Source organism: Phascolarctos cinereus, unplaced genomic scaffold (genome assembly GCF_003287225.1).
Source record: "Phascolarctos cinereus isolate Bilbo 61053 unplaced genomic scaffold, phaCin_HiC Scaffold_5;HRSCAF=322, whole genome shotgun sequence".
In the NCBI taxonomy this organism is placed as follows: domain Eukaryota; kingdom Metazoa; phylum Chordata; class Mammalia; order Diprotodontia; family Phascolarctidae; genus Phascolarctos; species Phascolarctos cinereus.
The window spans coordinates 275,082,406-275,600,832 of record NW_027555958.1 but is presented as its reverse complement, the minus strand read 5'-3'; the positions used below and the strand labels follow the sequence as shown (position 1 = coordinate 275,600,832).

At 38.0% G+C, this 518,427-nt stretch overlaps 3 protein-coding genes and 1 pseudogene across 4 annotated transcripts; 3 read left to right on the top strand and 1 right to left on the bottom strand.

Annotated features, from left to right (window-relative positions):
• Positions 1-33,366: 33,366 nt before the first annotated feature.
• On the top strand, positions 33,367-152,689 carry CACNG4 (calcium voltage-gated channel auxiliary subunit gamma 4). Its single transcript, XM_021000994.2, has 4 exons — positions 33,367-34,967; positions 124,204-124,287; positions 145,119-145,259; positions 149,237-152,689. The coding sequence occupies exons 1-4, from the start codon at positions 34,745-34,747 to the stop codon at positions 149,773-149,775; spliced, it is 987 nt and encodes a 328-aa protein (XP_020856653.1). The 5' UTR covers positions 33,367-34,744; the 3' UTR covers positions 149,776-152,689.
• A 20,872-nt stretch (positions 152,690-173,561) lies between these two features.
• Positions 173,562-193,773, top strand: CACNG1 (calcium voltage-gated channel auxiliary subunit gamma 1). Its single transcript, XM_021000930.2, has 4 exons — positions 173,562-174,272; positions 188,232-188,306; positions 189,725-189,862; positions 192,719-193,773. Exons 1-4 carry the CDS (start codon positions 174,038-174,040, stop codon positions 192,943-192,945), a joined length of 675 nt encoding a protein of 224 aa, XP_020856589.1. The 5' UTR covers positions 173,562-174,037; the 3' UTR covers positions 192,946-193,773.
• Positions 193,774-210,553: 16,780 nt separating this feature from the next.
• On the bottom strand, positions 210,554-499,424 carry HELZ (helicase with zinc finger). 2 transcript variants are annotated; one of them, XM_021000986.2, is made up of 31 exons: positions 499,339-499,424; positions 427,218-427,445; positions 426,561-426,597; positions 412,783-412,907; positions 407,754-407,810; positions 399,573-399,624; positions 398,200-398,275; positions 390,931-391,129; positions 390,142-390,249; positions 388,785-389,082; positions 375,464-375,731; positions 374,172-374,505; positions 341,175-341,305; positions 336,628-336,807; positions 335,978-336,082; positions 316,917-317,095; positions 310,386-310,504; positions 308,876-309,021; positions 307,703-307,850; positions 301,301-301,484; positions 298,641-298,869; positions 285,267-285,471; positions 263,892-263,943; positions 262,913-263,103; positions 260,618-260,825; positions 258,248-258,324; positions 250,663-251,230; positions 249,977-250,211; positions 245,380-245,890; positions 224,915-225,167; positions 210,554-218,187 (listed from the first exon to the last, which is right to left on the bottom strand). In XM_021000986.2, exons 2-31 carry the CDS (start codon positions 427,425-427,427, stop codon positions 217,856-217,858), a joined length of 5,817 nt encoding a protein of 1,938 aa, XP_020856645.1. In that variant the 5' UTR covers positions 427,428-427,445; positions 499,339-499,424; the 3' UTR covers positions 210,554-217,855. The 2 variants fall into 2 exon arrangements, with proteins under 2 accessions (XP_020856645.1, XP_020856646.1); XM_021000987.2 differs by having other exon boundaries at positions 335,978-336,079.
• LOC110218337 (very-long-chain enoyl-CoA reductase pseudogene) lies at positions 419,585-420,494 on the top strand (annotated as a pseudogene).
• Positions 499,425-518,427: the final 19,003 nt, after the last annotated feature.

Below are 518,427 nucleotides of genomic sequence, written 5' to 3'. Positions count from 1 at the left end.
TATTTTCAAGCTAGTTGAGTCAGTTAGAAGCCTAGGATGAAGACTATACTTTGTCCCTTTTTAGGTGGCTCAGATGGGGAGTTTTATATATCTGACCCTATAAAAACACAGTGAAGGAAGGGTTAAATTCCTAAAAGAGATGAGTTTGGTAGACTGGATGGATCTATACCACTCTGTCATGGCCTCCCATACCCTATGACCAGTCTTCCTGGGAAGAAATTGGATCCCACTTACTGAACAGAGCCTCACTCTAGTGGCATCATACTTTAGCTATAAGCCTCCCATGCCATGCCACAATACAAGTTTGGGAGATCAACTAGTGAAATTGGGCAGGAGTTTTGGTCAGCCCTAGTAGCTATTCAAGCAAATAGAATTAGATCAGCAAATATAGGTGTCCATGAAAATAGCTGCTTAAAGAATGGCAGGAGGAGGTAAGGATCCATTCAGTGGGTAGATGATTGCAACACCTTCTTCCACACTGAGATTTCTGTGTAGCTCTTGAAACATAGGTTTAATAAAGGAAATGATTGAAGGAAGGCCAGACTAGGCGGGGTGCTATTAAAACTGTATTGGGGGGGCAGAGCCGAGATGGTGGAGTGAAAGCAGCAACTTCCTTGAGCTCTCCCCCAAGCCCCTCCAAATACCTACAAAAAATGGCTCTAAACAAATTCTAAGGCAGCAGAACCCACAAAAAGACAGAGAGAAACAAATTTCCAGCCCAAGATAACCTGGATGATTGATCAGAAAGGTATATCTCGCCGGGCTGGGAGCACAGCACAGAGCAGCGTGGGCGCACAGGCAGCAGCGAACCTGGAGCAGACCTCAGAGGACTGAATCATTGACAGCTGTGGCAGTTTCCAGACTCCTCAATCCACGAATGCCAAAGACAACTTAGAAGGTCAGTGAGAAAAGTCTGTTTCTGCGGTGCTGAGAGAGAAAGGTGGGTCACAGATCCAGTTCCCTGAGAACTCGACCCTGGGATGGTCAGCTGCTTCTCAGGCTTCCAGCCCATAGACTGAGGGGGAATTGAGTGGTTGATTAGAGGGGATCTGCAGGGATCTCTCCGCTGGTGCTGAGGCAGGAATCTCTTGCTTTGCCCGTGCTTGGATCTGGGTCACAGTTCTGGACGGGGGTCCTGGGGTGAGGAGGAGCACTGACATGGTGGAGCTTGTAGTGGCTGTGGGCAGGAAACCTTCTTCACAGTTCCAGGACAGAAAGGAGTGCTTGTGGTCACTAATAGACCACAGCACAGGCCAGGAAAGGAGTTAACACCTCGCCCCTTGTCATACCACCTTACAAGAACTGAAAATTTACTGGTCCCTACAAGTATCTCTGAAAACAGCTATATAAACCCCTGAAGCTCAGGACAGTGGAAGCAGACTCTTACCTTAACAAAGAGTTTAAAACTCAAGTAATTGGCCGGGATCATGAACAAGCAGTGCAAAAAGAGTCAGACTACATTATCTTACTTTGGTGACAAAGAAGATCAAAATATACAACCAGAAGAAGACAACAAAGTCAGAGCTCCTACATCCAAAGCCTCCAAGAAAAATATGAATCAGTCCCAGGCCTTGGAAGAGCTCAAAAGGGATTTTGAGAAGCAAGTAAGAGAAGTAGAGGAAAAACTGGGAAGAGAAATGAGAGTGATGCAAGAAAATCATGAAAAACAAGTCAACAGCTTGCTAAAGGAGACCCAAAAAAATACTGAAGAAAATAACACCTTAAAAAATAGCCTAACCCAAATGGCAAAAGAGGTCCAAAAAGCCAATGAGGAGAAGAATGCCCTAAAAAGAAAAATTGGCCAAATGGAAAAGGAAGTCCAAAAGATTACTGAAGAAAATACTTCCTTAAAAATTAGAATAGAGCAATTGGATGCTAGTGACTTTATGAAATCAAGACACTGTAAAACAAATCCAAAAGAATGGAAAAAATAGAAGAGAATGTGAAATATCTCATTGGAAAAACAACTGACCTGGAAAATAGATCCAGGAGAGAGAATTTAAAAATTATTGGACTATCTGAAAGCCATGATCAAAAAAAAAGCCTAGACATCATCTTTCAAGAAATTATCAAGGAAAACTGCCCTGATATAGTAGAACCAGAGGGCAAAATAGAAATTGAAAGAATCCACAGATCTCCTCCTGAAAGAGATCCCCAAAGGAAAACTCCTAGGAATATTGTAGCCAAATTCCAGAGTTCCCAGGTCAAGGAGCCAGAAAGAAACAATTCAAGTACTGTGGAAACACAATCAGGATAACACAAGATTTAGCTGCTTTTACAATAAAGTATCGCAGGGCAGGGAATATAATAATCCGGAGGGCAAAGGAGATAGGATTACAACCAAGAATCACCTACCCAGCAAAACTGAGTATAATCCTTCAGGGGAAAAAATGGTCATTCAGTGAAATAGAGGACTTTCAAGCATTCTTGATGAAAAGACCAGAGCTGAATAGAAAATTTGACTTTCAAATACAAGACTCAAGTGGAACATGAAGAGGTAAACAGGAAAGAGAAATCATAAGAGACTTATTAAGGTTGAACTGTTTACATTCCTGCATGGAAAGATGATATTTGTAACTCATGAGACCTTTGTCAGCATTAGGGTAGTTGGAGGGGGAAAATTATGTGTATGTATATAGATAGATAGATAGATAGATAGATAGATAGATAGATAGATAGATAGATAGGTAGGTAGGTAGGTATAGGGCACAGGGTGAGTTGAAGATTAAGGGGTCATATCTGGAGAATAAAATTAAGGGATGAGAGGATTATACTAGGAGAAGAAGAAAGGGAGAGGTAGAAAGGGTAAATTATCTCACAAAAAAAAGAAAAGAAAAGGCTCTTACAGTGAGGGAACGGGGGAAGGTGAGAGGGAATGATTGAATCTTATTCTCATAGGATTTGGCTTAAGGAGGGAATAACATACACATTCAATTGGGTATGGAAATCTGTCTTACCCTACAGGAAAATGGGGGGAAGGGGACAAGAGAGCAGGGGATGATAGAGAGAGGGCAGATTGGGAAAGGGGTAATCAGAAGCAAATACTTCTGAGGAGGGACAGGGTCAAAAGAAAGAATAGAATAAATTGGGGGACAGGATAGGATTAAGGGAAATAGAGTTAGTTTTTCACAACAGGTCTACTATGGAAGTGTTTTGCATAACTGCACATGTATAACCTATATTGAGTTGCTTGCCTTTTCAATGAGGGTGGTTGGGGAGGGAGGAAGGGAGAAGATTTGAAACCTAAAGTTTTAAAAACATATGCTTAAAAAAAATGTTTTCACATGCTACTGGGAAATAAGAAATACAGGAAATGGGGTACAGAAGTCTGTCCTGCCCTACAGGAAAATAGAAGGGGAAGGGGATAAGAGAAGGGGGAAGAGATAGAAGAGAGGACAGACTGGGGGAAGGGATATTCAGAATGCATGCCATCTTGGGGTGGGCAGAGGGGTGAGATGGGGTGAAAATTTGAAAAAAAATCACAAAAAAAATTCTCTACACTAAGGGGGAAAGAAAACCATTCCCAGTTCCTTCATTTGAGTCTCCTCAATTATCCTGGTCACCGACCTCTGGAAACATTCCACTTTGTAACCAGAAATGAATACAGTACTGCAAAGGCAAAACACAGCAAAGGTGTTAATGTAGCCTAAGATGTTTTAGCTGCTAAATCACATTTTTTACTGATATTGACTTGCAGTCCATTAAAACCTCCATACCTTTTCCACATGAAAAAAAAACTGTGTTGGGCACCTGGAATAGGGACATTAAAGGCCCTTCTGTCCTACTAAAGTGGGCCTACTGAAAATAGAGGATTCCACTATGACAGAGGTATAAAGCAACCATGCCTTAGCTATCATTAATCCAATAACAAGGAGACAACTTTAGGGATGGGGGTCCCAGCAAGTTTGCCCAAAAAGCTGATCTATCAGCTACATGTCTGACCTGTAAGAGAGTCTTAAGGGATAGGGCATATATCTATATTGATTCCTGTAGTGGTAACCACTAGCCCATTTGGTAGTTTTGAGCCACCAAGTCTTTGTAGCCAGACATGAGGGCCTCAGGGCAAAGACTAAGGTTTCCTCATGGTTTGTATCATCCTAACTATTGGAACTAGATGGGACCAAAGATCATATCTTCAAGTCATGGGGACCTGAAAAAGGAAATGATCATCAAATATATAAGGGGTTGTTGAATATACAGTCAAATTATTATCATATAATCAAGTATGATAGACTTAGCTCTTCTCAGCAGTACAATGATCTGAGACAATTCCAAAAGACTCATGATGGAAAATGCTATCTACATCCAGAGGAAGAACTATGGAGACTAAATGTAGATTGAAGCATACTATTTTCACATTTTGGGGGGTTCTTTTTGTTTTGTTTTTTTTCTTTCATGTGCTTTTCCCCTTTTGTTCTGATTCTTCTTTCACATTAATGATATGGAAATATGATTAATATGATTGTACCTGTATGCCCTGTATTAGATTGCTTTCTGTCTTCGTGATGGGGGATGGAAGGAAAGGAAGGAGAAAAATTTGGAACCCAAAATCTTATAAAGGGGAATGTTGAAAACTATCTTTACATGTAATTAGAAAAAAATAAAATACTGTTATGTGGAAAAAATTACTGTCATATCTTGGGACCCCTAAAGGATTCATAAGGACATCTCAATTTCCACTGAGAGTTTTGTAGAAAAGGATATCCTTATTAATGTGGAACTGGATAGAACCCCTCCCCCCCTGTAATCAGGATTACAGTTGTGATAGCTAATAAGAGTGAATGTACTGTGGGAATAGACATTAGGAGCTCTTAGGAGTTAATACTTTTATCAGTGTTTATAGAACCAAATGGAAATGCTTGATGATGCCTGAGCTACCCTGTGTAGCTAACCTCAAACAATATTGGTTCATGAAAGAAGGGTCTTAGTGATGGAGATAAAGAGAGATGAATATTTCATTACATTAACTTGCCTTATAACAAATGACCAGCAAATGACCAGTGAAAAGAAGAATGATATCTGTTGACTCAAAGGGAATTACGGGGAGCTGAATATAGCTGTTACAACAATTGCTAGGACTGTTCTGACCTTGTCAAGATAGTAGACTAAATAGCTGGTCTCCTGGTACCTTCAAGATCATGGTCACTTTTGTCCTTTGAGTGTTAATTTATTTCATGAACAGGTTGCAACTTTGCCACAGGCTGATGCCTCCAATCCCGGTCCTGATGTCTCCTCTACTAGTCCACTGGGTCCCTGTCTGTGAGACCTGGCCCTCAGGAGTTCCATTTTGCCTGGTTCACTGATGGCTCCTTCTGCTATGACAGAAGCATGAAGCAGTTGTACCTCAGCCATCATTAACTCAGTAACAAGGACAACCTTAGGGATGGAGCCCTAGCAAGGCATCCTAATAGGCTAAGTATAAGCTACATGCCTGACCTGTAAGACAGTTTTGAGGGGCAATGTATATAAGATCTTTATCTATATTGATTCCTAAATGGTAGACATGGGTCCTACTGAATGTTCTGGAGCCTGGAGAGAATAGACTTTCCCCTTTTGAGTCAAGATCAGTGGAAGAATTTTTCTGATGTTTCCCACCACATACAACTGTTTGTAGAACATCTTAGGGCCTAAGATATAAACATCACATACTCTCTTTTGAATTGAACAATCATGTCAACAAATTTAGGAGAACAGCAGAAATTGAGGAATAGGTTAAGCACCAATCTGGACATAAGGGTCATAGCGCCATCTCATAGTGAGCATGGGACCACATGGTCCATTTAATTAAGGATAAGGCAGTTCTTTTCTTTTCTTTTTTTGTATGAGGTAATTGGGGTTAAGTGACTTGCCCAGAGTCACACAGCTTGTGAATGTTATGTGTCTGAGGTCAGATTTGACCTCAGATCCTCCTGACTCCAGGGCCGGTACTCTATCTATTGAGTCACCTAGCTGCCCCAGGCAGTTCTTTCCAATAGCTCCTTGCACCAATCAGAGCACCTACATATGAAAGATCCATTTGGCAGGATCCCATTCATTTCTAGACCTGCTTCTGAGTAATTCATTATCTTGCCCCACTCCACCTTATATCAGAGAAAACGGTTTTCCCTTACTGCAATTGAGACGTGTTTGGGGTATGGCATTGCAGTGCTTGTCAAGTTTGCCATCACGGCAGGGACCATCAAAGCTTTTACAGAAAACAGCCCTCTTCCTTATTATGCCCCTACACCATTTACTATTATCATGGCACCTATGTCACAATAAAAGAGATCTGTGATTAAGCTCACCACCATTATACCTGCTATTCTCTCAAATGAGATGCTATCTGTAAAGCACTTAGCATAGTACCTGGCACATAGTAGGAGCCTAATAAATGCTTACATTCTCCCAACTCCCATTCTTTCCTGTCTTCTGTACCTTTCTCAGAGGGCTGGCATGTGAAACGTTGGAGTGGACTCTTGAAGAGTAGCTTCATTATCATATCTCCTCACTGTTGGGGTTAGGGTTTCACCTCCCAGAAGCTATGTCTATGATGAGTTGGTGCCACCTTGGGAAAAGGAATGTTTCTCCACTATGGCAAAATTTTAGTTCTGGCCTCTAGGAAGTTGACTGCTTTTATATACAGTTCTCCCTCTCTCTCTCTCTCTCTCTCTCTCTCTCTCTCTCTCTCTCTCTCTCTCTCTCTCTCTCTATATATATATATATATATATATATATATATATATATATGTATGTTATATATATGTGTGTGTGTGTGCACACGGGCATATACATGTGTATACATACATGTGTAAACATACAGACAGACAGACATACAGACATACATATATATATATATAGAGAGAGACACCATCCCACCCCCAGTCTTTACTTATTCCATCCCCTGTACAGAGTTGCCTTAGAAGGCTTGAAGTGCCTGGGGAAGATGGCTCAGGTCTCCATTAATTGGCAAGTTTCTTTTCCACCTTTTCAGAAAGGCTTTGGGGGAATTCCAAAGGGTGGAATTGTTGGGAGGGACCTTGCTTTCCAACAACAGACAGGAGGTGAAACTATCTTTGCATAGCTATGATGAGTGTTAATTTACCTAGAAGAAACAATCTACCATAGTTGACTTAGTGACAATCCTGAGTCCCTAAATGAAAGCGAAAGGGGACAGATCCTCAGCAGAGGTTTCTAAAGGGACAAATATTTGGTTTCATATACATATCCCCATGGGGCTCCTGAAAGGAAGAGGTTCTAGCTAGTGGTCTGTAGAATACTGAATGGGTGGTAGATAGTATAAGGCAAGTCTCATTATTGACTTAGGCCCAAGGACATGTTGGATATAAGATGATTATATAATCTCTTAGCTACCTTGCTAAGATGACACTAACCATACCACCATGGTGGGAATTGGTGACCATGCCAGAAGTATCATCACTTGTTTTGTAACATGAATGTTTCTGATCCTCTTCCCATTTATTGTTGCTGTTTTGCATAGGAAGATAGACTATAAGTTTGATGTCTAAACCTGATGTTATCCCCACTGTAAGGAATTCATTTCTTCAGTTCCTGTTACATTGTTTGTTATCTTAGAGCTTTTTTTTTTTTAATTTGCACTAAGCTCTTCCTCTATATCTGGCTTCTCACATCTCTGAAGTCAAAGTTGTTTGGAATTGACCTTAAGGTCATTAAGTGATTAGAAGATTTTTACAGACTTGCCACCAATGGGTAGGATGTGGTAGGGGTAGTATTTATTTTCTGGTCTTGTTTATTCTTAAAGGGGTAGAGAGACTGTGTTTGAGACTTGAATGATTGGAATATGAAAGACATAGCCTATGAGAAGTCAAGAGCTCCCCAAGTTTGATGGAACACCACTGAATTGTGAGTCAATACATCTTTTTCAACAGGTACTACCACTATAGCAAATGCAAAAACAGAAAAGAGCTTCCATCTGAATTAGTGTTATATTTATTGAATATCCTGTTTTATCGTTAAGTAAATTTATTTTTATTGTATGTTATAGGATCTATGAATGTTTGTTGTGTTTTAATTACAAGCGTGAACTACTAGACTAGCCTTAGTTAGGCCTAGTGTAGAATATTTGTTTTCAAATCTTGCATCTAACACTAGCTATGTGATCATTTGCAAGTCATTTATCCTCTCTGCACCTATTTACTCCTCCCCACTAGCTAAACAAAGTGGGTGAAAAATACATGTTTCATAGACCATGACATGCAGCTGGAGAGGAAGAGTCATGGTAGGGGAAGGAAAACAATGTAAGTATTAGGTATGTTGAATTTATGGTACTGGTGGGAGATCCATGTATTAATGTCATTATTCCTCTGGAAACTTGGTTGGTCATTATGCTAGTAAGAGCTCAGCACAATAGTATTTCATCATACATATATATACACATCTATATACATATATACACACACACACACACTATATATATATATATATATACATATCTATATATCTATATCTATATCTATATCTATCTATCTATCTATCTATCTATCTATCTATATATATATAATATATATATATATATATAGAGAGAGAGAGAGAGAGAGAGAGAGAGAGAGAGAGAGAGAGAGAGAGAGTGCATAACATTTCTCCATTCCCCAAATAATGGGTACTCCCTTAGGGTCTCATTCTTTTCTACCTCAAAAAGAGGTATGAATATTTTTGTACAGCTTTAGAGTTTATTACGTCTAGGACTAATTCCTCTCTTAATCTGCCTTCCTTCTTATGCCCCCTTCTTACTTCTCTTTCTCTATTTTCCTGTTGAGTGAAATGTATTTATGTATCCAATTCTGCAGCTGTTTTGGAGTAATTCTCTTCCTCCACATTTTTTTTAGTATCTGCCACCATAATAGTTTACTACAGTTGAGGTTCTTTTTTGTTTCCCCATTCTTTTTGTTTGTTTGTTTGTTTCCCTATTCTTGCAGACTACTCCCAATGTAGTCTGATCCAGGACAAAGTCTGATTGCTGCTCTTCTAGTCTGAGCCCCTGATCTGGATTTGGGTCTCTGTAAGAGTAGAATGCTACTAGACTCCATCCCTGTTAACCAGCTGGAAAGCTCTGTTGCTTCAAAGTGGCAGAATTGTAAGTCCCACTTTGGTCTGGGTTTCTTATAGTGATTATTCCTCTGCAGACTGAAGTGATTGCTCTAAGTAAGACCCCACTCTGAGCTTGGGGTTTTAGCAATATCATTGCTGCCGTTAGCTTCTGAACTTCTTCCTTTTTTTAGTTTATCACTCAGGGCTTTCATACCTGGAAAAGGAATCCCAATGCACAGATTCCCTTCTCACTCTACGTTGGATCTGAAACCCAGGACTGAGTAGCAGACAACAAAGCTGCCAGTTGACACCTGTCCCTATGGCTGTGCCCCACTATGGGTCTAGGGGTGCCTCAGCATGGATCTGGGGTCTCTTTTTGTGTTAGTGTACAGCCTCTCCCTGGAAACCAGGATGTTCCACAAACTGTATGCTCCTGGCCCAGCCCCTGAACTCAGTATTTGCACACCTTACTGTCTATTTCCTGGTGTTGAATTGGACCAAATAAAGGACTCATTGTGACTTTTTCTTGATTTTGCCATCAGGATTTAGTCTGGTGAATTTTATAGATCTGTTAGGATCAGTTGAGGATGGAACCTCACCTGCACTGCTTCCTTCTACTCTTGCCTTCCAGCCAATTAACTTAAAGGGAAAACAGCAAATGATCTTAAGTGAAGACCTAAACACATTTTTTCAGAGGAGAAAAAGATAAACAATAATAAGTTCCTTAACCTAAACAGAATTTTAGAAAAGTTAAATATGATGGGTTTCCAGAGATTACTGAATGGGAATGAAAAGAAGAATACATATTCTTAACTTTGTATAGCACCTTTACAATAAATGACCACATATTAGTTCAATTAAAAATTTACAAACAAATGCAAAAAAAAAAGAAAACCACAGAAATAGTAAACATATCTTTTGTTGACCATAACATAATAAAAATTGTAATATGTAAAGGGCTTTTGAAAAAAAGGATTGAAACTTAAATAGAAACTAAAAGTAAATAATGTAAATAATTAGTGGTACCAAGAAAAGTCACAGAAACAATAGATAAAAATAGATAATTCCATTGACACTGAGATAATACACCAAACATTTGGGAATACAGAAAAAGAAGTCATTAGGGGAAAATTTCTCTCTCTGAATACTTTCATTAGTGAAAGAGAAAAAGAATCAATCAATGAATTGGACATGCCACTAAAAAACTAATGCATCAAAAAACCCAAAACAAACCCTGAAAAAAGAAATTCTATAAAACAAAAAAGAGCTATAAATAAAATTGGAAAAAAAAAACCCATTCAATTGATAATGAAATTAGGAAATGTTTTTGCAAAAAAAAAATGAAATGAAACCAAATCCACTCTAATAAATAGAAAAATCACTGGATAATTTGATTTTTTAAGAACAAATTACCATGCTCAAAAGCAAAAGGTTGAATTTAATTTACAATAAAAAGAAAATTAAAGAAATTATTAGAAATCATTTTGTCCAATTACATGCAAACAAAATTGATAACTTAAATGGATAAGTATTTTTAATATAAAATACTCAGATTAACAGAAAAAGAAATAATAAATTTAAGTAATTCACTCTCAAGAAAAAAATTGAACAAACCATAAAGAAACTCCCAAAGAAAAAACCTAGAACCAGATGGATTTACAAGTATTTTGTCAAAAACTCATAGAATAATTATTGTGACTATTATATAAATTGTTTGTAAAAATAGAGGAAGAAGGCATCTTAATAAATTTTTCCTGTAAGGCAAGTGTGGTCCTCATACCTAATCCCTAAAAAGGATATATAAAACAGAAAAAGAAAAATGTAGATAAATATTGATAATAATGAATATTGATTAAAAAAATGTTGAATATTAACAAATAGGCTACAGGAAAATATGAAAAAGATTATAAAATGGGAACAGGCTGCGTTTATACAAGGAGTACAGTCAGTTAACCATAGAAAGTCTATAAACATACAGATCACATTAATAAAAAACAATAAAAATTACAATCACATCAACAGACACAAAAAAAGATTTTGACAAAATACAATATCCATTTATATTTTTTTAAATCTTAAGAGATATAGTAATAAATGGACCTTTCATTAATATGATAAACAGTATCTATCTAAAGCCAAGAGCTAGTATCTACAAGGAGAAATACTAAAAGCCTTTCCAACAAGTTTAGGGGTAAAACAAAGACGTCTACTATCACCACTCTTGTTTGATATAGTTCTAGAAATGCTAGCTATAGCAATAAAACAAGAAAATGAAATTGAGAGAATATGTATAGGCAAAATAAAATTATTACTTTTTGCAAATAATATTACGTTACTTAGGGAATCCTAGAGAATCAATTTAAAACTAATTGAAACAATAACTTCAGTAAAGTAGCAGGATATAAAATAAAACCACACCAATCATTAGAGGTTTTTTGTATATTAACAACACAATACAGCAGGAAAAGATTTTTTAAAATTCCATTAAAAAATATAAAAAACCACAGAATATTTAAAAATATCTGGAAGTCTATCTACCAAGTCAAATAGGAATTAAATTACTATAATTTCAAAATATTCTTTACAAAAATAAAGAATACTTAAACAATTGGGCTGATATGAGTTGCTTATGATTAGGCTATGCTTTTCTTTAAAAAAGGCAACACTACTTAAATTAACTTACAGAGTCAGAGCCATAGTAATCAACTACCAAAGGCAAAATAATAATTTTTTTTAAATTTTCTGTAAGAATGAAAGGTTAAGAATCTCAAGGAAAATAATGAAAAAAAGTTAGAAGTAATAGAGCCTAACAGTATCAATCTTCAACTATACTATTAAGCAGTAATTGTTATTGGGTAAAAAATAGAAAATTCAATCAATGGGACAAATTATATACCTAAAACATAGAGACTATCATAATATTTAATCAATCCAAAGACTCCAACACCTAGATGTCTATCATTCTTCATCTTCTTGATCTGCTTCCTTTCTGATTGACTGTAGGGACTAATCCACACTTAGAGTAGCCTCAATTCATAATTAGTTTAATATTTTGTTATCTGGCTTCTTTTGTGGATTCAGTCTGAGAAAACAAACTCTCTTACATAAACACAACAGATGTTTTATTTTGCCAAAGTGAAGCCAGCTAGGCTAGACCAGAGATGGTACCATATTATAAGCAGGACAGCTATCTGGATTTTGATAGGGACTAGGAGCAGGGATTTAAAATCCCTCCTTCTTCCCAGGGGCTAGGGCCTGAGCCAGAAGGAACTATTACTATTCCCTTTTCTTTATCCAGATATAACAAGAATAATATATGTAATAAAGACTAAAAAGAATAAAGGAATTTTTTTCCCATGTGTGACATGAATTATAGGGAGATTAGTGAAGTTAGGCAGCTTATACTCCTGTCTCTTTTTAAGTTTTGAATAGATTGCTCTCTTGGGGAGAGATTTATAGTATTTTCATGGGAGGTAAGTAGCAGGGGAACCCAGATGTGCACCTGGAAAAAAGAATCCAACAGGACCTGAATAATCCACACAAAAGGCAATCCTCTCTCTTCCTTTCTACCAAACTTTGACTCGCAAAATATCTCTGATTTAAGAAACTAAACTTCACTTCAAGTTAGAAACCTTTCCTCTGCATGCTGCTTTTCCTACTTATTGCTTTCAGTTGCCTAAAGAATGCCGTAGAAATTGTAACTAAAATGGTTTGTAATCTCCCACTGAAAGAAATCATCATTCTACCCCTTCCCGTCCCATGCCTCAGGTTAGGGGCTGAATGTGTCTCTCACTTTTATCTAAACTGCCCTTTCCCAAAATCCTTGTCAGAATTAAATATACAAGATTTACGAATAGGGACTGGATCTGTGATTTCATTGGAATAGGAAATGCCCAAGTGAGGAAACCCCCTCTTCCAACATAGGTCAATATCTTCTCTACAGTTTATTGTCTAAGAGAGTTGCATAGGACACAGAGAAGTTTAATGATTTGTCCAGGATTACACAGCTAGTGCATGGAGGAGGTTTTCACCTCAAACCCAGGTTTTCCCCACTCCAAGGCTGGTTCTCTTTCCACTATGCCATGCTAACTTTTCAACAAGATTCAGCACCCCCTTTTTTGTTTTATGATTGGGAATAAGCAGTGGTGAAAGCAAGCACAGAAATCAAAGGACAAAAGGCCGTAGGTATGGTTGTATACTAACTGGGCTTATCCCATTGCTCCTGCATTCAAGGACTTTCTTTTCTTTATCTCCTTCTTCTCATACAGAAGAGTTGAGGTAAAAACTCTAGAAGAATGGGGCAATTAACAGCAGCTGCTTCCCTTTCACCCCAGTCACCAGAGAAGGAAATTGTCTCTAAAGCAAGAATTGTTAACTTTTTTTATATCAAGGATACCTTTGGTAGTCTGGTGAAACCTATGGATCCCTCCTCAGGAAAATGTATTTTTAAATGCATAAAACAAAATACATAGGATTACATTGGAATTAAGTATAATTACATTAGGAATTATGAATAATAGGAAACCAAAGGAAACCAATTGTATTGTAATACAGTTATCAAAATGTAACAAGAAAAAAGTTCATGGATCCGGTTCCTCTCACCTAACCTGATCCAATCAGAACAACAAATACACTCTTCGTCCTCGGCTTCAGCATACCCATTGGTTTCAGTCTTTTTCTCTGTGGTTTGGATGGGGGTGGGGCCAGAAGGAGGTGGAGGAGAATGTCCTAACCTGAAGGCCAGCCACTTGGTCCTAAGATGAAGCTTGAATTTCTTCCCATCTGGTGTTTTTCTCCCAGAATTCTCCTCAGAATAGTCCCATAATCCCCAGTTTCACATCAGTCCTGGTGGGTTCTGGGACAATATCTACATGGCAATTCTGGGCTCCTAATATTCATGTTTTAAGTAATTTGAATAATGTGGTCTAACTCAAAGGAAAATGGAGGACAGAGGAATAATCATCCAGAGAGAGTTAGGGTACCCTCTTGAGTTCTAAAATCCAGCAGAAAATATTGTTGTAGACAGAAAACAGCCAGGATTTAGTAACGATTCACATGGTAATCATTCACCATAATCCTGAATGGAATAAAAGACAGAGACTACCTTATGAAGTATAAAAAGAATGGATATCACTACCTTGTCTTATCCAAGCTTCTCATAGGAGATTGAGGCAGTTCAAACCATGAGCCAAAGAAAGCTGAAGAATCATGAAGCTGTGATACTTTCAAGATGTAGGAGGGAACCTCTGACACAAATTTTACAGGAGCATGGCAAATTATGATATTTCTTTTAATAGCCTGAACAACATGCTTAAGTCCTAAGATAGTAACATTGGTTTAATGGAAGTTGGCCCTACTTTAAGAAAATACAACATGGGGGGCAGCAAAGTGGCGCAGTGGATAGAGCACTGGCCCTGAAGTCAGGAGGATCTGAGTTCAAATCCAGCCTCGGACCAAACACTTGACACTTACTAGCTGTGTGACCCTGAGCAAGTCACTTAACCCTAATTGCTAAAAAAAAAAAGACAACATAAAAACACAAGCTTATGAACTAGACAAACTAAAGGGTGAGGATTCACTTTACAAAAGGTATTTTATGGCAATTGGGTGAACTGATAAAGAATCGGAACAATACATACAAGGGCTATAACAATGCAGATGAAAAGTTCACCAAAAGAAAGCCAAACTCTGAATAACTAAAAAAAAAAATCAATAATGGCTCCCAGAAAACAAAAAAATGACACATACAAGAATACTGCATATCTTATTAAATGTGTTCATTCTATCCACAATTCTTGTTTAAATTTTCTTTCTTACAGAGTTTAGTTTAGGATGGAATAGATATTGAGAAAAGAAAATGATATAAAAAACAAAAGGTACCTCTAAAGCTTTTTTAAAGGCTCTGAGGCATTTTTAAAGGAAACTTGGGGACTTACAGAATCATAGATTTAGAGCAGGAAGAGACCACAAGTATCCTAAAGCATAAAGCCATCATTTTACAAATAAGTAAGGAGGTAAAGTAATTTCCATTAGATCTATTAGACTGTGAGTTCCTTGAAGTCAGGAACTGTCTTTTTCTTATTTTTATTCTCAGCAGCCCTAAGCACAGTGCTTAGTATAAAGTAAGTGCTTAATAAATGTTTTATTGGATTGTACTGGGTTGGATTGGATTATACTGTACTTGCCCAACATCACACAGACAGTAAGTGATACAGCCAGGACACAAGTTCGCTCTTTCATGAGCACCAGCTGATGTCTTTAAATAAAGAAGACCCCAGAGCACAGTGGTAGAACGCCCTGCCTGGAGTCAGGAAAATTCATCTTCCTGAGTTCAAATCTGTCCTTATTGCTATGTGGCTCTGGCAAGTCACTTAACCTTGTCTGCCTCAGTTTCCTCATCTGTCAAATAAGATGGAGAAGGAAATAGCAAATCACTCCAGTACCTTTGCCAATAAAACCCCAAATGGTGTCATGGAATGTCAGACACAACTGAAACATGACAAAACAACAAAATAGTATATCTAAGTGTTTATCTATTAATCATTAAATATTTGAGTAAGGAAGAAGCCAGGGGAAAAGGCTGAAAACTTAAACTTTAGGAGGCACATTGCTCCCATCCAGATTAAGGTCAAGTAAAGGAAGATTGAGCAGTTCTCAAAACTGTAAAATACAATTCAGACAGCACAGAATGGAAAAAAACACCTCCAGATCCTTTTCTTGGAGCCAGGGTAAAAGAGAGAGAGAGAATGAGGAGATGCTTCTCCAAGAAAGAACTATCTCCCACACACATATACATATATCTGCTAGGTCACAGTCTTTACGTCTCAATGATTCAGTGTGTGGTGTGTGTCACTGTAGGTGAATATGGCTCTTCACTCCCTGGACAAAGCTGATAAGAGTTCCCAAAAAAAGGGCTGCAGAAAAAGTTGAGGAAGAGCAGCCAAAAAGAGTGATAGGTTCAGTCTCAACAGTTTTACGAAACCTAGACAGCGATCAAAGGAGGCTACCTCCACTGGTATGGTAGAGGATGCAGAGACCTCTATGTTTGGCAATCCAAAGGTGCCTCAAGGGTGCCTCCATCTTAGAAGAACTGGGAATACCCAGAAAAGCCCAGGTTACACATTTCTTCTGTTTGAAATTTGCCATCCCAGCAAATAGGCCCACTGTGCTCTATAGAAGCTGAGCTAAAATATGAACCTAATCCCTTTTCTCTCCCCAGAGACTAAGGTGGTGCAAAGTAGAGGGAGGAGGATTATGCCTCCTATGTGTTGGGGAATAAACTTGTATGTTTGTGGTTATACTTTCTGAAGTCAATATTTCCATATAAAAGCTAATTTGTTAGGGGCTAATGGAACTGGGGAGCAGGGGACTGCCTCCTGCAAGTGAGGAAGTCCTATCAGTGGGGGGCTGTAACCATTGATACCCCCTAAATCCCATTAAGAGTACTGGAGAACCTTGGGAATAAATGGGTGAAAGTGCAATCTGCCTGGCATTCAGGAAATGGGAGCCAGCATAGCCTGTGTTATATAAGCAAGATACATTGACCAAGGACCAATTAATACTCAGAGATTCATGGGGACTGTGAGTGACTAAAATCCATTTGGCCAGGCTATATCGGGTGTTAGAATAGCACCCTGCTGAAAGCCAGGTGTAAGCAAGAAGGCTCCAGATGTTGAAAGTAGTCAGACCCTTTCTACATCAAAATCCTCAATTCAACAAAGAAAAGGACACTATCCAACAGCTAGAAGGTAAAGTCATCCTTCTTTTAGGATATTTTCAAAATTCTATTATATTTTAGAGGTTTAAACTTTAGTTCCAGAATTTAAAAAATATAAAAGATGTATTTTTTGAAGGTGCGCAACCACCAAGTGGTGATGGCAAATGTAACCAGCCCACTGAGCTGTCCATCATCCACTAAATTAGTGACTAGGCAGGCTCATACAACTTCCTTCTCTTTGTATATATACCTGTATACAGTTTCTTTCTTTCTCTCTCTCTCTCTCTCTCTCTCTCTCTCTCTCTCTCTCTCTCTCTCTCTCTCTCTCTCTCTCTCTCTCTCTTTCTCTCTTTGTCTCCTTCCTCCCCCAGTCAGGATTTCCTAGAATGGTCCATCTTCTACAGAGAAGTGGCTTCTCCTTTCAAGCCCTGGCCAGATTTTCAGGGCAAAGGGAAGAGATGGACTCCTTTCAACTTATTCCACTACCATCTCAAATGAGATAACATTTGCAAAGTACATAGCACAACGCCCATCTCTTGCTCCATCAAATAAATTGACATGACACTTAATGCTTGGTTTTTTAAATCCCCAACCAGAAATCTCATACTGGCCACATTAATTGGGATTGTGTATATATATATATGTATGTGTGTGTGTGTGTGTGTGTGTGTGTGTGTGTGTGTGTGTGTATACTTTAAATCAACTTGTGTCCTGGTGTTTGTCCTCCCTCTCTCCTCAATCTCATTGCTAGCATTCAAGTAAGCAGAAGGGGCACCCATTCCAGTGGCCATCCAGATTTTAATATATAGATACACACATATGGAGAAAATACTTAAAATAATACAGTCTACAGAAATAGTGATTTCAGAAGCAGCTATAGTCAGCTACAACAAATAATGGGGAGGGGTGGGAAGGATTGAGGAACAGCACACTGAAATCCATCTAATTCTCTATTTAGAGAATAGGTAAAACAAGAGAGCAATACAGAGCTTCTGTGACACCCACTTCCACCTGGGAAAGCAGCAGAGGCCGGGGGGGGGGGGAGTGCAGCGTGGAGAGTTATTGCAGGACAAATCTCACCATTACCCTGGGCCCACACCTGGGTGATCATTGACCATTTCTTGGATTCTGCCCCTGGCTTCTCAGTGCCAATATCTGTCAGTGGGGAGTAGCGATGCCTGAAGGTACTCACTCAGCTCAACTAGGGATGACAGATTTTGGCTTATAGAGTCCTATTTGCTTTCCTTCTCCCACATCTGCCACGCTACAGTCTGTATGCCTTCCTGCTTGCTTCTCTGTCTCTTGCTCACTTGGCTTTTTTTTATTTTTTAACCCTCTGGCCTCCTTCAAGTCAGGGTCAAATTTTTAAAAAGTACTCTGGGTGGTTTGCCTTCAGGTAAAATCTGAGGCCCCTTGAAGCTTAGAGAGCACTGGAAAAGCAACCTGCTCACCAGAAGGCAGCTCTGCCCCCCACCCCATATCCCCCCATTCCCTGGCTCCATGTCCAATCCTTTTTCAAAGAACTCCAGAAAGGTTGACCTGTGATTTCATTGCCACTGTCCAGCACTCCCAGGTCCATATCCCCCAATTTCAATTATTTCATCCAAAAAAAAAAAGAAGAGCTAAATCATTTTTCTACAGTAGTCTTCAACAATTTGGAGATAGGTTTTTTGGGAAAGGAGGGGGAAAGGAACAAGCATTTATTAAGCACCTACTATGTGCTATGCACTGTGCTCAATGCTTTAGAAATGTTATCTCATTTGATCCTCACAACCACCTGGGGAGGAAGGTGCCATTATTATCTCCACTTTACAGCTGAGAAAACAGAAGCAAACAGAGGTTAAAGGATTTTCCCAGGGTTACACAGCCAGTAAACATCTAAGGCTGGATTTGAACTCAAGTCTTTCTGACTCCAGGCTCAGTTTTAGTTCCTGAGCTAAATAAACAACAAAAGAACCATTCTCCCCTGTGACGTCTATACAATGTTTTAAAAGAATATTCTTATAAAATAGCACACAAAAGGAAATTGACTAGTGACTGTTAATGACTAAGCTGTTCTGAGTAATATGATCATTCAAATCAACTATGAAGGACTTATGAAGGAAAGTGCTATCCCCTTCCAGAGAAAAAACTGGTACATGGAAGTATATGTTGTATGGTTATACATTCACACGACACACAAACACACATATACATATTTTTCTTTTTTTCAATTTATGAAATAAAACAAGCATTTCCATAACATAGTATAATAAAAAAAAGATAATTGCACATGAAACTGCAAATCTATTATGTACAATTTGCTATTCCTTTTAAATATATAATAAACTTATCATGTAAATGGCTTTTTTTCTTTTTCCTTTTTTCTTCTTATCCCCCCTCACCCCTGCCCAAGAAATAGCTACCATTAGACAAAAATTGTTGTATATATACTTATATGTGTGTACATATATATATATATATAAATTATTCTATAAATATTTCTATTTACCAGTTCTTTCTCTAGATGCCAATAACATCTTTTTTCATATGTTCTTTATTATTAATAAAGTGTATTTGTGTATGTGTCATCGTCAAAATAACTTATTCACACAATGTTGTTCTTAAAACAATATTACTGTTATTGTATATAATGTTCTCTTGGTTCTGTTCATTTCACTCTTCATCATTTAATGCAACCCTTTCCATGCTTTTCTAAGATCATTGAGTTCATCATTTTTTTTTTTGGCCATTGAGGTTAAATGACTTGCCCAGAGTCACACAGCTAGTAAGTGTCAAGTGTTTGGTCTGAGGCCAGAATTGAACTCAGGTCCTCCTGACTTTAGGGCTGGTGCTCTATCCGCTGCACCACCTAGTTGCCCCAACTTCATAATTTCTTATAGCACAACAGTATTCCATCACAATCATTCACCACAACTTGTACAGCCATGCCCCAATTAATGGAGATCCTTGCAATTTCCAGTTCTTTGCCACCACAAAGAGAGCTGCTATGCACATCCCATTCACATTCAAAGTTATAATTACTATTTGTGAATTTCCCTCCATCTTATTTTTATTCACTATTTTCTTTCTCAGCCTCTCTTTTTACCCTATCCCTGTTATCTTATCTTCTCTCCCACCTTCCCACTTGCCATCCTACTAACTCCTCCAGTAGTAATCTACTACAGGTCTCCCAAATAAGAAGAGAAAATCCTCTGAGCCTGCTTTAGGCAACCAAATGAAGCAAAGTGGAGAACCAAATGGAGAAGGAAAAGTTAAGGAACAGGTAAAGCTCAAAGACTGAGACAGAGAAAGGGACTTGACCTGTGATTTTATTGGTACAGGGAACTCCCAGGTGAGGAAATTTCCTCCACTAATGCAGGTCAGTGCAACTCCTAGTTTTAGAGAATTGCCTAGTTCAATAAGAGGTTAAAGTGACTTATCCAGGGTCACACAGCCAGGATGGATCTGAGGCAGGTTTTGAACCCAAAAGTTAATGAGATAACCTCAAAGTTTCAGAATGTACATGGAGAACAAACAAATAGGGTGAACTTATAGAGATGAAATCAAAGCAAAGAGAGCAAAGGAAATAGAACTTGGAAGAAGTGAAGGGGAATTAAGTCCCTCCCCATCCTCTCCCCTCACCATCCCAAATCCCAATCTACAGACCTCTCTAAAAAGTCCCTTCCCTACCCTGTCCCCCAGTTTTCTCACTTCTCTACATATTCAGAAGACTTTCTACACCCTTCCAGATGTATGCATTGTTTCTTCTTCAACCCATAATGCATATATGCATATATACACACATATTTATATTTATCAAATATTGGCCTTCTCTAATGCAGGGTTGGGAAGGAGGGAGAGAGACAACCTGAAACATAAAATGTAACAGCTAATTAATTTTTAAAGGAAGTTGACAAGGGAGAAAGGTACAAAGACAGGGACTTGACAGATAAATCAAGAGGAGAATAGGGAATGAAGAGATGGCTAGTTTGGGTGGCCTCCTTAAATGGCAGTCCTGGGAGGAGTTCTCCCACCCTCCATCCAGAGAGAGGGATCCAGGACAGATGAGATATGCAGTTTTAAGTTTTAGTCTGGGTCAGGCAACTCCAGCACATTGCCTGTCCAGAACCATTTCTTGTAGGGCTAGTTTCTTCACCCTCTGGCTCCACCTGTCTTCTAGAACCCAAAGATTTCTGTTTTTTTCTTATGCATTCTGGACATTAGCTAGCTGTGTGACCTTAGGCAAGTCACTTAATCTTTACCTGCCTCAGTTTCTTCAATTGTTAAATAGAGATCAAAATAGCACCTACTTCCCAGGGCTCTTGTGGTGATCTAATGAGATAATATGTGTAAAGTGCTTAGCACAGCATTTGGCATATGGTAGATAGGTATTTAATAAATATTTATTCCTTTCCTCTTTCTCTTTCATGTTATTGATTATTTTTCCATGCGATGAGCTTTCTAGATCTTTGCTAAAGTGTATATCAGAGAGCTGGGCTTCTCTAAGGCTTTTTCAAACCCTACCCTAGAAATCCGAGTTGTTGTGAGAAAGTGGAGAGTTGAAATATAGTCAATCAGGTCAATTGAAAATTGAAAATATGCTCATTTGGTCTTTATTTCTCCTTAATGGCACAGGGGGTCCCTTCTCCAATTTCCCAAATCATTTAGATTATTGTTTCAATTTTCTACTTTACTTTGTCTATGAAGACAAAGCTCTTATGAGCTCAGAATTTTCAAAAAATCATGAGGAACTAATTTCACTGGAATATAGGGTGAGTCTATCCATTACCTGTAAATATGGATGTCAAAGCATCAGAAAATGATGCATTTTTGATCAGAGGAGAAGGGAGCAGATGAAACTTCACCTTGTAAAATATTGGTGTATTCTGCAGCAGTTCAGTAGGGACAACACAATCAAGACTGCAATGGGGTTAGGACAAAATAGGGCTTACCTACCCCTTTGGAGAGTGCAGGAGGTGGTAGAAGTTGGCCCTATCACAAAGTCCCAATCCAGAAACCAAGTTGGAGATATGAATCAACAGAAGAAAACACCAAACACAATGAAATACAATGGGTTAAAAGAAAACAAAGAGTTTAATACAGAAGTGAATAACTTCACAGGTGGGGCCTCAGAAAAAAGATAGCTTGTCACAAGGACTGTACGAGTACATAGAAGAAATGAAGCAAAAAAGTTCAAAGTGAAATTGGAGCAATTGAGGGAAAAAATGAAAGGAAAATAAATGGCATTGAAGAAAAGGTAGAAAACCTTACCAAAAATATGGAATCCCTGACAAATAGAGTAGAATAAACAGAACCTAATGAGTCCATAAGATGACAAGAAATATTAGAACTAAAATCAAAAGACTGAAAAATTAGGAAAACCAAAAAACAACAAACATGAGAAAGAGATTGAGGTCAAATAATTTAAAAATCATCAGATTCCCTGAAAACTATGATCAAACAAAGACTCCCAGTTTCAAGAAATTCCACATAAAAACTGTCTAGGTCTTTAGAAGAAGAATAAAAAATATTGTGAAAAAGTGAAAAAAAAAGTTTCACAATGTGAAAATATCAAGAATTGACTAGTCACCAATTGAAAGAAAAACCTCAAAATGAAAATAGCCAGCAATACCATAGCCAAAATATACAACTTTCAAGTCAAACAAAAAAGTATTAGAAACATCCAAAAAGAAAAAGTTCCGAAAAACTACAGTCAATTTCATACAAGACTATCCTGCAACTACATTAAATGACAGAAAATCTTTCCATTCTATATTGGCAAAATGAAAACAAGAGTAACTTATACAGCCAAACTGAATGTAGTCCTGAATGGGAGTGGGGGGAGAAATTGTGAGAGAAATGAATATTTGATGAAATAGAGAACTTTGAATCAATCCTGATGAAATTATTAGAGCTGGTAGAATATTTTAAGTGCAAACAAAAGAATAAAAAAAGAGTAAAAAAAAGAAAACAAGAAAGATTGATATAGTTTTACATTTGATCAGTTGGTAGGGTTTAAATGATAATGAATGCTGAAGTGCTTACATTCTAAGAATGGGAAGAGAGACAAAACTCTCTTCAAGGATTATTGAGAAAAGAGAAATAAATATGAGGGATGGTTTTATTGTGTTTTCTTGGTTTTTAAGGGAAGAAAAAAAGGGAGAGGGGAATGAATACAGGAGGAAGAAATGAAAAAGAAGTAGGACTCAAACTTAGGGATAACCTGTGGCAAAGGGATGATTCATAGATTTTGGTTGCCAGAAGTTCTTTCCCTTTATTCATGGGGTGCTCAAGAATTCATCTTTGAGCATGGTGAATCTACGTCCAGACAGTCTTGGCTCCTGACAGAAGCATGAAGGGGCATGAAGTTAAGATGCTGATGGGAAAATGAGGAGTTCAAAATACTCCAGAGTCTCCAAAATTTAAAAAGCCCTACTCCTCTGGCTAAGAGGTATGTATGTATGTGTATGTGTGTGTCAGGGTTGGGGAGGGGGTGGGGGAATGACACTAGCAGAGACCCAAAGCTAAAGCAGAGGTTTCTTCACCCCAAAGAGATTCATTCTCAGGGGCTTTAGCTAGAACACATTTGCTTTACTTTCTGTACTCTCCTTCCCCATTCTAGCTAACTCCATCCATTTGTTATTGTTGCTGTTTGTCCTTCTTTCTCAAAGAGGATCAATGACACCAGGAGGATGATGTCTTGACTCACAAGTGAATTGGATTGAAGTGAGGCAGAGCTGTTCAAAGTCATCAGCCTCACTCTCTCTTCCAGAGTCATCAGAGTCCCGTGGCGAAACATAAGTCAAGATGACTGGCGATAGCCCAGTCCATGCATTTATCTATACCCCAGAGGACATGACAAAGTCCCTTAATCATTTGGAACAGACCTCCTATCTAGCATTGTTTCACTTCACCCAATGACTTTCAGAGACTTCACATTTAGTTTAAGTCATATAATTTACTGACTGAGATGTGTTCTCACCTAGTTAAGGTATCAGGCTAAAATGGGCTATTTCAATCCACCCTTACAGGTAATAAATTAACTGCACCATACTGGATCTGTAACGTCCATTGAATGCCTCTTTTGTTTCCCTCCTTTTGGGGAAACACTTCAGACTTGTGAACCATAATCTAATTTGCTATAATTAAAAATCATCCCCAAGGTGTTCCACAGGATGGGAGATGTAATGAACTAGCCATTGAGAGAGGAAGCCCCCCCTCACTGCAACAGGTAGGTTCTCCAGGTCAGAACTTGGTCCAATCCATATGGTTGAATACAGGACAGGGAAGGAGGAACTCCCTATCCCCTCTAGGTTCAGCCTAATTGTCAATGCTAAAGACCCCTTGTTTCTAAATGATTCTTTTTTCTAAGATACTACTTGAACTTATCATGAAGTTCCCTTCATTTCTCATTTCCTTAACCCATAATATTTTTTTGTTTTAGTTGTGGTTTTCTTCTATTTACTTATATCTCTAATCTCACTTCCTAGATTGGCACTTTATACAGCTAGGTCCAGATTAGCATGCATAATTAATTCCATGAAGTAGTCAAATTATTTGGATTCTCACTCCATATTTCCATTGGGCTGGAACCAATTAATATTATAACTTCAAATAGTTCAAATTTTAATAGATGCAACCACTTCTGGGGATTTATGACTAGAACTAATCAGAACCTAGCTGTACTAGTGCTAGGATCTGATCCTTCTTGTATTTTTAGGTGGACTGAGCATAACCTGCTAGATCATGTCCCCTCTGTAATCTGTATGTTATAGTTCTGAATGGGGTGGCTAGGATTAGGTCATACTCTTCACCATACTTCCCATGCTCTGCGTACATATCCTGGTAACCCAACTTGGGTATTGGCCTAAACCCTATCTTTGCCTTCTTGGTGAATTGTCAGCCAGGAATTCTGTCTGTTGCTGTGGCGCTAAGAGGCCACCAATTGAGTGTCAGATGTTGTACTGGTCTTGCCCCCAGGATAGGCTGCCCAGGACTGCTGCCACTCATGAGAAGCTAGCCCTGTCTCCTGATATGGCTCTGACAAGAACTCTGGCTTAAGAACTCTTGCAAGGCCTCCCATTGTCCACACACTGCCTAATTCACCTCTCTGTGCATTAACTTGCTAGGGGCTGGCTCTCTCCCTCACTACACCCCACTGACCCACGAAGGATGAGATCCCATTGGATTCATATATCCCATTTACCAAGTGTTCCACTGCATTCTAAACCTCACCCCACCCCTAGTCCCTCCACACTCCTACTCAGAGACCTGCTGGTATTTACCAGAGGTTCTACCGGCTTCTGATGTCCTCAGGCTGATTTCCTCTCAGAATGTCCTTAGATTCCAAGCTGCCTTCTTGTGCTATCCAGTGGTAGGTGGAGGAAAACCTTGGTATTCCCCTTTGGTTTTGTAGATCATTTTGCCCTCTGGTCATTCTCTAAATCGACACAATTTCTACCTCTTGCCCTATAATCCTTTCCCTAATATATTCTCCCATATCAGGGGTTCCTAACCTCTTTTCGTATCATGGATCCTTTTGGCAATCTGGTAAAGCCTGCAAACCCTTTCTCAGAATAATGCTATTTGTTTACTTTCTTGTTTAATGTTTAATTTGTTTAATGTAATGTTTAATTTCATAATTGAAGGAAAATGCTAAATTTCAATTAGAGGTTAGTGAAAATAAAGATGTAATTTTTCTCATCCATGAACCCCTGAAATCTATTCACAGACCTCATAGGAGTATATGGACACTAGATTAAGAACCCCTGCTCTATACATTAGCAATAGCAGGACCAACCACATTAACAGTTGGATACAAGGTCCAAATTATTCCAGATCCTTTGGAGATAGCATTTGGAAACAGGGTAAGGGGCTAATTGTTTAATGGGATTCTGCTTTAAATGCTTTCTGTCACCTCTTTTAAAGAGGTCAAGAGTAAAGATTCTGCCCTGATATAAGCCAGTTAGAATTAGAAAACAGATCAAACTAACATTAGTCATTAGTCATTTTTGTTGAGGAGAGGGCATTGCAGGTCTTCAGACTCACTAGTGTGTTAGTCCCTGAGACTAAGGTTGTGCTGAGGGAAGCTATATTTTCCCATCAATGATTTGTAATTGATTTAATGGATTTTGGTGCATTTCAGATAATAAAAGTTCACATTTATGAAGCACTTTAGGGTTACAAAGCACTTTTCTTCCATTAACTTATTTGATTTTCCCAACAGCCTTATGGGGCAGGCAGGGTAGGTATAATTACCTCTATTTTATAAATTAGAAGACTGAGGTTTCGAGAAGTTAAACCATTTGCCTACGCTCACATAACTAGTTAGTGGGCAAACTAGGACCAACTTCTCTAATGCCAATATTCCAATCTTACCACACTATACCTATGAGCAATTTCTGTGGCAATGTAAATACAGCTATTTCCTGTGGCACAGGAACACAGGCATCCTTTCACTTTGTCTTTAAGGACAAAACACCTAGAGTAGTGCCTTGCACAATACAAGTGCTCATTGCATCTGATTGGTTGTAGAAATCTCCTTTGCTCCCTTAATCCTGTTGAATAATAAATCAGGGCTTCAGAGTCCTGAGGGGGTGACTCTTGACATCAAGTCTAGAACCCAATGAAGCTCTCAATTACTTTCTATGCCTCCATTTCCTTATCAGTAAAATGAGGGTGTTAGACTAGATGGGATTGGCGCCCTTCTTAACTAGGGATTTGTGACAAGGGAAAAAGGGGTCTGTGAACTTGGATGGGAAAAAAATCTTTATTTCCAGTAATTTCTAATTGAAATTTGATATTTCCTTTATTTAAAAACATGTAACAGGTTGCAAAATTCAGAGAAGAGATTCATAGTTTTCACTATAGTGAGACCAAGTTTGTTGTCTTGACAAACCTAATTCCATTCTATTTTAAGCCTCCATTTTGTGACTGAGTAGTTGGTTTATATGTTGGCTTTCTGTAGTATGATAAAGACTTAAGTGTTATAGTTTGTCAATAAAGTATGTATTCTCCAAATTTGGTAAACAATTATTTATTACATGTGTGTCCCCCAGATTTGATAAACAATCACTAATGATGTATGTGTTCTTCAGGTTTGGTAAACAACTGGTGATGATATATGCCCCTCCAAATCTAGTAAACAATTGCTAAACATTTGCTAAAGATTTTAATTTTGATTTATCATTTCATATCATCACTGGCTTAGATAATCAATCAACAATCAGAACTTTTGTACGATGGGATAAATGCCCATAACTAAAAATATAAAAACTCGCCAGAGACTCCAATCTTCAGCTTGATTTTGGGTGAAACATAAGCAAGATCCTGCATTCCTCACAATTGAGACTCAGGCATATCTCATGTTTGATTGAAGGTAGTACTAAATGAGTGGCAGAAATAACAGATTTGCCAGGCAACTACCTTGAAGAGAGACACATGGCATCTTCAGCAGAAAGGGAACTTTGCCATGGAGTACCAATATGAGACACTCTTAGTAGGATGCCCTAGGAAATCAGATTGGTGGTTTGCTCCTAATGGGGTTAATGTTTTTATTGTCTAATATATAATGTAAACTAATGCCTGCACACATTTGATTAATAAAGTTTGATTGCTGAAAGTGCAAGCCTGATCAGTGTTTTCACTGGACTAGTAAGCATAACAGTGAATCTGTTTTCCGTGTGTACTGTGTGTCACAATTGCCAGTGTACCAAAGAGTTTTATGACACACAAAAGATTAAGAAGTCCTTCAATAGATGATTCTAGGAACCTATAATTATACACAAACAGACTATTTGGGAAAGGAACAAATAGATAATCATTTAGACCTGAGCTATCAGATCAAATGGTACCTGTTCTTTCTAATCAATGCCGATGGGTACAGGCGGAATTCCACATAAGGTACCTTGACAAGAGAATGAATGACAATAATCCAGCAGGTTTAGGGTTTTTGTATGCAATAAACACTTATGGACCAAATAAATAAGTAGCAAAATAATAATAATAAACAACTTTGTTAATTAAGAATTGAAAGAACACAATTCCAAGTTTTAAAAACATAGAAGCACTGATCCTCTCTGCCTTCACAATCACCACTTTAGAAAATTCAGGAGAGTTTCTCTAAAAGCAGTAAAAGCGCAATAGTATTCTCTCCCACAATTTCACCCCAGGCTAAGCCTTTTCTACTTCCCCCATGGTAAGCACTTTCTTCTCCCCTCCCTTTCTAAAGGGATTGCCTAATCTACCTGCTATTAGATTGGAGTTCTTAAACATTTTTTGTGTTGATTCCAGGAGTGCTGGCCAGTTCTAACTCTCAGGCTCTCTATTTAGTCATGTTAAATGTTAAGGCATTTATACTTGGAAATCAGTAAGTCCTACAAATCAGAGCTTGATTTACTGTTGTCTTGATTGTCTAGATTTTTAAAAGTGATGGAGAAAATGTTAATAATACAGATTAAACTTAAAGGCATGTCATCCTTTTTTTTTCCCCAGAGAGCTGATTACTAATCACTTACTAACACGCTTCTGTGCGTCATGGGTCCCCTTTGGCAACCTAGTGAAACATTTGGACCCCCTTTTAGAACATTATATATGTTCTAATATATGCATGTTTGTAGTACTACAAAGAAAACTAAATAAATTGAAATGAAGGTGTAATATTTTCCCATTCAAATTTACAGATCTCCTGAAATCTATCCATGAACCCCTTGAGAAGAGAGGGCATGGACCCCACTGGCACTACAGCAACTTTCAAATATATAAAATAGCAAGCAGGGAAGGAAGAAGAAAGTTATGGGGGTAAAAGGGAGAGTAGAAAGAGACTTTAGCAAGAGTGCGGCGGGCAGTGTGCAGACGTAACCTACTCACAACAATGTTCAAGGATGGCAGATGGGGGTTCCTTCTTAATAGCCCCCACCACAAGACAAATATAACTCCTAAAATAATCTCTAAAGCACTTCAAGACCTAAATCTATCATCCTTCTACTTCAAAATCTATAATCTTTTTCCTTAGTGAATTTGGAGTAATAATCATGACAACAACAATAATAACTAACATTTATATAGCATCTACTATGTACCAAGTACTGTGTTAAGTGCTTTACAACTATTATCTCATTGGATCCTCATAACTATGATGAGAGGTAGATTATTATCCCCATTTTACCAATGAGGTAACTGAGGCAAACAAAGGTTAAATGACTTGCTCAGGGTCACACAGCCATTTGGAAGATAAACCATATGCTCCAGGAAAGAACCCTTAAAAGAGAGCCCAAGAAAGGCAGATGAATATCCCTTAGTTAATCCAACAATTATATAATATTGCCTAGTGCCATATGCTAAATCAGTAGAATGTAAACTTGAGATCTGTTTTTTATTTTGTCTCTCTTCTTACATGCATTAGATGCTTGATAAAGGTTTGTTGGGTAGAATTTTTGGTTAATTACTTTTCCCAGAATACCTAGGTACTTGGAAGTACTTTGTACCTGTTCGAAAGTCAGGGAAAGGGGGTTGAAACCAGATGGGAATCCTGAGAGTCGCAAAACAACTAAGGCTATTGCAACTTTTTTAACCAGGTAGCAGTTTTGGGTGGTACCTAGAGTTTTGAACTAGGAAGATGGGGCAAATAGAGGCAGGTTTCAAACTGGTAGGAGTGCTATGGTAGTCTGGTCCCTGAAGACATTTGTCAGTATGAGCTCCATCATTAAGAACTAATAAACGGTCTCAAAAGTCCAGTCTTTGCACATTGGAACAAAAAATACAATATAGACCTACTGGTTTTAACTGCATCCCTTTAAGGACTGAGGAAAAAACTCCAAAAGGAGCTTCCCCAGCTCTCTCCTTCATGCTTATTTGGAAACAGATGTTCTATATTATCTTTCTGGTTATTTCTTGATTGTTTTTCATATAAATGACCATGATCAATCATTAATGTTTTCTATTGCATGTCTACATATTCTGGATCAGGAAGGTGCAAAGAAGGATGCCAGTAGCTAACTTAAAATGTACAGAATTTAACCAGGTTAGAGATTCAAATTTCCAACCCAAATGCTATGATTTTTCAACTTTAAGATATCACCTCACACATATTAAATTGACTCATATGATAGAAAAGGAAAATGACAAATGCTGTAGAGTGTGACATTTAAAAAGTTCAAGAGACATAGTTTCTGGGTAATTAATCATTTATTAATAATGCTAGCTTTTATTAGTAAAAGCAATGGTCAGCTGGCTGTCTCTCTTTGACCAAAGATGACTCATGGTGGTGGGCTTGCAGTTTATATGCACTTGGAAGAGTGGGGTTTTCTGAGAGTGGCCATCAGCTCTGGTTGGTTAAGAATTAATGAGAGAATGAATATTGCAATGAGAGATGAATCCACTCTAGTGATGGGCTGGGGGATGTAACATTGATTATGTCATTTACTTCTAAATTTCTCAGCCTTGGGCAATCTAATTAAAGAACTCCCCTACCCAAACTGGAGTAGAACACAGTGGGCAGCAATTCACCTAGATAAGATGGTCTAGGTAGGGTAAAATTTTGGCAGAGATTAGTAATGTCCTTCAAAGGCTGGGCTTAAAACAAGGAAATAAGACAAGGAAAAAGCCTGGGTCTCTCCCATAATTGGTTATTAATAATCATTTTTCTCAAGCAGATGTGGAAAAATAAGTACACTAATGTTGGTGGAGCTATGGACCAGTCCAACCATTCTAGAGAAAAATTTGGAACTATACCCAAAACTACAAAACTGTTCATACCCTTTGACCCAGTAATATTAATACTAGGTCTGTACCCCAAAAAAGATTAAAGAAAAAAGAAAAGAACCCATATGTACAAAAATATTTATAGCAGCTCTTTTTGTGGTAGCAAAGAATTGGAAATTAAAGAGATGCCCATTAAGTTGGGGCTGAACAAGTTGAGGTATATGATTATGACAGAATGTTATTGTGCTATAAGAAATGAGGGTGGGGATGATTTCAGAAAAACTTGAGAAGACAAATGAACTGATACAAAGTGAAGTGAGCAGAACTAGGAGAACATTATACACAATAACAGTAACATTGTAATGATAATCAACTACGAAAGACTTAGTTACTATAACCAACACAATGGTCCATGACAATTCCAAAGGACTCATGATAAAAAGTGCTGTCCACCTCCAGAGAGAGAACTAATAGACTCTGAGTGCAGATTGAGGCACATTTAATTTTGTTGCTTCCCCACTCCCACAACCTGGCTAATGTGGAAATGTTCTGCATGACTTTACATATATGGGTGTCACATTTCTTATCTTTTTAATGTGTGGGGGAGGGGTGGAGGAAGGTGGAACATTTAAAACTGAAAATAAAAATAATTTTTTTTAAATGCTAGGGTTTTTCTTCTCTAACTGGGGTTCCAGAGACATATGTGAGAGAATCTTATAGCAGTGGTTTTCATTAATACTCTTTATTTATAAGGAAGGAAATAAGCATTTACTTTGCCAAACACTTTAAAAATATTGTCTCATTTGCAAAGGGTCACATTAGTGTCTAAGGTCACATTTGAATTCAGATCTTCCTAACTCCAGGCTCAGCACTCTACCTACCATGCCATCTAGCTGGCTTTAACCTAGAGGCTCCTAAAATATCAGAGATAGAAAAACCCAGATAAACCAGGACAATTCATCTCTAGGCTAAAGGCTCCCAAAAAACATTATTGTAGCCAGATTCAGATTGCTAGACAAAGGGAGCCTCAAGCAAAATCTCCAAGCAAAAGGTAGGCCATAGAAGTGGGGAACAAAAGAAAGTCTTGTATTGAGTTGTCCAGTAAGAGGAGAAAAGTGGAAAGAATCAGCTTCTCCCCTTTTCTTACTAGGAGGGAGAGAAGGAGGAGGAGAAGTAGGAGGAGGAGAAGATGTCCAGTCAAACTTTGTTCCACAGTGATACCTGATAGTCACACCAACATGTAAGTTCTGATGCTGAAACTAGATTGTAAACTCTTAGAAAGATGAGTCTGAGGACTCTGCATTACTAGCACCTCATACAGAGTGACTACCAGGTAAGTGTTTGTCAATGGTGATAATTTAGTGGTATCTATAAAATATTAAAGACTTAGAGGTTGGTCTCTGGTATGTTACATAGGAAAGATTTGGGGAAGGAAAAAATCAGATGGGATGAGGAAGCATGGAAAAATTGCAGTTGGCAGTAATGGAGGGAGCATTCATAGGGATGAAATAATGGGGAGAAGATTACAAGAGTTTTCATAAATGTAAGAGGGCTTGCCTGAACATACCCATATCTCCTACATAAATGTTGATGGATCAGAAATTAAAGAAGTAATCAAAACTGTAGATTAGTCTGGGAAGGTTTCCTTGAAGAGATTGATTTACAGCTAGATTTTTAAGAAAGAATATACTTAAAACTCAAAATCTTATGGAAGTGAATGTTGAAAACTAAAAATTAATTAATTATTTTTTAGAAAGAAGGAATATAGATTGAAAGGAACTAAAGGCTCTTTACCCAAGTGGAGGCAATATTGTTAGCAAAGCCATCTAATCAGAAAAGAAAGTCTGGGGAGAAAGTGGAGGGTGGGGAAAAGAGTCAAGGGATAATTGATAGCAAAACTGAGCTGGAAAAAAATTTGAAGGATTCATTACATTGATGAGATAGAGTGGGGACTGAGATAAGGGAGGACTCTGGAAATCAATCAATCAATAAACATTTATTAAGTGCCTACTCTGTGCCAGGCACTGAGATTCCATCTCTCAGCCCTGGGCATTCTCTCTGGATGCTTCCCCCATGCCTGGAACCCTTTCCTTCCTCCAATCCAACTATTGATCTCCTTGGCTTCCTCTAAGTCCCATCTAAAAATCATACCTTTCATAGGAAGCCTTCCCCAACCTCTCTTAATTCTAGTGCCTTCCCTCTGTTATTCCCTATTTATGCTAGATATAGTTTGCTTTGTATCTGTTTGTTTACATGTTGTCTCCATTAGATTATAAGCTTCTTGAGGGTAGGGTCTGTCTTTTGCCTCTTTTTGTATCCCCAGTGCCTGGCATGTAGTAGGTGCTTAATAAATGGGTGGGTTTTTTAATTGATTGATTGAGCTAGGTGGGACAGAGGATAGAGAGCTGGATCTGGAGGAGTCAGGTGGACCTGAGTTCAAATCCAGCCTCAGACATTTAGTAGCTGAGTAACTCCGGACAAGTCATTTAATCTCTGTTTGCCTTGGTTTTTTTTTTATTTGAAAAACAGGGATAAGAATAGCACTTAGCTCCTCCTTATTGTGAGGATCAAATAACTTAACAATTGTAAAGCACTTAGAACAGTGCCTGACATGTAATAGACACCATATAAATGTTAGTTATGATTATTATTATTAACAGGTGACTTAGGATGAAGTATAGCATTTATAAAAGCCTAGATCTAAAACTGGAAAGGGACATTCAGCCATTGAGTTCAACCTCCTTTTTACAGTTAAGGAAACAGAGGTCCAGACTTTTGAAATGACTTGTCCAAAGTCACATAATTAGTATCAGATGGGGTTTTCTGCTTTCTGACTCCAGAGCTCTTTCCACTTACCACACACAATAAAACCCTACTGTTCCAATGACAGCTGAGATTTCAGTCATTGAAAATAGGTGCATTTATCTTTTTTATTTTTAAAAGCATTGTTAAAAGGGTTGTGACCCACCCTTCGCCGTGTTGGGTCTTAAAAGGATGCCTGTTTTGTCTTCCACTAGTCCTGGCTCTATTCCACTGGTCTGCTCCCCCATCGTATATAAATTATGAGGATCTCTTTGCAGCCCATGAGACAAAGAAGTGTGTGTTGCAAGTGAAGGGGGGCGCTTTAGAATAAGGTAGAAGAGACAGTGTCCCCAGGGACGGAAGGGGTTGCTCTTTCCTTCCTTGTGCCCCAAGTCGTTGTCTCTAGGCAGCAACCAGACAAATGCTGCCTGGTTTCCGAGATAGATGACTTGCCTAGCCCACGAAGTTGCTACATCCGTGAGGTTTCATGTGGGGAAGCAGAATAGCGCTCCTCCCCTCCCATTCCCAAATTCCCCCTCTCTCCCCACTACCACCACTCCTCCTGCCGGATCACCGGGAGAGAGGCTACGGTGAGTTGACTAGTTGTCTTTCAACTGTCACAGGCATAACAGGGAAGAGGGAAACAACAAGACTGACTGACAGTGACATAGATGAGGCACACCCCTCTCCAGTACCAGCCGCTAGGCTAAGATGAGGGCTGTTTCACAGAATACATTTCCTCTCCTAGGCCCCCAGCGGAGCGTGGAGCGGCTGTCCAGATCTCTAGGAGGGAGGTGGCTGATGGAAGGGCTGAGGAAGAGGTTTTCTTTTAGGTCTGCTGTCAGCTCCCACTCCCTCCCTTTTCTCTGCTTTAATACAGTCAATGAACCAGAAGAGTGAGTTTGAGGAGGGGGAAAGAGAAGAGGGGAGAAACAATAATAATAAAACAGAGGAAGGAGATAAATCGGGACCCGTAAAGGAGGAGGAGGTAGTCGAGGAAGGCAGAGGGGAGAAGAAAACAGAAGTGGGGGGGTAGGGAAGGAAAGAAGGAGGGGGAAACAGGGGACTATAGGGAAAGAAAAGAGAGAGGAGGGGAGGGGAAAAAAGAGAAGAGGAGGGGAGGGAAGAAAAGGAGAGGGGAGGAGCCCCCTGGCCGCCAGCAGTCAGCCAGCCCCGCACGCCCAAGCCTTAGACTCCGAGCATCGGGAGTTTGAGCCCAAGCAGCGCTTGGGGGCTGAGCTGGGAGGGGGCGGTGCTGGAGAAGGGGAGGCAAAGCACGCGGGGCAGCTGAGTTGGTCAAGGGTCCGGAGTGTCGGTCCAGTTGGACGCGGCCTCGAGGAGAAGAGCTTGGTCTCTGCCCTTTTCCCTAGGGCATTGCCGTCGCACCCCCACCCTTAAGCCTCATTCAGTGTTCTTCCCCCGCACGACCTCCTAGCGCCAGGAGAGGGAGGCAGCGTTGCGGGGAGGGGGTTCGGGGCAGACTATGAGGCGCCCACCATGGTGCGATGCGACCGCGGGCTTCAGATGCTGCTGACCACGGCTGGAGCCTTCGCCGCCTTCTCCCTCATGGCCATCGCCATCGGCACCGACTACTGGCTCTACTCCAGCGCGCACATCTGCAACGGGACCAACCTGACCATGGACGAAGGCGGCCCGCCCCGCCAAGGAGCCCGAGGCGACCTCACGCACTCCGGCCTGTGGCGGGTCTGCTGTATCGAAGGTATGTTCCGCCCCGCCCCCCCCTTACATCCCCCCCCTCCCGGGGACAGGGGTGGGGAGGCATAGGGGCCACGAGGAGGCGAGGAGGGGAAGCAGCTACCCCTTGAGCCCTAGGGTGGGATGGAAGAAAGGGCTGAATGGAGCGGTACACAAAGAGGATGGTGCCCCCAAGTGAGCCAAGTCTCTTCGTTGTCCAGATGTGGACCCACCTCTGCTCTCCCAGGTGGACTAAACCTCCCCTTTCTCTATCCACCCCCCTCCATCCTAGATGCGTCCCAGCTATCCTTCTTCCTACCCCCCACCCCTCTCTCTCTCCCTCCCCCCTCCCCCCAAACACACACACCAGCCAGAGGGCTCCCGACGTGGCCAACTCGGGTGGTTCCGAGTGAAGGGGTCGGGGTGAAGGCGAGAAGGGGTGGGGTGGAAGGAAGAAGAAGAGAGGGAGGAAAAAGGGGAGGGGAGGAGGAAAAAAGAGAAAGGGAAGAAGAGAAGGAGGGAGGGGGATAGGGGAAGGGGAGAAGGTTGCTTGGCAACCAGTGTCTGTGCAACTGCTATGGGAACGGGCAATCGTCGGGAGGGGCGGATGGGGACGAGGACGGGGGCCTGGGGAGGCTTGGGGCCTCCGGTCATTCTCTGCTCCAGCCGCTCCCCGGGGCGGGCTCCCGCGCTCCAGGGTGCAGCCAGGCGGGCGGCTAGGAGCTGTGGTGGCAGCGGCACAGGCGGCGGCGACTCTGGTCTCTTCGGGGACTGGACGGGGTGCGGACCAGGTGCTAACCACGGAGCCGCACGTCTACTGGTGTCCTTCGCCACTTCTCAGGGGAGGTTGGGGGGCTCTGTGGGAGGTACCGCCAGACTCCAGAGCTGGGAAGCAAGCGCTCCCGCCCCTTAGCCTCGTGGCCGGACCCAGGGACACTGGGTGACAGTGACCGTGATGGTGGCGGTGGCCACGTCAACTCCCGCCGGTGGTATCAGAGAGAGCAGGCCGTGCCTGGCGGCCCGAATCAGAGACAGTAGCCGTGTCACTAAACCCCGGAAAGCAGCGATAGGCGTGTGTGTAGTCGGTCCTCTGCTTGGGACATGGGTTCTCCAGAAGTCAAAACAAATGCTCATCTCCCCAAGGCTGACACTGAGGCTGGGGCTCCGGTGGCGCACAGCTGAATAAAGAGGGAAGACGGTGAGGTAGGCAGGGGAGAATCCCAGGGTCGCTCCCCTCGTCCCTCCAATGTGCTAGCTGGCCTTCACTACCACTCAGTCTCTGGACCAACTCAGCTGCAGCAACTTGAAAGAAACAGGTGGCTGTTTCCAAACAGCACAGAACGGGACATCCTAGGAAAACATGAAGAGTGAAGCCCGCTCCCTCCAGGAAGGACTGTGGCTTTATCATCCTAAGTATAAGGGCTTTAAATATCACCAGAGAGAATTTTGACAGCCTCTCTAGTCTGTTTCAGAATCTGTGAGATTACTTAGGAAGTTCTGTCCACCTAACCTAAAATTCTCTCTGCAATTTAGGCAAGCCATTCAGCCTTTTAGAGTTGAGGATTGATGGAAAGGTGGGGAAAACAGAAAAAAGACTCATTGGAGAGGCAGCTGTGTGACCTTGGGCCAGTCATTCTCTCTCTCTTTCTGTCTCTGTCTCTCTCTCACTGCCTGTCTCTGTCTCTGTCTCTCTCTCACTGCCTGTCTCTGTCTCTCTGTGTGTCTCTTTGCTTCTCTCTGCCCCTCTCCGTGTCTCTGTGTCTGTTTCTCTGCCTCTCTGTGTATCTGTCTCTGCCTCTGGCCCTCTCTCCCTTTCTCTCTGCCTCTGCACAATGAGAGAATTAGACTAGAACTAGATGATCTCTGTAAGGTCCTGTTCAGCTTTCAATCTAGGGACCTATTATCAGCAATCTAGTCTGGAAAATCCAATAAAGAGGAGACTGATATTGCGAAGTTACTTTCTGTTTCCAACAAACATTTAGTAACGCAGCCTCAGCAGTGGGCCTGACTTTGAATCTCAGGCTCTGCCCCTTATATTTCTTTGACCTGGGGTAAGTAACAACTTCTCTGGGCCTCAGTTTCCTCTTCTGCACAATGAGGAAGTTGAACTAGATGACCTCTAAGGTTCTTCCCAACTCTTAAATCTCTCATGAACCTACACACAGGAGTGTTCAAGGCACTAGATACTGTTTTCCTCTTCAAGGATGATCTAGAGCTGTCAGTTCCAGCTTCTTTATTTTCTCATCTCTAATCCTGTCATCTCCTACTCTTCTCCACCTACTTCTTTTTCCATTCCTCCTCCCTCCCTTTCTCCCCTCCCCCACACCTTACATATTAAGAATGCACTTGGTAACTTGCAGCTTAATGCCAGGGCTAAATGGAGTCATCAGGTAATAATACTAAGTGTGAAATCAAAGACTTGGATAAACAACAAAGCATGTAGATCAGGAGTTTCTCCCCCTCCTTCCTCTCTTTTGAAAAATACCATTCCTTTTATGAAATTGCTCAGCTCTTGAACACCTACTCTTCTAATCCAGAAAAGACACCCACGTCACTACGTACCACGAGCACCTGAGATCCAAACACACGAAATATCCCCATTATCCTCAGACTTTTTAAATACCTTCATGACAAAAACAAATTCCTAAAGTTGTGCTCCCTCCACCACAAACAGAAGGTTACACAGGATCTCAGATGTGGAACTGGAAGAGACATCAGGGACAACCTAAGCCAACCCCAACATCATACAGATGAGGAAACTGAGGCCCAGAGATATTAAGAGATTAAGAAATTACTTGCCCAAGGTCAGTAGGAGTCAGAATTCAAACTCACATCATAGTTTGACCATAGATCATAGGCAGCTGGGCAGCTAGGTAGAGTAGTGGTTAGACTGCTGAACTTGGAACCAGGAAGCCGCATCTTCCTGAGTTCAAATGTGGCCTTGGACACTTACTAACTATGTGACCTTGGGTGAGTCATTTTACCTCTGTTTTCCTCATTTGAAAAATGGGAACAATAACAACACCTACCTCACAGCATTGAGCAGGCACAATGCCTGCTAAATAATAGTCACTATATAAAAGCTTATTCCATTCCAGGTCTTGTAACTGAAGGTTTGGCTCTCTTTTCATTGTACCATGTATGTCAAGCATTAACATACAGTTGAACTCTAACCTACAATTCCCTCTGCTGATAAGAAAATGACCGGTTCTTGAGCTAGGCTAAATCCACTGGTATTCTTCAGCAATATCCGAATCTCATAGCTCACCTTCTACTTAGGGGAAGGAAAGGAATAAGCATTTATGAAGCACCTCCTATGTGCCAGGCACTGTACCAAGCACTTTACAAATATTATCTCATTTGGGAGTATAACATGGATTGTCTTTACAATAACAGAGACTGTGGAGGAAGGGAGCCCCACAAAAATAAAAGATGAAAATGACTGCCATCATCTGGAAAGAAGCCCAATTGGCCTTTCCAGAATGTCATGGTTCATGCCTTTATTCATTTAGGATTGATATGTCCTAGTATTTTGCAGGCAGTTTTGGAGTTTTTTTATGCTTGATGTTCATTGGGACAGTTTTAAGTTGAGGTTAGCAAGATGACAAAGCAAACTCAGAAAAAGAGAATAATGAATTGCCTTTCTGGGCCTTATCCTAGCTAAGTGGGCTGTGCTATGTCTCTGCCACAGAGCCACATCTCTTAGGTCCCAAGAACTAGACTCTGGGAAAAGGAAGTATTTGGTGATCTGAATGTCCATGCAGGTCAGTCGTTTTTGAAATCTCATTTTAGAATTCTTCATTTTCCCTGTGATCACTGGGTTGATAATTTCTGTTACTTCCCAGCAGCTAGATCATCCTTATCTCATAAAGACACATCTAAGACATAGACGTGCCCACAGTCTACAAGAGGCTTTGGCCTGCCTGAAACGTTGATGGTGCCATGAATAAAAACAAATCAGAGTATTAGGGAAAGGGGAAAGAGAAGAGGAGGTCCACCTGAGCTTTTTCTCTTATATTTAACATGGTTTGTGATAACCTGTTTCAAAGATAATGGATCTAAGGCATTAAATCCAAACCAATAATTATTATCATTAAAAAGGCATATTTCTGATTCAGAAATATTGCATGAGGCAGCAAGAGAAAAACCTAACCCTATCACTTTGGCGTTCTTTAGGATTTTCAGGCAGCTTACCAATAGTAGGCTCCATTCTTGGGTTATTTTCACCAGTAGATCCAGCCACCTTCAAAGAGAGTCTGCCATTAAATATATTTAAGGCTCTGGGCAATCTCTCAGGGTTATATTTCAGAGTAATTACAATGAGCAGCACCACTAAGGAATGGAATTAGAGCAAAGGTGGTATGTGAGGTAGGGAAGAGAGAATCATATCCTTCAGGATAACTTTCCCAATACTTTCTAGGTTTCCATTAATTAATGGGCCTCCTTTCTTCCCTTAGGTGAGGATGAGTGCTAAGCTGTGAGGGTATAAAATTTCCTTGTGATAGACCAGCCACATATCCCAGAGGGATGCTTGGGTTTTTCCCAGCTCTGTAGACACTCTCAGATCCTATCAGCTAAGATTCCCTGAATTGTCTTTTTCTTTGTACTGTGCCTGTCCCTCCCCCTACTTCATATTGGCCTGTTTCTCTAAGAACTATGCCTCATATCCTTTGGCATGACACCTAGCATAGTGATGGGCAGGTAAAAGACCATCATCATCAAATATTCATTGAGCACGTACTATGTGGTGCCAGGTGCTGTTCTATATACTAGGAAGATAAGTACAATGAAATAAATAATCCCTACTCACAGTGAGCTTACTTGCTACTGGAGAAATAACAAGTATATACAAAAATATGTACAGCATATATATATATATATATATATATATATATATATATATATATCATATATATATATATAAATGAATAAATATCTACAAAGCAGCTACATACAAGATTGTTTGGGAGAGAAGACACCAACAGTTGAGGAAATCAGTAACAGTTTCATGCAGAAAAAGTTGTATCTTAGAGGAAGAGAGGAACTCTACAAAGTAGGGGTAGAGAAGAGTGCATTCCAGAAAAAGTGGGATAGCCAATGCCAAGGGTTAGATTGTGGGGCGAGGAGTAATGTCCAATGAGATTGGAAAGATAGGTTGTAGGCAGATTGTGAAGGGCTTTACAAATCTAAATGGAAGAATTTATATGGATCCCAGAAGCAATAGGAAGTCACTGGAGTTGATTCAATAGGAGCCTAACATAGTCATCTCTTCATTTAAGAAAAACTACATTGGTAGCAGGGTATACCATGAAGTGGAATGGGGAGAGACTTGAGTCTAGGAGACCAACTATCAAGCAGTTGCAATAATCTAGGTGGGGAGTGATGAGGGTCTGAACTAAGATGGCAGCCATGGGAGTAGAAAGAAGGGGTCAAATGTGAAAGACTGGCATAGGGGTAGAAATGACAAGATTTGGCAACTGTTTGCATACATGGAGTGAGGAAAGAAAGATAGTGAGAAAGAGATGTTTAATTAATATTTAAGTGACTATTATCATCAACAGCCATGACATTAGCGCATAGGATGCCATACAAGGAAAGGACATTGGAGATCATTTAAGCCCAGGCACATAATTTTCCAGAGTAGGCCCGTAAGTGATGTATCTTGCACATATTTCGATACTTCAAGTATCCATAATCTGACTAGTGTGAGATTCTCCCTAACCACACAAATAACACTTCCATGCTTTTATAGATGGTCTTCATGAGTTATACCCCCAAAAGTCACCTTGTACACAACCTTCTGGGGATAAGCCTCTGAATTTAGCCAAGCTGGTCCTTGAATAATAGGTGCAAAATTCCTTCTGGAAGAAAAGTCAAGCCCTTTACAGCCTGGGCATTGACCCTTAGCTCAGCAACTTATGTATATTAGATGCAGGAAAGAGATCTGGGTGTTTGAATCTATGCTCTGCCAATTATGGGCAGCTAGGTGGTGCAGTGGATAGAGCTTATAAGGACCTGATACACCATAGTCTCCCAGATCCTAAGATCCCTATGTTGAGCTTTAGTGGTAGACAGTGCCCAGAACAAACATTTAGGATCATAAGATCATAGCTTTAGGATTAAAAAGGATGTTAAATGTTACTTAGCCCAACCCCATCATTCTACAAATCAGGAAACTGAAACCTGAAGGGGTAAATTGACTTGTGGAAAGTCACTCTAGAAGTAAGTGTAGACTTCAAATACAATATTCTTTCCACTGTACTACACAGCATCTCCAGCTAATAAATGTTCATATTTATTTAAATCAATTTAATTGGATTGCATAAAGCACTAAAAAGAAAACCAAAATGACTGAACAAAGGCTATACACCTAACAAATGGCAGATTTTGTTGGTTTTGTTCAGTCATTTTCAGTCGTGCATGACTCTTTGTGACCCCATTTGGGGTTTTCTTGGCAAAGATACTGGACTGATTTATTTCCTTTTCCATCTCACTTTACAGATGAGAAAAGTGAGGCAAACAGGGTTAAGTGACTTACCCAGGGTCACACAACTAGTAAGTGTCTGAGGCCAGATTTGAACTGAGGAAGACTCCAGGCCCAATTTCACTGACCAAATGTAAAGCCAGGAAAAAGAGGGGAACTCCACTCTGTGTCATCTGAGCCCCACAAAGAAAGCAATAGGTTGAAAGCAAGGGAAGAAGAGAAAAAAAATTACTACTGTAATTGGTCAATAATTAATTCACAAGCCTCTCTTCTCCCTTTCGGCCAGGTGTTAGCAATGCAGGTGCAACAATAGTCTCAGCCCTAGAATTCCCAACGCTAAGACAACAGCCAGCTGTTTAGTTCTAAAGTAATTGCTCTAGAGAAAAACTGGTGTGGAAAGGGGCTGCCTCCATTCCTCTGCCAAGATCAATCATTAATAGAGAGCATTTATACATCACTTTAAGGTCTGCAAAATGCTTTACATATGTCATCTCTTTTGAGCTTCATTTATAAACATAGGAACAACCCTGGCAAACAATAGAGCATCTAATAATATAAAAAGATTGAGAGAGAAGGTGAGGGCGATGTCCTGCCAACTCACACATCAAATAAAGTCGATGCATATCTACAAAGTGCTACTGACTCTGGGCCAATAGCATGCTGGGTACAAAGAAAAAGGATCATGGAATCTCTGAGCAGGAAGAGAGCATTTAACACAAGCTCAGTTGCATGCAGAAATCTCCTCTACAGCATCTTTGATGGAGAGGACAACCTGCGCCTTAATGTTGGGATTAATTGAAGTCCCAAGTTAATATTAAGTGGTCAATAAGGCCAAAATGGATCACTCAGTTTTTGAATGAATATCTCTAATGATGGGAATCTCACTCTCTCATGGAACAGCCTTTCCATTGTTGTACGTTTCCAAATATTAGAAAGTTCGTATTATACAGTGTATTGAAATCTTTCTCCTTGAAGCCTTTATCCATTTATTGGTTCTACTTCTACTATTGGAACTCCAGGATCAATCTAACCTCATTTCTTAAGTATTTCATATACTTGGAGACCACAATCATACCCTGCTTTTAAATCTTCTCCTGCTTCAGGCAGAATATCTCCAGTTCCCTCAACTATTTTTCCATATAGCATGATTTGTAGGCTCCTGGGTCACTCTGTCAGGCAAGAAAATAGTAGGAAATCTATGCTAAGGAAAGTTTGCTCCTATATGAGACAGACTTCGAAATCACAGCTACCCAAACTATGGGACTAGGGAGGAGGGCTGTTAACCCAGCAAGAAAGGGAGGGGAGGTTATCTTCTTATTTTTCTAGTATGTTCTCTAACTTACTCTTAAAATGTAGCATACAGAAATGAATAAGATATTCCAGATGTTCTCTGACCACTGTACAGTACATTAAGACTATCACCTGTGTCCTTCTAGATTTTACACTTCCCACAACACATTCTAATTTTGTCTTGGGCCAGGCTGGGTGAATGCCCAAGCACGGAGTCAACTTTGACAAGGGACACCATACCAGAGGCTTCCAAAAAACTGTGGAGAAAAGCGAGCCTCTCTTTAAAGCAAGCCTTTTGCACAACTTTCCTTGGATTGGGGTTTTATCAAGGTCAACGAATGCTTTAGAAAAATGGAAAACATAAAGCAACTTAATGTTGTGCAGAGGTGCCAAGCCACGCAGGTCAGAGTTTCCTCCTCTGTACAATTAGGGAGGTGGAAAAGTTGATTTTTTTGTTGTTACTATTTTATAAATACGACTGTTTTCGATCCTTCGTGACCCCATTTGGGGTTTTCTTGGCTAAGACACTGGAGTGATTTACCATTTCCTTCTCCAGCTATTTTACAGATCAGGAAACTGAGACAAGCAGAGTTAAGGGATTTGCCCAAGGTCACACAGCTATTAAGTTTCTGAGGCCATATTTGAACTCATAAAAATGAATCTTCCTTACTCCAGGCCCAGCATACCATCCACTGAGCCACCTAGCAGCAAGATCTAACTCCTGTTTAAAAGAGTTAAATCACTAGATTCATCACACCTTCTACAGTGAACTATAGTAAAATGAGTCCTGGACTTAAAAGTCAAAGGACCTGGTTTCAAATCCTAAGTAACCATACTACCTGAAAGACATAGTGGATACAGTGCTAGCCCGAAAGTTAAGAAAACCTCAGCTTGAATCCCACCTTGGATGCCTCCTTGAACATAGGACTATGGTATAGAGTACTAAACCTCTCTGGGCCTCAGTTTCCTGATTTGTAAAATGGGAATTTTATATTGGATCTCTTTAAGACTGAATTTTCTAATCTGTAAAATGGGGATAATAATATCTGTGCACATTAAAGTGCTTTACAAACTAAAAAGTCATTTAAATGTCATCTGAGAGGTAGCCTGGTTTTAGCAATTGCAAGGCTGACTGTGGAGTCAGGCAGGTGTGGGCTCAAGACCTACCTCTGATACTGTCCAGTTGTATGACCAGAGGGAAAATTCTTAACCTCTCAGTGCCCCCTAACACTTTCCCTTGTTCAAGAAAGAAGGGTTACTGTGTCTAAGCCTCAGGGATTGTCAACACAGGTTCTTAACCTGGGATCTGTAAACTTGTGTCTTTAAAAAAAAATTGATAACTGTGTTTCAATATAATTTTTTTCTGAGGAGGGGTCCATAGGCTTCACCAGACTACCAAAAGAATGCATGACACAAAAAAGGATACAATCCCCTGCCTTAGATTAAGGACTTGAAGCTCAATACTAGATGAAGGAGGGAAGGGAGAAAGAAAGAAAGAAAGAAAGAAAGAAAGAAAGAAAGAAAGAAAGAAAGAAAGAAAGAAAGAAAGAAAGAAAGAAAAGAAAGAAAGAAAGAAAGGAAGGAAGGAAGGAAGGAAGGAAGGAAGAAAAGGAAGGAAGGAAGGAAGGAAGGAAGGAAGGAAGGAAGGAAGGAAGGAAGGAAGGAAGGAAGAAATAGAAAAAGAAAGGAAAGAAAGAAGGGAGGGAGAGAGAGAATAGAGGGAGGGAAGAAGAAGAGAAAGAAAGAAAAAAGAGAAAAGAAAAGAAAAATTTAATGACATCAAGTAACTTCCTTGGAAAAGAGCTTTTTTTTTCCAGCTCTCACTTGAAAAAAGAGACATTCTCACCCTTTAAGGATAGCTATGGTGCAAACTCCCTGACACCTCTCTTCTGGAAAAAGGGATCTGAGTTCAAACCTTCATTCAGTCACTTACTGGATGAGTAACCTTGAGCAGATTACTTAATCTCTCTGGGCCTCAGCTTCCTCATCTGTAAAATGGGAATGTTAGGCCTCTTCCAGCTCACAGGCTTTAAGGCTACTCTAGCTCTAAATCCCTCATAGTAGACCCCTCTCTGAGACTGAGTTGCTTCCCTGAATTTCTGTTGCTCCAAACATTAGCTAGTAGAGAAGTCCTATTCAGAAAGAACTGAACATAGGGTCATCGGATTTAGAGAAAGAAGGGACCTTGGAGATCATTTAAGTTCTGGTCTCCTTATTTTATGGATGAGGAAAATGAGGCCCCAAAAAAGTGATGATGATTTGTGTCTCCAAATCTAGCAGTGTTCTTTCCACTACCCTATACTATATTTTCTTTTTCTTTCCTTTCTTTCTTTCTTTCTTTCTTTCTTTCTTTCTTTCTTTCTTTCTTTCTTTCTTTCTTTCTTTCTTTCTTTCTTTCTTTCTTTCTTTCTTTCTTTCTTTCTTTCTTTTTCTTTCTTTCTTTCTTTCTCTTTCTTTCTTTCTTTCTTTCTCTCTCTCTCTCTCTCTCTCTCTCTCTCTCTCTCTCTCTTTCTTTCTTTCTTTCCTTTTTTCTTTTTCTTTTTGGTTAAAATAAATTACACAGGAGCTGAGGTCTGGCCACTGCACAAATATGTTACGTTTTCTGTTTGACAAGCATTGTTTGAATCAAACATCTCTGACCACATTGATTTTTGTCATACCACCAACGATATGCCTTTCTCTTCTTCATCTATCCAACTGCTACTAATCTTCCAAGGCCCAGCTCAAACTTCAAGACCATCCCCACTCCCCTCTTTCTAGCTCTGAAGTCCTATGTTTAATAGACCCATGTCATCCAATCCAGGGATTTATAAAGGATGCCCCAGGGTCTTGGTGCAGTTTTAAATTATTAAAGATTAAAAATGTACTCAGACACCCTGCATATTTAAAATATTCAGACTGTTCAGTCTCATGTTTACCTCTCTTCAATTGGAGTGTAAGATCTTTGAAAATAGGAGCCTGGGAAATAGAAAGGCCTTTTGTGATCATTTGGTTACATTCTCTTATTTTACAGATAAAGAGCCAAGAAAAGCACATGACTTGCTTTGGAGTTTTCAGTTGTATCCGATTCTTTGTGACTCCATTTGGGGTTTTCTTGGCAAAGATATTGGAATGGTTTGTAAGTTCCTTTTCCAGCTCATATTACAGGTGAGAAAACTGAGGCAAACAGGGTTAAGTGCTTTGTTCAGGGTCATATAGCTAGTAAGTGTCTGAGGCTGTATTTGAAGTCAGATCTTCCTGACGCCAGCCTAGGCACTCTGTTCACTGCACCACTTGGGGAGCAAGGAATTGCTGAGGTCAAATCCTGCCTAAAACACCTACTAGCTGTGTGGTGCTAGGCAAATCATGCTCTTCTCAGCCTCAGTTTCTCATCTGTAAAATGGGGATAATAATAGGCTCTACTTCACAGGCTTGTTCTAAGGATTAAATAAGATAACATATATAAAAACAATTAAAACTTAAATGCCCCTTATAAATACTAGTTATTATTATAATTCAAATCTAGGTCTTTAGTCCCCAGACCTGATGATCTTTCCATATATAACACTGCCTGATGTCTCCCATAGTATTGAACATAAAATAAATGCTCAATAAATTCCTGCTGATTGACAGGTGGTAATGCAATCTATCCTGCCATTTTCCCCAGCTGAAGATAAGTCTGTGTTAAGAGATGGAAAAAATTCCTACACTAATGCCCAGACTTGGTAACTGAGAAAATTCAGTTGTCAAAAAACTTTCAAGAATCCTCAAACTCTTTGGACAGCATCCTTAACCTTCTGAACCCAGGGAAGACAAAAGTATGCCCAGTGATGTCCAAAGCTTTACCCTGCATTTGCTGCCTTCCAGAATGGGGAACATTTTTACTAAAGCAATCATTTATCACACCAAGTCCAAGGGAGGAGTCACCAAGTTCAGTTCAGCCTTCCTCTTGGTTTACAGACCTCCTGGGTCTGAAAATATAGGCAACTGAGGGATCGCCCAATAACATTCAATCCTGTTAAGAGCATTAAGCTGTTTCATTCAATTCCCAAAGGCAGAATTTCCAAATGGCTGCTAGTGAAACATTAAATAGAAACCATGACAGATCACAATTAGGATGTGAAATAGGATCTAGCCTGAAGGTGTATTGCCCCAGGAGCAATGCAGCCCACTATACAATGTATTATCTACACCCATTTGCTGGCTCAATAAGTAACAATGATCATTACAATCTGCCATTGGCTAATGCTTTGTGGACACCCAGAGAAAGGATTAAAGAGAAGAAAGGCAGTAATTGAATAGTACTCTTCTGATATGAGAGCAGTAATAAAGCTTGTAACTGTGTAGTGCCCTAACATGTGCCAAGCACTTTTCTCATAATGACTGTATGATATATGTAGTAGCCCCATTTTATAGATATGGAAACTGAGGCTTTGAGAAGTTAAGAAACTCTCTCAAGATCATACAATTAGTGTCTGGGAAGGGGTTTGAACTCAGATCTCCTGACTCTAGGTCCAGTGGTCTATCAATGATGTGGCAAAGTATCCAGCAGTTTTTTTAGGCACCTCCTACATGCGCAGTTTTAGTACTAGACCTGGGAAATATACAAAGATTTTAAGAAATGAAAAGATTGAGGTCTCAACCTCATGGAGCTTTTATTCTAGGAAGGGAGATAAGAGGGACACACTCATAGTGCAAATAGCTAGGACTATGGTCAATGTACTGAAATAGGGTTAGTCCAGAGGAAGAAGACATTTTAAATGGCTGGAAAGAATTCCAAGAAATCGTAGCATTTGAATTGAGCTTTAGAAACTGAATAGGCTTTTAAAGGTGAAGATTTTAGGGAAGGCATGCCAGAAGTAAGGAATGGTATAAGCAAAGACTTGGAGATGGAAATGTCAGGGAGTGTTTGTGGAACATTGTAAATAGTCCAGTTTGAATGGAATGTAAGCTGCATTCCAGGGATACGAAGATGTAGCTGCTGTCCAAAGGATCTAGTGAGAAATAAGGGTTCACAGACTTAGAGTTGGAAGAAGCTTAGAGATGATCTATTTAAATTCTCTCATTTTATAAAACTGAAGCTCGTAAAAGGAAAACAGAGGCAGCTAGGTGGGGCCATAGTGCACAGAGCACTGCGCCTGGAGTCAGGAAGACCTGAGTTCAAATGCAGCCTCAGATGCTTGCTAGCTGCCTGGCCCTGGGCAAATCACTTAACTTCTTCTCAGCCTCAGTTTCTTCATCTGTGAAATGGGAATAATAATAGCACTTATAGAATTGTGGGGATCCAATGAAATAATATTTGTGATGTGCTTGGCACAGTGACTGGCACATGGTATATAAGTGCTAGCTGTTATTATTAAATGGAGAAGGTAATGGCAACCACTTCAGTCTCATTATTTTTTTTAAATGGGAGCACAAAGAGTGGGACAAGACCGAAACGACTGAACAACAACAACAACAATTATTATTAAAACGACAAGGCTAACGAGAGTACAAAAATAGTAATGGGCAGACCCAGAATTTGAACCCAGGGTTTTCTATCTCCAAATCTAGTGCTTACATCAAGCTGAAAAAGTAAGTAGGGTTAGATGAAGCAAAGTTCATAGATTTAAAGTTGGAATAGATTTTAAAGATCATGTAGTCCATTCCTCCTCATTTTACAGGAGAAGAAACTGAGACCCAGAGAGGTTATATGATTTGCCTAAGGATATGTAGGGCATAAGTAACAGTAGGGATTTGAATTCAGGCCCTCAGAATCCAACTCCAGTACTTTCTAAGGTACCATATTGCTCCCTCACTAGTCTTGACTGATAGACTAAGGAGTCAGGACTTTTTTTTTTTTAATAAAACCACAGGGAGATGTGGAAGGTTTTTATATAGGACAGTATCATTATCAAAGCTGTATATTAGGAGGATAATGATTGCTCTTCTTCTTCTTGTTAACAATAGTTAGTATTTATATAATGTTTTATAGATTGCAAAGTGCTTTGTATGAAGTAGTTCAAGTCCCTTCAATATTTCAGTGAAGCTGTGATCTCATTGCTATGGGTTTTTCTTCCACTGGTACAGTTTACAACTTATTCATGCCTTCTCATTCTGAGCAAATCTTTTCCACATCTTTCCATAAATCCATACCCACCCCTTCTCCCCCCCCCCGAGATCCCAACACAATGGAAGGGTTCATTTGGTTCTATTAATGTTTTATAGATATTCTCTATCTTGGACAGGCATTACAGACAATGAACTAAGGCCAAATTAAAAGAATGGATCATGTTTTATCACATTGGAGAAGTGGAAAAGCAGATATTTTTTGTCACATTGGACAAAAAATGGGCTAAACATTTGCTGTCATTCTTGATACATGACTTGCCTAATTTCTTTTCTAGTCACACATTTTCAACCTCTCTGAACTCACTTCCTCAACTCACATTGGCACTTTCAGATTGGGCAGCTGCTATTTTGTGTTCTAGAAGTAATCCTAGGGGTGGCTATCATCCTAACACAGCAGCTCGTGAGTCCCCACTGATGTGCTTCCCTTTATCAATCAGCCAGTAGACTCAATTAACTCATTAGGAAAAAAAAATTTATTCAAATGGAGCAGTAAGAGGAGTAACCCCCAGGGTGGGTGGGAATCTGAAACCAAATCTCCTACAAATACACAGAGTCTGCCAGGGGAAGAATCAGCATGAGCACGTTCAAAGGAAGTAATGTACATGTGTAGAGAACATATATAGCTGAAGCAATTCATAGCTCCAAAATAGCAGAGCCTTTCTGTCTTGATCTGTTAGGCTGGGCTGGGAACCACAAAGGGTACATCTTGGCTGGATGGACAGTTTGATGCTGGGCTGGCTCAAGCAAGTTGTTGGACAGATAAATTGCCTCCTCATCAGGCTTGTTCTATTGCTGGACTGCGCTGGGCTGGGCAGGTTTCTCTGTTCCTGGGTGGCCAGAATAGGCCAATCAGGTTGTTGGTCATTAAGCTGCTGCTGCCTGGGGTGGTCCACACCGATTGCTTAGGGCATAGTATCTTCACAAGGGTATAGTATCCCTGCTGGACAAGAGCAATCTGCTAGATCCTCTAGTTCCCCCTTTAATGAACAGCTGTAGTCTCTACCATATCCAGCTTCTCTCTAAGTTGACTTTCACTTGCTCTTTTCAGTTGGATTATTACAGTGCTCTTTTCAGCTAAGGTAACAACCCTTAGCTTCATATGGGCAGAAGCCTCTCCTCTTTGACTTCTAAAAAAAAAAAATCTGAGGTTGTCATGTCCAGGCAAGAGGCAAATGTCCTTCTCCTCTTTGACAAGTCTTGTTAGCTCAAAGCGGGTTCCCTCCATGAGGAAAGAAAGGAAGGAAACAAACACCTACTATGTGCCAGGAACTGTGCCAAGAGCTTTACAAGTATTATTTCATTTGGCCTTCACAACAACCCAGGGAAGTAGATGCTATTTTTGTCTCCATTTTATGACTGATTAAGCTGAGGCAGAAATTAAATTGCTTGCCCGAGGTCATACAGTTAGTAGCTGTCTGAGGCTGGATTTGAACCAAAGTGTTCCTGACCCCAGTCCAGAGCGCCATTCATTGCACCACCTATCTGCTCATCAGGTAAAATGTCTTCCTGACTCCATGGCCAGCCAACTGTCCCACCTTTACTTATGGTGATCGACCACCAGTTACACTTCCCAGATTCCTGTTGTAGTCCTATTCAAAAGAGTGTCAGGGGACAAAGGTAGGGAAGTGTTCTGTCCCCTAAAGGCAAGTTCATTATCTCTGCTGACTTTTTCCTATGTAGCTGAGCTATCCAGTCTTCAGAATTTTTCCAAGATGTGCCTTTGCGTCTGCCCTTTGTGTTCCAAAGTCCCAATCTTTTACCCATTCCAACCTTCAGCTTTGCTGATGTCCACATGAACCTCTTTAATGATAGATGAGGCATCTAGAAAGCACAGAAGCTAGACTGCTACACTTAGAGACAAGAAGATCTCAGTTCAAATCCTGCTTCAGTTCCTTAACTAGCTGTCTGACCCTGAGCAAGTCACTTAACTTTTCTCACCTTCAATTTCGTATTTTATGAAATGGAAATAATAGTACCTACTTGTCAAGGTTATTGTGAATATCAAATGCAACAGTGTATATAAAGACAATATATGTAAAGCACTTTGTAACCCTTAAAGTTCTATATAAATATTAGCAATTTGTAGTGGTAGTATTGCAGATAATGCTTGTTGGTTTGTGTTTTACCCTACTTCTTTTTTTTTTACCCTACTTCTTGCCAGCAAGTTATCATTGCTTGTGTTCTGTAAGCTTACTTAAATCCACAATGCATTTTTCCATTACCCTTTGGGTGATCTGCAACCGTGATTCTTCTGAGGTTATAGTGTCTCATGACTTGCAACATAACATCACTGGAGAAATAGTGACACTTAAGAAGATGAGTTTTTGTGGCAAGAAACAGCTTAGGATGATAAAAAGTGAAACACATTTTCCCCAATGTGATCGGGCTGGCTCTCCTAGTTATAATTCTGGTCATTTTACATCTGCAGCACGTGTGTAAGTCATTTGCTCCCAGCGGCTACCAACTGAATGCCATAATCTGGGTGATGTGCATTCTTCATCAATTTGGTTTTTCTTTTCTTTTTTTTTCCTATGTGCATTGCTAAGCTGATCTGTTATGAGTGGTTGTAGAGTGTACCGAGGGGGTCTCTATAGTATTCCAGGACTTGATGTTGTCAGCACAATGTCATCAGCAAACAGTAACATCTGGAGGACCTATTGGGAAGGAATCCTTCCATTTGGACTTTGGACAGAACATTCATGACTGGGGAATACCTTTAGTAAGCATATTTCTCCCTATTTTATGCTTCACTTGAATCTGACACTCAGAGGGTCATTGTAAAAAATCTTCTCCACGGAATCCTGTGTAATCTTATCATACGAATGAGAGATACCTTGTTTAAAGAGAGTCCCCAAGGATGTGCTTTGCTTTGCCTATTCAAATAGGACTTTGTAGGCACAAATATTAGTACCTCCATTTTATAGGTAAGGAAATGGAAGCTCAGAAAAATTGCATGATTTACCCATGGTCACAGTGATAGTAATGGATGGAGCCAAACTCTGGTCCCCTTGACTCCAAATCCAGAGGAGGAAGAAACTAAAGGCTTTTTCAGTATGGTGAAAAGAGCCTGCTCGAAGCTCTGACCCTAGCTAGCTGTGTACCTTTGGGCAACTCACTGAACTTCCTTTTCTGTAGGTGGCGTATGGAGATACTCATACCTGTCCTGCCTATTTCATTGAATCTGAGAGTCAGAAGGAACCTCGTAGGCCTCCTAGTTCAACCCACAGCTAAAAAGCAATCTTCTCCACAAAAGACCTCCAGTGAGGAGGAGCACATTATCTCCTGAGGTGGCTCATTTCCTTTTTTGGTGGCTCTCACTGTCTAATCTCCTAAAATTGTGGTTAGTTCGAGGATTTAAGGGACAAAGAGATCTTATAGATCTCTTATCTTAACTTGGGGTCCATTTCCTTTCATAGAGGTCCTTTGATAGATTTCAGAGAGTCTGAGAACCAGAATTGGGGGAGGTTACATTTTAATTTTGACTATAAATATTTCCAAAAAATTATTCTGAGAAGGGGTCCATAGGCTTTACCAAATTACTAAGAGAAGTCTGTGACACACAAAAAAGGCAAAGAATCCCTATTTCAGATAATGTAGTCCAACTCCCTCATTTTACTGATGAGGAAACTGAGGCACAGACCTGTAAGGTAGTTTGCCCAAGGTCTTACATCTCATTAGTGAAAGAGCTGGAACTAGAACCCAGGGCTTCTGACTCCAAATTCAGTGTTCTTTCCAACACACCATGATGGGGGAATTCTGTGGAACAGCTAAAGTGTTCTACAAATGTGAGGGAGTATTCATGACAGTGATTTCAGGTGGGTTTTTCCTGGTTGACACTTTGCACCCACCTCTTCAGTTTTTTGATCTGTGTCACCTCAATTTGACATCAAGATAAAGCAAGCTGAATAGCAAGCAGAGGTAGGCTGTCCATTTGGAGGAATTTTAAGGGAAGGAAGTATGTTGTCTCAAGATATCTTCCTCACTTGATCACTGCTACTCAAACCCCTTGAACATGAAACAAAAACCTTCCCTTCCACATTATGGCAGGGGTGTCTGGAAGTCTAGTGGGACTATATACCCCTTCTCAGAATAATGCTTTTAAATGCATAAAATGACACAAATAGGATTACTAAGGAAACCTGTTATATTAAAATAAACTTTTGATTTTTTTTTCCCATCCAAGTTCATAGATCTCCTGAAATCTATCCGCAGCCCCCAGAATGCCTGAACTAGAGCTTTGCTTGAGAAAAGGCTTTGATGAGCAAGGAAACAAGCTTTTATTAAGCACCTACTATCTGTGGCAACTAGGTGGCTCTGTGGATAGAGTGCTGGGCCTGGAGTCAGGAAGACTAGCTTTGAGATTCTTGGCAAGCTACTTAACCTGTTTGCCTTGTCAACTGGACCAAATCGGCCTCTAACCTGTGGGTGGCTGGAGTCAAACAGAGCAAGGTAGAGATTCAGGAATCGAATGGAAGTTTAATTGGAAAGTAAGGGAAAGGGCTTGCAAGCAAAGACACGTGTGCCAGAGCCCCACTACGGGGGGGGGGGGACCTGCTTTAGTGAAGGCAGATGTCAATACATAACCTATGGCTATGCAGTGAGTTGTAGTCCTGACAATGATAGCAACAATGAGACAAGTTTGATACATAGCAGGACTTCATGACCGGAACATGGCTACTTGTCTGAGCTTGTCTGATGCTTGTCCGAGCTCAGAGAACACCTGGTGCTGGTCAGAGCAATACAATAATTATGTAATTTTGCCAGAGAGTGAGATCATCTAGAGGGCTAGCTCAAAGAATTGTTGTTATGCCAAGCTCAGGGCACAGCCTGCTTGCTGGGCCTTAGCTCTGGAAAACAGGGTGTCTCCTAATATCTTGCCAGCTTTAATCCACAGGAGAAGGAAATGGCAAGCCACTCCAGTGTCTTTACCAAGAAAACCTCAGGGACAGTATGGTCCATCGGGTCACAAAGAGTTGGATATGACTGAATAACACTGTGCCAGGCACTGCGCTAAGCACTCCAGTCATACAGCTACTGTGTATCTAAGGCTGAATTTGAACTCAGGACTTCATGACTCAAGGGCCAGGTCTGTATTCACTGTACCACCTAGCTGCCTTTGGGAGGAGAAAAGGAAAACACACTCAAGTCAGGAAATATTTAGTAACTATTTATTGTGTGCTAGGCATTGTATTAAGTACTAGATATACAAAAGCAAAAAATATAGTCCTTTCCCTCAAATCTAAAGGAGGAGACAACATGTAAGTAACTGCGTATGTACAAGATAGATACCCAGGAGGTGGAAAGCAATCTGAGAAGAAAGGGTATTCACAGCTAGTGGGATGGGGAGGATGGGGCACGGAGCTAGGAAAAGTCTCCTGAGAGCTGAGCTGAGTTTTGAAGGAAGTCAGTGAAACTAAGTGATAAAAATGAGGGGGCAGAACATTCCAGATATGGGGGACAGCTGGTACAAAGGTATGGAGACCAGAAATGAGAGTGGCATATTCAGAGAACGGCAGTATTGCTGGAACACTTAAGCAAGGAACTTCTGAACCTCTTTGTCTCTTTCTTTGTAAAATGAAGGGTTGGACTAAAGTTATCACTAAGGCCCCTTCCAGCTCTGACATTCTGTGGCCATGTAATTCCACCTAAAGAAACAGAAAATGAAAGTTAGAAGAGATAGCCACCCATCTCATCATTCAAGGGCTAAATCTGACTGCTGTGGACACATTATTTTCATCCATTTGAGGTTCACCTTAGAGAATTCTCATCCTGGGAGCTTGGTCAGTCATCAGGTATCTTGTTCAGTCAACAAACCCTTATTGAATACCTGCTATGTTTCAGGCATGACTCCAGTACTGACAAAGATTCAAAATTGAGAGAGGGCTTCTTCTCCAGAGGATGACCATCTGTCCACCTCTTTTTGAGTAGGAAAAAACGTGGTTTATTCTGTTTTCCCACCCTTAGATGGGATGTGAGACGCAAATCCAGTCGCCTCACGCAAATCCAGTCGCTTCACGTTCAGTTCAGTTCAGCTCCAGAAACATTGATTAAACACCTACTATGTGCAAAGGCACTATGGTAAATCCTGCAATACAAAGACAAAACCCGAAATTGTCCCTGCCCTCAAGCATCTTACCTTCTACTCTGTTTTGAGAAATCCAGGGATTGCTACATTTCTTCCAATTACTGCCATAGCTGCACTCTCTCTTTGAGAGCTTCTCATAGTGTGAATGTCTCCTTAAAGTTAACTGTCTTTGGGCAGCTGTCAGCCCATGAGCTACCTCCTCCCCAGAGATGTGGGCAGGTTACTAGAGCTTATGATCTCTCTATCAGGCACGATGATTATATAGAGAAGCTATAAAAAATAGTCATGGTGTCTTAAGGTGTTTATATTTCATTTGGTAGACAAGAGACAATTAGAAAACAATATGAGACCAAATGCATAATAATGGATAGCATAGTACAGACAGAAGCAGCCTGGCATAGTAGCAAAAGTATTGCATGCGTGTAGAGGCATAGTTGGTAAGTGAGAATCCCATCTTTGCTATGAAACCTTAAGCAATTCACTTTCCTTTTCCGAGCTTCAGTTTTCTTGTCTGTAAAATGGTGGAGTTGAACCAAATGATCTCTACTAAGGTCCTTTGCAGCTCTAAATCTGGTAGACCCTGCAAGTGCTACAGGTATTCAGATTCTGGCATTTTCCTTTCTTCTGTTTAGCTCTAGAGATTCTTTGCCATATGAGGACATTATTGGGTGGAAAAGAGGGGAAGTGTCAAGAACAGGAACTCTTCTGCCCTTAGATAACCAGGTCTTTAGCTTTGACCCTGTCCTCCACTGCCCACCTGGGGGAGATGGCAACCAAAGAAAGAGGTACTCCTGGGCCCCTCTGCTTTCCCTGGGAAAGTGATTAAAGAACATTTGGGGACTGGTGGGCTCCCTTCCAGTGGACTGTGAGCTCGTTGGACAAAGCCGTGGCACTGGTTTAGAATTAAAATGCAGCAGGGGGAGGGGGTAAATGAAAGCTTCAATTAGCCAGTCTGACCCTGCTTCTGGCTCTCCTTTCCTCTGAAAAGCTCAAATAACAAGCTCCCATTTATGATCAGGAGTGCTGGGCTATTCCAGGGCTCACATCTGAGCCCTTCATTGAAGACATTGTCTCACTTCATTGAGTTTGGCTTGTCATACAAAGGGGCTCTGATTCTCCATGATGTCCACCTCCTCTGGTATGAAAAAATGGATTTGGTTGTTTTCCCTGTCCCCAAATTCCTGGGGGGCAAGTCCAAGTCCAGGTGCCATGTCTTTGGAGAAGTACAGCATCTGCTTAGCCTCCTTTGGGCTGTGGCTTAGCTGTTCTGTCCCCTGGCCTCTCTGTCCCTTGTCTTAGTGAATGTGGTTCCTAGAAATTAACCCTCTTGGGGTACCCCATTAGCTTAGACCCTACCCAAAGTGCTCAGTCCTTACAGATTTGGAGCTGAAAGGGACTTCAAAGGCAATCCCTTTATTTTATAGGTAAAGAAACTGAGGTCCTGAATTTGGATGGTTTGCCAAAGGTCACACAAGAACCAAGCAGAGGAGGTACAATTTGATCAGGTAGTCTTGTCCCTACGAGGATTTTTAATCTCCCGAGGATCAGGGTTGCCACTGCTGTCATGGCCCACTTGCCTCATGCCCTATCCTCTCATTCCCAATAGGTAACCTAACAAACATCTCATTATTGCTGAGTTAATCCAGTAAACTCCAGCGGCTCCCTGTCATCTCCAGAATCAAATGGAAAACCCTCTGTTTGGCATTCAAAGCTATTCATGACCTGTGCTCTTCCTTTCTGGTCCTTTTACATCTTACCCACCCCACATACTCAGTGACCCAATGACTTACCTCTGCTGGTGACACTCCAAATCCCAACTCCAGGTATTTTCTCTGGCTCCTCTTGTGCCTGGAATGCTCTCCCCCCTCATCTCTGGCCTCTTGGCTTCCCTGGCTTCCTTCAAGTTCCAACTAAAATCCCACCTTCTACAAGAAACCTTTTCCCCATTCCCCTTAATGTAAGTGCCTTCCCTCTGAGATGACTCCAGTTTATCCTGTGTATATCTCGTATGTAAATAGTTGTTTGCACGTTGTCTCCCTATTAGACCATAAGGTCTTTGAGAGCAGGGACAGTGTTTTGCCTTTCTTTTGTTTCCCCAATGCTTAAACAGTGCCTGGCATACAGTAGGCATTCAATAAATGTTTATTGACCCTTCTCCCACACACCCAATACACACACACATAACAGGAACCCAAAGATCTCACCATTGCTGAATGTTTCCTAGAGGCTACGTGTATTTTTCTTTTCCTTTATATTCTTTCCTTTTTATTTCTCTGAAACATTGTAATAGGTACTTGTTCAAGACAGTCTTTTGAAAGCACTTGTAAGCCTTCAGTAGGAAGGAGCATTGTTTTAACTCTCAGTCTGGATGTGCCAGGACTGATCCCTAAGATGGTGAGGATTCAACTAAATAGACAATTGTCCAAAGTCATAGATCAGAGATTTCTAAGGAATGTAGAAAAAAATCATCGGGCTCAGCTTCCTGCCTTAGGGCAGATGAATATCTCTACCTTGGGGAGATAGTGGTCTTTTTTCTTCTCAAAGATATTCAGAGAGTCGTCTTGTATTTCAGCCATCTCCCTCAGTGTTTCATCAGCGTTACCGAAGTTGTGTCTTATATTCATTCAACCATTATTCTGGAACAAGCACAATAGTAGAGTCTAATGGCTAGAGTTCTAGAAATGCAGTCAGAAATACACTCGTTCAGAACCATCTCAGACACTACCAGCTCTGTGACCCTGAGTCTCAGTTTCTTCCTCTGTAAAATTTGAATAAAAGAAAATAAAATTGCACGGTTGCTGTGAGAATCAAAGGACATCGCGTAGGTGAGGTGCTTTACAAACCTTAAAGGAACATGGAATAATAGCTAGCATTTCTAAACGCCCTTTAAGATTAACAAAGCTCTTGACAAATAACAATAAAGGTTTGTAAAGGACTTTACAAATGTTATCTCATTTGACCCTCGTAAGAACTCTGAAAGTTGGTGCTATTATTATCCCCGTTTTATAGATGATGAAACTGAGACAGACTGAGGTTAAGCAATTTGCCCAAGGTCACACAGCCAGCAAATATTGTTGTTAATGCTGTTGTTCAGTCATTTCTGACTCTTCATGACCCCATTTGGGGTTTTCTTAGCAAAGATACTGGAGCGGTTTGCCACTTCCTTCTCCTCATTTTACAGATGAGGAAACTGAGGCAGACAGCCATATTTGCATTCAGGCCCTCCTGACTCCAGGTCCAGTGCTCTATATCCTGAGCCACTGAGCTGGTAGTATATAAATAATAATTGTTATTATTTTTATTTGGAGTTATAGGATCTGGGTCCAGGCCCCAAGTCTACAGTTTTCTGTGGTACTTATGATCTTTAATGATCTTCATCAAGGCACTGCCCTGTCTGGGCCTCAGTTTCTTCAACTATAGAATGAGAGAATTAGACTAGATCTCTCTAAGTTTCCTTCTAACTTGAAATCCTATGATCTCTTTATAATTATTTCTTCTTGTTTACTCTTCATCATCCTAATTACAATGGTCCACAGGTGTCTAGTACTTTACACTTCACAACAATCCATTTATGCAAGTGGTACAAATAGTATTAAACCCATTTTGCAGAGGAGGTAACAGAGGCTCAAATGGAGATACCTACAGCCAGTAGCTAATAAATACAGGAGTTAAAACTCACACCCAGGCTTAATTCAAATCTAGTGCTTTATAGACTACACTGTGCACAATATAGCCTTTTCTTCTAGGTGCTTTGATTGATGGTAGAGATAGCCTCGTACTGTAGAAAGAGCCCAGGATCCTGAGTTAGGGGACCTGAATTTGAAGCCTGACTCTGGAACTTACTACCTGTATGACTTTTCACCCTTATCTTGGCCTCAGTTGCCTCCTCTGTAAAATGAAAAGGTTGGAACTGATTGCTAGATGATATCTTGAGTCTTACCCATCTCTGAATTTGTGATCTATAGTTAACCCCACATAGTGTAATCTTCTTGAGTACAGGGACCACCCTTTACTCGTCCTTGTATCCCTACTGCCTAGCCCAGTGCATTGCATAAATGCTTGTTGATTGATTGAATGGATGCTTAATCAATATTTGTTGTAGGAAGAGTGAGTGCATTAGAGCTTGGTAGGTGCCACCACCCAAGTTCAGGCCAAAAGCCTGCTAAATAATCTCCCATCTTCAAGTCTATTTGGCACAGATGCTAAAGAGATATTCCTAAAAATGCAGGTCTAAACCACGTCATTCACCTGTTCAAAGAATACCAGGCCCAATATTGCTTCTAGAATGGACTAAATACAAACTCTCCTGCACAGAATTTAAAGCCCTTCCAATTCGGTTCCAGGCTTCCTGGCCAGGTTCACTCCCCTTCATTCCCTCTATTTCCCATTAAGATTGGACTGCTTGCTCCTGTGCACACCAATCTCTTCATTCTCCATTCTTTTGCACAGAAAAAGGATAAAAATTCTACCCCATACTTAGAATTCAATTGCCTTACCTCTGCTTCTTTAAATCCCTAATTTCCTTTGAATCTCAGCTCAAAAGTCACCTTCCAGGTGAGGCCTTTTCTGCTTTCCCCAGAGGGCAAGTGCCACCATTCTTTCCCTCCCAAATTACTTTGTACTTACTTTACATATATATTCTATTTATTTCTATGTTTCCACCCAGAGACTTTTGTTTTTGTCTTTGTAGTACCAGCATCTAGCACTGGATCTGACACCCAGTAGACAGCTAGGTGGTGCAATGGATAGCATGCTGGGCCTGTAGTCAATAAGACTCATGTTTTTGAGTTCAAATCTGGTGTCAGACACTCACTAGCTGTGTGACCCTTGGCAAGTCATTTAACCCTGCTTGCCTCAGTTCCTCATCTGTAAAATGAGCTGGAAAAGGAAAAGGCAAACTACTCTAGTATCTCTGCCAAGAAAACCCCATAAAAGGGTCATGGAAAGTCAGACATGACTGAAACAACTCAACAAGAATAAGGCACTTACTAAATGTTCATTGATTGATTGAATAGTGCTTGATAAATATTTGTTGAGGTAGTATTTAATTGAGGTGATATCAAATATGTGAGTAGCCTAAGAGTATAGTAACAATCCATCCTGCATGGAGGATTAAATTACGGAATGGCTTTTTTTTGGGGGGGGGAGTGTCACATAATGAATTGCTAATATTCAAAGCGGAATCCCAAAAGACATTATAAGATACAGTGCCTGTCCTCAAGGAGCTTACAGTCTAATTGGAAAGGCAAGACATAGACATGGAAGCAATAACCAACAACATAAGACTATACATGGCAAGGGACCAGTAACTGGCACATTCTGAGTTTTACAGAAGTCCAGAAGAAGGTAAGATAAATTGGGGTAATTAAAGAAAGCTCCATGAAGGAGGTGAGACATTTGAAAGTGGGGTAGCTAGGGACAGCTAGGTGGAGCAGTGGGTCCCTAGGGTCAAGAGGACCTTCATTCAAATCCAGTCTCAGATACTTGATACTTACTAGTTTTGTGACTATGGGAAAGTCACTTAATCCCAAATGCCTCACCAAAACAAAAAAAGAGAAAGTGGGGTAACCAAAACTATACCTACAGTGACCACCTTAATGGGCCAACTAAAATAAGAATACTGAAGGAAGATTCCCCGTAAGAGATCTGTCTTAGAACAGAGGTATGTCAGCCAAAAAGTACAAAACTATTCTGGGCAAGATATGGCTTTTAAGAAAAATTTTAAAAACATTTTTGTCATAAATTAAAGAGCTATCAACAAAATAAAAAATTAAAATAATTGCTGACATTTCTTTAATGCTTTAACATTTGAAGAGAACTTTACCATATACAGAGTGTCCCAAAAGTCTTGGTGTGGTTTTAGGTTATTATTTCAATTGGTATTCACAACAACCCTGAGGTAGATACTACAATTTTCCCTGTTTTACAGATGAGGGAACTGAAGCTCTTAGACATGGAGTGATTTATCTGTGGTTGCAGAGCTGGTGAGGGTCTGAGATGGGATTTGAACCCAGGTCTTCTTGACTCCAACTCCTATGCTCTCTCCCCTTTAAGACATTGGCTCTCTAAACAATTTGGAACTACGCCCAAAGGGCCACAAAAATGTGCATACCCTTTGATCCAGCAATAGCACGTCTAGGGCTATATCCAAAAGAGATCAAACAAATGGGAAAAGGACCCACATGTACAAAAATATACATAGCAGCTCTTTCTGTGGTGGCAAAGAATTGGAAATTGAGAGGATGCCCATCAATTGGGGAATGGCTGAGCAAGTTGTGGTATATGAATGTAATGGAATACTACTGTTCTATAAGAAATGATGAACAGGCTGACTTCAGAAAAACCTGGGAAGACTTATATGGTCTGATGCTGAGTGAAGTGAGCAGAACCAAGAGGACTTTGTATATAATAGCAGCCACATTATGCAATGACTAAGAATGTTAAACTGAACCCTTCTCAGCATTACGAGGATCTAAGACATCTCCAGAGGCCTCGGGATGGAAAATGCTGTCCGCATCCAAAGAAAGAACTATGGAAGTCAAATCGCTCTCACTTATTTTTACCTTCAGTTGAGTTTTGTTTCATCTTTCTGATGGTTCCTCCTATTGGTTTTAATTTTTACTTACAACTTCACTAATGTGAAAATATGTTTAATGGGCATGTAAATGTAAAGCCTATGTCAGATTGTGCACCGTCTTGGTGGGGGGGGAGAAAAAGGGAGAAAAAATTTTCAACTCAAAAGCATATGGAAAAAAAAAGACATTGGCTCTCTAAACATGTAAAACAAGGGACAACATTTCTTAGAAGAATTTAATCATATATTTCACTCCTGGCAAATGTGTATTTAAATTACTTACATTTATCAGATGATGGTGTTGCTATTAGAAATTTAGTATATCAAATTCTTCCTATAAACTTGAGTTCCCAGACTAAGAGAAGGTGGAATTTTTAAAAATCTATATCTGAGATGATATTGTCAAGACTCTGGTAAGACTTTGGTAAGACTGTTCAGGCTTTCACTATTTCTGTCTTTTTTTTTCTTTCTATCCATTTTCTTTCTATTTTCTGTCTTCTCTGTCTCTATCTCTTTGTCATTCTGTCAATGTCTCTCTCTCTTTCTTTCTTTCTCTTTCTTTTCTTTCTTTCCTTTCTTTCTTTCCTTCCTTCCTTCTTTCCTCCCTCCCTCCTTCTCTTCCTTCCTTCCTTCCTTCCTTTCTTTCTTTCTTTCTTTCTTTCTTTCTTTCTTTCTTTCTTTCTTTCTTTCTTTCTTTCTTTCTTCTGTGTCTTTCTTTCTGTCTGTCTTTCTTTCCCTATCCGTCTCTCATCTCTACTGAGCCTCTCTAGGCCTCAATTTACTGGGTTTTTTTTAAAAAAAGAACACCTTTCCAATTATCAACAGATTCTGACTCCTCTAAGTTGCTTAGCTAAAAGACTTCCACATCCTTGGAAATATTAGAGCAAATAAAGTCAAGTCAAGAAGGTTTTATTAAGTACCTACTGTGTGCCAGGAACTGTACTGGGGATACTAAGAAAGGCAAAAATTGGTCCCTGCCCCCAAGGAGCTTGCAGTCTAATAAGGAAAACAATATACATACCCAGGAAAACTGGAGATAATCAACAGAGGGGAGATACCACCATTAAGGGGATATGGAAAGGCTTCTTTCTAGTAGAGATCAGTCGACTCCTCTCATAATGTTGTACAAGGAAGTCATGTCCCAGATAGAGACTCTTCTAGATCAGGGGTCTGCTACGGCCTGGGGAATCAAATCCTACCTGCACCTGTTTTTATACCCCTGACTTAAATGTAAAAACTATTCTTAGCTCTGAGAGGTACAAAAACAGGTGGCTAGAGTTCACTGGCCCTTGGTACAGTGACCCCTGAGAGACTCTTCCAGCTCTAGGGTTCCATGATCCTGTAAAATACCAAATGTCGAAACTATTGGTAGGGATTGTAAGCTTGCTCTTGCAAACATCTAAAGGAAGCACCAGTGCCTCTAGCTAGGCTAGCTCTTTGCTCTGAGAGGAAGGCCCCCATAGAGTTGAGTATTCTCATGAAAGTTGAGCAGATGTAACACCTTCATGCTTGCTTACTAGTACATTGCTTTCTTTTTTAGCAAAGACCTAGACACAAAAAACAAAATAACCCAGTCTGTCCTTCCAGTAAATGTGAGATCTTCAAGTATGTAACTGAAAGACAGTCTGCTGCTGTAACTTTGTCCTCTGGTATTCCAACCACCATGCGCAGGTTTCATATCTGGAATACCGTTATTGGTGCTGGACCTTGAGGTTTAGGAAGGTGATGAATAAGCCGAAGATCACCCAGAGGATGGTAAAGGGCCTTGAGCCCATACCATGTGAAGCCCAGGAGAAGGAATTGAAGTTGTTTAGCCTAGAAGTAAAGACTCAAGAGGGACATAATTTCAGACTTCAAGTATGTGAAGGGTTAGCATATGGAAGGGGGAGGAAGTTTATTCTTTCTAGCTCTGGTTGGTAGAACCAGGAAGGAAACTTAAAAATTTGCAAAGAGAATAGTTTAAGCTTGAGGTCAGGAAAAATGTCTTGACAGTTAGAGCCATCCAAAAAATGGAAAGGGTTTTCTGGGTGAAGGCTTGGATGACCATTTGTCCATCTCACTGACTTACGACCTGGAACAATCTAGTAAGATTCCTTCATCTGAAATGAATGACCTCAAAAATTATCTCAAAGACCTGCTGGCCAATAGCATCATCACAGAATCTAGCAGTCCATGTTGTTGTTGTTGTTTAATTGTTTCGACTCTTTGTGACCCCATTTGGGGTTTTCTTGGCAAAGATACTGGAGTGGTTTGCCATTTCTTTCCAGAACTCATTTTACAGATAAAGAAACTGAAGCAAATAGGGTTAAGTGACTTGCCCGGGGTCACACAACTAGTAAGTGGCTGAGGCCAGATTTGAACTCAGAAAGAGGAGTCTTCTTGACTTCAGGCCCAGCATACTATGCACTGTGGCACCACCTAGCTGCTCATCCAGCTGCCCGTACTTATCACTTAACAGCAGTGAAAATGTGTTTAGATTTCTGAACTGTGACCAAAAAAAAAAAAAGAGGACTATTACCTCATGCCAAGAGTTCAGAAAGCCCTGAACTGTCTGGTAGGTAACTAACAGAGGTTTTTAGCATTGCATTTGCACAGTTGCTACCATTTTGTTCAGTTGTTTCAGTCATGTCTGACCCTTCATGACTCCTTTTGGGGTTTTCTTGGCAAGGATACTGGAGTGGTTTGCCATTTTCTTCTCCAGCTCATCTACTGATGAGGAAACTGAGGCAAACAGGGTAAGTGACTTGCCTAGGACCACATAGCCAGTGTCTAAGGCCAGATTCAAACTCAGGTTCTCCTGAGTCCAGGGCCAGGTGCTCTATCCACTACAAGACCCAGCTACTGGCTACTACCAGATTCCTATGACATAGAAAGACAAGGTTTTCATCTGGCTAGCTGGATTTTAACAATTTGAGCACGTATTGGAGGCATCTCAGGAATGCCTACCACTTTCCAAAAACTAATGAAGAAAGTACTTGGAAGCAAGAACTAAAAATATTGGTGTATTTTGTGGACATCTATGTTTGTTTGAAAGACTGTGGAAGAACTAAAGAGAGACTAATGATAGTGTTAGGTTGACTACAAGAAAATGGCTTGATGCACTCAATTGACAAGTGTTAGTTTTGCAAAACCTTTTTCAAGTGTGTGGGTCACATGGTGTCTCAAGGAAATGTGATCATTGACCCAGAGATGATAATTCCTGGTGGTCCACATCCTTAGGACCTTTGAGATCTATGCAATTTTCTAGTATCTGTCCATTTTTGCTACAAGCTTGTTAAGAACTCTGCTTCTCTTTCTGAACCACTGAAGGAATGCATTCATGTTTACATTGGACAAAGAGAATAAGAAACTGAAAGATTAAAAAAAAAATAAAGTCAATTTGCCTTAAAATCAACAAAGCCTTTCGCGGACCAACAGGTAGATATATGTACACAAACATTCAAAGACTTAGGCAACCGCCTCACACATGCACCAGTGTTGGCCTATGCAGATCCAAAAAGGCCTTTTATCTTGCACTCAAATATCAGATTGAAGGGCATGGGAGCAGACCTGTATCAAGAGCCTGAGAACTACCAGGAATCAGCTGCATTTGCCAGCAGAAAATTGAGTTACATCCATCATTAACCCATAAACAAGCTTGAATTCTTGGTTTTTAAGTGACTTGTCACTGAAAAGTTCAGAGACTGTGTATATGGAGAACAGACATAAGTATGAAATGACAATAATCCAATGACATATTCTGACCAGAGTATTAGAAGCTTCACATGTTGACTTAGAACATATGGGACAATGAGGACCCTAGAGCTATTAAGGTAAAGATTTTACTGTCTCAAGATGGCCACAGATGTCACCAAGAAGTGTGATGCCTGTGCCTGTTGTGAGTGAAGAAAAGTACTTCCATTTCATGCCATATACCCATGCAAAATATAAGCACTAGCAAACCTTTAGATCTTAAATTAATCTTAAACATTTACATAGCGTTAACAATGTGTCTATTTGCTGGTAAGCACTTTACAATTATTATCTCATTCTATCCTCACAATAGCCCTCGGAGGTAGATGCTACTATTATTTCCATTTTACAAATGATGAAACTAAGGCAGACAGAGGTTAATGTGACTTGCCCAGGGTCACCCACCTAATAAGTGTGCTGGATTTGAACTCAAGGTTTCCTGACTCCAGGCCTAGTAAAAACAAAATACAAAAAAGTAAAGAACATAATGCATGTTCTGATAGTGACTGATCGTCCCTCATATGCATAGGCATACCAAATCAGGAATCATAAAGCTTCCATCAATGCTAAAGTATTGTGTTAGAAGTATCATTCAACTTATGGACTAAAAAAGATGTTAGCATTGGCTGGTATCAACAACCCTAAAACATGAGTATTTCAACCACACGCTACTAAACATATTAGAGACATTGAGACCAGAATAGAAATCTCGGTAGCATCAATAGACAACTTTCCTAGTACACACATAGAACCCTACCAAGAATGATGCCATAGTCTTTATACCATATATTCTGGTGTTTGGGCAAGAGTTACGCCTACCTATTGATATGTTTTGGAGCCTCCAAGGACAGAGGCACTTAGATATTCACAAGTGCATCTCTTGACTGAGATAGAAGGTGAAGAAAGCTTACCACTTAGCTATGACTTCACCTCCAAAGATCAGATAGAAACAAATGGCTGTAAGATGCCTGTGTTCATTATCAAGACCTTGAATAAGGATAGTTTTGCTAAGAAATCTTGGTGTTCATGGGAAACACAACTTAGTAAATCTACAGAAAGCTACTCTAAGTCTAGTTGTGGACACACTGGACAACTTATCCATTTGCTGAATAACACCAGAGACTGGTGGGGGCCTTGTAAAGACAGTTCACGACAACCATTTACTGCCTATGTTAATTGAATTTCCTGATGAGTAGGAAGAAACTGATGGGCACTTATCTCAGTGGATTTTAAGCAAAAGAGACCACCTTCCAGTTGGGCAAAGACTGTCATCACTAAACAATGGCTCAGAAACAGACGTTTAAGTGAAGAAGACTTGGGTATTAACAGAACCCAACAACCAGGTTTGCATATGATTGCATTTTTTTATGGAGGCATTGGGTGGTTATTGAATATTTGCATACCATGGATCCATTTGCTTGGTTTTGTGAATAATTTTGCTGTTAGTCTATTGGTTGTTATTTATGCTTGTGCTATTATGTAGACCTACTGATATTATTATTACATTTCTTTCTATGTACATTAACTTGTATACTATCGTAACACATTCCTGTAATATATCCTACAAATGATTGCCACCTACAGTCACTACAGAGTTATCCAGTATTGAATATGCTCAATATCTTCCCTGTAGGTTTGCTGGGAAGAACAACCAGGGTTGGGGGGGGGAGGTTTAGAATGTAAAGGAATTGGTCTTTCATAATCAATCAGCAGGTATTCATTAAGCATCTACTACATTCCAGGCGCTGTGCTAGAGCTAATCACAGAAGAGGTGCCAGATAATGAAGGATTAAACTAGGTATTAAAAATTTAGCCATGTGATTTGATCCTATTATAAGGTGCCAATGAGTCCCTTGAGTGAATCAGAAAGGAAGTAACCCATAAAATGAAGAATGACAGGTCATGCCTCCGGGTGACCATTAAAATTCAGTTCATTGAGTTCGGGAGACAGCTTCAAAGAGGAATCTAGCTCTTGACTAGATAGGGTGAAGACATATGCAGCTGGAGAACGGGAAACTATAAGAAGCCATATAGATCTGGGATAACCCAGGCCACGTTCCAGGGCTACAGACCCCTCAGAAGTAATCTATTATCTCCTTTATCCTTTTGACCTCCTTCTTGTTCAGTCATTTCAGTTGTGTCCAACTCTTTGTGACCCCATTTTGGAGTTTTCTTGGCAAAGATCCTAGAGTGGTTTGCCATTTCCTTCTCCAGCTCATTTCACAGATGAGGAAACTGAGGCAAACAGGGTTAAGTGACTTGCCCAGGTTCATGCAGCAAGTAAGTGTCTGAGGCTAGATTTGAACTCATGAAGATGAGTCTTCCTAGTTCCAAGCCCAGTGTTCTATCCACCATGCTCCAGTTGACTTCTTTCACAATAACCTAAACATTTTCCTCAGGGTGTGAGGAAAGTCTGTTTACCTTTCTTTGTTTTTATAAATAACATTTGTCTTTATAAATAACATTAACTACAGGCATTTGTCAATCTGGTTGTACTTATTGGAAGCTCACTTGGGAGGGAGGTAATAGGAACTGGGGGGAACATTCTTGGAGAAGAGAGAAAGATTGATTTAAAGTGTCTTCCTCTATCACTGTCTCTGGCTGGGAACTTAAAAAAAAAGAGAATTATAGAACTAAGGTTCTATATTTTAAGATTCTACATATTTTAAGGTTCTATATATTAAGATACTACTTTCCAGAGAAGAGAAGGGGAATTTATACTGAGAAACACATTTGGGCAGGGAGACAATAGAAGAGTGAGGGATAAATGGGAGGAACAATGTAGATCGTCATACCACCCCTCCACTGCTACAAAAAAGAGCAGAGCGAACCTTGTGTCACCACTGGAAACCTTGAATGTGGAAAGAGGAAGAGACTATGTCAAGGCAGGGATCTGGACCTGTCACAGGACCTAGTTTTGAATCCTGGTTGTGCCAATTACTGCCTTGTAGGAAGGGCACTTTTAACACCTCTACTTGTATTAAGCTCTGATGCAAAGTCTTGACTAGACACATTTTTTTTTCAAGGAACTCACAAGTTACTAAGAGAATAAGACGTAACACAGATAGTTCCAGTGACTAATAATTTATTCTCAAAACTGTAAGAAGTGGGGTGATTAATTGTAAATAATTTTAATAGTTAAGAACCTGTGATTTTGAAGTGGATATGATGTGTGATTTTTAGTGTAGATGTTGTTGATGTTATTGTTAAGTCAAGTCCAACTCTTCATGACCTCGTTTGGGGTTTTCTTGGCAAAGATTTTGGAGTGGTTTGCCATTTCCTTCTCTAGCTCATTTTACAGTTAAAGAAACTGTGACAGAGTTAAGTGATTTGCCCAGGGTCACAGCTAGTAAGTATCTGAGGCTGCATTTGAACTCAGGTCTTCCTGACTCCAGGCCTGGTGCCAAGAAAAACCCAAATGTGACCTAAATAGGGTCACAAAGAGTTGGACGTGACTAAAAATGCTGAATTGATGTGCTAGACAGTGTGCTAAGTGCTGGGGCTGTGTGGGGGGGGGGTTGTTGGAGTAAAAAGTGGTCACTGCTTTCAATAGTCTAAGGGGAGCGCTATGCAGTGGAAGTAGGTTCTTGGCCTCAGTTTCTCTTCATATGGTGTCATCATGGCTTATTTGAAGCCTTTCCACCTTTGCAGGACTTGGTCTGCTAACATGGCCTTTGGGAACCCAGGGTCATGGAGTCATAAATTTAGATATAGAAGGGACCTTAGCAGGCTCTTCCTTTTATAGATGAGGGAAACGAGGTCCAGATATGTTAAATGAATGACCAAGGTCGAAGGATCACAAATTTATAGCCAGAAGGGATCTTAGAGGTTATCAAGTGCAACCCCCTTCTTTTGCAGATGAGGAAATTGAGGCCCATAAAGGTGAAATTATTTTCCCAGGCACCTCATGAAGGGGTTTTCTTGACTACAAGTCCAATGCTAACATTCCATCTACTATATCCCACTGTCTCCCATGGACCACCTTCTGTAAAATAGGGCTAATGACAATCTGAGCAGCTAGATGGCACAGTGGATGGAGTACCAAGCTTGGAGGCAGGACGACTCCTCTTTCTGAGTTCAAATCCAGCCACAGACACTTACAAGCTGTGTGACCCTGAGCAAGTCACTTAACCCTGTTTGCCTCAGTTTCCTCCTCTGTAAAATCGCCTGGAGGAGGAAATGGCAAACCATTCCAGTATCTTTGCCAAGAAAATCCCAAATGGGGTCACAAAGATTCGGATGTGACTGAATAACAATAACAACAACAACAACAGTCTACCTACCTATCCCCTTAAACTGGTACAATGACCAATGGAAAAGACTTTTTTGTTCTAAAAGCTCAGCACTCTAAATGCTGGAAGACCGTTGGTAAAGTTTTCTCATATTTGGCTAGCCCAACTCACTGGGTTAAAACCTCTGTCTCCTACTTCCCCACTGGTCTCAGCCAAGCCAGCAGCATAGAGTTGAAGCAGGTGTTTGGCACATTCCTCTCTTCACATGGCGTCATCATGCTGATCTGTTTAACGGTTTAAATGTGTTCAGAATCATTGGAAGCACTCTGGAAAATCTTTTGCAAACAGTTTCCATTGCCCTGCACTGACAGGCTGAAGCCCCACCTGGTTTTAAATGTCTTAGCCCTCAGAACAGCTCCAGGAGGTCAAGCTGTGGGCCATGGAATTCACTTTCATCAGATTAAAACCAATCAGCTTTTTTAAAGAGAGTCAGAGACATAGAGGAAAAGGCACGGCGCAGAGAGAAAGAGAGAGAGGAGGATATTACCGTCTCTACCCTCTTCCTTTAGCACAAACCTAGTAATGTGAGAGTTGTGGGGTATATTTGTCTTCATCAGGGTTTCTCCCTTCCCCCAGCACTCATTCCGAATTGGTGAAATAGGAAGAATATCAGTTTTGGAGTCAGAGGACCGAGATTTGAGTCCTCTCAAGATTCAGCTCAAATCCTACCTTCTACAGGAGGCCTTTCCATGTATTCCGCTTCACTCCCCAGTGCCTTTCCTCTGAAAGTACCTTCCACTCATTTACACTGTATATATCTTGTATATGCAATTTATTGATGTATCACCATTTTAGAGTGTGAGCTTCTTAAGGGCAGGCAGCAGTGTGTTCGCTTTTTTTGTGTGTCCTGAGCATTTAGCAGTCTGGCCCAGAGTAATGCATAAAGGCTTGTTGACCCACTGACTGTTAATTAGGTGCTAAATTCAGCTGCTTCTAGCTGCTAAGGCTTCAAAGTGCTGGAAGTATTCTTTGTTAGTCATTACCTACCTATGTAACCAAATCATTTAGCCTCTCTCAGACTTTATTTCCTCTTCAATAGAAACAGGGGATTGGGTGAGATTACCTCCAGGGTAATCCAGCTCCAAATCTAAGATCCTCAGAACTCTTTTCTGAGGCCCTTTAAGGAAAAATGTGGCAGACCAGTATTCTTATGAAATACACCTTGTACAAGGCTGAGTGGAGACCATTACCAGCAGAGAGTGTCCAAGAAAGCAGCCCCAGTCCTCCCTCTAATCTACTTGTTATGACGTTTAAAAACAAGCTAATCAGGCTGACTCTTCAGACTTCAGAAGTCAGGAAACAGAGCACTGAGGACTGGGCTGGCTAAGAAGTGTCTGAAGGGAATTCTGCTGAAAACCCCCTACCCTTAGTTTTGAAAATTCTTCACATTTCAATACCAAATACAAGCTTCAATCTGGTCCAGTTTTAGTCCTTTGTAAGAGATCTAAATATGGTAAACAGACAAGCCTATCAGCACATGAAATGCAATTAAAAGCCTTGAAGGCCCCAGAGGATGCTCCCTGGGCCCTAAGATTTCAATTTTCTTGAAAATTTTGGCCTTAAATTTCTAGTGATTTAGAGGTCTGATTGACTGGCTTTTTGAATCTGGGCTGGAGTCCTGGGGTCACTGCTCTTGAGCAGTGTCTGGGGGCTTTACATCCACTAAGAGCATCCTAATCATTTATTAATGAGCACTAGAAGCATCCCTGGGAATTAGCTGTCAGTGGGAGGCTCTGGCTCTGAGGGGTCAAGGAGTCTAGTCTGCTGGCACATATTCTTGCTGAAATGTTTTCTCTGGCATTTGCTGTGTGCCTGTTGCCTTTCTCTCTGTTAACCCACAGATGATTCTGAGCTGTTTCAAAGCAGGCATCTGCATTCAGGACAAAGGCAGATAGATCTTCTCCTTGCAGTGGGGACCATTTGTCACATCCTTCCTAGATGTGCCTTGCCCTAGATATGCACAGTTCCAACCACCTGTATCAGATTTCTCTGTCTTTCACTAGAAAAAACCAGGAGTTCTCCCCACCCCCGTACTGTCATTTAATAGAATAAAGGCGAAGGAGTCAGTGAACGTGGTTCTGTAGCCCAGCTTTCCAAAGTAGCAGGGCCCTGACCAGGTATTCTTGTTCCTCGGTCATACGTCACATAATATACTAGGGGCATGCAGCAGGAAAGGCACCCTCAAAATAAACTTTTTTTAGGACAGATTCTGTTAAGTGGGGGTGGAGGGATTGTACCCTTTGGTGGCTTCTGTCTTGTTCATTTTTTTTTTTTGGTCCAGACCTGTGGTTTCATCTAACAAGAGAACTTCTGTTATAAAAACTCTCTCCATCAATACAATTTGGCAACTTATCTGCAATTTAGAGACAGGGTTGCCTGGGGGACTGAAAGATTAAATAACTGCCCATGATCATACAACTAGTATATGTCAGAGAAGCCATGTCTTCCTGATTCCAAGGCTGGCTCTCTAGCCACTGTACCAGGCTATCTCCCAATAATTTTTTTTTATTTTAACAAGTTATTCTTGCTATTACTCTTTATTTTCTACCTCCATGTGTTTTCAATGGCTATGTCCCATGCCTGAAAAGTTCCCCATCCTCAACTCTACCTCCTTCTTAGATAGAATCCCACCCCCTCCCACCTCCACCTCCAGTAGTGCCTTTCCTCCAAAGTTACTTTCCATTCATTTACACTGTATGTCTTCCATCTTAGAGTGTGGGCTCTTTAAAGGGCAGGGCACAATGTTTAGCCCACACAGTGTGCTGATAAATGCTTGTTGTCTGACTGCTAACTAGATTCTAAGTTCAGTTGCTTCTACCTGCTGAAAAGTACAAGTGCTGTCAGCACCCTCTAAATTTTGCTGCATGGGTCCAAAGCCCTAGCTGCCCTGCCCTAGTTATGGCTCTGCAGAGGTCCCATCTCTGTCCAATTGCCTAAGCTGCTATTTCACTGACATCTCTAGGATATTTGGCCAGCATTGTTACTGGACCTTAAGTCAGAAAGATTTGAATTCAAATCCAGCCTTAGAAATTTGCTAGCTGTGTGACCCTGGGCAAGCCACCTGACCTCAGCTCTTTCCTTTGTTAAGTAGGGATATTTATAACATCTACCTCTGGGAGTTGTTGTGAGGATAAAATAAGATAGTATTTGTAAAGCACTTTGTATACGCTAAAGTGCTATAAAATGCTAGCTATCATCATCACTATTATTATTATTCATTATTATTATTATTATAGAGGGGTTGGGGTAAGGCAAGTAAAGAAATGTTTGTAAGTGGGTGGTTACAATTTAGATAGAAAGAATTAAGATAGTTTGAAGGGGAAAGTGTTATATTCTGGAAAGGCCCTTTTGTGGGGATTGGCACATGGAAACTTTTTTCTCCTGAATTATCCGAAAAAATGTGTCAAGGTGAGCATGTCTTTAGAAGGCAATGGTGCCACTGTCCAATAGACTCTAAAATCTGTCTTTAGCAAATACCTCTCTCTCCTGTTGAAAGGCCAATTTCAAATGAAGCTGCTCCACAGTATCTAAAGGCACAACATCCATGACTGAGAGCCTTTAACTGTAAAATATTCATGCCCATAGTGTTGAGATCACCCTGGGTCCTGGCATTCACTTACTCTTCTGACTGGAGAGGGTGAAATTAACTTGACCTGTTTTTATCTTTCTGATATTCCTCTACCTTTTGCAAACCATGTTCCTGGCTTTTATTCATGGGTGTTGAAGAGAAAAGGATCAGTTCAAGAAGTGAAGGCAGCTCCTGTGAAATCTGGGGATCAGGATTAGCTGTCAAGAAAAATATTCCTAATGAATAATGAAAGCTTTAATATCACACTCTGGCTTCTTCCCAGGCTTTGCTCAGTACTGAGCTTTCAGCTGACATTAAGCAAACAAGGCTTTCCATACAAGTTCCCATTTGATCCCCATCACAGTCCTGTGAGACAGCTACACTGGGTCTTAGTGTCACCATTTTAAAATGGGGAAACCAAGGCTTAGAGAGACTAAAGTGTCTTGTTCACTACTAAATAGCTGATCTGTCAAAGATTTGGTGAAAACCTGGGTCTCTCCTGACCCCAAGTCCTGAGCTCTTTTTCAATCACAAATCAAGTCAACAAGGATTTATTAAGCCCTTGGTTGGAGATTATTCAGTCATATCAGTTGTGTCTGACTGTATGTGACCCCATTTGGGGTTTTCTTGGCAAAGATGCTGAAGTGGTTTGCCATTTCCTTCTTCAGATCATTTTACAGAGGAGGAAACTGAGGCAGACAGGGTTAAGTGACTTGCCCAGGGTCACATATGCTAAGTGTCTGAGGCAATATTTGAACTCAGGAAGATGAGTCTTTCTGACTTGAGGCCTGGAACTCTATCCACTGCATCACCCAGCTGCCCAGTGCAGATGTAAGAACTAAAATATAGGTTGTTTAAAGCCTCAAAGAATAACATGTTGATGATCACACTGCTAAGTATGTGTCAGAGGCAGGATTTGAACTCAAGTCTTCCTGACACTAGGCCACTGCTCTATCTATTGCACCACCTAGCTGCCCTTACTACATGCTAGCCAGGGGTGGGGAACCAGTGGCCTCGTGGCCACAAGTGGCCTTCTAGGTCCTTGGGTGCCTTTTGACTGAGTCCAAGTTTTACAAATCAAATCTTTTTATTAAGGGGATTTGTTCTGTGGAATTTGGATTCTAGGTCCTTGGGTATGGCCTTTTGAATCCAAACTTCACAGAACAAATCTCCTTAATAAAAGGATTTGATTTGTAAAACTTGGACTCAGTCAAAAGGCACCCAAGGACCTAGAAGGCCTCATGTGGCCTCGAGGCAGGTTCCCCACCCCTATGCTGGGCTAAGCTCTGCAAATACAAATGCAAACTGAAGGAAAGACAGCCTTGGCCCTGAAAAGGAACAATACAATACATAAAAGGATGCTGAAAAGGGGGGAGGGGAAAGACTGTGGTAGAGATAGACCCAGAGAGTCAGGAGGAGAATCTAGGGAGGAATGAAGACATGGCTGGCCTGGGCATTTTTCCTGAAATGGAGTTTCTCAGAGAAACCACTCAATCAAAGGAAAGAGTGGCAGGGGTTAAGAAGTCCAGGGGGTAGAGTGAACTTCCTGGGTGAAGGGGTTTCTGTGGCATGGTACAGAAAGTCTACAGAGTCAGGAATGCACCCTGGAGAGGAAAGAAAAGGACTTCATATTTCTATGGGGAGTACCATGGCTTGGGGTACATATAATTAGCCTCTGCCTCTGTGGGCTTTCCTCTCCGTGTTCTGGCTATTCAATTGATATGACAGATTGTCAGGAATCCCTTAGTGCATAGCATTTGATGTTGACAATCACGCTGACCAATCCTATCTTTCTGGTAAGCTTTATTTTGTTATCCTGAGTCCAATCTATCTGCTTGGTTATAGCCACATGAATAAGGACTCAAAGGAATCTTGGAGGTTATTTAAGCTAAAACCCTCATTTTACAGATGAGGAAACCAGGGCATGGAAAAGTTAACAGATATACCCAAGATCACACAGGTAATAAATAGCAGAGCTTTTTTATATATATATATATATGTATATATATATGTATATATATATATACACATATATATATGTATATACATATATATATATACATATATATATGTATATACATATATATATATATATATATATGTATATACTATATAAGGCTATCTAAATAGCAGAATTTGAACTCTCTTCTCCCCATGCCAGGTTTCTTTCCCCTATTTCCATTCTGCCTTTCTATAATAAATAGAGGGTGGGGGTTGCTACCATAATTTTACAGATGGAAAAACTGAGGTTCAGAAAAGCACTTTGACTCCTATTCCTGTCCCCTACTATCATGTAAGGTATTAAAAATAATACGTGCTCAAAATTATATAGCTCTTTTAAATTCATGAAGGGCCACCCTGTGAAATCATCAGTGCAGGTGTTATCCCCATTTTTCAGATAAGGATACTGAGGTTCAGAGAGATAACGTGTAGTTAGACAGGTAAATAAATAATTGTCAAATATGGGTCATGGGGATGCTCCAGGTGGCCCTCAAATCAGTCACCATTCTCTCAAAGCAATCAAGTTTACCACATGATAATGAATAGAGTGAAATAATACTAGAAGGAGTAGCTGTGTCAACTGATGCAAAGATTTGCTTGGTCCTTCAAAGTACTCCTAAATTCTGATCCTTCTTTAACTTACCTAGACTATGTAAGACTCATGGGAGTCTCATCAAAAGCATGATGCTTTATGCTTCCTATTCATTTTGATTAAATTTGTTTCACTAAAGTACATGGCATTTCTAATCTTCGTGTGGCTGTAGCATTTCAAAAAATGTTTCATCAATGCTTTTTATTTGGTATAACCATTACTTAAATTTCAATTAACTCCCCCACAGAACCCTCCCTTAATAACTGACATTTATATGGTTATGTAAAATTTGCAAAGTGCTTTATAATCTCATTTAAGGTTCACAAAAAACTTGTGAGGTATATGCTTCAGATGTATTATACCCATTTTTCAGAGAAAGAAACTGAGACTGAGAGGTTAAGCAATTTGTCCATGGTCATATAGCTAATAAATATGAGAAGTGGGATTTTAATCCTTGCCCTTCTGACTCCAAAGCCAGCACTATAGCCAGTAAATCACCTTGCCTCTCATCATAACAAAGAAAAGCAATGATTCAAAATTACCCATCCCAACAACTTTGACATTCCACACTATTTTGCACCCATGCTCAAGTCAACAAGCATTTATTAGGCACCTACTGTGTTCCTGGCACTGTGCTAGGTGATCAGGATACAAAGAAAGGCAAAAATAAAACAAAACACCAGCTCTTGTTCACAAGGAGCTCACAGGCAACATACAAACAACTACGTCCATCCAAATAAGATGTACACAGATTCAACAGATGGAAAGCATGAGTATTAGGATAGATTAGGAAAGGCTTCTTATAGAAGGTGGCATTTTAATTGAGACTTCAAGGAAGACAGGGAAACCAAGAGACAAGAATGAGAGAGGAGAGAGTTCTAGGAATGGGGGACAGCCAGGGGAAATGCCTAGTCAAGAGAAAGAGTGTCTCTTTCAAGGAACAACAAGGAAGCCCACGTCTCTGGATCCCACTGGTAGTAAGGTGTAAAAAGACTGGTTTTGCCCTCACATTTCACCCCTCCCCTAGGGTTCTCTGGTACCCTGAAGGGGGTAAGGGTGGGGTTTCTTACTCTCTGCCATTGGCTAGAGCCCTCACTGGCAGTGTTCCCCCAAATTTAGAAACCCAAGCCCAGTTCTATTCAACCATTTAAAATAAGATTATCTTTTACAAAGAAATGCTTATTTCAAAAATATAGTTAAGTACAAACTTACATTTTCCCTCAACACCTGGAGGGAGGCATAATGACACCTCAGTCACTAAGGAGGGGTGGGAAGTGGGGGATTAGGCTCACAGCTTAACTCGGTTCTCATATAGCATTAGTCCCACAAAGTTCAAGTCCAAAGCCCCACCTTAGGCTAGTGTCCTGGGACCCTGACTTCTTAGGACTTCTCTGCTGGGCTGGCTGCAAATATGTCCTTGGTTCCTGGGTTCCAAGGTCCTGTACTCTACTCCCTGAAGCTAAAACTAAAAGGACAAATAAAATAGACTTTAGCCCCAAGCCCATTTTTCAGGGCCACATGACCTAAGGGAAGAAGAAGGTGACCCTCAGGCCTTCCCCCCCCCCCATTTGATGCTAACTTTTGTGAATGAATGAATACTTCCCCCCAGGTAGTGCCAGAAAGAAAGGGAGACCATCCCAATTAGGCAATTTGAAACAGGGGATGGGGGATGAGGGAAATGTACTCTATCATAAATCCTCTGAAACAAAGATTAGACATTGCACTTAATCTGATTTCGAATGTCTTTTTGCATTGTTTTCATATACATCGTTACAGTTACTGATTTCTTCCCTCTGCATCAGTTTATACAAGTCTTCTCATGTTATTCTGAATTCTTCGTAGTCATCATTTCTTATAGCATGATAATATTCTATTACACTCATATGTCACTATTGTTCTGACTGACATTTCTACACTATCATTACCTGAAGAAGAAGAGGGACAGAGAAAGGGTATGTGTGACATATGAGAAATTTTCATCACTCTGATGACAGAGAGAGATTGGAAGGTCCCTTCCAGTGGGGCATGTGGGGAAAGTGTGGTCAACCCCAGCCAACAAACTCTTTGTTGAAACAAATAAATTTGAGAATCAATACAAGTAAACTTCTAAAATAGAGTTCCCATTGATTTGAGGTGTTACTCATTGTGCTCTAGTCTTGGGCCCTAAGGGAATGAGTGAGACAGCTGAATGGTGTTAATGATTTAAAGTGAATGTCTAGTCCTTAAGACATGGAGCCTTGGAATGGGAATAGGATAAATTCACAGAGGCCTACTTTTCAGAAAATCCTATATAAACCAGTGTCAAGAAGGGAGTGTAGATCTTCAGAACTGACAGACTGTTTATTTCTCTGCAGGATGTTGTTATTATAGAGATAGATACATGTGGTTGGGCTGAGTAATATAAAGATAGCTGGATAGATATGGGATTTGGGATCTGGCCCATCTAACCTCCAAGGGAGCCTGCGATTTCCACCTTTCTGAGGATCAAAAAAGAAGGCTGTGCCTACACCTCCAGTAGTCTAGTAGGAAAAGGATCAGGCAGGATTCAGGACTTATGTGGCTGGGTGGGCTCTCCTATATTGCACTATCTTCAAGAGGGGTATCAAGCTAGAATTATGTCACTCTACCACCCATCAAATATTACTGGTCTAGGGGTACAATAAAAGGGTCAGAATAAAAGGCACTTTCCCTGATCACTCTCAAGGGGAGAATATCACTTAGCTTACTACTTCCAACTTAGCTCCTTCCTGCCAAATGCTGGTTACACAAAAGACCATTAGGAGTAGCTCTTTATCAAAGTAATCAGTAAACAGAAATTAGAGTTGTTCCAATTAAAGTAGAACAAAGAATACATAAAAGTAAATGAGTTCTTCTAGGAGTGAGATAAGATCTCAGCTCAATAAAGAAAGGAGAAGTGATTTCACCAAAGGGAATCTGCTCTTAGCAATCTCTAGAGTGGCAAATTCTGGAAATCAAGGAACATGGTCAAAATAATTTCGCCACGGATCTGGAAAGATGTCTTGTCTGCCATTCAAAAGTTCATGTTTGCCTCTTTTGACCAGTTCTCGCAACTTCTTTCTCTCTATGGTATCCACCCCCTACTCAGACATATTCTTTGCTTTGCATCAGCTATCTCTCACAATCAAAATCTTTTTCTTATACATGGCACTTGTCAAAGAGCTGTTTTTTAGAAAACCTCCCCAGGCTTGGGCAGAAATAAGGTTACAACCTGGGTATATCTTATGGGTGGGGACCCAGAGAACTGCACATATCACTGTACAGTTATCCCTTCCACATTGCAATTTTCCCCATCACTGTTTTGATACATCATGGGTCAGCATAAGAAATTAAATGGGAATTTTGAGGGAGTTGTGCAGAAGCCTCAGATGACATATGAAGGCAAGCAGATGACACCAAAAATGTTTAGAAATTCAGAAATGCATAAAAATATATATTTTATATTATATAATATCAATCCAAATTTTACAATAAGGTATTGTAAACAACCCATAAAAGAAAAAAAATTACAACTTCTCTGGTACAAAGGGAGAGCCAAAAAATTTTACATGGATTTTCCTGATCACAGGAGTGCCATGCTCCTAACCCCCACGATGTGGAAGGGATAACTATATCCTTTCTGAGTATTCATATTTAATAAAACCAGAAGGAGAAGGGAGGAAGCTTTAGCTAAGGTTCTTAACCTGGAGTCTAGGAATTTATTTTTAAAAATATTTTGATAACTATATTTCAGTATAATTGGTTTCCTTTATAATCCTATGTGATTTTTGTTCATTTAAAAACATATTCTGAAAAAGAATCCTTAGGCTTCACCATACCTACCAAAGGGGTCCATGGCATAAGAAGCTTGATTAGTTCATTTATAAGCAATGGAAGCACATTGATTTGTTTACTGAGGCTGAATTTCATAAATTTAGGGTCTAGACAATCAGGATAGGAGAACTGTATCTCTTTTTTCAGATGGTTCAGGTGGGAATCAGTCAAACGTGTCCTTTTAAGGATGAACTGGTCCCCTGCCTATCCTATACTGATCTAGAGACAGACCCTGTGGGTGGGGTTTGGGGAAGGTTGTTACCTGAAAGAGTTGAGGGTCCTTGATGGGTTGTATTATACCATTCATGTGATTAAGCCCCCATTTCCTTAGAAACATCCTGCTTCCTCTGGGACCGTTAGAGCTAGAGCTTGAAGGGTGCTTCTCCTGATTAGAAGCTGTCACTTGCTGTAGGCCTTTCCCTGTCTGTTACTGCTCAGGATTGGGTGGATATGCTTCTGAAGTTTGAACATGGGGTGGGCCTCCTTGGCTGTTAAGCAGATAAGAGGTTTTCTGTACCAGGGTTGCTATGGAGATACCACCTAGCATCTCTCAGCCAATGGCATATTAGAACTGGGACTATAAACCCTTCAAATGTGCCCTTGATCTCAGCCCCTCCTGACTTCTCCAGCAAATTGCCCCCACTATCATCCTCGCTCTTTTCTTATTTTCATTCTCTCCCTAGCTACCAGTTCTCTCACTGTCAACTACAAATACTTCCATGTCTCCACCATCCTTAAAATATCTCCACTTGATCCAACCAACCCCTACTAGTTTTAATCCTCTATCTTACCTCCCCTTAAAGGCTAAATTACTTGAAAAAGCCATCTACAGTTCTGCTTCCTCTTCTCTCTCTCTTCTAAACCCTCTGTAATATGGCTTCCAACCCCATCATTTAAATGAAACAGCCCTCCCCAAAAGATCCAGTGATCTCTTGATTGCTAAATCTAATGATTTTTTCTCGATCCTCATTCTCCTTGACTGTTCTGCAGCATCTGATGCTGCTGACCACTTTCTCCTTCTGTACACTTTCTCCTTACTAGGTTTTAATGATCAGTTCTCCTAATGACAGGTAATAAAATGTTCTTCTTGCTCTTATGTCTAATTGCTCCTTCTTGGTCTCCTTTTCTGTATCTTCATCTAGGTCATGCCCAAATAACTATGGGTGTTCCCCAAGGCTCTGTCCTTTGCCTCCTTTCTTCACAATATACTATATCACTTGGTAACCTCATCGGCTTCCATGAGTTCAATTATTATCTACATACAGATAACCCTACATCTTTTTAATCTATCCCTAGTTTCTCTGCTAAGCTACAGTCACACATTTCTTGAACATCTTGAACCCTATGTCCCATAGGCATCTCAAACTCAACATGTCCAAAATAGCACTCATTATCTTCCCCACCCCAAACCCTCTCCCCTTCCAGACTTCCCTATTACCGACCCGGTCATAGGCCCACAACTTTAGTGTCATCCTTGACTCTTTGTTCTTATTTTTCCCACATATCCATTTCATTGTCAAATCTTGTCATTTCTACCTTTACAACATCTCTTCTCATTGAGGCAAAACATTGGTAGGTCCTCACCATCACACACAATATCAGTAGATCCTCACCATCACACACAACATCAGTAGGTCCTCACCATCACACACAACATCAGTAGGTCCTCACCATCACACACAACATCAGTAGGTCCTCACCATCACACACAACATCGGTAGGTCCTCACCATCACACACAACATCGGTAGGTCCTCACCATCACACACAACATCGGTAGGTCCTCACCATCACACACAACATCGGTAGGTCCTCACCATCACACACAACATCGGTAGGTCCTCACCATCACACACAACATCGGTAGGTCCTCTTCATTAAACACAACAGTAGTTGGTCCTCCTGCCCACACTATTTCAATAACGTTTTAACGCATCTCCTTGCTTCAAGTCTCTCCTGACTCCAATCAATCCTACCCTCAGGTGATTTTTCTAAGGCACCAGTCTGACCATGTCACACACACCTTTCCTCCCCTCCTCTCAGCCATCGATGAGCTCCACTGTTTCTCTATTACTCCCAGAATCAACTATAAAGTCTTCTGTTTGGTATTTAAAGCTCCTGATGACCTGGTCTCTTCCCATCTTTTCAGTCTTCTTCCCTCTTACTCTCTTCACACTATCATCCAGCTGCACTAAGTGTCATTTTAGTTCCTCAAATAACACTTCATCTCCTATCTCAATGCTTTTGCATGTGTCAAGCAAATTTAATAAAGGTAAACTGAGGTACATACTCCAAACAAAATCGATTTATTAACAGTGATGGGTACAAACTGTTAACAAAGTGGATTGGATTGGCCATCTCCATAAAGCCAGAAAGAAGGGGTCTTGGTAGTCATGGAATATTACAATTGGCTATATTAAGAAAAGTGGGTTGTCATTCAGGTGAGGCTAAACACACCCCTTTTTGGCAATTAAGGGATGCTAACTATTTTATGGGACCCATCTGCATCTTGTAATCTTTGCTAGAGAGTCAAAACTATGAAACTTATTGTCTCCTTGGAAGAGATAAAATCTCCCCTGATTGTACAACGATTGGCAAGGGCAGATGACCTATCTTTTGGGTATGGTAGCATGTTAACTTGTGGGGGCTTAAAGATAACAAACCAATGCCCAGGAACTGAAGATATGGTAGAAAACAACTTTTCTTTTAAGTATACCTTTAAACTAACTCAGAGGGAAAGCTAAATTCCTGATCTCAACTCAAGGACCTAGACAGATGTAGACTCAAATACAAAATTAGTACAGTATAAAATCAGTTACATTGTAGAACCAACAAAGAAGAAATCAATATGGTAGAAATTTGAGGTAATATTAAGTTTGATCTCTTCATGCACTAGTTGTCACCCAGGCTTGGAATGCTCTACTCCTTCATTTCTTCCTCTTAGCCTTGCTGACTTCCTTCAGGACTTGGCTCCAATTCCACCTTCTGCAGGAGTCCTTCTCCCACTGTTAAATGTCTTCCCTTTTCAGATTGCCTTCCTTCTACTTTGAATATATCTTGTGGGCACCTAGTTATTTCCATGTTGTCTCCCCCAATAGAATGCATGTTCCTTGAGAGCAGGGATTACTTTTTTTGCCTCCCTTTGTATCCCCAGTGTTTACATGGTGTCTAGCACAGAATAAGTACTTAAGAAATGCTTGTTGACTGATTTCTGGGAAGAATTTCACAGAGAATTATAGGACAAATGCTGAAAAGAGTGAGGAAGTCAGGTTTGAAATTCATGTAGCATCCTCTATCTTGGTGCTTGTGTGGGGAGATGTCAGGTACCCAGGCATTTTGTCCCCACTCCAGGTTCTTCCCTTCCAAGAGACTATGATAAGCTGTAGATTTGCATTCATTGAGGTTAATAAAGGTATTTGTCACTCCAACGAGGACAATGATTGATGAGATAATGCTAGTACCCCTCAGAGACACTTCTCTCTTCTCTCCTACCTCCTAGCTAGAGAAAGATAACTTCCTTCTAACTGATCAACACCTCTGAGATCTATATCTATCTCCTTCCCAAAAGGGGTGGGGGAAGAGGGAGAGATCTAAGCAGAAAAGCTATTTTCTTCTCTTGTGTTCAAAAGTTCCTGGTGTTGGTTGTATCCAATAAACTATCCCCCTTTGACCCTCTGCTCTCTCCTCCTTGTTATTATACTTACTCCCCTTTACAGAAAAGAAACTGATGGCCACAAACCAACCTGTCTCACATAATCAATGCTAGGCATCAGGCACAGAGGTTGGAGAAACTAGTCTGTCTAGGAAAAGCATCTAGCAAAAGGCATTCAGGGAAATGGCAATAATGATTTCTCCCCCAGGAGACTCCAAGCCTTTTTGCTCACTCTTGGTGATTGTGCTCATTAGTCAGATCAAAGCCTATATATAAGAGAAAGTGTAAACAGAGAGATTGATAACCTGAAGCAAAATTTAAAATTCCCTAGACTACAGAAGACAGACCTGGCAAAGTAGATCAAAGCCAGCCTGGAATGAAGGTAGGAGAGGGGGATTGCCTTCTGAGTGCACCAGAAGGATCGCCTTCTGGATTCCTTTATGGATGTACAATTGTCGTTCCCTTATACCTACCTGCCCTTGCAGCAGCTCACTGGTGGGTGAGGGTATTTCCAGATTGAGGGACTCCCCTTACTCCTCTCACCATCTGACTTATACCTCTACACTGATATCTCTTTACATCTGTATCACTATATGGCACATGGAGACTTCCTCCCATGGAGTTTGATTGTCCTCCCAAGCAGAGAGAAACCTAAACCTTATACCCTTACTCGACTTACATCAGTACCAAATATTGTCCCAATAGATGGCCAGCTCTATAAGGATGGAAAGACAAGAGACCTTGTCTAGGAAAGTAGTTAAGGATCTGGTTGATAAAATGGGAGACTTACATGGGTTGATAAGAGGAAGACTGACATCTTATTTAGGATGCCCTTTAGCATCCTGGATACTAAATAATGGGAAAAGAAGAAGGAAGAGCTCTTTGGCCCCAGAGCCTCCATGGCTTCATCGCTTCCTTTGCATTCTGTCATACATGGGGCCAAGTTCCTCGAACTTGTTCAGTTTTTACCGCAGGCAGCCCAATGCTCAGGTGACTGTTTATTGGGTAGGAGGCAGGGTTCAGCTCTTTGGGAGTCTGCTGGACACAGTAAAGTCACTTGACTGTCATCCCTGTGTTCCCCATTCAGTTTTAACATGAAAACTCTATGGAGGTAGGAAGTTTGGAAGGAGTTAACACATAGAGGGGGGAGACCATTCTCTGGAAGAGGTGGTGGGGCAACTAGGAGAATATGTGCATATCATAGTCATAAATCAACTTGAAGGCATGTACAATGGGAATGGTTTTGTTAGGTTTGTGGTGGTGGGGGGGTCTCAGTTTGTGCTGTTGTTTTGTCAGCCCAGTCTGTTACAGAGGGGATAGCTCAGTGAAAGCCCCTTGATTTACCCAAACTGCCTCAAATTGTAAGCACAGAGTGGGGGGAGGGGCGAGAAAGATGGGCGTGTTATTCAGATTTCCATCTTGAAAATGGACATGAACAGATGAGCAGAGCCCAGGAATAGGTCAAACTTGAACTTAATGGTGCTAGAATCCTCCATGAAAAAGTCACTACTCAGTGGATAGAGTACTTGCCCTGAAGTCAGGAGGACCTGAGCTCAAATCCAGGCTCAGACCAAACACTTGACACTTACCAGTTGTGTGACCCTGAGCAAGTCACTTAATCCCAATTGCAAAAAAAAAAATCACTACTGATTTACCGAGGGTGATGTCCCCATTGATTCCCTCTCCTCCCCTCTCTCCCCACCTTACTGCCAATTCTAGGCACCTGGATGCCTCCTTGTAAGGATTTGGACACTTTGGACCACTCTGGTGCCTGGTTTATAGATGATTCTATCCCCAGTGGTTCTGACATAAACCACTGGCCCACTATCTAGTTTCAGGGGATAGGGTGGGTTGGGCTAGTCTTCTTGTCAGGCCGGGGATGGGCTTACCTGCTTCTATTTGTTCCTGCCCCTTACTTAGCATAGCACCTGGCCATAGTAAGTGCTTAATGAATGTTCTTTCTTTCTTTCTTATTTTCTTTGGGTGTGCTGAAACCAGCTCAAACGAGAGCCAATTGTTAAATTTTCAATGTAAGAATGTACACTTCAGTAATCAACAAATGCTCACGTTGAAAATTTAACAATCAGCTCATGTTTGAGCTGGTTTCATGTCCATTTTACTAAAGAGATTGAGGGGGAAGGAGGAAAGCTCATTCTCAGATAAATGCTTCCCTAATGCTGTTCTCTAACGAGAGTATGTTACAGTTAAACAAAATTCCAGTACTGTCTCAGGAGGAAAAAAATCATTCCTACCCCAGCTTTATCAGGAGCCACAGGAATGATATACTGAAAGTATGTAGGTTTCTTACATGCCTTTCAACCTCATATTCACCTTTTCCCCTGGATGATTTGGGAAGAGGCCAAGGAGGGAGGATGATGGACTCTGACCACATGAGAGAAGTGCAAGTGATTCTGTCCCAACCTGAGTAAGGGAAAGGTTCAATGGGAGATAAGGGAAGGCAATGTCTCATTAGCAGCCTCTAACATTCCTGCCAGCTCTAAATCTGTGATCCTGCTGCCCAACCTGTGGGTAAAAGTCAGAGGGTGGGCAGTCACACACCCAGAGGAACTTAAGATTTGTTACATTCTGGGCTACAAATGTGGTTTTGGTCACCTACAGATGGATGTCCCTCTGGGGGAGAAGTGGTAGCCAAGGGATGAGGAAATATAGAATGGGAGGGAAAGTGTGGGCAAGGGAGATAGCATCTCAGGTCAAGGAACAAGTTGTGGGCAAAAGGTTATAAACCCTTAGTGTTTGCTTAGAGATAGCATTTTTAGTGATGTTTTAGAGCACAGATGCTTTTCAAGACCTTCAAAAACTGGCTTTATGCTCCTGGTTGTTGATCTCCTGAAAAAGATAATTTCAATTGACCTCCATCTCCATGTGACCTTAGGAATAGTTTTTATCTGAGCAAGTGTTCCGACTTTTGTTAGTACCAAGGCTAGAGATCTTGGTCATTTGTCAGTAGGCGTAAAATATGGTCTTCGTCTTGACTGGTGTGGTATAGCCACAATAGGACTGAGACCAAGGGGTCTTAGATGTTATTTACTCTTTCCAGCATGGTGTTAAAGGTGTAAAGAAAGTGCATATTCCTTAGTCTTGAAGACCCTAAATGAGATAGGCTAAATGCACTAAGAACTGTTTCTTGGTGAGTAAATCAGAATCAAAAAAGGCATGTAGCTCTTTGGACCCAACAGACTCTTTGTTCCCAAGCCAGCTGCTGTTATTGATCTGAGGGAGTCCTGGTGAGCAAGGACCTGTAGAGCTGCACCTGGTCACATACATCCTGGCTCAATGACTATTTTGTAACAGGATTTAGTTTAGTTTGTTTGTTTTTCATCTGCCCCATTGATTCACTCTCTCCAGATCCTGAACATGCATCTGGGGTTGCTGTGCACCTACCATAAGACATCTTTGAATCCTCAGGGCACTTCAGTGGGGGAAGGAAGAGAGTGGAATGGCTTAAAAGAGAATGCATACATGGAGAACTTGTATAATTGGGTGTCTCTGGTATCATCGCAAGCCAAGGGTCTTAACCTAGTTTCCACGAACTTATCTGTTTGGTTTTTTAATTGATAACTGTATTTCAATATAATTTGTTTCCTTTGTGGTCCACTGTATTTTATTTTATAAATTTAAAAGCATTCTTCAGAGAAGGAATCTATGGGCTTTACCAGACCTTGGCAAAGGGGCACATGATGCAAAAAAAAGTGAAGAATCAAGGACTTAGATCCTCTACTCTCACATCATCGTAAGGGTTAATGATGTAGGGCCTGATAAAAGAAAACAAAAAAGTCTACTCTATGTCCTTGGAGAATTGGCCTCTGAAATCATCATCACACCTCCAGGCAAACTGCTTTTTTCATTAAATGAGATAATATATGTAAAGTACTTTGCAAAACTTTAAAGTACTATGCAAATGCTAGCTATCATCATCAATCATCATCATAGGCAACTAGGTGGCTCAGTGGATGGAGCACTGGGCCTGGAGTCAGGAAGACCTGAGTTCAAATCCAGTCTTAGACACTTACTAGTTATATGACCCTGGGCAAGTCACTCAACTTCTGTTTGCCTCAGCAAAATAAGACTAATAATAGTGTTTATATCCCAGGATTTTTGTGAGGCTCATATAAGATAATATACATAAAGTGCCTAACACAGTTCCTGGGACACAGTAAGAGCTATATAAATGTTAGCTATTATCAGGGGTACACTGGTTCAAATCACTGACTGGTGATAGGCCAGGATGACTGCAGGGCAAAGCACTGGTTTGCTTTTTTTAAAAAAATATTTTGTTTTTTCAATTATCAAGTATTCATTTTTCCCCCTCCCATCTCTCCAAGAAGGAAGAGAGGAAGGGAGGGAGGGAGGGAGAGAAAGAAGGAAGGAAGGGAGGAAGGAAGGAAGGAGGAAGGAAGAAAGGAAGGAAGGAAGGGAGAAAGGAAGGAAGGGAAGAAGGGAGGGAGGGAGGGAGAGAAAGAGGGAAGGAAGAAAGAAGGGAAGGAAAGAAGAAGGAAGGAGGGATGAAGGGAAAGAGGGAAGGAAAAAAGAAAGGAAGGAAGGAAGGAAGGAAGGAAGGAAGGAAGGAAGGAAGGAAGGAAGGAAAGAAGGAAGGAAGGGAAGGAGGGAGGAAGGGAGGGAGGGAGAGAAAGAGAGAAGGAAGAAAGAAAGAAGGGAAGGAAAGAAGAAGGAAGGAGGGAGGAAGGGAAAGAGGGAAGGAAGGAAGGAAAGAAAGAAGGAGGGAGGGAGGGAGGGAAAGAAGGACAGACCAACCTATGTATTACATAAGTATAGTAAAGCAAAACATTTCCATATTGGTCACATGCCAAAACACATTTTATTATTCTGAGTATTAGTCCACCATCCCTGTCATGAGGTGGCTAGAATTCGTTTATCATGATTCCAGTTCTCTGGAATCATGGTTGATCTTTGGCCTGCTCTTCTAGCACCTCCTTTTGTTTCCAGGACAAATCTGGTTTGCTGGAGGTCTTTTGTACACTCAATGCTGCCTTCCCAACTGATTTCTATATTAGACATTTCCAAAGTTACCTATTATCTTCCCAAGCTCAGATATGGGAAGGTTCCACTCCTGAGGTCAGCCCTTTGTGCTACAGTAACCAGACACTAAGGTAGCTCCTTGAGCCCCAGTTAGTGCTGTTAGCCCTTGTTCTTGGAAATCTGCTTGATTCAAGAGTTGGCCATTTCCTTCCATCCATCTTCTGAACCATGTCTATTATGTATCTCTGCCGTCTGGCAGAAAATGGAGACAACAGTTAACTGTTGAAATAAATGAGGATTCAAGCTTGGGCCATCAACCTGTGCAGCCTCAAAAGACTGACTGTGGGCTTGATTTAGATGGATTAAGGAAGGCTGCTTCCTTTCTCTAAATGTTCTTTAAATGGGCATGTGAAAGGGACAGCACCTGATGGTGGGCATAATAGATAAAAAGCCACATGGAAAATTTAGATAAAATTAGTGATGTCAAAACATTGACTACCTTCCTAATTAGTTGATTAATATGCTGCTGCATCACACATTTCCAGTGCCCAGATTACATCCATCTGAGCCCTAATGTTTTCATCTCTCAAACAAAATTGCATTTCCAGGTTTCTTCTGGCTTCTATATTTCTCTGGCTTACTCTTTGGGAGCTGTAATATGGCTCTTCCATTAACTTTAATCCTGCTCAGGGATGACCTGCTTAACTCCTGGTGACAATCGCTCCCTTTTGCTTCCTGTACTGTTTTGGCCACAGTCAGATCTCTCCCAGGAGGGGAGAAAGGGCTTCTGCCCACTGCTCCCTGAAGAAGCACTATGTTATCGAGGGAAAATAGCCACCCTTTTTCAATAATACAAGGGAGAATCCAATGCCCAAATTCAGATTTCCAGGAGGACACGAGGCAAAAATTGCCTGTCAAGTGGGAATTAAGAAAGCTGGAAACAGAAAGATGTTTTGTCACTGAAAGAAGAGTGGCCAAAAGGTAAAGAATAAATTTTAAGGATCACAAAATTTAGAGCAGGAAGGGATATGGAGTTCATCTAGTTCAGGAGTTCCTATTTTTTTGTGTCATGGACCTCTTTGGCAGTCTAGTGAAGCCTAGGAAGTCTAATTAACCCTTTTCAGAATAATATTTCTAAATGCATGAAATAAAATACATAGAATTACAAAAAAATTAATCATACTGAAATATAGTTACAAAATTTTTTTTTTAAGCTCATGGACCCTGGTTAAAAATCCATTGATCTAGTTCAACCACTTCATTTTACAGAAGAGGAAACTGAGACCCAGAGAAATTAAGTGACTTACCTAGGGTTACAGAAAGCGAAATAGCAGAAACCAGATTTCATTCTGACTCCAAATCCAGAGCCCTTGCCACCATGCTGTACTGACTTGTCAATGGTTAATATCGGAAATCATTTGTATATTTGCCTTGAGAACCTATGAAAAACTTGGGAGTCTTCTTGGGACTCCATTCGCATATGTGTCAGGTGGCCCATGGGGGTAGGAGATATATGAGGAGACACTGGTGGGAGGGAGATTGTTTTTAAGTCCCCTAGATGTTGTGATGCCATATGAAGGGAAAGAGACCCTACCTGGCAAACCCAGTAAGTTCGACCTTGATGAATAAGGTTCACTATGAGTCAGGAAGAGTCAATGAACCTATGCCCTGCCTCAGAGCAGAACAAAAGAAGCTGAGAGAGTGACAGGCATTATGTACTATTACCTAAGATTGTTTTCTTAAGCAATTCCAGAGAACACCTGAGAAGGTTGCTGAGAGAATGGCTCCTTGGAAAGAGCAGAAGGAAGTCTCAGCAGGCAAGCTTCTTTCTGAGGGATGCTGTCTGGGTAGAGAGAAAGCCATAAACTATAGCAGGGGGTGAAATGCCTCAGAAGACTGGCAAAGGGAGGGGCTGTTGCTGAGAGCTGTACTGAAAGGAGAGAGATCTAGAAGGCATGGATAGACCCAGGTTACCAGGAGCAGCAACCGACACCCTAATAAAGCAATCCTGGCTACGTTTAGGAGCAGAGCGAAAAGCCACCACTTGGTTTACTGGGCTAAGGGGGGTCTTTTCTACCTAGAAATCTCCAGTCCTTCTGTCCACAAGTCAGCCACTGTGAGGGGCAAAAAGGATATCCCATTTCCCCTTGTTATGTCTTCCTGGGGAGCGTAAATTAAGAGGGAAGTCCCTGTCCTTTAAAAGGCAGTGTGGAGGCAGCTAGGTGATGCAGTGGACAGAGCACCAGCCTTGGAGTCAGGAGGACCTGAGTTCAAATCTGGGTTCAGACACATAATACTCAGTAGCTGTGCGACTCTGGGCAAGTCACTTAACCCCAAATTGCCTCGCGAAAGAAAGAAAGAAAGAAAGAAAGAAAGAAAGAAAGAAAGAAAGAAAGAAAGAAAGAAAGAAAGAAAAAGAAAGAAAGAAAAAGGCAGTGTGGTGACATCAGAAGAGCACTGGACAGGGAATCAGGAGACCAAGAGCAAGACATCCAATCTTTCCGAACCTCAGTCCTTTCATCTCTAGAATGGGTCTAATAATACCTTCACGGACTGAGAGGTAGCGTGGCTGAGCAGTAGGGCAAGCCTTGGAGTCACCAAGAGCTGAATTCAAGTCCTACTTCTGATATATATTATCTGTGTGACTGTGAGCAAGTCATTTAACCTCTCAATTACAGAAGAATTGCTGTTCTGTCTTAGTGGACAGTGTTTTCACAATTCCCAACAGCAATGGAATTATAAGTTTCTACCACAAAAGAGGAAAGGGAAGAGAACAAGCATTTATTAAGCACCTACCATGTGCCAGGCACTATGCTAAGTGCTGAATAAATATTAGCTCATTTGATAGTACTCATATTACCATCTCATACATATAAGTGCTTTGTAACCCTTCAAACACTAGAAATGAGTTGGTGGTGGTATTATCATTTTTATTATGTAAAATTTTTTCTCAGGCAAAAGGCAGGAAAGTACTCTGGTAGAGTTAGGTGGGGGTCCTGATCAGCCATCAAGAAACTCTGAACTATATCCAATCCCTAAGGTTCTGGATAATGAGAGTAGTCTGAAGAAAGAGAACTACATAGAGAGCTGTTTTGCTTTCAAGTGTCAGGACGCTTTCTGTAATTTACCAAAATTCCATTTCCCTGACTGAGTCAAAGAAAAGCTGTTCACATTTCTGGATAAGACGGTTACTTGAAAGGCTGCAAAGAGCCCCAGCCTCTTCACATACTCTCCAACAAAGATCTTAAAAGAGAACCAAATTGCATAATGATCAAGAAAACCAAAGAGGAACAGAAACAAGTCCCTCTGTGCACAAGGGCTGCACAAGATGATGGCCAGGGGAGGGAAGCTCATCTCAAGCCATGATTAATATGTCTGGATCTAGATACTCCAAGGGGCCCAGAAGTTCCCTGACACTGAGCATGGATATTCCAGGGGTGCTCGGAACTTATAGACACTCTGAATAGGTATGCTCTAGAGGAGGGAGAAGTCAACAGAAGCTTTGGTAATTGGTGAGTGAAGCCAATGAGATCTGGATGCTGGCCTGCCAGGATAGAAACAGGGGGCACAGCCAGTCCCCACAGGTCACAGTACAGGGAGATAGAGCCCAACTGTACATTCCTGGGAAGATTGTGAGGTCAGCTCAGTGCCTGGGGGTGTGGCCTTGTAGAAGGCCTGAAATGAACACAATCTCCCACGTCCATCTAGGGCCATAGCAAGGGACAGAACCAACTCTCCATTAAAGATTATGCAAGGAGAAAGAGACAGAGATGAGCCAAGTCTAGCATCACACAGGGAGGCCAGGAGACTAAGAGAGAAGCCAGAAATGGAGGCAAAAGTTGAGATCTAGTATTGGCTACCGCCCCATCCAGATATAAGGTGACAGCAGTATCCAGACAAGCAAGCTTCTAGATTAAAGGAAAAATGCTACAAGGAGCCAAAAAGAAAAAGAACTCAAACAACAAGGAACCATAGTCATGTTCATCCCTCCCGCCTTCATTCTGGGCTAGCCCATGTCTGTCCTTGTGAAGCTAAATGGTGAAAAAGTGCTTTAATCCTAATAGGAGGTGAAGACATAAGGGTCCCATAGCAATCCGCTACCTTTGCCAGTCACAGAGGGAATTAAGAAAGGCAAGCTTAAGGCAAGAGGAGGTTTTGTTGTCTTTAAGGGAAAAAAAGGAAGATTACCTTCTCAATGGGTAGGGGAGGGGGAGGGAAAGAAGTTAAAACTCAAATTTTTTTAAAAAATTAAAGTTAAAAAAAAAACCCTAAAAATAAATAAATAAATGCAGTAAGAAAGAAAGGGGTGGAAATTACTGTCTCATAATTGTAGTTCAGAAGAGGATAGAAACTGGAACTATGTTTTCATTGGCGTAGGGAACTCCTACCAATACAAGTCAATACCTTCTCTGAAACTTATAGTCTTGGACAATTATCTGGGGTACTAAAACACTCTAAGGTTAAGTGACTCGTCCAGGGTCACCCAGTCAGTATGTGGTAACCGAGTGGGGAGGGATGGGGGAGAGGTTAGATTTCTGTGGAGGAAAGCTTGAGGCATAGAAGGCTATGGCAATAGTCCAAGCAGAAAGGGATGAGAGCCTGAGCTAGGGTTATGGTTAGGTGAGTGGACAGCAGGGGATATTGATGAGATATGTTGTGAAGGCAGAAATGACAAGATTTGGTAACGGATTAGTGGTGATCAAAGGGAGGGAGGGAGGGTGGCATTATGATTTTGAGCCTGGGTGACTGGGGAAATGATGATGCCCTTGACAGCAATAGGGGAGTGGAGAAGAAAGGAAGGTTTGGGGTGGGGGGAGATAATGAGGTCTGTTTTGGACATATTGGGTTTGAGGTATCTATCAAACATCCTGGAGCCACTAGTGGATAAAACCCTGAGCCTGGAGTCAGGAAGACTTCTTGCGTTCAAGTATGGCCTCAGTCGCTTACTAGCTGTGTGACCCTAGACAAGTCACTTACTCTGCCTCAGTTTCCTCATCTGTAAAATGAGCTGGAGAAGGAAATGGTAAACCACTCCAATATCTTTGCCAAGAAAACCTTAAATGGGGTCACAGAGAGTAAGGCACAACTGAAAACTACTAAACAACAACAAAATCAGACATCCTATTAAAGATGTCCAAAAGGCAGTGGATGATGTGGGACTAGAGCTCAGAGACACTAAGGCCAGACATATAGATTTGAGAGTCATCTGCATAGGGATAACTGAACCCATTGAAACTGATGACTTCACCAAGAGAGATAGCATAGAGAGCAGTAGACAGACAGGAGGATAAATAGGAGAGAGCAGTGTCACAAAAACCCGAGAGGAGAGAATATCCAATAAGAGAAGGTGATGGATAGTGTCAAAAGCTACGGAGAAGTCAAGAAGGACAAAGAATGAGAAATCTTTATTAGGCCTGGCAGATCATTGGTATCTTTGGAGAAGGCAGTTTCAGTTGAATGATGGACTTTAATACCAGATTGCAGGTATAGAACAGAGGAAATGAAGGCACCTTATGTTGACTCTCAAGGAATTTAGCCAGGAAAAGGATTAAAGGTTCAGAATGATAACTAGCAAGGAAGATAGGATCAAGCTTTTGTTTTTAAAAGGATGGGGGAAACATGAGTGTGTTTGTAAGCCACATGGAAGGAGAGTCGATAGATAGGGAAAGATTGAAGGTAAGAGAGATAGTGGGGGAAATCTGTTGGAGAAAATTGAGAGAGCATGGGCATCTGTAGAAATGTTGGCTTTGGAAAGAAGAGTCAAATCTTCATCTAAGACTGGAATGAAAGAGAAGATAAGGAGGTAAGATGTCCAAATGATATGAGATGAGGAAGAGGAAAAAGAAGGGAGAGCTCTTAGCAAATGCCTCAATTTTGTCAATGAAGTATGATGCAAAATCCTTAGATAAGGGAGTGAGAGGAAAGGATGCCACAGGAGGCTTGAGGAAAGAAATGGAATGTTTGCCTTGCTGCAGTGAAGACTTGGTTAAAATTTTTATCATTGTATTATAAACATAAATTTGTAGTGCATCCCATCAGCTTGCTTTAAAATTTTTCTCTAGTTCCACACAACAGCACATGAGAGCAAAGGAGAAGCATGGTGATAGTGATGCAGGGTTGGGGCTTGGCAAAGTGTGATCAATGATAAGACAAGGGACAAAGGGATTTGATACTGGAAGATAATATTGAGTTGAGTTAATTCACCAAGAGGTCAAGATAGGGAAGAAAGAAGTGTGTCACCAGGGCAGTGGTGATGTCCTGGGAGAGAACTGAGTACTAGAGGAAAAAGAGGACACAGAGAGAATGAAGAAAAGGTTCAAGATCATAACACATAGGGAAATGTGGAATGATATAAATTATGATTAAATAGAGGAACTTCAAAGTTTGTGAACAAGGAAGTCGAACACTTTGGGTAATGGCAAAGACATGATTGTCTCTGTGTATAGCTAAGGTGGAATTGAAGATTGGATCATGAGATGTGATTAGATTGAGGAATCAGGAAAAAATAATAAGGTATTTGAGGTATCATCAATATGTATGCTGAAGCCCTTAGAATGAGGATGGGGATGAGGAGGAGAGAAGAACTGTGAGGTAAGATGTGAACATTTTATTATTATTATCCTGGGCATTGATAGATAACAGCCATGAGGATCTGGATTGACCAGTAAATTTGGGTGGTGTGAAATTCAAAGGAGTGAAGATTTTAGTGGGAAAATCTGGCATTGAGATCAAGAAGTATTCTGACTCCCTTAGTGAAAATGGGGGTATGAAAGAAAGAAACGGTAGTTGAAAGGGTGGTAAAGGAATCATTGTCATCAGGAAGGAACCAGATCTCAAAGATGGAAGGAAAAAATTTAAAACAAAAGGAAATTTATTCATTGTAGAACTGATATTCCAGAGGACACAGTGAAAGGGCCAGGTAGATCTGGAGTGGGACTTTGGAAGGTGAATATGAGGTTGAGGTGGATAAAAAGGAAGAAGGATCAGTGAGTTGTGGATGAGATGGTCCGGTGGGTAGAGTTTTGGACCTGGAGACAAGAAAATCTTAGGTCAAATCTAACTTTAGACACTTATTAACTGTGTGACTCTGGGCAAGTCACATAACCTCTATCTTCTTTAGTTTCTTTATCTGTAAAATAGGCATAATAATAGCACCTACCTTCCAGGGTTGTTGTGAAGACTAAATGAGATAATATTTGTAAAATATTTTGTAAAACTTAGTAGTTGTTCAGTCATTTCTGTTATGTCCAACTAAATAATAGCTGTTACTTTTTTCATTATTATTATTATGAACAGTGCTTGTACATTGATAACCAGAATCACTGACATAGGTTGAGTATAAGGGGATGGCAGTATACTATTATGGAGTGTGTCTAGGAACAGTATAAATGGATGGAGAGAGATCCTTTGGAGGAGGCATGAAATTAGATCGTAAAAGTCTTCCCCTGAGGTTCAGCCTGACAGCAGGTAAGTGATGCTTTGTCCTGTGAGGTCCAAGGAGGCCTGCAAGAGCAGGCAAGAGCAAACAGAGGTATGGGAGTCTGATCAAGAGGCTAGCTGGCTACCTGGCTTGCCCTGGGAGTCAAGAGCTAGAATAATTCTTAACCCAGAGAATATCAGATTACTACTGGTCCTCGAGCACGGTCCCAACTGAAGTGGCAGATGAGCAATGAACCCCTGTGTGCTGCGTAGGAGAGGGGCCTGATGAATCTGGTGGTCTGGAGTTGGTTTTGTTCAGCTAGTTCATCAATGCCTGGACTAGAACCTCAGTCACCTGACTACCATTCCAGTGCTCCTTTGAAAGGTTTTGTTTTATTGTTGTTGGTGTTTTGAGTAGTAGTTCGTCCATAATATAAATGGAATCCAGTAAGATTTTTGTTACCCATCTTCACAGGGATAGTTTGATGTTTTGGAAATCATGTGGCAGCAGGACTGACAGTAGATTTGGAGTTAGGAAGATGTGAGTTCAAATCAGACACTTACTAGCTATATAACCCTGGATAAGTTAATTAAGCTCTCTGAGCATCAGTTTCCTGAGGCATGGAAGAGATATAATTGATAGGGGGCAGTACAGGAAGGGGGAAGGAATGCACTAACCAGATGAAATCACAAGCCATGTGGGAAGAGCAAGATGGTGGCTACTATACCCTGGGGCTGGGTTGGAACATTAACCTCACTTTCTTTCTTCAATCCATCCCTTCATCAGGGAAGCTGTTTTCCAATTTGCCAGTCGATGCTCCATTTCATGCTTTTCCACTTGAAATTTTCAAGAGTAGGGATGGAGGAATTTGAAAAAAAAAATCAACAACAATTTTTGTCTTCTCACCATGACAGCTCTAAGCACCCAGATTCGGGGGCAAATTATTATCTAATTGCTGATATTCCATGTCTATGCTATTATGAAACCTTGATGACCATCAACTTGAGATTATGTGCTTATTGAATATACTGTAAGAGAATAAGAGAGGAGAAGCCAAAAGCCATAAAGGAGCAGCAGTCATTTTTCTCTTATTACAAGTTGGGGCTGGGGGCTGGGGACTGGAACTGAAGAGAGAATGTGTTCTTTTTCATAACCTTCCAAAGTAAATATATCCTGATCATACCCTAGATGTAGAGAGATACATATAAATCATGAGCCAGAAAGTAAAGCTGTGGGGAAAACAGTCACTGCTTTAGCTTGAGTGCGCATTGGGGAGGCCAGCTTCCCTCTTGGCTGCCTGACAGCTTAACCCATGAGAGAGGGGGAGCAATCATATATGCACAACTTTTAGTGAGGATGCAGCTGGCTACCTGTCACTGTTTGGGGTAAGAGCGCTACTGGTCTTGCTCACACACTCCCCCTGGAGGCTAACCAAAGAAGGGTTTAATGTTGGGAAAAATCAAGAGAGACTGACTGATAACAAAAAACAAGCTACCACACACAAATTTTCTAAAAAATAAAAACAGGAGGAAAAGACAGTCTTCAGTCTGGGTTATGGAGAGAACAATAACTGAGCATTCAGGATTCCTGTGGCAAGACTAGGAGGGGGCAGCAGAGAAGGGGGAGGGAGAGTAATAATGAACTATAGGGAATTTTCCCTGGCTCCTCTCAATTATAAATCTCAGTAGGAAGTCTGGAAAACCCCTGGCTGTGTGGAACAGAATGTTGGAAGGGGCTAGAAGTCTTTCTACAGTGTTATTGAAGAATTCACCAAGTGAGACAAAGGGAAGGGGGGGAAAGAGGGAACAAGGCTTTGTCTTCAGTGGATGACAGAGATATGACAAGTGAACCATCCCCTGGGGTGTAGGAAATGATCTAGGTATTCTCCAAGGTTACCACCCCTCTTCTGACTTTATCTTCTTCCCTTCTCTACCTGGATCCCATGGTCAGTTATATCAACAGTGTGCTCACAATCACTAGAGAATCCTTTATCTCCATGTCTTCCCACGCTTCTTTTTGTCCAGCGCTGGGTAGCCTCCATTGTTCACTTTCTCAATTCAAACTGATTTTATCTATTATAAATACCTGCTACTTAATCTCGTCTGGACCCTCAATGTTGTTCATATTTTTTGTTGCTCATCCAATCCTCATCCGGGCTCTTTTTTTCATTTCATTGACTCCCTATTGTAGTCCCCATAGTGATTGCTTCCAACCTTTTTTATTCTCTCAACCCTGACTTCCTTCAGTGCTGCTACCCTCTCAAGCTACTGATCTCTTGACTGCCAAATCGTTAGAAGATAATCTGTTTCCACTGTGTGCTTCCTCAGCACTCTTTATTCCTTAACCCAGAGGTTCCCAGACTTTCTTGGTTCACCACATCCTTAATGTCTCATTAATTTTTTTTTCATTATATGTGTATGTATGTGTGTGTATGTATGACACATGTATATGTGTATGTATATATTTGCATTTGTATATATATATGTATATGTGTATATACATGTATAATTTAATAAGTATTTTTCCAAACAACTTAGTAGACATTTGAAAAAATAATATGTACAAATTGAAAGAAAAATAATATTTTTATTTTATTCTTATTTAGTTGTATCCAACTCCTTATGATCCCATTTGGGGTTTTCTTGGCAAAGACACTGGAGTGGTTTGCCATTTCCTTCTCGAGCTCATTTTACAGATGAGAAAACTGAGTCAGGATTATGTGACTGGTCCAGGGTTATGTAGCTAGTGTCTTTTGACAGATTTTTTTGAATCTTCCTAAATCCAGGGTCAGCACTCCTGCACCACTGCTGCCCCATATCCACTGCACCACCTAGCTGCCCCATTCCATCCTTAGCTCTCTATCTTTCTCTGGGCCTTTTTACTTGGTTATTTCATCTACTCTTATGGATTCAGCTAGCAAATGTCTATTTCTATATCTGATCTATCTGATCTACAACTCAACCATGATATCCTAGAGAAATCTTGGATGCAACATGTGAAAAACTGAATTCTCTCAAATTTCCAGCTCTTCTCTACCTCAGTTTATGGGCAGAATCAACCCTTTGAGTTTCTCTGATAATGTAGCTTAACAAAGTGGGGCAGAGTAGAAAGGCCAGTGACCCTGGTGTCAGAGAACCTGAGTCTAGATCCTGTCTCTGATCCTGTGGTGGAAGTAATATCCCGAAACCCCTGCTCACATGCAAGTTAGGCTAGTTTTCCTTTTAAAAGGCAATGAAACCATCCTTGAGATTTAATTGGCTTAAGGTACTAAAGGCTCAAGCTACTGATATCACTTCATGGTCACCTGAGTATGAAACAGCCACAAAGAGCCCCAGGTATTCTGTGAGGTTCTAGGTACTCTCTGATGCTTGGCTGATAAAACATGATGGGCAACTCAGGCAAAGGGAATCAACTTGGGATGTCATCAATGTTCATCCTTGATGATGAAACTTCTCTTGCTATAATGCAGTAAATGTCATTTTGCTGACAGTTGAATGAGCTGTGATTGTCCTTATTCCATTCTAATAATAAACCTAAATTACCACATATACATATATATATATATATATATATATATATATATATATATATATATATATATATATATATATATATATATATATATATATATATATATATATATATATATACACACACACACTAGAAAACTGAAACTAAAAATGTGTCGATATGTATACACACACATATCCGTCCCTCACGGTGTGTGTGTGTGTGTGTGTGTGTGTGTGTATCTTATATTTTAAGGAAAGATACATTTATTCCCATGTTTTCTTGTGTTTTTTAACGTAAATAGATATTGTATTTTGTCGAAAGCCTTTCCTGTATCTGTTGATATAATGGCTTAATTTTAGTTAATTTGTAATCAATATGCTATATTTGTTCATTAATTTTGTAGTTTCCCCAATATTAAACCAATTCTGCATTCAGGATATAAATCCAATAATCTTTGTGATATATTGTTTTAACTACTTTGCAAAGATTTCTCTGAACATTTTTGCGTCTCTGTTCATTAGGGATATTGGCCTATAGTTTTCTTTTTTATGTTTTGACTCTCCCTTGTTTATGTATCAAGAAAATATTTGTATCATGGAAAGAATTTGGTAGCATCCCCTCTTTTGCTATTTTTGCAAACACTTTGCGTAACATTTGAATTAATTGTTCTTTGAATGATTGATGGAATTCACTTGTGAATCTATCTGGATGAGGAGTTTGTTTGGTTTGGTGGAGGGTTTTTTGAAGTTTGTTTATGGGTTATTCAATTTTTACCTCTGAATTTAAGTTGCTAAAATTTTCTATTTCTTATTCTGTTAATTTAGGTATTTTATGTTTTGTAAATATTCATCTATTCCATTTAAGTTGTTGGTTTTGTTGGCACATAGGCAAAATACTTTCTGTAATATTCCTTATTTCTTTATTTTGGTGTGAATTCTCCTTTTTCATTTTTGATACTTGTAATTTTATTTTCCTCTTCCTTTTTTGAAATCAGATTTGCTAATGGTTTTTTAAAGTATAAAAATATTTTTAAAGTTCTTAGTTTTATTTAAAAATTTTTGCCTTCAATTTTGTTAACTACTTTAATTTTAGGATTTCTCTTTTGTTATTTCTTTGGAATTTTGAAAAAAAATTGATTAGTTTCTAGTATTTTTAATTAAATTCTCAATTCATTGATTTGTTCTTTCTCTTTTTGTTAATGAAAATGCTAAATACTTTTATTAACAGTTTTGACTGAATCCCCCAAATTTTGGCATGTTGTCTCATTGCTATCATTATCTTTACTGAAGTTATTTCTTCGATTTCTATGACCAACCTACCAATTCTTTATGATTAAGTTAGTTAGTTTCCAGTTGATTTTTAATGCTTTTCAGCCTTTTGTTTAATATATTTTTACTTTGTTAAAAACATTTATTACATTTGATTGCATTATGGTCAAAAAAGCTTTGCTCTTTCTGCCTTTCTGATTCATGAGGTTTTTATGTCCTAAGGCATGACAAATTTTCGTTAAAGTACCATCACCAGTTGAGAATATGTATATTCCTTTCTACTTCCATTCAATAATCACCATAGGTCTGTCATATCTAGTTTTTCTAAAATTCTATTCAAGTTTTAACTTCTTTTTTATTGTCAGCAGTATTAACTCAGGCTGATAGGACCGAGGTTTGCCACTATTACAATTTTTCTATGTATTTCTCCTTTTAATTCACTGGGTTTTTTCTTTAAGTATTTAGAAGCTGTGCCATTTGGTGCGTATAAGTTAAATATGGAAATCATTTTGTTGTCTATGTTACTGTTTCACAAAATGCGGTTTTCTTTTTTAATCTCTTTTAATTAAGTTTATTTTTGTGATTGCCAATGCTGAAATTATAATTGCAATCCCTGTATCTTTGTGTTCACCTGAGACATGATAGATTTTGCTTTAACTCCTTATTTTAACATTGTGTGAGTCTTTATGTTTCAAGTGCGTTTCTTGTAAATAACATATTGTTGGATTTTGCTTTCTAATCCATTCTAATCTCTTCCATTTTACGGGTGAGTTCATCCAATTCATATTCACTGTTATGATAATTGTTTATTTCCCTCCATCCCATTCTCTCCTGCTTTTTCTTTTCTATATACCTTGTTCCCTGTTTATTTCAAATTGTTACCCTTTCCTTTTTCTCCCTTTTAACTTTCCTCTCTCCAAACTTAGCATTTGTTTTGCTTATAACTAAACCCTTTCTGAATATGTTCTCCCTCTTATGCTCCCCTTTCCCTCTTCTTGTTTTATTTATATCCTTGTTGAGTTCAATGTATTCCTACACCAGAATCTTTGTGTGTGTATGTGTTTGTGTTTTGCCATCATTTGACCAGTTAAGATGAAAGTTAAGTTCCCTCCCCCCGACACACACACACCACACACACACACACACACACACACATGCTCTTTTTTATATTGGTATATAATCCTACTTGAACACTTTGATTTTATGGACCAATAAGTTCTCCCATATTTCCTCCCATTTTCTCTAATATGTCCTTTCCACACACCTCCTCCCTCTTCTTTTTTCTTGCAGCATCTTTAAAATATACCAAAATTATGTATAGCTCTCTATCTCAAGTGATTAATTCTTTGACCTTTTGTGATATAAGGATTTAGAACAAACCCTTTTAATATCCCCTCTCCATTAGAATGTAAACAGTTTTATCCTTATAAAATCTATTCTAATTATTCACTTGTGTTTTGTTTTTTCTTTTTCTCATCTCCTATGCTTGCATTTCAAAGTTCCTTTTCAACTCCAATTTTTTCATCAGGAATGTTTGAAGATTCTCTATTTCATTGAAGGTTTATTTTTTTCCTTGTAAAGTTATACTCAGTTTTGTTGGCTAAGTTATTCTTGGTCATAAATCTTTATCTTTTGCCTCTTAGAATATCTAATTCCATGTTTTCTGCTTCTTTATGGTGATAATTGCTAGGATTAAGTGACTTGCCCAGTGTCACATGGCTAGTAAGTGTCTGAGGCCAAATTTGAAATCACAAAGATGAATCTTTCTGACTCCAGTGTACCAAGTATTCAAGGAAGACTAGAACCTCGAGTGTGAGGCCTTGCTGAGCCCTTTTCAGGGCTGTTTACCCACCTTTGGTGTCCACCTGGCACTCAACTCTCACCTGTGGCTCTAAGAAGCTATAGCATGCACAACAGCCACACACTAGTAAACCATCTTAGCAGATGGGCTAAACCAGATTGAGGGTAACCAACAGGCCTTAAACCCATTGGTGAGTTAGGGGGTATCTAGCCCAAGCATGTGAAGACTTCTTCTGATAGGGCATATGTAAACATTTTGTTCCAACAGCCATGAAGGCAGCTAAAGCAGGTGCTATTTGTGGAGTGCTTAGAGCTTGGTCAGGCATCAAAAATGCCAAGGTCATCTATTGCATCCCAGGACATTTCCAGTTGTCCTGACTTCTGTCTTGCCGCTGGACTTTGATGACTCTGGAAGAGAGAGTGAGTCTGATGACTTTGTGCAACTCTGCCTCACTTAAATCCAATTCACTGGCAAGTCAAGATATCACCCCATGATGTCACTGGTCCTCTTTGAAATGAAGGACAAACAACTGTTAGACCTTGTGCAGTTCTGGTTGTCGTTCTTTATCATTTGAATTCTTTCTTTCTGCTGCTTGCAGTATTTTTTCTTTTTTCTGGAAGCTCTGAGTTTTGGCAGTGACATTTCAAGGAGTTTATGTGAGAGAGGTTTTCTTCAGGTGATCTTTCTATTTTCACATTGCCCTCTTGTTTTCATATGTTTGGGCATTTTCTTTAATGAGTTCTTGAAATATGATATACAAGTTCTTTTTAGGACATGGACTTCAGCTAATCCTATGATTTTTAAGTTATCTCTTCTTGATCTGTTTTCCAGGTTAGTTTTTTTTATTTGCAAAATCTTGCATTTTCCTCTTTTGTCTCATTCTTTTGACTTTGTTTTGAGAATTCCTATTGTTTCCTGGAGTCATTAATTTCTATTTAGTCCATTCTAATTTTTAGTGAATTTGTTATTAAGGTAAGGGTTTGTTAAGCCAATGGTCTTTTCCCCAAATCTCTCTTCCATAGCTCTCATTTTTTATCTTTTTTAAACTCTTCCATTATTTCTTTTAAGAATTCTAATTGCTCTTGTGGGTATGCTGGGTTTTTTTTTCTTTGAGGTTTCAGTTGTAGGTGTTTTTGAGTTATGATTCTCTTTGTATAAGGCCTAGGACAGTGACAGTTTTGTTTAGCTTTTTTAAAAGATTGGGTCTCCCAATCTTGCCCAGGCTGGAAGTTCAGGAGCCACTCACAGGCCCAATTTCACTAGTGATCTTCACAAGAGCTTGGACCTCCTCTGTTTCCAACAAGGACCATTTCACTCTTTCTTAAGTAACCTGATGCCCTACCCATCTACCCCCGACTCCTCAGGGCTCACCATGTTGGTATAGCACTTATTGTGGACATCCTATCAGTTTAGTCCATTGCACCTTAAAACTCCCCAGTTCAAGAGATTTGCCAGCCTCAACCTCACCCAGGAGCTAGGGCTACAGCTATAGGTCACCATTCCCAGTCAAGACAAGATAACTGCAGTTAAGAACTTAATACTTTTTTTATACTTTTAAATTTATTTTTATTTATACCTTTTTTTTTTATAATAACCATTCATTCAACAAACATTTAACAAGTGTCTACTATTTGCCAGGCATGATGCTAAGGTCTGGGGACACTAAACTAAAAATTAAACTGCCCCTACCCTCAAGGAGCTTATATTTTATTTGGGGAAACCATATTTATACTTGATTAATAAAAATATGTATTAAATACAAAATAATTTGCCAATGGGGGAAGATAGTGCTCAAACAGGAAAATTATGTGCAGCAAGCCTGAAAAGGTAGGTTCATGCCAGATTGTGAAGGGTTTTAAATACCGGAGAAATTCATATTTTATCCTAGAGTAAGTATAGTAAATTGATGGAGCTTCTTGAGCAGGGACGTGATATTGTGGGATCTGTGTTTTAGGAATATTAGTTTGGCACTTACATAGAGATATATAGGAAAGGAGGGGTATTTGAGGCAGGAAGATCAATTAAAAAACTATTAAAATAGTTGAGAATGGAAATGATGAGGGCCTGAAATATGTGGTAACTATAGAAATGAAGAGGAGACTGAATTAAAATATTTCTTCCCCCTTTCCTATCTCCAGTCATGCTCCCTAAAACTTCAGTTCAATTCAATAAATATTTATTAAGCACCGACTATGTGCCAGGCTCTGTGCTACATGCTAGGGATACAAATAAGAAAAGGGAAGACAGTTTCTGCCCTGAAGGAGCTTATAATCTAATAGGGGAAGACAGGAGACAAGAGGAGTTGGAAGAGAGTAGGGAGGAGAGAATAGTAGGGGGTCACCTGGCTCAGAGGCATCTTGTTTTGTGGAGTTGAGACCAAGCAGAGCTGCAGATGGAAAGTGAAGTGAGCTTCAAAGTCTAGGTTCTGCTCTCCAGAAAGTCTTTGGGTGGAGTTTAGTGCTTTTAGGGAGCCATATCAGTTCTTAACAGTGCCTTGCACATAGTAGGTGCTTGATAAATATTTTTTATGTTATTTTACTGATTTGCTTATGTAAAAGTCATTTCTTCAATACTAAGAGACATTTGGGACTGGTTACAACTGGCTGCCAACACCGGCCAGAGAACTGAAGGTGAGAACTGTCATTCCTTCAAGAGCTGAATTCTTCCTGGAATAGCATGCAATCCACACCAAGTTTGCTCAATCAATCTCGAAGGCTGGGGCAGCTGAAGTCCAAAACCTGATGACAGTCAGCTAGAATAACACCCCAGATAAACCCCTGTGCCAGCTATCGGAAGTAGTCAATTTTGAGCCAAAGCTTAGCCTAGCCCTGAATAGAAGGGATTTCAATAAAGGGGGTGGAGTTGCGGGGAGAAGGAAGATGAAGGAAGATATTTTAATCCCAGCGGAACCAGAAGTCTAGAATTCTCTAAAAGCTAGGGTGTCCTTTAAATATGTGGATTTGGCCCACTGCTCAGAAAGACTATTTGGAAATTAACTAGGTAATCTGGTAAAGTGAAGCAATTTTAGTGACTGGGGACCTTCACTAGCTTCAAGTGTCACTTTCCGTACAAAACGAAAAGTAAAAAAAAACTTCACTCAAAAGTTACTGATGATCTCATTCGCCAACTCCAATGACATCATCTCAGTCTTTGTCCACTTTCTCAGGACCAATATCCTAATCTATGACTCCATGCAGGTCAGGCTAGGTTTTTTTTTCCTTAAAAGGTATTGAGACTCTCGTTGAGACTTGGATGTCTCAGAGGACTGAAGGTTCACACTGTTGACATCCCTTCCTGGTTGCCGAAATACAAAGCAATCAGGAGGAACTCCAGCCGCTATGATGGGTAGTTTGTGGAGAACGATGGACAGCTCAGGCAAAGGGGCTTCACTCATCTGAATAAACGTTCCCAGTGTCTATCTTTTGAACTTCAAACAGGGACTATGCTCTATAGCAATAACTAAGCTCAACTATGAACCTAATCCCCTCCTCCCTTCCAGAGACTGAGATAGTGAAAGGGAGGGGGAGATAATATCTTTGTTAAATCCCCTTTTCTGTCCTGCCATGAAAAATTAAATCTCCTTTTGTAAACTGTTAAAATAAAAAGAAAAGAAAAGGGATTGTTCTCAGTTTCTTTCCCTTGGCATTTGACCCTGTGCCACTTGGAAGGACTTTGCTACCTTCCCTGGCAGTATGTGCAAAATGCTACAAAGTCATTCAATAAGCTACATATAAAATAGAGATAATCATTCCTGCCCTATTCTATAGGGTTATCATGAGGGTCAAATAAAGATAATGTATGTAATGCTCTTTATAAACACAAAGTGGGGGCAGCTAGGTGGCACAGCGGATAGAGCACTGACCCTGGAGTCAGGAGGACCTGAGTTCAAATGTGACCTCAGACACATAACACTTATTAGCTGTGTGACCCTGGGCAAGTCACTTAACCCCATTGCCTAGCCAAATAACAATAATAAACACAAAGTATTGCACAAGCATCAGGTACTATTTTGTAAAGATATATAATATGTGTGACATACTGACCACCCTGGCCCCCAGGACACTCTATAGAACAAGAAGTTGGACTAGGTAGATACTTCCATCTCATCCCTCCCCTAGAGTTGTCTGGTACCCTTAAAAAGATTAGGGGTGTCTAGACTCTCTGTTGTTCCCTCAATTTTAGGAGAATCCCCTGTACCCCCAGTTCCATTTAGCTATGAATAGTCAAATTAGCTTTTGCAAAGGCATTTTTTTACTTCAAAAAGTATAATCGGAAATACACAAACCTACTTCTCCAGCATGTGAGAAGTATTATCTCCCCCTCCCTTTGCGCTGTCTCAGTCTCTTGAAGGGAGAAGGGGATTAGGTTCATAGTTGAGCTTAGTTATTGCTACAAAGCATAGACCCTGTTTGAAGTCCCAAAGCCCACCTCAGGCTCTACTCCCAGACACTCTGGCTCCTCAGGGCTTACATGCCTTGCTGACATGCTGCGCCACCCCACCTGCAATCTAATCTCCAATGTCCATGACTCAAACTCCTGGGTTACTTGGGAATCACCTTCAGTATCTGAAACTGAGGAAGACAACACAGAGCAGAAACAAATCCCACCAGACCTATTTCTCAGAGTTGGAGTAGAAGAGGTGGAAGTAGGTAAAGGAACCTTCTCCCCTCACCATTTCAGTTCATAGTATCCATGCTGCGAGTGAATGCACAGTAGGAAGGAGCACACAAGAAAGAAGGGCCAAAAAGGAGGCAGCCAAAAGGGAAGAAACCTTCTTAGTCTTGCCAGTTTTGAAAGTGCAGGCCGCCCATAAAAAGAGACTATAATCATCCATATGGTAGGGGTCTCAGGGGCCTCCATGTTAGGCAATCTGGACATACTCTAAAGGCCCCTCAGGGCACCTCCATGTTAAAACAACTTGGCATACCCAGACAAGCCCAGGTTATGTATGTATCTATTTACTTCAATGTGTTGATAAATATCAAATAATCATGATAACAGTAAGAATATGAAATCTCTATTCTCCCAGCAGATCAGGAGGATCTTTGAATGATTAGATGGATTTCTGTCCTCTTGAGTCTTCTGGTCAGGTCAGCCTTAAGCAAAATTGTGAGGCTGGCCATTTGAATATCTCTGCTACTTTCACTGGTTGGGTCATCCATCTTCAGACCTTCTTCCAACTCTTCCTTCTCCCTCCCTCTTCCCCCTCTTTTTTCCTTGCCAAGGATAATTCCTCCCTACATGTTCTTGATTCCATCCACTCCCATGTTTTCATGCAGATTGTCCCCAGTACCCCCCCTCACTCTATTGTCTTCATTCTTTTCCTATCTACTAGCACCTCCCCTGATGCCTACAAATATGCCCATATCTCTTCCAACCTTAAAAAAAAAGTCCTCATTCAATCTTGTTATCTCCCTAGTTATTATCTTATATCTCTCTTCCACTTCATGGCTAAACTCCTCAAGAAAGACTCAAATTTATTGCCTCCACTTCTCTTTCTCACTCTCTTTGAAATCTTCTGCAAACTGTTTTTTTTAACCTGATCATTCAATTGAAACTATTCTCTTCAAAATTATCAATTCTCTCTTAACTGCTAAATCTAACGGACTTTTAAAAAACATCCTCATCCTTCTTGACCTTTCTGCAGCCATTGACACTGATGATCACCTTCTTCTTAATATTTTCTTTTTTGTGACATTGCTCTCTCCTTTTTCCCCTCTTATTGTCTGATCATTCCCTATGACTCCCCTTTGCTGGATCTTCATCCAGGTCATGTCCACCAACTGTGGGCATTCCCCCAAGGCTCTGTCCTGGGTCCTTATCTGTTCTCTCTATAATATCTCAATAGATCATCTCATCAGCTCACGTGGGTTCAATGATCATCTCTGTGTAAATGATTCCCAAATCTCTATATCTAGCTATAGTTTCTCTGCTGACCTTCAATCTCACATCACCAACTACTTCTTAGATACCTTTAAATGAATGTCCTATAGCCATCTTAAACTCAACATGTCCTAAATAAAATTCATTATCTTTCCCCACAAATCATCTCTTCCCAATTTTTCTATTGCTATCAAGGGCACTACCATCCCCCCTAATCACCTAGCCTCCCAATCTGAGTGTCATTCTCAACTTCTATCTTGCATTCACTTCATACGTCTAGTCTGTTTCCAAGTCTTGCTATTTTCACCTTCACAACATCTCTCATATATGCCCTCTTCTCTACCATCATATAGACATGACCCTAACATAGACTTTCATCACCTCACACCAGAATTATTGCAATAGCCTTCTGATTGGCTATCTGTCACAAGTTTTTCCCTATTCCAACAAATCCCTCACTCAGTTGCCAAAGTGATCTTCTACAGCATAGGTCTGATCATGTCATCTCCATACCCAATGAGATCCATTGACTCCTTATTGCCATCGGGATCAAATATGAAATCCTCTGGCATTTAAATCATTTCACAACTTGGCTTCTTTCTATTTATCCAGTCTTCTTACACTTTTACTCCCCCTCTTCCCACCCCCACCCCTCCATATTCTACCATATAGCCACACTGGCCTCACTCATATCTCCCAAATCAGTACCTTTTCACTGTTTCCCACTCCTAGCATTCTCTCCCTTCTCATCTCTACCTTCTAGCTTCTTTTGTGAGTTCTCAAATCCAACCTTCTCCAGGAAGCCTTTCCTAGTTCCTCCCACTTCAAGTCCCTTCCCTGTAAGGGAAGTTTAGTTTAGTTCTATTTACACTATATATATCTTGTGTGCATAGTTATTTGCTTGTTGAATTAAGATATGTAAGATCCTTGAGAGCAGGGACCATGATTTTGACTTTCTTTATATTCCCAGGCTTACCACCATGCCTGGCACTTAGTAAGTGCTTAAATGTTTACTGATTGATTATATGCTCTCCAGAGGAATTCTTTCACATTGGGCAAAACCATTTGGGCATGGCAACACAGAGGAAAGTCAGAAAACAGTTCAATTGCTGCAAGGGAAGAAGAGTGGGAGGAAGGCTTGGTCCTTGGGAGAGGGATACCAGCCATCCAATCAACTAGCATTTATTAAGTACCTACTTTGTGCCAAGCACCACATCAACAGGTCCCTCTGGGTGGTAGCCCAAGACTGGATGAGGTAGTGGATTATTCCCACTATGGCATACCATGAAGCATATAAAGTGGTCTCCAGCCCACCATTTGGGAGGATTTCTCCTCCATGTTAGTGCCCTAAGGCAAAGCTCTGGCCACTCTGCCTTAGTTATGGCACTGCTACTTTGATATAAGCTTGGCTGCCTTCTGCCTTAGGTTTGATTAGGATTTTCCAGAACAATCTTCTTTCTCCATGAGAAAGGCACCCATAACAAGATGACAGTTATGTTAAGTTGAGAGGAGTTTAGGGAAATGAGTGACTTAGGGTTTCTACATGTGGAATCAGCGCCCAAGCAAGTAGAAAACCTAGGTTGCTGCCATCGTTCATGTTGGCATTTGACTGTTTTTGCATTATTCAGTCATCCCCATCTGGCCCTTAGAATAAGAGCAAACACGGCTGGGTACAGCTCTGCCTCAGGAAGCAACATCAGCCAGGACAGGAATAATCCTCTTCATCTCTCTTCATCTAGAGACAAGGCAGACCCAAAAACAGTGACTGGGAACTAGAGACCATAAGGTACAGTGTGAGGATTGTTACTGTGACCTCTTCCCCACCCCAAACACACACACACACACACACACACACACGTGCGCACGCATACACAGACACCATCAGAGATTTGTCAAAGTGCCTATATTAAAAGGCTCATTGATTGGGACGTGTTTGGAACACAAAAGCTGAAATCTGAGGATACAGAGCCTAGGACTCCTCTAAATAGCTCTAAGGGAGGAAGAGTGAGTAAGTACTTAGAACATTGAATTGGGAAGTCACGAGTCTTGCTTCTATTGCTACATTTATTGACCCATTTCCATGTAAGTTAAGGGAAATCACTCACCCTACCTAGGCCTCAGTTTCTTTTGACAAATATTGTATACAGTTTTCCTCCATAAACTTACCAGACAGTTAAGCACTTGGCTTTGTGTAAGGCACTGTGCTGTCTGACAAGGGAGATATAACAATAAATAAGACATGATACCTGCCTTTAAGAAATATACAAGTTATTGAATTAAAAAAAAAAACATTGTATCAATAAGAGGACTGCCAAAACCCACAGAATCATAGGATTTAGAATTAGAAAGGACCTCAGTGGTCATCTACACCAAACCGTACCTGAAAGGAATCTCCAATATTTCACCTTTGTTTTTGGAGGTCTATTTGGCTGACAGTGGAAAACAGGAGGGATCAGTGTCCACTCTTTCCTCTGACCCCCACACGTGGAATGTGGACATTATTGACCCAGTCCAGACATTCCATTTCTCCTCCCACCAAGCATGACCTACTTCCGAAAGATATTCCTCTCTTAATGCCTCCCAACATCATATCAGCTTTTTTTCACTGTCATATAAAACGGCTGACTTCTGTTGAGCTTACAGACTTTTTTCATTCTCCCTAGCAACCTGGAGTGTAGAAGGGCACTCTACATGTGCTTTTACCTTCTTCTCTAAGATAGATCAGCCTGCACTTGGAACACAAATAACAGTCACTTGGCTGTGACAAAAATACAAACACTGAGCACATTTTTCCCTTCCCCATAATAGTTGAGCTTTTGAGCTTTGATTTTTTTGAACTACTTGTGAGTGCTTACACCTCAATCATAAGCAGCTGGTTAAAATTTTGACAACCAATTATCACCTCTTAATAACTTAATAATCCCATTCAACCTGCTTTCCTTAGTCTCAACAAAAATTTCACAGTCACCCCCACCTTCCCTTCAGTCTTTCACCAACTTCCTGTTTCACTAATTTGCCTCACCCATTGTTCTATTTACCTTTACTTATTTATCATGCCTAGCCTGGGAACTGCCATTATCTGGTCCTTCTTGGTTCTATCTCTTCAGGTTCTACTCCCTAATTCTCCACGATCCTCCATAATCCTTTTATATTCTTAATTATCCTTGATCCTGCTCCTCTGTCAAGAGGGAAGTAGAATCTGGACTAGTATCTGAGCCTAGAGATAGTTCTCCTTCGAAACTTCTTCTCCAGTTTTCCTCCTCAAATTCAGTGTCTGACCTTCCCCAATGATCCAAATCCCTCCAAGTCACCCATAAGATTTCCTCCTCATTCAGTTCACATCCATCTCTCTCCTGCTCTTTCTCCCATAGCCTCCTCCCACAGAAGCCAGGAGTAGAAATGTAGAATATATAGGGAGCTTACTAATATGAATATGTAAGAGCAAGAAACATTACCCAATGGATAAGTGGTCAAAGGATATAGGCAAATATTTCTCAAAAGAATTGCAAACTATTCACAAACACATCAAACATTGATGCAAGTCACTAATAATAAGAGAAGTACAAATTATAACTAAAACTCTAAGGTTTCATGTCACACCTCATAAATTGTCAAAGAGGAATACACTCAATGCTGAAGAGGCTGTGGAAAGAGACACATTAATACACTGTTGTTAGACTATACATTGGTCCAGCCCTTCTAGAAAGCAATTTGGAATCATTCTAAGAAAGTGACTAAATGTTCCCGCCTTTTGACCCAGAAATCCAATTGCCAGGCATATAACCTAATGAGTTCAAAGACAGAAAGAAAGATCCTTGATGTGTCAAAACATTCATTTGTAACAAAACTGTGGCAGCAAGGAATTGGAAACTATATAGTTGCTCATCAAATAAGGGATGGCTAAACTAAATGAGTATAATGGACTATTCCTGAGTCACAATATAAGATGAATATAAAAAATTCAGGAAACATGGGAAAACATATGAAACTGGTGCAGAATAAAATAATCAGACCCAGGAAGACAATATACATGACTACAACTATGTCAACAGAAAGAACAGACATCAACCAAATCAAAAAGATTTGAATAACTATGGCCACCAATCAAATATAGTTAGAACATAAAATTTGTAAAGTAGAGTAATAGGAAATAAAGCTGTAAAAGTAAGTGGGAGCCAGATTGGAGGTGGCACTTCCAGGTTAAAGAGTTTGTATTTTAGACTATAGAGAGCCACTCAAGATTTTTTTTTATCAGAAGACAGTTAAATGACACATCAGACCTGTATATTAGGCCAACACCACTGTGTAATAAATTGCACGGGTTATATTCTGCCAGTAAGCTTCCTGTGGACAGAGACTTTTACTTGTTTTGTCTTTATGTCTCCAGTACCTAGAGGATGTGGTATAGTAAAATATAGAGAGTCAAACTTGGAGTCAGGAAGACCTGGATTCTTATCCTGCTCTTGTAGTATACTATCTATAACCTTCTCCCAGGCTTAACCTCTCAGTGTCCCCAGGAAACTCTAAGAATTATAAGTTGCAAAGAAGGTGTCAGTCTGCACTGGAGGGAGGAAACCTCTCAGGGATGAAATCACGTCTGGTTTAAAAAAAAAGCAATAAACAAACCTGTGGATAAAGCACCAGCCCTGGAGTCAGAAGGACTTAAGTTCAAATGTAGCCTCATACACTTACTTCCAGTCTTAGTGAATATTACCATGTTCCAATGTAACTGACCTGCTTGCAGGGATATGCTAGTAAAAGTTTAACAACCAGCTTGGGGGTTGGGGGGAAAAGGGAGACAGACACATTTTTAAGTTTAATCTGCATTATTAACATTTCCTCTTGGCTTCCTTAAGTCTAGACAATCAGCAAAATAATAGATTAAACCCAGATTTGGAGTATTTACTGGTTTCCAAGGCATAAACTGAAAATTTAACAGTGGTTTGAGAACCCAGCTTTAGCAGGCTCCAGTAGACTTCACTACTTGACTCCTCTTCTTCCACCTCCGTGTCTGTGTCCACTATGCCTGTAATATAATCCCTTCTCTTCTCTACCAGTCTCCTTCATTCAGTTTTTTCTAGATCCCCTTCTCTCTCCCTTCTCACCAAATTTATATATATATATATATATATATATATATACGTTTATATTTTATATATATATATATATATATATATATACGTTTATATTTTATATCCTCTTTCCTACCTCTTTCCTAGACTCCTTAAGGATAAGAACTATTTTTCTTTTTTCTTTTTTATTCCCCAACCTGACACTTTGCACACAGTAGTAGATTAATAAATGGCCTTCAACTGACTGGATTGAATTATATCAGAATTCAACTTGAATATGTAGTCAGTCTTTATAGCTTGCTGGTACAGTTGGCCATGGCTTTTCCCTAATTCTGAACCATTATGACACTTAGAATATTCAAATCCTCTATTATTCCAGACCAATTCCTCGTTTTACACATCAAGAAAATGAGGCCCAAAGAGAAGTCACTTGCACAAGGTCTTTTGGCTAGTTTTCACTCAACAAGCATTTATTAAGCTCCTACTGTACTATACTTGATGCTAGAGATACAAGCATTTATTAAGCTCCTACTGTATTGTACTTGATGCTAGAGATACAAAGACAGAAGTGAAATAGTACCTGCCCTCTCAGTGCTTATAATCTAGCAAGGGAAGGTAACATGTATACATGTAGGCACATGTATGCACAAAATAGATATACTTTGTATATACATATATATTTATAAATACATATATTTTGTATACACATGTATATTTTTTATGTACAAAATAGGTCCAGAATAAATGCAAGATAACTTTGCAAGGAAGGCACTAGCAGCTGTTAGTGGGCTTAGGTATGGCATCATGTAGAAAGTGATGTGTAAGGTAAGCCACAAGAAATCTAGTGAGTCTAAAAGGTGGAGGTGATGAGGGCATTCATCCAGGTCTATGGAAGAGCCAGTGCTGTTCCAACAGAGATGGGAGATGGAGTGCTAAATGTCAAGCACAATTAGAAGACCAGTTTATCTCTGTCTGTTTGTCATAGTGTGAGGGAAGGGAAATGATAGGTAATAAGGCTGGAAAGGTAGGGTGGGGCCAGGTTGAGAAGAGTTTTAAATGCCAAATAGAGTCATTAATATTTGATCCTGGAGGTAATGAAAGGAAGCAATAGTCTATTGGATAGAGAGCTAGCCTCAAAGCAAGAAAGACCTGAGTTCAAGTACTGCCTCTGACACGTATTGACTGTGTGACCTTGTATGAGTCATTTTACCTTCCAGAGCTCTAGGCAACCATTTTTTTTTAGGCAGTTGGGGTTCTTGCCCAGGGTCACACAGCTGGTAAGTGTCAAGTGTTTGTTCTGCGGTCAGATTTGAACTCAGGTCCTCCTGACTTCAGGGCCAGTGCTCTATCCACTGCACCACCTAGTTACCCCTCTAGGCAACTTTCAAAAGCTATAAACTGCAGGAAAGGTGCTGACCTGCATTAGAAGAAAGAATTTCCTCACCTGAAAGTTCTCTATAACAATGATATCACAAATCCAGTACACAATCCTATCTCTAGAAGAAACAAGGAACCACTGACATTTATGGAGTATGGGAGTAAAATGCTCAGACCTCCACTTTAGGAAAATCACTTTGACAGGTGGGGAAGGGGGAGGGACATTGGAATGAGAAGAGTCCAGGCAAGGACACCAATGGTTGTTGCAATAGTCCAGGTGAAAGATAATAAGGGTGTGAACTAGAATGGTAACCAGCAACTTTCAGAATGCCAAAACCATCTCCATTGCCTGCAAATTGGATGATTCCTTCAAGATGGTCACTTCTCAACGACCTCACAATACATAATAATAATAATAATTAACATTTATTAAATAACAGTAAATGTGGACCATTTCCAGACCTTCATATTTAAGTTACTGGACAATAAAACCATGGAATGTTACAATTAAAGGGACCTTCAAGATTATTTAGTCCAAAGCCTTCCTTTTAAAGTAGAAGAAAATGTAGAGAGCCCAGGGTGAAGAAAGATTTTCCATAGATACTTAAGAAAACAGAACTCATCAGAAAAGAGGATCATCGAGGCGCTTTTTAAAAATGCACTGAAGGGAACAGAAGGCCAGAAAAAAATCACAGAGGAGCAGGGCACCTTTGAAGGCTATAAGTTGGATTTATTATATAATTGAAAAGAAAAGTGAGCTATACACAATAGAAAGCCACAGTTCCATGTACAGTCCTCTTTCTGTTCTACTGTGTATGAAATTCTCATCTTGTTCACTGTTTGTTAAATTTAGAATAAAAATTATTTTAAAAAAATAACTCACAGTTTTACTTTTTTGACAGAAGAGTAATCTGCTTCTATAGGCTGCTGAATTTTTCATCTTATTTACAAGGTTAACAATAGCTAGCATTTATAAAGCCTTTTGAGTTTGTAAAGCACTTTACAAATATCTCATTTGATTCTCACAACGTTGGGAGATAGGTACTATTATTATCCTTCTTTTACAGATGACAGAACTGAAGCAGACAGACGTTAAGTGACTTGCCTAGGGTCATACAGCTATAAGTGTCTGAGACTGGATTTGAACTCAGGTCTTCTTGATGCCTGGCCCAAGAGCTCCGCTCTACCACCTTGCTGCCTTAGATGATATTGATGCACTATCATTACCAAGAATTATTAGGAAAAGATATGATAACCTTAGATGTCCACATTTCCTTTCTCAAAACCACATCCTGATTTTTGCCAAAGTCCCTGGGAGTTGTCTATACTGAACCAGGAAATGGAAGCAGGTGTTTTGATTTGGAAACTGTGTGTATTCCCCAACAATCTTTAACCCTGTTCGCTGTTTCTTGGCCTTTGTGAGAACAGCTCTTAAGCTGGATAGAATCAAAGATGCTGTTAGTGAACTTACCCCTGAGATTCCTGCTGTTGCTACTTACTGACTGCCTGGGCCAGATGCTTTAGATTATTATTATTATTATTACTATTACTATTATTATTATTGTTGCTGGTTTTGTTACTGGAATTTATATAGTGCTTTAAAGATCCAAAGTATTTTATATATATTATCACATTTGTACCTCAGCTGTTAGAAGTATTATTGTCCCCATTTGACAGATACTAGTATACTAAAACTAAGAAAAGATAAGTGACTTGCCCATCGTCACACAGGTAGTATCAGAGGTAGCATTTGAACTCAGGTCTTCTGGATTCCCAAAGTTAAATGTTTTCTATTCCCCTTATCATTTTGCTTCTGACAGGTAGTGTTTTAGACAATAGTAGACCGAGAACTGTCCTTGAAGCCAGGAAGACCTATCTCTGACATATGCTGGCTCTGTGACCCTGGGCAAAACACAATGTTTCAGCTCTCTAGGCAACTTTCCAAGACTAGACATTGAAGAGAAAGTGTGAAACTGTAGAAATCTAGTCACCCAAGAGTTTCCTCACACAAAGAGCATGTAGAGAGGTGAGAAGGAAGAGAGAGGAGTACAGTGGGTTAGGGAAACCAAGGTGGAGTAGTGGCCCTAGGCACTGTAGGGCAAGGCAGGGTTTGGTAGGGGATAGACACGAATAGTGGAGGGTTCCTGTCCCACCATTCTTGGGGAGGTCTCCTCTGGCCAGTCGGGATCTCCAACCAAGTGAAGGAGGACACATAGAGACACCTATTACCTACATTTCCCAATATATCTTTCCCTTCTCCTTCTTCCAGAGAGCAATCCCTTTTAACTAAGAGTAATAAAGAGGAGGGAAAATCCAGTTCAGCAAAACTAACCAATATCAATAAAGTCTTATATTCGGTGTTCACTTCCCTTGGTCCCCCACCTCTGCAAGAAAGGTAGAGAGGTTTAGTCCTGTATCAACTCTTGTGGCTCAAGCTCATTCATTGTAACTTCACAGCATTCAGTTCTGATTGTTTTGCTGCTGTTCTTTCATTACTGTAGTCATTGCGTATATCGTTTTCTTGGTTTTCCTTAATTTACTTTGCATCAGTTCATATGTGGCTTCCCATGCTTCTGTGTATTCATCATTTTTTTTACAGAGCAGTGATAATCCATTATATTCACATACCACAACTTTTTTAACCATTCTCCAATTAATAGGCATCTACTTTCTTTCCAGTTCTTCTTTGCTACCACAAAACGTGCTGCTTTTATCACTGCTCTCCTAGAGCAAATGCCTAGCAGTGAGATCTTGGGGATACACAGATATAGACATTTTCGTCATTTTCTTACATAATTTCAAATTGCTTTCCAGAACAGTTGGATCAATTCACAGCTCTCCCAAAAGCATGCTAATGTGCCTATCTTCCCACCACCCTTCTGACATTGAATATTCCCATATTTTGTCATCTTTGCCAATTTGTTGAGAGTGAGGTAAAGATTCAGAGCAGTTCTGATTCATACCTCTCATATTAATAGTGATTTGGAGCAAATACTTAATGGTATATAACTCTTTTGAGGACTGTTATTTGTCCATATCCTTTGACCACTTATTCACTGGGGAATAGTTTTTGTTCTATATCCTTTTGTTAATTCCTTATATATCTTGGATGTCAGACCCCTATTTGAAATATTTGATGACAAGTTCTTTCCCCAATCAACCATTTCTCTTTTTATCCTAGTTGCATTTATTTTATTTTATTGCATAGAACCTTTTCCGTTTCATGTAATTGAAGGCATCTATTTTATCTTTTGTGATCACTCCCAAGTTCCATCTTATCTAGGCCAGTCAATTTTGCATTAAAAAATTCTATTTCAGAGCCACAAAGAATAATCCCAAGTCCCACTAGCTATCTGACAAATCATGTCAGAAAGTATTTAGTGTCCACTCTGTGCTCGGTTCTGATCTAAATGAACAGAAAGACACATGGCCCTGGCTTTTGAGATGTTTACGGTCTAGTTGAGCAGGGAAGACAAGGCCCTATGCTAGTTACTGAGGATAGAGAGACAAAAACAAAAGTCCCGGCCCTGAGGAAGATTACGTTCTATTAGGAAGAATAATAGATACTAATAGCTAACATTTATATAGCACTTCAGTTGTTCAGTTGTTTCCGTCATGTCCAACTCTTTGTGACCTGATTTGAGGTTTTCTTGGCAGAGGTACTGAAGTGGTTTGCCATTTCCTTCTCCATTATATAACACTTGCTATGTGCCAGATACTGTGCTAAGCATTTAACAAATATTTTCTTATTTGATCCTCCCAGCAACCTTTGGAGGAAGGTGCTATTATCCCCATTTTATAGTTAAGGAAACTAAGGCAAACAGAAGTTAAATGACTTGCCCAAGGTCACAAAGCTAGTAAGTACCTGAGGCTGGATTTGAACACAGGTCTTATTGACTGAAGGCCCAGTGTTCTACCCACTACAATACCTAGCTACACACACACACACACACACACACACACACACACACACACACACACATACACACATTATTTTATATATATATATACACACACATGCACACACATATGCTATTATATATAGACACGTATATAAATATAAAATGTTTGTTTTATTAGATGAAGATGATGATGATAGCATTTATATTGTGTTTTAAGGTTTGCAGAGCACTTTACAGGTAAAGACTCTAACCACTGTGCTACCTAGCTGCCTGGTGAGTTCATTGTGTTAAGCAACTCGCAGTAAGGACATTGTCTTTAACCAGGCAGATAAGAAAGTGCTCCCCATCTTAAAGTCTTTGAGAGTTTCCAGGGAAATTGAAGAGCACATGACTTGCCCAGCATCAAATAGCTAGTAGGGGTCAGAGGTATTCCCTACTCCAAGTCCAGCTGTCTAACCACTAGCCACATCACTATATTTGGGGCAAGGGAAGTGCTCGCAACTGAGGGGATCTTGAATGGCTTAAAATAGGCGAAATTTAAGCTGAATTTGAAAGAAGCTAGAGATTCACCAAAGGTAGAGGTGAAGAGAGATTACATTCAGAGGCATGAGGGCCAAATAATCTGTGCAAAAGGCATGGAAATGAAAAATGGAATAATGAATTATCAAGGATAATTCTCAGGATTAGGAAGCAAGAACACCTCTCTTATGGTCCTTTCCAACTACTGTACTCACTTCTTCATTGAAGCTGACAACATCCCTTCCTGACACAGAACCCTGACTATAACGAAACTCTCTGAGTCTAGTGGCTATTGGCCACATAGGAATCATGAATGGTTTCAAACCCTTCAACCCTGTGCCCATCAAGTGACTTTGGGAATCACTTAGAATCTGTGAAGGCTTATGGGGCCTGAACAAAAGGGAACAAGACTGGTGAGGTCAGCTGAAACTGGATAACTGGGAAATCAAAGTGGAAAGAGAGATGTGCTCATTAACTGCCTCTCCCAATTACAGTGAACTCGGAGTGCCTCTTGGAGCTGGGCAGAGATTAGATTGCATTAAAGATCTCACTTGGCCCACGGTGAGGTCAGATCTGTGGCTATATGGATTGCTAGCTGGTTAAGGTCAATATGCTCTGTCTTATAAAAGCAATTGAAGATGGGTTGCCCTCAGTGGCCAATAAGCCTAAGCAAGTATCACATTCAGCAAGAGTAAGAGATGAGAACTGTGCAAAATGGAATGTTTTCTGGTGTTAATTCAACATAATTCAGCAAGCATGTATTAAGCCTGTAGGGACTGAACCACATGTGCTACATACTGAGTTAGTGCTAAAGAGAGCACTGCGAAACAAAAACAAAACCAAGTAGTCCTTGCCCTCAAGAAGCTTACATTCTACTATAATAAAAACAATAATAATTTCTTAATAATACCTTATAACTGCCTAAGACTGTGTAGTGCACAAACTATTTTCACATGACTGGGGAACTCATTCCCCCTACCTTTGACACTTCCTTAATGACTTACTCCTCTTCCGGGCCATGGGCTTTCCTTTCAGCTTTGGCCCAAACTATTGGTGGAACTGTGAAAATTGATCCAACCATTCTGGAAAGCAATTTAGCACTAAGCGCCAGAAGTCACTAGCCTTTGACTCAGTGGATAGGCCAATACCAGACCTAAACTGCTAAAAAAAAAAAAGATGACAGAAGTAGGAAAAAGGACCCATGTATACAGATATATTAAACTTTTTTAGTGTTTTATTTTTTCCAATTATATGTAAAGACAATTTTTAATATTCATTTTTTATAAAATTTTGAATTCCAAATTTTTCTCCCTCTCCTCTCTCTTGAACAGTAAGCATATAGGTTATATATGTGCAGTCATGTGAAACCACACCCAAAAATAAAGAAAGTAAAAATGATATGCTTTGATTTGCATTCAGAGTCCATCAGTTCTTTCTCTGGATGTGGATAGCATTTTCTATAGAGTCCTTTGTGATTGTCTTGAATCATTATATTGCTGAGAAGAGCTAAGTCATTCATAGTTGATCATCACACAATATTTCAGTTATTATGTACAATCTTCTCCCAACTCTTCTCCTTTCATTTTGCATCAGTTCATATTAGTATTTCCAGGTTTTTCTGAAATTTGCCTGCTCATCATTTCTTATTACGCAATAGTATTCCATTATATTCATATATTGCAGTTTTTTTTAGTTATTCCCCAATTGGTGGGTAGCCCCTCAATTTATAATTTTTTGCCACCACAAAAAGAGCCGTTATAAATATTTTATGTATGTAGGTCCTTTTTCCTTTTTTATGATCTCTTTAGGATACAGACTTAGAAGTGGTATTGCTGGATCAAAGGGTATGTGTACACTTTGGTTGCCCTTTGGTCATATTCCAGATTGCTCTCCAGAATGGTTGGATCAGTTCATAACTCTACCAACAATGCATTAGTGTCCCAATTTTCCTCCATCGTCTCCAACATTTGTCATTTTTCTTTTTTACCATATTAGCCAATCTGATGGGTGTTAGGTGGTACCTCAGAGTTGTTTTAATTTGCATTTCTCTAATCAAAAGTGATTTAGAGCATTTCTGCATATGACTATAGATAGCTTTAATTTCTTCATCTGAAAACTGCCTGTTCATATCTTTTGACCATTTATCAATTGGGGAATGACTCGTATTTTTAAAAATTTGACCCAGTTCTCTATATTTTTGAAAAATGAGGCCTTTATCAGAGACATTTTCTATAAAGATCATCTCCCAGCTTTCTACTTTATTTCTAACCTTGGTTGCATTGGTTTTGTTTGTGCAAAAACATTTTTAATTTAATATAGTCAAAATTATTTTACACTTTGTAATGCTCACCATCTCTTGTTTGGTCTTAAATTCTTCCCTTCTCCATAGATCTGACAGGACTCTCTTAATTTGTTTGTGGTATCACCCTTTTATGTCTAAATCATGTGCCTGTTTTGACTTTATCTTGGTATAGAGTGTAAAATGTTGGTCTGTACCTAGTTTCTGCCTTATTGTTTTCCAATTTTCCCAGTAGCTTTTGTCAAATAGTGAGTCCTTAGAGGCTGGGGTCTCTGGATTTATCAAATACTAGATTACTATGGTCGTTTACTACTGTGTCTTGTGTACCTAATCTAATCCACTGATCTACTACCGTTTGATGATTTTTGCTTTATAATATAGTTTGAGATCTGGTCCTGCTAGGCCACCTTCCTTTGTATTTTTAAAATTAATTCCCTTGATATTCTTGATTTTTTGTTCTTCCCCATGAATTTTATTTTTCCTAGCTCTATAAAACAAATTTTTTGGTGATTTGATTGGTATGGCACTGAATAAGTGAATTAGTTTAGGCAAAATTGGTGTTTTTATTATATTGGCTCAGCCTATGAGCAACTGATATTTTTCCAATTGTTTAGATCTGTACAGAAATATTTCATAGTGGCTAAGGAAGCTAAAGGGGTACCCATCAATTAGGGAATGGCTGAATAAATGACAGTCTAAGAACATAATAGAATGCTATTATGCTGTAAAAATGATGAAAGGGATAGTTTCAAAGGAACCTGGGAAGAATTATATAAACTAATGCAGCATGAAGTGAGCAGAACCAGAAGAATTATGTATATAATGATACACCATTGTAAAGACAACATTTTTAAAGACCTAACAAGTGTGATCATTGCAATGACCAACCACAATTCCAGAGGACCAATGCTACCCACTTCCTAACAGGGAGGTGATGGTCTCAAAGTACAGAATTACACATATTTTTTGGATTCAGCCAATATGGGAATTTGTTTTGCTTAACTATGAATATTTGTTACAAAGTTTCGCCTTCCCAAATCTCCCTTCCCCAGGGGTGAAGGAAGGTTAATAGATTGTCAATTTCTATTGCCAATAGAAAAAAATAAAATTTAACAAAAAATTTCAACCCATCTCATTACCTTCAAAAGGGAAGAGAAAATTGGTTTTTTGCCGCTTCTTCCTCCTCCTCCTCCTTCTCTGTCTCTCTTTGTCTCTCTGTCTCTCTCTGTTTCTCTCTTGCTTTGTCAGTGTCTATCTCTGTCTCTCTCTGTCTTTGTCTCTGTTCCTGTCTCTGTCTCTCTGATTCTGTCTCTGTTCCTGTCTCTCTGTCTCTGTCTCTGTCTCTCTATCTCTCTGTTTCTGTCTGTCTCTCTGTTTCTCTATCGCTTTATCAGTGTCTATCTATCTCTGCCTCTGTCTCCCTCTGTTTCTGTCTCTGTTTCTGTCTCTGTCTCTCTGTCTGTCTCTGTCCCTGTCTGTCTGTCTGTCTCTCTGTCTCTGTCTCTCTCTCTCTCTCTCTCTCAATTTTCCCCTCTGAATCTCCAACCAGCTTATACTGGCAAAATCCAAATTGAGCTTTTAAAAACTCAATAATTTAGATCTCTTGCTCTTTCAGGTTTGTCCTCCCTCCTTCCAGTCTCTCCATATTCATTTCAAATAAGCAAAATTGGCGCAGATTCAATAGCTATCTGATTTAATTACAATTTCAAACATATAACAAGAAAACCCCAAATCCTGCTTAAAGAGATAACAGTTGCTGATGCCAGCTGCTCAGTCTGCCACTAAAAGAGGGCTTTCTCCTCTCCTCTACCCCATTCTCTGTTGGAATGAGTAAAAATGAGAAGTAGATAGGGGAAATGAAGAGAGGAATGGGCTTCTGCTCCCAGGAGAGCTTTGGGAAAACACTAAACTAGTCTTACCAACAGACACCTGTTGCTTCATGTACTGATGGATGCCAACAGTCACTGAACCTTTTCCACTAATAATAATAATAATAATAATAATAATATTTATATTATGCTTTAATGTTTGCAATATATTTCAATATATTATCTCATAATATATGCTTAGCATTACCTCTGGTGCTTAGGCCTTCTCTTGACCCAGTCAAGAGTAGCAGACATCCAGTCTGGGCTAGAAAAATTCAGTATAACTACTCCTGGAAGGGCCCTCTCCTTGCCCCCACCTAATCCCACTCTGCTGTCTTCAAGGCCAAAATTTCATCTCTCCAGGTACAGAAGGGAACTTTCTTTCCAAAACCAGTGAAAAACAAAAGATTCTTGAGCTAAATGACCATCACTTGTCTAGCTCTTAGGCCTCAATCTTTGCCAGGCCTGGGGAGAAACTCTACATACATAATCTGCTCTAATTTACTCAGGAGTTCATTTTCTGTTCTGTGGATTATCCAGACCTTTTCTTACAAGACAAGACTTCAGACTTCTCTATGAAGGGATGACACACAGATCTAAAACGGTGTATGGGGATTGATTAATCATTCATCACCACCACCACCCTTCTCTTGTTTTGTACCTAGGTGGCACAGCGGATAGAGTTCTGGGCCTGGAGTCGGGAAGACCTGAGTTCAGATCTGACTTCAGACACTTACTAGCTGTGTGACTCTGGGCAAGTCACTTACTGTTTGCCTCAGTTCTTTGTCTATAAAATGAGCTGAAGAAGGAAATGGCAAACCTCTCCTGTATCTTTGCCAGGAAAACCCTAAATAGAATCACAAATAGTCTGAAATGAATGAGATATGGGGATTGATTAATCATTCATCACCACTATCACCACCTCCCTCCTCACCATCCCCTGTTTATGAGGTTAATCCAAAGTTAACACTATGCTTCTAATCAATAACCTCATGGGATCTGGGCCAGGGGAGTAGATGCTAGGTGTTTTTATGGTTGGCAAAATGCATCTGTGATTTTCTGGAGCAAGTTTTACTTAAAACACACACAAATTACTGAGACGTTCATTCATTGTGCAGCACATTAAAATGATCTTTTTCTGTTCTTTTTAGGGATCTATAAAGGTCATTGTTTCCGGATCAACCACTTCCCAGAAGACAATGATTATGACCATGACAGCTCAGAATATCTTCTGCGTAAGTACAAAACCCAATTCTGTTAAGGGAGAGGCAAGTGGAAAGAGGCAGTTTGGAGGAAAGATAGACTAACTTTTCAATTCAATTCAATTAAACAAACATTTATGAAGTCCCTGCTATATGCAAAACACTAGACCAAGCACCAGAGATACAAAAAAAAAAACTCGAACAGTCCCTGACCCCAAGGAATTTGCATCTACTAGGGAAAGGGGTGGGGATACATTGCCAGTATGGACAAAATAATATAGTTTCATTAAGGTGCCAATTTCAGAGTGCGGGTAATTAATGGCATAGGAAAGATCTCATGTAGGATAGAAGGTGGCACCTGAGCTTGTTTTAAAGAAGCCCAGGGTAGGGGGCAGATAGAACACCAGCCCTGAAGTCAGAAGGACCTGAGCCCAAATCCAGCCTCAGACCAAACACTTGACACTTACTAGCTGTGTAACCGTGGGCAAGTCACTTAACCTCAACTGCCTAAAGAAAAAAAAAAGCCAAGGATTCTAACTCTTTTTCCTGGGGTTAAGAAGGAGGTAGGAAATGGCACTGTGAGCTTAAATGGGTTTGAAGAGTGGATTTGACTCCTACTTTCTCCACTTAGCAGCCATGTAGCCCTGGACAAGTTGATTAATCTCCCAAGTTTCTATTTTCTTATCTGTGAAATGACAGATCATAGTATCATACATTTAGAATGAGCCAGAAGTAAATTTAATTCTATCTAGTCCAAACCCTTCATTTTACTCTTGAGAAAACTGAGATCTAGAGGAATGAACTTGCCCACATAGGTAGTAAGGGACAGAGACATGATTGAAACCCAGGAATCTGAGCTCAAAATCCAGCCTTCTTTCCATGGTCTCTAGGGTTTCTGCAGCTCCTAAATCATGATTTTTCTTAGGATAAATTCATATGGTCATGCCCTAACGTCTGTCTACTTTGCACTCCCTCATTATCTTTCTGTTTTGGAAAAAGGTAGTTGATGAAAATATATTTGTATTGGCAGTGAGGTGTTAGAGGACCAGGAGCTACAGGAGACAGGTGACTGAATCATTATATGCCCTTGCTAATTAGAAAACTCAGCCCTGTACATGCCAGGTCCTACAATCAATCAATCAATCAAACAAGCATTTATTAAGTGCCTGCTATCTACCAGGCAGGGAGGCAGCCAGATGACTCAGTGCTGGGCACTGGGCCAGAAGTCAGGAAGACCTGAGTTCAAATACAGCCTCAGATACTAGCTGTGAGACCTGGACAAGTCACTTAACCTCTATTTGCTTTAATCCACTGAGGAAAGAAATGGCAAAACATTCCTGTATCTTTGCCAAGAAAGCCCCATGGACAATATGGTCCATGGGGTCATAAAGAGTCGCATATGACTCAATAATTCAACAACAACAAATCTACCAACCATTGTTCTAAGCACTGGGGATACTAAGACAAAAAAATTTTTTTAACTTGCCCTCAATAACAAATATTTTTTTTAAAAAACCTGCCCTCAAATTGCTTATAGTCTAGCAAGAGAAACAACTCATGCATACAGAAGAATAGAGAGGCATTAGAGATTAATGCTTGCTGGCAAATATAAATTCCTCATAGCAGCCATGATGCTGGATGGAGACAAGAAAGCTGCCACTATCCTGCCTTCCCCCACTGTGTCTGAATCCAAGCAGCTTCAACTCTAGGGATATCTAGTGACCGATTGGTCCTCAGCTTCTCTACAGTACAATTGAGAAAGAAATGGAATTAGCACCACGCCTGCCATCTTTACCACCACTGCCTCTACCACAGTCAAGAGTGAGATGTGGGATCCCTCAAAACCACAGCTGAACAGACTGTGGCTGTGGTTATTTGCTAGGAACAACCAATAGTAAAACTCTCTTCATGCTTCTCCCCCACAAGGTTAGTGTGAATCCACTCCAAAGCTTATTTCTGGATCTTTAAAGTTCACATTTTACATTGTTGACTACCTACACTCTAAAAGTCAATTACAATTTAAAACTGCAATTAACTCAGTTCATTCTTGGTCTGTATGGCTTTCATATGCTCAAAGGTATTGAAAGGGGAGCTAGGTGGTGCAGTAGATGGAGTACAGGGCCTGGAGGTCAGGAAGACTCATCTTCATTAATTCAAATCTGGCCTCAGACACTAACTGTGTGACTCTCAGTTTCCTCATCTGTAAAATGAGCTGAAAAAGGAAATGACAAACTATTCCAGTGTCTTTACCAAGGAAATTCTAAATAGGGTCATGAAGAATTGGACATAATAACTGAAACAACTGAACATTGAAAGGGAGATTATGGTCAGCTACACAGAGAGAAAAATTCACTGGGATTTTTCAACATCTGAGGGCTTGAAAGGAACCAAAGAGGTTTTAGTGATAAAATATTGTATCTCTTCAAAAGCAAAGAAAAATATAAGGTATAGAACATGAATCTGGATTGTCATGGATTCCCTCAGGGAAAAGAAGAATGAGTCCCACTGGGTTAGGTGGGAAAGGAGGCTCAGTAAGGAAAATTGTCTTCTCAAGCAAATTTGCTTTCCTCTTGTCCATACTTGAGGTAGGTTTAAGGAAATTCTTTCTCTCAGGGGTGGAGCCAGGGATGGTGAACAGAGAGAAGGGAAGAGCTGACAGGCCTTAGCAGCAGATTGGATACAGGCAGTGAGAGATGGTAGAGAGTCAAAAATGACTCCTAGGTTGTGAGCCTAAGGGACTGGGAGGACGGTGTTGCCCTCTACAGTGAGAGGGAAGGTAGGAGGCAGGAAAGGTTTAGAGGGAAAGATAATGAGTTAATTTGGGACATGTTTACTTTAAGATGTCTACTAGACATCCAGTTCAAGCTATCTGAAGGGCAGTTGGAGATGCAAGTTTGGAGGTCAGCAAAAAGCTGGGACAGAATTGGTAGATTTGAAGATCCTCAAAGTAGATAATGGTAATTAAATCCATGGGAGCTGATGAGATTGCCAAATGAAATAATGTAGAGGGAGAAAAGAAGAGGGGCCAGAACAGAACCCCGAGGGATACCCATACAAGAATGGGGGCCAGAGAGAAGTAACTAGTTCTATTCAGCCAGACAACTCCAGTCTCCGTGCACAGTTATATAAGTATATACAAAGGTCAGAGTTAGGGATTGGACCTATATCTTCACTGACATAAGGAAACTCCCTCTACCAATGTAGGTCAGCCCTTTCTCAGCAACTTCTTCTGCAGAAGAGAGTTACCTAAAAAAGCTATGAGAGATTAAATGCCTTGTACAGTCACACAGCTAGTATGAGTCAGAAGGAGAACCTGAACTCATGTCTTACTAGCTCTGAAGATGGCTCTCTATCCACTATGCCATGCTGCTTCTCAGAAACAAAATATATAATATAATGAAATTGAGGTGGGGGAGGGGGGAGCCCTGGAAGCTGGGATAATCAGAAAGGGTATTATGTAGGTGTAGCAATTTTAGGCAACAAAAGTGAGGAGAGAGGACATTATAGGCCTGGGAAGAGCCTGTGCAGAGGCATGAAAATGGGAAATGGAATGTCTTGTGTGAGGAAATATAAGAATGCCTATTTGACTGGGGCAGCTAGATGGCTCAATGGATAGAGCACTGGGCCTGGAGTCAGGAAGACCTGAGTTCAAATCTGACCTCAGACTTACTTTATTAGCAGTGTGATCCTGGGCAAGTCCCTTAACCTCTGTTTGCCTTAATCTGCTGGAGAAGAAAATGGCAAACCATTCTAGCCAAGAAAACTCCATGGACCATACCATCCATGGAGTCACAAAGAGTCAAACAAAACTGAATGACTGAACAATAAATTTGACTGAACCAAAGAGGGCAAACAGTAAGCTGGAACCAGACTAGAAAGACTTCTAAGTATCAAACAAGGGGTTTACGTTTGATCATAGCAACAATAGCAAGGCAAATAAGTTACTGAGCATGAAGGCAAAATGGTCAAACATGGGCTTTTAGGGGTGTCACTTTGACAGCTATGTGGAGGATAGATTATTGAGGTAAGAGACTAGAGGCCAGAGACTAACTAATAAACTGTATAATAGCCCAACAAGAGAGAGCCGTAACTAAAGTAGAGGCTTTAAGTGGCAAGCAGGGGACAAAAGTTAGGGTAGACTCAGAGGACTGAACCTCAGGCAGCTGTGGCGGCTTCTAGACCTCTGAACCCACAAACACCAAACACAACTTAGAAGGTCAGTGGGAAAAGTCTGTTTCTGCAGTGAGAGAGGAGCTAGGTCAGAGCCAGCTCCAAATCACAGAGTGCGGGCTCCAGGGCAGTGGCTGAATCCTGAGCTTCCGGCCCACAGACTGAGGGGGAATTGAGTGGCTGATCAGAGGGGGATTTCAGGGATCTATTTGACAATACTGAGGCAGGAATCTCTTGCTTTGCCAGTACTTGGATCTGGGTCACAGTTCTGGGTGGCAGTCCTGGGGCGAAGGAGGAGTGCTGGCATGGTGGAGCTTGTAGTAGCTGTGGAGAGGAAACCTTCTTCACAGTTCCAGGACAGAAAGGAGTGCTTGTGGTCACTAACAGACCAGAGCACAGGCCAGGAAAGGAGTAAACATCTCGCCCCTTATCATACCACCTTGCAAGAACTGAAAATTTACAGGTCCCTACAAGTATCTCTGAAACACAGCTGTATAAACCCCCGAAGCTTGGGACAGTACATTCTCCACATTGGAAGCAGACTCTTACCTTAACAAAGAGCTTAAAACTCAAGTAATTGTCTGGGATCATGAGCAAGCAGCACAAAAAGAGTCAGACTATATTATCTTACTCTGGTGACAAAGAAGATCAAAACATACAACCAGAAGAAGACAACAGAGTCAAACCTCCTACATCCAAAGCCTCCAAGAAAAATATGAATCAGTCCCAGGCCTTGGAAGAGCTCAAAAGGGATTTTGAGAAGCAAGTAAGAGAAGTAGAGGAAAAACTGGGAAGAGAAATGAGAGTGATGCAAGAAAATCATGAAAAACAAGTCAACAGCTTGCTAAAGGAGACCCAAAAAAATACTGAAGAAAATAACACCTTAAAAAATAGCCTAACCGAAATGGCAAAAGAGGTCCAAAAAGCCAATAAGGAGAAGAATGCCCTAAAAAGAAAAATTGGCCAAATGGAAAAGGAAGTCCAAAAGATTTCTGAAGAAAATTCTTCCTTGGGGCAGCTAGGTGGCACAGTGGATAGATCACCAGCCCTGAAGTCAGGAGGACCTGAGTTCAAATCCGGCCTCAGACCAAACACTTGACACTAGCTGTGTGACCCTGGGCAAGTCACTTAACCCAAATTGCCTTAAAAAAAAAGAGAAAGAAAAAAAAGAAAATACTTCCTTAAAAATTAGAATAGAGCAATTGGAAGATAGTGACTTTATGAGAAATTAAGACACTGTAAAACAAATCCAAAAGAATGAAAAATTTGAAAACAATGTGAAGTATCTCATTGGAGAAACAACTGACCTGGAAAATAGATCCAGGAGAGAGAATTTAAAAATTATTGGACTATCTGAAAGCCATGATCAAAAAAAGAGCCTAGACATCATCTTTCAAGAAATTTTCAAGGAAAACTGCCCTGATATATTAGAACCAGAGGGCAAAATAGAAATTGAAAGAATCCACAGATCTCTTCCTGAAAGAGATCCCCAAAGGAAAACTCCTAGGAATATTGTAGCCAAATTCCAGAGTTCCCAGGTCAAGGAGAAAATATTACAAGCTGCCAGAAGGAAACAGTTCAAGTACTGTGGAAACACAGTCAGGATAACACAAGATTTAGCAGCTTCTGCATTAAAGGACCACAGGGCATGGAATATAATATTCCAGTGGGCAAAGGAGATAGGATTACAACCAAGAATCACCTACCCAGCAAAACTGAGTATAATCCTTCAGGGGAAAAAACAGTCATTCAGTGAAATAGAGGACTTTCAAGCATTCTTGATGAAAAGACCAGAGCTGAATAGAAAATTTGACTTTCAAACACTAAACTCAAGTGGAACATGAAGAGGTAAACAGGAAAGAGAAATCATAAGAGACTTATTAAGGTTGAACTGTCACATTCCTGCATGGAAAGATGATATTTGTAACTCATGAGACCTTTGTCAGCATTAGGGTAGTTGGAGGGGGAAAAATTATGTGTATGTATGTAGATAGATAGATAGATAGATAGATAGATAGATAGGTAGGTAGGTATAGGGCACAGGGTGAGTTGAAGATTAAGGGGTCATATCTGGAGAATAAAATTAAGGGATGAGAGATTATACTAGGAGAAGAAGAAAGGGAGAGGTAGAACAGGGTAAATTATCTCACAAAAAAAAAAAGAAAAGGCTGTTACAGTTGAGGGGAAACGGGGGAAGGTGAGAGGGAATGATTGAATCTTATTCTCATAGGATTTGGCTTAAGGAAGGAATAACATACACATTCAATTAGGTATGGAAATCTGTCTTACCCTACAGGAAAATGGGGGGGAGAATGGGGCAAGAGAGCATGGGGATGATAGAGAAGAGGGCAGATTGGGAAAGGGGGCAATCAGAAGCAAATACTTCTGAGGAGGGACAGGGTCAAAAGAAAGAATAGAATAAATTAGGGGACAGGATAGGATTAAGGGAAATAGAGTTAGTTTTTCACATGTCTACTATGGAAGTGTTTTGCATAACTGCACATGTATAACCTATATTGAGTTGCTTGCCTTTTCAATGAGGATGGGTGGGGAGGAAGGAAGGGAGGAAATTTGGAACCCAAAGTTTTAAAAACACATGTTTAAAAAAAAAGTTTTCACATGCAACTGAGAAATAAGAAATACAGGAAATGGGGTACAGAAGTCTGTCCTGCCCTACAGGAAAATAGAAGGGGAAGGGGATAAGAGAAGGGAGGGGGGAGAGATAGAAGAGAGGGCAGACTAGGGGAAGGGGTATTCAGAATGCATGCCATCTTGGGGTGGGGGAGGGGCGAGATGGGGTGAAAATTTGGAACTCAAAATCTTGTGGAAATAAATGTTGAAAACTAAAAATAAATAAATTTATATCAAAAAAAACCCATTAGGGTAGAATGGAGAAGACAGCAACTGGTGGATATCAATGAAAGGGAATAGAAGGATCTATGCCTTTTCATGGTGGGATGAATCTTCTAATTATCTAGGTCTCATGGGTGTCTAAATTGCTGGCTTGTGTTTCTGTCATGTTAAGGGTTGACTAGGGTTGGGGGGAAAGAACATTGAGGAATATATTCCTGACCCAGACAGGAGCCAAATTTGGGGGGGGGGGAGAAGGGGATGGTAACAGCACTAAGGCAAATCACACATTTTCTTCCACTACTCCATAACCCTAGTGTTTATATCCATATAAAACCAAGTTCAAATAAAACATCATGGAAAGCTTTGATAGGGAAGTAAGTCTTACTGGTTCAAATAAAAAATTCTTTTTTGGCATTCAGAGCCCTTCGTAATCTGTTCTCCCTTTCTTTCTAATCTTCTTACACCTTAGACCCCCCTTCTCTCTTCACATACTCTATGATCAGTGACACTGACCTCCTTCTGTTCCTCAAACAAAATGATGGGTATTTTCATTGGCTGTCCACCATCCCTGGAAGATTCTCCCGCTTCATCTCTATCTCCTAACTTCCTTCAAGCCCAGATAAAATTCCACCTTCTACAGGAAGCCTTTCACAACTCTTCTCAGTTCTAAGTGCCTTCCCCATGCTGGCTATTTCCAGTTTATCCTGTATAGTACATCTTGTTTATAAACAGTTGTCCTCATGGTGTCTCCCCCATTAGACCGTGAGCTCCTTGAGAGCAGGGACTGTCTTTTACATTTCTTTGTATCAACCAATCAGTATTTATTAAATACCTACTCTGGGCCAGGCACTGTGGTAAGTGCTGAGGATAGAAAAAGAGGCAAAAGACAGTCCCTGCCCTTAAGAGCTGGCAGGAAGTGAGGTGAAATAAGATTGAGAAGGTAAGAAAGGGCTTTGAACACCAAGCAGAGGATTTTGTGTTTGATGCTGGAGGCAACAGGGAACCACTGGAGTTCACTGAGTAGTGAGATGCCAGGGCTGGATCGGAACTTTAGGTAAATGACTTTAGTGGCTAAATGGAGGATGGGTTGTAATGGGGAGAGGCTTGAGGCAGGCAGACCCACTAGCTGCCTATTGCAATATTCCAGGCATGAGGTGATAATGGCCTACAGTAGAGTGATGGCAATGTCAGAGGAAAGAAGGGGACATATTCAAGAGATATTGCACAGCCTCAGACACTTAACACTTAGTAGCTGTGTGACCCTGGGCAAGTCACTTAACTCCAATCGCCCCACCAAAAAGCAAAAAAAGAGAGAGAGAGAGAGAGAGAGAGAGAGAGAGAGAGAGAGAGAGAGAGAGAGAGAGAGAGAGAGAGAGAGATTGCAAAGGTGAAATTGACAGGCCTTGGCAACAGCTTGGATATGGGGGAGTTGAGAAGATGGTGTTGCCCTCTATAGTGATAGGGAAGGTAGGATGTGGGGAGGGTTTCAGAAATAAGATAATGAGTTCAATTTTGGACATGTTGTTTAAGATGTCTACTGGGCATCCAGTTCAAATATCTGAAAGGCAGTTGGGGATGTGAGATTGGAAGTCAGCAGAGAGACTGGGATAGGATTGGTAGATTTTAAAATTGTCAGCATAGAGACAGTCATTAAATCCATGGGACTTTCACCAAGGGAAGTAGAATTGAAGGAGAAAAGAAGAGGGCCCAGGACAGAACCCTGTGGGACACTTACATTTAGAAGGGGTGACCTGGAGGAGGATCCCCCAAAGGAGACTGAGAAAGGGTGGTCAGATAAGTAGGAGGAGAACCAGAAGAGAGAAGTATCCCAAAAAGCTAGAGAGAAGAAAGTATCTAGGCAGCGTCATCAGCGATGTCAAAGGCTTCAGAGAAGTCTAGAAGAATGAGGATTGAAAAAAGGCTATTGGATTTAGCAACTAAGATCATTGGTAACTTCAGAGAGACTAGTTTGTATCCCCAACATAGAGACCAGCATGTAAGAGACCCTTTATAAATGTCTATTGACTAATTGAATGGCAAATAGTCAATACCACCTTAGTCTTCTGTGTGGAAGGTGAGTGTGAGGGTTGGGGGGAGATGTCCAATCTGCTTTCCCCTTTAGCATTAATAGTACCAGCTTCTTGGAAGCTTAATATATTTTTAAAGCATCAACTGAGTGAGCTGGCTCCTTCTGTCCCAATATCTGTGTCTCTGAGTCCTTGCCCAACTATCTGGTTGCTTCAACAGGATAGCACCCATTCCCCCAAATTCTATATATTCCCCTCATTTTTCTGTAGCCTATGATGGATTCTGGCCCAAGCTCGCACCTATCTTATCCTTTATCATTAAAATAGAACTTTAGAAGGCTAAAGAGGGAAGAAAATGGGGGAGGGGAGCGCACTAGCAGAGAAAGAATCTAGAAATTAGGGAAAGGACAGTAACATCTAAAAGTCATTTTGCTGTCTTCACAGCAAAATGTCCAGACACATGCAGAATCTCTCTCAGCAGCATACCTCGGGATAGAGTAGATTCAGCCTCATTTATGGAGAATCAATACCAGGCCCCTTTGAGCAAAAGTAATTCACTCTGCACCTGCTTAGGGGTAATTTTTCCAAAAAGGGAAAAAAATGGATTTTTGCAATGAATCATCTAGTGACATAGAATGTTAGTGTTGTTCCCATGGAGCCCTGGGACAGGACAGCTCCAACCAGGCAACCAATCTCTGTCAGCCCCAGAAACGTGAACAATCAGGTCAGCCTTCCAGCCTCTGGCTCAGTCTCCCTCCTCTTTTCCTTCCTTCTCACTCTCACCAATATACATTTATGGAGGGTCCAAGAGACCAGGGAATAGATGAGTCATGTTCCTCCTGTCCTCAGGCCCAAAATAGCATACCTCAGGTTCCCAGGGATTCCACATCCATTCTACCAGCCACTCTTCTTCCATGCCTACCTTATACCCTACCCCTCCACTTTCAGCCACTGCACTACCCACACCCACCTACCAGGAGGAAAGGGCAGCCAGCACCCCAGTGATCAGAGATGCTGAACACTCTACCCTAGCTTGGCATCATGAGTTGGCTTTGGTGAAACACTAGCTAATATTTCAACCAATCTATTTCCCTTCCCCTAGATGAATATTCTGAAACAAGTTCCCCATTGCTGTCTCTAATCTTTTTTTTTCAACCTGAATCTAATCTCCCCTTGCTTTCTCTCCCTTCCCTTTTATTTCCAGAATTGCCTCCTTCTTGCTCTATTTCCTTTCCTCTGGGTGAATATTTTAAAGCAAGTCCCACCATTGTAGCTTCAACCTTTCTTTTCTCTTTTTTTTCCTTTCTTTTTTTTTTAACAATAAAACTGAATTTGATCTCCCCTTCCCTCTGGTTTGAGAATCATCCCTTTGTTCAGGTTACATCCCTTTTACGTCATTTTGTATCAGGTTATACTCATCCTATGGTGCAGTGGAGAGATACAGCTCTAAGAGCTAAGTTCTTCAGGAAGAAGACTGTAGATGCTGAGTTCTCAGCTCCCAGAGAGTCCCAGCATCATGGAGGAGGGGAGGTAGAGAGATGGAAAGAGGGAGGGCTTACAGGAGTGATTTTCTCCCCAGTAAAATGATAATGACAGCAATGGTAGTAATCACTGCTTATTTGTGAAGGAGTCTTCTTGAGTAGTCTCCTTTGGGAAGAGGAGATTCATTAACAATCAAAGAGACTTGGGGGCAAGGAGGGAGAAAGTTAGAGATCAGGGAATTGGATTTGCCCCAATGCCTCTGCTCTTTCTCTGCCTGATGTTGGCTACTAAGAGCTCATTCTCCAACAGGGATGTGTTTTTTCCATCCCATGGAAGTAGAAATAGGAAAGTCTGTTTGCCACGTAATCGAGGTTTGTAAACTGAATAACCTACTGCAATCTTTTGTTCAGAAAGACAAGAATTCCCCCTCAGGGTGACACCCACTGGAGTTAAACTGTCTGCTTTTTGATTCCTGCTTCTTTTCTCTTTTTATTACCAATCTTAGAATCCTAGAGTCATCAAATTTGAGGAATGAGTGATTATCTGGGCCAACCTCTTGTTTGACAGCAATCTCTTGATTCTCCTACTGTAAAATGAAGGGATTGGGCCAAATGATCTCTCAGTCTCCATCTGACAGTCTTGGCTATCCAGGGTTATAGCAACAAGGCCTGGAGGGTTTATTAGTCTGATGTATTTGCGGTGACTAAAGGAGTTAGTGCAAGAGAGTGTATACCTGGCAGGTTTCCCAGGACTCCAATCCAGGTCCTCATATTCAAGAAAAATTATAATTCACTTAAATGGCTGTCCATGAGTAAAGAACTCTTGAAGTGGTGTTCTATACATGCCCAGACTCTGAATGTCATTGCATGTTGGTACATTGTCTAAGGATGTATTCATAATATCCAGTGAATCCAGGAAACCACCCCTTTCCCCATGGCCTTAATTCAGTAGTCGGTCAACAAACAGTTATTAAGCACCTACTATGTGCCAGGCACTGCGCTAAGCAGTAGAACATCATTTTGCAAAACAGTCATTAACGTGTTCTAGCAAAACCCCGCCTAACATCAGGCAGGTCTCTCATAACGTTTCCCTGACAACTGCCATGCACAACAATAGTGTTCCTATGGACGCTATCATCTTTCACCTGATGCCCTGTTTTCATAAAAATAATTAATAACATTAGGTGAGCCGTGCCTATATTTTTGCCAGCCAGCTATAAATGACTCAGTGATCAAATCCCTTTCATTTTCCCTTTACTTTCTATTTAAGAAGCCAACAAGAAACTATTGGATTGTTATTGCAACCTTCTTTTATTTTATAGAACATACGAAAAATCCCCTAGGTATCTCCAGTTGCTCATGCGGAATAAGAATTCAAAAGAGAGATGGGAAGGACTGTTCCTCATAAAGAGAGGAATTTTCGGGGAGAGCATTCCTTTCCAAAGCTGTCTTTGTCCCTCTATTAGTTAGCCTTCCATCAATGCCATCAGAGCTTTCTTCCACCTTCCAGATAGTATACAAACTTCAACTCTTTTTGGTAGCACTCATCCAGTTTAAAATATGCAAATCTATCCAATTTAATGGATTGTTTTGATGTGGTTATTTCGATGTGCTACTGTTTGCACAGCCAGAACTTTAGAGTGAAGCCAATAATGATTGCTGATGTTTAGATAGTGCTTTAAAAGTTTATAAAGCACTTCCTCTACTGCCACTCTGTAAGGAAGATAGGCTGTGTAAAAATTATTGTCCTCTTTCTTTATGTGGAGAAGGAGATTGATCTGACTACTCCTGAATAACTGAGCCCTTTTCCCAACAGCCTAAAAGAGGTAGGGAACAGAAAAAAAAATGAGGTTGTTGGGATTTTACTCCTTTCAGACTTTGAATGGTTCCATTCACAGCTTGTAAAAAGGAGTAAAACCTTGAGTGGTTCAGACCCTAAGTGATATATTTGCAAATTTTAAAGGGTTCATTCCTTTCACTCTTTTATGGGTCAGTGTAAAGGAAATGTGAAGAAATGTTCACACATATTTGCTCCTTTAGGAGGTGCGAAGTTCCTGTCAACTTGGCATTAACCAAGGTTCAGCCTTGCCCCTAGTGGCTTTTAAAAGCATGAGCAAGCTCTGAGAACCAAGTCCTCCCTGGCAGTAAAGAAGAGAGCTACCTGTAGAGGAAGAACTCAGCTTTTGAAAGGGAATCTTGTCTTTTCCCTAGTATCTTTTTTGGGGAGAGGGAGGAAGGAAGGAGATTTTTCTCCTTGCTCCATCTACAATGGCTCTTACATCAGAGCTCACAAAACAGTCTCACAGAATCCAGATGAACTCTAGAGAGGTACAAGCCCCAGGAGACCAGCAGAAAGATTACACCCTGGAGGAGCAACATGAAGAAACCACATGAAAAGTCATAGGGATCTAGAGTGGGGTGGCTTTGGCCACTTGTGTCCCTTTAAGGTGCTCAAAAATACTAGTATATTATTACATGTGTGTGCTTACTGCTCTTCCTACTGATGCCATGTATTGTGAGAGAGTTCACCCCAAGTTTCTGGTGGTAGTATTTTGTTGCAATTCTTCTTACTATGCTGTTTCAGTAAATGCCTTTTGTTAATTGTGCCAACTGGATGACTCAGTGATTGAATACACCAGTGGGGGCTACTTGTTTAGAGTACATACCCAATGAGTAACTCAGACCTGGGCTAGTTTCCCCCTCCAACACAACCTGCGAGTGTGAGTTAGGTTGTGCTGCATTTGAATGAGAACACAAACTTAGAGAAATGAAGCAATTTACCTAATGTCACATTGCTAATAAAGTGTCATGGACAGGTTTTGAACCAAGCTCTCTTGATACCATGTGAAGAACTCTTTCAGCCATTCCACACACTCCATTGCCTCTCCTAATATTCCAAATGACAGAAAAAAATCCCTCAAGTGGCGAGCTGACTGACTGTGCCTCTTTGAGATCGGATGTTACTGTCCAAGCAAGCAAATGAGTCTTCAGGAAGATTCTTCTATCACCTGGTTAATGGTTCTGTAACAGTTAGCAGATAGAGAGGAAATTAGTTAGAAGGACCTAAGTTTGATTCCTGCTTCTGACAGTTCATAGCTATACAACCATGGAAAAATTACTTACCTTCCTTCAGCCTCAGTTTCCCCATTTGTAAAATAGGAAAATAATACCTTGAGTATCTACCCTCACATGGTGATTATGAGACTCAAAAGATGTAGCAGATGAAAAAATGCTATTTTGAAAAGTTATTATAGCAGCAGTATGACATAGAAAAGTTTGTCAGGTCAAGAAGTATTTATTAAGGGCTTATTATATGCCAAGTGGGCAGCTAGGTGGCACAATGAATAGAGTGCCAGGCCTGGAATCAAGAAGACTTGTCTCATGAGATCAAATCTGGCCTCAAACTCTTACTAGCTATGTGACCCTGAGCAAGTCACTTAACCCTGTTTGACTCAGCTTCCTCATCTGTAAATGAGCTGAAGGAGGAAATGGCAAACCACTCCAGTATCTTTGCCAAGAAAACCCCAAATGGACTTACAAAGAGTTGGACACAACTAAAAATGACTGGAAAATGTGCCAAGCACTGTGCAAAGCCTGGGAATACAAATACAAGCAAAAAAGAAGTCATTCCCTGCCCTCAAGGGACTTACAGTCTAATGGAGGAAAATAGCATACAAAAGATAGCTACAAAGGGGCAAGGATGGGGAGTATAACCACATGACAGCATGATGGGCATAGTAGAGAAATTCTACAGAGCCAGGAGTGGAGCACAGAGAAAAAATAAAAACTATTCACCTGGATTTAAGGTAGGCCTCAGACACTTACTAGCCATGTGACCCTGGGCCAGTGACATCACTTCTCTCATTCTCAATTTCTTCATATGTAAAATGGAGGTAATAATAACTGTAGCACTCACCAGATTGTTGGAAGGATCAAATGAAGTTTTATGTACACAGATCTAGATCTATCTATCCATCTCTGTGTGTGTGCATGCATGCATGCGTGCGTGCGTGCGTGTGTGTGTGTGTGTGTGTGTGTGTGTGTGTGTGTGTGTGTGTGTAATGTCTGGCAACCCTGAAAACACTTATATAAATGTCAATTAATAATAATAATGCAAATCCAACCCCCTTTACAAAGTGAGAGGAAATAAAAATATGGCCTTATTCAACAAGCTCTTTGAGATTTGAGCTGAAAGGCCCTTAACACTAAGGCAATTTCCATCTAATGCCCTTGGGTTTCCCAAGAGCTTGGCACAGTACCAAGCACAGTAAGAATGTAATGCATGAGACAGACAGGAAACTAATGGCAGGGGTCAAGCCAGGGTACGTGATAAGCAAAGTAATACCTGAACATAACTGTGATTTGAGCAAAATCTACACTTGGTCCTGATAGACTGAGAGCTAAGAAGAGAGATTGTCCATACTTTCCCCTCTTTCTTTTCCTCTCTTCTCTCTGGGGCAGCTGAATGTATTGTAGGTTATCGATTGACTCAACTACGTGCTTTCCTCTAGGGCTAAGAAAGCTTTAGTCTTTATCCTAAATGCATACTCTTTCTTCTAAGTCATTAAATGTTATGTAACTGTTGATCAATAGAAGCCCAAAATGTCTGTTCTGTCATTTTTGCTAAATGTTCATACATATGTATAGTTGGGGGGGGGAGGGGACGGGGACAGAGAGTGAGAGGAGGAATGGGAAAGAGGAAGAGGGAGAGAGACAAAAGGAGTGGAAGTTGGAGTGGGAGAAAAGGAGAGAAGGAAAGAGAGAGAAAGCTAAAAGGAAGTGTAGGAGAGGGAAAAGGAGAGGTAACAGGAGGAGAGGGAGGAGAAGGAGAAGGGATGTAAGAGTGGGAGGGAGAGTTTAAGTAGGAGGAAAGAGAAAGGGAGGAGAAAGGGAGGGAGGTGGAGAGAAGGGGGGGAGGGAGGAGGAAGAAAGTGAAAGGAGAGACAGAAAGAATACCCCTGTTTTAGAGATGAGACAGTGCCAAGGAGGGGGACAGATTAGACTATCACAAGACTGGTGAAAAGTGCCCAAAGTATCCAAACCCAAGATATTTCTAGAAACCTTCCTTTTCTTTATTTAATCAAAGGAAATCACGCCAGAAGCTGTCTGCAAGTTGGAAGTGAACAGCCACTTTTGGTCAGGCAGTTTGCTCCTTTCCCAGGCTTCTTGCAGCATTCAAAAGAAAACCATGCCCCAGAAGGGTCATGTTATGCTGGGGAAGCTCTTGCCCAAAGGAGGGAAGGTGAAGTAAGGGCTCCTTCCACTGCACCAGGAGTAGCATTTGGAAGCTATTCTCAGTCACATTTCCAATCTGATATAGCGAAGTAACTTAAATCATTTCCTACCCAAAAAGGTCTAGATTGGTCCTGAGCAATTCCCTCCCCTCATCAGAAGCAAGGCATTTGTCCAGCTGACGTCTTTGTGCTTGGTTGGTTCATTTCGCCAAACTCCGTCTTTCAAAAGTAACAAGGATACAAACCAGCCCAGTTGCCTTAAAAGAACCTTCAAAAATGCCCCCCAATACATTTTTCTCACCCATGTTTTCCTAAGAATCTATGGGTGTCAGCTTGGTTATTTCTTTCTCTGGAGATGAAGAGATGAGCTCCAGCACATCTCAGAAGCAGCAAAACTCTGGACTTCATCCTTAGGCTCCCACTTACCCTCTGCTTCCTCCCCCTCCCTTTTGCTACTGTTCCAAACTACAGCTCCCACCCCTGGAACTACTGCTCCCTCCCCACACCCTAGCATCTGCTTGGTGACCTCGGGGCATTTTTCTCCTCTTCCCTTGTTAGCAGAAGTGTGACACTTCCCCAGAGGGAAGCAAAGAGGACATCTCTCAGCATTTGAGAGAAAGCCAATAGTAGATCTTCCCTGCAAATGTTTCAGCCAAGTCCAGATCCTCTGAAGTACACTTCAGGAAAATTAAGAAGAGTACAATATGAAATAAAGATTTAAGAGAAATGAAAACAAACATCAGAGAGGTCCCGCCTGCAGTCCCTGACTGCACCAGCAGACAGCACAAAAGCTACAAATGTTCCAGATGCCAGCTAATGGTGCCAGTTAACGACTGCAGAAACTGGTGTGATATCGAGGGAGAGCTGGCCCAGGTTTCACCAAGAGGTTAGGTCCAAAGCCCTACACCTTCCTGTAGATGACTGAGTCAGAAGACCAAAACTAGGCTGCAGCCAGCAGTCACGACTTCTAGAAAATGGGGCCCAAAGCCAGTGTGATCAGGAATTAGAGGCTCTTCCAAGAGAGATAGTAATTGTGTCTACTGACTTTATACTCCATGCTTCCTCTGGTGCTAAGGAAACTTCAGTCTTTATTTTAAATGCACACTTTCTCTTCTAAGCCATTAAATACAATGTAACTATTGATCCTTGTAAACCCAAAATATCTGTTTTATTTTTGCTGGAAGCTCATGGTGGGGAATGGAGAAGAAGAGGGAGAAAGAGAATGATGGAGACGGGTAGGGGAAGAAGAGAGGTAGAGAAAAGAGGGAAAGGGGAAAGAGGAGAGGGAAAGAGGACTGTAGCAGAGAGCAGAGGCAGGTCACAGCTCTGTGTTCAGCTCTCAGTCCTAAAACAGTACTGCTAAAGGAATCAGGGCCTGACCTCTGAGAGCTTACCAGTCAGGGACTATACAGTAAGGAAAGTAACCAGGATACAGCCATCCCATCTGAAATTACCACAAGGTGATGGCATCTAGAGTACTATAGGACCTAGCCCCTGGTACAGTGTCATCCCACCCTTGGATTGCAGTGGAAGGTGAGTCCTAGACTTAACCACCCTATCCAAAAATGTGAGAGAAGAAGAACGTGGGCCTGGTATAGTCCAAATCTAGGAACTAAGGCTGAAGATATAAGTAAACAGAAGACAAGTTTCAGAAGAATGAAGAATTATTGTGAGTAAAAGAATTCCAAGAAGAATCATGAGAAGAAAATAATTATACAATAATTACAAGTAGAACCCCAGAAAAAAAAAAGTAGCTTGGTTAAAAGTTTTCCAAAAGAGCTAAAACAAGAGCTAAAGAATGGAAAATGATAAAAAAAAAAGCTTAGAAAAAAATAAGCAAATTGTAACAATCCTAAAAAAAAGAGATAAACAGAATTTAGTAATTCAAAAAGAAAACAAGAAATGAGGTATCTACTATTAAAAACATCTGAGCTAGAAAATCATTTCAAAAATCATTAGATTCTGTGAAAATCAACACCGAACAATAAACCCAAGTGTTTAGCACAGTGCCTGGCACACTGACTATTTAGTCATTTTTCAGGTGTGTCTAACTCTTCATGACCCCATTTGAGGTTTTCTTGGTAAAGATACTAGAGTGGTTTGCTATCTCCTTTTCCAGATGAGGAAACTTAGGCAAACAGGGTTAAGTGACTTGCCCAGGGTCACACAGCTAGTAAGTGTCTGAGGCCGGATTGGAACTCAGGTCTTCCTGACTCCACACCCAGTGTTCTATCCACCGTACCCCCCTAGCTGCTCAATTCCTCAAACAAGACACTACTGAATAGCGTGACTTCATACATTTCATTGGCCCCAGAAACTTCCTCATCCTGGAAGATCACTTCATCCCTGAACTCACACTGCCAAATTACATCTGCCCCTGGGCCCCCTGCCTCTGATTGGACACATTAATTATTCATGGTTAGGCCATGCCAATGTAACAAAAGTTATACTACCTAAATTAGTTTACAGATTTAGTGCCATATGAATCAAATTACCAGGGGGTAAATTTGTACAATTAAAAAATAATAATCTGAAGGAACAAAAGATCAAGAATCTCAAGGAAAATATTTTTTAAAGCAAGCATGAAGGGGTATCAGCTTACTGTATCAGCTTAAACTATACCATCAAAAAGTAATTATCAAAACTATTTGGTACTGGTTAAAAAAATAGAAAAGTTGATCATTAAAACAAATTAGGTGCACAAGACATAGAAGCATAATAGTGTCTTGTATTTGATAAACATAAGGGCACCAACTACAAGGATAAGGACTCTATTTTTGACAAAAACTGTTGAAAAAACTGGAAAGAAGTCCAGCAGATATTAGGTTTAGACCAGCATTTTACACCATATACCACAATAAGCTCTAAATGGAAATATGACTCGAATATAAAAGGTCTTATCAGAAGCATATTAAAGAAGGGAAGGAGATAACTTTTACAACTACATCCAGAGAGAGAATTCTTTTTTTTGCTTTTTGGTGAGGCAATCAAGGTTAAGTGACTTGTCCAGGGTCACACAGCTAGTTGAATGTTATATGTCTGAGGCCAGATTTGAACTCAGGTCCTCCTGACACCAAGGCTGGATCTCTATCCACTGTACCACCTAGCTGCGCCTAGGGAGAGAATTCTTAACTAAGGGCATAGAGGTGATCATAGGAAATAAAATGAATAATTTCAACTGCATAAAATTGAAAAGCTTTTTCCTAAGTGTAAATTCTATAGCCTAGGGAGCTGAGGGAGAGGAGAAATCTTCTCCCGTTAAAGAGTCCCAGCTTTGGGCTCATAACACAAAGTTCGTGTCTTAGAGGATCCTGACTCTAAAACTCTCTGGCTTATTACATCTTTAGCCAAGAAGGCCCAAAGAAAATCTTTTAAAGCTTAGGCTCGGCTCATGTCTCTCCCAAAAGGGATTAACTAGATCTCTTCTAAAAAGGTACTAGATACAAAAAGTACATCGGGTCTAGGACAGCTATTTATTTCCTTTACCACAAAAGAATTGCTTAAGACACAAAAGACTCATGTCACATATAGACAACATGAAATATTAACCCATGACACCTGTTATACTCTTCTGGGAAGTTGGTATTTCAAATATTGGAGTGTCCAGGGATGACTAGCACCTCTGGTATGAGGGCTTGCTGACCCTTCTTCAGGGCTGCTCATTCACCTTTGGTGTCCACCTGCTCCTAGTTCTCACCTGTGGCTCCAAGAAGCTGGGGCATGAGCAGAGGCCACATCACAGCAGATCATCCCAGCAGATGGGTTAAACCAGGTTGAGGGTAACCAACAGTTGGTGAATTAGGGGCATGTCTAACCCAAGCCTGTGTAGACTTAGCATAAAGGGCAGAGGAGAACAATTTGTTTCAAAGGCCATAAAGGCAGTTGAAGCAGGGACTGTGGAATACTTAGAGCTTGAACAGACATCGAAGATACCATTGCCAGTTGTCCAGCCTTTGTCTTGTCACTGGATATCGATAACTCTGGAAGACAGAGTGAGACTGACCACTTTGTGCAACTCTGCCTCACCCAAATCCAAATCCATGTGCAAGTCAAGACATCACCCCACATAATGTCACTGGTCCTCTTCAAAATGAAGGATAAACAATAACTTAAAATATAAACTACGGTGGGACTATTGAACAGGTATTTCACCTTCACCTCGGAGCTTCATTGAGAAACTCACTTATGCCCCATATCTTCTGGCCAGCCATGTATGTATGGCTCAGACTTTTCTTCCGATTAATCATCATGTTCTCCTTTTAGAAAATTGGGTGGGGGGCAGCTAGGTGGCACAATGGATAGAGCACCAGCCGTGAAGTCAGGAGGACCCGAGTTCAAATCTGGCCTCAGACCAAACACTCGACACTTATTAGCTGTGTGACCCTGGGCAAGTCACTTAACCCCAATTGCCTAATAAAAAAAAGATTGGGTGGTATGGTGAGAGAAATATTAATCAGTGTCCCCTGACTTATAGATGTCTGGTTCTTTTCCAAATCAAGTTCCTTCCCTTCGTTTCCACTTTTACTTCACTGTGAGAAGAATGGGTGAGCTATGATATGTAACGTCTTAAACTTCAAAAAATTGGAATCACCACTAACTCCTTCCTTCTTTATTAGAAAAATACATTAGGTGTCACTAATACTTAAATAGTACCTTTCTATAAGTCCTGGATAGAAGATTAGAGTTTAGAAAAAAATTGGAACCTTATGAATAGAAGGGAAAAGCAACCATCTTCTGCCTCCCCCTCTTGGTTTTCCTGCCAACAAACGATGTTAATAAGGTTATAAATCTTTTCCAATGCAGAATGGGTAATTATTCCTTGCATTTTTTACACAGTTTATTGCCAACACATTTTAAATACATACTAGCTTACTTTATCTCCCAACACTAAAGGTAGGTATGATGACCCTCCCTCCCCCATTTTACATATAGGGAAACTGGGGCCCTGGTAAGAATTCTGACTCAAAGAACAGTCACTGGGAGCACAACATCTTTATGGATAATCTCATCTTTACTCCAGGTCTGGAAGAAAACCAGATAATTCATTGTCTCTTCTTTCTTCTTCTGCTTACTGACATCCCTCCCATCCTTTCTTGCAGGTATTGTTAGGGCTTCCAGTGTGTTCCCTATCCTCAGCACTGTCTTTCTTCTGCTGGGAGGTCTCTGCATTGGTGCCGGGAGGATTTACAGCAGCAAGAACAACATCATCCTTAGTGCGGGGATCCTATTTGTTGCAGCAGGTAAATATATTCTCTCCATCTGTTCCTTTTCCCCACTGAGAGAAAGCTGGGAAAGTACAAGGACAGGCAGAGCCAACCTTGCACCTTTTGGTGTCTTCTCAGCTCACTTGGCTGAAATAAGACCAACACCTTTCTGTATCAAACACATCCACAGTGTTCCTCACCCCACCCTACCCCCACCCCCAGCACACATCCCCATGAAAACCTAACGGGAAAAAATGATAACAACAGCACTCAAACACATTGTCTTCTATTACAGGTGTTAGTCCCAGCTTACCAGCTCTGTGACCTGGGGGGAAAGCCTTTTCTGTTCACAGGACGCAGTTTCCTCATCAGTTAAAGAAAGGAGTTGGGGGGCAGTTAGGTGGCACAGTGGATAGAAGCACCAGCCCTGGATTGAGGAGTACCTGAGTTCAAATCCGGCCTCAGACACATAACACTTACTAGTTGTGTGACCCTGGGTAAGTTACTTAACCCCATTGTCTAGCTAAAAAAAAAGAAAAGAAAAGAAAGAAAGGAGTTGGACTTTTGTGAGTTCTAAGGCCCCTTTCAGCACTAATATTCTAACATTCTGCATTTTAACATCCCGGTTGCAGCATATCTTTCCAGGTTTATTACTCTTCTTCACACACTGAATTATTTGCCATTCCTCGTACGCAACATTCCATTTCTCATCTCGATGCTCCTTCCTTACCATTTCCTCTCAGAATCCCTAACTTCTGTCTAGGTACAGGTCCTATCTGTCCGCTCTCTCTCTCACTGGTGGAAATCACTTGGTATATTTTTATACTTACTTATTTCCATACATATCTCCCCCCAGTATAATGTAAGCTCCTTTTTTTTTTTTTTTTGCTTTTTGGGTAGGCAATGGGGTTAAGTGACTTGGCCAGAGTCATACAGCTAGTGTGAAGTATCTGAAGCTGGATTTGAACTCAGGACCTCCTGATCCAAGGCCAGAGCTCTATTCACTGTGCCACCTAGCTGCCCCTGTAAGCTCCTTTCTTCAGGCTAGAGTTGTCATCTTTGTATCTGCGGAAACTAACAGAGTGCCCGGGACACAGGTGGCACTTAAGAACTATTTGCTGGATTAATAAATTTATTCTGAAGGCCCTCCTCACATCCTCTGATTCTTTTCTCTCTCACTGAACTTCATAACTCTTCTACTCAAGACATAAAGAAAGTATTAATTAAGTGCTCAAAAGGGCTCACTGAATGAATAAATGACCCCTCATTCATCAGTGAAGAAGGCCAAGAGAGTTGAAATGATTTACCAAGATCTCAAGGTTGGTTAGTGGCTGAGCCAGTACTGTGACCCATCTCCTGACTTCCAGGTCCATGTTCCTTCCCCTAAATCACACTATACTCAGAGATTTCTTCCACCCTATTAATTGCAGTATTACATGTGGGTGGATCTTGGAGGGGTTGGGTTGGAGGTGAGGTTGGGGTAGGAGTGGGGTGGAGAAGAAAAAACAATGTCCAATTCTGTCCTTTTGAAAACTTTAATTCTTTTCCCTTTCTCAGGAGCACCACTCTTCCTCACTCTTCTTCCCTACATCTGCTCTTTTCCCCATCTTTCCCCTCTCTCCTTCCCCCTCTCCCTATGACCCAAAGCAACACATGTACAAGGGTGTATGGTCAGGATTGAGGAACGTAGTCACAACTGAGTAATACAACCAGGGTTGAAGCCATATAATCTTTTGCAGAAAGAGAAAGTCTTTAGTTTGTGTACAGGAATGTGTGGTCAGTGTCAACAATGTGATTAGTGTTAGAAGTTTAATCAGGGACAGAAATGTGGTCTGGCCTGATGAAGAGGGCAGCAATTATTCATGATGTAGTAGATAGACAGCCAGCCTCAGGGCCAGGGACACATGGATTCAAATCCTACTTCTAATGTTTCTAAGTAAATAAAGCAAGACTATCTGAGTCTCAATTTTCTTATCTGGAAGATCAGGAAAATAATATTCTATTATTATATATATTATATCACACACATATACATATTTTACACATGTATATGTAGATATGCATATGTGTATATCTATGTGTACATATATGTATACATATGTGTATGTGTACATGTATGTGTGTATGTATATGTGTATGTATGTGTGTGTGTGTATATATATATATATATATACACACACACACACATATATATTATTGGGGCACAATACCTGGTGGTGATGCGTGGATCATATGACGTTTAAATGAGACATGGATGCTAGATTTATGGAGCTAACAGTCTAACAAGGGATATCACACATATATATATATAAATAGCTATAATTCAAAATAACCCATGATAAGTGCATAAGAGGAGTTAAAGCAAAGTATCATGTAAATCTGAAATGGGAGAAGTTCATTATTTACCAGAAAGACACAGAAAATTTCGTGGAGGAGTTGGGCTTCCAAGAGGTAGCAAGGAAGGGGTGAGAGCAGTTAAAAGTCATAATGATGATGAATGAGATTGGGAAAGGACTGTGAGTATTATAGAGAGAAGAACAATGAGGACAACACCTTAGGGTGAGAACACCCACTGTTAAGGAACCAAAAAAAAATGTTGAGGAGCCAGGGCTGGAGACACTTGAGAGACAGATCAATTACAGAGGCAGAAGGAGATCTTGGAAGTTAGTGTCTCTTTCAGAAACAGAGGTGAGGTTATCAGAGAGGGTTGCAATAGTGCCAATTGTTGCATAGAGGTCAAAAAGAATGAGGGTAGGGAAAACAGCTACTGTATTTAGTGATGAGGTGACCTCTGGGAGAACAATGTACATAAAGTGATCAGGATCAAAGCTAGATTTAAAGGCTTTTAGAGTGGGTGATGAGGAAATAAAGACATCAGGTGCAGACAGCTTGAGTATCTAAAAGTAAAATAGAAGGTTTGCCAAATAGCAGTAATGATCCACCTGAAGATGCTGTAAGAATTTAGAGCTTGTCGCTTCTCTCAGCTCTAATGCTCAACCCAGAAGTAGATATAGAGGCATCAAATGAAAATGGGGCTTAAGTATTAACAGTTCAAGAGAATGGTGAGAGATCATGAGTAAGAGAATCTAAAGTAGTAGCTAAAGAATCATTAAAATAACAGACCACAGACTCATAGGTGCACTTGGAGGCAAGAAAAACCAGGGTGGGAGAAATGGATTCAGCAAAGGGAAGGATCAAGGGATGAACAGTTAGGATGAGAGCAAAGGACAGATTGAGGATTAGGATAGGAGATTACCATTAAAGAATGGAATTTCCAAGCTCGGGATCTTGGAGGTAGCAGAGTTCAAAGAGATGATGAGGTCTAAGGTATATAGCCCATCCTCCCACTTTTATCCAGGGTAAAACAGATTCTAGATATGCTAGCGCAGGATATGGGAACAAAACTGGACAGGTTATGCATATGGCCAAGAAGGATGGTGGTACCTTTTGGTAGGTACCTGCGTAGTTAGGATGGAGAGATTTAGCTCAGGTGGAATCAGACTAAAGAATGTGGCTAGAGAGACAGGGACCAATCAGGAGGTAAATTAGGAAATGTCCTTGGAAAGTTGAAAAATGTGATAGAACATTTAATTTGCAAGTCATTGAGGATTCATTTTATAGATAAGGAAACTGAGGCCCAAAGAGGAAAAGAGACCTGCCTCCCCTCCCCCCACTTCCAAGATCATACATGGTGTTAGTAGCAGAGAAAGGACAATAACACAGGTATTCAAGACTCTCAGTGGTTTTGCAAACAAATATGACATGTTGAATAAGGAGATACAGAGAAGGAAAGGGGGACAGGGAACCACTAAAAGACAAACTATGTCTATGTGATTCCTTTTGGAATGTGCCAAAAAGGACAGGATGTTGACATCTAGGCCTCCTCTGGCTGGTGTAGAACCTCTGTTTGTCTCATTCAAATGATCCCCTGCTCATCACTTCCCAAGCCATCTTCATGATCCAGCAGTCTGGATTCCGACATTTGGCATTCTTCTTCCTTCTTTCCCTTTCAGGTCTGAGTAACATCATTGGAATCATCGTTTATATCTCCAGCAATGCAGGCGACCCAAGTGACAAGAGAGATGAAGACAAAAAAAACCATTACAACTATGGTTGGTCTTTTTACTTTGGCGCTCTGTCTTTTATCGTGGCTGAGACAATAGGCGTCCTGGCTGTAAACATTTACATTGAGAAAAATAAAGAGTTAAGATTTAAGACCAAACGGGAGTTCCTTAAGACTTCTTCCTCTTCCCCTTATGCCAGAATGCCAAGTTACAGGTATAGAAGGAGGAGGTCCAGATCTAGTTCCCAATCTACGGAGGCTTCTCCTTCCAGGGATGTCTCCCCCGTCAGCATGAAGATCTCAAGTTCCATCCCCATGGGGGAGATCTCCATGTACACCCTATCCAGGGAGCCCCTGAAAGTGACCACAGCAGCAAGCTACAATCCAGAGCAAGATGCTGGTTTCCTCCAGGTTCACAACTTCCTGCAGAAGGAGCTGAAGGAAGGATTTCATGTCAGCATGATTAATCGGCGGACCACGCCTGTGTGAGGAGAGTGAAGGATCTCCTTCCCCTTAAAAAGAATTCTCATCTCCTTACTACAATGGATCTTTTGATCAAACAGGAAGATCCTTAAAAGAACAAAAAGACCAAAAGAGAAAAAAGAAAAAAAAAGAAAAAAACTCAACAGAAACAAAAAAATTTCCCTGATCTCCAAAACACATCAAGTGCTAGTTTTTACAAATAAGGACCTGGGGATATTGGAATATGAACAGCAATCAGAAGCTGAAGGCTGACTTTAAGCAAGGAGGTTGTTCAAATGCCTTAAGGTGTAGTCAGCCTCGGAAGAAGGCAAAAGTGCTTACCTGAGCCTTCTGGGGTAACTCAGTCTTATTGATGCTGGAACACAAAATTGAGCCATTATCTCCTTTTGAAAACATAACTTGACAGAAGAATGGGATTTCCATGGACCTATACTTAATAGCACCCAGCACCACTGGAGAGTCTCCACACCACGCTCCAATGGAGGGCTATAGTGGAGATCACTGCTGCTCCTCAGAACAGTGTTTCACTTGCTTTCTGCGATGGAGAAGAGGAAACCAAAGCTGCTCTCTCAATCTCTCTCCCCTTCTCCTCCCTCCCCCCCTTTCTCTCTCTCTCTCTCTCTCTCTCTCTCTCTCTCTCTCTCTCTCTCTCTCTCTCTCTCTCTCTCTCTCTCTCTCTCTGTCTCTCTCGCAAGTGGACTTGGGTTGAAAACTTTTGAGCATAGGGCAAAAGAACAGCACCAAGCTGGTACTCCCAGAGTGTCTGTGGCTAGGGCACCAGCTCCATTAACAGAAGTTAGGGAAGATGGAGAGCTGGCCTGGAATTCCACAGGCACTGAGTGACTGAGTTTGGAGACCTAGACAAGTTGAGGAGAGCAACGGACTGGGCCACCAGGAAGGAAATAAGCAACTGGACGTTCTAATGGAAATATTCCAAGCAGTCTTTGCAAAGGTGACTTCAAGCTTCAATTTGGGGGCATGGCTGTAGACGGAAAGTGCTATCCAGACAAAAGGTGAAAGAAAGAACACGGGGCAGGATTGTGGATCCCATCCCTTTGCCTCTCTCTGCAGGCCAAGGCAGAGCTAATCTTAGTGGATGTCTGCTGTGCTTCTCTTTGGATCTAGCCAGTGTTTGGCATAGAGAATGTTTGTCCAGATATGTGAACTTAGAGTTAATATATTAATGATGCTATGAGAAATACAGAGAATACAAACCCATTCAGTAGGTTTATTAAACATGTTTTATTACAAATACATGCCAGGGGAACAAGTTATGTCCATTCCTTTTTTTTTTTGTACCCCCAGCATCTAGCACAGTGCCTGGCAAATAGTAGGCACTTAATAAATGCTTGTTGATTGATCGGTTCTTTCCCTTTAAAAACTCACGTTATAATCTATTTTGTTAAAATCTGGGAGGACTGAATGGAGGAAGTTTGGACAAATGGGCAGAAACACTCATTGTTTCTGGCTCTGAAAATTTTTTTAAAAACTTAATACTCTATTTTATTTTTCAGAATACAACCAAGGTGGGGGAACATATTCATACAATCTTTACTTTTCCTAATTCCTCTTTTTTTCCCTTGAAGGAAGAGGGAAAAGTAGAGTATGTCCAAGTTCAAAAGAAAGACATGGATCTTTCCCCCTTTTTATATAAACATGCCTTTGTGCTTTCTAAAAATAAATTGTTTCCTACTTTTTTGAGACAATACAACCTGATCTGCCATCTCTGAACACAGTAGATGTGCTTCAAAACATCCGCCAAATTCTTACCTCAGCTACTGGCTCACAACTCCCAGTGACTAATGGCTCAGCTCCATGCGAGTAAGGAGGCACAGAATTTGGTCCATTCTGTCTCATTATGACATCACACTCACACCATCCTCCTTTGCACCTGCTAGAGTAAGTCCCTTTCTAGGTGCAATTCCTCCAGCTGATTGTTCCCTGTGTTAGTAAGATAAACAGTAGATACTAGTTTCCCTCTGTGTTTTGCTGTAATCCTTTCCTTCCAAGGTGAAGTTGGCATTTGTATGATAGTGTCTCTGCTTTTGCTGCAACAACAACAACAAAAAAGAACGGTGAGGGTTTTGTCTTGAAATAAACCTTTTCCTAGCTGTTGGGCCAACTTCACCAACACCATCTTATCCATGTCAGATCAGGATCCTCTCTGCCTGGAATCCAGCTCTGATCTGTAGACCCTCACCCTCTATCAACATCCCCATGCTTCTGCTCTGAGGTCAAGAGAGCCAGGCTGCCCTGCAATTGTTCTAGATTAGTCATCTCCAAATTCTCTGCTTTGAAGCAGCTGAAATGTTATGGAAGAAGCTCTACCCTACTGCACGGGGCCAGGCCAAAAAAAAATATATATATATATATATATATACGCATATATATAGATATGCACACATATTATATATATATATATATACATAATATATATACACACATATTATATATATATATATATATATCTGGCTGATGGGGGAGGAAGGGATAGAGAGATGGGCTGAGAAAGAGGAGGACAATGATAGATAGCAAAAGAAGCTCTAACCTTTTGGCCCTCAGATGTCTTTACCTCTAGCCCCCTCCTTTCCTACCCATCTCTTAAGGCATGATGTGTCTCTTGCCACCAACCCTTCCTTGCTGGATTTCAGTCTAGGCTCAGTAGGTGGCCCCCAGCAAGGGAGGAGAGCTGGTTCACTCTTCCTTGTTAGTCTGGGCTCCCCTGGGGGAGACAGAGTAGACAGTGGTGCTCTAACCCTCTCGCAGGGGGAGACTTGTTTTTCCCCATCCTCCCTTCTGACCCCCTTATCAACTCATGTGTGTTCTACCCATTTAGCACCATGTGAATCTTGTATCTACTATTGTTTCCCAGTTGTTGGTTTTGCCTTTTTAAGAATAATAATAAAAAATGTTTTTCAGATGTTTTCTTTTTGGTGTGGAAACAAAAAAATCAAGTCTCTGTGGTTGTTGGTAAGGTAACCCCTTACAACTAGAAAGAGTCCTTACCTCTGTGGGGGAAATGGGGCAATTGGGGTGGGGAGAGGTAGAGAGAGGGTGAGGATTAGATTTATTCACTAAGGTAGCCATGTGGATCAGTGGATAAAACCAAGGATTAAGAATCAGGACAGACGTGACAGCAAACCCAGCTGTGTGGCTCTGCCTCAATTTTCTTACCTGTGAAGTGGGGACCTAGGTGGTGCAGTGGTTAGAGTGCCAGGCCTGGAGTCAGGAAGATCCATCTTCCTGAGTTCAAATCCGGTCTCAGACACTTCCTAGCTGTGTGACCCTGGGCAACTCAATTCTGTTTGCCTCAGTTTCATCATCTGTAAAATGAGCTGGAAAGGGAAATGGCAAACCACTCTAGTATCTTTGCCAAGAAAATCCCAAATACGATCACAAAGAGTTGTACACAACCAAACAACAACAACAACAACAACAACAACAACAACAAAATGGGGATAGTACTAGCACTTAACCTTCCAGGGCTGTTGTGAAGATAAACTGAGATATTTGTGAAGTGCTTAGCACAGTGCCTGGCATATAGTAGTAGTCACTTAATAAACGCTTGTTTAAAAAAAAAAACACCTTAACCTCTCTCAGCCTCATTTTCCTCATTTGTAAAAAGGGGATAATAATAGCACCCAGCTCAAAGGGTTATTGTGAACATCAGACAAGATAGTTTTTATAAAGCACCTTGCAAACCTTAAAGTACTCTATGAATGCTAGCTATTATTCATTCAATAAACATTTGTTTATTAAGTACTGATGTACTAGGCAGGGTGATAGGAACCAAGAAGGCAAAGACTAGAGCAAAACAGTCTTTGCTCTTGAGGATCTAATATCATACTGGAGACAAGCTAAATATTTACACAAGTAAATAAATGCAAAATCTGTTCCAAGCCAATTTAAAGTACTAAGGGGCAAGGAAGGTCTCTTTGTGACTGGTGGATCAAGAAAGGGCTCAGGTAGGAGGCTGCACTTGAGCTAACCCTGTCTTGAAGGAGGCCGGGGATTCTAAGAGACACTGTGAGTGAAAGCAGGGAGACTAGAAAGTGCAAACAGTGAAAGGTCCAGTCTGTTTGCATCATAGATCGTGTTCAGGGGAGTACGGCAGATCTGGCTGGGAAGGCAGACTAGGACTAGAGTTGTATAGATCTATGCTAAAGGATAGGGGCAACTAGATGGTACAGTGGACAGAGCTCCAGGCCTGGAATCAGGAAAACTTATCTTCCTGAGCTCAAATCCAGCCTCAGACACTTCTACCTGTGTGACGCTGGGCAACTCACTTAACTCTGTTTGCCTCAGTTTTCTCATCTGTAAAATGAGCCAGAGAAGGAAATGGCAAACCACTCCATCTCTGCCAAGAAAATCCCAAATGGGGTCATGAAGAGTCAGACATGACTGGAAAATTACTAAAAATGCTAAAGGAGTATAGGACATATTACCGATGCTTGACCAAGTTATTTGGAGTACAGTTGCATTTCTTTTAAACTACTGCCCACCATCAAATACAGTTGAATCCCCTTGGTCAGTTGTATAATTTCACAGATGTGCCTTAAAAAACTTCTTTGGGGAGTATAGGATCAAGATGTCAGCTCTAAGCCAGAGACTTTGAAGATGGTCAGATGGATAAAGAGACTCCATCTTAAAGATCTGCACATTCAGTTTTATTCCCAGTTTATACAATCCTCTCGGAATTTTTTTATACACTTGTTGATAACTTACTTTTCTTCTTCTGAGAACTTTCTTTTTGTGTCCTTTGACTATTTATCTGTTGGGGAGTGACTGCTATTATATATTTGAGTCAATTATCTATATATCTTAGATATCAGACTTGTATCAATGAAATAAAAGATGCTAAGGCTGTAGGTTTGGGGATAAAAGTTTTCTTCTTCATAGGAAACTCCATACCCTATTGTCAAATGACAAAATGATCATAGCTAGCATTTACATAACATGTTAAGGTTTCCAAAACACTTTACATATATTATTATTTCATTTGATCCTCACAACAACTCTATGAGGTAGATGCAATTGCTATCCCCATTTTACAGATGAGGAAACTGGGGCTGTGACAGGTTAAGTGATTTGTCCAGGGCTATAAAGCTAGTGAGTGTCTGAGACAGGATTCAACTCAGGCCATCCTGACTCCCAAGTCCAGCACTGTATCTACTACCTTGCTGCTGCATCTAGTCACTTGGGGAAGTGTGTGAGTGAGGCTAGGAGCCCTCTAGTGTCAAACACAAGTAGCTGCAACTTCTCCAAAACACATGCAGAATCACTCCACCTCCCATCAGATCAGGCTATTGGCCTCATGTTCCAGAGCTGGCAGCCCCAAGGTTCCCTTCAGCTACTTTGTTACTTTTTTTAAAACTTTTTTGTTACTTTTAGTTACTTTGTCCACAGCCCATGGTTTGTAGATTCCAGTTTTATAGGTTCTCACGATTTCTAGAATATGATCATAGAATCATTGGTCTAGGGCTGGACAGGACCTCAAACACCAACCAGTCTAATTATTATTTTATAAATGAAGAAACTGAAATCCAGGAAGTTGAAGTGCCTTGGCTACACCAGTTATTTATTGTTGATGATTAGTCGTTTCAGTCCTGTCTGACTCTTCATGACTCCACTTGAGGTTTTCTTGGTAAAAATCCTGGAGTGGTTTGCCATTTCTTTCTCCAGCTCTTTTTACAGATGAGAAAACTCAGGCAAGCAGGTGACTTGCCCAGGGTCACAGAGCTAGCAAGCGTCTGAAGTCAGATTTGAATTCTGGGAGATGAATCTTCCTGGTGCCAGGCTTGACCCTAGTAAGCCTCAAAGGAAGGATTTGAACTCAGGCACTTGGACTCCAAAGCCAGTGCTTTCCTCACTGGAACATACTGCTTCCCTAACAGAGGCTTACATGTATGCTGGAAAGTTATCAGACAGTGACTATATCATTGATTTTCTAGCCCTATCTCAGCCTAAGTAAGGAGGAAAAATCAGAGACAGACACACAGAGACAGAGAGACAGACAGACAGATAGAGAGAGAGACTGATTCTTCTCCCCTCCATTAGACCCTAGTTTCCTCCTCCCTCAATCTTGTTCCATTACGCAATAAACCAACAAGCTCAGGTTAACGGCCATTTAGTTTCTGTAAATAACATGTTAAATAGCATAGAAATGAGAGTAAGCCAGCTGGTCTAGTTAGTGACCAAGAAAGGACAACGTCTGTGTTTCTGTCTCCCATGCTTCCATGAAGATTACAGGGAAATTCAGGAAGTAAATGGTTGACTGGCAAAAATGGCTTTACCTATTGGAGGGCCACAGTGAGAAAAAGAAATATTGCATGAAGCTACTTGCTGCTTCTCACCAGCTCTAGAGTCTGCTTGTCATTGTTATCTCTCAGCTTGAACCCAGTCACTGGCTCACTCCACTTACCTCGAGATATTGACCCTCTAAGACCTTTCTCCTTGGTGTTCCTTGCCTTTGCATCCTGCCCAGCTGGAAAGGATCCATTTGCTCTGCCCTTTCCCACAAGGCTCTGTCACATGCCGTCATGCAGCCTGCAGCTCAGCCCACTAGAAGGACTTGCCAGGCTTCCACTTGCCCATCCCGTAGGGTATCTCCTGTTACTAGATTAGTGGCTACAGAAGTCCAGTTGTATTTGCTTCTCTTATAGTGGATGAAGCCATTGGTAAACCAAGCAAAATGATGTATTTCAGGAAAGAAACATAGATGAGGAGTCCACTGGGCCACTAACGAAGTCAGGCTTCTAGAGCTTGGAATGGAAGTCATAGCCTCTGGCATAGTCTCCACCTGATTGCAAAGGAACCCAGACTTGAGTGATTTTGAATGGACCATTTCCATTTAGCAATAGAACCCTCCTGTGCCTTACTTATCTTATTAGATAGACCATCTTGCATCACCCAACTCATAATAGGCAACTCTGGTCAAAAGGTGCCTTTATATGACCCTGTGTCATCTGTTCAGTAGCAACTAGGGTCTGGTAAGAGCCATGCAACTGCTTTTCGAAAGCAATATAATGAATGGCTGCTCTGGGGACCTGGGAGTTCTGGGTGCCTAACAATGGCTTATTCTGGACACTCCTCTGTGTCTGCCAAAGGTTCGGCTCAGCCTGGTCTTTATGGACACAGCCCAAGGGTGGAGACTGCTGGATAGTCTACTTTACATCTTCTAGGGCTGTAGTCTCTTCTGGGCCCCAGGATACCCAGGTAGGGAATATTTATTCCTTAAAATCTGAAGAATACAACAAGTCTATGGATTTTCTTTTTATATTATAGGAAAGTGAATATTAATAGTTTATTCCAGACTACGTCTGGAATCCTTTAGGTTTTCCCCGTCCACAGTATTCCCCAAAACTTGATTGAGCAGCTGGACCCTGAATTTCCTTAGAGTTGATTTCCCACTCCTAGTCCCTTAGATGGGCCATCACCTGATCTAGGGCCTCTGTTACTCTGCCCTTGGGATCTGGCCTGGTCAACATTATGTCATCAACATAAGGGTGTGAAACATGCAGCTCAAAGTCACATGCAGCCCACAACACTCCCAAGTCCCATAGGAACCCAATGAAAATGTAATTAGGAAATATTTAACAAAATAAATAAAAAGGCATTAAAGCTCGGATAATGCTAATATATGGTTTTCTAAGTCAATATATGCCAATAAGGATCCTTATGTATGGTTCAGTGGCCCCCAGCTTCTATTTCAATTTGGCACCATTATTGTACACCAATGCCTTCAGGAGAAAGACCTCTTTCTGATCTCTTCCCATTATAATGTGGTACTATGAAAGAGAGTTCACATAGCCCTGGGGAAGGATATTGAAAGTATGCTGGACTTCTTTCCAAGTGAAAATAAACTGCTTTTCCTTTGTCTCAGCCTCAGTAATAAAGAAAAATACACGTTGGTGAGGTCATATAACCGCAGACAATTCATCCTGGGCCTGGGCTACCTGGTCCATGACATTGACAAGGTCACAAACAGCTGTAGTGATGGAAATAATCAATCCTGAAGTCCACCATAAGCTGCTATGGACCATTTGCCTTCCTGACCAGCAACTCAATTTTGCTGTAAAGGTAGCTGATATAACAAGTACACTGGCTTCCTTTATCTCTATCACTAGAGAAGAACTGTCTTTCCCCTCCTGGGGCACTCGATATTGCTTGGCATTAACTCCATAGGATGGTTCAGACGACTCCAAGGATTTCCATTTAGTCCACACAGAGTGTGCTGAAAGGGTCCACGCAGACATCTTCCCTCCGTAATCTGCCGTCTGTAGCTTCCCCTGAAGAATCCAAAGAGGACAGGGGATTTAGACAATGCCTTAGGCTTGGGTAGGACTGAAGACCCCCTGATGCTGTTGTACTGAATTTCCCTGTAAAATATTACTAGCACCCTCATGGGCTGGCCATCAATTGCTTTCTTATCAACCCCGTGTTTTAAGAGCCATACCTAAAGCTTGCTCCAGAAAATGGTGGCATCATCATATGGCCATCTAGCAAGGCCTTGGGTTCTATGACTCTTCCTCCTCCCACCCGCATTGCCAGCACATTCATTCATGCTTACAGCTATACTTACCCAAGCCACAGCTATCCATACGCTCTGCTCAGTGTTCACCAGTTCATCAGACTATGTCTGTATAATTGCATGGTAGGAGAGAGCTATTGCTGGAGTCTGAAGCCTTTTTGGTGGGGCTCTACCCAAAAGTTGCAATCTAACTGACCCCAAGCCAGGCAGATCATTGTGTGTGGCAGGCCATGGGTCAGGACCACATATATTCAATCTATCAAACCTATTTCCTTTAGCAATCTCACCTCCTCCCTTACACATCCCCATCACAGACCTTGTTTCAATGGGAATTTATATTTATGGCTCCAGATGCAAATAATTCCCCATCTCAGTCACCTAAAAAGGGACAAAAGGAGTCCTTACCTGGGTACTCCAATTGATTTAGCTGATTGCAGCAATAAATCTTCAAAAAGCTCCCTAAGCGTATGAAACTCAACTGTAGAGTCTCAAGATTGGTTCCATTACAACATGGCCTCAGTAGCCACTGTTTCAGTAATTCATTAGTTTTGTGTTTGAACATCTCATAAAACATGCCCAGTACTTTGGTCATGAACTCCCACCTCCTGCCCTCTCAGTGCAGGAAATCACCCATTTTCCTGGAATGGTAATAAAAATAAGTCTGGGGCCTTTTAAAAAAAAAAAACCACTAGTGGAAGTTCCTAAGTATCCTCATTTCCACTCCCATTCTCCTATCTCAAGTCTCCAATCTTGAAGACCTTTCTGTGGTTCCTAGCTGTTCCTTTTACTTGGGTGGCCCCAGTTCCATCAGCTTCTCCTCTACTTTCATTGCACTATGATTAAAAAGTAAGATCTCTGCCTCTAGTTGCTAAATGTCAAAAGGGCCAGTTCACTTTCAGTCATCTTATGCTGGCAATATAACTTCTGCAGGATGATCAAGAACAACCAGAGAACGCTGGCCTTGGGGCTTTATTTGCACTTTCTGGCAGCTTCCTCCAGCACCCCCAGAACTAATCACTCCACCTAAGAGGGCTCCTGCTCCTTGTTCTATTGAAAAGATTCCCCTTACACAACCAGAAAGGCTTTTGCCACCAAGTGATACCATGGCACATTTAGATATCCAATCACCCCATCCTACATATCTTCAGCATGAACTCAACTCAACCATGATGTGAGTCACAAGGCTCTTCTCATCGCATCTCAATTACTGATCATTCCAAATATTAAAGTCAGGGCTATTAATTCAGGTTCAATGAAATGAAGCATGAGAAGGTCATTGAACAGTTAACAAAAGGTTTACTTAGCTCTAACATAGCAAGGATATGCAACAGGATAAGGTAACACTTAGCTTCTATAAATGTAATCCCCTCCGTTCCTCCATCTCCATATGGAAACGCTTCTGTTCAAGGGGGCAGGGTGTGGTGACTCACCACCTGGTCTTCTGGCACCCACTGAGTCTGAAGGGCAGAACTGAGGCAGAGTAAAGTGAGCATAACCAGGAGAGCAATTTCTATAATAACAACATTTTAAAGAAAAACAACTCTGAAAGACTCAACTCTGTCATTGTAGTAACCAACCACCATTCCAGGAGGCTGGTGATGAAGTGTACTAATGACTTACTGACAGACCCATGATGGACTCAAGATGAGTAAGACATTCCATTTTGATCATGGACAATGTGGGAAGTTGTTTTGCTTAAGCATATTTGTTACAAGGGCTTTTTTCATTATTTCTTGCAGTGTAGTAATATTTCATTAATTCATATAATATAATTTGTTCAGTCATTTCCCCAACTGATGGGCAAAATGTCTTTCCAGTTCTTTGCTATTAAAAAGTGCTACCAGTCTTTTTATACGTAAAATGTTGCTCCTTTCCCTCTTTTTATTTCTTTGGCATATAAACCTAATAGTCATATCACTGGGTCAAAAGCTATGCAGTTTAGTGATTTGGGAGGCATAGTTCCAAAAAGCTTTTCAGAATGGTCAAACCACTTTACAACTCCACTGATGATGCATTAGCGTGCCTGTCCTTCCCCAGCCTCTATGACTATGATCATTTTCCTTTTTGTCATCTTTGCCTATATGATAGATGAGAGGTGAAACACCAGAGTTGTTTTAATTTGTACTTTGATTACTAGTGAGAATTTTTTATAGGATTGTTGATAGCTTGCCTCTCTTGTTTTGAGAACCTCCTTTTCATTTCCTTTGACTTTATTGGGGAATGAATGGTCTTACATATTTGAGTCAGTTACCTATATATCTTAGATAGGAGACTTTTATTGGTGAAATTGACTTTCCTTTCTAAAACATCATTTATTCTAATGATCAACTTTTCTATTTTTTTTAATCGCCACCAAATAGTTTTAATGATTACTATTTTAAAGCATAGTTTGGAATCTAGTACCATTAGGCCCCCTTTCATCTCAGTTTGTTTCATTAACTCCCTTGAGATTCTTGGCCTCTTATTCTCCTAAGTAAATTTGGTTATTATTGTTTTCTAGTCTATATAAAATAGCCCCTTGGCAGTTTAATTGGTATATTATTAAATCTGTAAAAGGTAGCATTGTCATTTTTATTGTATTGGAATGGCATAACCATGAACAATTAATATTTCTCCACATACCTGTTTTCCTTTATTTCTCTAAAGAGTGTTTTGTATTTTAATTCATATAACTTCGGTTGTGTCTTGACAGGTGGACTTCCAGCATTTTATATACTTTTGCGAATGAGAATTTTTTTTGTTCCTCTTTCTCTTTTAAGGCAATACTTTGTTGCTTCAGTTATTTTTTGCTTGATCTACCTTAAGGCAACCCTCTTACCATGGGCTCTCTTCCCTGCACCCTTAAGCTTGACCCATGGGATCATTTTCCACTACTTTTCCTAGCTTTAGAGCTTTACTTATTGATTATTTTTTTCTTCTTTTTATTTAGCTATCTAATTTCCTCCCTTTTTTTCCTCTCAGTTAAGTAGCTAATTAAAATCCACCCCTTCTCTCCTTCCCACTGACTTCTGTTAGGGCTTTAAAAAAAATTTCTGCACTTTTTTTTCTAAAAAGAAAAAAGGATTTCTTTTTAGCTTGTTCTATTCTAAACTTTTATTCTTTCATTCACAGTCTTTATACTTGATTCTTCCTTTGGTCTCTTTAATTCTTTGTCATTAGGGAAGCAACATTCTGGTGTGATTCCATATTCTCTTGGGAATCTACAGGGTTCTCTATGTCATTAGGTGTCGGTTCAACTTTGTCTCTATTTTTTTAGAGACATTCACAAACATTTAGATATATTAGCAGCCATTTCCCTTCTGTTTTAATATCTTTCCTGTTTATTTATCTGCTGGTGTTCTAGGTTTTTAACTCATTTTTCTTCCTCCTGAGATATTTGATGGGTTTAGTATTTTTTCCCTCATTTTCCCCTATCACTCATCCTATGACTCCTTCCCCTTTGATGAAATGTACTTTGGAGCTTGGCCTCAAAGCTATCTCAGCCTTCTCCAAGGTTAGGGAAATCACTTTTAACTGGCCTCAGTCCCTACTCCAAGAGTCTTTTGGAAAACAGAACTAGATATCAGCTACCTCTCCTTCAGGCCTGGCACAGCCTCATAAGCATGCACGTTTGTGCTCTCTGTTCTTTACTTCTCTGATTGAACATTGTCCTATGCACCCTGTGCCATGAACACAATGTGCTGGACCCCCTGGTAGAGTATATCCTATACCTCATCCCCACAAGTAGATGAGCAGAGTTGAGGTCTGCTGCTTGTTGCCACAAGTAAGGGCAGGGGCAGAGTGTGCTAGGAGAGACTAAAGCAACATCAAAATTGACAAGTGGATTACAAAGCACAAGTTAGTGGATCAGGCTGTTTATTCTGCCAAAGTGTTGAGGCTGGTAGAAGAGGAAAAACAGATGCTGACTAAGCAAGTGAGAGATTAACATTCTCTGCTATTAATTCATAAGGCTGTTACTTTGTTAGGCTTCTTGATGTCTTGGCTTGAAAAGAAAGCTGTTTTTGCTTTTCCTCTGGCACATAATTCCAATTTTGGCAAGTTTTTGAGAGTTAGCAAAGACTGGAGAGAATGTCTAGTCTTCCACCTTGTTGGACACATGACAGAAAAGTCTTTCTGTGATTATTTTGAATGGAATTTCTTTTTCTTTCTCTTCCTGTTGGGTTTTTAAAGTAACAAACAGAGTGGCTAATGTTTTTTAATAATTTTTTTTCTAATTACATGTAAAGACAATTTTAAATATTCATTTTGGGGAAATTTTGAGTTTCAAATTTTTCTCCTTCCCTCTCTCACCTCCCCTCTTCCTAAAATGGTAAGCAATTTGATCTAAGTTATACATTTGGAATCACGTAAAACATATTTCCATGTTAGTTATAGTTGTTAAAGAAGAAACAGACCAAAAGGGGAAAACCACAAAAAATGAAGTGAAAACAGTAGGATTTGATCTGTATTTATAGTCCATCAGTTCTTTCTCTGGATGTGGATGGCATTTCCTATCATGAGTCTTTTGTAATTATCTTGGATCATTATATTGCTGAGAAGAGCTAAGTCATTCAGAGTTGATCATCATACAATGTTGCTGTAACTGTGTATAATGTTCTTCAGGTTCTGCTCATTTCACTTTGCATCGGTTTTGATAAGTCTTCCCAAGTTTTTCAGAAATCTGCCTGCTCATCATTTCTTAATGAATGATAATCTTCCATTACATTCATATACCGCAGCTTGTGCAGGGAATGCCCATCAATTGGGGAACGGCTACAAAATTCATTGGCAAATGAGGTAATTTTGTTTTATGTTTGCCTCTTCTTAGTCTCCTCAATTTCTTTCAATTCTTATTGCTATGGCTAACATTTCTAGAACTATATCAAATTAATAATGGAGATAAAGTATGTCCTTGTTTTGCCCCTGATCATTAGAAGGCCATTAGCAATTCTCTATCACAAATCACACTAGTGCTTGGCTTTAGAAAGGTACTCTTTACCATATTAAGGAAAGATCCATTTATTACTATTTTTTAATGTTAGCATAATGATGTTTTGGTTGTCGAGAGCTTTTTTCCTGAATCTAGTGATAATATCATGTGACTTTTTTCAAATTTCATTTTGTTATTTTTTCCTATTAACAAATATTTGTTTTCTTTCCTCCAACTTCTACCCTTAATTGACGGGGGGAAAAAAAGAATAGAAAACTAAAGCTTCATGATAAACAGGCATAGTCAGATAATACAAATGCCCACATTAGTCATGGCAAAAAATGTATGTTTCTTCCATTTCATTCACATACTATAATTTGCTTAGCCAATACCCAATAAGTGGCTACTGCCTTAGTTTCTAGTTAATTACTATTGCAAAAAGAACTGGTATACGTATTTTTGTACATACAAAACTTTTTGTACTCTTTCTGCTTTCTTTGATCTCTTTAGTATTAGTAGTATATTAGTAGTATTTCTGGATAAAAAGGTATACACGGCTTAGTGCTTTTTTAGGGGCATAAATTGGTTTCTAGAATGACTAGAGTGGCAGCTAGGTGGTGCAGTGAATAGAGCACCAGCCCTGAAGTGAGGGGGACCTGAGTTCAAATCCAGCCTCAGACATACAACACTTAACTAGCTGTGTGACCCTGGGCAAGTCACTTAACCCTGATTGCCTCACCAAAAAAAGAAAAAAAAGAAAAACAGAATGACTAGAGCAATTTTAGCTCCTCCAGTAATGCATTAGTGTGTTTTGTTTTGTTTTGCCATGGCCTCTCCAATATTTGACATTTGTGAATTTATTGATATAATCTTATGATTTTTTTGTCATTAAAATGGTCTGTTATGTTTATAGTTTTACTAATATTTAATCAACTTTGCTTTTCTGGTATAAAGTCAACCTGATCACAGTGTATAATCTTTTTTTTTTAATAGGTTGATATAACCTTCCTGCTAATATTTTATTCAATATTTTTGCATCAATATTCATTAGAGAAGTGGTCTGTGTTTTCTTTCTCTGTTTTATTCTACCTTGGTTTAGATATAAAGAATATATTTGTCTCATGGAAGAAATTTGGTAAGTTGCTGCTTTCCCTATTTTTTCAAATAGTTTATATAACACTGTGATTATGTATTCTTTAAATGACACATCTACTAATCATATTATGAACACAACTGTCCATCAAAGGGTGGGTTAGAGATAAGAGCTTAGAGGCCCATAGTTAGCCTACAACAAACCCCCCTGTTTAAGAGGAAGATGTACTTGCAAGAAAGAATTGAAACATAATAGTAGGTACGTCTAAAGTGTAACAGCAAATCAGTAGGAAAATCACTTTTGAAACTCCCATACCTACCCTACTCTGGTTATTCCTTTCCTAGAAGTGCCCCTTTTCTAAACCCTATCTAAACAACAGAGAAATACATGTGTTTTTAGGTAGTTCTATAAAGGTAGCCTTAGTATGTAGTCCAACAAATGAGACTATCTTGCACTTACAGAGAAAATCAGGTCCTCTCAGTTTTCTGAGTTCAAGGTCATAACCATGATAGCACTGGAAGCCCAACCTGGAACTGAGATATACATATATACCAAGAACTGAGAGGCATATAAGGGGAGCTGCCAAACCCTATGGGGCTGCATAAGGAAAGAATCTCAGTAGAACATCAATTCCAAACATTTATTAAGCAGTACTCAAATGTGGCAAGAACTGTGAGGTAAAACCAATCAGATAGATCTAACTTCAGGGAACGTACCCCTAAAGGAGATGCTGCTAACCTCGCTCCCAAGTAAGCAGATGAATTGGAAAATGTGACAGCAATAACCCATTCCCCAGACAGTCTGACCCAGTGGGTGCATTAGCAAAATGAAGACCTGTGGGTAGAATGTTCTTATGCTTGAGCACAGCAATGTGGGCTACCTGTTACACTAAAGGATATGGCATACTACTGTTCCATATATAAAACTGTGGCCATTGATAAAAAGACCATGGGAGAAAATCAGATTCAGGAAAAGTCACACTCAAGTCTGGTATATTGATTACGTAGAGGCACTCCCTCCCCTCCCCCACCAAATCCTGTAGGTAATGTATTTTAACTAAGTTTGACACCTACTTGGGAATACTAAACACCTTACCAACAGCCTAACCTAACCAGAAAGCAATGTTGAATAGAACAAGCTATTTATTACAAACATAAGGTATTCTGCTTAAGATATAGCTGGACATGGGCCCCCACTTTAGCAGCCAAGAGGTCTAGCAATGGGTGGCAGAATTTGGTATTAAGTGAGTTTTAGATATCTTTTATCATCCATAATCAACTGATTTTATTAAAAGAATGAATGAGCTACTAAAGGAGTACATAAGGAGTTTTACTCCCATATACTCCTTCAAAGGACCTGGTACTAAGGTAAGGAATCTTTAACAACAACAACTGCCTGGTAAAACCAGTCTTTACAGGGTATTGACCAGACCTATGCTGCTATTCCCAGCAACACAGTGAATGCTCCCAAATACCATAAAGTTTTGGTTTAGGCATAGATGCCTCAGAAATCACCACAGATGGGGGGAAATTATAGCAGTGGGATAGGGAAACATTACTGCTGTAATGATCTGAGAAGACCTTCCCATTTACTTCCTTCTCACCAGGTTATTTTCACTCTCCTGATTTTCTATATCTTGGGACAGTGTTGGGATGGAGGAGGAATGCTCATCATTCCTATACCCTGTATGTCTTTAAAGGTCACCAGAGGTGCTCAATAGAATGTGGACAGAATGACCTACAAATCAGTTAATGTAAATATGAGACAAAGCAATTTACCAGTGAAGGAGTTCCTCACTGATTAATTTTCAGAGAAAAATATGGGAAATTATTGATATCATATCACCCTTAAGCCCACCATCATACATAATAGTAATCTTAAGAGCCTGTTTATAGGTATCAACATAGATGGCATTCCCTGAATGTGGCCATGTATAGAATTAATGACATTGCAATTTGGTCATACCGACAGGATGCTTCATAAATTCCATCCTTAGAACACTGAAACTCCAACTTTCACCTTTTAGACAAGTCCTCCTAGGGGAGCCTGATCTAGAACCATTACCCAATTTGGTGCCTCTCTGAGGAATTTACACTTAACCTAGTCAGTGAAACACTCCAGGATACATCCCAATATCCACATTGTGCCTCTGCCACTATACTGTGAAGGCAAAACCACTCAGGAGCTCTTCCAGAAGAACAATAAGCTGCTTCATAAGATTGTGAGGTGGGAATAGGGATGCAAGGGAGACACTAGTCCTTGGCTAGATTGAATGGAGGTATTTAACATCAGATAGCCTAGAGAAATTATAGACTATGTGGTGGGTCTCAGCATACCAAGAGAGAGTCAAGAGTAGAGAACTCAATTGACTCTAGGCCAAAGAGTATTGCTAGCTTTTAAAAAAAATCACTTCATGGAACTTCTCCAAGATAGGGCTGAGAACCTCATGTGGAAACATGACTGCCTTGCCACCCAAAACACATGACTGAATGAATGAAATCTAGAATGACAGTAGATATTCTTGTGGGTTATTGACCTATTGCCTTGGATGCTCTTGGAATTGATGGCTAATAATTATCAATGCTTCAACACATGCATGGTCACACTTTCAGGAACTCTGCCCAATTTCTCAATGCCATTAATCTGCATGATTATTCAATAATCAAGTGGTTATTAAAATAAAGCCATTATAGCCTGGGATCTAATTCCTTGTGGAAGGACAAAGGCAACCAGCCAAAGAAACATGGGATTGGTAGCATACTAAAAACCATACCCAGGTGTTTTTTCCTATTATTACCTGTACTTTGTCCCCTGACCAGTGGCTAGCTATGTCCAACTCCGAAGGAGACATCAGAATTAACAGAGAAATGACTGGCAGTTAATTTTCATTTCTGTCATACCACCTGATTATTTAGGTAATGCAATCTTCTGCTGGGAAGAAAGGAAAAGACAATATATTAACCTCACAGTCATACACTACAATTATTGCTATAGAGGGTATACTAATGAGATGCAGTTGTGATGCACTAACTTCTCCATTCTATCAGCAGAGAACCCTAAATGGAGGCTCTCCTTGAAGACTACCTGAATGAATGGACAGACATGCCCTCTTCTATTTTGGTTGACTAGCCTAAAGCTGAAGTGTACCAAGATCTCCAAGAATTGACACTGCAGATATGAGACAAGCAAACAATGTAAACTTATCTAGGCATTCCTTGCGTGATAGATAAAGCTACACATATTTTAACCAGTTCCCTGACTTCAAGCATTCTCATCTTTTAAAATTGCTTTTTATTTGTGTATGTTATTTTGGGCAGCCAGGTAGCAGAGTGAATAAAGTGTGGGGCCCAGAGTCAGGAAGACTCGTCTTCATGAGTTCAAATCCTGCTTCAGACACTTACTAGCTGTGTGATCCTGGTCAAGTCACTTAAACCTTTTTGCCCCAGTTTCCTCACCCGTAAAATGAGCTGGAGGAGGAAATGGCAAATTATCCCAGTATCTTTGCCAGGAAAACCCTACATGGGTTCACAAAGAACTAGAGACAACTGCACAACAGCAACAAAGCAGATGCTAAGCACCGTGGAACATGCATAATCCAAAAGGGAGCCTATGATTCTGCCACTCTGAACCAACAGAGCGTTCCAGCTAGATGATAACAGTAGAATCACAGCAAGAGTCTACTCTTGGTTAGAACAAAACCCGGAACTTACAGATCTCAGACCAAGGAGGGCCAGGGATCAGACTTTGTCCTGGATCAGACCACTTTGGGAATGCTGAAAGCTTTCTGGTCCCCAGTCTGTCTCTGAGATTCTGGAATAGCACAGCTCTCAGTGCTCTAAGAAAGCAACAGGACCAGCTCAGACTTTCCCTCCAGAAGCACAGAAGAGTCCAACCCTAACATTTAATCTGAAGTCAGGAAGTAAGCTGGAAGAATGGGTGAACAAAAAAAGAACCCCACCATAATGAGCTATTGTGGTGGCAAAGATGCTCAAAACATAAATACAGAAGAAGAGAATGATTCCGAAACATCTACAAGCAATGCCTCGGAGAAAAACTCAGAGAAAAACAAACACAAAAGTAAAAATCTGCAATTACTAGATTTTGGTGTAGAGAAAGTGGTTTTCTGTATCAGAGAGAGAGATGAAGGATAGTGTCTCCTTTGAGTTACTTTACTCCAGCAGAATTCAAGGTATTTGCTTCATCTTCCTCTATTGTGGTGTAGAGAAAAATGGACTTGGAAGCAGAAGTCCTAGGGCTGAATCCCAGGTCTCCCACTTATTCTCTGTGTGACCCTGAGCAAATAAATACCTTAAGCAATCTGAGATTCAGGTTTCCTCATCTATAACGGGATGATACTCTCTGCCACGTGCTTCACGGGGTTGTTGTGAGAATCAAGTGAGATAATGTTCACTGAAACTTGTTTTGTAAACTGTTAAGCTTCACATAGCTCAGCAGTATTATTGTTGTTGCTGTTATTGTTATTATTATTATTTGTTGTTGTTATTTGGTCATTTCGGCTGTGTCTAACTCTTCGTGACCCCATTTGGGGTTTTCTTGGCAAAGATACTGGAGGGGTTTGCCATTTCCTTCTCTAGCTCATTTTACAAATGAGGAAACTGAGGCAAACAGGGTTAAGTGACTTGCCCAGGATCACACAGCTAGTGTCTGAGGCCAGGTTTGAATTCAGGTCTTCCCCACTCCAGGTCCAGCACTCTATCCATTGTGCTACCTAGCTGTTCCCATTATTATTATTATTATTAGCTTTATCTAATTATTATTATCCCAGTAGCAGCGTCTATTTGGCTGTTTCCAAACCACATCACCTGCACTCTAGCCCTCCTTCTCCTCCTGCCAGAACTTGGACTCTGTACCTGAGACCCTGGACTCCGATCAATGAATCTTCACCTTATCTGGGCACCAATGCACTGCCAAAGCCCTTTCCAACTCTAGCTCCTCTTTATGTATTATCTTCTCCTATTGGAGTGCAAGCTCCTTGAGATTAGGGCAGTAACTAGGATGGGGTGATCAGGGCTTTTCCAAGGATGCCAACATTTAGAAGGTACTGAAAGCACTGTGTGCATCTCCCAAACTGGCCTTACCCACAGAGACTATGGCCTTGCCAGCCTACCCTGCCCTACCTTCTTTCATTCAGTGGCCAGTCCTTTAACAGGGTAGAAATCTTGAGTATTCCAGGATGCACTTCTCCCCAGTCCCTAAACCATCCATCCTCTTTTCCTCCCACTTTGTCACAGGTGCAAAATTCACATAACAGCTCTGCAGCTAGGTGGCACAGTTAATATACCATGGACCTAGAGTCAGGAAGACCTGGGTTCAAATCTATCCTCTGACTGTTAGAACTCTAACTATCCTCTAACTTCACAGAACAAATCCCCTTAATAAAAGGATTTCTTCTGTAAAACTTGGACTCAGTCAAAAGGTCACACCCAAGGACCTACAGGGCCATATATGGCCTGCAGGTTGCAGGTTCCCCACCCCGAAATACCTTCTAGCTGCGTGACCCTAAGCAAACGACTTCACCTCTGTCTAGCTCAGCTTCTCCCATCTGCAAAATGAGGATAAATAACAGCACTTGCAAGAGGATTCTGGAAAGATAGTGGAGTAGGTCAGAAAATTTCAAGCTCTCAAGATTTTCCTCCACAAAAGAAGAGCACCTCAAGGCAAACATAGAGCAGTGAAAATAAATAAGAGTAGGGGTAGAACAGGAGTCCTCCTGAAACAATCAAAGAAAAATCTGAAGAAAAATCCCAGGACAAGCTTTTGTCTCTGTGGGGGCAGCTAGGTGGAGCAGTGGATAGAGCACCGGCCCCAGAGTCAGAAGGACCTGAGTTCAAATCCTGCCTCAGACACATAACACTCACAAGCTGTGTGACTCTAGGCAAGTCACTTAACCCCAATTGCCTCGCTAAAAAAAAAAAAAGTAAAAGAGTAAACACCTCTAGGCTAGGAACAGCTTAAACAACAAGCGGCTAGCCCTGGGGTTAGCTGGGTTGGGAGATGCCTCAGCTCCAGCCACAGGAACTTTTACTCCTGGAGTACTGAAGGGAGTTTGGTATCTGAGCTGGGGAAGATTGTGGGAACCTCTGCTAACAAGGAATGCCAGACCCAGCTCTGCTGTGGAGACATGGTAGGGGAAAGAAGAAACCAGCACATACCCAGGCACTGCAGAAGCCACTGGCTCTGGGCACTTATAGGAGGCTGCCGGTCTCCATTTGAGTTCAAGGTCAAAGGGGAAAACTGAGGAGGATCTGAGGTCAGAGGCACCATCCCTCATATGCCAGGAGTAGAGGTGATTATAAAACTAAACTATTACCAAAAAAGTGCACATGCAAAGCAGAAAAAACCCAACCACAGAAAGCTACTACAGGAATAGAGAAGACTGCGATTCATCTTCAGAGGAGGATACGGAAGTAAAGAAACCCTCTTCTAATCCAAAGAATAACATCAAATGGTCGCCTGCCCAAAAATAATTCATTGAAGAACTTAAAAAATACTTTTAAAATCAAATAAGAGAGACTGAGGAAAAACTAAAAAGAAAAATAAGAATAATCCAAGAAAAACAAGAAGATTATGAAAAGAAAGTCAACCAATTAGAAAAGGAGATGCAGAATCTTAAAGAAGAAAATGATTCCTTGAAAATCAGAATTGGGCAAGGGGAAGCTAGCAAAGTTATAAGAGATCAAGAAATTTAAAATACGTATATATGAAGAATGAAAAAATAGAAGAGAAAGTGAAACATCTCATAAGAAAAACAACTGATCTAGAGAAGAGATCAAGAAGAGAAAACATAAGAATAATCAGACTGCTTGAAAGTTATGATCAAAAAAAAGAATCCTGATACAGTAAAACAAGAAATAATTAAAGAAAATTGTCCTAAAGCATTAGAATAAGAAGGGAAAGTAGAAATAGAAAAAAGTCCACTGATCACCACCTGAAAGAGATCCCACGAGGAAAATCCACAGGAATATTATAGTCAAATTCCAAAACCCCTAGATCAAGGTCAAAACATTATGAGCAACAAGAACAAAACAATTTACATACATGGTACCACAATTAGAATCACACAAGACCTAGCAGTGGCAACACTAAAAGATCACAGGTCTTGGGACACTATATATCAAAGAGTAAAAGAACTGGGCTTCTGGCTGAAAATATCATACCCAGCAAAGTTAAGCATAATCCTGAATTTAAAAAAATGGATATTTAATGAATTGTCAGACTTTCAGGACTTTATTGGAAAAAAAAATCTGAACTTAATAGCAGATTGATTTGACATATAAGAGCCAAGAGAAATATAAGGTACATACCAATGACCAATTACAAGGAACTCAATAAGGACAGACTGTTTACCTTTTATGTATGTAAAATGTAAAACCTATGTCTAAGATTATTAGTAATTAAGTAGCTTATAAGAAAGATTTACTTCAGAAAGTAAAATCATTCAAGAACAGCTTAAAAGGATAATTATCTTATGCAAGAGGAATTACATGGGGAAAAGTGGCTGTTAATTCTGGAAACATACTTTTATCGGGAATGGATTCAAGAGAGAAAAATACATCTATACCTAGAAGAGTATAAAAGTCTTCTAAATTTAAAAAGAAATAAAACTCTAGAGGGATAGGGAAGGGGTAGCAGATAAAAAAAGATCTTTAGAGAAGAAGGTGAGGGAACAGGTCAAAGGGGTGTACAAAAGGGTGTTTTGATTTATGGGAAAAGGAGGGTAAGGGAGGGATTGTCGTAGGGCAGTAGGTTAAGTAATAGGAGGACAAGGTAGTGGGTAGAAGAAAAGCAGTAGGTCAAAGGGGCATATAATAGGGTATTTAGATTTATAAGAATGGGAAGATAAGGGAGGGATCTCTGGAGGGGTGTAGGTTAAGTAATAGGAGGGCAAGATAGCAGGTAGAAATAAAGTAGAGGAGTTAGGACAAATAGGAAAAAAATAGATATGCAAAAACATAAAGGAGTAGACTCTCTGAGGGTAAGTATACGCTTATGTATGTATGTATATATGTATATATGTACGTACGTGTATATATGTAGTGTAGGTACATATCAATATCTATATATAAATATATTCACTCTTAATTGTAGCCTGGTGGTGTGGAAATGGGGGAGGAAGGGAGAAAAAAGACCAAAGTAAAAAGTGCACAGCAGAGAACAAAAGAAAATCTACAAGGAAGCAAAGAAAAGATGGACAGTGTTCAACATAACACTCAGTATTTAATATATGGGCTTTCTTGAAATGGAAAGTTATTGTTATATATTCTGAATCCTCTCCTACATTCTGCTGTGTACAAGACATGGGTTTTTTTTCCCCTTATTTTATATTTAAGTTTAACATTTAGGTTTATAATGTTTCTTTTTCTTTTCTTATTATGTATTTAAGTTCCAGTATTTGTCTAAAAGCAAAAAAGAAAAAAGAATAATAGTACTTGCCTCTCAAGGTTATTGTGAGGTTCAAATGAGACAGTAGTTGTAATGTGCTTTGTGCTAAATAAATGTTAGATATTATTATTATTGTAGCAGTAGTAGCAGTGGTAGTGGTAGTGGTAGTAGACAACCAGAGTTCCCTCTTTTTCCTCAAACAGAGATCAGTTTTCCCTAAAAGGCAACAAAGCTGTCCTGGGGACCTGTTTGCCCCTGCTTTGATACAGATTCGTCTGAGGGCATAAGTCCCACTCACAAAGAGTCAGGGCCCCTTGGAGTCGACGGATGTCTGAAGGCCATGAAAAACACCAAACTGTCTCCTGCCAACCATATAAAATTCCATATAGAAATGAAGGGGTTCCAGATCTATAAAAGTTAAATGCTACTGTTTCCATGTTGCCTATCTTTACGGTGTTAGGGAAAAATAAACCTCCTTTTGTTAGCCGTTCAATGAAGTGCCACATTTTGGCCCCAAATCCAACATAAACTAGGAGAGTGCTAGCTTTTGGTTCATCCCAAAGACCCTGGGTTACTTTAGGCAGAATTCCAAAGCCATCTTGCTTTCAGACTTCTGCAGGATGAGGTCAATCTTTCTCATATCTCTGTACCACCTTTAACCCCAGCAATAGAGAGACAGAGCAATGAAGCACACTTAGAATCCAAAAAGACCATCCCTTCCCTTGCTCCATCTGGGTAAGTTTTTTTATCCATTATCCTCAGTCAAATATCATCTTCCTTTCCCATCTCTTAGCAGTCAGACTCTCAAGTAACCATCTGACATCCCTCCCCAACTACTCACACAATATTTGAGATGACTTCCTTCCCCACCCCACTCAGCTATTCAGTAATGACTGTGCCTTAAGGCTTTCCAGTGAGAAGGGTGAGGTTCATCGCTCAGAGTCAGTTTCCCTCCCCTCAGGGAGCCATGAGGACTTCCAGATCCAACTTGGGAAGCATGATGCTGTAACCTGAGCAGCAGCCTACCCTGAATTCACTCGATGGGTGCATTAATAGAAGCCTTTCTCACTGCCCTGACAGGACTTAGCAGCTGTGCTTTGCAGCCCAGCCTAAATGCTCCAGTCCCCTGGCTGGCCTGCTTTTGCTCCTTGGGGCTGACATTTGAAAGTGCTTAGGCTAAGACACCACTCCTACACCCCACACCCCTGCCTGGCGCAGCTGTCACCCCTCACCAACAGCCGCCTCGGCCCACTCTCAGCCAGCTGTAAGCCATTTGGACAGGAGGGAAGCAGCTCTCCTGAGTTCAGCCTGCCGAACCCCACTTTCAGTCGTCATGACTGAAGCCAAGGCACTGAAAGTCCGGTTGACTTTCAGCATCATCCTGGTGGGCGTCTGCTTATTGATGGCCGCAGTGGTGACAGATTACTGGGCGGTTCTGAGCCCCAAGGTGGAAAAATACAATGCCACCTGCGAGATAGCCCACTTTGGTCTCTGGAGGCTCTGCACCAAACGGATCTACGTGAGCAGCAGCGATGAAAAGAGCTGTGGACCTATCAACCTGCCAGGGGGTAATGTGTCTGTTTCCTTGCTTTCTTTCCCACCTCAACCCTGCCCCTCCAAAAAGTTGCATGTGGAAAATGGCGGGTGATACACCAATGATGTCTGGGTTTCTCAGCTCTCTAGAAAATTGCTTGTCTACTCCAGCCCTTAGATCTTGACTGCAACTGTTTGTGATGATGGTGCTGCCTGCCATGGCTACCAAGTATACATAGTGCATTTGTCTGTAGTTATTTTTGTCTTCCTAAGGCAGAGGTTATTAGCTCAGAAAAAAAGGATGGTCAGGACAGAGGACTGGAAAGCAAAAGAGTAAAGAGCAGAGATTTTCAGTCCTCAGTGGCTTTGCATCTGAAACTGCTATACCAGATCCAAACCAGGGATTCTTAACTTTCATTTGTGTCATGAATCCCCTTTGACAGTCTATAGATCCCTTCTCAGAATAATGATTTTTCAAAATCATAAAATAAAATATGTAGATTACAAAAGAAACCAATTTTATTAAAAGACAGCAAAAAAATTTTTTTTAAAAAACAAGTTCATGGAACCCAGGTTAAGAACCCCTGCCTTAGAATCACAGAACAATAGGATATGAGAGCCAAAAGAAATCAAAGTTCCAGTGGTTTCAAATTCAACAAGTTGTTTATTTGTTTTTAATTTATACCACTCAGCTATGTCCTACTACCTAAATCACAAATTAAGGAAATAAGCATTTATTAAGAACCTACTATGTGTTAGGCATGGTGTTAAATGCTTCACAAATTTCTCATTTGATCCTCATAACACTTGGGGGGGTGGAGAGACAGGTGCTATTATTAGCACCACTTTACTATGGAGGGAACTAAGATAGAGGTTAAGTGACCAAAGAACTGTAAATGACTCCAGAGGCCTGGGAGGCAAGTGGGATGGGAGGCAGGAAAGATGACTGGATTTGAAATCAGAAGACCTGGATTCAAACTCCAGCTCTACTTACCTAGCACCTGAGTAATCTTGAACAAATTACCAAACCCCTCTGGGCCTCAGTTTCCCCCACTGCAAATTGGAGGTCATACTAAATGACCTCTATAGGGCCCTTTGACCCCTAAGATTCAAAGATTCCATATTCCTGCAATTTCACTCCAAAACTGCAATGTGGCCTAGGTGCATCTTCATTCCTGAGACTGGTCAAGAGCAACATCTGCTTTCACAAATTGATCACTGGCGTTTGGAGTTTAGGAATCAGTCCTAGAAACAGAGCCCAGAGAAGAAAGAAAGAAAAGAAAGAGAGAGAGAGAGAGAGAGAGAGAGAGAGAGAGAGAGAGAGAGAGAGAAGAGAGAGAGAGAGAGAGAGAAAGGAGAGAGAGAGAGAGAAAGAAAGGAAAGAAAAGAAAGAAAGAAAGAAAGAAAGAAAGAAAGAAAGAAAAAGAAAGAAAGAAAGAAAGAAAGAAAGAAAGAAAGAAGGAAAGAAAGAAAGAAAGAAAAAAAGAAAACAGAGCCTTTGAGCTATATAAGATGTCAATATAGAATGCCAAGTCTCTCAGAGTACCATGTTTGGAAAAAAAAAAGTTAAAATCTTATCCTCCCATTTTCACCTCCAACCTCATTTACTTCAAGAAACCTCTGCCTTCTCTGACTCCTACTGAATACATTTAAGACTCAGGAATTTCATAGGAACACATATTCTCAAGACAGATAGTTCAGGGGCATGAGGAGGAATCCTGATAGACACCAGCATGTGGGTGTTTGGGTGTTGCATAGCAGAGATGCCCAGGCCTCCTTGGTTGCCTGCTAAATGTAGCCCCATAAACATATTGCTCGCTTTACCAACTCCCTTGGGCTGGGGAGGAACAGGGCAAGGCAGCTTCTCTGGAGCCTAAGTATAGGCAGAAAAAGTCTGGCCTTACCCACCTTACCCTGGGGAACCCACCTTTTAAAGTTCAATGATTTTTTCCAATGAGGGAATGGATCGGATAAGGAAGAAACAAGAAAACTTAGAGAGCTGAGCCACAGGGCAGTGGAATATGACTGTCCCAGGAGCAGTGCCTTGAATGTAGTCCATGTAGCTGGGCTATGTTCCTGGAACCTCTCCTCCCTTCCTGGTTTTGGCTTAGCATTGGTTATACTGGTGGCACTGAACACCTGCTCCTTTTTCCTTTTTTCTTTTTTCTTTTTCTTTTTCTTTTTTTTTTTTTTTTTGCCCCTTAGCCTTTGTACCAGCCCCTGGCAAAGCCTATGCTCATTAATAACCTCAGCATGGCTCCACTGAGTTCCCTGGCCTCTCTTTTCTTTTGGAAAAATGCTCCATTTCATTTTCAGGTTCTTATCCTTCTTGTCTCAGGGATGGCTCTCCCTGAATTTCTCTAACTCCAAGTGGGAGCAGCCTCAAGTCACCAACAAATAGCATCATTCATTTGTGGGTTGCCTTTGAAATCCAGAAACATCCTTCCTTTAACTCAACCTGATGTATGACCAGGCATTCCTAACTGGGAAGGACGAAATATCAGAATGGGATTTCAAACAGTCCTACCTGGGTGGCAAAGGGGGAGAGAAAGGAGGGGAAGGTGAAATAAACTTCTCAAGACTCCTTCCAGCTACAAAATTCTTAAGCCTGAGAAGATGGAAATTTCCTCAGGTGATTTTTCCCAAGGCCTTAAAAAAAAAGTATAAACATTCTAAAAACTACAGTAACAACATACATGAGATCAATTCAAATTTCCTTTGATCTGGTCTTCTATTGTCAAACACACATACCCTTTCACCATCATTCCCCATGCCCTGTGAAGATGCTGCTATTATTCCCCATGTGTTTCTTTCTGGTTGCAAAGTTCAGTAGATGTAGAGAAAAGAAGGAACTTATTCAATATCCCAATTTCCCTTGGAGAGCAATTCCACCTAGCCCATATGGAAATGCTGTTGTTCCATGTGTTTTTGCCCCCATTAATGTGACCTCCTTGAAAGCAGTGATTGTCTCTCTTTTTCAATTTGTAGCCCCATGCTTGGCACATACAAAGTATTTAATTAATTAATACTTCTCATCAATTCATTCACTTCCCTCTTAGCTTCTACTATCATCAACTGTGATTAATTGGAAAGGACTTCCTCGGAACACAATATTGACAAAACCAAGAGTTTCGAGGGCTAACCCAAGCCTAGTAGAAGGAGGCAGTGGCTGGGGTAGAAAAGCTCCTGAGTGGGGTTAGGAGGTTATGTGCCCAGGAGCTTGTACTATACCTGACTTGTTGACAAAGCTGGAAAACACTTCAATTAAATTTAACTCTACAAATTATTCACTAAGCTCCTACTGTGTGCAAGGCACTTTGCTAAGTGCTACCCAGATTTTTTTTTAATGGCACAGTCCTTGCCTCCAAAGGATTTAGAGTTTAGATACTGTATGTATACAGATAAACATAATACAAGGTAGATGGATATAAACCATGGTATGCTGTAGGCAAAGGAGAATTCCAGATAAAGTGCTCTCTGAAAATTGAAAAAGGAAGGAAATGTTTTCAACTGGAGGAATTTGCTCAGAGCCCTAGCAATTCTTCCCAGTGTAAACCATGCTTCCAACCTCCTAACAGAGTTGATGGATTTATGAAATAGAATAAAACCTACATTTTTTGAGATGGCCAATGTGGGAATTTCTTGACTATGATTATTTGTTACAAGGGTTTTGTTTGTCTTCTTTTTTCCTCATGGGGGATGTTCATGGTAGTGGGGGGAAGAACAAATAAGCACTTGTTAATTAAAATTTTTTTAAAAAATCCTAGTAGCTTGGCATCATGAGGGTTTACCTGAGTAAGTTAACAATAGTTCAACCATAGAGTTCAAACATTTTGGTATTCCAAAAAGAGCTGTGGTTTCACTGGGTTAGATTCATCAATGCAAATCACAACTCCTTCATACTTCAGTGGTCATCACCTTCTTAGGTTGCTATGTCCAATATTTGATGACCAGCCCTCTGCTGATGAGTGTCTCTGTAATCATCTAGGCTAATTTTTGGACAATCAACACGTTATCCTTCACCAGGCCAGTGTTCTACTGGCATAGCCCTTATAAACTCCACATCACCTCTGTACCATGAAGAGGCATCAGACCCTGCTATCTATGGAGTTAGAATATAAGTTAACACCTTCCCCTCTCCCTAAATCAGCATTCCCACCTTGCTTTACATAATTTGTAGTGTCATTTAGGTTATTTTTGAAATAAAATAATGCTTTTGCTAGCCAGCATTCTGTCAACCATAATTCTAGGAACCAGAATTTATTTGCATATGCAATTCAATGATAAGGTCATAGCCCCAAGGCATTGCCAGATCCTGGAATGTCCTTCTAAATCCTTAATTAACAAGCACTTACTATGTGGGGATACAAAGAAAGGGAAAAAGGTGGTCCCTGCCATTAAGGACCCCAGATTCTAATAGGGTTCAAACAACTATGCATATACAAGATATACAGAGTGCAAGTGGAAGGTAAGCTCAGAGGAAGGTACTAGCAGTATTTCCTGCAAAATGTGGGATTTGAGGTGTCTTGAATGAAGTCAAGAAGGCCAGTAGGTGCAGGCAAAGAAAGAATACATTCCAGACATGGGAGCATGCAGACCAATGCAAAGACTCTATCTAGGTGGGAGATAGAATATTTTGAGGAAGAGTAAGTTGGTCAATGTTTCTAGATCTTAGAGGGTATGAAAGGGAGCAAAGGGTAAGAATACTAGAAATGTAGGAAGGGACTGGGATAAAAGGAGTCTTAAATAAACAGATAATTTTTATCCTGGAAGCAATAGGGAGCCACTGGAATACACTATAGGACAGAAAATGGGGACAAGGAGGTAGCAGAGAAATGACAGGGTCAGGACTATGTTTAGGCAAACCATTTTGGCAGCGGAGTAGAGAATGGAGTGGAATGGGAAAGACTTGAGGAGGGGGACCAAATAAAATGCTACTGTAATAGTCCAGGAATGAGGTGATTGAGAGCCTGCACCAGATAGCAGGGAAGCAGCCAGTTGGAAAGATTAAAGATTTGAGAGTAAAAGTCTATCAGGGAGACAATCTACTTGAGAATACGGGAAGAGATGGGATCAAGTATGTATGTAGAACAGCTTGCCTTGGCTGGATGAAGGGTCCTATATTTATGGGAGACAGGTGTAAAGCAGGGCAGGGTGTGAGAAGACATCTGAGGTGATATGAGATGAAGATGGAAGAAGAGGAGGGAAGAAAAAGAAGATCTCATCAAAGTACCTCAATTTTTTAAGTTAAAATCTTGAGTTGTGGCCTTCAACTGAGAGTGTTAGAGGACAGGATGCTATGGGAGGCTTGGAGAGGGATGAAAAGATTTGGAGTACCTACTGTAGTGAGCAGGAAAGCAAATCAAATTAGGGATGTGTACTGGATTACATTGTAGTGAGGATCCCATTAAGATTCTGTAACATAAATGTGTAGCACAGTCACCACTTTCTTAGTGAAGGCAAGAGATGGTGGAAGTAATGTAAGATTGGGGTTTGGCAAAGGCATGATCAGATAGGACAAAAACATTAAGCTAAAGATGATGTTAGGAAAGGACCCTTTCAAAGTAACTCTCTGAGGACCCAATCTGTGAGTTTGAGTGAAAGTTAGAGGAAGCATAAAAAAGGGGATGCTGCACTGTAGGGGCTTCATCCGGGATATATACATTTAAGGACCCCTTATACATTTTCAGGAAACCATTGGAGAGGTTCTTAATATAGGACTCCTCTTGGTTTTGCCAGAATTTTAGAGACCCACTAGAGAAAAACTAGTATTTTTTAAAACTTTTCATTATTTACTATAATTGGACAATTAATTTTCCAGTGTATTTCCTTTATAGGTCAGGCCAATTTCTCTGAGATAATTTGAGATAATTTTTGCAAGGCTGAATGCTTACATACTAATATGTTGTATTGTTGTACCCATTATGAGTCTGGAAGCTGATATGAGTATATGTACATGGTGAGGGTTGTTCTGCCACAAGGAGCATGAAGGTGTCATTGTGTAGCTTGAAAAGAATCAAAATAGACATCTCTAGCTTCTTTTTTTTAAAAAAATAATATTTTATCTTTTCCCCAATTACATGTAAAAACACTTTTAAAAGATTTGTTCTTTAAAATTTTGAGTTCCAGATTATCTCTCTCCCTCTTTCTGTCCCCACCCCCTTCATTGAGAAGGCAAACAGCTTGATATTGGTTATACATGTGCAGTCATGCAAAATATTTCCATATTTGTCATGTTGTTAAAGAACACACAGACAAAAAAACAAAACAAAACAAAATAAGAAAAATTAAGAAAGTTGAAAAAAGTATGCTTTGATCTACATTCAGATTTCATCAGTTCTTTCTCTGGAGATGGATAACATTTTTCATCATAAGTCCTTTGGGATTGTCTTGGATCATTCTATTGCTGAGAACAGCTAAGTCACAGTTGATCATCATACAATACAGCTGTTACTGTGTACAATGTTCTCCTGGTTTTACTCATTTCACTTTGCATCAGTTCATGTGAGTCTTTTCAGGTTTTTCTGAGAGAATCCTGCTTATCATTTCTTAAAGCACAATAACATTCTATCACAATCATATACCACAATTTGTTTAGCCATTCCCCAACTGATTGGCATCACCTCAATTTCCAATTCTTTGCCACCACTAAAAGAGCTGCTATAAATATTTTTGTACATATAGGTCCTTTTCCTTTTTGTTTTTTATCTCTTTGGGATATAGACCTGGTAGTGGTATAGCTGGGTCAAAGGGTGTGCATGGTTTTATAGCCCTTTGGGCATATTCCAAATTGCTTCCCAGAATGGTTGGATTGGTTCACAACTCTACCAGCAGTGCATTAGTGTCTTAATTTTCCCATATTCCCTCCAACATTTGTTATTTTCTTTTTCTGTTTTATTAGCCAATTTGATAAATGTGGGGTGGTGCCTCAGAGTTTTTTTTTAATTTGCATTTCTCTAATCGATAGTAATTTGGAGTATTTTTTTATATGACTATAGATAGCTTTGATTATTTTGTGTGAAAACTACTTGTTCATATCCTTTGATCATTTATCAGCTGGGGAACGGTTATTTTTATAAATTTGACTCAGTCTCTATATAGTTGAGAAATGAATCCTTTGTCAGAGAAATTTGCTATAAAATTTTTTCAAAGTTGTGATTACCATTACTATGATTGTTATTAGCCATCCTATTTTCCCATTTATCTTTCTCTCTCTGTCTCTCTGTCTCTGTCTCTCTATCTCTATCTCTCTCTCCTATCTCTCTCCTCTCTCTTCTTTGCTTCTGACTACCACCTTCCCCAAGCCTTCCTCCTTCCTAATAGCACCACTCATCTTCACTTATTCCCTCCTTCCCCTACTTTTTTGTAGCTTAAGATAGATTTCTACACCCAACTGAGTGTGTATTTTACTCTCTCTTTGAACCAATTCTGATGAGAATAAGGTTCATGCACTCTCCCTGACCTCCCCATTTTCACCTTCACTATAAAAGCTCTTTTGTAGCTCTTTTATTTGAGATAATTTACCCCATTCTACCTCTCCTCTTCCTCTTCTCCCAGCATTCCTCTTTCTCACTCATTCATTTAATTTAATTTTTTTTAGATAATCATCCCATTATATTCAATTCACATCCATGCCCTCTATGTATACTCCTTCTATGCTTTAATAATGATAAATTTCTTAGGAGTTACAAGTATCATCTTCTTATGTAGGAATGTAAACAGTTTAACCTTATTGAATCACTTATGATTTCTCTTTCCTGTTTACCTTAGTCTTCTATTTGGAAGTTAAGTTTTCTATTCAGCTCTGGTCCCTTCATCAGGAAAGCTTCAAAGTCTTCTATTTCATTGAATAACCATTTTTCCCCTGAAGGATTATACTCAGTTTTTCTGGGTAGGTGGATTCTTGGTTGTAATCCTAGCTATTTAGCCCAATGGAATATTATATTCCAAGTCCTCTGATCCTTTAATGTAAACGTTGCTAAATCCCATGTTATCCTGACTGTAGCTCCATGATATGTGAATTGTTTCTTTCTGGCTGCTTGCAATATTTTCTCCTTCACCTGGGAGCTCTGGAACTTGGCTATAATATTCCTGGCAGTTTTCATTTTGGGATCTCTTTCAGGAAGTATTTGATGGATTCCCTCAATCTCTGTTTTACTCTCTGGTGCTAAAATATCTGGGCAGTTTTCCTTGATTTCCTTGAAACCGATTTCCACATTTCCTTGAAATGTGATGTCCAGGTTCTTTTTCTGATCATGGCTTTCAGGTAGGGCAATAATTTTAAAATTATACCTCCTGGATCTATTTTCCAGGTCAGTTGTTTTTCCAATGAGATATTTCACATTTTCTTCTGCTTTTTTATTCTTTTGATTTTGTTTTATGGTTTATTTCTTTCCTTTTCTTTTTGGCAAGGCAATTGGGGTTAAGTGACTTGCTCAGAGTCACATACTAGTGAATGTTATGTGTCTAGGGTGGATTTAAACTCAGGTCCTCCTGACTCCAGGGACAGTACTCTATTCAATGTGCCACCTAGCTGCCCCTGTTTTATGGTTCCTCATTTGCTCAATTCTAATTTTTAAGGAATTATTTTCTTCAGTAAGCTTTTGTACCTCCTTTTCCATTTGGCCAATTCTGCATTTTAAGGTGTTCTTATCTTTATTGCATTTTACCATCTTTTACCATCTGGCCTATTTTGTTTTTTAAGGTGTTATTTTCTTCAGTATTTTTGTGCCTCCTTTCCCAAGTTGTGGACTCTGTTTTTATTATTTTCTTGTATAACTCTCATTTCTTTTCCAATTTTTCTTCTACCCCTCTTAATTGATTTTTAAAGTCCTTTTTGAGCTCTTCTAGGAATTCTTTTTTTGGGCTGAAACCAATTCACATTTTTCTTTCAGGCTTTGGATGTAGCAGTTTTGACTTTGTTGTCTTCTTCTAAGTTTGTGTTTTGCTCTTCCCTGTCACCATAGTAATTTTCTAGGGTCAGGATCTTTTTTGTTGTTTGCCATTTTCCAGCCTATTTCTCGACTTTTAACTTTATGTTAAAATTGTGCTCTGCTCACGGGGTGGAGACACTGTCCCAAGGTTTGGGTTTTTTTATGTAGCTCATTGGGGGGGGGAGAGGGGGAGGTCTATAAACTTTCAGTTATTCCAAGGTGGTATGATCTAAGAAGAGATGGCCTGTTCTCTCCTGGCCTGTGCTCTGCTCTGTGAGTGACCACAAGCACTCTTTGCTGCTCTCAACCAAGAGAAGAGTTCCTGCTCCCCTGGGGCCACAGGCTCTGGTTTGCTAGTGCTCCTCCTCACCCTGGAACTATGACTTAGGACTGCAACTGGGCTCCATATGTGGGCAATGCAACAGAGCCCAGAACCCAGTGCCAACAAAAGGACTCTTTTAATCTCCTTCTGACTAGTTGTCTGACCCACTTACCATCTGTGGGCCGAGAGTTCCAGGTTGATACAGTTGCTCTCAAGGCCTGCTGCTGATTTGCGGGGGTGTGGCCTATACTGGCACAGCCAGTGCCAATCTTCTAAATTATCTTGAGCTGGAAAAATGTTTAACCCTGTCCTTTTGTGGGCTCTGATGCACCACAATTTGTCTGGAAGCATTATTTAAAGTGCTTTGGAGGGGAACTTGGTAGAGCTCAGGCAAGTCCCTGCCATCTTGGCTCTGCTTCCCCAGTCTCTTCTCCCTTATTCTTCTCCAAGGCAGATTTTAATTCTTACCAGGAGAGGAAACAAGAGTTTGGGACCAGAAGCTTGGCCACTTTGTCCTCCCCAGAGAGGAAGGTAGTAGACTCAAATTATATCTATCTGCTTCCTTAAGTATTGTTAGTCTAGGCTCTAGGGGATGTGGTTTTCAGATTCAGGCTAACTTTTGATTGTTACTCATTACTGAGGGAAGCAGGACCCCAAGCTTTATAACCAAGCCTTGACTCTCTTCCCACAAAATGCCAGTTACACAATGAATACACATAGCAATTAGCAAAGCAACCCCCTTATGCAAGTTGAATAGCAAAATAAAATAAATGGAAATCAAAGAAAGCATACATAAGAGAATATATACCACACAATGCAGAAGGAGAGAATTTTTCCATTGAGAACAAGGTAACTCAAGTCAAGCAAGAGAGGCAGAAGTGAATCTCATCCAAGAAGGAAATCCCTGAAAAAGCTAGGGGTGGGGATGTGATGGAGACTGCCCGTTCCTCTCACGTTGTCTTCTTCCCAGAAGTTTTTACTTCAGCAACCTGAAGTGGGGTTGGTGTCAACCATCTTCTCTTTCAAAGCTGGAAAACCAGAAGCACCTGAAGTGACTCAAAGACTGTCAAGAGATTTAAGAGAGCAAAGATTTCTCTTCTCTCAACTCTGCCCTTCATGCAGGCTCAGGGCATTGATCTCCACCAATAAGTAGAGAGTATTATACCAATGGGCTTTGGGACAGGGAGATAGATAGATAGATAGATAGATAGATAGATAGATAGATAGATAGATAGATAGATAGATAGATAGATAGATAGATAGATAGGTAGATAGATAGATACATACATACATACATACATACATACATACATAGACACATAGACACATAGACACATAGATAGACAGATAGATAGATAGATAGATAGATAGATAGATAGATAGATAGATAGATAGATAGATAGATGCATAATAGATAGATAGATAGATAGATAGATAGATAGATAGATAGATAGATACATACATAGATACATAGATACATAGATACATAGATAGATACATAGATAGACAGACAGATAGATACATAGATAGATAGATACATAGATAGACAGATAATTTTCCTTTTCATAGAGTCATCATACAACTGCCCTTGGGGACGGTATCTATCAAAATAGAGGTAGTGGTAGCAGTAGCAGGACATTGTAGACTGGTGTCCAATGTTTATTCACTAAGTCCCCAAGAAGACTTGAAATCTCCCATTCTCAAAGGAGAAAGAAGAGGTGATGCTGTTGAAAAGTTCCAAGGAACACAGGATGCAAGAGGGAGGTGAGCCCACACCACTGCTGTTACTACTGCTGTTTCCTTGACTTTGCATGCAGTGAGAGAGAAGGCAAGACTTCAAGGGAAAGACTGTAGCCAAACTATATAGAAGCCACATGGAACAGATACAGAGCAGTTATATCTGTCCCTGTTTCTGAGAACAAAAACTGGTGACTCTGTACTTTCCTGACATTTGGTTTCCTCATACTCTTGTGTTTTTCCAAGAGAGTGATGAGTCTATTTCTCCAATACTCATTTCCCTTAAGAGATTGTTTTGCTTTTTGTTTTGTCATTTATTTTAAAAGAACTAGTTTCTCTAAGATATCATTCATTGTTTGTGTGTATCCCCAGTGATTAAATGTATAGGGGACAGCAGTGGATGTTAAAGTATACAAGAGAAATAAATAGGAGATTTTATACTGCTATATATGTATGTATGCATATAAACATGTAAGTGTATGCATATACATTTATGTATGTGTACATATACACATTCATATGCATAAATACATTTAGATGCATATGAGAGATGGAGATAGATTTTCTCTCTAATTGCTGGGACTTTTCCCAGCTAGGGGTTCAAAGTGAACTAAAGAGATTTAATGATTCATATTTTATAACATTATTGTTGTTTGTCCTTTGTTCTCAGAGAGGGCCATGACACCAGGAAGGTGATGCCATGACATGCAAGTCAATTGGATTTAAGAGAGGGAGAGCTGTGCAAGGTCACCAGCTTCACTTTCTCTTCTGGAGCCATCTGAGTCCAGTGGCCAGATATAGATCGGGACAACTGGATATGGCCCCAGACATAGCAGAAGATCTTGGCCTTTTTAAGCTAAAGTCTTTCCCAGGTCTCAGTTTGACTGAGACAACACCCATTCAGTGATTAAGATGAGGCTGCATAGATAAAAGAGTCTTCCCTTCATGCACCCATCAGGGCAGCTTAGCTCCAGGTAAAAACTGAGTAGAGGAGAGAAAGAGGTGCATGGTCCACTTGAAGGCCACTGCTCCTTTTGGGAAGAAAGAAGAAATAGTAAGGAAGATGACAAGATGCCCACCACCCTGGGTAGCCCAGTGTCCTTTGAAGCTAGTCATTGAAACCACCATTAATTAATGAGCCTCCAGCTTTTCAATCTAGTACAGCTAGGTGGGTAGGAGGAGCTAGATGTTGCAGCAGATACAGTGCTGGGCTTGGAGTCAGGAAGACCTGAGTTCAAATCTGGCCTCAGACACTTACTAGCTGTGTGATCCTGGGCAAGTCACTTAACTTTGGTTGCCTTAGTTTCCTCATCTGTAAAATGAGCTAGAGAAAGAAATGGCAAACCACTCCAGTATCTTTACCAAGAAAACCCCAAATGGGATCATGAAGAGTTGGACACAGCTGATACAACTGAAAAACAACAGCTAGTTGGGCACAGTGAATAGAGCAGTATGCCTAGAATCAAGAAGCTCTGAGTACAAATCAAACCACAGATACTTCCTGGCTATGTAACCTGGGCAAGTTGCTTAACCTCTGTGTGCCTCAGTTTTTTCAACTATAAAATGGGAATAATAACAGCTCTCATCTTGTAGGGGTGTTGTGAGAATCAAACGAGATATTTGTTAAGTGCTTAGCACAGTGCCTGGCACAATAGTAAGCACAACATAAATGCTTATTCTCTTCCCCTAGTGAATCAAAATCTTAATGTGGGAGGACAGAAAATCCTTTGAGGATAAATAGTTTTAAACTGCTGGTTTCTAGCTCTTCAGTGGCTCTTATCAAGCCGAAGGAGGCTTTAGCTTAACTGTGGGGAGGTTATTCAGGGAGTCAAAGCATTGATAGCCTTTGAAATCAAGCTAAGAGCTATATGAAATTAGGCCAATGGTCACATTTGCTCTACATTGAGAGCCTAGATACCCCTGATCAGAGCTCTGTTCTAATTTTAAGGTTGTCTCAGAAGTGGGGAGGGGGGGCGGGGAAAGAGGGGAAGGCATTGCTGGCAGATTTGAAGCCCAACCAATTTTCAACGATTTTTAAAGGACTCTGGATTTTAGTTCTGCCACCCGCCATAACTATATTCACCCTTTGCTAGGATCATTTGAACTCTCTATGCCTCAGCTTCTCAGTCTAAACTTCCACTTTGCTCTGCCCTGGACAACAAATTCAGTCCTTATTTCCTGAAGATTTTCAAATGTTTTACTCAATATTATCAAGTCAACACGCATATATTAAGCACCTACTGTGTACCAGACACTGTATGAATCACTGGGGATACAACAAAAGGAAAAAATACAATTCCTGCTTACCCCACACCCCACCAAGGAGCTCACATTCTAAGAGGGAAGATGACATGCAAACAGCTATTCACAAACAAGATATATACAAAATAAATTGAAAATAATCACAGAGAGAAACCATTAGCATTAAGGGGAACTGAGAAAAGCTTCCTATACAATGTGGGATTTTAGCTGGAACTTGAAGGAAGCCAAGAGGCTATCAAATGAGATGATATATGTATAGTGCTTTGAAAAACTTAAGATTATATGTATGTACACACACACACATATACATACATATATATACATATATGCATATACCTCATATATGTAAGCATATGTTATATATACATTCTCCTCCTTAATAGTAAATAGTAAGTTTTGAAAACATTTTGGTCTGGTAATTATTTTATATACACATGTACATATATAATGTTTCAAATACATAATTATATATAGTTAAACTTATTTAATATTTTGTAATGATTAATATGTATGTGTGTGTATGTATATACACATGTAAAAATCATCATTATAAAATAACAGATCCAGATGGAGATATTTTTAGGAACAAGCTACTCTTGAGGGGTAGGATGAGATTCCTGGTCTCTTAAGCTCCCTAACAATATCCAAATAAGCGCCAGGCCTATTTTTCATTTCCCATTTCTCTGTTCAAGTTCTGAGTCCTTCCCAGAGCAACTTAATCTTCTCTCCCTTCTTTACAGAACAGAACTGTTCATACTTCAGGCATTTTAACCCAGGAGAGAGCTCAGAAATCTTTGAAGTCACCACCCAAAAAGGTAAGACCATGCTGGGGAAAGGGGTCTGGATATGTTTTCCAGATACACTTGGTGTTGGACAAAAATGCTAAGTCCTTTGCCTGAAAGGGCTGATTTTTCAATTGCTAATTAAGACAGACCAGTCAAAGTGCCTTTTCTCCCTTCATTCTTTGTTGTTGAAGCCCTGACAGGTGTCCCTTAAAGATAGAAGGTCTGGAGAGTTGTGGATAAAAGAAGTATTTCTTAGAATTCTAAGCCTGATGAAAGGATACACACACACACACACACACACACACACACACATATTCATGTATGTATGTATATATATATCTATATATCTATATGTGTACATGTAGTGTGTGTATATATGTGTATATATATGTGTGTATATATGTGTGTGAGTATAATTCTTACCAAATTATTAAAACAAATCAGGCTTCCTAAATCTCCCTTATGGTTCTCTGGCATGATGAGGGCCCAGAGCCTATTTGAGCTAGATTGTCCTCTTGGCATAAATGACTCCCTACAAGCAAGTGGTTTGTGAAAGTCCTTAGAAGGTTAGTATTTAGTTTCCTGAAATAGTAGTTTATAATAGTGGTCTTCAATAATGAGTGTGGGCAATTAGAATGCCAAGCCTGGAGTCAGAAAGATTCCTCTTCCTGAGTTCAAATCTGACCTGAGTCACTAGCTATGTGACCCTGGGCAAGCCACTTAATGCTGTTTGGATCAGTTTCCTTATCTGTAAAAAATGAGCCAAAGGAAATAGCAAACTACTCCAGTATCTTTGCCAAGAAATGGAGTCACGAAGAATTAGACACAACTGAATAACAACAAAGCAGATGCTGAGCATGGTGGAACATGCATAATCCTTGCTACTAGGGAGGCTGAGGCTGATGGATCACTTAAGCTCAAGAGTTCTGAGCTGCAGTAGGGCTTAAGCTGATTGGGTGTCCCCACTAAGTCTGGCATCAATATGGTAAGCCACAGGAGGCCTCCTGGCTGCCAAAGGAGGGGAGGATGGTCCCAAGTCAGAAACAGAGTGGGTCAAAGCTTTCATTTTGATCAGCAGTGGGATGAGGTCTATGAATGGTCACTGGGTAAGTTATGAAGACCCAGTGTCAAAACAAATAAACAAAAATAATATATGGTTAGCATAGAGCTACAGATACTATAGAGTAGTGTCTTATTCTGCGTGCTCATTCATGTGTCAAACTCTGGCTCCTTTCTCAGAGGATCTGCGCCTTCTACTCTTCCTCTTTAGGAACCACATTCCACTCAGTCATTCTAACCCAAGGGAAGTTCCCTCATCCTCTGGGAGCAAACACAAATTTTACCAGGTTGGTTTGGTGGCACAGACTAGATGCGACAAAACTTTTGGTGGCAGGGAGATTGTACTGTGCAGGTTGACCAGTCTCTGCCCTTATATGATATCTTGGTAGAATACAGCATCTCTGCAGCAGCCATCTCCATCTTCAGCATCGGTTTCATGATCATGGGGACCATCTTCATCCTTCTGTCCTTCAGGAAAAAGAAGGATTACCTTCTGAGACCAGCAGCTCTGTTCTACGCTTTTGCAGGTAGGATATTTGGGTAGGGAGCAGGGCAAAGTATGGTGGGGTAGAGAGACAGAGGACCTGCCTTATCCCCTGGAAATCATTGCTCAGTACGTCTTAAATTTAAGTGAAGCAGTGGGGATGACAGAAATTCTAAAAATAAATCCACAAATCAACCATGGGCCTCAGTTTCCTCATCAGTAAAATGAGGAATTTAGATTAAATGCCCTTTAAGGTCCCTTCCAGCTCCAAAACCATGAACATATTATTTTAGCGCAAGGAGATATTGAGGATAGGGACCATCTTTTTCCACCTTGGATTTGTTGGAGTATACAGAAAGACTTGTTTCTTTGGGAATCTTAGTTTCTTTTTTTTTTTAAGGAAAGAATTGTCAGTCTTATAGAGATCAGTGCTCAGGAGGAGCTAATAGTCTATCAGTCAATAAGCATTTTTTTTCAACAAGCATTTATTAAGTGCCTACTATATACCAGGTAGGCAGCTAGGTGGGAATCAAGAAGACTCTTCTTCCTGAGTTCAAATCCAGCCTCAGATACTTACTGGCTGTGTGACCTTGGGCAAATCACTTAACCTTGTTTGCCTCAGTTTCCTCATCTATAAAATGAGCTAGAGAAGGAAATAGCAAACCACTCCAATATCTTTGCCAAGAAAACTCCAAATGGGGTCATAAAGAGTCAGGCACGAGTAAACAACAATAACATACACCAGACCCTATGCTAAGCACTAGAGATACAAAAAAAAAAAGGCAAAAACACAGTTCTGGCCCTCAAGGAGCTCATATTCTAATGGTGGAAGACAGACCTGTACATACAAGATCTATTATACAGTATAAGTGGAAGGTAACCTGAGAGAAAAGGATCTAGCATTTGGGGGAGTAGGGAGGGGATCTGGAAGATTTCTTGTAGAAGGTGAGATTTGAGCTGTCTTTTTTTTTCCGCATAGATCTTGAATTTATTTCTGTAGACCTGCAAATTTGAATTTGAATTCTCTTACTCTAAATCCAGCAATCATTACACAGCAGCACACTCGCTCTGAATCTTCCTTAATTATAAAGGTGTGTTTCTAGAACTGAAGAGTTCTCATTTTTGTGAACCCTGAGCCCCATGAACCCCACAAACCTCAATCTGATTAGATTCTGCTCTAAGAGGCAAGTGAAATTGGGGTACATGTGTCCATGGTTTAATTTCTCAAAGTGGCTTGACCTGCATTGCATGAAAGTTCAGTCCAAAACCGGTCCCCCCTAAGAGGGCCAGTTCAGAACTGGCTTGGTTTGAGATTTTGGGGTATAGCATTATATGCCCTTTGAAGAGTAGGTGTTCCCAAGGGGGTGCCAATAAACCATGATTGGTCCACATACTAGGAGGTGGGTGGGTTCCTTAGATGACTCAGTCCACAGGGCCCGATACTACCCCTAGTCTTGGAAGTCTGTCTCCATCCAAACCTGAGTAGGATAAAATCAATTCAGGACTGGGTAGGATATTTGAGCTGAGTCTTGAAGGTAGTCTGGGAAACTAAGAGGCATGAGTAAGGAGAGAGAATATTCCAGTCATGGGGAACAGCCAGTGAAAAGCCAAAGGGCTGAGAGATGAAGTGTTTAGTAACACCAATAAGACAATCTTGGTGGATCATGGAGTATATAGAGTGGAGCAAAGTGTAAGAAGATTGGAAAGGGAGGAAGGGACCAAGTTGGGAAGGCTTTAAAAGCCAAATAGGATTTCATATTGGATTCTGGAGACAATATAAAACCACTAGAGTTGGTTGAATAGTGGGTGACATGACCAGGTTTGTATTTTAGGAGGATCAATTTGACAGCTGAATGGAGCAGGGGAGAGACTTGAGCAGGGAGATCAATTAAGAAGGCTATTTTCATAGTTTAGTCTTGTGGTGGTGAGGTTCTTCGAAGCTCTGGGAGTGGGGAGAAGGGCATACATATGAGAGATGTTGTGAAGGTAGAGATGGCAAGACTCAGTAACAAATCAGATACGCAGAGTTACTGTGAGATATGATGCTGAGGTTGTGATCATGGGTGACTGGGAGGATGGTGGGACTCCCAACAGTAATATAGAAATTGGGAATATGGAAGGGTTTGGGGAAAGAGATCATGAGTTTTGTTTTAGACATATAGAATTTGAGATGCCTACATAGCATCTAGTTTGAGATGATGAAGTTGGTAATGCAAAACTGGAGCTCAGGAGAAAGGTTAGAGCTAGAAACATAGATCTGGGAATTTGTGCATACAGGTGGTAATTAAATTCACATGAGCTGATAGGATCACCAACTCGACAGTATAGAGCAAGACTGGGGAACCTGCAGACTTTACATCCTCAAGGGCATCCCTTTGACTGAGTCTAAGTTTTACTTGGGGATTTGTTTTGTCAAGTTTGGATTCAGTCAAAGGGCCACACTTTGAGGACCAAGAGGGCCACATGTGGCCTCGAGGCTGCAGGTCCACCCCACCCCACCCACCGGAGAGCTAATCGCTCCAGAATTTGTCAGACAAATGCCTTTTTTTAGTTCATTTTTTAAAAATACTTAAGACTCTCAGGCTCAAGGAAATTTTCTCCAGGGTCTAGAATGCATCATCTACATTATACAAAGTTGCCTAGAATAGGTGTTGGTATAAGAGCTATGCCCCCTGAAGCTCCTTGATGTGGTGAGGTGGAGTCAGCAGAGCCAGGTTCAAGTTCTGGCTATTTTGGTTTAACTGTAGGATGTTGGGTGAGTAATTTTACCTCTCTAGGCCTCAGTTTCCCCATATTTAAAAGGAAGGAGTTGAACTGGATGATCTCTAAGGTCCCTGCCAGCTTAGAATTCAGCAGGACAGACTAGAACCTAAGAATGATGTCTCACTTGTCCTTCCAGGACTCTGTATCATCGTCTCTGTGGAAGTCATGCGGCAGTCAGTGAAGCGGATGATTGACAGTGAGGAGACGGTCTGGATAGAGTACTATTATTCTTGGTCCTTTGCCTGTGCCTGCACCTCCTTCGTCCTCCTCTTCATCTGTGGCATTGCTCTCCTACTCATCTCTCTGCCCCGTATGCCCCAGAATCCCTGGGAGTCTTGTATGGATGCTGAGCCCGAACATTAGCTTGATTTCATCCTTTTCTGATGACCTGGGCTGAGGACTAGGGAAATAGCAGCCTCCAAGGCTCTCTCTATGGAAGCCAAATGGCTGAGGCCAAGCAGAGGTAAAAAATGGAGACGAGGATGTGGTGGCATCACCCCCATCCCCATCTATAGTAACTGGTTATCCTTTCAAAGGGATCATATTTTCCCTTATCTGAGGCATCTTTTCCATCTATTCCAGTTCCATTCTTTACCCTTCCTACATCCTACCTTCCCCCCTCCCCTCTACTCACCATGATATAGAATGGGGTCTGGATGTGTGACATCTTCCCCAATTCCTATCACTGCATTAGACCTACAAGCTGCTACAATTTTCTGTGCTCCTATTTGAGTGGTGATGGCCCTCTGCTCTAACCTGCTAGCAGAATGGGAGTCCAGAGCTGTATCAGCTTTAAATCAGAGGCCTGATTTTCTACACTCCAAGCAGTGCCTATAGGTAGGAATGTTGGGAGAGTGTGTGTTTCCCCTAGATGTGGCAGTTTTGGTTCATAATTGTTCTTGTACACAATTTCAAACTGGTTTCAGGTTCTCCTTTACAAATTACTCCATCCCTACGTCCCACCCCCACTACATCATTATGTCAGTTTTCTAATGCTCTGTGTGTGTAAGCCCCTGGGAGGAAGTCCCCAAAGCAATAGAGATTAACTTGTAGAAATAGACAACCCCTCCTCTACATAATGCCAAGGCACATAGTGGAGCTTCTTGGAATTCATTCCAAAGTGAATTCCTCCTGTTTGTCCTACTGTTAATCACAATCCCCAAGGAGCATTTCGGACTGGGAAGAAATGAAGTGTGGATTAAAATAAAATTTCTGCAAAAATGTATTTCTTCCGTGCCCTTCCCTGAAAATGCACTTGAATTTCTGGCCATAACCATGGATCCATAAGCACGGCTCTCGACCAAGTCACCTCTTATGGGGTGAAACTATGGAAACAGGGGGATGTCCCAAGGGTGGTGCTGAGGACATTTCTGGGGGGCAGCAAAGGATCTCCCTTACAGAAATTGCTTGGGAGTCCAAAATTTCCATTTAAACTCCTCATTTGAGGAACATTCTTTGGGAGAAACCAGGAATCAGTTTTTGTCTGGCTAGACAGGGTGTTAAAAATAAGAATCAGGCTATTTCTAGGCTTAAGGTCTGTCTTTGCCCAAGAGCGATGTGTCTCTCAGTGCTAAGCCAAAATTTAAACAGCTAGGTCATAGGCTTCTGATGGTTGACATTGGACTTCTGCTATTCCTGACAACAAAGGAAGGATAGCAACCTCTCTCTATTCTCCAGCCCCGTAAATAGCCCTCTGGCTAACAATCTGACTTGAAAATGACTTTTCTGTCCAAGAGAAAAGGGCCTAATTTGAATAAGCAAATCAGGAATCCACTAACTAGAGTACTAGTATGGGAAGCAGAGGTCCTTCTCAGAGCTCCCAATTGGCATATAACAATGCATCAGGCCTCTCTGCCTCAGTTTATCCATTTGTAAAATGGAAAGAATATTTGTTCTCTTCCACCACCACCACCACCACCACCACCAAACACACCCCTCTTACCTAATGCAGCTATGAGTAAGACACTTTTCCATGGATTTTGGGACTTGGTTGTAGGATAGATTTTTAAGACTGTCAAACTTAGAGGCAGACTTGGAGTCATGAATGCCTGGATGCAAACACTGCCTCAGAAACTCCTAGCCATATGACTGTGGACAAGTCACATAACTTCTGTGAACCTCAGTTTCCTCATCTGTAAATGAGACTAATAACATCTGTAGTATCTTCCTCGCAAAGACATCGTACGGTTCAAATGAGTTAATATAGGGTGTCCCAAAAGTCTTAGTGCACCTTTAAGTGCTTGAGGTTTTACAATTGTACTAAGACTTTTGGGATATACCATATATGTTAAAAAAAAAAACTTGCAAAATTTAAAGCAGTACATAGATATTGGGGGGGGGTTTCATTGTTATTGTTATTCTTCAGTTGTTTCATTGTTTCTGACTCTTTGTTGACCCCATTTGGTATATTCTTCGCAAAGATACTAGAGTGGTTTGTCACTCCCTTCTCCAGCTCATTTTTATAAATGAGGAGCTGAGGCAAACAGGGTTAAGTGACTTGCCCAGGGTCACACAACCAGTAAGTGCCTAAGGCCAGATTTGAACTCAAGAAGTTGAGTCTTCCTGACTACAGGCCCAGCAGCTCTATCCACTGTGCCACCTGGCCACCCCACAGATGTTGGTTACTACTAAGTAATCAACAAGCATTTATTAAGCACTTACTATATACTAAGTGCTAACCACCCTGCTAAGTGCTGAGGATACAAAGGGGAAAGAAAGGAGAGGACTAAGCCTTTTGATGGATATGTTCTGGTACCCACTACATGTCAGGCCGCTAAGTAGCACAGTGATACACTGTCAGGTATGCCAGTCAGGAAGACTCATCTTTCTGCATTCAAATGTGGCCTCGGACACTTACCAGCTGCATGACCCTGGGCAAGTCATTTAACCCTGCTTACTTTAGTTTCCTCATTTGTAAAACGAGCTAAAGAAGAAAATGGCAAACCACTCCAGTATCTTTGCCAAGAAAACCTTCAAAGGAATCATGAAGAGTCAAGCACAACTGGAAACAACTAAAACACAATACTATGTGACAGGCACTGTGTTGAAGCACTTTACAATTGTTACTTCATTTGATCTCATAACAACCCTGGAAAGTAGGTGCTATTATTATCCCCATTTTACAATTGAGCAAACAGAGGTTAAGTGACTTGCCCAGGGTGACATAGCTTGTTAAGGTATGAGGCTACTGTCTGACCGTGGGCAAGTCACTTAACCAAAAAGTTAAAAAAAAAAATGAGGCTAAATTTGAACTCAGGTCTTCCTGAATCCAGGTCCCGTGCTCTATACATTCTACTACCTAGCTGCTAAAAAAAGAAAGGCAAAAATATAGAAACAGTCCCTGCTGTCAAGGAGCTTACATACTAATGGAAGAGACAACATGTAAATAATCAGTTACGTTCATGTCTTAGAAAGGGATAGTGAGAACATTGGCTGGTATATGTGGGAGGCATAAGGAATAAAATCTATTTTACCTTAGCAACACAAATAAGTACTTTGGAGGTAGATAAAATGATTTAAACATTGTACGTTGCAGTGAGCCTGAAAACATTTGAGCCGATGAGGTATTTCCTACAACTGATTGAAATTTCACCTGAACAGAAATAAACAAGAGTAATTCAAATCCAGGCTTATACCCTTCACCAACAGGAAATCTGTCTCTGGGGTGTTAAAGGCCTCATAAAGTTGGGGAGCTTTAGTTGACTGATGCTACCAGATCAGACCTCTCTGCCAAGAAGAATTCATTCATACAGCATATTGAAAAAGAAAAAGAATGTTACAAAAATAATGACATGCTAGAAAATGAACACGACAATGCCCATATAAGCATTCACATGTTTTGTTTTGTTTTTCCCAAAATGTCAGTGACCAGTTTACCAGGGAGGATGTTGTTTAATTACTGGATCCAAATAAAGAAGTGCTTACCTAAATGCAGAACTTCATTGACGATGTATCTAGTTTTTTGGTTTTTTGCTTTTTATCATATGGCCAGACAGATGTGTATTTAGTAATAAAACAGTTGTGCCTTTTTCCTTAAGGTACAGGACTGGGGTTTGACACAGATTCTAATCTGCCCCACCCCACCCTACCCCATACAAACCTTGTCTTACATAGCACCATTACTTCCAAAATATGTTTATGTCTATGGTGTTTTTTATCATCACCAAAACAAAAACAAATAAACAAAAAAAGACCCCAAACCCTAAGGTCCAAAGAAGCAAATGATTTGCCTGAGGATAGATAGTGGATTAGAATCCTAGGTATTCTGATTTTTACTGTAAGCATCTTCCACTAAACTAGTTTACCTCTATGGGCCTTTCTCTATTTACATTTGCTTCTCCCTAAAAAACAAACAAACAAACAAACAAACAAAAACATTCTGGGGACATGCAAATGATATTATAAAAGGTAAGGCACTCTTTGGATAAGAAATACAAAGAATCACTAAGTGATGCTAGATTCCTCCTTGAAATTTGAACAACTGTATAAAGTTATTTTTTTTTTACTTTCACAATATCTTTTTTTTTGTAAATTAAAAAAATTTTTAACTGCCAAAGCAAGGAATTTTTTGATCATTGGCTATTGAAATAGTATGCATTTCATACTCAAGTGCACCAACATAGTCTGTTTTCTTTTGCCAAAATGTTAGTAAAATCCGTGAAGAACTTGTCTATTAAAACATGTTTGATTTCCAAATGACAATGCAGCTGCCTCTTCCTGTCCCCTCCCACCTCCATAGTCTTTACATTTTTTAAACTAATTTTTTAAAATTATCAAGCATTTTCTCCCACCCTCACACTCCACTCGGGGAAGGAAAAAAAAAAGAAATACAAAACTCTTAAAACAAATAAATGTAGTTGAGCAAAAGAAGCTCCCATATTGGCCACATCTAAAACTGTATGCCTCATTCTTCATATTGTGTCCATTACGTCCCAGTCAGGAGGTAGGCAGCATTCTTCATTATTTATCCACTGAAATCATGGTTGATCAACGCTTTGATCAGGAAGTAGTTGTCTCTTGCTACTGAAGACTCACTAAATGGTAGTTACAGACACAAAGACGATTAAGTAGTCACATCACAGAGGACTGCTACTACATTGCAAAAAAAGTTAATTAAGGTGATTGTCATGAGGAAAGTTACTTTCTGTACTCTAGACTTAGATCCTAATATGAATTTCACTCAAACGTAACAAGATTGCCCCAATGTTTTTAATGACCTGGGCCCAGCCCTGCACGTTAATAAGACCAAATGAGCTAGGGATGAATATAAAGTCTTGCATTTAGAGCATTATATGGAGGAGGCCTGATTAGAGAGCAGTCGGTCTGAAAAATATCTGGACTCTAACTTCGATATATGGCAGCCAAAAATAATATAAGTACTGTTATCTGTGGCTTCATTAAGAAGGGCTACTTTTAGGAATGAGGAGGTAATGTCCCCCCTGTCCTCTGCCACGGTCATATAATATCAGGGTATTGTGTTCCACTCTGGCCCCCCTGTCTAGGAAGGACACAGATGAGCCAAAGGTGTCCAAAAGAGGGTAGTCGGAAAGGTGAAGGGTCTCAAGTCCATACTACGTGAGGATCTGTTGAAGGAATGGGAATGTTTAACCCAGAGAAGGAAAGGCTCAGGGGGCCATGATAACTATCTTCAGGTATTTGAAAGGCTGTCACGTCGAAGAAGGGTTAGATTGGTTCTGTTTGATCCCAGAGAGGACCATGAGCAGAATTTACAAGAAGGTAAATTTAGATTTGAAAGAAAGAACTTCCTAACAATGACAGGCATCCAAAAGTGAAATGAGCTGCCTTGGAAGAGGTAGTATGTTCCTCCGAATTGGAGATCTTTAAGCAAAAGACAGCTAGGTGGTGCAGTGGATAGAGCACGGGGCCTGGAATTAGGGAGATTCATCTTCACAAATTCAAATCTGGCTTCAGAGACTTACCAGCTGTGTGACCCTGGCCAAGTCACTTAACCCTGTTTGCCTCAGTTCCATTTTCTGTAAAATGAACTGGAGAAGGAAATGGCAAATCACTCCAGTATTTTTGCCAAGAAAATCACTGAAAAACAACTGAACAACAACAACAAAGCAAAAGCTAGATGTTCACTTGTCTACACAGGTCACTTCAGTCTCTGAAATTCCAGGATTCTATTACTCCTCCAATACAAATCTATGTCTGGGACCCCACAGAAAAACATCAGCTTTTCCTGACAGCCCCTAAAACACTGCTTCTCCTTTGACTTTAATCATGGAAGGATATTCAGCTACGTTTCCCAATAAAAGGATTTCTAAATCATGGATTGCAGATCCAATCCTCTCCCTTGCAAATTCGAAAGCAAGCCCAGCCTGAGTCTAGGAAGGCAGCAGAAGTGGCCATCTGCTCATGCACACAGATCAAGAGCATATCTCAAAGTCTTCGTGTTGCTGATAGAAACAAGAACAGTGTTGACCCAGAAATACTGAAGAGGCAAGCAATCAAAAATTTTTAATAAAAATCTTTGGATACAGAAAAACGAGAAGAATGAAGGAAGCAAAGCAGAGAGATATAACACTAAGTGAAATAACCAGAATAACAGACGAAACAGAACATAAAATAAGAGAGAAATTTCCTACTTTGAGCAAGGCTGCCTTGTGCTGGTGATAAGCAAATTAAATAAGCTAGAGTCCATGCCCTCAAGGAGCTTATAATCTGATGACTTCCAGCCTTACATTATTATTATTAGTTTATGAATATAAAGACAAGATACTGATAAAGTTATGCAAGAAATTTGGAAATGAAGATCTCCGACCATCATCTCGAAAGGAGAGAAAATTGGCAGGCAGATCAAGAAAGGCATCATGGAAGAGGTTCTTTTTGAGCTGGGATGGGAGAAATTTCAGTAGGCAGAGATGAGGACAGGAAGAAGCCATTGCAGGCCCAAAGGATGACATGCACAAGCTCAAAGAGAATTTAGGTGATCAGTTTCAGAAGAGTGATAGGTGACTAACCCAGTTTAACCACAAGCATAGAGTAAGTTGAAAAGGGAGGGTGAAGCCAAATTGTGGAGGGCCTTGGATGCTGGGACAACTATACTTTAGCTGGGAAGCAATGAGGAGCCACTAGAAGTGGTATAATGCAATCAGATGGGTACATTAGAAATATAAATTAGGCAGAAATATAGATTGGAGAGAGGAGAGAGGAAGAAAGACCAGTTAGAAAGACTATTACAACAGATAGTGGAGTAAAGGTAGGGAATTCACCTGAGCTCTCCCAAACTGCCATCCAAACAACATTAAAACAATACCTCAAAATGAATTTTGGAACAGCAGAACCAACAAAAGAACAGGGAGAAACATTTTCCAGTCCAAGACAACTTAAAAGGTTGGCAAGTAAAGTCCATCTCACTGGGGTGACAGTCAAACATACCCTGACAAGCTAGCAGAAGTTCTTGGGTGCAACTGAATTAGAGGCAGTGGCTTCAGGAGTTCAGACAACTGATTAGAAGGAGACTACAGAGGACCCTTTGCTAGCACTAGAAGCATTGCTGCATTGCCCATATGCAGTTCAGGATCATAGTCCCAGGGCGAGGAGGGGCAGGAACCCGTCTCATAGTTCCAGAGTGGAAAAGAGTGTTCATGGTCACTCACAGACCAGAGCACAGGCCAGGAGAGCAGTGATCACACCTCTCCTTAGATCATACCACCTTGGAAGAACTGAAAATTTACAGACCCCCAGAGCTAGCTCTGAAAACAGCAGCAGGAAAAAGCCTAAAGCTTGGGGTGTCTCCAACCCCAGTTAAGCAGAAGCCAACTTTAATATGAAGTTCAAAGTCAAGAAGTAGGCTGGAAAATGAGTAAACAACAACAAAAAAGAATCTGACCCTAGGAAGATACTATGGTGACAGGGAAGATCAAAATACAAACTCAGAAGAAGACAACAATGTCAAAACAGATATATCCAAAGCCTCAAAGGGAAATGTGATTTGGTCTCAGACCCAAAAAGAATTCCAAGAATATTGAACTTTTTGAAAAAAGGATTTTAAAACTCAAATGAAAGAGGTAGATGAAAAATAGAGGAAAGAAATGATAGCAAAGAAATAAAATCATGAAAAATGAGTCAGCAACTTGGTAAAAGACACACACATATGAAAAAAAAACCCTGAAGAAAACACCTTAAAAAAAAACCTTAAAAAAATATGCCATATCATAAAAGAAGCACAAAATTCCAATAAGGAGAAGAATGCCTTAAAATGAAGAATTGGACAAATGGAGAAAGACGTACAAAAATCCACTGAAGAAAAGAATTAGCCAAATGGAAAAGGAGGTACAAAAGCTCACTGAAGGAAATTATTCCTTAAAAATTAGAATTGGGCAAGTGGAAGCTAATGACTCAATGAGACATCAAGAAGCAATAAAAACAAAATCAGAAGAATGGGGGGAAATGAAGAAAATGTGAAATATTTCATTGGAAAAAAAACTGACCTGGAAAATGGAGAGAGAGTAAAAGGAGAGAGACAGAAGGATAAACAGGAGAAAAAGCAGGATAGAGAGAAATACATAGTTAGTAATCATAATTCTAAATGTGAATGGAATGAACTTGTCCATAAAATGGAAATGGATAGCATTGTGGATTTAAAAAACAAAATTCTAAAACATGTTGTTTACAAGAAACACCCTTGAAGCTGAGAGACACACAGAGTTAAAATAAGGGACTGGAACAGAATCTATTATGTTTCAGTTAAAGTAAAAAAACAGGGGTAGCAATCATTATCTCAGACAAAGCAAAAGCAAAAATAAATACAATTAAAAGAGATAAGCAGTGAAACTACATTTTGATAAAAGCTACCATAGACAGTAAAATTATATTAGTGGGGGACCTCAAGTTTCCCTAATAAGAACTAGATAAATTTAAACAACAAAAAAAAAATAAGAAAGAAATTAAGGAGATGAATAGAATTTTAGAAAAGTTAGACATACTAGATCTCTGGAGAAAACTGAATGGGAATAGAAATGAGCATACCTTTTTCTCTGGCCCCTTCACTAAAATTGATCATGTGTTAGGGCAAACTACCAAAAATATTTTATAAAGATAGGAAAAAAATAACAAAATTCATCAGGAAGGATAGGCAGAGAATATCAAGAGAATCAATGAAAAAAAAAAAGCAAAGGAATGTGGTCTAGTTGTACCAGATCTCATATTGTATTACAAAGCATCAATCATCAAAATGATCTGGTACTAGACAGGACCCAGGAATATCATAGCCAAAATCCAGAGACTCCATATCAAAGAAAAACATATTGCAAGCAACCATAAAGGACTGGAAGTCAAGAATAGTTCAAATACCTTAGTAGGGTACAGAATTTTTTTCTTTTATGAATGTCAGGAATTTGTTTTGCTTAGCAATGTATATTTGGAGAGGAAAAGTGCTTTTTTCCCCCCAAAAAACCCAAGCAGTATGGAATACAGATGCACAGTTTCATTCACATACAGTCAGTCACCTTTGGTGTTTTATATGTATTTGAAAATGCTTGCTTTTGGTGTTCATTAAATACAAAATTATTTTTAAAAATAAGATGACAGTGTATAATGGATTGGAGACAGGAAAGAGAATGAAGGAAGAGAAATTAGAAAGGAGGTTATTGTAGTAGTCCAGGAGAGAGGTAATGAGGGACTCAGCTAGGACAGTAGTAATGAAAATAGAAATTAAGAAATGAATTCACTTCAGATCTATCAATCAGTAAGTATTTACTAGGGATGAAAGATGAAACTATATACACAGTAAAGATATGTCTTGCTAACAAGAAGAACAGATCTAGAAAAAAACAAGACAGATAAGGGATGAACTTTGACTACCAGGTTTCAGCAATGAGCGTGGCTTGTCCATATGTTACCTGTATTTGCTACAGCAAAGCATATACTTGAATACTTATCAGATTAAATAATTTTTCAAGCTGAAGCATATTAGCAGTCTGCCATTTAGAAATTTTTTTTAAGGCAATTGGGGTTAAGTGACTTGGCCAGGGTCACACAGGTAGTAAGTGTCAAGTGTTTGGTCTGAGGCCAGATTTGAACTCCTCCTGACTTCAGGGCTGGTGCTCTATCCACTGTGCCACCAAGCTGCCCCAGAAAATTTTTTAAAAATCCAGAAATGTAATGTTCTTTGTTAGAAGGCACAAAGCACTTTTAATCTCCTTCTCTCTCTCCCTCTCCCTCCCTACCTCCTCCCTTTAGCTCTTTCTGTTTTCTTTCTTTCTCCTTTCTCTTCCCTCAAGCTCATCAATTCCCATGTGCTCAATTACCACCTTTCTTAAACATTTAAAAATTTAATAATCCTTCACAAGGGCTCCAAACCATTATAGCTGGTGGAGCTGGAGGGTCTTCTCATCCCTAAATGCTGTTGTTGAGTTATTTTTCAGTCATGTCCAACTCTTTATGACCCCATTTGGGGTTTTCTTGGCAAAGGTACTGAAGTGCTTTGCCACTTCCTTCTCCAGATCATTTTACAGAGGAGGAACTGAGGCAAACAGGGTTAAGTGATTGCCTAGGGTCACATAGCTAGTAAGTGTCTGAGGCTGGACTTGAACTCATGAAGAGGAATCTTCCTGACACCAGGCCCAGAGTTGTATCTGCTGTATTTCACCTAGCTGTCATTTCACCCCTAAATAAAATTATACAAATTCAACAAACGACACTATTCAAAGTTATCATAGGTTACACCCTCTCTTGGTACTTTGTTTTTGTTTGTTGTTGTTTGTTTGTTTTTTGCTTGTTTGTTCTCATGAGGCAATCAGGGTTAAGTGACTTGCCTAGGGTCACACAGTAAGTGTCAAGGGTCTGAGGCCACATTTGAATTCAGGTCCTCCTGACTCCAAGGCTGGAGCTCTATTCACTGCGCCACCTAGCTGCCTCCTGTCTTGGTATTTTAAAGTGCCTTCTTCAACCCCAAATAATTTGGAAAGAACAAAAGTAAAATAAGACAACAACAAAAACAGATAAATTTAAAAAAGGGGGGGGGGAAAGAAACTTTCCCCCTCAAAGAAACAAAATTAATCTCAGATGAGCTTCTATGATGCAAGGGTTTGTTTGTTTGTTTGTTTTTCACAGTAGTATTGAGGACCTGGCATCAAATGGAAGTCATTCCTTCACTATTAAGCAGAAAACCAAATCATTCTCGATAAAATTTCTCCAGGGGAGCCCTATGAAATATTGGACATATTAAATGGAGGTCTGGATGAAAGTTCCTTCCTGAGGGTCCCTATAAGCATACCAAATGATCAAAAATCCCTTCAGTAGATCCCTGCAGTACACAGGGGATGCCAAATGAAAGTCTGTACTCATATCCATGCTAAGAAAAGTAGACCACCTCAAATTAGATAAATCATTAGGTAACCTGATTTTTTTTTAAATAAGAAACTGAAATTATCAGTATTAAAAATGAAAGGGGTCAATTCACAACCAATGAAGAAGTAAAATTATCAAAAACTACTTCACTGACTTATATGGCAGTAACATTGACAATTCAATTGAAATGGATGAACAGTTACAAAAATATAAAATGACTAGATTAGCAGAACAAGAAATAGAGAACTTAAATAACCCAATTTTAGAAAAAATAAATTGAACAAGCTATATATGAACTCTCAAAGAAAAAAAAAACCAGGACCAGGTGGATTTATAATCAAATTCTGTCAAACTCTTAAAAAACAATTAAATTTAATATAAACTAAATGGGAGAAGATGGGTTCCTACAAAATTTCTTCTATGATCCAAATATGACCTTGATATCTAAATCAGATAAAATCAAAACAGAAAAAGAAAACTATAGATAAATATCCCTAATGAAAATGATGAACAATTTTAAATAAAATTTTAGCAAGGAGACTACAGCAATATATCAAAAGATTATCTACTATGACTAGGCTAGGAATGTGGAGCTAGTTAGACATTAAGAAAACTATAAACATAATTGACCATATTAATAACAAGAGCAACAAAATTAAGAGATACAAAATAAGCTTTTGACAAGATATAACACTGATTCCTGTTAAAAATATAACACTGATTCCTGTTAAAAATTCTAAAAAGCATAGGAATAAATTGCTTTTTCCTTAATATGGTAAATAGTATGTACCTAAAATCAAGAACTAGCATTATCTGTAATTGGAATCATAAGATTGGGATAAAGCAAGGATGTCCATTATCACCATTACTTCTTAAATTTTAATATTGAATATTTATTTTTAATATTCTTTTTTTAAAAATTGAGTTCCAAATGCTCTTCCTCCCTCAGATCCCTCCCCCATCCACTGAGAAGGCAAGCAATATGATATCAATTAGAAAATAAAGTGAAAAAACTATAATTCAATTTGCACTCAGAGTTCATCAGTTCTTTTTCTGGAGGTAGAAAGCATTTTTTCATCATGAGTCCTTTGGAATTGTCTTGAATCATTGTATTGAGCACAATAGCTAAGTCTTTCATAGTTGATCATCATTACAATATTGCTGCCCTGTGTACAATGATCTTTCAGTTCTGCTCACTTCAATTTGCTTCAGTTCATATAGGTCTTCCCATGTTTTTCTGAAACCATCCTCCTCATTTCTTTTAGCACAATAATATCCCATAACAATCATACACCCCAACTTATGCAGCCACTTCCCCAATTGATGGGCATCCCTTCAATTTCTAATTCTTTGCCACTAAATAAAGATTTGCTATAAATGTTTTTATACATATAGGTCCTTTTCCTTTTCCTTTTCCTTTGATCTTTTTGGAATACAGACCTACTAGTGTATTGCTGGATCAAAGGGTATGCACAGTTGTATAGTCCATTGGCCATAATTCCAAATTATTCTCCAGAATGGCTGGATTGCTTACAACTGCAACAGTTCATTACCATATCAATTTTCTACTCAGCTCTGGTCTTTTTATCAGGAATGCGTGAAAGTCCCTTATTTCATTAAATATCCATTTTTCCCCCTGAAGGATTATACTCCATTTTGCTGGGTAGGTGATTGTTGGTTTTAATCCTAGTTCCTTTGCCTTCCAGAATATTATATTCAAAGTCCTCTATTTCTTTAACATGGAAGCTGCTAAATCTTATGTGACTCCACAATACTTGAATTGTTTCTTTCTGGATGCTTGCAATATTTCGTAGGAGCTCTGTAATTTGACTATAGTATTCCTGGCATTTTGGGATTTCTTTCAGGAAGTGATCAGTGGACTCTTAATTTCTATATTTCCCTCTGGATCTAAGATACTGGGGCAACTTTCTTTATAATATATTGAAATCTGATGTCTACACTCTTTTTTTGATCATGGCTTTCAGATAGTCCTATAATTCTTAAATTATCTCTCTTTGATTTACTTTCCAGGTCAGTTACTTTTCCAATGAAATACTGCACGTTTCCTTCCACTTCTTCATTCTTTTAACTTTGTCGTATTGTTTCTTGATGCCTTATGGAGTCATCAGTTTCCACTTGCCCAATTCTAATTTTTAAGGAATTATTTTCTTCAGTGAGCTTTTGTACCTCTTTTTCCATTTGGCCTATTCTGCTTTTTAAAAATTCTTTTCTTCAGTGAATTTTTGTGCTTCTTTTACCATTAGCCCAATTCTGTTTTTCAAGGTGTTATTTTCTCAGGATATTTTTGTACCTCTTTTACCAGGCTTTTAATTCTCTTTTCATAATTTTCTTGCATCACTCTCTCATTTCTTTTCCCAAAATTTCCTCTTCCACCCATCTCTTTAACTCTCCCAGGAATTCCAGTTTGGTTTGCATCCAATTAGCACTTTTCTTTGAGGCTTTGGTTTTAGGGATTTTCATATTGTTGTCTTCTTTGGAGTTTATGGCTTGGTTTTCCCTGCCTGGTGAGCTTTTGTACCTCTTTTTCCACTTGGCAAAGCATACTTTTTAATAAGTTCTTCTCTTCAGTGAATTTTTGTACATGTTTTTTCCATTTGGTCAATTCTGCCTTCTAAGAAGTTCTGCTCTTCAGTGGATTTTTGTTCTTCTTTTACTATTTGGCTTATTTCATTTTTAAGGTGTGTTTTCTTCAGTATTTTGTTTTTGTGCCTCCTTTACCACCAAACCATTGACTTTTTTCCATGATTTTCTTTCATCACTCTATTTATTTTCCCATTTTTTCCTCTACTTCTTATTTGATTTTTAAAATTCTTTTTGAGCTCTTCCAGGAATTGTTTTTGGATCTGAAACAATTCACATTTTTCTTTGAGGCTTTGGATAGAGCAGTTTTGACTTTATTGTCTTCTGAGTTTGTATTTTGATCTTCCCTGTCACCATAGTATCTCCTCAGGGTCAGATTCTTTTTTGTTGTTGTTTGCTCATTTTCACAGACTGTTTCTTGACTTTTAACTTTATGTGTAAGTTGGCGTCTTCTGCCAAGGAGGAGGGGGCACAGTTCTAACCTTCAGTTTTTTTGTGCTGCCATCTTCAGAGGCAGTTCTGTGAGGTCCGTAAGTTTTCAGTTCTTCCAAGGTGGTATAATCCAAGGAGAAATGTGGTCACTTGGCCTGTGCTCTGTCTGTGAGCAGCCACAAGCACTCTTCTCTACCCTGGAACTGTGACCAGGGCCTCTGTACCCCTGTGGCTGCAAGCTTTAGCGTGTCAGTGCTTTTCCTCCTTGCCCTGTGACTGCGACCTGGAACTGCATATGAGCAATGCAGCAGAGTTCTGCAAAGGACCAGCAAAGGGCTCCCTGTAATCTCCTTCTGACCAGTTATCCAATCCCCTTACAGTCTGTGGTCTGAGAACACCAGAATCTGCTGCCACTGATTCAGTTGCCTTTGATGATTCAGTTATCCCCAAGGCCTGCTGCTGGCTTGCTGGGGCGTGGCCTGCACTGGCATGGCCTGCACTGGACTGTGCTCCACTCTCACCCCAATGAGACAGACCTTTTCTGCCAACCTCCTGTTTCTTGGGCTATAAAATTGTTTCACCCCATCCTTTTATTGGTTCTGCCACTCTAGAATTCATTTTGAGGCATTATTTTAAATGTGTTTGGAGGGGAATTTGAAAGAGTTCAGGCAGGTCCCTGCCTTTATTTCATCATCTTGGCTCCACCATCTAACATTTATGTAATGACAAAAATCTTCAAAAGACTTGGGAACTCTGATCAACACAATGACCAACCACAATTTCCAGAAGACTCAATGAAACATGTTACCCACCTCAAGATAGGTAATGTACTCAAAAGTTCAGATTGAGACATATTTTGTTGGACCTGGCCAATTTGGGAATTTGTTTTACTTGACTATACATGTTTGTAACAGGGTTTTTTTTTTTTTTAAACTGCTTTATCAATGTAGGGGTTAGATAATGGGAGAGAAAATAAGATACATCTTCTTTTGAAAACAGAAGTTAATAAAAATCCAAGTAATCATAAAGCACTCAGTCCTTTACATTATCTTCCCCCAAGCCACAAACTTAGAAACCTTTTGTGAGACTGCTGAATAGATATTCCATACTCACCTCAGACCTGTACCAGGAAACTCACATTATTATGGAAGATCAGTAACATCCAGATCTCCTGGATCCTCACCAAATTAATTTTCTATTCTACTTTCAAGGTGCTCCTGTTGACTGTCTTCTTCCCTAAAGAGCATGCTGTTAAGAGAAATCTTTTCTAGGTGGCCAGCACCCAACCCTGGGACTTAGGAATTACCTATGAGGTAACTGCTAAGACTGGAAATGTTAATTTCTCAGTATACTTAGTTGTTGGCCTGTGCTCAGAAAAGTCAACAGAATGGCAGAAGGCAACCAGTACTGCAAGGTCTAAGGCACTCCAGTCTCAGTCCCAGGTTTACAAGATAATATATCCCAGTAAAATGTACTTCTGCTTTATGTCACCATCACTGCTAGGTAGGGGGAAGACAATCCTTTTCTCTACCTTCAATCCTTTGTTGGAAGTCTAAAGTAGAAAGAGCTTATGGAGATGTGTCCAAAAAAAAGGAGAGAGGTAGAGCTATTTGCATACCTCACTCTTACAGACCAAAGAAAATAGGTTCCTCTGACCAGAGTCCATCCTGCTTCCATTCTCAGTCAACTACCATCTTCAACATAGCACCAGTCACAGGGAACCAGTGAGGAGTTCACTGCATCCTCCTAGGAAAGTGCTAGCTAACTAGGGCATATGTCTAGCTCCATGGTTGGCAGCCCTTTCTTGCAAAGGGGCATTCCTTGTCCCATTAAAATGAGTAGGGCCCTCATCAAACTGAACAAGGATTTTCCTAATTCTTCCTACCATAATTAGAACCCAGATACAGAAAGCATTTCATTTATGTATATTTCATTTAGTTTTTCATGTATGTCACCCCCCCCCCACTACAGAACACATAAACTCCTTGAGGTCAGGTTATGTCACATTTTTATCTTTATACCCCCAGTAAGTAGCACAATGTTGGACACATATTAAATTCTTAATACTTGCTGGCTGATTATCAGAGCTCTCAATTTTTCTTCTGGCAAATGCCACCAGTGTATAAATTGGACTACCGTGCTTTCTTGTAGGCTTTTTCAATCTAACATATCTTATTGAGACATAAATGTAAATCACTTTGCAAGTCTTAAAGTACCATTTAAATGTTAGTCATTATTACTGTTGATAAACTACAACATACATGTGAATTTTTAAATTCTAGGAAACAGAGTATATAGCTATTAAAGAAATTAAGACAATGCTACAAGACTTAAGCATCATAAATCTCAGACTGCTTATATCATCATGAATTAGTGGTAAGTTTTCATGTAGTTTTGATGTATTTGAGATATTCCTGTTTTAGGAATTTAAATGCATTCCACCTTTAATTCCAGACCTCTTTTCCACTGAGCCAAGCCCCTTATTCATTCTCATGCTTGTCCTGAACATCATTATACAAATATTATATTATAGTATTTCTGACAAATGGTGATTGTTTTATCAATTATTTTGTTTGTTGATTAGTTTTATTAATTATTTTTCCATTAATACCATTCTTACAAAGAAGCTCCCAAGGGCACCAAAGTACCTGAGTATATCAAATTTGGATCTTCCCTCTGAAAACGGGAATTTCTAGAATTTGTTTCTTCATTCTAGGGCCAATTCTTGCAGTCCTCCAAATCACCCCATTTTATATATAAAGTGGTTTTCTTCCTTAAATTCATAGATTTATGTCATCTGATGCCAAGTGACAGACCTTGTTTAAAAGATCCTAATTCACTGCAAAGAATGAGAGTTATTGTCCTGATCAAAAACAGACTATTCTGTCTATAGAATTCAAGCCTATTACATTCAAGTTTGATTTAGGGTGCCAGCTTAATCAGACATTAAAAATAAAATAGCCAGAACACATAAAGCATTCTATAACTTGCTACAGCTCTTCAAAATTGCATCACAGCAGACTCAGATAATTATCTCTTCAACAAAAACAAGATGTCTTAACTCTGAGCCATTTTGTGCATAGATTGCATCATTTTCTTAGTCAACAAAGAATGCCTGTCACATTCCAATGTCAAGTACTACACATACACACACACACACACACACACATCTCTGAATGTATGTCAGTTTGAGTTATGGAAGAAATCCTAGTCCACAAAAACAAGCTATTGATAAGTGATTTCTCATTCATAGCAATTCATTCTCACATTCAAAACATCTATGTTAAATGACTTACTATTTGAAAGATGCTTATTGTCTACTGGTCACTAATACATTTTTCAAGCTTTCACATTTCCCAGTATTTAGAAGGTCAACAAGACTTTTTGATATTGCTGTATTCCAAGGTTTTAAGGAAAATCACAAATCTGTAAAAACTTTCCAAATACAGCATCTTGGCTAAATTTTCTGCTCAATTTTATTAAAAAGGATTTTTACCTAAAAATACTTTATTTAAATCCAAGGACTTGCCTTGATTTCTGGGAAAACCCTAAATCCTGAGCAATCTGAGAGGCAGTAGAAACAGGAAATTTGTTCACACATAATACACAGATAATCATGACATTATTAAAAAGGTATTTTATTATAAATACATTTGAAATGTAGCAGGAAAATACATTTTGTGTTATCATTAAACTTTAAAAATAAAACAAAAAAGACTGCACCAAGACAATGATTACACTGTAGGTACTGTAAGCCCCATTATCTGAAAGCATTTCATGAGGAATCGAAGTGGCTGAAATTAATCAATCTAAAAATTAAGCTTAAAAAATTTCTACAGAGTAGCTTTAGGGTCAGGTCACTATTATGGAACATCAAAGTTGCTTTCACTTTTAAAGATAAATTCTTTTGGGTCTTGGAGCCTTTCAAATGAAGTACCAGTTAACCTCAGGGGTAAAACAAAATTATTTAGATGCTGTTTCGTTACGAGTAAAGCATGATTAGATACCTTCAAAACTAGTAAACGTTTTCCTTTTAGGAGACAGGAACTTACCACTTTTGTTTTCATACAATCACTCACAAAGCTATATTGTTCCTTTTCTACACACCACCCAATAAACTTGCTATGCAAAAAAGTAGCATGAATTGGGCTAAACAATTCTGGATAAGAATGATATTTTTGCATGGCGTTGGTTTTTTAAGTTGCCACGTTTGATAACATACTGGCTTGGGGATCAGAAGAATAATGAACGCCCTATTATACAATCTACTACCTTCATGATTTTGACAAGAGGTATTTCAAGCACCCTATTTGCCCAGGATACTATAAATACTTAAGGGATAATAGGTCTCCAAAAAAACCAAGTCAGACAGATGCTCAACACTAAAAGAAAATACAGTACAACTTCATAATCTGGATTTATTAGAAGCAAGTGAGTATTGGACTCCACTTGCATATTTTCAAATCCAGCTAATCTAGGGAGACCCTTGCAATACACAGGAAAGTGGCTCTAGGGGTTAGACATATTGGAGAACACCTTCAGCACAGATAAAATAATTTAACAATCATTCCATTTCCAATTTCCTATAGAGGTTCCTTATGCAAGACATTTTGTACAGCAAAGCAGTACAGATAAACTGTAAATCCACATTGGTGGGCCAAGATAAACAAAGCATTAAATAGGTAAGAATTTCACACTGAAGATTACTAATCTTGCTCTTAAAGGACTACAGTGATAGGCATTCTACATTGCTCACTGTTTGCCTTTTCATAAGCCTTTTACCTTAAAACAATCTTCTTAGTGCTTCAGGAACTCTAAAGTCAAACTAAAAACTTGAAGATGCACCTAATACCACCAAAATTTCACTGCAGGGTGAATGTTAGTAAAAACAACAACAAAATCTTAAAACAGGTAAGGCACCTCATTTGATTACATTACAGTTTCCCTCTCATCACACCTTAACTTATCCAAGGTGTGTGGATGGCATGCTCCCTAAATCTGTGTATGTATGAAAACATTATTTAGTAATCAAAGTCAATACTAAACTATCTGCCACATTTTGTTGATTTTATGGATGACCCACATCTAGGATCACCTATCCCAATACTTCTTGGTGTGTGTCCAGGGAGTGTAAAACATTTTAATATTAGCCTGAGAAAAACATAAAAACTGAACTCTAAAAAGTAATTTATCTAATTATCTGTTATTTGGGATAATCCATTTGTATAGTGCCAAGTATATTTAGGAACTTAAAATGCTTTTCTGTTGATGCTTCTCCTCTATTATAGACAAATCAGGATCTAATCATATTTTAGCACCAGGCAACAATATCTACACTGCACCTCTCCTTTTCCCTCCCCTACTCCAGAAAAATGCACTGATAATAGTGTGCAATAAACCAGAGTCACCCTGAAATTGTAAGAGCTTACAACTATTGTCTCTCTGAGAGCCAAGTATACACAGTGGCACCACGCCAGAAAGTACAATCAATCAGTTTAAAGATCTCTGTGTCAATATTCTGTTCATAGTATGAGAGTTACTGAAACAACTGTGGTCCAATAGCTTTGTCTTGCCATACTCTGAAAATGCAATGTGGAAAATAAGATATTCAATATTCTCTTTAGGTTTAATAATTTTCTCTTCAAGATAGATAGATTTATAAACAAGGGCTTAGTTTTTACTAGATTTTCTATCCTATCAACTTTATCATGTGGTCTTTATTCTTGATTTTTCAGAAACATGGGCAATACGATTATTTTGGTCTGTTTTTTTTTTAATTTTTGAAAGGAATGAAGACATAATTTATTTTAAAAATCAATCCATCTTGAGACAAGAATTTAAACTGGCTCGCTTTTTTCCTGCTCCTATTAGGTACTTCCGGGTTAGAATACATGGCCAATGAGGTCTCTTTCAACTCTGAAATTCTGTGATGCCTGCCCAGTCAAATGCATATGAAGAAACAGAAGAGATAATGGATCATACTTTATATAGGAGGTAGAAAGTCTCAAGGAGTGTTCCAAATACTTAACAAAAAATGTCACTTGGGTGAATGAATGAACTCATAGATTGGGACTTACTGACTTTATGCCAGTTTTTGTACCAAAACAAACCCTGTTCAGAAAACTATAAATGAAGATGCGTCTGATGGTCTAACAACTTTCAGACACCTGAAACTATTGAAATATGCATAGTTCTAGTTATCATAATTCTTTCATATATGACAGTGTCAACACCAATTTACTTTTCTAAGTTCAGTGTCATTTCTGACAAAGAAAATTCTGTCACCCCAGCATGAATCTGCCTCTTTAAATTTCACGTTCAGATTAGTGTCAAAATGTTTAAATGTCTCAATGGGTAAAAAACAAACATTCAATTTGGCATTCTGATTTAGAAAGGATGTGTATCATTTTTTGAATGTTATTTATCTCTTATTTAATAAGAGACAATATTAGTAAATTTCACTGAATTGAATGAGAGCTTCAGAATTGCATATGAAGCAGGGATGAAGGCAGCAAATGGAAGCTTAGCAGCATGCAGTAGAATCACAGCAAATGTGCATCTAATCTTGATTAAAGAAGAAATAGGAGAATTCTACTAAAAGGAACATTTTTCTAAGTTAGCGTTATTCTTCCTCTTCTCTCTTTAATGCAGACATTTGAGATGTCACTAGAGGTGAATCTACCGGTGATTTTTTAAAATAAAAATTGTGGCTAGTTCATTTTCATTACTCTTGGTTTCCAGAGATGGTTCATATCTTGATCATATAAGATAACGGAAGGTAAAAACTGGACTCTGAAATTTTTCTTTAAGGCGCAGGAGGGGAATATATAAGATGGTAGTAGATATGTAAGTTTTCTGCATATCAAAGGTCAACTCAGGAAGAACCAAATGTCCAAAAGAAGAGGACAAAATGTGTTCTAAGGATTAAAAGAGGGAACTGATAAGTGTACCGGATACCCTTTTAAGGCAGAAAATTACATTCTTTGATTCATTAAAATTTTTCACTTTGTCTATTTTTTTCTCAGCGTCTCCTTTCTATCAACTCCAATATGAAACAATGTTATGTAATGGGTGTCTATCCTTTAAAGTATTATTTAGTAAGTTGTTTACTTAACAGTAATAAAAATACAAGAATTCACCCTGAAATCTTCTGTCCACTCCCTGACAAGCCTCCACTATAGAATACAAAAGAAAATTCACATAAGCCTATAATTTTGCTCCTGAGATACATAGAAAGTATTAAAATAGGAAGTCAACTTGGCTATAATAATTCAATATTAAGGCTGAGATACTAATTATACCCAAAGCTAGGAAATTCCAATAACTTTCTCAGCAAATCTAGCAGGGAAATGTTCCCATAAATAGGTCTTTGAGTTTATGATGTAATTGATTATGTGTATACAGTAGGATTTTTTATTATTTTATTAAATCTGCAATTCTTTGAGAAAAGCAGTTAATGCTTACATTGAATCTGAATGTGTTCTAGATCCTCTGATGCAAAAGCTGCACAAAGCACTTTGTTATACAAACACAAAAAGGGATAGAATAAAGTATATCTGTGAGGGAAAAAAAATAAGGTCAAATAAGTTTAAATAGTTATGAACTATTTCATTAATTACCTCTCCCCCCCAAAGAAAGTCCTCCTGCAACAATCTGAAAAAGGAAGGACACGGAAAAAGCAAAGCCTTAAGAGATATTGAAAAAATATATATGTATACATATACGTATATACGTATATGTATACATATATACATATATGTATATACATATATACATATATATACATATACGTATATATGTATACATTTACATATATATATGCAAGAGTGACAGAATGAACTTCATACTTGCTAAAATTCATGTTTAGATTAGGAAAAAAAATTCTACATGAAAATTTTATTTCACAAAAGTAATTGAAAAAAAGACATTTGAATTTTAAATTTTCATGTAGAAGTAAAATTAAAAAGTAAAATGAATAAAAATTCTTCTTGGCAAGAAATATTAGAAACTTCAGAGTGCTACAAAGAGCAGAAGTACAAAGACAAATGAACACTTTACCTCATTTGAGAAAAATCTGCCCTGGAAAGACAATGAACTGGTAGCACTTGGTACTACTGAAGGGCTATTATCAAGGATATCTTTGCCCTTAATTTAAGTCTAAGAGCTAAAAGACTGAACCTGACAATATTTATATCTCCAGATTTTATTTTATTCACAGGTGTTTGTACTACTTCTCAAACACCAGACAAACAGAATCAATATTTAGAGAATACAGCCACACATCACCTCCAAAACTGTCTGAGGCTATTTGTTTTTTGCTTATTAAAAACATTTGTTCAAATTTTTTAGAAGCTACTTTGTACTCAATAACAATCTACTGAAGAGTGTGGTATGAAAGCAGGCATTAAATAGTGATGATAAAGGTTAAAGAGTAAGCTTGTTAAAGGTTAAAATAAATTTTTAGTGCAGATCCCTGAAAAAAAAAAAACAAACACTAGATGGAAACAGCATCCTTGGCTATGAAAACAAACTGAAAATCAAGTATCTGCTACTGAAAAACATTTGCACTGCTGGAATGTTGTATTATATGTGCTTTAGATACATACATACATATGTGTATATATATATGTATACACATACATATATACATACATATTGCAAAATTTCTGAAATAGCACTTTGAATGGATCTGTCACCTCAACTTTCACAATAGCTTCTTTATCACAAGCTTTGATTATCAGTATATTTGCATAAGTTGGTAGGCCATGCATGTGGTCTCTTCCAGGGAACTAGTTAACTAAGTCACAAATAAACAAAAATTAGCAACTGATTCTTTTTAATGTTCAAGTATGGTAAACAGAATAAAGAGATTACTCCAAGAGCTGAAAACCCTGAAGTTACAGTGCTATCTTAGTATTATGGAAATGCATTTGAAATCTAACGCATTGTAGTCTTGCACATTTTATAAGGACATCATCACAGGCTAGAAAATTCACATTCACAAATAACTGTAGACCAGGAACATAAAAATTCCACATTTTAAAATTCTTACTATATTCTGGAAATGCTCATCATATTTGAAAAGGGTTGTTTTTATTCTTTTACTTTTGGTTACATTATTGTTCATAAGAAATAAATTATATGGCTATGTCTGCTCAGTTTGGCTCACAAATGGAAAATGTGTTGTACCTCACTGGCCTGCTATTCCAAATGTGATTTATACCAATCCTTCAAAATTGTGCAGGCCACTGAGTATGAGTTGATTACCCATTATTTGCAAGGTGAAACTGCACTCACTGCTCATTTTTTCTGTAGCTTACTGACTTTCAACCAAAGGAACTCTCCAACTCTAAAAATAGGCAGAGATCACACAGACTTTTAGTTAAACTCAAGTCCACTCAAATGAGAGAAATCAAAGGAGAGAAATTATTTTGACCCTTGCTTCTTGCCAGTTCAACTTTATAAATGTGTTTCTACAACAAAGGATTGTCAATTCAAAAACAGTCCTTGGATAAGCAAATGTTTTTTGAATACTTTGCCATGTGGGCTAAGTTGACTTGCAATACTTCCCATTCTCATTAGACAAAAAACATTAAAATTTAGGGTATCACTTCTAAAGGATGGACAGTGTACAAGACCACAATGTCTAAAGGTTAAACTTTTCTTTGGATTTTGTCCAAAGTTCATTTAAAATGTTTTATAGGCTGTGAAATACTTAAGATATCTATTTCAATTTAATCTTTAAGGATAAATCCATGGAGTGTTTATGAATAACTAATTCACATGAAAACACAAGGATCATTTTTTGTCATAATGAAGATTTAGCCAAATTTGGATACAACTTTGGCAAACATTATACCTCTTCTTCAATAATGTTCCTCAAATAAAATAGTTAGCAAATATTTGAATTCCATATATAATGTCAAATTTTAATGTAAACATCAAATAATGTACCAAAAATTTCACTGGAGAAGAAAAAAAAACCCAAAGTGGCATAACTCTTTATACCACTGGGAAGGGGAAAAGGGGAAGCCAAATTACAAACATTTATACAAGCAGAGTGGGGGGAAAGACCCACATATTTTTCTAAGCTCACGCAGTTTTTTTTTAAAATAATTATTAATTCTACTAAGCACCAATATCTAAAAATTATTTTCAGCTTCATGATTCATTTTTAAAAATCTATCAAATTAACATTAAAAACAAGCCTGAAATAGTAGCTTGCCCAAAAATAAAAGAGGGCATTAAGTACACCAATGCTTTTTTGCATATTTAAAAAACAGTGGTATACTCAATGTGTCTGCAAAGAATACCTTTAACTCTATCCTACAGTGGATGGAGATTACAATACCACATCATACAGAATCTAAAACTATAAAAGTCTTAGAATGCAGCATCCTTTCACAAAAAAACTGATAAAACTGAAAGTATTTAGAAGATGCTGCCCCTTTATTTAAAAAAATTAAAATGAATTTAAGCAAAAGTAACATACATTTGTACATCAACTGGCCATTTCTGGTACAGAAACCCAGCATTGTATACTAATGTTATTGAATAAATGTAAATGCTACTTACAATTTTTTTTCTTTTTAAATACAATTTAGATAATTTTTTTCTTTTTTTTTAATAGTTGCACAATTAACCTTTTAGCTGCTAGCTTAACGCAACATATATGTAACATTACACAAATTTAAAAATATTTGTTGTTCTACATAAAAGCTGTCAAAATTCTGACCCACATTGAAAATGCAAAATAATGGGATAAAGTTAAAAAATTAGTTTCAAGTCTAGCAGCAAAAGCATTAAGTAAGGATATATTTACTAATATAAACAAAGGAATAGTTGCAACTACAGGTGAAGCCCAACTATATTAATCCTACTGACACAAACAAAAAAGGAAACATTCTCTCTTTTAAAAAACTGATTATTTAAAATAGGAATAAAAGCCATTGCTACCTGATGAACTACCTAAGCTAAGCTCCTGAAACAGAGACAAAGGGTCACTCTTCTTTTTCGTCTGTTCAGGTGGAGGTTTGGGCTTTGGAGGTGCCCGTAGAGCACTTGCGTAGGACATAGTAGGCTTGTTCCCCCCAGAACTTGGCTGGCTGTTGCTATTTGATCCCACAATCTGCTTGTTGGGCATGAGGGGTGGGAACTGGCCTAAATGCTGCAACATGCTGTAGTTGAAGGAATTGGACAGCTGAAGGTTTTCAGATTTCAGATGATCCTCAGAGGATTTCAAGGGCTTTGATGGAGCTAAAATCAAAGAAGAAACAAAAGCTGATTTAATGATAGGTCCTCAAGTTATAAACCATCTGATTATCTCAAGTATGTGACAATTAATTTTCACATATTCTTGGACTTCTGTAACAATATAAAAGATAGAGACTTTTATTACATAACGTAAGACATTGATAAAGATGGAAAAAACATAAACAGCGTTGAAGGGGCTATGCAAAAAACAGGCACATTAATATACTGTTGTTAGAGCTGTGAACTGGTCCATCTATGGAATTATGCTAAAAAAAAAAAGGTGAAAAAAACAGCTATATCCTTAGACTCAGAGATACCACTGCTAGGAGTATACCCTAATGAGCTCAAAGAAAAAAAAAACATCAAAATATGAATAGCAGCACCTTTTGTAGTAGCAAAGAGCTGGGAAAAAAGAACTAAACCTAGATGTCCATCAAATAAGGACAGTACCTGAGTATAATTTGTGTAATACTGAATTACATGTAATATTAAATTATTATAATAATGTAACTGTAATATTCCTGGGCCACAAGAAACAAAGAATACAAGGAATTCAGAAAAGCATAGGAAGACATGTAAACTGATGCAAATTCAGAAAAGCATAGGAAGACATATAAACTGGTATAAAACCAGGAAAACAATATATATCTCCTGGATTTCATGAAGTTCAGAAATTCATCATTCTCCAAGATAAAATCTATTCTAAAACTCACACCTCCTCATCAGCATACCCTGCTCCTGGGGTCCCTTCCTCTCTCTGATCAAAGAGGGTGGCAGTTGGACATTGGAGAGGGCATTAACCTCATTATTTCCTACCCAGTTGCCCTCCTGGGTCTCATGATCTCCAGAAACTCATCATTCTGCAAGATGAAATCAGTCCTGAAATTCACAACTCCTTAGATCACTTCCCACTCTCTCTGTGCTCCAGTATCGCCCTCCCCATCAGCTTCTTTTTATATGTTATCCTTCTCCATTAGATAGCTTTCTTTGTGTCCCCAATTTTAGCACAGTGTTTGGCACATAGTAGGCACCTAATAAATGTCTACTGACTATACACAATGACTACAATGTAATGGAAAGGACAAAAGAAAAACGAATGTCACAGAACTGTAATGACTAAGTGGAGACAGGAAAACATATCTCCCTTCCTTTACAAAGTTATGGATGATGAGTGTGAAATGTTGCATGTCAATTCAGACATGGAGAATGTGCTGGTTGGTCTGGCTAAGCTGCACTTTTTTTTCCTATTAAAATCTTTGTCATAAGGATAGCTTATTGTACAGGTAGTTTTATCTCTGATGGTAGAAAGGGTATATCTGGAAATAAAGGCATTCCTAGGGCCTGGCATATGATAAGAGCTTAAAAAGTACGTAATGAATTGAATGCCAAAAACCACTACTAAACCATTTCAAAATTTCTAACACTCCTGAGGCTGACTAGTCTACCTTCTTCCCCCTCACATCCCCAACACATGCCCTCTAATTCCAACAAAGTCACTTTCCTTATAGTATGAGTTGCAGGTGTGTTCATTCCCTGATTCCCTTGCTCATGTCTCATGTTACTATCCTCACCTGGGATACCTACAGCTCCCTCCTCCACCTATCCAAATTCTTCAAGTTCCATTTTCTCCATAACATAATAGAGGTAGCATAGCTTAGTGGGTAGGGCACTGAATTTGGAACCAGGAAAACCTAATTATAAATCCAACTCCTTCCTCAGACACTTACTTACTATGTGACCCTGGGAAAATCACAAACTCTCTGGGCCTCTGTTTTCTCATCTAGAAAATAAGGGGGTTGGACTCTTTTGTGAGCCACATTGCTGATGAATTAACTCCTCACATTTCCACAATATCAGCCAGGATTCTTGTGAACAAAGAAGCTATGTCGTAGACGTGGGGTAGTTTGAGTTAATTTTACTCCCACATGGACTGATCTAAGAACTCGCTATGGGCCCTTCAGACAAGAAAGCTCTAGGCTTCTGAGAGGGGAGCTCTTGAGCCCCTGAACAACGTTACTGCTCATTGTTTTTAACTTCCTTGCTGATGGCTTTCACATGTTTTTATCTTTCTATGAATTGTTTTTTAACTGCTTTGGGAACTGCTTTCACCTGAATATATATGAATAGTTTGGTTTTTTTTTAATGGATTGTTTATTTGACCCTCAAGCTCTGAATGATCCATTCTACCAGACACAGAACCAAGGTGGCAACAGACTTTAAGGTCCCTTCCACCTCCAAATGGTCCTCCTATGATTTAGCCTGAAAGGGGCATTTAAAATTATCTAGTCTGGGGGCAGCTAGGTGGCGCAGTGGATAGGGCACCAGCCCTGAAGTCAGGAGGACTTGAGTTCAAATCCAGCCTCAGACCAAACATTGACACTTACTAGCTGGTGACCCTGGGCAAATCACTTAACCCCAATTGCCTAAAAACAAACAAATAAATAAATAAAATAAAATCATCCAGTCCAACCTCATCATTTTATAATGGAGGAAATCAAGGCTCAGAGCCTGAGGTCACAGAGATGTAGGAGGACTGTGAATTTGTATCCTCTGACTCCAAATCCAGTTTTCTTTCTAAATACCACAATATTTCCTGCCTGATTACTCCAACTCTTATTGCTCCCCCACTCCACAGAATTCTTTGTTGGTGAGTCAGGAAGAGGTAGGAGAGTTATATTCTGTACCAACTAATTTATACCCTCTTATTACTCACTGCTCTTTCATGGATGTTAGTCTTATCAACTAGACTGTCAGTTTAAAGAGGAGGAGAAACCTACAGTATTGAGCATGTTATGTGTTCAATATATACTTGAATGGCTGGTTGGGGAAATGATTATCAATTAGCTTATTAAATATTTGTTATTCAGAATTCAAACTATTATTTTGAAAGAACAAAGAGGACAGAATTACTCTTCTAATAAATACTGCTTGCTAACTTAATAATACTGTTTAATATTCAGATATTCAAATGGATCTGTGATCTCATCAATTCAGGTGTCTCTTCTAAAGACGCAAATCACAATCTATTCATGCCTACTCATCTTGTGCAAATGAATGTTCATGTCTTCCTAAGAGTTCACCACCAAGAGTCCACCTAATATGCTCTAGAAAGACCTTAATTTAGAAAGGCCAACCTCATCTGTTGCATCCTGGGCTGTCACCAGCCAAGAAGACTGCCTGACTACATGTCTTGCCACTGGATTTTAATGACTCTGGAGGAGTAAGGCTAAGGACTTTGCACAGCTCTGCCTCACTTAAATCCAATTCACACAGGAATCAAGACATCACCCTCATGAAGTCATTAGTCCTCATCAAGAACAAAGGACAAGGGGCATGTAGGTGGTGCAGTGGAGAGACCACTGGCCTCAGGAGGACCTGAGTTCAAATCTGGCTTCAGACATTTGACATTTATTAGCTGTGTGACCCTGGGCAAGTCACATAACCTCTACTGCCTAGCCAAAAAAAAAAGAAGAAACTTGGAAAAAAAAAGAGAGAGAACAAATGATAAACAGAACAGAACAGGCCTTCCTCACTTTCTCCCAACATCAAGAAGGTACTAGTGAAGAACTCTGGTTGTATACTTGTTATCCCTCACTTTTGTAAAATGACTAGTCCTTCTTCTTCTCCTATGATAAAATTCTCTGATGAAGTCTTTTACTCCTCTACTTCTTTGGAATTTCTTGTTGGTTTCATGTTGCAGCCTGCTCACAACTGTCATATGGTTTACATTGTCCAATGTTGGGTACTCATTCTTAGTTTTTCAGAGACAGTAGTATTCCATGTTCCAATTTCTTTTGTTCACGAGTAAAATTTTTCAGTAAAAGAGCTTGGCAATTTCATGAAATCAATATAAACCACTTTCCTCTTGCACCATCATCCTGGGAAGCAACCCCTAGATAAGCCTGGAAGGTGCTCCTACAGGTGCTATAGCCACATCTCTAGAAGACGCAGAAAAGAAAGTTCTTGTCACCAAAGTCCTTGGCACTGTCAAATGGATAACCTTCAGAAACCAATGTTACTTTATCAGTGGAAATGACATTAAAGAATAGGCATTACCATCTGTTTTGCTGCTATACTCTAAGGACCAAGGGACCTTTCCATCTGACTTTCAGGTAAAACCTTCCATCAATATTGTCTTTCCTCATTAGAATATGAGCTCCTTGAGGGCAGGGGCTGTCCTACTTTTCTATTTGCATCCCCAGCACTTAGTAAAGTGCTTTGCAAATATTAAGCACTTAGTAAGTGCTTCATTCATTCATTCCTCTTTCTCTTCAACTCTGGGCCAAACTCTATCCATCTATACTGTCTGTCCTAGACATACTATTGGGTTGGATGTTGAAATTTAGCTAATAGGCATTCTTCATCTACTTGGTCTTTCTTGTGTGGTTATGACAGATACAAACTCTTTTAAGTGTTTACAGATCTCTCCTAGAAGGCTCTGTTAGATAGTAGAATTTAACCTTAGCACTGGCATTATCCATGTACAGATACAAGGATTAGGGTTCTCCGTTCATATTCTCAGAATCTATTTCATTTGCCTACACAGCAACAGTAAGTTACCAAATATCTCCTGTATCCAGCACTCCCACTGGCAATTCAGAGGTTCAAAAGAAAAAGAAGATATGTGGACGTGAAACAAAATATATATGAAACAATTATGTCATAACATAGTCCCTGCCAGGTCAGTTCACTCCTCTTAGCCTGTTTCCTCATCTATAAAATGAAGGTGCTGGATTACATGGTTTCTAAGACCCTTCCCCTCTAAGATTCTATGGTTCTATAATTTAACACAGTCATAGTTCAAATGGCTAAGTATGGAATCTTGAATCCAGGCTTCTCCTGCTTTCAAGCTGAGTATACTTTTCACTATACCAACCTGCCTTTCATATGTAAATGGCTCCATTCACCTTTAAAAGCTTAATTTTAGACTTTACAAGGCACAACTCCAAGCAGTTATTAATATTTTCATTCTATTGCATTCCTATTCATTTATGTGTTCCTCTCAACAATGATTCCAATAGAAAACTATGCTTTAGGACATGCCTGACTGAATTAATAATACATTTAATGAAGTATTTATAACTAAGGAATTTTGTGACTGTCTTCTGACAATGAAAATAAGAATTTTATCAGACAGGGCAATAAAATGAAATGAAATAAGTCTGCGTGCTTGTTTTCTTTTTAACTTATCAAGTCAAATCAGAATCTTAAAGTTTCTGTCCAAAGGTCACTACAACATATATTGAGAAGAGAATAGCTACAACGACAAAAAATTTTAAACAAATTTTAAGTCATCAAAACGCATCTTAAAACAATAACCTAAAACAATAGCATACACACTCACATATTCATACACACACACACATTACACTTGCCTCTCCAGATACATATAAAGCATTATATTTTAATGTGTACTGACTGAGTCATTTCATACAACAATTCTGGAAAACCTGCCTACTGAATAGTTAAGTATTCTGAGTAATTAATGAAATTGCCTTACTACTTCCAATGCAGTATAAATCTGTTACACATTTTCACAAAGAGGTCAGTGATAATAACAATATCTTATTTTCAGATAAACAAAATTAAATTTTTATACAAATGCTAAAACAATTCAGCACTGAAATTCGCTTGAAAGATCACAGACTTTTTATAAGTGTCTCTATGTTATAAGTAATAAAACAACAGGACGCTCAAACAAATCAATTACTTTTTCTTTTACAGTGAATATTTAAAAGAAAGAAAAAAGAACACTGATTTCAAAGCTCATGGAAAAGTGCCAAATAATTTTTGGATTGCCATGTCCAGTTGTTGTTGTTGTTTGTCCTTCTCGAAGAGAACCATGACTGCAGGGAGGTGCTGCTATGACACGCAGGTGACCTGGATTTAAGTGAGGGTGGGCTGTGTAAAGTCACCAGCCTCACTCTCTCCTCTGGAGTCATCTGGGTTCAGCGGCAAGATACAGAACAGAATGACGAGAGGTGGCCTGGATGCAGTGGGAGATCTTGGTCTTTTTCAGCTGAGATCTTTCACAGGTCTCAGTCTGACTAATGCAGTGATTAACAGATTATAGGCATATGGAAAACATTCACATGCCAGGTTTTTCTGGGTCCCAAACTTGTTACCTTGCTGTTATTGTTGCTTCAACTGTGTCCAACACTTTTAGGGTTTTCTTGGCAAAGACACTGGAGTGGTTCGCCATTTCCTTCTCTAGCTCATTTTATAAGGAACTGAGGCAAATAGGGTTCAATGGCATTCCTAGGGTCACACAGCTATTAAGTATTTGAAGTCAGATTTGAAAGCAGGAAGATGATTCCAGGACTGGCACTTTATCTGCTGCCCCATCTTTCTGCTATAAAACTATTGTTCTATATAATAACAGAATCTACTATTTTCTCGTTAACTAATTTTTATCATTTATTTGTATTATGTTTTACTGAGTTCTGAAGGGCAGGTAATTTTCTCTTCCTTCCAAATACTTGCCTGGGACTCAGCCACTTGATCCATTCGGTAATAGGGCAGAAACCAACTGGTTTGGCATGTTTTGTTTTTATCCCATGCATGTAAAGTATAAGCCTGACTCAAGCAGATGCTCTACTTCTCTCAAGCATAACTAACCAGACTAGATACTGTCCAAAAGCAAACACTGGGAGAGGAGATAAAAAGAGAGAAGATGAGGGAAGCCAAGGAAATATGGAAGTCTAAGGGAAGCTAAAGAGTTTTGTCTTACCTAACAATTCTCTGGGTGGGGCTGTTCTGCTGGATCCATTGCATGGGATGTTCTGATGTGGAGCAGATGAGGTGGTATTTACCCACAACTCCGGTGATGAATAGTTGAAAGAAGATTGGTTATTATGGTCCTGATGCTCTTTACACTGAGCAAGACTGTCTTGAGGAGTATTTAACTCTTCAGAACAAGGCGGTACTGAACTAGATGAAATTCTTCTTTGGTACAATGGCCTGCCTGGTCCTCGTGGTTCATACTGCATGAAGAAGGACATTTTATAAATTAAAACAATGCATTTCCCTCATTTTTTTTCTTTTAAGTTCACTACTTTCTTTTCAGCACACAACAATATTTTTCTATACGGTGTGTCCCAAAAATCTTAGTGAATTTTTGGGATATCCTGATTTAGGAAGAAATTCTTTAAGAATATTCTTTTTCAATACTCTTTTTCAGGAATACACAAAGTCAAAGGCAATGTTGTGAAATAAAAAGAACACTTAGCTATCAAAATACATGGGTTCAATTACAGGTTCTAAGCTTGCCACCTTCTGTGATCTTGGTTACATTAGTTAACTTTTGGGACCATAATTTCTTCACCTACAAAATGGGGGGGGCTGGATGTGTAAGGTTCTCTAAGACTTCTTCTAGCTCTAAAAATCTTACGATTCTATGTAAAACCAAAGAGTGAAAGAATAAAGGAACACACCTGCTCATTTCTCCTGGAGACATTTCAACTCAATATGCCCAATCAGTTGTTAAATCTTGTTGACTCTATCTCCATAAAATCTCACTGATAAATCACTTTCTGTCCATTCAAATGGTTACTGTCTCAGTTCAGGTTCTCATCATCTCTAGCCTGGACTATCACTTCTTTGTCAAATCTTAACTGGTTTTCCAGCCTCAAGCCTCTCCCTCTCCCTCTAATCCAACATAACTGCCAGTATGATATTCCTAATTGACCAAGTCACTCCCCTCCTCAGTAGTTTCAATGGAAACCTTTTTCATGAGACATCTGTAAAGCTCTTATAAACCTTAAAAGTGCTATATAAATGCTAACTACTACCACTACCACTATTACAACAGGAATCACAGGCCTGGTCCAAAAATGATAAATAAATATGCCACCTTGAACAACTCCCTGATTTCATCTTGCTTTATATGACAATTTCTCCCAAAGTCCTCATTCTTCTTGACAACTAAACTCACTTAATTTAGTATAATTTAAAATTAGCTATTTTTAATTCCTTTGTCCAGGTCATTAATAAAATTATTGAACTTCATGAAATAGTCTGACCCAACTCAAAGATAATCACAAAATGATTAAGCACCAGGAAAATTTGTGATATAATGTATAATATACAATATAATACACATACATATGTGTGACCACATTAAATATACAAATAGAAAGATATACACATATATACACATTTTACCAAAGCTTCTCAAAATAAACCATTAAGTCCCAAAATAAAAATGAAGTTTTCCTTTTTATCACCAATATTTTAAAAATCCACCAGGTGCTAGGCTATCATTGCCCACTAGGGATTCATATTATAAAATCGACCTATGGATTCCAGAAAACAAACCCTCATCATTCTCTTACTGAGGGCAGATTATAAAAATAAAAAATTCAAAGAAATAATCAATATAAAATGCTCCAGGTAGTAGTGTCAACAAGCAAATACCAACTTTTTGTAGCTACTAGTCAAATGTATCCACTTGTCTCAAGGCCTTTTATAGACAGGAAATGTTATAAATCAAGATGTGAAGGTTGGCATAAGAACAAGTAACAATACTAATCAACTATGGCATAAAAAAAAATCCAACACATCTTCTAAATTAAAAGAAAATACATTCAGACAACAGGGAATCTGGTGATATTTAGCAAGCCCCATAGAAGATGGCCTCTAATAATGAAGATACTAATAAAGATAAGTGCTTCAATGAAGCATGAAATTTGCTTTAACAAAATGTCCTGTGAACTGCTTTCATCAATGTCTTTCCAGTTGTCGGTGTCCTTGTTCCTGTTGTTGTTTTTATATGAAATGCACAATACTAGCTAATATAATGCTTTAAAGCAGGAGTTCTTAACCTTTTTCCTGTGTCATGAACTTCTTCAGTAGCCTGGTCAAATCAAATCAAATCAAGAAGCATTTATTAAGCTCTATTATGCACCACACACTGTGTTAAACACTGGGGATACAAAGAAAAGCAACATCTGATGAAACCTATGGACCCCTTCTCAGAATAATGTTTCTCAATGCAAAAAAAAAAAAAATTAATGCACTCATGGACCCCAGGCTAAGAATCCCTGCTTTAAAGTTTCAGTAACTGGATAGATATGACATTGAAGGTCAGCAAAAGAGGTCAGAGTTAGAGTACAGCTTAGCTGATGTAAGCGGCATGAAGAAATGCATCTTTTCAGGAAATAACCTTTCCTGAGAGTAATTTCATTTTTTAAATTTTAAATTTTTTTTTTAGGCAATTGGGGTTAAGTGACTTGCCCAGGGTCACACAGCTAGTTAAGTGTCAAGTGTTTGGTCTGAGGCCAGATTGGAACTGAGGTTCTCCTGACTTCAGGGCCGGTGCCCTATCCACTGCGCCACCTAACTGCCCCCCCCCGAGAGTAATTTCAGTAGAGGGGCTGCATTATGACAGTCTAGTAAGCATATTTTCATCACCTCTTCAGTGATAAAAATTTCATCACCTCTCTACTGATAGCTTCCTAACTGTTTTCCCTGCTTCCAGTCTTTCTCCTTTCCAATCCACACAGATGTATTCTTAAAGTACAGGTCTGACCATGTCCCTCCCCTTTTCAAGAAGCTCCAGTGTCCCCGAGATACAATATGGACTCCTTTATTTAGTAAAAGCCCTCTACAATGTGACTCCAGCTTGCTTCTCCAGTCCTTTTGCACACGACTCTTCCTCACTCACTCTATCTTCCAGTCAAACAGGCTTACTCACATGACCTTTCATTTCCCTTTTCTATTGTCTTTCTTTAATTTCATCTCTCAGTATCAACAACTTCCTTTGAGAACCAACCTAAGAGCTACCTCCTAGGTGAGATCTTCTAACTGGAAATTACATTGTATCTACTTTGTATATATCTTGTATTTACCTACTTAAGTACAGGCTGTTTTCCCCAAGTGAAATGTAAGCCCAGTGAGGAAAGGGTCTACCTCTGTGTTTTTGTATCCCTAGCACATAGTAGACACATAATAAATGCTTGTTGAAGATAAGGTCAAAATGGGTACATGATTTAGACATAAGGGATGATATCATAAGCAAATTAGGAGAGTAAGGAATAGTTTACCTGTCAGATCTATGGAGAAGGGAAGAATTTATTACCAAACAAGAGATAAAGAATATTATGAAACACAAAACGGATCATTTTGATTACATTAAGTTTAAAAGTTTTGCACAAACAAAACCAATGCAACCAAGATTAGAAGGAAAACAGAAAGGTGGGAAACAATTTTTACAGCCAGTATTTCTGATAATGGCCTCATTTTTAAAATATATAGAGAACTGAATCAAATTAATAAGAATATAAGTAATTCCCAAAGTGATAAATGGTCAAAGGATATGAAAAGGCAGTTTACAGAGAAAGAAATTAAAGCTATCTATAATCACATGAAAAAAATGCTCTAAATCACTATTAATGAGAGAAATGCAAATTAAAACAACTCTGAGGTACCACCTCATACCTATCAGATTGGCTAATTTGACAGAAAATGAAAACAATAAATGTTGGAGAAGTTGCAAGAAAATTGGAACATTAATGTTGTGAGTTGTTGAACTGATCCAACTATTCTGGAGAACAATTTGGAACTAGGCCCAAAGGGCAATCAAACTGTGCATTCGCTTTGATCCAGCAATACCACTACTAGGTCTATATTCCAAAGAGATCACAAAAAAGGGAAAAGAACCCTTATGTACAAAAATATTTATAGCCGCTCTTTTTGTGATGGCAAAGAATTAGAAATTGAAGAGATGCCCATCACTGGGAGAATGGCTGAACTAGTTGTGGTATATGAATGTAATAGAATACTATTGTGCTATAAGAAATTATGCGCAAGCTGATTTCAGAAAAACCTGGAAAGACTTACATGAATTGATGCTAAGTGAAATGAGCAAAACCAGGAGACCACTGTACACATCAACACCGTGCAATGATTAACTACAATAGACTTAACTCTTCGCAGTAATACAATGATCCAAGACAATTCCAAAAGACTTATGATGGAAAATGCTAACCACATCCAGAGAAAGAATTATGGAGTCTGAATGCAGATTGAAGCATACCATTTTCACCTTTTTTGTTTCTTCTTTCTTGTGGTTTTTCCCTTTTGTTCTGATTCTTCTTCCACAACATGACTAATGTAGAAATATGTATAACATGACTGTACGGCCTATGTCAGATTGCTTACTGTCTTAAGAAAGGCTGAGAGGAGGGAAGGAGTATGGAGGGAGGGTGCAAGGGAGAAAAATTTGGAACTCAAAATTTTTACAAAAGCAAATGTTGAAAACTATCTTTACATGTAACTGGAAAAAATAAATAATGCTTGTTGAATGAATACAAAGTAATAAGTTACATTTACATAGCTTCTTTTTCATAATTAGCTTAATATCTCATATTCATTTGTTTTTAATTCATAGAATGACAGGCCCATAGATATAGAGAGAGCTGGAATCCTCAGAGCATACTGATGAAGCATATCCAGACTATGTACTGTATCCTTTCTCCATTACTTCAAGTATCTGTGCCATACTTCCTCCGGGTTTTTTTTGTTGTTGTTGTTTTTAAGAAGAAATATTCTTTGTACAAGATTCATGGTTCTTTCATTTTAAAATGTATGTTTTCAACATTTTATGTAGTGCTGTAACTGTTACCAGAACTCTGATATTAATTAAGGTGTATCAAATATGCCCATCAATTAATAAAAGTAATTCACGAGCTGAACCAGGAGAACATTGTACACAATAATAGTCACATTGTGCAATAACTAATATTGATAAACTTAACCCTTCTCAGCAATACAGGGATCTAAGACATCTCCAAAGGCTTCATGATGGAAAATGCTATCCACAAAGAAAAAAGAACTATGGAGTTTGAATGCAAATCGAAGCATACTATTTGCTATTTTTTTTCTTCTGTTGTGTTTTGTTTCCTCTTTCTGGTGGTTCCTCCTATTGGTTCTAATTCTTACTTACAACATCACTAATGTGAAAATATGTTTAATAGGAATGTATATGTATAGCCTATATCAGATTGCATCCCGTCTAGGGTAGAAAGATGGGGAGGGAGGGGGAGAAAAATTTTAAATTCAAAAATTTATGGAAGTGATGGTTGATAATTCAAAAATAAATTAATAAAAAATAAAAATAATTCACAAATATCACAATAATTGTTATCTAAATCTTTAAAGATCCAAAGAAGAAACCTTTAGTCATTTTAAATATTAAATCTTTATATCTGAAATTTAATAGTGATGAGCTATGGGCTATAGACGGGTAGAGTTAAATGAAGAGACTAAGTAGAAAAATAATCTTTTACCAAAACAATAGAGAAATGTTCAATATTAACAATACTGACAATATGTTATGCGTAATTATAGCTTATAACAGCAGTAGCTAGGGGTTTTCTTAACAGAATCTAAAAAGCAATGTAAAATTATACAGCAATCTTAATTGACTAAGAGCTCAATAAAATGCTGAAGTCAAAACTTCTTTCACCCATTCCAAAACTATAGCATAGTTTTGTTCAAGACGACATATTCTTGAAAAGAACAACTATTTGATGGCAATATTATTTTTTAACTTAAACAGGCATATAAAAATTATTTGGTTTATCCACGTGCACAGAAGCTTAAAATTTATAAAGAACACTGTTTTCAACAAACCTGAAGAGAAGGGAAGAAAATAACATTCAAATAAGAGGTAATAAAGTACAGTGTTAGCTATTATTATTATCATCATGAAAAAACATATTATATTAGAGGGGAAATATGTCAGGCCCATTGCTATGACATTTTGAGCTATTACAAACTGATTTGCTCTTATTCTCCTTCAAATATAAAATAGCTCTGTTCTTAAATACAGACTCTCTCTAGAAAGCATCCCTTAAAAAGAAAAAAGTCAGTTTCGACAGTTCAAAAGAGTAGTTCACAGTAGTTCTATCCACAGCTATTTAAAAGTTACCTCTAAAGAATCATAATTCAGTTCCCCAAAAGAAAACTGGCTTTTATCAATCTGATGGTAGGAATTTAAAATTTTATTTTTAAAGTACTTTAAAGAATAAAGCATTGATTATATTTATTTTATATTATACTTCATTTTTTCTGTTCAAATCTCTGACGTAATCTAGAAATCAAGATCTTGAATGATCTAGAAGAGTGAAGCTTTTTACTAAAATTGGTTTTCTCATTAGAAAAAATAATTTGGAAATTAATAATTATTTTCAACTAAAATTATATTTATATACAACAGTACAGTACAAAGGATCCAATCCTAGAGGTAAAATTAGTATAATATTCACATTTATTCTGGGTTCTAGTCTTGGCTCTATCATTAATTGTTTGTGACTTCGGGCAAATCTTTTCTTTGGGATGCAGTCAAGAAGTAAACTGGAAGAAAGAGCAAATTAAAACAAGAAGAAGAAGAAGAAGAAGCTGACCATGAAGAGCTACTATGGCAACAGGGAAGCTCAAGACAAAACGCAGGAGAAAATTACTTTACATCATCTACAAGCAAAGCCTCAAAGAGAAATGCAGCTCAGACACAAGTCCAACGAGAATTCCTAGAAAAGTTAAAGCAGAATTAAATGAGCTAAAAAATTATTTAAAAAACCAAGTGAAAGCAGTGGAGGAAAGAATGAAAAAAAAAAGAAAAAAAAGAGCTATGGAAGACAGATGAAAAGAGAATTAAATGCTTGGGGGAAAAAAGGCACAAAACTTTACTGAAGAAAATAACTCACTGAAAATTAGAATTGGCCAAATTGAAGTTAATTATTCCCTAAGATGACAAGAAATAATAAAACTAAAGTCAAAAGATTGAAAAAAATAGAAGAAAACATGAAATATCTTAAAAGGGAAACGACTGACTTGTAAAACAGATCAAGAAGAGACAATTTGAGAATCACTGGACTAAATGAAAGTCATGAACAACAAAAACAAACAAAAAGAACCCAGACATCATATTTCAAGAAATCATAAAAGAAAACCCATCTAGATATCAAAAAAAACAGAAGGAAAAGCAGAAATCAAAAGAATCTACCAGTCACCTCCTAAAAGAAACCACAAGATGAAAATTCTGGGAATATTATAGCCAAAATTCCAGAGCTCCTAGTTCAAGGAAAAAATTCTTCAAATAGGCAGAAGAAAGGATTCAAGTCCTGACTGTGGATCATGTAAGTAAGGATCATATGAGATTTAGCAGCACCATTAAAAAGGAGCGAAAAACTTAGAATATGATATTCCAGAAAGGCAAAGGATTTAGGCTCACAACCAAGAATAACTTACCCAACAAAACTTAGTATAATCCTATAAAGGAAAAAAAATGAATCTTTAATAAAATAGAGAACTCCTAAGCTTTCCTGAAGAAAAGACAGGAACTGAGTAGAAAATCTAATATACAAACATAGGAGTCAAAAGAAGCACAAGGTAAACGAGTGAGAAATCATAAGGGACTAAACAAGGTTAAACTGTTTACATTCTTATGTAGGAAAAAGATACAAATACCCTTCAGAATTTTATCATCACCAGGGGTCACAGAGGGAGTCTAATTAAACAGAAAACCTCAGTGTTGTATTTAGACTATCTTAACACAAAAATAAAATGGGCAGGGAAGAGGAATGCATTGGGAGAGGAGAGAAGAGGAAGAATAGGGGAAATTACCTCACATAAAGAAGTTAATACAACAAAGAGGGGGCAGTTGCTTGGGGTGGGGGAGGAGCTGATGGTATTTGAACCTCACTCATATGAATTGATTAAAAGTGGGAAGAATATACCTACACACAGTTGGGTACAGTATCACATCTTACCCAAAAAGAAAAAATAAGAAGGAAAGGGGTTAAGGAAAAGGAGAAAAATCAGAGAGAAGACAGATTAAGGGAAGCATTAATCAGAGGCAAAACATACTATTAAGAAGAGAGAGGAGATAAAAAGAGAAAGATAAGAGAACAGGACAGAAGGAAATATGTAGTAATCATAACTCTGAATGGGATGAACTCACTCATATAATGGAAGAGGATAGCAGGATGTCTTAGAAACCAGAATCCAACAATGTGTTGGTTTCAAGAAACATACTTGAAACAGAAAGATACACTCAGTTAAAATAAAGGGCTGGAATAGAATACAATACGCTATTATGCTTGAAGTAAAAAAGGCAGGGGTAGAAATCATGATCTCGGCAAAAGCAAAAACAGACCTAATTAAAAGAGATAAACTGGGAAACTATATTTTGCTAAAAAGTTACCACAGACAGTGAATTAATTAAGAGTCAACTCTAAGCATAAATGTAGCAAATGGCATGGTACCTAAACTCTTGAAGGAAAAGTTAAATAAGTTACAAGAAAAAAACAATAGTAAAAATATAATAGTAGGAGATCACAATTTACCCCCTTTGAGAACATGATATATTAATTCAAAAAATAAACAAGAACTTAATGACCTGAATAGAAATTTAGAAAAGTTACATACACCAAACCTCTGGAGAACACTGAACATTGAATGGGACTAGAAAGGAGTTTACCTATTTCTAAGCTGTGTACAATAGCACATTCACAAAATTGGCCATGTATTTAGGAAATAAAAACCACACAAATGTAGAAAAGCAGCCATATTAAATGCATCTTTTTCTCAACCATAATGCAATAAAAATTACACTTAAAAAAAGGACCTTTGAGGTAAATTACAAATTAATTGGAAACTAAATAATCTAATCCTAAAGAATAGATGGGTCAAAGAACAAACTCTAGAAACACACAATAATTTCATTAAAGATAATGACAACATAATTAGACAACATACAAAAATGTGTGGGATGCAGCCAAAGCAGGCATCAGGGAAAATTTTATCACTAAACTTTTATCAATAAAAGAGAAAAAGAGCAGATCAATAAATTGGTCACAAATTAAAAAAAAAACCTAGGACACCAACAAATTAAAATCCCCAATAAACATCAAAATAGAAATCCTGAAAATCAAAATAAATTCCTTCAAGAGTTTAGGTACCATGCCATTTGCTACATTTATGCTTAGAGTTGACTCTTAATTAATTCACTGTCTGTGGTAACTTTTTAGCAAAATATAGTTTCCCAGTTTATCTCTTTTAATTAGGTCTGTTTTTGCTTTTGCCGAGATCATGATTTCTACCCCTGCCTTTTTTACTTCAAGCATAATAGCGTATTGTATTCTATTCCAGCCCTTTATTTTAACTGAGTGTATCTTTCTGTTTCAAGTATCAAAAATGAAAATAAAGACTGTTGAGTTAATAAATAAAATTAGAAGCAGTTTAAAAAAAATAAAAAGATAAGCCACTAGCAAATCTGATTAAGAGAAAAAAATTACCAATATAAAAATGGAAAAAAAAAGGAGAATTCAGAATCAATGAGGAAGAAATAAAACCAATTATTAGGTACTGTTTTACCCAACCATATGCCAATAAAATTTATCATTTAAATGAAATGGGTGAATATTTATACATATCAGTTCCTCAGGTTAACAGAAAAGGGTATAGAACATTTAAATAACCTTATCTTAGAAAACAAAATTTAGCAAGACTCAAACGAACTCCCAAAAGAAAAAGAAAAAAAAAACAAGGATCAGATGGATTTACAACTGAATTCTACCAAACATTTTTAAAAAATCACTTCTAATACTATATAAACTGTTTGGGAAAAAAATACATAAAGGAGGGATCCTACAAAATTCCTTCTACAACACAAATATGGTCTTGATATCTAAACCAGAAGGAGTCAAAACAGAGAAAGGAAACTACTGATCACTTTCCTAAATGAATATTGATGCAAAAAATTTTAAATAAAATATCAGTGAAGAGACCATAGCAATATATCACAAAGATCATACACTATGACCAGGTGAGATTTATACTATGAATGCAAGGCTGGTTCAATATCAGGAAAACCATCAGCATAATTGCTCACATAAATAACAAAACCAACAAAAACCATATGATTATTTCAACAGATGCAGACAAAGCTTTTGACAAGATATCGCACTCTTGTTGGAAAAAAAAACACTAAAAAGCAGTGGAATAAATAGAGCTTTCCTTAAAACAATAAGTAGTATCTACTTAAAACCAAGAGCAAGCAGATTCCGTGATAGGCATAAGCCTTCTGAAGAAGATCAAGGTTGAAGCAAGAAAGCCTATTATCACCACTGCTATTCAATATTGTACTAGGAATGTTAACTATAGCAATAAGACAAAAAGAAATTGAAGGAATTAGCATTTTTACAGGTGATATGTGAACTAAAAATGAATTAAAAATTTAACAACTTCATCAAAGTTGAAGGATACAAAATAAATTCATAAATATCGTCAGCATTTCTGAATATTACAAACAAGAACATTAGGAAGAGAAAGAGAAATCCTATTTAAAACAACTTTGGACAGTATAGAATACTTGAGAGTCTACCTGCCAAGACACATACAGTAACTATATATACACAATTATAAAATACTTTACACAAATAAGACAGAGCTAAATATCTGGAGAAATATTAAGTTCTCATAGGTATGAGTCAATACAATAAAAATTACAATGTTACCTAAGTTAATTTGCTTATTTATTGCCATATCAACCAAATTACCAAAGAATTACTTTACAGAGCTAGAAAAAAATAACAAAATGTATCTGGAAGAACAAAAGGTCAAGAATACCAAATGGAAAGGAATGGTCCCTTAGCAGTACCAGATCTCAAACTGTACTAAAAAGACATAATCAACAAAACAATGTGTTACTGGGTAGAAATAAAGGTTGATCAGTGGAATAGATTAGGCACACAGAAGCATATGAGCATAATAATGTAGTGTTTAATAAGCCCAAAGTATCCAGCTACTGGGACAAGAACTCTCTACTCAATAAAAACTACTGGGAAAACGGGAGAGTAGTCTAGCAAAAACTAGGGATAAAGCAACATCTCACACCATATATCAAGATAAACAAAACCGATGCAGGAAACTATAGGGAAAAAAATCTTTGGAATAAGAAAAGACCTGGCCAAGGTCTTATTTCTAAGATACATAGGGAACTAAGGCAAATTTACAGGAAAAAGAGCCATTTCCCAATTGATACATGCTCAAAGGATACAGGTAGACAGTTTTCAGAAAACGAAAATTAAAGCTACTAATAGCCATATGAAAAAATACTCTAATTAAAAATTACAAAAATGCAAATTAAAACAACTCTGAGGTGCCACTTCAAATCCATCAGAACGTCTGAGATGACAAAAAAAAGAAAAATAACAAATGCTGGACAGAATATGGGAAAACAGATACACTAATTTAATGCATTGTTGATACAGCTGTGAACTACTCTAACCATTCTAGAAAGCAATTTGGAACTATTTCCCAAAAGCTATAAAACTGAGCATACTCTCTGACCCACTCATACCATTACTAGGTCTATAACCCAAAGAGATCGAAGAAAGAGGAAAAGAACTCACATGTACAAAAAAATATCTATAGCAGCTCTTTTTGGAATTGGAAACTAAGGTGACACCCATAAATTGGGGAATAGCTGAACAAGTTATGGCATATGAATGTGATAGTACAGTATTGTGCAGTAAGAAATGAAGAAGAGGATAATTTCAGAAAAAATTTGGAAGACTTGTTTGAAAAGCAAAATAAGCAGAATAATTCAGGAGAATAATTCATATACCAGCAATATTGCAATGATAATGAACTTTGATTTTAGTAACTCAGATAAACACAATGAGCAATCACAATTCCAAAGACGTAATGAAAGCCTTCCCAGGGTGGTGGTCGTAAGTGGAGATAAGGTGTCATATATGAGAGATGTCATGAAAGCAGAAACAAGATCTGGCAATAGATTAGATATACAGGGTGAGTGAGAGTGAGATAAGGATGACATCAAATGACCCTGTATTAGGAATTTTGGGGAGAGGGGAGGGCTTGAGGGGAAAGCTAATGATTTCTGCTTTGGACATTTCAGGTTTTAAATGCCTATGTCACATCCTGTTAAGAGATAACCCACAGGCAGTTATTGACACAGGACTAGATCTCAGGAAGGATACTGGACTAAAGCTGGAAAGATAGATGTCAGAATCATTCATATAGAGGTGATAACAGAACTCACAAGAGTTCACAAGATCACCAAGTGAGAGAATGTACAGAAAGAAAAGGACAGAGCACATGGCTTTGGGGGGTCATTCACAGTTGGGAATGACATGGATATAGATCTAACAAAGAAGACTGAAAATGAGCAGTTAGTTGAGCAGGAGAACTGAGAGGACAAAGTTATGAAATATGAAAGGAGAGAATGTCCATGAGAAGGTGATTAACAAAGTCAAATGCTTCAGAGAGGTCAAGAAAGACTGGGATTAAGAAAAAGTCATTTTGCAGGCTCCATCTCCCCCTCAGGGTAATAGGGATACCCCTGGAGAATTGGAAATGTCTTTAATATTATTGGCTTAACCCCTTGTTCCAAGATGTCCCCCAGTTAGTATCTCCCCTATGCCATTTTTTGCCCCAGTGATGAGTGTCCCAATATTATTTAAGCAATTAATATCAGTTAGCTTTTATCAAAGGATATTTACTGAGAAGATATATTGGTCAGAAATACAAACACCCCCTCCACACTGGGGTCTGTACCACCTCAGTCCCTGAGGAGAGTGGGCTCCAGCTTAAAGTCATTGCCAGGAAACATTAGTCCCAGCAACTCTACTTATGAATGTGGCCTAGCTGCTGGAAGAGTTGCTCCTTTATGAGTCTACCCACTGTTGGACTAGGTCAAGCAGCTCTCTCCTCATAGCAGTGTTGATGCCTCCCCACTGCTGCTGCTGCTGTTGCTGATGATAATGACAAATTCTGGTATGGACTCCAGATTCCGGACCACTTGTGGCTCCTCTGATCTTTCAAAGCTTACAAGGTCACAGCCTAGTCCATTTCTAATACATCACCTAAAAGTAGGAAAGAATAAACAAATAGACAAAAAAAAAAGAGAGAGAGAGAGAAAGAGAGAGAGACATCATATATTCAGAGCCACATGTAGGAATGGGTTGTTGGCCCTGGTGCTCCTTCTCCCACCTAGAGGCTAAGAGCAGGTACTGCCTTGCTCACAAGGAAAGAAAAACAAGCGTGACCAGTTGATGCATTGTTGGCTCAGCAACCAACCAAAAAGCCTTTTCTTTTCACTGAGTAAACAAGCATAAAATGCCAGAGTATTCTGAGTAGTAGAGCAGTCCCTTCCATTCCTCCTTAGCTGACACTGAGAAGCAGGCTCACCAAACAGGCAACTGATCTCAGTCAGGAAGACAGCCCTCTTTGGACAGTGTCCTATTACAATTATAGGGGAAGTTTCTCTGGGAGGCAAAATTGGGAAATAGTAGGTGATATGAAAATGATATAAATAAAACTTTATTTAAAAAAAAACAGGAAAAAAAGAAAAGGTCATTTTGGCAATTAAAAGAAAATTGGTAACTTTGGAAAGATCAGTTTCAGTTGAATAATGAGACCAGAAGGTGGAATGCAGAGGATTTAGAAGACAACGAGAGGAGAGGAATGAAGGCAAAGGATTGGAAGAAAGTGAAAGGAGAAAAGAAGAGGCAATGAGTACAGCGGATTTTTTAAAGAAGTTTAGCTGAAAAGGAGCATTGTACAATAATGGCTAGCAGGAATGGTAGGATCAAGTGAAGAATTTTTAAGGATGAAGGAGACAGGTAAGGATTTAGTAGATAAGGAGAGGTTGAAGGTTAGAAAGTGTAAATGATAACTGAGGCGATCTGCTGGAGAATATGGGAGGAAATGGGACATAGGTACATGCATGTAGAGAGGCTGGCATTGGCCAGTAGAAAGTCACCTCTTCATCAGAGACTGGAATCAGGAGGACATAATGGACCAGTGATCTTAGGGGGTTGTCAGATAAGAAGAGAAAGCAGAGCTCTTGGCAAATAATCTATTTTTTTTTTGTTTGGTGAAGTATTTGGTGAAGTATGAAGTACTGAATTAGGAAGGGTGAGGGAGCAGGTGTTATGAGAGTTTTGAGAAGATTTGGAACATATGCTGAGGTAAACTAGATAGAGAATTAGAAAAAGATAGGATTGCATTATTGCAGTGAAGGCCTAGGTGAAATCAGATAACACAAATTTATATGGGACCCAATCAGCAGTTGCATATTTCCTCCAGCATCAAATAGCAGTACTTAAATGGGAATGAAAGAAACCGATGTTGGGAGTAATCTAGGGTTAGATACACTCTATATTACTTTCCTTTCCTCAAGTCTCCCATCTCACCTCTCCTCTACCCTTTTCAGTTGAGGTCTATATACTATACTACATAAATACTATAATTAAGTAATATATATGTAAATATAACTAATACTATATTATATTCTCTTTCTCAGCCAAATTCCTAGAAAAAGTTGTCTATTCTCATTGCCTCCACTTCCTCACTCTCTTAAATCTTCTGCTATCTGGCTTCCCAACCTCACTTAACTGAAACTGTTCTTTCCAAAGTCACTAATGTCTCTAAACAGTCAAATTTAATGACCTTTCTTTAATCTTTATTTTTCTTGACCTTCCTGCATAATTTGACAAAAAAGACCACTATCTCTCTCTGCTGGACTTTTCTCCTCTCTACATTTTCATAACACTACTGTCTTATGCTTCTCCTCTTAACTTATCTGACTGTTCTTCAGTTTCCTTCACTGGATCACCATCTACTATCACATAACTTAATTCTATGTGTACATCAAATCTCTGTCTTAAGCCCTTCTCTCTCTCTACATTCTCACTTGGTGACTTCATCATTTCTCATTAACTCAAGTACTCAATTTTACCAGTCTGATTAAAGCGGTATTATGCTAATGGGTGACTATACTGCTCAGGTGATGGCTGCAGTGGTACAGAACATGAGGAAGTATTTCATGCAGGGCAACTAACATCAGCACTTGTCTCCAGAGCCAAATCTCTCCCCACCCCCCCCTTTCAAAGTACTATAACCTAACCTGGCTGTTTTATTCACAGAAATAAAATGCCAGTCTGCAGACTAGGTTGAGGATCTTTGCCTTTCACAAAAAGTTTGACGCCAAGGCTATAGGGATGACTAAAAAACATCTTAACCTTATCTGTTTATTTGTTTATTTTCTTTTGTTTTTTTAAACTAGCTATTGATTTTAAAACTGATGGAGACCTGGCTTCAAAAGAAGTTCTAAACTGGCTCTCCCAGGAGCCAATGGACAATTGCTGAGCCATAAAGAGGGATATCTACACTGATTAATTTTGCTCCAACCAATTTTTATCTTAGCGGCCAAATGAGAGGTTAAACATAACTGAGTGCATATATTAGATTCACCCTCACTGCCAAACTCTTCTTCTATTAAGCCATTTAAATATGTGACAAAGTTCTCTGGCTGAAGGTCACACTTTATTCTTTTCCTCAAAACATCATCAAAGAAATGGTGAGAAAGCTGACGCACATCCACTGAAGCAAGCAATCTAACCTGTCCAATATCCACTGCTACAGCCAAAAGCAGCAAGTTCATCCCTCCCATTTTATAGAGGGTGGTACAAAGGTTCAATACTGACCCTTTGGGGAATATTCAGCTATCTCTTGCTGCTTTTTAAAATTGCTCTATCCAAGAAGTTAGTGGTATTCTTAGGAACCATATCATTCTTAAAATGCAAAAGACGTAGAATAAAAATAAAGATACTGATTATCTAATTTTGGCCAATGTGTTAGACTCAATCAATCTACTAGATCTAAGTCCAATATGGTATCACTAGTTGAGTTTGCAGTATGGTACCCAGAGGGATTCCTAGACAGAAGTATGTGTTTCTCTCCATCATCCCATTAATCCTTTCGATTTGGACTTTAAACTTAGTAGGAAGTACTCTCTTCTTTTTGACTGTCAATAGTTAAAGACATACCTTTTGTTCCATTAAATGTGGCTCATTTTTATATAATTAAATAGATGGACTACAGTGCCAACATTCACACAAGTGACTCTGAGATTATTCTTATGTGCCAGGATATCAGTTTCGCTATCACAGCCATACATTACAAGTTCCAAAGTTAAATTAAAAACAACTGGGCTTAAGGGGCAATTCTTGTCTTTCATCTGCACAAATACTCAGAGTAAAGCCATCATTATGGAAGTTTTGTTGCCCAGATACAGCCTATGAATAATATTAATATGCTCATCATGTAAACCAGCCCATGTAAACTGTGTGGCACTGAACTGTACACAAATCAGATACAACTGGGACACCAAACACATTCTTTTTCTATGTTTTGTATCACCTGCAGTGCTCTGCAATTTTTTTCTAAAGTGTTCATAGCAGCCATCCACAGGCATAAAATCCTTCTGACACACTCTGGTGCATTCATTCCTAATATTCCAGGTTCTTGACCTAACATAGCTAAAACTGGGGCATAGACTTTGTCCATCTCATTGCCTAAAGAAATGAGTCTCCATTTGCAGGACAATTTCTTATAAATCTAGATATTAGTATAAATGTGCTGTTCCTTCAGGACAAAACTATATTTATGAGATGTTAAAAATTATTATAAAAACATATCCCCTGGATCAATATTTCTCTACATCCAGTACTCAATGCCATCTGGTCTGGGATCTGTATTGTTAAAATGCCTGACACCAATCTAGACCTGAGTACAGATGTATAAGGGTCTAAGACTGAGTTCTCTTCATCAGCTGGGGTGTTATATTTACATTCTAGTACCAGTGGATATAGAATTGTGGGAAAGTATCAATGGAACCAAATACACCCTGACAATAATTACATTAATCAGTTGTTTGTACCTGGCAATACAGGGAAGCTGTTTTTGTTATTTCATGGAAAGCAAGAGAGGATGCAAGTCCTACTTGGTATGTGAATCCAGGCAGCTTCTTGTATATTTTTGATGTTTCATACCTGTTCTTAAAATTCCTATGGTTACCTATAAGGTTAAAAACCTCCTGGATCAGTTTAATAAAACCAGACATTACTATTTGAAAGTCTGGTTCATTTAATAAATGTTAAAATTTGCAATCTACTCCTTCTAAAATCTAATAAATGGTGATTGATATGAGTATGGATTCTTTATTTAATGATATCTGTAATGATGTTCTAAGATGTGCCACCTCGGCTGAAAACATCAGAGAAATCAGGACACATATGAGAATTGATGAAATCATAATTAACATTGCTAGATCCTTTTACTTACTGGGGACCTGCTCTGTGCTAAACTGGTCAACTATCTGACTCTGACTAACCTTGACCCTAACTGACCTAGACAACCACCAAAAGGGGGTTCATGTTGTTGAGTGCTCCTCTTAAGAGCCTGATATGGGTTTAAGATCCAGGACAGAGTTTGACCTTTGCCCAGGCTTTTACCCAAAGGGCTCAATAATTAAGAAGCTGGGCTCTCCAAATCTCTCCCTGCTAGGAGGCTCCTGAGACATTCCTTCTCACTCTTTGAACCTTAGATTTACATATTCACTCCTCTATACGCGCCAGGAAAAAGCCTTGGAATTTACAACCCTATCTAGGAACTCTGATAAGGAGGAAATGTATGTTATCACATCCTTAGCAGATGTTTCGGGGAGTGTCTCACAGGGAGGACTCTTTGAAGTTAGGATGGATTTTCTCTATATATCCTGTACCCTCAGAAGAATAAACTGAGTCAGTTTTTCTGCTCCTCCTGGCCCACGTCTTCACGTCTTATTTCGCACCTTTCTGTTAGGTGCACTATCTGGTTGCGGGCAACATCATGTAAAATGTTGTCTAGAGAAAGCTCAAGGTGTGCGGAAAGGGGCATCTGAAACCTCTTGAGCAGAAGAAGTCCTTCAAAAGGTGTCAGTATTACTGGAATCACTAACTCCAATTTCAGTGGCATAGTGAAACATCAATTGTCCCTTGTTGATGTTCTTTACCTTCTCTAGTAGTGCCAAAGTTTACATGAAATCCTATAAAATTAAATCAAACTTCCATCTATGACATTTTCTAAGATATCTTCCAAACCTTTATGTTCACCATTAGTATTTCCACCAAGGAGAGGACGAGACATATGCCGGGGCTAGGAACAGACACACAGTACCTGAGCGCAGACAGACAGAATGCAAATGTGCAAGGGCTAGATACAAGAGCAGGAACGCCATTTCCTTTCTTCTCACTCTCTTCTTAACTCTCGGCAATCTGGCTTTTAACTTCATTGTTTGCCTGAAACTACTCTTTCCAATTATCAAAAAGTTATCAACAATTCCTTAATTACCTAACCCAATTGCCTTTTCTCAGAAGCCTCAGAAATACTGAGTTCTCTGCAGCCTTTAACATCGTTAGTCATCTCTTCTTCTGATTTCCAATCTCATATTTCCAACAGTCTATCAGGCATCTTAAACTGGATGTTTTGTAGACATCTTAAACTTAATAATATTCAAAACTGAACTCATTTTTACCCCTAAGGAACCTCGCTCTCCATAACTTCCTTAATACTGTCAAAAGGTACCATCATCCTCCCAGTCACTCAAACTCACAGCCTATACATCGTACTCAACTCCTCATTCTCATTCCCCATATCCAATCTTTAGTCAAGTCCTGCCATTTCTACCTTTGCAACATAACCTATATACTTTCTCTTCTCTCCTCTGACACTGTCACCATGCTGGTTTAGGCCTTCTTCACCTTACTCCTAGAACACTGCAGTAGACTTCTGATTGGTCTCCCCACCTTAAGTCTTTCCCCACTTTAGTCCATCCTCTCCTCAGCTATCAAAACTGATCTTTCTAAAGCAGGGGCAAAGGTCTTTTCTCTCGGTGCCAGAGGTCTCAAGCTAATCCATCAACCCAGCAGTGGTGCTGGCAGTCTATCTGTATGTCCATTCTTCTGCTTTCATGTTGAAAGGTTTTTTTAGGGGATTTTTTTGTTGTTGTTGTTGCTTTGTTTTGTTTGGTGTGGGGGAAGGAGGCCCTGAAGCACCAAACTAAGGGATTGGAGAGGGGAGAGGGAGAGAGGGAGGGAGAGGGAGCCAGGGAAAGACAGGGAGAGAGAACGTACACAGTACTATACGGTAAACATAGGTATTTTTTTGGAATGCTGATTTCTTCCAGAATTCTTTATGTGAAGTCAGATTTATATAATGCAAATTTATGTAAAGTGAAAACTGTGTGTACAAAATATTAAACATAAAGCAGTTCAGTAAAAAAGTGACTAGCAATCATGGTGGATTAGGAAAGGCTTCATGAAGAAGATGGTGCTTGAGCTGCTTCTTAAAGGAAGAGAAGGACTTTATAAAGCAAGGGAAAGGAAGAACTGCACTTTGGGTATAGGGAACCACACTGAAAACACATGGGGAAGCAGACGGAGTGTCATGTGTGAGGAACACAGAGAAGGCCAGTTTGGTTGGATTGCAGAGTATGGGGTGGGGAGTAATACCCAATGAAGCTAGAAAGACAAGTTGAGAATAGGTTATATACAAAATGTATAAAGTACTTTGTAAATTTTAAATAGCTATAGAAATTATATTAAAATTAACATTATTAAATTGGAGACTAGTATATGTGTGTATGTATGTATGTGTGTGTGTGTATATATATATATATATACATACATATTTTATACTCAACAGCACAAATATTTTAAGAAAGAAATTTTGTTTATCTCAAAAATTTTCATTTCACTTATCATTAAACACCTGAAAAAGCTGAACATAGAATTAGATCATCAGAGTCCATAACTCATTGATACAAGGTGGAAATAGATGAGTCTTAAGTAAAGAAATGGTTAGCAAAATGAATAAAACACCATGGAACCAACCACTACCAAAAAATTCCAAAAGTTTTAGAAAGCTCAAATTTCTTCAGATTTAAGAGCTGTGATATGAATTGAAAAAAAATCAAACAGTAAAAAATGTTTTTCCACACTAGAAAAGTCAGAAGCACTCAAAAGGACAGCAACTACACATCATCTAATGCCCTTCCAGAGAAGCAATAAAAGGCTTTGGGAGGCTTCATGTTTCAAATATAATGATCACATCACAATTCTGAAGGATCATAAGGAGAGAGAACAGAAAATTAGAGAAGTCTAATAATAACTAGCAAAAGTTACTTAATACCTTCTACTAAAAAATCATATGCCTATGAACCTGTATTAATCCAATAGTAGCTGCCTAACACCAGTCATGAAATCATTAAGTATTTACTTTTCCACAATCAAATAAACAAGTGAATGATGAGGGGGTGGGGTAGGGGATAGAATGTAACTATACCTCTTCTAAGCTGTGGAGCGAAGAAGTAGATATCACACGAGATGACAGTGGGTGAAATGGCTCCTGACCAACCACATGTTGATTCTGAATTTGTATAAAAGGGTTCTGTTGTGGTCTGTGTGGTAATGGTGGTAGGCCATAGTGAAAGCCCTGTCCCATTAAGTGATTTTGATGTAAATTAGCAAAGGTCCAGGATCCATCAGGTGGCAAGTATTTCAAGGGAGGAGGGGTAAGATTTTCAGATGGTATTGAGAATGAGGGATTATACAGTTGGGGTGGCAGATGTTGCTGAAATGCTGGATTGTTGGCCATTTCAATGTCTCTGACGTTGTCACTTAAGTTAGAAAAGTGGCCACTATGGTTTGAATTTGATGAAGAAGGGTTTGCTGGTGGGCTTCTAGTTTGAACTTGTCTGTATTGCAAAAGTCTTGACTGAGGTGGTGGCATTTCAGTTAGCTCCCGTGTTTCACTTTGATCATGATGAGCCAGCTCTCTGAGTAAGTCTTGAAACCTGGTAAAAAGAATAAGTTATACCAAGGGAGAAACAAAAACTCTTTGGCATATTAAATATTTTAAGCATTAAACAGTACATATACGATCTCATAGGCATAATAATACACATAAGCAAATGAAATTTTGGTATTCAATTTAGATTTAAATCTATGCAATAAATTATATATTAATTGAGGGAAAAAATCAACTGTACTTCAAATGAAAGTTTTGAGTCAAATACACTAAAAATGATCCTAAACCTGAAAAGAGACAGGCCCTTCTCCCTAATATTTTTCATAACTGCTGCAGAAAATGTGGTTAGGAATGTTGCTTCTGCATATCACTCATCAGAGAGTGGTTAAGTCATCAAAATCCCTTGGTGAGTAGTTGCTGGGGTACTGACAGCTATAGGCTGCTGACAAGTAAATGTGGGGAGTGGGAGATGAAATTAGGGGCAAAGACTTACATGGGGAAATTAGGTGCTCCGGATAGGTTGTAAACCCTATATTACCCAGCCAATGGGGAAGCAGGGAAGGGAACTGTGATTCGGGCCTAGGAATAAAAAGCTGTGCTCCCTCTTCTGTAAGGCATGCCACACATGGGACACCTGGCCTTGCTAGGCCGTTAATTTAAAAAGTTTTTCTGGTTCACCAATGGCTTTTTGGAACTTTTGTTGCTAACAACTGCCTTTTTTTTTTTTTGAGTCATTACTCCAGTAGATAGAGGCAGCATTTTGCACTAGAGTGAGTAGTGAGCTTAAGGTCAGGGAGACACACATTCAAATACACCACTAGTTATAGGACCCTGGGCAAGTCATTTAATTTTTATATGTCGCAGGTTAACTCCTTAGTACATATAAACTAAATCAACAAATAAGCTGCTGGAGAGAGTTCCACACTAGGCACTCTCTTCTCTGAAGAAAATGTATGGTACATCAGACCCAAGGGAGAGGAGGAAAAACTGCCTATCATTCAAGTGACTCTGACACAAAAACCATCCAGTTCAAAAAGCACTTTTTAAGCTCCTTTCATTAGGCAGCTAAGTGGCACAGTGGGGCCAATTGTGGGCCTAGGGTTAGGAAGACTCATCCTCCTAAGTTCAAATCTGGCCTCCTGGACAAGTTACTTAACCCCATTTGCCTCAGTTTTCCGATCCATAAAATGATCTGGAGAAGAAAATGGCAAACCACTCCAGTATCTTTGCCAAGAAAACCCCAAATGGGATCATGAAGAGTTGGACACAAGAGAAAAATGACTGAAAATGTTAAAGGATTATAGGAAATATAGGAAATATATATATATATATATATATAGGAAATAACACCAAAGTTATCTATAGTCATTTTTCTAGCCCAGGGCAGCTTAGGAAGATAGACAAAGGGATCTGTGGACACTGGGGTAGCAGCTAGTCAGAAGTGCAAGGCAGACACTGTGGTGGAAATGAGGAGCATTTTAGCACCAGAAGATGGAAAGGAAGCCAAGACAGAGCTCCACAGCAGGAAGTACTTGGCCAGAAAGAGAACTCAGGAGACCTCTGTACCAGCACTGGGAGAAAGAATGGGTGCTCTGACATACTTTACTCAGTTCCAGACCCAAGGGGAAAGTAGTGAACAAAGAACAAATTCCAGAAAATCATCTGTGTGGCTGTAAACCCAGGAGCAGAGAGGTACTTCAGTTATAACTTTTAGCTGCATACATAAGCCTGCAGTAAAATAAGCAGGGCAGGAGATTGTGCCCAAAAGGGAGCCACCAGTTCAGTACCTCTGAAGCTGCAGAACCTCTCAGTGGGTTAGCTGAGACTAACTCTAGCAGCAGTCTCCTGAAATTCAACTATATACAATCTAACAGACCCAACTTCCAGAGCTCACACCAGAAAGGAGGCAATGAATAGACATCTTCCTGAATGATACAGCTTTGGAAGCAATGAAAACTTACATGTCTCCAAAGGCCAAGACCTTTGCCCCTTATCCCAAAAAGAATTTGGGTCCCATTTTTTTGAGGGGGGAATGATGGGGATGGGATCTGAACCCCTAAAGGGAAAAGACTATGTCTTTGCAATCTGGACCCCAAAAAGAAAATCCCTGGACTTTTCCCAAATCTCTGGTTGTTGCTATGCCCAATCTCCCAATTCTGTTCTGCTACCTCCCAATTGCCCCGGACCACTTCTCATCCTTAATCCTATCTAGACTCTATCCTCCACATGGTCCAGGTCCCTGGCTTTCTGTTCACCCCAGCTTACTGGCCACTCCCATCCAGATTCTCCTTCAGGCACCCCAGACCACTTGGCCACTACCGGATCCCTCCCACAGTCTTTCTGTATGTAAGATTCGTCTTGTCTCCACTAAGGTGCTCAGATCCTTAAGCTCTGACCCGCTTGCATTAGCAACACAAATGTTTAGATTCCTTAAGAGTCTGGCCAATATGGTAGATGTTCTACCAATCTTGTCTTTGGCTGAAAAAAAGAAAAAGAAATTATAAAGGAAAACTGCCCAGATATATTAGAAGCAAAGAGCAAAATAGATACTTTAAAAAATTCACTATTAACCCCCTAAAGAAACTCCAAAATGAAAACTCAAAGTAATATAACATCCAAAATCCAAAACTGTCAGGTGAAGAAGAAAATGCCAAGTAGTCCCATTTCACAGAAATGTAGAGCCTGCAAAGGGAAGTACTATGAAATAAACCTAGAAACATAGGCTAGAGTCAGATATTTAAAAGGCTTAAATACCAAGCTAAACAGTTTTTATTTTATCCCAGAGGCAATAAGGACAATTGGAGATTTTAAGCAAATGAATGACATGCTAAGACTTGTGCTCTATGGAATATTATTTAGGCAGATGTGTGGAGAATGGATTATAGCAGAAAGAATGAAAGCTGGGAGTCTAATTAGGAAGTTATTATAAAAATGAGGGACTCTAGTGGCCATGTGAGTGGAAAGAAGGGGATATATGAGAGAGATATTGCAGAAGTGAATCAAGACTTGGAAACTCATTGGATCTAATCAGGTACAGGAGAAACAGCCTGCCTCTTGAGTTAAAAGACCTAGATTCTAAACCCTGATCTGAAACCTAATGTTTGTGAAATCCTTTTTTTTTTTTTTGGAGGCAATCAGGGTTAAGTGACTTGCCCAGGCTCATGACAACTAGTAAGTATCTAGTGTCAGATTTGAATTCAGGTCTTCCTGATTCCAGGGCTGGTGCTCTACCTAATGTGCCACCTTACTACTCCATGTTTGTGTAATGTTGAAGTCACTTAATGTGATCATCACTTTGGTCACCTATAGAATAGGGCACTGGACTTGATGGCTTCAGAGGTCTCTTCTATCTCTAACATGGATTTAAGTTTTGCCTCTGACACATATTGACTGTGACTTTGGCCAAATCACCTAAACTTTCAGTACCCTAGATATATGATCCCAGGTACCTGTTATAATGAAGAGATGGCGTTCCATATTTTTAGACAACATTTAAAGTTACAAATTAATAACTTTTAATCACTGATTTCACTTCTGTTTCCATCTACCCTTTATAATTCAACAAATGATTATTGTAAACAAGGAGACTGTTATATTTCCCTAGAAGTGAGGGGATAAGGAAACAGGAATACATGTAGTTGTCAGACTACATAATCCATACCTGGAAAATAGTGTTTTAGCTAACTGAAATCTCTAGGAGTTTCAACCAAATTAATCCTAAAAAATATATTCTTGTATATCCTTGTAAACCACAGGTCAAAATTTTTTCACAGAAATGTTGTTCAGTCATTTTTCAGTCCTGTCTAACTCTTCATGACCCCATTTGGGGTTTTCTTGGCAAAGATATTAGAATGGTTTGTCATTTCCTTCTCCAGTTAATTTTATAGATGAGGAAACTGAGGCAAACAGGGTTAAGTGACTTGCCTGGGGTCACACAGCTAGTAAGTGTCTAAGGCCAGATATGAACTCAAGAAGATGAGTCTTCCCAACTCTAGGCTGGGTGTTCTGTCCACTGCGCCACTTAGCTGACCTTTCACAAGAATACTCCTATTCAAAACAAAAGGACTAGATTTTCAAGAAAATCTGGGTAGAATTTTTATTTCAGAAGCTACTTTTAAGAATGTTCAAATACCTTGAATGCATTGCTTCTGCTTCATCTTCTACATTATTGGCAAGCTTCCAGTTTGCCCTAACTGGTTGTTGATGTAATCCTGCTGGTTGCTGGGGAAGATGCTGCAGGTGGGGGTGGTGATAGTGTGGATATGGAAGACTGCCTTGACTGAGATAGGCATTATGCTCACTCCACTGCTGCATTCTTGCTTGCTGTTGCCTTAATGTTTCTAAGGCCACATTTCCATGCATACGTTCTGTTAAAAAAAAAATTGTAAAAAAAAAAAATGTAAACCATACCCATTGTTGGTTGGAGGGGGATTTTTTTTAAAAGCTTTTACTGCCAACAATCAGAATTTCCCCACAAAGATCCAGCAATAACTACCATTAATTCTGGGAAGAATACAAAAAATCCCTAGACTTATCAACAAGTAAGAGAATTTTAGTGAATGAAATCACTCATCTAAATTTTTCATCTGGCACAAACTGTATATACTCTAATATTCCAGACTATGTAAAACTAATTATTAACACAATCCTGGTTATTATGGCAAGTAAACTATTCTTAGTGGGATTACTCCAAGAACTGAATAAATCCTGCCCTTAAAGTAATATGCTGTAGTACATGTGCTATTAGGTAAAGAATCACTTTTCACTTTCAGTAGTGAAACTTAAGAGATATTGGAGGAAAATAAAAATAAAACTTACCTAAAGCTTCCCCTAGTGGTAATCCTGGAGGATTTTCTTCAATGAAATTATTCAAGTGAGAGGGGGGAATTACTGGGTTGTGTTGTGCAATGGATCTCAGAGGGTTAACTTCTTGCAACATAGGAGGAGGGTGCTGTTCAGATATCACTGTATCTACAGCAGGAGAATGTGGTCGATGAGAGGCTGCATTATTAAAGAAGGAATGGTTGGGGCCTGCTTGATACGTAGGAGAAAGTTGAGAGGGCTGCTGCTGAGTTTGTTGATTCAAGTGGTTATGTTGCTGGACTGCTTGGTTTGGTTGATGTGGTATTTGAGTCGGTTGCTCAGGGAAATGATTCTGCTGCTGACTTATATTTGGGGGCTGCTGAACTGGAAATGGTTGTCTTGACAGCTGGGATAAGTGCTGATAGTGGCGATGAGGGACTGCATACTGTGCATGGGGAGCAGTGAGATGAAGATTTAGGTGTCTTGGGTTGAGATTATCTTTGCGATGAAACTTGGAATTAGGATAAGTAACTCCAGGGCGAGCTTCTGGACTTCGGTTCTGTGGATTTGAATCTAAATCATTCTAGACAGAATGAAAAGAAATATTTTAATTACAGAAGTAACAATACCTTGAGGTCTTGAGGACAAACCATTCACTACTTTAAGACAATTAGACATAGTGATAACTTTCAAAAAAAAATTGGAGTAAAATAATAGAGGGAAAAAAGCCATAATGAGTTCTAATGCAAAATATATGAGATGTTCTTGTTCTTCTCTCATATACTGCATATGTATTAATAATTAACATGATAGCATGGCTTATCAGCAGATTCAATCTTTTAACATTCAAAATCTAAGTTCTCTCATTTGCAGTGCCTTGATACCAAACATGAGTTTTGTTTTCAATTTCTGTGTTATATATTAGAATAATTCATTCTGGTACACTTAGACTAATCAGATTATTTTTACACATTCACTTAGAAAGTTAAACCTACTAATGAAAAGCAAAGAGTATTTTAAATAAAATATTACCATTACATAAACTAGTACTTGCTAGGATTGGCCAAATACTTTTAATGTAATTCAAGAAAGTATATATTCCTTTAGTGGCTTAATTTGTCAACTGTAGAAATTAGACAGAAGTTATATTAGGTAAAGAGAATACTACTGGCAAGAAATACATTTTGCTATCACATTTTTATTTTCACTTTTAATTCACAACATAACCCATTATAAAAAATTCTACACACTGAAGAAACGTGACAGACCACTTTGCCAGCCCTCCAAGTCTTAAAAACATGAATTCCATAACCAAACAAGGCATATAAGAGAAAGATAAAATAGGTCATTTCAATTACACAAATAAAATCAATGTTACTAGCCTAAGAAGAAAAGCTTCCAACTGGGAAAAAATACTTACATCAAGTATCTCAGATAGAATCCTGCTACCTAGGGGCAGCTAGGTGTTCCAGTGATTAGAACACCTGCCCTGGAGTCAGGAGGTCCTGAGTTTAAATCAGTCATCAGACACTTGACACTTACTAGCTGCATGACCCTGGGCAAGTCACTTAATGCTGATTGCCTCACCCTAAAAAAAAACCCCTACTATCTAAAATTTTATACACTTACACATTCACAAACACACACCAATAGACCAAGAAACATTCCCCAATGATGATCAAAGACTAGAAACAAATAGTTTTCAAAAGAATTGCAAAATATTGATAAACATACATGAAAGATTGCTCAATATCACTAATAAGAGAAATTAAAATCAAAACAAGACTCTGAGACTTCACTTTGCACCCAGAAAATTAGTAAATATGACAAAAGATGGGAATGATCAATGTCTGATAGGTACAGTCAACAAATATTTATTAAGTGCCTACTATAAGCTAAGTACTATGCTGAGTACTGGAAATATAAAGAAAGGCAAAAGACATAGTCTTTGGTCTCAAGGAGCTCTCAGTACAATATCAAGAAAGTCCTAATCTAATGAGGCACACTAATATAGTATTAGTAGAGCTGTGAACTGTTTTAACCATTCTGGGAAGTAATTTGCAATTATGCTTTCAAAAAAAGAAAAAGTGACTTAAAATGTCTACATCCTTTAAGCCATATTCCACTACTAAGGAGGGGAAAGGAAGGCAAAGCCAGAAAGAAAAATCCCATATAATACATCAAAATATTTAGAGCAGTACTTTTTATAGTTGCAAAGAAATAGGGAGAAAAGTTGAGTTCCCCAATGACTGGGGAATAACTAAAGAAGTCATGATATATTAATATTATGGAATATTACTGCATTGTTAAAAACATGAATACAGAAAAGCATAGGAGGACATAGGAAGCGATGAAAAGTGAAAGAAAGCAAAAACAGGCAAACATACAGAACTATAACAATGTCAACAGAAAAATAATAAAACCCTCAACTCAAATACTATATAATTACAATGATAAAGCTTGTACACTGGCTTGTGCCACCTAGCTGCCCCTACTCCCTCCTTTCTTATGAGAGGTGGGAGATTATAGGTGTGGAAGATTACATACCCTGTCAGACTTTGGTTCATGTGTTGGTTAATTTTACTTTTTTTTTCCTTCTCAAAAAAAATTTATTGTTAGAAAGGACAGCTGAAATGAAGATGATCTAAAAACAAAAGATATTGATAAAATTTAAAATGAAAATATAGGTTCTGTAAAATACAGTACATGCTCTGAAAGGAGTATAAAAACAAAAACTATCCAGAAAAAAGCTTAGTATTGGCATCCTGAAATTCACATCTTCTTATTTCTCACCCAGGTGTACTCATTTTGGACTTCTTTGGCTTTTCCACCATGCCGCTAAGCCTGGTACTCCCTCCCACCCCACCCCACCCCACCCCACAAAACTTTTCAACTTTCTTTTTGTGTGTTGTCTTCCTCCATCAGACTGTAAGCTCCTTGAAAGCAGGGACTTTCTTTTTCATATTTGTATCCCCAATGCGAAGCACAGTGTCTGGCACATAGTACATTCTTAATAAATGTTTGTTGAATATAGACATGCAAAGAATATGAACAGGCAGTTTTCAGAAAAAGAAGTCAAAGCTATCTACAGTCATATGAAAAAATACTCTAAGTCACTACTGATTAGATAAATGCAAATCAGAACAACTCTGTGGTAATACCTCATACCTATTAGATTGGCTAACATTACAGAAAAGGAAAACGACAAATGTTGGCGAGGATGCGGAAAAATTGGGACACTAACACACTGCTGGTGGAGTTGTGAACTGATCCAACCATTCTGAAAAACAATTTGGAACTATGCACAAAGTGCTCCAAAATTGTGTGTACTCTTTGACCCAGCAAGACCACTACTAGGTCTGTACCTCAAAGAGATCAAAGAAAAAAAGAACCTATTTGTACAAATTTATAGCAGCTCTTTTTGTGATGGCAAAGAACCAGAATTTGAGGATATGCACATCAATTAAACTGGGAAATGACTGAACAAGTTGTGGCATATGATTATGATGGAAAACCACTGCATTACAAGAAACAGTGAACGGGGCAGCTAGAAGTGGATAGAGCACTGGCCCTGGAGTCAGGAGGACTTGAGTTCAAATCCAGTCTCAGAACAAACACTCGACACTTACTAGCTGTGTGATCCTGGGCAAGTCACTTAACCCCAATTGCCTTATATAAAAAGAAAGGAAGGAAAAAAAAGGAAGAAAAAGGAGGGAAGGAAGGAAGGAAGGAAGGAAGGAAGGAAGGAAGGAAGGAAGGGAGGGAGGCAGGGAGGGAGGGAGGGAGGGAGGGAAGAATGTTTTCAGAAAAGCCTGGGAAGACTTATATGACCTGACATAGTAACAGCAATTTTGAACAATGATCAACTGTGAGTGACTTAGCTATTCTGAAATAAGACAATTCGGAAGAACTTATGATGAAAAATGCTATCCACCTCCAGAGAGAAAATTAATAGAGTCTGAGTGCAGATTGAAGCATAATTTCTTCATTTTAGTTTTCTTACTTTCTTTTTGAGCAACATAGCTAATACGAAAATATGTTTTGCATCATTTCACATGTGTAATTGTTATTACATTTTTTGCCTTCTCAATAGGTAGGAAACGGTTCTGAAGGAGGAAGAGAATTTGGAATTCAAGAATTTTTTAAAAGAACATTAAAAATAAAAAATAAATTTACTGTAAACTTTTTTAAGTTAAAAAAAATTAAAGAGAGTACAACTCTCAATTATTCAAGGACTATTACTGCCACTTATAAATTACTCAGTACCCTTGCTTTTTTTTTTTCTTTTTTCTTCGTGATTATGACTTCTGGCCATGCCACTGCTGATTAGCAATAAAGACAATGTAAAGGCAGGGAGAAAAGAAATGAAACTAGTTCATTTTGTAAATAATACTCAAAATTAGATAGTACTTTAAGGTTTGTAAAGCACTTTACATATACTATATCATTTGATCTTTTTTTTTTTACTATTTATTACCCTTCTACAAGGCACTTAAAAAATTACTCAAGTGAGACTTAAAGATTATTAGTGAGTTTTCAGCTTAACTCTACTTTGGTCCTCAATGAGCACAGAAAATCAAAATCTGGAGCTTCACTGAAAAGTAATGAATCATCAGTATGTTTTCTACTGACCTCCAGGACACTTCCCTTATTTCCTCAGTGAATTTAGTCCCTGCATCAGTCTTTCTCTCCTCCTCAATTACTACCACCATACAAAGGTACTTCAATCTACCTATTAATACTCATTAAAACACACTAACCTCCCAGCTCCTCAACTTACTCATTTCATACAGCTTATTCCACTCCATCTCAGGCACAAAGATACTGCCATCATCCACATATGCACAACTTCCATGTTCGTGAACTCTGAAATTCCCTTATCTGATCAGAATCTACTGTCATTCTACCTCTCCCTCTGCTTTGAAACCCCAAATACTGTTCTTCTTCCATATTGTGCCCTCCAATGCTTTGAACCTTCAGTTTTTTCCCAGGCTATCACCCCTGCACTAGCTATACTTTCCTCTTTTTCCGATCTTGAACTCCCTTTGGTGAACCAGTTCCATGTTATAGTGTTCTTTTTCTTGAGTCTTTTACCCCCTTATCATATCACTGATATTGCCCTTCCAAACTTTGGCCTTGGCTCACTGTCACTATCTGGTATATATGCTGCTGCCTAAAGCTGAAGAAAATCACAAAACTGCTTATCGGGACCACTACAAATTTATGTCACACAACCTCAATGGGGCCCTCACTGCTGCCAGGCAATTCTAACGAGCTCATTATCCTACTCAATACAGCTGTTCTTTCCAAAACTTTTCACCCTCCTCAAAACTCTCCCCCTACTCTCTCAGTTGAGTAGTTTGCCTCACATTTTACAGAAAAAATTGAGGCCATTAGCCATGAGCTCAGTCTTCTCATATCACCCATATGCCTTTGACCACTATTTGTTCCTTTACCCTTATCTCACATTAAGCAGCAGCCCTTCTCCTTGCCAAGGAAAACCTTCTACCTGTACAAGTGATCTCATTCCATCCTGCTTTCTCCACCTCTATCATTTCCACTCCCACTTATCTTCAATATCTATCTAATGGCTGCTTCATTACTGCTTCTACACATACCCATATCTCCTTTACCCTCAAAAAATCTTCAAATGACTTGTCCATTCCCAACTAACTACTGTCCTATCTAACTCCTTCTTTCTTTGGCTAAACTCCTTAAGAAGGCCTTAAACAGACAGTACCTTCACTTCCTTTCTTCTCATTCTCTGCCATTTGGCTTCCAATTTCATCATTTGACTGATATTGCTCTTTCCAAAGTTGCCAACAACTTTTTAATTGTCAAATCTAATGGCCTTTTCTCAATCTTCAAAATTTTGAGTTCTCTGTAGCCTTTGACACTGTTAATCACCTTCTTCTCCAGTGATTTTCATGACTAATTTCCTGGTTCTTCTCCTAACTCTCTGAGTGCTCCTCTGAGTGTCTCCTTTACTGGATCTTCATCTAGGTCATGCCAACTAATATAAAGGGTCCTGCAAGACTCTGTCCTGGGCATTCTTCTCTTCTCCTTCTATACTATTTTGCTTAGTGACTGCAACCCCTCCTATGGATTCAGTTCTCACCTTTATGCAGATGATTCTCAAATCCAATTATCCAACCCTAACTTCTCTCCTGATCTCCCAATCCCACATCTCCAACAGCTTAATCTACTCTAATAAGACACCTCAAAGTGAATATCCTATAGACATCTTAAATGCAACATGTCCAAAACTGAAGTCATCAACTTACTTTAAAATCTTACCTTAATATTCTGCCCCATACCCTTTCTGACTTCCCTATTACTGTGGAGGGTACTACCATACTCCTACTGATCCAGACCTAAGCATCATACTCTACTTCTCATTCTCCCTCACGCCCTTTAGCTAATCTTTGGCCAAGTCTTGTCATTTCTACCTTTATGACATCTACAATATATTCCTCCTTCTCTCTTCTGACACTGCCACCACTCTGGTGCAAAACCCATTTGCAAAATAAACCACCTCTCAACTAGACTATTAGGCTACTGGCTGACCTCCCAATTTCAAGTTTTTCCCCACTTCACTCTATCCATCCACTTGCCTGCCCAAGTTATTTTCCTCAAGTGTAGGTCTGGCTATATCTCCTTCCCTCTTATCACTATTAAATAAATTCCAATTACTTACTGTTATCTCCTGTATTAAATACAAAATCCTGTTTGGCACTGAAAGATCTTCATAACATGGCCCCTTCCTATATTTTCAATCTTCTTACATTTCACTCCCTCCCACATACTCTATGGTCCAGATACATGCCCTAATTGCTATTCTTTATACATAAAACTCCAACTACTGTCCCCATGTCTTTGCACTGTTATCTCCCATCTCTGGAATTCTCTCCCTCCTCATCTCAGCTTTTTAGTTCCTCTGGCTTCTCTCAAAACTCAGCTCCAATCCGATCTTCTGTAGGAGGCCTTTCCCAGTTCTCCTAGCTTTTAGTTCCTTGCCCTCTGGGATTACCATCGTACTTACTTAGAAGATGTAGAATGTGAGCTTAGTGAGCTCCTTGAGGACAGGGAGTATTTTTCCTATCCTCATCCCTCAGCCCTTAGCTTGTCATATAGTAAGCACTTAATACATGATTTTTGATTGCCTAAAATGTGTTATCTTCAAAGGATTATCTTTCCACTCTCTCCATTAGAATTGTCCTCCATTCCCCAAAATGATTCTCAGCAATGATCACGCTTGGCTATAATCAAAGAAGTAAAAAATTAACAATGTAACTAGGGATAATCTTGATCAGATTTTTTATACTAAGAATACTATACCCTCATGCTTTATGTTGCCATGGCAAATCCTGATATTTACAAGTGCAACCCTAAAGGATAAAAGATGAAAAGACTACAATAGCCAACCAAAAATATTAAAAAATATATATATCAAGGGTGACACCCTCTAGAATAGAGCCTACTAAGTAGTTCTAATGTAACAAAGATATGAAAATGCTTGGGAATAAGAGTAAATGAACGTTCACACAAGATAGTATGATAGTCAAAAGCAAAATTCATTTATTAAATGTATACAGCATACCTGTTTGGATTCTAGAGGCTTTTTCTCTGGAGTACGAATTTTATTTACTTCAGGTCCCAGATTAGGATCACTTTTACCTTTTAAAAAAAAGACAATGAAACCACTGTTTTCATTTATATGTAAAATTAAACTACTTGTAATTACTCATAAGTTCCAGGATTATTCTCACTTCCTACTTCAATTTGGTTCTTTTGATTTTTTTTTGAAGTTGTACTTTCTTGGCTAAATTACAAAACAATGTAAATCTTTAATTAAAGCAAATCCCATTATCAAAGTCTGAATCATAAAGAAGTATAACATTAAAGCATAAAACTGTACTAGGTAAAACAGCAAATTTCCCCAAACCTACAGCACATTCATTACCTTGATTCCATTTGAACAGAATTTTAGTTCCTTCGCAAATGCTTAGTGTTTTAAAAATGTATTATTATATTTCATTAATTCCAAAGAATGGGTTCAATTGACAACAAAGTATCTATTATATCTTAAAGTGAATACAATTTATATTAAGGAGTAATGATTATAAATCTATAAATAAATGGATACTAATAAATGAAATAAGTAAACTAATTTTAAATTACAAATCTCAAAAAGCCCAAATTTCATGAGTATCCCAAACACCAAAGTCCTTTAATAGGTGAGCCTTACCTGAAGGTCATTTTAAGTCCATTAAAAAATCTTGAACTTATTAATGGTTTTCTTAGTATCTAGAAAACTTTCTAGATTATAAGGCAGTATTTTAAGTATTATTATCACCATTTAACAGAAAAAAGCAAGGCATTAAGAGATTTAGTGCCTTGTACAAAGTCACAGTCAATAAGTGGCAGAGCCATGACAACCTTAGATTTTTGAAGCACGGAAAACTCTACTGATTTTAATCTGAATTTTCCTCTTTCAATATCCTAAAATTCTGTAGGAGAAATTATTTTGTACTTTTTACATAATAAAAGTCATACTTCTCATGACTAGATTATTTCAAATTTCATATTAGAGAACACTACAGTAAAGAAGTTTTACTGTTCAATTTTTATTTTTTGTTAATTCAAAGTGCTTGGTCATGTTTTCTCCTTAAAACTTTAAACAATGACTTAGCTCAAAGAGAATCAAATTTGCATGTGTTTGGGCATTACAAATGAGCACAAAATTATACAATTTCAGAACTGCAAAGAATTTGAAAGATCATCTAATCCAATTCCCTTGTTTTACAGATAAGAAACTGAGGCACAAAGAACTTAAATGACTGTAAGCCAGGTCTTTTTCAGTTCAAGGAAAATATATTTTGAGGGAGATGGAAACCCTTTTGACACCTTCCATTCCTGTTTTACTTCTGACTCAGCAGGAATCTTCTAAACAAAAACTTCCTGTCAAGTTGTCAATGAGTCAAACTTACATTGGTTTATTATGCTTTATCCCTCCAGGTCTAGGGGAATTCCGGCATTATTTGTGGTAACCTAAAATTTCTTTCAGCATTTTTTGATAGACCAGAATCACTTATATGATGAAAAGTTCCCTTCTGTCTTCCTGACTCAATTGAATAATTTTGCAAGGATCAAGCAACAAAAAGATGAATATCAAGTATGGTTCTAAGACAACATACCACTTAAACAAAATAATAAGAAATCAATTCCCCCAAACTTTTTAAATTCTTAAAAGAAACATAATCTTTATGTAAACTTGGCCTTGAACTTTGTCTTCTTAAATACATTTCTTCATAACTCAATTTTTAATTAAAAACAATAACCTTAGAAAAATAACTATATAACAAAGTTAATGAATCCCTAATGGCTAAGGTTTTTTTTTTGAAGGGTGGGGAGATTTCTTTTGAGTCCACTATAGATACTCTAATAGTTACTAATGTATTCTTAAATTAATGTTACATATGACATTATTAGATAGCAACTATAATAAAGCAATGCAGAGTTCCTGACTTTTAAAAGAACAAGGAACTTTTGTTTTATATTTCAAAAACTGTTCTAGATATCACTATAAAAACAGGGCTTTTTGGTAGAGCAAGGCATTTTATAATGGAATTTAATGTAATTTCAAAAATCAGGGTAAAAAATAAAATGGATGTTTTCTTCTTCCTTAAAATTCTCAGATGCGACCATGACCTGATTAAAATAACTATCTTAAATCAGTTACTGTTATGTAACTCTAAAAATATCTAAAAGAAGAATTTGGTTTTTCTGCCTCAAATTTTAAATGCTGAATACTGTAAGCATTTAAAATGTAAATGTTAAATACCATATCCGAGGACACCCCCTATCTAGCATAACTAATGGGTTCTCTAAAGGAATTTTCTAGTTGGTAGTTATTGACATGCTCAGCCCATATCCTACTTATGATTTGAGTATGGGAAAAACAACTCACCATTTCGATTTTGTTCATGTTGATCCTTTTCCTGATGCTGAATTTGCTGTTGCCCTATACTAACTGGTGAATGATGTCCAAGGCCATATGGTATAGGAGACCCCCGTCCATGCGACTGCAACAGGTTCATATTATATGCCATCGCTGCCTGATGTGTAATGATTCGAGGGTCAACTGCAAACCTACCCTGGTACCCTGTCCATGGTACCTATGCAATTAGAAGAATTAAAATGATTAAATCTATTTCAAAAGATTGCAGAAGACAAACTATTCCAGTGGTATTGGTAATGGGAAGAAATATCAGGGGTAAGTATCAATTCTAACAGAGAGAATAACTACAAACTTCTCATGACTAGGCAGAATTTGCTGAATGACTAGCATACATTGCATCATAAAGAATAGCCTAATACATTTATTGGCCAAGAAATTATATGGCTGACACACCATTAATGCATAAATAAAATCTGGAATTGTATAAACTTAGAGAACGGAAATGTTTCAAATTCACCTTCATTATCATTCTATATTTTGGAGTCATTTCTTCTCATCAGATTATATGCAAAGATTACCTTGAAAAATGTTGTATCATAATCGTAGCTGGTCATTGGGCTGTGTGTCACTTACGTGAAAAAAGAAAATTTAGTCTGGTGGATCCCTAACCATCTTCAAAGTAATCATCTAATTTATACATGAATTTATATGTAAATAAAATTAAAAACTCATTTCCAGTAGGTAAAACTCAAAACCATTATTCCTCCTACAAGTATTACTGATTTTGCCAACTGTAATACATGTTAGATTACAAAATCTGAAAACTTATTTTAATAGATGGACAAATTATCCCTGCGTATTAACTCAGAATGAATGAGAAACCTACAAAACAACTGCTCATTTTATTAAACCTAACTGTTAAACGTAGACTACTATTAACAAAAGCTTCTTTGGCCTAGTAAAATAAATCTTAGTCCTAAGGGACTTACTATTTAACACAGATGATGTTTACTGCTGCCAGACTGTGATAAGAAACAACTCCGGTGAATTCTAAAGTATATAGTTACTGTGTATGAACTGCATACTTCATGACAGTTATTCTCATTAGATACCTGAAGTATGACATCTGGCCAACTTGACAAAAATGTTTGTATCTGAGCAGCTTTATTTTTTTCAGGGAGAAGTAGAGGGATGGAGAGCAACAGAAGAGAAATTTGGCAATACTTTCTCATGATGAATTACAGCAACTACTTGAACTTATAGGTACTTGCTATAAATGAAAGAAAATATATCATCTTGGCTAAATCCCTAGATCTGGCCATATGGCAGCTGGAACAGCAAATCAACTAAAATTACTAAAATATGCTAAGTCTCAAAGGAAATTGAAATGGTTTAAAATGTATTAGGAAGGGCTGATATATCCTACCAAATCTCCTTAAGTATCCTTCAGGTATGGCATTGAGATCTCAAAAGTCTATACCCATAGAAAAGGTAGAGCTATGCTTTCAAATAGCTGTAAGACATAATAAAGTATGGTATTCCTCAAATAAATTTGAGTCCAAGGTAGAATCTGAAGCCTCTTTGGAAGGTAAAGCCTTCTCAAATGACCTTTATTCCTTAGGAGTTTTTAGTATATAAAAAAGATAAATCTCCACCTGTGAAGTTCTATAGAAGCAAACAAAAGCACCACTTTCCAAAACAGGAGACTAAATCACAGGTTTCACTAGCCTCTAGTCAAATCAACCATGGTAAGAAATGTTTTACAAGGACCTCTTCTTCAGAAATGACTCATTCCTCTCTTTCCTCCAAATATGCTAATGACAAATTGTGAACAACGAACAATATCTTTTATGCCATGTTAAATGACTAAAAGCTCAAAGCTTTATCCCAATACCTCATTCTGGCGAGAAGACAACCCTGGATTCTCCAAGTACAATCCAGCAGTGAGAACTCTGGCATTTCCTGAAAAGGTGGAAAACCTTGGGAGTACCAGGTGGGCAGCCTATTAATCAAATGACTAGCTTAGCTAACTTCATAGAGCTTTATCACCAGAATTTTGTCTATGAGATGTGGAATTGTTTTGGCCACAACAATTCCTGAAGACCATAAACTAAGGCAACTAAGATTAGCAATCTGTGTGGTAGAGTGAATTCCTACATGGATGAAATCATGGCTCTTCTGTAGTAAAGATAACAAAATAACTAGAGTTTGAACCTGAATAAGCATGGTTCAGGCCCTGTTCCTACTTTGATATTAATTAGTATTTATTTTAATAAATAGCAAATATCTAAAATCTATACTTACAGGTAAAGGCACAGACATAACCACATTTCCTCCATAGACAGCAGGTACATAAAGAATACTAGTCCCAGTGTGAGGATCTATCCTTTGAACAGGACTAGGAGACTTTCCCACATTTGGGTGAGGTCCAAGAGGGGAAGGAGGAGTATATGCTCTAATAGGATTGCCGATGAGTACTGATGGATTGGGTTGAACTAAAAATAAAGGGACAAGAAAAAAACACTAATTTAAAAAAAATTATTCCTCATTAATTAAAAAAATATTCATCCTAGAAGAGAGCTATTCAGCAATAATGCATTTTAAACATTGCATATTATATCTATGATTTGTCAGTTTGCCACTACAAGTTCTATATACATGCTATGTACGTTATAATGTTCATTATAACCATCTTAAGACAGGAGTAGCATATCAGTTACTATTCCCATTTGGGGAAAAGAGTTCTTTGAGAGAAATAACTATTAAGGAAAACGTTTTTCTTCAACCAGGTTAAAAAATTTTTCTAAGCAAACTTTAACTTATAAAAATAAACCTCATATAGAAATGAAATTTAGCAATTTATTATCTAAGTAACTTGCCCCCAGTATGCTTTGTTGTAATTTTAATTAAGTATATTTTGAAAACTGGTAAAACATGAAACATGGAGGACACAAAATACTTCAGAAAAAAACAAACAAAACCCTCTAAAGTGAAGGAAAAAAAGGAAGCTGAATGAATTGATTTCTAATTTTTCAAAACACTCATCTTTCCTGGCTCTGACACTTCATTAGTGGTTTCCCTCAAAACTCATGGTAAGTCTTCTTTTTAAAAATTTTCCTCTTTTTATATAACTGAAAAATACAAGTACACAAAAGGTCAAGCATGCTGCTCAAAGCAACTGGCATGTTTAATCCTAAGGTCTGTTTTCAACAGCCTGAAATTCAAAACACAAATACTCATATGAACAAAAGAAATTTTTAAAAATATCATAATGTTCACTTACCAATTCCTTCATTCTGGAAATGTTCACTCTGGTTATGATGGTGGCCTTTTCCCTTTAAAAAAAATTGTGCTTTGAAACTTGCTTAATTTTGGCAAAAATGTATCATTTCCTTCCCTATTCATGTACAAATTGAATGGAGGTAGCTATCATTAAATAACTAAAAGACATGAGAGTATCTTAAAAGATTGAGATTTCTCTAAGCTAGCTTTTTTTAATCTGTTTTAAACATTATGCCTAGTGAAAGTCACTTCTTGTCTTGGGGCCTCAGTTTCCTCATTTGTGAAATGAAGGCAATGGACTTCTAAGATAGCTCCTTAGCTATAATATTGTAAGTATATGTGAGTGTGTCTATAAAAGCAGAGATAACTAACATGGTGATATGAAAAAAATATTTAGTTTCTTCATAATTTCTGTATAAGTTCTGCAGGGATAAGATGGCACATCAAAAGATTCTTTTGCTGCAAAATGTCACCCTCTAATATTTCATAATGAGAACCTCAAAAATAATACAAACTAAGCAGTTTATGTTTATGATCTTCTGATAGTACTTCATGGTGTTTTAAAGTGTAAACTCTACAAGGTTAAGGACCATATCCGTTTTTTGTTGTTATTGTTGTTCAGTCATTTCAATTGTGTCCAACTCTTTGTGACCCCACTTTGGGGTTTTCTTGGCAAAAATACTGGAGTGCGGGGGCAGCTAGGTGGCACAGTGGATACAGCACCGGCCCTGAAGTCAGGAGGACCTGAGTTCAAATCTGGCCTCAGACCAAACACTTGACACTTACTAGCTGTGTGACCCTGGGCAAGTCACTCAACCCCAATTGCCTAAAAAAAAAAATACTGGAGTGGTTTAACATTTCTTTCTACAGCTCATTTTTACAAATAAGGAACTGAGGCAAACATGGTGAAGTGACCTGCCAGGGGTCACACACCTAGTAAGTGTCTGGGGCCAGATTTGAACTCATGAGGATGAGTCTTTCTGACTCTAAGCCTAATGCTCAATCCACTGAACCACCTAGATGCCCATATCTACTTGATCTATAATTAGTGTTTTCCAGTTAACATCTAAGAAGAACTGAAAGAAAAAACTCTAGCAATCACTCAAAATGGAAAAGAGTTCAACCACATAAGAAACAGACTTCATTGTAATCTCCCATTTCAAAACAGATGCCAATATAGCCTGGAAAAACCAGGATGGTAGGGGAAAAAGCTCTAAATAGTGACAAAATATATATACACATAATGAATACATTAAGAACATTATAATTATGAATAATTATTATAAATCAGATGATCTAGTAAGAAGGTGACTTGGGTGACATTTTCAGGTCACCTTAAAAACAAATACAACAACAATATTTTATGGTATTATACTTTTAATCTTTCTTTTTTTTCTGGTCTTATAAGTTTCCAAACCTACAAAAATCCTTGTTTAGAAAAAAACTTTAAAACATGATGGGGCAAAGGGTTAAGGGAAAGGACAATAACAGATTAGGAAACTATTTTATTCTGACTTTTTATTTTTTTTCCTGGTCTTTCAAGTCTCTAAAATAATCCAAAGATGATCATTTTATAAGTGAATGAGCTACATATACTCAATCAACAAGCATTTATTAAATACTTTATGTCCAACTCTGCGTTAGTTGCTAGAGATTTAAAGACATAAATGAAAATCCTTGCCCCTAAGGAGTTTAATTTTAATTAAAGAGATGACACATATAAGAACATACAAAATAAGGAAATACATAGTAATTTTAGTGGAAAGGCACTAGTAGCTGGAGGAATAAGGAAAGTCCTCATGTAGGAGATAGTGTTTGAAGTTTGAACAGAGTTTTGACAAAAGCTAGGGGACTCTAAGAGGCAGAGGTGAGGACTACAAAATCCTAGAAATAGAAGAAGAGCAAGGAGGAAAATTTGGCTTGACAGTTCAGTAGATGAATGGAAAGTAAAACATGATAAACCATTACTTAATATTAAGTTGAAGCCAGGGTGTTAAGGGCTTTAAATATCAAAAAATCAATTATAAAAAAGAAGAATTTATATTTGACCTTACAGGCAACTGAGAAACACTGGAACTTACTGAGCAGGGGAGCTACATGGTCAGACCTATGTTTTATGAATATCACTCTGGCAACTTGGTATAGAGGATGGATTACATAGGGGAGAGACCTGAGGCAAGAAGAACCATCAACAAGGTAAAGGCAATAAAGGACAGGAATTAGAATAGTGATTATGTGAGTGAAGAAAAGAGGACGGATGCAAGAGATTTTATGGAGACAGAAATGACAATATCTATCAGCTGATATGTGGTAAGGAAGTGTGAGGAGACAATGACAACTCCAAGGTTATAAACCTGGGCTGACTGTTTAAGATTGGTGATACTCTTGAAAGAAACAGAGAAGTTTGAAGAGGGGAAGGATTTTGGGAGAAAGACAGTTGAGTTCTGTTTTGGAAGTGCTGAGTTTGTGATACCCTTCAGTTAAAAAGTTGGTGATTCAGGACTGGAATTCAAAAGAGAAATTTAGGTCGGATATACAGAAGTGGGAGTCATTTGCATGGAGAGGATAATTGAATTAAGGGGAACTAATAAGAGCACCAAGTGAGAAAGTGAAGACAGAGGAAAGGGACTAGGACAGAACCTTAGGGGATACCTATAGTTAGTCAGAATAACAGGAATGAAGAAATATCATCATAACATGATGAAGAAAAGGAGACTAAGAACAACCAAACAAGTAGGAGAAAAATTAAAACATGTCCAAAAAAACCTAGAAAGGAGAGGGTATCCAGGAAGAAAAGGTGGTCAATAGTGTCAAATACAATAGAGAGGTCAAGAAGCAGCATGACTGAGACAAAGGTATTAGATATGACAGTCAAGAAATCATTGTTAACTTTTGAGAGAGCAATTTCGGTTGTTAATACATGACTAAATGAACAAGGTGAGAGTGTTTGAGAAAAGTACTAAAAATAAGCACTACAAATAATCATTCTCCCTCAAATTTTGTTCCTATAATCCCCAGCTCCCCCAAAACATTTCCTCCTGTAGCTTCAAAACTCATATACGGTACAAATAAAGGAGATAGGAAGATTTATAAGAATTGATGCACAGTGAACAAGCTAGGACTACGTACTAGTACACAGTAACAGAAATATTGTAAAGACAGTCAAATGTGCAAGATTTACCTATTCTGATCAAAACAATGATCTATGACAATTCCAGAGGACTCATGATGAAAAAATGCTATTAACCTCCAGAAAGAGAACTAATGAATTCTGAGTATACTAAATACTATACTATACTAAATACTAAAGTTTTTTTCACTTTCATTTTTTTTGCAACATTGCTAATGTAGAAATATGTTTTACATTACTTCATATATGAAAAAAATAGATAAATGTTAAAAATCAACAACAAGAAATTAAGGAGAAATGGTATATGTCCAATATTTATACATTAATGTGCTATATATTTATATTGGCTAAAGACCCAAGAAGGGCTATTCTTCAATAAGAAAGTACAATTAACTTTTAGCCAAAATACCATAATGCTTCAATTGTGCAAAAATCAAACTTTCAAAAATCTGAAGCATCTTGAGTAGAGCTGAACTCAAAAGTTGGTAAAAGAAGAAATCACCTTTGGCAAGAAAGATGCAAACCCCTGAGTAACAAATAACCAAAGATAAAAAGCACTGAAGAGACAAAGACTACATCTGATGTGCTATAAGTGATCTTTTTTTTTAACAACAAAAGCAAAGATGCGCTTATTGTTTATCAGTGCCTACAAAAGTCAAGTTGCTTGGTTTAAAAAAAAAAGCTGAGAAAAACAGAAAAAGGATCAGGGGAAGGAAAGAGAAAACAGAAAATCAGAAAAGAAAGGCATCCAAGAACAAATATGGTAACGATTCAAAGCGGTGACAATAATTAGAACTGTTTATGGGAATAGTGAATCAAAGGCCTATTTTAAAATATGTTCTAGTAATATTGTGTAACTTTGAGTTGTGGAACTGAGTATCTGAGGACCTCAAGTTGAAGATCACTCAAAGGTCAATGAAATCACAGAATGTAAGGGCTGGTCAGGACCTTGGAAGTCATAAAATCTAACCTACAGAGGAAAGGAATTCTCACTATATATAGGTCCTCATTAGTGAGAATAATGAATCCCATGAAATGATCACATTATATTAATTTTCTTTACATATTTCCATTAGGCTGAAACCAAGTGCCATGTTTTACATGTTATGATAGCTCAAATAATGCAAATTTGAGTAACAAAAACATTTCACAGGATATAACACAGGTATGACATACCCGACAAATGATTATTCAAACCCCACTTAAAGACCTTGAAGGAAGGGAAACTTAACAACTCTCACTTTGAGATAGCTTTCACTGTTAGGAAGTTTTTCCTGATATCAAGCCTAAACTGGCCAGTACAGACACCATTCATTACTCCTGGTTCTGCCCTCTGGGACAAAAGAGAATAAATCTAGCTCCTCTTCCATGTGATAGCCCTTCGAATACTTAAAGACAGTTGTCACGTCACCCCAGAATGTGTTCTACGCTAAATATCCCCAACTCCTTCAACAAGTCCTTGTAAATAAGTCATGGGCTCAAGGCCTTTCACCACTGCAGCTGCCCTCCTCTGGATGTACTTCAGTTTACTAATGTCCTTCTTAAACTGTAGCATCCAGAGCTGAATGCAATATTCCAAATGAAGTCTGACCAGAGTGGAGTACAGTGGGATTATCACCTCCCTACTCTCAGAAGCTATACCTTGCTTAATGCAGCCCAGGAACACACGAGTGTTTTTGGTTACCACATCACATTGCTGACTCATGTTGAGCATGCAATCCACTAAAACCCTGATGTGCTTTTCTGAATAACTGTTCTATCCATGCTTCCCACCAGTTAGACTCGTGAAGTTAATTTTCTGTACCCAAGGGCAAAACTTAACGTTTATTTCTACTGAATGTTTTATTAAATTTATCCCAATGCTCATTTGGGCTGTCGAGATCCTTTTGGATCCTGACTCTGTCATCCAGTATGTATGATACTCGTTCCAGCTTTGTGACATCTACAAATTCAAGGAGCACACCATATACACTTTTATCCAAGTAACTGATTTTAAAAAAGTTAAATAGCACAAAGCTAAGCATAGATCCCTGGGGTACTCCATTGGAGACCACTTACTATACTGATAATGAATCATGAACTGGCCATCCAAACAGTTTTAAATCTGATTGTATTAGTCCCTAATGCAAATTTCTCCATTTTCTACATAATAAGATATTTTCCCTGTTATCCTTTCTGAATAATTCTGGAAGGCCAGAATTTTGCCAGGAATTTAAGTCAAACTTACTGACCTATAGTTGGCAGGCTCTTTTTTGAAAATCAGTACATTTGACTTTTTCCAATCTTATGGTAATTCTCCCATTTTCATGATCTTTCAAATATCAGTGACAGTGACTCAGTAATCACTTCAGCTCTGTGGGAATTGAATGAATCATACTGACTCCATCTTGTGACGCAGTTCTAAAGCTAGCTCATTCCTTTGTACTCAATTATGGGTCTAGTTCAATTTCTATCTTGTGAGAAAATTTTAATAAATTATGGGAATTGTGAGAAAACTTTATTCCATTATTTGAACCTAGCCCTGCATGGCTGGGTAGCTGGACCACCTCTACTTGTTGCTTAAAGACCCTTAACTAAGGACCATGTTATACTGACCAAAAACCCAATTAGATCCAAAACTTAATGTAAGAAGTTTTCTCACAGTTGAAGCAACCAATATGTGTTACCTGAAAACTGGCCCTGTACTGGTCAATTAATTACTGTGTTTCCTTGCTTCTTTGATTGAATACAGACAGCTGGGAAGGAGTAGGATACCCTGATATCAGGGAATTGCACCTGTTCACTTTCCCCCTCACAACTCATAAAGCCCCAAATCTTTGCTCCAATTAGAAATCAGACTGCCTAATCTTGTATCCTGTTTATATCCTGTTTTGTTTTGTTTTTTTAATGCATAAAAATTTGTCTCCCCCTGTATTCATGGTCCATTGCTAAGCTGAGGACACCTGGTCCTGATTTGTTATGCAATTAGAATGCACTGCTTAATAAACTGATATGCTCGGAAGCTCAAACATTTGTTTCCTCAGTTACTTCACATTTCACCCATCATCGCTAGTTCCTTCAGGACCCAAAGATGCTGTTCATCTGGGCCAGGTAACTTTAATTTACTAAGGGCATTTAGGCACTTTCTGACTTTGTCCTTAGTTATCTTGGGTATTAATTCTCTGTTAGTCATTTTTGTTCTGCCATTTTTATTACAAAGCTCATTCTCTTTTGCAGACAGAAACAAAATAATAATTAAGCAACTCTGCCTTCTCTATGTCATCAGTTGTCATTGTCAATCCATCCTAAACAAAGGTTGTATCCCTTCTGGGAGCCTCCTTTTTCTCCCAATATAGCTAAAACAAACAAATTTTAATCTCTGCCTCAGTTTCCTTAATTATAAAATGAGGATAATAACAGCACCTGCTTCTCACAGTTGCTGTGAGGATCAAACGAGATATTTGAAAAGTGCTTAGCACAGTCCATGAAGGCACTTAATAAATGCTTGTTCCCTTCTTTTCATCACTTTAGCCCATTCTAAGTTTTTATACTCCTTAAATATTATTTTACAGAACCACAAAATACTCTTAAATTCATCTTCTATTACCTGGCCTTGCTTCCAACTTCCATATATTTCTTTTTTTAAATCTAAGAGAGATGCAGAGTAGATATGAGCAGTTTGTAACACATTACAAATAAGAAATTACACAGGAAAAGTAGCATAAAGGATGTGATCAGAGAAATATATGACTGAAAAAACAAAGATGGGCTAGTCATGTAGTGAGAAGGAGAAATAACCAATTGACAGTGAGTGTGCTCCACTCCTACCTGTGCCATGTCAAAAGAATGAGAGAAAGAATACCAGAATACTGGGCAGATCTCCTGTGGCAGGTATAGATAGGTTATGATGGACAAGCCAGGTATAGATAGGTTATGATCTTCATCTCTGCAAGTAGTACCCAAATTGATGACTGGGTTACTGGAGCACGAAAATAATTACTAACAGAGAAGAAACTAAGATGGAATAGCTTTGCAGCTTGGGAGGGAAGATATTTAAATCTCAATACCTCCATGGTCTCATAATAAAGATGCATCAATGAGAAGAAATTTCTGAAGTCTTTAAGTGGGGAAGATGAGCAAATAGTCATTTGGATCTCAGGAAATAACGTGTAAAAGACATATTTGCCACAGTACACCTACGTAGTGTGAATATGGGGGAAAAGGAGGAAAGGGCAGAGGAATTAAATGAAAGGACAAGATACAAATAATGCCCTGTTGAAGGCATTTCAACAATTACAGTTCAGTAACCTGGGGGTATATTAACTGTTTTACAGTATCTAACTAAACCAGTAGTGGGTGAAGAATTATGTACTACACATAAATCACAGAATACTGTGACTTAAGGATAATACATATGTATGTATTACAGATATATTGGGTATCTATTACAGAAGCCCTCCTATAACATGGATTTCAAACTTTCTCTAGTGAAAAAGGATCATAGGCTGCCCCTGGCAAAATATTTTTATAAACAACTTGCAGTTTATTAAGTTGTAGAAATTTGATAAGTATACAACATTCAGCTTTGTTGTTGTTCTTTCCTTTTACAATGATGTAGTCTTTATATATATATATATATATATATATATATATAATATATATATACATATATTCTCCTTCTAGTTCTGTTTACTTTACTCTGTATTAGTTCATAAGTTTTCCATTATTTTCTGAATTTTTCGGATTCCTTGTACACTACAGCACAGTATTCCTTTACATTTATGTGCCAACATTTGTTTAGATTAGAAAATGTCACTACCTGCTTTCAATTCCTTACTACCACAAAAAAGTATTGCTCTGAACATTTTGAATTATATAAAACCTTTCCTTCCTTCTTTGACTCCCTCACTTGGAATTTTGGACCAAAGGGTTATGAACATTTTAGCTGATTTCTTAGCATAATTCCATATTGCTCTCCAGAATTTTTATTGCCCAAGTCACAGCTCTAACACTGTATTAATGTGCATGTTTTTCTATAGCCCCCACAAAACTGGCTCTCTCATCTTTGACAATTTTGGGGGGTGTGAAATAAAATTTCAGGGTTGATTTGATTATTTAACATTGCTTAATATTAGTGATTTAGAGCAATCTTCCATATAATTTTAATAGTTCAGAAACCTGTTGAGAACTGTTTGTTTTTATCCTTTGACCACTTATCCATTGCAAAAAAGTTCTTAGTCTTTAATATATATATATATATATATATATATATATATATATATATATGAATTCTCTTATCAAAGATATTTGATACAAAGATTTTTTTTCTCAAATGACAGATATATTGGTTGTTTCTCATGCAAAATCTTTTCAATTTCATGTAACTGAAATCTTTTGTTGATGAACTCTAGCCCTGTTAAGAATTCTACCCCCAACCACAACTGTTAAAGGTACCTAATCTAGTTCTCTTCTAATTTTTATCACGTTTCCTTTTATATGCAGAATGTGTATCCACTTTGAGTAAAGAACCCTTGCTCAAGATGACCTCATAATTCCTATGAATTCAATTATCACCTCCATGAAGATGACTCCCAAATCTATACATCTAGTCCTAATCTCTCTCCTCAACCTCAGTCCTGCATCATAGGATCATAGATTTAGACCTGGAAGGGACCTCAGAGATCATCTAGTCTAATGTCCATAAAGTGAAGTGACCTACCCAAATTCAGTGCTCCATCCACTACACCATGCTGCCAACCAGTCTGACGGGAAACTCTATCTGAATGTCCCAAAGGTACTTTAAGCTCAATATATCCAAAACCAGAATTCATTATCTTCTCCCCCCAAAGCTGCCCCCTCACAAATTTCACTATAGCTTTAAAATGTTCTATTTAAGCAAGCTGTATTAATGTGTGCGTGTGTGTGTGTGTGTGTGAGCGAGTGAGTGAGTGAGAGAGAGAGAGAGAGAGAGAGAGAAATGAGTAACTGAATAGATATCAATGCATTATGTCTCTAATTTTATGAGGTCAGAAAAATGAAGAAACTGCCTCAGCCAACAAATACTTGATCTACTCAGTGAGTATAGCAATAAGGCACCCAATAGCAACACACATGTAGGCTATAATTTCATTTACAAATCTTGCATAAGAGAGGAGCAAAGATTACAACAAAAACCATTAGAGGAGAAAATAAATTTTTAAATGGTTTCTTGTGAAACGCAATTAAGCCACATCACCAGAAGGACTTTTAAAGATGAAACTGGAAAGACAAACTAATGACAAACTGAAAAAAAATCAATATTTCTATAACAATATTTTCTTAATAAATTAGAAGGGAGCCTCCACATATGGCATCTACTATCACTGTCCTAGATATGCTTCATGAGGAAGGTGAAATGGCAAAATGAAAACAAATGAAGGAAAAACATATGGACCAGGCCATGCTTGAGGCTACAAAACTGAAGTCAGTAAGGATTTGATTCTCAAGATATCTGAAAGGAGGGAAGATACTGAATGACTAGAAAAGGAGAAACTTACTACTAAACAGACAGAATTAAGAGGATATTGATAACTACCAATCCACAAGCTTACCTTCCTATCTCCACAAAATTTTTATAAAAATGATCAGACAGTTGATAGCTTGCATTTCTTCACTGTAGAAAATATTCACAAATTACATCCTATCTTAACAGACCACAATTTTACAATCACATAATTGCCTGAAATGTGCAGAGACAATCTAATCAATCAAAAAGCATTTATTTAGGGCATATGATGTATTAGGCATTGTGCTAGGCACTAGAGATACAAAGACAAAAAGGAAACAGTAAGCATAATCACATATAAATAGATACAAAATAAATGTAAGGCAATTTTTTTTTTGTAGGGAGGTGCTAGCATTTGGAGCAATCAAGACAGGGACAATATAGGAAATAGCACTTGATCTGAGCTTTGAAGGACCCTAGGGATTCTAAGAGGCTGAAGGAAGTGCACAGGCTTGAAGGAGAACCTATATGAAGGCACTGAGATTGGAGATGGAATGTCATGTGTGAACAGGAGTGTGCTGGCAAATGTTTAACAATCGATTCCTGCCCCTCCCCCAAAAAGAGGACATATGACATACTTTTGTTTAATTTGTCTTATCTGACCACAATCTATTGGTTTTTTTACCTCTCCCTCTGTCTTCCAGTACCAAACCCTGGTTCTTCATCCACACTGTGACCTCCAATCTCTTCACCGTACAGTTCTGTTCCAGACTATCACCATGCACTAGCCACACTCATCTTTCCCTCCCAAACCTTCTGCCTTTTCAAACTTCTCTACTATTTTCAAGGGCACCACCATGCTCCTAGTCCTCCAGCCTCAAAATCTAGATGTCATCCATGACTCCTCACTATCATTCACTGTACACTGCTCCCATCCAATCTGTTGCCAAAGCTTGCAGATTTCACCTCTCTAACAACTCTTAAATAGGTCTCTTTCTCTCCTCTACCTCCCGGGATCGTTGGGAGAATAAAACGAAATATTTATAAAGTGCTTTGCAAATCTTAAAGTGCTATATAAATGCTATCACTATTATTATCATTATTAACCATTTATTAAGTGCCTATTATCTGCCAGACACTATGCTAGAAGGGGACCAAAAAATGGAAACAATTCCTTTTCTCAAGGAGCTCATATCTTAAAGCACTAAACGTGCTTTAAGAGGGCAAAGTGAAAACAGAAAGAATCCACTGATCACCTCCTGAAAGAAATTCCAATTTGAAAAGAATAAAAGGAGCTAAAATCGAGAGATTAAAAAATGAATGCCTGGAACAAGAATAAACAGCTTTAAACAAAAAGTAAGCAATTTATCTCAGTAAACTGAAGGAAAAAACTAGAAGAACAGAATTTAATTAATTCAATAAGACAACAATAAAAAAAAAGTTAAAACATTGAAAAATTAGAACAAATGAAATATTACCAAAAACAAGTGTTCTTAAAAATAAGAGATCATTTCAGAATCATTGGTCTCCCTTAAAATTGTGACCTAACCAAAAAAACCTAGATAGTTCAAGAAATCATGAGAGAAATGCCAAAAGTATTAGAGCCAGAGGGCAAAGTGAAAATAGAAAGAATCCACTGATCACCTCCTGAAAGAAATTCCAATTTGAAAAGAATAAAAAATGCCATAGCCATAGTTTTCAGTTTAAAGAACAAATACCACAAGCACTCAAATATCCAAGGACCACAAAAGTCTTAACAACTAGTACACAGAAAGAAAAGGAAATCTTGGAATGATATTCTCAAAGGCAAAAAGGCTTACAATTATACAATAACTTATCTTGCAAAACTGAGTATAAATATATGAGAGTAAAAATGGATTTTCGACAAAACACTTCTTAAAAGCATTCCTGTTAAGAAAATCAGAGATGGGCACAATCTTTGAAAAACAAACACAAGAAGTCAAGAGAAATTTAGAAACAGACCAATATTTGAGCAATTTCTGAGGCCAGAATGATGATCAAGTATTTATATCCTGAGGGGAGGAAAAAGATCATTGTTCCTTTAAAATTCTTCTGCTTCCTAGAGCCAAAAAGGAAACAAAGAAAGACAAAATTTAGGATCTGGGTAGAGTTTTGTGATGTTTAGTTTGATTAATTCAATTTTGCTTTAAGTTTCAATTTCTTTCCCTTTTACCTCTTCCTCCATCACACACTACAAAAGAAAGAAAAGCAAAGCCTGTCACAAATATGTATACTCAAGCAAAAACAAACTCCCTCATTGGCCATGGTTTGTTGTTGTTGTTGTTTCATGCTTCAGTCTGCATTCTGAGGCCATCACTTCTCCATCTAGAAGTGGGCCCATTTGTTTGATTGACTGACTGAACCTTCCATCCATTCCTAGAATCTTTGTGGCCAAACCATTCCTTTTTTCTAAGGTCCCAGTTATGATTATTTTAGAGTTAACTCTTTCTAAGAGGATTTTATCTAACTCAAAGCATTCACTGTAGTAGGAGATTTTTCTTTTTGCTTATATCTACAGCTTCAGTTCTTACATTAAGACTGTACCAGGGCCAAGCTTTGTCTATACATTTTCATCTGTTCCAGCAGAAATCATCCTTTCATAATCATCCTTTCTCTAACTCTTAATATCTCCTTTATTTACTCATTCATTTCAGATGGCCTATAAACATACTTATGCTGCCTATAAACATACTCACTAGGTCCTAAACTCCCTTCAAGTTTTCTTCCTACATCCCTTCTCCTTTGTACACCAAACTCCTATACAAAGCTCACTGCCTCCACTTCCCTTCTCACTAGACTCTCAATACTTTACAATCTGGCTTTCAACTTCATCACTCAACTGAAACAACTTCTTGTAATAATTGACAAATAAAATGGTCTCCTAATCCTTCTTGATCTCCCTGCAGCATTTGATGCTTCTAATGAGCCTATCCACCGGGATATTATCTACTCTCTCAGGTTTTGTGATCTTTTTTCTTGATTCTCCTCCAAATTTCTGACCATTAATTCACAGTCTCCTTTGTCAGACCATCATCTATGTCATGACCCCTACAATAATATTCCAAAGTTATACTAGACCCTCTTTTCTTCTTTTGCCTCACTACACATGAATCACTATATCTATACACAAATGACTGCTATATCTGTATATCCAGCTCTAGTCTCTCTCCTGAGCTCTAGTTCTGCTTCACTAACTGTTTACTAGACACTCCAGGTCCCATAGGCTTCTCAAATTCAATATGTTCACAACAGAACTCATTATCTTTCCCCTAACACCCACAGGTCTTCTGAATTTCCCTGTGTCTGTCAAGGGTACCATCATCTTTATAAACATTCAGGTTTCCAACTATATCATTATCCTTGACTACTTACTCTTCTTCCTCACAGGCAATCAACTTACAAATCTTACACCTACTTCCACTACATCTCTCAAATTTCTTCCCTTTTCTCTGTTCACAGAGCTACCACACTAGTTCAGGTCCTCAGCACCTCTTGCCTAGACTATTTCAGTAGCCTCCTAATTGACCTCCCTTCTCCCCACTCCAATTCATTCTCCACATAGCTATTAAAGTGGTATTCTTAAAGCACAAGTCTGACCACATCACATCCTTACCCAATAAATTCTAGTGGCTTGGGTTTTTGTTATCTCTAGGATCAATTACAATCTCCTGTTTTTCACTTAAAGCCTTCCACAACCTGGCTCAGTTTACATTTCCAACCTGATCCTACTTTACTACCCTTCATGCATTCTACAATCCACTCAAACTGATCTTGCTGGCCTTGCCACATAACATTTCATCCCCTATCTCCATGTCTTTCTAATGGCTGTCTCCCAAGCTTGAAATATATTCCCTCTTGATCTCTGCCTCTCAGAATGCCTAGAGTCCTTCAAAACTCAGGTTAAGTGTCACTTCTTCTATGAGGCCTTTTCTAATTCTATAGGATTCCCCAAAGTAGGTGCTGTCCTTCAGATACTCCTGTTTGCAGGTAGTACTGTGGGGATTACATTAAATGAACTTCCTAAATGTGATCCATAATCAACCCCAAGAGTGTGGTCTATTTGCACCAGAAAAACTTAATAGATTATGATGTGTGGTTACAAGAACAGATCACTGAGCTGGTCCACCAATACAATATCTGGAATATACACAATAAATGGATAATGATCTGGCCCAGAATTATATAACAAGAAGAGAATGGGCTGAAATGTGTTTTGCAAAATTATACACTGCTTTCTATAGTCCAATGTTTCTCCCTGAAACAATAACTCATCTCTTTTCTACCAATATTTTTCTGGTTATGCTCCATGACTGCATCATAGAATACCACAACTTCTGAAAAAAAAGTCAAAATTACACATTACCTAAAAAATAACAAAAAAAATTTTGTAGGTACAAAATACTGCAACAAATTATCAACAAGGAATTGAGTGTAAGAAGAATAGCAAATGACAAAAATGCCTTCAAAGAGACAAATGACCAAAAGAGAGGGTTGGCTTATCACACAGCAAGAACGTGAAATAAGAAATAGACAGTCTACATGCTGTATTAGTACACTTATAATATTGAGAGACCAAGAGAATAGTACCCAGGATGTTGGAAGAGTCCCATATGGACATATCAAATTGTCATAAGAAGATAAATCCTAAAAGATGGGAAAATGTGGATAGTCTACAGCCTGCACTTGAGGTGAAAGTACTAACATCAATGCAATCACAAATCCACGTAAGTACAATAGAACCATGAAGAGAAAGAGAAGGAAAAGGTATTTTTATTAGGTAACATGTTAGAAGACTAGATGTATAACTGAAGAAAAACAACTGGAATACCCTTAAGGTAAAGAAATATATCTTTCTTTTTTTTCAGAAAGCTGAATTGTAAAGTTATCTTACTTACCACAGCAGGGGTTTCAAGACTACTCTTACTTCCTGAATCCTTCTATACCACCTCTTCCCTCTCTCTCTCAACTAAAGATCTTTGCTCATATGTTGCACACACAGAAAAAAATCCATGTTGTTCACCAACTTATGCTCTTCACCTCTCATTCTTCTAACATCACTCTCCACTATTTGTACTTTCACTCCACTCTGATAATGAGGCAGTCCTTTTGCTTGTCCCTCTACATGGAATCTCGATCTAGTCCTCTCTTGTCTTCTCCAGTGGAAGCCCCCCCAAACCATCATCCTCATTCTCCTAATCATTAGTCACTCCCTATATACTTATTCTTTTTCTACCTCATACAAACATGCCTAAATCTCCATCCTTAAAAAAAAAATTCACTCTATTCTACCATGCTCTCCACTTATCTATCATCCTATATCTTTTCTCCCCTTCTCAGTTAAACTCCTTGAAAAAGCCATCTACATTCATTACCTCTACTTCTTGTTCTCTCACTCTTTTTAATTCTTTGTAATCTGGCTTCTGACTCCTTTGAACTAAAACCACTCTCTCTAAAGTTACCAGTGACTTCTTAAATGCCAAATTTAATAGCCTTTACTCAATCTTCATCCTTCTTGACTGACATCACTATAGCTTCTCACACTGTTGATCATCTCCTCCTCTTTGCCTTTGTGTGATTGTTCTCTCTTGATTCTCCTCCTACTTATCTAACCACTCCTCAACTTTCCTGGATCTTTATCCTCATCATGCCCACTAACATGGGTCCCCCAAGGCTCTGTCCTAGGCCCTCTATTTTTCTCCCTTGATACTTTTTCAACTGGTGATCTGATTAGGTCCTGAATTTTATGAATAAAACAATTAATTGTTCTCATCAATATTAAGGCTCTCCAAAAATATAACTTTTGGTAATTAGAAAATTTGATGATCCTAGTAGCTTCAAAGGAAGTCAAGCCATTATTTTTACTTAAGGTTCTATCATTTTTTAATCTTCAATGAAAAATCATTTCAGAATAATATACTTACTTGAAGATAGATACTAAAGCTATTCAACTTCTAAACAATTCTATTCTCATGAATCAGCATTAATGCATGATGATCTTTTTTTCCATATTCCAACTAGTGATACATCACTGACTGCCAGTAAGCTGAAAGGTGACTAGTATGATGTGTATCCACAACTACAGCGGCACAATACTCCTTGGATTAGCATCATTGTTCAGAATGTAAAAAATTATTACAAAAAATTAAAAGAATGTCCTTTAAACACTACAATGTAATAAAAATAATGACTATAAGAACCATAACTAAAAGATACAGACTTAATAGAAGACTTAACAATGAAACCTAAATAATGAATGGGTCAAAGAATAAATCTTAAAAATGATTAAAATCTATGTGAAAGAAAATAATAGGATTTAGCAGCTTCTACATTAAGGGACCATAGGGCTTGAAATATGATATTCCAGAGGTCAAAGGAGACAGGATTAAAACCAAGAATCATCTACCCAGCAACACTAAGTATAATCCTTCAAGGGGAAAAATGGGTATTCAGTGAAATAGAGGACTTTCAAGCTTTTTTAATGAAAAGACCAGAGCTGAATAGAAAATTTGACTTTCAAATACAAGACTCAAGAGAAAGATGAAAAGGTAAATAGGAAAGAGAAATAATAAGGGACTTATTAAAGTTGAACTCTTTACATTACTAGATGGAAAGATGATATCTGTAACTCATGAGACCTATCTTAGTATTAGAGTAGTTGGAGGGAATATATACAGACAGAGGGCACAAGGTGAGTTGAATATGAAGGGGTGATATATAAAAAATAAAACTGAGGAGTGAGAGAGGATTGTACTGGGAGAAGGAGAAAGGGAGGGGTGGAATGCAGTAAATGGTCTCAATAAAAGAGGCAAGAAAAAGCTTTTGCGGCAGAGGGGAAGAGGGTAAGGTGAGAGGAAATGAATGAATCTTACTCTCATCGGATTTGGCTTAAGGAGGAAATAACATACATACTCAAATGGGTATGGAAAGCTATCTTACCTTACAGCAAAATAGCAGGGAAGGGGATTGGGGGCGGGGTGGAATGACTGAAGAGAGGGCAGATTGTGGGAAGTGGTAATCAAAAGCAAATACTTTTGAGGAGGGACAGGGTCAAAGGAGAGAATAGAATAAATGGGGAGTGGGATAGAATGAAGGGAAATACAGTTAGTTTTTCATGACAAGGCCATTATAGAAGTGTTTTGCATGAATACACATGTATAACCTGTATCAAGTTGCTTGCCTTGTCAATGAGGGTGGGTGGGCAGGGAGGAAGGGAGAGAATTTGGAACCCAAAGTTTTAAAAATACACGTTGAAAATTGTTTTTACATGCAACTGGGAAATAAGATAATAAATACAGGCAATGGGGTATAGAAATCTATCCTGCCCTACAAGAAAATAGAAGGAGAAGGGGATAAGAGAAGGAGGGGGTGATAGAAGGAAGGGCAGATCAAGGGAAGGAGTATTCAGAATGCACACCATCTTGGGGTGGGAGGAGAGGAGAGATAGGGAGAAAGTTTGGAACACAAGCTCTTGTGGAAGTGAATGTTGAAAACTAAAAATAAACAAATGAATTTTTTTTAAAAAGAGAGATTAAAAAATTAAAAATAAATTAAAAAGAAGAAAATAAAAGAAAATAATAACAATTAAACAAGTTACCTAAATTTCTGGGATGCAGTTAAAAGTCCTCAGAGTATATATTTACAAAGTTGGGGAAGGGGAAGAGGATTAATGAACTGAATATGAAATTTAAAAATTAGATAATGAACAAAACCAAAATAAGCACAAAGGAGGAAATCTTGAAAATTAAAAGAAAAAAAGATAAAATGGAAAATAAAATAAAACTATATGGGTAGGAGGGGGAAAGGAAAGGGATAGGCATTTATTAAGCACCTACTATGTGGCAGGCACTGTGCTAAGTGCTTTCTAAATATAATCTTCTTTGAGATACACAACAACCCTGAGAGATAGGTGCTATTATTATCCTCATTTACAATAGAAAAAACAGAGGCAGATAGAGATTAAGTGGCTTGTCTAGGATTATACAGGTATTAAGTGTCTAAGGCTATATTAGAACTCAGGCCTTCCAGATTCCAGGCCCAGCACTCTAGCCACTACATCACCTAGGCTCCGTAAATGATTAGGAAAGCAAACAAAAAGCTGAACTTTTTAAAAGACTAACAAAATCAGTAAATATTTAGCCAACCTGACTGAAAAGAAGGGGGATATCAAATTACTGAAATTAAAAAATAAACAAAGGAAAAGACACAACAAAGAGAAAATTAAAAGAATTACCATAACCTATATACAAAATGCCAGTGAAGTTGAGAATTTTTTAAAAAGGAGGGTTATCTAAAAAATATAAACTACTCAAATTTAAAAAAAGATCTTAATCAAATTTCAGAAATCGAATATAGCCATAAATAAACTATGAAAGGGGGGAAAGTGCCCAAAACAGAAAGATTTACAGGTAAATTCTATCAAAAAACTAAACTACAATTAATATCTAAACTACATAGTCATTTACTAAATGCTTACTATGTGCTAGACACTGTGCTAGGCATTGGAGATGCAAAGAAAGAATAAAACAGTCTCTAGTCTCCCAAGTTTACATTCTAATGAGAGAGACAAAAATGTAAGTAAGAACGTATGAGATATATACAGTGAAAACAACTGGGAGAACCAGGAAGACCTGCCGAAGATGCTAAAAGCATATCTAATTTGAAATGTCCAACAGGAAGTTTGTAATGTGGGGCTGGAACTCATGAGAGAAATTAGGCCTGGATATATAAATCTAGGACTTATCTGCATAGAGATAAGTGAATTCATGTAAGCTGATGAAAGTACCAAATAATATAATACAGAGGAAAAAAAGTAACCAGCACAGAGCTTGGGCATAACTCACAGTTAGTGGGAATGACATAAATGATGATCTAGCAAAGGTGATTGAAAAGGAGCAGACATTCAGGTGGAAGGAGAACCAAGACAGCAGTCATGAAAATAAAGGAACAGAAGGTGTTTCTAGTACAATATGAATCTTTAAATCTCATTTAAATCTCATTATAACATTAAAGATGAAAATTTTAATATTTTATGTGGAATGCTGTCAAAAGCAAAATATTACAGAAAATACTGGGAAAACTGGCTTGGTGTCATTTGGTGTCATTTCTGCTAACCATTTTCTCTTAGTGATTAAAATTTGGGGGCTGTGGGAGTAAGTACCCCTCAAATTCTGTACCATAAAATCTTGAAAGGGTAAAGAATATCCTTTTACATCCTGTCAACTTGAAAATTAGGTGCATGTCTCTAATTCAGGATGTGAGCAATAAAAAAAAATGTTCTGAATGCTATTTACAGTCAGAAATCAATGGTAGGTAGCAATAAGAAACAGAGTAATGAATTTCTAGAAGGTAAAGAAATAATTTTAGAGGAAGCTGCTTTGGCTTTTGTTGTCTATGAAACAGTGAACCATGTTGTGGAACAAAGGAAGCCATGCTATTAATCACCCTTCAACAATTTATGGATTCAGCAAATGTGAGTGTCTACTATGTAAAAGGTACTGTATTATGTGCTGTGGAAATTACAAATCTGTAGAATATATACTCCTTGGCCCTAGGAACTTGCATTCTAATTGCAACAAATGGATTCAAAACATGGTTTCCTTCATTTTATGAGAAAGGTACAAATTACTGAAGAGCAAGCTTACATCATAGGTGTAACTGATGAAAACAAGTTCTAGATCATAATTTGGGATGAATGTCTAATTTATGCCTAAGTCTCACATCATCTGCACCTATTAATTATTGTACACAGTACAATAATAGATGTTTATTCACATGGCTATCCAAAAATCACAAAATTATATTACACTTATTTGGTTTAAGAAGGCAAACATTAATGTTTTAGACAGATTTTCATAAAAATAAAATTGTGAAACTATAAAAAGTCTGTGATTATGTGAATACACAGATAATGTCTGATGTCATAAGGCATAAGGAGTTGTCAAAGGCACACAGAGGTTAAGTGACTTGCCCTGGGTCACACTGCTAAGAATCAGTATTTGAACCCTATTTTTTTCTAACTCAAAGACCAACGTATTCTCCATTATTCTTTACTACCCCTATTTCTATGGTTAAAGGTTTAAAACAAAATTATCTAGAAAATTCACTTAATTAGAACATATCATTCTCTAACACCAGAAAAGTAAAGCATTATTATAACTCAAATAGTTTCCTCATCATCAAGAAAACACAGTATTCTATAAGCACACACATTAGTTCTCTATTCAATCTTCTACCTATTTAACTGAGAATTAAATAATATACTTTGTTTCTTTGAAAGATCTGTGATTCTGTTAGCTTGAGCATGCCCTCCCCAACGATGCAGTAGAAATGCCTTCTGAGTTACTGTGGCCAGAAAAAATATTTAGTAGATAGTCCTTTAGTGACTCCAATTTCAGCTAGACTCAGTTAATAGCACATAATTTATCTTTGGGCCAATTACTCAGAACTACTCCAATGGCAGAACATGCTACAGTTTTCATTCTACTGCCTTAGCCTTTGTAATCTCCAAGTGACTTCCATAATTCTCTGTGAAGTATCAAAACAGGACTTCAACAGAAAACTAAACAAGAAATATTTTATTAAACATCTAGCAACTCGTGTGTGTATGTAGTATATCTTTCAAAGCTAATATGCAAACAAAATCAATTGCTATTCAATCAGATAAAAGTGAATTAGAAATACTTCACATTAAATCTTTATAAATAATATTTTCTATGACTGTTTTATATCAATACTTTTTATCTTTTTTAATAAACAATAACATCATTTTAAAAAACCTAGAGTAAATGTTAAAGATGCCATTCCTATAACTTCCTTATTCAGTTGATAATTGCAGGTATTTTATTAACAGGAGTCCTCTAAATATATCAACTGCATAATTCCAGGCAGTTAATAAAAACAGCTATAAGCAGACTATCTACAAAGGTCCTGAATTTCCTCCTTTAAATAGATTAATTTCTGTTGAAACAAATATAGGTCAAGCGTTATTGCAACAATCTTTAAAAAGACACGATCCTTTAAAAAGACATGGAGGCAACCTGGGATACTGCAGTGTGTGCTAGGTTTGGACTCAAAACCCTGATTTCTTGTCCTGCCTCTGCCATATCCTGCCTGGGTGACTGTGTAGAAGTCATACAGCCTCTCTGCCACTCAGTTTTCTCCTCTGTAAAATAAGGGGGTTAGTTTCAATGACTTCTAATGTTCTTACTAGCTTTAAATCTATGATCCTGTGATATCCAAGTTCTAAGACTGCATGAAGTGTTCTTTGAAATAATGGCCCATCAACAAAGACCTGTAAACATATTTATTATACTAAGACTGCTATTATTATAAGTCTGCTACAAGAAGAATATTTTAAATAAGCTTGACAAGACATTAAAATTACATTATGTATGCAAAACTCACTAACATGGAAACCTATTAGACAGTAGAATGGGAGATTTAATTTAACTATCACAAGGACACCACAAGGAGTTAGCACTTAATTACTTCTAATGTAGTTGCATTTAAAAGGCACCAATAAAATAATAATAATAACAATAATAATAATAATAATAATAATAAATACTGCTAAGCAGCATCATGTTGCTATTATCTAATGGTATACAAATTCCAAAAGGACTGTGCTTACTAGAAATTTTGAACTTAAATTCCTACACAAGCTACTGAATATGGTTACTAACTAATCTAATAAAACTTTCTTATTTTTCAAGAGCCATGTTTTTTCAATTCCACCTCTTGATTTTTATTAACAAAAATTTTACCTTGGGTGGTGATTGCTGCTGTTTGCTGGCATTTCCCAAATGTTGCTGTCTTAGAGCCCGAGGGATAAATTCAGGAGCAAGTGGATTCAACACATATGTTTTCTTTAGCTCCAAAGCCTCTAACTGAGTTTTGATCTGTTCAAAAGTGATACCATGTAGGCTTTTGTTGTCATGACACAAGGCAATAAACCGCTCCCAAAATTTCCTATAGAAAAGATTTTTAAAAATCAGTTTATCACTGGAAAAGAAGAGATCATGAATATGAACAAAAGAAACTAAATGGACTTTAGAATTGTTTTCCTTGAAAATACAATTAAGTATCTCAAAATTTTAGCTTTGTAATGAACTGCTTCTTGCAATAGGTTTACTTTCTCGTGTATGTCTAGCCTCACTTGCATTAAAGGGCAGAGTTGGTCAACCTTAAATGTGAGAATGAATAATCAACCTAGAATTCAAAATTGGCTCAGATAAGCCATATTGGGATTATAAGAAATGACTAAAGATTCTATTTGATTTTTCCTTTGTTTTAAAGATTTTTTCCAGCATACCAGCTTTTGAAAAATTTAATTTCTTAATTCTTAACTATCTAAAATGAGAATTAATAAATATCATACATGTAAAACAGACAAAGGAATTAAATTAATAATCTTCAAAGGCAAAAGAAATTAAAGTAAGGAACTTACATGGGAAAAGTCCTAAAGAAGGTATTTAGAATAATCTGTCAATCTCATGAATCAGAAAAGTGAACCCAAAAAGTTTAAAAAATTTATTTTATATCCTTCAATCAACTAAATGTTACAAAACATAAAAGATGGCAATTTAAAAAAAAAATTTTTTTGGGGGGAGGGGCTAGGCAATGGGGTTAAGAGACTTGCCCAGGGTCACACACAGCTAGTAAGTGTTATGTGTCTGAGGCCGGATTTGAACTCAGGTCCTCCTGACTCCAGGGCCAGTGTTCTATCCACTGTGCCACCTAGCTGCTCCAACAAATTTTTTTTTTAATTTTTAAAAAATCTATGTGATCATTGCTAAAAATATTTACTGAGTTTCAAAAAAGATTTTAATTGTGCTAACAAAGGAATATGAAAATGGTTTCTTCCATAAACGTGATAGCTTGAGGCAACAAATACAGAAAAGTACATCATAACAGAACAGGAGTAGAGATGGCCAACCCAAATAAATTTTGCAGAGTTTAATCCTCATTTTGAACTAACTATAAGGTATATATACATATTCTTCCATGTTCCTTATTGTCAAAAAATTTATCAGTATAAGTAATGTTCAAATAAGTAAAAATAATCCTATATGCAAATAATTTAAAAATACATTGCTAAAGAAATAAAAATTTAATAAAATACATTTCATTAATCTTAAGATTGCTTTATGTATTGCTAGGAAATAAAGGCTGAATGGCTAAACTAAAATATTATACAAAAAATAAAATTACTTTCCTATTCTTATTGCTTATAGTCTGAAATTAGAGATATGATTATCCTTAATTTAGCATTCAAGAGCTAACAATGCATAAGTTGCTCTACCAGGCCTTGAGGCTGCAGGTTTCCTATACCTGCTACCCTTTTAAACAGTATTCAACTATGATCTCTTATGACCATAAATTCCAATGTGCATCTATACACATATATTGTATATATATGTATATGTAGAAATATTTCTTTTTACTTTTTCCTAAATTAACCAGGTATTAATTTCACTGTCATTTCTTATTCTATGAAATAAGGATGGAGAACATGTTTAGCTTTTATTTCATTCACTTTAGATATGAGTATTAAACGCCTATATTTTGTTTACCTTTCCAATTTAAATAAACCAAATGTTTGAACTCATTTGGTTTTTAAACTACTTTTTAAAATGTTATATACTACTCTACTTATACTCACTATTCATTTGCCCTAGTGTCACCAGCCCAGACACGCACAGTTAACCAGCAACTCTTTATCTCACAAAAAAGCCAGTAGGCCAGAAGATCTTTTGTTTACAATATGGGAAGATCTACACTCATTGGCTGTATTCAAGCTAATGAATACTTATGAAATAACTTTGAAAGATTCAGCAGGTTAAGTTAAGCATTTCAGAGACAACTTTAAATTTACATTTCTCTCATAGACTAATTTAATGAATACCTTCTAGTTACTATATTGTTTTTCCCTATTTTATGTACTTCTGATCAAACTTTATGCCATTTTAGCCTCGAAAGCATCCTGCTTTCTAATGGTGTGAAGTGCTGAGAAAATGTTTTACTTTTTTCCTCTATGTTTATTGTGCTTAGCTAGAATAGCTATAGAAAATTTAGCTTCGTATTCTTATGAGGTTTCTTATGGAATATGTTGATAATAATCTCAATCTCCCCATCACTAAATGAAAGAATTATTGTTGATAAAGTGCTATATTTCTTTGAAGGAAAAAAAAAAGATATGTAAAATAAAAGGCCAGCCAATGTAATGAGGCACACCTGAAAGAGTTTCAGAGGCAAATCTCTGAAGTATATACAGGGGCATCTGGATACTGCACAAAGGTGGTTAACTTGATGAAAGATGAACACCAAAACTATGCTTTTTCAAAATCAAATAAACTGCTATAAAATCAACTTAATCTATTACTAGTTACTTTCATGTGTTTCTACGTTGCTTATTTTAAATCTTTAAAAAAAGGACAAAATCTTATTAATCATAATATCCAATAATTTACAATGCAAATTCTGTTCCCCAAGATAAGAAACTACAAAGAATCACATATGGGTCTGAGGCAGTAACTGTTTGACCATTTTTGCACTGGACAACCTCACTGCATGAATAAGTTCATTGTTAGTTTAAAACACTCACATTCTGGAAAATCATGCCAGCTTATTAAAATGTTACCGTATTATTCCTTTCCTCACTCTACACAATTCTTGTGACTACCTACTATAGACCTGATTTCCCAAACTATTCAACTTTTATATTTTTAAGGGGGTAGAAGGGTGGAACTTGAAGGGAAGTCCATTATGCTATAGCCCTCTATGAGTATTCCAATTTCAGAGTAAAAAAGAAAATTACCTAACAATAACAACAACAAAACACATAGGATACTGTTTAAACTAAGTGCTCATTAAATATATGATTGATATTTATAAATGCTATATCAATTAGTACTAGATATTGGGGGTGAGGGAAACTGATAAGTTCAAGTAAATAAATCATTTTCCAAATCTCATTTTAAAGTGCTTAAGTTAATATGATGACAATGAGACCTTACATTTATGTATAATATTTTATGGTTACAAAGTACTCCTGTATTCAACACTACTTGCAGCTTGCAAGAATCAGAGAGAAGAAAGAGGACTTCAGCTGATTAAGAAGGAGAAGGAAAATGTGTAGGTGATTTGGAGTGGGGTTGAGGCTCATGAAGAATGGAAGAGGAATTCAGAGAGAAGAAATTTGGAGACATTTGGATAAATTTAAAGGAGATAAATCTCAGTCCAGATTCTATTTATAACCTCAGTAAGAGAAGATTATAGGAAAAGGAGCAAGAGAAGCAATAGGATTAAGGAGTAAGAACTTGAAAAGAACTCAAGGAGAAGGAAAAGAAAAAAGAAGTTGCAAGTCAACCTAAGTAAAACAAACTAATAACAAAAACAAATTAGTAAACTGGTAGGTAATAAGAAATTGGTGAAATAAGACATTAGTGCTAAGTGGAAAGGAAGTAGGGAATGACTGTAAAATTGCTGAAACAAAGGAAGAAACCTGGATATGGTTATTGAGTTGTCAGCTGCAAAAAGGTAACAAAGGATTTTTTTCTGAGGTAAACACCTGCAAGTAGTTAAAAAAAAAAAAGGCTGAGAATTTCAACCAGCATAAAAAGATCAAATCTTGTAGTAACTTAAAATGGGTGTACAAAGTTTATATTTCTGCCACAGCCAAATGACTGCCAAGTTCTAAACACAGGAAACAAAGTGATGGGACTAGAAGAATACCTTTCCAGAGGTTAGTTAGCAGAAACAATACAAATGCTACTTTGAAACACTAAATCATGAAAAATAGCTAAAATGGTACCCATTAATTGGAAAAAGGCTGGATAAATTGTAACATATAAAGGTAATGGAATATCATCGTGCTGTAAGAAATGATGGATTCAGAGAAATCTGGGAGGACTCACTGAACTGAAGCAAAAGTGAAGTAAACACCCAGAGAATAATTTATATAGTTGTTGGAACACTGTAAAAGAAAATAACTTTAAAAGATCTAGAAACTCTAATCAAAGCAGTGACCAACCATGAGAAGGACTGATGAAAAAGCACTGCTTGACAGAGGTAGGAGACTTAAGGTATAGAATGAGATAGACATTTTTGGACAAGGCAAAAATGCAAATTTCTTTTGCTTGTTCATGATTATTTGTTATAAGGGTACTATAAAAAATGAAGGACTATCAATAGTGATCTCTCCCCCAAAAATAAAAAATAAAGAGGGTCACTGTAGTATTTTTTAAAATCCACAAAACAGAAAGAGAAAGAAAAGCAGGGCAGCTTCAAAACTAATAAGTTGAATTTGGTATAATCTGTTAAAAATACAAGCTATATTTGAGGTTTCATGTACAATCCTCTTTTTCTGTTTTGTGTACAGTACATTGATTATGTTATTTAACATTTTTCAAGTTCAGAATAACAAAACAAAATTAATTTAAAAATGGAAGCAGGAGCTGCTTGGAGGAGAAACTTGACCTTGTCAGAACATTGATGAGTGGAAAAATAGTAAGAGGAGTAAGGGAAGAAAAACATCAACTGTATACTTGGAGCTAAAAAAAAAAAAATTAAGCCCCTTCCTGAAGAAAATTGAAATAGATCCTTTCGGGAGGCTTTTGTACTTCTGCTATATCATTCCTTGGAGCATAAGTAGCTATTTCCTTCTGAAAGTGTCCAGAAAGTGTACTGAGGCAACTTTGATCAACAAAAGAAATTTGTTGTCTTTCTGGGGCTGGGGCACATTTCCAAGATACAATATAAAACCTCCCAAGATATGCCAAAAATGGATAATTACTAGTCACTTCTGGAGATTGCCAGGAAGAATTTTGATATTTTGAGAAGTATCACCAAGGATTATGAAGTCTTATGCAAGAAACTGAGGATCATAGGAACACAGGTTGTATTTTCCTCACTGTTGCCCACTGAAGGCAAAGATCTAGAAGAGATAAAAAAAAAGTTTGGAAAGTAAACAGCTGTATATGAAAGTGGTGTTTGAAAATGGGATTTGTATTCCTAAATCACAGCTTTAAAAAAAGGTATGACTTTTTGCCAAAAGTTGAAATAAACCTAACAGAGGCTTGTAAGTATGTATTTGCTGGTTATCTTACAAATCTAATCAAAAGGTCTTTAAAATAAAATTAAAGGATGGGAGAGTGATATCTATGTATATCCACCAAGCCACATAACATAAAGAGTAGCTACAAGGAAAAATAGCAGTTGAGACATCCAGAAGTTCATAGAAAAAAATACCAGAAAGGTGCAATAGTATCATCTGAAATATCTAAACATAAATGTCCATTGAGTAAGTAACATAAAAGACCTACAGGTCCGAATGCAAGAAAGTGATATCTGATAGATATCACTGAAATTTGGTGGGATGAAATGATGGAATTAAGCTCATGAGTGGAATATGGCCCTAGAAGACTACACCTTATTTAAAAGGTACAGGATAGGTAAAAGGTGGGCATTATGGTAACGGTATAATCATGCAAGGAAACTCTAACAACCTAAGGGGGGAAGGGGGAAGTATGATGGAGAGCACCTGCATAAAGATCTACTGAGGGGGAAACAAGCAATTTTGTCACTGACACATACTACAGACCTTCTGGACAGAACAAGTAAGTAAATGAAGAGTTTCTGAACAGAACACAAGCCTGACACAGTTATGATATAATAATTCTAGACAACTTAAACTACTTAGAAATCTGAGAGAGCTCTTTCTGCCAAGATTAAAACACCTAAAAACTTCTTTGCTTGCTTTAACAATAATTTCAACCTTCAAAAGGTGAAGGAGCTAACAAGATATTCTAATACTGAATCCGACTCTCACTAACAAGAAAGAACTGGTAGCTAGAGTGGTAATAATGAGGATCTTTTGGACAAATGACCAATTCCTCTAAAAATTTATCACAGAGAAGAAAGTGAAGCATATTCTGACATGCACCCGTGACTTTGGGAAAGCAGATTCAAAGATTTCAAAGGAAGCCAAGGTAGGATTGTATGGACTACAATTTCACAGAAGTCAGCCTAAAAGGGATGGTAAATCCTCAAGAATATAATTCCAAAGATTCAGAGGGAAACAAGTCTGATGAAAAATAAAACTGAAAGTTGTCTGAAGAGACTGGTGGGGATTGCACAGGGAACTTATCAACTAATGTGGATTTAGAAAACTCATACTAAAGATGTAAGTGAAGGCAGGTAACAAAGGATGAATATAAGAATATTACAGTCTTAAGGGGCAATGAGGTGGTACAGTGGATAAAGCTCTGTCCTTGGAGTCAGGAGGACCTGAGTTCAAATCTAACCTCAGACACATGACATGCACTAGCCATGTGACCCTGGGCAAGTCATTTAACCCCAATTGCCTCACTCCCCCCCCAAAAAAAAGAATATTACAGTCCTGTAAAGATAGATTCAGGCGCGCTAAAGGTCAGAATGAGCAGAGGCTAGCACAGGATATGAAAGACAACAAAAAAGGATTTGTTTCCTTGTTTTTGTGGGAAAGAGGAAGATCAAAGAAGAGGTAGGACTACCATTTAGGGAGAAGGAGTTTATGATAACTAACAAAAGGGAGAACACATAGATGGCTGATTCTTATTTTGCTACTGTTTTCTCTGAAAATGACATTTTCAGCCTTAAATTAGAAAGGGCAGAACAAAAATTACAAATAGAGAGTTGATACCCAAGATAAATAAGGTGAGAGTAAGAAAGCACCCAGACAGCCATAATAAATTCACTCTCAAATAAATTATATCTTAAGGTACTGAAAGAACTGGCAAGTGAAATTTCTGAGTGTCAGTGACATTTCAAAAGACTGTGGAGAATGGGAGAAGGAGCACAAGACTGATAATGGTCAAATGTCTTGACTTTTAAAAATTGGAGGAGTGGGCAAGAATAGTCTCCCAATTATAGACCAGGGACCCTGACTTTGATTTCTGGAAAAAGTCCAGAATGAATCATTAAAGAGGAATTTAATATACATCTAATAAAAGAAGCAGAAATTAGAAAGAAGCAGCACAGCTTCATTAAGCATATGTTATGACAGACTAACCTCAATCATCATCATCATCATCATCATCAATATCATTAATTTAGTATGTTATGGTTTGCAAAGCACTTTACGTATGTTGTCATTTGATCTTCATAACAATCCTACGAGATAGGTATTATTATCCCAATTTTACAGTGAGGAAACAAAACTAAAAGAGGTTAAGTGACTTACTCAGGGTCACAAAGCTAGGTGTCTGAGGCAGAATTTGAACTTGGGTCTTCCTGATCAGTGGTATACCTAGAGCCCTAGTACACCACTATTTTGATGAGGTTACTAAACAAGAGTGGTACTGTACATATAGTCTATCTAGATTTTAGCAAAGTATTGATACTGTAATTCATACCATTCTTCTGGAAAAGATGGAGACATATGGACTAGATGGTAATCAAATCATCAACCCTCAAGAATTCTTAAGCACCAACTATGAGCCAAATACTACCATGCTAAGAAATAGGGATGCAAAAAAAAAAAGATTTCCTTACCTTTACATAGTTTACAATGAAGCCAAGGGAGATAACATGTACGTACATATTTATATATAAAATAGACACAATGCAATATAGAAGTGAAGACACTAAAAGGAAAGGTATCATAAAGAAAGTGGCTTTTGAGCTGAACCTTGAAGGAAACTAAGGATTTTAAGAGTAAAGGGGAATAGCATTCTTGACGTGGGGGATAGTCAATACAAACACATGAGAACAAGATATGTAGTGTTGTATATAAAAGAACGGCAAACTTGACCATTTGAATTGACCACAGTATATGTGAAGAGGACTAATGTGAAAACATAGGTCAGGTTCACATTGTGAAGAATTTAAAATATAAGCTGAAAGGAAAAAATTATATTTGAACCTGAAATTATTAGAAGCCAATGGAGTTCATTTTTAAAAAAAAAATTAAATAGATTTGGAAACGGTTGAATGATTGAACAGAAGAGTAGTTAATGACTCAATGCCATTTGGCAAGAGGTCTCCAGTTGAATGCCTCAGGGATTGCTGCTTTGTCTACCAGAACACCAATAAATTATCTGTAGATGGAACAGAGCCACATATAAATAAATTCAAATTTTTTTGTATTTGATTATATATGGTTTTTTTCTGTAATACATTTTACTTCCTAATTATGTTTTGAGTTAAACTAGTTGGGTAATAGCCTTGGAGGTGTTTGTTGACAAGATAGAAGAGATGACTACCACAATAGAAGATGGAGTCACCATCCAAAAAGATCTTGACAGGCTAAAGTACTGGCTGAATTTAATAAGATGAAATTCAATAGTAATAGATGTAAAGTCTTAGAGCTAGCCAAAGCAATGATGATATAACGTCCTAATATTAAAAACTGGGCCTAGATGATTGTGACTATATAATTTTAGGAAGAGTCATTCATCTTCCTCTGAGCAAAAAATATCTAGTGCATGGAACAAAATGAGAAATTAAACCAAGATGAATGAAAACACCATTATAGGAAAGGGTAACTATTAGAAAATGTGGGGTACAGTAAATTGCTGAAAATCATTTAAGGCTATCCATATTCTTAATAATTATTCCTAAATATTGTTTATGAATGTTTTATTGCTCCTGATGCATGATGCTCTACTCTATACATGAGCTTGAATATGTTTTATCATAAATCAAATGGCAAGTACTCTGTAAGCTCTAAGTAACAAGTACAAATTAACCAATTCATTAAGTAGAGTCTTGTCTACATTTCTATAGTTAATTCTAATCATTTACTTTCAATTCACTTTTGTCCCTAGAGGATGAAAAGGAATGATAACCTAAATTTCACAAAATATATCAAAATTTGAAACAGTGTCTATGGCAATATTTTCATTTATTGATACCTGTAATCCAACTTTAAGCTAAAAGAACAAAGTGGCATAGTGGATAGACAGCAGACTTTGAAACCAGGAAGATTTGAGTTCAAGTTCTGTCTCAGATACATGTTGGCTGTGTGACACTGAGCAAGTCACTTAACCTCTCAGCACCTTAGGCAACAAACTCTCTCAGACTATCAGTGGTAGTCCTATCACTGCATTGGTAAAAATTTCCTTACCTAGGAATCCTGCATACCAATGAAATCATACGTGTAATCTGCTTTCCTTTAATTAACACATCCATAAACAGAATCTCTAAATCATGAATCGGCTAGTGGCGTATTCTTTCTTTTTTTTGTTTGTTTGTTTTTGGTTTTGGGGTTTTTTTTAGGCAATTGGGGTTAAGTGACTTGCCCAGGGTCACACAGCTAATAAGTGTCAAGTGTTTGGTCTGAGGCCACATTTGAACTCAGATCCTCCTGACTTCAAAGCCAGTGCTCTATCCACTGTGCCACCTAGCTGCCCCCCCCTTCTTTAGGCAATTGGGGTTAAATAACTTGCCTAGGGTCACACAGCTAGTAAGTGTCAAGTGTTTGGTCTGAGGCTGGATTTGAACTCAGGTCCTCCTGACTTCAGGGCCAGGACTCTATCCACTGCGCCACCTAGCTGCCCCTATGGTATATTCTTTCTAAGGATATCTCTATCTGTTTGAGTTTTAAGCCGTCGTGTGAAGGGCATTAACTGGGCTTGGATAAAAGGTCAGGGAGCTAACAAGAAAGAGTGGGAAGAGAATATATGCTACTTCCTCAGGAGGAAATGCTTCCTCCCTAGAGCTACCCCCATTCCTGCACTTACCAGTCAACTGAAAACAAAATCTCCTCTACATCTCATTGCTGTATCACCCTCTTCTAGGGTGAGAAAAGCACCTTCTATGAGACACTCCTGGCATGACTACCCTCCAGATGGGACTGCCTTCTGTGCTACCCACTCCTCTTTCTCTCACAAAAATTTTCTAGGGACTATGAGAAGCCATGTGACATAGTACAGTCATCCTCAAAGTCGGGAAGACCTGAGCTTATGTCTTGCATATGACATATATGGAGCTATGTTACTTAATTTCTTATTGCCCAAAGGCAACTTTCTTAAAACTTTAAATTGCAAAATAATTGTGCATAGGATCATAGATTTAGAGCCAGAAGGGACTCAATCAAAGACAAGTGACTTATCTACAATTGTACAGTTAGTGAGTATCTGGAGCAGGATTTCAACCCAGGTCTTTCTGATTCAAAGTACTAGACCCTATCCATTATCCCTCCATGCTGTCTTTAGATTGGCATTGGCAGGGGTTTCTTCACATAACCAGCCAACTAACATTTATTAAGTACCTACTATGTGCTGTTCCCTGTACTAAGCACTGGAGATACAAAGAAAGGCAAAATCAAAAATAACCATCTGTCTACCCTCAGGGAGCTCATAGTCTAATGGGAAAGACAATATACAAACAACTATATAAACAAACTATATACAAGGTAAACTGTAGATAATATCAGAGGCAAAGCACTATGATTAAGAACTGGGAAAGTCTTCTCAAAGAAGATGGGACTTTAGCGGAGTCTCAAGGGAAGTGAGGAAAACCAGGATGTAGAGAGATGAAGAGGGAAAGAATTCCAGGCATGGAGAAACAGAGGGATTGTTATGTGTAAAGAATAGCAGGGAGGCCAGTGTAACTGGATAGCAGAGTAAGGCCAATATCACTGGAAGGGAGTAGGGTATAAGAAGACTGAAAAGGCAGCAAAGGGCCAGGTTACAAAGGGTTTTGAAAGCCAAACAGGATTCCATATTTGATCCTAAGGGTTATATGGAGCCACTGGAGGTTACTGAATTGGGTGGAGGGGGAGGGATCTCGGTCAGACCTCAGCTTTATGAAGATCAATTTGACAGCTGAATGGAGGATGGATTAGAGTGGGGAAAGACTTAAGGCAGGGAAACCAATTAGCAGGCTATTGCAATAGTCCAAGAACAAAGTGGTGAGGGCCTGCACCAGAGTAGTGGCAATGTCAGAGGAGGGAAGAGGATGTACATGAAAGATGTTACAAAGGTATCAAAGACAGGACTTGACTAGTGGATTGAATATGGAGGGTAGGAGGGTCAGGACTTGAGGATGTGACACCTAGATGGTGAGCCTGGATGACTAGAAAGATGGTGGTACCCTCAACAGAAATAAGGAAATTAAGAAGAGGAAAAAATTTAAGAGGGAAAGATAATAAGTTCTGTTTTGAACATGTTGAGTTTAAAATGTCTATAGGATATCCAGTTTGAGACGTTTAAAAGACAGCTAGAGAAGTGGGCTTGGAGGTGAGGAGAGAGATTTGGGCTGGACAAGTAGATCTGAGAATCATCTTCATAGAGATGATAACTGAATCTATGAGAGAAGATAAGATCACCAAGCGAAATAGTATACAGGGAGAAGAGAAGGCAGCTTAGAACACAACTTTATGTGCCCCCACTGCGAGTGAGCACGACAGGGATACAGATCAAAGGAGAAGGAGATGTATTGGTCAGACAGGTAGGGGAGAGAACCAGGAAAAAACAGTGTCATGAAAATGTAGAGAAAAGAGAATATCAAGGTGAAGAGGGTGATCAACAGAGAGGTCAAGAAGAATAAGGATCGAGAAAAGGCCATCAGATTCAGCAATTAAGCAGTAACTTTATACAAAAAAAGTTTCAGCTGAATGATGAGATCAGAAGCTAGACTGCAAAGAGTAAAGAAGAGAATGAGATGAAAGAAAACGGCAGCACCTGTTGTAGACAGCCTTCTTAAGGAATTAACACATAAAAGGCAGGAGAAATAAATAATAATTAGCAGAGATAGAAGGATCAAGTGACAATTCAGAAGACACAGACATGTTTGTAGAAAGCTGGAAAGAAGTCAGTAGATAGGGAAGAACTGAAGATTAGTGAAAAGGGGACAATTATTAGATGATATAGGGGACAATGTGCTGGAAAAGATGGGATAGAATGGGATCACCTGAGCAGGCAGGGGAGTTATAATTAAAGGCCCAAACAAACAAATAACAGGTAGGGCTAGCTATAGCTCTGCCAAAATAAAGATTTTATTTTTAAATAGCCCAAGTAGATTTCCTTTATATAAAACATTTATGTCTCCTGGGACATATGAAAAAGAAAATGTTGCCACATTTACTTCACAATGCATTCTTGACTTTACAGGGGGCTCCATCCAAACAGATCTATCTTAACAGTACTATACAACAACAATATCATACAATAGGCAGATAGTGGTATAATGGATAGAGAACTAGGACTGGAGTCAAAAAGACAAGTTCAAATATGGCATCACTCATTTGCTAGTTATGTGACCCCTGCAAAGTCACAGCCTCAGTTTTCTTGGCTATAAAATGGGGATAATAACAGCATCTTCCTCTCAGGGTTTTTGTGAGGATAAAATAAGAAATGATTCACAAATCAAAATATATAATATAAAATATCAGCTACTAGTATTATTATTATTGACAATAATAATGAAATAGTTATCCATGGAACATTTCAAAGCTACTTAGACCATGTTTCTGATCCTGAATTCACTTTGATAGGTAGTATAAGATTTGTAAAAATTTTATGTAAATCTTAGCACATTTTTCTTGCATAAAAAGTAAACTTTTCATAATTCTTTCTGTTCGAGCTATACACACATAAACAGATATGCCGTTTCAAGAGTCAAAAGTTCAAACCCAATACCATTAAATTCAGAATTTTAACATTCAGATAAATGGTATAAGGCATATTAAAAAAAACATTTAGTGTCTGTTTTGATAATGTTCTTATATTAAGACAAAAAGCTTCTTACAATTTATGTCTGACCAAGGCACTGATAATAATGTTTAAAGAGCCATAAGCAGAAATAGAAAGATGACAGACCATTTTAGTCTGGAAAGATGACAGGAGCTTTTGAAGGAGTACAAATAACGAATGCAAAGAAAAGGCATGGCAGAAAATGCCTAAGAAAAGAAATTCATCATATCCATTATTTATACTGCTAGAGGTTACTTAAAACTATTTAAGGACTATATTCACAGACAGGTATAAAATTGTTAAGATACTGAATAAGTCAAGGAAATAAAATTTATATGCTTATATTGCTCAAAATTTATTAAAATGGATCAATCAAATGCTAGGAGGTCATAACATAAAGGCATCCTTGCATTTCTTCCCAATGTTTTCAGTCAACAATATATACACACATACTCAAAATACCTGCATCTTCCAATAGAGCACAACGCAATAGGATCACCCACCACAGCTACCAAGGACTGTGCTCTTGTTATGGCGGTGTTGAGAAGTTTGTAGTTGGACAAAAAACCATAATCCAAATCCTCTGTTGAATCTTCTAATAGTTGCTCTTTCCTTTTAATTGGGGTTTGTTTATGTTTGCAAGTGTGCCGGGTACGTACTGTACTCAGAAACAAAACCCTAAACTGCTTTCCTAAAGAAATTAAGAACATTTTACATTTAATGTTATTAATCAGTAACAAAACGAAAGGATCACATTTTCACAAAATCCAGGAAACTTAGGAATTGAAACCAGCCCCAAAGATCACCTCATACAATCTTCTGTCCAAGGCAAGATTGTGCCCAATACTACAGCAACCCTGACAGCTGGTCATCCAGCTTCAGCTTAAATACTTTATTACCCCATAAGGCAATTCTTTCTACAGTTGTAGAGTTCTAGTTGTTAGCCAAAGCTAGCAAAAAGTTCTTTTGCATGTTTAGTCAAAACCTCTTCCCAATAATTTAAAATTCAGCATCTTAAAATTTGAAAGGTATCTCAGAAACCAATCTGGAGAACCTGTGGCCTCAAGGCCACATGTGGCACTCTAGGTCCTCAAATGCAGCCCTTTACTTAATAATTAATAACTTCCCCTATTTGTTCTATAAAACTTGGACTCAGTCAAAGGGGCACAGTTAAGAAGCCAGAAGGTTACATGTGGCCTCAAGACAGCAGGTTCTCCACCCCCAAAGTCTATTTCTTCCCTTTTAGTCAACAACTTTCAAATATTTGAAGGTATCTATCAAGTCCCTAATTTTTTTCTTCTCCAAGCTAAACATTCTCAGTCCCTTTAAGAATTCCTAAGTTAGAGTCCTGATTCCTCACCATCCCTCCTGCCTTCTAGATATTCTGTAGTCAGTCCCTCCTAAAATACTGTGCCTAAAATTGAAAAAAATACTATGATGTGGTGTGAACAGCACAGAAAGCAATGAGACTTTCAATAATCACTTTATTATTATCACAATTAGCAACCACATCATGCTGATCATTTTCTTTTAATAACACCCATAATATGAGGCAGCATGGTATAGGGGGTAGAATGCCAGTCTTGAAGCGAGGAAGACATGGATTCAAGTCCTTCTGCTGATACATACTGTCTGACACTGGACAAATGTATTATCTTCTTGGTATTTTGGGCAATTCTCTAAGACTATAAATTGTCGAGAATGTGATAATCTTTTCAATAGTGAAATCACAGGTTCATTTCCTAGCTCTATGCTAAATCTCAAAGAACAATAAAATGAAACTGAACACATAATTATAATGGACAACTTTGGCCCCAGAGAAGATTGAGAATATATACCTTCACTACAGAAGTGGGAGATTATGAATATAAAATATTACATATATTCTCAAAGTCTGACAACCAAGTTTTTTTTTCCTGAATTATTTCTTCCTCTTTCTTTTTAAATATTTCTTACTAGGAATGATTCAATAGGTAGGCAAAGAGAGAGGACTATATTTGTAAATGAATGTGATGAAAAGTAAACAGTATGAATACAAATAAAATGTAAAATAAATAAATATCAAAATGGTATCACATAAACAGTTCTAATGAATTCCTACTATAAAGAAAACAAACAAATCACTTAAAATGCATTGAAGTGTCATTTCTTAGGTACAAGAAATTCTTGCTAATCCTGTTTTATGAGTATTTGTCTTCCCAGAATTAGCACTCTCACTATTGGTCAGAAATGTAGCCAAAGATTTTTCACTACGATATGCTTGGGATCTTGAAAATGAAGCAGAAACTAATCACAAAATATCATAAAATAAAGATTAATATCATTATTGCCTTTTATGGATGTAAAGAGGAAGCCAAACATCCTACTAATTCAATATCAGACACAAAGACACAAAAAAAATAATTCCCAAAACATCTCAAATAGAATGTAAATATTACTAGTGTCTTGAAGTAACAAGTTTTTAAATGAAAAATCTCACATTCTAATAGCCAAAAAGAAACTAGCTATAGCAACATTTTATGCTGTACTTTTTTTTTGGGGGGGGGGCTATCTTTTGTCAACATACAGAAAATCAGACACATTGAAATATTTTACTTATACTTCTTTCATTCAGGCAATTGTGATGAGCACTTCTGCACAATTTCATAAAGTATTTAAATTAATCTGGGACCAATCTTTAATATATAGAATAGGCATGAAAATGCTTATGTAATTGCCTATGCATACACACACACACACACACACACACACACACACACACACACACACACACACACACACACATTTAGTTTTTTTGGACCAAGACTCGTGATTTTACTGTGTTAGGGAACTCCTGATAAGGAGCTTCCCCTAAAAATAGGTATCTGTACTTTCTCTGCCTCTTACAGTCTTAGAGAGCTGTCTCAGGCACTGAGAGTTTAATCCCTTCACTCAGAATCCCACAGCCCTGATGTGGGAGAGGCAGCACTTGAACAGAGGTCTAACACCAAAGCCAGCTCTCTATCCACTGCACCATATGCTTCTCTACTTCAAAAATTATGAAGGTGTGAATACAAAGTTTTCAAAAGGCATTTCTAAATATTTACATTTGAGTGACTTCAGAAAACTTAATTGTTACTTACCCTGAACGTTGAGCACTCTTTCCACATTGACATCAGATAATCTCTTTTTTCGAAGTTCTGCACGGATCCTGAACACCTGATCAGCATAAGGAGTGACCACACCTATACTTCCATCATCTAACTTTCCCCAAGCTACAGGCCACTTTCTCCTTAATTCTTCCACACGTTCCACCACTTCAAATACCTTTAAAATAAAAACTGGTTTTTACCACTGCACCTGAAATATCATCTTAATGAAAGCTATTTAAAAACTCAGTTTTAAGTCACAAGATCATTTCACATCTTGGCCAGCACCCCACATTAAAACAGTTTGCTGATATGAATAAAATGGTTTAAAGGATAAATCCCTTATAAAAGGTACTTTTAAAATTTCCAGTTAATTTAGTAGTATAATTAATGAAGATGTCTTTTTGGTCAAGCATTTATATACAGAGTAACACCTAAAGGTACATTATATTTTATTTTATTAATTAAATTTGGTTATAATTTTGGAGATCTGATACGAGTTTATAAATGCTCTGGCTCAAGTGGTGTTACTACTTTCAGAAACAAATGTCATTTTTAAATGAATTTTTTTAAAAACATGAACATTTCCACATATAAAGAACAAAAAAAAGTATTATATATACTCCTGTGAATCTCCTTAAGAATAACTTGGTTTTTATTTTGGGGAGTTGTTTTTTTTTTAAAGTATACTAAGTTCAGCAGATGAATTCCTAAGCTATCCCACTTATCTATATCAAGTTATGTCAACAAACATTTACTAAGTACCTACTATGTAGCAAGCATTGTGCTAAGTCCCAGAGATACAATAAGAAGCAAAACACAACAAAAATTCACAGTTCCCAATCTCAAGGACTTCACATTCTAGTGGGGAGACAATGTACAAACAAGAATATAAATTGAAGAAAATGTCTGAGGGAAAGTACTAAGATTGAAGAGGTCTGGGAAAATCTTGTAGAAACTGCTTTCCAGAATGGCTAGAATTTGTTGTTTGTCCTTTTTTTTAAAGAGAACCAATGACATCATGGGGTGTTGTCTTGACTTGTGTATGAATTGCATTTAATTGAGGCAGAATTGTACAAAGTCATCAACCTCATTCTCTCTTTCTGAGTTATGTAAATCCAGTGGCAAAACGAAAGTCATGACTGGCAATGGTCTGGGATGCAGTGGATGACCTTTGATGTCTTTGATGCCTTGACCAAGCTCTAAGCACTCCAAAGTGCCTGCTTCAGCTGCCTTCATGGCCATTGGAACAAGTCGTTCTCATCCACCCATTCCACTTGGGAAAGCCTTCACATGTTTGGGTAGACATCCGCCTAACTCACCGATCAGTTTGAGGCACGTCAGTAACCCTCAACCTGCTGAGATGGTTTACCAGTGTGTAGCTGCTGTGCATGCTACAGCTTCTTGGAGCCACAGTTGAGAGTTGGGTGAATCTGGTGGACACCAAAGGCAAATGAGGAGCCCTGAAAAGCACTGGGCAAGCCCTCACATCAAGGTACTAGTCCTCCTAATGTCCCATATACCCCCAGAATTTACTAGCACTCTATTTACAATCAATTTACAACTCTACCAGTAGTACATTAGTGTGCCTATTCTTCTTTTTTCATCATCTTTACCAATCTGATGGGTGTGAGATGAAACTTCAGACTAAATATGTATTTTTCTTATTATCGGTGACTTGGTGCCTTTCTTCACATTGTTTTTGATAATCTGCTTTTCTTCTTTTGAGAGCTCCATTTCTACCCAAAGACTCTGTCTTGGAACTGCTTATTTTCTCTCTTTACTCTCTACTGGTAACCTCATCAGCTCTCATGAGCTCAGATGTCAAATCAAATGACTTCCAGACCTATAGAATCAACTTTAGTCTTTTTTCTGAGCTCCAGTCTCAGTATCATGAACTACCTACTAGACAATTCAACATGTCTAAAACAACTATATTTTTTTCTCTAAAACATACCTCTCTTCATAACTTCCATATTTCTGCTGAAGACACAATTATCACCCAAGGTTCATAACTTCAGTCATCCTCAACTTCTTACTTTCTCTTACCACATCCATCCACATAGATGTCGTCTTATGCATTCTATTTTCACAATGTCTCTCACATCAATTCCATTCTCTCCATTCCCATAACCACCACCTTAGTTTAGGTCCTTATCACTCCTCATCAGAACTATACAATAGCAATCTGCCCACTCTAGTCCATCATCCTGCTGCAAAAGCGGTATTTCTAAAGCATAGGTCTAATCATATCACTCATCTGTTCACAAGATTCCAGCATATACCTCTAGGTTAAAATAAAAAATCTTCATTTGGCATTTAAATCCTTTCACAACCTAACTGACTCCAGGCTTTCTGGCCTTAGAACTCTACACACACACACACACACTCTCTCTCTCTCTCTCTCTCTCTCTCTCTCTCTCTCTCTCTCTCTCTCTCTCTCTCTCCCCCCAATAAGCTTGCTGTTTCACATGATATTCTATTTCCCATCTTGATACACAGGCTGCATGTCCTCCATGCTTGGAATGCTCTTCCCTCTCCTCTTAGAACCCCTAGTTTGCTTCAAAGCTCAGCTCAAGTGCCACCTCTGACATGAAGCCTTTTCTAATTTCTCCTAACTACTAGTGCATTTTCCCCAAAATTATCTTGTATTTACTGTATATATCTCTATTTTACATATACTTATTCTATATTCTGTATATATTTACATGTTTGCTCTTCCAAAGGAATATAATTCGTTAAGGGCAAAGACAATTTCATTTTTGTCTTTGTGCTCCCAGCATACAGAATGTGGAATATAATAGGCCCTTAATAACTGCTTATTGTTTGATTAGCAAGTAGAAAAGTACCTTGGACCTTTCCTTTCAGTGAAATAGACTCTTGCTGCATCATTCTACATATGGTGGGCTTTATAGATTACGAGATCAGAGTCATACAAAGCTCTTCATAACCTGGCACCTTTCTACACTGGCCCACTTGCACACATCTCTTCATCACCCATCTCCATGCCTTAGGCACAGACTGGAAAGCTCCCTCAAGGCTGGAAAGCCCCTTGGCTTCCCTGGCTTCCTTCAAGACTACATTCAAATCCCATTGTATGCAGGAGGCCTTTCTTGATCCTCAATCTGCCTTCCCCTCTGAAATTACCTTCATCTTCTCTGTGTATAGCTTATATTGACCTAGGTACATGTTGTCTCCCTCATTACAATGCATGCTCCAAGAAGAAAGGGACTCAGGGAACTAGGTGGCGCATTGGATAGAGTACCAGCCCTGGAGTCAGGAGAACCTAAGTTCAAATCCAGCCTCAGACACATGATACTCACTAGCTGTGTGACTCTGGGCAAGTCCCTTAACCCTAATGGCCTCACAAAAAAGAAAAAAGACTCTTTTTGCCTTTCTTTGTATCCCCAGTGTCTGGTACATAGTACGCACTTCATAAATGCTTGCTGACTGACAAAAAAAGAATGGATCAGTGTTAATGTCTAATCAGTCATTCAAACAGAATTCTATCTGCAGTCACTTTTAAGAAAGTCAAGTCAACAAGCATATATGAAGCATTAAGTGCCAGCACAATACTAACCACTGGAGTTACAAAGAAAAGAAAAAAGCAAAATACAACTATGAATCTCTGCCTTCAAGGAGCTCATAGTCTAAAAAGAAGACAACATACAACTATATGGTTGTTGTCCATCACTCTTGAAGAGGACTATATGACATCACTATGCTAGAGTCAAGTTTCAGTGTATTCAACTGTGGCTGATCAGACCAATACGACCTCGGAATGTTCAACCACAAGTTGGGCACAAATAGTTTGTGTGAATATTTGGGATGGATTTTCCAAGTCTGTGCATCTTGCACTTCTCTTGAGCTATTTCAATTCTGCTTTGCTCATAGAGCATAGCACCTTTTCTGATGTGGATGCGCCACGCTGAGTGGTCCTGTGCCAGTGTCTCCCATGTCAAACAATCACTTCCAAACTTCTTAAGAGAGACCTTGAGAGTGGCCTTGTATCACTTCTTCTGACTACCATGTGGACATTTGCCCTGTGTGAGGTCTCCACAAAATAGTCTTTTTGGCAAGCATACATTTTGCATTCAAACAGCTCATCGGAGTTGTGCTCTCTGAGGCAGAGTTTGAATGGTTGGCACTGTAGTTCGAGAAAGGACCTTGGTGTCTGGTATCTTATATCTTAAGCGATCTTCAGAATCTTCCTAAGACAATTCAAATGGAAGCGATTCAGTTTCCTGACATGGTGCTGGTATACTGTCCAGGTTTCACAGGCATACAACAATGACATCAGCATAATGGCTCTGTAGACCTTCAGTTTGGTAGTCAGTCTAATACCTTTTCTCTCCCAAATTTTTCTTCGGAGTCTCCCAAACACTGAGCTACCTCTGGCAATGCATCAACCTCACTATCAATGTGTACATCCCTGGAAAGTACACTGTCAAGGTAAGTGAACTTATCCACAGCATTCAAAACCTCTACATTTGCTGCAACTGATGGTTCCATGTATGGGTGGTGTGGTGATGGCCGATGAAGCATCAGTGTTTTCTTGGTGTTAATTGTTAGACCAAAATTAGGACAAGCAGCAGAGAAACAATCCATACTTTGCTGCATCTCAGCCTCAGGTAAAGGAAACAGATTGTCCTGTGACAATCACGAGGGGAGGGGAGGGGGGCGGGTCTCTCATTGCCGGTAAGATTCTTACCAGAGTCCTCCTCAATAGGCTGATCCTTCATCTACCAGATGGTCATCTACCAGAGAGCCAGTACGGCTTCAGAAAGGGCTGAGGAATGGTTCATATGGTGTTTGCTGCTTAACAACTCCAAGAGAAATGCCAGGAAAAGAACAGAGGTCTGTACACATTTGTAGATTTGACCAAGGCCTTTGATACTGTCAGTTGTGAGGGCTTATGGAAACTTATGTTAAAATTTGGTTACCCAGAGAAATTCCTCAGCATCGTACATCAATTTCATGATGGCATGCTTGCCCGAGTTCTGGATAATGGACAATGCTCTCGTGCTTTCCCAGTAACCAATGAAGTAAACAAAGCTGTGCGCTTGCTCCCATGCTTTTTAGCATGATGTTTTCAGCCATATTGTCAAATGCTTTCAATAAGGATACACTGATAGTAAATTCTTCAACTTAAAAAGGCTATAAGCCAAGACCAAAATGGAGGGAGTGTTGGTGCATGATTTTCTGTTTGCAGATGATTGTGCATTCAATGCAGCCTCTAAGGCTGTGATGCAACAAAGTACAACTATGTGCAAACAAGGAATTCAAACAAAAATACTCAATAAAGAAACCACCGAATTTTCTGATACCATGAAACAGCAATACAATTAAGTATATGTGAGTATGAAATTTTTCAATATTAATCACTTGTCACTCAAAATAAATGATCATTTTATATTAAAATAACAAGATTTAATGAAGTTCCATTTCAGATGAAAGAATAAGCTGACATTTCCTTTTTTAATTAAGCTATAGCTTCCTATGTTACCATAAAACTAAGAGTAAATCAGAGTTTATTTTTGTTTTTATGCCATAGGTGATTCATAATAACAAATGAAATAACCAGATTGATTCTGTATCATTTTTAATTGATCCTATTTGAACTTGATCGATTTTTTCCTGTAACTACCTAAACCATTCTGTCTCTGAACTTAGTTAAGAAACTCAGCTCTCTTGTACTGAGTTAAATTTAGAAGCCCAGTTCTCTATTCTTGCATTAAGGAAATTTGTTACCCTTAAAAAATACAAGAAGACACCAGGAAGTCTGGTAGTATATTTACACCACCAAGTTATCCTTCAAGGATGTATGGTTTATTATCCAAATAAGTCTGGTTCACTATCTCTTAACCTTGCAGGTGAATGAACTCAAACAATGAGCATTTCTTCATCACAAAAGGGAAGGAGGTGGTTGCTGCTAGCACCGCATTCCAAATTACCAACCAATCATATTGTCCCTCATACATCAGCTCTGTAACCAGTCATGTTTTGCCATTTATGATGTCAAGCTCTTTTAACCAATCATAACCTGTTCCCCACTTATGAAGTCCTATTCTTTGTTCTGAACTTCCCTAAAAACTACACCCAACTAAGAGTCTTAGCTTTGCTGAGGAAGTTGAGATCCTATCTAATGGTAAATTCATGCTTTACTAATAAACTGATCATGCTTGGAACTCTGTACCTCAGTTTACCTCATTTTAACCATAATACAATGAATATAAATGCTGCATGCCAAGACAAGTTTTATATCTTATCTTTATGCCAATAAAGTTAATACTTAGGCCAATAAAAAGATTTAAGGAAAAAATATCATATCATCATATGAAGCCTTACAAATTAAATTTTCAAAAGAAATATGATATACAAAAATATGGAAATTACCTCTGCATTATTATAAAAAGCTGTACTATTTTTTTCCTGTACATCTTCCCCTCGTGCTGTAAAGAAGGTTAAAGGATAAAAATCTTTGTGTGCCGGCTGTTTTCCACTTGCCATCAGCTTCCCCTCATAGAAAAGCTCAGATGTGTAACTACAAAAAGACACAATGAAAACATAAACCACTAAAAAAACCTAGAGTCAATGGAAAAACTACATTCAAATCAATATATTACTCCATGTCCAAAACAAATTTTATTCAAAATATTGAACATAAAATTTTTGGAGAGGTTTTCCTTTAAAAAAAAAAAAGCAAAATCAACAACAACAACAACAAAAAAAAAAACCAACTATAGAGTAGGGATCTGTTATACTATAATTATTAGGTGGGTTCTTTTTGAAGGAAAATTAAGGAAAGGGGCTACAGAGAAAAGGCTAGAGAGGAATGTTTGATCAATAATACTTACACATTGCTCTTACTACACTTAGGGTACAACTACATATAAAGAGAGTAAGAGCGAGGAACAACTTGGTGTGTACTTTTCTAGCTAATCTACAGATATGAACTAAATTATTTCCCTTCAGAGCAATGTAATTTAAAGCAATATAATTTAAGGACAATAAATATGTCAACATTTCCCCCCACTTATTGAATGCCCTTTTATGGATGTAGGTACCTCCCAGTAAGGGCTTTGTATGCATCAAACAATTTTGGAAGAAGGAAAAAAAAAGTCACATTTTAAGATGCTGAAGAAAGCCACAGTGGAAACTAAGTTTTTTTTTGCTCTTTCCTGTCCTAATGACCTGCTCATATTACTGGCATCATTCACAGTACCTAAATGTATTATTGAACTTTTAAAAATTACTAATTTTTATATTCCTTCCCCCTATTTATTTTATTTCCAATTAGATTCCCTATATACACACAAACAAAAAATGCAAAACTGGGAAACCTTTGCTATTTTTGTGGTTCATTAACACACTTATTTTAGTATATGTGAATTTATGTATATGTATACATACACATACACAAACATAACACAGACCCAGTAGACGAAAAGTTCTGGTTTCCTGAATTTAATATCACCTATATCTCAATTTAGCACCCTCAGTCATTGACTACACTGTTTACATTCACTAATACCGCTTACAGGTACATTTGAAAAAGGTCACACCTACTTGATGATAGCTTCATGGGAACGATAGTTCTCACACAGTAAGATACGACATGGAAACTCTGCAGGATAATGCTCATAGAGCCGATCCAGTAATGAAACGTGAAGGTTTCTCTCCCTGGCAAATTCACTGTAGACAAAAGGACTGAGCTGCAACAGACAGCCATATAGCAAAAAAAAAAAAAAAAAAAAAAAAAAAACTTTAACAAAATTTGCAAGCATCTTCTGGAAATTACTTACATAAAATTCCTTATGCTAAAACTTTTTATGTATTAAATCTCTATATGTTCAACCTTGGGATATCTGTCCAGTCTAATAATTCTAGGCTGTTTGCAACTCTCTTTAATATTTGATAAACTTTATTTTCAATAATGGCTAAAATAACTTACCAATTTATAAAATCCCATTTATTCACTGAGGGATAGAAACTCAAACCCCTTAATTCTTTGACCCAATCAAGTGAATCAAGATGATTAGCTAGGAATCCTAGTAAAGATAGTTTATGCATAAAACATATACATAAATGTAAAAAAATACTTAGTGTTTAAGCATTTTAGAGCTAAGCAAAAATAATCTAATTTATACAATCCTACACCAAATGTAATTTGGCCCTATAGTTATAAACCTTTATCATAATTCTGACAGCAAGAATACCACAAAGGTACCATTCTAATCATGTGTCCCAGGAGAGACAGGACCTGAAGCTATAAATGTATAAGAAAGACAGAAAACATTAATAATAACAACTAGCATTTACATAGCACTTTAAAGTTTTACAAAGCACTTTACAAATATCATTTCAATTTATCTTTACAACAATTCTAGGAGTTAGGTGCTATTAATATCCCCATTTTACAGACAAGGAAACAGAGCTCAAGGTGACTCGCCCATAAGTCACACAGTTAATACATGAGGCTGGATATGAATTCAAGTCTTTATGACTCCAGATCTATCTCTCTATCTACTGTTCTGCCTCAAACGGAAAATGCAAATTCTCTTTTTTAACAGGTATGTATTTAAGTATATTAAGTTAGAAATATTACTGACTACTGTTTTCACTTTGTTTCCTTTAACTTAAAATTAATTAACCCTGCATGAAGACAAACATTACTTAGGAACAACAGCTGGGGAATTGAGGAAGAAACGGTGAAAAATAAAACTCAAATATTTGTACCATAAAGAAGAAAACCTCAAATAAACAAAAGTGAAAAGTGGCAAAGTTTTGCTCACTCTTTCTAACCAATCTAAAAGAAAAAGGATTAAAACTAGCATGTAAAATTCCTTTGTAAAAATATTTTGCCAAATTTGCTAAGCTTACAATATAACAAGAATTAACATTAAAGTCTCTTGCAATCATCAATTTATACACTTATAGTAACATCTAGTTCAGAAATATTCAAAGTAACTAAGTCTCAATACATACTATGATTTCACTTTACTTTCATTAAATATATACTATAATACTTCATTAACCAGAATTTCACTCTAGACTAAACACAAGGTAGAGCACTTACTTGCATATGGTCTCCAGCCAAAACAATCCGTGTGTTTTGATTCGCTAATGCCAGAGGCATAATGGTTTCACACTCCATGGCCTGTGCAGCTTCATCCAACAGAATGTGTGTAAAAAACCCTAGAAAGCACAGCACAAAAACTCAGGAAAATATATTTCAGAGGCAAAAAAGGGAATAGGCACTGCTTTCTTTTCTGATAAAGATTTTAGATAGTTTGAGACACTTTCATTTTGGGTCCTCAAAAACTAAATATCAAATCACAATCTTTTGCAAACAAAAGAGATTTTTAAAAAGAAAGCTACCTTATTAGGTATCATGTTAATTAGTAGCATCTCATAATAGAAACTAAACACACATCTCGAAATAGGACTCTAAATATGAGAAATTAAAATTAAGTTACATTCTGATTAGGGTCCAGAAAAGATTCAATTTGAATAATTATGAAAAGAAAGTAGTTTTTTACTTACTTGGGAAGTGATAACAACTAAATACTAACAGCTAAAGGTCTTTTCATATTTGCTAGGTAAGATACCATGAATAATTCTTAAACTGTGACTATTTTACACTTAAATGTTCTTAACACCAAAAATAAGACTTAATGGAACAAAAGTCTATGACCTAGGAAGAAATCCATATGCGTGCATATATACATATACATATATATATATATCTAATGTGTGTGTATGTATGTATGTGTATATGTATACATACATATGTGTATATGTGTCATATGCATATGTTATTTGAATGTTTCAAAAATTTTGTTTTCAACATATAAGACAATTGTTTAAAACTTCCTGCTCAGGTGCAGATCAGCAATTTATCTATAGCTTTACTGTCTGAGAGTTATACAAGGTACTGAGAGAGTAAGTGATATCCCCATGGCCTCAGAGCATGGGCAAGCAGTGAATTTGGGTTGTTCGCCTCTCATTTAATGTTTCCCATTAAAGCAGTGAGCAAAAGTAAACAGTCTTAGCCAGACACTTCAAAACTCAATACTTTAGCACTCCTCAAAAACATCCAAGGAAAAATACTTTGTGTGAAGGTCTGAGCCTTGCAACCTTTTCACATCAAGGCATTTTTCTTGGAAAGTTCTGGTTTTTCATCTATACAATAACTACAATATAATATAATGACAATTGCTTCCTTATATGATTTAAAACTATTTACTGTTAACTAATCTCCCTTTATCCTAGGCTTTTTCCTCATGCACAAATTACAACTTGTGCCACTCACAGAAACTGACTCCCCATGAAGATACTGCTTCTCTGCTTACCCTCTACTGTATCTGATACACCTTCTTCCTTCATTTCCCCTAATACACTGGCCCAGGAGCAGGAATAGGCATACTCCTTGCTCTCCACTCCCACTTCTAGATCTTCTCTTCCTCTGCCACCATCAATCAGCAACTTCTCTTCCTTTTAAGTTCCTTCTACCTAGCTCATCCTATTCTGGTGGCACACATATCAATTTACCTCAAGGTCACTGTCCCTCATTTCTTCTGTTAAGGAGTTCAGTATCTGGTTCACAGTCTTTCTTTCCACCCCAAAGACTTCAATATACATGCTGATATTCCTTCAAACACTCTGGCCTCCAGTTCATCAACATCTTAAACTCCTAGAGGGTCCACATAACTCTTCATCCAACCTTATGCCTATATATACATACACACACACACACACACACACACACACACACACACATATATATAAAATACCTTTGATCTCACTATCTCCCATAAGTATCCTATTTTCATGATCAAGAGTTATGAAATTCCTCTGACTTTAATTTCCTATTCTTCCATCTCTCCCTCACTTCTCTTGAATCTATTCTTTGCCTGTGCTGTAACCTTTACCCTTCAGTTCTCTTGGAGACCAATATTCCTGATCCGGTTTAATTTTCCTCCATCTTCAATTTAACCAATTTAACAGTTTATGTTACACTATCTTCAAATCTATTTGTCCATGTCCTATACACTCATGTCTTGCCAAAAATTCTAAACCTGAATTACTCCCACCACACCCGTTCCTCAGTCTTTTTAACAGTGCTAGAGGAAATAACACAACCATACTGACCAGGACAAGGACAACATTTATCTAAAGTAAGCTCAACTGAGCCCCATTACCGTGAAGCAATTGCTTCCTAAATGCACTGTTAAGAGCAGCAGCCTCACAACTTTTCTTCTTTCAAACCTTTTAGCAACAGACTTTACCTCACACTTTACTGAGAAAACAGGTCATTCTCCATGAGCTCCCTCATTTAATTTTATATTTAAAAATTATATTTAAAATATTATTTAAAAAACTCATAAAATTATCCTCGATCCTCTATTCCTTTGCTCCAGTCTCTGACGATGGGTAGAACACCTTGTCAAGGTCAACCACTCTCTTTGTGTTCTTACCCTCTTTCTCTCTCTCTTTCTGCAGATTGCCCTTCTTGAGAAAAACTTAGTCTCTCCCTACTTATCAATTACTTCTTTGCTGTCTGTCTATAAACATTCCCAAAGTCTTCTCCACCTGACATCAAGCTATGACACTATATCCTTCTTCCCTTTCACTGCCAAAGTCTGAGAAAAAGTTTTCTAGGCAAGTTCCCTCTATTTCCTCTCCCTCATTAACTTTTCAGAGCCTCCCGCTACTTGCTCTCTCCTAGCTTTTCTCCTGCCTGCTTGGCTGTTAATTTTCTCAGTATTCTTTACTAGATCATTATCCAAATCTCCTCCCCCAAGGGCTCTCTGTACTGGGGCTTCTTTTCTCTATATACCCTCTCCTGATGACCTCATCAGTTCCATGTATCTAATTTAGCATCTCTATGCAAATGGCTTCTAGATCTAGAGCATCAGTTCTGTATCCCTAACTGACTTAGATAGTTTCAACTACATATAATGTAGACATCTTAAACTTAACATGTCAAACCAAAATACATTAGCTTTCCTCAAACCTATCCTCTCTAATTCTGAACTCCTTCAATAAAGGACACCACTATCCTTTAGATCACTCAGATTTTAACTTCAGATACATCTTCAACTCTTAACTCTCCTTCACATCACTATTTTGTAACAGAAAGGCCTAACTCAGACCAATACAGTAAATTCCGACTCTGGACTGGAATGCCATGAAACAGCCATGGACCATTCAATAAAATGCAATTGAAAAATTACTGTACTAATGGAAAGTAATAAAAACAAATGCTACTTTCTTCTCTCTCCAAGTTATCAAGGTTGCAATTCTGGATCAGAAAGACATCTTGAAGAACAGTGGGAATTTTGCCAAACCTTAAGAACAATGCCCCCATAAGCTAGGTTTTTTATATCCACAGACTTCTGTACCAAGAAATCCCAGGGATAGCCTCTTTGCCTTCTTGAAGGGAAACTATGCATTTAAATAAAATAAATTCCAAGTACATCCCATTCTTGGAAGGAAAGGTCTTAAAAATCCTCTAGAGAACCTTCTATCATTTAAAAGACCTTAAAAGAACTCTAACCTCTGGAAGAAGTGTAGCAGAAACTGCATGAGAAAAGAAACTTAAAAAAATAATAAAACTACATTATCAAATAATATATAAAAGTCTCTTTAAAAGTATAGTCATGCAGTTGGGATACAGGGCAGTTCACAATAGCTCTCCTGATGTAAAACAGCAACAGTGAACAAGAACAAACCAGGAATATAGAGACCAAAGCATCAATGACAACACCTCCAGCAGTCACTGATCCCCAGCACAAATCAAGGTTATGCATGGCAAAGTAGCAAAGGGGTTATAAGCCTCTTGCATGCATACTGTCTTGGGCCCTAAGATGATACCAAGGTTTGCCCCATATCATCATTGACTCAGAGTTCCCTAGGTCACCAGCCAAAACTTCACTCTCTCTGGGATGGAAGATCCATCATGGGAATCATACTAAATTTTTGCCCCTTTGAGGCCTCTAACTGAGAAGTAACTCTTGTTTTGTGCAAGAGTTGAAGACTTACCTTTACCTTCACCCAGGGACTCAAGATTGCTACCAAGTCAGCTGACAGATCCCCTTTCTTCCATATAAATACAAATTTACCATGATTATGGAAAAAAAATTCATCTCCCCTCCATGTCATTGGATACCTCCCAACAATTCTAGCTCTTGATCCCCAAGCTCTTTCAAGGAAGGAGTTGTCCAAACCATCCCAGGGCAAAGGAGACCTATCAATTAAGGGGGACATGAATTAATTTTCCAGGATGAAGAGAACTTTCTGAAGCGGCAAAAAGCCCAAGGCCAAGCAATTGAGCAAGGACAAAAATAAGAAAGGTTGGAGAGAGTCAATTAGGACTATATCTAAAAGTACTACATCCTTTTTTTGGTAAATCTTCCTGGAGACCGGATCCATGAAACTGACAGAGTGGAGACCTCATCTCCTTCCTAGGGTAGCACCAATTCACTACAGATATACCTACTGGAAAGTGGGACAAATAACCTTAATAATCAGGGACATGATGAGATGAAGAAAAAGGTTGAATAAATCAACTGTCCTGACAAAGACAGATTATGAATCACACAGGATGGGGCAGTTAGATGGCACAGTGGATACAACTCTAGCCTTGGAGTCAGGAGGACCTGAATTCAAATCCGGCCTCAGACACTTGACACTTACTAGCTATGAAACCCTGGGTAAGTCACTTAACCCCAACTGCCTCACCCAAAAAAAAAAATCACACAGGGTCATGCCATACTGATCTTTCAAATGCAGATACTTTCACTGGCTAGAAGAGTATCACTGAGATGCAGCTAACCTCACCTATTATTTATTATCCCCATAAGGGGATCAAATGATCACACACGCACAGCAAGCTAGCATCACAACACCCACATGATCATGTAACCCATCTCTTCCATTCTCATAAGGGCATCAACCTGCTTATTCAGCTCTGTAGAAGATGTATGATGTTTCTGATTGGCACTAACACACCCTGCAAATAGCTGCATGCTGTGTGAGACACCAGCAAAAATTTCCCATCATTCTTGACCTCAAAGGTGAGAGATACTGGTCATCCAGTCCAGTTTTTTCTAGGCCCCAGAACATTCAATCAGAACCCAGGCCACCAATCAGCAATCAGTATAGATGAAGATTTATCTGACTAACCCCTCAAGGTTCTTTCAAATGCTAGCCATGAAGATTACAGCTTGACCTAGTGGAGTATCACTAATCTTCAGAGTTACCCTATTGCTAGATTAAAGGTTACCAAGGTCTAATTGCATGTGACTCTTTTATAGTGGGCAAAGCTATCAGTAAACCAAGTAAAATAACATTTCTCAAGAACCAAGTCCAGGTAGATGGGCCCAATGGCCTAGTGAAAGATGCAAAGCACCAGGGTCACTGAGACTTAAGGTCTCAACTTCCAGTAAAATCACAACCTGTTCATGAAATATACTAAGACTTGAGGCCCCCAGATAAGCACAATCCTGAATATACACACACACACACACACACACACACACATATATATATATATACCATTTCTATTTATAGAAGCCTCATGTCCCCTACCCATCTTATCACAGGAACCATTTTGCATCATTCAACTCATAATGAGCAATTCTAGAAGAAAGGTGATGGTAAGACCCTGTGTCATCTGTTCAGGAGCAACTAATGACTAACAACAGGCCAACAACTGCTTTTCAAAAGCAATAAAATGAGTGGTAGATTCAAGGAGTTTACAGATCAAGAAGCCTAAGAGTTGTTTAATCTGGCTACTCCTTTAGTTCCCACCAAAGACTCCTGCCTGGTTCATCATAGGTACTGTGGGATCAAAAGGACCCCTGTGAGAGATTGCTGTACAGACAGCTCATTTTAGTTCTACCACAGATATAGCCTAATCTGAGATCCATTTGAAAGAGCCAAACATAAGGGTAAATGAGGCTCATCAAAGTACCAACATGGGGAACATGAATTCTCCAGAACCCTAAGAGTCCCATAAGTCTCTGAGCTTTAGCTTATAAGGGATCAACTGTCAGTAGCTTAATATCGAATATATCCAGAATCACCAGAGTTTTTCCCATCTACAATGTATTCCCCAAATCTTGACTAAACAGGCCAAACCATGAATTTTCTTGGGGTTAATTTCCTACTCCATGTCATCTGAGCCATCAAATGATCTAAAGACTCTGATGTCATGGTCTCATCCCACCTAGTCAAAATAATGGTGAACATCAATGTTCTCAGGAAGTCTGCCCACCAAACTACAGCAACATGAATGAGAATTTTATTAACTCTGAGAAAGTATGGTAAAGGTATACTGAACTCCTTCCCAGGGAAAGGAAAAACTTCTTATGACATCTTAGCCACAGGAATATTGAAAAAGCAATTGGCAACATCAATAACCTCATACCACTCCGTCAGGGCTTGGACTACTTGGTCCACCATATTGACACAGGCAACAAAACCAAAGCTATTCCTTTTTTTCTTATTATTTCCTATAATCCACTGTTCAGTCTCCAGGTACCACCCTCTTTTTCACCAGCCACCAACAATTTTGAAACTTTTATATTTCTTGGCAGCCTACCAGGTTCCAGATCCAGTTGACAAAGGTACTGTGAAGTATTCAATGTAACAACTACTACTCGTTGTTTAAGAATATCTTCTTTCTGTGGCATCTGAAAGGTGGAATGTGTGCTTGAAATCAAACAGTACTGATGTACAACTGGGTGGACAGTCTTTACCCAGCGATTTCTGAAATATACCCTAGAAAACAAGAAAAGAGCTTATTTTCAATACAACCTTAATAATAATGGTGTCTGATTTATAAAGCATGAAGTCTATAAGATAAAATTTTCTCCTTGGAAGACAAAGCTTTCCTGAAATTGACAATTAAACTTTATAACCACAACAATTAACGTTAATTTCTTCACCATGCCTGTTTTTCTACTACTTGATTAGACCTTAAGTTCATTGCCACTAGTACCTTTTATAAAAAAAAAAAAGGAATACAAACAGAAAACAACTGAGCAGCTAGAAAGTACATGTCTAATCCTTTTAAATTGTTCAAATCCATTTTGCAACAGTATTGCAAAGAGATTAATATGTGGGTTGTAGGAGCAAGAGAGATGTTGCTACTTAAATTTCAATACATGGGCAAATATATCTTTTCCAGACAGCATACTATTAAAATATATTAAAAATCAACTGCCAAATATCCACACAAATAAAGAAAAATCGTGATCCAATCACTGTGTGTGTGTGTGGGGGGCATATACACACATAAATAAATTTTTATAATCTCACCTGTGATTTCACTGTTATGAGCAACTCCCACTGCAGAAACTTCCTCTTAACAAAGCAAGTTTACATCCACTCAGCAACTCACAGTCTTACAGAGTTTTGTGGGTACCAAGAGGTTAAGCAATTTGCCCAAGGTCTCACTAAGGCTTCATCTCTAACTAGTAAGCCATAGTTATAGGTAACTGCAAAGTCACTTATCTATGATATGAGAATACATTTAACAGCCATGCAATAGATTTGAAGTCACATTCTAGCTCCTCCCTTGACTAAGTTAAAGTTACTACTCTGACTTTTAGTTCCCTCATCTGTAAATAAGGAGTTTAGACTAAATGATCATTCAATATCCCTTCTGGCTCTAAATTTAGGATTTTGTGTTTTTGTACTTCAACATAAACACAAGTGAACCTAATATTCTAGGAATTTACATTTCTGTTAATTACCACTGCCACCCCCAAAAAACCCAGCCCCCTGTAATAAAGACTACTTGGGCAAGATGGTAACATTGCAGTTATTGGATACTTAGGAAACACAGAATTATATTAGAGTTATATTATAACTCTAATTATATATATGTACATCAATATATAATATATATTATAACCCTAATGTTACATTAGAATATATATTAGAGATGAAGAACACTAACTTGAATTTGATAAACCTTTATTAACTTTTAATAAACTGAAGAATTCATTTAACTAGACTCTCTTAACTGTGATGCTTGACTTATGTCCATGAACAATGATAAAAGACATGGTTAGGAGGAGCATCTTCTTTTGACCTGACTGCAGATTGCTTACCCTGATTTTTTTTTTTTACATATAGTAGGCATACATTGAACATGTTTAATGAACTGATTTTCTTTTCTATTTTATAACATATTAGAGGACCTCAATAAGCTGATCTTCAACACATGGATAATTCCTATGAATTAAAAGTTTTTAGCAATGTAGGTGCTGTATTTTAAAACTATGTTTTATACAGAACATTGCAAGTCTAATGAACTTGACTGCTATGGGGAGTCCTTAGCCTGCCTTAGGTCTATAAGGCTTATAGGGGTCTAAACTCAATAACATCACAATCAAGGCCCAATTCAAGAAGAATTTTAAAAAATTATCCAGGTTTTCCAACCTATCCCCTCATTCAAAATAGTCCGTTCTCTATAAGAGTTGTCAATGGACTTGATATCAGAAGACCTACTTTCGAGTAATGGCACTATTAGTTACTATTTATATAACTGGCCAAATCCCTTAGCTGCTCTGAGCTTCAGTTTCATCAGCTGTAAAATAAAGGTGTTATTTAGTCAAATAAACCTGAATATTCCTTCTAATTCTGAATCTATGAATATGAAAGGTGTCTCATAACCAGCCTAAAGTTACAATAAAATTTAAAATATTCTGCAAGAATCCACAATAATGCCACTTTGAATTTTTATGGAGGCTTTTTTACATCTATTATCTCATTTTCCTCATGACAGCAGTTATTGACCTAGAAAACACATTTGTGCGGAAGTAGAAATTTAGAGTCAGGATTTAGAGTCAGAAAACAGCCGTTTGAATCCTGATTCTGTAACCTACATGCTAGCTCTGTGACCTTGGGCAGATCCCTTAGCCTCATTGTGGTTTTCTCTTCCTATGTACAATGAGAATAACAGTCCCTGTGGCAATACTCTCCCATGACTGCTGTGAAACTCAAATGAGGTAATACAGGTAAACTACTCTGTAAATGTAAAGCACCATATAAATGTCAACTATTCTTATCTTCACATTATAGAGGAAGACACTAGTTAAGAGGAAGAGTAAGGACATAGACCCACGTTTTACTGATTCTTGATCTAGTCAGTGCTTTCCACCATACAGACACTCCTTGTTTTTCACCACTTTACACTTCACCATTCTGCTCTTACAGTATTGCTTAACAAACAACTAGAGCATAAATAGCCTCATATTTATGGAGAACAAATTTTCTAGCTCCCTCACACATTTGGAATGGGTCTAAAATCAGGTGAAAAAATCTTCAACAATGAAACAACAGTCTCTGAACATTCAGCAACAACTATAACAAACAAAATAAAATGAAGGTCTACAGATTACACACAATATATCACAATCTGCTGGTGCTGCAATCAAAAGGAAAAAATGGTTATGGTAGGTTGGCTGGCTTTGTAAAAAAGAACATTTTTTCATGCAAAAGCCAAGACATAGAAGAAACAACAGAGTAAGAAAGAAAAATGGAGGAAAAAAACCAAGGCAAAGAGAGTAAAAAAGCAGAATATCCAATAAAAGAATCGTTCAATTCACCAAATATTTATTCAACACCCACTACATTCAAGGTAATATGGAAAGGTACTAGATAGGAAGCAGCAGCTACAGCATTAGTGGTAGAAAGCAGGATGAGGGAGAAATAGCAATACTAAGCATCAGATACTCTTACAGCAGAACCAACAACAAAGAACCAAAAATGCAGAATACAGAATCGCTCTGTAAACTACAGGAACAAAAAGTCCCCTAAAGCTCAACACAGCAGTCACCGATTGTCATTTATAGACTTTCCTGCAGGTATACAGAAATTGTATTGAGTTATTCCAAGACACAACACCTCTAGTTAAGAATGGAGCTCCACTCAGGAAGATGTGGGGTTAAAGAAGGTGAAACCACTTTTGCTTTTAATCCTTTTTAAAAATATTATCTGTTCATTTTTATCATGAAAATCAAGGTGGTCACTGCATGTAAATTGTAAGCACAACAAAGCAATAGGTAATCCTTTTTCAGAAAAGAAAGGCTCGCTCTTTCTTTTTATGAGAAGATTGGAAAATTACTACCCTCAAGTAGAAAAGGGTGTCAAAAGGTTAACACTCCTAATACAAAAATGATCTACCTCATTACTATACTCTGTTTCAGGTGCATGGAAAAAAAAATAATGAAGTGAGTACTTAACCACAGAGAACTGATTAGGCATGTTGGAAAAAGCAAGCTCTAAAACCTAAAGATATCTTATCTAAAGAGTTTAACCCCTTCATTTTGCAAGTAAAGACACTGAGAGCCAGAGACATTAAATGACTTGCTCAAAGTGACATATGTACTAAGTAGCAGAGCCAGGATCTGAATCCAGTTCCTCTAACTCAAAATCCAGCATTCTTTTCACTATAATCAATGATACTCATAAACTCCAGCTTTGAAGAGATAGCAGGGATTCTAGCAGTTAAGGGAAAAAGACTTGAATCCGTATGGCTATAAATAGATCCCAGGAAAGTTTTGGCTCAAATTTAAGAAAAGTTGCTAAATTAATTTTTTTCAAGGCAATTGGGGTTAAGTAACTTGCCCCAGGGTCACACAGCTACTAAGTGTCAAGTGTTTGGTCTAAGGCCACATTTGAACTCAAGTCCTCCTGACTTCAGGACCAGTGCTCTATCTACTGTGCCACCTAGCTGCCCCTTGATAAATTAATTTTTCAAAAAACTATTCTAATGAAAAGTACCTATGAGAAAAGTTAGAATAGGAAATCTATCAGATAAGTATTAGTGAGCAACATACTTAATTATATTTAGATATCCTTTTAAAAACCTGTTAAGACCAATTACTTTATTGAAATGTTTTTGCTTAGCTGGTTTGGTAAAGGGTGGGTTATTTTTGTTGATAATTAATAATAGCTAGTATTTGATAACTCTGTTGATAATAATAGCTACATAATTTAAATAAATCAATTACTCTCGCAGAATAAAATACTCTTGCTCTTCAGACCATAAGAGAAAAAAACTAAGGTTTATCTACTGGAAATATATCTTAATTATAAACAGGGGAACATAATAAGAGAAATAGACACCTTGAATACAAAATTTATAAACTTAATTCTGTGAAGTGAATAACTTCATACTGTCTGATTACCCAAACAGTAAATTATGAAAATGAAATTTAGAGATAACATTTTGTTGTTATTGTTTTTTCATACAATTTTCCCTTGTATGAGGGAAGTAATAAGTAGATAAAGTCATTCTGTGAATAAGCATTCTACACATGTCACTATAAATTAGAAGATTCTGGTTCAAATCTCAAATACTAATTAGCCATGTGACCTTAGGAAAGCACTTAACCTTTCTGGGCTTCGTCTAAAAACTATAGGCTGGTGAGCTTGACTTCAATTACTGGAAAAATTCTAGATGGGTCATTAAAGAAATGATTTATGCAACAAGAAAGTAAAGCAATGACTACAAAGAGTCAGAATGGCTTCAAGACCAGGTCATGGCAAACCAACCTTATTTCCATTTTTGACAAGATTACAAAAACTGTAGATCGAAGGAATGCTGTAAATGTAGTTACTGAGATTTCAGCAATACTTTCAATAAAGTATATCATACTATTCTTATGGAGAATATGGAGAGATATTGACTAGATGATAACACAATGGAGATAGATTGGAAACTTGATTGGATGATTAAACTCAAAGAGCAGCTAGTTAATAGTTTAATGTCAACATGTGAGGAGGTCTTCAGTGGAGTACTTCAGAATATTTTGCTCTATGCTATTTAACATTTTTATGAAATGACTAGATAAAAGCTGGCATGCTAATCAGATCTATAGCTAACACGAAGCTAGGGACAAAGGGAGATAGCTAACAAACTGTACGACAAAGTCCGGATGCAAAAGTTTTTGCCAGGATAGAGAATAAGGCTGAAGCTAGTACGATGAAATTCAATAAGAATAAATGTAAAGTCCCACAGACTTGGGCACAAAAAATAACTTCACCAGTGCAGGATGGGTGAAACATGGTTAGAGAGCAGCTTGAAAAAGATCTAGGGACTTTCATGGACTACAAGGTCAAAATTCTAATGATTTCATCATTCAATTGAAATTATTGTCTCCAGAGTAACCAGTCATCTTTTAAATAACAAATCTTATGATCTTTTCCTCAATCCTCTTTTTTACTGAGCTCTCTGCACTGAGACTACTGATCACCTTCTCCTGGATATTCTTTCCTCTTTGGGTTTCCATGACTCTAAGATCTATGGATTGTCCTCCTAATCAACTATTCCTTTTCAAGTCTCCTTTTCTATGTCTTCATCTTTGTCATAACCCCTAACTGTAGAAGTCTCCCAAGTTTCTGTCTTGGGACCTCTTCTCTTTTTTTTTTCTCTACATCCTCTCACTTGATTTTATTAGCACTTAGTTCGGTTATCATCTCTATATAGATGATTCCCAGATCTATATATCTAACCCTAGTCTCTCTTCTGAACTCCAAGCCCAGTCTATTGGACACTGTGAACATCTCAAATGCTGCATGTTTAAAACAGAACTCATTATCTTTACCCACAAACCCTACCCTCTTCTGAAAGAACTTCCCTATTACTTCTGAGGTACGGTACCACTACCCTGCCTGTATCCCGGTCTTGGCATTCTCCTCCATGTCTACTTCATCATCAAATCTCATCATTATTACCTTCACATAATCTCTCATATATATTTCCATCTTTCCACTTAACACAACCACCAACTTTACAGAGACCTTCATCATCTCTGACCTATTACAATTGTCTTCTTTCCTCAAGTCTCTCCCTATTCCATCTTCCATTTAGGTACCAAAATAATTTTCTTTAAGCATATGTTTGCCCCATCACCCTCTATTCAGTAAACTCCAGGGGTTGTCCAATACTTCCAGGATCAATATAACATCCCCTGGACTTTTAAAGTTCTTTATAACTTGGTCCCTTATTATCTTTACAGCATCACATTTTGCTCACCTCCATGCACTCTACCCTCTAGCCATACTGGTCTACTTTTTTTTCCTTCAAACATGACACTTCATCTCCTTTCTACATGGCTCCACTGGCTCCACCCCTTAACTGTTACACTCTCTTGATCTCTATTGATGGGGCTATCTTCTTTCAAGAGTAAACTCAAACACCAATTTCTATAGGAGGCCTTCCCATTTCCCCCACCCACTCAGTCACTTAAGTCTCCCCATCTAAGGTTACTTACCAACCACAGAGTATCTATTTTGTATATGCTATTTGTTTACACATTGTCTCCCTAATTATTATGTAGCCTGAAGAGCAGGAGTTGGTTTTGTGTTTTGCCTTAGCAAGTGCCCAACAATTAGTAAGCACAGAAGACTATGGATTGACAGAAAGAATCAATAGCATGCTAGGGCAAAAAAACAACTCATACAATCTTGGGCTGCATTAAGAGGCATAACTTCATGGAATCAGAAGTAATAGTACTCTGTCCTCTGCCCTTGTCAAACCTCATCTCATGTATTATGTTCAGTACAGGGCATCACTGTTGAAGTGATAGAAACTGGAAAGCAAGTAGAGATGGGCAACTAGGATGACGAAGGGTAGTCTTAAATTCATGTCATATAAGGATCATTGAAGAAACTAGGGGTATTTAGCCTGGAGAAGAGGAGACTCAAGAGGGACATGATAACTATGTTCAAAGTAGCAAAGACTACTTTGTATAAGGAATTATATCTGGCCTGTTTGGCCCTAAAGGACTGAATCAGGAATAATGGTTTGAAGTAAAAAAGAGGCAAATTTGATATCAAGAAAACCTTCCTAACAACTAGAGCCATCCAAAAGTGGAACAGGATGACTGAAGAGATTCATCCTTCTTTGAGGTCTTCAAGCAGAGGCCAGATTTATCAAGCATGTTGTAATGTAAATTCCTTTCAGGTAGCAGTTGGACTAGATGACTACTGAGGTTACTTTCAACTTCCAAATTCTTTAATTCTAATTCCTCTGAAAAATGAGGCAGTTAGACAAGACAATCTCTGAGGTCTCTTCCAGCACTAAGATTCTATAAGGCATAATCTCTTACAATCAATGATATTTTAAGTTTACTTCTAATCATAAAAAAAATCATAAGATTTTAGAAAAAGAGAACATAACTCAAAATATATATTTCTTTAATAAATTTATAATATTTCTAAGTTTATAAATGCCACAAAAGTTCTACTTTAATACCTCATCTTAGTACAAAGGTGATTCTAGGTTCTCAAATGCTATGTCAATAGAGAACAAGATATCTCAAGAACTACCAGACTAGAAAAACTTCAAGTATGCCCCACCACCACAAAAAAAAAACAAAAAAAACCTATACCACTGAATAAGGCCAACTTAGAGTACGAAGAGACTTGCTATAAGCTGACTAGTTATTATGTGATTACTTAGCCATGGTGATTCATGAAAGAAAGAAATACATAAAGTAGTCATGTGCAACCCCTTTCCATTTCTGTAGTAATGCTGTGGTGTCAAATTGGAGGAAAAGGCAGGTAGAGGTCTAAGAATTTAAACCATCTACAAACATAATTTTACTACTAAAACTCAGAATGTGAGATCTCAGTGCAATGAGTATTGAACTAGAGGAACTGCTCCATACTGATAAACATTTTCATTATAAATGAAGTCAAAAGGCACAAGAACGTTGTCATTAAATGAAAAAAAATGGTTTATAGGTTCTCCTTGAAAAGACAGATAAAGGAGCTGACAGAATTAGTTTCATGAAGCACCCAAAGGCACAAGCACTGTGAAGATATTTGCATCTTTAGACTTCCTCAAGTTCAGAGAAAAAGAACTTAGAAAGAACTTATTAACAGCCCCTAAATTTAAACTGTTACTCAATGGGATGGTGGATACAGGTAAAAAAATGTTGAAAGATATGGTTTAGCATTGAGAAATCCTGTCTGTAGGATGTCGAGAAGCCTCATATCTATATGTCATGAATACTTACTTTCTTAAGGAGGAAGTCAGAAGGTGCTGGATAGGTTGAGTCAAAATATTGGCACACATTAGCTGTGTGACCCTGGGCAAGTCACTTAACTCCAAATGCCCTCACCCAAAAAAAAATTTGGCACAAAAAATGGAAAACAAAGGAAAAAACAATGGTATGGGTTTATTATCATTTCCTGTAGAAGATCAACTGATATAAATCAATCACCACAACAAGAAGGCCAAAAGAACTTAGAAACTGGCCCAGCCATCAAATAACTAGACATGGCAGCCAAGGGTGACACTGGTCTAGAATATCCATTTGTTTGCCAAATGTTACAGAAAAGGACGGTGAAAGATTATGAGCAGTATCACCTCACAAAACAGCGAAGAGTGGTGAAGGGAAAACCAAGTCTGCAGAAACCTTGGTGTGAAGCCCAACTAAGCCAGATCATCCCAAGGCATTCACAGATGAAACTGGAAGGAAGACAACAAACAGATGAAAAATGAAACAGATGTGCACTTTTATAATGAACTATTTTCACTGTCAAAGACAGTGAAACCTCCATACTTCTCCTGTAACACTTTAGTACGTGATCTGCTACATAAGGAAGGGAAAGTGGCACTAAAAGGCAACAAAGACAGAAAGAGTAGCTGGACGAAAATATCTTGAAAGCTTTGAGGGATCAATATACAAGACGGGAAGATATTAGACAACTGGAAAAAAATAATATGCAGTATTACAAAATATGACCAAAATATAAATAAATACCATCTGTCTACCTTCTCTCATCTTCATTAAATTCCTTTGAGAATAATCTATATAGGGGCAACTAGGTGGCACAGCGGATACAGCTCCAGCCTTGAAGTCAGGAGGACCAGAATTCAAATCCAGTCTCAGACGCACAACACACAACACGTCCTAGCTGTGTGACCCTGGGCAAGTCACTTAACCCCAACTGCCTAGCAAAAAGCAAAAAAAAAAAAAAAAAGAATAATCTATATAGGGGCAGCTAGGTGGCACAGTGGATAGAGCACTAACCCTGGATTCAGGAGGACCTGAGTTCAAATCTGGCCTCAGACACATAATGCTCACTATCTGTGTGACTCTAGGCAAGTCACTTAACTCCAATTGCCTCACCCCCCCGAAAATAAGAATAATCTATATACATATCAACAGTATCTTTGATGAAAACATAAGAAGTATTAGGCAAGTTTTTGAAAATAATTTTCCATATTAGACTATATCTCCACAGTCAGGTGTGACTAAAGTATAGCTAATATAAAACCCCAATACATTTGTTGCTTTTTAATTACAAAAAAAAATTATTTGATAATGCAAAACAAAACACAGCATTAAAGGCTTTCTCCAAAGAGGTGGTCCTTATACATTTATGATCATAATGCATTTCTTCACAGACACAATGATTCAATAATCCTCTAATCATCATTAACAAACTAAGGAATAAAACAGGGAAATATATACTAGCCAAAAGCATTCAGCACTATGATGGAGGAAATCTTGCACAAAGTCAAAATGAAAGAGGGATTTCCTACAGGTGGTACGGTCATCTAGAAGCTCCAATTTGTGGATGGTACCATGTGAACAGTTATCAAGTTCCAAAGTACTACAGAGATTCCTTAATGAAATCCACAACCACTCAAAATAGATTCGATTAGCAATTCAAAGAGGAAAAACCAAATTGAGGGGAAAATTCTTATTATGTAGACTATGACATGCAATTGGTCAGGCAGCCCATTAAGTTAATCCATCAGTATAAAAACCATAGAAAGGGAAAAGAGGAGAGGGGAGGGGAGGGAAAAGGTGGGAAGGAGAAGGAAAGAAGGAAGGAAGGAGAGAAGGAAGGAAGAAAGGGAGGGAGGAAGGCAGGGAGGGAAGAAGGGAGGGAAGGAAGGAAGGAAGGAAGGAAGGAAGGAAGGAAGGAAGGAAGGAAGGAAGGAAGGAAGGAAGGAAGGAAGGAAGGAAGGAAGGAAGGAAGGAAGGAAGGAAGGAAGGAAGGAGGGAAGGAAGGAAGGAGGGAAGGAAGGAAGGAAGGAAGGAGGGAGGGAAGGAGGGAGGGAAGGAAGGAGGGAGGAAGGAGGAGGGAAGGAGGGAAGGAAGGAAGGAGGGAAGGAAGGAAGGAAGGAAGGAAGGAAGGAAGAGGAAGGAAGGAAGGGAAGGAAGGAAGGAAGGAAGGAAGGGAAGGAAGGAAGGAAGGAAGGAAGGAAGGAAGGAAGGAAGGAAGGAAGGAGGGAAGGAAGGAGGGAAGGAAGGAGGGAGGGAAGGAGGAGGGAAGGAAGGGGAGGGAAGGAGGGAGGGAAGGAGGAGGGAAGGAGGGAGGGAAGGAGGGAGGGAAGGAAGGAAGGAAGGAAGGAAGGAAGGAAGGAGAAGGAAGGAAGGAAGGAAGGAAGGAAGGAAGGAGGAGGGAAGGAAGGAGAGAGGGAAGGAGGGAGGGAAGGAAGGAGGGAAGGAGGGAGGGAAGGAAGGAGGGAAGGAAGGAGGGAAGGAAAGGAAGGAAGGAGGGAAGGAAGGAGGGAAGGAAGGAAGGAGGAAGGAGGGAGGGAAGGAAGGAGGGAGGGAAGGAAGGAGGAGGAAGGAGGGGAAGGAAGGAGGGAGGGAAGAAGGAGGGAAGGAAGGAAGGAGGGAAGGAAGGAAGGAGGAAGGAGGGAGGGAAGGAAGGAAGGAGAGGAGGAAGGAAGGAAGGAGGGAAGGAGGAGGGAAGGAAGGAGTGAAGGAGGAAGGAAGGAAGGAAGGAAGGAGGAAGGAGGAGAAGGAAGGAGGAAGGAGGAGGGAAGGAAGGAAGGAGGGAAGGAGGGAAGGAAGGAAGGAGGGAAGGAGGGAAGGAGGGAAGGAGGGAAGAGGGAAGGAGGGAAGGAGGGAGGGAAGGAAGAGGAAGGAGGAGGGAAGGAAGGAAGGAAGGAGGGAGGGAAGGAAGGAAGGAGGGAAGGAAGGAAGGAAGGAAGGAGGGAAGGAGGGAAGGAAGGAAGGAGGGAAGGAGGGAAGGAAGGAAGGAGGGAAGGAGGGAAGGAAGGAAGGAAGGAAGGAGGGAAGGAAGGAAGGAAGGAGGGAAGGAGGGAAGGAAGGAAGGAGGGAAGGAAGGAAGGAAGGAAGGAGGGAAGGAGGAAGGAAGGAAGGAAGGAAGGAAGGAAGGAAGGAAGGAAGGAAGGAAGGAAGGAAGGAAGGAAGGAAGGAAGGAAGGAAGGAAGGAAGGAAGGAAGGAGGCGGAGGGAGGGAAGGAAGAAGAGGGAGGGAGGGAGGGAAGGAGAGAGGAAAGGAGAGAGGGGAGAGAGGGAGGGAGGAAGGATTATTAAATGCCTACTATGTGCTAGGCACTTTGCTAAGTACTTTACAAGTACTATCTTATCTGATAGGCACTGAAAGTGGATAATGAGCTGGGTCTAGAAATGAACAGGAAGAAGAGATGGCACTGGATCTGATTTAGAAAATTGCACAGCATTTTTCATTGATCTGAAGATGTTTCCTGTCACAAAAGCCCTTCTTTTTAATACTTATATTCTTCTGGTGATACTATATAGCTACAAATTATAGAATACCATGACCTGTGAAGATCCAAAACTCAATAATCCAAAGGACTTAGCTGCATGATCAGTATAAGTAGGCAATAGCATATTACCAACTGATAGAGATAAATTATGTGCAAGTGGTATAGAAGAATTCATCAAGGATGTATATGACTAGAAAATGACATGAGCTGATCAAACTGAAAGAAGATGAGGAATGAACAGGTGGAGAAGAAGTAGAGGCTGCAACTGGAAGCTATTTTTTCTAAGAGTTTCCCAGTGAAAGGTTAGAGAAATATAGGGTGATAGCTTGAGGAGACAAAAAGTTCAAAGGAATTATTTTTTCAAGGATAGGGAAGACCTGAGAATGTCTGTGAACTGGAGAAGGCGCCAACAGATAAGAAGAGATTGAAGAGAAAAAAAGACAAAAAAAGACAAATCAAAGATCAGCCTAAGTACACAAGTAGAGAGTTTATCCTTGACAAGGAGATGGGCTACCTCATTCTGAGACTGGAGTAAAGGAGAAGAGAATAGGTGAAGATGTGGAGAGTTCTGATGTCTGGAAGATGGAAAATGAGAACACTGACCAGGGATCCCCCATTTTCTCTGTAAAGTCGGGGTAAGGTTATCTGCCGAGAAAAGGGAGGAAAGATGGACTTGAGAGCTTAGGAGGACAGAAAAAGGCTTGCAACATCTGCTTTCAATGGAATGACAAACAGAATTGAAAAAAAGGATTTCCAAGTAACACTGAGGGCCTAGTTGTTAGATAACATTAATCATAATAATCCTAGTCTGCTGATGGTTTTTTTTCCCCGGGTTTTTTTTTTTGGTCTTATTTTGTTTTTTCTTCATCCAGTCAAAACAGCTTGAATAGGAATAAAGAAGGCAGATAGTAGGGGTAGGAGTCCGCTACTGAGGATAAGAAAAGTGTGCTTCCTATACCTGCAATGCTCTTCTTCCTTCATTATTCTTAAAGCCTACTCATTCTCTAAGACAACTCAAGTTCTACCTCTCCTCCATCAAGCCACTTCTAACTAGTCCAGCTTAGCTTTCCAGCCTACCTGAATGACTTTTCTTCTTTGAATTTTTATTGTATGATTGTATATCTTGTTGTATTAATAGTACCACTGTTTAAGATTTCCTCTGTTCTCCATCCCATATATGTTGATTCTGTTTTCTCAGCCAGTATACAAGCTTTTGGGAAGAGGAGAGGAAGAATGTCTTCTACTTCCTTCTACATCCTTTGCACTCCGTTCTCAACCCCCCAGACAATATCTAGCACAGCACAGCCCTAGGCACAGAGTAAGGATTCAACAGGTGCTTGATGATTGGCTACTAAAATAGCTTAGATTGACAGCAACATATGTGTGTTTATAATTGTTCTAATAGCCTAGTTCACTCACACACACACACACACACACGCACAAATTCTACGAATGAGAAAAGACAATTCTGGAATCACTCATCTATTTAGAGTGGAAAGAATGATGGCTATGGAGTCAGAGAGTCTGGGTTCCAATCCTGACTTTGATTCTTAATCCATATGTGATCTGGGGAGGGTCACTTGGTTTCTCTATGCCTCAATTTTCCTCATTTGTAGAGCTGGGTTGGGGGGGTGTTAGATTGGATGATTTCTAGGGTCTCTTCCTATGAATCTAGATCTATGATCCAATGACCTTATTTTTAAGCAATCTCTAAAACATAGCTTCAAATGGATTCTGGCAAATTACCATGAGTCTTCATATAGTAGGACAAATAAGCTGCATTCTATTTTCTTAAAGTCAAGAAAATGTATAGCCATTAAACTGTATCTCTCTTTTATATATTCAAACCTAATTCTTGGTGACCAAGTTGAGACATTTGTCAAATAATATATGGTAAGACACTAAGATGAGAGCTTAAATAAGGAACACATAAAGAGATGCAATCTGTAAAACAGATCCAATGAAGAAAGTCTATTACATAGTTAAATTTCATCATCTGTAAAAATGAGGGCCTCATAATAGAGGGCCTGTAAGGGTCTCTTTCAGTTATAAATCCTCTGATCCTATTCTTAGCTAATCTGATATCAGTGTCAGCTCAAAAAAAAGTTGAAGCTTGTACTCCACCAGATTACAGAAGATAATATAATACTTTGTACAGTGTGGTATAGTATGTATGGACATTATAAATAGAAGAAATAAACGTCTACCAAAAAGTAGACAGAAAATTTTAAAAAACCTTTAAAAAAAATCCACAGGTTCAATTGTGGCGAGAAGACAATGAATCACAACAAGTAAGTTTTCTACATTTCATATGGAACAGTTTTTTCCAACATTCCTATAATAATTTGATTACAATTCACAGATTTATGGAATCTAGAACTAGAAAGATCAGAGGCATCTAGCCCAAACTATTCCTGACTAGGAAACTTGTACAACATTCCCAAATGATCATCTAGTATTTACCTAACGGCCCACTATTTCCCAGGGCAGTTCATGCAATCTTCTAGATACTCCTAATGAATAGGATTTGTTTTCCTAACACCAAATCAAAATTCTCCTTCCTGCAAATTCCAATAATTCCTCTTCTTTCTGTCTTTTGCAGTCTCCCGTGGACCCCTAGCCTATAACAATATTTCAAATACCTGAAGACATCTATCATGTTCTCCACTAACTTGCCTCCACCAACAAGTTTTCTCTTACGAAGGCTAAATTTCATCAGTTACTTCAACTTCAACTTATGGTATACAGTCCAACCTTATTATCATGGTTGCTCTGCTGTAAACAAACTGTAGTTTGTTAATGTCCCTTCTAAAAGGGGTGATGCCCTGTATTCTTTTCACTAACCAAAGTTTCTCTGTTCTCATAGACTACTTCTTACTAACTTATGTCCTACATGTTAACAGCCTCAATTCTCTCCTTCTGACTAATTTCCAAAGGACTGAAAGCACATGTACACTGGCAGTAGCATCCTGTAAGGATCAGAGACATGCTTACTCAAAACACTCAGGACATTGAATAATAAGAATAAGGTTAAATTTCTGAGCTAGAAGGAAACTGTAAGAAAATGAGACCGTGTCTTCTTTTGGCTCTATGACATGAGAGCCACAAAAGGAACTAAAAAATGTTCTTATCTGTGAAACAAAGGAGTTTGGACTAGACAATACTAAAGTCTCTATCAGCTTTAAGGTTATCCAAATTTATGAAAGTAAATGAGCATATCTACAGCTTATGTTCTCAAGTATTCTTTATTTTGAATGCTTTTGACAAAATAGAAAAATGTGGATGACAGGATTCCTTAAAACTTACCATTTTACCTACATATTAATAACAAAAACTGAAAACATAAAAGAAGTAAATTTAACCAACATACTCCATCTTGAAACCATATTGGTGAACTATGAAGTGTTAGTATATCAGGAAACAGAAGGAACTAAGGTCAAGGGCAGGGTAGGGGGAGAAGAGGGAATAGAGCCATTAGGAAATGACAATGATGGGGGGAAAAAGCATCAATAAACATTATTTTAATCAGAAACAAGAGTAACCTTTTAGATGATTATATGTGTACTTCACTTTACACATTACAGATAGTTCTAAAAAATTGGACAGTCAGCTTTATGTTAAACACAATGTAGGAATTCATTATTTAATGGAATTCTATACTTAGTTTCTTAAAGCTGATAATACTTCTGATATGCAAATATATAACTGCCTAATTTACCTGTTTTATAAATTTGGATTTTTGAAAATCCAGTTTTCTTAAACTGGGGCCCACCTGCATTGGAAGCATAAAATATATAGACAAACAAAGCAACTCATTAGGAAATTTGAATTAATGTGATGTAACCATTTGTACTTTTTGTACCAAGATTTACAAGCAATACTTCAGGCAGAGAATATTAAATATTTAAAAACTTCCCTTTCTTACGAAGGGGTCCAAGGTATAAATAAAATGCTTTGATTTCTTTTTTCTTTTCTTTTTTTTTTTAATACATCTAAAATAAGTACTATTACTCTCTAGGAGAATATATCTAGAGAGAATGTCTTTAGCCAAGATTACCTTTAAATAAATTAAAATATCTTTGAAAAAAAATTAAATTTTAAATGTTAAATTCTACTCCAAATTTCCTGTACCAAAAAATGCCTTATTTCTCAATAATAATCAATTTAAATTTCTCAATCTCTATTTTCACATTTACTTTGGATATGAGAGTCAATTTTCTGATTAACTATGATTATTCAACTGACATTACAGCCAAATTGGATTATCCAGACTATTTCCTTTAAAACATAATATTCTTTTCATGAATAAAAATGAAGTCTTCTACACTTTCATTTTGTTCTGCATTTAAAGGGTATCCATATGATTGTTAAAAATGCTTCCAAAAACATTTTTAAGTAGTGTAAGGTTTACAGGTGACTTATTTTCCAAAAGTATATCTATTCACATGCCTCATAAAGATTTCACTTAATTTTAAAATGAGACGTGGCCTGGAAATATATATTTTTACTTCACTGTAAATAAAATACTACAAATCAGGAGAAATAAACCCAGACAAAAACTATAAAGCACATACCTACACCAAGCAAAGCAACAATTCAATGCATACAAACCTATCCAGAGTCATACCCAAAAAGTCATGCACACAAAAGCAAGAAATGCATATTTTTCTTAATATATATAAAACTCTACTACAAACTCTGCCACAATCAGATGCTGATCTCAAACATCACATGCAAGTAACCAAAATAATTTTTCTATATACTTCATTTTAAAAAAAATTCTCACACTAATGAAGTAAACTGACATCAAAAATAATATTTTTTTTCTAAAAAGGTCCATCCCAAAACATTTTGAACAGATTTTTTCCAATCTTCCTGTTTGCATTCTAACTACATTATTTATATTATTTCTAAAAGCCAACAGCAATTATTATATTGATGATGTGTTCAATCTACAAAGATCTGCCCCAAGCAAAACTGTGATATATACAGTCTTCAGCAGTCTCTTTCCTATTGTTTAGCACTTTTTGTCACAATGTCAACCACTTTCCAATTCAAACCCTAAGCACCCAGTACCCCTCCTGTTGTGTGTCTTCTCTAGGGCAACCTCTCTGTCCTCCATGTTCCTAACCTTTACCTATATTCACCTCCCCAAATAAAATTCTCTCCCAGTCATTTCCCAACAGTATCTTATCTATAAGGAAACTAATAAACAAACCCCAAACTAATGTGATAACATGCAACAATAAATCCTAATCACTTAATTTGTTATCCTTCCCGGGAAACAAATTTTAGGAGGAGCTTCCCAAACACAATTTAGGCCTTTGTTAAAGAATAACAGTAATGGCAGGAATTTGGGACACCATGAAGGAAATACTTTGGAAAAAATAGGCCTTCTGCCACCCTTTGAAATTATACCACAATACTAAGTTCTATTAACTTAAGTTCAAAAATAATTTTACAAATTTTTTCAAAGCCTTATATGTCATTTTATTTACTTTTTTTCATAACTGTATTTGCTTTCAGAGTAAGAGGTAAGATATTGGGTTTGTATTTGAATTTATTTAGATGCTTCTCCCAAAACATAGCAGAGTTTTTTAGGATTTTTTTTGTTTCATTTGGGGGGCAACTATTCAATTTTCCATGCAAATGCACAGGTTCCTATACATGGAATGTAATAGATATATAAACAGATGGACAACTGTTAGAGCTCTGTTCCCCATTTAACAGACTTGAATATAGTGTAAGTCTAATCATATCCCCTAATACTTAATGAAAGGACCAACAAATCATGGTCAGCCAAAATGTGAATTTAGGAAGTCACATTCCCCAGGACCATATGTGCTAAACAAAAACTGCCACACCTAGAAATGGACCTCAAAAGTCTCACATCCAAAGTCACTAGAACTTTGGAAATTCTAATATTATTTCTAGAAGCATGGCAATGGCTGATCTTCCGTGTTTCACAGAAAAACACATTTATTAAAGAAAAAAAATTCCCAGCAAAGATGGTGCCTACAAAAACTCATTTGACTTAAAGAAATGAAGTCATTATATTATCTCTCAAAGTAAGAAAAATATTCTCCCATCATAAATTCTGCTCCACTAAACAGTTTTCAATAAAATGTAAGCATGAGATATTTAAAGGCAATTATTTGTTTTATTGTATCTTTCAGAACTAGATTTAGGGAGAGCAATAAGAATCAATATAATTGATACCACCACTTCCACTGTTTATATGTGATCATAAAATAATTAAAAATAGTACCATAGTTACTAAATGAATAATTTTGCTTAATGTCATCTTTTTGCCCACTTTTCATCTAAAAATAAAAATTTCATGAATTATGGTTTAGAATTATGATTGGAAATCCATTTGTAACCAGTAATTTAATCCAAACAACACAAGGCATGGCATATTAGTATGTAAGATGATAAAACTAAACACTAATTTAGATATAATGAGAGCAAATGGTATAATAAATAGTTTGGTGATTCTATTTTACTTTCTGAAGAAAAGGATTATTTCATCTCTAATAAACTTATACCCAAATTTAAATATGTCTGGCATTTATATATATATTCAAAGGGCTTCCTGTCTCCACCTTAAATCCTCATGCCACTTTCTTTCCAAACCTTTGAATAAATCTTTCAAATAACAAAGTAAGTATATTTAATAACAAAAAACATTTTACTCTCCATGGTTCTCTAATGTGTAACCTCTATGACAATTTCTTTTAAAGTTCACCATTCTAATTTTATTTTCATAAAAATTACTGCATAACTGGTACATGCCAAATGTGTTACAATATTTTAAAATACAACTAATTAATACTTAATATATTTTATCATAGTAGCTTTTAGAGGAGCACATTAAACTTTCCTCAAATAGAAAAGACATTTTCACATAAGTAAAACTTAAAAAAGGATGTCTTTACTAGGTATAGAAATAAATTGTAAAATGTTTTTAAACTTTTCACTAAATTCAAATCCTTCCAAATTGTTCCTCCAAACTTTCAATTGCCAATATATATTTAAATGTTTAAATATTTTCAAAGTTATTGAAATTATCTTACAGACACCTTTTCTTAAGAATAATAAAGGTATGTTTATAGATACATAATAAGCCTTAAAAAATACCTGAGAGGTCTTGCCTGGGGATTGCCTGCTTCTACATATGGATGTAAATAATCCTTTATGTAGAGATCAGCAGCGCTATTAGAATGGGTGCAAATGAGAATCCTGCTGGAATAAATGGTGCAAATAAAAAGAATGATAAAACACAAAACAATTAAAGTAGTAAAATATCCAAAAAAAGCAGACAGTGGCCATCTTTCCATACAATTCTCTGAAACTGTTCACTAATCTCCATGATACATGATTTAATGAGGCTTTTATGAAGTTATGTTCATCTTCAAATCATAAAAAGAATTATATTTTATACAAATTACTTCTAAAATCTTTCAGGTAAGATAATAATATACTACAATATAATCAATATAAGCACATTCTGGAGATCTAACTGGTATCATAATTTTAAATGTATAATGGAGAGCTTTCTTAAACTATTTAAATGCAATTACTCTCTATATTGCAAATTCTTTTTAAAAATAGATAATTTTAAGAGTAATTAAATAAACATTAATGCCCCCAAAATACTGACAGAGAATTTTTTAAGCTCAATGAAAATTTTGTTCTACTTTCTACTGGCCTTCCCTTAGTATATAAGGGGGAAAATTAGCTATTTATATTGTTAACTAAATTTCAAAATCTCCATACCACCATCTCACCTAGTATCCTGTTGTTGGAGTATGTGCTTGACTGCCTGAGCTAGAGTGAAGGTTTTGCCTGTCCCATAGGGACCAATGATAAGAACAGGAGGCAGCTGTATTGAAAGTGGGGTGGTAATAGCCAGAACAGCCTCTTTCTGTTTTGCATTTAGTCGAGGATCCAACTGCTCATCCCATTGCCTATGTTAAAAAAAAAAATTCAAAAATTATTTTCAACACATCAGGTTACTTAACTAATGAACAATAAACAATAAACATTTCAAATATCTAGAAAACTAATGCTAACTTTGAAAATACATTTTTTTAAAACGCCATTCAATTTTATCATGGAACGATTTACAATTAAACAAAGTTTAAAAAAAGCTTAATTTACTTTAGGTAATAAAAGGTTTTAATAAATTACCTGAAGAAATCACAAACTACCTATTACCATTTTTTTATGCAGAGTGATATTAAATCTACCAAAAAAAACCCTTATAACTGTTAACGTTCAATACATAATTTTACTACATTTTACGAAAGCATCTGAGAAAAAATACATATATTTGTACAAATATATACAGAGACATAAAGAAATATACTGCAGAAATTGTAGAAATCCTGGCTCATTTCTTTACATGGTCAATATAACAAAATTGAGAGAGACAATCCATTGCCAATTCATCAAAAGATTTATTTTGGAAAGCTAAAAAATTTATACATTCTGGGTCTAGACACTGAAAACATACCTCAAAGATTAGCTTTATTTTCACACCAACACCATTTTCATTCAAAGACGTCAAGCATTTAGAAAATGGCAGCTTGATTCAAGAATACCTAAAAAGGTTGCAAGCTTTTCAATGATACAAATGTAAGTATATCGTGTAGTGAATACCTGCCACAGCAGCACAAAGGGTCATAATTTGGCTGGGCTTAGAAGACTTGCACTGGGGCAGCAGTGGCAGTGATAAAAATTAGCGGGGAATTAATTGTATGCTTTTCCATCAAGACTATAACAATTTAGACACATAATAACCTAAGTCTGATGAGGAAGATAATGGGTACAGGAAGTAAAAGATAACAACTAATTAGAACAAAATCCTAAGAAAATTGCAATCAAAATGTCTGCCAAAATATTAGTGCAACATGAGTAGATAGTTCTGATAGCAAAATGTGTTCTGCATGAAGACAAAGGGCTAATTTAATTATTCACAGAAAAAGCTATGGAAAATTTCCTTCATAAACACTGATGCTATGTTATAGGGTGTTATTTAAAACAAAACAAAAATGGGAAAGTTACAAAGGTTTTTACCTTGGACAAACTAATCTTGCATTTGGTAATACCTCTCTTATCTGGAGGTCACTTTTCTGGAAATCTTAATGATCCAGAACATGGCCAAGAACTCAGAAATAATTTTTTTAATAGGCTCCCAAGGAACTAAAATAAAGGTCACACAGTCCATGCCATAAATTTAATGCATTTTTCCTCAGAAACATTTTCTCAGACCTTCATTTAGACCTTATTTTATATACAGTTCTAATAAACTATAAAAAATTAAACACAAATCCAAATTGCAGGAATCTAGAGCCATTTAGTGTAGAAGCCAACTACTCTATCCACTCAATAGTCTTCAAGTTCATTATCATATTATGTGCACAAGTATATATCATGTGGTGTAAAGGAGAGAAAGCTGGCCTCAGAGCTGGAAAGAAATGGGTTTAAGCCCCATCTTTAACACTAACTAGCTGATCATCTAATCTTTCAGTACTCTAGGCAAACCTCTAGTACTTTAAGTTGTGGAGAAGGTGCCAACCTGCATTGGTAAAGGGAATTTTCTTACCCAGGAGTTTCCTAGACTCACAGTCACAGATCCATTTTCTACCCCTATGCCTATCTGCATTCACATTATAATAATTACTATTGAAAATGATGATGTTGGGTTTCTTTTGATATACTCTGTTTAAGGAATCAAGGAAGTAGAAAATGAATTTTTCAAGTATATCAATCATAACTTATACATCCAATAATTACTGAATAGTTTCAAAAAAGGTTTTCATACTTAAAGGAATAAGTTTTAATTAAATCATATATTCATAGCAAACAGGTCAGAGAGATTATCTCATCTGGCCCTCATTATATTATAACTGAGGAAAATGGGTTTGGTGTCAACTGGGCTGACCCATCTCATGATTCAGATTCACAACTGAGACAAAAATGAGACAGTCATAAAACCATCTTAACAAAAAGAGGCTTACTTAGGCATAGCATGGAAAGAAAACTAAGGATAGCAACAGATAGTTTCTGCCTTGTCTCTCCATAGAAACTTAACTATTCAGTAGATTGTACTGGGTAGGATGGCATTGAGTCTGAGAAGCACTGATTCCTCCTGCGCATGCCTTTTATGCCCTAAGCAATGGAAATTAATATCAATGGCTCTGACCTAAGCCACCTGGACTGATCAAGTCTCATGGACAGCTTCTGTGCTTTTCTAGGGAAACTAGCCCAGTCAACATGGCAGTGCCTTAGGCAACTAGAAAGCCATGTCAACAGGATCAAGCTTCAGCACTCAAACTTTACTGGTCCAAGAAACTAAAGCTCATCCCACTTATCCAATTTCCCAGCTAGTTTCTCTGCCTTTTAGGAAAAAAAAAATAGCCCAGACAGATATTGCCCATATCACAGGGTCTCAGAAAGGTGAAGTGATTTGCCCAAGGTCACTCTTCTATTAATCAATCAATCAATCAACAAACATTTAATAGGCACCTGCTATGTGCCAAGCACTATGCTAGGTACTGGGAATACAAGCCAAAAAAAAAAATGGAACAATCTCTACTCCCAAGGAGCTTACATTCTAGGGGGAGATAATAAGTACCAATATAAATATACCATAATTCAAATATATACAAAATAATTAAATGCAAGGTAGTTGAGGAGAAAGAGCACTAGTAGTTATTGGCATCAGGAAAGGTTTGATACAGAAAGTGGTGCTTAAACAGAATCTTAAAGAAAGTGAGAAACTCCATAAAGCAAAGAAAGGTAAGGAGGACATTACATTACATTCTAGGTATGCAGAACGGACAACACAAAAGGCCAAAGAAAAGAAATGGAATACAATAGGTAAGAAACAGGGTCAGTTTGGCTTAATTATGAAGTTCAGGAGGGGGAAAAAAAGAGGAGATGGAGGAAGACAGTGAAAAGATAGGTTGGGAGCAGGTTATGTACAGCTTTAAAAGCTAAACAAAGAAGCTTATGTTTCGTTCTAGAAGCAACAGGACACTACAGGAGTTGAATGAGTAGGAGAGTATCTGACATGATCAGATCTGAGCTTAAAGAAAATTATTTGGGCCACAGTGTATAGGATACATTGGAGTGGTGGGAAACTTGAAGGACAGAGACCAATTATAAGACTGCTCCAATAATCTGAGAGAAAAATGTATGGAGAGAAGTGATTATATAAATGAAATAAATGAGATGTTACTGCACTTATACATTTGCATAATATTACATTTTAAAAATAAACAGATCTCCAGTCTTTAAAATAGGTATTTCAATACACCAAAGAACATTAAAGGATATATAAAATGAATTGTACACACAGAGCATTATAATAGTATTTTAAGTGTGATACAAACTATACTTGTTCATTTTAGTTCTATATCTATTAATTGTTAAAGAGTAAATATTTTTTCAAATCAAATTAGAATTCCTAATACCAGCTTAAGATCAGTCACCTATAAAAACGACCATGGCTATTGGCAATTTATGGAAAACCAGTAAGTATAAAAAACATAAAATCAATTTCCCTATCTGTTTAATAGGATTATAGAGTCTTCAAGGTAGAAACGAAAGGCGCCTCAAAGGTCATCTATAACAACAATCTCATTTTATAGGCAAGAAAACAGGCTCAAAGAGGTGAAAGGACTTGCCCAGGGTTGCACAAGTGTAAGTGACAAAGCTGGAATCTGAACCCAGGTCCTTTGATTTCATCTCCAATGGGTATAGTCAGACTATGAACTACAGTTAAAAAGTATCTATTCTAATAAGTAGTAATCATTTTTAAATAGTATTTCAAAGTAGTAACTTTTTTGAAGAAAATGTTTGTTATTCATCAGTCATCAATGAGATAGACAGAATTCAAGGAAAATGTAATTTACATACTAATCTATTTGGAAGTAACTAGTACATGAAACAAAACTATCTTGTGAAAAATAATCTATGAGAACAAATTTAGAAAAGGTCTGAAAAGCCATATTTCCATAATTTGCAGAAAAGTATTTCTAGTATTAGATTTTGTTTCAATATCATCAAATTAATGCAATCAAAAAAGTACATACACCATGACTCTTTTATTTAAAGAAAGGCAGAAAACTGATTGTGAATCTCTGATGTTTTAACTTTGTTTTCATATTAACAACATTTTCATTTACTCCTGCTATATGACCATAACGCCAAATGAAGATTTCATGCAAAGTATACTTGTGTTTCAGAACATGCCTTAGGTAATATGAAAAAAACTAATATGGCATTAATTTGAGTTTCAAGTATTACATTTTTTACATTATTATACCTGTTGGGACTCCAAGGTATGGTGGGAGTCATGCTAACATCTGGAAACAGAATACTGTTGTCTTTGATCCTGTCCAAAGCATAATGCATTTCACAGAGTGGTAATCGATTTAATTGAAACTGAAGTTCAACCTGCAACAAAAAATATAAGAAAAGCTTTAAGTATAATGGTAAATATCTATATAGGAATGTATATATACAGATCTTCACATATGTTAGGGGAAAAAGACTATTTTTCTGCTTTGTCTTTTTATCCCTACTGCCTAGGACAATGCCTTATTTGTCCTACACTTTTCTTTGATTGGTCTCTGTGTAGGTCTCTTGGCAAGGAACTTCCTCTACCAGTACAAATCAATCAATCAATCAGTCAGTAAGCATTAAGTGCTTACTATGGAACAAGCACAGTGTTAAGCAGTGTGGATACAAAGCAAAAGTAAAAAGGGTCCCTGTCCTCAAAGAGCTAACATAATAACGTATAGCACTTTTTACCTTCACAATAACCATGGGAGATATTATTATTATTATTATTATTATTATTATTATTATTATTATTATTGTTATCCCTTTTTTACAAATGAAGAACCTGAGGTAGACAGAGGTTAAGTGACTTATCTAGGGTTATACAAGTAGTAAGTATATGTGGCAGGATTCAAACTCAGGTCTCCTTAATTCTGGAAGGTAACCTTAAATGGGAAGCTGGGAGGGCTGGAAAAGACCTGCTGTAAAAGATGGTACTTAAGCTGGGTCTAGAAGAAAGCCAAAGAGGCAGAGGTAAGAATGAAGAGCATTCTAGGTAGGGGGAACAGCCAATACAGAGGCTCAGAGACTAGAAATGGCCCTTATATATAAGGATCGGCATGTACTATGGCTGGACCATAGAGTGGACAGGAGGGGGAAAATGTGTAAGGCGGCTATAAAGGTGGGAACAACACAAGCTGTAAAGGGCTTTACAAGCCCAAAAGGTGATTTTATATTTGATCCTTACTAAATACTTTTTCAATTTAATTAGAGCTACCAAAAGGGAAATGCTTCCCAATTTTGTTCACCATGATTATGGTAACACTTGAGATCATGCTATTTTTCTGTTTATTATGTTAAAGAAAGAGGCCAGCTAGCTACTCAGATTTTAGCACGTGGTAGTATCTTGGTCAGTCACCTGGTATCCAGGGTTAGGTCCTCAAGTTTTAAAGGCTCAGGAACCAGAATTGATTACTTTGCATTATCTGTAGGTGATTAGACTCTGAGAAACTAACTCATTGTAGCCAAAATCAGAGGACTCAACAGGATCACAGAATGCCAGTACTTTTACAAGAAATATAACTGTAGAGTAGACTGAATATTAATATTAATTAGCCATCACATTTGCTTCCCACTAGGAAAATCTACATAGAAAATCAAATTAATACTACACAAGATCATACAGTCATAGATTTAAACTTGGAATAAACCTTGGAGGCCAAAAAAAAAAAAAAAGAAAATCAAATTAATCAGAAGGCTAGTCAGTAAGTACAGAGTCAAAGTAATTTTTTTAAATTCAATAATCCAAATAGATAGCAGTATAAGACCCGTCTCCACTACAGGAGAATACTTGCAAATAGTCTACAGCCTATAAATTGATCAGAGCACTCTTTCTCCTGTGTAACCATAGGCAATTTTTAAAAGTTTTTGGCTCTCCTTTTTCTAAGTCTCTATTCAGAACATTATGACATGTAAGCAATCAATTAAGGTATAATTTATTTTAGATTAATTTCTCCCTAATCTGATTTCAGAAGATACCCTACCAGTCCCTTGATAATCAGGTATGTGCCTTGATGTCCTCACAATTACATTTGAAAAATTGATCCTACTTACAAGTTTTCCTTTCTACTAAATGACAAATTGATTTCCCTACCCAAGTTTAAAGACAAATGCTAAGCATATCACTGAACTGGAAGAAAAAATGATGAGAAAATCTGAAAACAAAAAAAATGTCATAGGTTACTTCAAATAAAAAGATAATTATTAATTATTGCTGAATGTATTACATATTTTTACTCTAACCATACAGAGGAAAAAGGTACCTGTATTTTTTAAAAACAATTAAACTCATGCCAAGGAAAAAACAGTCAAATAAAGATGCTGAAAAAGCAAAATCTATGAGGTCAAGAGATTTTGTTCAAAACTGAATTAACTAGGCTATTCCTTTTTTTCAAACCAGAGGCTAAATCAGCTATTTTAAAACTGATTAATACCATACTGTAGAGCAATTAGCCATTGGGACTTAATGACTTAGATTATCTAAGTAACAATCTCCAACTAAAAGGGATTCCTTCCTCTATTTTAAGCTCCTAAAACAAAGCCATCTCAATAACCAATCTATTAATAATTATCATAAAAACAGCCCACTATGTCAGAAACAATATAAATTACCAGAAAACTTCCAGCCCTAGACCAATGATCTTATTATCCTATGAGGTCATCTAGTCTAACTCCTTTGTTTTACAAAGGTCCAGAGAGGCTAATAGACTTGCCCAAAACCACACAATGAATCCTATGACTTTCCATTATATTATGTTATGTTATGTTGTGTTGTGTTGTGTTGTGTTGTGTTGTGTTGTGTTGTGTTGTGTTGTGTTGTGTTGTGTTGTATTGTATTATATTATATTGTATTGTATTGTATTGTATTGTATTATATTATATTATATTATATTATATTATATTATATTATATTATATTATATTATATTATATTATATTATTTTAATTATATTATATTATATTATAATCTCCTATGGCTCATTAGAGCAGTCAAAGGCCCATACTTAGCATCTGAATCAGTCACCTAGGAGAATAAGGGATTCTTCCTATAAAAAAAACTAATTATACATGGATTATCAAAGAACTCTAATACATAAGAAGAAATGGTCATTAAATGATATGGAAATTTATTTGGTAAACATAAATTTCTATGCAATTGAAAATTAAGATGATATACATAGAGTACTCTGAATATGATTATACAGCTTGACTTTATAATTATAGGTTACCTTCAATCACACCATGGACAAGGAAGTCAATGTTAGGTGACATAAGCTACCTTTTCACTAAGTGTTATACTAAAGAAAAATGGTTAGACAAAATTTCCTGTGGAAAAGGTATGGGGATTTTATTGAATTATATACTCAACATATATTTCAGCTATTTTTCAATATTTCAATAGTTCTTGTGACCTGTTCACTGAAAGAATGAACAAAAAAGCATTTACTAAGCACTTACTAAAATATAGACTATTGTGCTAAACTTAGAAATACAAATGCCAGAGACATTTTCTCTACTGTTGCAGATGACATCTATCCATGTTTTCTCATCCTATGTAATTTTCCTCCATATTCTCCCCAAGTGTTAGAGGCCATCCTCTAGCCATACGTATGTTTCAGATGCTAATACACTCATTAGGCTACCTATTATCCTTCAGTATGGTTACATGAATGGCCATCCTATTTTCCAACCATACATTTCTTTGATGAATTCCCTTATGTCCTTCCCTGCACATAGTTTATCACTGGAAAATATGCTGCAGTTTATTTACACTGACATTCTTCATTTTATTGCTCTTTGGGTCATCTACAACTTTAATGCTTCAGAAGTAAATGTAATTATACAAATTCACATCATATAGCATCACAGAGGACATTTTTTAAGATAAATTTTTCTGCCACAGGATAGCTTGATAATTGAAAATACTGTACAATATACAAGTGAAATCCAGCCTGCTCTCTTCCTCTGAATGTGTCAGTCAAACATTTATTAAGCACCTAACACATGCCAAACGCTGTGCTTAGTGCTATAGGTACAAAAAGAGGGAAAAGACAGTTCATGCCCTCAAGAAGCTCACAATTTAATTGGGGAAGCAATAAACAAATATGTATAGAAATACAAAATATGAAATAATTAACAGAGAGAAGGCAGTAGGAATAAAAAGAGTTGGGAAAGGAGGCTTCCTGTAGAAAATAGCATTTTAGTTGTGACGTAAGAAAGCCAGGTAAGCCAGTAGGCAGAGATGAGGAGGGAGAATATTCCAGGCATGAAGGACAACAAGAGAAGACAGCCAAAGTTAAGAGATGGAGTATCATACTCATGCAAGAGCAAAGAATTCAGTGTCACTGGATCAAAGAGTACACAGTAGAGAGTAAGGTATAAAAAAACTGGAAAGGTAGGAGAGGGATAAGTTATTAAGGACTTTCAACACCAAACAGAGGACTCTGTATTTGATCTTGGAGGAAATAGGGAGCCACCAGAGTTCATTGAGGGGGGTTGGAGGGTTGACATGGTGGCACCTGCGTTTTAGGAAAATCACTTTAGTGGCTGAATGGAGGATGGATTGGAGGGAGGAAAAGGAGTCAGATCCACTAGCAAGCTATTGCAATAGTCCAGGCATGAGGTGATGAGAGTCTGAACCACAGTCCTGATAGTGTCAGAGGAAGGAAGGGAGCACATTTAGATATGTTGCAAAGGTAAAACTGACAGAACTTGTTAATAGATTGAATATGGTGGGTCAGAGATAGTGAGGAGTTGAGGATGATACCTAGCTTGCAAGCCAAAGGAACTGGGAGGATGGTGTTGCCCTCTACAGTAATAGGGAAGGTAGGAGGTAGGTAAGGTTTAACAGGAAAGACAGTCAAATTCAGTTGTAGACATGTTGTGTTTACTGGACATCCAGTCTGAGATATCTGAAAGGCATTTGGAAATGCAAGGCTGAAGGTCAGCACAGAACTTAAGGCAGGATAGGCAGAATTGAGAATCATCAGCAGAAACTCAAATCCATGTAAGTTGATGAGATCACCAAGTAAGGTAGTTTAGAGGGAGAAAAGAACGAGGACCAACACTGAACCCTGTGGGATGGCTGTGGTTAGAGGGCATAAGCTGGATAACGATTCAGCAAAGGAGACTGAGAAGGAGCAGTCAGATAGCTAGGAGAACCAAGAGAGAGTGGTGTCCTGAAAACTAAGAAAAAAAGAGAGCATCAAGGAGGATTGTGGGAGAGTGATCAACAGTGTCAAAGGCTATAGAAAGGTCACAGAGAGTGGGAATTAAAAGACTAATGGATTTGGAGATTATGAGATCAATATTAACTTTAATTCTCGGCCCAATCCACCAACCATCTGTCCCAGATATATTCCTTAATTCAATGCACTGGCCAGCCATTCCATACACTACATATTCTTCATCCAGTTAGTTTTTCTTGTATAAATCGGGTAAACAGGGAACTCACTGAAGGGGCCCTGTAATGTTCTCAGGCTTGATACAATCATTACATCATCTTTAAGAAGAAACATCTAGAGGAACTCACTCTCTACAGAAAATCTCTTCCACTTGGTCCTGTCGCTGGATATCCTCCCTTACGCTAATCAAATACCTTTTGATAAGCATTTGTCTCCATTTTTATGCTTTGATTGATATTATCAATCAGAGGTGGGTTGTTTTGATCAAGGACTTTTGTATAAGCTTAACATACATGCTACATCAGATATATACATAAGGACAAGGAGATAGTCCTCATCCAAGGAGAGTTTTTAATACTGTATTTTATTCTACAGGGTTAAATGCTTTTGAGTAGATTAAAAAAAAACCAGGAGGATCATTTATCCTTGCCACTTTTAAGTCAATTACATGACTGTAATAGTGTGATTTTTCCATACAGTATCATTTACAGAAAGTATTCCTATAATATCCATGTAACTACATTAAGCACACCATCAATACACATAAATATAATTTTCAAAAAAATTATAGAGATAAGAGACTAAAGCATATGGATAAGAAGTTGCTGATGTCCTCTCAAACACACTTTTTAAAGAGTAGTATCTTCCATGGTTTATTTTTCCATTCTTTTGGTATTATCCTTCATAGGATATCTTATAAAATAATTTCTCACTACATTTAAGAATGGGTCACTTCCAGCATGGACTACCTCCACTGTATACTTAGAACGATCAAACCCCCACTTTCCAACTTTATTGTTTCAGGAGCCACTTTAATTTCCTTCCCACCTCACTGGGAATCAATCATCCCAAGAGAATTCACATACAAAACTTGAAGGAAGACAACAAACTGAGGAAAAATAGAATTGATCTACAAGTATTTTTATTACATTCTTATTTTTCTAGAAATTACAGTAATCCAAATGCGATAGTTCCACTGTCATTGATGAAATATATAACAATAAATAATAATAATGATATTAATGTGAAAAATCTATTCCATTTTCTTCTCTTGGGATGATATGTTTTAATTAGTTCCCACCAAGTGTTCCGTAAATCATTTTTATTTTTGTTGCTCCCAAGAGATGATCTTGCTTTTATAATCTGCAATTCCTCCCTGTGCTTTACAAATGACTATTTCAAACTGGCACTTCTCTTGGCTGTGATGTCTTTGCACTTGGCAAGGAAATTAAAGCCTTTTGCTGGCTAAGGTAGTTTCTGGCTCTTCTGCCTTCTTATTGCAAAAACTGCTTCAACTAAGTTAAATTTTTGCCAGGAAGGGTGATGATGATTAAGGTCAAACAAAAGTGGTACTTGAAAAGATGAAGTTGAGAAGACTGGCTGAATCACTACAAGTGACTGATGTCTTGATTGAACAGGTTAGATTAAAGATTTTACAATTTTATACAATGTTTTCTTCTCATTTTCATTCTTAGTTATAACTGGATATTGATTCTGACCTGTGTTCTAACTAATAGATAGTCTGACTGTACAAAGAAGCTGATTCTGAAATGATTCCTGCATTAGTGACAAGTTTTTGTTAATAGTCAACTGTGACTATTTTGTTTGTTTGTTCCTCACCAAGTCATATTTTCTAACATACTTTTCACCATGCTCTCCTGCAGAAATGAATTCATATTGAATTCACCAAATATACATTGGATTGTTCTGGAAGGTCTTGACATGTTAAATTTCACTGTCTCTTCTTTTTCTGCAACAGATGTTATAAAAAAAACCTATGATCATCTTCATAGTGGTATTTTTGCTTATGTTTATTTTGACCATTGCAAGAGATGACAGAATATCCCCCAAAATCGTGTTTTTTATTTCCTTTGGGCATATAATGAAACAACCTCCATCAACTTTTTTTGTATGCAACATCAGTGAAAACCCAGTGAGCAATCCTTGCACTTAGCTGCAGGCTCATTTTGTCTTCTTTTTTCATTTAACATAAGAATAATGATATTGATGCAACTTAGTTTTTCCAAGAGTGTATCAACTGGGATAATCTCACATTTCAAGTACAAACAAGTTAATATTAAAAACAGTCAAAAAAATTTTGTGATTCTTAGTACCATCTAAATCCTTTCTAAGACCATCATCACAGGTGCAGAAAAGAGACACACAGGACTGATGGGCATTTTTTATTTTTATTTCTTATTCGTAGATTGCTACAGCCAATGACTTCATCAACTGTGGTTTGACATAAGTAAAAGAAAGTATCAAGGAATAAAGACCAATATTTTGGTTGGCAGGTCAATTTGCAGACAGTTTTTTATTAGACAAACTTGCCAGTTTGAGCAATATTCTTGGCTGCAATTAGATGGCATAGTATCCAGAATAAGAAATGTTAACAGTATTCTGACCTGGTCAAATAACAACTCTAATACTGTGTTCAGTTTTCAGCACTGTGTCTTAGGAAGGAGAAGCTGGAGTACATCAAAGAGTTGCAGACCAGGATGGTAAGTATTCTAGAGACTCAGTATCACCTGGTTTAAACAAAACTTTGAATGCAAGCAGCCAAGTTGACAAAAGATTAAGGTAGGACATTATAAGGTTGAAAGGAGAGGTCTGTGACACTGTGGTGGGGGCCAACTCAGTGTCCACATCACAGACCAGAAAAGAAGTGTCCACACCTCTCCCTAGTTCATACCACCTTGGAAACACCAAAAACTTCCAAATTCCCAGAAATAGCTTTGAAAACAGCAGTACAAAAAAAAAAAAAGCTTAGCGCTTGGGTCACTCTTCCCCCATTCCTTCCCCAGGAACAGAGGCAAATTTTAACATAAAAGTTTGAAGTCAAAAACAAAAGGCTGGAAAAATGAGCAAACAACAAAACCTGACCACAAAAAGCTACTGTAATGACAGGGAAGATCAAAACACAAACTCGGAAAAAGACAATGATGTCAAAAGAGCTATAAGCAAAGCCTCAAAGGAAAACAATTTGAACTGGACACAAATCCAACAAGAATTTCTGGAAAAAAGCCAAAAATTTATTCTAAAAATCAAATAAGAGAGGTAGAAGAAAAATAAGAAAAAGATATGAGTGATGCAAAAAACTTATGAAAAGATAATTAACAGCTTGGTAAAAGAGACACGCACAAAAAAAAAATGCTGAAAAAAATAACACTTTGAAAAACAGAATTGGCCAAATGGAAAAAGAAGTAAAAGACTTCATTGATGAAAATACCCCCTTAAAAAGCAGAAATGGTTAAATGGAAAAAGAGTTGCAAAAGTTCACTGAAGAAAATAATTCCTTAAAAATTAAAACTGAGCAAGTGGAAGCTAATGACTCCCTGAGACATCAAGAAACATTAAAACAAAGTCAAAGAATTTTAAAAACTCTTTTATTAAGATGTCTCATCAGAAAAACAACTGAAAACATATCAAGGAACAAAAAATATATCAAGGAAAAACAATCTAAAGATTATTATACTGCTTGAAAGCCACAATCAAAGAAAAAGCCTAAACATTATAATTTTAAGAAATTATAGAGAAAAGCTGCCCTAATATCCTACGAGCAAAGGGTAAAACAGAAATTGAAAGAATTCACCAATCACTTCCTGAAAGAGATCTCAAAATGAAAACTCCTGGAAATATGATACTCAAATTCCAGAGCTCCCACGTCAAAGAGAAAACATACCAAGCAGCCAGAAAGAAATCATTTAAATACTGTGGAGTCACACAAGGATCACACAAGATTTAGCAGCTATTGTTGTTCATCCTTCATTCTGAAGGGGACCAATGACATCACAGGGTGATGTCTTGACTTGCATGTGAACTTGATTTAAGTGAGGCAGAGTTTCACAAAGTCTTCAGCCTCACTCTCCTTTCCAGAGTCATCAAAGTCCAGTAGCAAAATGAAAATCAAGATGACGGGCAAAGGCCCAGTATGCAGTTGATGACCTTGGCACCTTCTATGCCTGACCAACCTCTAAGCCTACTTCATGGCCACTAGAATAAACTGTTCTCATCTGCCTGTTCGATCAGGGAGAGTTTTCACATGCTTGGAGTGGAAGTCCCCCACAACTAACTGAGAGGTTTGAGGCCTCTCAGTTAGCCTCAACCTGGTTTAGCCCTTCTGCTGAGATGTTTTTATTGAGGTGTGGCCGTTGCACATACTACAACTTCTCAAGCATTCCTGATGGACCATATCTGAATTTTTAAAAATTTCTTTTCAAATACAAGATATAAGAGAAGCAGTAAAAGGATAAACACGAAAGAGAAAGGATAAGGGACTCAGTAAGATTAAACTGTTTATTTTTCTATGTGAGAAAATGATACATATAACTCCTAAGAATTTTATCATTACGGCAATTAGAAGGACTCTATATAAATAAAGGGCATAGGAGTGGGTCAATTATGTTGGGATGATCTTTTTTAAAAAATGGATGGGTATGAAAGAATGATGTATAAAGAGATGGGGGAAGGGAGAGGAAGAATGTGGGAAAATTATCTCACATAAAAGATAAATAAAAGGAAAAGCTTTTACAATGAAAGGGAAAGGGACAGCACTTTCATCTGAATTGGTTCAAAGAGGGAATAATATATCTTACCGAACAGGGAATGAGATACGATGGGGTAGAGGAGAATGAAAGGGAAGGCAAATTAAGGGAGGCAGTGGTCAGAAACAAAACAAACTTTTAAGGATGGACAGGATAAAAGGAAAAAGAGAAAGATGAACAGAAGAAAACAGGATGGAGGGAAATACATATTTAGTAAACATAACTATGAATGGGAATGGAATGCATTCACCCATAAAATGGAAGCAGACAGCAAAATTGATTAGAAATCAGAACCAAACAAGATGTCTTTTACAAAAAATACACTTGAAACAAAGAAATATATATAGTGTTAAAATAGGGGGCTAAAGAAAAATCTATTATGCTTCATTCAAAATGAAACTGTAGCCTCAAGAGACACTATCAAACCCAAAAGTCTTAGATTACATCAGTGGAAAACTTCCCTTCAACTTTTATCTTTCAACTTTGTGGGCTTCATTCCTCCCCTCTTCTTAGTTTTCAGTTTGATCCTTCCCACTACCCACAATTATCATTAAGAACAGTTGAGCTCATTGACACTGTCTGGCCTCAGCCCCAGGTCAATATTAGTCCCTTGCTTGCTGGATAACTTCTTCCTTTCCAATGAAAATCTTCAAATACTTGTTGTATGTTCAGCAGAACATCTATGGAGCAACCCTAGTACCAATGAACAAGCAAATGGAAATGCAGGACCAGAGCTTAGAAAGTAGAGATAGAAGCTGGAAGCAGAGATGCATAAATTTGGAAATCAGTGTTACAGAGATGATAATTGAAGCCATGGGACTTAGATAAAATGTCCAAAAGAGATGTTATGCTGTAGAGAAAAGCAGGATGCTGAGAAAAAAGGCCTTGGGAGAATGTTCATATCTGGCCAATGCGAAGTGAAACTAGGAAAGGAGATTGAAAAGGTGTGAACAAAGAGACAGAAGAATTAGGTCCACATACTACCACAGAATAACAGGAGAGCCAAAGAAGAAAAGAGGAGTAGTCAACAGCGTTAAATCTGCAGAAAAGTCAAGGATAAGAAGTGGATTGACAAGAGGTTATTACTGGTCACAGACAAAACAAAACTTTAAAAAGCACTTTTTTAGCTTAATAAAAATCTAACACAGATTGAGAATACACAATACTAGTTGTGCCTACAATTTTAAAAGTTCAGAACTGCAAAATTACAATTTAGTTAATCAGCAAAACCTTAAGAAACAAAGGTTCAACTCACTAATACTATCTGACCATTAAGGTGACCACTGCCCATCATTAAGCTCCACTACAAGTCCAGCCCCATTCCAATAGCCACTCCTAACAATGAGAACAGTTATCCTGCACAGGTTGGGGACAAACAAAGAAGGAGAGAATGAGAATATCTTCCGGCCCCACTCTCCTCCTCTCCTTGCCCTGAGTGCCAAGCTCTAAGGAGGAGAGAAGAGATCCAAGTTGACAAGAGTCCCCTCTACAACACCCTTCAGTATATTGAGAGCTTCACTATTCATCTGTCACCTCCTATTACACCATGGGCCTCTCCTGTTTCTCTCCTTATGCCTGTACTAATCAAATACCAGTCATTTGTAAGAATCTAACCCCCTTATCTAATCCCTGTCTCATAATAATTCTGCACATCCCCATCCCTTTGCTCTCTGTTAATTCCTTCATTCTGGATATCTTACTCTCATATTCATTCCATTTTTTAAACCTGATATCTGACCCTACTTTGACAACATATTCTAATTACACTCTCCAGCACTGACTATATTTTCTCTCACAGCATTCCTCTCACCTCATATAAACCCATCATGGAGGTGTCAGAATACTCCTTACTCCTTAAATACAATGACCTATACCTTCACTCCATCTCAGTCACAAATATGAAAGGTAGCAATAAATTGATTCAAACATTCTAGCATGTAACTTGGAACTATGCTCAAAAAGTCACTGGAATTTTATATATCATTTGATATAGCATTACTACTATTAGGAAAATACTGCAAAGAAGTTAAGGACACAGGGAAAAGATCTATAGGTACAAGAATATTTATAGCAACACTTTCTGTTGTAGTAATGAATTGGAAACAAAATAAGAGCAACTGGGGAATGGCTGAACAAATCAAAGTATTACTGCCTATGTAAATCTCAGCAATTTACTTAATCCCTCAATGCTCTAGGTAACTTTTTTGTTTTCCAAAATTGTGTCTCCCCATCTTGCCCAGACTTGACCTCCAGCCATCACTGAAAGGCTGAAGTGGTACTGCTGATCACAACACTTTGATAAGCTCCACTTCTGGCGGGTCAGTTCCTCCTTCCTTAGGCAGCCTGGCATTCCTCTCCCCTCACCAGAGGCTCAACATATTGGTGCCAAAATTAATGGGAATACCTTTATCCCTACTATGGCACAGAACTCCTGAGTTCAAACAATCTACCAGCCTCAATCTCTCAGCAGAAGGGACTGCAAGCATTCATCACTATGCCCAGCCTCTAAATAACTCTTTAAGACTAATTTGCAAAGAGGAACTGACCTGCATTGGTAGAAAGAGCTTCCTAATCAGGGATATATATATATGTGTGTGTGTGTGTGTGTATGTACACACACACACACACATATACATATATATACGTGTGTGTGTGTGTGTGTGTGAGAGAGAGAATTAATTCGCAGCTCTAGTTCCTATCCCCAGTTCCCCTGCCACAATATGACAAAGAATGGAAAGAGAACCAGAAGAATTTAGACAACAAATGAATACTGCACCCTTCTTTTTTCAAATTCTCAAAATTCCTGTCTTCCTTCAAGGCTCAGTTCAGGTGCTACCTCCTCTGCAAAGTTTTCCTTTAAACCCTCAGTTGTTAATTTTCTTTTCTTTCTCAAGTATTATTATATCTAGATCACTTTGTCTGATTTCTCCCTTGTCTCCTGTGTAATATTTTAACCCCTTCAGGATGTAAGTTCCTTGAGGGCAGAGACCTTTTTATTTTTTATCTTTCAATCCCCATCAGCTAGCACACACACTGCCTAGAACAAACATGAATATACAAGCATCTTTGGGAACTCTAAATACCAATAGCAGATCAATCCATCTCTGACTAGAAGATAGGTCTTAGGGGAACTTCCCTGAAGGACACAGAGTTTAAGTAACTTGCCCAAGGAGTACTGAAAGGTAAGACTGAAAACATAAATTAGGCCAGATTATGAAGACCATAAAATGCCACGAAGTCAATAAATTATAATGAAATGACAGAACTAAAGGGGAAAAAATGTAAAAAGAACTGAGGTATGGAAGAAAAACTTGGAAAAATAATTAACAGCTTGAAAAAAGGTATAAAACTGTAGCCAGGAAAAAAAACTCCCTGAAACTTAGAACTGACCAAATAGAAGTTGATGATTCCACGAAACAAGAAGAAATATTAAAAATCAGCATAGAAGAATATATAAGCTATCACACAACAAAAACAACTAATGTGTAAAACACACTGAAAAGACATAATTTAAGAATCACTGGACTACCTGAAAGCCATGACCAAAAAAAGAACCTAGACATCATATCAGATTATATTCAAGAATAACTTACCTAGCAAAACTAAGTATAATCCTAAAAGAGGAAAAAAATAGACCCTTAATCAAAAAGACTTCCAAATATTCCTGATGAAAAGACCAAGCTACATAGCAATTTTAGAATGAAAACATAAGAGTCAAGAGAAACAACAAAAAATTAAAAATGAATGAACTATCATAAGAAACTAAAAAAGGATAAACTGCTTATATTCCTATTTGGGGAGATCAAAAGAATAAGAAATAGATTATACCATAGTCCAAGATCAGAAAAAGAAACTGAATGAGTCATAAATGAACTACCAAAGGGGGAAAAACCCCTGGAACAGATTGTTTTACAAATGAATTCTATCAAATGTTCAAAGAATAATTTACTCCAAAATTACATAAACTCTTTGTAAAAATAAGAAGTCCAGACAACAAGTAATTAAGCACTTACCAGGTGCTAGGAACTACATAGGTGTTTTAGATATAAAGAAAGACAAAAATATAGTTCCTGCTCTAAAGTACTTCACAGGCTAATGAGGGAGACAAAAAAATTGTACATAAAAGATATATACAGGGTAAATGAAAGATTATCTCAGACAGCAGGGACTATCAGTGGGGAACCTGGAAAGACCTAAGGCAGAATGTTGGTTTCAAGCCTAATCTTAAAGAAAGCCATAAAGTGGAGGTAAGGAAAGAAAGTAAAAAGACACAAAGTTGAGAGATTGAGTATCATATGAGGAACAGTAAATAGACCAGCATAGTAGATACAGAAAGACAGACTGTGAGGGAACAAGTATTTATTAGGTACCCACTATATGTCAGGCACTATGCTAAATGTTTTACATATATTATTTTATTTGATCCTCACAACACCCCTAGGAGGTAACTGCTATTATTATCTCCATTTTAAAGTTGAGGAAATTGAATGTAAGAAGCCTAGAAGGGCTTAGCCAGTGCTTAGCACAATGCCTGTTATGAAGCTGACACCTCACCAGTACTTGCAGACTTCACAAGACTTAGAAAAGGGCTTTAAATGCTAAACAGAAGACTTTTTACATTTGATCCTGGAGTTAACTGAGAACCACCAGAGTTTACTGAGTAGGGAGATGATATGGTCAAACCAGGGTGTAAACAAATTAGAAGAACAGAGAAGAAATTACCTTTCAGATCTGTGGATAAGGCAAGAGTTCACCTCCAATCAAAGAACAGAGAATGTTGAAACAAATGGATAACTAGGATAATATAAAATTGAAAAGCTTTTGCACAAACAAAATCAATGAAATTAGAATTATAAGGTAGCTACAGATTATAAAATAAACCCATGCAAATCATGGGCATTTCTATATATTACTAACAAAGCCCATCAGCAAGAGACAGAAAGAGAAATTCCATTTAAAGATACTGTAAACATTATAAAATATTTGGGACCCAAGAACTATACTAATACAGTTACAAAACATTTTTCATACAAATAAAGTCAGATCTAAATAACTGGAAAAATATCAGTTGCTCATGGGTAAGCCAAGCTAATATAATAAAAATGACAATTCTACCTAAATTAATCTACTTATTCAGTTGCACAGCAATGAAATTACCAAAAATTATCTTATATAGCTAGAAAAAACAATAACAAAATTCCTCTGGAAGAACAAAAGGTCCAGAATATCCTGGAAACTAATAAAAACAAATGCAAGGGAAGGTAGCTTAACTGTGCCGGATCTCAAATTGTATTATAAAGTAAGAAATACAGTGGTGGATCAGTGGAATAGGTTAGGTATGCAAGATACCACAGTCAATGTTTGAGAAATCCAAAGCTCTAGCTTCTGGGATAAAAAAATCACTATTTAACAAAAACTGCTGGGAAAACTGGAAAACAGTATGGCAAAAACTAGACATAGACCAACATCTTACATCCTATACCAAGATAAAGTCAAACTGGATACATGATTTAGATAGAAAGACTGATACTATAAGCAAACTGGGAGAGCAAGGAATAGTTTACCTGTCAGATTTATGGAGAATGGAAGAATTTATGACCAAACAAGAGACAGAGAACATTATGAAATGCAAAACGGATAATTTTGATTACATTAAATTGAAAAGTTCTTCCACAACCAAAGCCAATGCAACCAAGATTATGAGGGAAGCAGAAAACTGGGAAAGAAATTTTATAACCAGTGTCTCTAATAAAGGCCTCATTTATAAAATATATAAAGAACTGAGTTGAATTTACAAGAATACAAGTCATTCCCCAATTGATAAATGGTCAAAGGATATGAATAGTGAGTTTTTAGAGGAAGAAATTAAAGTTATCTATAGTCATATGAAAAAATTCTCTAAATCACTATTGATTAGAGAAATGCAAATCAAAACAACTCTGAGGTACCATATCACACCTATCAGGTTGGCCAATATGGCAAAACAGGAAAATGATAAATGTTGGAGAAGATGTGGAAAAATTGGAACAATGATGCATTGTTGGCGGAGTTGTGAAATGATCCAACCATTCTGAAGAGCAATTTGGAACTATGCCCAAAGGGCTATAAAAATGTGCAATACCACTTCTGACCCGGCAATAGCACTTCTGGGGCAGTATCCCAAAGAGATCATAACAATGGGAAAAGGACCCACATGCACAAAAATATTCATAGCAGCTCTTTCTGTGGTGGCAAAGAATTGAAAATTGAGGAGATGTCCATCATTTGGGGAATGGCTGAACAAGTTGTGGTATGTGAATGTAATGGAATACTATTGTGCTATAAGAAATGATGAGCAGGCAGACTTCATAAAAACCTGGAAAGACTCATATGCACTGTTGCTGAGTGAAATTAGCAGAACCAGAAGAATATTATATACAGAAACAGTCACACTGTACGATGACTGACTTTGATAGACTTGGCTCTTCTCAGCAATGCAAGAATCTTAGACAACTCCAAAAGACTCCCAATGGAAAATGCTATCCACCTCCAGAGAAAGAACTGTAGAGTCTGAATGCAGATGGAACCATACTACTTGCTCTCCTTTTCTTTTGTTGTTTTGTTTTATTGCTTCACTCTCGTGGTTCCCCCCTTTCGTTCTATTGTTCTTTATATCATGACCAATGGGAAAAATACGCTTAATATGAATGAATAAGTAGAGCCTATATCAGATTGCATGCTGTCTTGGGGAGGGGAAAGGAAAGGGACTGGGAGAAAATTTAAAATTCCAAATCTTATGGAAGTGAAGGTTGAAAACTAAAAATTAATTATTAAAAAAATAACTAAAAAGTTAACAGTGAACTGAAAAAAAAATCATTGCAGCATATTTTTCTGATAAAGGTCTGCTATGCAAGATAATAAAGAAATTACTCAAATATAAAAAAACAAAAACCAATATATAAAAGACGATCAAAAGATATAAATAGGCAGCTCTAAAAGGAAGAAATCCAAACAATCAAAATTCATTTTTAAAAAACGTTTCAATTTCAGAAATGCAAATTAAAACAACTCTCAGGTTCTAATTCATCATATAGGCAAATGTAACTAAAAAACGAAATTTACAGTCCTTGGATGGGCTTCAGGAAGACAGGAACATTAATGTACTGTTAGTGGACCTGTTCATTTGTATTGCAATTCTGAAAAGCAATCTAAAATTCGGCTTAAAAATTACTAAATCAAGAATACCCTTTGATCCACTTACAACCTACTAGGCTTATACTCCCAAGAACTCATGTATACCAAAAAACTTATGACACTAAAATTGAAGTGTTGCCTATCAATTGCAAAATGGCTTAACAAATTATGGTATACAAATAAAACAGAATATTTTTATGTCTTTAAAAAATGACAAAATGAATCACTTTAGAAAAGCCTAGGAAGATTTGTATGAACTGATCCAGAATGAAGTAAGTAGAATCAGGAAACAAAATATACAATAACAACTGCATACAATCTGTGAAGAAAACTTTGCAAGACATAGGAGCTCTGATCAATACAATGACAACATATGATTTCACAACAGAAAGATACCTACCTCCTGATAGAATGAGGAATATACTTTTGGACATGTCCAATGCAGAAATTTGTTCTGCTTAACCATGTCTATTTGTACAAGGATTTTGTATTCTTTTACCTTTTCCCTTTTTTTAAAATTCATTTTTGGGGGAAGGGATGTCGCACAGAGGGGAATTACTGACAGGAGAGCCAAAAGGGAGAGAAGAGAGGAGATGGAAAACAGTCATTTAAGTATTTTTGTATTTTTGTAATAGACAGAAAAGAACAAAAGGCCAAAAATCAAAACAAATAAGAGAGTTTTAAGAATCATTTTAAATTCTCTTTTTCTGTTCTACTTATTTGGAAATGTTCATTTTATTTGGTACTTATAAAGTTCAGAATAAAAAACTATCCTTAAAAAACCTTAAGTGGTCCACCAGTGCTAACAAAATAAAATCCAACTTCTTTAGCCTGATGTTCAAATTCCTACAAATTCTAGAAAGTATTATCTTTTCAGCTTCATCTCACATTATTCCTTTTGCATAGTCTATACTCTAAACCAAAGTAGACTACTCATTTTCTCTAAAAATATGCTGCACTAACTCTTTCCACTGAGATTTTGCTTATATTACTTATAGTTGTTAAAAGATAGGGAACTTTATCCACCCTTTCATGTCTGCCAGTTAACAACACTGCATCCATCTTCCAAAGGCCTAGTTTAAATATCACCTCCCTCATTTTGTCAGGGCTATGCTATCCTTGGGCATTTGTCTGCTAACCAATCTCATAGATGTAAGACACTAGAATATAAGAAGTGCTAAACAAAGGCCCTGAGGTACCCTACTGACTCTACATATAGTAAGCCTTTAGTGTCTGTAGAAGAATTAGGAGTTAAATCAGAAATTCAGGGCATAAATAAAATTTAGCACCTTTTCTCTGCACAAGTCCACAAAGAACAAACCAAGAGGGACTTCCAGGTCACATGAGGAAAAAGATGATGGACTAGACATTTTCCATGATTGCTCAAACTTATCCAAAACAGAAATTATACAACCAAAAATAAAGCAGCTTCAGCTGTCTCCATTGTCTAGGACATCCAGAATTCAAAAGAAGATTAAAACACACACACACCATGAACTAACACCAACTGACACTGAGCTCATTCAGCATTCCTCCCCCACCTCCTACACTATAGACAGTGAGGCAATAGTAACAGACCCAAAGACCTACAATAAAACCCAACTCCATACAATTTCCCTCTCCCTCTTTCCAGTGCTATGGAGACCCCAACTCTAGGTAGTAGAAGTTTGCTCAACCAGAATGGCAGGCAGCCTATCAGAAGCAAAAGCCTGAAAGGGGCCACAACCCTGTAATACTAGGGCTACAAAGCTCTGAACTGCTGGTCCTGATGCAGACAACCCTATAAAGCAACATGGGGGAAGACAACAGCTACAAAGCTCTGGTGCCAGTGCCAGGAAAGAAAATGCCATAGCACCAGCACAATAGTTCTCTGAACTTCTAGTGCTAGGCCAGAGAACTGAGGAAGAGAGAGAGCAGGACAGGAAACGGGGAGAGGTGGGGAAAGTGGCAGGTGGAGGGTTGTGAGCACTCCACCATGCCTGAGGGAAAGAACTCAGCATCCAGCTGAGGCCAATTTTGACCATACAGAAGTCACCTGGGGTAGAGACCTAGGCTGGTGAACTGTTGAATTGCTCAGCTTGGGCTGAGACATTTTGAGATCCAGACACCATTTAACGACTTCCCTTCTTCTCCTAAGGAACATTAATTTTGTCTCTGAGGAAGTTTTTCAGTTTCAAATAATCAGTGTTATCTGACTATATCTATTTTATCTTTTATAATTACCTGTATCTCTTGTTTGGTGAAGAATAAATCTCTTACCCATAGTTGTATATGTCACCTGTTTCTCTTCAAATTTTCTTTAATGTATGATCATTAATATTAAGATTGTGTATCCATTGAAAATGTACTATGGAATACAATATAAGGTATTAATCTAAACTTGATTTATGCCAGACTGTTTTCCAGTGTTCCCAACAGTTTTTATCAAATAAGGATTTTTTTCCTGGTTAATTTATGTTTTCCACTTTATCAAAGAATGGGTTATTGAATTCTACTGTTTATGATTCTCTCTTATCTAGTTTGTTCCACTGATCTAACTCTCTGTTTCAAACCAATACCAGATGCTTTTAAATGACTGCTACTTCATAATATAGTTTGTGGCCTGGAAGTGCTATTCTCCCTTCATTCCTACTTCCTTTTGTTTTCTTTTGTTTTTCCAAATTAATTTTATAATTATTTTATCAAGTCCTATAAAGTATGCCCTTGGTAATTTGATTAGTATAGCATTACAAATTAATTTTGATATTATAGTCATTTTAATTATACTAGTATGGCCTCACCATGAGCCCAGAATATTATTCCATCTATTTAATTTGTTCCTTATGTTTTTAAGGAGCAATTTGTGATTGAATCTATCTTTAGTAGATTAAATTGTTTATTAGCAATATCTCTATACCTCAATACATGGCAATTTTATGTAAAAGTTCCATGTGATTTTGAGAACATGCATATTCTTTTGTTTCTCCATTTAGAAGCCCAGAAAAGTAGTCCTTAAACGTCCCATATGTTCCTACATATTTCACAAAATCAGGAAAAAATATAAAATAAATTGTCAAAGATGTCAGGGAGGAATAACTCAAAAACCTTGAACGTTAGCAGATAAACTGACAGAAAAAAGTGAAAACAGAAGGAAATGTGGTCTTCAAATCTAGTAAATGAGTTCAGGAATCTATAAATAAATACTGCAAAAAAGGGGAAATAATCCAACATCTGTTAAGACAGAAGACCCTATGGAATATGAGGATAACATGAAACCACAACATGCTGTTGCAGAATTGTTCAAAAGAGGGGAAGAATATATAGCCTACACAGCAAAAATAATAGAAAGAATAAAAAACTGTAATTTATGATGGCATGTCTCACCAAAGAAACAAAAGAATAATAGATTGGGAAAGCAAATACAGAGAAGTGAAGGACAATTTAGGAGAAGAGAAGCAAAAAACAATTACATTAAAAGAAAATATGCTAACTATGAAAGCAAAGCATACTCATCTCATAGATGTCATAGACTGGATGCATAGGGACAACCTGAGCATCTTAGGTCTCCCAGAAGAACATGACAGGACAAAAAATCTTAGCACAATAATGCAGGAAATAATAGAAAAGCACATCCCAGAACTTCTGAGCATAGAAAATGAAATACCAATTGAAAGAATTCACAAATCACCTCCAGAAAAAAATACAAAGCTACAAATGCCAAGTGGTTAAATTTAACAATTCAATTCAGAAACGAGTTCTGTAAATGATCAAGAAAAACATGAAGGAAAAGAAATTCAAATAATGCAAGACTACTCTGCACCCTCCACAAAAGAAGGGAAGAGAACAACGTATTCCAGAGAACAATGTAGTTCAGAATGCATCCCAGGGGGGCCTAACCAGTAAATATAACCTTAACCATAAATTAAAAAGACGGGCATTCAAAAATAAAGAGGTCTTTGAAACATTTTTAGAAAGAAAACCAGAAGTGAAGAGATTATTTGCCTCTTGAACACCCCCAAACAACAGGAGGAGTGAATAAATGCAGAAGCCAAGGATAGCAAGGGATCATGAATCAGAGAATGGGGGTCTAGAATAAACAGAAAGAGAAGATGGATAATGAAGAGAATGAAAGAAATCTTTTTTAGAAAGAAACCCAAAAATATAATTTAAAAAACTAATGAACAAGAATAGTTAAGGGGAGGAGAAGGGGAAAATCTACTTGACTAAGATGAAAGAAGAGGGGAAATTATAGTATCAGAAAAAAGCAAGAGAGAAAAAGAAAGTAATAAGTAAAATCCTGAAGGGAAGAGGGTAACAAATAAGAGGAGGGGTGTCAGCAGTAAGAAGAAGAAAGCCAGTGGGAATAGGGTCACCGAAAATAATTAAAGTAACTAAAGGAGCATAGTACTGTATTTACAGTAGAAGGGGGTTAAAAACTCAATATTAAAAATAGAAGGAAATATAAACAACTTTCATAACTTTCAATGTGAACAGAATAAACAATCCAATAAAACTGTAAAAGAGTGACAGATTGGATAAGAAAATAAAAACCTACAATCTGTTGCTTACCAGAAATACATTTAAAAAAACAAAGACATACACAAAATAAAGTTGAAGGGATGGCAAAAAATTTACCATAAACCAAGTAAATAACAAAATGCGGGAGTTGCAATCATGATACTGATGAAGCAAAAACAAACATTCAAAAAATAAAAAGAGATAAACAAGGAAATTCTATTACAGTGAAAGGAAACCATAGACTACAAACCAACATCGATAATAAACTTACACACTCCAAATGCTTTAGCATTCAAATTCATAAAGGAAACATAACCTAAGCTACAAGAACACACAGGCATACCACAATAGCGATAGACTTCAATATCCCTTTATCAGTTTTGGATAAGTCTAACATAAAGATAAGCAAAAGGGAATATAAGGGACCACACAAATTCCTAAAGAAACCAGAGTAAAATTCTTAGGAATTATAAACAAAGTAGATGCCCACCAACTGGGAAATGGCTAAAGAAATCATGGTGCATGAATGTAATGAAATAGTACTGTGCTGTAAAAAAATTGTATTAATAAAAATTATTTTCAAAAAGGAAAAGCCAGTCAGATTTTTCTCCCTATTTCTTTTTCTCCCTCCTTTGTCCATTCAACCAATACCCAAAGATCTCAAAGCACAGAACTCAGAGTGGATGTATCAAATAGTACACCTTAATTCTGCATCAGAAAAGTAATCCCTAGAATTAGGAGCATCTTTAACACATATCAGAGATAGAACTCTTCAGGTACAAAAGGAGAAAGCTAGGAAGCCATCTCAGGATCTTAGAAGCTCTTATGTCACCATCCCAACATTTGCCCAGAGCTGGAAGACCATAGTATTTCTACCACCTCAGGGCCAGTTACAGATTAGCCCTTGATAGATCTCATCTGGATACTTAAGTTTTGCATGTAGATTTCCTTCTTTTACACACTGAATTACCTCATAATCATTCATTTAGAGAGACTTTTGCCACTAAATAAAAGAAATGAAATTAGGAGGAGAAACTGATCAAGTCTCCTTTTAAACCTCCTAGAACTCATGTGAATAACTCTCATTCAAATTGTTCTACTGACTGCTACTATGTCTCAAATTCCTCAAGACAGTGCTAAAATGAAAAAAATAATCACAAAGGGAGAGAAACGGCAAAATATTCTGACAGAAGGTAAGAGAAATGGTAGCTGTTCTTCTAAAACTTATAAATCACTGGAATAATGACAATATTTATAGTACATACATTAGTATGTATATGCCAATATACATACTATATATCTGCCAATAACGTACATAATACACAGTGCTTCAAATATCTCATTTGATCCTCATAAAATCACTATGAGGTACATACTATAGGTGCTGTTATTCCTTTTATAGATGAGGAAACTGAAGCTCAGAGAAAATTAGTGATCTGCCCACCATGATACAAGTTAGTATCAGAGATGGAATCTGAACCCAGTTCTCTTTGCAGATTCCAAGTTCAGTACTTGTTCCATTATAACATGTTTTCTCTTTTGGTATCTGTCTACAGATACCAAGGCCTCCTGTATCCCAGGCATATCCTTTCTGGAGAATTTACACAATATCACGTAGGGATATAATCCAGGACAAAAAGCAGTGGAGTAGTGTACTAACATCTATATCAGAGAAAGCACCCATAATGACAAAATCTCTAATTTATTAAAACATTATAAGGAGAACTCATATTTATGTAGTACCTTTAAAACACTTTATTCACAACAATCTCGAGCTATGTAATAAAAAACAGAACAATCAACATTTATTAAGTACCTACTATATAGAAAATACTATATTAAAAACTGGAGATACAAGGACAAAAATGAAACAGTTCCTACCCTCAAGAAGCTTACATTTTATCCAGAGAGACAACATGTATTTGTACAATAGAAATGGCTAGGTGGTACAATGGTTAGAATGCTGGGCCTAGAGTCAAGAAGAATGGAGTTCAAATCCAACCTCAGATACTTACTATCTATGTGAACTTGTGAACATCTCTCCCCACTCCCCAAACTCCTCCAATTTTACCTCCATCTACTGTGTAAACTCCTAACCTCCCCCATTCTGGACTGTCCTACACAGGCCCTTCAGTATAACCACTACCAAGGTACCCATAGTAGTAACTGGGTAAATATCATTGGGAAAATGCTACCCCTGTTCCCCCAGAATCCCCATTATCTCCTCTACAGATGACTTTGTGGCAGCGCGCCCCCCCCCAGAGGGCAGACTCTGCAATGAACAGTAAGTAAGAGCTCCATCTCCTTCCCCTTTTTTTGGCTGAGGCAGACAGGAAAAGCAGGAATGAACAGCTTGAGATCTACATGAATGATATTACATTATAGTCCTAAAACACACACACACACATACACACACAGAGCCTCCAACCCATTCTTCTTCCAAATTTCTATTTCGTTGAGGACACTACCATCCTAGCTTCAGAACCTCAGTGTCATCTCTGACTACTTACTGTCACTTTTCAATCAACAGAAATAGGGAAGTTTGAAAGAAGGGCAGGTTCTCAGGAAAGCTTGATGAATTCTGTTTTAGATGTTTAAGATGCCTAAAAGACACTCAATTTGAAGTAACAAGTTGGCAGTTGGTGATGCAGAACTGGAGCTTAAGAGAGTCTAGGGCTGTAAATACAGATCTGGGAGTCAATCATCTTCAAAGAGATGATAACTAAGCTCATGGGAGCTAATGAGGGCATCAAAAGAAAATACACACAGGGCAGCTAGGCAGTGCAGTAGACAGAGCACCGGCCCTGGAGTCATAGAAGGACCTGAGTCCAAATCTGGCTTCAGACCCTTTAGCTGTGTGACCTTAGGCAAGTCACTTAACCCCAACTGCTTCACAGAGACAGAGAGAGAGAGAGAGAGAGAGAGAGAGAGAGAGAGAGAGAGAGAGAGAGAGAGAGAGAACACAAAGAGAAGAGGGCTCAATATTGAGCCTTAAGATATGCCCAGTTAGGAGACAGAAATATGGATGATGAGCCAGAAAAAAAAACCATAAAGGGGAGAACAAAGAAAAAGCATTGTCATGAAACCCATCAAGTGAAGGTCAACAAGTGTCACATGCTATTGAGAAGTCAAGAAACATGAGGAATGAGAAAAGCCAAGAAAGCATTTAGAAAATAAACAAAAGAGAACAGAAAGAAGTCAGTGAGGGGATATAAACAAGTATGACTAGTGTATAAGACAGTTTCATGGTTTCACATAGAGGCCTCCTTTTCTGTTTTTAGTACATGTAAATTTCAATGTTCATGATTTTAAAAGAACACTTCTAAATAAAGTTCAAACTTTTGGTATTAGTATAAGATTAAAGTTTTCTAGAAGTTTTTTTGCTTCAAATATTGAACTCTGAATAAACTGGAAGATGCCTTATGTGTCATCTAGATAAACCATAATAGGAATTACAAATGTCCAAAATAGCATCCCAACAAGTGGTCATTGACTTGAAAGAAGAAACATGGTATAGCAGAAAGAACACTAAATTTAGAGTAAGGAGAAAAATGGTTTTAAATCACATCTCCCACATTTATCACCTGTAGTACCATGGATAGGTCATAACCTCCCTGAACATCAGGATCTTTCTCTGTAAAATTGTGATAATAGTGCCTGCTTCACAAGGTTATCATGAAAGATACATTTTATATGTGTTTGTGTGTGTAAAATACACACATACATATATGCATATACACGTATATACATACTCGTGTATATGCACACATACATGTTGAATGTATGTAACTTATTTTAATATATTAGATACCAATATATTTTATATTTGTACCAGTATAAATATATATACATATATGTAAGGATAAAGATGCTATGTATACAATAGAGTGTGTGTGTGTGTGTGTGTGTGTGTGTATGATATAACTTCCAACTGAAGCGCTGAAGTGAGGAGGCACTAACTACGCATTGAAAATCATTCCATTTTAGAACCGCTCTAACTCTTAGGAAGTTTCTGTCTCCAAAGAACCCACATCTTTTTAGGTTCTGTTCATGAATGCATGTCTTGTCATCAGAGCCAAGAAGAGCAACTTTTTCTCACATAACAATCCTTCAAATACTTGAAGATCATGATTATGAAGTCTTTAAGTTTTCTCAAGTCTTTCATACACAGTAATTTCACAATGATATGACATGTATTAAAATCCCTTCAACATTTTGGTTGCCCTTCTCTGGAAATACAACAGCTTTTAAATGTCACTCCTAAATTTTGGCAGCCAGAACTGAACATAAATCTATTTTGCCTCATTCATCCTAAACGCTATATACTCTCTTTAATGCAGCTGAAAAATCTAACTGTTGTCCAAAGGCAATAAGAATCATGGCATTAGACAACTGGGAATCTTGTTATTTCATTGTTCATGATAAGCATTCCTTAAAAAAAAAAAAACACCAGGATCTACTCTATCATTCCTACTTTCTCAATCTTCAATCTTTGTGGGTCTGCTGCCAGCTTCTCTACCACCAACAAACATGTTCATGTCTCCATCATCCTCAAAAACCCTCTGATCCATCCATCTCCACTATCATCTTGTCTCTCTTGCCTTTTGTGAATAAACTCCTTCAGAAGACTGTCTATATTAAGGGCCTCCACTTCTTTTCCTCTTCCTCTCTTTATAACTTTCTACAAGTCTGGATTCCAATCTCATCAATCAACTGAAATTGTTCTCTCTAAAGTCACTAACAATTTCTTAACTGTCAAATCTAATGGTCTTTTCTCAATCCTCATCATTCTTGAATAGCCTTTGACACTATTGATAACTTTTTCTCCCCTTGATAATCTCTTTTCTCTAGGTTTTCCAAACACTACTCTCTCCTAGTTCTCATCCTACCTATCTAACTGCTCCTTCAGAGTCTCCTTTACTGGATCTTCATTCAGGTCATGCCTGCTAACCATTCCTGTCCTGCAGGGCTTCTAGAGCCCTCTTCTCCCAGTATATTCTCTCACTTAATGATCTTATTAACTCCCATGGATTCTATTATCATCTCTATGTAGATGATTTTTCAAATCTATTTATCCAGCTCTGACCTGTCTGATGACCTCTGGTCTTGCATCTCCAACTGCCTATTAGACATCTCAAACTGGATATCCAGCAGACATCTTAAACTCAACATGTTCAAGCTGGAACTCATTATCTTTCCCTCCCAAACCTCTCCCTTTTCACACACCCCTATTATTGTCAAAGGAACCACCATCCTCCCATTCACCCAGGACAACAACCTAGGTGTCATCTTCGACTTATCTCTCTCTCTCACACAACCCCTGTAACCAGTCACCTTTGCAACATCACTCAAATATGCCCCTTTCCCTCCTCTGATCCTGCCACCACCCTAGTCCAGGCCCTCATCACCTCAGTCCTGGACTAATGCAATAGCCTTCTGGTTGATCTCCCTGCCTCAAGTATCTTCCCACTCAAGCTCATCCTCACTCAGCTGTCAGTATTTTCCTAAACAAGAGATCTAACTATGTAATCCTTCAATATTCAATAAGCCCCAGCGACTCCCTATCACCTCCAGAGTCAAATATAAAATCCTCTGTTTGGCTTTTAAAGCCTTTCATAACCTGGGTCTCTTCCTGCTTTTGAGTCTTCTTATATTTGACTTTCCCCTGTATACTCCTGAGATTCAGTGACACAAGCTTCCTGGTTATTCCTCACAGAAAACACTCCATCTCCTCACTCCATATATTTCACTGCAAGTATTCCTATGCCTAGAATTCTCTCCCTCCACATCTCAATCTCCTGGATTCTTTCAAGTATCAATGGCTATCCCACCTTCTACAAGAAGTTCCTTCATGCTGTTTATTACCTCCAATTTATCCTGTCTATATCTTGTTTTCACATAGTTGCTTACATGCTAACTCCCTTACATTAGACTGTGAGCTCTGTGAGAGAAGGGAGTTTTTACTGTTTTTTGTTTTCTAGTGTTTAGCACGGTGCCTGGTGCATAGTAGGTGCTTAATAAATTCTCGTTTACTAACTAATCACTGTGAAAATAAATATCACTCATGAACTAACATCTCTCGAAAAGGACGAGAAGCTAGAAAACTCAGTAAGACCCTCCATACTAAATTAATACATATACATACACAAAATATATATTTTAATGTATTACAATGTCAATGTAAAGGCAGGCACAGATAAGGGTAGATGAAAAAAAAAATAAATTGGAAAATATGGTTCAGGAATACACAACAAGAAAAGCCAATCATCATATTACAGACTACACAGAAACCTCGTCCCTATATATAACAAATATTTTCTTCACGAAGAGAGTGAGGAGTCATTGGCCCATGGATAGCACTCAGTCACATCACAAAAATAAAACTCATTCTGTTTTGAGAGATGGAAAACAACTGGTTACCAAATTGAAAGGCATTTTTGAATCTACTACTTTTCTGCAGTCTGACCATCAATTTGTTAGAGCAAAGAACAAAATCAATATTAAATTGGAAAAAAGAATAAAAATGAGATATGGTGTAAAATTAAAACTATAATCTAACCTATTTAACAAGTTTTTGATGTCTAAAAATGGGAAATGGACAAAATAAAAGATTGATGTAGATTAGAATTGCTTCCAAAGGAATTTCAATTAACACAAAATTAATTTATATAACAGGAAGACCAAAAGAGGATAGGAACCACCTTGGCCAGCAAACATTTGCTCTCCTTGCCAAGAAAGAATAATACTGGTTTAGACCTAAATCTTTTTATAAAATCCTAAAAAGATGAATAGTAAAGCATTATGGATATGGATAATATCATCAGTTAAAATAATGAGAGTTATTAGGTGGAAAAACAAGTTAACAGAAAGGTAGGCAAGACACCAATAAGCATTAAAGCTGAAACCGAACAGAGAACAATAAAGGCAAAAATAAATAAATAAATAAATGATTTGTCAAGATTATCCTAACAAAATATTTTCTTCACCACTATCAATACAAAATACAACAAAATATTCTCTTCATCATTGTTAACTACATTTGGACTCTAACATCAAGGTCAATGATGTACCATGTGACAAAGTGGAAATGGTACTAAAGAAAATAAAGACCAAAACAAAAGCTGTGCTAGACCAAGTATATGGAAAGCAGGTCTACACTGGAGATAACACCATTGAGATCAATAAGGGATCAATTTCCAAGATATTTAAAAGAGGAAAGGATACCAAATAATTGGGGAAAAAATTTCAGACATTATCACTACCATGAGAGGCTGCAAATCATAGTGGATAAAGTACTGAATCTAGAGTCAAGAATACTTGAATCCAAATTCCACAATAGACATTTACTAGTTAGATCTCTGAGCCTTAGTTTCCTCATTTGTAAAATGGGGATAATGATACCTATAGTACCTTTCTCATGGGGTTATTGTGAGACTTAAATGAGAGTGTTTGAAAAGTATATTGCACACCTTAAACATGCTGAGTATAGGAGAGGGTACAAATGATGCCAACATCTTACAACTTTATCATCTTAAAGTTACTGAATGTCTATCAAACTCCATTCTATTATCTGAGATAGATAGATACATAGATAGATACACACATTGTGTGTGTGTGTATGTGTGTGTATGTATGTGTGCGTGTGTGTGTGTGCGTGTGTGTGTGTGTGTGTGTGTGTGTGTGTGTGTGTGTGTGTATTTCCAGGTTAGGTTAGACCAATCTCTTTTAAGTGAATATGGATCTCATTGAGGAGGGCCTGTTTTGTTCCATATAATTTGCACAATGTCATCTGCAAACATCATCTGGAGAATTTCATTATCAGTAGGAAAACTTTCTTCTAGTTGGATTTTAGGCAGGATATCCTCCATCATATTATTGAACATATGTTTGAGTCTCCCTGTTTTTGCCTTAATGTTCATGCTCAATAAGCTGCTGAATAAAATTATCTCCATAATCATACTTGAATTAAGATCTTGTATAATTTAAATATACAAATGGGAGCCATCTTACTTTAAATCTTTAAGGCTGCCATGGTTCAACCAAGTTAAACACTTTTTGTTGTTGTTGTTGCTTTGGCTTTTGTTTTGTTTTGTGTGGGGAATATAATCAACAAATAATTGACACAGTAGAACCTGATATTATCTCCACCTCTCAGTCAGTTGCATGGCTATGAAAATGTGGTCTGCTGTCAAAAATCGCCTTCAAAAACATGCCTGTTCTCTTCTAATGTATTCATAAAGGATACCCTCTAAATGCCTGCAAAGTCTTATTTTCATAAAGATTTTATAGAGATGAGAAGACAGGCATCAATAGTTAATATATTCCCAGCTACCATTTTATGGTAACAGTGTTGTACATTATGACCTTTTCTTTTCTTTTCTTTTCGTAGAACCTTTTCCTCTTAGAGATAATTAAAAATTCTTTAGTGTCTTAAAAATTCTGTATACTCCAGCATAGATTTCTTCTATTTGTGTTTGGTCAAATACAGCCATTCTTACCAAATTTACCTTAAGTACCATTGTCACTTCATCACACAGGTTAAATGCAGTCAAACAGCTTATCACTACTGATCAGAATAACCTGCCAGAGAAGTGTTGGCAGAACTGTTCATTTCACATCTATTTGTTGTCCTCCTTCAAGTTTCATCTACAATGCTTTCAAGATGATCTGTCTTATACTTCAAATGCCAAGTTCTTTTCCCTTCTATTACTTTGCAGTTTCCTGAGACAATAATGCTTATATTTTTTCATCATCCTTCTCTGTAATCTTTTGAAAATGAACTTATATATAAACGTGTATTGCCCTTGGCTACCACATTTCTCTGCTTGGCAAGATTGCTAGCTCAGATAGTTTATGTGCTCTTTTGGTTTCCTTGTTTTGATGATGATTTTGCATCATTTAAACTTCTCTAAGAAATGGTAACAATTAATGTTTTTACTTTTGTCCATTTCTTGTTTTTCTGAGTCCAGAGATAATTTAAGAAGACTGGAATGATACTGCTATAAATTACAGGAAGTGCTTTTTGTGGTTACAAAAAAACTGGAAACAAAGTATGAGTCCACTGATTGGTGAATGGCTGAACAAATTGTGTTATGTAATAGAATACTATTATGACATAAGAAATGCTGAATATGAAAAATTCAGAGAAATGGAGAATTCATAGACCAGAACAAAGTAAGTAGAACCAAGAAAACAATCTTTTTCAACAAGAACAATATACACAATGATTACAGTAATGTAAATTGCATTCAATAAATACAACAAACAAGTAAAAATGTAACTGGTCAAGGGTGAGACAAAAATGTGAGGGCTGATTTTGTTGGCTTATTCTGCATAATCATTTTTGATACAAGGGAAAATTTCAATAGGGGAATGGTATATCAGGGGAATGGCTGTGGTATAAAAAACAAAAGGCATTAATTCTCCTTCCTTTCAGTTGAACAACGGGAGGATCATAAGTTTCGAAAATTTGCCTATGCTATTGGACATAATCAATGTGTCCACCTTACTAAGCTGTAAGGGACACTAGGTAAGGGAAGAGGAATATATTTGGAAATGAATGGCATCAATAAAACAAAAAAAACCTCCTGGACAGCAATAAAATTTTCTGAATCACATGAAATACCATCTTTTCATCTTTATCCTTTCTTCTAATTTGTTATTTACTTTGACCTTTGCTCTAATCAGTTCTGAGCGTACAAAGACAACTGATTCTGAAATAGCTCGCACGTTGATACCAAGTTGTTTCCTGTTAAAACACAATTTCGTTTTTTGTGACGTTTGAAGGTGCTCACCATATCCAGTGCCTTCTAATTCTTTTAGAAGAAAGGGTTAATGACACTCAGGAAAGAGGCATCTGAATGGTCTATCAGCCTTTGGCCTTTTAAATTTCTTGACCTTAAACCATATTTTCCAACATGATTTTTGCCATCCTCCCCTTTTCCCACCTTCACATTGAAGTCACCAAGTATCAAGGTACACTTTGGAGGATCTTGTCAAGCTCTTCATAGACTTTCACTACTTCTTCATCCTCTAAACAGATGTTGGTACATAAGGTGCAATTATCTTCACTGTAGTCTGTTTGCTTATGTTCATCATGAGCACTGCAAGGTGAGATGACCAAATTTCCCATGAATTGTTGTTTCTTGTTAACTTTGGGTACACAATGAAACTAACTCCACCAATTCCTTTATTCACCTCCACAAGGAGAACCTAAAAAGCATATTTTCACTTAGCTTCAACTATTTTGACTTTTGGTTTCATTTATAAAGAGAATGTCCATATGGATGTGGTTCATTCCTCCAAAAAGTACTAAGTCATTGGATGAAAACTGACTATTAAGAATACGGTTAAACTAACATTTGAAGACAGCTGAAGAATTATATGAGCTTTCACACCCTCTGCCCCTTTTCCACTACTCTGACAACATTCACTGTGGATGGAAAAGGCCGTTTTGTATTTTTACATATTTCATGTGTCACAATGACCAAAATATTTATCTCCTAATGGTCAACCTTCTACCCTTCACACTATGCTATTCTGGTGCTGGGATAGCATAGTCTAGAGCCAAAACTGTACTCAAAGCCTTAAACCCAAATAGAACCTGCACTTCACTGGTGTAGGATCTGAGACCCCATGATCTCCTCCACAACATAGTGAGTAATCAGAAGAGAGAACAAAAACAAATTAAAGGGAATATAAAGTTCACAAGTTCTAAAACATGGAGCCCTAGCTTCTGTACATCCTCTGAAGTAGCTTTTAGGGACAGCACTAGAAGCAAGGTTTCAGGTGACACAGAAAATGAAGACCTGGCAATAGCAGTGCCATGGACTCCCAGCCTTCAAGCTTCAAATGAGTTAGGATACCCTCTGTGATATTTATGAATACTGTAGGTGACAGATAGTCACATTTGACATGAGTAGGGGCAGAAAAGAAAGAGAAGTTGTTGTAGAAGAAATTTCTATTCCAACATAGTTTAGACTAGATGACCGCTAAAGTGTTTTGATTCTATGAAATGTCCTATTGTAATAAAAAATATTCCAACAATACCATGGATTTCTTAAAACATAACTTCACCTTTAATTTTAGTTTAAAAACATTAATTTTATGTCAATTTAGTATTAGTAAGCACTGAATCAGCAAGGCATTATTCTTTCTAAAACAACTACTCACTATAGTTATGGCTCATTAAAGTATTCACTTACCTGAGAGAAGAAAATTATCTCAAGAGATCAAGATTTTCTTCCAGCCCTATGATAATATATGTATCTACTAAGAACGGAAACTATTTACTGAAGGTTTTTAAAACCACTTTCAATTATTTTTCTAATACTGTTTATATTTTAATCAAAATACCTGTGATTCTTAAATGTATACTTGAAACAAAAAAATTAAAATTCTTACAAGCTTTACTGGCTTAACAGACTACCCAATTCTCACATCACTAATGTTCCCATTGACCTTCGAAGTTAATTACAGCTTTACTTGTGGTAGATACACACAAAATAAGTCAAAACAATCAAAGGAAGAACTACTACTGGAATGAGAACACAAACAACCTGCAAGCAGCTTTTTCAAAACATACCTGCATTTCACAATCAGCTCGAAGATTAAGCTCTTCACAGCATTCCCTGGATATCCTCAAGAAAATATAGTCTTTTGTTTTTTCTTCAATAGCTGCTTCATAAACCTTCTCTTTGGTTCCCTGGGTCTGTACTAATTTCTCTTTAGTGATTGGTAATAAATAAACAGCATTGACTTTGGTCATCACCAGTCTTCCAGCCAAAGTGTCTTCAGAAAGAGTTTCAGTGAGCTTAAAGCGACCAAAAAGCTGTCCATTCTGAGCATACTTTGCACCTCCAGAAACCCCAGTGAGCATGAAGCTTGCTACAATCTGCAATTGCACTTTAATGTTAAACCTAAATCAGAAAATATAAAGTTAATTTAAATGTTTTACATCAAAAAAATTCTGAAAATTCTGAAAAGCAGAAAGGGAATGCAACATGCATCAAATATAAACATAGCAACATTAAACTTCATAACAATTCTACTCTGTTGAGTTATAAAGCATTCAATATTTCTTTGCCTTCAATCTAAGCTGGACACCAAACACCAAAAGAATAACTCCCAAATGAGTAGTACTTGTGAATGCACACTCAGTCATGATAGAGAGGGAATATGAGTACTCTATAGAGTATTTTACGGAATATTTTTAAACTAAATGTGATTTTTTAAATGAAGATTACATATTGTATATAATTTTGAATTAAAAATTTTTCAAAAAATAGAAAATACTTAAACTTCATATATGGTAGAACAAAATGCCTTAACATTTTCTTTTGCTTTAAAAAAAAAGAGCTCCATATGTTCTGGGGCAGTTAGGTGGCACAGTGGATACAGCTCCAGTCTTGGAGTCAGGAGGACCTGAGTTCAAATCCACTTACTTGATACTTACTAGCTATTGACTCGGGCAAGTCACCTAACCCCAACTGCCTCACCAAAAAAAAAAAAAATTTTTTTTCTTTTGCTTCTCTTTTTCTGAATTTGCCTTCAAAACATGGGATATCACCTTGGACATTCAGTAAGTGTCCATTAATGATAATGTTACATCATAGAGGGTACCATAAAGTTGAAAAAAAAGTTAAAATACCTAACATAAGGTTCTAGTTAAAAAGAACACTCTGCATAAAATGTATTTATTCCCATAATTACAATTTCAAAATTCATGGTCCATATCATTTTATCTAAATATAAAACATAGCTACTGGACATAGAACAACTATTGCATTACCTGTCATTTAAATTACCACGTAATAAATAAGTCCTAGTATCATGAGACAAACAGTAAGTGAAAAATATTTTTAGATGATTACTTACTTGCTAACTTCTTTATATTGTGCTATTTCCTCAATATAAAGCAAGTCATGTAACCGTGACTGATAATTAGTCTTTGTCAATGATTTGTCCAAAACAGATTGTGTAAATAGCTGATCAGCAGAGAGCGGAATTTGGTATCTAATAAGGAGGCTTTTCTCCAAATCAGTAGTTTCATTAGGCTCAAAATCTATAATAGTCTTAGAAGTGGAATCCCAGCGCTTTGCTGTCGTTAGTAGTTGTTGCCTTGCATGCATTAGGTATTCAAGGTCTAAAGAGAAAAGGAAAATACATTTACATATGGTCATAGCACTAATATCCTTAAATTCTATGTCCTACACTTTCCTTTAATTTTATTTTACATGCTAAAGACAGAATTCTTTCATTCCTACTTAACCTGCACCTCCCACTAGTTTTTTTTTTCCCAGCTATAAAAGACTTCTACACTAATCTAACAAGAAGACAATGCTGAAAACAGCAATCTAAGGAGAGAGTAGACATGCCACAAAGTTAATCAAAATTATAAAACTAAGAATAAATTGAGAAATGTCCCTAAAACAGAACTCTGATATGTACGAAACAGTTATCTAGTACAGCAGGAAAAAATCTGCTGGGTGTAGAACATGTTTCACTTCCCACTATATACAGTTATCTGATTCAACTGTGGGAAGATCAACTGATCAAAAAACAAGAACAAATAGTAATACTATTTTCTTCTTCAAGTTCAAAATAAAACTGTTAATAAAGATGTCTGTAAGTTAACTTGTTTCACACAAAATTCTCCTAAAAGATAGGTCACAAAAAACATTCTGATAAACATTCTGGCTACAGTTTAGATTCAACATAGCCTCATAAAAGTTTAAGTTGGCCACAATATCATTTGCTGTTGTCGTTCAGTCGTTTCAGTCATTTCCAATTCTTCAGGAATACATTTGGGGTTTTCTTGGCAGAGAAGCTGGAGTGGTTTGTCATTTCCCTCTCCAGCTCATTTTATAGATGAGGAAACTATAGATAAGGGTTAAAGGACTTGCCCAGGGTCACACAGCTAGTAATTGTCTGAGGATGGATTTGAACTCATGTATTCCTGACATGAGAACTCTTTCCTGGCACTCTATTCAATGACTAATCAAGGATTTGTTCTGATATCTCTGGAAGAATTGTTTTTTGTTGTTCAGGCCCAGACTTCTGATTTCCTCAGCGTGTTAGTGTGGAAACTCCTTCTGCTGATGCTAATCAAAACTGATAATTAACAACTTATACTGAAAGGTTAAGTGACTTGTCCAAAATGAAAGACCCAGTATGTGTTGGAGGTAGAATATGCATTCTTATCTTCCTCATTCCCATCCACTTGCCATAAAAGGTAACTCATGTAGGGAATATTGTATGATATAAGGAAAGATGGCATAATTTGATATTTCAATATATTTAATATTTATTCTAGTAGTTTATCAGTCAAATAATTAGAATTTACATATCATAAACATGGAAAAGATCTAACCATGAAAAGTATGTGCTAACTAAATAATCCATAATCAAAATTTTCTAGAGTATAAGTAGTAAAAGTACTCCAAATAACAAACCGAATTATTATTTTAGAAACAGTAATAAAATGTTTAGAGCTGAAAAATGCCTTAAAGATTACTGAATCCTGAACATCACTTTGAATTCCATTTATGATACAATGGCTATGTGACTATGGACAAAAATTTCACCTCTCTGAGGTGAAACTGAGTCTCTGAGACCCAGTTTTTTCATATGTAAAATGGAGGAGAAAGATATCTGTGGTACCAGCTTTACAGGGTTGTTCTAAAGCTCAAATAAGATAATATAAGAAAAGCACTGACAATTTTAAATTGCTACATAAATTTTTGCTATTATTAGCCAAGGACATACAGACAATAGAAACAGAAGTGAAACCCAATCCAATTTTTTTTTCCAACCATACATAAGTGTATGTATGTACATCTGCTCTTCAAGATTCAAATTATTTTTTGAAATATTTATTTTGAACAAAAGAGGGATATCATCAAAGAAAAAGAAGTATGTTTCAGATTAAAGAAGGGTTTTAAGTAGCTATTTTAAGTAAGTTTCTAGCTTTAATGAACATTTCTGATATATTTAAATGTGTGTGTTTTAATATCTATATATAAGGGGCAGCTAGGTGGCGCAATGGATAGAGCATTGGCCTTGGAGTCAGGAGGACCTGTGTTCAAATCCAGTCTCAGACCAGACACTTGACACTTACTAGCTGTGTGACCCTAGGCAAGTCACTTAACCCCAATTGCCTCACAAAAATAAATATCTATGTACTTATATACATTTGGATAAGTTCTAATAAATATGTATTATGATCATACAAGTATTTATGTATGTACACATCTGTCTTATTCTTCATAAGCAATTTCTATCAGCAGATCCTTATCTTATCCTTAATTCTTAGATTACATTGTTTCTCTAGGGTACTCTAAGTACACCATCATATCATCTGCAAAGAATGATAGTTTTGTTTCCTCATTGGCCATTCTAATTCCTTTCATTTCTTTTGCCTTTCTAATAGCTAGAACTAGCATTTATAGTACACTATTGAATAACAGAGGTGATAAAGGATATTTTTGCTTCACCCCTTATCTTACTGGGAAGTCTTCTAGCTTATCCCCATTACAGATAAGGCTTGCTGATAGTTTTGGACAGATATGATTTATTTTAAGGAAAGTTCCATCTATTCCTATGCTTTCTAATGTTTTTAATAGGAATGGTTGTATTTTTTTCATGAGTTTTGGGGGGGGTTTTGCCATCTAGTGAGATAATCATACGATTTTTTCTGTTGGTTTTGTTGATATGGTCAGTTATGCTGATAATTTTCCTAATATTGATCTAGCCCTTGATTCTTAGTATAAATCCCACTTGGTCATAGTGTATTTGAGATATATTGCTCTAATCTCCTTCCTAGCATTTTATTTTAAATGTTTGTATCAATATTCATTAGGGAAATTAGTCTACAGTTTCTTTCTGCTTTTGCTCGTTATATATCAGCACTATATTTGTGTCATAAAAGGAATGTGAAAGGATACCTTCTTTGCTTATTTTTCCAAATAGCTTATATAATATCAGAAATAGTTGTTCTTTAGATGTTCAATAGAATTCACTTGTGAATCCATCTGTTCCTGGTGATTTTTTTCTTAAGAAGCTCACTGATGACTTGTCCAATTCCTTTTTCTAAGATAGGGTTATTTAAGTATCCTAACTCCTCTTCTGTTAATCTGTGCAATTTATTATTTTAATTTTATTTGTAAATATTCATCCATTTCACTTACATTGTTAGATTTATTGGCATATAATTGGACAAAAGAGTTCGTAATATCTGCTTTAATTTCATTGTCATTGGTGGTGCATTCACCTTTTTTGTTTTTGATACTGGTAATTTGGTTTTCTTCCCTTTTTTAGATCAAATTAACCAGTAGTTTATCTATTTTATTGGTCTGGTTTTCTGGGGGGTTTTTTTCCATAAAACCAGCTCGTAGTTTTATTTATGAGCTCAATCATGTTCTTATTTTCAATTTTTATTAATCTCTCCTTTGATTTTCAGGATTTCCTATTTGATTTTTTAATTGGAGATTTTTAATTTGTTCTTTTTCTAGTTTTTTTAGTTGCATGCCCAATTAATTAATCTATTTCTCTATTTTATTGATGTAAGCATCTAGAAAATTTAAGTATAAATCTTCCCCTAAATACTGTTTTGGCTGCATCACATAAATTCTAGTATGTTGACTCCTTGTCATTCTCTTTAAATAGAATTAATGATTTGTTCTTTGACCCATTCATTCTTTAAGATTAAAAATTAATTGGACTCTAAATAATGTAATCAATCTTTTTCATGGCTCTTTATTGAATGCAATTTTTATTATATTATGATCTGAAAAAGATGCATTTAATGTTTCTGCTTTTCTGCATTTGCTCATGAAGTTTTTATGCCAATACACAGTCAATTTTTGTGAAAGGGCCATTGTACCACTGAGAAAAAGATATATTCATTACTATTCCCATTCATTTTTTCCAGAGGTCTAGCACATCTAACTTTTCTAAAATTCTATTCATCTCCTTAACTTCTTACTTTTTTTTTGTTAGATTTATCTGGTTCTATGAGGGGAAAGTTGAGTTTCTCTACTAATCAGTTTTATTCCCTATTTTCTCCTGTAACTTATTTAACTTTTCCTTTAAAATTTGGATGCTATACCATTTGGTGTGTATATATTTGGTATTGATATTACTTCATTGTCTGTAGTACCTTTTATCAAAATGTAGTTTCCCCCCCTTATCTCTCTTAATTAGATCTGCTTTTGCTTTGTCTGAGATTATAATTGCTACCCTTGGTTTTTTTAATTCACCTGAAGCATAACAGATTCTGCTCCAACCCCTTATTTTTATGCTGTGTGTCTCGCTTCAAGTGTTTCTCATAAACAACATATTGTAGAATTCTGGTTTTTAATCCACTCTACTATCTGCTTTCCACTTTTCCAGTGGGAAACAGGCCAGAACAAGTAAAAGTTGAAAAGCTTTTTGGCCATCTATGAACACTAGACTAACTTTAGTAAAACGTTCAATAAGTAATCTTTGTCTGATGACCAACACACTGACTCACTATTGGAGATAAAGAATCCACATTAAAACCCTAAAACATAATGAAGTAGTAGATAAAATGAAATGACAGACATTAAACTGTTTATACCTATATCAGGGAGACAGTATGACAGAGTGGAAAGGATAGACTCTGGTATCAGAAGATCTGGGTTCAAATTCTGCCTCTGATTCTTACAACCCATATGACCTTGGACAAGGCATTTAACCTCCCTGAGCCTCAGTTTCCTCATCTGTAAAATATGGGATTTGGACAAGTTGGCTTCTGAGGTCTGTTCCACCTCTAGATCTATAATCCTACGACCTAGTGGTCCTCCATTCCGAGAAAAAACAGAAAAGAAAGGTGCCATATACACCAAAATATCCAGAGTAGCATTTTTTGTCACAGAACTGGGAACTGAGAATAAAGTGTTCATTGATTGAAGCAATGGCTATATTGTAAAAAAAAAAATTTCAAATATAAAGAATTCAGAAAAGCTTAGAATGATTTGTATGAACTAATACAGAATAAGATTAACAAAATCAGGACAGCAATATCTGTGTTGACTATAATAATATAAACAAAAATAATACTAAAACACAATAAAACTATTTAGTAAAATGACTAATTTTGATGCACTAGAACATATGATGAAAAATACTTTCTCCTCGTTGTAGAAAAGAACACAGGATTACACATTTAGAGCTGAAAGAGGCCACAGAACCTCTGAGTCTGACCCTCTCCTTTTATAGACAAGATGAGACACAGAGAAATTAAGTGACTTAACTAGGGGCATATAACTAATAAATAGCTAAAGAGGGATTTGAACCAATGTCTTTTTCATTCTAAGTCTAGTGCCCAATCCACCATAAAGGCTACCTTTCCCTAGATGACAAGGAACTACCAGTGAAGAATGTTGTCAGTGCTCTTTGATTCAGTTACTGTGCCCACTGGTTTTGCTTAACCGCTTTTCTTTGTTAAAAGGGAGGGTACAATTAACTGAAAAGGAGGTGATAGGGAAGGAAGAAGTATATATCAGAAAATAATTCAGGAACAAAAAAAATTAAATTTAAGTGAGCAGAATCAGAGAAGACTATATATACAATGACTACAAAATTGTAAAAGGGGAAAAAAAGAACAAAACAACGGAAACTGAATGCTATGAAATTATAATGATTAAGCTTGGTGCCAAAGACTAGAGAAGACAATATTTCACCTACCCTTCTCTTTGCAGGGGTAAGAGACAATGGATATGGAATATGGTGTAGGGTAACAGACTTTTTGATGCACTGGTTACTTTTGCCAAACTGTGTGTGTGTGTTTTTTTCCTTTTTGTATTCTTTGTTATAAATCATGACTTTCTGAGGTAGAAGAGATAGATATATTGGGAAATGCAGGTGATGTAAAAACAAAAGTTACCAACAAAAATTTATTTTTAAAAAAGCTTCAAAGAAAATTTTGAAAAATAAGAAGAACAGCACACAAGTTTGCCTAGGAGAGGTTCACAAAGGAAGCAATGGGAGTTGACTGTTTGATGTTTATCATTCTTTTGCAAACTCCTACAATGGATGTTCCCTATAGCTCTGTACTAGATTCTCTACTCTCTTTCCCCATGATCCACTTTCCCCTACCCCAATCAGGTCCCGTGAGTTTAACTATTTCTTCTATGCCGAAGACTCTCCGATCTGTATGTTCTGTCCCAATGTCCTGAATTTTGGCCTTGCATAGCCATCATCTATTTGCCATTTCCAAATGGACAGCCTTCATGCATCTAAAATTTAACATATGCGAACAGAACTCATTATACTTCCCCAAAATCTTCCTCTCCCCTCTTCTGAACTTCCCTCTTTCAGCAGAACATCAATAATATTTCGTTTCCAAGTGCTGTTAATTCTTTCTCCACAAAATCTCTCACATTGGTCCACTTATTTTCCATTCTCATAGTCAGGTCCCTGTCACCTCTCATCAGGACTAATCAATACCCTTCTCATTGGTCCCCTTGTTTTGAATTTCTCCCCTTTCCAATCCATGTTCCACATAGCTAAAAGTGATATTCTTAATGTACAAATATGACCATATCACTTCCTGCTCAAGAAGCAGTGGCTCCCCATCCTGCTTCCAAGATAAAATACAAACCCCTCTGTTTGGTTTTTAAAGCCCTTCACAATATGGTTCCAATTTAATATTTTATGTAACTGTCAAACAGCCTGCCTTTTATAATATTCCATCTCATTTCTCTTTGCCTTCCCATAGGCTGTCTTCTATACCTTCAATACACTCTCTAGCCCCTTAACTATACACACACACACACACACACACACACACACACACACACACACACACACACACACACACACACACACCTGCTTGTAGAACCCTTAGCTTCTTTCAAAGTTCAGCTCAAGTGCCATTTCCTAGTGTAAGCCTATCCTGATTCACTCTGCTTCAGTAGTTAGTATCTTCTGTGGGGAAAATTCTATGCTGTGTATACATTTTGAATTTATTTATCTATATATGTTTTGCACAATAAACTGCAAGCCCCTTAAGGAAAAATACCATTTCATTTGTATCCTGGAATCCCAAGTGTCTAACACAAAAAAAGGAAGGGAGGGGCAGGAAGGGAGAAATGAATGAAGAAGGGAGGGAAGGATTTATTAAGCACTTAGTATGTGCCAGGCACTGTGCTAAGTATTTAACAAATATGATCTTATTTGATCCTCACAACATCCCTGGAAGGTAGGTTCTATTATAATTCTCACTTCACAATCGAAGAAATTGAGGCAGACAGAAGTTAAGTGACTTGCCCGGTGTTACATATCTAGTAAGTATCCAAGGCCACATTAGAACTCAGGTCTTCCCAACTCCAGGCCCATTCTATTCACTGTGCCACCTAGCTGCCATTACATACCTGCAAACAGTAGGTATTTAATAAATGCTTGTTAAATTGAATTGAAAGCAACAAGAAACATGATTTCATTGTACTCTTGGGTCATCTTACCTTATAGTGTTCGGGCAAGCAAACCACATGAAGATAATTACAGTTTATGTACCAACATCTGTTGCTGAAGATGAAATGGCAAAGTTCTATGACTTGACAAGATTCTCCAAATTAAAACAACATATACTTGGAGACTCACCAAATTCAATATGAAAATGGGTACAGGAAAAAACAGTAAGAGTTACACTGAAAAAAGAGTTATACTGAAAAATATGGTTCAAAATCAAGAAATGAAGAAATCAAAGCCTTCTAGAACACCTAGACAGCTCTTGCTTACATGTAAAATGAATATCAGAAAATGATTGTGGGGCAAGCACAATTTTTTTTTATTTTTATTTATGTTTGTTTGTTTATTTATTTATTTTTGAGACTGACTATATCCAAAGAGGAAATAAGACTGCATATGTAGTAGTCACTTCAGAATGTGAGGCGTGTATAGTCAAACCATCATTTGAGAGGAAAGGTCCAGTTACAGGTTTCAGCTCTAGGTAGCTTTCCCTTTAAGGACTGGCTACAAATAACATTTCAAATCATTACTCTTTTCTTCCTCCTGATTTCATTTACAAACATTCTTGGGATTACATAATTTAGTTGCTTGTCATACAGGCTTATTTTTTCTTTAACTACTTTTTGCTGGTTTGTAAGGTGATCTGATTTTTTTTTACATTTTTTTTTGCATATTGTTTTGTAATTGAACTTGCACTCATTTAGAATGCTGTTTTCCTTAGCTGCTATGTCCCTCAGCTTGATAAGGAACCAAGTGCTGCTTGCTGGCTCAGGGAATTTCTGAGTTGTTTTTGGCCTCTGTCCTATGTACATACGTGATTAAACTTCTCTAAGAAACAGTTTGAATCCTAACCTTCATCCTACTTTTCCAACTTGTCATAAGTTGTTTGGAACTGCTTTAATCAGTCACATAGTGTCTTGTCATCTTTATCCTTTTTTTTTTTTAATTTTTGGTGAGACAGTTGACAGTTGGACTTAAGGGACTTGCCCAGGGTCACACAGCTAGTTAAGTGTCAAGAGTCTGAGGCCGGATTTGAACTCAGGTCCTCCTGACTCCAAGGCTGGAACTCTATCCACTGCACCACCTAGCTGCCCCTATCCTTTCTTCTAATTAGAAAAATGTAAATTAAAACAACTCTGAGGTACTACGTCACACCTATCAGATTGGCTAATATGACAAAAAAGGAAAATGATAAATGCTGGAGAAGATGTGGGAAAATTGGAACATTAATGCACTGGTGATGGAGTTATGAACTGAGCCAACCATTCTGGAGAACAATTTGGAACTATGCCCAAAGGGCAATCAAACTGTGCATACCCTTTGATCCAGCAATACCATTTCTGGGTCTGCATCCCAAAGAGATCATAAAAAAGGGAAAAGGAGCCATATGTACAAAAATATTTTTAGCAGTTCTTTTTGTGGTGCCAAAGAATGGGAAATTGAGAGGATGCCCATCAATTGAGGAATGGCTAAACAAATTATGGTATATGAATGTTATGAAATGCTATTATGCTCTAAAAAATGATAAACAGATGGATTTCAGAAAAACCTGGAAAGACTTACATGAAATGATGCTGAATGAAGTGAGCAGAACCAACAGAATACTGTACACAGTATCAGCAATAATGTGTGATGATCTACTACGATAGACTTAGCTCTTCTTAGCAATACAATGATCCAAGACAATTCGAAAAGACTCAGGATGGAAAATGCTATCCACATTCAGAGAAAGAATTATGGATTCTGAATGCAGATTAAAACATATACTATTTTCATTTTGTTTTTGTTTTGTTATCTTTCTTCTGGTTTTCCCCTTTTGTTCTGATTCTTCTTTCACAACATGACTAAAGTGGAAATATGATTAGTATGATTGTACATGCATAACCTCTATCACATTGCTTGCTATCTTGGGGAGGGGGAGGGGAAGAAGGGAGGAAGAAAAACTTGGAACTCAAAATCTTATAAAAGTGAATGTTGAAAACTATCTTTACGTGTAATTTGAAAAAAATTAAATACTACTAAGTGGGGAAAAAGTCTACCTCGGAAAGAGAGAAAAAGTATTTAAATCATATTTAATAGACAAAAAAAAACCTTGAGCTTTCTTTTCAAAAGTTCCTCTCAGTTATCTCTTACTTCTTGAATACTGATCTCTCATTCTGGCATTTGACCTCTGATGGAATTTAACTCCCACTATGGACTACATTTCCAAGCAAACCAACTCTGAGGACACCTGGTCCCATCATATTGGGGGCAGCTAGCAACCTGAAGAAGTCCTCGGTGAGGGTGAGGGACAATGTCCTGTGCAAAAGTAGTGTTTGCCTGCTACCAAAGCAACAGAAAGAGAAGCTTTAATTTATTTTATTTGAATATAATACATTGGTCATGTTTTTTCAAAATGTCATGCTGAAAAAATGAAGAGGGTTTATATTATATTTAGATATACAGCCCTCACCCAAAATTACTAAACACTCAATTTGTTAACTCACTAGGCACATACAACTCACTGTCTCCTCCACCTTCTCACCAACCTTGTTTTAGGAAACAACTCAGCTGTTACGAGCCAACCAGTACCACCTAGTGGTCAGCATCAGAAACTTTGTAACCCAATCTCTGCCCTACCACAGCCTATTTTTCTCCACAATGGCAGGACAGAAGCATTGTGGTCCTCCCATTAGTTTTTCTTAGCTCTTAGTTCAATACATCAAGAGACATAGGATTTTATCAAGAAACATTCTCTCCATCAGCTAAGATGTCAAGCCCTTTACAATTCAATCTTTATTCATTTTAATTCAACAATAATCTATTAGGTGCCCACTGCCAGCAAAGTACAGTTCAAAGTTCTAGGATTACAAAAACAAAACCAGAAATCTCTCTGCCTTCAGGAAGCTAGCATTCTATTTTATAACTGCGGCAAATGTATTCATCACTCAGAAGTGAACCTTTTGGTGTCAAGCCTCCTCAGACTTCATTAGGACACTAACCACAGCTTCTACAAAGGTCTCTTATTACCACCTTAAGCATTATCTCGATTACACATGTTTATTCCCCTTCCCATTTTTCTAATTTTTACCTACTTGTCTCAGGAAAATCTTTCTCCTTCCTTCTTGGTGGGGCTGGGGGAAAGAAGAGGAGTTCATCATCTAGTAGTTGATCTTTTTTCTTACTACAGCAATGTACAAAGGGCACCTACTAAAATCTGAAAGGGCTGCAATATATACCAGTGCAAGATATAATGAAAATTATAATAATAATAATAATAGTAATTATAGTAACAATAACCTGCTTTTATATATTGCTTTGTAATTTGCAAAGCATTTTACATGTTATTTCAATGAAGAAATATCTACATTGTCACTAAATAAACATTTATGAAGCACCTACAATGTGCCAAGCACTGTGCTGGATGACACAGATACAAAGAAAGGCAAATGACAATCTCTGCTCTCAAGGAAGTTCACAGTGTAAAGGGGAAGAGAGCACGCAAACAATCACGTACAAACTCACTATATACAAAACAAACTAGAGATAATCAATAGAAGGAAGGCACCAAAAGAGTAGAAAAGATTTCCTGTAGAAGATGAGACTTTAGCTGGAACTTGAATAAAGCCGGGGAAATCAAGAGACAGTGATAAAGAAGGAGAGAATTCTAGGTATGGGAGACAGCCAGTAAAAATGTCCAGAGTCAGGAGAGGCTGTATCTTGTGCAAAAAACAGCAATGAGGTCAGTGTCAGTGAGCCTCAGAGTACTTGGGAGGAAAGGTATAAGAAGACTAGAAAAGTAAGAATGGGCCAGGTTTAGGAAGGCTTTAAAAGACAGAGGATTTTATAGTTGATCCTAAAATTTATAGGAAGCCATTAAAGTTTATTAAATAAAGGGGAAGAAGGTGGGGGGGGTGTTATATCTGCATATTAAGATCATTTGGCAGCTAAGTGGTGGCTGGATTGAAAGTGGGAAGAGATTTAAGGCAGGTAGATCAACCAGAGGCTGCTACAACAATCCAGGCAAAAGTGAATAGAGCCTGGACTAGGGCACTGGCAGTGTTATAAGAGAGAAGGGGGCATATGCAAGAGACGTTACAAAAGCAGAACTGGCAAGAGTTGGTAACAGATTGAATATGGGAGATAAGAGTGAAGAGTCAAGGACACCCATGTGACTGGGAAGATGATGGTACCCTTGACAACAGCAGGGAAGTTGGGGAAGGTTTGAGGAAAAGTTAATGAGTTCAGCTTTGGACGTAATGAGTTGAAGATGTCTACATCTATTTTACTGTTTGTATAAGAAAATGTTTTCAAACAACCAACTTGAAAACTTTTAGAACATAAATCATTTGTAAATCTGGTATTTTTCTTCACAGACATGTCAGTGGTATAAATTGTGCTTTCTAGTCATTGGTACTTCAGCTTTAAACTCTGAAAGAAATATAAAATATTAAGTACATATGGGTACACTATAAATTGAAATGTCTAAGCTAGCTGGGGATATGAAAATTCAACAAAGTAACGTGCCCTGATTTTTAGGATCCTGATACCTAGAATTCTTTTCCTGGAGCGCAGAACTAATCCTATTAAAAAGATTTTTGCGGTTTCTTGGATTTTAAGCCCCTTTGTATTAGATACTCCTTCACTGCCCTAGCAAAACTAAAGAGTTGTTCTTCATTAGGATTCTTTCAATACCCAAATCAAGGATATCAAAAATTAGTAATATTAAAACCAAACCAGAAAGCCTGGCTACTTGGATTTAGATAAAATCCAAATGCTTTAAGTTTCTGTTGTTCTTGGCCCATCTCTCTTTTTACCTTCAAAATAATTTACAATTAATTATTTCAGCAGGACAAAGATTTTTAAAAATTGCATTCTTTCATTAAAATCTGTTTCAAATGTTTGTTGAGTTGATCACTGAATGAATATCAGAATGTTCCTCACTGTGTTCAGGATGTATCAGTTAAGTGATAAATCATTGAGAAAACCAATCCATATCAATCCTTCATGCCACAAATCAATAACCCCCAGATACTTTAATTCAGCACCGTCACTGGCCATTCTACCTTGTACTTTGTGTTTTTATGCGACTCTAATTTATAAAATCTCCCCAAAAATACGTAAAACGCGCCAAATTTAATTTAAATATTCAATATCATACAGGCATTAAAATAAACTTGATACATACAAATTCCATACCAAAAGAACAAAATCTTGTTTTAGATTGTCTCTGGCACAGGGAATAGCATATATTATGCAGCGTTCTTCACTAATAATTCCTTTTATCTACATCAGCAAAAATTGTTAGTATGAATTGTCATCCACAACATGGAATTTCTCCTGTTATATAAAACTGGATATAATAGGCTACTATTTTAATGAGTACTGCTAGTAGTAATATTTTAAAATAATTATTGTAATACTCTTTATATTTAAAAGATAATAGATAAAAGTTAATACATAACTAACACAATCCTCTATTCAAAGAAGCCTTAGAATTCTGAAAGACTGACATAATGACTCTTTGCATCAAGGGAACAGGGTAAAAATGTACCTTATTAATTCTACCATACTAGTCCTATTTATTATGTAAGAAATGCTTCAATTAATTTGGAATCCCTAATCTCAACTATCACCTATTTACAGAGCATTTGGAAACCAACATATTTCTTGTAATAGAATTACTAAAGGTCTCCTATCAGAGGGAAAAAATTCTAAATATTACCTTCTGTAGAAGCAGCATCAATCATTACTCTTTGCATGAGCACTGGTTCCAATCCAAAGTCAAAAACTATGGTTTGGCGAAAAGTTCCAAATATCTCCGTGTTAAATGCTATACCAACTTTATACACATAATGATCTAATCCATTTTGAGCCATCTTTCCTCCTATCCATTCTTGACAGTTTTCTGGGACTTCCTGTGATACTTGAGTAGTACTGTCTCCAGCAGATATTCCAATAATACTAAAATGAGGACGATGAGCATCATAAAGCAATGCTACTCGATACAGCATTCTTGCAGGCTACAAGAAAGTTAACATTTCGTTGAGTATAAATCCAATTTTTTAAAGCAGTATTCAAGTTATTTCCACAGAAAACTTTTATTTTCCCATATCCCTAGAATGTGTTAAAACTATAAATTTTACAAATAAGTTATTTGAATAAAAATTATAATGATAAAAATAACTGTTAAAAAGTGACCTCTTTGTGGCACATTGCTTGGACCTTTCATTGTTACCCCAGTAATTCTCCAGTCACCTGTTCTTTAGGTCCTTCATTCCCTTTCCCTATCCTTTTCCCAACAGCAGAGTCTGCAATACATATGAGTCCTTTCTGAGCAGTGAAGGAGGTTTCATAGCCAAGGCTTAAGAACACTTGGTATGGTATGAGATGATACAGTAGAATAAGATCCACTAAGTAATAACACAAAGTTGTTTCAATGTGCATGTTTAAAGAAACTTTTTGCTTTTACTCAATTTTAACCCTAAAAATTACCATTTAGGAAGACAAACACAGCAACCACATATCCCTCATGTACCACATTCTCATTACAACACAGTTTAACAGGACAATGGTGTCACCAACTATAAAAACAGGTTGCAATTCTTCTCATGTCCCATAATGGCCAATTCAACAACTCTCAGGATAGAGTTTAGGTCATAATAAACCATAAACCCCTACAATGTACTAAGTTTAAGAAGTGATACATTAAATAATATATTAAAGAACTTCCCTAACCTCTTCAAAAAAAAAGTGTGTGTGTATATATATATATATATATATATATATATATATATATATATACATATATACATACATATATATACATATATATATACACACACACATATACATGTACACATAAATCCTCAATAGCTATTGCCTCAAAGCCTAACAAAAGGGTTTAATATAGTTTTAATGACCAAAATGCAATTCATATTTGTTTTTTAAAAAGCTTATATAAAGCATATATGTAACATATTACATTTGCACTAAAAAATTAATAATCTTTTAACAAAAATTTAAATGACTAATATACTTATCAATGTTAATTCGTTTTAAAGCAACACCAAAAACCATACCTTACAAGTGAGAGCAAATGTCCACGTCTGATGAGACTTTTTGGTGGTGACAGTAACAGATAGTTCTGGATTATGCTCCACCCACACACCTTCCACACATTCGCTAAGCTGGAATTAAAAAGAAATTAACTAGTGTTACATATCTACTATCAAAAATAATCAAGCCTAGTGAATCTGCTTCAACATTGAAACTGCTAAATGTTGTAGAATAATTACTTAAGAAATTCTGTGCACTGGGATCATGTTTTCTATCACACAAATCGAATGGAATAAACCAAAGTACATGAAAAACATTAACAAAAAATTGACAATTATATATGCCCTAAAAGAAGAATACATGAAAAATATTTTAATAACTCACAAACCCCAACTGGCTGAACTGAGGCTACACCATCAAAAACAGACACCTATTTTATCTTCGGTCTGAAAATATCTTCTTATTAACAATAGCAGCCTACATTCAAAGTTTACAAAGTTTCATATATATTATCTCATATGATTCATACAACAACTTAATGAGGTAAGTAGTGTAAACATCATCATTCCCATTCATAAAGGAGAAAACTGACAGTGACATGACTTATGTATGCCCCAGATGCACAGTCCATGTCAGAGTCAGGATCTGAATCCAGGTCTTCTGACTTCAAACACAATACTCTTTGTACTACACCAGGAAGCTTCATTCAGAAGTCCATTTACTATTTTTACAGACAAAGTGTACATGAAAAAGTCAAGGTTCAAACAAATTTGTGATTAAAATAGAAAAATAATAATATTTATTTTCCTCACCACTTTCTCAGGAGATAGTGAATTCATCCATTTTTCTATCAAAGTTTCCATGTAACTTCCAGAAAATTGTTTGCTTTCTTTCTGCTGTTTCAATTTTATCAGTCTTGATGCATATCTTTTCTGCCATTCAGTTAGTTCTTCCTGGGAATGGGCTGATGTACACTGGGCACCATACCTACAGATTCCTTGCTCTAAAAATCTAAGTAAAAAGAAAAAATAATTGTACCTTGTCTTTAATCTTTGTAAAGGCACACCAAAGCCCATTATGTGCTCTCTGTCTCTTTACCAACTAGAACAAGTCGTGTTTGCCAATAGATTAATTTGGTCACAATGCAGTGAGTTGGTTAAAAAAAGATTATCTTACCAGCAAAAGTTACCACACTTGCAATTTAAGAGCTTGCCTCCCACCTCCGATGATCTCATTCTGCATTTTTTGGCAAAAAGGGAGGGAGGGGAACAGTAACAAGTAGATCCTAAATCATAACAAACTGAGGATCTCTCAAAAATTCTACCTACAAACATTCATCCTATGTGACACGTTACTATTATTCCTCTTGGACAACTTTTTTTTTTTTGAAGCAACACTGACACCAAGTGGTTCAACTATTCCAATACATACATATGCTACTCAATAGAAACTAACAAAAACTACGTGTAAACTAAGCACATTCCTTATGAATAAACTGTTAAATTATTCACTTAATGCTTCTAATTTTCACCTAAAAACTAAATAATATTTTCACTATAATTAGCATCTTTTCCTATGTTACTATTAACCTACATTTTATTCCAAATTATTGTCATGATTTTTTGTTCTTGTATTCAGAATTAAAAACAAATTCGTGGTTTGGCTTTTATAAAGCCAAATGAGGTACTCTACAATGGTTTCATTCTCTGCTATGTAAAAAAAAAATCATTTCAGCTTTCATATCCTAAAAAAGATAAAGCTAACGATTCCTCACTGATGTTTGTGACCCGAGGAAGTCAATTTCATTTCAGGCTCAAAGACAATATTCAATTATATAAAAGAATAATATTGTCTCTTACAAAATGGCCTTAGTCAAAATAAGGATAAGAAAACTCTCCCAAAAGACAATGTATAGCAAGAGTAAGCAATAAGTTAATTTTACAAGCCAAATTTTTTTAAATGACTGAGAGTGATCTCTTGTGGGAAAAAGTCTTAATGTGTCATTTCACAAACATTTCACAGACAATTAAATAAGGAGTAGAAATTAAAATCACAATAAAAATAAACACAGACAATATAACAAATTAGATCAGTCACTAAATTTATAAAGTTGATTATTTGATATTTAAGCTCATGATACACTGTGACTATCTGCATTTAAGCTCATGATATACTGTGTTCTAGAATTTATTCATATTAAAATATATACATTTAGGATAAGAAGGAATACATAATGAATGAGAAAAATATTTGTATCAAATATCTCTCCTAAGGGTTTGGTATCTAAGAGATATAGACAATAGGAATATATAAAAGACAAAAAGTCATTCCTCCAAACAGCTTAGTAATCAAAAGATATTAATGAATCGTTCTCCAAAAAAAATAGTGAAATATTAACAACTATATAAAAGAATGCTCCAAATCACTAATAATAAGAAAAATTCAAATCAAAACAACCATGAAATTTCATTTCATATCAAATAAATTGATAAAGATAAAAAATGGAAACAGTCACTGATGGAAGTGGTATAAAAAGACAGAGATACTGGAATGCACTGTTGGTAAAGCTGTAAATTAGTACAACTATTACTGAAAGTAATTTGAAATTATGCAAATAAAGTGACTAAAATGTCCATCTCCTTTGACCCAGAAATTTCAAAGGTGGACACACATACCAAGGAAATCAGTAACAAAAATAAAACTGATATACCAAAATAGTTATAGTGTGATAGTAAAGAACTGGAAGTAGTTCCCCTATCGATTAGGGAATGGCTAAACAAATTTTGGAAGCGAATTTAATGGAATATTACTTTTCAGTAAGAAACTACAAACATGATGAGAACAGAAAATTGGAAGACTCAGATGAATTATGAAGTAAGCAAAGCTAGGAAAATAATATACACAATGATTGAATCAATACAAACTAAAAAAACAAACAACCACCACAAAAATATTGAAGACAAATGTTAAAAAAATTTATTCTAAAAAGAATATTTTTTGTGCCTCCTTTTACCAAGCTATTGACTCTTTTTTCATGATTTTCTTGCATCACTCTCATTTCTTTTCCCAATTTTTCCTCTACCTCTCTTACTTGATTTTCAAAATCCTTTTCGAGCTCTTTCATGGCCTGAGACCAATTCATATTTTTCCTTGAGGCTCTGGAGGCAGCAGTTTTGACTTTGTTGTCTTCTTCTGAGTTTAAGGTTTGATCTTCCCTGTCACCATAGTAACTTTGTACAGCTCTTTTTCTACTGTTTACTCATTTTTCCAGCCTATTTCTTGACTTTTAACTCTATGCTAAAGTGGGGTTCTGCTTCTGGAATGGAGGAGGGCATGCCTCAAGCTTCAGATTTGTTGTACAGCTACTTTCAGGGATAACTTTGGGGACCTGTAAGTTTTTGGTTCTTCCAAGGTGGTATGGTCTAAGAAGAGGTATGGTCACTGCTCTCCTGGCCTGTGTTCTGGTCTGTGAACAATCACAAGCACTCTTCTGTGTCCCTGAACTGTCACCAGCATCCAGCTCCCCTGTGGCCACAAGCTCTGGTGTGCTAGTGCTTCTCCTTGCCCTAGGACTGAGACCCAGACCCAAACATGGGCAATGCAACAGATATCTGCCCCCAGTGACAGCAAAGGGACTCCTGTATTCTCCCTCTGGCCAGCTGTATGACCCCCTTACCATCTGTGGACTGAGAGGTCCAGAAACCACCACTGCCATCACTGATTTACTCGCCCGCAAGGCCTACTGGTGGTTTTCTAGGATGCAGCCTGCATCAGATGGCATTCCACTCTCACCCTGGTGCAACAGACTCTACCTGTTGACACTCTAAGTTGTCTTGGTCAGGAAAACTGTTTCATCCCCTCCTTTTGTGGGATCTGCCACTCTAGAATTTGTTTTAAATCATTATTTAAAGTTGTTTAGAGGAGTTTAGGGGAGAACTCAGGCAAGTCCCTGTCTTTTCTCCACCAATTCGAGTGAACCTCACTCCACACTCCAGGCCTTTAAGCATAATTTTTAAAACTCAAGGCACCCTCCCTCCCTTCTTTGCAAAGTGCAAGGATTACAGGTATGGAGTATTGCATGCACTATCAGACATAGGTAGGTATCTTTGATTCATTTCACTAAACTGTTTTGTTTCTTCTAGATTCATGATAAAAGAAGTGATATATTTGGAAATGAAGGTAATGGACAAAATAAAAGATACTTTAAAAAAGATAAAGTCACTGAATATTAATACATAATTATTAAGTTAATACAGATTTTAACACATACAAACCACTCACATAAACTATATTAAAAGCACTTCTAGGGCTATATCCCAAAGAGATGAAACAAATGGGAAAAGGACCCACATGTACAAAAATATTCATAGCAGATCTTTTCGTGGTAGCAAAGAATTGGAAATTGAGAGGATGCCCATCAATTGAGGAATGGCTGAGCAAATTGTGGTATAAGAATGTAATGGAATACTATTGTGCTACAAGAAATGATGAACAGGCTGACTTCACAAAAACTTGGAAAGACTTATATGGTCTGAGGCTGAGTGAAGTGAGCAGAACCAAGAGGACTTTGTACACAATAACAGCCACGTTATACGATGACTAATATTGTTAAACTGAACCCTTCTCAGCATTATAAGGATCTAAGACATCTTCAGAGGCCTCGGGATGGAAAATGCTCTCCACATACAAAGAAAGAACTATGGAAGTCGAATTGCTATCACTTATTTTTACCTTCCGTTGAGTTTTGTTTCATCTTTCTGATGGTTCCTCCTATTGGTTTTAATTTTTACTTACAACTTCACTAATATGAAAATATGTTTAATAAGAATGGAAATGTAAAGCCTACATCAGATTGTGCACTGTCTTGGGGAGGGTGGGGGGGGGAGAAAAATTTTCAACTCAAAAGCATATGGAAGTGATTGTTGATAAATCAAAATAAATTAATAAAATTAAATTTAAAAAATAATAAACTATATTAAAACCACATGGCGGAAAAAACCTGAAAACTAGAGGGTGTAGAGAGAAAAGCCCATCAATTGAAGAATAATTGAATACTGGTATATAAATGTAATAGAATACTACCATGCTGCAAGAAATTATAGAAACCTAGAAAGACTTGTATAAACTGATGAAGAATGAAGTGACCAGAAGGAGGAGATCAATTTATACATGTAACAACACAAATCCCATCAGATTACTTGGCTGATGCAACCCGTCTAGAAGAAGGGCACTCAAGCAATTGCTCCCAGGAGAATCATTACAATGTATAAGGAAAACGCCTTGAAGAGACTGTGGAGCACGCAGAGACATTTTGTAACTGGTTCTGGTTGGTTAGCCACATAAATGAGACAAGTCTTTTTCAATCAGCCACATAAACAAAACTGTTAGCCTTTTCAAAAACATTTGTCAGCACCAGCTACTTCCTCTTTGCTTCATTCAAGTCTGGGAAACCTCAAAACTCTTATACTCAAGGAATCTGCTAAGAAATGATGCAGTAAGGTAGAAGCTTTAGGGCCTTCTCTCTTCTGAGGCTATATAGACCCCAAGAAAGAGGCCTTGTCCTGGGCTTTGTTGTTTGTACTTTTTTCTTCTTTGTGAAAGGAGTGGAACCTCATCATTGAGTGAATTCATCATGATGTTGCTCTAGCATCCCAGCATTCCAGAGCCTGGGTACGAGGCCAGATACTGCAACTGACTCAGGACAGATGATGCTCCAAGGATCAAGCATCAATCTTCAAAAGTGACTTTCTAGATCCATGCTAATTAAAGTTGAAATGAGGATTAATACAGCAGCAATGTCACCACTGGACATGAACTTGGTGGGACCAATGCTATGTAGGAATTGTGCTGCATTTTGAGCCTACTCTCCCAGAGACTATGGTGGTATGAGGAAAAGTATGCCCTGGAGGTACTAAGGGGAAATATTTGTATGTCTGTATCTTTGTTGTTTGAGTTGTATCTTTGAAGCCATCCCTTTATACAAACTACCTAGTGTAAGGGGTTAAGTAGAATTGGGGTGCTAGGCCCCTAAACATTGGGAGGGAGAATACAGACAGGGGGATTAGGCCAATGGCAGCAGAGAAAAGAGGTACTCTCTCCAACCTCCAGAGTACCCTGGAACCCAGAGAGGCAATGCCTTGTATGGTATGGCTCTGGAAAAGAACGTTTTATATGTATATATTAATTTTTTCATATATATATATATATATATATATATATATATAGGTTATACAGAATAAAAACAACAGTGTAAAACACAAATAAGTTTCAAAGATTCTGAAGAACTCTAGTCAACACAATGACCAATCATGATTCCTGAGTACCAATGAGAAGTAATGTTATCCACTTCCTGACAGACCAGTGATACACTTGATATGCAGAAGAAGACCTACATTTGTTTTACTTGACTCAATATTTGTTATAAGGGTTTTGTTTTTCTTTGGAGGGGGGAAAATAGATAAAAGGGAAATACAATTAATGATTATGCATAGAAAAAATTAATTTTAAAAAACATGTCACCAAAAAAATCACATGGCTATAGTAAATTTATTTTTCAAAAAAATCACTAACAAAATAAATCACCGCTCTGTAAACTTTATACTTTATTATCTATATTAGATTTCACAGAAATTTCAAAATACCGCATACTAAGACATCACACGACACTAGAGACTAGCAATTAAGATGCCTTGGACATTTTGGCTATAAAATTATTGTCAAAATATCAAACTTCCAAAAGAAAATAATATATGGCTATAATAAATCCTATTTAAGCTTTAACTGATTGTAATAAAAATAAAGATTATTAATTTGGCATTAACATTATTAAATGCCAATGGCCTTAGTGCTCTCTTATTTCACATCAGTAATCATCCTCCTTTTTATTCAACTATTATAGTTGGTTTCTTCCCTAGAAGATATGTCTAGACCTTTTTTGAAAACTGGGTTAGTAATTTTCTTTTTTTTTTTAATCAGACCTGTAATTTTAATGGCATATAGTAATGGTCCCCCAACACTCTATCTACCCTCCTCCCTCCTCAACACTCTTTATGATTCCAATTCTTCCCTTCTGAGTCAGGTGTAGACCTCTCAAAGAATTTATTGCAACTATCCAGGGCACCCACTATCCAGAGTTATGAAGGAACCAGTAAGAAAATGTGTCCCCTTCCCCATCTACTATACTAACCCTCTACCTCCCAGATCACCTGACAGCTGTAAACAAGCATGTGGGAGGTCTCCGTCTCTAGATCAGTGACCAGTAAGAGCCAGACTCTTCACTCCAATTTCATTTTGTGTGGCGCAGACATGAATGAGTTGTGATCTGCCTCTCATTCTATCACTTATCTCCCACCCCCTAGTCACTCTTGTTCTACACTTTCTTATTTTTATCAAGGGCAACATCATCTTTCCAGTCACTCAAATTCAAAATCTTGACCTCATCTTCAACTTCTCAGTCTCACTCACCCCACATATCCAATCAGTTGCCAAATGTTTTAACTCTACAATATCTATCCTCTTACATCTATCCTCTTCCTCTATATTCATAAGACACCAGACACCATCTTGGTCAAGGCCCTCATCACCTCTCATCTGGACTACTGCAATATTCTCCTAACTGGTCTTCCTGCCTCAGGTCTCTACATACTCCAAACAGTTACAAAAGTGTTTTTGCTAAAGTACAGGTCCAACCATGTCATTGCCCCCACTGGCTCCCTAATGCCTCTAGGATCAAATATTATTTCAACTCTATCTCATCTTTTAAAAAATTTGTATTTTTGTATGAATTTTCTAATAATAATAATTAGTATAGTAGCATTTGTATTTTATTTATAAATAAGTAAACATAAACATATCGGAAGTAAACATTCAAAAAAATTTTTTAGTGACAGAGATGCATGGTCAAAAAAATTGGATGTAACTTGACCAAAGAAGATCAGCAACTTAAGAATACTTGGGGCACTGAAAGTTTAAGTGATTTGCCTACAGTTGCACAGTCACTGAATTATTGATTTCCAAAGAAACAGGGAAAAGAACTAAGCATAAGAGATTAACTTTTTTTTAAAAACTACTTGCCATTTTACCTTTTACACAAAGTATACTCCTCACTGCTGGTGATTCCTCTAGGTGGAGGGCGGAAATGCCAACCATTCTGAGAACCTGAAGAATGATCAGAATATATGCATTTCTTTTATTATGCACTTGCTAATAATTTCAATATTTTGATGTAAAAAAAAAGTACTGCCTCTAGAATAACTTTTCTAGATGATGTAAAAATGTGATATCGGACAATTGACTTATTGAAAATATACCTACAGATTAATGCAATTAAATCACTCAAGTAGGAGAAAAAACATTCAACAAGAAATAACTCAGAATAGAATAAGCTCCATAGAAATTACATCATTTTACTAGCCTTCTGTACTATAAAATATCTGATTTATTTCTTGTTCAAAGCCTCTTCCTTAGATCTTTAGAAAAAAAATGTTAGGATACCTGAGATAATTTAGGTACTTAATACTTCTTTACTGAAAGCTCTTTCTGAAAGGAAAAAGTTTCATACACAAAGCAATAAGCAACTCTCAATATTAGAAGTCCATGTTACCTAGAATTTACTTATGTGTTACAATATAAAGTAAAGGTTCCAAAACTAGGCCAGTCAAAACTGAACTTAAGTACAAAGATTAAAGAAAACAGTGCTGAGAAAAAGAATAAGCAGGTAAAAATGTTCAAGTGTCTGATGGCTTTTCTGGTATTCTTTCTTTATCTGGAACCCAAATAACTTCTCTAGATCTTAGTTTCCTCTTTTATAAAATGGAGATAATAATATTTATGTTATCTACCTAACAGGGCTATTGTGAGTAAAGCACTTTGTAAAACTCCATATCAATGTAAACAGTTATTATATAAGGAAGAACTTCTTAAAAAGTAATAAATTAGGAAAAAGAGAAAACTAGAGAAGTTTTACGGAGAAGTAGCTCCGTAATTTAGAACACAGGTATATGAAATTAGATGACCTCAAGTTCTTTTTTACCTCTAATACTCCATTAAAAAATCATGGGAAAACCCTCTATTATCCACACCAATTCGTTGAGTAGAATTTATTCAATATTTTCCATAGTGACATAGTGGACACAGTGTTGGCCTTGGAGTCAGGAAGAAATGGATTCAAGGCTTGCATCTCACAAATATTGGCTATGTAACCAGAGGCAAATCATTAAACTTCTCAATCATTCAGGCAAGTCTCTAAAGAAATTCTAAAAGTTACAGACAAACTGCATTGATGGAGGGGAGTTCCTACATTGTAAATTACCTACACCAGTGAAATCAAAGGTCTGGAGCAAAAAAATTTCTCATACATTCTCTACTAATATATGATATCTCAATAAATTTCTCCTTGATAATGAAGACCCAAAAAAAGCCCAGATTAGCTGAGATTTATTTAATTTGTCCTTACCTTCTTCCAAGTCTTCCACATGATATTCAGAGGGGACTTTGCTAGTTGCTGTCTGTAATATTTTTTAAAGAGAAAGTAGTTTGAAAAGCAATACAATTTTAAAATTCTGAAATTACAGTTTTAATGCATCATCAGATCTATGGGGAAGAGAAAGGTTTGTTAACATGAAGACTATAATTACAACACAAAAGTTTCTGCTTAGAAATTTAAATCATTCACCTGATTCCACAATACCTTTTCTCTATATTATAATACACTGAATTATATTTGGAAGGAAATTTACTACAACACAGATGCAGCCTTCATCAAAAAGAGAAAAATAAATACAAGTAATTTCTGCTTTACAAAAGGCCATTACAGCAACAGGGAAGTAATGTCTCAGAGGAGAAACTGTCCTTTCTTCCCCAATTCACAGAACCTGCAGAGTTATTACTATATATTATTATATTATATTATATACTATTATAAGGAAAACAAATTCCAGTACCCACACCCCTGCCACAGAAGACATTGCAACTACTGGAAAAGAGAAGATGTCGAGGTAGAATTCAGAATATATTTTCCCACAGAAATAATGTTATAAATGTTAGTTATATATGATTGGAATGATAAAGTCAATAACTTATAAATATATAAACCTACATATAATGCTTTGAGGTTTTCAAAGTATGTAACATATATCTTAAGTATGTACTTCAAGCATATTATTAAGCCCAACCACAATTTAGAGCATTGTAGCTATAGAAAAATGTATTTTAAATTCTGAACTGACTTACAGATGAACTTTGGGAATATGCAAAAATTCTTAATATAGGCGTTACCAGAAAATTTGAGCTTACAAATAAACTAAGGGTATTCACATTACAATGGATTCTATGCATTCCAAAAAGATTTACAAGGTCTCTTTAAACAGAAAGCTCTCATAATCCCTCAAATATATAATTAAATTGCCATAAAACATTAAAGAAACATATCAGTAGCATGAAGTGAGGTACACTCATATATTCAAGGTACTGTCCTTTACATAAATTCATTTTATATATGTATATCATTGGATTCTTTGATTTTTTATTTAAAAAACTTTTCTTAAAAAAATTTATCCAATGAAACAGTATGACATTTGAATGAGAATAAACTATCTTATCAAAACATAAAGCTTATTTTCTTTTGTGGACCTGTGTCTTCATCAGTATAGGGAACTCCTAGAGAAAAACATCTCTACCAATTTAAATCAGCACCTCCTTTGAAACTTACAGTCTTAGAGATTTCCCTGGAAAATTGAGATGATAACTAGCCCAGAGCACACAGCCAGCACATATTAGAGACAGGTTGGAACCTAGGTCTTTCTGATCCCAAGACCAGCTCTCTTTCCATCATGCCACATTGGTTAGAAGGATAATGATTTAAAAAGGAAACAAGCATGGTAAATGTACTAAAGCTCATTAATTATTGTTGATCAATGATCAGAAAATCTGTAGATTATATTCATGCTGATACTTCTGTACTCAACATTGTGGTTTAACTGATGGGATGTCCACCCTTATTAGGACAATCTACTAAAGTGATTATGATAACCTGTTTCTGCTCACTCTTTCATTATCAAAGTTTGGGGATTTGGGGGCTTTTTAAACACCATTTTTGAATGATCAGAACACCACAAATTAGACCAACAACTAGAGATATTAGCTGGACAATGATGCCTTAGCTAAGTTATTATATAATACTTCTCCAAAGACAGTAAAATACTATGTTGCTAGATTCCATTAAACACTAAAAAAATTATTAGAAAATGTATCAACTAATAAAGAATCATCACTAAGTAGTCTCTAGTGACAGACCTTTATCTTCATTCACCATTTTTACCTCTATTCTCTAATCTCTAAAAATGAGTTGGCCCTTATGACTGCCATGTATCCTTGACTCCAATCCCTCTCATCTTCACCAAGACCTCACCTTCAATTATCCCATCTCTCTTTCTAATCTTCAATGTCTGTTTTCTGGTTCTGTCTCTCCTACCTTAAAGCATATTCAAGACTTCTCCATCCTTTAAAAACTTTCAAAAAAAAAACCATTTACTAAATCCCATAATGCCCTCAAACTAGCATCATCCTATATCTCTTCTCCATTTCTCAGCCAAACTTTTAGAAAAAGCTCTTTATATTCATTGCCTCTATTTCTTCTCTAACTCATACTTCAACCCTTTGCAATCTGGCTTCTAAATATGACCCTCAAATGAAACTGCTCTCTTCAAAGTTAGCTTAATTGCCTTTGTCTTCATCATTCTTGACATATCTCCCACACAGGACGTTGTTGAGAACCCTCTTCCTGGAAACTCTCTATTCTCTGAGTTTTCAGTAAGTTAAAAAAGCTCTCATTATATGCCAGGCACTATGCTAAGTGCCTTGAATATCAAAAAAAAAGAAAGGAAAAACAGTCCCAACCTCAAGGAGCACACATTCTAATAGAGGACACAGTATGTCAATAAATAGGTATATACAGGGTGAGCACAGAGTAAATGGAAGGTAATGTCAAGCAGAAAGGCCTTAGCAGCTGAGAAGGAAGAGTAGATTGTGAAAAATCTTCTGAAGAAGGTGAAATTTGAGCTGAGTCATGAAAGAAGCCAGTGAAGGTGAAAAGGAAAAGCATTCCTGGGATGGGGGGCATCCAATTCAAACATATAGAGATAGAAAATGGAGAGTTAGGTGTAAAGAAAAACAAGTAGGACAGGGTAGCTAAATCATAGAGCGTATGTAGAGTAATAAAGCATAAGAAGACTGGAAAGATAGGAAGGGACTAAGTTATGAAAAGCTTGAAATGCCAGAGGATTTTATATTTAATAATGAAGGTAACAGGGAGCCACTAAGTACAGGGATGACATAGGTAGACTTATGTTTTAGAAAAACCACTTTGGCAACTGAGTGGAAGATGGATTGGAGTACGTAGAGACAGAGAGACAGATCAATTAGAAAGCTAAGGAAATCAATAATCCAGGACAGAGACAATGGGAGCATGAAACAGGGTGGTGGTAGACTGAGTGGAGAGAGGAGGATAGATACAAAAATTATGAAGACAGAAATGATAAGATTTGGCAACAGAGTGGACATGTGGAATGAGAGTGAAAAACCAAGGATGCAAGGGTGTAAACAATGTGAGAAGAAGGTCATACCTTCAACAATAATAAGGAATTTAGAAAGAGGGGTGGATTGGGGCAGGGGGTAGATAATGAGCTGTTTGGTATATGCTGAGTTTGAAATACCTACAAGATATGTAGTGTGACATGTCTAAAAGGCAGGACTGTGGCTTGGGCAAGTGAGAGACCAGGACTAGATATATAGGCCTGGGAATCATTTGTATGGAGATAACAACTATTAGAAGCTAATGCTCTGAGATAACATAGTATAGACAAAAAGAAGAACTTTCAGGAATAAGCCCTGAAGGATACTCAAGGTTAAGGGGCATGACATGGAAGGAGAACCAGCAATAAAGAACAGACTCAAGAAAACGCTGAGAGTCAGAGGAAAGGGATGGGGAAATTGAATTGTCAGCAATATTGTTCAATGTTGTTTTGGACAATTTAAGGTGGTAGACAGTATAAAATACCTGGGAGTATACCTGCCAAAACAGATATAGGAACTATGTGAATATAAACATGGGACACTTTTTATGCAGATGGAGTCAGATCTAAATAACTGAAATAATATTTATGGTTCATAGGTAGGTAAAGCCAACACACACACACACAAAAAGACAATTTTACCTAACTAATCTATTTATTTAATCCCATCCCAATTAAACTACTAAAAAATTATCTTAATGCATTAGAAACAAAGTTCATTTTGAAGAAAAGGTCAGTAACTTCAAAGAAACCAGGGGGAAAAAATGTAAAGGAAGCAGAATCAGTAGTAACAGACCTTAAACTATATTACAAGGTGAGAGAATTGTTGAAGTATAAAATGGATAATTCTGATTACTTTAAATTAAAATTTTCTTATATAAATAAAAACCTAGGCAGCCAAGAATAGAAGGAATGCAGAAAATTGGGGGGAAACTTTCTCAGGTAGGATATGATTATGTGGGAATACTGCTGTGATGTAGGAAATGATAAGCTGGTTGATTCAGAAAAACATGCAAATATTTGGCTTATGAAGGAAGATGCTATCCACCTTCAGAGAAATGGATGAAAAGTGGAAATAAGCATAAGACTAATATATATAGTTTTATGTATATCTGTATATATGTGTATGTTTACAGATTATCTATGTATATGTATGTGTGCATATGTGTGTGTGTGTGTGTGTGTGTGTGTGTGTATATATATGTGTGTATATACATATATGTATCAGCACTTAACTGTAGCTCTCTTTGGAGAGGATATGGGGAGGGAGGGAAAAAAATAAAGTAAAAAGTGCACAACAGAGAACAAAAGAAAATCCACAAGGAAGAAAAGAAAAGCTAGGCAGCTTTAAAAACAAAGTATAGTATTTATTATATAGGCTTTCTTGAAATAGAAATTTATTGTTTTATACTGAATCCTCTCATGTTCTACTGGGTACATGGCAAGGTTTTTTTTTTCTTTTCTTATTTTACATTTAAGTTTTTTTTTTAAATCAATACCAAAAAAGAAAACTGAGGAGTGAATCCAAGAGAATACTTTCTGCATCTCACACACACACACACACACACACACACATATACACACACCCCAAATTCTATAGAAGGAATACACTAACTACCTACCCTGTATTTCTTCTTTATATTTAATCTGTATATACTTTTAGACATACATATTGTCTCTGCTGATACAATGTAAGCTCCTTTAAAACAGGGATTGTTTTATATTTTTATTTGTATCCCCTGGGCCTAACACACTACCTGACATGTGGCTCTTAATAAATGTTGGTTGATTAATTCATCCATTCCAGTATGGCAACAAAGCCCTTTCTTTGAATAACAAATTTTACTATTTTTTAAAGTGTCAGGCACAATAATATAAGTGACCTTTTTATTATCGTTGATGGGTGTTTTAATTTTTTAATATGTCAACTGTGCTTTGGTTTTTAGTATGTCATATGTCTGACTAACAAATAGTAATATTATTCTAATTAGAGAAAACAAGACATTAAAAGTAGGTGCTGAACTTTTGACTGGCAAACTAAAAAACTGGCTGACTTTTAAAGAAGCACAGCTTAAAGGAAAAGGTAGGTCATAATCCCTCTGCACTTTGTTCTATTTAGAACACCTCTACAGTATTGTCTTTGGTTCTTTGTGCAACAGTTAAAGAAGATCACTGATAAAGTGAAAAGCATCCAGAGGAAGCCAACTAAGCAACAATGGCTAACAAGGAGCAGAGACCCAAGATAATGATAATAAAAAAGCACCCTTGATGAATTCAAGCCACTTGGCTTCAATGTCCTTGAGTTCATGTCACTCAAGAGACTCAGTTGAAGGAACTGGGGCTGCTTAGCCTATAGAAAAGGGTATAGTATAGTTCTCTTCAGGTATTTCATTTTCATTATGTAGAAAAAGGAACAGATTAATACTGTTTCATCCCAGAGGGCAAGACCACAAGCAATTGGTAAAAGTTATTATCCAAAAGAATGGGCTGCCTCAAGAGTTGATGAATTTCCCCTCATTTGAAGTCTTCAAAAAAAGGTTGGACACACTTGTCAGATGTGACATAATGGAAATTCCTTTCAGGTATGGTTTAGGGGAGATAGCCCCCAATTCTCTAATTCTGTGATTCTGTGAAGCTACTTAGCATGTACTAGCTTACCTCAATAAATCAAAGTAGTGATAATGGAAAAAAAGAAATTTAAAAGGAAGAGGAAAGAGACCTAATAACTCATCAACACATAAGCATCTTTTTCTCCCTATTTTTTACTATACTACTATACTTTGTTAATACTACAAAAGATCTTCCTCTTCTAAAAAGAAAAAAATCAATTAATATACTTGTAACCTTGAAAATGATCAAACATTTTATAAGAGGGTAAAGATGAATGAATACTGTTTACTGTGGTCAATATATATGAGGTTTATTTTAAAAATAAAACTGAAAAAATGTCCTGTGTCTTTTGTGATCTATATAGATGTAGTTGCTCAGCAAAAAACAAGCTCAGTCATGCAAACAATGACCCCAAATATTCCTGAGGCTGTTCTCCCTTGCCCCCAGTCTCCCTGTTTGTTTTCACCAACCCAAAGCACAAAAGTATCATTCACCAGGTCCCACCTTCCCTTGTCAACATTTTCACACATTTAACACACTTAAAAATACTGCCAAAGGTTGCAGGCATCCACCCAGAGCAAAGGGTATTATAGCTGAGCTGACCATGAGGCACTGACATTGCTAGCTAAGCAGCTATGAATCCTTGTATTTCCTCTGCCTGTTCTTTGTTCCTAGTTTGATTAGTTCATAAGATAGTACATAAAAAGTCTTTTATAATCCTTCAAGTTTATATAAATATCAGTTATTATTACAATTACTAGGTTCCTAGAAACACTTTCTTGTGAATTTCTTAAGATTCACTTATGGATTTGACTCTGAGTAATTTCCCCCAGGATTCTGTTTGCTTCCCACAAGGGCTATCTTGTGGATACCTTATCTCCAAAGGTGATTACAATGTGTTGTAACTTGCACAGCTCTTCCCACTCAAATGCCTCACTAGTCTCTAGTTAAGAGAAGCAAATCAGTCCACTGAGCCTCAGATTAGCTGCTCTTGTAATTTCAGGGTATCCTGTAACAAGTGATCCCAGATGAATGGAGGAATAACCTCTCCAAATTAGACTCCTGAGGAATAACCCCTATGAGTTTAAATGAGGGAGCACAATGACTTCCTCACCCTGGAGATCACTTAGATTCCCCTTTCTCAAGGCAAGGACCAAATGACTGACTCAGCATGACTGGACTATCAGTGAGGACAAAAAGTATTCCCAATTCCGCTACCCCTATTGCAACTAGCACTACCATAGTGCCTTGAGGTTAATTAACAAAAAACACTTTTTACCCATTAACCCTTTCTACCCACTGATGAAGAATTATCCTAATATCATGACTGAAAAGTCATTTTTCAGCAAAGCAGACCTACTACCTCTTCACTGAACATTCTATAACACATCTACTTGTTCCCAGGCACACCCACTGAATCTTCTACCAGAGAGAGCTGGAAATCCAACCCAGCTGTGAGTTTATGGAGACAAACTAACATAAGAGGTACACGAAGTCATCATACTGCCCAATTTGTATAAAGAAAAAGATAAGTCTTTGTCATGAGCCTGCAACACTCTATGTGTAATTACGATATGACCACTATACTTCTACTTAACAACTATACATTTTTAAATCACAGCTCTAGGCCAATATACATACACAAATATGCATACGTATATAAAATTTATATACATATACATATATGTAAATGTATTTATATATACACACACCAATCTGTGTATAGACACGTGTATATACATATGTGTGTATATATATATGTAGGCATATAGTTATATACATATGCCTATATACATATCTATACATGTGTATGTTTATACATGGAGAGACAGAAAGACATAGCTGCCAGATAGATGACTTGGCTGACCTGCCACCAGAGACAGAGAAAGAGATACATCTACATAGACAGACACAGACAGATAAAGAAGCAAGTCCTATTGCCTTAATTCTGTTTATTTTTCCCAGCATAGAGCCCCATCTGACTGAACTAAGAGTATATCAATTCTATTCAACCCATATTTTAAGTACAGGTCTCTGGGCACCTTGTCACCAACTAAAACTTCTACTGCTTGCTCTCCCCTTCATTACCTGGCCAATCTCTTCTCTAAGCTCAGGGCTTGCCCAGAGATCCTCACACCAGAGAGTAACACCAAAGTCTAAATAGCAGAAAGAATAACCAACAATTGCCTAACCAGCTTTAGGATTAACAGGATGCAAACATAAACAAAGGAGTTCTGAGAAACACTGGTCATATGGAGAACTGAGGTATCTAGAATGTGGCCAAACATAGCTGAAAGGTATGAAAGGTATAAAGTTGCCCTCAATACAAACAAATGACTTCTCACCACTCTCTTAGCAGACGTAGATAAAATTGTGATTCCCAATGATTCAATACAAAAAACCTACTATCAAAATTAGCAAAATTTTCCCTTAAAAAGTTCTGCATATATTCTTACCTCTGTTTCAATGAGAAGTGTCTTTAGTCTTGTCAAATCTTTCGTTGCCATTCCATTCTGATAACAGAAGTCAAAGGAAAAAAGGAAAAAGAAGGAGAAGAGGGGAAGTTATCAACAGATTAGTTCTTTACTATTTTTAATATCATATCAAGATTAACTCTTCAATTGGCCCTCCAATTTGCCTCCCTATATCATAACAATTTAGGAAAATACAGACATGATGCAAATATCAGATATATTTACCTAGTAAGTAAAACAGTTCCACATTTTGCAAAAGAATTTAAAATTAAATGGGAAATAAAAATAGGCATCACTGTAGACCAAGATAAAACAATATAAACAAGGTCAAAATTATGAAAGAATGGGGATGGAGGAGTGGTGAAGCATCTTAGAAGTTTTGTGTTCTTTATCTTATTAAAAGGTTGATATTTGCAAAATCATGTCACATCTAAAAATAAATATTTAAGTATTAAAAGAAACGGTCATAGAAGAAATTCACACAGCTTTACCTATGGATCATTAGTATCTTCCTTCAAGGAAAGAGATTATATTATATAAACAATTCATTGAGATTCATAATTAACTTTTACTTCAGAAGCAAATTACTTTTCCTTTGAAATAAAATAATTTTGAACAAAAGTTCTGAATAAAAATCAATTATAAATGCAGCTACAACCTAACTGATTTTGCTTAAATAAAAAAGTTCTCAGGGTTCAAAATAGTGTGGATATTCGAAAATACTTTGCAATTTACTTCTAATAGTTGAATATCCATTTTATTTTTTAATAAAACAACTGCAGCCAAAGGGACAAATTTTATCTTTTAAATTCTTTTGTCCAATTGGTAAAAGGAAGAGACAATGCCAGTCCAAACAAAAGATCATTACAATGTCTAATAACCAAGCACCTTAAAAAATTACTTACTCCACCCTGGCAATATTATTAACTTTCCATGAGTAGCATTCTAGTTAACAAGAGTTTAGGTACTTTTCTAATTTTTCTACTTTTAAAGTAAATATGTTGTATTCCAACGAATAAAACAACTTTGCCCAAGATTTCCAAATTTATTTTCCAAAAAATTCACATCAGTTCAGAAGAAAGAGGAAAAATAAAAAGTGAACTACATATAGAATCAAAGAGGAAGGATTCGAATCCCTACTCTGGTACTAAGTCCTGTGATATCAGTAACAGAATCACGTATTATATAATTAACAATAATTTTCTTCTTCATTTCCCCAGAGAACTGGAAGACATGAGCAACTTTCAGTGACACAAATAGTATAAAAAGTAATACTTTTTCTTCTTCCCCTTGTCGCCTACCAATTTTAAAGCTTGTTCATTGCATATGCCATTCAATAACAATGATGATGATTACAAAAACCATGTAAATTTATAAAGTATTTGCATATTTTTAAAAAATGACTAAAAACTGTAGAGCAAGAGTTCTTAACCCTGGGTTAAGTGAACTTTTGGTGGTATGTGAATTTTTTTTTAAACTGTATTTCATCATAATTTGAATTTTTTTGCAATCCTATTTATTTTATTTTATGCATTTAAAACAATGTTTCTTAACCTTTGTTGTATCAGGAACTACTTTGTTAGTCTTATGAAGCCTATGGACCCCTTCTCAGAATGTATTTAAATACATAAAATAAAATAATTAGTATTACAAAGGAAATCAAACATAATGAGATATAGCTATTAAAATAATTAAAGAACAAGTTCACAGACCCTGGTTAAGAACTTTTGATTTAAAAGCATATTCTGAGAAAAGGTCCATAGATTTCACCAGGCTGTTAAAGAGGAACAATTACACAAAAAAACTTAAAAATCCCTACTCTAGAAAATAACTAAAACAATTATTATTTTTGAAAAGTTAACTATAAGTACTGACTTGTTGGAATGTTATCTTCAAAAATAAGTGGAAATGTTACTTCATAGCATGAAAAGATTTTAACCAAACTACATATTAAAATGACCTAAATATTAATTTTGATATTTTACTAATTATGCATATAGAATAAAAACTTCAAACTACCATATTCTGTATTTTCAAATTACTTCCCTTGTAATTCTCAAAAAGATTTTTTCACTTGTACAATGACTTAATAATTTTCTTTGAAACAAATGTTTGAACCCTCATAAATCTGCTCAAAAATTCAACAGATTTTTCTTTCATCTTCTGAAAAAGTTTATGTCCCTTGCCCTCCACCCCAAAGATAACAGCATCTATTCTGTGAGGTCATTCTTAAGACATTTATAAATATCCAAGCCGAGCAGACAGCCCATCATGAGATACTTTCATCTCCCAATGTACCTGTCCATATATCATCCTTAGATTAATTATGGGAACCAATCCATCACAGTATCCTTTCACCCTCTCTCCCACTTCCCAAACAAGAGGCACCTATATCTACTGCCACTAAGGGTCAAAGACCAATGATGGGCTAAGGCACATACACTCTAACCAATTAACACCTACAAATCTTCAAGAACAACTAAAGAGCAGGGATCTTAGTGATCAGGTCTGATAACAGAACTAGAGCTTTTTCTTTATGAAGAATAATCCAACTTCAAATACATTGCTACCAGACTCATCATTTGAACTTCACCTGGAGACTGGGGCTTATAGCAACATGGAAAAAGCTGGCAGAGGAACACAAACCCTCAAGCTCAGAGAATTGTGTCCCTCAATCTGGAAAAATCTGCCAAGGAGGCATGAGCAGATTTTGTACTCACTGCACTTATTTTATTTGAGATTCACAAATTCATCTCATTCAACAATGCATACCCTTCATCTCAAACTTAGTAAATTCATTATCTTTCCCCAAGAACCTATCCCTCTTCCGAATTTTGCTGTTACTCTCTGAAACATCACTATGCTTTCAGTTACTGTCATTCTTCACTCGTCACTTTAATTCATCACAAATATCCAGTCAGCTGCCAAATGTGATTTCTTCCCCCACAATCTCTTCAGTCAGACAACACCCTAGATCACATTCTCTTTATCTCCACCTGTACTAATACAATAGACTCCTAACTGGACTCCCCGCCTCAAGAATTTCCCCATTCCAATCCATTTTCCATACAGTTGCCAAAAGCAGTTAGCCTAAAGCATAAGTCTGACCATGTCACTTACCTCCCTACTCAGTAAATCCTCTTCTAGTTGACATTAAAATTCTTCATAAAGTGGCCCCTTTTTATGCTTCTGATCTTCCTACATATTACTCTTTCCACTCACTCTGTAATCCAATAACACTGGCATACTTGCTGTCCCTCACACTTTAAACTCTATCTCCTATCTCTATGCATTTGCACTGACCATCTTCCATGCCTTATATAGTCTCCAGCCTCACCTCCTGAAATGTCTTCCCTGATCACCCCCACTCTTAGAATCCCTGACTCAAGTGCCACCTTCTACAGGAGGCTTTTCCTGGGCCTCCATGTTGCTACTACTTTATCTTTGAAGCTTAAGTCCCATCTGTTCTGCACATATCTTGTACATTTATATACTACACATACATTATATCATTCAAGTGTCAAAACCCATGAGGTAAGAACTACTTAAGTTTACCTTGCTATCTACCATGTATGTAGCTTACAGTTGTATTCAAATACTTATCACAGTGCCTAGCTGCACAGGGGTGGGGAACCTGTGATCTCGAGGCCACATGTGGTCTTCTAGGTCACTGGGTGAGGCCTTTTGACTGAGTCCAAGTTTTACAGAATAAATCCTTTTATTAAGAGGATTTGTTAAGTTTGGATTCGGTCAAAACATGCAGCCTCAAGTAGCCCAGAGGCTACTGGTTTCCCACCCCTGAAGCACATTCTGAGCCAATCAGGGCCCAAACAGTGACCAAGTAGGGCTGGATCTGAGACCAGAGTGATGAGGGGTTAACAAAAAAAGATTCTGAGATTAAAATTTACATTCCCTATGGGAAGAGCACTGGCAGGTAAGGGTGTAATACCCTATGTGGAGAGAGAAATAAAAGAAAAGAAAGTGAGGAGGGAGGAAGGGAGGAAGGAAGGGAGGGAGAGAGGGAGGAAGGGAGAAAGGAAGGAAGGAAGGGAGGAAGGGAGAAAGGAAGGAAGGAAGGGAGGAAGGGAGAAAGGAAGGAAGGAAGGAAGGAAGGAAGGAAGGAAGGAAGGAAGGAAGGAAGGAAGGAAGGAAGGAAGGAAGGAAGGAAGGAAGGAAGGAAGGAAGGAAGGAAGGAAGGAAGGAAGGAAGGAAGGAAGGAAAGGTTGCCCAACTGGGAGTTGACTTTAGGGTCTTCCCCTCCCAGATCAAATTTTTTTTTTAAAGAGGCCATTATTTGCCTCATTTTTTATGAAGCCTTAATCACCAAACGGGTGCTGCCTCAGTCACACTGAGATCTGTTAAAGACCTCAGCTTGAAAAGGCCAAGTTGCCCCATTGCATCCTGGGTCATCTCTAGTTGTCCTGATCCACATCTGGCCATTGGACCCGATGGTCCAAATGGCTGTAGAGAAGAAAGTGAGGCTGGTGACTTTGCACAGCCCTCCCTCCCTTAAATCCAATTCACTTGCATGTCATGGCATGACCTCCCTGATGTCATGGTCCTCTTCAAGAGCTATGGACAAACAGCAGCATATGTATATATGTGGGTACATATATGTATATTTATGTGAGTACATATGTGTGTATGTGTGTGTGTTTACATATATACATATATTGTCTCACCCATTAGAACTTAAGCTCTTGGAGTGTAAAAACTTTTTATCACCAGTGCTTGGTATAGTCCCTGGCATATGGTAAACAGTTAAAGAATGCTTGCTGATTAACTGATAAATGCCATTGGGATATACAAGAGTTGTGTATTAGTTTTGTTTTCACCTTTTAGTAACTACTACATAATTATTCTTTTAGAGAGCATTTGCTGCTAAATATTAGGGAAATGGTAGGGAGAGCCAGATCACCTCTCCAGACCTTGGAATGAGCCCCACAAACCTACGACAAAAGTTAAGCATGAATTAGTTTTCAGGAAAGCAAATTAGATCTCATCAACTTACCAGAGACTCTCCCATCAGTGACTTGGAAAGAACATTAGAGACAACTTGGAGTTTTCCTTTAAGATGCATGCAACAAAGCACTGCTCGAAATGAGCCATCTCCCTTGGCCAATCCCTCTCCCAACACTGTAATAAGATACCAAGCATTAATCATATTAATCAATGCAAATTTTTTTTGCCTACAAAATTAAAAACTATGTCCTAATTATGTCTTCTTAAATAAGAGATTAAGAGATGTCTATGCCTCTCCTACAAATAAGCGGCCATGTTGTGCTAACGTCCATCTTGTCCAAATCCCTGCCCTTGAGAAGGAATACATCTAAACCTGAGAGATAAAATTTTATGGTAATAAAAATGATTAGAATATGTTTATAGCACAGTGGTTAGAGACCTGACCTTGGAATCAGAAAGACCTGTCATAAGCCCAGCTTCTGAAGCACAATGGCTTTGTAACCCTAGAAAAGCACTTAATTTTTCAAAGCCCTAGAGAACTCACTAAAACTATAAATTGCATACCTGCACTGCTGAAACAAGTCCCCTATACCAAATGAAATCATGGATCTAATCCCTGTCACTATTCTAATTAATATTATATACTACTAAGATTACTCATTAGTGAGATTTCATGCAGGATACATCCATATACAAAATTCAAGTGCAACTGCTCAGTATCATATTTCAGTATGCCTCCAGGAAAAAATTATATTAATCATTCTTTCACTTTAAACTTACACAAGATTTATCTGTAAACAAGCTTTATACTTCATGGGAAAGTCAGAAAAACAAATTACTAGGCCATTAATGTGGACTTCTGAAAAGGAACAATCAAATGCTGCATACTAAATTACTAATGTTGGCCCAAAACAGTATCTTGATGAGCACTGTCTGCTGCCCACTACAGATGAAAGCAAATTAGGATGTAGGGTGTGAGAAATACTTTTAGTTATTAATTTGGATTTTTTTGTCTCAAGATATTTTCTGAAGCCACCTTGAATATTACATATCCAACCATAATTCAACAAATATGAATATAAAGGGATGATTTGTAAAAAATAAAATTAAGGGGTGAGAGAGAATTGTACTGGGAGGAGGACATAGGAAGAGATAGAATGGGGTAAATTATCTCACATAAAAGAGGCAAGAAAAAGCTTTTACAGTGCAGGAAAAGAGGGGGGAGGTGAGAACGAACCTTACTCTCTTTGGATTTGGCTTAAGAAGGGAATAACATACACAGTCAATTGGGTATGGAAATCTATCTTACCCTACAGGAAAATAAGGGGGGAAGGGATAAGAGATTGGGGATGATAGAAGGGAGAGCAGATTGGGAGAGCGGGTAATTAGAAGCAAACACTTTTGAGGAGAGACAAGGTCAAACGAAAGAACAGAATAAAAGGGAGAGCAGGATAGGATGGAGGGAATTATAGTTAGTATTTTACAACATGACTATTATGGAAGTGTTTTGCATGACTACACACATATAACCTACATCAAATTGCTTGCCCTCTCAGTGAGGTTGGGTGGGGAGGGAGGAAGGGGAAGAATTTGGAACTCAAAGTTTTAAAAACAAATGTTAAAAATTGTTTTTACATGCAACTGGGAAATACAGGCAACAGGGTACAGAAATCTACCTTGCCCTACAGGAAAATAGAATGGGAAGGGGATAAGAAAGGGAGAGGGTGATAGAAAGGAGAGCAGATTGGAAGAAGGGGTATTCAGAATCCATGCCGTCTTGGAGTGGGGGGAGGGGATAGATGGTAAGAAAATTTGGAACTCAAAATCTTGTGGAAGTATAGATGAAAGAGATGGAGAGTTGCTTCTAAATGGGAGCTGAGGAGAGAACCAAAGAAGGCTTCATGGAAGAACAGAGAGTTGACAGGAGCTTTAACAGAAGGGTAAGAATACAAAAGACAAAAGAAAGGAAGAAATTCTAGGAATAAAAAACAATGAGCAATAATTATAGAAAATATGCATATAGAGCTTAAAAATTTACAACAGATTGCCATCATAACATTCCTGTGAGTTGGCAGTAAAAATATTATCCTCATTATAGAGGTGAAGAAATTGAAGTTCAGGGATATGAACTGACTTACTTGGGGTCAAATAGTGAGTAAAGAGTGGATTTGAAGCTAGGACTCAAATCCAGATCTTCTAACTCCAAAAAATTGGTGTTTCTATTATTCCACAATGCCAAAGGCATGAAAGTAGGAAAACACAAAGTATATTTAAGGGACAAAGAGGGGCAGTCCACGTTTTTTGTTTATAACATAATGGACATATGACATAAGTTGGAAAAAATAGGATAAAACCAGATTGTGATGGACTTAGATATCAATCAGACAAAAGGTAGGAACTGAAGATTTTTTAATATCTATGCAAAAAGAATCTTATTCTGGAAGCAATATTTAGAATGCATTATAGTAGACAGGCATGAGAGGTAGGAAGACATGCTAGGAAGTTATTGCAGAGTCTAGGCAGATGGTAGTGACAGATTATAGGAAGGTGATAGGAAATAGAGAAGAGGAAGACAGATATGGGAGATACTACAGAAATAGAAATAAATGAAAAGAGTGCTAAAAGCTCAAAATGAGCTAGGGCTGTCAAGGAAGTCTTAAAGACAGCAAAGTAGAGAAGTTTCTTAGTCATAATGTCAAAAAGATAATTTTTTAAATGACCACTGTCATGGGTTGATGAAATGATAACAACTGTTTGTGAAGAAAAAAAAGAATAATTTTGTTCCTGTTTTCTCCGTCAAAGAAAATGCTCTTGAGAATTCAAGGGATAGAATAAAAATTTAAAATAAGCATTTGATAACCAATATAACAATGGGAAATACAGCACTCCTTGATGAGCTCAAGTCCCAAAATCAAAATGAACTATGCCCTAGGGAAATTAAAGAACAAAGCAACATGACTGCTAAACCACTGTCCAGTACCTTTGAAAGATTGTCAAGACTAAAAAAGGAACCAGAGAGCTACAAAAGGACAAATATCACCCCAATTTTTTAAAAACGGAAAAGAACCAACAATGCAGCAATAAACTTGACTCTGACTCCTGGTGAACGTTTTATTCAAAAAACATTGAAAGGGCAGCTAGGTGGCACAGTGAGCACCAGCCCTGGACTCAGGAGGACCTGAGTTCAAATCCGGCCTGAGACAGTTACTAGCTGTGTGACCCTGGGCAAGTCACTTAACCCTGATTGACTGGAAAAAAAATATTGAGTAAACATCTAAGAAATTAAATGGTGATCATAAAGATGACAAATATCATTGCTTCACATTTGGTTATAACATACTGACATTTCTTTTTTTGACAGGGCTACACTGTAGATCCAATATAATAGCCAGATTTTAACTAAGTGTGTGACAAAATCTTTCAAATTACTTTTGAGGACAAGATAAAAATATATGGGTTAGAAGATAAGACAATTAGGTAAATTTGGAACTGTTTGAAAAATTAGACTGACAGAATAGTCTTCAATCATTTGATGTCAACTTGCAGGAATCACAGCTATGATCATAAATTTAGAGCTGGAGGGGACCATAGAAGTCATATAGTCTAAACCTCTTCATTTAATATATGAGAAAAGGTAAAAGGAATAAAAGCAGGAATAGGATTTGTATATAGGTTATCTGAAGACAAATTCAGTGCTCTTTCCACTGTACTACAAACTTTCTCCTTCTAGTGAAGTGACCCAGGGACCTTATGCTAATTAACAATCTTATCAATAGCTTAGGCTTAGATAAAAAGTAGTATAAATAGCATAATTATAAAACCTACAGGTGGGAAGCTGGGAGGGATAACACATTGGCTAACAGAATTCAAAAAGATCTTGGAAAGCTAAAATACTTGGCCAGATCTAAGAAGATGAAATTAATAGGGATAAAATTTTACACTTCGCTTCAAAAAAATCAATTTCACAAATACAGCATGGTTAGACAATAGCTCATTTGAAAAAAGATCTGGCCTCAGACACACTGATACTTCCCTGGGGAAGTCACTTAACCCCAATGGCCTAAAAAAAAAAAAAACAAGGAAAAGGAGGAAGGAGGGAGAGGGAGAGGGAGAGGAGAGGGAGAGGGAGAGGAGAGGGAGAGGGAGAGGGAGAGGGAGAGGAGAGGGAGAGGGAGAGGGAGAGGGAGAGGGAGAGGGAGAGGGAGGGAGAGGGAGAGGGAGAGGAGAGGAGAGGAGAGGAGAGGAGAAGAGAGGAGAGGAGAGGGGAGAGGAGAGGAGGAGAGAGAGGAGAGGAGAGGAGAGGAGGAGAGGAGAGGAGAGGAGGAGAGGAGAGGAGAGGAGAGGAGAGGAGAGGAGAGGAGAGGAGGGAGAGGAGAGGAGAGGAGAGGAGAGGAGAGAGAGGAGGAGAGGAGAGAGAGAGGAGAGAGAGAGGAGAGGAGAGGAGAGGAGAGAGAGGAGAGGAGAGGAGAGGAGAGGAGGGGAGGGGAGGGGAGGGGAGGGGAGGGAGGGGAGGAGAGGAGAGGAGAGGAGAGGAGAGGAGAGGAGAGGAGAGGAGGAGGAGAGGAGAGGAGAGGAGAGGAGAGGAGAGGAGAGGAGGAGAGGAGAGGAGAGGAGAGGAGAGGAGGAGGAGAGGAGAGGAGAGGAGAGGAGAGGAGAGGAGAGGAGAGGAGAGGAGGAGAGGAGAGGAGAGGAGAGGAGGAGAGGAGAGGAGGAGAGGAGAGGAGAGGAGAGGAGGAGAGGAGAGGAGAGGAGAGGAGAGGAGAGGAGAGGAAAGGAAAGGAAAGGAAAGGAAAGGAAAGGAAAGGAAAGGAAAGGAAAGGAGAGGAGAGGAAAGGAAAGGAAAGGAAAGGAAAGGAAAGGAAAGGAAAGGAAAGGAAAGGAAAGGAAAGGAAAGGAAAGGAAAGGAAAGGAAAGGAAAGGAAAGGAAGAAGATTTGGGGATTTTAGTGGAATAATCAGCAGTAAGAGCATCCACAACAACTAATATTTATGTAGCTAGGTCCTGATTAGTACAAGAGGAATCTAATTAAGTTGTCCCATGTATTCTAATTCACACTATTCCAAGATACAATTATATAAAATTTGGTCACTGATTCCTTTCCAACAGGGATGGAGACTTGACAGGCAAGCATTTCTATAGTGCCTATTATGTGCCAAGCATTGTGCTTAGTGCTTTCTGACAAATATTTCAGTTGTCCCTCACAAGATCCCTGTGAAATAGGTATTATTATTATTATCCCCACTTCACAGTTGGGGACACTGAGGCAAACAGAAGTTGAGTGACTTGCCCAGGATCACACAGTAAGTGTCTAAGGCCAGATCTGAATTCAGGTCTCCATGACTCCAGGCCCAGCACTCTAACATATGCCAGGTGAATACAAATAATGCAACCAAATCACTTCACAGGGTTGAGTATATTAATTGGGAACTAGCTGTACAACACTTCACAGTTTTTAAAGCCAACACATTATTTAATTTGATTTTCAAGTTCCCTGAATCAACAGTGAAATATGGCAACCAAGAGAGCTAACATGATCTTATGCCATCAAATGTAATAACATAAGTACAGTCCTTTGCAAACCTTAAAAGCATTTTATAAATACTATCATCGTCGTCAACATTATCATCATTATTATTAGAGGCACAATGTCTAAAACTAGAGAAATAATAGGATCATTGTGTTCTGCCCCAGAGAGCCCATATCTGGAATACAGTATTCAGTTCTAGCCACATTTTATAAATAAAATTGTTAGATTGGAAAACATCCAAACAATGAAGGACCTTGAGATATACAAGAAGCTATGCAAAGGACAGAGAATGTTTGCCTGAGAAGACTAAGGGGGCACAACAACTGTCTTCAAATATTTGTAGGGCTATCAGAGGGAAGAGAAATTAGACTTGTTCTGCCTAGCCAAAAAGGGCAGAACTAGTAATAAGAAGGAGAATTCAAAGAGGCAAAAAACCACAAATACTGTAAGCTGCCTAGAAAAGCAGTAGGCTCCTTCTCTCTGGAGATCTTCAAACAAAGGTTAGAAACCATTTGCCTTCTCTCCCAGTTAGCAGTTGGTGGTAGATAAGGATTCCTGATGGCTGCATATTGACTTAGTTTTAAAAGGAATGTTATTTATGTTTTAATGTCCCTTTATTTTTGCTAAATAGTTTCAAATTACATTTTAATCTAGTTGAGACTGCCCTCAGAAGGGTTTGCAGGCTGCATGTTTGACACCTCTGTCATAAACTATAGCAGAACATATTTTCATAGTCACACAAATGGAAAGTTGTAGAGAATATAAGATTATACTGTGTTAACTACTTGTTGATAACAAAAAACAATCTGACTCTATAGTGATAGTAATTGTAGCAATAAGGATTAATTCATATTTATATAGCACACAAACATCTGTAAAGTCCTTTCATCACAACTTTGTGAGGCAGGAAGAAAAAAGTTGGAGCTTTAAAGGTTCTCTCTTCAAACAAGTTGTGGTCAACACATTTCTTAAGATCTAAGATTACATGACAGATTCAATAACGGAAAGAATCAAATAAGCCATCTAACAAAGCGATGAATGTTTACTAAAGGTGTTCACCAATGTTATAGAGGATGTCCTGCCTACAAAGTCCAAATAGAAGGAGGATTTCCTATTAGATGAGAACATCTGAAAATGTTCTTGGTTTGCAGATGATATTGCTGATAGTATCAAGCTACAGAACATTACAGTACCTTCTTAATGAGATCCATGGTGATGCAAAAGACATGAACCTAACTAGTCACATAAGAAAAACAAAGGAGGGGGAGTGAAGCACTCAGCAGTGAGCTGGGAGGCGGCAGGGACCCATGGGTGAGAGGGAGCCATGAAACACTAAGAGGTAGAGATTCTGGATGCCAAGACATGGGAGAAGCTGTGTTTCCTAGATAAGGCAGGATGCCAATGCCACCATTGCTGAGATCAAGAACCTCTTCACAAAATCACATTTCCACTGGTGTGCTGCCCAGCACTCTCTCCAGCCGGATCCTAAGGGCAAGTCCTTGAAAGATGAGGACATTCTGCAGAACCAACCACACTTTATTTCCAGGATCTGGGAGCCCAAATCAGCTGTGTGACAGTATTCCTGAGAGAGTGTGCTGGTCCTCTCTTCATTTACCTACCATTCTACTTCCAGGTACCCTTCATCTATGGTCACAAGTATGACTTCACATCTAGCTGGCACACTGACGATCATCTTGCCTGTATTTGTCACTCATTCCACTACATCAAGCACTTACCAGAGATGCTGTTTGTTCACCATTTCTCTCATGGGACAATGTCCCTGTATAACATCATCAAGAACTATATCTACTACTGGGGCTTTGCTGCCTGGATGGCCTATTATATCAACCATCCTCTCTACTCTCCTCCAACATATGGTGGTCAGCAGGTAAAACTAGCACTTGGCATTTTTGTGCTCTGCCAGCTAGGTAACTTCTCCGTCCACATCACCCTGAGGAATCTGCGCCCAGCAGGTTCCAAGACCTGGGAGATACCTTATCTGACCAAGAACCCTTTCACATGCCTCTTCCTGCAGGTGTCATGTCCCAATTACACATATGAGATGGGATCCTGGATTGGGTTTGCCATCATGACCCAGTGCCTCACAGTAGCTCTCTTCTATCTCATGGGCTTCATCCAAATGACCCTCTGGGCCAAAGGGAAGCATCACAGCTACCTGAAAGAGCTCCAGGATTACCCGCCACTATGCTCCCATTATCCCCTTCCTTCTCTAAACTGCCCTGTTGGAGTGGTCTCTCCCCTCTTTGGGCAGCTTCTTGGCCCCTGTTTTGTGCCCTGGAGTGGGACCCAGGACTCCCACTTCCCCCTTCCCTTCCTCTCCCACCACTGACCCAGGGTCAGTTCAGTTGTTGCCTGAGCAGAAGGTTTGGCCCTCCCCTTTTCTCCTACTCAAACATAACATGGGCACGGCAGGAGGGATACTGGTCTTAGAAGGTCTTGTTTTCTGACTATAGGAATAAAACACATTGTGACTCAAAAAAAAAAAAAGAAAAGAAAAGAAAAAGAAGAAAAACAAAGAAAAATAAAGGAACAAGTTGTAGTATGTGATTGTGATGGAATACTACTATGCTATAAGAAATGACTTAGCAGGATGCTTTCAGAAAAACCTAAAAAGACTTACATGAACTGATGCAAACTGAAATGAACAGACCCAGAACAACACTGTACACAGTAACAACAATACTGTACAATAATCAACTGTGAATGACTTAATTAGTCTCAGCAATACAATGATCTAAACAATACTGAAGGACTCCTGATGAAAAACACTATTCACCTCCAAAGAAAGAATTGATGGGAGTCTGAGCACAGATCAAAGCATACTTTTTTAAACCTTCTTTATTTTTCTTCATTTTTGGGGGGGGAGGGGGGCCTGGCGTTTTTTTTTTTCACAACATACCTAATATGGAAATGTTTTGTATGACTACGCATGTATAACCTACATTAAACTGCTTGCCTTCTCAATGAAGGGGGACGGGGAGGACACTGGGAGAAAATTTAGAACAAATTTTTCTTAAGTTAAAACTGTTAAAATGAAAGTTTTTAATTCTTTTTATATGTAACTGGAAAAAAAATAAAAGGTTTAAAAAAAAAGAGAAAAACAAAGCAAGGAACACATCTAGATAGCAAAATACGACAGCATTTTTGTTGTTGTTCATTGCTTCAGTCATGTCCAAGTCTTCATCACCCCATTTGAGGTTTTCTTAACAAAGATACTGGAGTGGTTTACCATTTCCTTCTCTAGCTCATTTTGCAGATAAGGAAACTGAGGAAAATAGGGTTGAGTGACTTCCCCAGAGTGATACAGCTAGTAAGTGTCTGAAGCCAGATTTGAAGTCAGGTCTTCCTGATTCCAAGCCTGGCACTCTATTCACAGAATATAGGCAGAGGAAGAAGATGTGGGCACACTTGTAACAGCAAGACATCACAAAGAAGAAAGAATTTTTTTTAAAACAAACACAAAAACTCAAAGCATTACTACTTTTGGCCTATTTACTTTAGTAATAAACAGCCCTACACATTTTAACACCCCTTGCCATCAGACATCACCTTCTACATATATAAAATGAGGGACTTGGCCTGGTGTTTCATAGCAACCTGTCCCCAAATAAAAGGTTAGAACTGTGGTTAGATTGAATCAATGAGGCAAAAAGTAAAAACAAAACAAACAAAAAATTATTTTTACTAAATACAAACAGATGATGTTATGAGATTAAGTCCAATCTTTAATGGTGCCAGAAGCAAAAAGTAGGTCCTCTGATCAAAGAAAATGATGATGGAAGAAACATAAGAAAGGAGTCTGTCTACAATATTATTGTTTTATTCCATTTTTAGCTGAAAGAATATCCAAGCACTGATGAATGCTGACATGACCAACATGAATACACTGATCCTGCTCTCATTGGAGTAGGGTGTCTCAATGTTCCAAGCTTGAGTCTCCAGTTTCCCAACCAGCCAGTGAAGACCACAGCACCAACTAAAGAGTCCACAGAAATGACAACCCACTCCCTTCCCCTCACACAGGGCAGTGTCACAGGCCATCCACACAAAAAACCACTCCAGCCCCCAACCTGCAAGGACCTACTGGAAACTGAGACAACAGCAGACGAGAGTAGAAGTTTTTTAGGAACAAAAAGGCATGTATCAGAACCAGAAGTATTTAAGTGGCAATTCTGCTCCAAAACATTTGCAAAATTATACACCGAAGATGCTAAGGATTTATAATCCTTTTTCTTGCAATTTGTCCCTAGGTCTATGATGGCATCTCCCTTGCCCTTAAATCCATCATTTATTCCTTATTTCCTTGCTCTTTAGTTACCATCTGTCTTACACAAGGACATCCAGCCCTAGGAGGAAAAAGCCTCACTTTCTGACCCAGAGGGTAATGATACCAAATTTCTTTTAGGTGCTGACCAAACAACAGCCTGAACCTGAATGACTTACAAACCCAACATTGTATATTCAGGCTAATTCATAACTACAAAAGGAATATGCAGGTACTGCCAGCTATCTTCCCACCTTTATCCAGACAAAGTCTTTGAACCCCATGTGGTGATGGCTCCCCTCAAAACTTCCATTTCCATTGTGTTACATGCAGGGGTGTGCTGGAGCTATGTTGAACTGACTCACGAACACACATTTTTTAATTTTTCAGTTAAATTTACACCTCAGAAATTGGCAAATGCTATATATCAGGGCTTGATTTATTGTTTCATTGATTATCTAGATTTAAGAAAGTAATAGAAAAAATGCTAATAATTCAAATTAAACTTAAAAGTGTGTTTTGCATACCTTTTTTCCCCAGGAGTGTCAATTGTTAACAATTGACAAACATGCCTAACCTGAGTGGAATTGCCTGGTATTGGTGATCACTTGATATCCTGTGTCCAGCATATACCTAATTGTCTAAATCCCATTTTTCATAGTAAAACTGAGTGGATTTGGGGAGTGTGGACTTCTGATAACTCCTTTAAATTTCACAGAATTAGAACAGAAGTTAATTAGTGAAGATCGGGGAAGGAAAGAGGCATACAGGAATGAGGCACCATTCCTTCTTTCCTCTTATTATGGCATTTCCAAATCAGAGCTCAAGATGGCCAGTCAATAATAGTCTCCTTCTTAAAATCGCACTATTGAACATTGTCCTCTCGGATCCTTTCTTCTCTTAGATTTGCAAGACATCATTTTGTCAACAGGCAATCACAACGTCATAAGACTTATGTGAAAACCAGGTTTATCACAAAAGAATGCGGAACCCAAAGAGTTCACAGTCCTTACAGAAGTTTGCACATTTATGACAGTACAACAAAAGGAGGAGAAAACTGGAAGGTGCGTGGCACGGGAAGACAAAGGTACAGTAAACCCTCCCATAGGGGAGGAGCAAGGTGACAGCAAAAGCCATCCTTTTCCCTTGGGAACCACTAGACTAGGAAGATAGGTGGTCAGCTTTAATCTGCAAAGGACCCCAGCTGCACAAGCATTTTTCCCAGCCTGGCAGGCACCTGTCTTGCCTCCCAAGGACACACACAGAATCCAGCTTGGGGTGCAAACAAATTATGTCAGCTGAGGGAGCTTTGTCCTTGACACATTCAGGGCCTCCTGCATGCTCTAGATCCAGTGTTTCTGGAAAACATAGCAACTAAAAAAGACAAGTTCAGGGGACCCCTTAACAGCTCTTAACACCTCTCTCCGGGTTCTCCTCCTACCCATCTGATCACTTATTCTCTGTCTGCTTTACTAGATCCTCCTCCAGACCCTAAGAGTTCTTCAGGATTCAGTCCTGGGGCCTCTTCTACACTTAATGATCTCATCAGCTTCTGTGGATTTAATTACTGTCTTCTATGCTAATGATTCTCAAATGTACCTTTCCTGTCACAAACTCTTGGTTGATTTCCAATCTTGCATCTCCAATTGCCTTTCAGACATTTCTGAATGTCCATTAGACAGCTGAAACTCATTATGTCCAAACAAATTATCTTTCCCCCTAAACCCTCCCTGCCTTCTATCTTCCCTATTACTGTAGAGGGCAATATCATTCTCCCTGTCCCTCAAGCTCACTAGCTAGGAGTCACCCTGATTTCCTCATTCTCTCACCCCACTATATCCAAGCTGTTGCCAAGGCCTGTCAATTTCACCTTTGTAGCATCTCTCAACTACAACCTCTCTCTCCTCTAACACTGCCTCTCTGTGCACTATAGTGCAGGCCCTCATCACCTCACACCTCGATTGTTGCAATAGTGTGCTGGTGGGACTTCTTACCTCAAGTTTTTCCTAACCTTTATCCTTCCTTGAGCCAATAAAGTGATTTTCCTAAAGCACAAGTCTAACCACATCACTCCGCTACTCAATAAACTCCAATGGTTTCCCATCACCTCCAAGAGCAAATACAAAATTCCATTTAGCATTCAAAGCCCTTCATAATCATAACCTAGCTCCCTCCTACTTTTCAAGACTTCTTACATCTTATTCCCCAGTGTGTATTTTTTGATCCAGTAACATTGGCCTCCTGGCTGTTCCACCAACAAAAAATTTCTAAACTCCAGGCATTTTCTCTGACTGTACCACTTGCCTGAAACACTGTTCTTCCTTGACTTTAACTACTGACCTCCCTAGCTTCCTTTAAGTTTCAACTAAAATCCCACCTTCTATACGAAGCCTTCCTTAACCCCTCAATTCTAGCGTTTTCACTCTTTTAATTATTTCTTATTTTTCCTGCTTAAGGCTTTTTTTATAAATACTTGTTTGTATATTATCTTCCCCCTGTAGATTGTAATCTTCCCCAGGGATGGGACTATCTTTTGCCTTTTTTGCCTAATTACATGTTTATTGATTGATTGGGAAGGCAACACCACCCTGCCAAACATATCCTCCTCATCCCAATCCCAGGATAAGGCCAAGATGGGTAAAAGGAGTCAGCACAGGGAGAGTTATCCCTACTCTGTTTCCAACTTCATGTCTAATAGTTTTCATTTCCTGGAGCAATAAAATTAGGCTAAGGTCAAGAATAACAAAATTGGTCCTACACACCTTCTATAGATGCCCAGGTATTTATTCAATAAAATATTTTGTTCCATTAAGAAAGTGAGGCTGGGGGGTGCTGCCAGGGATGTAATATATTTTAGAAAAGACTTTCTTCAAAACTGGTTAAAGTGAAAAATGTCTTGGCAACAAGAGGTTAGCTAGAAAATGCTCTTATGCACAATTCCTTGATGATACTAGATAAATGAGGCATAGCTCTGGACAAAAAATCTTGTGATGAGTGTATGTTATTAGCTCTCTTTCAGGCCTGAATTCATTTTTGTGAGTTAGCAATGAAGCAAAAGGAAAAGTATTCTCATTCTCTCAGTACTCAAAGAGCAGGAATCTTATTAGTTTTAAACTCCTGTCAGCATAAAAGAACAGAGAATGAGGCCAAACTTTAATCTCATCTCTCTGCCAGGCATATTTTAAAATAGGAAAATGGCATTTTTAGGTGGAGTTGGCATATCCTTTCAACTCATCAAGTTTAATTACATCTACTCAACATATGTACTTAAATAAAAATTTGGCTCTGATCAAAATCCCTCATTCAACAGGAACAACAATTAGGTATACAAAGCATAAAAGTCACCTTCCAAGAGAGTCACCAGCAACCAAAGAAAAAAGTTTGGGTTTTTTCTATTTTAATCACTTTTGAAATTTGTAAAAGAAAGAAAAAAGACATTGCTAAATCTAATCAATTCACAAGCCATTAAACAAACCAACTAGGCCCTCTCTCCACTTACATGCTACTGCTGACCTGCTTCTCTCAACCTAGAACAACACCCTTCACACCAAGATTTAAGATCTATATTTCCATACTCAGGTCTTCCTGAATCCAATGCCCCAATCATTAGGGAAATTAATCGATTCATCCTTGGAACTCTTGCCCTAGGGTCCAACTCAGTGGATTGGTTGCTGTGTAGAAACTAGCTCACATCGCCCACTACTGATACCAGATCATCCCTCAACTTGCTAGCCTACCCAGGCCACCTACTTCACCCTCTACCTACCCACAGTGTGCCTATCTCCCTTCCTTTTCCACCTCCCCAGAATAAAATAGTTTCCTGGTCATGTTTCCCTTTTATGTGCTTGTATTCTTTTTTAAAATGTTAAGATATTGAGGGCAGGAACTATCTCTTGTTGTTTAATACTTGTATTTCCAGCACTTAGCACAAGGTCTGGCAAATGGTAAACACTTAATAGTTGGCTTTTTCATTCATTCAATCATGAATTCTAGAAAGTTTTTATTTTAAACATACCATGCCTACAGTCTTCATCAGCTTGTCCATAGTTCTTCTGTAAAGCAAAAAATATAAAAATGTTATTTTAAAATTTTGAATAATAATACTTTGTTTCAAGGTTTCAACAGAAGAAGTAACATTTTATGCTTTGAAATCTAGTGCTGCAAATAATCTTCACGGAAAACAGTGAAATGACACAGAGGTTGCTAGATAGTACAGTGAATAGAGCATTGCTTGTGGAATCAGAAGACTTGGATTCAAATATGGCCTCAGACATTTACTAATGAGGCCAAGTCACTTAAGCTCTCTGTTTCCTCCTCTGCAAAATGAAGAAAATAATAGCATCTACATCCCATGGTTGTTGTGAGGAAAAAGGGAATAATATTTGTAAGGTGCCTTGCAAATTTTAAAGCATTGTGTAATATTTATTATTGAGAACTATTATATCAACATTTATAAAGGTTCCATAGTAATAATCAAGGTTCAAAAATGTTACTTAGGAAAAAAATATTTACCAACCAATAATTTTTGTATCAGCCAATTCACATATCTCCTGGGCCACATGATGTACCAACTGCAGATCACACTTCATTAAGAAGGCCCTTTTGTTGGACCCCGTGGCCCATCATATTAATAGCTACAAATGGACACTACAATTATTTAACATTTACTCACAAGTTGTAAGAATGAGGCAATTCTATACAGAAGACTCTCAATTTTTATGCGCTCTATTTCTGATGGGCATGTCTCTGTGAAGTTTGCCAAGGAATACTGGCCAAGGGAAAGAAGGGCCTCTGTGCAATGTCTCACTGCCACTTCATAGTCCTGCCTTTTAAGAGATTCACATGCTTGTTCACATGATTTTTCAGGTCTTCTGTCTGCCATGACTCAGGGACAAAAATCCTATGGGGGGAAAAAAAAGATTAAGAAGAAATAAAATGCACATTATTAATCATAACTAGTTACATGTAAAATGGAGTCATCATCATCATCATCACCAACATTTATGTAGCACCTACTATGTGCCAGGAACTGTACTAAATACTTTACAAATATTATGGGATTTTATAGCTTTTTAGTTTTTACTATATAACCCTGACCTCAAAGAAGCAGGTAGCCTGGTATAGACAGCACTAAAAGAAAAGATTAGTACAGAAAAGAAGCAAAGACAACAAAAAGAAAAGACAGCAAGAAATATAATTGTTCCCTGAAGAAATATAGTACCCAGTTGACCAAATGTGAAGGAGAACAAGGACCAAAACCCCCAGGATTGTTAAGAAGGTCTTAACAATCAGGTCAATTTGATGGATGATGGGGGGGGTGGGAATCAAAGCAGGTTTAACACTTGGCCCCCATTAGAGCACAGATTTCCCCCTCCTTTACTAATGAAAACTCAAGTTTAGCTTATTTTGGAGAGTGACAGATTGGTTCTGACTGGTCTGATCCCTGGGTGTCCCACAACAGGGGAGAGGGTGTGTGCAAAGAAGTTATACAGGCACACAGAGTTTTAATCTCTGCCGTTCACAGTGTCTCCCAAAGGACCAGCACCAATCCACAGTGCAGGTGATAACATTTCTATCCCCAGAAGACCTGCAGGGACTCATATCAGATGGATAAAGACTTGGGTAGGTCAGAATCATAAAATGAGGTGAGAGTTTTAGAGGAAGTCTTAGGCTTAGGTAGGGCAGAAGTTCTTGAGCCTACCCTTGAGTGCTTTGCTCCATCCCAATGTCATAATATAGCATCACACACACACACACACACACACACACCCATAAGATAGCCATCTATCCTCTTATCAACACCATTTTTCAGGAACTGCACTCACACATTCTTACAGGGAAGGGTGTCACCATTCTCTGCCATTCATCATACCATTCCCAAAATACCCCAAGTTCCTATTTGGGCTCAGAGTTGCTGCAAGCTATGCCAACCTCCTGCTCAAATATCACCAGATAGTCTGCCTATGCCTGTATAATTGGGTTAAGGGAAAAACCTGATACCATTAAAGTGGGGTTCTGCAAAAAACAGGAGATTAAATGAGATAATGTATGGAAGGCATTTTACAAACCCTAAAAAACACTATACAATTGCTAGTTGCTACTGTTGTTATTATTGTGATTATTATTATCATCTAATTGCTTCTCACACTGGATGGTCACAGTACATAGGACTGTGGTGGAGCAGCATAGAACTAGTCTACAAAACAATCTCTTTTAGTAATTTTACCCCCTCCCTTGACAACCTTGATCAAGAAAAACAAAACTCAGTCAATGGACATTTAGTAAGTACCTACTACGTGCCAAGCTCTGTGCTAAGCACTGGAGATATAAATACAAATAAATGCAAAGACAGTCTCTACACTCAAAGAGCTTACCATCTAATGGAGAAGACAACACGCAAAAGGAAGCTGAAAAGCAGGTAGGGCATGGTATACAACTTAGCTTCATTCAATGGGTCAGTGCAATTTCCCATCTTAGCCACATAAGAAGGGACAGGGTGAAGTTCCCTTCTAGGACTTCAAACTAATTTAATTGATTTTGCATAAGTAAATCCTCTGGGAGATCACCAAGCTAAGAAAATTCAACGGCCAAAAAATATTAAACATTGGTCTCACAGAATGGTCCCATTTATGGGTATGCTTGAAGCTCCCTAGAGCTTACTAGGGAGCAGTATCCATTCTTCTTACTCTCCCATTCTCTTCCCTTACAGTTCTGATCTCTGCAGGGTTCAATACATGCCCTAGCAACACTTGTTATGTCAGAAAACAGACTTGCCATCCAGGGCTATCAATTCCTGCCCCACCCTTTATTAGATCCATGAGCTACACCTCACCCACGAGATGTGATTCTTTTTATTTTCTGGCAATTTGGGGTTAAGTGACTTGCCCAGGGTCACACAGCTAGTAAGTGTCAAGTGTTTGGTCTGAGGCCAGATTTGAATTCTGGCCCTCCTGACTTCAGAGCCAGTGCTCTATCCACTGTGCCACTAAGCTAACCCCAACAAGATGTGATTCTTAAAACTATGGAGTTTGGGCTTCTGGGAGCCAAGATGGCAGAGAAAGAAATAAGCTGCTCTTACCCTCCCTTATTAACCTCTGAAAGCACAGAAAATATCGCCCCACGAAAAACCCTGGAACAGCTGAACCAGAAGAAAGACAGGGTGCAGCAGTGCAGTAGCCAGGCAGCTTGAGAGATTAACTGGAAAGGCCCCTCTTGCCCTGGGGGAAGGGGAGCAGTATAGAACAGAAAGTATCCCAGCAAGCTAGCAGAAAGCCCCACCTCAGCATACCAGGAGGAGATCTTGAAACCCACATGGTAGAGCAGGCAAACACCAAGAGCTGGACCCCCTCCTTTCCCCCCCCCTCCAGTGCCTCAGTGAAAAGGGGGTGGGGGGAGGGAAGAAACCAGCTCAGAAAACCACCAGGTGCCTCAGCATTCTACAGCAGTCTCCCAGTGCCTCAGCAAAACTCTATGAAGTGCTCCAAGGGGCCCCAGGTGGATAACCATCCTGCAAGATCCATCTGAAAGAAGCTGAAGAAAGCTAAAGGAAAGGAAAAGCAAGCAACCTTCTGGAGCCAGACTAACGCATCCTACCCCTAGAGTTCCAATGTTGCTGATGCCAGCCCAACACCAGGTAAACTCCCATAACTCTACAGCCTGCAACTGCCAACATGGGAGGCCTCAACGCACAAAGCCAGTGACCAGGCCCCAGGCTCCAAGCACGAGAAGATTGGGTCAGTGCCCTCTGATCCCCAACAGAAGAGCTCAATCTCTTTAAAGGCCAGGAAATAAGCAAACACCAAGAGCAAAAAGAAATGCACCACAGATTCATATTATGAGAACGGTAAAGATCAAGGCAGAAATTCTGAAGAGGAAAACATTGTCAACAAACCCACATCTGGAACCTCAAAAGGGAATGTGAATTGGTCTGAAGCCCAAAAAGCCTTCTTAGAAGAGCTCAAGAAGGATTTTAAAAGTCAAATGAGAGAGTCAGAAGAAAAAATGGGAAAAGAAATAAGAGGTATGCAAGAAAGAGTCAATAGCTTGGAAAAAGAAGGACAAAAATTAACTGTAGAAAACAAGTCCTTAAAAAAATACAATTGGCCAACTGGGAAAAAAAGTACACTGTAGAAAACAAGTCCCTAAAAAATACAACTGACCAAATGGGGAAGGAGGTACAAAATCTAGTAGAAGAAAACAATTTGTTAAAAATTAGAATTGGAAAAAAATAATTAGAATTGGGCAAATGGAAGCTAATGACTCTATGAGAGAACAAGAATCAGCCAAACAGAAACAAAAGAATGAAAAGATAGATGAAAATGTAAAAGACCTCACTGGTAAAACAAATGACCTGGAAAATAGATCCAGGAGGGACAATTTAAAAATTATTGGTGTACCTGAAAATCACGATGAAAAAAAAGAGTCTAGACAGTATCTTTCAGGAAATCATAAAGGAAAACTGCCTTGAGGTCCTAGAACCAGAGGGTAAAATAGCCATAGAAAGAATTCACCTATCACCTCCTGAAAGAGATCCCAAATTGAAAACACCAAGGAATATAGTTAGCCAAATTCCAAAATTACCAGGTCAAAGAAAATAACTGCAAGCAGCCAGAAAGAAACAGTTAAAAAATCATGGAACTACAGTCAGGATTACACAGAACCTTGTAGCTTCTACAATAAAAGACCATAGGGTGTGGAATATGATATTCCGTAAGGCAAAGGAGCTTGGATTACAACCAAGGATCAACTACCCAGCAAAAATGAGCATGATCTTTCAGGGGAAGAGATGGATATTCCACGAAATAGGGAACTTCCAAACCTTCCTGATAAAAGTACCAGAGCTCAACAGAAAATCTGACCTTGAAATACAAGAATCAAGAGAGACATAAAAAGGTAAACAGGACAGAAAGAAAGATACAACACCTTGTCAATAAGGGCAAACTGTTTACACTCCAACAAGGGAAGATGACATTTGTTAACTCTTGAGAACTGTGTTGTTATTACATCATGTTAAAGGGGTACACATAAAGGGGGTGGATATAAGTTGACTTTGATGTAATGATAAAAATAAAATCTAATCAAGTGGGTTAAATGGATCCAAGTAAGTGGATTAATCTGATCTAAGAAAATGTACTGAGAGAAAAGGAAAAGAGGAGGAAGACAAGGGTAAATTACATTACAGGAAAAGGCACAAAAACCTACTATAGCAGAGGGAAAAAAGGAAGGGAGATGAGCATTGTTTGAACCTTACTCTCATCAGATTTGGCTCAAGAAGGGAATAACATAATCAGTTAGGTATAGAAATCTAACTTGCCCTATAGCTAGTAGGAGGGAGAAGGGGAAAGAAAAGGAAGAGGGGATAGAAAGGAAAGAAGTAGTAAGGGTAAAGGGGAAGAAAAGAGAAGGGGCTAATAGAAGGGAGGTGGGACTGAGGGAGGCAGCGGTCAAAAGCAAAACACTAGCGAGGAGGGAAAAGAAGAAAGGAGAAAGAAAAGCATAAATGGGGGGGAAGGAAATGATGGAGAGAAAGACAGAGATAGTAATCATAACTGTGAATGTGAATGGGATGAACTCTCCCATAAAACAGAAGCAGATAGCAGAATGGATTAAAAACCATAATCCTACAATATGTTGTTTATAGGAAACACATTTGAAAAAGAGGGGACACACAGAGTAAAGGTAAAAGACTGTAGCAGAATATATTATGCATCAGCTGAAGTAAAAAAAGCAGGGGTAGCAATCCTTCTCTCAGACAAAGCAAAAGCAAAAATAGATTGAGATAAGGAAGGAAACTATATCCTGCTAAAAGGCACATAGACAATGAAGTAATATCATTACTAAACATACATGCACCAAATGTATAGCATCCAAATTCTTACAGGAGAAGTTCAGGAAGTTACAGGAAGAAATAGACAGCAAAACTATACTAGTGGAGGATGTCAACCTCCCCCTCTCTGAATTAGATAAATCTAACCACAAAATAAAACAAGAAAGAACTTAACGAGGTGAATAGAACATTAGAAAAGTTAGGTATGATAGACCTCTGGAGAAAACTGAATGGGGATAGAAAGGAATATACTTTTTTCTCAGCGGTACATGGCACACACACAAATATTGACCATTGAACTAGGGCATAAAAACCTCATAATCCAATGCAGAAAGGCAGAAATATTAAATGCATCCTTTTCCAATCATGATGCAATAAAACTATATGTAATGAAGGGACATTGAAAGACAGACTAAAAAATAATTGGAAACTAAATAATCTAATCCTAAAAAATGACTGGGTCAAACAAGAACTCATAGAAACAATCAATAACTTCATTCAAGAGAATGACAATAATGAGACCACATACCAAAACTAATGGGATGCAGTGAAGGCAGTTCTTAGGAGAAGTTTTATATCTCTAAATGCTTATGTGAATAAAATAGAAAAAGAGGAGATCAGTGAATTGGGCATACAACTAAAAGAACTAGAAAAAGAACAAACTGAAAATCCCCAATTAAACACCAAATTAGAAATATTTAAAACCAAAGGAAAAATTAAGAAAATTGAAATTAAGAAAACTAGTGAACTAACAAACTAAGAGCTGATTTTATGAAAAAACCAATAAAATACATAAACCTGTGGTTAATAGAAAACCAAAGTACCAGTATCAAGAATGAAAATGGTGAATCCACCACCAAGGAAGAGGAAATTAAAACAATAATTAGGAACTATTTTGCCCAACAGTATGCCAATAAATTTGACAATCTTAGTGATATGGATAAATATTTACAAAAACATAAATTGCCCAGATTAACAGAAGAGGAAGGAAAATACTTACATAACCCTATCTCAGAAAAAGAAACTGAACAAGCCATTGATGAACTCCCTAGGAAAAAATCTCCAGGGCCAGATGGATTTACAAGCTAATTCTATCAAACATTTAAAGAACAATTAATTCTAATACTATATAGACTATTTGGGAAAATAGGTGAAGAAGGAGTCTTCCAAAATTCTTTTTATGATACAAGTATGGTGCTGATACCTAAACCACGAAGAGTCAAAACAGAGAAAGAAAACTACAGACCAATTTCCCTAACAAATGTAGATGCAAAAATTTTAAATAAAATATTAGCAAATAGATTACAACAACTTATCAAAAGGATAATACACTATAACCAGGTAGGATTTACACCAGGAATACAGGGCTGGTTCAATATTAGGAAAACTATCAGCACAATTGATCATATCAACAACAAAACTAACAAAAACCACGTGATCATCTCAATAGATGCAGAAAAAGCTTTTGACAAAATACAACACTCATTCCTATTAAAAACACTAGAGAGCATAAGAATAAATGGAGTCTTCCTTAAAATAATAAATAGCATCTAGCTAAAACCTTCAGCAAACATCATATGGAAGGTGGACAAGCTAGAAGCATTTTCAATAAGATCGGGGGTGAAACAAGGATGTCCATTATCACCTCTGTTGTTCAATATCATACTGGAAGCATTAGCTTTAGCAATAAGAGAAGAAAAAGAAATTGAAGGTATCAGAATAGGCAAAGAAGAAACAAAGCTATCACTCTTTGCAGATGATATGATGACATACTTAGAGAATCCTAGAGAATCAAGTAAAAAACTACTTGAAATAATAAACAACTTTAGCAAAGTTGCAGGCTATAAAATAAACCCACATAAATCATTGGCATTTCTATATATTACCAACAAAGCCCAATAGCAAGAGATAGAAAGAGAAATTCCATTTAAACTTACTGTAGACATTATAAAATATTTAGGAGTCTACCTCCTGAAACAAACCCAGGAACTATATGAACATAATTACAAAAAACTTTTCACACAAATAAAGTCAGATCTAAATAAATGGAAAAACATCAGTTGGGAGGCAGCTAGGTAGCACAGTGGATAGAGCATTGGCCCTAAAGTCAGGAGGACCTCAAATCCAGCCTCAGACCAAACACTTGACACTTACTAGCTGTGTGACCCTGGGCAAGTCACTTAACCCCAATTGCCTAAAAGCAAAAAAAAAAAAATCCACTGGTTGCTTATGGGTAGGCTGAACTAATATAATAAAAATGACAATTCTACCTAAGCTAATTTACTTATTCAGTGCCATACCAATCAAACTACGAAAAAATTATTTTGTAGAGTTAGAAAAAATAATAAGATTCATTTAGAAGAACAAAAGGTCCAGAATGTCAAGGGAACTAATGAAAAAGAAATGCAGGGGAAGGTGGCCTAGCCATTCCAGATCTTAAATTGTATTATAAAGCAACAATCATTAAAACTGCTCAGTACTGGCTAAGAAATAAGAGTGGTGGATCAGTGGAATAGGTTAAGTATACAAGACACAGTAGTCAATGACTATAGTTAGCTATTATTTGATAAACCCAAAGATCCCAGCTTCTGGGATAAGAATCTACTCTGACAAAAACTGCTGGGAAAACTAGAAAACAGTATGGCAGAAACTAGGCTTAGATCAAAATCTTACACCATATACCAAAGTAAAGTCAAAATGGGTTCATAATTTAAATATAAAGGCTGATACTATAAGCAAACTGGGAGAGCAAGCAATAGTTTACCTGTCAGATTTATGGAGAACAGAAGAATTCATGACCAAACAGGAGATAGAGCATCTTATGAAATGCAAAATGGATAACTTTGATTACATTAAGTTGCAAAGCTTTTGCACAAACAAAGCCAATGCAACTAAGATTAGAAGGAAGATAGAAAATTGGGACAGAATTTTTACAACCAGTCTCTCTGAAAAGGGCCTCATTTCTAAAATATATAGAGAATTAAGTCAAATTTATAAGAATACAAGTCATTCCCCAATTGATATGGTCAAAGGATATGAACAGGCAGTTCTCAGATGAAGAAATTAAAGCCATCTACAGTCATATGAAAAAATGCTCTAAATCACTATTTGTTTGTTGGTTGGTTTTTGGGTTTGGGTTGGGTTTTTTGGGGGGCCAGGAAATGGGGTTAAGTGACTTGACCAGGGTCACACAGCTAGTAAGTCTTATGTGTCTGAGGCTGCATTTGAACTCAGGTCCTCCTGAATCCAGGGTGGGTACTCTATCCACTGAGCCACCTAGCTGCCTCTCTAAATCACTATTGATTAGAGAAATGCAAATCAAAACAACTCTGAGGTACCACATCACACCTATCAGATTGGCCAACATGACAAAACAGGAAAATGATAAATGTTGGAGGAGATGTGGGAAAATTGGAACACTAATGCATCATTGGTGGAGTTGTGAAATGATTCAACCATTCTGGAGAACAATTTGGAACTATGCCCAAAGGGCTATAAAAATGTGCATACCCTTTGACCCGGCAATAGCACTTCTGGGGCAGTATCCCAAAGAGACCATAACAATGGGAAAAGGACTCACATGTACAAAAAATATTTACAGCAGCTCTTTTTTTGGTGGCAAAGAATTGGAAATTGAGACAATGCCCACCAATTGGGGAATGGCTGAACAAGTTGTGGTATATGAATGTAATGGAATACCATTGTGCTATAAGAAATGATGAACAGGTTGACTTCAGAAAAACCTGGAAAGACTTGTATGGTCTGATGGTGAGTGAAGTGAGCAGAGCCAGGAGAACATTGTACACAGTAACAGCCATGTTGTGCAATGACTAATACTGATAGACTTAACCCTTCTCAGCAATACAAGTATCTAAGACATCTCCAAAGGCCTCATGATGGAAAATGCTATCCATATTCAGAGAAAGAACTATGGAGTTTGAATGCAGATCGAAGCATACTATTTGCTATTTTTTTTCTTCTGCTGAGTTTTGTTTCCTCTTTCTGGTGGTTCCTCCTATTAGTTCTAATTCTTACTTACAACATCACTAATGTGAAAATATGTTTAATAAGAATATATATGTATAGCTTATATCAGATCATACGCGGTCTTGGGGAAGGAGGTGGGAAGACACGGGGGGGAAAAATTTAAAACTCAAAAGCTTATGGAAGTAATTGCTGTTAAATCAAAATAAATTAATTTAAAAAAAAAAGATGTGATTCTTAAAAACCAAAAGCACATTCAAGTCCATTTCTAATTTACTGGATATATGCTGACTTTATTTTTTTTTCCTTATTGTTATCAGTACAACTTTTCTAAGGCCATCAGTAACAATCAGAGAACACTAGCCCTGGAGGTACCTTTATTCTACCTGTCAACCTTCTTGGATATCTATCTAATAGGATAATTCCACTGAGTCAGTGAAGGGTCCCCCCCCCAGTCCCATTGAGAGGACTTCCTATATAAGGTCCTTTCACATAATCCTTTCCCACTGCAGATGCAAGATCATTGGACCAATTCTGCTCTCTATACCAAATTTTCAGAAACAGGCCTAAGACAAGCAGGTCCAAAGGTTAAAGCATGGAATTAGAACTAAATGAATCACTTACAGATCATGTAACACTTAACAAGGAAGTTTACTCAATAATGGCATGGAAAAAATGGTCAGAAAGTATATGGCATTAACTCACTTGGATGCAATTCCTCTCCATAGTTGGTCAGAAGGGTGTATTCACTGACATGAAAGTGGGGATTCTGCCAAGCCTGAGTCAGTTAGTCAATAAACATTAATTAAGGACCTGCTATGTGCCAGGCATTATGCCAAGCAATGGAGATACAAAGAAAGGTAAGACAATACTTGCTCTCAAGGAACTCACAGTCTAATGGGCAAGATATGTCTATAACTATGTACAAACAACAAGTTATATACAGGAAAAATCAGAAATAATCAACAGAGGGAAAGCATTCAAATTAAGGGGAACAGGGAAAAGCTTCCTATAGAAAGTGGGATTTTTAACTAGGACTTGAAAAAAGTCAGGATGGGAAGGAGGTAATAAGCATTTATATAGTGCCTAGCATGTGCCAGGCACTGTGATAAATACTTTACAAATAACTGATCCTCACAACAACCCTGTGAGGAACATGCTGTTTTTATTCCCAAACAGGCTATGTGAGTTGCCCTGCATCACAACAGCTTGTAAGTGTCTAAGGCCAAATTTTAACTCAGGTCTTCCTGACTCCAGGTCGAGTGCTCTATCCACTGCCAAAGACAGGAGGAACCGATTAGAAAGGAGAGCATTCCAGGCATGAAAGAACAGCCAGTGAAAATGTCCAGAGTCAGAAGACAGAATGTCTTGCACAAGGAGGTCACTCACTATCAACTCATTATCCTACTCTCCACAGCAATTCTTCCAAACCCTTTCATTCCTCCTCAAACCTCCCACAGTTCCTCTCTCCCCACTTTCTTAGTTGAGAGAATCTTGCCAGAAAAAAAGTGAGGCCATTTGCCATGAGCTCCCTCTTCTCCCCTCTTTCTCATTTCCTATGTCTCTCTGGATAAAGGGGCCTTACTCCTTACCACTGCCTACAAACATGCCAATGTCTCCTCCAACTTGAAAAATACCTCCCTTGACCCTTCTATCACTGCTATCATTCTTTATCTCTTCTGCCTTTTGTAGCTAAACTCCTTTAAAAGGCTCTCTCTAACAGGGGCCTCTATTCCCTCTCCTCTCACTCTCTTCTTAAGCCCTTACAATTCAACTTCCAACATCATCATCCACTGAATACACTAATCTCTCCAAAGTTACTAATGTTTTCTTAGTTGCCAAATCCAATGGCCTTTTTTCAGTCCTCATTCTCCTTGACTTCTTTGTATCCTTCAATACTATTGATCATTCACTCCTCCATGATACTTTCTTCTCTCTTCTGGATCTTCTCCAACCAGACAGCTCTGTTGGATCATGCTCTCTAGGTGTCCCTCAGGACTCTATCCTGGGCCCTCTTCTCCCACCAAATTCCATCACTAGGAGATCTTTATCAGCTCCAATGGATTTAATTACCATCTCTATGCTGCTATCCCAATCTACTAACCTTCAAATCTACCCTCCTTGACTTCTCAGCTGATTTCCAATCTTGCATTTCCAACTGCCTTTCAGACTTTGAAAACTGGGTGTCCAGTTAACATCTTAAACTCAACATATCCGAAACTTGAACTCAATACCTTTCTCCCTAAACACTATCCACCTCTGACCTTCCCTATTACTGTAGAGGGCAACACTATCCTCCCAGTCCCTCAAGCTCACAACCTACAGATCATCGTGGATTCCTTACTCTCTCACTCCCCCATATCCAAGCTGTTTCCAAGCCCTGTCAATTTTACCTTCACAACATCTCTCAAACAGCTTCTTCTCTCTTCTGACATTGCCATTACTGTGATACAGCATTTTATTACCTCCTTCTTGGACTATTCTCAATAGTCTGCTGATGGAACTATCTACCTCTAGTCTCTCCACCCCTCCAATCCATTTTCCAACTGGTCACTACAGTGATTTTCCTAAAGTGCAAATCTGACCATGTCATTCACCTACTCAGTAAATTCCAAAGGCTTCCTATTGCTTCCAGGAGCAAATACAAAATGTTTGACATTCAAAGCCCTTTATAACCCAGTCTTCTTATACCTTACTCCCTTTCCACATTTGATCCAATCACACTGGCCTCCTAGCTGTTCCACCAACAAAACACTATTGCTTGGCTCCAGACATTTTCTCTGGATATACCCCATGCCTGTAACATTCTCATTCCTCAATTCCACCTAATGACTTTCCTGACTTCCATTAAGTCCCAACTAAAATAGCATCTTTTACTGGAAGCCTCCCCCAAACTCCTTATAATTATAGTGCCTTCCCTCTGTTAATTATTTCCTATTTTTCCTATATAAATTTTGTTTGTATATATTTGCTTGTTGTCTCCACCATTAAATTATAAACTCTTTGAGGACAGGGACTGTCTTTCACTTCTTTTTGTATCCTCAGTGCCTGGCACATAGTAGGCACTTAATAAATGTGTATTGATTAATTTTTCAGTGGATTACAGAGTACACTGGAGGGCTAGGGGAGTAAGAGTATAAGGTATAAGAAAACTACAGGCCAGGTTACAAAGGGCTTTGAACACTAAAGAGAACATTTTATATTTGATCTTGGACGTAACAGAAGTCACTAGAATTTACTGCATTGGGGAGATTTCAACTACTTGTGCAATTATGTCAAATGTTCCAGCCTTATTCCCATAGACCTATCAAGTTTCAAGGATTGTTTCACTGCCTTTTAAAAGGATGATGAGAGCAGAATCAGGGAACAGAAGCAGCAGAACACTGTACACAGTAACAGCAATATTGTAAGGATGATCAACTATGAAAGACTTAGCTACTTTGATCAAGACAATGATCCAAGACAATAATAAAGGTCAAATGATGACTCTATCCACCTCCAGAGAAAGAACTGATCAATCTGAGTGTAGAATGAAGCATACATTTTTTTAACTTTATTTTTATTGTTTTATTTTGTGTTTTCTTGCACACATGGCTAATATGGAAATGTTTTGCATGACTTCACATGTATAATTGACATCAAATTGCTTGTCTTCTTAAAAGAGGAGAGAGGGATGTGAGGCAGGGAGAGAATTTGGAACTCAAAATTTTTAAACTGAGTGTTAAAAATGTATGTGTAATTGGGAAATATTTAATGAAATGAATAAAAATACACTTTTGTAAAAAAGTATGGTTAGAGTATGTGTGGTGAATTTGTAGCTACACAACAGGGCCTGTGACATCCTTCTTTTCTTTTAACAAAACATATTTACTGTATAACTGGCAAATGCCAAATTTCAAAATTATTTTTAAAAAAATAAGGTTGAATGTTACAGTTACTACAATTATAATTACCAATTACAACATTCTTGGGTGCTTTTTGCATAAATGTTTTGTGTTTTATGAAACTACACTATATATGCTTATGCTCATCTGAGTCAAAACAAACTATCAATTAAAAAAATAAGTATTATCAATATTTCAAGTGGTCTCCCTCAAATTTTCAAGTAGAACTATTTTGCAAAGAAATGGAAAGTATATAGACATAACTTTAAAATGTTGCCACATAAAGCAAAATGTGAGTATTATTCTGAGTATTATTAGCCTTTTCCAACTTCTCAATTAAAATCATACTTTTACCTCTTCTTTCTCTTTTGCTCTCCATTTGTTATGAGGGCCCTTGAACTATGACTATTGTGATTCATCTTATACTATCCAGTTTTTGTTTTCTGTGATCAATCAATCAATAAGCATTCATTAAATACTTGATATGTACCAGGCACTAGACTAAGTGCTAGGGATATAAGTCTTAAAAGAGTTTACATTCCAATGGGGTAAGAATAGGTACACAAATGGGAATATTAAAAAAAAAAAGCATAATAAATGGAAGTAAAAATGCAAAGTAAATGGAAATTAGCCTTAGAGGAGAAGATCCTAGCAGCTAGGGGAAACAGGAAAAGTCACTGTAAGAAGGTGGTATTTAAGCTGCATTTTGAAGGAAATCGGCAATTCCAAGAGGCAGAAGTGAAGCAGGAGGACATTCCAGGCATATAGACCACTAGTGCAAAGGCTCAGAGATCAAAGATGACCTTGTGTACAAGGAACAACAAGTAGACCAATACAGCTGGATGACAGAGTACATGGGAAGTAATGTGTAGAAAGACTGTAACTGTAGAAAGGGACAAGGTCATGAAAAGCTTTAAGTGCCAACAAGGGTCATATTTGAACCTCAAGGTTATATGGTGCCAAGAAAACTACTTTGCCAGCTGTATGGAAGATGGACTGCAATGGGAAGAGAATCCAGCACCCATTTAGAAGGCACCAGAAATAGTCCAAAAACATCATATGGGGCTGACTTAAGGTAGTGGCTATGAAAGAGAAGAATGAGATGCGTGAAGAGATGTTGTAAAAAAAGAAATGACAAGATTTGACAACTGAATGTAAGGTGAGTGAGGAGGAGTTGAGTACAAGTTGAGCTGTAAACCTGAGCAACTAGAGAGGAGTAGTATCCTCACCAAAGATAGGAAAGTTTGGGAGAGAAACAAGTTTGATGGGGAAAGATAATGAGTTGTTTTAGACATGTTGAGATTTAGATACCTACAAGACAATGCCCAACAGAAGGTTGATGATGTGAGACAAGAGCTCAGGAGAGAAACTAAGCTGGTTATACAGATACAGCAATCTTCCATATTGAGATGATAATGCCCCTATTAGGTGTACAAAGAGATCTTTGCTTTTTAGAATTTTCTAACTGTAACTGCTACCATTTCTTACTCAGGGTGGCTAGAAAAAAATATATGTGCATATACACACATTTACACAAAGCTATCATAAGTAAGGACTTTTTCCCCTTGTTATTATCCTAACATATATCAGAGACAGGTCTTTGCCTATTCAAAAGGAAAAGCTAGGAAGTCATGTTGAAGGATCTGCCACACCATCCTAGCATAAATCTGGACACAGATTTGAAAGACCACAGCATTCTACCACCACCCCTTTTTCAAGCCTGATACAAAGAAGATCCTCTAATAAAATTTTGGACATGTAAGAGAATGGAAGGGAAGAGAAGGAAACAAGCATTTATACAGCAGTACTTTTTGCAGATATTACCACATTTGATCTTCACAATAACTCTGAAAGTTAGGTGTTAGTATTATCCCCATTTTACAGGTGAGGAAACTGAAGTAAACAGAGGCTAAGTAATTTGCCCAGGGTCATACAGCTAGTAAATGTCTGATGCCAAATCTGAACTCTGGTCTTTCTGACTCCAAGTCCAGTGCCCTATCCACTGTGCCAAGAGCTACTTCATATAAGTCTTGTGCATGGACATCTTCCTTTCCTCTCTCTAGTGTGGATACTAGGTTACCAACACACCATTTGGAGAGACATTTGTCATCATATGTAAGGAATTAAATGATTAGGAGAAACAGATCAAGTCTCCTCATTAAAATTACCTGGACTCACAGAAAGCCTCATTCTAACTACTATAGCGAGTATTTCTCATTTCTCATTAAACTAAGTCTATCAATTCTTTTTTGTGTCTTGAAGGAGACTCTCAAGGTCTCTCTGAGACCTGAAGAACTTTGGAATTGACTGTATGACAGGGGAGATGCTGACAAAGAACCGCACAGCATGATGTACCCACATTAAAAACAGCACTGTGCTCTGTGCAAATCAGAATTTCAGTAGCTCAAAAGAAATGTGAGATGCGCAAAGTTAGAGACATCTCCAATCTAAATGTTCATGTGCACTATTTGTGCCCAACCTGTGGTAGAGCCTTCTGATCTCATACTGGTCTGATTAGCCAGTCAGACACACTGGACTTGGACTCCAACACAGTGATGTCATTTTGGTCCTCTTCAAGAACAAAGGATAACTATTTAGTAATTTTCTTACCTCTATTCTCTCCCCATTTTCTATATACCACTTTAGAAGTAATCTTACTAAAAGACGCCTTCATAAGAACTCACTCCCTATTTTAAGAATATACAATGGCTTCTTAAAGGGGTAGCAGTGTGGAGTAAGGAAAAATATACTATTCTTAAAAAACTTGAGTTCTAGTGCTGGGCTGGTCACCAACTATGTAGCCTTACAAAAATCATTTATCCTATCCAGGTCTGTTTCATATATAGGAGAGTTTGACTTGATGAACTCTAAGTTCTCTTCCAACTCTAAAATCCTATAAAATATTCCTGTATTATCAAATAAAGTCCTCTTCTGTATTATATTCAAGGTCCTCCACCAACTGAATCCAACTTAGCTACCCTACTAATTTCTCAGTATTATCAAACAACAAAGCCTTGCTCCAATTTGGCCAGTCTTCTAAACATCCCCAAGACATATTATGCTCATACTTTTCTCAGTGTCTTTAGTTCAAACTATTCCTCCAAAAATCAAATTATTTCCTCTTTCTTAGTCTTCACTAATTTAAATACTACTCTTCTTTCTCCTCCAAAAAGACTTTTTCGACTAACCCTATATGAAGTGATGTTTTGCTTCTCTGAATTCCTACAATGGTCTATATACCACACAATCTAGTATGATTGATTATATGTCACCTTGTACCTTTCTCTAATTGTTCCACAATTATAGCTATGTAAGGACAGTGTTCTCTGCTTATAAATTCCATTAAGGACAAAAAAAAATGACAAAGTACTACAGCCAAGAGTGGTCTGAGAATGCCCACTGCTTCTAGTTTCCATGGAGGCCAATGAGGACAGCGAGAACACAAGGTGTTCTCCGATCACAGTATGAAATTGAAAGAATAGGGTATTTAAATGCCCCAAGATTATATTTATACCACTTGTCTTCCTGCACCAAACCTGAGCTTGTAACTCAGACTGTGCTTTTTGTCACTCCCATTCTTACATCTTCTTGATAATCTCTAGTTTTGACCCTACTTCTATTTGAGATATCACCTTCTGCCTCTGCCCCTTCTACCAGGCTTCTGGTAACGGCAATGTGCTCTATGTGCCTGGAAACTTGCACAGTACACTATAATTGATACTGCATGCCTTCTAGATAGGTGGGGTGAGGGCTGGTGGGAGGGAAAGCAACTGAAACTTTAACATTCATTTAAAATTTTTTTGAGTTCCTTACATTAAAGACTAATTATAAGGAACTCAAAAAATTTTTAAATGAATGTTAAAATAGTATAGTTTTTTAAAAAGGAGGTAAAAAGGAAGGAAGGAAGGAAGGATGGAAGGAAGGAAGGAAGGAAGGAAGGGAGGGAGGAAAGGAGGAAGAAAAGGAGGGAGGAAGGGAGGGAGGGAGGAAGAGGGATGGAGGGAGATGGGAGGAGACAAAGAAGAAGGGAGAAACTTCGCCATCAGGCAGGGAAAGTGAGAATTCAACCAACACCATGTGACCTGCCCAGCCAAGGCCAAGACTAGACCCTAGCTATGTGGGGTAGTAGAAGAGGAACACATCATTTTCCATTTCTGTGTTTCCTATAGTACTCAGCACTTTGCTAGACATAGAATAGGTGTTCAATAAATGGTTACTGACTGAATGATCAATGCTACTGTCAATTCAGGCTTTACTTACCATATTACGTGCAAAGGATTAGGTGCCTGAAAATATATATATCTCTCAGAATACAGCTGTTATGACACTATTACACCATGCCTTCATCTTTCAAATGTTAAGGTATGGACCAGCACTACTTTCAAATATTATCAGAAGGATGTTATAAATAGTTACAAAAATTAAACTATGTTCAAAGTCTAGATTGCTCCTTGAAAAATTTAACTATATGTAAGTAAAAACTAATAAGTAATATCCTAAGGTATCTATTTTGAAAGACAACATTAAATTAAGGGTCTATTTTCTTGTGTTTATTTTTAAAATTCAGTCTCATTATTTCCATGTCTACTTGGATACCTCAATGGATGTGTTATGTTGCAGCATGCTCACATCCACCACATGCCCCTTGTCTGCTCTTTGGTTTGATCCCCAACCTCCACTGTTGTGGTATTCCAGGCCTTGAAATTATACAGCGCCATAATTTTTTTTTCTTTTTTTGTCTAGATATGTGATTTTATTTGTGGAGGAAAATCTCGGTGAAGAAACTCTCCCCACCAGTGCAGATCAGCTGCTCTTCTATAATTTCTAGTCTTAGAAAATCACATGTGACACTGAAGGTTGTGATTTACCCAGGTTCACACAGACAGAATATGTCAGAGACAGGACCTCAACCCAATTTTTTCCTGCCTCTGTATCCAGTACAATACCATTAGATTGTAAGCTTCTTCAAAGCAAGGGTTGTCTTTTGTCCTTCTTTGTATCCCTAGGGCTTAGCAGAGTGCCTGGTACATAGCATGTGCTTAAAAAATGTTTGTTAATTAGGTTGTTGACTGTTTCTGGAAGAATACTGATTTTTGTTTCTTTAACAGAACCTGTTTCATGCAAAAAGACTCTTGACTTAATGCTTAAATTGCATATTTTTCCAAAGGTGATATAGCCTACTCAACTCCTCCTGCTGAATTTTGCAATCAGCTCATTGAGCCCTTACAGTGTCAGCATGAAATATATGTACTAATGGATGTGATCTAGGGGCACTGTAGCAAAGTGTGGACAAAAAGCATTCTTTGCTCACTTGGTTTCTTGGGTGGCTAGGTAAGCCAAACTCTCAAGTGATTATGGATCCAATTCAATTCCATCCAACACAGTAAGTATTTTTTAGGCATTTTAAGCAGTGTTTAAGCACTAAACAAGGAGTTCTAAAAGTCTTAAGGCAATTTTAAGCCATTCAAGCTACTATTGTTCAAGGCACCCATTTTGCTTCCAGGTCATTGTTACTACAAAAAGTCCTGCTGCAAATATTTTTGTATATATGGGAATTTTCCCCAATCTTTAAAACTGTTACTTAATCTCTAAATAATTCCTAAATTATTTCTCCAGTGAACTTTAGTGAACATAATCTTACTGCACTATGATCTGCAAAATATATTACAGAATTAATATTTCTACTTTTCTGCATTTATTTGTGAGGTTTTTATACTCTGATACATGGTCAACTGTTGTAAAGGTGCCATTCACAGCTGAAAAATATACATTTCTTTCTATTCCTAATCCATAACTGCCAGGGAGTCTATCATAGCTAACTCTTCTAATATTCTATGACGGTCCATAACTTCTCTATTGTTTATTTTTTGGTTAGATTTCCCTGGGTCTGAAAGGGGTGTATGATATATTCCACATTAAAAGTTTGACTGTTTATTACTCCCTATAACTCATCCGACTTTTAAGTATTTAGATGCTATGCCACTTATGGAATATTTTTATATTAATATTAATTCACTATCTATGGTACCTTTCAGCAATATATAATATCTCCATATATCTCTTTTAGTCAAGTCTATTTTTGCCATTGGAACAAGTAATTTTCTAAGAAAGAAATCCAAGTTATCAACAATCACATGAAAAAATGTTTCAAAAACTGCTGGACTAATTCACAACTCTATCAACAATGTGTTAATGTGCCTGTTATTCAGCAGTTCCTGTAAAATTTGTCATTTTCCTTTTTTTGTCAATTTTTCTAATCTGATAAGAGCATGAGTTGGAACATCAGAGTTGTTTTAATTTTCGCTTCTCTAATAATTTGGAGCATTTTTTCATATGGTTGTACATATCCTTTGAGCCAGTTAAACTACTACAGTACCAGTATCTTAAAGAAATAAAATAATGAAGAAAAGGACTCAGATGAACAAAAATATTTACAGTAATTCTTTTTGTAGTGGCAAAGAAGTATAAACTAAAGGGGCAACATCAGTTTGAGAATGGTTGAATAATGGTATATGAAGGCAATGGAATATTACTACACCATAAGAAAGGGACAATTTCAGAGAAACCTAGGAAAACCTGTATTAACTGACACAGACTGAAGTGAGCAGAACAACAATTTATACAATAACAATGTAAAGAAAAATAACTTTGAAAAACTTAGTAACTCTGGTCAATGAAATAACTAACTATAATTCCAGAGGACTGATGATGAACTATGGTATCATCTGATAGAGATGTGAAGGATTCAAAATATTGAATGGGGGGAGAGGCAGCTAGGTGGTGCAGTGGATAGAGCACTGGCCCTGGATTCAGGAGGACCTGAGTTCAAATCTGACCTCAGACACATAACACTTACTACCTGTGTGACTCTGGGCAAGTCACTTAACCCCACTGCCTAGCCTCCCCCCCCAAAAAAATAGCAAGATATTGAATGGTGCATACTTTTTAGGTTTTGCCAACATACAAATGTGTTTTGCTGGACTATGTATATGTTATAAGAGTGTGGTGTTTCTTTTCATACTAAGACAGTGAAGGGAATTGGGGGAATACTTTCTAACTAGAAAAAAAGGGCTTACAGAGCCAAAAAAATATGACTGAGGGAGTCAGAGGATATAGGTTCAAATCACTTGTCTGGTACTGTATGGTTTTGAGAAAATGTATATGCCCCATTTCTGTATAATGTTTTAAATGCACAAAATGAAATACAAAGGAAAACAAATTAACCCAATTATATTTAAATACCATTATCAAAATTTTTTTAAATGGGTTCATGTACCTCTCATGGAACCCCTGTTCTCAATTTCTGAAATTGGGAAGAGTAAGTCAATGGAAGATCATAGGATAATAAAACACAAATAAATGAAAGGCTTCATATAAACCTTTTTTCTTTGCAAATTATAATGATTTTGTTTACTGATGATTAAGTTCATAATAAAAAAATTAGGGCATTCTTTATAGGTTTGTAGACAGCTTGCATTTCTTCTTTTAAAAATTTGCTGTACAAATCCACTTATCTATCAAGGAGCAGTTTTTGTTCTTACGTTTTCAAAGCAATTACTTATGTCTTAGATATTAGGTCTTTATCAGAGATTTTGCTGCCCAAAAAAATCCTAATTAACTGTTTCTCTTCTAATTCCAGCTGCACTGATCTTGTTTGTAAAAAAAACTTTCATTTTATTTAATCAAAATTTTCTATTTTATCTTCTACAATTCTCTCTTCTCTCTCTATTCATGTATGTTTGCATTCTATTATTTTTTATGATCTGACCTTTTATACTTAGATCATACAGTTAGTCCTCAACTTTCCCAGTGATAAGTTCACACTGTGAACATTAGTTCACAGAAAACAGTGCAAAAGTCAAAAACACAAACATTGACACATTGAACATATGGGAAATAGAGGGTTAGGTTCCCCCGACCACCAAAAACCGTAATCCTTTGTTAGAAATTGCTGAAAATGCACTTTTTGGCATGAGCAGAAAACTTTAACTAAACTATAACATAACTACGACTACAGAAACTATAACCTTAATAACCTCATAATGAAAGAAATAAAAGAGAGCTTCCCAGAACTTCTAAACACAGAAAATGAAATTCCAATTGAAAGAAGTGACATATTGCCTCTAGAAAAAATCCTAAGGTTGCAAACTCCAAGACACATAGTGGTTAAATTTAATAATCCATTTCAGAAATAACAGGTCCTACAAGTCATCAGGAGAAAGACTTTCAAAAAGGAAAGGACATTCAAATAATGCAAGATTATTTTGCATCCACTATAAAAAGAAAGAAGAAATAGAATAATGTGTTCCAAAGAGCAATGGAGCCCAATATGTAGCACATGGTGACCTGTCTTGCAAATCTGAGCTTAACCAGACAGGACAAAAGATGGTCATTCAATAATAAAGAAGAATTTGAAACATTTTTAGAAAGAAAACCAGAACTAAAGAGCTTATTTGCCTCTCAAACACCCCAAACAACAAAAACATGAAGAATAAATATATGCAGTAGGAAAGGATAGCAACAGCAAATTCTAATAACAGAGAGACCAGTAAAAGACTTCTTTTACACAAAGAGACAGGGGTGAAGGCAGGAACCTGGCAGAGATAACAATAAGAACCTGGCCTATAGGTGAATGCTTATTTTCTGGGACTACATTACAAGCTGGGAGGGTACATAAAAGGGGGGGAGAGAAAGCAAGTAGGGGGACAAAGAGAATGATGCAGCAGGGTAAAATCAAGGGCCAACAATGATGGTACAGTCTCTGTAGTCTCAGAAAAGAAAGAGCCTACAAAGGAGGGGGTAAGGAAGAGAGGAGAAAGACTGAAAAGGAGGGGGAAAGGAAGGAGGCCTTACTTTGGAGGATGGAGGGAGGTTCCAGTGACAAATGTTACTATGAATGAAAAGAGTTGGGCAGTAAAGGGAGATGAGGTCAGTGAGATTTAGTGCTTGAAAAATCCAGGGAGTGGCAGGGTTGGAACCTCTGGAGGCAACTACAACCTGGAAAGATAGGCATACTAACACATTGCTGGAATTATGAAATAGTATAACCATTTTGGAAAGCAATTTTGAAATATGCAAATAAAGTGACTAAAATGTCCATACCTTTTGAACCAGAGACTATTTTTGTGTTTATACCCCAAGGAAGCCACTGACAAGGAAAAAGTGCTCCATCTACTTCAAAACATCTATAAAAGTACCTTTTGTGATAGATATGCTATCAATTACAGAACAGCTCAATAAATTGTGGCCCATGAATGTAATGGAATGCTGTTGTGCTGTAAAAAAAGATCTGTGTAATGAATACAGAAGCATGGAAAGATCTACATGAACTAATGAAGAGTGAAGCAAGCAGAACCAAGAAAACAATAAATACAGTAACTACAACAATTTAAATGAAAAGACTAACGTGCCAAAAAATCAAAAGTAAATGTAACAGAATCATAAAGATGAAATGGGACTCAAATAAGAGGTATAAGAAGACATCTCCAACCTACCCCTTTGTGGATATGGGAGAGAAGCCCATGATGTAAATCAATCAGTGGTATCCAAAGTGAGGGACACACACACAAAGGAATGTACAAGAAGATCCATGGAGTGTGTGACGAAAATATTGGAACTTCTATTTGCATTGAAATATATAGTTTGAAATGCTTTATTAATATTTAATATATACATTAACAATAGTACCCTCACTCATTCCATGTGTCAGATGGCCAGGTGTCACATTAGCCCTCCAAGCAGCTGTGAAAACTGGCTAGGTCCCTTGGCATTCCTGGCCAGGGCTAGGCTGGACTAGATCCACACAGCTTCAGAGGCAGAAAAGACTCTCTATGTGAAGCATTAAAGCCCTTTGTCCAGAAATAATAGGCATAAGGTTGAATGACAGCAGCAAAGGGTTAAGGAATTTTATCTCATTTAGGGGAAGAAGAAAGAATTGGTAAAGTTAGAGATGTAAGCTGGAGCGACACTCCAGTTTTTCCTGGTCCTGCCCTCCATTTGTCATTAAAGGCTCCTTTTCCGTGACTCTTTGTCCCTCCTGCACTCAGATCACTGCAATGAACTTTACTTGCTTAGAAAGTTGAGCTAGTAGTTTTTGAAACCAGGAGGGAAACCTAGAGCAACTAGGAAAACACAATTATTTTGTTTCCTAAGAATTAAAGAGATGTGTTCAGGGGGTGGGGAATAGTAGTAGAATAGCAATTAACAATGATATGCTGATAGGAAACAGGGTAAGGACTTCATTGGATGAGGGAGCTTCCAAATGAGAAAATAACTACCAAAGCAAGTTGGCACTTTCTTCCTAAGCATCTTAGTTACTTAGTTACTTAGAATAGTTAGCACTGGGAAATTAAGTGAGTTGCCCAGGATGACATACGAATATATGTTAATGGCAAAATCTAAACTCAGACCTGCCTGGTTCCAAGGCCAGCTTTCTATCAAGTCAACAAGTATCTATTAAGCAACTACTATGTGCCAGGCACTGTGCTAAGTACTAAACCAAATTGACTTTTGGCCAAAAGACACAAAATTTAGAAAGTGAAAACTGTATGGAGCAGAGTTTAGGCCAATGGTTCTCAAAGAATATACCAGGGTACACTAGTATAGCATGAGCTTCACTATGTGCACCATGAAATCTTGGATGTTATGTTATTGCAGATAGAAGAAAATTTTACTTGTTTGGCATATACAGCATATAGTATTGAAAAATAAACAAAATTTACATATTACTCATATGTACGACCTTAAAACATGACAGATCTTGAAATATCAAAGAATTCAACAAAACTGGTTACTTTTATTTAAGTGAAACTGCATGCAAGAGAGCTCCCCAACTCTTTCAGACCATTTCCAACTTAAAACATTAAGTGTTTAACAATTTGTCACAACAAAAGAATACTCTATAATGAGTAAAACAAGTTTGAGAACCACTTGTTCAGATGGTATATTTTTGTTTATTTAGCCCCATTGATGTGATCACTCTTTACTACCCTTTAAAAACAAGTTAGAAACTTATTATTGCTGGATGTTTACAATCACCTGTTTCTCAAAATAAGAATACAGGAGGGAATGTGCATAATAGAAAAGGGGATGTACACAGATAAGATTTTTAAATTCAATAAACAATTTATTAAGCACCTATGGGGTACAGAGCACAGTGTTTAAAAAGACAAAATACATAATCACAACAATGCCTGCTACTGAGGACCTTATATTCTAATGGAGAAAACAGCAAGTATCCAAATATATAAGAGGATGATTGGGAGGACACCTTCCCTAGAATGTGGCACATTTCTCTCTATGAACAAAGACATGCAAAATCAGCTCTATGGAGGTAGACATGCCAAGCACCCTGGGAGATATCCTATTCCAGAAGAAGGGGAGAGGGAGAATGCCCCTTATTATCTCCTAGTAACAAGTAAAAATTAAATACATGAAAAATAAAAACAAAGTAATTTCAGCGGGAGGCTGAAAGCAGAGCACTACTAACTATGGGCATCCAGAAAGACCTCTTCTATACACTTCTAGTACTAAGGAAATTTTTTTATTTTCAATTTTTTTCCAGAGTTGGGGGGGGGGACGGGACTCCTGATTGTAATAGAGAGTAAAGCAATACCTTTTCACCTACCAGTTACCCTATATTACCTTTGAAAAGAATATAGTGGAGATTTCTGGCTAAAATGACTGCCTGAGCAGAAGCAGGCAGCTTAGCTTACTTACTCCAATAAAAAACCTAAAAATAGCATTAGACCAAATAATAATCAAGAAATCAAATGAGAAACTATAGTAATTGACTCTCTCCATCCCAGGACTGTACAAAAGGTTGGCCAGAAGCCCACAGGTAATAGGAAAGGTGGGGTTTGTCAGTTAAGCTAGCTCCAGAGCAGATAAACAAGACAGAAGCCTCCTAGCATAACCAGAGATAGGCTAGAGACACCTATCCCCACCAAGGATCTGAATCCAAAGGTAGTAAGCACAGAAGGATGCTATGAGAAACCCTTGGAGTAGTTAGAATCCCATAGTGTAGACTTTGGACACTACCAGGAGCAACAATGACAGCTGGCAAGACAGCACTGATACTGGGACACCTCCCAAGCCCAGGGGCTCCAATATCTATAACACTCTGTTCCAAGAATGTCACAAATAAAGATAGAGAAATCTGAACCTCAAAAATTCAGGGAGGTCCTCAAACCTAATATTTTAAGATATATATATACACATCCAAGGAGGTAGATGTTCTCAGTTCTAAACCAAGCTGGGCCAACTCCCCACCTAAAAGTACAGGGGATGGAGGATGATCCTGACAAAGACCCAATTCATGAATTATAAACGTTAAAAAATAATAAGTATGCAGAAGAAAATATCAATCATTACAAAGATTATTATATATTCAGAGGTATCCAACCTAGAACTGGCTCTCCCCGCAACAACTACAAACAGACCCAAAGGATAAGAATGGCTTTTTCACAAGGATTAGATGAGCACCTGAAAAAAATGAAGCAAGAGATAAAAAAAAAATTAAATAATGGTCATGTTGCGTATACTCTGGACATCATCACCATCCTCCTAATCTCCTTCCCACAACAACCTTGGCCTCTGCCCCAGGCACCACCTTGGACAGAGGCATTTTCACATTTTTCTTGCCCAGAAACAGGTCTTCTCACACTCACATACAAACACAGAATGTGAGATAGATATATCAAATTCAACAAGGAAAGAGGAAGGAATTAAAAGAGGGAGATTAAGAGTAAGGATAATACCCAGGAGAGAATAGTTGCAAACAAAACAAACTTCAACTATGGAGAGTGGATCCTGGAGGAGGAATTAAAAGCCAGGGAAGACTAGTGATACGGGCCCAGGTGAAAGGGAAAGAGGAAGGGCAATGAAACTAAAGCAAAGCATTTCCACTATAAACCACCGATATTGATCATATTCATTTTCTCATCACCTTCTTCTTTCTAAAAAAGTAGTCAAGGCGCTAGGCGCAGCAGACAGGACACTAGGCCTGGAGTCAGGAAGACTTGAGTTCAAATCCAACCTCAGAAACACTTACTGTGTGACCCTGGGCAATTCACTTAACCCTGTTTGCCTCAGTTTCCTCATCTGTAAAATGAACTGGAAAAGGAAATGGCAAATCACTCCAATATGGCTGTCAAGAAAATCCCAAATGGGTTCACAAAGAGATGGACACAACTGAAACAATGAACAAGAAAACAAAACAAAAATCAAGGTGCTAACCAGGCAAAGATCCTTGCAGCAAATTTCTCTGACAAAGGTCTGATATCCAAGATACTGAAAGAAATGTTCCAACCACAGTACAATAGTCACGGCAGTCTTTTTTATAGTAGCAAACAAACTGAAGCAAAATTAATGCTCAGTCACACAGGTGTAAAAACCATGGTATATGAATGCAATAGAATATCACTATACCATAAGAAACAATTAACATGAGAAATTGATAGCTATAGCTGGGAAAACTTTCATAAAATGATATAAAGCAAAGAAAGCAGAATCAGAAAAATAATATGTACAGTGATTATTATAGTGCAAACACTAAAAATCAACAGAAAAACAGTACGCCCATTTTAATGGGTTTAAAGACTCATTTCCTACATAGTTCTGGGTTATAAAGGGTACATATTTAGAAACTACATTCCTAATTATCATAATAAAATTTTAAAAAGATATACAAATAAGTCAGTCTTGTCATTTAACAAGTCTTACACGTACCTAAGGTTCAGATATTATAGTTAGTTCTACCTTCCTAAAACATGAAAATATTAACATGTTTTTATTGAAATTAATTTTTAAGATACCATTCTGATCCTGCAATATAACTTATACATATGACTACTTCAAATAACACCTTTCTTTAAAAAAGCAATTTCGATGTCTCCAAATCAATATGATATAAAAAGATGGTTTGGAGCAGACCTTCACAACTTGGCAGTAGGGAGGTACCAAAATTAAAATAGGCTGAACTTCTTCAGGCCACAGATAGGTTTTTAGCAGCTCACCTTCCAAGTAAAGGTATAATTAATTACTAAGCTATTTTTGCAAATATACCATATTTTTAAAAAAGGGAAATTTCAATTAATATCAATTAATTACACTTATTACTTAAGATTTTTAGTTATCACGAAATCACATTAATGTTTTAAAAAATCACTTTGCTAAGAAGTAAAAGTATTAATACATTTTTCAGGTTTTCTTACTGTTTACATTTAGTTAATGGGACGCATTACACTTCTTATCAGCAATCAGTTTATCATACTCAGGAATCATGTTTGAAATTGATTTCTTTAGAAATCTAAAACTAACTTTAGTAGTCACCTCATTTTCTGAGTTTACTTTCTTGAAAAACCATTGTTCCCCAGTGAGATTTTTCAACAATTTAGATGCTTTAATTTGTTTTTCATTGGTATACAATTTGCTTGAATCAGGATGTTTTAATTAGAAATGGCGATGAAGATTGTATTCCTTAGGAACCAACATTACTTCTCAGCAAACAAGGCACAATATTTTGCCTCTCCTGTAAGTAAATAAGTATCTATTTGTGCACTGTGGATTAAACACTCTTATGTTCTGATTCAATTTTCCTTTTCTTTTTGTCACCCATTTTACAAAGTTACTCCCAAAACTTTAATGTTAGAACCAAAAAATCTCCACAGCTACTGCTCACATACAAAGAAATACTGAACTGAGTGTGTGACCTTGGAAAGAGCACCAGACATTCATGTAACTTGGAGGGTGTCTGAAGCAAGGGAGTGGAAGAAGCCCTAGCATTGTTGCCATTCATCACATAGCGGGCATCAGCTGCGTTGATGCATGGCTGCACTTAACTTAGTCCCTGTTCAATACCCAGTAACAACCACATGACTCTCTCTCCTCTCAGATTAGAGACAGACTGATGATGGTTGGTTACCACAGGTCATGTGAGAGTGCCCAGTGGCAACCCACTGGCCAAGTTACACGATGGGCACTAGTGGACTAGTGGAAGGTGGGTTAAGCAGGGCACGGACAAAATACTCCTTACATCTTTACTTTCTTTTACATCTTCTACGTTTTTGGCAGGTTGGCCAAAATCCTTTGGCGGGCTGAAAATGGCCTGCGGGCCATATGTTATGCATGCCTGGTTTAGAGGAACAAAGAATTTGTTTCTACATGGAAAGAGAAAGTAAAACTCAGTTCCCTTCCTGAACAGGGGCAGGAAATAAAGGTAAGGAGGAATGGCCATAAACAAGATGATGGTTGAGTCCACTTTCTTAGGGTAAACCACCTTTTCTTGGAAAAATATCTGGGATGCTTTTGAAGAATTACTTCTCAGCTGGATAGTGGTCTAGCGGGGTGGAGGGGTGGGGGGGGGGGAAGGAAATGCACAGTGTTAAGAGTATAAAGATTGTAGGCAGGACCACCTGGACAAAAGTGTTTGCAACACTAGCCAAATCGGAGGGCAAAGCACAGGGAGGAAGGGAAAGTAAGGAGTACAGCCATTAAATGAGATATATAAATATATATGTGTGTGTGTGTGTGTGCGTGTGTGTGTGTGTGTGTGTATATACATACATATATATATATGTATATATATATATGTATATATATATATATGTATATATATATATATATATTTATTAAGGCATGAAATGGTAATTTCATTATAAAATTAGATTTGGCCTCACTCTTCTATAACATGGGCTCATGTACAGTACTGATTAAAATAAGCACCATCAGTAGTAAAAAAAAAAATTAATTCCCAGCTATTCAGTACAGATATTTTCCATTTTAACAAATCAAAAGGTATACTTTAAGTTATGATAGGCAAGTGGTGGCACCAAAACCAAAACAAAACCTGAATGTTTTTAATCTGGGGTTAATAGGTCTTTTTTATGCTTGTTTGTTTGTTGGGGGGGGTTCTTGGAGTGAGACTGGGACTGGGCCTGTGAACTCAGCAAATGCTCAGCAACTTTATAGCCTCAGTTGTCCAGGGGCATAGGGGCACACAGCCAATGTCAGTATCAAACTTGAACCCAGGTCTTTCTGACTCTGAAATCACTTTATCCCACTATGTCAAACTGTCTCTCTCCTTTTATTAGAAAGCCAGAATCCTGAGAAAATAACTTCCTTCAACAGAAATTAATCACTACAATTAACAAACATACTTCCTTCATCTTCAACAAGTCCAAAACCTTTATTTGAAATGTGAACTTTTTACAATAATGAAAAAATTTTGACTAAATTAAGCCAAAAGAAATTAGTAGAATCTTCAGAGCTCAATATCAAGTAATTTTTGTTTCTCTGTATGTCTTCTAAGTCTATCCCTACTAACTAAAAAAGAACTTCAATAATTATAGTACTTACCCACTCTGTGGTTATGTTGTGAGAAATAGTAACTTTCATAAATATAAACAAATCCTATCTATTTTGAAAGCAAATGTCAAAGAATTTAAGTGACTCTTGATTATATTATGTCTTCAATTATAAGAATGAATCTGAAACAAACCACTAGCTCATCCTAATGAATAAAAGCATTTATTAAATATTTAATATGTACCAGGCACTTAACAAAAAACAAATACTTACTAAGCACTTACTAAAAGGGCACTGTGCTAGATGCTGAGGATATACATATGGACTACAACAAAGTACTTGCAGGACCTCAAAGAGCTTACTTTCTTTTCTTTTCTTTTCTTTTGGGGAAATTGGGGTTAAGTGACTTGCCCAGGGTCACACAGCTAGTAAGTGTCAAGTGTTTGGTCTGAGGCTGGATTTGAACTCAGAATGTCCTGACTTCAGGGTCGGTGCTCTATCCACAAGAGCTTACTTTCTAAGGGGAATGGCATTTATATTAAAGAAATATAATACAAGGTCAAATGTGATGAAGACAAAAAAGTGATTTAGACAAAATTCTCAAGAGAATTTGAAGAGAAACTTCCAGATTGAGGGAGATAGGATAAAGAGGAATCAGAAGATTCATGGGAAGGTAACATCTGAACTTCATCTTAAAGGAAGGGAAATCTCACAGGAAGAGATTAAAAGGCAGTACATGCATTCCAAGCAAAAGGGAATGCAGAGGCAAGAGGCAATATTTAACAGTGCTTCTTAAACTGTGGGTCTCGACCCCATGTGGGATACGACAGTAAGAGGTTTCTGAATGCCCAACAACCAAAAATTAATTCAAAATCAAACACATAATGAATCTGAGATATTTCTGGCAGCTGTTGGCATCGCATGACTTCACTATGGCCTTGGCTCTGCACACACAACGTGTGCTCTTTGTACTACACACGCTATCATGCAATGCCAATGAACACTGCCAGAAACACCTCGACTCAGATTTGAGACTATTGTATGTTATAAATCACAGTGTTTTTTACTGTATATATAATGTTTTCTGATAAAATAATAATTTAATTTAAATAATTACTATAAATATTAATAAATTAAATAATTATTATTTAATTTAAAACAGAAATATAATAGTTTAATTACAGAAAATAAATGCTTTTAATATTTCCCTACCATCATTCCTCAGCAGGTATCAAATTAATACATCTTTGGATTGTATTGTGTTAGAATGTTTGATTTTTAAAATTGATGTTATCTCCTTTTTTTACAGAAACCTAGGTGTTTAATTACAGCAAGTAAAGACAAAAGCCCTTTAATAATATTTCTCCACTATCACTGTTGTATGTGTATATACGTATGAACATCAATTTTTTTAATTAAGCACAAACAAATGTAATTTCATAAACTAAAGCTAGTATTTATTTGAGAAACTATTAGCAACATTAATTTATATTTTAGGACAAAAATATTTTTTTGTTATAGATAAGTGGCTAAATTTAGACACAAGAAGTAAAAATGCTGATGGCAATATAGCAAAGTCTTCACTGCCAATTTGTAGTACACCTAAATTGACAAGAAAAAGAAAATATGCCAAATCAGGTGGCTCTCAAGAGAGTGAAGTTTAAATAGATTAATGAAATTGAAAGATGAAGTTGTTATATTTTTGACAGGGCAGAAATCCAATTTTGTTCATTTTTTCAAAATGATGTATGGCTCTCAAAATTGTGTTATTTGTGGGACATTTTCAAAAAACTCAATGATTTAAATATATCACTTCAAGGAAATAATTGTAACATGTTTATGTTAAAAAATAAAAATGAAAGCTTTACTAAAAAAAGTTAACATAGGGAAGAACAGAATGGTTCTTTAGAAATGTTTATAGCTACAGATAATTTTATAACTGAAAATAACCCTCCCAAAGATTTACTTGTAAGAGTTACAATTGATCCTATGAAGTGCCTGCAGACACAATCTCAGAAACACTTCCCTTCAAAGTTTGATTCTAAAAAACTAAGTTGGGTTCATAAGCCATACTCAATTGAAATAAAAAACATCAGTCATCTGCCATTAAAAGTTCAAGAAAAATTTGCCAAGTTACCAAGCGACACAGGTTTAAAACTTGAATTTCCTAAAAAATTGCTAAATGAATTCTGGCTTGAAATTAGGACAGAATTTCCAACAATTTCTGAAATGGCCCTAAGTATACCTCTGCCATTTTGTACTATGCATTTATGTGAAGTGGCATTCTCAGTACTGACAATTAGAAAATCAAAATATCAATCAATTCTGAAAAACACTGAAGATGCTCTATGTCCTGCTGTATCAAATATTCCACCAAGATTTAATTCTTCATGTAAAAATAAACAAACACATCCATCTTGTTAGTATGCAAATTTGTTCTCATCTTTAATAAATGGTAAAAATTATATGTATACCAAAGAATTGTTTTAAAATAAATTTCTTTATGATTTATTATCAGTAAATGTTTGATTTGTATACTTATTTTATACACCTATATACCTGGGCTTGCTTAAAAAATTCTTGGGCAAAAAGGGGTCACAGTGGAAAAAGCTTAAGAAGCACTGCTATAAAATATCTGAAGGGTAGCAACATGGATGAAGAGAGAAGAGGCTGAAAAGGTAGTCTAGAGCCAGACTTCTTTAGCCAGGCCTTAGACTCCTAACTAAAGAACTAGTATTTCATACCAGAAGCAACAAGAAGATATTAAAAGCTTTGGGGCAAAAGTCTGACACTCAAACCTATGCATTAGGGAAATTGTTTTGGCAATCACAGACAAAGAGAAAAGAGATTAGAGGCAAGGGACCAATAAAAAAAAACCTATTACTAGAGATGAGAAGCTAAACTAGAGTGGTGGCAATGTAAGTAAAAAAGGAAGGGTCAGGTGTGAGATATGCTGTGGAAGAAGGAACAGGAGGAAGAAGAAAGAGAAAAAGGTGACCATGGCTGATGAGAGAATGGTGGATTAATGAATAGAGCCCTAGACTAGGAGTTGAGAAACCTGAATTTGAATCCTGTCTCAGATACTTACTGTGACCATGAGCAAAACACTTACCCTCTCTTACCCTCATCTATAAGATGGGAATAAGAATATTTGTACTGTATTATCTCACAGAGCTATTATAAGGAATGCACTTTACAAAAAGTCCTGTATATGCGTGTATGTGTTTAGAATGTTTTGTATATAGTAAGCATTTAATAAATGATTTTTCATTCACATAACTGAGTTATTGCTATCAATAGAAACAGGAAAGTTGAGAGGAAGAGTACAATTTAATGGAGAGAAGATTAATGATTTAGTTAGCTTTTAAACATATTGGGTTTGAGGTGTATGCAGAGCATCTACATGGAGATACTCAGCAAGCAGCTGGAAATGCAGGTTAGCGCTCAGAGGAGAGATTAGGGCTAGATGAATAAATCAATAAGCACATATTAAACATTTATGTGCCGAGCACTTTGCTAAGCCCTAGAGCTATAAGATAAAGTAAAAATAGTCCTTTTCCTCAAGAAGTGTACATCCTATTGAGAGAGACACACAGGTACACAAATATGTCTATATATGATATAGATTAAGAGTAAACAAATTAATGTAAAAGCATTTATTAAACATTCACCATATGCAAAAGAATGTGTTAAGTGTTAGGGATACAAATGGGAAAACAAAGACAGTCTATGCTCTTAAAGAACATACATTCTAGTAAGAGGAGACAACATATAAAGGAACTAGCTAAAAAAGCTGATCTTTGCAACATGCTCAGTAAGGTACAGTTACAAAGAAGATAGCAATATCTCTCCTTTAATGTCATTTCCATCAATTAAACCATATCCATCTCTGACGCTGAACCACAACTTTCTTTTCTGTGTCATCACTAGCTGTGCCAGTTGAGGAAGCAGGGGCTGCAGCACCTACAGACGCAGTTGCCAGGTCACATCTACTTTAAGGATGATTTTCACACTGTGGACCCAAGCTGAAAGTAGGGCAGGTGGGGGAAGAGGAAGGAGAGAGAATGAGGAAAACGGGTAGTGACCTGCTCTTTTCCGGGGTCTGGGCTTACCTTCCCATTTTTCCATTGGTAGAGGCTGATTGATGCTGACGATGGCACGAATAGTGGGTCCCTTCTCCACAGGAGTTGTTACCCCTGATAATGGATGCAGGGACCAGGCTAGAAGCAAGGCTAAAAAAACAAGAGGAAAGGGAAGGCAGCTAGCAGCAAGGAGGAATTAGGAATGGGCTTTTGCAAAAGGTAGCATAGGAACTGAGTCTTGAAGGGAGAATGGAATATTTAGAAACAGAGATGAAGAGGAAGCACATTCTAGTGACGGGGGATAGCCAGGCCAGAGACAAGGGCTTCATGTGTGAGGAAGGGCAGGTAGACCAGTACGGGTGTCTCACAGAATACATGGAAGGGAGCAATGTATAAAATTAGAGCTATAAGAAGGGGTCAAGTTACGGGGAGCTTTAAATATCCAACAAAAGAATTTATATTTGATCCTAGAAGTGATAGGAAACCATTTCAGATTGCTGAGTACAAGAGTTTACTGAGTAGGAGAGATAACATGGTCAGACATATGTTTTAGGAAAATCCCTTTAGTAGCTATGTTTTGAATGGACTGGAGTGGGAAAGATATTAGAGGCAGAGAGAACAATTAGAAGGTTATTTCAGTAGTCCAAGAGAAAGCTGATTAAGGTCTGACCTAGGCTGGTGGCTATGTGAGTGGAGAGATGAGGGGAAAGAAATGACAAGATCTGGCAAATGACTGTATTTGTAGGTAGAATATGGGCAAAGAGCTGAGTATAAGTCAAGGCTATAAAGCGGACAATAAGGATGGTGGTAACAGTAATAAATAACAGTAATAAGGAAATACAGTAAGGAGATAGGATAGTGGTGGGGATGCAAGGAAAAAAATCAATTCAGTTTTGTATATGCTAAGTTTGAAATGCCTATGAAACATCCAATTCAAAATGTCAATAAGTTATTATGCTGGACTGGAACTCAGGAGAGAGACTGGGGCTGGATATAGAATGGGAAGTCATCTGCAAAGGGATGATAATTGAATTCATGGGCTCTAATGAGATCATCATAAGAGAGAAAAAAGAGAAGAGGGCCCAGGTTAAAATCTCAGGGCACACCCATAGTGAGTAGCATTGTGTATATGAAGATCCAGCAAGGATACATAGATTTGGTAGTCCTCTGAACAAGTCATGGAAAATTATGGGATCACGAAGGGAAAGTGCATAGAAACCAAAGAAAGTTTAGGACAAAGCCTCGAGGGACACTCATACTTACAGAGGAAGGAGGTAGATGGTACAACTGGAAAAGGGGACTGACTGAAAAGTAGTCAAATAGGCAGGAATAGATTAAGGAATGAGCAGTGTCACAGAAGTCAAAGAAAAAGAATATTCAGAAGGAGGCAGTCAACAGAATTTAAAATTACAGTAAGATTTTAAAAGGATGCTACCTAAGAAAAAGATACATCATATTTAATCAAAGAAGTCATTCTTTTAGTAGTAAGCAGGGCCAGGAAAAGCAAATACACAATGACTAAAACAATTGCACTATATTTACTAATTAGGCAACACATGTTTCTCTAAACTTCTATAGCTATGTCAGCAAGCACACAAAGTATTGTAGAAAGGAGGAAAAGGGGAGAGGCAGTAAGAGGACAAATCAAGCCTGTTGAGAAATAAGAAAAATTACAAACACTGTCTAGCAAACACCATCAATACATAAACTCTCCTAAGTTCCATATAGGATATAATATATTCAGGGAGTAAAGCAAAATACAAAATACAAGAACAGTCATACCTCATTTTATTGCATTTCACTTTATTGTGCTTCCCAGAGATTGCATTTTTTACAAATAGAAGGTTTGTGGCAACTTTGTATCAAGCAATTCCATTAGTGACATTTTTCTAACAGCACATGCTCTCATCATGTCTCTGTGTCACATTTTGGTAATTCTCACATTTCAAACTTTTCCATTATTACTTTATCTGCTATGGTGATCAGTGATCTTTGATGCACCACAAATAGCATCCATATAAGACAGCAAATTTAATCAATAAAATGTCGTGTGTGTGTGTGTGTGTGTGTGTGTGTGTGTGTGTGTGTGTGTGTTTTCTAACTGCACCACCAAATGCCCATTCTCCCATCTCTCTCCCATTCCTTGGACCTCCCTATTCCTTGGGACACAACAATATTGAAATTAGGCCAATTAATAACCCTAAAATGGCCTCTAGGTGTTCAAATGAAAGGAAGAGTCAATGTATGTGGCATGGATACAGAAGAGAGAGAGGGGGAAAAGGGACAGAATATTATAAAAATATAAATAGTACTTTAAAACTATTGTCATTTTATGGGCATTAACATTCATAAGGAATTACTGATGTCTAGAGTAGAAACTATGGTTACTTAACAAGATATTATAAATATCTTAAATAATTCAGTAAAAGTATTGGGGAGGGGCAGCACCAACCTTTGAGTCAAGAGGCCCTGAGTTCATATCCAGTCTCAGGCACTTACTAGCTAGCTGTGTGACCCTGGGCAAGTCACTTAACCCCCATTGCCTCAAAAAAAAAAAGTTAAAAAGTAGTAGGGAACTATAGAAGAGTCCACTCTGAACCGAAGTTGATAGAATCCATGTATGGCTACGCTCTGAGAATTACCTGACAGCTGATCACTCAAAAATGCCTGACAAAACAATATCCAGATAGGATACTGTCCCATCCTCATATTGTTCCAAGACAGTATTTAGAAACTGGCTTATAATACTCCCTTATAAATAGAGTGGCATAGAAAATATTAACAAGTACGAGTGAAAAAAAGAAAAGCACAACTGAGGTAAAAACTGGGATATACACTTGGTTTCTCACCAGGACAGCAGGCTGACATGAGTTTCTTCCCATCAGAATAAGATAACCTTATCTGTAAGTCTTACTTCATATTGTCTTTGCCAAAGATTAAAGTTATATCTGTTTCTGATGGAAGGTTAGCACCTCTTAGATCAACTAGTAGGACAACATCTGTGAAAAAAGTTTAAACCTAGGTTCACTATAGCAGAAAGAAACAGCTCATCTGTACATGAGGTGAATGAGGGTTACATTCTCTTTATCATGTAAAGAAGCCTCGTCTTGGTTAAAAAAAAAATACCTAGTTACATGTAGCAAAAAAAAAAGCCCAAAATGGAACTTTCTCAGAAACAACCTTTGCCCTCTTGAGAAAAACTCTGTAGGGATCTGAACGGAGCATGCAACAGAATTCCTACAAAGGTGGTAAGCTTCTGACAAGGATGAGATTAGCTTTTGATGGAAAACTTTAAAGGCCCAAAATTTAATCCCATATCCATAGGATCTAAAGCAAAGAAACTCTAGACTCATATCTGGATTACATAAAAAACTCAAGTTATTCTTCTACAATGCTGCCTACACTGCCACAATATCAAAAGCTGAGTTTGGCAATACCATCCAATACAAAAGTGAACCAGCATCTGAATTCCACCACTGGGGGAGGGGGGAGAGTGGAAATAGCAACTAAGACTGGGAGCAGGAAGACTAATACCCCCAAAGATGAAGACATAAACATAAGTAGCCAAGCAGCCAACGGGCTACAGAAAAAGCATGACTTAAAGATATCCTTAAGGGAGCGTTACGGTGAAAAAGTCACCAAACTGTGACGACCTGAAAGAGCACATGAAATCATTTTAGAACTCTCAAGTGAGTCCACAAACACCTACACTGCAAAGATTCAACTTCAACCACTACAAATACATTTTCTTGTGCATGGTCCCAGGAAACTAAGGAAGGAAAACTGCTATACGTGTGCTAAGTCATCTCAAAGAAGCTCAAAGAAAATCAAATGAGAAGTGGATCCATGAGCAAATCTGTTCTACCCAGAAAGACAATGAACAAGAGAATGGAGACTATGACAACCTAACACAAAAACACCACAAAAAGAAAACCAAAAGACAGAACTACCCTCTCTGTTACAATCGTGGAAATAATGTCTTTATATAGGACATAAGCATGCAAGGGGAGAATATAGCACTAGTACCACAGAAGCTGAGGGCTGCAGGACTAGCTCCAGAAGAAGGTGGCAACAGCAAGGGGAAGAAGATTGCCTCAGTCCCCTTAAGCAATAAAATTAACTCATCAGCAATTCCTAATAGGTCTTTTCCAAATGTATCCACAGGACCTTGTGCAAAGGTAATGGTGAAAATTGAGGATATGAATTGCACTGCTGTCCTAGTGAAAGAAATTATTATTACTTCTCTCTTGTATTAATTATTGAATTAGGACCAAGGTTTTTCCCCTTTCCTACCTCCTCATCCAGAAATCAACCAGTGTGGGAAATCTTTCTCAAAGACTTATCAGTCAGAATGGCTAAGATCTAATCAAAGATGGTAAAAGAAATTCTAAGTTTAGGTAAATGGGTGAATTCCTGATCCCTGTGTTTACTCAGACAGGTCTGAGAAAATGTGAATTCTCCCTTTTGTCAGACAAGTGATATGGAAATTGATAAGTCTCTTTAACCAAGACTTGGGTGATCCAAGTCATGTACTCCCAAGTGTCTCATTAAAATAAGCATATATCTCATTATAATATTAATTTTCTCATTAATTGTTAACTGGTTAGAATCGATTGCCACCCTCAGGAACACACACTTTTCCAATGGCATATAAGTTGCAAGCCTGCCACCATGAGGATCTTTGGCATGAGAGTGCCACTGACCTCTTTTATTAATAAAATGCTAGCATTATTAATAAAATGAATAATTATCCAGAAATTATGTCTCTCAAACTTTTTAAACATCACACTGGACAGTTGGGCAAAGTGACAATCACGCTACTGTCATGATATGAGACATTTAAAGATTGTTATAGTCTCTAGAAAGTTTTGGCCTTGGAGCTCAGCGAAAAAAATTACACATACTTAATTTCTCCTAAAAGAAATTGCTGACCAAGTGCCAATGGAATGCCCAATTGTAATCTTTAATCGGAAAAAAATCTTATTATATTCAAGATATTAGCAGAGTACTACAGATAAGAATCTGAAACCGAATACCTGCCTGTTTTGACCATCCATGTAGCCTGTGCAAAAGCACATACAGGAGGACAGAGTCAGACAGTGAGAGTAAACAACAGAACAGCAATCAGTCTTCAACCTCTAAAACAGATCCAAAGATATTTGATTTGGGGGAATCCCAAATACTATGAGAATAGAAAGTATGCTTCAGGCAGAAACTCATCTCACTGCATGAATAGGATATGTAATGTGCCCAAGAAGCAACCCAATGGATCTAATTCATCTATTCCTAATTGTTCAGGGAAAGAGCTAGGAAAATTCCTTCATCTGTAATGGATGAACTCAAGACCATCTCAAGAGACTATTTTTACCAGCATCATCACAAAGACCAAAAGCCCATATGAACTGCTTATAGTGGTGGTACTGAAGAACAGAAAGATATGAATGTATGTTAACTGCTAGATGCTGAACAAATGTACCAGAATACCTAGACAAGAGTTCAGGAGTCTCTGGATCGCTATGCAACCAGTGGTTCTCAGTACTAGATTTGCACAGTGACTGTTACCAGATTCCTATAGCAGAGAACAACAAAGAAGACAAAATTAATCAGCCCAGCTGGATTTTATGAGTTAGAGCATATACCCCAAGGTATCTCTAGGGCACATACCATTAAAAGACTGATAGAGGAAGTAACTGAAAAAATAAACTACCTGAAAGGGTTGATCTAACTTGATGATATAATTTTCATTGGGAAGACCCTAGAAGAAAATGAGTAAAGGCTGACCAAAATGTTAGATCATCTAGAGGAGGAGAATGGCCAAAAACTTTCAAATGACAAATGCCAGTTTTGTAGAGCTTTTATCAAGTAAGTATATAACACAATATCACAATAAGGTATGAATGACTGCCTGGAAAAGAAAGAAGTATTCCTAATTTAGCTACATCCAATAAACTTTTAAAATCTAAGGACTTCTGTAGCATTTAGTGATTAGCACAAATTTATTAGAAACTATCTGTTGCTAAAACACTGAATTATCTCATTTGAACACATGATTGAAAAGCATAGGACAAGACATTGAAAAAGCAGAAGGACAAGAAATGAAAAGTTTGTCTTAATAACCTAAAAAGCCCTTTGGGAACAAACAGATATAAACAAGATTTCAAAGTCTTAGTCAAATGCCTAAAATATGCACCAGTATTGGTCTATGTTGACCCAAGAAAACCTTTTTATTCAAATATCAACATCAACTTGAAGAGTTTCAGAGCAGTCCTATACCAAGAGATTGATGGTTGCCCAAAAAACAATTGCATGTGCCAAAAGGGGCTTGAGAAATAATGACTTGCTACTCCATATACAAGGTAGGAACCTTGGCTTTGAAGTAGATTCTCCCTTAAAAGTTCGTGTGTACAAAGCAAAGCTACAAGCTGGAGCTGACAATCCACTGACATACACTGACCAGTGCCAAGCCAGATGCTACTTGCCAGAGATGGAAGGTAGCACCAGCCAAAGGCAAATCCAACATACTCTACCAGCCAAGAAAGACTAACGATGATGCAGATGCCTCACCTGGAAAACTACATAATACCAAAGCTAGTAAACTCTGAAGGAGTGTGAAAACTATAAGTAATACCCAAGGAGCTGAATTAAAAGGAGAGCAGTATAGCCAAAGGTGTAGGACTTTCACTAGAGAGCATGCCAGCAGTATAAGTGAACTTAGTTTCTTTGCCTCAAGTTGTCTATGGATGACTAAGCAATGAGAGTAGACGGCTGATGAAGGACTGCAAGAAGTTAATACCAAAAGGTAATAAGGTGATACCAAGTGACAGTTCTTTGAAGGCACCTTATTGAAACAATGACAAAACTTAAAGCTGTGCTTTTGAGTACTGTACCAGACTTTTGCTGAGCCCATACATGGTCCTAGAAGCAATTAATGCTACCTACTTCATGACCATGAAAGTTTTAAATAATGAATTTGAATGCGAGTCCAAAGAAGACCCTAAAGCTAGTTAGAAAGAAATTTTACTGGCCCAAGACAACAACAGACAACACAAAGAAACTGGGACACGTGCTCAATGAATCCAAAAAGAGTACTCCCAACTTGTGCTGAATCCAGGGAGAATATAAACACTAGCAAACCTTTGGAATTTGTCTATATGGATCTAAACCATTAAACTGACAATTTTACAAGCTATGTAGACACACTCAAGCAGGAACCAGGAAGTTTCCATAGTTGCTAAAGTATTGTGGGAGAAGTATTTCTTGGTGCATGAATTTCCTTCCAGGATCCATGTTAACACTTGAAAGTATACTGATGGGGCAGCTAGGTGGCACAGTGGATACAGCTTCTGGCCTTGGAGTCAGGAGAACCTGAGTTCAAATCAGGCCTCAGACACTTGACACTTACAAGTTGTGTGACCCTGGGCAAATCACTTAACCCCAACTGCCTCACCAAAAAAAAAAAAGCAAAAAAAAAAAAAAAGTACACTGATCAAGGAGATGATAGCTTTGGTTGAAATCAAGTTTAGAACAACACATCACCACTCTTAAAGGGACCATCTACCCGAACAATTCAACTACCCACAGAGGAGCACTGATTCAAGAAAACAAAAATTTCAATGGAGCCAACATGATTTTTCTGGCATAGCCATATACTTCTACCAGGAATGATACCATTGATTTTACACCCTGTCAACTGTTACATGAGCCATGCCTACTTATAGATTTATGTTTTAGAATCTCTGAGGATAGGGAAACTGCAAACACAACCATTGTATCTCATGGCTAAGAAGGAAATAAAAGAAACTCACTATTTATCTACAACTTCAGTTCAGAAGTACATCGAAAGAAACAAATGAAAGTATGATGGCTGGGTTCATCGCAAAATCTTCAACAAGGCAATATAATTTTGCTGAAAAATTTAGGTCTTCAGAGACATACAAGTTTAGAGATTAATAGAAAACTACCCCAGACTTTGTTGTAGAGAGACTGGCTAATTGCCTGTTTACAAAATAGCCCCCCAAACTGGTGGATGCCCCACAAAGACAATCCACCATAACTACTTACTGCCTGTATGCAAGTCAGTTGGACTTCCTGCAGGCAGGTAGATACTCACCTCAGTGGACTCTAAGCAAAAGAGATCACCTGCCAGTCTGCCAATTTTACAAAGACTGATCCAGACAATGGCTGATAAACAGACATTTCAACTGAAGAAGACTCTGTAGTCTATAACCTGACAACAAATTCAATCAAATAATAGAAAAATGCCAGGAGCCAGAGAGGAACACCTTTTCTACCTAGTACTTCAGCTGTCAAAACTTCTAGTGTATAGTCATACACCACAGAGTATAGTCAGAGTGCTAACTGGCCTAGTTAGCAATTCTACAAATTCATATTTACAAAGGCAAGACTACAGTTATGATTATGATCAGCCCAAACTATCAACTAGCTCAAGGGCAGATAGGTCATTAGGTCACAGTAGAATTAGGCATATTCAGCCAGACTAATTCATAATGTCCCCGACTAACTTACAATGGGAAACAGCAGAAATGGTTAAATGTGTTGGCCAGATGATAAAATTAATGGTTGCTTACCCATGTAATGTATGCTTTGCATGAAACTAAATAAATTCATTGATACATGTTAATTGCTACATGTTTTGAATATGTTTTTGCTTCATTATTCTTGATGATTACTCTATAATTTAAATTTGCTTTTGTTAATATGCATGAATGGTAGCTAGAGTAACCTATTAAACATATAGTCTTACCACTTATTTGTGAATATGCTGCTTTTTCTGCATTTTTCAAAATCAATCTATTGATGATGTTCTTACTGCTTTATTTTGCTGCTGCTACCAATATCCGCTTGCATTCTGTGGATATATATTACTATGTTGATATGAATTCTATTCTGCATATAATTTAGACATGAGATCACAGAAGTAGTCTGCAAGAAATGCTCTATACCTGTGATATGCCTAGTGCATGTATTGTTGATGTATATTAACTGTGAAGGACACCCTAAGGTGAGTGCCTAGGTCTCTGAGTTAATCAACTCGACCTGTTAAGAGCTGATGCTTATGTTAAGCCTGTGCTGTATAATTCCAGATGTCAAGCATTATTGTAGCAGTGATTTGTAAGGTACTGCAAAATTAAAAAACCCTGGGGAGCATCGTAGCTGTCTGTTACAAACTGATCACTCTGAGGGCAAGAGGGAAGACTTTCAGAGCTTAGCTGCATGAGTTTATGGGAAATGTAGTCCAATGCTGTTTCCTTCTGTTCTGGGAAGGCCTAAGGCTGCAGCAAGGGCTAAGCCAAAGGGAATTTTGAATTTAATGCTTTGGCAGGAGAAAGGAGGGAAAAGGAGGGTCAAGAATTTACTATTGGACAAAAACTCTTGGAAAAACTGAAAAGTAGGCTGGTAGAAAGTAGGCAAAGATCAATATTTCACACTGCACACCAACATAAGGTCAAAAGGGGTACATGATTTAGACATAAAGGGTAATATCATAAGAAAATTAGAAGAACACAGAAATCTTTACCTATCAGATCCATAGATAAGGGAAGATTTTATGAACAAACAAGAGAGAGGATCACAAGAGGTAAAATGGATAATTTTGATTACATGAAATTAAAAAGCTTTTGCACAAACAAGACAAACACACCCAAAAATGTAAGCAGCAAATAGGGGGGAGGGAAATTTACAGCAAGTTTCTCAAATAAAGGTCTCATTTCTCAAAATATATAAGGAACTCAGTCAAATTTATAAAAATAAGAACCACTTCCCAACTGATAAATGGTCAAAAGATATGAAAAGGCAGTTTTCAGACAAAAAAATCAAAGGTACCTATAGTAAAATGAAAAAAAGTATCAAATCAGTAATAATTACAGAAATATAAATTAAAATTACTTTGAAGCACCACCTCAAAACTATCAAATTGAGTAACATGACAGAAAAGGAAAATGATAAATGCTGGAGGGGATGTGGGAAAATAGGTATACTAATGCATATAGGTGGAATTGTGAACTGGTCCAATCATTCTGGAGAACAATTTGGAACTATGTCAAAAGACTATAAAAATGTGGATATCCGGTGAAATCAAGGCTGAAGAGAGTCTCGGATTCGCCATAGCTGACAAAAAGCCAAAGGAAGGAGTCAAAACTGAAAACAACGACCACATTAACCTGAAGGTGGCAAGGCAAGATGGTTTGGTGGTGCAATTTTAAATAAAGAGGCACACACCACTTAGTAAACAAATGAAAGTCCATTTATTGTGACAACAGGGTTTGTCAGTGAGGTAGATCAGATTCTGATTTGATGAGCCACCAATCAATGAGGCAGACACACCTGTACAGTTGGAAATGGAGGATGAAGATACAATTGACGTGTTTCAGAAGCAGACAGGAGGCACTTACTAAAAAGAGAACATGCAACTCTACTCCAGAGCTGTGCTCCCAAGGAAAACAATACAATGACAATTAGAAAACCAAGACTTGGTTCATCCACATACTGACTACTGCAGTATAGTTTTCTCCCTTCTTTGATTCCCTTCCCTCATTCCTTTATTGTACATAAAGCAACTGGTATATGTGCACAGGCATAATGCATATTTTTTTAACTAAATGACTGATGGTATATTTTGATCAATATCAAATGGAAATGGGGAGGAGAAAAAACAAACTGGTTCTGTAAAAATGTTCCTTTTCTCCATTAGTGGCATGCTCATTCAACTTTTATCTTTATATTCCAGTAAATTATTTTGCTCTCACTGTTTTAACAAAAAAAAAAAATCCTTGCATATCTTGTTTGAGTGGATAATTTCAATGTTTTTTTTTTAGCACTGTAAAACCAAGAACAATTTTATAACTTTTTTGTATGTAGCTGTTATAGGTAGGGCAATCTCTGTTTCTCAGTAGGGATAAATTACTATAAAGAAATTGATCCTAGATAGTTTTCTCTTCAAATCAAACATCTTGTTGTTTAAACAAACTTCTTGTTTAAAATTTAAAAAAAAACCGTGGATACTCTTTGACCCAGCAATTCCAATGGTAGGTCTGCATCCCAAAGAAATCAAAGAAAAAAGGAAAAAACCTGTATGTACAAAAATATTTTTCATAGCCCTTTTTGTGGTGGTTCTTTTGTGGTGGAAATTGAGGAAATGCCCATCAATTGAGGAATGGCCAAGCAAGTTGTGATACATGACTGTGATGGAATATTATTGTGCTATAAGAAATGACCAGGGGAATGGATTCAGAACAACCTGGGAAGACTCATACGAACTGATGTAAAGTAAAGTGAGCAGAACCAGGAAAACACATTATAAACAGTAACAGCAATTATAGTTGTAAGGGAAACTGAGGAGGACAGATCCTCCCCAGCCCCCTCATGACCTGACAGTGTAACTGCCTCATGACCTGACATAAAAATAAATGGCAGTTACCATGCATGGCCAGAGGTGACCATGGAGACGAAACATTAAATAACCAACAAATTATGTTACCTGGGAAAGCAATTCATCTCAAGGAACATTTTTTTGAGAAAGGTGTGTAACTGTCCAAGGAATTGATCACTCCTTGGAGACTTACACAACAAACAGGTATTTGGGGCTCTGATCAAGCCCCAACTTTTGCTAGAGATGTGTGCATGCCTGGACCTGAGCACTCACCAAGGACACGTACACAAAACAAAATATCAAGATTGTTTTTCCCTGGTTTACATAGATATAAAAGCTGTCATTTGGAAGGGGATTTTTGGAGTACTTTCATGTCAGAGATAAGGGCGCCAAATCTCTGTTGTGGTCAGAAGCGGAACGCATGCATGGCTTCTGTTGAGTTGGAGTGGGACGCCTCCACATTGCTTCCCTGACCCAGACCTTGTGGTTGTTCTTCAGTCTCCCCAGTCTTTTAGGTATCTGAGCTCCCCTGGTCAATGAGTGTGTATCCTTTCTTTTCTTACTTCCCCCTTTTCTTTACTTTGATTATTACTTATATTGAATGTTATTCTCATCTTTATGTGTGTGTTTTGCTTTAATCATCATTAATCATTGTAAAATAAATGTGATTATTTGTTAAGTTTACACTGAGTACGTGCCATCATATCTTGAGATTGAAACTGCACACAGTAAGTAATCCTTTCGATTACAATAATCCAAGACAATTCCAAAGGACTAATGATAAAAAATGTTATCCACCTCCAGACAGAGAACTGATGAACACTGAGTACAGATTACAGCTGGGTTTTTTTTTTAACTTTCTTTTTCTTTTCTTTTTTTGCAACATGGCTAATATAGAAATACATTCTGTATGTCTTCATTATGTATAATGTGTATCATACTGCTTACTTTCTCAATGGATAAGGGAGGGGCCAGGGGAAGGTAGAGAAAGTGGAACTCAAAATTTTTAAAATGAATGTTAAAGGGGCAGCTAAGTGGCACCGTGGATAGAGCACCAGCCCAGAAGTCAGGAGGACCTGAATTCAAATCTGGCCTCACACACTTGATATTTATTAGCTGGGTGACCCTGGGCAAGTCACTTAACCCTGACTGCCTCGCCCAAAATAAAAAATTAATGTAAAAAAATAACAAATAAATGCTGTGAGCTCCCCCTCACAAAAAAATAATAAGCTGAACGTGAATCTTGAAAAAAAAATTTTTAAGAAATGAGAACTCTGAGGAAATAGCAGGCATAAATGGGAGCCTTTTTTCCCCCATTTAATAGTATTTTATCATTTTCCAATTACACAGTTAGTACATGATAGTTTTCAACATTCATTTCATAGGATTTTGAGTTCCAAATTTTTCTCCCTCCCTCCATCCTCTCCCTTCTCCCCAAGATAGCAAGCAATCTGATATAGCTTATACATGTATAATCATGTTAATCATATTTCCATATTAGTCATGTTGTGAAAGAAGAATCTGAACAAAAGGGGAAAACCACAAGAAAGAAAAAACAAAAAAGCAAAAGAAAATGGAAAATAGTATACTTTGATCTGCATTCAGAATCCATAGTTCTTTCTCTGGATATTGATAGCATTTTTCATCATAAGTCTTTTGGAATTGTCTTGGATCATTGCATTGCTGAGGAGAGCTAAGTCTATCATAGTTGATCATCGCACAACATGGTTGCTACTGTGTATAATGTTCTCATGGTTCTGCTCACTTCCCTCAGCATCAGTTCATGTAAGTCTTTCCAGGTTTTTCTGAAATCTGCCTGCTCATCATTTCTTATAGCACAATAGTATTTCATTATATTCATATACTACAACTTGTTTAGCCATTCTCCAATTGTTGGACCTCTCCTCAATTTCCCATTCTTTGTCACCACAAAACAAGCTGCTATAAATATTTTTGTACATGTGGGTCTTTTCCCTTTTTTATGATATCTTTGAGATATAGACCTAGTAGTAGTATTGCTGGATTAAAGGGCATACATAGTTTTATAGCCCTTTGGGCATAGTTCTGTGGAAAATGTGGTTGAGGATGTTGCTTCTACATATCACTCAATCAGGGGTTGAATCCTACCTGACAGCACTGGAGTCAGTTTAAACTGGGAGGGAATGCAAAAATGCACTCTGGGGGCTAGATGGAAGTTGAACAAAGGGAGTTTAAAGTAGAGTTGGAGGTGAATAGACTAACCCAACAAAAACCAGTTCTGAGGTTAGGTATATATTAAAATCAAAAGGGGTGTTCCCAAGTAAGGGCTAGGGTCTCTGAATTGTGGAGAGTGGAAGCTGTAATTAGGGGTGGAGACTCACTTGGGGAAATTAGGTGCTTCAGATAAAATGTAACCTCTATAGTACCCAGCCAATGGGGAAACGGGGAGGAAATGCAAATGGGGGATAGGGAATAAAAAAGGTGTGCATCTGTCTCAACACAGGTGCTCTCACATGCGTGATCTCACACATGTGGGACACCCAGCCTTCCCAGCTTGTTAATAAAGCTTCTTCCTGATTTCAACAATGGCTTTGTGGAATTTGTGATATAGATAACAGTTCCAAATTGCTCACAAGAATGGTTAGATGAATTCACAACTCCACCAATAATCCATTAGTGTTCCAATTTTCCCACATCTTCTCCAACATTTATCATTTTCCTTTTTTTGTCATATTAGTCAATCTGATAGGTATGAATGGTACCTCAGAGTTGTTTTAATTTGCACTTCTCTCATCAAGAGTGATTTAGACCATTTTTTTCATATGACTACAGATAGCTTTAATTTCTTCATTTGAAAACTGCCTGCTCATATCCTTTGACCATTTATCAACTGGGGAATGACTTATATTCTTATAAATTTGAATCCATCCTCTATATATTTGAGAAATCAGGCCTTTATCAGAAACACTGGCAATGGGAGCCTTTTGCCAGAATAAAGGCCAAGAGTCACAATTCCCAGCTGACACATCTTTTCTCCTCTTCCCAGCCCTAGCACTAAAGACTATCTCATCTCATCTGCTTCCCTTTCCACTGCCACATCCTGTTGCTTCTCTCTTCTTGTGATTTATAGAAGAAAAGAATCAAATCTCATTTCTTCCCTATACTCATGTCCTAGAAGAAAATACAAAGGGAGATGGGAATGTGGGAGGTGAAATGGTACAGGCAGAAGCAATAGTAGATCAAAAAAATATTTTTAAAATAGAGGGAAAATAATAAAAAAAAAAAAAACAGTGGATCACAAGAGGCTTCAAAAACTTGCCTTCGCATGAGAAAGTCTCTGCATTTTATATAGGGGTCAGGGTGGATCTTACATTCACTAAAGTAACTTTGAGTGACCAGAGGAAGGGCTGGGAAAAGGGTCTAGGAGAGAATTCTGATTGGAATGTCTGAGAGATCGAATAAACAATGGGAATAGATAATGAAGGGAACTGGAAGGAAGAAGTTTGAAAGACATCTGAATAAGATCAAAAAGTGGGGCCAGGGCTTTCAAAGGAAGATGGGGAGCTGGGGCCCTTAGACAAATGAGAGCCACATTCTTTCTGGGGCAAGGGGCAGGGGTCGACTTAGACCCTTACCCCATCATTAGGGGATAATTAGGCCAGGAGATTGTGGAACAAGGATATTATTCTATTACTTAGTTAATACTTAGTTAATGTTAAAGTTATCTCAGTTTGTTACAATTAATGTTAAAAGAGGAATAGCTTATGGCTTATCTTGTAAATGCCTTGAAAGAAGCATCTATTTTAATTAAGGATTATTTATTTGTACATGACTAGAAGCTGGGATTGTTTTGTTATTTGATATGTACTAGTTTTAAATTAACTACTATGTATTGGAGTGTGTTATTAATTCCTTAGTGGAATCTCATCCTCCTGATGGGGGATATGAATAGGAATGAATAATGAACTAATGCAAGGTATAAAACTAGAAGTAATGCAGAATGTAAGGCTAGGTTCTAATTTTTTTTAATTTGAGTGTCTTGAAACATGACAATTGGACAAAGTTCCAATTTTGATCTTGTAATGGCGAAGAAATTTTTATTATTTGCCCTGGTTATTGGCAAGGTAATTTAAAATTGTGTTGAGATCAATTGTAGGAGAGTAGATACATGAAGGAGAATCTCTGCAGGAGGAGAGTCTGCTGGACACCGTTTGAACAGCACTTAGACAAGAAGACTTCACCGGATGATGTCCAGAGTGTCAGACAGCGGTATGAGAAAAGACTTCTAAAGCTTTAAATGGACAATTTATCATTACTTTTGGGTCTCTGTATCTGTACTTAATAAATGTGTTGGTCAACTCTTCCCTTCCTTCTCTCATATTAAGTCCTCAAAATCCCTTGATGAAATGTTGCCCAGCAGCACAGTCCCAGGTAGAACCATCACTAAGGCATTGTAAGGTTTAACCACTTTAGCTGAGGCAGAGAACTCTGGGATAGACAACTGATTAAAGTGATGGTTAGAATCCTGGTTTGGCAAATGGAAGAGAATAGCAACATCCATCATCACCTCTCTAACTGCAGCTGCGGGAGTTTTAACCGCAGTAAGGTGCTGCATCATCCCTTGTATCAGAGGACCAGTGCAAAAATTAATAGAAACAGCGCTAACTAAAAGTATCCCAATAGGACCGGCTATGGGAATTCAGATAACAGGATCAGGTGGAGGTAGGATGATGATTGAGAGAGTTAATGATCATTCCTCCCCCTCTGATGAAGAATGCCAGCTAATGTTAAAATGCTTTGAGGAAAGACAACAGGAACAAAAAGTGTGGAAACATAATTCTTATTGAGAAAAAGAGGAAAGAATTGTGAGAGTCAGGTAAAGGTTAAATTTCCACAGAGAAAGAGAATAATGCAGAGATTTAAAGAACAACAGCTCCAGGAAGCAGTACACTGTAGGTGGGCTCGGGCTTAGCCAATAAAAAGTAAATTGATGGTTCCAAAAAGACCCCAAAATCAAGATAAGGGTCTAGCCAGCTCAGACCAGTTAGGGTCAACCTGAGGACACCTGAAAAATGTTAGTGAGCCTGTTTAATGAACTTTGTTACTATTATCTGACACACTCTGCATAAAATTAGAGCCTCATTAATGAGTCATGGGACGTGTGACCAAGGGAGGGGGAACATACTTGAGCATATCAAGGGGAAACATGTAAGGAAAGGTGTAACCTGGGAAGGGATAGACCAGGCTTGGGAGGTTTCTCCAGAATTCAACTGCATAAAAGCACACTAGCCCTCACACTCAGGGCCCACCCCTCCTGAAGAGGGGTGGAGCCTGCTTCTGGCCAGAAATGTCTAACTCCTCTGGACTTTCTCTGTAATAAATTTTCTTGACACTAAATTTTTTGGTGTCAAGTATATTTCTAACAGGCACCAATTATTTATACACTAAATAGATCTAGAATTTCATAATTAAATTATCCACAGTTTTGATTCAATTAAAAAAAAAACTTGCCTTCCTTTTTCTCCTTTTCACCATTATCAATCCTACCACACCCTGGAATGACAAGCTAGATAGAGTAGGGAATTAGAGAAGCAGGAGGAAAGAATCTCAGAAGAGGTTCAAGTGTCTAGAGAACATCTAGAACATACAGTAGAAATAACTAAGGAGGTATTCATATGTAAAACAATGCAAACCTTATTATCCCCAAAGGAAGTTTGAAAGAGTCTCCAACAGAATTAGAAAGATACCTAGACCATTAGTTTGGCTAAAGTTAGCCCACACTGAGTGACACTAAAAAGACATTCAGTTTAAGAGTTCCAGGAGAAGCTGAAACATATCCAGAAGGAGACAGATACATACTCTATCTAGAGAAACAAAGAGAGAAGGAACAGAATCCCATACAAGAAATAGCTTCAAGGAAGAAAACCTCTGGCAACAAAGAAGAGAGCTAGGGATTCAAGAGAGAACTGGCCCTAGCAGCTGGGAATCAAGTTGGGAAAAGCAGGCCAGCCAAGAGACTCATCCATCTCAAGACAGAGAGAAATGTGAAAACTGGACATGAAAAGAAAGGCCATGTTGGCAGGGGGAAGGAGAGAAGATATACAGTATAAAAGGGTCTGAGTTGACGTGGCCACATTTGTGCCTCACTCTTCATATTCTAAATTCCTGTTAACCCTTACCTCGGGTTAGTGGGATATGGATGCTTTATAACTACTGTTATTACTCAGCTTTCTTAATAAATGACTTTGCTTTAAATTGATTCTGTCTACTAACTATTAAAGATAAGATTACCAGCAAAAGTTCAAGAGCTATAGTTTTCCAAGTGTGGACTCAAAAGGTATTCTGTGAACCCAAAAGGAGTAGCTGTCCAAAGGGAGACCCAATCTGTAAGAGTGCTAAGTTGGGACAAGGACTTGGAATTTAAAAGGAAAATTAAGAGGATTGCTTTTATGATAAAGAATGCTAATTACCTCTACTCATAAGTAAAGTTACTTGCTTTCTCCACTGAGAAAATTCAGTTTAATACGAGTGATTTCAGACAAGGTGATACTGATTTAATTCTTTAACTTCTTGTTAAGTTATGTCCGACTCTTCATGACCCCATTTGGGATTTTCGTTTTTGTTTTGTTTTTTTGTTTGGTTGGTTGGTTTTTTGGTTAGGCAATGGGGTTAAGTGACTTGCCCAGGGTCACACAGCTAGTAAGCATTATATGTATGAGGCCAGATTTGAACTCAGGTCCTCCTGAATCCAGGGCCGGTGCTCTATCCATTATGCCACCTACCTGCCCCCCGTCCTTTGTTCTTGAAGAGGACCCTGACATCAGGGAGATGCCATGACTTGCAAGTCAACTGGATTTAAGTGAGGGATGTCTGTAATACTATGTTTTAAACTAACAAAAAAAAGTATCCAAACGTCAAGACTTCACTCTTCTAAATGTAGATGATATGGCCACACAGAAGATCTCTGGGATTTTTCCACTACCAACATGAATTTAAGCTTAGCGTTGTTACACATGCTGCCTTCCCTAATCTCCTGGTTGCTACTGTCTCCCCTACAAATAAAATAAAATTACCTTGTATTTACTCTGCACATATTTTGTATATGCTCATAAGTACATCTGTTTCCCTAACAGACTGTTCTGTTTTTGTCTTTGTAACCTTAAACACTCAACAAAGTCCTTTACTAATATTATCTCATTTTATCCTCACAACAACCCTGGGAGGTAGGTGCTATTATCATTCCAATTTTATAGAAAGTGAAACTGAAACTGAGAAAAGTAGAGTGACTTGACAAGGTTACATAGTGAATAAGCCTTCTCATGGCTGCATTTGAAATTAGGTCTTCCTGATTTTAGATCTAGGGGTCTATCAACTGTGTCAGCTAGCTACCTTTCAGTACCTATAGTCCTGATAAAAAGTCCTGATCTTTTTCAAATGAAAGGAACAGCAATCAAAATGTCTACACAGTATCACTTTTTAGTTCTACCTGAAACAGTGCATCAAGCATTAGTTCATAACTGATTTTATCCGACAGAGGTTAAAAAATAGCCTACACTTAAAGTAATCAAATAAATCATCTTATAATACATAAAATAATATTTCTACAGTTAGAAGAAATGTCATTATGCTGAGAGCAGATTTTTTTTCAAGCGTGGACTCCCACAAAACTCAGGCTTGCTCAGGTTTGAAACAAATAGATAGACGGTAACTAGTTTACTACAGATGAACTGTGAGAAGCCAGAGCAAAAAAAAAAAAAGATGGTGACAAGTAATTTCATTAAACAGTAACTTTTTTTAACTGATACCTAGAAAAAAATTGAATTTACAATGTGCCAAAAATAATAATACCAGGGCAATATTGTCTTATTACATACTTATTTAAAAGAGGCAACAATAGAAAAAGGCAGACTAATTGTAGTAGAAATCAAGATTATCAAAATTAAAGAGACTTTTTTATGAAAGAAATATAGTCATCAGTAAAAGATGGATAACTTTAAGCACAGGATGACTAAAAATACTACTGCCTTCATCCCACACAATGTTTTTCTTCTTATTCTAAAGTAATGTAAACATAAACAATACCTGGAGATTTACATAAAGGTGGAAATATTATAAAAATCATACATAGGATCATAGATTTTGCATTCAAAGGGACCCTAAAGGACCTCAAGTCCAAACTCCTCATTTTACAAGTGTGGAAACTAAGGTTAAAAGGCTAACTGGTTTGCCCAGTAAGAAAATGAGGCAGCATCTGAACTCAGATCTTCATAGATTCCAAGTCCAGTGTTCTATCTCCACTGCTCTTCTTAGGGCACTAATGCTATTATGATATGATTCTCTTGGAGTACATTCCAAACATAGAGGCTGGCTGCTGAACTTCATTATCAAAGAGGACCAAAATGATATCACTATGTTGGAGTCAAGGTACAGTGTGTCTGACTGTGGCTAATCAGACCAATACCAGCTCAGAAGGCTCTACCACAGGTCAGGCATAAATAGTCCATATGAACATTTGGAGTGGAGATGTCTCCAAATTTGCATATCTCAATTTCTTTTGAGCTACTGAAATGCTGCTTCACTCATAGAGCACAGTGCCTTCTTTAATATGGGCACACCACGCTGTGTGATCCTTTGCCAGAGTCTCCCATGTCATGCAATTGATTCCCAAGTTCTTTAGAGAGACCTTGAGAGTGTCTTGAGAGTGGATACTGCAGAGCTGGACAGCAGAAAAACTTGTTTTCTTGGTGTCATCAGTCCAAAATTAGCGCAAGCAGCAGAGAATCGATCCACACTCTATTGCATCTCAGCCTCAGAAGCTGCACTGAGTGTACTCTCACATCCTATACTGTCTCTTCTCCTTACAATGACATAGTTATTCCTTCCACATCACGACTTTCCCCATCACAGTTGCGATATATTGTGGACTGGCATAAGAATTAAATGGGAATTCTTGGGGAGTTTTGCAGAAGCCACAGACAACATGTAAAGGGCAGCAAATGACACAAAGCCTATGACCACCAAATTTTACAATAAGGTACTATAAACACCCCATAAAAGAAAAAATTCAGACTTCTCTGGTACAAAGGGGAGGCCAAAAAATTTTATGCAGATTTTCCAGATCACAGAGGCACCACACTCCTAATTCCCATGATGTGGAAGGGATAACTGTATTAGATGCCAATGAGGGTGCATGAAGAAGGTTTTATTGCATTTAGGTAAACAGAAGACAGAGGTCATGAGACACACAAATCTTTAGTAGTTAAGTAATCATTGCTGTTGCTGTTTCCAACTCTATTCCTCCCAAGGACTCCTTGCCACGTCTGATAGTCTATGCCTACTCTGGTGTTAAAGTCACTCAGAATTACAAACTTGTCCTATTAGCACAGTGATGATGAGGGTCTCAAGGTCTTCATAAAATTTTTCTATGACCACATCAGGGTTAGTCATTGTGGAAGTATACACACTGATGATGGTGGTGTGGCACTTTCCTGCAAATGTCAACCATACTGTCATAAGCCTGTCGGTCACAGTTTTTGGCAGACATAGAAGCTTGGTGACTAGATTAGTTTTGATGGTGAAACTTATGCCAGTTGTACTGCCCTCCCTATCACTGTGGCCACTCCAGAAAAAACGTGCATCCAGCTCTAACTTCAGTAAGCTGGCCATTTACTTGCCAGCCTTATTTCACTTAGGGCTGCTATCTGGATGCAATACTGGCAGAGTTCTCTCATAACAAGAGTTGTTTGTCTTTCAGGTCTACTAGATTCCATGTTATCCATAAGCAGGTACACATTCCATGTACCAATGTTGAATGAAACAGTGACACTTTAGACCTGTGCTTTAAGAACTATTGTGCTATTGTGCTATTCTTACAGAAAAAATGGAAAGATGTAGGCTAGATGACAATATAATTAAGCAGATTTAAAACTAGCTGAATGGCCAAAGAATAAGGATTAACAGTTCAATGTCAAACTGGAATGAGGAACCCAGGGATCTATGTTTGCCCCTGTGATGTTTAACATTTTTATCAAGGATGTGGATAATGGCATAAAGCAGAGAGAAACAGCTAACGCACTGGATGACAGTCAGGATTTGAAAAGATCCTAACAGATTAAAATATTGGAATGAGTATAATAAGATGAAATTCAATAACAATAAAGTCTTATACTTAAATTCACAAGTAAAAGATAAGAGAAGCAGGGCTAGAGAGCAACTCATCTAAAAAAGACCTGGGGGAATTGCAGACGATTCAATATTAGTCAACAATGCAACACGTGACCAAGAAAATTAATGCATTCTTGTACTAAATTGAGAGACATGCCAAGGACAAAAGAGGTAATAATAGTACCAGCTATACCAGGCTCTGATCAGATCTTGTCTAACTACTGTGTTCAGTTCTAGGTGCAACATTTTAGGAAGGGCAATAAGCTGAAGAGTGTTCAGAAAGGGACAACAAGCATGGTTAAGAGCCTCAAGATCACATCTTACAAAGAAAGAGGAAAAGGAGAAAACTTAAAAAGGGAACCTGCTAGCCAACCTCAAGTATTTAAAAGACTTTAGATTTAATTCTAGGAATGGCAGAATAGGAATTACATTTGTTCTCTTTGGCCCTATAAGGCATACCTAGGTAGAAGTAGTAAAGAGGAAAATTTAGGCTGGATGTAAGGAAAAACATCTTAACTATTAGAGCTGTCCAGTAGAGGAAGGGAATCACTTTAATAAAGGGCCTATGTCCAATATGTTACAAAAGGAATTCAATGCAGGTATGCTGTACTACATGACCTCCAAAAAAGAGATTCTGTGAAATTTAAAGTGGTCCTTCATACAACTTTATACAACCCATGCTCTTCTCTTTTCTCCTATATCTTATCATTCCAGATAATTATAAAGATTAAATTATAAAGATTAAAAATCTTAATAAAATATTAATAGAATTAAAGCTTACAATTAATACAATTAAAGCTTACAATTAAAGTACTACAGTTATATGTAGTATTTTAAAGTCAAAGGCCTATTCCAATGATTCATAATGTTATAGAGGTACCCCCTGGGTTCTTAAAAGGCTATGTCTGCACAGTAAGGTTTACCACTCAATAGGAAAGGTTTCAAGTCTGGGCCTGGTAAGAGACTGTGTGTCCAATATGTAAAGAATTGGCTAGCTAAATGTGGAGATGTTTGCCCTCAGTAGAGTGATACCATATGACCATAATAAACCTATGAATATAATTTAAGGTGGCAAAGGGGTTAGTCACCTGGTAAAGAGAATACACAAATCATCTAATCAGTGTAAGTTTTTCCTTTACCATACCATTACCCTCCAAGCCTCATTAGATGACATTCATGATTTTGTCGTGATCCTTTGAAGTATTACAGCTACAAAGCCCTTTAAAATAATTACCTCATTTGGTCCTCACAACAATGACGCACACAAGGCAAGCAAAAGAAACTGGAGCTCAGATAAATTAAGTAATTTGCCTGGAATCAAACCTAGGTTAGTGATTCCAAGTCCAGGACTCTTTCTAGGACATCAAACCTCAGGATTAACACTGGCACTCAAGAATACTGCTTAGCTCCATTTCTGGATAGCAAACAGAGATGACAGTCACTTAAGAGTAAAGAATAAAAATTTAAAAGTTCATATTTCTATTTGACATTTGAAAGGTTCTCCACACAACAATATGTTCATTACAGATAAATTAACAGCCTAGATCATTAAAAAGTACTGTATAACAAAAAAATTAGGGAAAAGGGACAATCACTTCTAAAAATAATAACATGAAAATTTCAAGTCCTCCAAAGTTCCACGCCCATATACATGGAGTTGGTACTATTACTGTCTTGGGTTATCTCCTAGGGTTTTTTGACTCAAGCGCTTAACTCACAAAACTGGGGGAAAGCACCCTATTAAACAGCCTGGCACTTTCCATTTACAAACAATCATAGCTCAAGTCATTTTAATAACAATGATTATACAATACCATCTGTGGCCTAGCTAACAACAGTCCTTTCTACTCATTACTCTCTCACTGTCCACTGACAATATACTAGTACTTTTCTTGGCTTTTCCTATACAATGCCCTTAGAGGATTCACCCACCACACTTTAGGGGGCAGGAGTCAGAGGGTTATGTTGTCTCTTTTCCTTAGAGCTCTTATGTTCGAAAACTTAGTTAAATCTTCTCCTCAATTAGAGTGGCCTGTACCTATCTAGCTCTACTGCCCATCCTTCCAACAATTCTTGGCAAAAAGTTGTGTCTTTCCCCAAAAGATCACACATACAATATCTTGGAGTTGCCAGATGCCCAATACTATTCCTTAAAGTTTCATTGTATTTTTTAGGTATCATAAAAAATTTATTTCCTAAATAAGACCCATCTAAAATAATCACCTACAACTTTCTGCACATCACCCAAGAAAAAGAAAGCTCTTTAGAATTTCTGAGAGGTAATGAAGCCTTTAAATATACCATATACCAAAATTCTAGAGCATTATAATGAATATTCCGTTTTTAAGATTTTAAGAGAATACCAGTTTGCATGATAAAAAGCACACAGCATAAAGAAACAGGTGCTCTGAGGTTCTGCCAGTAACTGACTATATGATCCACAGAAGTCCTCTGTGGGACTCAGTTTCTGCATCTGTAAAATATGGGAGATAGATTACAAAAATGGTCTCTTAAATTCCTGCTACCTCTAGGATCCTATGAATTCAATTAAATGCATAAACACTGTTTCTCAAAAGTACAAAAAGTCAGGAACTTAGAAACTTAATATTGGGATTCTTTTGCTCACAATTAAATTACATTCACCAAGAGGCTACACATACGCCAAATCAGCAAAATCACTAAGCAGTACATGTGCAGAAAATATTAAAGAAAGATGCACTAAGTGTACACAACATTTAAACTGACATTTAAACATTTAATTCAATGCCCTACCTGTCATTTTCTCCTACTCTTTTGCCTCTACCTCTGCCACTGCAGGTGCTATAAAAAGTCAAGCTATACAGTAATACCTGTGTCAAAAAATATATATATATATTCTCGGGAATTTTGAAAGAGCAATCAGTGTATCAGTTTTGCCTTTACCAATCTACTTCCTGATAAATCTGCCAATCCTTTGGGCTAAATATGCCTAACTTACAACAACAGATTGATGTGACTGCTAAGTATCATATTCAGAAGCATTTAACTTCTGTAGAGATTTAATAGGGTAGAAACTACTTAAACTTGGGAAGAAAACTTCCTACAGTCATAAATATGTCTGCATTCTCCTAAAAAATATATATTTTATGAAATACATTTGGTAAGTAAATCATTTATAATTCCTCTTAAGGAATCCTGAAAATGACAAAAACCACCATGATTTATGGTTCTTCTAACAAAGGAATACTACTGACTACATCTTTCAATTTTTATGAATTGTTAACTATAACCTGAAAAGATATTCAATAGCTATCATAACTCTTTCCTAGAAAAATTTCGAAGCAAGGCTACCAAATTTGCTAAATCAAAGGCTATTTATTATTCATTCTAACTGAACAGAAATGCAGTCTTCATTCGCCCAGCTAGTAGGCAGGGCAGAATGGACAGAGGCATGTCCTATCCTGTAGTCCTGTTTCCAGTGACTGCAGTGTCATGTGTGTGTTTAGACCAAAAAGATGATACTCAACAGAAGAAGATGGATTTCACAGGCATTCAAGAGAAGCAGCTGACCAAAATGTAAAGAATTTCAATGTGGAATGAAACAGGTAGCCATGGATCCTGATTGTAACTATAAGTGACCTTGCAACCCCTAAAAGGAAAGGAACCTCAGCTCTGGGATCCTAACCAGGCAGACTACTATCATCAAGGTCACAAATAGTATGTTGCATAACATAATCTTTGTTATTGAAAGTTTTTTTTGTGATTTGAATGAGCACAGTTACAAATAGAAAAGTACTAGGTACATTTCCAAGGTTTCTAGGTAAGAATTCAGGCCAAAAGTATCGACAAACCCCAAAAGGCTCTATTCACTCTGACAAAAGGGTGAAAAATATTTACTTAAGTTTATTAAAAAGCATACAATCATAACAATTTTTCATACTGTTGCTTTTTAAAGTTCTTTTCTTTCCTCCAAAGGAGCTGAGAAGTTAAACACCTGCGACTGATTAAGTTTCTCCAATCCCTTCAAGACAATTCAAAGAGCATGAAAAGGCTATTTTTCTACTGCTAGGCAAGCATTTGGACCTTGAATGTAGCCTATTATTTTCATGGATTGTTATATTTTAATATGTATACAAATAGGAATGTTACAACTCATTCTTTGTCAACTGTATACTAGCACTTTTCTGTTGAGTTCTGTTCACCTATATGCTCCTTTATAATTTTTCCTAGTCTTTTTTTTTAATTTTACATATCCTCCCCATCTAGACTGTAATCAACATGATTGAAGTGAGATGACCTGGATTCAAATCTAAGCTCTGCTGCTTACCAATGTGCCTTCTCTGGGCCTATTTCCTCATCTGAAAAATGAGAAAGTTGAACTAGAAGATTTCTAAGTTCCCATCCAGCTCTATGCCCTTTTTAATTTGTGAATAAAAATTACTTATGTCTTTTAAACCTTTAACACTATAAGTGATTGGTGGAGGAAGGGAGGCAGCATTTATATGGCACTTAGCATGTGCCAGGCACATGCACAGCACTTTTTAAACAAATATTATCTCATTTGATTCTCACAACAACCCTGCAAGATAAGTGCTATTATTATTCCCATTTTATAGTTGAGGAAACTGAGGGAAACAGAGGTTAACTGGCTTGCCCAGGGTCACACTGCTAGTTAAATGTCTGAGGCTGGATTTGAACTTAGGTCTTCCTGACTCCAGGTACAGCTCACTCACTGTATAGTGATACATATATAAGTCAGTACTCCATAATAAGCTGACTCAGCAACAAAAACTGACTATCTTTGCTATTAAAACTTGCTTGGACTTGTAAAGTCCAAACCATTCAAATTTAGCAGCAGACAAGAAAATCTACTAACTTTAAATAGTACAGCCTTACCTAAGCCTGATCTCCCAACCAAAAGGCCCAACTTTTAAAAATTTTAGTCTTTAAACAGATCAAAGATGTTATATGATGATATTCCCATCACTGAATGTTTTGATTGAATGTAGCAAGTAGCCATTTGCTGCTGCTGCTGCTGCTGCTGCTACTACTACTAGTAAACATAAAGGAATTTTTATTGTGATTGGGCCATTTCTATCTCCAGAATACCTCTTTTATCTTCCCGAATTCAAATCTGGCCTTAGATACTTACTAGCTCTTATGACAATGGGCAAGTCACTTAACCCCATTCGCCTCAGTTCCTCATCTGTAAAATGAGCTAGAGAATGGCAAAGCACTCCAGTATCTTTGCCAAGAAAACCCCAAATGGGGTCACGAGTCAGACACAAATGACTGAAAAATGACTCAAACGAAAATTGTGATAGTAGTGGTGATATAACACCTATTTGCATAATCTAAATATCTGTTAAAAATGAAAAGCATTTTGGCATTTTTAGGCCTAACATTACCTATTTCTAAATGTTGTTGTTTTGTTGGGGCTTTTTGAAAAATAAAACAACATTATAATAACAGAGCATTAACCTACTGAATTTTAATCCCATCATAACTTTTATTCTTCTCAAACAATACCAAAACTTTAAATTGAGCTATACAAGGCCTGAATGAGTCTCTAGCTTCAGGCTGGCTGATGCAGAACAGGGAAAGGAGGCAGAATGACAAGGATGGATAAAGGCCCCATTTTTTTTTCTCTTGCCAAAAAAAAAAAATAAACACAAAAATTCTACACCAGTATTGTTGTTCTTCATACACAACTATCTGACCTCTCAACTTAGGTCACTCAACACCACCCCGACAATTTACTACTTTAGACTCCCAATGTCTGCTAAGGTTGCCTTTCTTACCAAGGCCAGCCTTGGTCTGACCCCTGATCCCATCCCTCCAATCTTCAACAAATTGTCCCCAGTATCATCCCTTCTCTCTAAGCTTCAATCTTGCTCTAACTACAGGTTCTTTTCCTGCTGCCTAAAAACACTCAGTTGTCCCTTATCCTTAAGAAGGTAAAAACAAACAAACCTCTCATCTGTCCCTGCCATCCCCTCAAGCTCTTCCTTTCTCCTGACTTTCTCAGGCAAACTTGTTGAAAACTGGTCTATATTGAAGAGTTCCCCTTCCTCCGACTCTCTTTAGAACATTCTGTAATCTAACTTCTAATGTCAAATGAAGTTGCTCTCTCCCAAAATTCCCAATGATCTCTTCATTGGCAAAGATAACAATCTCTTCTCAGTCTTCATCCTTCTTGACCTCTGTACAAGCATCTGACATTGTTGACCACTGTCTCCTCTGGGATGCTTTATCCTCTCACTACTCTGTCCTGGTTCTCCTTCTAGCTGTCTGCCTAGTCCTTCTCAGTCTTCTTCACTGGATCACTAACCATGACATGCCAGCTATCTATGCATATGCTTCAAAGGCTCTATTTTGGGTCCTCTTTTCTTCTTTCTCTATACTCTCTGAGTTGGTGACCTCATCAATTTCCACAGATTTAATCAAATCTATGTAGAACACTGAAGTTAAATGATACAATGGATAGAGTTTTGAGCTTGAAGTCAGAAAGACATGAGTTCAAATCCAACCTCAATCTCACAGGCTATTTGTCACTTAACCTATCTGCCTCAGTTTCCTCATCTGCAAAATGGAAATGAAAATAATAGCATCTACCACCCAGAGTTGTAGTGAGGATAAAATGAGATTAGTATCTCTAAACTATTTTGCAAATAAAGCACATCTATATAGATGCTGCCTAGCTATATACACAGCCCTAGTTTCTCTCCCAAGGTCCAATCCTACACAAACCCATTGACCATTTCAAAATTTAAGTCCCATAATAAGCACCTCAAGCTCAAAATGTCCAAAAAAGAACTCGCTACCTTTCCTTCAAAACCTACTCCTCTTCTAAACTTCCCAGTTTTCAGTAAGGATACCACCAACCTTCTGGTCACCCAGTATCAGCCTTGATTCCTCACTCCCAATCACCGCAAATATTTAATCAGTTGACAAATCTTGCTATTTCCATGTCTAGAACACCTCTTGCATCCATCCTCTCCTAACCAGTCACACAGTCACCACCATAGTTCAAGCTAAATTTCACCTGGACTGGCCTCCTGTTTGGAACTCCGTGTCTCATGTTTCTCCCCACTCCAATCTATTTTCCACATAATCTCCAAAGTGATTTCCTACAATGTAGGTTTGACCATTTCACACTCAAACTCCAGTGACTGCACATCACCTCTAGGATCAAATGGAAACTCTTCTGTTTGACATTTAAATCTCATCACAATATGGTCCCACAAACACCAAGCAAAATAGTCTGAAAGAGCCCTTTGTGCTCCTTCCTCACCTCGACCTCTTGGAATGTCAGGCTTCCTTTAAGACTTCACTGGGAGCAGGTAGGTGGCGCAGTGGATAGAGCACCGGCCCTGAAGTCAGGAGGACCTGAGTTCAAATCCAGCCTTAGACCAAACACTTGACACTTACTAGCTGTGTGACCCTAGGCAAGTCACTTAACCCTAATTGCCTAAAAAGAAAAAGAAAACTTGCACCAAAAAAAAAGGCTCAGCTGAAGAAGCAACACCTTTACTGGTCTCCCCGACTACTAATGCCCTCCATCCTCAGGTTACCATGTCTGTGTTCTATTTATGTTTATGCATGTGCATATTTCAAAGCTCCTTAAGGAGCTGTTTTGCTCTCTTTGTAATCTGGCACTCTAATGTGGTTGCTTACATTAAAAAGATTAAACTATGGCTCATTTTAAGAAAAAAAGCCCAAGGACATAATTACTTTGAGAAAATTTTAGGTGTTATATTTTCATCCTAATCCTTTCCTTATAAGCCCCCCAAAAATCCATATAAAATGCCTATCTTGACCCCTAAGTTCATAGTTTCTCATAATCAAGAATAATAGTAATACACCAAAGAGCTCCAAGTATGCATATATGATGAGGTCTTTTTAGGGCCAATGGTGAAAATTACAAGGAAGCATATTTCAGTTTGAATTCCTAGAAAAATTAGAGCTATCTTAATAAGGAATAGGCAGCCTCCTAATACTGCAAATTCCTCATCACTGGTGGGATTCAAATAGAACATGCCAGAATGATTTGTGAGAAGGGGTTGGATTAGTGGCAGCTAGGTGGCGCAGTGGACAGAGCACCCGCCCTGAAGTCAGGAAGACCTGAGTTCAAATCCAGCCTCCGACCAAACACTTGACACTTACTAGCTGTGTGACTCTGGGCAAGTCATTTAACCCCAATTGCCTAAAAAAAAAAAGAAAGAGAGAGAGAAAGAGAGAGAGAGAAGGGGTTAGATTAGATGATTTCTGAGTTCACTTCAAACTATGAATTCCTTGATTCCATAAGGTATGACGGTAAAGAAATATATCTTCTTTACACAATCATGCAACAAATCAGTGTCATTACTTTGTATTCATACTACATATCATTCTGCTATTTCAACATTACTACAAAACAGAGCAAAGACTATGTCCAGTCTCCAAACAAAAACAAAGACAATGACCTTCCTAAAACTCATATTCCTACTATAAATGTAACACTTCACAAGTTAGGTAACAGACTATTCACACAACATATTCACTGATAATCAGATGACACCTCTAATGGTAACACAATGTAAATGCACGTTGACATTAGAGCAAAAACAAAGTTAACAAATATAATTAAAACTACCTGTGGAAATCTGAATTTAAGAAAACTCTAATCACCCCTCTGAAGACAACGACGATGGCACATATAAATAAGCAGAAAGCTCAGGACAAGCTCTAAAAAGTGTGAGAAGGAAGGAGTTGCTCCAACTGGATACTTGTACATTGCAAGTATGCTTTCTGCTTCTGAGTCTACTTCCCTGTCTCTACTCCTGTGTGAGGGGCAGCTAGGTGGTACAACGGATACAACCCCAGCCCTGGAGTCAGGAAGATCTGAGGTCAAATCTGGCCTCAGACACTTACTGGCTGTGTGACCCTGGGAAAGCCACTTAACCCCAACTGCCTTTAAAAACAAAAAATATATATATATATATTCCTATGTGTATGATTTACTTGAAAAGAAAAAAAGATGCTTTATTTATAGTTTCAGGATTACACTTAGGCATAAAAATAGAATAGGAAAGAAGGTAAATAGCTTGAAACCTCACCTTACTCATCTCAACAGCAATGGAGTTCATCAACTAATTGATAAAGTGATCAATTAGTAACACTGCTCATCCAATTCCTGAAGACATTTTTAAAAAGTAAAAATATGTCTACACAGTATCAATATTAGGCGAGGCAAAACTCTTAAGTAAACTTCAGCCATAAGTAAAAGGATATCTACATTTTCAAACAAAAAAAGCAAGTTACCAAATGACATATTAGGAGAATGTGGCTTTGCAAATTAGTCTGTTTCCTTTATTTTAAAAGTATTTCAAGAGGGGGCAGAGACAAGATGCAAGACAGGGTAAAAGAGTAAAGGCAGGGACTCCCCAAACCTCTCCAAATACCTTTAAATAATGGTTCTAAACAAATTCTAGAGCAGCAGAACCCACAAAAAAAGGAGTGAAACAATTTTCCTGCCCAAGACAACTTAGGTCAGCTGGAAAGGTCCACTCCACCAGGGTGAAAGAGGAGCATAATCCAGAGCAGACCCAGCCCCAGCAAACCAGGAGCAGGACTCGAGGTGACTGAATCAGTGGCACCAGTGTCAGTTTCCAGACATTTCAGCCCACAGATGATAAGGGGATTGGAAAATGGGTCAGAAGGAGAGTTACCAGGGTCCCTCTGCTGGTACCAGGGGTAGGACTCTGTTGAATTGCCTATACCTGGATCCGGGTTGAAGTCCTGGGCCTTAGTCCCCATGCAAGGAGAAGCACTAGAACACCAGAGCTTTAGGCTACAGTGGAATAGGGACCCTGCTCACAGTTCTGGGGTTGAAAAGAGTGCTTGTGGTTGCTCACAAACCAGTGCACCATGTAGGACCAGCAGTAAACATACCTCTCCCTAGATCACTTTAGAAGAGCCAAAAACTTATAAGTAGCCAGAATTACCTCCTAAAATAGCTGCACAAAAAACTTGAAATTTGGGACAGTGCTCCCTCACTTGGGAAGCAATGTTCCACTTCAGCACTGAGTTAAAAGTCAAGAAATAGGCTGGAAAATGAGCAAACAACAGAAAAAAATTCTGACAAAAGAAAGTTACTATGGTGACAAGGAAGATCAAAACACACACTAACAAGACAACAGTCAAAATTCCAGCACCCAAAGCCTCAAAGAAAAATATGAATTGTTCTCAGGCCATGGAAGAGTTTAAAAAGCATTTTAAAAGTCAAGTAAGAGAGGTAGAGGAAAAATTGGAAAGACAAATGAGAGTAATGCAAGAAAATCATGAAAAAAGAGTTAATAGTTTGGTAAAGGAGGCATAAAAAATACTGAAGAAATAATAACTTAAAAACAGAACAGGAGAAATAGTAAAAGAGGCACAAAAATCCAATGGAAAGGGGGAGAGAAGCCAAGATGGCAGAGTAAAAGCAGTGACTTTCTTGAGCTCTCCCCCAAACCCCTCCAAATACCTATAAAAAAAATGGCTCTAAACAAATTCTAAAGCAGCAGAACCCACGAAAAGACAGAGTGAAACAAATTTCCAGCCAAAGACATGCTGGATGGTTGATCGGAAAGGTTTATCTCACCAAGTGGGGAGAAGAGCATAGCTTGGCATGGGAGCACAGGCCGCAGCTAACCTGGAGCAGGCCTCAAAGGACTGAATCAAAGGCAGCTGTGGCAGTTTCCAGACTTCTCAACCCAAGAATGCCAGGGACAGCTTAGAAGGTTAGTGGGAAAAATCTGTGTCTGTGGTGAGAGAAGCAAGGTGGTCTCAGCTCCAATTCCAAGCTAGGCCCCAGGGCAGAGGCTGCCTCCTGAGCTTCCAGCCCACAGACTGAAGGGAAATCGAGTGGCTGATTAGAGGGGGACTGCAGGGATCACTCTGCTGGTGAAGGATTCTCCTTCTTTGCCCACGCTTGGATCTGGGTGACAGTTCTGAGGGGTGGTCCTGGGGGTGAGGAGGAGTGCTAGCATGGTGGAGCTTGTAGTGGCTGTGGAGAGAAAATCCTCACAGTTCCAAGACAGAAAAGGGTGTTTGTAATCATTCATAGACCAGAGCACAGGCCGAGGAAGGAGTAAACACCTCGCCCTTGATCACAGCACCTTGGAAGAACTGAAAATTTATGGGTCCCTAGAAGTATCTCTGAAAACAGCTGCACAAAATCCCTGAAGCTTGGGACAGTACATTTTCCACACTGGAAACAGATTCCTACCTTAACAAAGAGTTTAAAACTCAAGTAATTGGCCAGGATCATGAGCAAGCAGTGCAAAAAGAGTCAGACCATATTATCTTACTTTGGTGACAAAGAAGATCAAAACATACAACCAGAAGGAGACAATGAAGCCAAAGCTCCTACATCCAAAGCCTCCAAGAAAAATATGAATTGGTCCCAGGCCATGGAAGAGCTCAAAAAGGATTTTGAGAAGCAATTAAGAGAAGTAGAGGAAAAACTGAGAGTGACGCTAAAAAAGACCCAAAAAAATACTGAAGAAAATAACACCTTAAAAAATAGCCTAACCCAAATGGCAAAAGAGGTCCAAAAAGCCAATGAGGAGAAGAATGCCCTAAAAAGTAAAATTGGCCAAATGGAAAAGGAAGTCCAAAAGCTTACTGAAGAAAATACTTCCTTGAAAATTAGAATGGAGAAACTGGAAGCCAGTGACAATTTGAGAAATAAAGGCACTGTAACACTAATCTAAAAGAATGAAAAAACAGAAGAGAATATGAAATATCTCACTGGAAAAATGACTGACCTAGAAAATAGATCCAGGAGAGAGAACTTAAAAATTATTAAACTATCTGAAAGGCATGATCAAAAAAAGAGCCTAGACATCATCTTTCAAGACATTATCAAGGAAAACTGCCCTGATATTTTAGAACCAGAGGGCAAAATACAAATTTAAAGAATCCACCAATCACGTCCTGAAAGAGATCCCCAAAGGAAAACTCCCAGGAATATTGTAGCCAAATTCTAGAATTCCCAGGTCAAGGAGAAAATATTGCAAACAGCCAGAAAGAAACAATTCAAGTATTGTGGAAACACAATCAGAATAACACAAGATTTAGCAGCTTCTACATTAAGGGTCCAGAGGGCATGGCATATGATATTCCAGAGGGCAAAGAAGACAGGATTACAACCAAGAATCACATATGATATTCCAGAGGGCAAAGAAGACAGGATTACAACCAAGAATCACCTACCCAGGAAAACTGAGTATCATCCTTCAGGGGGAAAAATGGTCATTCAATGAAATAGGGGACTTTCAAGCATTCCTGAGCAAAAGACCAGAGCTGAATATAAAATTTGACTTTCAAATACAAGACTCAAGTGAAACATGGAAGAGGTAAACAGGAAAGAGAAATCATAAGAGATTTATTAAGGTTGAACTGTTCACATTCCTGCATGGAAAGATGATATTCGTAATTCACGAGTCCTTTGTCAGTATTAGGACAGTGAGAGGGAAAAAAATTATATGTATGTATATATAGATAGATAGAGGGCACAGGATGAGTTGAAGATGAAGGGGTGATATCTGGAAAATAAAATTAAGGAGTGAGAAAGGATCATACTGGGAGAAGGAGAAAGGGAAAAGTAGAATGGGATAAATTATCTCACATGAAACAGACAAGAAAAGGCTTTTACAGTGGAGGGGAAATGGGGGAAGGTGAGAAGGAATGAGTGAATCTTATTCTCATAGGATTTGGCTTAAGGAGGGAATAATATATACAATGGGATATGGAAATCTATCTTACCCTATAGGAAAATAAGGGGGTAAGGGGACAAGAGAGAAGGGTGTTGATAGAGGGGAAGGCAGATTGGGGGAGGGGATAATCAAAAGCAAATACTTCTGAGGAGGGCCAGGGTCAAAGGGGAGAATAGAATAAATGGGGGTAGGATAGGATGAAGGAAATATACTTAGTTTTTCACAACAGGACTACTATGGAAGTGTTTTGCATAACTACACATCTATAACCTGTATTGAGATGCTTGCCTTTTCAATAAGGGTGGGTGGGGAGGGAGGAAGGGAGAAAATTTGTAACCCAAAGTTTTAAAAATATATGTTAAAAAATTAAAAATAAAAGAAAGAAAGAAAGAAAATCCAATGAAGAGAAGAATGCCCTGAAAAGCAGAATTGGCCAAATGGGAAAAAAATACACAAAAATTCACTGAAGAGAACTTCTTGAAAAGTAGAATTGGCCAAATGAAAAAGGAGATACAAAAGCTCACTGAAGAAAAAGTTAGAATTGGGCAAGTGGAAGCTTGGGAAGATTTTATGAGACATCAAGAAACAATCAAACAAAACCAAAAGAATGCAAAAATAGAAGAAAATGTGAAATATCTCATTGGAAAAACAACTGACCTGGGAAATAGATACAAGAGAGATAATTTAAGAATTATTGGGCTACCTGAAAGTCATGATCAAAAAGAGCCTAGACATCATCTTTCAGGAGATTATCAAGGAAAACTGACCTGATATTCTAGAACCAGAGGGTAAAACAGAAATTGAAACAATCCACCGATCACCTGCAGAAAGAAATCCCGAAATGAAAATTCCCAGGAATATTCTAGCCAAATTCCTGACCTTCGAAATCAAGGAGAAAATGCTGCAAGCAGCAAAAAAAGAAATAATTCAAATATCATGGAGCTACAGTCAGGATAACACAAGATTCATCAGCTTCTGCATTAAAGGATTGGAAAGCTCAGAATATATGATATTATGGAGGACAAAAGAGCTAGGATTATAACCAAGAATCACCTACCCAGCAAAAACTGAGTATAATCCTTCAGGGGGGAAGAAATGGATATTCAATGAAATAGAGGACTTTCAAGCATTGCTGATGAAAAGATCAGAGCTGAAAAGAAAATCTGACTTTCAAATACAAGATGCAAAAGAAGCATAAAAAGGTAAACAAGAAAGAGAAATCATAAGGGATTCGATAGAGCTAAACTGGGGAAATGATATTTATAAGTCCTAAAAACTTTATCAACAATATCAATACAGCAGTTAGGAGTACATACAGACAGAAAGCAGGGATGTGAGTTGAATGTGATAGTAAGATTACCTAAAAAAAATAAAATTAAAGGTTGGGAAAGAAGAATGCACTGGGAGAAGGGAAAAGGGAGAGGCAGAATGGGATAAATTATCTGACATAAAAGGGGCCTGAAAGAGTTTTATGAATCTTTCTCTCATTGGAATTGGCTCAAAGAGGGAATAATATACATACTCAGTTGGGTGCAGAAATCTATCTTACCCATAAAGGAAGGTAGGAAGGGAAGAGGATAAGAGAAGGGAGGGGGAGTTGATAGAAGGGAGGGCAGGTTGGGGGAGTCGGAAGCAAAATACTTTTCAGATTGGACAGAATAAAAGGAAAGAAAATGAACTATAAAGGACATATGAAGAAAAACACCATCAGAGAAAGAATTGATGGATGGAATAGTTTTACATACATACATACACACATACACACAAATACATACATATATACAAATATATACACATACACACACACACACACACATATATATATATATCTATTTGTGTCTAATGGTAGCCATCTCTAGGGTGGGAGTGGGGGAGGAAAGAAAAATAAAGAAATTTACATGATAATTTTGCTGCATATTTGGAAGGAATAGCAAGTTGTGCATATTTGTAGTTTCATGTACAATAGTCTTTTTCAAATTATATTCTGTTATGGAAATGCTTTATTCCATAAATTAAGAAAAAAAACTTTTAAAAAAAGAATAAAAGGAGAGAGAGAGTAAGAGTAAGATAACCAATAGAAATATATCGTTGGTAATCATTACTGTGAAAAAAATTTTTGCAGTGAGTTATTCTAATAAAGACCTCATTTCTCAAACATATAAAAAATTGAGTCAAATTTATAGAAATAAGAGCTATTCCTCAATTAATAAATGGTCAGAGGATATGAATAGGTGGTTTTCAGACAAAGTAATCAAAGCTATCTATAGTCATATGAAAAAATGCTCTAAATCACTACTGATGAGAGAAATACAAATTAAAACAACTCTGAGCTACTACCTCACACCTGTCAGATTGGCTAATATGACAGAAAAGGAAAATGACAAATGTTGGAGAGGATGCGGGAAAATTAAAACACTAATGTTCTACTGGTGAAGATGTACTCTGATCCAACCATTATGGAGAGTAATTCGGAACAATGCCCATAGGGCTATAAACCCATGCATAACCTTTGACCAAGCAATACCACTACTAGGTCTGTATCCCAAAGAGATAAAAAACAAAAATGAAAAGGACCTCTGTATACAAAAATATTTATAGCAGCTCTTTTATTGGAGGCAAAGAATCGGAAATTGAGGGGATGTCCACCAATTGGGGAATAGCTGAACAAGTTGTTGTATATAATTGTTATGGAATACTGTTGTGCTTTAAGAAATGAAGAGCAGGATGCTCTCAGAAAAAACCTGGAAAAACTTACATAAAGGGATGAAAAGTGAAATGAGCAGAAACAGGAGAACATTGTACAACCATAATAGCAATATTGTATGATGATCTACTATGAATAACTTAGCTATTCTCAGCAATACAATGATCCAAGACAATTCTGTAGGAGTTAATGAAAGGTGCTATCCATTTTCAGAGAAAGAACTGGGAGAGCTTGAATGCAGATCAAAGATACTTTTTCTTTATTTTTCTTGGGGGTTTTTTCTGTCTGTGTTTTCTTTCACAGAATGACTTACTTGAAAATGTGTTTTGCATGACCACACATGTATAATCTATGTCAAATTGCTTGCCTTCTCAATAAGTGGGGAACAGAGAGAGAGAATTTGGAGCTCCAAATTTGAAAGAAAAAAAATGTTAAAATTGTTTTTACATGTAGAAAAATAAAATATTAAATAAGAGTTTTTAAAGTATTTCAAATAGTAGAATAAAATGGAATCTATCTTGGAAACACAAAACACACCGACAAAGGTTTTTCTTCCACCCCTGGTGACCTAAGAGATAAAATTTTTAAGCCCTGGGAGACTTTAATAGAAGAGAAATTAAGTCAAGCAGAGACTTACAAGGTCCTCATTCCCCGCCTCCCTCGCTCCCCCCGCCTCATCATTCTCACGTACACATCCCACAACCACCACTAGGGTATTCAGTTTAGTCCCTCTTTGTGGTTAGACTTTCCTTTCTGAACTGATGTTTTTCTTGGACTACGTTATAGTGAGGTGGGGGCGGCAGGGTGGGGCAAGACCTAAGGACCGAGGTAATGATACTTGAATATCTGCTCTAGCTAACGGTCAAGACACTTCCACATTTAACTCCTGTCCTTTTTGGGCCAGTCAAGGGCCTGACTTGGGGAGGAAAATTTAAAAAAAAAAAATTTAAAGCAGGCATGATTTAGGAAGAAAGGTCGAGAGTGAAGGGTCTCGAGTTCCCTGGAAGGATGTGAGTCCTCTTATATTCCCCACCATGGGGACTATGATCACTTTGAAAGAGCTTCTTCTAGGCGATGAAGAGTACTGTTGCTTTTTTTTTAATTATGAATTTTATTGGTATGTTTGTGTGTGTTTGTACCAGCGACAATGAAGATTTTCAAGTGGCTTGGGGGCTGGGGGTAGAAGGGAGTCGCCGAGTCCTAGGCAGAGAGCAGGGAGCGGGAACAAAGCTGACCCACTTCTCCAGCCCGGCCCTCTCTAGCAGCAGCCCCAGCCCTGGGGGGCATCCAACTGGTAAGGGGGGGGAGGGAGGAGGAGAAGGAGGAGGAGGATGGGTGGGGGGGAGGAAGGACAGAAAGCTTCCTTCCTAGTCTCTGCGTCCGCTCCCAGGACCGGGGCCGCGGGCTGGCTGGGAGGAAAGCGCTCCCAGGGCCTCCGGTCGGCCCGACCCTTTCCTCCCACAGGATGAAGCCTCCGCCTCCCACAGCCCCAGGCCCGGCCCGGGGTCCGAGCCTGAGGGTAAGGACCTTCCGGGGTCCCCAGCGCCCGGGCCGGGACGGGCCTCGCCTCGCACAGCCCTGCTTCCCAGGCCCAGAGCCCGCTGCTCGCCTCCGGGGCCCTCCAGCTCTCGGCCTCCCTCTGCGCCGCCGAAGGCCACTGGGAGGTGCGGTCCTTCCCCAGACCCGGTCCTGGGAGCGAACAGGCGACTCCCGCGGCGACCCCCGGAGTCGACAAGGGGGAAGTCAGGACTTACCTGTCATTACTTTCTACGCCATCTTGGATCCACTTGTCAACGTCCCCACAAAGCATTATGGGAAAGAAAGAGCCTTTAAAGTGACTCCCCCCCCCCACCTCTCCCCTCCCCCGTCCTCCCGCCGGCCTTCCTCTGCTCGGCCCCCTCCTCTTCCCTCCCAAGCCGAACTCCCGCCCTCTCGGCTTCCACCGCCCCCTCGCCTCGGCCACGCCCCGAGCCGGAAAGTTTGTAGAGGGGGGGTACCTCCCCCCGCCTGCCCGAGAGCCGAGGCTCGGCCCGTAACCTCCCCCAACCCCCGCCCCTTCCGCTACTCTCATTTGCATTTGAATTTCACAGTCTAGTTTAACCCCTTGTTTTGTTTGTCACTGTTGTTATTTTCCTCTTTTTCTTTTTTTTTTTGGGAGGGGGGCAACTGCTCCTGCCTCGGGATACAGAGATTCCGGGCACCCCTCCCCCACCCGCCCTTTTAACCACTCTTCTTCCCTTTGCTCAGTTACCCGCCAGTCTTGGCCCGGACCCCAGCATCCTGCCCTTAGTTGTTGGTCTTTCCTGCTCGGTAGTTGAGAATATTTGTTTATTTATTTAGATGCATTTAGATGTTTATTATTACTACGGTTTAATGTGTTTTATTGACTATCACTATATATATACACACTCTTCATAACTTAAAACTGCACTAAGACTTTTGGGACACCGTGTGTGTATACGTGTGTAGTAATGATAATAAATACCTAAGTACGGTTTCAAGGCTTAATAGTGTGCAATTTTAAGACTTTTTAGGACACTGTGTTGCTAGTAATAAGGATCTTAATGTATATTTAAGCTTTAATAGCTTAACGCTGCACTAAGACTTTTGGGACACCCCTATATGGTATAACCGCTACATATGCATGCTATATATAGGTATCTATATATAGATGCATATGGAGATGGTTTCATTTCGGTGAACAGTTCCCCTTTCCCTTCCCTCCCCCAAAGGAATGCATGTTTAGTTCTGGCTTGCAAACTCCCAACAGGCTTACTTGGCACTGTCCACTCTGGGGAAAGGAGCAGAGCCATGGAAATAAAGCAACAAAAGAGGGTTGTCCCTTGGCAGGCGCAGTTATTTGTTTGTTTGTTTGTTTGGCTATTTTATCTGCCAATTTATCTGCAGTTTCAGAGGTGCGCTTTTTTTGTGTGCATTGCCTTCTCTGTTTTGGGATACTGTGCATGTCGTGTGGACATCGTGTTCTAAAGAAAACTATCATCATGAGGTTTTTGGTTTGGTTTTTTGGTTTTTTTTTTTAAACTGTAATCAACTAAAAGGGTATGCGACTTCATTTTTGCTTGTTTATCCATCCTCCCTCCTACAGTCTCTCCAGCCACCCCAGGTGAATGATTTAACCAGAGACCTTTTCCTTCCCTATCCCACTCCCCACCTCTCTGGGCCAGGGATGTGGCAGTTAGTCTAGCCTGTTTCACCCTTTTAAGCCTATTACTTCTCGGAGCAGCCCAAACTCTAGTAACTCAACTGTACAAGGAGGCGGTGTGGCATATGGAGGGACTGAAGGAAATATACCCCGGATGCCACTAGCAACTAAATGAATGAACTGATTAAACTCTCGATGCGGTGCTGTCTATAACTAGCCCCTCCAATTCTGGAACCTGTGTTTCTTCGTGTATGTGTCCATGGGTTAGAAATTGCTCAGCCTGTAGAAACCAGGGAGCAGTTAATTCCCATGAGCTCTAAGCACTTAATCTCCGCCTCTGTCTTGAGTCAACGTTTTAAAGCTTCCAGCCCTTCCCTTCTCCAAAAGAAAATGAAAGAATTAATTTAACTGTTATTTCTAAGCACCTTGATGTGATGAGGGAAGTACAAATTTACCTAGGCTGTCTAGCCAGAAATAGTAACTAGAGGCAAGGGATCCCTCCCTCCACCTTTACTAAGGAGTCATCGGTGCTTAGTCTCAGCCTGTGAGGCAGAGATTTCAACATCTCCAAACACACTCTTTCTGTGCCCAGTCTTGAATAAAGGAGACTGCATACAAACATAAAGCAGAACAAGAAGCGGAAAGAGGAAGAGGGGGAAGAGAGCAATGGCAGCAGTTCTGCTATTCAGTTTTCCAGCAACCTTTACTGGTCTAACTGGTGGTCCTTACAGATAGAGAACATCCTTCTTTCCCCCTTTTTGCTCAGACTGAAGTGAAAAGATCATATATATCCATCATTTGAGCTGGCAAAAGTCTTAGGGATCATCTGAGACTTCATTTTTCAGATGACTCAGGTCACACTGTATTCTATTGAAGTCCTGGGATGGACTTGACTAAAGAAGTCCTACATGGTGGAGGTGATTTGGGTGCTATAATAAAGAAATTTGGGCTTCTACAGGTCCAACAACCAATGAAATCAGACTCTGTTATTGGAGAATCTGTATGTTAAGAAGATTTTGATCAACTAGTGATGAAGTTTTAGAATACAATAATTCAAAAGCTATCTTCTAAGGAATAGAGAAATTGCTCCTCTGTGTCATAAAAGGGAGAATCAGTTATAGCTGACAAAATCACAGATCTTTTGAAACACTGAATTACTAAGGCTGAAGGGTTAATTTACAAATAGTCAAGTCAGCAAGCATTTATTAAGTGCCCTTTTTGTGCCTGGCACTGTACTAAGCACTTGAGAGTACAAAGAAAGGCAACTTACCAAAAACAAATAAATAAAAATAGTCACTAACACTACTCTCAAAGAACTTAGTCTAGTGTGGGAGCCAACAAGCAAACAACTATGTACAAATATGATATAGAAAGGATAAATTGGAGATAATATCAGAGGGAAAGCAATAGCATAAAGAGAGATTGGGAAAGGTTTCTTGCAGAAGGTAGTACTTTAGCTGAGACTTGAAGGAAGCCAGGGAGATAGAGTTGTGAGTCAACATTGGCCTTATCATGTTACCTAGTTCTTTTTATTACTTTGCTTTGCAGATATTCTGATCTATCTTGTCTACTTTTTTATCTGAGAAACCTTGGAAACAAAAGTCCCATAAGCTGGATACCCAAAGATAGGCTGGACCTGATTTAAGCCAGTCACCCATTATTTTAGGTTCAACAGGAGAACAAAATGAGACATTTACAAGTCATTGAACAAGGTTTTTTGTTTTTTATATTTTTTTAAATGAGATTTACTTAGCCACAGTAGAGGGGCATTCAATAAGGATAATCGTTGAATACACATCGATATGATTTGGCTAAGTGAAGCTCCCTTGCCTTTCATTTTCTACCAGCCAAAAATCTGAAAGGACACCTGGAGCTCTTCTGTCTGTTTTATACTCAGGCAACCAAGAAATCAGGTCAACAGCCTTTAGTCCTCTGAGCCAATCAAGTCTCCAGGGTGGTGTCAATACCTTTTAAAAAAAAATTAACCTGACTTTCATGAAGGCAGGGATTTGCACTACCACAAGAGCTGATAAATATTGTTTAAGGAGTGACTGGGGGCAGCTAGATGGTACAGTGGATAGAGAACAGGCCCTGGCATCAAGAGGACCTGAGTTCAAATCCAGCCTCAGACACCTAACACTTACTAGCTGTGTGACTCTGAGCAAGTCACTTAACCCCAAATGCCAAAAAAAAAAAGTGACTAGAAGTCACTCCTAGGAAGGAGTAACTAACTCTCTTCACCTTATAAGCCAGGAGGAAGTGTGGGTCTGGGTCGTCCCATTCCACTTAAAAAGATTACAGGATGCAGACCTTTGTCCAAAAAAAAAGGGGGGGACACCCACAATCGAGTTAGATGTGCCTGCTTTCTTGGAGTGACACAAGAATTCTTGATTAGTCTGGCCACTTAAGAGTCAAGGAGGATGGACTTTTGTGAGTCAGAAAGATGCACTTTAGTTGGTCTAGGGTATCCACTGTGGCTTTCTACTGGGTGGGACAAACCCACTAGAAGTGTCTCTCCTCCCATTTCAAAAAGTTCATCCATTTCAGCCTTCAGAATGTCACTTGCCTAGATGTCAGGACCAACTGACACAGGCTCAACTGCTATTCACATGGAACCCATGTCCGCTTTGACCTTCAAAGGTCTCTTTTGCATATTTGCTACAATCATCAAAATCAGTCATCTTGAAGGGTCCTGATACCAAAAAAGGTGGTCAAATTTCTCTCTCTAATATTCTACCCCTACCCCCAGAGAAAGCTCTAAAACAAAGTTTAGTTATAGCTTATGTCCTAGGTCTTCCCAAAATGTAGTCAACAGGGTCCTTTCTAGGAAAGGAACTCAATGGACAATAAGAATATCAGATGTAAGACATTTATTTATTTCCTCTACTAAGGAAAATGCTTAGTCTTAAGACAATTAAAAGCAGGGAAATACACAAGTAATAATAATTTTGAATGTGACTGGGATTAACTCACCCATAAACCCAAAACAGATAGCAGAATGGATTAAAAATCAGAATCTGACAATATGTTGTTTACAAGAAACACAATCTTTTAAAAATGAGAAATACACACAGAGTTGAGATAAAGGGCTAGAGTAGAATTTATTATGCTACAGCCTTTGTAAAAAAAAAAAACAAGGGTAGCAATCACAATCTCAGATAAAGTTAAAGCTAAAATAGATTTAATTCAATATTATTCAATATTGTTTTAGAAATGCCATCAATAGCAATAAGAGAAGAAAAAGAAATTGAAGGAATCAGAATGGAAAATGAGGTAATAAATCATCTCTTTTTGCAGATGATATAATAATATATTTGGAAATTTTTAAAGATTCAACTAAAAAGTTAGTTGAAACAAATGAATAATTTTAGCAAAGTAGTAGGGTATAAAATAAATCCACATAAATCATCAGCATTTTTATATATCAGCACCAAACCCTGAAAGAAAAAAAAGAGTAAGAGATACCCTATTTAAAATAATTATAGACAGTATAATATACCTGAGAGTATATGTGCTAAAACAGACCCAGAAACTACATGAGCCTAATTATAAAATGCTTTATGCATATAAAGTCAGAGTTGAATAATTGGGGAAATATTCATTGTTCACGGGTACACAAAGCCAATATAATAAAAAATGACAATTTTACCTAACTAGTCTATTTACTCAATGCCATCCCAATTAAATTACAAAAAAATTATTTTACTGTTACAAAAAGATAATAACGAAATTCATTTGGAAGAACAAAAGGTCAAGAATTTCAAAGAAACTAATGAAAAATGTAAAGGAAGGAGGCTTAGGGGTACCAGGTCTTAAACTATATTATCAGGCAGAAATTATCAAAACTACCTGATACAGGCTAAGAAATGGAAAGATAGATTAATGGAACAGAGTAAAGATACAATGTGCAATAGTAAACTATTATAGTAACCTTGTATTTGACAAATGTAAAATTTGAAGTTTTGGGCACAAGAATTCATTATTTGATAAAAAAAAATTGTTGGGAAAGCTGGAAAGCAGTCTGGCAGAAACTGGGCATAGTACAATAACTTCCATGGGTGGGGAATCCCTAAAAGGATTTGTTCTGTGGAGTTTGGATTCAGTGAAAAGGCCACATGTGGCCTCAAAGCAGAAGTTTCCCCACCCCTGTAATTTAAACCATTTATCAAGACAAGGTCAAATGGATACATGACCTAGATATAAAAGGAGATATCACAAGAAAATTAAAAGAACATGGAACATATTACCTATCAGACCTAGAAGATAGGAGAACAATTTGTGAATAAACAAGAGATAGAGAGCATTGTGGGGTATAAAATGAATGATTTCAATTATATTAAATTTTAAAGTTTTTGCACAAATAAAACCAATGAAACCAAGATTAGAAGGAAAGCAGAAAATTGGCAGGATGGGGAGGAATTTTATAGGCAGTCTGTCAGATAAAGGTCTTATTTATCAAATATGTAAAGAACTTTGTCAAATTTACAAGAATACAAGTCATTCCCCAATTGATCAATGGTCAAAGGATATAAACAGGCAGTTTTTCCAATGAAGAAATCAAATCTATATATAGTCATTTGAAAAAATGTTCTAAATCATTGCTGAGTAGAGAAATGCAAATTAAAACAACTTTGAGTTATCATCTTACACTTATCAGATTGATTAAAATGATAGATGTCATTTAATTGGGGAATGGCTAACAAGCTGTGGTATGATTGTAATGAAATACTACTACTGTGCTATAAGAAATGACGAGATGGTTGATTTTAGAAAAATGTCGAAAGACTTACATGAAATAACGAAAAGTGAAATGAGCAGTACCAAGAGAATGTTGTACGTAGTAACAGAAATTTTGTACTAAGAACAACTTTTAAATGACTAATTCATCTTCAGTACATACTCAAACCAACTACAAAGTGTCTATGAAAGAAGATGCTGTCTACCTCCAGAGAAAGAACTGATATAAGTATAGCACGGTTTTGTTTTGTGTGTGTGTGTGTGTGTGTGTGTGTGTGTGTGTGTGTGTGTGTGTGTTCAGTTGTAGCCTTCTCTAAGGTGAGGTGGGGAGGGAGGGAGGGAAAAAAAAGTGCAAAACAGAAAACAAAAGAAAACTTAGAAGGAAGCCCAGAAAGGCAGGGTAGCTTTGAATACAATGCGTAGTATTTATTACATAGTTTAAAAAAAAAAAAAGGAAAAGTCTGAAATGGAAAAAGAATAAGGATGGGCATCATTTTAAAAAATTCTCATAGGTTACCTCCTTGGCATTTGCAATAGCCTTCCCAAACCTAAGGAAAATAAAGAAAAGGAAAGAAAAATCAGTCTTCCCCCTTCTGAGGGAAAACTCAGTCCTTACAAACTCCCTACAACACTCCCTAGAGATAAGGTAGGACTCTCCCCATTGAGATTAGGGAACTGGGGAACTGGAAGTCATCCCCTTATCCTTCAAGCAAGAAACCAATTTACTTTGTCTTGGTGCTGATAGACCTGCTGGGGTGAGAGGAAAGTTTTTGGGGCACCTTGTTCTTTTCCTGCTAAGGGGCACCTCTGTTGTAGACCCATCTGTGAGTACCAGGTTTCCTCCTCGGGACTAAAAATTCTTCTGTATCCCTGAAACACATGGGGCAACGAAACTCAAAGGGTTTTCTTCCCTTTTTGTTGGGTTTTTTTTGGGAGGGAGGGAGGTTGTTTTTGTTTTTGTTTGTTTGTTTTGCTTTTTTTGTTTCTTGGTGGCACATTGGATAGAGTGTCTGACCTGAAATCAGGAAGACTCATCTTCCTGAGTTCAAATCTGGCTTCAGACACTTAGTAACTGTGTGACCCTGGGCAAATCACTTAACCCTGTTTGCCTCAGTTTCCTCATCTGTAAAATGAGCTAGAGAAGGAAATGGCAAATCACTCCAATATCTTTGACAAGAAAACCCCAAATGGGGTCATGAAGAGTCGGACACCACCGAAAGAACTAAACAACAACAAGACTGAATGAACATACATTTGTCATACTTCCATCCCTCCCAACCCCTCGAAACAAATTGACTTTCTCATCCTTACAGCCATCTTTACCATGGGCTCTGCAGTCTTAAGAATCTGTACACTTCTAAAAACTAGGCTTTTAATTCATTCTAAGAGTCTTCCTTCCCCCTTTATATCTCCCTCAGGTGCATATAAATGCTGTAGTATTTCAGTCACATTTTTGAGCCAGAAGTCCCACGTTTCATGCCCAGGGGATGTGTGTCCATTTCTAAAAAAAAAAAAAAAGACTCACTCAAGCCTGTGGTTCACCATGGTGCAACTCTGTATGCTGTGAAGTGTAGAGACCTGTCAGCATCTATAGCTGCCCCTGGTCTTTCAAATGATTTATTATTTCATGTCAGTGCTGATAAAGTGTCTCCAGCTATTCCCCATTAGATTGTGAGCTCTCCAAGTGTAAGGAGTGTGTTTTGCCCTTCTTTGTATCCTCAGCACTTAGCACAGAGACTAGTATATAACAGGTACTTAATAAATGCTTATTTGCTAACTTATTAATTAATAGAGCTTTAACTCTATACATTATTTTCTGTGAAAGGAATAGTAATCAGCTTTCAAATACTTTCTGAAATTCCTATCTACCTTGACAGAAATTTTGTAAGGCCTGACATCCTGAGGTGTCTTACAGAAAACAAGATTTTGTTTTGTTTTGTTTTTGTCTCTTCACGTCGCTTAGTGATTACTTCACATCTTCCCAAAGTATAGACAGCATCTCACAAAATGCTCTCAACTATCTTTGTCTCTCAAGTCATATGGCACTCCTTTAACTAGGAATCCTCTGTGTAGTTCTAGGTGCATGAATCAGTACCAGTGTTCTCAGGATACAATGTCCATGTTACTCCTATCAGCCTCCATACTCATAATAGATACACTAATACCATAGATAGCAGTACTTAAATATCTAACCATGAGAAAGTTCTCTTGAAGAAATTGGTTCCTTGTAAAGGAACATACAGAAGAACTGATTGTCCAATTACTGTCTAAAAAAAAAAAAGCTATTTTCCCCGAAGAGGATGCCTGCAATATCAATCCCTCCATCCAAATGAAGGTCCAAACATGCTTCTCTTTGGGACAAGCAGGTTAACTTAAATCAAACAAATTAAGAAAGGGAGTTGTAAAATTCCCACAAAGGAGATTGGTTACTCAGGGTTTCAAAGCCAACAGATGAACCTTATCTGATGCACCCACAATCCATTCTGGTCTTAGAGAAGCTATCTGGAATCATGTCACCATAAGGCAACTAGTCTACGTCTGTTTAAATTCTTAAAGTTGAAAAATTCTTAATCAATTTTGAAGGAATTGCTTCCAGCCCTTGAATAAAATGAGATGACACAACACAAGAAGTGTATGATTAGTTGAAGGGAATAGTCACCCTCTGTTGGACAAAACAACAGGCTAGTTTGGAATAAGGCATTCCAAAATCAAGATAGCCTAGTGATAGAATAGCTCTAGCCAAGCCCCTGAGAGGGAATTTAAACGGGTAAACAATTGTGACCGCAGGTGATAGAAGGGGAAATGATCAAGTCCACGGATTCAGATAATTTGGCTTGCATTCAGCAAGAGGCACAGGAAGGTATAATCCAGTATATGATTGTGAAAGAGATAAGAACATCACTGATGTTCATATTGTGGAATGTTTCAGAAACCTCCTATGGGAGAAGCTTGGCATGAATAAATAAATACTTTGTACTTGGCTTTCAAACTGACCAGGGCAAGGGTGGGGAACTTGCGGCCTCCAGACCTTCATGAAGTTTGGATTCAGTCAAAGGGCTTCACTTGAGGACCCAGAGGGACACTTGTGGCCTGGAGGCTACAGGTTCTCCACCCCTAGACCAGGGAAAGGGGAACAAAATGGGAGTTAATGGCCTTTGTCTTAGGAACAGACTTCGTTATCAACCTGTCTTTTTTTTTTCCAGTTTGCAAAGAAAGGAACAGGTGAGACAATCTTACTGAAGCTAATCAATGTCCCTGACTTGACAATAATTACAACAGCTGACATTGCCCTGGCCCAAGCCCTCCCCTCTTCCTAATTTTCCTGTAACTGTCAAGAGCACCGCTATTCTCCCAGTCACTCAGGCTCATATCCTAGATGTCATCCTGAGCACTTCACTTTCTCTCACCTCTGATCTGACATTGCCACCACTCTGGTGCAGGTTCTGACCTTGAGCCTGGACTATTGCAAGAGCCAGCTGATTGGTCTTTCTGCCTCAAGTTTCTCCCTCCTCCAGTCCATCTTCTGCTCATCTGACAAAGTGATCTTTCTAAAATGCAGATCTTACCATATCACTCCCCTACTCAATAAACTCCAGTGCCTCTATATCACCTCCAAAATCAAATATAAAATCCTTTGGTGTTCAATGCACTTCGTGACCTGACTCCCTACTACCTTTCCAGGCTTCTTATACTTGACTTACCCTAATGTGCTTTGCATTCCAGCGACACTCGCTCTTACTGTTCATCGTACAAGACACTCCATCTCCCAACTCTGAGAATTTTCACTGGCTGTCCCCTATGCTTCTAGGCTTTCAATTCTCTTCCACCACGGTCCCATTTCCTGGCTTCTTTGGCTTCCTTCAAGTCCTAGCAAAAATCTTACCTTCTACAAAGAAACCTTTTCTGATCCCACTTAAAACCAATGCCTTCCCTCTGTTGATTATCTCCAATTTATCCTATTAAAACACATAGAAGAATAGAAATAGATATGTAGGTATAGATACAGACATATCTTGTATATAAATAGTTGTTTGCATGTTGTCTCCCCAATTAGATTGTGAGCTCCTTGAGACAGGGCATTGGCTTGTTTTGGAGGGGGAGGATTGTTCTTGCTTTTCTTTGTATGCCCAGAACATAGCACAAAGCCTGGCATGCAGTAATAAATGCTTGTTTACTCCCTTCCCCCTTTAAGGTTTTCAAAGCACTTTATATGCATCATCTCCTTTGAATCTCACAACAACCACGTGAGGTAGGTCCTATGTGATGGAATGGAAAGGAATTTGAAGTCAGGTGATCTGAGTTCAGATCTTGGCTCTGCCACTTCCTGTTCATGTGACCTGTAGAAGGCACTTAACCTCCCTAGACCACTGTCTATTCATTTGTAATATCTCCAAAGCTATGACCCCGTGATCTCATTTTATAGATGCAGTGAGTATGCTCTAGCTCACCACTCTCTCACAGTTACCATGCTACATCTCTTGAGGATTCTAAGAGGATTCTAGGAATACCCTGAGGAATTTGTAGGAATGTCTCCTTTAATGCTCTTGGCTCAAGCCCCTACTTATTATATTCCTCTACCGTCAGCTGCTAGTGACTAACTAGCGCCCCACTTCCATTTAACCAAATAATATTGATTAGCTTTTACGAATAAATATTTGAAAAAACAAAAATGCAAACATTCTCTCCCAGTTCTTTGGTGGCACGCTCTCCCCTTCACCACTTCAGGTTTTGAGGAAAGCCGAGTGAGACTTAGCCTAGTTTCTATGTAACATCAAACCCACCGACTCCATGTCCAGTCTCAGCATCACTGCCCAGTAAGTCCTTGTCTCAGCTACCACTGCGCTGGGTCCTGAAGGTCATTCCTTTAGCTTTCTCCTTGTTCCTCTGACTAGTAATGCTGCACTGACTACAAAACCTAGAGGTCAGGCTATCAGAATTCTTGGAAGCCTCCTCTCTGGACCTTTTGAAACTCACCAGATTGGGGTCTCCAAACCTTTCACCTGAAGTAGAAAATAACAAATACAGAGGCAGAAGACCAAGGCCCATTTCATAGGATCACATGTCAGCCTCAGAAGACAAGATGCAAGGGCTTTACAGCACTGTCTCTCACAATCAATGGAGTCAAACCAAGAGAGAACAGCTAAAGAGAATGAATAGTCAAGGTCAACTAAGGCCTTTTAAAGTCTATCCCAGTTCAGGCTACACAGTGAATTGAAAAGTTTTCTCCTAAGCATGTGGTTAGCAGACTAGAATCAGTTAAAGAATGTCTGCACATGCTCCAGTTTCTCCAAGGCACTTCCATGACAATTATCCACACTATTCCAGGATGAAGACTCCCCAACCTCTCCCAAGAAGGGAATTTGCATCAGCTGGGCATGGCTGATGTACTCTGATGTATGTGCCATTTCCTCAATACCCAGAAGAGGAATTGAGGTCCATAGAAGTTAATTGACTTGCCTAAGGTAAGTGATAGACCCAAGATTTAAACCCTATCCTCTGATTCACAATCCTACTCCCTTTTCACTACACTGCACTTGTTTTCATAGTATATGGTACCATAATTGCTGTGTATTTCATAAAGTATCACAAAATCTTTTCAGAGGGTATCAGTCAATATGAGTACACCTTCCAAACATCTTCACTGTCCCTTTTGGGCAGCTTCTCTTCTTAGTGTCTGCCTTAATTGCCAAATATGAAAGCTAAACAAACTTTCCATGAGCTAGTTCTTTTTTTTTTTAATAATTAATTTATTTTTAGTTTTGAACATTCACTTCCATAAGATTTTGAGTTTTAAATTTTTTCCACCCCCCCAAGATGGCATGCAATCTCATATAGGTTCTACTTATACATTCATATTAAGCATATTTTCCCATTAGTCATGATGTAAAGAACAATTAGAACTAATGGGAGGAACCACCAGAATGAAGCGATAAAACAAAATAACAAAGGAAAAGGAGAGTAAATGGTACGCTTCCATATACATCCAGACTCCATAGTTTTTTCTCTGGAGGTGGATGGCATTTTCCATCGTGAGTCTTTGGGAGTCGTCTTAGATCCTTGCATTGCTGAGAAGAGCCAAGTGTATCAAAGTCGGTCATCGCAGGGTGTGGCTATTACTGAGTACCATGTTCTCCTGGTTCTGTTCATTTCACTCAGCATCAGTCCATACACGTCTTTCCAGGTTTTTCTGAAGTCCGCCTGCTCATCATTTCTTACAGCACAATAGTACTCCATTACATTCATATACCGCAGCTTGTTCAGCCGTTCCCCAGTCGATGGGCGTCCTCTCAATCTCCAGTTCTTGGCCACCGCACAAAGAGCTGCTATGAATATCTTTGTACAGGCGGGTTCTTTTCTTGTTTCTATGATCTCTTTGGGATACAGCCCTAGAAGCGGCATTACTGGGTCAAAGGGTAGGCGGGCTAGTTCTTTTGACGTTTGGATAGTTTACCCAAAGGCACGCTGCTCACACCAGTGAATTGGATTTAGGGAAGGAGGCAGGGGATCGTGTTCTAAGGTTTTAAGCGGGTCCTATAAACTTGTTGCCTCAGGGAGAAAACTGTCAGCTGTGAATAACAACATATCCTTGCCTATGTTTTCACTGAATATTGCTCTAGCTTGAGGTATTTAATAACAGATACAGCGGCAGACAGTGCTTTTCCTAAGGAAATGCAGGAGTAATGGGTGAAAATAGTTTCTCAGATCTGTTCTCTTGGTTCCATACCTGATGTCCTAGGAATGCTCAAAGTGTTTCTTTTCTACAGATGACTTCATGATGTGGTAGAATCCATTTTCTTATCTTCTGTAAAGGTGGCCCAGATTTTTATAACCTGCACAACACTCCGTTCATTCATTCATCCATCCATCCGTGCATTCATTCGTTCATACATCTATTCATCATCTACTTATGTATTTATTTGTTCATCTAGCTAGCTAGTTATCAGCCAGGTCTCTCTATATTGCCCACCCTGAAAATGCATTGGTCCGGTCCCACTACTTATCAGCCCAAAAGCTTTGCCCTTCTCTCTTTCTGATCTGAGTTGATTCACCCCTCTTTAGAAAGCCTGGTTTCTACTCTTCTCCCAGGGCATTAATGTAGTTAATGCAGTTAGTGAAATTATTGTAGTCAATGAACTTTTAGTCTTACTATAGTTCAGAATTCCTAAAATCATGCTGTCTATCACTCTCAGCCTCCTCAGCAGCAGGGATTACAGGCATATATCATAAAGTCTGACCAGATTCCACTAAAAAACGATTTATAGGGGGCAGCTAGGTGGCACAGTGGACACAGCACTGGCCCGAGTCAGAAGTACCTGAGTTCAAATATGGCCTCAGACACATGATACTAGCTGTGTGACCCTGGGCAAGTCACTTAACCCCGATTGCCTCACCAATAATAATAACAATAATAATAATTTATACCATCTATTCAATCACGCTGAGATTACTGTGTTAACATTACCAACAGCAGCATGCCGAGGACAATGACACATAAGAAATCCTTAAGTTGGGATCATAGGATGATAGAATAATTGAACTAGAGTTGTACAGTACTTCAAAAACCATCTTAGTCCAAGTTTCTCATTTTATAGATCAAAACATAGAAGGATTTTTGGGTAGAAAATATAACTCTTTATTTAGAGAATCCTGGAGAATCAAGTAAAAAACTACTTGAAATAATAAACAACTTTAGCAAAGTTGCAGGCTATAAAATAAACCCACATAAATCACTGGCATTTCTATATATTACCAACAAAGCCCAACAGCAAGAGATAGAAAGAGAAATTCCATTTAAACTTACTGTAGACATTATAAAATATTTAGGAGTCTACCTCCTGAAACAAACCCAGGAACTATATGAACATAATTACAAAAAACTTTTCACACAAATAAAGTCAGATCTAAATAAATGGAAAAACATCAGTTGGGAGGCAGCTAGGTGGCACAGTGGATAGAGCATTGGCCCTGAAGTCAGGAAGACCTGAGTTCAAATCTGGCCTCAGACCAAACACTTGATACTTACTAGCTATGTGACCCTGGGCAAGTCACTTAACCCCAATTGCCTAAAAGCAAAAAAAAAAAAAAAAGGCCACTGGTTGCTCATGGGTAGGCTGAACTAATATAATAAAAATGACAATTCTACCTAAGCTAATTTACTTATTCAGTGCCATACCAATCAAACTACGAAAAAATTTATTTTGTAGAGTTAGAAAAAATAATAAGATTCATTTAGAAGAACAAAAGATCCAGTATGTCAAGGGAACTAATGAAAAGAAATGCAGGGGAAGGTGGCCTAGCCATTCCAGATCTTAAATTGTATTATAAAGCAACAATCATTAAAACTGCTCGGTACTGGCTAAGAAATAGAGTGGTGGATCAGTATAATAGGTTAAGTATACAAGACACAGTAGTCAATGACTATAGTTAGCTATTATTTGATAAACCCAAAGATCCCAGTTTCTGGGATAAGAATCTACTCTTTGACAAAAACTGCTGGGAAAACTAGAAAACAGTATGGCAGAAACTAGGCTTAGACCAAAATCTCACACCATATACCAAAGTAAAGTCAAAATGGGTTCATAATTTAAATATAAAGGCTGATACTATAAGCAAACTGGGAGAGCAAGCAATAGTTTACCTGTCAGATTTATGGAGAACAGAAGAATTCATGACCGAACAGGAGATAGAGAACTTTACGAAATGCAAAATGGATAACTTTGATTACATTAAATTGCAAAGTTTTTGCACAAACAAAGCCAATGCAACTAAGATTAGAAGGAAGGTAGAAAATTGGGACCAGAATTTTTACAGCCAGTCTCTCTGAAAAGGGCCTCATTTCTAAAATATATAGAGAATTAAGACAAATTTCTAAGAATACAAGTCATTCCCCAATTGATAAATGGTGAAAGGATATGAACAGGCAGTTCTCAGATGAAGAAATTAAAGCCATGAATAGTCATAAGAAAAAATGTTCTAAATCACTTTTGATTAGAGAAATGCAAATCAAAACAACTCTGAGGTACCACATCACACCTATCAGACTGGCCAAGATGACAAAACAAGAAAATGATAAATGTTGGAGAAGATGTGGAAAAATTGGAACACTAATGCATTGTTGGTGGAGTTGTGAAGTGATCCAACCATTTTGGAGATCAATTTGGAACTATACCCAAAGGGCTATAAAAATGTGCATACCCTTTGACCCAGCAATAGCACTTCTAGGGCTATATCCCAAAGAGATCATACAAATGGGAAAAGGACCCACATGTACAAAAATATTTATAGCAGCTCTTTTTGTGGTGGCAAAAAATTGGAAATTGAGAGGATGCCCATCAATTGGGGAATGGCTGAACAAGTTGTGGTATATGAGTGTAATGGAATATTATTGTGCTGTAAGAAATGATGAACAGGCTGACTTCAGAAAAACCTGGAAGACTTGTATGGACTGATGCTGAGTGAAGTGAGCAGAACCAGGAGAACATTGTACTCAGTAACAGCCACATTGTGCGATGACTAATATTGATAAACTTAACCCTTCCCAGCAATACAAGAAATCTAAGACATCTCCAAAGGCCTCGTGATGGAAAATTCTATCCACATCCAAAGAACGAACTGTGGAGTTTGAATGCAGATCAAAGCATACTATTTGCTATTTTTTTCTTCTGTTGTGTTTTGTTTCCTCTTTCTGGTGGTTCATCCTATTGGTTCTAATTCTTCCTTACAACATCACTAATGTGAAAATATGTTTAATAGGAATGTATATGTTGAGCCTGTATCAGATTGTGCACTGTCTTGGGGAGGGTGGTGGGGAGGAAGGGGAAGAAAAATTTTAAATTCAAAAGCATATGGAAGTGATTGTTGATAAATTAAAATAAGTTAATAAAATAAAAGAGAAAAGAAAATGTAACTCTTCAAAAGGATCAGTGTGCATGGGGAGAAGTAACCAACCAAACAATCTAACCAAAACCCCATTCCACAGGGTTATGTTTGAAAAAATAATCATTTAATCTGTCTAGCGGGAGGCTACTAGGTGGCACACTGGCCCTGAAATCAGGAGGACCTGAGTTCAAATGCGGCCTCAGACCAAACACTTAACACTTACTAGCTGTATGACCCTGAACAAGTCACTTAACCCCAATTACCTAAAAAAAAAAAACCACAATAATTCATCTAGCACCTTTATTTTGTTCATCCAAGCACTATGGTGACCCCATAGTAAGAGTACTGAAGGACCACATGATTCTGTTGAGTTTCTTTCTTAAAACAATAAGCTTACATTTTGTAGGAAGTTTGGATAGGGCCAGTCTTCTCAAAGTATAGCCTATGGATTGATGCAAAATGTGGGTCTAGGAAACAATAATTTCCTGAGGAAAGAATGGTAAAATAAGGCAGTGCCAAGAAGGATGAAATACAACTGGGACTCTGTGTACTTTGAGACTCCTACACATGCTGCAACGGCCTGGCAGGAATCCTGAAACACCAGACAACTGTGCTCTGTCCATAACACTGATTGAGCTGGTGCTCTAGTGCATATGATAAATCTGCTCCTGTGGTGAAACGGCTCTTGTGAATATAGCCAATGGACAAGTCAGAATAGGGTTGAGGGATACCTCTACACAAAACCATCATGCAAATCACCTTTTCATGGAAGGGAAGAAATCCTCTCAATCTCTGGGTGGGGAGTGGGGCCTTGAGCCCTATTCTCCGAACCAGAGCTGAAACGTAGCCGCAAACACATGATACCTTTGTTTCATTGGCTCTTTGGACTTGTTCTTTCCAGCTCTTAGATAAATGAGTACCAAGTTAGAATGTGTGATCTTCTGAGCTTCTAAAGGTTGTAAGATTCACCAGAGGTCCAGAGGATCAAGTCCAGGAAGGAGTCTCAGGAACAACTTGTTTGACCCAGCCCAGCAATGGATCAACCTGGCAGTGAAGGGGCTGCATCCTGCAAATGTCCATCAGCTATGCTGCACCCAGAAGTGGAGGCGGTGAGAAGAATGTTTGCAGCGACCACTTTAATTTTGAGCCCATTCTCCCCAGGGACAAAGGTGAATAAGTGAGAGTGTGACCAGTTTGAGAGAACATTTTTGCACTTTGCTTCTTACTATAACTTTTCTGTAAATTCTTTTTTGCAAAAGCTTATATCAGTTAATTGATATTGAGGGGAAAAAAACACTGGTTATGCTGATAGCAGGGCACTAAATCACTGATATTAATGATTTTGAGGAGATGCTAACTGGCACTGGGTGATTGATATTGGGGAAATGCTCACTAAATAAGGGCTCAAGCTGATAGTACTAGAAGAACCCCACTGACCCTCAGGGTTACCCCTAGAATCTTAAGGAGGAGATGTAGCCAACTGTACTCTGGAGCCCTGATCTGCTGGTATACATGTGGCAGAGTAATCTAGAGTCTCCCTACATTTATGCAAAACGTTTTAAATTTTATATAATTAAAATTGTCCATTTTATTTTCTGTCATCTTCTCTATCCCCTATTTGGTCATGAATTCTTCCCCATCCATATTTGTGATAGGTATTTCCTTCCTTACTCTTCTAATTTGTTTATGATGTGGCTATTTAAATCAAGTAGCTATTTGGAGTTTATTTAGCTATATGATGTGAGATGTGGGTTTAAACCAAATTTTTGTCAGACTACTTTCTAGTTTTCTCAGTAGCTTTTTTTTGTTCGTTTGGTTTTTTTTTAAAAGGCAATTGGGGTTAACTGACTTGCCTAGGGTCACACAGCTAAAAAGTGTCAAGTGTTTGGTCTGAGGCCAGATTGTAACTCAGGTCCTCCTGACTTCAGGGCTGGTGCTCTATCCACCGCATTACCTAGCTGCCCCTTTTCTCAGTAATTTTTGAGAAATAGTTAGTCCTTACCTAGTAGTTGAAGTCTTTAGGTTTATCAAACACTAAGCCAATATGTTCCTTTGCTTCTATATCTTATTTACCTAATCTGTCCCAGTGATTGACCTCTCTATTTTTTAACTAGTACCAAATAGTTTTGATGATTATTGTTTTGTCATATAGTTTGAGATCTGGTATTGCCAGACTCCTTTCCTTCTCACATTTTTCATTATTTGATTTAAAATTCTTAACTTCTTTTTCCTCTAAATGAATTTGTTATTATTTTTTCTAGCTCTTTGTAACTCTTTACTTCATAGTAATCCTTTGATAGATTGATATGGCACTGTAATGGAGAAAGGCTAGAGGCTTTTCCCAGGTCAAGATAAAACAATGGTGTCCATTATCATGACTTTTATTTGATATAGTATTAAAAATGATAGCAATAGCAAGAAAAGAAGAAAAAGAAATTGAGGAAATAAGCATGGGCAGAGAGGAAACAAAGCTGTGGTTTTCTTTTGCAGATGAGAGGCTAGTCTATCTAGAGAACCCTAAGGAGTCAACAACAACAAAAAATAACTTTATGCTTTTAGAATATAAAATGGGCCATCACATATTTGGAAAATATCCTAAGAAAAACTTACATGATGGAACACAGGGCCCATCACCCCAAGACAGCAGTAAAAAAGGTGACTACTTCCTTGTCAAAAAGGAGGAAGAAAATAGACATTCTTAGAGCACGTCTTAGGTTAAAAACCTACAGACATCTTTTTTGGAATGTCAGGATCCAAGATCACCCCTCTCTTTTCAGACACCCTGTTTTCTAGAGTGAAGGCCCAGTAAGCAAGCTGTGCCCTGAGCTTTGGCATAACAACAATCCTTTGCACTAACTGTCTGGATGAACTTTGCTGCAACTAAATCACAGAACTGATGGTCCCTGAACTTGGGCAAGCACCGATAGACCCAGATATGAAGTCGTGCTATGAATGGACTTTTTGTCACTAAACAACCTTGCCTCACTGTTGCTGTTGTACCTCGCCACTCTTGCTACACTATACTGTTGATTCTTTATCTAGCCACAAATATATAAATCAAGGT

Coding starts and splice junctions, on each gene's coding strand:
- HELZ (XM_021000986.2), bottom strand. CDS start 427,427: ATGGCAGACAGAAGACCTGAAAAATCATGTGAACAAGCATGTGAATCT. Junction 341,306..374,171: donor GAGCTGATTGTGAAATGCAG/GTATGTTTTGAA, acceptor TTTTTGTTGCAG/GTTGAACTTCAGTTTCAATT. Junction 298,870..301,300: donor AAGAGTGCTCAACGTTCAGG/GTAAGTAACAAT, acceptor TAATTTCTTTAG/GAAAGCAGTTTAGGGTTTTG.
- CACNG4 (XM_021000994.2), top strand. CDS start 34,745: ATGGTGCGATGCGACCGCGGGCTTCAGATGCTGCTGACCACGGCTGGA. Junction 124,288..145,118: donor CAGCTCAGAATATCTTCTGC/GTAAGTACAAAA, acceptor CCTTTCTTGCAG/GTATTGTTAGGGCTTCCAGT. Junction 145,260..149,236: donor GATCCTATTTGTTGCAGCAG/GTAAATATATTC, acceptor TTTCCCTTTCAG/GTCTGAGTAACATCATTGGA.
- CACNG1 (XM_021000930.2), top strand. CDS start 174,038: ATGACTGAAGCCAAGGCACTGAAAGTCCGGTTGACTTTCAGCATCATC. Junction 174,273..188,231: donor ACCTATCAACCTGCCAGGGG/GTAATGTGTCTG, acceptor CCTTCTTTACAG/AACAGAACTGTTCATACTTC. Junction 188,307..189,724: donor TGAAGTCACCACCCAAAAAG/GTAAGACCATGC, acceptor ATATCTTGGTAG/AATACAGCATCTCTGCAGCA.